Source organism: Balaenoptera musculus, chromosome 9 (genome assembly GCF_009873245.2).
Source record: "Balaenoptera musculus isolate JJ_BM4_2016_0621 chromosome 9, mBalMus1.pri.v3, whole genome shotgun sequence".
Taxonomy (NCBI): Eukaryota; Metazoa; Chordata; class Mammalia; order Artiodactyla; family Balaenopteridae; genus Balaenoptera; species Balaenoptera musculus.
Genome location: NC_045793.1, coordinates 13,926,178 through 14,502,893, shown reverse-complemented (window position 1 = coordinate 14,502,893; position 576,716 = coordinate 13,926,178). Strand labels below are relative to the sequence as shown.

General features: G+C 42.5%; 7 protein-coding genes, 1 non-coding gene and 1 pseudogene across 27 annotated transcripts; 4 read left to right on the top strand and 5 right to left on the bottom strand.

The window, feature by feature from the left end:
- The first annotated feature begins 51,614 nt into the window (after window positions 1-51,614).
- Window positions 51,615-56,901, top strand: LOC118901208 (annotated as a pseudogene).
- A 41,677-nt stretch (window positions 56,902-98,578) lies between these two features.
- SLC37A3 (solute carrier family 37 member 3) lies at window positions 98,579-143,917 on the bottom strand. 6 transcript variants are annotated; one of them, XM_036863695.1, is made up of 15 exons: window positions 143,809-143,917; window positions 133,624-133,784; window positions 132,252-132,360; window positions 125,557-125,649; window positions 122,000-122,083; window positions 119,689-119,834; window positions 114,750-114,846; window positions 112,481-112,565; window positions 111,567-111,745; window positions 109,194-109,335; window positions 107,760-107,861; window positions 107,102-107,149; window positions 105,988-106,139; window positions 101,588-101,653; window positions 98,579-99,947 (listed from the first exon to the last, which is right to left on the bottom strand). In XM_036863695.1, the coding sequence occupies exons 2-15, from the start codon at window positions 133,710-133,712 to the stop codon at window positions 99,855-99,857; spliced, it is 1,485 nt and encodes a 494-aa protein (XP_036719590.1). In that variant the 5' UTR covers window positions 133,713-133,784; window positions 143,809-143,917; the 3' UTR covers window positions 98,579-99,854. The 6 variants fall into 6 exon arrangements, with proteins under 6 accessions (XP_036719590.1, XP_036719591.1, XP_036719595.1 ...); XM_036863696.1 differs by lacking the exon at window positions 143,809-143,917 and adding an exon at window positions 136,858-136,876; XM_036863697.1 differs by lacking the exon at window positions 98,579-99,947 and adding an exon at window positions 99,967-100,947 and having other exon boundaries at window positions 143,809-143,909.
- A 2,482-nt stretch (window positions 143,918-146,399) lies between these two features.
- On the top strand, window positions 146,400-162,547 carry RAB19 (RAB19, member RAS oncogene family). The gene is made up of 4 exons (XM_036864004.1): window positions 146,400-146,468; window positions 148,599-148,811; window positions 150,488-150,671; window positions 162,279-162,547. The coding sequence occupies exons 2-4, from the start codon at window positions 148,611-148,613 to the stop codon at window positions 162,545-162,547; spliced, it is 654 nt and encodes a 217-aa protein (XP_036719899.1). The 5' UTR covers window positions 146,400-146,468; window positions 148,599-148,610.
- A 15,206-nt stretch (window positions 162,548-177,753) lies between these two features.
- On the bottom strand, window positions 177,754-207,715 carry MKRN1 (makorin ring finger protein 1). 2 transcript variants are annotated; one of them, XM_036863512.1, is made up of 8 exons: window positions 207,331-207,714; window positions 199,857-199,985; window positions 185,366-185,595; window positions 184,347-184,573; window positions 181,380-181,594; window positions 180,512-180,622; window positions 179,818-179,956; window positions 177,754-179,461 (listed from the first exon to the last, which is right to left on the bottom strand). In XM_036863512.1, exons 1-8 carry the CDS (start codon window positions 207,513-207,515, stop codon window positions 179,249-179,251), a joined length of 1,449 nt encoding a protein of 482 aa, XP_036719407.1. In that variant the 5' UTR covers window positions 207,516-207,714; the 3' UTR covers window positions 177,754-179,248. The 2 variants fall into 2 exon arrangements, with proteins under 2 accessions (XP_036719407.1, XP_036719408.1); XM_036863513.1 differs by lacking the exon at window positions 199,857-199,985 and having other exon boundaries at window positions 207,331-207,715.
- A 30,158-nt stretch (window positions 207,716-237,873) lies between these two features.
- On the bottom strand, window positions 237,874-338,700 carry DENND2A (DENN domain containing 2A). 6 transcript variants are annotated; one of them, XM_036863728.1, is made up of 21 exons: window positions 338,448-338,700; window positions 312,254-312,355; window positions 308,102-309,262; window positions 292,125-292,252; window positions 290,374-290,495; window positions 282,388-282,588; window positions 276,509-276,602; window positions 275,992-276,042; window positions 274,661-274,848; window positions 270,061-270,170; window positions 269,062-269,131; window positions 267,582-267,659; window positions 263,798-263,938; window positions 262,271-262,419; window positions 257,514-257,597; window positions 247,687-247,864; window positions 246,020-246,061; window positions 242,627-242,744; window positions 241,969-242,214; window positions 240,251-240,337; window positions 237,874-239,334 (listed from the first exon to the last, which is right to left on the bottom strand). In XM_036863728.1, exons 2-21 carry the CDS (start codon window positions 312,325-312,327, stop codon window positions 239,303-239,305), a joined length of 3,354 nt encoding a protein of 1,117 aa, XP_036719623.1. In that variant the 5' UTR covers window positions 312,328-312,355; window positions 338,448-338,700; the 3' UTR covers window positions 237,874-239,302. The 6 variants fall into 6 exon arrangements, with proteins under 6 accessions (XP_036719623.1, XP_036719625.1, XP_036719624.1 ...); XM_036863730.1 differs by lacking the exon at window positions 257,514-257,597 and adding an exon at window positions 321,674-321,809 and having other exon boundaries at window positions 338,448-338,489; XM_036863729.1 differs by lacking the exon at window positions 338,448-338,700 and adding an exon at window positions 312,638-312,688.
- Window positions 286,022-286,094, bottom strand: TRNAR-CCG. Its single transcript has one exon. It is a non-coding gene; the product is annotated as a tRNA-Arg (tRNA).
- A 16,810-nt stretch (window positions 338,701-355,510) lies between the features above and the next one.
- On the top strand, window positions 355,511-371,431 carry ADCK2 (aarF domain containing kinase 2). 2 transcript variants are annotated; one of them, XM_036863240.1, is made up of 8 exons: window positions 355,513-357,425; window positions 359,179-359,325; window positions 361,468-361,596; window positions 362,594-362,689; window positions 365,358-365,609; window positions 366,979-367,107; window positions 367,951-368,004; window positions 371,008-371,431. In XM_036863240.1, exons 1-8 carry the CDS (start codon window positions 356,493-356,495, stop codon window positions 371,146-371,148), a joined length of 1,881 nt encoding a protein of 626 aa, XP_036719135.1. In that variant the 5' UTR covers window positions 355,513-356,492; the 3' UTR covers window positions 371,149-371,431. The 2 variants fall into 2 exon arrangements, with proteins under 2 accessions (XP_036719136.1, XP_036719135.1); XM_036863241.1 differs by lacking the exon at window positions 367,951-368,004 and having other exon boundaries at window positions 355,511-357,425.
- A 5,062-nt stretch (window positions 371,432-376,493) lies between these two features.
- Window positions 376,494-385,626, top strand: NDUFB2 (NADH:ubiquinone oxidoreductase subunit B2). The gene is made up of 4 exons (XM_036863243.1): window positions 376,494-376,655; window positions 381,823-381,967; window positions 383,222-383,320; window positions 385,545-385,626. Exons 1-3 carry the CDS (start codon window positions 376,558-376,560, stop codon window positions 383,294-383,296), a joined length of 318 nt encoding a protein of 105 aa, XP_036719138.1. The 5' UTR covers window positions 376,494-376,557; the 3' UTR covers window positions 383,297-383,320; window positions 385,545-385,626.
- Window positions 385,627-390,074: 4,448 nt separating this feature from the next.
- BRAF (B-Raf proto-oncogene, serine/threonine kinase) lies at window positions 390,075-552,213 on the bottom strand. Of its 8 annotated transcripts, XM_036863233.1 has the most exons (21): window positions 551,935-552,213; window positions 482,888-482,989; window positions 471,171-471,434; window positions 462,939-463,042; window positions 461,991-462,093; window positions 452,027-452,175; window positions 450,977-451,096; window positions 448,317-448,473; window positions 441,558-441,594; window positions 439,979-440,098; window positions 437,598-437,734; window positions 436,499-436,616; window positions 434,280-434,364; window positions 433,078-433,254; window positions 417,768-417,814; window positions 416,844-416,962; window positions 412,955-413,086; window positions 406,783-406,917; window positions 404,261-404,311; window positions 403,147-403,300; window positions 390,075-397,290 (listed from the first exon to the last, which is right to left on the bottom strand). In XM_036863233.1, the coding sequence occupies exons 1-21, from the start codon at window positions 552,052-552,054 to the stop codon at window positions 397,268-397,270; spliced, it is 2,454 nt and encodes an 817-aa protein (XP_036719128.1). In that variant the 5' UTR covers window positions 552,055-552,213; the 3' UTR covers window positions 390,075-397,267. The 8 variants fall into 8 exon arrangements, with proteins under 8 accessions (XP_036719128.1, XP_036719130.1, XP_036719133.1 ...); XM_036863235.1 differs by lacking the exon at window positions 404,261-404,311 and having other exon boundaries at window positions 551,935-552,210; XM_036863232.1 differs by lacking the exon at window positions 390,075-397,290 and having other exon boundaries at window positions 401,175-403,300.
- Between the last annotated feature and the right edge of the window lie 24,503 nt (window positions 552,214-576,716).

The window sequence follows — 576,716 nt, the reverse complement described above, 5'->3', positions numbered from 1 at the left end:
CTGGGATACCCGAGGGCCAGAAATCGCCCTCTGCCATGAGAACAACACAGAGCACTTGTTGAACAGGCAGAGCACGGCCAGGAGTCCAGTGAGCAGTGATTAAGACTCGATAAACCGTCCCCAGGGAGAAGGTTAAACATCCTGGATGAAGGGTGCAAAAGTCTTGCTAGAGACCCTCACGACCCACAGGGCAGATGGAGGCCACACCTCGTCCACCCTCTGAACTCCCTTCCTCTCCCAGACTTCCTCTGTCTTCTTCTGGACTCAGAAGCCGCAGCCTAGCCCTCCACCCATGACTGTGTAACCCCTGCCCTCCCTCTTGCCAAGCCTGTTCGGTGCCTTATCCCCCTTCCTTGCTTGTACCTCCTTCCTCTCCTGCTCCCCGCTAACCCTCTTCTCTCCCTTCCTGCAAGCCCAGGTTTCCTTGCGCACTGCCTAGCAGAGGGTCTGATGGCAGTAACTGCCCAAGAAGTGTCTGACCCGGAGAAAATGACAGCAAAGCCAGAGGAATTCTAAACAAGCTACCACTCCTCTAGGAACTGATCTAGCCATCCCCTTCTTCCATGAGAACTTGGGTGCCTCTCTTTCCTCATTATCCATCATTATCCAATCCCTGGTATTCTGTTTGCATCATGAGGACTTCACTGAAATGCCTCCCTCACCCCCAGTCAAATGAATAAAAAAGAGTCTTTACCAGGCCCTATGAATTCTTTCTTTAAAAATGTTTCTCTCACTGATCCTCTCTCTCCCATCCCCTCCTTCCTTCCTACCACACACCTGGATTCTGGCAGTCCCCAGCCCCAGAATTTCTCCAAAGCTTTAGCCTCTCACTCCTCCAGTTCAGCTTGAGGCATCTTCCTAAAGTACCTCACTGATCCACACTGGCCTGCTCATGAAACTTCAGTGGCTCCCCATCATCCCCTAAATGAATGAATGAATGAATATATATATGTCATATATATTCATATATGTATAAGTAAATGAATATATATATATGTCGATATATATATATCTTGACAAAGCCAAAAATCTGTAAGGTTCACTGGCAGGCTGGAGACCCAGGAAAGAGTTGATGTTGCAGCTCAAGCCTGAGGGCAGTCTGCTGGCAGAATTCCCTCTTCCTTGGGAGAGACTGGTCTTTTTCTTAAGGCCGTCAACTGATTGTGTCAGGCCCACCACCCACATTATGGAGAGCAATCTGCTTTCTCAAAGCCTACCCATTTAAACATTAATCCCATCCAGAAAATACTGCCTTAATACTGTCAGCTTGTGCTGCTATTTCAAATATCATAGACTGGGTAGCTTAAACAACAGACATTTACATCTCACAGTTCTGGAAGCTGGGAAGTCCAAGATCCAGGTTCTCGCCAATTCAGTTTCTGGTGAAAGCCTACTTTCTGGTTTGCAGACGGATGTCTTATTGCTGTAGCCTCATATGGCAGAGAGAGAGAAATCACCTCTCTCACATCTCTTCTTATAAGGGCACTAATCCCATCAGGAGGGCTCCACCTTCATGATGTAATCACCTCCCAAAGGCCCCACCTCCATATACCATCACATTGGGGATTAGGGCTTCAACACATGAATATGGAGGGACACAAATATTCAGCCCATTGCAAATGCCTTCATAGAAACATCTAGAAATATCTGGGTGTTGTGGCCTAGCCACGTTGACACATGAAATTAACCATCTCCAAACTCTGAGGTTGGTTTCCTCAACTCAAGACACCATTGAGCTCCATTTGGGTCCTCCTCCCTTTACTGCAAATGGAAACTCTCCAGGTAGTGATCTGGGGGAATTTCATGGTGCTCCTCATTTGTTTCTATTCTTTCAGGTATTATTGTCTTGCACTGCCTGTTGTACCATGGCTGAAAAATATTGCTTCATATATTTTGCCTGGTTTTTAAATTGTTTTAGGTGAGAAGGTAAATCTGATCTATGTTGCTCCATTATGGCTAGAAGCAGAAGTCTGTCTCTGCATCATGCTATGAAGAGGGCTTTGTTCATCTACGTGATCAATAATAGTGTAAAATGCATTTTTGTTTTCTGATTTTAAAATGAGTCTGTTTATCACAGAAAACTTTGTCACTACAGAAAAATACAAAGAAAAAAACCAGTTCACACATAATCTCCTACATTTTGCTGTATAATCCTCCTCTCTTTATGAATACGTTTATGAATATTACTATTATCATTAGCTCGGTAAACACTTTTCTTAAAAATTAAATTTATTTATTTTTGGCTGCGTTGGGTCTTCGTTGCTGTGCACGGGCTTTCTCTAGTTGTGGCGAGCAGGGGCTACCCTTCCTTGCGGTGCGCGGGCTTCTCGTTGCGGTGGCTTCTCTTGTTGCAGAGCATGGGCTCTAGGCACGCGGGCTTCAGTAGTTGTGGTGCGTGGGCTCAGTAGTTGTGGCTTGCAGGCTCAGGAATTGTGGTGCACAGGCTTAGTTGCTCCAAGGCACGTGGGATCTTCCTGGACCAGGGATCGAACCCGTGTCCCCTGCATTGGCAGGCGGATTCTTAATCACTGCGCCACCCTCGGTAAACACTTTTGAATGAAACCAGTGAACCATGCACAAATTCTCAGAGAATCCCCTTTACTCCTCGCGGGGGAAGCAAATCGCTGCAAGCAGGTAGATAGAGCTGCTGAACGAGGAGGTCCCTTCTTGGGGAGATTAAAGAGCTTGGACGAAAGGAATTTGAATATAGAGCCCAAACCTGATCAGCTTTTGAGGTGTGAATTGCCCTAAGTTGGCAGGCCCCAAAGCCTCTCTTTCCAGAACAAAAATACTTTCCCTCCAGGAGAGGAAAGTAGAGAGGGTGTCTTGTGGCGTGCCAGGGAGTCTAGTCTGAAACGTTGGATGCCGGATAAAAGGAGGGCAGAATAGATCTGAGAGGGCACAGGTGCTCAGCCCTGCTGAGGCGACGCCCTCTACACCCCGCTGGAGAAAGGGTCACCCCGAGTTTCCTGACTCCACAGATAAAATGCCCTCATCCCCTCCTCCTCCTGCCCTGCTCACACCAGGTGGACCACGAATATTGGTTGGAATCATGAAAGAAAGATACGATTAAGATAACAGAACGTCTCTGAGAAGCCAAGTCTTTTTCTGGAAAGCTCTGTCTCTCCGTGATGGCTTCACCTTAGCGTTTCGTTAGTGCTGCCCACACTGGATCTGAGGTGTCCTGCACTCACTCCACAGGGACAGGGGGTCTAATTAATTGGTTCACAGACGCCAAAGTTTTTATCACCCTTCGCTTTTCAATTGTCTGACCCTCAACCATTGTTTAGGGGACCAGGCCGGCGACCTTTGACTCCTGCCATTGACCTCTGACCTCTCAATTGCTTTTGGTGGCTCTCTGTCTGGGAGCAATGGGGGAGGCTGGGGAGGGGGGAGGGAAGTTCAAGTGTCTACCAAGCATAAGTAGAAGAAACTCTGGATGAGAATCCAACAGAAAGCACTGAAATAAGATAGCAACAGAGTACCGGGAGAGCGTCAGAAAACCAGATCCTTTTCTGTGCATTAAACACCGGTGACCCTGAGGCTGGAGACAGCCTAGCAGCCTCAGCTCAGATAAGCTCATCGCACCCAGAAAGCCATCTTCCGTGGTAACCATGTTTCAGTTCTCACTGACAGGGCTTAAGCAAGAGCCCCCATTTCCCCTCTTTCTCATCTCGGTCCCGGAAGGCAGGCAGGACGTTATGGGAGCTGAGAGCACAGGCTCAGAGCATTACACACCAGAGTCTGCCCCTCAACCAACACCAGTGTGACCTTGGGCGAGACTCCCACGTGCATGGTGGGGCTGAGTTTAAGAGCACCTGCCTCACGAGGCTGTTGTGAAGAGTCAATGAGGTAGTAGTATAAAGTGTTTAGAATGTCCCTGGGACACAGCAAATACCAGGAAATCTGAACTGCTATGCTTTTATTTTCCAGAATTTCTCTTTGCATGTTCCTTTAATTATTTGGTTTTCTTTAAAGAAATTATGAGGGTAGAGTTGTAGATTGTTACAAAAAGTTGAAGACATGATGAAACAACCGTTTCTGGTAAAAAAAAAAAAAAAGGGAACAGGGACACTTGGGGAAAGAGAAATATATTTAATGGGAAAGACACACAAATGCCCTCTTAAAGACTGAAAAAACGTTGATATTTGGGAACATTAAAATGTACTATGTACAACTTGTTTATAGAATGCTTTATATAATAACTATAAGAGCATGGCTTACCTAAGCATGAACTGTAAACTTATCAGTTGACTTTATTGTTATATGTTTTGAATTCTTTTTGTGAATGAAACTCCAAAACGTGGAAGGGAACTGACTTGTCAGTTTTTGCCTATTGATGAGAATCAGACAAAATCTAAGAACTGGGGGTTGGGGTAGGGGTCATCCTCACAGTAAAACAAAGAAAGTCATTATGTTCTCTGCACACCGTGTCCTCTACTGTGTCAAAAAAGATACAGAAAGCCCTGGTTTCCAGAAAAGGAGCTGAGAATAAAACGAACCCAGATTCACAGAGAACATCTTTTTTTCCTCCCCAGTGCTCGCATCAGTCTTGTTTTGTGTGCTGCCACTAACGTCAATTTCTGCTTTTTCTTTGTTTCCTTTTTATCACCTTCAAGGACTTTGGAAGAATATCGTTTCATCTAAACTAAAATGAATTGCCTTATCTTTCCCATGCTAGATTATTTCTGGAACAAATATATGTAATTTGTTTGTTCACTCAATAAATATTAAGGCCCCCCCCCGCCCCAGCGTGCCAGGTACTGTGGTCATGGGTGTAAATACAGACATGGCCCCTGCCCCTGAGGAGCTCACAGGCTGGGGAGGAGAGAGACTTGTCCAGAAGTAAGTGCAGTGCAGGGTTACAGGAGCAGTGTCAGGTCCTCGGAGGGGGCCCTGGGGGACAGTGCCCGTCCAAAGGGAGAGGAGGCTAAGCCTGCCCATGGGCGGGAGGGTTAGGAAAGCTTTGGGGGGGATGTATTTGAGGACTCCTTTTCAGGTACACTTTCCAAATGGACTTCCTCTTTCATATTCTGCAGGACTCGGGGGGGGGGCGTCTCTGGAGGCATTGGGGGCCACTGCTTGCAAAGGCCTCATGGAAGCACGGTGGGAATATTTTTAGTCTCAAAATAAGCTGACATCATCAGTGTTACTCGGGAAGAGATGACTGACAGAGAGCTCAGCCTAGCCTATGTTTCCTCACTCAGTCAGTGTCTGTTCAAAGCCTACTGTGTGCCCGGAGGTTAGTTTTCCTGATGGCCTTCACGGAGCTCCCCCAGTTCAACCCAGAGGTCATTCTTATCAAGGACAATGATCCTTATATCTAGAAGTCCTTTGGGCACCTCACATTTAACTTTAAAGAGCTTCTTTGCTTTTTATAAATGCTCATAGCACCTTATCAGGGGACCCCTTCCAAGATTCACTGCAGAGTGTCAGTGTTGTTTTTCGTCCAGACGTTCTTTTCTTTTTATCTTTTCTTGGAGATGGTATCTACCCGAGTGGCTTTTATGGGGATAACGAAAGGTCACGGCTGAGAGATGAGTATCTTCTCAGCAGTAATATCTTAAGTCTTAGTATAAGGAAGGGTGTGAAAGGAACAGGAGTCTGGGTGGAAGCGGCGTGAGCAGATGCACTGCGGTGAAGTCTTGCGGGGGAGCAAGCTACAAACCTTGGGCTCCCCGGGTCTCAGGAGCAAGGGGCCAGCGCAGAGAGGGCGCGGAAAGGCTGCCAGACCCTGTCACTGCCCCGTCTGCTTCCCCCTCTGTGCGAACACCAGGTCCTAAAGATAGAGCCCTCCTCTAACTTCTAGAAGCATTTATCCTCTGCACTACCTTCCCCAGATTTAGGGATAAATAGATGTAGGTGACCTTGAACAAGGAGGGCGATCCCTGGAAAGGGACTCGACTCAAGAGCCAGCAGCCACCTGCTCCCAGCAGCACCCGCAGAACCCGCTACTGAGGGGTGTGATCACATCATAGGTGACTAATCGTCACCCCTACTTCTCACTTTGTGTCTACGCTGGATGATACACATGTTGCAGGAAAGACTTGCCCTTCCAACTTTAAGTGTCCCTTAACCACCACGCCATGCCTCTTGAAGGCCTCCCCAGACAGGATTACCAAATGGGCCTGCAATGACCATACTCAATCCTTCATGCTACAGGGATGCCAGCCACGATAAACGGGCATGCAGAGGACTGCATCCTGGTTTGGGATTCCTCGTCTTCCGATCAGGAAGCTGAGGGTCAAGAGTGCCTCTCAGAAACTCAACCTCCTGTTGACTCAGAGTGCGACACTGGGCTCCAGCCTCAGCATCACCTGGGAACTCGATAGAAAAGCAAATTCTCAGCACAGCCCAGACTTATGCATCCGAAACTCCAGGGACGGGGCTGGTGACGAGGGTCCTAACAAGCCCCATTGTGACTCAGGTCCACTCTTCGGGAACATGGCTTTAGTTATGCAGCCTACAAGGGCCCACACCTGGCTGGGGAAGACAAGGACAAGCACAGGAAGGGCAGAGTATCGAGGGCAGGGTGTCCATCCAAGGACTCACCCTGGCCCAGGAAACAGGGGGAGGAGTCAGGCGGGCCTGATGCCACCTGAGATGAGGTGTGACAAAGGGGGACGGGCACCTCTGTGGGCGCCCCGCCTCCTGCTGTGTTCTAAAGGTCTCCAGGCTGGGCTGTCGTTTCCTTATTGCAGTTGAAGGGAGGTGCCCTGGGTGCTACTTCCTTGGCTGAGAAAAAACAAACTTCTGCCCAAGCCACTCCCCTCTGTGGGAAGCAGAAGTGACACAGAGCCGTAGGCCGGAGGAAGGGGGCTGACTGGGGTCCTCCGGAGACACCAAGACTTTCTGGTTTACTTTGATAGCATAACCCCCGCCATCCTAGGAAAACAGAAGTGGCTCCCTCAGGAAGCTGGTTCCATTTCTGAAACTGCTCACGAAGCAAGAATTTCCTGAAACCTGTACGTGTTCCGGACTCGGAAGACAGAGCTCTGTCTGATAGGTTCGTGGAGCCCAGTTAAGAGAGAGTGGAGTCACTCACCTGAATGAGCAGCGGACGGACCGGCCTGTATCAGGGGGAGGAAGACACAGGAAGACCGAGGAAGGCGCCGAGACTGGAAGGAAGGAAAGGCCCTGAGGCCAGGAGGGAAGGAAAGGAGAGGAGAGAGTTGGGGGCATGAAAGTGCAGGACCAGAAGCCAGGAGGCTGGGAGGCCAGGGAGGAAACAAGCCCCACTAGAGCAGAGAATCCTGCAAGACGAGCTGGGCAAGGGGTCAAGCCCGCCTGGGAGCCCCCTCCATAGGGCTGCCAGATAAAATACAGGATGTTCGGTTCCATTAGAATTTCAGATAAACAAAGAATAATTTTTAGTATAAGTATGTCCCAAATATTGCAAGACTTTTTGTTCTAAAATATTATCTGTCGTTTATATATTTTATAGTTCCTCATTTGCTCCTCAGTAGTATCTTATGAGTTAGTTCTCGTATCACCATCATTCCCATTTTACAGACGAGAAAACTGAGTCACGGAGTTGCCCTCAGCCACACAACTAGCGAGTCTGTTTCCACAGTGTGTGCTCCTAACTTCTAGGCTACCTTGCAGAGTCTGGAGTCCCTCTGACCTTGATTCAAAGTCTGGCTCTGCCACCTACTAGGTGATGATCTAGTAACAGTGACCTCTGGCAAGTCACTGAACCTTGCTGAGCCTCAGTTTCCTCAAATAGTTCCTGCCTCACAGCATTTTGTGCGAATTAAGTGAGGTAATTGAACGAAAGGGAAGTGCTCAATAAATGGTATTTTGATGAGGAGGAGGAGGAGGAGGAGGAAGAGGAGGATGGTGTTGATGCTGAGCCTTGAAACCCAGGAAGAGGAGCCACTTAGGACGCTACAGAAAATGAGGAGCCACGGGCAGGCTCTGGGGTGGTAGCAGAACCTGCCATTTCTTCCGCCGTCTCATGCCGCCTCTTCCCTAGTACCTGGTCTGCTCAGTTCCCTGACTTGTCTCCCTGTCCCAACCTATAGGCACTGAGCTGCCCCATCCCCCGTGTGTCAGAGGCTTCCTGTCCGGAGCTCCCAGGAGCCTCGAAGTCCAGAGTCCCTCGTTGCTGGTGGCAGGGCTTTGCTGCCTGCACTTCTAGCTCACATTCCTGACTGGAAGCAGTGCAGGCTTTTCCCCTTATCTGTCAGCCCCTCATTTCTCTGTCCAGATGTTCCTACGTCCCAGTTCTTGCTGCCATCAGGGGAAAAAATCCAACAGATGGAGCATTTTGCGCCCATCACCAACCACATATGACAAACGGTTTCCCATCTCTGTTATGGAACTCAGCCTAATTCAGACTGCCAGTGCGCATGCTCTGAACTCCTTTAATCTACATATCTTCTGAGTAAGATCCAGAGAGAAAATATCTGGTGATTGGGTTCAGTTTTAATCATTTCCTGCCTTCTCAAGACAAGTCAGGTCTCGAGTTTCACTCTGGGCCCCTCAGCTTCCCACCAAAGCAGCCCCCCTCCGCCAGGTCTCCTTAGCAACGGGGCATCCCTGACCGACCAACCTCACATTCTCACACCTGGGCTGGGCGTCTGAGGTGCTGGGGACCCAGCCCTCAGCAAAGAGTGCCTTCTGCTAGGGCTGTGACTGTTTACATGTTTATGCCTTATGATTTTTTTTTTTTTACCATCAGTGCTTCATGTAGGTATTAATCCTAGTAAATAAACTTTAAAAATGTCAGTTCTGTCATTGGAACGCTCTGCCTCCCAGGACTGAAAGAGCCACCATCAGCCCTGCCCTTCAACAGCCCTGACTGGCTCTCATTCTGATCTGTGTGACTCTTTTGTTCCAGGTTGTGTTTTAAGCAGTGTGGATTACAGCAGAGAAAAAGAGAGAAAAGATTCCTTCCTTCATGGGGCAAAGCATATTTTGGACCCAGATTCCAACCATGTGGTCACTCCCAGTCTCTAACTCACTTTCTTGTCCTGACTTTCAGGACCAGTGGCCCCTGTCTCCAGACTGCCCACCAGGCTCTGGTTCTGCACGCTCCTACCTGCCAACTGTGACGGGCATCTCCAGATCTCGCCAGTTCCCGTGCCCCTCACCCATGTAGCCCTTGTAAGTCTCTAGCTTTTCTCAGACCCTCCCAGCCCTAGTGCTGAGTCCTACCCTGAAGACCCCCAGCCGCCCACCCTGCAACACTGACAGCACCGGAATCTGGCCATCTGGCCCTCAGAAACCTTCCCCGGCTCCACGCCAAGCTGCACTATAGACTGGCCCTCGGTTCCCTAGGAAACCACAGGCTGAACTGGCTGCTAAGTCAATGGAGGGTTTTGACCGTGTGGTTGGCCACCTGGGCAGAAGCCTTGCTGACTGCTTTCTTACCTGGCACTTGCCCTTCCTAAACTCTGGAGCCCAACCCTATCTGAGTCACCTGGGCCTTGGAAACCTGTTCCTCTGGAGTCATCTACAACTTGGAAACCCAGTCCTGCTGGATCACAGGCACCTTGGATATCTGATGAGTGCCCTGCCTTAATTAAATCTTGTGGCTTCTGAAATTTCTTGTCTTGTTCCCCGTGTTCCTCCTGGATGTCCTAGGCCCGTGAGAGCTGGACTCCAAGAACTGGCCACGCTGTCCCTAGAAACCAAGTCTCTGAGTCGGCAGAGTCTTGGTTACTTTCCTAGATCAGCAAAACCCCGCAGCCGAGTCCTGCCTTCACTCGCCCCTCCACTCACTCATCCACTTATCCAGGCAACAAATGTTTACAGAGCATGTGCTTTGGAGCCACATAATGTGCTAGTTGCCCAACAAGGAATGGCAAGACATGCTTCCTGGAGTAGAGGCGCTCACAGCCCAGTGGAAGGTGTCAAAGTAGATCTAATCCATTTCAGCGATGTGATGGGTGTCACCGCGGATGGAGCAAGTTCCAGGTACCAGGGGAGCACCTGGGAAGGGCATCTAACTCACGCCCACGGGGGCAGGGACTGTCTTCCTCAGCAAGTGGCACAGAGTCTAAGCTGAAGCCTGAATGGCGGCAAGAGCTGGTGAACAGGTTCAAGTGGGGATGGCAGATCTCACGTGTGAAAACCCACAGGGAGAGCAACTCAAAATGGGAAATTGAAAACATCAACATGACTGGGGCAGCTGGAGAGGGAGGCAGGACCTGCCCATAAAGGAATTGGTTGGTACTGTGAAGGTGATGGGGAGCCACTGAGGAAGTCTAAGTAGTACCCACCCCACCTGCTCTACCCTTGAGGACCAACAGTTACACTCTGGGAAGCTCGCTCTGCCATCCGATGGAGAATGAGTGAGAGCGAAGGAAAGGTTGTGGGCAGGAAGAGGTGACTGTGGAAGGATTCCAAGCATGTGATGATAACAGCCTGCACCAAGGGAGCAGTAAAAAGTACTGGGGATGTAAGAGCAATGGGACTTAGTGGTTTTGACTGGACGTAAAGTGTGAGGGGAAGGGAGGGGTCTGGAATGATGCCCAGGAGGTCAGGATGATGGACGATGGGAGCGTGGTGGTGCCATAAACCGTCATCAAGGGATAGAGGAGGAATGAGAGACAAGGTCCTGAATAGGAAAAGTAGTGCTGACTTAAGATGGCCATGGGACATCGTGTGAGGGAGCTGTGTCTCCAGGAGCCATCTTGGCCAAAGACAGAGGTCTGAGAGGCGGCGTGCCAAGTAACTGAAGCCACGAGCACTGCTGAGTGAGAAGAGCCGAAGGCTGACGAGGGAGCATGAGGACGTAGGAATTTACGTAGTCTTGGAACTTCCCTGGCGGTCCAGTGGTTAAGACTCCGCACTTCCACTGCAGGAGGTGCGGGTTCAATCCCTGGTCGGGGAACTAAGATCTCACATGCCGCCTAGCCAAAAATAAATTTTAAAAATAAATAAAATGATGAAGAAAGAAAAAAATTATTTAAAAAAGAAATTAGTCTCAAAGTGTCTTCCATACATGACACTTTTATTAACTATGACAAAAAAGTAACTTTACAATGGAGAAACCTGCCAGCCACCACCTTCACCCAATGATCAAAACAAACATCGCCACTAACGTGGCAAATAGACATCATGGGCCTCCCAACATGATGCACTGAGAAGGAAACAACATCACTTCTGTTACATTCCAGCCCAAAATGCATAATCTGAGTCTAATCATGAGGGATCAACAGACAAATCCTTATCGCAGGACATTCTACAAAATAACTGGCCTGTGCGCTTCAAAAATGTCAAGGTTATGAAAGACAAAGAGAGGCTAAGGAACTGTTCTGGATTAAAGGAGAGTAAGTAACAAACACAATAACTAAAGAATTCAGTGTGGGCTTCCCTGGTGGCGCAGTGGTTGAGAATCTGCCTGCTAATGCAGGGGACACAGGTTCGTGCTCTGGTCTGGGAGGATCCCACATGCCGCGGAGCAACTAGGCCCGTGAGCCACAACTACTGAGCCTGCGCGTCTGGAGCCTGTGCTCCACAACAAGAGAGGCCGCGATAGTGAGAGGCCCACGCACCGCGATGAAGAGTGGCCCCCGCTTGCTGCAACTGGAGAAAGCCCTCGCACAGAAACGAAGACCCAACACAGCCAAAAATAAATAAATAAATAAAATTTATAAAAAAAAAAGAAAAGAATTCAGTGTACAATCCTAGATTAGATCCTGTGGCAGGAAATATAAAGGTTTTTTTTTTCTTTTGCTACACTTGCTTTGTGATAATTAGCAAAATTTAAAATAAAGTTTATAGTCAATCTAGACATTAGTACTATATCAGTGTTTTTGTAACTTTGATCTGACTCATATCACTGTACTGTGTAAGAGAAAGCCCTTTTAAGGAAATATCAATAGATGTATTTAGAGCTAAAGGAGAATTATGTCTACAGCTTACTCTCTATGGTTCAGGAAAAAGGTAATATAGAAAGATTAATAGATAGATAAATACAGAGAGACAGAGAGAGACAGAGAGAAAGAAAGATAATAGATGGTAAGCAGATAGATAATGACAAAGCAAACGTGATAAAATGTTAACTGTTAACATTTGGGGAATCTGGGTACAGGTACACTGGAATTCTTTGTGGCATTGTCTTCAACTTTTCTGTAAGTCTGAAATTATTTTGAGGTGTGTATTAAATGCTAGACATTTATTAAGTAGAGTTGAAACTGACTTGTGAGTTGTTCCTCCAAAACTTTCAACTCCTATCTCTACCCCTTCCCTTCCTTTGCAATGTAACTAAGCCTTCAAATAGCATTTTTTTAAATTGTGGTAAAAAAATGTATAACATTAAACTTACCATCTTAACCATTTTTAAAGTGCACAGTTCAGCAGTGTTAAGTATTTTTACATTGTTATGCAACAGCTTTCTGTAAGTCTGAAAGTATTTTTAAATAAAAGTTAAAAAAAAAAAAAAAAAGAAAAAGGCAGAAGAAGAGGATCCCTGGGAGGAGACAGGAAGAACAGGCACAGAGGAAAGAAGAAAATAGGAGACAGTGATGTGATGACAGCCCGGGGAGGAGAGTGTCAGGTTGTTGAGCAGGAGTTTGTGGGGAGACAAACAAGACAAACAAACCACAACCCCGTGAGTTTGCTCTGGAAAAGATCTCCACTCTCCTTCCACAGGCGCTAACGGTGGGGAGGGAAGCCTAGAATATTCTTTGAAACCATTGACCCCATGAAAGAAAAGTTGGCTTCAGAATGTCTGCCAGTGTTTCATGTGGCTGAAGCTGGAGACCCTGGGGTACAAGGGTGTCTTGAGGGTAAGTATAGGGGGGCTCACCCCCCAGGCACCCACCCTCACTCTCGCCGGAAAGGAAACACTGAGTCAAAAGGGAACTGAAATTGCCCAGCATAGAGTTATTTTCATGGGCCTCTGGTGACCTCAGAGACAGAACTCTGGGATGGGCCTTGCGACTAAAAGAAGCTAACATACAGGAGGAGATTCTGGGCAGGGAGCAAGGAGGCTCCAGCAACAAAGCAGGAGAGAGCGGCCAGGAAGAGAGGGTGCTGGGAAGAGATTCCACAGTGCCAGTGGCCGGTGGGTCCCAGGTACGTGAGGCGGATGCCCCGTGTTCCCTGCTTTCTCTTCTACGCTGTAATTCCCCGGAAGCATCTGTAGACTTGAATTAATGTCTCTTTCACCCAGTGGAACTGAGTGAGTGATGTCCTTGGATGTGAAGACAACGGGTGTGTTCATATCTAGGGATAATGCAAGTCAGAGAGAGCTTGGGCAGCCCGTAGGAGCAGAAGCAGGGCTGAGATAGCCACAGGAAGGGGGACGGGAACAGTTAGAGAGAAAATTGCAAGAGTTTAAAAACATATAGGTACCATATCCCCCCTGAGGTGGGGCGATCCTCAGAAACACTAGGGGTCACACTTATATGTGTTACTTATACCTACATGCTGAACTTTCTTTGTTAAAGTAAAGAGTGACCGGGACTTCCCTGGCGGTCCAGTGGTTAGGACTCTGTGCTCTCACTGCTGTGGCCCCGGGTTCCATCCCTGGTTAGGGGACTAAGATCCCACAAGCTGCATGGCGTGGCAAAAAAAAAAAAAAAAAAAAAGTAAAGGGTGACCTCAGGGAGCCAAAAGAATTAGCGATACTCAGGCCACAGAAGAATTGAAACTTGTTATTGGGGCTGTCCATGACCTTGGCAGGAACAGATTCCATGGAGAGATGTGGCACAAACCCGCTCACAGGGAACCAGGAGAGCGTAGGTGGGGAGAAAGGAGAGGCCGCCGGTGTAGACAGCTTGTTCAAGGTTCTTGGCTATGAAAGGAGGAAAGACATGGGTAGTGGGAGTCGTCTGCCCAGAGGTGGAAAGGCTTTTGGTTTGTTTTAAGATGGGAACAACTTCAGAATATTTAATTGATGGTGAGGGGGAAAAACCAGTAAAGAGAAAGAGATGGAAGATTTAGGGGAGAAAGCAAACAATAGCAGTGAGATTTGGTTGGATCTAGGGCGCTGCATGTTGGTAAAAACCCCAAACCCTATGAGATAGGGGCTTGGCCCAGACACTGCTCAGGGTGATGTTCCAAAGTCCCAATGTCATCATTTTTACTTTGAGCCTTGGGAACTGATTGGCAGAATCATTAAGACCAGGCCTTTCTACTCTACCATAACCCCCTAAGTGGTGGGGACCCTGTGATGAATGGGTGACATTGAAGTAGACTAACATTTCCTCACAGCCTGCTAAGCATTACATACTTGAATACATTTAATTCTCCCAGCAGCCCTAAGAGGAGGCATGATTATCCCCATTTCATAGATGAGGAGATAGAGGCTCGGAGAGATTGAGAACAAGCAGCAAATGGCAGAGGAGGGAAACAAGCCTGGATCTTATTCTGAAGTCCATTTTCTCTTCACTCTAGCCCTTAGGAAATATACTCTAAGCCCATGAGTCAAGAAAATTATGTCTGATTACCTACAGAATCAGAAAAGTATGACCAACCTTTTTTCCTGAGGCCTCCCTGAATTTTCAGAATTGTGGAAATGCATCCCTCTATCTCACAAACCAAGGAAACCTGAGCCTACATTATCTGTCCAGTTTGCTCCTCTTGAAACCCAGAAACTTTGCACCATTGCTCCTAAGTTTCTCCCTGGGCCATGGAGCATTAGAACTGCTGAGATCCATGGTAACATAACAAAGCAGATAAGAGAGGAGTTCATCTGGCTTGGGCTCCTCTCCTGCCTCAGCTCTGGTTGCTCCCGTTCACCTCTGAGGCACCTCCAAGAAACCCCAGGACTTCATGGAACAGTTTAACAACCACAGCTACTGGTCATAAGGTCTAACTTTTTTTTTTTTTATGAAGATACTGAAGCTCAAAGAAGTAAAGTGATACGCCTAGGGTCACACAAAGAGTTAAGTGAATTATAAATCCCAATAAGCTGTTTATATCACAGCTTCTATATCCAGCTTTCTCTGATTGAGACTTCTAGCTGCCTACCCAATCCAACAGCAATGTTCCTTCTCCCCATTGGGATAACAGAACCCCAACTATTCTGAGTAGCACTATACCCTGCTTAAAGAACTAATTTTCCCAATCTTCCTCCAACTTGGTTTGGCCATTAAGTTCTAGCCAATGAGTTGTAAGCAAAAGTATAGTATGGTTCTTCCAGGAAGTCTCTTTGTCCTGCTGCCTGGAAGTCAGATGTGATGGCTGGAGCTCCAGCAGTCAATTTGGACCATGAGGATGAGGCACACTGTCTAGGGAGGGCAGACAGTGCTGGAAAGAGCCTGGGTCCCTGAAGACGGTGAAGCTGACATAATGCAACTAGACTATGTATATGAGAAGCCATTTAATATATTTTGATTAAGTCACTGCTGTTGTGCTGAATCTAAACTAATTGATACAAATCAGGAAGAGTTTCAACAGTTTTCCCTATTCCCAACTGTATGGCCCAGATGCATATCTGGGGCCTGAGAAGGTATAACCAGCAGCCTTCTACTCACTCTCAAAGCCTCTGTGTGCTCTGTTTCCTGATGCAGGAGGCCAACCTAGCTGCATTACTAGTCCTTGGAAGACCAGGTCCTCTGAGCCACCAATACAGGCTCATCAAGAATTTGTAAGTCTATGTCTGGGCTCTATTTCCAGAACTCCCAAAGCCCAACCACTTCCTGAGCCTTCAAGCTGCTGTTTTCCCTTAACCTCAGAAAACCCCTGAGGTTGTGTGATTATGAAACCCAAACAGGGGTCAACGAAAATCACAAGAAGTCAGGAAAAGAGACTAATTAACCTTGTCCATAGAAACTCAGTAAAAGTACACTTAGTAGCCGTGAGTGAGGCAAAATAAATCTGTAAATATAAAGAGGTTAGAGTCCAACAGTGATAGAAATAGCTAGAATGGGATTCTCAAGACTTCAGTAAAGTTTTCCATTAAAGCAACAAATTCAACCTTGTTAGAAGAGAACAGAATGTAGGAAATTTCCACCTACTTCCCACTGACGAGAAGCATCTTAAGAAATGCAGCCCTGTCTGAGCTTAGCAGGTCCCTCAGTTGCGCAAGCACTACACCATCACTGGAGTTCTGGCCCCAGTGCTGGAAGTGAAGTGGGGAGTTTTTACCTGTTAGGGAACTTGATCTCTGGGACAGTGTGGTTCTCGTGCATGTTCTTTGGGCTTCATCCTCTTTCTTCAACTCTTCCCCTCGGAGTAATTCTGTCCACAAGACCTCACCTTCCCAATTTCTACTGGGGAGTTCCTGATACTGCATCAGTTCACAGCTCCAGCCTCTCACCCAGGCTCTGGGCTCATTTCAAGGCACCCTCACCCTCAGTATCTCACTGACAACCTGCCTGGATCAGAAATGGCTCTCCTTCCCAATTTCTTCTCTGAATGTACAACCACCAGGCTTGATTTCACATTCAGAATTATTTTCAGCCTCCTGTCCTTTTCCCCCCAACATTCAGTCAGGCAGCAAGTCCTGTGGTTCCTCTGGAGACGTCCTAAATGTCTTCACTCCTCCTCCCACTCCCCGGCCCCGGGCTGGGGCGCCTTCCCCCGCACTGCCCCACACGGCACGTCTGCCATTCCGCCCCTTCAGCACCTTCCTTCCTCTAATCTGCCCCGCACGCGGTGCTGGGGCATCACCGCCACTGCTGATGTTTCATCCCTTGCGCCTCTGCACTAAGACAGGCTCACGGGGGTCAAAGGTTCTCCTCTCCTCCTGGGGGCAGACAGAAGGGCCCACGAAGGCCACAGCAGCCTGGTGTCCCGGGAGCGAGTGGGGAGACAGGCTTGGGTTCTCCGACACCGAACGGCTGCGCTGCTTTCTCCATAGACTTGGCCTAAGTGCCATGGCTCAACCTCCTTCCCACAGCAGAGCCTTTGCTTTTACAAAATGCCAGGGCCAATGGTCATTCCAAAGCATTCCATTTTCGTTTTTGACAGTTTTCATTGTTGCAAAGTTTTTTGTTATTTTGACCCAAAATTGCTCTTACTCTAATTTTGCCTGCTGGCTCTTGTCCTGCCCCTGGGCTGTCTCTGCTTTGCTCTGGAGTTACACAAATCAACCTGATCCCTCTTTCACACTGGGGCTTTTCATACTTGAAGACATTTCTCCTGTGCTTTTCTCCTGCCTAAATGCTTTCAGCTCCTCCAGCTACTTCCTAAATGACTTGGTTTCCAGGTCTTTCATCATCTCCCAAATTCATTCATTTATCCAATAAATAATTATCGTGCACCTACTTTGTGCCAGATCTTGTTGGGTGATGGGATATAACGTTGAAAAGGACAGACCTGATCTATTTTCATGAAGCTTATTTCAATCTAGGGAATGCTTGAGTTTATTCTTGTTCCTCTTAAAATGTGATACCTGTACTGAAGGTAATAAATACTTTGTCCCTAGGACCAGTAACATGTACAATGGGGCTGCTATGTCCCCTGTTACCTTCCTGCAACTTGAATTTCATAGTCAATGGAAGTAGACAAGCACTGGACCTGGGGTCCAATTCCCTCTCTGTCACTTAAGGATATAAGCCTCTTTGATTTTCTATCCATAAAATAGGGGTAAAAAATACCTTGGCTATCTCCCTACATCATTCTGAGGAAAACATGCACATACACCCAGTTTTCAGCAGACTGGGGTAGAGATTAGATTGCTTTTAGATCACGACTCCAAATGACAATAATTCTGAGGCTCCAGGTGAATGCAGGCCCTCAGCCCCACCCCTGCAGAGTCTCCCCTGGGTCTTTCAGGGAGTCCTCAAAAGGGTCCCCCAATTAGTCCCTGTCATTAGCATGTCTTTCTTCTGCCCTGGCTTCTCTGGTTGAGGTCCATGACACCAAAACCACCAGTAGAGCCTTGGGGCCACCAAAGGATGAGAGTGACGGCTATTTTTCATCACAATTTTATTCCATTTAATATATTTATTCCACCAGTGCAATGGCACAGTGCCCATGGGGAGCCTACCAGGCTCCAGGCCAGGATGGAAGGGTGCTGCTCACACCCTGATGACCCAGCCGTGCTGATTCTATTCATAGGTGGAGAAAATGCACCTTCCACTCGTCCACTCCGCATCTCCTGCAAGCACCTTTCAGCAAACACCCCCTCCCCCTCAAAAGGCCCAATTAATGAAAACACCAATTTCCACAGGAGTGAGTTTAGGAATCTCCAGTCGTTTGCACCCCCTGGATTCAGAGCTGGCTCAGCTTGATGAATGATTAACAGGCTGAAAGCGGAACTGTGAACCTCTGCACTCAGATGACATGAATGGTGGCTTGCCAGCTTCCCTTAGGACAATGAGGCGCACCTGCCCATCTGGGTGGCCTTCATGAAGCAGAAAGAGCCTCTGCCCCAAAGCTGAATTGAAACATCCACCTCAGAAAACAGGAAAACTGCTAACCTCCTCCCTCCCAGCACCTGGGCTGTCCTGTGGCCAAAGCCACCTGGCCACACCGGAGCAGGAGGCCAGAGGGCAGCACCTGGGAAAAAATCGAAGGGCAGGGAGCCTGGAAAGTAATGCTGACAGCGATGTGGCAGAGATAGTACAGCATGTGGGGAACACAGAGGTTCAGAGAAAATCAGGCAAATGAAAAAACAAAGCCGTTATCAACTCCGGAGGAAGACACGGGTTGCAGGAGAAGGGGGCGCGGTCCTGCAGCATTGGCTGGCTCAGCCGCTAACAGCATGTGTCTGGTCCTAATAATGTGAACACTAATCATCTCATCAGTGTTGTGACAGAGGGACACGGTGGGGGCACGTGACTCCTCAGCTACCACGGTTAGGAGCCAACAGGTCGGGGGCTTCCCTGGTGGTGCAGTGGTTCAGAATCCGCCTGCCAGTGCAGGTGACACGGGTTCGAGCCCTGGCCCGGGAAGATCCCACATGCCACAGAGCAACTAAGCCCGTGCACCACAACTACTGAACCTGTGCTCTAGAGCCCTCGAGCCACAACTACCGAGCCCTGGTGCCACAACTACTGAAGCTTGCATGCCTAGAGCCCGTGCTCCGCAACAAGAGAAGCCACTGCAATGAGAAGCCCGCGCACCACAACGAAGAGTAGCCCCCACTCGCTGCAACTAGAGAAAGCCCTCGCGCAGCAATGAAGACCCAACGCAGCCAAAAGTAAAAACAAACAAATTAATTAGAAAAAAAAAAGACGTCAACAGGTCATGTCCAAAACTGAAAAATCAAGGAATAGTAATAGAAGCATATTATTTAGAACAACAGAGGTAAACACCAGGATAAAGGCTATAGAGAGTGGCTGCCTCTGGAGAGAGCCGGGGGCAAAGGATGAGAGCGACGGCTATTTTCCATCGTAATTTTAATATATCTATTCCATTTCACTTTTTAAACTATGTCCATGCGTCATTCTGTTAGAGAAAGAGAGAGAGGAGACCATTTTATATAAAACAGATCCTCTTAGCTTCTACAAAGCAAGGTTTCAAAAATCTCAGAGCTCTGTTGCAGCCGAGCGGCCATCGGATATGCGGCCGCGTGTATTACTTACCAGGCCTTGCAACAAAGTACTACAAACTGAGCAGCTTAACCAACAGACATTTATTGTCTCATGGCTCTGGAGGCCAGAAGGCTGAGGTCAAGGTGTTGGCAGGGTTAGTTCCTTCTGAGGCTGTGAGGGAGAATCTGTGCCAGGCTTCCCTCCTAGCTCTGATGATTTGCTGGCAATCTTCGGCCTTCCTTGGCTTGGAGACACATCACCCATCTCTGCCTTCACATTCACAAGGCATGTGTTCACATGTTCACTCCCTCTGTGTGTATCTGTGTCCAAATCTCCCCTTTTCATAAGGTTTGGTTTTTGTTTTTTTGGTTTTTTTTTTGTGGCCACGCCACGTGCTTTGTGGGATCTTAGTTCTCCGACCAGGGGTTGAACCTGGGCCCTCGGCAGTGAGAGTGTGGAGTCCTAACCACTGAACTGCCAGAGAATTCCCACCTGATTCTTTTTTTTTTTAATTTTTAACATCTTTATTGGAGTATAATTGCTTTACAATGGTGTGTTAGTTTCTGCTGTATAACAAAGTGAATCAGCTATACATATACATACATCCCCATATGTCCTCCCTCTTGCGTCTCCCTCCCACCCTCCCTATCCCACCCCTCTAGGTCCCACCTCGTTCTAATTTAGCAAATTACACCTGCTATGAACCTATTTCCAAATAAGGTCATGTTCTGGGGTAGTGGAGGCTAGGACCTCAACATATACGGGTGGGGGGCACAATTCAACCCGTGACACTGTGTTAAAACTGGGAGGTGTCACTGCTATACTTTGACACAAATTGGCCACTGTCAACGGACATCTTAGTGTGGAAGCTTCCTGTGACGCCTCCGTACTTGCCGCCTGCTACTCCCAGTTCAACTCAGCAAAGGCTCATCCCTCTTCATTGCTCCCTGAACACACACCTCGAAAAGGCACTCTTGGGACTTCCCTGGTGGTCCAGTGGGTAAGACTGTGTACTCCTAATGCAGGGGGCCTGGGTTCAATCCCTGCTCAGGGAATTAGATCCCACATGCCACAACTAAAAGACCCTGTGTGCTGCAACTAAGACCCGGCGCAGCCAAAATTAAATAGATATTTTTAAAAAATAAAATAAAAGGCACTCTTGCTTCCTGCCAACACAACACCAGCCACTGTGCTGTCCCACTGTGTCATTTGTCCCAGTTTCCCTCACCCATCCCTGCTCAGCCACCAGATCCTTACCTGTTCTCCCCTTCCCTCTGATTTGCCAGCTCCTTTTCCCCTCACCTGGACTCAGACCAGGATGTCCCTGATTCCCCACAACAAGAACGTGTAAACTGAATCCTCAGCACAAAAGAACAAAACACTTCCATCCCCACGTGTCTGAGTTACACAGCCATGAGCAGGAGTCCTTACCGGCCACTTACTAGTTGAGTGACCACTTACTAGTTGGGTAACACTGGGCGACTTAAGCTCCCTGCAGCTGCATCCCTACCGGTAAAGTGGGAACATTAATAGCAACCTACTTCCTAGGGTAGATGATATAAAGCATGCAAAGCCCATCTGTTATTATTTTTACAATTACCACGTGTTACTCCTTTATACCTTCTTCCATCCTATCGTGTTAAGAGCAAAGCCTGGCTGTGCTCGACCTCCCACCAGCCTTTGATTAAAGAGAGGCCCTCGTTGAGGCCCTGCTGTGCGCCTCAGTTAGCAGTGCTTCTGCAGCTCCTGCCACCTCCCCATCCTGTCCTGCTAACACCCCAGGGACAGCTCAGCCCAACTGCTGTCCTCCTGGGTCGCCCAGGGCACACTTGTCTGTAGGACAGCCCTCAACACACTCGCCTCGAGTAACTGAGGGGCCTTCAGGACACTCCCCAGCCCAAAAGCAGCACTTCTAAAACACTTCTTAAAAAGTAAATGATTCAGGGCTTCCCTGGTGGTGCAGTGGTTAAGAATCCGCCTGCCAATGCAGGGGACACAGGTTCAAGCCCTGGTCCAGGAAGATCCCACATGCTGCGGAGCAACTAAGCCTGTGCGCCACAACTACTGAGCCTGCGCTCTAGAGCCCATGTGCCACAACTACTGAAGCCCGCACGCCTAGAGCCCGTGCTCCGCAACAAGAGAAGCCACTACAATGAGAAGCCCACGCACAGCAACAAAGACCCAACGCAGCCATAAATAAATAAATAAATAAAATTTTAAAAAGTAAATGATTCAGTAAATAATGTTGACTCACTCTGTGAAATTTTAAGACAAAGTCAAGTTACATTATCCATGTCATTTGACTCCCTCAGGCCTCAAAACACCCAGCTGAGTGCTGGACAGCGTGTTTGTGAGAAACTTCTCCAGTTGGGAAGGAAGGACAGATCAAGTCTGGGAGCAAATCTCTGTGGGAAGACATGCTGTGGTTTGTCTTGGAGCATCCTGGTCAGGAATTCCACTCCCAGTACCATTTGGAGATGGCTCTCACTAGAAAACAGCAAAACCCTAAACATTCCTAAAAGAATTCATCAAGGTCTGCTGCCTGTGATTCCTGTAGAACTTGTCCCTGCAATAGAACTTTTAAGCTTCTTATTTGTAATAACAACACTGATGAGAAGAATAGCTCACCTTTCATACTAGGCTGACTGTGGTCCAGCCACTGTTGTGTTTGGCGTAGTTGGATTCATTTGATTCGTCCAATTAACTTTTAATGAGAAGGTCCTCAGGAAGAGGGCTCCGTCCCATAGCTGCCTGACCCTAAGCCTTCAAGTTCTCTCTATAAAGTGAGGATAATACCCATCTAATAGCGTTGTGAGGATTAAATGAAGCCATGTAGGTAGAGAGCACTTTAGCCCAAGATTTTCCATTGCAATTTGATAGATACAGAGAACTGAATGATACATTTGAAAAATATGTACTGTGTTAATTTTAAAGCAACAGGAAACGGAAAATCTTGAGATCCATTCTCGAGTATTTCAACGGGCCCTTCAATACGTCTGTCCTGGTGGAGGTGAACCTGGAGTGCTGTTTGATCTCTGGATCCCAGTAGCCAGTCTCTGCTAAGCCTGGCGTCACCCCACATCAAAGGAGACAATGCGAAGTCAGAGGAGCTGAAACGCGGCCCACACTTCAAAGGGAGTTCTTCTTCCGGAAGTTGTTAGAGCCTTTCAAGGAGGGTAAACAGCAATACACCTCAGGGGACTCACATCCAACCGGCTTCCTCGCTGGGATGCGGCCCTCTCCGGGGCCCAACCGGTACACCGGAGAATGAAGACGCCGCGCTCGGTGTAGAAGATGTTGGTTCCGTGCCTTCCTAACTTCCCTACACATTAACGAGCAGCCAGGAAGCCCCACCACAGGGCGGGCCATGACGGCGATGCCCCATCTTCCTTCCTGCCCGCTGTCAAGTCCACACCGACAGCTCTGATTCCTGGGCTTCCGTCCTTTGGCTTACATATTGGAGGGCTCTGTGTTTAGAAACCACAGACAGAAGTAAAAGACTCCTCTTTGGGCCGGGGGTGGGTGGGAGGGTGGGGCTGAGGCATGGGGATGCTGGTGAAGGAGGAGCCTAAAACGATCTGCCTTCTCCTGAACAGGTGCCCTGGGTCCAGCATGTGAAGCCCCCCTCCCGGCCCCCCTGCCGCGGGCCCTTGGCTAAGCCGGCGGTAGATGCGCGCGGGTCATCACACCCATCCCCACCTGTCTGTGGCCCCGTTTTTAGCGAGAGGCAGGCTGAAGGCTACTGGGGAGCTTCCCGGCGCTCCCTTTTACAGCTAGGGGGGGCGGCCGAGTGGCGCTGGACCCCCCTGTGAGCCCCGAGGTACCCGGGTAGACTCGCTCGGCGCGAGTACTCCCCCGGCCCTCCGCAAGACCCCGAAGCATCCCCCTTAACCCCCGGGCGCGTTCACATACTCTTCACACCCTGTTCACTCCCCCGCCTGCTGGCACCTTCCAGACGCCTGAGAAACCTTCCGTCCCGCACGCTCGCATCCCCCAGGCCCCCCCGCACAGCCCCTCAACCCCAGCGCGCTCACACCCTTCTCGCCGCCTGCGCACAGCCCCGACCTCCGCGCGCTCGCGTCCCCGGACCCCCGCACGGTCACACCTCCTACCCAGGCGCGCCTCCCGAGGGCGCACCCCCTGCCCCCTCGGACCCCCAGCCGAGCCGGCGCCGGGCGGGGGCCGGATGCGCAGACGTGCCGCACGTGCGCCGCGCCGTGATTGGCAGCGCCGGCCCTGCCCGCGCCCCCCCCCCCCACCGAGCTCTCCGCCCGGCTTGAGGAGGGGAGTCCCGAGCCCGGGGCCCGCCGGGGCGGGCAGAGCGGGCTGCGGGGTTCGCCGCCCGCCCGGGGAGGCCGAGGAACAATGTGGCCTGATGGGAAGTGTGTGTGGCGCGGATGGGGGAGCCGCTAGAAAGCGCCCCTAACGGCACCCGTGTTCTCTAGCTTGGTGGTGTTGGACTAGGCTGGCTCTGCGGAGCTGTAGATGCTGTTCCTGCCGAGTGAAAACACTTTCTGTAAGAGATGAAAGAAACGTCCCCCTTCATTCGGTTATTGACCGGGGCCCAGTGCATTTAAACCCCGGAGATCTTCAGTCCACTGAGGAGGGGAAGAGTTAGGAAGGTGCCTGAGCATTTTGATGCAGCTGGTGCTGGCCTGAGAAAGTGACGGAGGCACGGCTCGCATGGCCCTGAAGGGGATGCTCCGCCTCTGGGTGGAGGACCAGAAAGATGTCCTTTAAGGGACCGGTGGTGGCTGGGTTTAGCTGAGGAACGTTTCCCAAAGGAGGCGACTTGAGCAGAGGCTGTAGATTCCGGGCCTGAGACTAGAACTGCGGCCCGGGACAGACTGAGCGCGCGGAGGAGGAGGGCGCTCCCAGGGACTGATGGGGACACGGACAGGCGAAGGCGCAAGCAGCCCTGAGTGGTTCTTGGTGGTGAACCGCAGAGGAACTGTCTCTCCTCATCCCCGCAGCAGTCAGCCAATGAAAGACAGGCGCAGGGGGTCCCCAACCAATGGAAACCTGCCGCCTGCGGAGGAATTGCCAGTGGAAACATTGATGGAGACCTGGCCCAGCGCTTTCTCTTGGGGGCTGCTTTCCCAGAAGCCCAGGACAGGTGTGTATCAAGGACCAAAATACCAGGAGCGAGTTCATTTATTCAGCCATTCGGATTAGAGCGCCTGCTGTTTGTAAGGCACACGCCGTGGCCGGTGGAGGGGGCAAAGGAAGAAAGGGCGGAGGGCAGAGGGGCGGAAACACGCTTCCAGTCCTGAGCGTCTCGGAAGCTGGTGAAGGGTTTCTCCCGCTTCTCTATGTCCCGCGTTATTTTCCCTACTATAAACGTTAGCATCTTGTGATTGTGTAGTGCTTTAGTTTCCAAATTGCTTTCACAGGCGTGATCTTACTTGGTAATCCCTATAACCTAAAAGACAGGTATTATTACTCATATTTTACTAGCGAGAGAAGTGGGGCTCAGATAAATTCAAGCATATACCCAAAGTGTCACAGCTGTTAGTGATAGCGTTAGGACTAGAACTCAGGTGTCCTGACTGCAAATCCAGGGCTCTTTAAATTTATCAAAGGAAAGAAACCAGGCCTGCTTTATGATCCTGGTGCCCAGGGCACACTCAGCAATTAAAATGAAATCCAGAAGGACTGGGTTAATTTTTTTTTCTTTTACCTTAGTCATTGCTCTTTTTTAAAAATAAATTTATTTATTTTTGGCGGCTTGGGTCTTCATTGCTGCACGCGGGCTTTCTCTAGTTGCGGTGAGCAGGGGCTACTCTTCATTGCGGTGTGCAGGCTTCTCCTTGCAGTGGCTTCTCTTGTTGCGGAGCATGGGCTCTAAGTGCGCGGGCTTCAGTAGTTGTGGCGCATGGGCTCAGTAGTTGTGGCGCATGGGCTTAGTTGCTCCACGGCATGTGGGATCTTCCCCGACCAGGGCTCGACCCTGTGTCCCCTGCATTGGCAGGCGGATTCTTAACCACTGTGCCACCAGGGAAGTCCCCATTGTTCTTTCAAATTGCCCCTTGAAACACAGGTTAGCTCTGCTGTTATACACCTATGTGTGTAGAAGAGATTCCAGTGACTGACTGCCAGGAAAGCCAGTACCATAGGTAAAAGCAAAATGAAGAGAATAAGGATAGGTTACCAGCTGTGGACTTCCTCCTCACCCACAGCCCTCAGGCCAACGGGAGACCTGAGGCCCACTCTGTCTTCTCTCATATTGGTTCTCCATCCGGAGATACTGCTTCCTGTCCCATGCGCTAGGCTTTGCCTGCCTAAAATAGGCTACACTCAAAGGGACCTCTGAGGCCTCCACCTCAGCCACCACCATCACCCCACCCCTCCCCTGGCCACAATGACATTGGGGTTTTTTGGGGGTTTTTTTGCGCTTTTTTGGCTGTGAAGCATGTGGGATCTTAGTTCCCCAACCAGGGATCAAACCCAAGCCCCTTGCATTGGGAGTGCAGAGTCCTAACCACTGGACCGCCAGGGAAGTCCCACAATGACATTGTTAAAAGGAATTTTGCTCCCAGAGGATCTGTCACTCTGGGACTTGCTGTGTCTCTGCCACAGATGAAGTCTCTGGACTGTTCAGCAAAGTCGATGGTGCCCAAGGCTGAAAGCCCATCACAGTCATCTGCTGAGATTTTTTTTTCAAGCGTATATTATTGTTCAAAGACTCGAGGGGGATCTTAGTTGCCCCAGCAGGGATCGAACCCGTGCCCCCTGCAGTGAAAGTGTGGAGTCTTAACCGCTGGACCACCAGGGAAGCCCCTGCTGAGATTTTTTTAAATGCACATCACTGAGCACATCTCTGGATTGTGATTCAAGAGGTCCTGGATGTGTGTTATTTGTTTTGTTTTCTTTTAAGTACTCTGAAGTGATTCAGATGACCAGCTAGATTGGGAACGCACAGATATAGAGAGACTTCCATCAGAAAATTTGAGATAACCCAAGTGTGAAATTGGCAGGTTACTGGTTAGATGAGGAACCTGTCATTCAGATGTTCATACTGCCTAAGCATGTGCAGAATGACAACTCCATTCATGAGAGAACCCAAAGGGGAACTAAAACCCCTCAAAGAAGGAAAATTCTGTGTTGAGTAATCTAAGACCTTACAGGGATATAAGGCTAGGGAACTGAGAATGGGTGGTACCTTACTTTGACTAAAATAAAATTTTAAAGTCAGTACTCTAAATAGAGGTAAGGTCAGTGACTCACATCTTACGTAACTTCCATTCTGATCAACGCGCACTGTTTATTTCCATTTATCATGCCTTACCCTCTAGACCAGCACTGTTCAGTACAGTAGCCACCAGTCACATATGGCTATTGAGCACCTGAAATGTGGCTAGTCCAAACTGAGATGTGCTCTCAGTGTAAAATCAACACTGGATTTCAAAGACGTAGGAGAAAATGTAAGAGCTCAGTAACACCTTTAACACTGATTACATATTAAAACAGTATTTTGGATCTGTTGGGTTAAATCAAATACGTTATTAAAATCAATTTCACCTGGGTTTCTCTTTTTACTTGTTTTCATGTAGCTGCTAGAAAATTTTAAATTACATATACGGCTTGTGGGGGCCAAAAACATTCTTGATCTAGGTGATGGAGATACATGTGTATGTGCGTGAGTGCTGAAATTCATCAAGCTCTGCCCTAAGCTTCGTGCACTGTACTGCTGTATATAAATAAAAATCAATTTAAAAAGTTAAAAAAACAAACAAGGGGCTTCCCTGGTGGCGCAGTGGTTAAGAATCCACCTGCCAATGCAGGGGAGATGGGTTCGAGCCCTGGTCCGGGAAGATCCCACATGCTGCGGAGCAACTAAGCCCGTGCGCCACAACTACTGAGCCTGCGAGCCACAACTACTGAGCCCATGTGCCACAACTACTGAAGCCCACGCGCCTAGAGCCCGTGCTCTGCAACAAGAGAAGCCACCGCAATGAGGAGCCCACGCACTGCAACGAAGAGTAGCCCGTGCTCGCCACAACTAGAGAAAGCCCGCGCGCAGCAACAAAGACTCAACGTAACCAAAAATAAATAAATTAAAACAAAAAACAAAACAAACAAAAAAACAAACTAACAATGGCTTCCTGTTGCATTTAGAGCAATATCTAAGCTCCTCTCCTTGGTCATTGAGACCCAGCCTACTTCTTTACCTCACTGGATTCATTCTCCCCAGGGCTCACTGACTGTCCTGCTTTTCACATGTGCCTGGCTCGTGCCCACTTCTAGGCATTGGCATTTGCCTTTTCCTCTGTTTGGAAGGTTTTCCCTCCAGATCTTTACAGTCATTCGTGTCTCAGCTCAAACATCACCTTTTTTCCTTGAGTATCAGTTAGAATGTTGTTGGTCAAAAGAAACAAGAAACCCTAATTGGCTTAAACATCGAAGGGGATGTAGTGGCTTGTGGAACTAAAAAGTCAGGGCCCTGGATCTGTGTCTCTGTGATTCTCTGATGTTCCCCTCTTCAGTGGGTCAGCTCTGTCCTCATGATAACCTCCTGTACGTTAGCAAAATGGATACAGCAAGCCCTGGCCTCACATCCATATCCCACCTCATCCAGAAAGAGAGTTTCTTGTTCTCCAACACTCAAAGGAAAGTACTGGACTTCACCTAACCCATCACTTAACCCAGGAGACTCGCACATGCTGATTCGCATATCCCTGAACCAGTCGCTGCTGAAAGGACCCAGATTAGACTTAGGCAGCTAAGGCCCCATCCCACCCAAATCTCTAGGCTGCCATGCATTTGGGAGTTGCTGATGGGTGCTGGGGAGGCCACCAGCAGTGTCCTCCAGACCACTTTACCACCTCAGGGCTGGGCAAACTTTGTCTGTAAAGGGCCAAAGAGTAGGTAATTAGACTTTGTGTATCTCCTAAGGGTTTGTTTTGTTTTATAATCCTTTAAAAATATAAAAATCATTCTTAGCTCATGGGCCTTACACAAGTAGGCCAAGGGGTGGATTTGCCCAAGGGGTGGATTTTGCCCAAGGGTCGTAGCTTGCCAACCCCTGAACCAGCCCATTATGATGCTTGTGGTGTCTAAATTTACTTTGTTAATTTGTTTCCCCTGACTACAACATAAGCTCTGTGAGAACAGGAACTGTATCTGCCTTCTCAGCACCTAAAATAGTGATGGGCACATAGCAGATGCTCAGTAAGTGCTCACTGGATGGATGCCGAAGAAAAGTTCATGGCAGAGCACGTCAGGACCCAGTGCCTAGCTCTGACCTGGGTTTTTCTGCCCTCCCTGTCTAGGGGACACAGCTGCCCCCATACTGACCAATGGAGGAATGGGCAGGGCTGCCACTGGCTCACAAGGTGTCTTTACACAAATCAGGAAAAGGTAACGCTTTCTGGCTGGTGCAGCCCAGCACCCAGGACCATGGTGAGTGGGTGACAACTGGACTCCAGCCCCCACTTGCCCCCTTGGAGGGTGCCCTTGGGTAAGATGCATCTTGCACGGTTGTGTAAAGCAGCTCTGGGGCAGAGTTCTAAGATCTCACCTTTTATTGTTCCCACCCTCGATGGCAAAATTCTCTGCTGGTGCTCTGCCTATTTTTACTCTCTTTTCTTTCACCAACTCCCAATCCCCTCTTTTTCCAGTTTTCTTCAATAAAATGACTACAATTTGCATGTATTGAACTGAAATTCTCATTTGGTACTTGGAAGTGTATCCAAGTGTATAGAATGTGGCATACGGGGAATTATGGCTGAGGAGGGATTTCTGTCCTGTGGATTTTCTACACCTCATGAAAGACAGTGGGAAACGAGAAAAAGGACCAACCAAAGTTGCCAAGGAAATAGGGAAGCTGCCATAAAAATACAGAGTAATACATTGAGGGTTCTTCTCTCTGGAAAGACAAAGGCTAAGAAGGAATAATATCTGTTTGATCATGGATGTTATGGTTAGTGGTCATGAACTCAGTCACCCAATCCTGAACAACCAGGGGGCTCTGCTTAAAGCTTGAGAGAATGATGTTTAGGAATAATAGAAGAAAATCGGACTTCACTCGGTGGGTGGTAAGCTCATGGAACTTATTACCCCAAGCAGGAGTCAGACTGGAAATTAAAATGCCCAGTACGCTGTGGAACACTTTGCTGTTGACAGACCATAATGACTTAGGAAGGGGACTGAGGATGCCTTGGGATATTGGGATGTGCTCTTGGAGGTTGCAGACAGGGAGTACAACTGGCTGTTCACAGCCCTTCCCATCATGCCCTTGGCAGGGACAGAGCTCTGAGCGAGGCAAGACCCAGAGCTGAGACTGCCCCTGCACGCCCTGGGCAGTCTGGAAGATTGCCTTGCTGAGGGGAGGGGATCTCATAGATGAATTTCCCCGCTTGGGTTTCCTTAGGCCAGCTACAATCTTTTGCTGAGAATCCAGGGGTCACTGAGACAATAAAATGATGTTTGTGGAAACTTTACATTAATGTCTATTCTGCCCAATGGGAACTCACCTGCTGTCATTACAATAGCTAACAAATATTATGCACTATGTGCTATTATAAGCACATAATCACTTAATCCTTCTAACAACCCTGTAGGATGGGTTGCATTATGTCATCATCCTATTTGACAGATGGAAAAACTAAGGCAGAGGGAAATAACTTTTCCAAGGTCTCATAGCTAATAAGTGATCCAGGATTGAAACTCAGGCTGGCTGACTCTGGAGTACACACATAACACTTCCTCACTAAACTGGAGTTCAGGCCACTCCTGCACTTCTGCTGGGGAGACACCTCTCAGCTCCAGTCAGGTGCCGCCAGGAAGGAATGCAGACCCATTTTATCCATTTATTCAAGAAAAGTCATAAGAGTCAACACTGGGGTCCAGATCAAACAAATCCAGCTAAATCCCCCTGAACTCACCCGGCTCCTGACTTCTGCTCCATCCACACCACCTCTCCAGCAATATGCCTTATGGACAGGTTGCTGTGATCCATGTCCACGGACACAAGTCACTAGGCGTGGGCTCTGAGCAGAGCAGGGGAGACTGGCAGGACATGCGTACAGAAGAACCTCAGGGGGGCAAAGGCTGCCGGGCTGGGGTGCTTCTGGGGTCTGTCCCCAAAGGAACAGGCTTGCTGGCCCTGTCACTCAGCAGTGATTAGTAATCTCTCGGGTCCCTTGCAGTTCCAGGACTCAACGAATCTATGAATGTCATCACAGAAAGGAACATGTAAGGCTCTAAGGCAGAGAGTTGTTTGATGTGTGGGAAGATAGGCTCTGTGGAGTATATATAACCTGATCGTCCATCCTAAGCCCATAAACCACACAGAATGTGCAGAACCCAAGGCTACGTGGTGTGGTGTGGGCTGAGAAAACTGGCAGGACAGAAGGCAGGGCAAGGAGCCTGTGGCATCAAGTGGAGCCTTCCTACAGGGTCACCCCGTAAGGTTGGGCAGGTCGTGCACTGCACCTCGAGTGCACAGGGAAGATCGGGGGCCTTTTTTCTAGTTTGCACAAAGGCACTGTTCACTAAGCTGAGCACTCATGGGGCTGTGTCTCCCCAGAGGGGGGACCTTTTCTAATTCACATCGAGTTCCCATATATAGCAGGGGACCCTGAAGAAGTTTGGGGTGCTGCTGTACTCTTCCACACACCCCCACTATATTCTATTTCTTTCTTTCCATCTTTTCTACTATTGAGAGTGCAGGTAGAATTTGGGGGTCCAGGAATTCTACCCTGGTTCGCCCACCCCTCCCTTCCTGCGGGGCTCCTGGGGACTGGGGCACACACATGGGATAAAGGCAAATAGCACAGAGCCTGACACACCATCCCGGGGCAGGGACACCGGGATCCAAAGCTCTGACGCCCCTGCCCCCGACACAAGCCCTGGGAGGAAGACGAGGGAGGGCCAGGAGGCCAGGCTGCCAGAGGACCTTGGTTGTTTCCTCATCCCATCCCGAGCTGGAAAAGCCAGTGAGGAGGGCAAGGTCACCCAGCCCCTGGGAGCAGGGAGTGGGAGAAACGCGGCACATGACCCTTTATGGCACAGGAGCCCCACCCCCTCATGAGTCTGGCTGAGCCAGTGCCCTGGATCCTGACCAAACAGATTATGGCTTCCCCGGAGGGAGGCCAGCAGGGGCGGAGGCTCTCCCTGTGCAGGAACAAAGTCTCACGGAGTCCTCACAGTTTCCCTTTTCACAGATGAGGAAACTGAAACGCTGCCTAAATAAGGATAAGGAATTTGGTCAAGGGCACGTAACTAGGAAGGTGCAGAGCTGGGCTTTGAACCTGAGCTGTTCGCTGTGGCGTTTGCCCAGGTGCCCCTTCGGGACGGAGGACAGCTCCCAGCCAGTCCCTCCCCAGGAATGGCCCTGCCTCAACGGAGCTGCCTCATCCAATGTCCAACAGGGGCCCCTTCCTGGGGGCAGCCCAAGGCCAACTCCCCTGTGCGGGGCTGGAGGTGGGGTACCCTATCCCAGCCCGGCCCCAGTTTGGGATGACTCTGGGGCAGAGCATGGGGCTTTGGTTGCAGCTGTGCTGCATTCTGACATCTTCTGCCCTCGCTTGCTCACAGCCGCTGCTGCTGGGAGCACTCGCCAGGAAACACCCTGCACGCAAGTCTCCCTCTCAGAGGTGGCTTTGGGGGCATCCCACCTAAGACACCTGCACGCCCACATCGATGAAATGCTGCCTCCCCACCTCAAGCTTGCCAGGATGAAAGAACCAGGAGTCCAAACAGGGGAGGCTGAGGCAACCCAGAGATGAACAACAGCAGGAGGCCACCCCCCCCCGAGGCTGGAGGGACAGGAGGAAGGGGCAGTGATACCTGAGCCCAGGGATCACCCAGCGGAAGCTCTAAACACAGCTGGTCACACTGGGTCTGTCTGGGAGAAACAGAAGCTGCTACAGGAGACACCCCTGAAGGTGGGAGTGTGTGGGTAAGACCCTGGCTTCTCCCTTCGTTCCAGCTTGAATTTTATGATTATGGACTACTTACACACACAGGGAGTTTAAACCTAGGTTGAAATTTGCACATATTTGGGTAATATTAAACATTTAACATTTTAAGTCTGTTCTGGATCGATGATAATTTTTTCTTTTCAAAGGGAAACATTGCTGCAGAACGATATGCCAGGGGTAGGACCCCAGACCATTGCCAGCCCCAGCCCCAGTGCCAGCCAAGCCCTTCACACCCTTAAAGGTCCAGAGTTTCTATTGCTTTTATCCTTTCTGGGTTGGGGGTGGGTAGCCTTAAACAGCCCTGAGAGCCGGAGTGTTTTAGGGCCAGAAGGGTTCCTAGAGGTTTCCTTGTTCACTCATTCTACCCCAAGCCCAGAGCTCTTTAGCAAAGCTTGGACAACCCATCCCATGGAGGGGGCCCCACGGCTTTGGGGGACTATCAGTCCTGGGGATTGGAGACACCTTGGGGCTTTTTAATCTAAGCCTAGATGGGTGCTTCTGTGTGTGTGTGTGTGCGCACGCGCGTGTGTGTGTGTGTGTGCACGTGTGTGTGTGTGTAGTCTCCACCTTTGTAGTTCACAGGAAAATGGTTGTCTGGGCACATCTTTTCAATCTAGAGGAATCATTGGCATCGGTAATAGATTGTGAATACATTTGATTTGTACTCCAGTGGAGGGGAAAGCTCCAGGAAGGGAAACAAGACCCAGTGGAGAGATGAGGATGGGGGAGCCTGGCCCAGCCCTGGAGACTAGCTCTTATCAGCCGGCTGGGGACCTGGGCAGAAGGCACATCTGCTTCTGTTTATTCTTCCTCTTTATCTTAATGGGTCCCCCCACCTATCGCTCCCTGGAATATCCCTCACCACCACTTGGATACTCAGGTACCTCTCCCTGCCCTGGGCAAAGACCCAGGGAGGGAGGGGATGGGGGAGGACAGGCCGGACATCTGGTGTCCGGGTTAAGGCTCCTCACTAAACACCACGCCAGGCTTAACTGGACGCTAAGGTGAAGGTGGAAAAGAAGGAAAAGAGTAAAAGGCCAAAGACCTTCCTCCTGGAAAGGAAACTGGCAGGTTTCTAGGAGCAACCTTAGCTCTAAGAGAAATGTAATTACATTTAAATTTCGGGTTACACCTAAGCTAATAACTATAACTAGAAATTCCTGTGGGAGCAGGAAGTTTTCTCTCATTAAGAGATAATAGAGAGTCACTCGCCCTTGAACCCAGAACAGTCAGTTTCAAGCCAGGAGGACTTTACTTAGGTACGGCCTCTACCAGCCCACAGGGCACCTTTGTGCAAATTAGAAGAAGGGGCCCCTTCTTTCAGGTGTCACAGCCCTCGACTGGGCGAGTCACCTCCCCCAGCTTCCCCAGCACCCTGGGCCAATAAGAACCAGGACACAGCTACATAATCACAGCAGCTCTCCCTCCTGCCCCTATCTATCCCTTCCATTAACCTGTACAGCTTAAGTGCTGAACAGACCACCCCAGAAACAGAGAAATATTCTGCAGCTATGAGAAGCTTGGAAGGCTTTAACACTAACTTGGTCCAAAGTCCCTGCTCCAGTTCATTCCATGATAAGGCTTCTGGTTGAGTTGCTAATCACATTCCAGGCCTGACCCAGGTTATCCTAAACTGTGATTACTGGCAATTTAGAATTAATGAGAAAGTTACCAAATTTCTCAAGGATTTCTTTCTTTAAATTTTACGTAATGCCTATCATCTTAAAGCATGGGGTTTTTGTTGTTTTGTTTAGTTATAGATATAATGAAGTTCAGTTCTTTTAAAGCAGTTTCTCTTTTTGTAGCAAAATTGGCAATATGGCATGGTGGTTCCAAGCTTGATTTTGGAGTCAGAATGATCTGAGTTCTGATTTTAAGTCCTCCGCTTGCTAGCTGAATGGTCCTGTGCGATTTACTTAACTTCTCCACACCCTGGTTTCCTCATCTGTAGAAGGGGGATACATAAGTGTATTGACCACAAAGAATTAGTATGTGAATTAAATGAGGTGATGCATGGAAAACACTTGCAGGGTGCCTGCACACAGTACCTAATAAACATTAGCTATTATTAAGCTTATTTTAAATGGTAAGGAAAGTGACACCTTACTTATGGGTAATTGAGAAGGATGGGCTTCTTTTCTGTCCCTTGAACAAATGGCCAATCCCAAGTCTCAGGCAGGAAAAGTGAGCCTAGGGCATCAAATCGTGCCAGAAGACAAGGAAGTATTCAAAGACATAGGAGCTAGCTGGAAAGGATTCATACTGGCCAAATTTGAAACAATTTGAGCATCAAAATAAATAATGACTACAGGGGCTTCCCTGGTGGCGCAGTGGTTGAGGATCTGCCTGCCAATGCAGGGGACACGGGTTCGAGCCCTGGTCTGGGAAGATCCCACATGCCGCGGAGCAACTAGACCCGTGAGCCACAATTACTGAGCCTGCGCGTCTGGAGCCTGTGCTCCGCAACAGGAGAGGCCACGATAGTGAGAGGCCCGCACACCGTGATGAAGAGTGGCCCCCACTTGCCGCAACTAGAGAAAGCCCTCGCACAGGAACGAAGACCCAACACAGCCAAAAATAAATAAATAAATAAATAAAATTTAAAAAAATAATAATAATGACTACAGTTGGTAACACAATGAATACAACAAAATCCACACGTTCACAGTGATATTCAAAACAAAAGAGAGAGGAAGGGAAATACCAGCCAATAAAAATGGAAGGAATGATAGAATTGGAAATCACTATTTTGCAGTCCCCAGTAAAATAAGTGACTTAGGCAAAGATTAACAATGGAACCATTGGATGAAAGGTTATAGGAGAGTAAGATAGTCGCATTGGGTTAAAATAACACCCACAGATGACTTACAAATTACCAAGTGGAAGATTTCTCTTTACAATGGAGAGATCTGGTAGTCACCATCTTAACCAAGCAATCAAACTGAGCATCACTAATAGCGCAACAATTATGCACCTTCTGATGTGATATAATCCAAAATACACAAAACCACCTATGAATTACTTCTGCCAAAGTGATTAACATACTTCTAACCAAGCCTCATGACCTACATTCCAGTTTACAGAAAATACAGGGATAGAGGAACAGTTAAATTATACCAAGAGAAATCAAAAAGACAAATTCACAGTGTGGAACATACTCTAAGACAATTGACCTGTGACAAAGGCTCTCTCCTTGACTTTAGTCAGGTTCCTTTGAACCCTCTTTCCACTAGGCCTCGACCTTGGTCCCCACCCTGTCTTGGACCTACCCAACCCAATCTTAGCAGAGTGCTGCTAAATCATCCCTCCACCCTCACTATCTGATCACCCTTAATATCTGATCCAGTTCATCCTCTTCTACCCACAACAATGTCTAAGGACTTGACCTATCTTTAGCAAGACTCCCCCTGCCCTGCTCCACCACATCTCCTATTAGTACATCTCCATCCACTGACTCCCTCACCTGCTCTTTGGCTGTAAATCCCCACCTGTCCTTGTTGAATTTGGAGTCGAGCTCCCTCTCTCTCCCCTGTTGCAATAATCTGGAATAAAGTCTTCTTTATAGTTTGAGAATTCTTTTTTCTTTAACACCTGGATACTTCAAAAAATTAATGTCATTTTTTAAAAGGGTGGATTACTACAGAATAAAAGAAATTAGAGAAATTAAAAGAATTTAATTACATTCTTTTAATTAAATAGAATTTAATTAAATAGAATTAAAAGAAATTAGATAACAATCAAATGAATATCAGATACCTTGGTTGGATCTTGACCAAAAAAGAAAAAAAAAATCTGCAAAAAGTTATTTTGAGGACAATTGGATCCTTTTGATTATGGATTGGAAATTATAGAATTATTCTTAATTTTCTTAGGTGTGGTAATGGTATTGATTATGAGGAGAATGTCCTTACTCCTTTGAAATACCTGCATTTTGGTAACTCCTGTACTTAGAAGTTGTATTAGTTTTCCAGAACTGCTATAACAAATTACCACAAACTGGGTGGTTTACAACAACAGAAATGTATCCTCTCTCGGTTCTGGAGGCTAGAAGACTCAAATCACGGTATCAGCTGGACCATGCTCTGTCTGAAGGCCCTAGGGGAAGATCCGTCCTTGCTTCTTACTACCTTCTGGTAGTTGCTGGCAATCCTTGGTGTTCCTTGGCTTATGACAGCATTAACTGCATCTCTGCCTTCATGGTCACTTGTCCTTCCCTGTGTGTCTCTCTGTGACTTCAATCTCTCTCTCCCCTTATAAGGACATCAGTTATTGCATTTAGGGCCCACCCTAACCCAATATTCTCTCATCTTAACTTGATTACATCTGCAAAGACCCTATTTATAATAAGGTCACATTCACTGGTACCAAGCTGTTAGGACTTCAACCTCTCTTTGGGGGGAATATAATTCAACCCACAACAAGGATAAAATGTCAGGATGTCTGAAATTTACTTTCAGATGTCTCAGCAAAAAATTTTATAGCCAGAGAAAGAGAGAAAGGGAAAAAAAACCCAAATGTCATGAAATGTTAATAATTGTAGAATGTAGGTGGAAGGTATAGGGTGAGCATTACAGTCTTTCAACTTTTCTGTAAGTTTGAAATTTTCAAAATAAAAAGTTGAAGGAAAAACAGATTCCTAGCAATTCCCCCATCCCACAATCCTGTTCTGTTTCATATATCTGAGGCAGGCCCAGGAATATGTACTTTTAATAAAGGTTCCCTTTTTTTTGGTGGGGCAGGGCACACCACCTGGCATGTGAGATCTTAGTTCCCCAACCAGGAATTGAACCTGTGCCCCCTGCATTGGAAGCATGGAGTCTTAACCACTGGACTGCCAGGGAAGTCCCAGGGTTCCCATTTTTAATAAGCACTTGAAGGTGATTCTAATGCACTGCTAGGGTTGAAATGTACTAGTTGATGTCATAAACTCACATGGATATTATTTAAATCCCCTGCCACCTTTTACTCTAAGATGTATCCTTTTGAGAACATAAATTTATGTAAAATTAAATCAACCAACACAGCATGCACATACATTCACACAAAGATGGTGAATATTTTAGTGAACACTGATCAATGTTAACAATGTCTAACAATTTATTATTAGATATATATTTCACAATAGGGAAATATATCCAAAGTAAATTTATTTCCCTTGAACATCAATAGGCTTCAGCTAGGATTTTTTTGATCCCTCTCTCTGCTCTTATCTCTCTTCTGGATATATGCCTTTTTAAAAAAAATGTGTCTTTACTCATATTTTACTGGGGTTTTGGGAGGAGGCTGAAGCTTATACACATGTTCAATCTGCTATGTTTAATGGGGAGTCCTCAGAACCCACAGTCTTCAACCCCAGTTTTATTGAAGTCAGCTTCCTCATGTAAACTAGCCCCAATTTCAAAATGGAAGTCAAGGAGAAATGTGACTCAGTTCACACAGTTTGAAGACCACTTTCCAAAAATGCTTTTGGCCTGTGTGGTTCAGTCTGAAGGATCAGTCTGAGTATAATTGTCTGACCATCATGTGTGGACTGTGTATACGCAGCCCAAACCCATAGCCCCAGCCTTGTCCTTTCTGATGAAACACCAGTGCCCACAAACAGAAGGTTCCTCTTCTCTCACCATGGAATAAACAGGAAGGTCTCTTGGGACTGTGGTCTTAGGACTATAGCTCTGCCCCTAATTTCTGCAGACCCTTTACCAAGAACTGAGTCATTGCAACACCACGCTCAGCCAGCTGTCTCAGCACAAGAAAAGCTTTGCTGTGGTATGAGGTTTTGTGGGCTTCAAACTACATCTAGGTCAGCAAATTAAACTCCACAGTGTGGTTACCAAGTCCAGCTTCATCTAGCTAAAGGGCTGTCTGATTTCACCCTTTGGGCATTGGCCTTAGATACAAGGCCCCTCTGCGTGTGTTTAAGGTACAACACTTCAGGCCTAAACCCCTCGATGACACATGCTTAACAGAATCTTATTTACTCCACCAGGGCTCCGGGGTATGTGAGAGTAACAATACTCCATCCCAGCAGATATATTGAGATTTGTGTGTGTGTGTTGGAACAAAGTGGGGAAGTGGCGCTGTATTTCTCTGTTCCTCAGTTTCACCCACTGTTTCTTTCCTGACACTTGTGTTTCTTTCCTGCCATGTTGACCCAAACATGAGCCTTTTTACTCAGTTCCCTTTCATGGAAGTTTTTCAGAATGATTTCACAACAGGTGGCCAACTGGTCTACCTAGATAGAGCTTTACAAAGAGCAGTAACTCGATGGGGTAGGGTGTGTCGCCTTGGTTCAGGAACTGGGCTGCAGATTTATAGTGGATAAAGTCTGCAGAGATTAAATCTTGTTAAAAATTCAAAACAAGTCAGCAAATACTTATGTGAAGGCCTGATGCTATCTGGGGCTCTGGAATACAGAAAAGAAAACCAGAGTTGCTGTCTTCCAGGAGCTCTGTAACTATGAAGGTAGGATTAACATTCTAGTGGATAGCTACATTTTTCACTACCTAGCACCCATGCATGCTTTTCCTGGTAATAATACCCCAAGTTCACTCTGGGAAGAACCCCTCCTCCATCCTTAGTCTGTGTGCTTTCAATGCCTGGTTCCAGAGCTGAGGTATAGACTTAAGGCCAGGCCACAGTGACTGGTTTAGAGATGGGCATGAAACCTAATAAAAGCCAATGATATACATGAGATGTTTGCTGATACTGTTTGGGGAAAGGTATGAGATACTTTTTGCTAGGATTACCACCAATAAGGATGATGTGAACCTGGAGCTGCCAAAAGCCACACGATGGAGCCTAAGAATGAGGTCAACACAGCAAAAGACAGATCAGAATGAAACAGAGAAACTGACTTCCTTGGTCAAGCCATTCTTGATGTTCCATATATTCCTAGACTTTTCTGCTAATTGTCCCAGTAGTTATTTTTATTTGTTTAAGCTAGTTAGATGGGGGTTTTCTTTAAGATGCAACTAAAAAAGCTCCGTGTTGCAACTAAAAGGTTGAACAGTGTCCCCCCAAAATTCACATCCACCCAGAATTTCAGAATGTGACCTTATTTGAAAATATGGTCTTTGAAGATGTAATTAGCTAAGGATGTTAAGTTGAAATCATCTTGGATATAGGGTATGCCCCAAACCTAATGACTGGTATCCTTATAAGATGAGGCGAAGACTAAGAAAGACACAGAGACACAGAGAAGAAAGCCATGTGAGAGAGACAGGGGTTGGAGTCATGCTACTAAAGGCTTAGGAATGCCTGGTGCCACCAGAAGCTAGGAAGAGGCAGGGGAGCATTCTCTGACAGAGCATTCAGAGGGAGCATGGTCATTCTGACAGCTTAATTTTGAACTTCTAGCCTCTAACTGTAAAACTTCCATTGTTTTAAGCGAGTTTGTGTCCTTTGTTACAGCAGCCCTAGGAAACGAAAACACTGTAATATGTGAAATAATTCAATAAATATTTATTGGCACCTAATATGTGTCCAAAGAGGTTTTAGCATAAAATTCAGAGAAAAGGGATATGGAGAATGTAGAGGGATATTTGAGCTGGGACATCACGAAGCCTGAAGAACTGTCTGCCCCAACTACCTGTCCCACCATGGGTGCCTCTGGAAGGTCCTAGAGAAACTAGAATTTATGTTCTCTGAACTCCTCTTTCTGGCCTTCCGGTAGGCCATTCTCCTAACATATGGACTTCTTCAGTAAGAAAATGAGCTCTGTTGGATAGAATTGAAAATATTTCTCCTAGCTTGTTCTTTGTCTTTTGACTTTGTTTAGAGTGATTTTTGCCTGGTAGAATTTTTGTTTATTAGTCAAATTTTTAAATTTCTTTATGGCTAATTTCCCCCCAACCCACCAATTCCCCTGTGTTTTCGTCAAGTGTGCTGTACTGTGGAGTAAGTTATTTCTTTTCCAATTTTTTTCTTCTTGTGGTAAAATACACGTAACATACAATTTACTATCTTAATCTTTTTTTTTTTTTTTTGGCTGCATCGTGCGGCTTGTGTGATCTTAGTTCCCCAACCAGGGATCGAACCCAGGCCCCCAGCAGTGGAAGCGTGGAGCCCTAACCACTGGACCACCAGGGAATTCCCTTAATCATTTTAAAATATATAGTTCATGGTATTAAGTACATTCATATTTTTATGTAACCATCAACACCATCCATCGCCAGAACTCTTTTCATCTTACAAAACTTTATACCCATTGAACAATAACTCCCCATTTCACCCTTCTCCCAGCCCCTGGCAACCACCATTCTACTTTTTGTCTCTATGATTTTGACTAAGTAAAAGGTAGCTTTCTTTTATCTTTACTGTGTTTCCCTTCACTGCACTTCCATCACCTTTATTGAGCGTTCCCAAAAAATAGCAACAGTAATAATAGTACCATTTGTTGTGCCCAGGCATTGTACCCAGGGCTTAAGTACAACGGCTCTAATCTTTCCAGTATCTCTACAAGGCAGGTAGTATTCTGCCCATTTTACAGATGAGGAAAGTGTGGTCCAAAGAAGTTACACAAATTGCCCCAGTTAAGGGTCTCACAGCTCTTAATTGGAAAAGGGAAAAGTTGTGCTCACATTTGTCCAAGCCAAAGCCAAGGCTCTTCTCACAATACCATTCAGAAGCCTTGTGTCTATGCCCTCAGCCTACAGACTGCTGATCTTGTCTCTCAAATGTTGATTATTCCTAGCTTGACCCTCATAGGAAAAACTTATTTTCAATTACCGCATATAACTTTTTCACCTTGTGTCCTAGTTACAAAACATAGCTCTATTAATATCACAGGAGAACAAAAGGAAATAGTTATTAAAAAGCAAATTCTATTCCCCTTGGTCAAGATTCCAAAGTATAAGACAAGTGTAGCCCTCAGTGGCTCCCATGGTCTGGTCCCCCCTCCACTTTCTGCTCTCTCTCAGGTGGGTAACCTCCAGCTGCCATCTGGTTTTGTCCTAACCACAGGAAAGCACAGGAGAGTTTGAACTTTGCCCCATTTGAACTCTTTTTCCTGTGTGAGAGCTCTGCTTCATTTAAGGAAGTGCAAACAATGGTGAATGATACTTGTATGTTTGCTAGGGCTGCCCTAATGATGTGGCTTACATGACAGAAATGTTTCATACTTCTGGTGACTAGACATTTGAGGTGAAGGTGTGAGCAGGGTTAGTGTCTTTTGAGGCCTCCTCCCTTGGATTGTAGATAGCTGTCTTCTCCTTGTGTCTTCATATCGTGTAAGAGTCTGCTTGGGCTGCCATAACAAAATACGATAGACTGTGTGGCTTAAACGACAGATATTTGTTTTCTCACAGCTCTGGAGGCCAGAGTCCAAGATGAAGGTGCTGGCCTGGTCGGGTTCTGGTAAGAGCTCCCTTCTTGGCTCAGAGGCAGTCACCTTCTCACTGTCTCCTCACATGGTGGAGAGAGGTCTAGGGGTCTCTTTCTCTTCTTACAAAAGGGTATTAATCCTGTCGAGAGGGCCTGTCTTAGCTCAGGCTACTATAACAGAATACCATAAACTGGGTGGCTTATAAACAACAGAAGTTTATTTCTCATAGTTCTAGAGGCTGGAAGTCTAAGCTCAGAGTGCCAGCATTGGTGATGTTCTGCTGAGGGCCTTCTTCCAGGTTGCAGATTACTGACTTCTTGCACCATCATGTGGCAGCGAGCAGAGCACAGGAAGCAAGCTCTCTTGTGACTCTTGGAAGGGCACTAATCCCATTCATGAGAGCTCCACCCTTATGACCTCATCTTATGCTTATTAGCACAGAAGCCCCACCTCCTAATACTGCCACACTGAGGGGTATATAGTTTCAACATATGCATTTTGGAGGACACAAACGTTCGGTCCCTAACAGGGCTCCACCCTCATAACCTCATCTAAACCTAACTATCTCCCAAAGTTTCCATCTGCAAATACCATCACCTTGGAGGGTTAAAGCTTCAACATGCAAATCTGGGGGTTTTTAGTCCATAGCACAATGTCTTTTCTACCAGTCTGTGTCCAAATTTCTCTTCTTATTAGGACACTACTCCAATGACCTCATTTAACCTTAATTACCTCTGTAAAGGCCCTATCTCTAAAGACAGTCACAGTCTGAGGTCCTGGGAGTTAGGATTTCAACATATGAATTTTGAGGGGACAAAATTCAGCCCAAGACACTACTCTTTGAGCCTCCCAGAATGAAAAGATTTTTCCAAGTCTGGCATTACTAAGCCCTTTCATGCCTGTGATATATTCAAGGACTCTCAGATTCACCAGCTGTCCACTACCCATACCCTTACTCCCAGCAACTTACTATTACACAAGTGCTCAAATATACAGAAAGGTTGAAAGAATAGCACAATAATTACCCATATACCCACGACCTAAATTTAAAAATTGTTGACATTTTGCTATTTTTGCTTTATCTCTATATGTGTGTTTTTTGTTTGTGTTTTTTTTTTGCCAAAATGCTTGAACTTAAGTTTTGGAAATCATATTTCACTCCTAAATACTTCAGTATGTGCCTCCTAAAAATCAACATAGTTGATGATCCTTGCCTGAATCAGTTATTTCGGTTGCCCTCCTACCAGTTTAAACTTGAGTTTATGCCTCAAAAGGCCGCGGCCTGGAATCTAGTAATTAACGTAAGTAGGAAGATGAGGCTCAATCTCTTACCACTAGAAGCCTTTCTCTTTCCTGTCACTCCTCTCACTTAACTCCCCAGCCTGTGGAGATCAGACCTGCTGGCTGGTTCCCTGGTGCCTGGAAATTCAACACTAGGAGAACAAGAATCCGAACCATTTGTGCGGCTGAGTGGAAGGCAAGGGAAGTGCCAAGGTGAAATAAGACAAACCAAATAAGTATATCTGAAATTACAAGCAGGATAAGCTGAAGAAAGTACCTGATGCTGAGGTGAAGACCCCAGCAGACAGGAGGAGTTCCGTGACTCAGAGTGTCTCGAAGAGCACAGCTTGTGTGTGCAGGCCAGGGAGGATTGGGCCATCCCAGGGGCTCCCAGGTGGCTTCTGTCCCACCACCCACTCCACCCACACCAACACTGGGAGCTGCAGGAGCCCCAGGAAGTGTGTTTGTGGAGCTTGTGAGAACCCAGGGCAGCAGGGCCTGGCTCTGCTGCCCCCAAATTCCACTTTCCTCCTGCCCCTTGTCGGGCCATCTTCCTGCCCCCTCCCACTAAGTGCTGTAGGAGCTTCCTGCTGCGTTTCCCGTTACCTTAGCACTGCAGCACCTGGGAGAGATTTAGCGTCGCTGGCAAACCTGGAGAGCTCATTGTGTACTTCCTTTTCAACATGATTTGTAAAATAAAATATTGAATGAGATCAGTTCCAGCACTTTCCCTTGAGATCCATGTAAAATCTACAGAGAAGTGCCCTGGGGCTTCTTGTTTTGAACCTGACCTGTTCCTGGCAGACCTTCTGCCCTGGTCTCATCACACTGAAAAATGTGGGCAGACTTAACCCCCTCTTTCTCCTCCTTCTCTCCATCCCCTGCCCTACTCCTTCTGATTCAGGCAAAAGGGCAGGACTCAGGCATCAGGGGACCCACAAGGCAGGAGAGGTGGCTAAGTCACTTTTTAGTCATATCCCTTTTGGTCTCTGCATTACGCTCGCCCCTTTCTTTCCTAGATAACATTTCATGAAAGTTGGGAAACCACCCCCTTCATTTTCGGGGGGGGCAGAGGAAATGCAGACCCACCTGGACAAAACTTCCCCTGATGTTCTCAGAGACAGCAATCCTCAGAGTGGGGTGTGGCTTACAAAGAGCGAACAGGTCAAGTTCCAAAGCAAATACCTGGCTTGGCCTGACAGTTGGGGAAAACAATCGGGGAATGGTCACGAAATGGGGAAGGTGAACCATAGAGCTCTTCCTACCTACTTTAAGGTAGTTAAATCCTAATGACAAATGGCAGGACGATTGTTGTGTGTCTACCCAGCACCCCTCCCTAGCTTCTCCTATACACAGACCCCAGCCCCCAACTACAGGGTTTGCCTGTGACCCAGGCTGTCCAATCACGGTACACTGTTCCCCTGCCCCTGCTGCCACGCAGCCCAGAGAAACCTACTGTAATTGATTGCAATTTAAAAGCAGGTACGATAAAGCTGCTGGGTGCCTGCCCCAATATTCATTTTCATCTTATTCCTCAGTAAAAGAAGTCCAATTTTTAAAAATTGTGGTAAAACTCATGTAACAGCATTCATACTTTTAAGGTGTACAATTCAGTATTTACTACAATCACAAGGTTGTGCAACCATCACCACTGTCTAGTTCCAGAACATTTTCATCACCCATAGAATTTATCCTCTTCAGGTGTCAGTGCTGCCAGCTCAAAGACTTCATTTCTCAACTTCCCTTTCAGTGAGATGAGGCTTTCTGACTAGGTTTTAGCCAATGAATGTGAGCAGAAGTGTGAGGGACTCCCAGAAAAGCTCCTTAAAAGGATGTGGCACCCTTCTGTCCTATCCTGTTTCTTCCCTCTGCTGATCTTAAACATCAGCTGTTCATCTGTGGGTTTGGTGGAGGAGCTGGGCTAGTTGGGGTGTTCACCCTTGCCGTGGTCAGTATAGGTCTTAAGAAGGAGTTGCCTTCTTAGTTGGGATTAACAGATACACACTACTATATGTAAAATAGATAAACAGGGGAATTCCTTGGCGGTCCGGTGGTTAGGACTCCACACTTCCACTTCAGGGGCACGAGTTTGATCCCTGGTCGGGGAATTAAGATCCTGCATGGCGTGCAACGCATGGCTCCCCCCCCCAAAAAAAACAAAAACAAAAAAAAAGATAAACAACAAGGACCTACTGGACAGCACAGGGAACTATTCTCAATATCTTGTAATAACCTATGATGGAAAATAATCTGAAAAAGAATATATAGAGAGAATATATAACTGAATCACTTTGCTTTTCACCTGAATCATTGTTAATCAACTATACTTCAATTTAAAAAAAACAAAAGAGTTCCTGCTTCTACAAACTACCATTGAAAGCAGCCTAGCCCCAGATCCACACAAGGGTGTGAAGACCACCACGTATGGTTCCTTGGAGAGCCACAAATGGAACTAGCTGCCAGCCCTGCCCATGGTACTGTGTTGTCTCAGCTGGAGATCCATCTCTGAAGTACCCCCATTTGATTTGACTTTTCTGACATAACCTAATGTCTGTCTCCGAGCAGCTTAAACTTTGTCCGCTAGAGCCCCCTCCCATGACTGATGAGCCCTGCTCTGTTACACGTGGCGCCCTGGACAAGCTTATACAGCCCGCGCTCTGCACCAGGCTCTGATCTAAGCACCTCACGTGGATCGGCTCACCATCCTCACAGTAACCCTAGGAGGTCAGAATCACCATCTCTTTTTTAGAGATGAGGAAACTGAGGCACAGAGCACATTTATTTCACTGTGGGGCATTTTGTCCTAGAAGAGAACATAGGAAGAAATGCCATATGGTGAAATAAAGGCAAATTCTCCTTCCATTCCTGTCCTTCCCCGACCTCCACCGCATCTTAGCTCCGCAGCACAGACGTCTGCGTTAAATAAGAAGAAATTTATTTAACCAGTCCCCCCTATTGGTTGTTTCCAAACTTTTGCTACCGTCAACAACACTGCAACAAATATCTTTGTGTATATATATAAAATTTAGTCCATGCACTTATCTATTAGATGAATTACTAGAAGTGAGATTTCTCAGTCAAAAAGCCTGTGCATTTGTAATTTTGATGGATATTGCTCTCTGTAGAGATTGAACCAATTTGTCCTCCCGTGAACAATGTTTGAGACCACCTTTTTTTCTTTTAATTTTTATTGGAGTATAGTTGATTTTCAATGTTGTGTTAGTTTCAGGTACACAGCAAAGTGAATCAGTTATACATATATCCACTCTTTTTTTTTTTAGATTCTTTTCCCATGTATGAGACCACCTGCTTTGCCATAGCTTTACCAACACACCAATAAAATACTACCAGACTTTGCCAAACTGATAGGCAAAAAATATATACAGAACTTCATCATACTTTAAATTGTTATTTTGTATCATGAGTTAGACTGAGCATCTTTTTACATGTTCAAGGGTCATGACTTTTGGTTTTTGTTGTTGTTGTACTGCCATCCCCCTTTTATTGGACAATTATAGCATTGTTGGTTTTTTTTACCTTATAAACAATGCTCCAGGAATGTCCCTGGGCATGCTGCCCTGAGCACACGTGCAAGTGTTTCTCTGAGGATAAAGGCGAAGAAGTATGACTGCTAGATTGAACGGTATGTACACGTAAAATTTCATCGGACTCTGCCAAGTGGCTTTTCCATAAAGTCTGTGCCAAATTATACTTCACTAGTAGTGTTTGAGATTACCCACACCTCACCAGCACTTAATAATACATGCCTTTTTCTTTAAGTGTAATCATTTTTTTCAATTCATTTTTGATAAATATATGCATAGATATATATGTGTATGTATGTATTATGTGTATATGTATGTACATAAGTTTTTTTTTAATTTATTTAATTTATTTACTTATTTTTGGCTGCACTGGGTCTTCGTTGCTGTGTACAGGCTTTCTCTAGTTGTGGCGAGCAGGGGCTACTCTTCGTTGCAGTTCGCGGCTTCTCACTGCAGTGGCTTCTCTTGCTGCAGAGCACGGGCTCTAGGCGCACAGGCTTCAGTAGTTGTGGCTCACAGGCTCTAGAGCGCAGGCTCAGTAGTTGTGGCACGCGGGCTTAGTTGCTCGGAGGCATGGGGCATCTTCCCAGACCAGGGCTCGAACCCGTGTCCCCTGCATTGGCAGGCGGATTCTTAACTACTGTGCCACCAGGGAAGCCCCCTGCATGTACATAAGTTTTTAATGAAAACCAGCAGTCCCCTGCCCTCAGCTTTCTCACCACCAGGATCTGCTTGTGGTAGCTATTTTCTCTGATACTTATCTCCATATTTAAGAATACTGTGCTTCTACTGCTATTTCTTTTGTTTTGTTTTGTTTTCCTTTTTGGCTGTGCCACATGGCTTGCAGGATCTTAGTTCCCCGACCAGGGACTGAACCCCGGGCCAAGGCAGTGAATGCACCGAGTCCTAACCACTGGACTGCCAGGGAATTCTCTACTGCTATTTCTTAATTTATCACGTTTAGACATTCTCCACCGACTCTGGTAGGTGAGTACCTAACTCTCCCACACGTGCAGCCATCACTGCCCCTCCCCCATCATCCCAACATAGCACACCTTTGGGAGAAGAAATAGTTGGTATTTACATTATAATGACTATGCAAGTATCATTCACTCTGAGCCAAGTGAACATTACTTATCTCTGTTCTCGGGCAGCTTTCAGTATTCCTAAAGTTAATGACGGCCTCGTTTTTTTATTCATTTTATGTTCTATGACTCATCATTAGTGTTCTCTAAAAGCTTTAACATCTCTGCCAAAGGCCTTCCCATGATATTTTCCATATGCTCAAGCACATCAGTTCCATTTCTTCTTCCCCAGAGCCTCTCAGGAGGCCTCCTTCCTCCTGCACCCAAGCTGACTGGGCTCTGGCTTAATGCTCTGCTCTTAGTCCTAGGACTTTGCTCACACCTCCAGTGATGGATACCCTAGTCCCTATGCTGAGGATCCCACCTCTCTCTCTCTCCCTCTCCCTCCTCCCCCACTTTAAAAAAAATTTTATTTCCTCCTTTTAATGAAGGCGGAAGTGTCTACTAGTGTCCTAATAAAATTCCCTTGAGAGTGTACTCAGATAATTTTGTGATTGGGTGAAAAACTATGCATTGCTTAGAGCACATCCTTTCTGAGCTTTCTGATTTTGATTCTATGGGGGCTCCGTGCCTTTCATTGCCTTTGAGCTATTTTACAACTCTGTGAATTGTAGGTAATTGATAGCAATGCAAAATAATTCTTATCTAGAGATATGCAAATAAATAACCCACAGTCCCTCTCCCCACCCCACGAAAGGCTCCCTACAAAAGGCAGTTTCATATCCGTTTATAAATTCATTTCAAAATTCCTTTTTTCCATATAAATTTGTGCTTCTTTGACTTCTTTAAACTGGTTGTAACATCTTACTGGTTCCCTCATTAATAATGAGGTAAGGTATTTAACACACGTTCATTTTATATTTGTGAGAGTCATGATTTTACCTTTTAAAAAAAAATATTCCTTTAATAGAAGTGTATTTTTCAAGTCACTGAAGTCTGAAAATATCTTTGTTCTTCTTTCACACTTGAGTGATAGATTGGTTGGGTATAAAATTATAGGTAAAAAATCCAATGCCACAACTGTATCCCAATTAAAAAAAAAAAATCCAATGCCACTTTGACTCCTGTTTCTTTGCATATAACTAGTTTCCAACACTCCCCCTCCATCCTATTTGTTTGTTTGTTTGCTTGCTTCTTTATCCATGGGATTCAGAAATGTCATAATAATATGCCCTGGCGAGGGTCTTTTTCACTCATTCTGCCATGCACTTCAGTGGATCTTTACATCTAGAGACACTTGCCCTTCAGGTCTAGAAATAAATTTATATATGATTTTCTCTTCCTGGAACTCCTTATATTTGGATGTTGAATGCCTAAATAGATCTTCTAGCTCTCTCATCTTCCTCACCATTCTCAGTAGTGTATTAATTTGTTTCCCTACCTATTAATGAGGTTGAGTAGCTTCCACATTTAATTGTCCACTTAGCTTCTCAATTATTCTTTTTCTATTAAATAGGATTTTGATGTAAAACAACTGAATATAAACCGATACCTTGTCAGTATATCACTACATTTCAAAGGATGACAGTTTTGAGGAAGATTGATTTGTATCACCTAGGTAAAATTGGTGCCTTGTCTTTTTTTTTTTTTTTTGGCTGCGTTGGGTCTTCGTTGCTGCACGCGGGCTTTCTCTGGTTGTGGCGAGCGGGGGCTACTCTTTGTTGCGGTGCGCGGGCTTCTCACTGCGGTGGCTTCTCTTGTTGTGGAGCACAGGCTTTAGGCTCGTGGGCTTCAGTAGTTGCAGCACACAGGCTCAGTAATTGTGGTTCGTGGGCTCTAGAGCACAGGCTCAGTAGTTGTGGCACATGGGCTTAGTTGCTCTGCGGCACGTGGGATCTTCCCGGACCAGGGCTCAAATCTGTGCCCCCTGCATTGGCAGGCGGATTCTTAACCACTGTGCTAACAGGGAAGTCCCGCCTTACTTGTCTTGCTAGCCACAGAATTTCCAACATTTTATACACAGTCTGGCATATAATAATATATCTTTGTTGAATAAACCCTCAACTTATAGATTCCTACTAAGTCTTAATCTAGTTCTTCCTCCACGGTTAAATAGTAAACAATCTTTTTTAACTTTTTATTCTGGAAAAATAAAAATAATATTTTTCAAGTATTTGCTATTTGTCCTGTTCTAAGCTCTTTAGGTGTGGTGATTAATTTAATCCTTACAACAATCCAATGAGATAGGTATTATTAATATCTGCATTTTGAAGGTAAAGAAATTTATATGAAAGCTTCATTAGCTGAGCTGATATTTGGCTCCAAAGATTATACTTTTAACCATCATATTAGATGCCTCTTTGGTTGGCTCAGCTCACAAGCCAATTCTGATCTATTTATAGTAGCTGTCAGGCACACATTGTTGAGAAGAATTCTGGGGCAGCATTTAGGTTCCATGGAAAAAATAATCTGACTTGATTGATTAATGATGTCTGCCACAGGCCCAGGAATGGCGAGTCAGAGTTATTTTTTTTTTTTTTTTTAAACACTGCTTACTCATTCCTTGGAGAAAGAGATTATCTTTGGGGTTATACATAGCTCTAGTGCTTTTGAAATTAGGGCATGTTGACATCCAAAGTGTTTAAAGGCTGCTTTGTTTCTTTGCTGTAGCAGGAGAATATTTTAACTGCCTGTTTATAATTTATCTGAGAGAAGCACTGGTAATTAGGCATCTGATCACTCCTCTGATTCCCTTGCTTCTTCCTTTTCCTGTGACAAAAACAGAAAGTCAGGAAAATAATCACATTGCCTCACGATACCAGTGGGCCATATAAAAAGCCCCGTGATGTTGTTTTTCCAATCACTGGTTTTCTTGACAGCCAGCATTTAAACCATTCCAAATTCCCCTCCCGTCAATCGTTAGAAATGACCGTAGGATTGGTCTCTTTACTAACCTTCTTACTACGTCCCAAACAGTTTTACAACTTGGCTTCAGCTGCAGGGCAGTCCAGCTTTTGAAGGAATTATATCCCTTTCCCAGAATAGACATTAAACAGAACTTAACACAGTTTTAAGGGAGGTATAAAGTGACTTCTTCCCGTCTCTCCCTGCTTTTCAGAGTGCACTTTTACACTCAGAACCAGCATCTATTTGTTTAGGACAGTGTATAAGGTGTTCACTATTCGCTTTCTCGTCCTTTAACAATTTTTTTTTCAGCTAAATAATATACATTTATTGAGAATTCCTAGGATGGCTGTTATTTCCTCTTAACTACAAGGCAGGGAACCAAGCAGAGAAAAAAAAATCACCAAGAAAGCCCACGGCCCTGATTCCTCTGGCTGAGCAAAGGGAAGAGGAAAGTTGCTCCGAGGGGCAGTGCTCACGAAGGCAACAGCGTTTTGCAGGAGGCCTGCGGAGGAAGTCCCATGACACTGGGGGTGGGTGGATGCTGCTTCTCCCCCAGTGGCTCCTCTATTTCAGTTTCTTGAAAGGGCTCCTCTGGCCCTTGATGACGCCTTTCTCCTGGAAGTTCCACGGGGCCATCAACAGAAAGCCAAGTGTGGCCCCGGATTGTGACAAGCATCTCGGAGATGGTGGGGCTGCTCAGACCTTGCCCACTTTGCGGCGGACAGGGCTCCCACTGAGGGGGATGCTATGCCCCAAGCGTCCCCCATCAGGGCGAAGAAGGAAGACCTCGGGCTGCCTCCCAGACAGATGCTGCAGGTCAGCAGACCCCCACAGAGCCTCCGGAGGGACCCTTCCCACTTCAGCTATCCAGTCCGCGACTCTCCCGTGAGGCGGACAGCCTGCTGCACCCAGGAAGGAGGGGCATCTCATCTTCCTGTTGACATGGCACCTCCTGGGACGGTAATCACATGAGATGTTCACATGTAGGACAAGAAGCTTCCACCACCCCTCTGCCATCTGCTGTATCCCATGACCTATGATGTTCAAGCTCAGCCCCAGAGAGCCCCCTCCAGGACGCATCCCACAGACGTGCCACGATCTTGGCATGCACAGCAAACCCATAGCCAAATATGCCCGATCTGAACCCATCTTCAAGGCCCAGACCCTCGCTGGATGTTCCTTTTCTGCTGTTATTTATTTTTAATTTTGTTAATGTGAAATCACATATGTATAGTTTAAAAACAATACTAAAGCCAATCCCCTAGTACTCATAACCCAGGTTAAGAAATATAACATTAGTAAAGCTTTGGGACTTGTGTTAGTTTCCCATGGCTGCTATAACAAATGATCACAAACTGAGTGGCTTAAAACAAGGGAAATTTATTCTCTCACAGCTCTGGGGGCTAGAAGTCTGCAATCGAGGTGTCTGAAGGCTCCTGAGGAAAGTGTTTGCCTTTTCCTAGCTTCTGGTGGCTCCCAGCAATCCTTGGCGTTCCTTGGCTTGTAGCTGCATCACTCCAATCTCTGCTTCCATTGTCACCAGCCTTCTTCCCTCTCCTTTCTCTTATAAAGACACCCGTCATTGGATTAGGACCCACTCTAATCCAGTCAGTATGACCCATCTTAACTTGATTAAGTCTGCAAAGATGCTCTTTCCAAATAAAGTCACATTCACAGGCACTGGGGGTGAGGACTTGAACATATTTTGGGGGGACACAATTCAATGTCCTACAGAGCCCTTGCTGTGTTCCTCCTCCATCATTTTCCTTCCCCAAAGAGGTAACCACTTGGCTGATTTTTGCATTAATCTTTTTTTTTTTTTAACCTTTAAAATAGTTCACCACCTAAATCTGTATACCTAACACAAAAATTGTTGAGTTTTGAAACGCTGGGTTTTAAGCACAAGTCTAGCTGAATAAGGTAAGGGCAGTACTGCCATTTCTGGATGAAGGTTCCCACGATGAGATGCTCCAAAAAGGGTCTTCAGCTCAGAAAGTGCTCAGAGCCCTGCTGGGGGACAGTGGGTACAGTTTGGAAAACTCAGCATTCACCAGAATTAGGGCACTTGTGTGGACAAGAGACTGGGCCCCTGGCAGGAAGATGGTTGGGTAAGTGGGCTGCATCCTGAGTGCTTGTAAGCTCACACAGGATGGTGGGGAGCCCCTAGGATGGCTCCCATGATCCCTCCCTCACCTTCACTCCCACTTCCAGAGGCACTGGGGCTGCCTGCTCCTGTACGCTCTAGGGATTCCATGGCTTCTCGCTTTCCCACCAGCCCCCTGTGACTCCGCCTTTCAGCTCTGCCACTTCACTCTCCTCCTGGGTTTGTGTATTGTCGCTTAAATCCCTCTGCTGTAGTTTGAGTGGAGTTTCATTAGGGAAAAGATGCATGTGTTCAGTGTACCGTCTCCACCTTGAGAGCTTTCTCTTGGTCTCACTTTTCTACTGAGCTGTGTTTTAGGATTTCTTCCTTCATTCACTCACTCTGATGTCTGCAAGGCTGGGCTGTCAGGAGGGACCAGCCTCAGCCTTCACAGAGCTGACACTAGTTGGGGAGACAGACAAGGAAATCGGTCGTTATGACGCAGCAGTAGTGCTTAAAATATGGTTCCTGGACCACCTATGCAAGCATCTCCCTGACGTTTGGTCAAAATGCTGAGCCCTGAAGGTCGGGCAGAGGCCCAGGGAGGATAAGACTCCAGACGGAGGAGCAGCCGTCAGCTGTCTGAGGCTGGGTGGAGCCAAGGCTGGGGGAGCCCACCCAGAAAAAGTGTGAGGGGCCACGCACTGGCCAAGGACTGAGTGGGGAGGACGGCAGTACCTGTGGGCTGAGCACAGGGGGAGACCTTAAGGGGGAGACTGAGAAGAAGAGGTGGGAGGACGGCGTGTGTGTTGACGGCTGTCACAAAGGTTTCCAAAAGTCCGTTTTCAAAAGTAGCACAGAAACCAGTCCTGTGTGATCCCCTTATATGAGGTACCTAGGGTCGTCAAATTCAGAGAAAGAGAAGGCAGAATGGTGCTTACCAGGGGCGGAGGGAGGCGGGGCGGCGGGAAGCAGAGTTTAACAAGTATAGACTTAGTTTTGCAAAAAGTTCTGAAGACTGGCTGCACAACAATGTGCATATATTCAACACTGCTGGACTGCATACTTAAAAATGGTTAAGATGATAAATTTTATGTTATGTGTTTGTTTTTGTTTTTGTTTTTTACTACAACAAAAAATAATTTAAAAAGGAAAAAAAAAAGTAACACAGAAACCAGGGCCTGTTTCTAACCTTCAAAAGTTCCTTGATTGGGCTTCCCTGGTGGCGCAGTGGATAAGAATATGCCTACCAATGCAGGGGACACGGGTTCAATCCCTGGTCCGGGAAGATCCCACATGGCGCAGAGCAATTAAGCCCGTGTGCCACAACTACTGAGCCTGCACTCTAGAGCCCACGAGCCACAACTACTGAAGCCCGCACGCCACAACTACTAAAGCCTGTGTGCCTAGAGCCCATGCTCTGCAACAAGAGAAGCCAGAGAAGCCCGCGCACCGCAACGAAGAGTAGCCCCCGCTCGATGCAACAAGAGAAAGCCCGCGCGCAGCAACGAAGACCCAACACAGCCAAAAAAAAAAAAGAAAAGAAAAAAGTTCCTTGATTCTTTACCCTTTTGTGATCAGGCTGACTCAGCGGACCAGCGTTCCCCAAATGGGGACAAAGCTCCGGCGTCTGCTCATCGCCACTGGGGCGTGAGGGACTTTGTCTCCGCCACTTATCCAAGAGCACTCTCGGACACCGCATGCTGGGAGACGCAATCTAAGTAAAAGCTTAAGCCGGAAGCCAGGTCTCAGCATCTCCTCCAACCGTGTTGCCCCCTTCCCGTCCAGCACCCCCAGCTAATCAACCAAAGCTCCGTCTTGTGTGGCGGTTCCTGAAGTTTGCCAGTCAGCAAGAGCTTCTGCTTTGTCTCCAAGGGCTCCAGTGTCCACTTTGGGTCCCGTGGTTTAGCCTCTGGAAATTCAAATGGATTCTGGCTGAATTTTATCACAAGATGGACTCTACACCCTGCCTCCTTGGTGCTCTGAGTAGGCCAGGTCGGGGGCATGATGGGTTATCAGGCTAGTGGGAGGGGAACGTAACTTGAGAAGCCCAGTGGATGTGGGGCCTCGAGATGGGGTCCGGCTACAGGGCCTGGCTCTGGGGAGCAGCACGGAAAGGTCTAGAGCTTCATCCAAGAAGTCACAGACTCTAATATAGTAAAATAATTAGAGCCAACACTTAGCACCAACAATGTGCCGGGCATCCTTCCAAGCCCTTAATATTGATGTGTGTGCATGAACTCAATGAATTCTCCCAGTGAACTTATGAGGTCAGTACTACAGCCGACTTTACTGATGCAGAAACAAGATCACAGGGACGGGGTCTCTCTTTGCTGCATCTGCTGTGAGAATAAAAGCAATCAGGCAGTCGACGGTCCAGAAAATGTAGACATCACTCAGAAGGGATGCACAGGTGTCACGAACGGCCCCACAGGAGGCTGCAGAGGGATTTGAATCACATCAGGGTCAAACTCAGTCTCCTTGGAAGGAAGAAGAAGAGGCTCTGGGTGGACAAATGGTGGGGAAATAGGAAGGAACTGGCTGTGGTTTGCACTGTCGGTTGCCACGTACAGAACGTAATGGAGGGTGTTACCCTGGCTTCCGTTCCAAGATGAGATCTGTGTGCTTCCCCGTCACCGCTGTCATTCAAGAGGACAGGTCTCTGGTTGAAATCTGGAATTTCTTGCATGAGAAATAGATCAGCAGCGTTTGAAAGTATTTGAACCAGGCGTTGCTTGTTCAGGGTCTCAAGCCCAGAAAGAGGAGTTAATTCTTAAAGGAAAAGACGTTGAACTTGTATCAAATTCAGGTTGTTACTTTGATCCTGCAAGCCACAACAGTTAGAAGGATATCCGGACGCTTCTGGATGGTATATGAAAAAGTCTCTGAAGAAGGAACAGTTCAGCAGGCTGATGGAGGTCTAAGAGTTGTCTGGCTATGGAAAACAACTAGATGGCGGATCATTCTTAAGACCTATTTCTAATATTTTAAAGATGTAGTAAAGGCCCTCTACTGAAGGATCAAAAGGACGGGGAGGTTAAACTACTTGCCCAAGGTAACCCTGTCAATGCGAGGCAGAGCCAGATCTAAACCCAATCAGGCAGACTCCCGAACTGGCACCCTTATCCACCCTGCAACCTCTCCCCCAGCTGCTGGTCTTCAGGTGGCAGATCAGACAGACAGCCCCTCAGTGGGGAAGCCAGAAGAGTCCAGAGCCCGGCTGGGGTCAGTCATGGTTCCAGATAATCCGATGGCGTAGACAAGGGTTCAGCCAGCCAATGGGTTGGCTTGTGGGCGGAGAGTTCCAACCCCAGAAGGGGCCGGGCTAGAGCCAGGTGGGGAACAGGGCAGGTTGCAGTCCCAGCAAAGGGCACCTGGGCCCCTTTGGCTCTGAGCCATTTCCCTGTTTCTGGGCTGGGGCCCCAATGGGCCGACCTGAGAAGTATACATACTGTGACAGCAGGGCTATGACACAGACATGTAGAATTTGCTCTGCGGCCCCGAACCTGTCTCATAGCAGCAAACATAGCAACACAGGCAACCTGGTTGGCACCTGGCTTCTGGGCCGAAGAGGGTGACTTAATGACAAGGCCTCATGGGTTGATGGAGATCAAGGAGAAAAGGGAAAACCTGCTGGCGAGAGCACCAGTGGGTTCAGGATGGGGAAGGCAAGCAACACAGGGCAGGCGTGGGTGGAGTCATCAGCAAGGGCTGCAGCAAAGGCCCCAAAGCTTTGAAAGCCTTCAGGTTTCTGTGAACTATTGGGGCCTACAGATAAGACATTGCTTGAGTCTTGTAAGTGCTGGTCTCACAGCTCCTTTCCCACCGCACCTCAGCTGTTCCTCACCATGCCAAGCACCATGCCTAAGGCCTGGCCTCAGGGTCTTTGTACTCGCCATCCTCAGCCTATAACACTCTTCCCCAGATATCCTCACTCCCCGCAGGCCTGTGCTCCAAGGAGGCTGATCAGGGAGGCCGTCCCTACAAAGAGCACCTCCCTTCCCTGCTCGCCCATCCTTTACCATCCTCTTGCCATGCGGACTGTGTTTTCCAAAGGTGCTGCAGCAATCTCTCCTACGCCACGTGTTCTTTCTCTGGCCCCTTGAATCTGGGGTCCCTGTCACTGCTCTAACCAACAGAATACGGCAAAAGTGACGCTGACCCAGTCCCAGGCACTTCACTGCTCCGGCAGCCTCTGCTTCCTGCTTCGTGGAACACTTACTCTTGGAGTGCTCCTTCCAGAGCCAAGCTGCCAGGCTGAGAAGCTTGTGGGGAGGCCACAAGCAGATGTGCCGGTCCGCAGCCTGCTGAGCTCCCAGCCAGAGGTCAACATCCATGGCAGCCAAACGAGTGAGGCACCTCGATGTCCGACCCAGCCGGTCCTTCGGGTGACTCGAGGCCCGGCCGGCATCTGGCTGCACCACTTGTGAGACCCCCAGCAAGACCCACCCTGATGGGCCCGGTCCACCAGAGAACCATGAGAGAGAATACAAAATTGTTGTTTTAGGCCACGGAGTTTCAGGGCTGTTTTTTCCACAGCAGTAGTCATCTGGAGGATTTACCCTGCTTAACTAGTTTTCACAGCACCTATCACTGCCTGATAGTATATAAGCTATTTGTTTATTGTCTTTTTCTCCCTCTTGTTTTTGTTTACTACTGTACTCTTAACACTTGAGAGCAGTGCCTGGCATGTAGTAGGAGCTCAATAAATATTCTCTAAGTAGATGAATGAATCCAAAGACATTCTCCCCCAAATCACAAAGCAATAATCAATGTGATTCTATCAGTTCTCATCCTGAGCATAGGTTAGGGCATCAGATGTGGTTGTATTTATTCACTCAACAGCCATTTATTGAGCTTCTATTATGTGCTAGGCCCTAGAAATAAATCAGCGAACTAAAGCAAAAATTCCTGCCCTCATTCTAGTGGGGGAGCAGGCAATAATATAAATAAGGAAATTACACCATATATTAGAAGGGGATAAGTTGCAAGGAAGAAAAATAAAGCAGAGAAGAGGGAGAGAGAGTCCTGGGGTCTGGCCGGAATGTTAAGTAAGGTGGCCCGGTGTATTGGTTTGCTAGGGCTGCCACAGCAAAGCACCACAAACCGGGAGGCTTAGACAACAGAAATGTATTGTCTCACAGTCCTGGAGGCTAGAACCCAAATAAGAGAGACAGATTCTCTGCAAGCATTTTGCAGTTTAGAATAATGTAATATGGTTTTAAGTTAATAAAACAAAAACTGAAAAATGAGACAGTACAGTAACAGAATGAGATGAAAAGGGAGGTTGCAGAGCTAAGGAAATAAATTGAAAACCAAAATACTATGATTGTAGATATAATAAATAAATTAGAAAAGAAAAAAATAATCACGGCTGAAAATCAAATTAACAGCATGGAGGAGAGACTTAAGATAAAAGAAGTCGAGGGAAAAGACACAGAGATTGAAGCAATTAGAAAGAATGTGATAGATATAGAAGTCAAAGATGTTCTAACTTAAGGACAATTGATGTCCCTTGTGTACAGATCTCAACAAAAGGAACTTAAAATTATTCAGAGATATAATATAGATTTCTTATAAATTTATAAATATACATTTCTCTGACTTGAATGAAAACTTAAATATGAATATTGAAAAGATCATGTCAGGAAATTTTGTTTTAGTATAACCAACATTGACATACCTGTTTAAGATTCTGAGTGTCAAGATTTAAAGGAAAAAAATTGTTCAGGGAATTCCCTGGTGGTCCAGTGGTTAGGACTCCACGCTCTCAATGCCCAGGGCCAGAGTTCGATCCCTGGTTGGAAAACTAAGACCCCACAAGCCAAGTGGCGCAGCCAAAAAAAAAAATTGTTCAAACGTTCTGGTAGAACAGAAAAATAAAAACAGATCACTTTTAAAGGAGGGAAAAAATCAAGCTGGTCTCAGACTCCCCTTACAGCAACATTCAATGCCAAAGGACACAGAGTTGATCTAAAAAGATCTGAGAGGAAAAAGTGTGACCTAAGAATGTCACATTCAATCAAACTGACATACAAGCAACAGGCAGACACTCTCAAACATGAAATAATTCAGAAACTATAGTCACTTCTTAAAAAAAAAAAGTATTGATGATAAAATCTAGCCAAGAGATGAGTCAAAATAAAGAATTCTAGAATAGGGACATCACATAGTGGAATAGATGGTAGGCACTGAATCCACTTAAAGAGAGAAACAGGACTAAAGGAAAAACAGTATAAGCAAAAACTGGGAGTGAGGAGAGGGGAAAAGGAAGGCAACGAAACAGTATTAATCACTTGATGTCTTATTGTTTGGAGTAAATCAATTCTATTTAAAACTGAAATGTGATTTCAAAAACTAGTGAATTCTGGGCTTCCCTGGTGGCGCAGTGGTTAAGAATCTGCCTGCCAATGCAGGGGACACGGGTTTAAGCCCCGGTCCAGGAAGATCCCACATGCCGCGGAGCAACTAAGCCCGTGGGCCACAACTGCTGAGCCTGCGCTCTAGAGTCAGTGAGCCACAACTACTGAGCCCAGGTGCCACAGCTACTGAAGCCCACACACCTAGAGCCCGTGCTCCACAACAAGAGAAGCCACCGCAATGAGAAGCCCACGAGCCGCAACAAAGAGTAGCCCCCGCTCACAACTAGAGAAAGCCCGTGTGCAGCAATGAAGACCCAATGCAGCCAAAAATAAATAAATAAAATAAATAAATTTTTTTTAAAAAACCAAAAAACTAGTGAATTCAACCTCTAATGGTTATCATAATTCATAATTTTTTTTAGGCTTAGAAGATTATTTTAGGAATTAACATCTCTTGCGGTGAAGAAACATTTATCTTAAGTTGAGCAATTTCTTCTGTTTTACTTTCTTCTTTAAATTCAAAAAAAATTAAATAGACTTCCGATTTAAACCAGTATATATGGTAGAGTGCACTAGCTTCCTAATTCTTCAGCTCTCCCTGCATCCATGCCCTTTCCCTGTAACTTTAGAGTTCTTCTCAGTAGAGGCTGATATTTTTACCTGCCCTAGTGATGTCTGGGTTGGCCATGTGTACCAGTCAGGTTCCAATCAGAGAAGCACACCTGGCATGAGTGGAGGAGGGGCGCGAATGTTTTCCTGTGCCAGATAATAAATATTCTAGGCTTCAGGAGGCACGTAGCTTCTGTCACACCTACGCAACCTGGTCATTAAGCAGCCATAGATAATATGCAAATGAACAGGGGCTTCCCTGGTGGCGCAGTGGTTTAGAATCTGCCTGCTAATGCAGGGGACACGGGTTCGAGCCCTGGTCTGGGAAGATCCCACATGCCGCGGAGCAACTAGGCCCGTGAGCCACAACTACTGAGCCTGCGCGTCTGGAGCCTGTGCTCTGCAACAAGAGAGGCCGCGATAGTGAGAGGCCCGCGCACCGCGATGAAGAGTGGCCCCCGCTTGCCGCAACTAGAGAAAGCCCTAACACAGAAACGAAGACCCAACACAGCCAAAAATAAAAATAAAAAAAAAAAAAAAAAAAAAATATGCAAATGAACAGGTGTGTCTGTGTTCCAATTAAACTTTATTTACAAAAACAGGTGGCAGGCTGGATTTGACCCATGAGCCGTATGTAGTTTGCCAACTGCTGGGTTAATATGTAAGGAATTTACGGTGGAATGAGACCTTACATTTGGGGAAGTGAAGGTCCAGGAGGGAAGCTGGAAGATCATAGGTACGTCACCTATCAGTCAATCTGAAACCCAAGCACATCCAACCACCAAAAGGGAAGTGCAAAGGGAAAGTTCATGGGGACATCAATGGGGCAAGCCATGGCTCTGAGTGGCTGCTGCTTCTCTGAGTCTGCTGCCCAGTGACTAGTGGTGGACCTGAGGCCACTACTGGTCAACGGGATCAGCAGTTGGGAAGAAGAGCTGAAAGAGGGGTGGAAGAGTCGAGGACAGACAGAACCGACCAGCACTTCTCTGTGTCTGTCATTGCATCTATCTGACCACGGTGACCTTCAGAGAGTAATGTCTGGTGCTTCATTCCTGCCTTTCAAACCTCATGTAAATTCCTCTTTGGGCCAGCTCTACAGGTACAGGGATTCTGGGAAATGTAGTTCCAATTGAGCCTATTTGACACAATACAAACCACCACAGTCCACCCCTTGTCAACTCCACATCCATACATACTTCTTGGAATCACATTTAACCTCCAAATAAACACAATAGCAAAATCATGCATTCACCTAACGTGATACAATGATCTTTTATACAACCAAAACACATTAGCCCTCTTTCCAAAAGAGAGTACAAAGCACCTAGTCTCTTTACCCATCTTTGGGTGATGTTCATTCCTCTTCTAGCTCATTCCCTCTTTGAGATCCTGTAACTTGAATACTTAAATATAAAGTTGCCTTATTAGCACATTTCACTTAGATGGTAAGGGAATAAGACAGAGGGAAAAAAGGAAATTAAAAAATTAGATATTCAAATACATTCACATTAAAGTAAGAAGAAATACTTATAACTACTACAGTCCTCATTTGTGTAACTTGTCACACGATGTAGCTGGTATTTGAAACTTCCTTCTCCTCTACCAATTCCACATCCCCTTTGTCTTCAGCAAGACTCTCAGCTGGTTCTTGCCTGACAAGGTGACCCAAACCTTCATTACTGAAGGTACTGTGACATCAATAATCCTACCTGAATTGCACTGTAATTTTCCATGAACTTTAATCACTGGACATAGTAGTTCTAAGAGGCGCCCCTGGGATCTTCTGCTTCCCAGACCTCCTCCTCCTTACCCACGTTGTGAAGTGGCCATTCCACAATTCTATCAAGCCAGCTCCGTCCAGATAATGGGGAATATGCTAAGAACAATGAATTCCATGAGTAGGAGCCAATTGTCTCACTTCATTTGCAGTGAAATGAATTTCTGGTCAGAGTTATTGCTGTGTGGAATACCTTAATGGTGGATAAGGCCCTCTGTAAATCCACAGATGGTAGTTTTGGCAGAAGCACTGTGGGCAGGAAAGGCATATCTATAACCAGAGTAAGCGTTCTAATAAGAACAAAACTCTGCCCCTTCCTTGGTGGAAGTGGCCCAATGTAACCAATCTGTCACCAGGTAACTATCTGATCACCCTGGAGAATAGTGCCATATCAGGGCCTCTGTGTTGGTCTCTGGTGCTGGCAGACTGGGCACTTGGCTGTGGCTACAGCCAGATCAGCCTTGGTGAGTGGAAGTCCATGCATAAACTTTATCCCTGACATTGGGCAGTGGCTGGAGTGGCTGGGGAAGGAGGCTGACTGACATCCACAGAATGACATTCTGTCCACCTGATTATTAAAATCCTCCTCTGCTGAGACCGCCCTTTCATTTCCATTCAGAGAAATCTATTTGCCTACCTGTTCTCCAGACCTCCTTGTCATCAATTTTCCAATCATGGTTCTTCCAAGTCCCTGACCATCCAGCCAAACCAGTAGCCACAGCCCATGAATCGATGTAAACCCATACCTCTAGCCATGGCTCCTTCCAGGCAAAACAAACAACCAGATGAACTGCTCGAGTTCTGCCCACTGGGAAGATTTCCCTCCATCACTGTCCTCCAGATCTCTCCACAGTGGGATTGTAGCGCTGCATCTGTCTACTACGCATGGCAAGGTTATCAGTGAGGGTGTTTTCGCCTGCAAGGAACACAATACCCAACTAAAAGTGGCTTATACGATAAGGGACACATTCCAAGAACAACAACATCCAGGGGCAGAAAATGCAATGTGGTAAAACTCTTTTTAAGAGTAAGTAAAACTGTCTCCAAAGCAGGGCCTCTTCCCTGAGCATATACCACTTGGAGAGCAAATTCAAAAACAAAACTGGGTCTCGGCAAGAAAGAAGGTAGGAGGACTGTGAATGGATATGAACCGTGAACAGGGTCTGCTCCAGAAAGGTTAGCTCCTGTTCTATCTGGCTGGTTTGCTGTTTTTTCCTTTGTACTTGTCTATAAGGCTTGAAGTTCTTGTTTTATTATGGTAAAAACACATGACATAAAATTTATCACTTTAACAACTTTTAAGTGTACGGTTCAGTAGTATTTATGCACATTGTTGTACAGTAAATCTCTAGAACATTTTCATCTCTCAAAAATGAAATTCTATACCCATTGAACAACTCCCTTTTCTCTCCTCCCCCGGAAACCACCCTTCTACTTTCTAAGAGTTGGACTACTTTGGATACCTCATATAAGTGGAATCATACGGTATTTGTCCTTTTGTGTCTGGCTTATTTCACTTAGCATAATGTCCTTAAGGTTCGTCCACCTTGGAGTATATGGCAGGATTTCCTTCTTTTTTAAGGCTGAATAATATTCCATTGTGTGTGTGTGTGTGTGTGTGTGTGTGTGCGCGCGCACACACGTGTGTGTATCGATCACATTTTCTTTACCCATTCATGCATCAATGGACATTTAGGTTGCTTCCACCTCTTGGCTATGGTGAAAAACACTTGGGTATACAAATATCCCTTTGAAATCATGTTTTCAATTATTCTGGATATATGCCTGAAAGTGGTATTTCTGGATCATATGCTAATTCTATTTTCAATTTTTTGAGGCAACTCTATACTGTTTTCCATGGTGGCTACACCATTTTACATTCCTACTAACAGTGCACCAGGTTTCCAATTTCTCCATATCCTCACCAAGACTTGGGGGGTTTTTTGGTTTGTTTGTTTTGATTGTGGCCGTCCTAATGGTCATGAGGTGATACCCATTGTGGTTTGATTCGCATTCCCCTGATGATTAATGATGTTAAACATCTTTTCATGTGCTTGTTGGCTATTTTCATGTCTTCTTTGGAGAAATGTCTATTCAAGTCCTTTGCCCATTTGTTAATCAGGTTTTTTGGTGGGAGTTGTAGGAGTTCTTTATGTATTCTGGATATTAATCCCTTATCAGATATATAGTTTGCAAATATTCTCTCCCCTTCTGTATGTTTCCTTTTCACCCTGTTGATTATTTCCTTTGGACTTGAAGTTTTTATAATTGAATATATCATCTTAAGGGAAGACTAAGAAGCTGTCACAGATCAAAGGGGACTACAGAGACAGGACAACGAAATATTATGCTCTGTCTTGATTGGGTTCTAGAACAGGAAAAAGACATTAGTGGAAAAACTGGTGAAATCCTAATAAAATCTATATTTGAGTTAATAGTAGTATATCAATGTTAACCTCTTAGTTTTGACAAATCCACCATGGTTATATAAGACATTAACATTAGGGGAAGCTGGATGAAGAGTATATGAGAACTCTCTGTACTATCTTTGCAAATTTTCTGTAAATCTAAAACTACCCCCCCAAATATGTATATATTTATATAAAATTATAAGTCATTATCTAAAATAAAATAAGATGGGATAAGCACTTACCCTTAAGGTTGATAAGAAGATTAAATGAGCTGGTGTCAGTAAAGCGTTCACACAGGGCACATAGCTAAAAGGTCAATAAATGCAGGTTATTATAATAGTTGTTACATTACCTCTAAATTCTGTTCTACCTCTTGGATTCTGTGAACACTGCTACTTGGTGGCAGTGTACATACACACAACTTCAGTTTGGGGAAAATAAAGTTGCAACACAGCTCCACTTGCTGGTTTCCTACTAAATATAACATATAGCAGTTCTGTTTCACCCACTCCATTTTCTTCTTTTAGGCCATGAGAAAAAAAAAAAAAAAAAAAGACCACGAGAAAGATTGCCAGACTAACACACAAGTTATGAGAATGTGAAAAGCTCTTTGAAAAAAACTTTACAAGATTCTACCCATCCTTTTCATCTTCTGCAGGCATTATCCCTCTACCCCAGCCCCCTTTTCTTTTTCTTCCTTTCTTCCTTTCTTTCTTCCTTTCTCCCCTCCGTCCATCCATCCCTCCCTCCCTCCCTTTCTTTCTTTCTGTCTTTTATTTTCAAACTCCTTAGAGCTGGAGGGCAATGTCTTCCTTTCCCAAAGAAAAGCTCTCTAAACCTGCAGTTCCCAGTCTTTTTAATGTCACAGATCAAGTTAACTTTTTAAAAAAGGGAAAGGGATGCGGGTAATTTACAGTTTTCAATTTGTTATTTAACTTATAAGGGAGTTTTTCTTTTCAAATCACTGTTACTATCACCAACATTTCATTAAAATGCCAGCAAAGGAAAGGGCAGTTTAACATCCAAAATGTAAGAGTGGCAGAATCTCAAAATAAAGCGTCCTTCCAAAAAATTATAGTTGCCAGCTTACTCTGTTATGTCAAAAATTTTAAAATAACAGAATATCCTAAAAAGAGTCAAACACAAAGAAACACCAACACAAAATGTTATCTTAAGATACTACACTGCATTTTCATTTTTAGATTGTGAACACTGCATACAAGTAAAAGAGGATATATAATGTGTATATACTATACAGTTTAAAGAGTAATAATAAAATACACAGCCATGAACCCACCACTAGTAGAAAATACAGAATATTCCTAACACTTTGGAAGGCCCTGGGTGGCCCCCCATTCCTCTCCTGTTTCCAGAGACTACCACCTCCTTAGTACTTAGCAATCGTTTCTTATCTTTTCTTTATATTTTACTACCTACATCTCTATCCCTGAACAAGGCATTGATTAGTTTTACCTGGCTTTACTGCTTCTATGAAAGGAAGCATATTGTGTGTGACTTGCTTTTTTTCCACTCAAAATCATGGTTTTTCTTGATATAAGTTTGACGTTTGGGCATCTATATCCCGCAGCGTTTTACAGAGGAGCTGGGAAGTCCAATTCACTTCCACGGCGGTCACGGCTGACAATCCAGTTTCGCCCGTGCACGTGGACAGAGACGGAGCCAGGCTCCCAACACCCTCAGCGTGCTCTTTGGGGTAAGCCGGGGTCTTCTATGGGCCAGACAGGCCAGGGTCCCTAATGTGGGCTTCAGGGGCTGGACATCGGCTGGTCACTTTACTCGAGTGGCACAACTCTAGGCTCTGATCACCACCCAGCACTCAGAAAATCCTCCGCAAAGGTGCTGAGAGCAGGCAAATTTCACAGCCCACCCAAGTATGGGCTGATCTTGGAAACCACGCTCTGTCTGTTAATAACCTACTAGGTTAACATCCCTGTACCCCATCTCCTTCACCGCAGGTAAGGAGAGGCCCAGGAAACTTTCCTCAGCCCTCTGGATCTCTCTAAGAAAAGATCCTGAAGATACCAGCCCCTAGTAATGCAAACTCTCATGCCCTACACAAGACCAAAAGAGTCAAAATTTTGCATCTTAATAAAATATCCAGGTGACTTGTATGCACATTCAAGTTTGAGAAGCACTGGCCTAGATCCTTCATTGTGTGTGTGTGTTTTTAACTGAACATTTTTATTGAAGTACAACACATATAAAAGAGTGCTAAGTCTGGGAAAAGAATCTGAAAAAGAATAGATATATGTACATGTATAACTGAATCACTTTGCTGTATACCTGAAACAAACACAACATTGTAAATCAACTATACTCCAATATGAAATAAAAATTTTAAAAAAAATAGGTGAGGGAGATTAAGAGGTACAAACTTCCAGGTGCAAAATAAATGAGTCGTGGGTATGAAATGTACAGGGTGGGGAATACAGTCCATAACTTTGTAATATATTTGTATGGTGACTGATAGTAACTAGACTTATCATGGTGATCATTTTGAAACGTATAGAAATATTGAATCACTATGTTGTGTAACAGGAACTAACATAGTGTTGTAGGTCAACTGTACTTCAAAAACAAACAAACAGGGCTTCCCTGGTGGCGCAGTGGTTGAGAATCTGCCTGCCAATGCAGGGGACACGGGTTCGAGCCCTGGTCTGGGAAGATCCCACATGCCGCTGAGCAACAAGGCCCGTGAGCCACAATTACTGAGCCTGCACGTCTGGAGCCTGTGCTCCGCAACAAGAGAGGCCGCGATAATGAGAGGCCAGCACACCGCAATGAAGAGTGGCTCCCACTTGCCGCAACCAGAGAAAGCCCTCGCACAGAAACAAAGACCCAACACAGCCATAAATAAATAAATAAATAAATAAAATAAACCCAAAGTTTAAAAAAAAAAAAAAAAAGTAAGCTGAAATATTGAAAACAAACAAACAAACAAACAAACTCATAGAAAAAGAGATCAGATTTGTGGTTACCAGTGGCAGGGGATGGGGGGAGGGGGGATTGGATAAAGGCAGTCAAAAGGTACAAAATTTCAGTTATGAGATAAATAAAAATTAGGGATGAAATGTACAACATGATAAATATAATTAACACTGCTGTATGTTATATTTGAAAGTTGTTAAGAGTGTAAATCCTAAGAGTTCTCATCACATGGAAAAATTTTTTTTCTATTTCTTTAATTTTGTATCCATATGAGATGACGGATGGTCACTAAACTTACTGTGAAATCATTTCATGATGTGTGTCAGTCAAATCACTATGCTGTACACAAACTTCTACTTGTTGTATGTCAATTATATCTCAACAAAACTGGAGGAAAAAAAATGCTAAGTCATAGGAGTATCATTTGATGAACTATCTATCACAAAGTGAATCCACTGGCGTACCCAGCACCCAGGTCAAGAAACAACATTGCCAGCACCCTAGAAGCCCTCTTTCCCACATACCCTCCATAACCAAACCCCCGCTCACCAAAGGTAACCAGAACTCCAGTTACTAATAGCATAGGTTAGTATGGTCCATATTTGTTCTCCATATAAGTGGAATCATCTTGTATGTATTCTATTGTGTCTGGCTTCTTTTGTTCAACATTATGTTTGCGAGATTCTAAATCCTTCACTAGGAACCCCAGCTTTCCACTGTGTACTTACACATTGTATACTGGTGGCTCTCCAGGTTCCTGCATCTCTCATCTCCAGAAAACTGTCATAATGTGAAATAAAACCCCTTTATTCAAACAAATATTTATTGAGCATCCAGACTATGCCAGGGATTGTGTTAGGGGCTGAACCCCAAAGTGTGTTGCCAAACTGACACTTCTGTTTCAATGAGGCATCTTGCCTGAGTAGTTTGGGGGGATGTGGAAGATTCACACTGGTATGTGACTTCAAACTTTGAAAGAAATTTATTACCTACCCTAAAAAACACCCCAAACTACAGCTTAGCACACAGTTACCAAGTAGCAGTGGGGCTTCTCACTTAGGTCTTTTGAACGCATCATAAAATCTAGGTCCCATACGTTTCTGGCCCAGTTATTTCTATTTTTCTTCAAATGTGATTTGGCTAATATTGGAATTCTCCCAGCTAAAAGTTCTAACTCTTTCAAAAAACTTTTGGCATTCGTGCTTCGGGGCCTTCAGAAATAAATTATGCGCAGATACTCACCCCTGGTTTCCCTGGGGACATTTGTGGTTCTTAAATCCTCTTTTCTATTTAGTTCACCCCAAGCATTGCTATAAGACCAACAGTCAGTCACCTTCTGTCTGGGCATCAGTTTTCTCATCTGCAAAAAGAAGGAAGTGTACTACATCAGAGGTGTTTAATCGAAATCCGTGGATTTGCTAGGGAATCCACTAATCCCTGGAAATGACATGGAAGACTGTGAATGGTTGTGTTTTTGGTGGAAGAGAGTCCGGAATACAACAACTGCCCCCGCACCAAATTAAACACCATCACGTGGTCCCCAAGAACCACTTTGGCACTTAATATTCTGCAGTCATGTGGCTCCTTGTGTCAATAGAAGGGCTTGATTTTTGCTTAGTGTCTGGCTCCAGCTGAATCTTAAAAAGAAAAGATGGCCTTGCTTTTTAGCTTCTGTAGATTTTTCTGCCTTAACAGAAAGGATACTGTAAAATTGCAGGGCCACGCAATAGCATCTCTCTCTGATCTCTACAGGTGAGATAACATCAAGGGTCCGTTCCTTTAAAATAGCCTGGGCCCGAATTGAGTCCCTTTTTTAATATGACCTCAGTCTGGGTCCTATTGTATGTAGCTGGCTTGTTTCCTAAACACTGTTATCTACTGTAACCCTGGGAACCCACTGGTGGGTCTGGCTCTCATAACCAAATAGATGTGAACGTACCAAGATACTCTGATCAGTTCAACAACCCCATTTTCTGTACCCAGAGAAAGGGCTCTGCAGCAGCCCAGCATGGAGAAGGGCACCTCGGTTTGCCTGCCCAGGCCGGGGCTGGCCTGTCACCTGAGCAAGGGGGTGCAACAGAACACTTCCTATCTCTCCAAGGCCAGAGCTCATTATTTCACACGTAATAAGATTAGGTTACACGTTCCCTCTGTGTGGCTGGTTCCCCTGGCAGTGCCCTAGCAACAATTTAAGCCCAAAGTTTTCATTACAAACTGCCTCGGTCAGTATAAGGAACAGTCCTGTATTCCTTAGGTGAAGCAAGACACGCGGACTTGTAAACAGTGTTCTCAATCGTTATATTGCTTTCACTGCAGACAAAAGAGGTGATTTCAGAGCTCATCCTCTTCCTACAAATATCCTCTGCTGCTCACAGTTATGTAAAGAAGTAGAGCCACATTTTCAATCCCTGCTGCTGCAAGTGTGGGCCCTGCACCAGAAGCATCAGGCTCACATGGGGGCTCGTTAGAAATGCGGAATTCTTGGCCCTACCCCAGACCTACTGGACCAGAATCGGCATTTTAACCAGCTCTCCAGATGATTCATAATCGTGGGCATTTTAAAACTTGAGAAGCACTCCCGAGGAATCACCCAACACTTCACTAATATTATGTCTGTGACCTTCCAGCAAATGATGAATGATCAATAAATGTGAGCTTCCTTCCTTCTCCCTCTTAAAACCCAGAGGACCACCTGGGGTGCTCTGAGGAAGAAGGGGGAGTAAGAAAAAGCCCAGAAGAGGAGAAACTTGAAGAGAGAATGAAAAAGAGGAAAAGCAGGGCTTCCCTGGTGGCGCAGTGGTTGAGGATCTGCCTGCCAATGCAGGGGACACGGGTTCGAGCCCTGGTCTGGGAGGATCCCACATGCCGCGGAGCAACTGGGCCCGTGAGCCACAACTGCTGAGCCTGCGCGTCTGGAGCCTGTGCTCCGCAACAAGAGAGGCCGCGATAGTGAGAGGCCCGCGCGCCGCGATGAAGAGTGGCCCCCACTCGCCGCAACTGGAGAAAGCCCTCACACAGACAGAAAGACCCAACACAGCCAAAAAATAAATAAATACATAAAAATTAAAAAAAAAAAATTAATCAGCAAGACTTTAAAAAAAAAAAAAGAGGAAAAGCAAAGAGAGAAGGGGAGATGTGTGGTGTGGCGGGCAGAGCGAGGGCCCAGGGTCTTTGCATCCCCTCCACGGGGCTCCGTACCCGAAGTTGGCTGATCCCACCTTCATAGCCCTCTCCAGTCACATGCTGCCTCCTGTGTTCACCTGTTTAATGGTTTTAAAAATTGGCTCACTTTTCAACTCTGATTACTTTTGAGAAGAAAGTTCATGTCTTGGGGTTTGGTATGTGCTTGTCATGTTTTTTTCTAATACACATTAAAATAGATTCATGGCTATTAACATTCTGTTAAATGTTGTTTGTAAGCCCTCCAGATGATCCCTAGTGATGTGGGCCACACCTGGGACACCTGCCCCAGGGGAATGATCGTCCCAGTGGTACAGGAGGTCCCTTAGAGCTGGCACAAAGTGTATGAGGTTGGTCCTACCTTCTCATGCTTTGAAACTGCACTGCGGGACATGAGGTGTTATTCGGGCTAAAGCAGCAGATCATACTCTTCCAGGGCCACTCATCTAGAACCTGCTAAATTCTTAAGGGTATGGGCAAGAACTTGGGATAAAGCCCACAGAGTAACAAGCAAATGTTCACTCAGTACTCCAGGTAACTCAAGGTAGCCTAGGTTTACTAAACCCTGTCAACTGGGCTCAGAGTATGGATCTGAAATAAGTAAGAAGCCCTCACTGGGTTGTTGCTTGGCCTGAAGGAGGCTGGGAATTTCTGTCTCCTGTAAGATATCACCACCCCTTTCCTTCACTCTGTCTGCACAGAGTTCTCAGCAATTCATAGAACATGCCCTTCCCTGCGTCCTTTTTTTTTTTTTTTTTAATAGCTTGGCAATTTCTTTAAATTTATTTATTTATTTTTATATTTTATTTTTGGCTGTGTTGGGTCTTCGTTTCTGTGCGAGGGCTTTCTCTAGTTGCGGCAAGCGGGGGCCACTCTTCATTGCGGTGCACGGGCCTCTCACTATCGCGGCCTCTCTTGTTGCAGAGCACAGGCTCCAGACGCGCAGGCTCAGTAGTTGTGGCGCACGGGCCCAGCTGCTCCGCGGCATGTGGGATCTTCCCAGACCAGGGCTCGAACCCGTGTCCCCTGCATTGGCAGGCAGATTCTCAACCACTGCGCCACCAGGGAAGCCCCTTCCCTGCCTCTTTTGATAAGAGGGAGATGCAAAACAAGCCAAAGAAATGACAATGTGAACACACTGAGGTGCTTCTTGTTAAAAGAAATATAGAGAAACCAAAAATACCAATAGAAAACAATAAATAACCAAGAGGTCAGAAACACACACTAGAAAAGAAGGTAGCAATCATTTTAATGTGAGAGTTAACGGCGGTTTTCAGGAATTTAGCAGGTATACATACGTCGAGGTGACAGTATCTTTTCCACCTCCACTGAGAACATGACATAAAAGGAATAGACTCAAATCATAGCAAGAGTGCAAAGCAACTTTGACTTGTTGGGGCTATTAGACTCTGATCCAAACTAACAAAGGAAATAATGGGCTCGCCTTGGAAGATCTTTTTTAAAGGACAGTTAAAAAAATATTCCCCTGGTTCTATTGTGGGTTAGGCGAGCTTCTGACTGGACGTCAGGGGTGAGTCTATGGCTCCTTTCAATCCAGTTATAAAAAGCTCCTAGGACCTCAGTCCCAGGCCCTTCTAGTGGTACAATTAATTCTATCGCATTAAATATTGCTTGTGATAAGTGAACCATCAATGGACTCGAAGCCTTTCTGTTATTCATGTTTCTGTGCTTTCAAGAAAAGGGATCTTCTTACAGAGCCTTCTGTAAACAGACTTTCTACAAATTGTATACAGTATATTAATTGCACCATCGGAGAAGGGAGAAACGAGCTTTACTGTAAAACTGGGAACCTTTTGTAAATCAGATTTTAAAAAGCCAGGTGGAAGAGCCCACCCAAGGTAAAAGAATGAATTAGTCTCATACACAGTGTAGAAAGTCAGTGTGGCTGGCAGGTACACAGTGCAGTAAAGCTGTGAGCACAGTGCCTCGCCCTGAGGATGCAGGCAATACGTGGATGCTCTTAAAATACCACTATCGGCCTTGTATGGATACTGCTGTCAACCTCTGCTTGTACACAGGGGCCGGGGCACCAAGGATCAATGTTTCATCTCGTGCTCACCAGTCTCTTCATCTCTGCCCAGGAGCCCACAGTGGTTCGCATCTAAGCTCCAGACCAGCGGCCAAGTTCGCCCTGGCTGTCGTCTCCCTGCACCTGGGTCAGGCCAGCCTCCTCCCTCCCTCTCCTCCAAAGAGCATCAGCTCCTTCTTGCTTAGGCCTTTCCCACTCCCCCAAGAGCAATGAGACAAAAACAAATGGGTTGAAAATCATTCGTATCAATTGCATCCGAAATCCAGGTTAAAGATGGCTATGGAGGACGTGAAGGAGCCCAAAGCCCAGCCCCTTCTCCTCTTACCTCTATTCCCTCCAACGTCCTCTGCAAAGTCACCAACAGTCCATGGCCCACACAGTTCATGAGCACGGAGGAGCTTGCCCTGCCTCCACAAAACTCTTCAAGCGAGCGAGTATCTGGAACTTCACGGCAATTATCAGATATCTGAGTTACTAGAATATAATTATATATGTTTTAAGAACCATTTAAGATGGAGGTCTGATTTTATTGCTTTTGGTCAAAGGCCAGAGTAAGGTTACAGAGCAAGGAACAGCACAATGCAGTCCTCAGTTAGAGTCGGAGTGAATAACATTTCAGAGGAAATTTCAAAGGAGGAATGATTTCTGGGTCAATTTAACTGTAGGGTCTAAAATAACTTCAGCAGCCGACTCAAAAGATAAACTCTAAAAGTGCTGTGTGTGTCTGTGTCAGAGAGGAGGAAACGGACCTTTGCTGAGCCATATCTCAAGTGCATACTGGTTGGAATTGTCCCCAAGAACATTCTGGTGAAAGGATGGACTGGAAGAGTCTCGATGTGTCCCTCATCAGTCAAGGCTGCCGAGCGGGAAATGGGTCCCGGAAAAGGCTCGTCTCGGCTTGGGAAAGACAAAGCTGGCCGGGGAGGGATGCATTTTGCTCAAGCCTAGTCATTGCCAGCACCGTGTCCGCTGTGGCCTGCCTGCGGGGCAGCTGACGCCGCAGCTGCAGAGACATGCACTGATGAGAACCTGTCATCTTCCTTCTGCTTATTCTGCCTTGTGCCCTTGCATGGGTTGAACTGTGTCCCTCTGACCCCCCAAAGGACATGTTGGGTTCCTAACCCCTGCTCCCTGTGAACATGGCCTTATTTGGAAATAGGGTCTTTGCAGAGGCCAAGTTAAAATGCGGTCACATTCAGTTAGGGGGCTGTCCTTGGGAATAGGGAAAACAGACACACAGAGGGAAGATCACGTGACGAGAGGCGGGGAAAAGGCCACGTGACAGCAGAGGCAGAGATTGGAGGGGTGCGTCTGTAAGCCAGGAACCCCAAGGATTGCCAGCTAGAGAAGGCAAGGAAGGATCCTCCCCTAGAGCCTCAGAGAGAGCCTGGCTCCACTGACACCTTGGTTTGAAACTTCTAAGCCTTCAGAATTACGAGGGAATAAATTTCTGTGGTTTTAAGCCCGCCGGTTTGTGGAACTTTGTACAGCAGCCCTAGGAAACTAATACATCCCCAAAGTGCTCTGGCCTCTCCTCCAGGTAAAACCCTCATCCCTCCTCATCCACATGGGTACACATGCCTGGGACCCCATGGAGTCCACAGTCACAGCTCTCCACATGGAGCTCCCCAAACAAACACAGACATATTTTACATGTAACTACGGAATTGCAGATGTCTTAGACTTTATTTTTTTAACTTTTATTATGGGAAAACTTTTTTTCACATTCACAAAAATAGAGCAGTGTAATAAATTTCACGTGCCCATCCTACAGCCTCAACAATTGTCCACATTTTGTCCATTTTATTTCATCCAACTCCCAGCCAAGTTTATTTTGCACGGAAGGATGCCTGGAGCATATTAAAGCAAACTCAACGCATCATTCCAGGTCATGTGTAAATGCTTTAGTCTAAACTACTTTAGACACATTTTTTTTTTTTTTTTGGTCATCTTTGAGTACTGTGTACTTTATTAGCTATGTAAAAGGAATGAATAGCATTTTATGTCTGGGTCCTCTGTTTCTTTTCTATTTTTTTGCAGTTCAGTGATTTCTAATATATTCACAGAGTTGTACAACCATCACTACGATCCAGTTTTAGAACATTTTCATCACCCCAAAAAAGAAACCCTGTACCAGTGAGCAGTCACTCCTTACTCCCCTACCCCCCAGCCCCAGACAACTACTAAGCTACTTTCTATCTCTATAGATTGGCCTATTGTGAACATTTCATATAAATGGAATCATCACACACATAGTCTCTTGTGTCTGACTTATTTCACTTGGCATAATGTTTACAAAATGCATCTATGTTATAGCATGTACCAATACTTCATTCCTTTTTCTGGTTGAGTAATATTCCATTGCATGGATATACTGTATTTTGTTTATCCATTCACTAGTTGATGGAAATTTGGGTTGCTTCCAATTTTGCGCTATTATGAATAATGGTGCAATGAACACTTGTGTACAAGTTTTTATGTGGACAAATGTTTGTATTTCTCTTGCTAATTTACCTAAGAGTAGAATTGCTGGATCACATGATAACTCTATTTTAACATTTTAAGGAACCACCTGTTTTCCAAACTGGCTACACCATTTACAAACCTACCAGCAATGGATGAGGGTTCCAGTTTCTCCATAAATTCTCCAACATTTGTTATTGTCATTTAAAAAAAATTATTATAGCCATCCTAGTGAGTATGAAGTGGTAGGTATCTCATTGTGGTTTTGATTTGCATTTCTCCAATAACTAGTGATGTTAAACTTTTTCAGGTGCTTGGTATAACTTCTTTGGAGAAATATCTCTTCAGATTCTTCGCCTATTTTTTTTTAATTTATTTATTTATTTTTGGCTGTGTTGGGTCTTCGTTGCTGTGCGCGGGCTTTCTCTAGTTGCGGCGAGCGGGGGCTACTCTTCGCTGCAGTGCACGGGCTTCTCATTGTGGTGGCTTGTCTTGTTACGGAGCCCGGGCTCTAGGCGCGCGGGCTTCAGTAGTTGTGCCAGGTGGGCTCAGTAGTTGTGGCTCACGGGCTCTAGAGCGCAGGCTCAGTAGTTGTGGCACACGGGCTTAGTTGCTCCGCGGCATGTGGGATCTCCCCAGACCAGGGCTTGAACCCATGTCCCCTGCATTGGCAGGCAGACCCCTAACCACTGCGCCACCAGGGAAGCCCTCTTTGCCTATTTTTTAATTGGGTTATTTGTCCTTTTACTGTTGAGTTGTCAGAGCTCTTTATATATTCTGGATGTAATTTCCTTATTAGATTTATGATTTGCAAATATGGTCTCCCATTCTGTGAGCTTTTTCATTTTCTCAGTGGTGTCCTTTGAAACACAAAAGTTTTCAATTTGATGAAGTCCAATTTATTTATTTTTTCTTTTGTTGCTTCTCCTTTATCTAAGAAACCACTGCCTGACTCAAAGATTTACTCCTACGTTTTCTTCTAAGGGTTTTATGGTTTTTGCTCTTACATTTAGGTGACGATCTCTTTCTTAATTGAAATATAGTTGATTTACAATACTGTATTAGTTTCAGATGTACAGCAAAGTGATTCAGTTATATATATTTTTTCAGATTATTTTCCATTATAGGTTATTATAAGATATTGAATATAGTTCCCTGTGCTATACAGTAAATCCTCATTGCTTATCTGTTTTACATATAATAGTTCATCTCTGTTAATCCCATGTTCCTAATTTATCCCTCCCCCCTCCCTTTCCCCTTTGGTAAACATAAATTTGTTTTCTGTGTCTGTGAGTCTATTTCTGTTTTGTAAATAAGTTCATTTGCACCATTTTTTAATATTCCACATATAAGTGATATCATAGGATGTTTGTCTTTCTCTGCCTGACTTACTTCACTTAGTAAGGTATTCTCTAGGTCTATCCATGTTGCTGCAAATGGCATTATTTCATTCTTTTTTATGGCTGAGTAATACTCCATTGTTTATACATACCACATCTTCTTAAACCAATTGTTCATGGACACTTAGGTTGTTTCCATGTCTTGGCTACTGTAAATAGTGCTCCTATGAACACTGGGGTACTTGTATCTTTTCAAATTAGAGTTTTCATCTTTTCCAGATATATGCCCAGGAATGGGATTGCTGGATCATATGGTAGCTCTATTTTTGTTTTTTTTAAGCAAACTCCATCCTCTTTTCCATAGTGGCTGCACTACTTTACAGTGATCTATTTTGAGTTATTTTTTGTATATGATGTGAGGTAGGGGTCCAAATTTATTCTCTTGCATATGGGTACAGACATTACACTTTAATTCTATTTCTTATTAACTTGTTCTATGATACTGTACCTCAGTTTTCCACAAAACATCTTTTAGATGATTTTCTTCAGACTACAGCCTAGAGTGATAGAAAAGAAAACCCTCATGAAGAAATATTTTAAATGAGGAAGTGGTTAGCCCTTCCTGCATTGCCTGTAATCTATAATTCATTTCCCCAATTTTAGACTTTTTCCCTTTTCTTATAACATGCCATAATGCAGTCTAGCACTTGCTTGACTCAGTCATAACTGTACAAATTAGCTCTGCCCTAAACCTCAGCTGTTCAATTTAAAAAATTCAATATATGTATATGTATAACTGATTCACTTTGCTGTACAGCAGAAACTAATACAACATTGTCAGCTATACACCAATAAAAATTAATTAAAAATATTTTAAAACAAAAATTCAATATAATTAAGACTTTGGGTATAAACAATGTGCCAGTCAGTTCTGGTAAATCAGAGATAAAAAAACAGGTACTCTGCCCTCAGATAATTACAGCGTAGATGGGGAGAGGAACAGCATGTACACAAATAATAACATGGAGTGAGTACGAACACAGGAGGGAAACAGTGTCTGTATGGGCGGGTTGGGAAGACATAGTGAAGGGAGGGAACTAGAGCAAAGTCTTAGAACTAGGCCCAGACAGGGGGTGCCAACATCTGATACCAGCTGGGTAAGGACCTTGTTGAGCCAAGACCAGACACCTCATCTATAGTGACTGCTCCCCACTCATCCCCAGCAGATCACATTGCTACAGAGACATGGACCCAGGAGAGGCAGACTTTCTCATTTTTTTCAAGAGAAATTAGAAAAAAATCTGATTTCATGTGTAGTCCCTCACTTTTTAAAGTCATTAAGTAATTTGAATTTTAAAAACTCTACACTGGGTTCCTCAAAAAGCTAAACATAGAATTACCATATGACTTAGCTATTCTATCCCTAGGTATATACCCAGAAAAACTGAAAACAGGGACTCAGATATTTTTATGCCAGTGTTCACTGCAGCATTATTCACAATAGCTAAAAGGTGGAAACAACCCAAGTGTCCATCAACAGACAAACAGATAAATAAAATGTGGTACAGCCACACCGTGGGATGTTAATCAGCTATAAAAAGGAGTGAAGTATTGGTACTTAATATAACACGGATGAACCTTAAAAATGTTACACTAAGTGAAATAAACCAGACACAAAAGCACAAATATTATATGATTCCACTTATATGAAATATCTAGAAAAGGCAAATTCATAGACAGAAAGTAGATAAGAGGTTACCAGGGGCTGGGGAGTTATTGCTTAATGGTTATAGAGTTTCTGTTTGGGGTGATGAAAACATTTTAGAAAAAGACAGTGGTGATGGTTGCACAATATTGTGAATGTAATTTATGCCACTGAATTGTACACTTAAAAATGGTTAAGATGGGGACTTCCCTGGTGGCGCAGTGGTTAAGAATCTGCCTGCCAATGCAGGGAACATGGGTTCGAGACCTGGTCCGGGAAGATCCCACATGCCCCGGAGCAACTAAGCCCGTGCGCCACAACTACTGAGCCTGCGCTCTAGAGCACGTGAGCCACAACTACTGAAGCCCATGCGCCTACAGCCCATGCTCCACAACAAGAGAAGCCACCGCAATGAGAAGCCTGCGCGCCGCAACAAAGAGTAGCCCCCACTCGCCACAACTAGAGAAAGCCCACATGCAGCAACAAAAACCCAACACAGCCAAATAAATAAATAAATAAATTTATTTAAAAAAAAATAAAATGAGCTTGGTAGATTTAAAAAAAAAAAAAGAAAGAAATTCAGAGGGGAGATAACACCTGGTCATGGGAATCTCTAAAGGATTCATGAAGGTAATGGAACTTGAGCTGAGCTTTGAAAGACAGGTAAGAAGGCGAGGCTGCTCCAGAAGAAGTAGCTTGAGTCAAGGTTTAGAGGAAGAACAACAGAGGGTGTATTTTAGTACGGAGTCCAGTCCAAGTAGAGAGGTAGCTGGAAAGGTAGGAGGGGACCGGGAACAGGATGCTCTGATTGCTAAACCAAGAATTTTCCATTTAATTTTGAGCAGAAGAATGAAGTTCTCAAGGTTGTCCCTGAGATTGATTAGCTAGGCATTGGTGTACAAAATATACTGAAAAGAGGAGACAGAGGCCCCTATACAGCCAGGTGAGAGATAAGGAAGGTCTGGACCTGACTAGTGGCCATAGGATGGGAATGAAGGAGCGAGGGGGGACGGGAAGGGGGCTCCTTGGAGGGTAATGCATAGAAGCCAATGGCTGCAAGTGGAGAGGGAGGGTCAGAATGGGGCAGAAGGTGGTGGCGCATTATTTAGGGTATAGATGATTTTCAATTCATTTAACAATGAAGATGAGGAGAGAGGGTTGTATGTTGAGGGGAAAGATTTTGCAGCATCATTTTGATTCGTGGTTTTTGTCTGTGTTTTTAGGTTAGGAGAGACTGAAGGAATAGAAAGAATTGGTGGCCTGTGGGAGACTGGAGATCAGAGAAAGAAAGAAGAGTGAAGTGATGGGGCAGAAGAAGATAAGAGGGAGCAGGGTGGAGAGACCTGGCACAGGGTCAGGATGATGTAGACAGAAGTGAAGGGGGAAAGGGTGGGAGAAAGTAAAGAGACAATTTTTTTTTACATATATACATTTAACTTTTTGCATTTTGGATGAATAAACGTATTTTTTTTGAATTTCATTTCATTTATTTTTTATACAGCAGGTTATTAGTTATCTATTTTATACATATTAGTGTATATATGTCCATCCCAATCTCCCAATTCATCCCATCACCACTACCACCACCCCCGCCTTCCCCCCTTGGTGTCCATACATTTGTTCTGTACATCTGTGTCTCTATTTCTGCCCTGCAAACTGGTTCATCTGTACCATTTTTCTAGGTTCCACATATATGCGTTAATATACGATATTTGTTTTTCTCTTTCTGACTTACTTCACTCTGTATGATGGTCTCTAGATCCATCCACGTCTCTGCAAATGACCCAATTTTGTTCCTTTTTATGGCTGAGTAATATTCCATTGTATATATGTACCACATCTTCTTTATCCATTCGAAGAGACAATTTTTTAGTGGAGAAGAAGGAAGATGGCTCCACACTTATCAATAAGATAAGAAATGAAGTCATCTGCTTCAGGAGACGGGCCAGGAGTGACTCTGATGGTTCAACAAGGGCACATCTACTGCAGAAGGTGACACAGGGAGCCACGAGAGGAGGAATTAAATGACTGCCGAGTGTCACCGGGGCCCAGATGAGGCTGGAGAGCACACACATGCAGCAAACTCACCTGGTGGCCCGGCCATCAATGCCTGGCACTCTAAGGGGGAGAGAGGGAAAAGCTATGGCATTGAGAGGGTGGTTCTAAGTATGCTTAAGATTCGTGTAATAAAAATCCAAGGAGTGAGGCATTCTTGGATCATAGAAAGCACATTTTTGAAATGGTCAACTATGGAGTTTTCTGAGCTTTGCAACGAAACAAGACAAGGCAGCCTAGACTGGGAGAATGAGAGATCCAGGGCCTGAAGGTCATGGTGAGTGGAGGTGGGAAAGACAGAAAGAGGTTGTGGTCCTAAAATGTTTTGAAAATTGTTGTAACCTCTTAGACCAAATATGTTAATATGTAGTGACATTAGTGGTTCATGTTGAGGAAGACTTTCAAGGCTGTGTCCAGGCTCAGTTGGACTCAGTGCCTTGGCCATAAATTAGTGATGTCTATCAAAGGCAAGGGAAAGGAGAGGAGAGCCAGGATCATAGTCTATCAATCCTGTGAAATGTGGTCAGAGAGATTTTTGAGCTGAAAAGGTTGGAGGAGGAACAGTCCCACATGATTACGAAGTGCAATAAGCCTAATGTCCTCATGGGTGACTGCAGCGTCCTGAAAAAGGAGGCACTATAGTTAGGAAGTCTAGAAAACGAGAAGGGTGGGATGTTTGGGTGGTCAGTAACATGGATATTCAATTCCTTGGCAGTGATGGCAGTAAAGAGGGTGGGACACTATCAGTCCAGCACCGAACTCATTAGGGAAGAGGGAGAACTTCTTGAAGTTGGTAGATGGACATGGTGACAACAGGTGGTATAATCAGGGAATCCAGCACATAGCAGGTGCTCACTAATTACGTGTGGAATGAAGGGAAGCATCTCTAGGGAGCAAGGAGTATACCATTCCCTTCTCCTGCCCTACAAGCCAAGGAGCTGACAAGAAAAGGAGCCACTTGTTGGGAAATGGCACAATCAGGAAAAAGGCAGATGGGCGCCAGCAGGAATGGGTCTGGGAAGATGGGGACAGAGCCGGAGGAGCTGAGCCCTGAGGGACTGCAGAGGGCAGGCTGCTTCCAGGACTTAGAATAAATTCCAGATGATACAGGCACCGCTCTAGGGAAGAGCATGTGGATAATTCAAGGAAACCCATCCCCGCTTTAATAAAACAACTCAGAGCACAGGTCTTCCTGGGGGTGGCTTCATCTCATCTCTTACGTGAAAGAAGCTTCCTGAAAAGAGAGCAGTGTGATAGAAACCAAACATAGGACTTCCCTGGTGGCGCAGTGGTTAAGAATCCGCCTGCCAATGCAGGGGACATGGGTTCGAGCCCTGGTCCGGGACGATCCCACATGCCGCGGAACAACTAAGCTGGTGTGTCACAACTACTGAGCCTGCGCTCTAGAGCCTGCGTGCCACAACTACTGAAGCCCGCACACCCAGAACCCGTGCTCCGCAACAAGAGAAGCCACCGCAATGAGAAGCCCTCGCACCACAACAAAGAGTAGCCCCCGCTCGCCGCAACCAGAGAAGGCCCGTGCGCAGCAACGAAGACCCAATGCAGCCAGAAACAATAAATAAATAAAATAAAATAATAAAATAAATAAATTTATTAAAAAAAAAAAACCTCTAAAAGAGTAACTTATCTTTCTCGCCCAGACAATGCTATGTCATTCTAGACAAGCCACCGAAACTAGCTGTGTCTGGATTGCTATAAGGTGTCGTGGAACGAGCCTGGTGATAGACACACGCAGAGCTGGAAGCGAGGAGCTCCCGCTGTGAAGAAGGAACAGGGACGCTTCAGTTTTAAATTGAGTGGATCCAAGAAAATCAGTGCTGGGAAAGTGGCAAAGAGGAAAGTGACTTGCTACAAAAGTGAAGTGGGACACACAGCAAGAGCCTTGTATTGAGGTGAGAATGACAGCTCGGCTGAAGGAGATCCTGAGACCCGGGGCCTGTCTCGGGTCGCCCAGATGAAGAAGGATGCGTTTCTAAGCATTACATGGCATTGGGATGATTTTTCAACTAGTGATTCTGCTGCGGGTCAAAGGGGAACGAAGGTGGTGAACTCCGGGCCTGGGTCCACGCTGGGGGATTGGTGTTGAGAACGCTGGGCTATTCTCTCCATTAGGACTGGGATACGGGAGGACCAGCCAAGAGGTGTGGATGCACCTGGTTGAAAAACTATCCTGAGAAGGAAAAATCCAACAGCTGTGATTTCATAAATACATACAATTCTTACTGAGCAAGGGGACAGAGAAAAGAATGAAGAGAAGAGAGTGGGACAAAGCAAGAGGACAGAACGCCCATCCAATTGGAGAGGGGCAGGACATCACCATGAGGACTGTTGTAGGGTCAACGCAGGCGCACTGCTCAGCTCAGTGGGGCAGAGAGGCCCCGATTTTAGATAGGTCCCTAAACTACCCTCTCTTCCAAATATCAGGATTCCTCTTCTCCCAATTTCCCTAGGGCTTAGTGCAGACAGGAGCGGGAAACCCTTCAGGAAGGAACAGTCCAGAACAGGCATCTTCTCCTCACTGGCACGGCCTCCTGCATCACGGGCCTCCCCTCCGCTCCCAGCTCAGCGAGACTGGGGAGGACACGGAACTGCAGTCGGGGAGGAAGCCGCGGGAGGCCTGACTCACCCTGCGCTCAGCCGCGTGGCCCACGAGTGGGCAGGCCTGCGTGTGATGAATCACTGAGAGCCTGACTGCTATTCTGAGCGCCGCCAAGGACACGGATGCTCTTGTTGGCACCCTGGCACCCTTCACAGTTTCTCTCCTTCCCTGTCTGGCTGCCAGGAGACGAGTGCTGTAGGAACTGAGTATTTTCTTTTTTTTAAAGCCCAAGACAGAAGCTATTTAATGCTTTCTATTCTTCCTGCATCCCTTCTCAGTTCCTGGAAATCACCGGTAGGAGACTAGGACAGAGAGCCACCTCCGTCCAAACCCAGCTGAGGCGGCCTTGCTGAGAAGCCATTCCAGGGAGGAGGAGGGGAGGGCAGGGCGTACCTTGTAGAATTTCCCAAATGAATCACGTGGCTATTTATTTTGACTGAAAGTGCCCAAGAAGTATGTAAATTTAAGTTCTAAATTCTACAAGGAAAAATCAGACTGGTACCTACAGCTCTATGTAACTGCACAGCACTTGGATTAATTTCTGCATCTTTCTAGCTCCCATGCAGCCCATGATGACTTACACCCATGCAAGCCATATAAAGAGTTAAGTGCTGTATAGACTATACCGAACTCACCAAATGCTATGGGACTCAGTTACCAGGAATTTAAATAAGAAAGAGTCTTTGTAATATCCTCATACTACCCTGTATTAAATTATAAGATCCACAGGGGAAAGTCACTTGTCCTTCATCCTCTCACCACTGCCTGTGTCACAGACCTTTGGGGATGGGCATTTGGAAAAGCAAAGCTCATGCTTCAGGAAGATGAGAAATGTAGGATATTCCCCAACAAATATTTATTGGATATGAGGGAGGGCATCGTGGGTGTTACAGAGATGAAGGAGGCACCCTCAAGGAGAGTAAATCTCGTAGGAGAGATAAGACATGTACACAAATCATTTTACACAAGCACAAAGTAACTAAACATAGAGTTACCATATGATCTAGCAATCCTACTCCTGGGCATATATCTGGAAAAAATGAAAACTCTAATTCGAAAAGATACATGCAGCACCCCAATGTTCACAGCAGCACTATTTACAATAGCCAAGACATGGAAGCAACCTGAATGTCCATGGACAGATGAATGGATAAAGAAGATATGGTATATTGGGAATTCCCTGGTGGTCCAGTGTTTAGGACTCTGCGCTTCCATTTCAGGGGGCATGGGTTCAATCCCTAGTCAGGGAACTAAGATCCCACAAGCCATGCAGTGTGGCCAAAAAAAAAAGATATGGTGTATATATATACAATGGAATATGACTCAGCCATAACAAAGAATGAAATAATGCCATCTGCAGGAACACGGGTGGACCTAGAGAGTATCTTACTGAGTGAAGTCAGACAGAGAAAGACAAACATCATATGATATCACTTATATGTGTAATCTTAAAAAATGATACAAATGAACTGATTTACAAAACAGAAACAGACTCACAGACTTAGAGAAGGAACTTATGATTACCAAGGGGGAAGGGTGGGGGGAAGGGATAGTTCAGGAGTTTGGGATTGACATGCATGCACTGCTATATTTAAAATGGATAACCAACAAGGACCTACTGTATAACACAGAGAACTCTGCTCAATATTACGTAACAACCTAAATGGGAAAAGAATTTGAAAAAGATTAGATACATGTATATGTGTAACTGAATCACTTTGCTGTACACCTGAAACTATCACAACATTGTTAATCAACTATACTCCAATATAAAATAAAAAGTTAAAAACAAAACAAAACAGAAATAGACTCAGACATAGAAAACAAACTTATGCTTACCAAAGGGGATAGTGATTGGTGGAGGGAGGGGAGAGATAAATTAGGAGTATGGGATTAACATATACACACTACTATATATAAACTAGATAAACAAGGACCTACTGTATAGCACAGGGAACTATATTCAATACCTTATAATAACCTATAATGGAAAAGAACCTGAAAAAGTGTATGTGTGTGTGTGTACATATATATATAACAGAATCACATTTCTGTACACATGAAACATTGCAAATCACCTATACTTCAATAAAATAAATAAATTAGTAAAAAGTAAGCACAAAGTCCTACAGGATATGAGGAAGGAGAATTATCTGGTTTGATGAAAGTCAGGCAAGATTCATGAACTGTGCCTTGGAGAACAATACAGTTCCTGAAAGGGAAGACACAGGGGTAATGCCAAAGGTGCAGAAAACTGTCTCAGTTTTCGACAAGGATGTAGGGAGACAGAGCTGGAGAGGCACACTCGGCTTGGACGTGCAGAGCCTTAACGACAAGCTTGCAAGCTCAGCTTGATCCAGTGGGTGTGCAGATCTCACTGAAGATCCTCAACAGCGTGAGAGTCAGGATCGAATCAGAGTCTCCAGAAGCTCAGTCTGGAAGTTGCTGGCAGCATGGATCAAAAGGGAGAGAAATCAGAGAACTACTGTTCCAGTTCAGGTGGGAGTAATGAAGACCTGAAGGATGGCGGTAACAATGGGGGTGGGAAAGGAAACGTGTACAACGTTACGGAGGTGAGTAAACAGAGCCTGAATTTTCACTGGATGTGAGGAAATGAGAGAGAGAGAGAGAGAAAGAGAGAGAGGTAGAGAGAGAGACGTCAAAATGACTCTGGAAGTGCTTCCCCCATGGCACAGTCGTTAAGAATCCACCTGCCAATGTAGGGGACATGGGTTCAAGCCCTGGTCCAGGAAGATCCCACATGCCACGGAGCAACTAAGCCCATGCGCCACAACTACTGAGCCTGTGTGCTGCAACTACTGAAGCCCACGTGCCTAGAGCCCATTCCGCAACAAGAGAAGCCACTGCAATGAGAAGCCTGCACACCGCAACGAAGAGTAGCCCCCGTTCACCGCAACTAGAGAAAGCCCGCGCGCAGCAACAAAGACCCAATGCAGCCCACAAAAAAAAAGACTCCGGGAAACTAGGAACCACCAGAGATAGATGTGCTTTTTCCACTAGAGAAGATGAATTTATAAGCCACAGTGGTTGAGGAAGTGACAGTGCCATTAAAAGGCCTATGGATATGAGGAGGAGGAAGATTTGGGGGATGGTTCGCCCTTGCGAGGGCTAAGAGGCCATGTAGATGCCAAGAACACAGTCAAAAATACTTACAAGAAAGATCAGGGTGAAGAGAGAGATCTGGGGGTCATCTGCATGGGGGTGACAGCGGGAACTGTGGGACACAGCAAAGAAAAGCATTCTGAAGGTAGAACCAAAGGAAGACCTACATTTAGAGAATGGAAAAAACAGAAACGAAATGGGGCAAAGCAAAAAGGATAAGTATTTACTGAGTCCCAACCACATGCCTGTGCTCAGAGATTTGCATATACTGTTATCTGTGAAGTATTTTTCCCATTTTACAGATGAGGAAACAATCTCAGGTAATCCACCAATCAACCCAGATGCCACATCAGAAACCCAAGAATCATTCTCTCCAAATCCACCTCCACGTCTCACAGTCAATTGCAACATGCCTTCTTTTTAAAAAATAAATTTATTTAATTTATTTATTTATTTTTGGCTATGTTGGGTCTTCATTGCTGCACGCGGGTTTTCTCTAGTTGCGGCACGCAGGGGCTACTCTTCATTGCGGTCACAGGCTTATCATTGCCGTGGCTTCTCTTGCTGTGGAGCACGGGCTCTAGGCGCACAGGCTTCAGCAGTCATGGCTCGCGGGCTCTAGAGCACAGGCTCAGTAGTTGTGGCGCACAGGCTTAGTTGCTCCGGCATCTTTTAGGCAAGGAAATTAGGCAAGAAAAAGAAATAAAAGATCCTGGCATGAGGGATCTTCCCGGACCAGGGCTCAAACCCGTGTCCCCTGCATTGGCAGGTGGACTCAACCACTGTGCCACCAGGGAAGCCCACAACATGCCTTATTAAGTTTACCTTTGAATCTTCCTTGATTCTACTCTTTTCCTCCATCCTTACTCTAGGCCCTCAATTCTCCCCTGCTTACGCAATAACCTCCTGTCTCCAGGTCTCCCTGTTCATGGTCTCACCTATCACTAGTCCATCTCTTTCCCTACTGCCCAGGTGGTCTAACACACAAATCCAGTCCTCACAAAGCCTTCAGAAGCTTGCAAGGCCCTTGATGAGACGGCTCTGCTAACTCCAGGATCACCTCTGGCCCTTCACTTGCAAGCACTCCATCCCCAGCCTTGCAGACCTACCTGTGGTTCACAGAATCCAGCCACCTTCCCATCTCTGCACATGTTCCCTCTCTTCCAAGACCATCTCCTACAGTTCAAGAGCAATTCAGGCATCATATCCTCAGGTTGTACTAATCTTCCCAAGGACCCATCTTCTGTACTCCTCACTGCCCTGAGCATACCCACATCACAGCACTTAATCACACTGTGAGATTTAACCCATACGACAGTCTCTCTCACTGTATTAGCAGTAGTTTGGGGGCAGGGATTTGCTTTTATTCACTGGTCTCTAACACTCAACATTTCCTGGTAGAATTAATAAAACAGTCAATTCAAACCCGAAGTCTGATTCTAAGGTTCACATTCCTTCCACTATGCTGTAAAGTCAGAGAGTAGAAAGAGAAACTGGATAGTGTAGGATGACAAAAAGGCAAGAGGCTCTTTGTTAACCCACGGCTAACATCATACTTACTGGTGAAAGACTGGATGTTTTCCTCCTAAGATTAGAAGCAAGACAAGGATGGCTACTCTCACCACTTCTATTCAACATTGTACTGGATGTTCTAACCAGGGAAATTAGGCAAGAAAAAGAAATAAAAGGCATCCAGATTGGAAAGGAAAAATTAAAACTACCTCTATTCCCAGATGATGTGATCTTGTATATGAAAAATCCTAAGCAATTCACAAAGTAATTATTGGAACAGAAAAAAGAAGTTCAGCTAGGTTGTAGGATATAAGGTCAGTATACAAAAATCAATCGTATCTCTATATACTAGCAATGAACAACATGAAATGAAATTAAGCAAACAATTCCATTTACAATAGCAACAACAACAACAACAAAACAACCCTTAAGAATAACTGTAACAGAAGAAGTACAATATTTGTACAGTGAAAACTATGAAACATCACTGAAAGAAATTAAGGAAGACCAGGACTTCCCTGGTGGTGCAGTGGTTAAGAATCTGCCTGCCAATGCAGGGGACATGGGTTCGAGCCCTGGTCCGGGAAGATCCCACATGCCATGGAGCAACTAAGCCCATGCACCACAACTACTGAGCCTGCGCTCTAGAGCCCGCAAGCCACAACTACTGAGCCCACGTGCCACAACTACTGAAGCCTGCGTGCCTAGAGCCCATGCTCCACAATAAGAGAAGCCACCGCAATGAGAAGCCTGCACACCGCAATGAAGAGTAGCCCCCGCTCGCCACAACTAGAGAAAGCCCGCGCAGCAACAAAGACCCAACATAGCCAAAAATAAATAAATTTATTTTGAAAAAAAGAAATTAAGGAAGACCTAAATAAATGGAAAGACATTCCATATTCATGGACTGGAAGATTTAATATTATTAGATGGCAATACTCTCCATCTAACTGATCTACCGCAACGAAGAGCAGCCCCCGCTCGCCACAACTAGAGAGAGCCCATGAGCAACAATGAAGACTCAACGCAGCCAAAATAAATAAAATCAATAAATAATTTTTAAAAAAAGACAATTCAATGGGGAAAGAATAGTCTTGCCAACAAATGATGCAGCGGGATAATGATAGCCACATGCAAAAGAATAAAACTTGGACTCTATCTAATACCACATACAAAAATTAACTCAAAATGGATCATATGCCTAAATGTAAGAGCTAAAATAATAAAAGTCTTAGAAGAAAACTTAGGAGTAAATCTTCATGACCTTGGACTAGACAAAGATAGCTTATGTATGACACCAAAATCAGAAGTGACAAAAGAAAAAACAGGTAAATTAGACCTCATCAAAATTTTTTAAATTTGTGTTTCTCAGGATACCAGCAAGAAAGTGAAGACAATCCACAGAATAGGAAAAATATATTAAATCATATATCTGATAAGGGCTTGTATCTAGAATATGTAAAGAACTCTCACAACACAACAATAAAATGACAAAGAACCCAATTTTTAATGGGCAAAGGAGACATCTCCAGGAACACAAACAAATGGCCAATAAGCACATGAAAAGATGCCCAACATGATCAGTCATTAGAGAGAACCGCAAAGCAAACCACAGTAAGACACCACTTCAGATCTATTAGGATGACTGAAATTTTAAAAAGACAGACAATAACAAGTGCCGGTGAGGACGTGGAGAAATTGGAACTTTTGCAGATTGCTGGTGGGATTGTGAAATTGTGCAGCCACTTCAGAAAGTAGTTCGGTAAAATAGATAGCTGGTGGGAAGCAGTCGCATAGCACAGGGAGATCAGCTCGGTGCTTTGTGACCAGCTAGAAGGGTGGGATAGGGAGGGTGGGAGGGAGGGAGACGCAAGAGGGAAGAGATATGGGGATATATGTATATGTATAACTGATTCACTTTGTTATAAAGCAGAAACTAACACACCATTGTAAAGCAATTATACTCCAATAAAAACGTTAAAAAAAAAAAAAGTTGTTTGGCAGTTCCATATGTTAATTATAGTTACCATATGACCCAGCAATTCCACACCCAGGAGACCTGAAAACATACATCCACATAAAAACTTATATACAAATGCTCCTAGCAGCATTATTCATAATAGCCAAAAAGTGGGAATAACCCAAATGTCCATCAACTGATGAGTAAATAAACAAAATGTGGTGTATGCATACAATTCAGTCATAAAAAGGAATGAAGTACTGATACATGCGACAACAGAAATGAGCCTTTGTCTCAATTGTACCTGTGAGATTTTAACTTATGGAAGTGACTGAGTGACTACAAGGAGAGGTCAGTGCCATTGAAAGATTTTTATTACTCACGGTGCCTGAAAGGCGAGCACACCACACCCACAGGGCCCTGTAGGGAAGCTTCAGTTTGGGTCAGGAGGAGGAAGGAGCCAGGGAAAGCCTGAGCCAGAGCCTTTATTGTGTTTTCTGCAGGAAAGGCAAGGCAGGGCAGGGTAAAGAGTTTAGGACTGACTAGTCTGAATAATGCTGGCAGGCTTTGGGAAGGGCTGTCTCTTAGTTGTTTGGCACCTGGCCCTCGTTTGACTTAGGGCAGGGGAGAGATTAGCTTGGTGTGTGAGAGTTTGATAAAGGATGTGGTTGGTTCCTGGTTGGTTCGGGGTGTGGGCTCTGGACTGGATCGTTTGCATATGAAAAGTGTGCTGCAGGGTGAACCCTTTCCTATCTCTCAGAGCTAGTCCTGGGAGGGGCAGCGAGCCCACAAATGCCAGAGCATCAAGAATACAGAAAATAGGGCTTCCCTGGTGGCGCAGTGGTTGAGAATCTGCCTGCCAATGCAGGAGACACGGGTTCGCGCCCTGGTCTGGGAAGATCCCACATGCCGCGGAGCAATTGAGCCCGTGAGCCACAACTACTGAGCCTGCGCGTCTGGAGCCTGTGCTGAGCAACAGGAGAGGCCGCGACAGTGAGAGGCCCGTGCACCGTGATGAAGAGTGGCCCCCGCTCGCCGCAACTAGAGAAAGCCCTTGCACAGAAACGAAGACCCAACACAGCCAAAAATAAAAATATAAATAAATAAATAAATTTATAAAAAAAAAAAAAAAAAATACAGAAAATAAGATGATACAATTAAGACAGCTGGCCTTCTGATGAATGGACGCTAAATAGACAAATACAGGATCTAAGAAAACCCAGTTAGAACAGCCTAGAAAACATTATGCTAAGGGAAAGAAGCTAATCACAAAAGACCATGTATTCCATTTATACAAAAAGTCCAGAATAGGTAAATCCATAGATGCAGAATGTAACTAGTTGCCAGAAGCTGGGGAAAGAGGAGAATGCAGAGTGACTGCTAAGAGGCACGGGGTTTCTTTTGGGGGTGATGAAAATGTTCTAAAATTAGATAGACCTGTGACTATCCCTAAAACCACTGTACACTTTAAATGAGTGACTTATATATGTGTAAATTATATTTCAATAAAGTTGTTATTTAAAAACAAAATACAAAGAAAGAGCGGTGTTCAATACTTTCACAAACAAGACATCAGAGGGGAATTCCCTGGTGGTCCAGTGGTTAGGACTCCGCACTTTCACTGCAGGGGGCCCGGCTTCGATCCCCGGTCCGGGAACTAAGATCTCACAAGCCACACAGCATGGCAAAAAAAAAGACATCAGTGGAAGAGAGGTGTCACTACTACTTACCCTCAGATCTCTGGTCTCCCAGATTTTCTAGCTAGAGATGAGGCTTCATGCAAGATCGCAACATTAATCCAGGAAACAGGAAAGTCCTTTTTGATGTCTGAGCAGGAAAATAACACCACAAAAATACTGTTTAACAGGATGATTCTGAGAGTTGAGCAGGGCACAGACTGCAGCAGGGAAGACTAGAAGAGGGACACCAAAAATAAGGCCATTGAGAATAATTCAGGCAGAGGAAAACGGCTTAGAAATCAACAAGAAAGATGAGTTAGAAAAGCAAGTGAGAAAGAATCAGCAACGCGTGCAGGCTGAGGACAAGAAGAGAGGAAAAGATGTATCCAAAAGTATCCTTAAGGCTGTGGGCCTGGGGAAGATGGCGTTGCCACTGACAGTTAAAGACAACCCAGAAAATGTGAGAATTATGGCACAGTGGAGACTCCGGGTCCAGTAATGCGAGAGAGCTACTTAATGAATAAGGATCAAAATGTGCCTTGATGCCTAAGGTTACTCAAGAATGCTTCAAGCAGCTTATTAAACAAAGACCACTAGGAAAGTTATGTGGGAAGTGGGTTTGCAGGGACTGGGGTGAGAAAATGAACTCTATCACATTGGGCTGCCAGCAGGACATCCTGGTGATTGCCAGGCAATTTAAGATTGGAAAATGAGTAACAAATTGGGGCTAGGGAGAAAAATTTGGTAGTCATTGGGAGGTTTTAGAAAAATATGAAACAGTGAACTGTGTAAAAGAAGTACTGGAACTGGAAAAGAGAAAAATTAAACATTAACTAAGTTCTACCTCCTACTTGCCAGGCACTGTATGAGAGGATTTTTCAAAATGATTAGAAGGTAGTCCTGACTTTCTAGAGTTTTGTGGACGAGTGATGACAAAGCTAAAAATAGAGTATGAACGAGAGTGTCTGGGACACAGAAGATGAAACAATTTTGCCTAGAGAGTTTTCTTACGATTGAGGATTAGGAGGAAAAGGGGATATCAAAATGGAGACAAAAGTAGAATTCAAAGAATAAGAAGGTAGTTAACGACATCAAAAGTAAAAAACAGAGACGGCCAGCTTTGATCAGAAAGCAATGCTTGGCGGAACAGCTTCAATAAAAACTTAAGATTAGAAGCATAAAAAGCTGAAAGGGAAAGATGGAAGTTGTCTTCAAATATATCAAGAGAAAATATATATCTGTGTTGCTTTGGAAGAATTAGGACCAATGGAAGACACTGTAAGATTTTCACTCAGGGGGCTTCCCTGGTGGCACAGTGGTTAAGAATCCATCTGCCAATGCAGGGGACACGGGTTCGAGCCCTGGTCCGGGAAGATCCCACATGCCACGGAGCAACTAAGCCCGTGCACCACAACTACTGAGCCTGTGCTCTAGAGCCCGCAAGCCACAACTACTGAACCTGTGTGCCACAACTACTGAGCCCGGGCGCCTAGAACCTGTGCTCCACAACAAAAGAAGCCACCGCAATGAGAAGCCCGCTCACCGCAACGAACAGTAGCCCCTGCTCACCGCAACTAGAGAAAGCCCGCAGGCAGCAACGAAAACACAACACAGCCAAAAATAAAAACAAATAAAATAAATGAATTTTAAAAAAAAAGATTTTCACTCAGTAGAACACATCTTCTAACAACGAGAGCCTCACAGGGAGAGTATGGTTGAGGTGCGCATCGGAAGACCATCCGTTTGGAGAACAGGTTACTGTTCATAGTAGGGGGATGGTAGAAGCAAGGTGTGGAAGGGAAGGTTAAAGGTCTCAGCTGAGAGGCCTGGAGGATTGAAAGACTAGAAAAAAAAAGATGGAGAGAAGCTAATCAAAAGGAATGGAATTTAGAGTGAAGTTAAGGCATCAATTCCTGTGCAAAACAGAGAAATGCCCAAGTGGAGAAACTCCAGATAATCCTGATCGTTCAGTAAAACAGGTGGGGCATCACCAGTGGTAACAGAAGGCTGCCAGGTGGGGGGACCAAGAACTTCTGAGAGAATAACTAGCCAGGAGGGTTTCAAAACCAACGGATGTAAAGTCATGATGAAATGAAGCACACGTGGCTTTCTGGTGCTGACAGGTGCAGCGGGCAGGGTCTCTGGAACTTTGTCTCCCCCTGCTGAGTCAAGAGGCATGAGCGGCTGAGACGAGGAAAGGAGCCCAATAGGAAAGAACTGTTTCTTTTGGCGGCGGGGGGGTTAGAGAGAGGAAAACATAAACATTGATTTTTAAAAACCACCTTATAAGTTAGATCCTGCAGCATTAAATGAGCTGCTGTGCAAAAACCAAACAGCAGACAGATGTGGGAAGAGGGCCAGCACTGGGTCATCCCTGTGGGCCACTCTTGCTTGTCTTTTTGGGACTTCCCTGGCGGTCCAGTGGTTAAGACTCCATATTTCCATTGCAGGGGGCATGGGTTCAATCCCTGGTCGGGGAACTAAGATCCACACTTTGGGGGGTGAAAAAAAAATCTTTGCTAGTCTTTTCTCTAAAAGGTTCTTCTCTTAATTAACCCATCCCTTTATCCACACGCTGTTCAACAGCCTCAAAGTGATTGCAGAGATAGGAACCTTTCCCTCAGCCAGGACACAGGCTTGTTTTGAATTTCAAAAGTTCTGTTAAATTATCTTCTCTCCAAGACCTTGTTCACAGAATCATCTTTACGTGAACCCACCTAGTAGAGCAAACAAGGATGAAACCTATCTCACGACTGGGGGCATTTGGGGAAGGGCATCTCTTCAGCCTCTATTTTAGTCACTGCTCCTTCATCCCCCAGCCCCACCCTCCTGGCTCCAGAGGAAGTCCAGGATAAGATTAAAGTCAAATGAGAAGAGGCCGAGTGGGATCACGGAAAAAAACAGTTAAGTCAGAAGACCTGGGTTTTGATTCAGTCCTGCTGTCATGTACTAGATGTGTGACCCTGGGCAAACCCATGAGCTTCTCAGAGCCTCAGTTCTCAAATCGAAGGACCACAACCACGGGTCCTCCTACCTTACAAATGCGGTGGGGATAAAAGAGACGAGTGGATGGGAGGGCACTTTTAAAAGTCGTGTACCAGGAATTCCCTGGTGGTCCAGTGGTTAGGACTCTGGGCTTCCACTGCAGGGGGCCCAGGTTTGATCCCTGATCAGGGAACTAAGATCCCACAAGCCATGCCGCACAACCAAAAAAATTAAAAATAAAATAAAATAAAGAAAATGAGGCCAGGGGACTTCCCTGGCAATCCAGCGGTTAAGACACCATGCTTCCATTGCAGGGGGCACGGGTTTGATCCCTGGTCGGGGAACTAAGACCCCGCATGCCACGCGGTGCAGCCAAATAAATAAATAATAAAATAAACTTGTTTAAAAAAAGAAAAGAAAATGAGGCCAGGAAGATGAGAAGCTTAAAAAAAATAAAAAGAAATTTGTGTACACACATGAGGCATTGGGGGCTCAGGCACAGAACTCCCTTTCAAATATTAGTCTTGATGTACATGTACATATATATATATCTGTGTGTATAGTTAAATGTAACACATAATTACATATATATATATATATAGTCACCTAGAATTCCCTTTCAAATATTAGTCTTGATGTACATGTACATATGTATATATTTATATGTGTGTGTATAGTTAAATGTAACACATAATTACATATATATATAGTCACCTAGAATTACCTATAACACATCTATAACCATTTAAGTGATTTGTATTATCTGTGTTCACATATATAAATTTCATACTGAATCTGATTTATTCCGGATATATGCTGGAACAAACTTGGTCACCAGAGGGACTTTCCTGGTAGCACAGTGGTTAAGAATCCGCCTACCAATGCAGGGGACACAGGTTCAAGCCCTGGTCCAGGAAGATCCCACATGCCGTGGAGCAACTACGCCCGTGTGCCACAACTACTGAGCCTGCGCTCTGGAGCCCGCGAGCCACAACTACTGAAGCCCGCGTGCCTGGAGCCCGTGCTCCGCAACAAGAGAAGCCACCACAGTGAGAAGCCCATGCATCACAACGAAGAGTAGCCCCCGCTCGCCGCAACTAGTGAAAGGCCGCACGCAGCAACGAATACCCAATGCAGCCAAAAATAAATAAATAAGTAAATAAATAAAAATTTGGTCACCAGAAATGATCAGGGCATTTAAGGAAAAGCAAAAGGAAGATGTGCCTGAATCCGAAAGTACAGAGGTCACAAGGGAAGGTAAACCAGCTGTCTTGACTGATGGTCGCTGTGACCTTGGACATGGAGTTGACTCTTTCACGCTCACAATTTAATTGAGGAAACAACAACTTAACCAGAAACAACCAGAGAACAAAATAAGGCAGTAAAATCACTCGGCCTGGGCAGACTGCATGGTCTATGTAACAACTCTAGAATTTTAAGGAAAGAGCATTAGAAGTGGGGTAATCAGGAAAAGCTCCACGGAGATGAACATATACACACTACTATATATAAAACAGATAACCAACAAGGACCTACTGTATAGCACAGGGAACTCTACTCAATATTTTGTAATTATCTATAAGGGAAAAGAATCTGAAGATAAATATATACATACGTATGTGTAACTGAATCACTTTGCTGTACATCTGAAACTAACACAACATTGTAAATCAACTAAACTTCAATTTAAAAAAAAAAGGAAAGTCCCATGGAGGTAGGACATCAGGAGCTGAGAGGGACAGACAGAATTGGAAGGAAGAGGACGGTCCAGGTGAAAACACGCAGCAGGAATAAAGACAGCAACTTGAACAACATGGGGTTTCTTCTGTAGCAGCAAGTTCGCTCTTCACTGTGGCTTAGCTCTCTGGGAGAGCTGATATGGCTACTGAAGAGCCTGAGGAGAGGACAATGCATTCTCTGCCCCACGGCCTGGCCTGATAACCTGGCCATTTACTGTGGGAGGCAGTGTCATGTTGTAAAGCAAGGGGAAGAGCCACATGCAGGGTCAGGGAGCCACAGTCCACTCGGCCCCCCGCCACTTCTCTTCCTTCCACCTTTTCCAACACGATCAACATTTATTCAGCACCAACCATGCAAGGAACTAGGCATTGGAGAAAAAGACCAATAATCAGGGCTTCCCTGGTGGCGCAGTGGTTAAGAATCCGCCTGCCAATGCAGGGGACACGGGTTCGAGCCCTGGTCCGGGAAGATCCCACATGCCGCGGAGCAACTAAGCCCGTGCGCCACAACTACTGAGCCTGCGCCCTAGAGCCTGCAAGCCACAACTACTAAGCCCATGTGCCACGATTACCGAAGCCCACGCGCCTAGAGCCCACGCACTGCAACGAAGAGCAGCCCCCGCTCGCCGCAACTAGAGAATGCCCGTGCACAGCAACGAAGACCCAATGCAGCCAAAAAAAAAAAAAAGAAGACCAATAATCACCTTGGGGAGTTAGATATAAAAAAAAAACAGGTTAGACCAAAGCAGTTAAGGACCAAATAAGTAATACTGCTATTGCTACCAAAAAAAGGCGAGACGGTGGGGGGCGAGTAAGGCTGGCTGGAAAATGGTTTCTTGGACTAGACGGTGCTTGTCCAAGTCTTGAGGAAAAATTAAGATTCAGAAAGCAGAGAGTTAAGAAGGGGTATTACAGACCAGAAGTGTGAATCAACACTAGAAGGTAAGCACTACGATGTGAATATATTAATACTTAACACTACTGAACTGTATACTTAAAATGGTTAAGATGGTACATTTTATGTTACATGTATTTTATCACAATTCAACATTTTTTTCATTTAAGAAACAAACCAAAAAAAAAAAAAACAAACCAAAACACAGGTGCTTCCAAAAAAAAAGATAAACTGATATGAATACACACTGCCATTTGTAGCCAAGTAATAAGCTAACCAGTCTGATTTTGTAGAAGGTTCGTGTAGAGAGACATCAGGAGATTCAGTAAAGAAACAAACTGAGGGACTTCCCTGTTGGTCCAGTCGGTGAGACTCCGTGCTCACAATGCAGGGGGCCTGGGTTTGATCCCTGGTTGGGGAACTAGATCTCACATGCTGCAACTAAGAGTCCGCATGCCGCAACTAAGACCTGGTGACGCCTAAATAAATAAATAAATATTTTTTTTTAAAAAAGAAAGAAACAGACTGAAGGTGGATTGTGGGAAACCTCAGGCTAACATGTGGCACTTGATTCTCTCAACCAAGGTTTCTAACTTTGTGGTCTAAAGGCGGGCTTCAAGTTTTGGCCTGTGAACAACACCCTGTAATAAATCTTGAAAGTTTGTTCACAGGTGCATTCTGATCTGGGGAGAGGGCAAATGGCTGGCAGATTCTCAAAAGGGTTTATGACTTAGAAAATCTGAAAACCATTCATAAAGCCAGTTGCCAGTGTGGTCTGGGTGGGGATGGGACACGGGTTGAGGTTACATAAGTTGAGCTCACTTCCCTTGGGACGTGCAGTTAACTCAACAGCAGACAGTGTTATATAACTGGATGCCCCGTCTCTCTTTAGTGCGTAACAGAGTGATTGTTAGGTATTTACAACAGCTCATCTGGGAAAGTTGGTGACCCCTACTAAAAACTAGCAGAGGGGGAGCAGAGAAGAGAACCCAGTAAAAGACAGGAAGTAAGAAGATTCAATACATTAAAATGCCACAGGGCTTCCCTGGTGGCGCAGTGGTTGAGAGTCTGCCTGCCAATGCAGGGGACACGGGTTCGAACCCTGGTCTGGGAGGATCCCACATGCCGCGGAGCAACTGGGCCCGTGAGCCACAACTACTGAGCCTGCGCATCTGAAGCCTGTGCTCCGCAACAAGAGAGGCCGCAATAGTGAGAGGCCCGCGCACCGCGATGAAGAGGGGCCCCCACTTGCCGCAACTAGAGAAAGCCCTCGCACGAAACGAAGACCCAACACAGCCAAAAATAAATAAGTAAATAATTTTTTTAAAAAAAACATGCCATAGAAGCCAAAGGAAAAAAGTCCTGGAGACGATGAAGTGGTTACCGGAGTCAAGTATAAGAGGAGGATTAAGAAAGATAAGGAATGAGAAAAAAAAGATATCTAAGTTCTATGACCTTCAGTTGCACGGTTTCTGTAGAGCGATGCAAAAAAGGGCAGAGGTTAAGGGTAACATATCCAAACTAGGAGACCTGGAGAGCAAAGGAAAGTGCTATAATTATGATGTGATAATTATGTCAGGACATCAGGCATAAACCAGGAGTGTCCTGGACGAATAGACACAGTTAGTTACCTAGTTGTGGAGGAAGTTAGTAGCACAGCCAGGAAGGCAGCAGATACCATCTGTTAACTCAAAGGATTTGGTTGTGAAAAGGAAAATAGGACGTAAGTCAGAAGAAGTAGCAGGGATAAGAAAAGGCTTTATCAGTTACCTGTGTGGGAGGAGGGAGGACTTCTGATGTTGTAAAGGAAAGGGAAGGAGTGGACAAGAGCATCCTGTACCCTCCGTCTCGCTGAACTTCACGACGCACACAGGGGGCCCTCAGACATTTCCTGTGTGAATGTTGACTGGGACACCAGCCCTCCAGGAAGCAGCAAAGACTAGAATAAGCAGGAGTGGAGAGGGGGCTTTCTCTCTTTGAAACTATATGGAAGGAGAAAAGAAAACACCATATGACAAGAAAAGGCAGGCCAGAGTGCTGTATTTCAACCCAGTGAGTATCGGAGGACTGAGGTGTCAGAGAAGAATGCTTTTCCAAACTGGCCTTCACTATGGCCTTTTCTTCAAGGGAAAAAAAATAAGAAAGTTAACTCTTAGGAGTTCTTTAAAGCTAACTTGTATGTAGATTGCCAGAAAGAGAACAATAGGAAATATACCCATAGTGCAAGATATAATTTCATTCAGTGCCGAGCAGTTGTTTTATTTATAATTTCATTTCAGGTACAAATTGGGGGCTCCAGAGAGGTCAGAGGAACGCTTGTCCTAAGTTTAAACTTGAGAAAGAAAACAATGGTTGGTGTCAGGATATGAAGATGTGACCATACTGATTACGTGGGGGGAGAGGAAGCTCTCAGCCGAATGTCAGACAGAGGCTAAACAATCAAAATGGGGTTCATCTACAGATGATTCTTAAATTACAACTAGGCAACTCATCCAAACTTAGCACAATCTTACACAAAGGGGAAGGGAAGGCTTTCACAGAATGTAGTAGAAATAGACCTGTACAATCTGACAACACCATAGGATCAGTGAATGGTCACCAGGGAACACTCAGTAGCAGGAAATTGCAAGTCATGAGTCACATTCTACAGCGCGGAGCTCACAGTATAAATAAAATAACCAGGTGGACAGATATTTATTATAAAAGTCAGTTTATTTTCCCTTTCTGTGTTTCATATTTTCCCTTTTTGTCAGTAATGAGCAATTAACTGATTGGAAATCTGCTTGATTAAATAACATTAACAAGTTCATAAATGCACCACATTTTAGAGTATAAAGCAAGAGGTTGAAAAATATTCCCTAACCCAATGCAAATTAGGCAGCCCTCAAAATTGCACATTTTTCACCTGTTAACTTCCATAATTTAAAATATATATACAGTATGACCTTAAAATATTGATAATTAGTATAGAATTCCCAGCCTTGAAGACGTATATTCTACAAACTTCTAAAGAATAGATACCTAGATACGCCTCAGGCCCTAGCAATCCATTAATGTGATTCAAGGTCACATACTTAACACTTACAGGGCCAAAAGGTCTTTCTTTTTCTCTAATTCTAGTCTTCTGCTGAGGTAACGCAAGGAACCCAGTTGCAACAGAGATCAATCCTCTGAAAATAGGGCTAAGCAGATTAGCTTCCTAGTGGATCCTAAAGTTCCCAGAGAACAAATCTGGGGTTGAGTACTTCAGTTGTAAATTACACACTGGCATGTTCACAACTGAGGTACCTTATGGTCCTTGAAAGGAAGACTAAAGACTTCCAGGAGTCAAAGGGAATTCTGAATGAAGACGGAGGAGAACAAGTTGACAATCACTTGAAGATATTTCTGCTTCTGGAGCTGAACGACTTTAGAGCAGATACAGAGTGACTGAGCCAATCAGCATGTAGTGTGATTTTTCCCACCGTGGTTAACAAAGGGATTCTCTGTCCAAGGCAGGCTTACGCTGGACCCAGCTAGAGTGCTTTATCCGGATTTGATGCTTCAGAGACGAGGCACGCTCTGCAAACTCATGACCAAAGCAAAATGCAACGATCCTTTCTATTCGTGGAGCACGTCACTGATACAAACCATGCCTGACTGCCTTGTGGGCACTCGGCTTTCCAGGCTGGAGAACTTGGGTCCAAGTCCAATATAGCATTTACGGCCAACAAAGACGCTGGCAGATTCATAGGCCATTCAGTACATTCATGAAACAACAGCGATAAAAATCATTAACAGTAATTCCTGTCGTGTAGAAAAACAGCCCAGCCTTCACTCTGGTCAGCGTCTCCGGTGGCTGACACTGTTGAAAGAGGCTTGACAATCTGAGGTTATGCTAGAGCTCTTAAGACAACCCCAAAAGAAGGTGAATGAAAAGAAATAGTCCTGATGTGTCTCCTATTATTCTTGTTCTTTTGTGGGCACCGGTCACCCACTCAATATGCGAGTTTGTCGTCTTTGCATAAGATAGCACATTTCCCTCACTATTAATGGTGAAATAAATAGAATTGTGCAACTTGTCTGTGAAGAGAAAAAAGCATTAAACATGCAGTGACAAGTTAATTAATTCTGTTAGAGCATCATGTTTTGAACATAATAATGAATTTGGACAACTACATTCTTTTTGACTTTGTACAAGGACAACTCAATCTTTAATGAATTAGAAAATGATTTTGAAAATTACAGTTAATATTACAAAATACTTAAATGTTACATTACAGTCTCCAAAAAAAGAACTAAGGTACACAGATTAAATAACTCATAGGTAGGGCAGAAAATTGATGCTGGAGCTCAGATTTAAACAGTGTTTCTTCTAACAGATTCGGTTTTCTTCCTATTACATTTCTAGTATGATCATACCAACAGGTTCATCAGGAGATACTTCCCTCTACTCAGAAGTAGATGACAGAGCTATACAGCCCAGTCTGTAGAAGCTGGAGGGCACTCAGGCAGAAGAAAGCATCCTTTGTGATAGCAGAGTACATAAGCCTTAAGGCAGCTCCAGGGGATTCCAGGTGCTGAGCTATCCCAAAGGCTCCTTGGATAGGCTGGAGGACAGCATCTAGACTTGGGCAATGGAGGCTGCCTCCAATTAGGATGCCCTAGATTTAGGGACAGGATACTGAATGCATCCCCTGGTGGACGAAGCCGTCACCAGACTCTCAAGTAGACCTGTCTTGAGCACCGTCTCAGTATGTGATAAGAGTATGTCACATGCCTATTCAACAGAGAGCAGTGTTTTAAAAGCACAAGGCCTTATTCTGTATTGGCTGTTTCCCAGAAAGTACAGAGTTCCAGCCAAGAATGTCGAAGGCACAACAGATATTTTCTCAAGAGACTCGAGGTTCACTTTAGAACTTGCACACCACAGTGTTAATTACAGCAATGCTTCTTTTTTAACCCTATGTGGCTTGGCGTACACATTTCCTTAAGAATTTCCAAATTATATTTAGCAGACAGAGAGTACTCTGGAAGAGTACCCTGATTAATGGTTGGGGATATAAGCCTCTCTTCATTTTTTCTGGAATTACAAATGACAATACTCATAAGACTCAGGTCAAGGGCAAACTAACAGCCGTTTCCTTCCTTGAAAAATGAATGTGTCTTTCAGAATAATAAAATGTTACTTTTCACAAAAGAATCTTTAAAAGCGGTCAGCAATTTTGTTGGTTTAAGAAGTGATTTAACCATAAAAAGAAATGAACTATTGATACATGCAACAACATGGATGAATCTCAAAATAATTATGCTGACTGAAAGAAGCAGACAAAAATACAGAGTGTATGATTCCATGTATACAAAACTCAAGAAAACGCAGGCTAATCTATAGCAACAGAAAGTGCGTCAGTAGTTACCTGGAGAGAGGTGGGATGGTGGAGAGGCAAGAGACAGGGATTATATAGGGGCCATGAAGAAACTTTTGGGAGTGATGGATACATTTACTGTCCTGATGGGGATGATGGGTTCACAGACATGCGTGCACATATGTTAAACTGTACCAAATTTTACTTGTTAAATATATGCAATTTCTTTTAAGTCAATTATTCCTCAACAAAAAAAAACTACTTTGCATGTAAAAAAAAGTGATTTAAGTAAATGCTTTGAACTAATTTAATTTAAAAACTACTAGTTTTAAAAAAACAAAAAGGGCACACACTTACCATAAGAATGAAAAAGTAGAAAACCCACATCCATCCTAGGCTGTCCTGGATCAAAGACACTAAATACTAAAAGGGAGAAAAAGAAATCACAATATAATCCTTTATATATTAATAAACTGAAGTAGCTAAAAAGTAGATTAGGACTTCCCTGGTGGCGCAGTGGTTAAGAATCCGCCTGCCAATGCAGGGGATGCGGGTTCAAGCCCTGGTCTGGGAAGATCCCACATGCCGCAGAACAACTAGGCCTGTGCGCCACAACTACTGAGCCTGTGCTCTGGAGCCCACGAGCCACAACTACTGAAGCCCGCACACCTGGAGCCCATGCTCCACAAAAGGAGAAGCCACTGAGATGAGAAGCCCGTGCACTGCAACAAAGAGTAGCCCCCACTCACTGCAACTAGAGAAAGCCCACGCGCAGCAACGAAGACCCAATGCAGCCAAAAATAATAAATAATAAAATAAATAAATTTTTTTTAAAAAAGGAGATTAAACATATCTCTTCTAGAAAATAAAAGGGAGTTAGGATTTGTATAATGTTTTGCAGTTTGCAGAGCTCTTGCACATACATGCTCCTATTTAAGCTTTATTGACAGCCTTCATTTGGTAAGCTGGCAGAGTCCACATACAAAAACTGTGTAACAGAAGGCACAAGTCCAGGAGGTATATTTTTTTTCACTTTGGTATTAAGAGAGGCTGATGGGGACTTCCCTGGTGGCGCAGTGGTTAAGAATCCACCTGCCAATGCAAGGGACAAGGGTTTGAGCCCTGGTCCGGGAAGATCCCACAAGCCATGAAGCAACTAAGCCCATGTGCCACAACTACTGAGCCTGCGCTCTAGAGCCCACGAGCCACAACTGTTGAGCTCGTGTGCCACAACTACTGAGCCTGTGCTCTAGAGCCTGTGCTCTGCAACAAGAGAAGCCACCTCAGTGAGAAGCCCATGCACTGCAACGAAGAGTAGCCCCGGCTCGCCACAACTAGAGGAAGCCCGTGTGCAGCAACGAAGACCCAACGCAGCCAAAAATAAATAAAATAAAATAAATAAATTTATTAAAAAAAAAATTAAGAGAGGATGATGAACAGCCTCAAGTCACTTCCATTTAATCATTCCTTCTTCCAGTGAACGGTACTATAATTGATGCTTTTAAAAATAGTTCGTCTTCGCGACTTCCCTGGTGGTCCAGTGGCTAAGACTCCACGCACCCAATGTAGGGGGCCTGGGTTCGATCCTTGGTCAGGGAACTAGATCCCACATGCCACAACTAAGAGTTCGCATGCCGCAACTAAGACCCGACGCAGCCAAATAAATAAATAAATATATATATATATATATTTTTTAAAAGTTCGTCTTTTAAGTATACCACTCATTTTTCAATTATACTATTTGCTCATAGGATTACTGTATGACTTTGACACTCTATAGCATATTCTTTTATTTTCAATTAATAAAAGGTATACAGTAGTTTTTAACCCATGTTATTTTTTTAAAAAAAATACATGTAACATAAAACTTGCCATTTTAACCATCTTTCAGTGTCCAACTCAGCAGCATCAAACACATTCATGATGTTGCACAACCATCACCACTACCTATTTTCAAAATTTTTCATCACCCCTAACGGAAACTCTGCACCCGTTAACTCTCTACAAGAACTCTCCATGGCCCCTCTCCTCAGCCCCTGATAAACTCTAATCTGCTTTCTGTCTCTATGAATTTGCCATTCAAAATATTTCATGTTAAGTAGAATCACACAATATTTTTGTGTCTGGCTTATTTCACTTAGCATAATGTTGTTAAGGTTCATTCATGTTGTAGCATGTATCAGAACTCCATTCCTTTTTATGGCTAAATAATATTCCATTGCATGGATATACCACATTTTGTTTATCCATTCGTCTATCAATGGACACTTGAGTTGTTCCCACCTTTTGGCTACTACGAATAATGCTGCAGTGAACATTGGCAAGCAAATATCTGAATCCGTTTTCAATTCTTTGGGGTACAACATACCTAGGAGTGGAATTGCTGGGTCATATGGTAATTCTATGTTTAACTTCTTGAGGAACCACTATAGTGTTTTCTACAGTAGCTGCACGATTTTACATTCCCACCAGCACTGTATGTGAATTTCTCCACATCCTCACCAACACCTGTTACTCTGTTTTGTTTTGTTTTAATTATAGCCATCCTAATTAGGTGTCAAGTGGTAGCTCATGTTTTTGCTTTGCATCTCCCTAAGGATGCTGAGAATCTTTTCAGGTGCTTACTGACCATTGGTATATATCTATCATGAGGAGTCGTCCCTATGTTTCCTTCTAAGGGCTTTATTAAGTCCATATTAAGCCATGGAGTTTGGGATTTCATACCCCAAGCAATAGGAAATCATTCAAAAATCAACATGGCAGGGGAATGAGTAAAGCTAGCTATGCTGCTTCCCAAGCCATGAAAGTCAATCTAATGCTGACCCATGTTCACAGATAGGGATCTTAACACTGGCAGGCATTCTAAATGAAAAGAAACTCCTTGAAATGCTAACTACAATCTACCTATTTGATTAATGAAGAAAACATTAGTTGGGAAGGAAAACTTAAAATACAGTAATTTCAGAAAAGGATGCCCATACCCCTTATAGGAAGACATCGGAACAGGTGGCCAATAGCATTTTTTAGTTCCTACTCCAGAACAAATTTCTCCTACCTTTGCTAAGTTTGTTTTTCCTTTAGTCTCAGAATCAAATATGCTAACACACTGACACTATAAATCATTCATTCTACAATCATTCCACAAATATCTGAATGTCTACTGTGTGCCAGGCACCGTTCCTGGTACCAGGGCTACAGTAGAACACAAAACAAATAAAATGCTGCCCTCGTGAAGCCCACCTTACCGTGGGAGACACAGACACTAACAAATAAATGTGTAATATATGGCTGGGTGGAGACCAGCATTAAGATGGTGTATCTCCCTCAGTATTTGCTCTTGCATTAACCACTAGCAATCGGATACCACTGATCCACCCCCATTAAGCAGCAATCTTCAAGGCCATTTAATGACCTCAATGTCAAAACTACAAGCCTTTTTCCTTCCACTCTCTTTCTCTTGACCTCTCTACCTCTATGATCTGAGTAACACACCTCCTCAAATTCTGGCTTCCTGTTTCTGTGACCATTGGGCATCCTCTGAGGTTTTACCTGTATTTTCTTTCCCCATTAAACATCACATCACTTCCACGGTTTCAACCATTTTATCCATGCAGTTGATTCTCAAATCCACATTTTGCAAAATTAGCACTCAATGACCTAGAGGAGTATACCCTAGGAGAGGCATGGCTCATGACTGTCCCAGAGAAGGGATGCCTTTCTGAGGCTGAATGTAAGCAAAAAAGATCGATTTGAGGGGCTTCCCTGGTGGCGCAGTGGTTGAGAATCTGCCTGCCAATGCAGGGAACACGGGTTCGAGCCCTGGTCTGGGAAGATCCCACATACCGCGGAGCAACTGGGCCTGTGAGCCACAACTACTGAGCCTGCACGTCTGGAGCCTGTGCTCCGCAACAAGAGAGGCCGCGACAGTGAGAGGCCCACGCACTGCGATGAAGAGTGGCCCCCACTCACCGTAACAAGAGAAAGCCCTCGCACAGAAACGAAGACCCTACACAGCCAAAAATTAATTAATTAATTAATTAATTAATTTTAAAAAAAAAGATCGATTTGAATAGTTCTGATTACCTAGAGTAGGCCAATCTTAGCCTAGAAGATCTCACACTTCAGAGTGCATAAGAATCGCCAGGAAGGCTTGTTGAAATACAGATCCCCAGGCTCTCACTCAGCAAGTCTATAGTAAGCTTAGTGTTCGGTACTTTAATGAACTCCCAGATGATTCTGGCATGAGACATTTATGAACCGCCTTTTGAGACACAGTTGTAGGAAGCAGAGAAAGCGACTCAGGGCAGCTGCAGAGTTCATGGCAATTTCTGGCAGGGATCCATGGGAAGGATGTGTGTACGTGTGTGTGTTTGGTAGGGGGAGAGAGGTAGGGCCTGCATGTCAGGTGGGGGTAATGAGAAGCATGTGTCTCATGGCCTCCTTGGAGTGCCAAGTTCAGGCTGGAAGAAGGGGGTGGCGGGCTGGGACTGGAGGATCTGTCTTATGAGGTGTTAGCTTCTTTCCAGACAGGAAGAATCTGGAGGTAAAAGTGGAAAGAAGGAACTGATAAATGTAGAGTGACCTTCCACATTAGGTCACATCAGCTGGACCTCAGAGACTAAAAACCCAAGGCTTTCAGTACAGTGCACTACAGCACAAGAGTGCCACCCTACTGTGGCCCAGAGGGCGGGGGTAAACTCTTCCACCGCTGAAGGACTGTTGAACACTCCATGTCAAGCCCTCCCCTGCTCTCTCACCTGGCCCACCGCAGCTCCAATGCTCCCGGTTCCATCAACTATTCCTGTGACGGTTGCCAAAGCCTCACTGCTCCCTTGGATCAGCTCCTGACGACCCAGGTCCGCAGAAATAGCAGAGCTAATCATATTAGAAGGTCCACCAATAAAAAATCCTAAAGTCATAAACAGAACAGGTTCTTATTAACATACTATTTGTAACAATGCTAGGAATCTACTGAATAAAGCAAACTCTTAATCCCAATACTCCAATCAGTATGTTGGAGAGAAATGAAAAGAGGGGAAAAAAAATAACCAATAAAAACGGAAACTCCCCCAGATAGTAACGTCTTCGAACTAGTTAGCATCTATTTTTCTCTAGAAAATGGAGCGAACACACAGCTTTCTAATCCTGTGAAGTGTGCATTCATTGACAACTAACTGCACTGGCTTGTCAAATTCTCTTACGGTAGAGGTGCATCGCAGAGCATCTGACTGCCCAAATTCAACCAAACATCTTGAAAAAAAAGAGAGACAGGAGAAAAAGCGATTTCAGTGGTGTAGGGGGTTCTATCTGCCACTGCTCTCGGCGAGGCTGTCCAAGGACAGAGCAGGAGCTGGCCCGTGTGAATGTGTTCGTGAGGCTGGATCAGCCCCATGTGCCCCACAGGGCAGGAGCAGCTCCCACTATCCTATGATCTCAAGTTTACAAATAAGACTTCTTCTATAACACGGTCCCTAATTGCACTCAGTTGTTTCATCTGGGGATCAAGGGAAGAAATTCTGACCAATTCCAACACAGGAGGAAAAACTAGCTATACTGGACCTTCTGAAAGCCTGTGAATTGGTTTCCAATGTGGCATCTTCCTAAGCCACTTCCGCAAGTAACATGAGCAGGTGGGGCAGCAATCAAAAATCTTAGAAAATCTCTGTCAAAAGGGACTGCCTCTGTCACGACAGGACTGAGAAGGTCACACGAGAGCAGAGAAGTAGGATCCGGAGGAAGCATCTTTCCTTTTACCTTTTGAGTTCTCTATAATTATGGTTTTAGCATTACTCAGATTGAAGGAGAAATCAGTTTCCTTTTTTCCTTTTTCCTTATAGAGGAACATACAGTGAAATGGAGCCTATGCCATACCTGTGACAGCCATCAGAAGTGCATTGATGGACTTATCATTTGGAGAACCTGTGAGGAAAGACACAGACACAGAACAACCATGTGAGGAGCGCAGTACGTGTGCCCCCACCCAACAGTACACACAGACCCGGGCCTGGATCTCCGTGACCTCACAGATCACTCCCAGGGACAACAGGCGCATACAGCTCCATCACCACCTCCCCCAACTTTTATTTGTAATGTCTGCTTCTTGCTGGTGCTCAAGCTAATGTGACTTCTAAAAGCTACAGGAAAACTCTACTTCTATCTCAGCAGCATCTTAAGGGACATATACCAAACCTAGTAATTACCATCATTCCTCTTTTGAAATCTTGTCCCTTTTATTGTTTTATTGGCTCTAATGCTGCCACTCTGGAGCCTACCCTTGAACAAAGCATATACACTCCCAAGCAAGCTTTTAAACAAACCAACAAAGCAGAAGAGATGCCAGTTTCCTCCCCAACACAAATAAAACTATGTGATACTTTTAGCGGCATTTACAGGACAATACAAAGGTCCCATATTATGCCTTTGTGGCTGGTCTCAACTATCCCCCCAGGGCTGATCACTGACTCAAGGCAAATAAATGCCTTAGTCCTAAGAGATGAGGAAAACAGTTTAATTGCAAGGGAATACTCACGACTATATCCAACGAGGGACCCGATGGCCAGAAGCAGACTGAGAGCTAACACCGGGGCTCTCTTCTGTAGCACATCAGAGATGAAGCCTTGCAGAGTTCCACCTTCAAGCACAAAGAGTGCAACCCAATCAATATTTCTAATTTAGCTCAGTTACCTGACTCCTGCTTACCACATAACCCTCCACCTGCGATCAGGATCCTAACACTGGTCTATCCAAAACGACAGCTGACTCTCCTGAAAAATTTCCTCCGTAATTTCCTGTTAGAAAGGTTACCTATTAACTGCCATGATGGCTGATGGGGACGGGACACCACAAATAAGGGAAAATCATCAAAACTACCCCACTGTTCCTTGCTGTTTTTCCTTCTCCAACCAGCTGTGAAGGCTTTTGCTGCTTTTTATTTGAAAAGATAATTAATTAAGAACTGTGCTTCATCGGCTATTAGTAGTAGTGAACATAAATATTCACTAAACTTAAATGCAGCAATCATGGTTTGGTAATAACTAATAGGTCAATACGTTTAAAAGAAGTGATGTGGATCCTTGAAGCAACGCAGTCACGTTTAGATGCAGTCCTGCTTGGAGTCTAGGGGCAATGGGACACCTGGTACACCCTCATCAGAAGTACGTGCAGGTCTAAAGGCAGCAACCTCACCTTTGGCTCTGGATCTAAGAATAAGGGCACACAAGTTCAAATACAGCAACAGTATATCACCTAAGGATACACTGTGCTTTCACGTGCTCAGGGCAGTTTAGTCTTTCCACACTTCTACATGTAAACATTACAAAAAGGATACTAAGGTTCTGCCATAGCCATATAAGCAGTACCCGCTAACATGCAATCTGTACGTCTGTCTGATTTTAAAGTTTCCTACTTCCTTGTTTACACTTCCAGCTAGAGCAAAAAGTCACTGTTAAAATCTGCTGTGTACAATGAAGCAACTGCAAAACAAAAAAATTAATCCCTGCTATTATTCCTACCTTTATGATCTGACAATCAATACACTAAGCTAGTACGTTTCCCTTCTTTGGCTGCGGTGTGGTATATAAAATGAACACATTCACATCCTAACTTGAATCTCTGACATACAATTTGCTTTACAGCTAAGCTATCGCTGAAAGTGTACAAAAGGGTTACACTTAAAGAGATCAGAGAGAGACGTCCCTGCACTTCCCAAGACAAAAGAACTGATCCATCAACAAAGGACTGAGAAAAAAGAGCCCTATAAATCACAGGGCTGCCATAGGCTAGGTCTTCTTTTCTAAGGACTTTTTTTTTTTTTAAGAGTTTGGCTATTTACTGGTAGGACAGTTTAGGAAAAATAGCTGTGGAATAAGTAATAAAACTTTAAATGATGCCAGATTTCATAACCCAGTAAAATATGACTAGTGACTAATTCTTATTACAGGAAAAGATGTATCACTGGCCTTACCTATAATTCCTCCAACATCGTACCAAATGGACAGCCTGTCGGCTTCAGCCTCCTTCCATCCGAAGTTATTACTCAGATAAAAGGGCAACCAGAAGAAGAAGGAGTAATTCACTAACTTCAAGCAGGCATAGGCCAGTGAATACTGTAAGAAAAACATCCAACTACCAGTAAGGAACAAACAGCACAACATACCTACCATTTTCATGTAATTAAACAACAAAACAAAACAGAGGCGTTTGGGGCGAATAGTACCTGATTTTCAAATTAAATGTTTCTACAAATTCCTATTTGCCTGACTTTACCTAGTCTCCCTCTTCTCTTCATCCCCGCTTAGCGTCTAGAAAGGCAGTACAGTAGGCCTCGGGATAAAAAACACATAGGACTACTCCTTAATTGTCCCCCCACTTTCTTCTTTCAGTTCTCTGGTAGAAGCAAACCAGTGTTTTGAACCTGCAAGGCAGGGCACATACTCATATTTCTTTATTTAGATAAAGATAAAAGGTATTCATGCCACTGACTAGCACTAACCATAAGCAAACGAATCCAATAACATCACAGCCTTTATTGCAAGCAGCCAGACTTTTTTGGTGCTTCTGCTTCCTGTGAAGTTAACATTACGGACAATGCGAAGCAATGGGACTGGACGACAGTTCCGAGGTCTAAGAAAAGCATCAACGTGAAAACTACTTTCACGCTGCAGTTTCCACAAGCTTTGAGTCAAAAATGAAAGAATAGGATCGTCATGGGTCTTGTGGCTCTAGGTTGAGGAATGAAAGCTACAGCTGCCTTAAGATGGCAGCGGGGCTGAGAATCCTATATTCAACACATTATTACCAGGAAATCCTGACATTTAGCATCAAAGGAAAAAGGGGGAGGAACAGAGAGACTGACTTCAAAGGGTGTCTGGCTAGTATATCCTTCTCCCCGGAGCTGCCAGTTAGTCCCTGGGTATCACTTGTTTTAAAGCAGCTTCCCAGGCAGGGCAGCAGAGCAGCCACCACCACCCCCACCCCCCCCAGAGCCAAATCCCAATCACGAGTGCATTTTGTCCAGACAGCCTGCCACAAAGACAAAGGAATTAAGTTAACTGGATTTCCTTTACACCCTGCCCATGGCAGGGAACAATAGCTTGTGAAACACAAAGGAATAGCAAAAGAGGGCCACGTTTAGTCACAACAAATCTAAGTTCTGTCTCAGAAATTAACCTATTACCAGCAGAACATTTTAATAACCACTTTAAAAAATACTGATCATTAGCATAAGAACAGGCCCAAAGGAACTTGCATTTCCCTTGTATTACGCATCATCTTTTGGTTGAAGACTTGTGGGAACATACACTTAAATTTTAACTCACACTTTAAACTATCTTGTTTGTAAATGTCAGTTCTCTTAGCTTGGGGGCAGGTAGAAGGGAACTGTAAAGTATGAAATAGGACAACCTGCAGACTCTGAATTTAACTGAGGGGTTACGTTCATAGAGCACCATTAAACAATAAAATAAAAAAGGTGCTTATTCACAATATAATAACCTAGCGTTACAGACCCCAGGGAGGACTGGTAGACCTTCTGTCCATAGGAAGGGGAACTGAGACACGAGGACGGGCTGAGTGACTTACCCCAGGCCGAGTTAATGGGTAAGCTGGCAACATAACCTAGGCCTCTTAACTTCCACTCCCACGCTAGAGCGCCCGAAACACCAAGACAGAAAAACTGCAGCAGAAGGGATTCAGTTTAGACATCAGGAAAAAACCTAACTGTAAAGGTTGCGGAAACACTGGAATGCATTACCAGGAAATACTGTGGAGTATTCTGCTCTGGACCTTTTAACAGAAGGGCAAACTTTTTTTCCCCTAGAATAGTAAGAATATAGGCAAATCAAACAGACCTAACGAACCACTCAAACCTCTCTTGGGCTATTTATAATTCTATAAGACTTCAACAGGCCAAAAGGTATATATTTAAAAATATCAATTTTGCCTTCTTACTCGAAGGCTAGACCACGATCAGCAAATTCCAGCTCACGGGCCAAATACGGCCAGGCCCATCTGTTCCGTATCGTCCATAGACTCCTTTCCTCTACTGAGTTGAGTGGCAGAGACTGTATGGTGCCCCCAAAAGCTGAAAACATTTACTAACTGGCTCTGCACAGAAAAGGTTTTGCCAACCCCTGCATTAGATTTCAGATAAAACTTCAAGTGGTGCCAATACAGAAACAAGCTGAGGGCCAATATTCGCTACTCCTCTGAACATATATTCCTAAGATAAAGTCTGAGAGAGAAGCGAAATACTTCAAGATGCTTTATCCCAGGCAGAGTTACTATCCAGGCTATAACATCTCACTGGCTATGGTGAGGAGATTTGAACAGGCTTTACCGCTATAACTCCGGGAAGGCAACAAGCCTGGTAAAAGCTTATCGCCTTGACTTGGGTAATAGTCTTGTCTTCCTGGATTGAATAATTAGGCTCAGCTTCATCTTCATTTTCAGCACCACTAATTAATGGCCTGTGCGAGTCTTCTTCAAAATTTTCTTCGGCCTCAATACCTGGGAGACCTACAACAAGAGTGACAGCCATGTTTACAGAGGGCCCTCCAGGTGCCCAGCACTGGGCTAAGTGCTTTGCATGCATCATTACTTACGGGGTCCATGTTATTTTTATTTCCATTTTACAGAAGAAGCTACTAAGGTTCAGAGTCCAAGGTCAATTAAGGTCACACAGCTAATGAGCCACAAACCCAGGCCTCTAATTCTCCTTGACCTGGCTTCAAAGCAAAGCTTTTTCAACTACATCACACTATCTCTCTTACATAATACCAAAAAAACCATTAATTACGTGCTCTTAAACTGACATGTCTCTTTAGTATACTCAAAAGAGAGAAGAATCATACATCTATCTGCTTCTGTGGTTTCACTTGTACACGTTCTGTATTTAACCACAGATAAGTATCACACTAAATTATTTTTATGAAGGAAAATAAATCTGTCTCAAGAAGTGAAATTCGAAATACATCCATGCTAATTTCTAGCCAGCATCTCCATTATGAAACCCATTTGCAAATGATGAGTTTTCCCTGAATCTATAAAAAGGTGAGCCTCACTCCCTCAAACATTTGCAGCTGTGCCAGGCGAGGCCGCAGCGTGGACAGGATACAAACAGCGATACTGCTCCTTGAATTCACTGAAAGGAGCTCACAGTTCTCCTAGGAAGAAAGAGACGGGCTGTTCTGGCCACAGGTTTCTCTTTGCCTGTAACAGTAAGACGTTCTGAGTAGAAGAGCAGCTTCTCACCAATTTCTTCGGGTGATACCAAGAGTCCAAAGAAGATGATGATCCCACCAGCAAACTGCACAGCCGCCGTCACCAGAAAGGCATACTGGAGGGGGAAGGGAAAGGTGCTCCTGACGCATCTGAGATGCTCATTAAAGGCACATTCATTAGAGGCACATGGTGGGGAGGACGGGGCGACTGGGAAGGAAATGAGCGCTGAGCGCCTAGCCTGTGCCAGGCACTGAGCTAAGTGTTTTACTTGTGTTTTCTCACAAGTTTTTCCCAGTGACTCCATGGGGCTCAGAGAGGATAATCAAGGTCCGCTGGACACTGAGTGGTACTATTACGATCGTGAAATCAGAACTAGCTCCAAAAATACTCCTCCTTACACTACTCAGCCTCCTACAAAAGACAGTATCTGCCCTCAAAGACATTTTCCAGTTGAGGGGATTAAACAGTACACAAAATAATAGTATAAGGCAGCATGTAGCTGAATAAATGAGAAGTCCCAGTCCTAATAGGAAACAAACAGGAACTGAATTCAGAAGAAGGAAACAGCTAAAGAGGTTGAAGGAGGGAGACAATGCTTTAGGGAGCAGCTGAAAATCACAGCAATTGACCACCTTTCCTGGCACGGCTGAGGCAAAGGCACCGGCACCGGGTGGGAGGGAGATGGAAAGCCTTCTGCATGGTGGGAGCTGAGAGCTTCTGCTGGGGGTAACAGGGAAGAACACTGACTTGGAAAGGTGCTATCCAGATGAAAGACTCAGGAGCCAGGCTGCATCGCTGAATTTTATTTTATTTAAGAGTGGAGCCTGATGCGGATAGACAGGTGACAAAATTAGTTTTTCCAGAAGTCAAATCTGGGAGCAGCACGTAGGGTGAACTGAAATCCCCATCTGAGCCAAGTAGTAAGTACAATCCAGGTGTGAAGCTAAGAAACCCGGGAAAAGGTGGATGTGAACACAGGAAGGACGTCCCACTGGCCCTAACTAGACCAGAATTCTTCAGGGACCAAACACTTGGTGAGCAGCTTAAAAATGTATCTGCTTTTCAAAACAGCAATTTACTTTTAATTATTAGGGTTCTGAACAGGCAATAGGTTGACATGATTCAAGCAACAAAAAGTAGAAGATGTATAGTTAAACCCTCCCTCCCATCCCTTCTCCCAGCCATTCAATTCTCATTTTTCCAACATATAAGCACTGTTATTTCATTTTTACTTTCCAGAGATTGTTTTGGAAACATACAAGCCAATACAACAGATACTCTTTAATTCTTCCTCCATGTCACACAAATGGCAGCATTCAACACACACGGTTATGCACCCTTGCTTTCTTCACTTAACACACCATTGAGCTGTTTCCCTGTCAGGACATTAAGGGCTGCATAATTCTATTTCACAGCTGCACAGCATTCCACTGAATAGGAGTTCCTTGGTATAACTATTTCCCTTTTGGTTGACATCTGTTACCAATCTTTTGCTATTACAAATAATGCTGAAGTAAATAACCTTGTAGATGTATCTCTTTGTACATGTTGAAGTATATTCACCAATGGGATTAATTCACAGATGTGGAACTGCTTGGTGAGAGCCATTATAATTTTGGTAGACCATACTGACCCCAAGAGGGGTTATTTACTCTCCCATCTGCAATGCCTGTTTTGTCACATCCTCATAAACGCGTTATCAAACTTTTGGGTTTTTACCAATCTAATAAGTATACGGTGTCGTTTCTTTTCTTTTTTTTTTACAGTGTAGTTTTAATTTGCATTTCTCTGCCGACTAACACCTAAACTCCATAAGGGTAGAGATTTTTGTCTCTTGGTCAGGGCTCTATTCTTTACTGCCTTGGGGCACTTAGAGGAGCTTAAAAATATTTACTGAATGAATGAATAAATTCTGAGTGAAGTGGAATACCCTGTCGTATGTTTACAAGCCATTTCTATTTCCTTTTCATGAACTACACATTCAAATCCTTTACCTTTCTGCGTGTTGGTCTTTTTCTTATCAATTTGTGGGCATTCTTTATATATTAAGGAAATTAGCTCTTTATCTGTAATATGAGTTGCAAATACTTTTCCCCAACTGATATGTCTTTAGATTTGGTTGTTTTTCCATGATTAATTTTTCTAACATGTTTGAACTTACCAAAAGTTTGTCCACTCTTAATACAAACCTTGCCCCACCCAGACATAGCTCTAGGTCATTTTAAGTGGTCACAGGATTATTTCCTAAAATAGAAAATATATTTATATACTCACAAAAAAGCTAGAAAGAAACACCTACCTCATAACCATACTGCAGAACAGAAGAAGCTAGACATGCTCCCAAAATATTGCCCACTGAGGCACAGGCACTCCAGAGACCAAAAACAACTCCTCGTCTATGATGGGAACAGTGCAAAACAGAAGACAATAGAATCAGAAGGGATTTTGTGTGCAGTTCAAATACAAAATGGCCAAAATAGTGCAGGTTCGCATTACAAAGAATCAATATTCTATATTAACGTTATTTTAAAGTACACCCAAATGGCAAAACATCAGGTAGGTCTCTTCTAACTCTAAGATTCTATTATAAGTTCAATTTGGGCCTCACTGAAAAACACCATTAAGAGAATTTAAAAAGACAAGCCACAGACTGGGAGAAACTATTTGGATATCACTTGTCTGACAGAAGACTTGTCACTGGAATATAAAGAACTCTCAAAACTCAATAATGTAAAAAACAGACAACACAATAAAATGTTAAAGAGTATAAATCTACAATAATCTCAAATACAAAGTTTCTGAAAAGGGGGCAAAAGATTTTAATAAACACTTCACACACACAAAAAATAAGATGTGGAAATCCCTGGTGGTGCAGTGGTTAAGAATCCACCTGCCAGTGAAGGGGATACGGGTTCGATCTCTGGTCCAGGAAGATCCCACATGCCATGGAGCAACTAAGCCCGTGTGCCACAACTGCCTGTGCCCTAGAGCCCGCAAGCCACAACTACTGAGCCCATGTGCCACAACTACTGAGCCCGTGCGCCCTAGCACCCGTGTGCCACAACTACTGAGCCTGCGTGCTGCAACAAGTGATGCCCGTGCGTGTAGAGCCCACGCTCCGCAACGAGAAGCCACCGCAATGAGAAGTCCACGAACTGCAACCAAGAGTAGCCCCCGCTCGCCGCAACTAGAGAAAGCCCGTGCGCAGCAACGAAGATCCAACACAGCCAAAAAATTTAAAAAATAAAAAATAAGTTAAGATGCAAATAAACACATGAAAAGATGCTCAACATCATCAGACATTAGGGAAATGCAAATTAAAACCACAAGGAGGTATCACTACACACCTCCTAGAATAGCTAAAATCAAAACACACTGAGCATACCAAGTGTTGGCAAGGATGTATAGCACCTAGAATCCTTATACTCTGCTGGTGGGAATGTAAAATGGTTCAACCACTTTAGAAGAAATTGCCAGTTTCTTAAAAAGATAAACACACACCTATCATATGATCCAGCCATCCTACTCCAAGGTATGTATCCAAGGGAAATGAAAGCATATGTCCATACAAGGATTCATGAACAAATATTCACAGTAGCTTTACTAGTAAAAACCGAAAACTAAAAGCCTGAATGTTCACCAATAGGTGAACAGATAAATTGTGATATAATGGATGACTCCTCAGCTATAAAAAGGAATGAACTATCAATGCAGACATGAATTAATCTCAGCATTACTGTGCCGAGTGAAAGAACACAGACAAGAAGACATACTGCATGATTCCATTTATATAAAATTTTAGAAAATTCAGATTAAAGTGACAGAAAGCAAATCAGTGGTTGACTGGAGATGGCAGTGGGAGGGAGGAATTACCAAGGGGCACGAGGAAACTTTGGGGGTGATGGATATGTCATTATCTTAATTGTGATGATACTTTTACGGGTGCATGCATGCCAAAACTCACCCAACTGTACCCTTTGAACGTGTGCAGCATATTGTATACCTCAATAAGGCCATCAAAAAAAAATGGATATGTGGATGAAGAATCTGTGGAAGGGAAACTAGCTATTACAATAGTCCTGGAGAAAAACAACTAGCTCTGGACTTAGGCAATGGCAGTAGGGCTGGTGAAGAAAGAAAAAGACAAAAAAAAAAAAGCAGTTAAGAAAAATTAATTTTTTTAACGTATAAATTTGTGTATTAGGACTTCCCTGGTAGCGCAGTGGTTAAGAACCCGCCTGCCAATGCAGGGGACACGGGTTCGAGCCCTGGTCCGGGAAGATCCCACATCCCACAGAGCAACTAAGCCCGTGCACCACAACTACTGAGCCTGCGCTCTAGAGCTCGCGAGCCACAACTGTTGAGCCCATGTGCCACAACTACTGAAGCCCGCACACCTAGAGCCCGTGCTCCGCAACAAGAGAAGCCACCGCAATGAGAAGCCCACGCACCACAACGAAGAGTAGCCCCCGCTCGCCGCAACTAGAGAAAGCCCGCGCGCAGCAACAAAGACCCAACACAGCCAAAAAATAAATCAATAAATAAATTTATTTTTTTAAAAAAAGTATGTTACATTTTAAAAAATAAAATAAAAAAATAAATTTGTATTTTATTCTACTTTATATTAATAACACACAGTGTTAGGTCTAGGTTCTTCAGCTCTTTCAACATTTTTATAACCTCACTGAGACAGAAGGAATCTTAGAAATGAACAGGTAGACAACATTTAACAGTGAAAACTAAAGTCTTTTCAGAAGTCCCAGCTCTGCCACTTCCAGCTGGGTGATCTCCAGCAAGTCCCAGCCCAGGCTCAGGGCTCTCATCTGGAAAGCGCTGTGCTCCTCAAAGGACTGAGTGCAGTGACAGAGTTGACAGTTTGGGCCTGCAAGGATGTACCTACTAGTACTACCTGCCTCAATGTGTTTTAAAAAACTATGACCCCGACAACGGGAGGAGGGACATGACTCAGCCAAGGTAATAGCTTTCCAAGGCAACGTCCTCAGTGGATCACTTAATTCCCCAACTTTTTTCACTTGGAAATCAAATGATTTGAACTAGATAATCTCTATGTTCTCCCCAGTGTGAAAATGCCCCAAGCCTCTAAAACCTGAAACCTACCAAGAGCGTCCTAGAGGGCCTGAATAACACTGGCTGACCAAAGGCATGATTTCAGAAGAAACTGGTTGAAAACGACTGTGACTTTAAGTTATCATAGTTTTATTAGTACTTTGTGGTTTATTGTTACATTTCACAGGAAGAGTCACTGTGTGTCAGGCAATGCATCATTGATTTCACTCACTAGTGTTATTTGCTTAAAAACAAACTGTCTTACTTTCAAAAGTAAACTGTAATGGCTTTCTTGAATTTGTTGTCTTTGTGACTGAGCCAGAGAAATAATCAAGAGGTCAGCCTACCCAGTCACTGCCACCTACCACCAAATGTCACCCAATTTATAAAAGTTCAGATAAGGATTATCTCAAAATGATACATGTCAAAGTGATTATCTTTGAAGTGACAGGATTTCAGGTGGTTTTGCCTTTATTTCTCTGTGTTCATTTACAGTATCTGGTTTGGCTACAATAATCAAGTAACCGCTGTATAAATTTCAAAAATCATGATTGGAAAGAAGTTATGTTAAAAATCTTAATAAAAATAAACAACACGCAAGCGGACAGCATCTCCTACTCCAAAAGAAAACTAAAGTATCCCGGGGGAATGAGCACCTCCGAAAATCCATTCTGTTAAACCAGTGACACTAGAGTGGGAAAGAACTGGAAATCACTAGCACACTGAACATAATCAGAGCATTCTCGGTAAGCGGTGCTGATTCTAACCGCACGGCACTTTACAGGTGAACTTTCACAACAACACAGAGATCATTAGCCAGCAAGCACCTCTACTCCGACTATGAAACGGGGGAAGCTGGAAAACCGAGAGGAGTTGGTCAAAGCATGCACTGATCACCGCGGCGGGTGGATAATGCCTGCTGTGTACACTGGTCCCTACGTACAAGAGTAAACAAACAAAAAGCATACAGCCATCGATGAAATAAATGTGCACCTCACAACACATAAATATTTATCCAGGACAAATGATAGAAATCCAAATTAACAGTATTCCCAAAGGCAGAGTGTCATAAACAATGATAAACAACAAAGGCAGAGTGCCACAAACAACAATAAACAACAAAGCCAAGTCTTTGGGTAGCTCAACTTATTTTCCATCCTGTAAATTACATATGGGTCTTCTTGAGTGGCAGTAGGTGCCCATCCTCAAGCCATGGCCCCCGCCACACACACACACAAACTCACATACAACTGATAAGTACTTAAAGGTTTATGGGAAAAATGGCCAACTTAACTAAGCCCCAAAGTTTGGCATTCTTCATCTGCATCTTCCTTTTTTTTTTTTTTAAAGGGAACTTTGGGTTTTTTAATTTATTTATTTACTTTTGGCTGCGTTGGGTCTTCATTGCTGCGCACAGGCTTTCTTTTGTTGTGGCGAGCGGGGACTACTCTTTGATGCAGTGCGCAGGCTTCTCATTGCAGTGGCTTCTCTTGTGGAGCATAGGCTCTAGAGTGCACGTGCTTCAGTAGTTGTGACTCGCAGGCTCAGTAGTTGTGGCGCACGGGCTTAGTTGCTCCGTGGCATGTGGGATCTTCCCGGACCAGGGCTCGAACCCGTGTCCCCTGCACTGGCAGGCAGATTCTTAACCACTGCGCCACCAGGGAAGCCCCATCTGCATCTTCTTGAAGCCTTTGCTCTGTGACCTTAGGGCAAGCCCCATGGATAACTTCTGGCCTCCGTTTTCTTATCTTTAAGAAGGTTAAACTAGATCACTGAGTCTCAGAAAAAGGGAAAGCAAAACCCACAGGAAGATACATGATGAGACGGCACGTGAGATTTCTGTTATTATGGTGTGTTATTTATGTTCTCTAAAGGGAAGATTTAAAAAAAAAAAAAAATTTGAGACGTACGGCTTTAGCCACACTCAAAATCTGACCATGGACAGGAGACTGCTGTGAATGAGTCCCACAGGCTAGACCATCTCCAGGGTCCACATTATTTCCAATGTACTTTGACATGAAACCTCCTCTCCCAGCTGCTCTAAACTTTCTAAAATAGAGGGAAGACGTGGGTGGTGTCGAAGGGATCAGGTGCATTGACTGACAAGTCTTGAACAATCCCATATTAAAACTACTTAAATAGAGAAATGAAAGGAGGAGGAAGTGGCATACCCAGCTTTCCCAAACCAGCTGCCCATAACAGCAACGACGCAGGGCCAACCAGTGGACTGCAGCAGGCCGTTCACGATCCACAGGCTGCAGTACAGCCCCTTGTTGTAGAAATGCAGCCATTCTGTGAGGGTGCCAAAGACAAACACCTTAGAGAAGAAGAAAGAAAAAGACACGTGTAACACCTGCGTGGACACCCCAACTAAAGACCCTATGTGAAAGATACAGTCGATGTCTGGGGCCTGAGAGACGTGTGGCCGACTCTTCAGATGCTCCTGCCCAGAGCAGCGCTGAGTGAGACCACCACCAAACCACCCCCACCAGACAGGCAGAGATGGCAGAGCGTAAAACGCAACGAGGACCATCCTTCCAACTTGCATCTTCAACTCTAAAAGGTTAAGTCCCCATTGTTGGACCTCTTTTTACATCTATTTCCCTTTCCTCTTGTTTATGGAAGACAGCTCTGGGGACTACCTGACTTCACACGTTTAAATATCGTTAGAACAGCCCAGGCACATCATGGGGACCAGAAAGCGCCAGCTATTATTAACGCCGTGCCTAATAAGTGCAGCAGCGTAACTTGTGATTGGCTCAATCATTTGGTGGCATTGATCAAAGGACTGCTTTTTTCCAGGCATTCTGCTCGGGGTGGGCATTTTATTTGTAGTCAGTCTCCTTCGGGAATATTTGGCATGGGTTTCAAAATGGTATGTCTAATACTGTATGATTCCAGTTATATGACATTCTGGAATGAGCAAAACTATAACGACAGAAAATCAGTCGGTGCCTGCCAGAGGGTGGGGGCAGGAGGAAGGGTGGCAGTTACACAACTACACTCATTTGTCAGAATTCAGGAGTATATGCTAAAAAGGGTGAGTTTATTGAGTTTATGTACATACTTCAATTTTTCAAAAAATGTAAAAAAGAAAAAACAAACAAGAATGTATACAGGTTTAAAAATAGTATGTATATATGTGTGGGTGAGCAGCTTGTGAATAAATAAAGTGCTTCAATCTCTGAAATAGAAAAAGAAGTTTTTCCCCATACACAAATGGCAGACATTGAAAAACAGTAATAGAGTCTAACTAAACTCCACGCTTTCATTCAATCAACAAAAATTTATCACCAGATGCTTGTAAGCAAATAAAGATGAATCAAATATGGATCTTGCCCTCTATAGCACTTAATACACCAGGCACTGTTCCAAATGCCCCACACATAGTAACACACACAACCCTCACTGCAACCCCAGGTGGAGATATTCAGAAGGGAAGGCTGAAGCACACAGAAACCGTAGCTGGAAACTCCCGGGGAAGGACTGAAACCCAGGCGGGGCAGGTCTGGGCAAGTCTGTGGTCTTAATCACCCTGCTGCAGACTCCTAGGGAAAGCAAGACTGACACAGAAATAAGCAGGCTGAGCAGCAGACAAGACAAGTGCCTTCAAAGAAATCCAGGCACGGGAGCTCAGGACAGGGAAGGATGACTTCTGGGAGTGGGGCTGGTAAAGTAAGGCATAATGAAACAAGAGTCATTTGGCCAATGACTTGAAGGAGACGCTGAGTTATACTATCAAGAGTTGAAGAGAGGGGTTTCCCTGGTGGCGCAGCGGTTGAGAATCTGCCTGCCAATGCAGGGGACACGGGTTCGAGCCCTGGCCTGGGAAGATCCCACATGCCGCGGAGCAACTGTGCCCGTGAGCCACAATTACTGAGCCTGCGTGTCTGGAGCCTGTGCTCCGCAACAAGAGAGGCCGCGACAGTGAGAGGCCCGCGCACCGCGATGAAGAGTGGCCCCCGCTTGCCGCAACTAGAGAAAGCCCTCGCACAGAAACGAAGACCCAACACAGCCAAATATAAATATAAATAAATAAAAATTTAAAAAAAAAAAAAAAAAAAAAAGAGTTGAAGAGAGAGCATTCAAGGCAGGAAGAACAGCAGGAACAACAGCCGTGAGGTAGAAGGGAGCAGGATATGTTAGGGCCACAAAAGGTATTGATAGTTTGATCTGGGAGAGCAGAGAGGTGAAGCACAGGACAGACATGACTGTGGAGGCGGGCTGGGACCAGGTTCTCAGGAGCACTGGATGCCAGGCGAGTTATGCTTTGATTTTGCTCGTGACTGAGAATCAAGCAAGGGGCATGACTGAAGTCATACTTTAAGGACATACCTAAGCGAAAAGGCACAGAAGGGATTAGAACACTGAAGATTAATTTTTCTATTCTATTCTATATACAGAAGTGGGGGATTGCTTGGATTGTAAAATACCTGGCTGAGATAACAGTAATAGTAATAAGAATAACACCTTTCAACTTACCACTAATGCAGAGGAGCACATGCCAAAAGACAGAACCCATCGCAAATTAAGCCGATCCCCAATGATACCACTGATGAAAAGGCCCTAAAAATAAAGCATTTTATTTTATAGCTCTGGATAACAACACAGCCCGGAAAAAGTAAAACGCATTCCAAAGCAAACGAAGCAAACAAAACACAAAAATTAAATCTCATTCTCATGCCTAGCCTAGCTATCTAAATCAGTTTCACTAACATTTCAAGAAATGACAATTGTTTCTGCACACTATACTGTAAACACTTCATGCACCAAGACAGTACAATTCAGTGCAAATTTCCATTCTATTTGATCCCCTAACTGCCTAAGAGACTGAAAAGAAAAGAAAAGAAAAAAAAAAAAAAAAAAAACAACCAAAGAATAATTCTAATAAAACAAGCACACAAATATGTTTCCTCTTCTAGAACAGATGAACTCCTAAACATCAGTTACCTGCTTTCCCAAAGGGATTCCTCTTAGCCATTTGCGTTCTGAATTAAGATGTTACGTGTCCTGCAGAACAGAAGCTTCGGGGGCACATGCACTGCCTGTTTAATCTGACCCTTGGGTTTCATGACATCACGAGGCAAGGAGAGCACGGAGGCAGAGACGATAATTAGTTGAAGAGAGGCGCAGATGCTCCGCCTTCTGCTGTCCTCCCACTGAGTGGCAGGAATTAAAATGCCGAGATCATGGCAGTAAGGCAGACCAAAGAGCTAAGGGCAACGCACTTTAGGTTTCTTCCACAAATATGTAAAATGAATAAATGTCTTGACTAAATACCTAAATTCAGATACAAGTGTTTCTAGTAAATTGACTATATTATAAATATAATATAGCTGTATAAATATATCTATATTAGAGAAAATTTAGATGATAAACGGCATAATAAATGTTTCTCCCTCATTATTGTCCAGTTTTCACTACCTCAGAAGAGGCACCCGCAAACATTAGAGAAGAGTCTATGTTCTATAGCTCCAATTCACATGGTCTTATACTATATATAGCGGGGGGTGGGGGTGGTGCGGGACAGTGGTGAAGAAAATCTCTCAATTATGTTTCAGATTAGGCAACCAATTTATTCTGTATTGCTCCAAAGGTCCACACAATACCTGGCAGTTACAGAAGGAAATGCAGCTCAATATAAAGAGCTATGATCACTGGTTTTTCATGGCATTTATCTTTTATCTCCTAAACCTATTTAATCCTATAGACAAGTATTATCATCATAACTCTATATCTTCATAACTCTGTAGGTAAGGAAACTAAATATCAAAAAAAAGTTAAATTCCATTTTGATACGAAGCTTATCATAGCTAGTTGGTGGTGGTGAGCTAGTGGTTCCGTGAGACGACACAGCCTCTTCTAAGGCTGAAGGAGAAGCATCACTGGGAGTGCTCCTGCCAAAGCCAAGCGATCCTATATTGGGATTTTGTACAGAAAAGGCTGGCCTGATCATCAGAAAATCTACAAGCAATAAATGCTGGGGAGGGTGTGGAGAAAAGGGAACACTCTTGCACTGTTGGTGGGAATGCAAATTCCCACAGCCACTATGGAGAACAGTATGGAGGTTCCTTAAGAAACTAAAAATAGAACTACCATACGACCCAGCAATCCCACTACTGGGCATATACCCTGAGAAAACCATAATTCAAAAAGACACATGCACTCCAATGTTCGTTACAGCTCTATTTACAATAGCCAGGTCATGGAAGCAACCTAAATGTCCACTGACAGACAAATGGATAAAGAAGATGTGGTACATATATACAATGGAATATTACTCAGCTGTAAAAAGGAACGAAATTGGGTTGTTTGTAGAGACATGGATGGACCTAGAGACTGTCATACAGAGTGAAGTAAGTCAGAAAGAGAAAAATAAACATTGTATATTAATGCATATATGTGGAATCTAGAAAAATGGTATGGATGAGCTGGTCTGCAAGGCAGAAACAGAGACACAGGTGTAGAGAACAAATGTATGGACACCAAGGGGGGAAAGCGGGGGGAGCGGGGTGGGATGAACTGGGAGATTGGGATTGACATGTATACACTAATACGTATAAAATAGATAACTAATAAGAACCTGCTGTATAGCACAGGGAACTCCACTTCACTGTACAGTAGAAACTAACACAACATTGTAAAACAACTGTACCCCAATTAAAAAAAAAAAAAAAGGCTGGGCTGAGAAGCTAGGCTAAATGATCCAAGATCTGCTCCAACTGTGTCTGTAAGTTTCCTCTTCAAAGAAAAGATATTCTAGGAACCGCCCAAATAAACATTTGGAGATTACTTTGGGACTTTCACCCAGTATTTCACATCACCTGCACATTTATACCTAAAAGGCTTTTTTATAACTGGACACATTTTAAAGATAAACAGTAAGACGCTGGGGAGAAAAGGTCAGACTGCTCCCCCGGGGGCACAGCTCCAGCTATCGCCACCACTGCTCTAATTCGGCAGCCACCACAGACATTCCCTAAGGCCAGACAGAGACTCTGGCTGCCCGATCCCAGGACGCTTCCTCAGCCAGAGCTGGCCCCGGCCATCCCGGTTCCGCTCCCAGGACAATGCCACCCTCTCGTGGTTCTCCTGCTCCCTCTCAGCCTCCCGGGCCCATCCCTCATCTTCCCCACCTCGAAATACTGGAAGCCCCCCCCAGCCCCGGCTCAGTCTTCCTACCTCCTCCCCGTCCTTATCAACTCTCCTGACGATTTTCATCCAGTCTCATAATTTAAAAAATCATCTACGGGACTTCCCTGGTGGTCCAGTGGTTAAGACTCCACACTCCCAATGCAGGGGGCCCGGGTTCAATCCCTGGTCAGGGAACTAGATCCCACATGCCTGCTGCAACTAAGAGTTTGCATGCCACAGCTAAGGAGCCCACGAGCCGCAACTTAGGAGCTCTCCTGCCACAATTAAGAAGCCCACGTGCTGCAAATAAGGAGCCAGCAAGCCACAACTAAGACCCAGCACAACCAAATAAATAAATAAATAAATAATTTTAAAAAAAATAAAAATAAAAATAAAAAATCATCTATATGTGAAGGGCTCTGAAATCTCCACCTACACTCAGGCCTCTGCTCTTCACGAGGTCCTCCCCGGCCGTCCTACATACACGACAAACCCCCACCCCACCCCCCCACCCCCGCCCCGGCCTGGCTCTTTGCCACAGCACTTACCACCTTCGAATACACTCAGTCGTTTACTTATTTATAGCATTTTGTTACCGTTTGTCTCCCTTAGCTCCCACTCAAGAAGAGAAGCTTAAAAAAGAATAATAAGCTTTATGAAGGAAGGGATTTCTCCTGTGATGCTCACTGATGAATTCCCCATCGACTAGAAAAGTACCTGGCACGTGCTCAGCACATGCTAGGTGCTCAAAAAATATGTGTCGAATGGAGGAATAGAGGGATGGGAAGGACACAAAACATAAACTCTCCTCAGTCAGCAAATTCAAAATCCCTTGCCAACTTCATAAGGTTTGGAGTAATTTTACATTTTTCCTCAACGTAAAAGCCTAGAGTTCTGAAACTTACCACAGCATAGGAGAAGAGGAAGATGGTGTCAAGTGTTCCGAGGAAAAGAGTGGCTTCCTCTGCATTGGGAAACAGATGGTTGCTGCTCCAGATCTGCAGTCACACAAGAACCAGTCAGTCCCGCTGGTCCAAAGCACCTTCACACACAACTACCACCCGCCCCCGCATCACCGGGTGGTGATGCTGAAAAGAGCACATCAGCCCTCTGTACATAAGGGAAACGCATATGCAAAAAAGGTCCACAAGGCCAAGGTCATTTGCATAACACTAAAATGTTATTTGCTTTTTCCCTTTGACTTTTCCATTGATGGTGCAAAAGCAGTGGTGGGTAAAACTCCTGTGCCTTAGCACAGATCAAGGCGGTTACACAACTGTACTATTAATCACTGTATTCTTTAATGCCACGCAGTTTAAAAAAAAACAAAGGCAATTTCACTTAAGAATGTCCTTGGCACATGCTAGACGGTCAACAAATATTTGTCAAGCAGTAAAAATTATTGATTTTATTAAATCTGGCCCGAGTACATTTTTTTTAATATTTCGTGTGATGAAGCAGAAAATATGCATACAGCACTTATGCACACCAAAGTATGATGGCTATCTTGAGAAAACTGTCTGAGCTGCAAGCTGGAATGTCATTTTTACTTGAAAGAGTGACTGACAAACAAACCCTAGTTATTCAGATTTGGGTATTTGGCAGATATTTCCTCAGAGAAGAATGAAATGAGCCTGTCACTTCAAGATCCATTCAAAGTACAAGACAGACAAATGGATCTTAATGCAAGTGTATAAAAAAGTTAATGAATACAGTTTCAGATTCCACATTGTAACTAACCTTTAAGAAATTGCCTCTTGTCAAATTCTCATGTAGTATCAAAGAAAATATCCACAATTAACAAAAAAGGCTATTAAAATACTTCTCCCCTTCCTACTATGTATCTGTGAAAGCCAAATTCTCTTCATATACTTTAAAGGATCAAGCTGCAAGAGACTGAATTCAGAAGCAGACATGAAAACCCACTGTCTTCTATTGAGCCAGACATGAAGAGATTTGCAAAAATGTAAATCAATGCCACTCTCCTTATTAAGTGATTTTTTTCCATTTTGAAAGTCATTTTTCACTAAATGTTATTTATGTTAACGTGTTATGGGTTATTTAGTTCATTTAAAAATAATTTAAAACCAATGTATTTTTCTTCAATGTCTTGGTTTCAATTTCTAAAACAGTAAGTCTCTATAAATACAAACCCATAGCTCTTTGGGGTCTCCAGACCAAAAAGTTGTTATACTAAATGATTTCTGAGATGGGTTATTATAGAAAATTTGACTTTGGAATATTAAAGAGAAAAATCACAATCGGCAACTTAAAACACACTCTACCTTTTAACAGAAAGTAAAATCCCCAAATTGTAAGAGAATATATAAAGTGTGATCCTAAAGCATTGTGACTCACTTCCATGAGGCTTAACGCCAACAGTCTTGTTACTTTCCCTCACACACTGCTTTCATGAGCGATAAGAAAGCAGCTCACACGGCTGAGACCCATCAGTATTTCAGTGTGCCAACTTGGGGCCCGAAATATCTCCAATTAGAGTTATTTTGCCACCTTCCTCTCTAACCACAATCTTTGATCCCTGATGCCATCCAGGCTCAACAGGACCCAGAATTAAGCCCTGTGGGGCACACACCAGCGTGAGGACCTCATATTCAAGCAGTTGCTCCGAGTTTCAGGGTTTTTTTCTTTACTCTTACAAGAAGCCACCAAAATCTCCCTGCAGGTGTGGCTGCCACAAAAACTGACAGGTTTCAAACAGCTTTTTTCTGTTTAAAATTCAGCTGAAATACACTTCTGACTGCCTACTTAACAAGTGTAAACAAACCCCAAAACTAAAAAAAAAAAAACAAAAAAAGCAGGACTAACAAAAAGATTCAGAAAATAGGATAAAAGACAAAAGGCTAGTGAAGAAAGTTAACATCGATAATACAGCTATACGAACAGGAGAGGAGATGACCGTCTTGAGGAAAACTATGTGAGTCGCAAGCTGAAATGTCATCTTTACTTGTAAGAGTGACTGAGAGACAAACGCTAGTTATTCAGATTTGGGTATGTGGCAGATATTTCCTCAAAAGAGAATGAAATGAACCTGAAGGTCATCAACAAAGTGACTTTAAGGTGCTCAAATCTCACCCGCTGGCCTGCACATATGCACAACTGCCATGTGAAAGGACCGGCCTTTAAGTGTGGAGGCCTTTCTTGTGTTGTCAGGGGAGGGCCTGCATTAATGACCGCTACACGTTGGGGCACTTCCTGGAAACACAAAAGGTCGCAGTGTGGGTTTCCTAAGTGAGAATATTTATCACAGAACTACAGCTATGCGCGGGGGTGGGGAAACTGACACGAAAGCACTTCCTGAAGCCTCGCTCGGAGGATAAGCCGAAGCTGACTTGTGTTCAGGGGTCAGGTATCGGTTGCTGTGAGAATCTGAGTCAGAGCAGCTGTGGCCGAGGTTGAGCTGGAATGTTGAGGGCACCTTGAATCCTGCTTTCCTCTCCTGGAGAGAAGTTTAGACTCTCTTACACTATTCCCTACACCCTGGAAGGACTGTGCTGTCTGGAGAGTTATGACTTTTTAACTTAATGGAACAAATTTTTGTTCACAATTTTCAATCAAGTTGTCCTCAAATCTTAGATTCAACCATTTCCTCTTCATTATCTATAAACAGAGATTCAATATCATGATCTCTTACTATGTCCAATGTTTGCCCATGTCAGTGGGATCCATTATAAAATCTCAAGGTATACAGACTGTGTCTGCTTAATTTTTTTGTAAAGCACCTAAGATAGCTATGCATAAACATAAAAGCTATAATAAGCACTTTTTGAGGATGCTGTTTGGGGCACTTAAGAAATGTTTAAAAACATATATAAACAAAATGTTTTTTAGAGTTGACTCATTTTACGTACACTTCTGGGTCTAAGAACCTTTCCACTTTGGACAAGAAAGTAAGTCTCCAAAGAAAGCTAGAGTTAAGACAGTTACAGACCCAGAAGCACAGGAGTGAAAGGTACATACTGCCCTAGCCACTCTGCTCCCAGCAGCAGGCTTCAGGAAAGAAAAAACCTGGATTTTAAAGTCTACAGAAGGGAGTGGAAGGTTGGCACTGCTCTCTGTGAGGGCAGGTATGGAAATACAAAGACCTCCAAGATAAGTCAGAACCCGACTTCTACATAACCAATCCATCCAAGCTACTGAATACATAGTTCTGAAAACTCAGAATGGTGAAAGCTACTTTAATAAGCATCAATTAGGGGCTTCCCTGGTGGCGCAGTGGTTGAGAATCTGCCGGCCAATGCAGGGGACACGGGTTCGAGCCCTGGTCTGGGAAGATCCCACATACCGCGGAGCAACTAGGCCCGTGAGCCACAATTACTGAGCCTGCGCGTCTGGAGCCTGTGCTCCACAACAACAAGAGAGGCCGCGATAGTGAGAGGCCCGCGCACCGCGATGAAGAGTGGCCCCCGCTTGCCACAACTAGAGGAAGCCCTCGCACAGAAACGAAGATCCAACACAGCCATAACTAACTAACTAAATAAATAAATAAATAAAATTAAATTAAAAAAGCAATGTTTAAAAAAAAAAAAAATAAGCATCAATTAGAATAAGTAAGTAAGTAAATATCTTAGCAGGAAAGTTAATGCAAGTTCAACACAAGCTAATAATGAGACACGGTCACTGGCAGGAAAGAGTTACCATAGCAGACCTGATACGTGTCCTTAAAAAGGCCTACTTGCAAAAAAAAAAAAAGGCCTACTTGCAAGGCTGGCCCCTGGAAACTTGGGTCTTGGGAGGGTTCCCATCAGTCCCTGCTAAGAGTGGCTCCCTGTACCTAAACTGTCTGTCCAAACAATATGGTTTGTGCTGAACACCTGCTTTCCTTATGGGAATGTGGAATTTTCGTACGTGCCAGGCAGAGGGTGCCTACATGACCAGCCCCAGTAAAAACCCTGCCACCAAGTCTCTAATGGGCTTCCCTAGTAGACAACATCTCACCAGAGTTGTCATGACTTGCTGCTGGAAAAATTAAGCACATCCATATTATTGCACTGGAAAGGGACTCTTGGAAGGTTTTGCCTGCTTTCCTCTAGACCTTACCCTATGTGCTTTTCCCTTTGCTGACTTTGCTCGGTGTGCTTCACTGTAATAAACCATAGTTTTGAGTCATATGCTGAGTCCTATGAGTCTCCCTAGTGAATCATCAAACCTGGGGGTGGCGCTGGGGATCTCCAACCCAGTCACCTGAAAAACAAAGGCTGTATAACCAGAAATTTAGTGCCTAAATCAAATCCTATTATTCTATATATCGGTCAGCCTGTACCTGAAAGAGCATATTTAGTGCTCTGTGTCACTAAACTACAGCCGAAGGAGCAGGGATGTTTTGCCTCAACATGAGAAATTTAGGGAGATGGATTTTCCTCAAATATTTAACAGGCTGTCCTGCAGCACGAATCAACTTAGTATGCACGGCTCAGGATAAAACCTAAGATCAAAATTAAACAGCAGAACACTCTTACCTCAGTATAAGAAAGAACTTCCTAATAATCAAAGTTAAATAAAAATGTAATCGTCCACCTAGAAAACAGGGAGTTTCTTCTCCCTGAAGTATTAAAGCAGAAGCTAGGTGGTCATCTGTCAATAATGACAAAGAAAGATTCTATACCGTCTGAGAGGTTAGGGCATATGACCTCTCTAAGGCCACTTCACCTTGAGGGTTTGTGACAAGTCAGTTAATGATCATTCAGACGTACTTACCGTGCACATAACACTGGTCAAGGTTCCGTCGAGAAATGTAGCTGTCTAGTCTTAATAGCCTGCCTTTTAAAAATCCCTGATAACTTCAATTCCAGAAAAATTGTTCAAGAGCATTTCCACTACAATGTCAGCTCCATGAGGACAGGCTCTTTTCCTTTTTTAATCCTCTAGGCTTTTATTGATTGACTGATTGATTGATTGTACCCTCAGTGCAAGACAGACTGAATAAGCAATTGACTGAATAACTTATTTACACTTCAGGGTATATTCATATAACCTTCGAATCTCTGTCAATTTTGAATTGGTCCAAATAGGGGAAATAATTTTTAATGAATAAAAATGCGGGGCTTCACTGGTGGTGCAGTAGTTAAGAATCCCCCTACCAATGCAGGGGACACGAGTTTGAGCCCTGGTCCGGGAAGATCCCACATGCCGCGGAGCAACTAAGCCCCTGCGCCACAACTACTGAGACTGCGCTCTAGAGCCCGTGAGCCACAACTACTGAGCCCACGGGCCACAACTACTGAAGCCCATGCGCCTAGAGCCCGTGCTCCACAACAAGAGAAGCCACTGCAATGAGAAGCCTGCACACCACAACGAAGAGTAGCCCCCGCTCACTGCACCTAGAGAAAGCCCGCGCACAGCAACAAAGACCCAACGCAGCCAAAAATAAATAAATAAAATTTTTTAAAAGTGCGAAGCATATTAATATATACCTATAACTCCACATAAGTTGAACTCAAACAACATAGTAAAGATTGACAGGTATGGATTTTTGTATTGAGATACGGCATCATAAAGAATAGCATCTCCAGGACTTCCCTAATGGCGCAGTGCTTAAGAATCCGCCTGCCAATGCAGGGAACACACATTCGAGTCCTGGTCCAGGAAGATCCCACATGCTGCGGAGCAACTAAGCCCGTGCACCACAACTACTGAGCCTGCACTCTAGAGCCCATGAGCCACAACTACTGAAGCCGCCGAGCCTAGAGCCCGTGCTCCGCAACAAGAGAAGCCACTGCAATGAGAAGCCCGTGCACCGCAACGAAGAGTAGCCCCCGCTTCCCGCAACTAGAGAAAGCCTGCACGCAGCAACGAAGACCCAACACAGCCAAAAATAAATAAATTTATTGAAAAAAATAGAATAGCATCTCCATTCCAAATAGCCATCAAAGAATTTACTTGGTCCAAAATGAATATAAGAGGGAATTCCCTGGAAGTCCAGTGGTTAGGACTCAGCACTTTCACTGCCGGGGCCTGGGTTCGATCCCTGGTCAGGGAACTAAGATCCCGCAAGCCACACGGCACAGCCAAAAAACAAAAACAAAACAAACAAACAAAAATGAATATAAGAACTGGATACAGACTCCCTGACTTCAAGTCACTTAAGATAAAAACAAGTGAAATGATTATAAAGTACATAAGTACCTCGACATTAAACTATGTAATATGCAGTGCACACAGTTCAGGAGGGGAAAAAAATCAGCAGAAGCTGGGAAAAAAACTTGATAGAAAAAGTGGCATTTTATCTTGACACAAAGGAAAAAGCAAAATTTAGATGGGTGTAAGGAAGGTGAAAGATCTTACAAAAGAATACAGGCAAAATCTCAAAGGCAGAAATAAGCATGGTACTTGTGAAACTCAATGAAAAAAACAGCCTAGCCAGAATTGTGTGATTTCAAAACAGTGAGAAATAGGTTGGTTGAAATGGTAAAACAGACCTGAATCAGGGCAAGCTAAGAAATCAGGCAGAATAGGTTGGATTTTATGCCATAGGGAAGAGTAAGTCATCCTAAGGATGAATGAAACAAAACAGAACTTAGAAGAATTCATGGGTGAGTGTGGTTCCCTTCTTAAATCCACCCCAGCACTTCGTTCTGCTTACCTCTACAGGCAGTTCAATTGACGTGTTAAAAGCACTTGGGGTCCACTGCTTAGAGATACTGACTTTGACATTGCTAAATGTTTTTCTTGACGCGTGGAGCAACGAGTAACTACAAAAGAGAGAAGAAAGACAGCTGAATGAAAGAAAAACGGATTCAATAAAATCACAGATATATTCCCATTTGTTTTATACAATTTGGAATTCTTCTCTTTTAAAAAAGAGAAATTCAGAAAGAAAGAAAGAGAGAGAGAGGGAAGGAGGGAGGGAAGGAACTGCTTTATAAGAACTATCCACTGAAACAGTCTCTGCTAAGCAAAGAAACAATTAACTTGTCTTCTTCAGTATGAGCCCCCATGTTCATTCATAACATGTCCCTGGACCTAGAAGATGGAGATGTGATGGATTGCAACCCCTTTAAATCACGGTTGCAGTCTGTAAAGGATTTTAAGTCTTTACCAACCACTGGCCACTCACTGCACTAGCCGTTCAGTGGCTTTTTCCTCGGGGCCTGTCTTTCCCTCATACTGATGCCTCCCTCAACCCCTCACAAATGGATTTCCCCTAAAGCAAGCATCCAAAAGTACCTATCAACTCTTACATAATTAGAAAACCATTTTCCTAGTTTCTGCCTTAAAAAAAAAACCACAACCATCATCATCATTTGCAGTGCCTTCAATAAAGATTAATAATAAATAAAATCTATTCAGAAGAAATAATCGAAATAGTTGAGTCACAGGGTTATGAAAAACGTGCCCTTAACACCAAAAAGCCTGGCTGAAGTCATCTACAGACCACTAAGGAGAGCCACTGAGGGCCACTGAGCCAGACATGGACGATTCTTCAGTCACACTGACTGGTCAGGCTCTCACACGAGTGACCGAAGTTCCTCGAAGAGGTCTCCTACCATCTTTACTGCTCAAGGAGGCACAGAGCATTCCCTGAATACGCACATCCTCTGTTCGCAAGCTCCTGGTTTTAACAATTAAAGGACTTTATGTTAGAGCAAGGTTTTTCCATCACAGCAGTACTGACATTTTGGGCCCCCCAGATTCTCTATTGTAGGGGGCTGTCCCGTGCACTGCAGGATGTTTAGCAGCATCCCTGGTCTCAACCCACTAGATCCAAGTAGCACCCCTTCCCCCAGCATGACAACTAAAAATGTCTCCAGACATCGCCAAATATGGGCAAGATAGCCCTCGAGAAGCACTGTATTACAGCCACATCATAAAGTGCCACAGAAGGACCAGCTGGTCTAGCTCATGACTCGCCCAGGCCAATCACTGCATTAAGCACTGGCCATGCAATAAACAGCTCCTTCAAAAGGAAAACAAGGACAAGAACAACAAGGGAAGAGTTTCAGTGGTCCACTTACCTGAAGAAGGTGAGCAGGAATACTACCACATGATGATGGCTGAACTGGGAGAGCAAAGTTCCTCTTTGAAAAATACTTGGCCAGGCCATGTTCCTCCTGACCTTCCTTCTCACCTTGACCTTAAAGTCTGGATAGTGAATGGTTTACATCATTTCTTCTTTCTGGAAAAACAAAACACATTATTAACATGACTCATAATAGGCCTATTATCCAAAAACAGAATTATTTAGACTTACAACCAGTCACTGTATAATAAGGCCTAGAAAAAAAAAAATTACATGGATTAGTTGACACCAGAAAACTAGGTTGATAATTATGTTTTATAGCTATTAACTAGTCCTTTAAAAAGAAATCCTTGGGGCTTCCCTGGTGGCGCAGTGGTTAAGAATCCGCCTGCCTATGCAGGGGATACGGGTTCGAGCCCTGGTCCAGGAAGATCTCACATGCTGCAGAGCAACTAAGCCCGTGCGCCACAACTACTGAGCCAGCGCTCCAGAGCCTGCGAGCCCCAACTACTGAGCCTGCGAGCCACAACTACTGAGCCCGTGTGCCGCAACTACTGAAGCCCGCGCACCTAGAGCCGGTGCTCCGCAACAAGAGAAGCCACCGCAATGAGAAGCCCGTGCACCACAAGAAAAAGTAGCCCCCACTCGAAGAGTAGCCCCTGCTCGCCACAACTAGAGAAAGTCTGCGCGCAGCATCAAAGACCCAACACAGCCAATAAATAAATAAATAAATTTATTTATTTATTAGAAAAAAAAAAAGAAATCCTTGATTACCTCCTAACAGAATAAACTCTCATACAAACTGATAAGAAAATCACTAATTCTGACTGGAAAATGAGCAACGGAAATGAACAGACAACTCAGAAGAAATGAAATGAAATGGCTATTAAACTTATCAAATAAGAGTTCCAATCTCATTAGAACATAAGAAATGCTAATTATGGTAACAAAAAATGTTTGCATAGTTAAAAAAGACTGTGCTCAATGCAGCTCAAGGTCTAATGATCCTGAACTCTCATACACTGCTGATGGAAGCGAAAATTAACACAATTTTATAGGAAGACGATCTGGCCATGTTCATTGAGAGCCTCTGACACAAAAATTCAATTTCCAGGGATTTATTCCTAAAGAAATACAAGATGCATTCAGCTCTATACACAAAGGTAGTTTTCACAAAAAGTCGGAAGAGCTCTCTTATATGAAGAAATGAACTTTGTGCCAGTCATAAAGGAACAGGGGAAAGAGACAGGGCCACACCTCTGCCATCTCTTTCCACTACTTCCTCTCACCTCTCCTCTGTCCTCTCGGAAAGCCACATCCATGCTCTGACACCAAGACTAATTAAGCATAAAGTAGGCATCTACACTTAACGTCTCCAGCTATGAGTCTGCAGAAACAACCTAAACATGCAATAAGAAGGGAATAATTAAACAAATTATGGTATATCCAAATGGCTGAATATTTTATCATTTGACATGATTAAGACTTTATAATAACATGAGAAAACAGCAAGTGAAATGTGTAGGATATGACTTACAATCAACTGAACTCTAGATTTACATAATATTTACAAGTAAACAGGGAATATAAAGTTCTCTCTGGGCAGTGGAATTATGGGTAATTTTAGTTTTCTATATATTTTCCTAAAAATTCTACAATAAACATGTATATTACTTTTATAATCAGGAGGGAAAACATCCACAGCATTGTAAAAGTCCTATAGTTTACCTGTATATTAGGAAAAAATTAAATTAAATTAAATTAACAGGGGCTTCGCTGGTGGCGCAGTGGTTAAGAATCCGCCTGCTAATGCAAGGGACACGGGTTCGAGCCCTGGTCCGGGAAGATCCCACATGCTGCGGAGCAACTAAGCCCGTGCGCCACAACTACTGAGCCCGTGCTCTAGAGCCCGCGTGCCACAACTACTGAGCCCATGTGCCACCACTACTGAAGCCTGGACACCTAGAGCCCGTGCTCTGCAACAAGAGAAGCCACCGCAATGAGAAGCCCACGCACCACAATGAAGAGTAGCTCCCGCTCACCGCTACTAGAGAAAGCCTGCGTGCAGCAACGAAGACCCGACGCAGCCAAAAATAAATTAAAAACAAAAACAAAAACAAAAAAGCTTTAAAAAAAATTAAATTAACAAAATACCTTGTATGATAAACATACTACAATAATAGTCAAGGTAGGAGACAAACTCAAAAGCTTCCAGCACTAAAATTAGTGAATCACAGGACTTTGCCCAAGGTTGTGTTCCCTGTAACTGCTATTTATACTCCCGTTCTCTATTACAATTTATACTACTGCTTGGTAGATGAACCCAAAACCTTAAATGCTGAGAGACCCAGCTGAAAGGCCATTCTTGAAACTTTTGGATAAAAGATACAAAGTTGAGATGGTTAAAGTTATATAAACATTATAGCTGATTCACTTACTGGCTGTGAGCCCTTGGACACATCAACCTCTCTGAAGCACAGAGTGTCATGTGTAAAATGGCCTATCTCTTCTGAGACCAAAATAAACAATGCATGTAAGGTATTAAGATAATTATTTTAGCCACTGATCTGCCCAGGGTTAATCCCACATCAGGAGAATACAGTTAATTTCATATACTCATTCTCCTTGAAAAATGTTAAAACAAAATTATGAGCCAAGTAAGACAACAAATTTCCACTCACAAAATGTAAATAAACTTTGTCTGTAATTCCAGGAGGTTACAAACCTGAGAGCTACTAGTGTTACTGCTAAATTTACCTCTACCCCCAAATTAAACATGACACCCAAGTGAAACAACTCAAAGTTTTAACCATTCTTTATATATCATAGCTCTTTGACCTGAACACACTCACAACTCAAAACACTGTACTGAATACTTCAGAAAAGGTTGTGGGTTATGAAATTCTATAATTAATTAGGTAAGAGATTAATCCCAAAAATGTATGCTCCAACAGATTGGAATTACTTGCTTCGGCAATAATGGTTGTGGATTTCAGGCCTGTACAGTTACATTAATGCTGTTAAATGACTACCAAGCCGTTTGAGACCATCTGGATTTAGTTTCTAAATAAACCACCTTTTCCTTAGCTACAGTGACAGGGAAGAAAATGCTTAATAAGTTCAATGGGAAAAGAGTTTAAACATTCATCTGATGTTGGCAGAATGCCATTTAAAATGAATACTGTTATAACATCTGGTCTTATATAATCATAATCATTAATAACAATACCTTGCGTTTATATGTCCTACATCACAGAAGTGATTTCTGATCATCTGTGAGCTCTGGAGCCCTGCAGAAGCACGGAGTTTTTGCCAAGTCCGACTCTATTAAGCACCTCCTACTTTTAGACCATTTTCTTTCCAGCTCTGAATATAGACTGAACAAATGTCTAACATTTTTCAAGCATATGTAAATGCTGTTATAATTAATAAAGCCAAAATTCATTTTAAGTGTTTCTGAATAGAAGCTTGTCATTTAGTATTTTCTTAGTCCATGGATACTAAATATACAACTGTTATGTGAGAACAAGAATGACCTTTAAAAAAAAAAAACATAAAAAGTAAGATCCCTGCCATCAAAAAGGATGCAGAACCATTGAGCCCTATTCTACTTTTCAAGGCTAGTTCATGATCATTAACTCATCTGATTTGTAAGAAGCTTTCTGAGATCCTATAGGATCACCCACACAACATACTTTCCAGGATGGAACGCTCCATATTGTGTGATCAAGGCTGAATAAAAAGATGGCTTCACATGTGACACGTCCAGGCAGAGGGCAATCTCCCCCTTATAAACACTGCCTTGGAATATAAAACATTCCCCAAATTTCACTTTCCATACATATTTAGAGTCCATTCCAACTCAAACATAGTAAGATTTAAAGTTGTCTTGTAGGGACTTCCCTGGTGGCGCAGTGGTTAAGAATCCGCCTGACAATGCAGGGGACGTGGGTTCAGTCCCTGGTCCAGGAAGATCCCACATGCTGTGAAGCAACTAAGCCCGTGTGCCACAACTACTGAGCCCATGTGCCACAACTACAGAGCCTGCACTCTGGAGCCCGCAAGCCACAACTACTGAGCCCACGTGCCACAACTACTGAAGCCCGGGCACCTAGAGCCCGTGCTCCGCAACAAGAGAAGCCACCGCAATGAGAAGCCCACGCACCGCAACGAAGAGTAGCTCCCGCTCGCCGCAACTAGAGAAAGCCCATGCACAGCAACGAAGACCCAACGCAGCCCAAAATAAATAAAATAATTAATTAATTAATTTTTAAAAAATAAATAAATAAAGTTGTCTCGTATTAGGAACACTTCGGGGGAAACAGACTGCAGAGTGGAAAGGGGAGAGACTGGCAGAAAAGGAGATCACCGGCCACTTCCACCTCATCGGACCCACCCCCACCCCACCCCCACGGGAAGGAAAGGCTCTCTGGACATGGAGAGAAGCAGTTAATCTACTTCTCCATACCATGACCCTGTTCTGTGAGTTCTCACCTTTCCTACCCTGGCGGGCTCCTGCCTGCCCCCAGATAACACTGCTTCCTCTGGGGTCTCTCAGGGAGAAGCCATCCTCCTTCTCACAACCACTCCTCCTCCTTCCGAGACCCCAGCTTCTCCGAAGCTCCTGGGCCTCACTGCCCCCTGCCCCTCACAGCCGTCGTCTCCTGGTCACCTGCTGTCCCCCCTCTGCTCTGTCTCATGTCAACACCCAGATGGGTAACCTAGCAGACCCTTGTCCTCTTCCCACCAATCTTTTCCTCTATCCCACGAGAAAAACCCACTGCGTGGTCAAAACCCGGCCCGTGTCATCTACTAAGCAGTAAGTGCATCACCTCCCAAACTGCATTTCAAACATCTTGCTTTGTTTCCTTCCAGAAAACTGCTTACTTCATACTCCCCACTGCAAAGTCATTTTACCTCAGCAAGCTCCCAATTACGTCACCTCCCCATTTTTTCCCTTCAGCCATGACCCTCCTCCTGTCCTCATTCCCTTCTTTCCCAACTTAGAATCTGGACTATCTCCCTTACGGGCCTTTTTTCCTTGCTTGCCTCTGGCCTCCTCCCCTGGGCCCAAGTGGTTGAGTTTTGCCACAGAAAAATCAAAGGAGCAGGCTGGTTTCACTTTTCAGATTCAAAACCACAAACCTCAAAGGGCATGCAGCTCTGCCCAGCAAGTCCACACTTCCCTAATGACCTGCTTTCTCAACATCTAAGATAACCACTTACACTTCTCTCTCTCAACTTCCAAGCTCTCTGTCCCCTTCATCTGGTACCACGGCTTTCTGCCAATGATTCCTAGAGCGCCAGCTCTAACTTGGACCCTCCAGGGCTCCCAGCGGCACAGCCAACCAACCACTTGAGGGCCCTCCTTGGAGCTGAAACACAATTTCACAATTCTTCACTTCCTCCCTCCACACCCATCCGTCCCCAGCACTGCCCTCAGAAAATGGTACCACCAAGGCAACTAACACTTAGCCCTCATTTCTCCTTTCCTCTCAGCTTCCGCATCCAACCCACTACTAAATCCAGTCCTCTTCACCCCAAAATTCAGCCCAAATCCATCCTCTTCTCTCCATCCCCACAGCCACTACCAAGGTCAACCACGCACGTCTTCTACCAAGCCTAGTGCAACAGCCTCCTGCAGGGTTTCACTATTGTACATCTAGCACACACACCAGCCCCCTGCCACCCATCACTCTTCACACATCAGCCAGAAACATATCTTAAAACATACATCAGCTGTCATTCTTCTGCTTAAAATGCCTTCTTCACGGTTTCCCAAGACTCATATAAAACCACAAAACAAGAGTTTTGCCACGGCCTCCAAAACCTGTATGCGGTAGATGCTATACACATACGGTAGAAAGTTCAAAGGGTATGTACACGGTGACACCTCCCTCCCTGTTCTCACGTCACCCGGGGCTCCTACCATTGCTTCTTCACTCTTGCAGAATCTGCACCTGTGCGTGCATTCCAGGCGCAGCCCCACACTCACACATACACAAATGGGAGCATACAACACACACTATCCTGCACCAGTTTTTTCCTTCACTTATCAGAGGTTGGAGGTCCACCCCATCTGCACCTGCAGAGCTGCCGCAGTCCAGTCTCCTGCGGGACATCTGGGTGGTTCCCAATCCTTTGCCGGTGTACACAGGGTGGAGCTAGCCGTTTCCTTCTCCCCTGTGCCCGCCTAGCTCCGCCCCCCACCAGCATCACTCCTGCACACGGCTACCGTCTCCCTAGCACCCAATCCCTTTCTTGCCCCTGAACACACCAAGCCCTTCCTTGCTTTGGGACTTCGCGTTTGCTGTTCTGTTGTCTGACATGCTTTTCTGTTGCTGTTTGCTGTTCTGTTGTCTGACATGCTTTTCTGTTGCTGTTTGCTGTTCTGTTGTCTGACATGTGCTGTTCTGTTGTCTGACATGTGCTGTTCTGTTGTCTGACATGTGCTGTTCTGTTGTCTGACATGTTCTGTTCTGTTGTCTGACATGTGCTGTTCTGTTGTCTGACATGTGCTGTTCTGTTGTCTGACATGCTTTTCTGTTGCTGTTTGCTGTTCTGTTGTCTGACATGTTCTGTTCTGTTGTCTGACATGTTCTGTTCTGTTGTCCGACATGTTCTGTTCTGTTGTCTGACATGTTCTGTTGTCTGACATGTGCTGTTCTGTTGTCTGACGTGTTCTGTTCTGTTGTCTGACATGTGCTGTTCTGTTGTCTGACATGCTTTTCTGTTGCTGTTTGCTGTTCTGTTGTCTGACATGTTCTGTTCTGTTGTCCGACATGTTCTGTTCTGTTGTCCGACATGTTCTGTTCTGTTGTCTGACATGTGCTGTTCTGTTGTCTGACATGTGCTGTTCTGTTGTCTGACATGTGCTGTTCTGTTGTCTGACATGTTCTGTTCTGTTGTCTGACATGCGCTGTTCTGTTGTCTGACATGCGCTGTTCTGTTGTCTGACATGTTCCGTTCTGTTGTCTGACATGCTCCGTTCTGTTGTCTGACATGTTCCGTTCTGTTGTCTGACATGCGCTGTTCTGTTGTCTGACATGTTCTGTTCTGTTGTCTGACATGTTCTGTTCTGTTGTCTGACATGTGCTGTTCTGTTGTCTGACATGCTCCGTTCTGTTGTCTGACATGTTCCGTTCTGTTGTCTGACATGCTCCGTTCTGTTGTCTGACATGCTCCGTTCTGTTGTCTGACATGTTCCGTTCTGTTGTCTGACATGTTCTGTTCTGTTGTCTGACATGCTCTGTTCTGTTGTCTGACATGTTCTGTTCTGTTGTCTGACATGCGCTGTTCTGTTGTCTGACATGCGCTGTTCTGTTGTCTGACATGCGCTGTTCTGTTGTCTGACATGTTCTGTTCTGTTGTCTGACATGCTCTGTTCTGTTGTCTGACATGTTCTGTTCTGTTGTCTGACATGTGCTGTTCTGTTGTCTGACATGTTCTGTTCTGTTGTCTGACATGCTCTGTTCTGTTGTCTGACACGTGCTGTTCTGTTGTCTGACATGTTCTGTTCTGTTGTCTGACATGTGCTGTTCTGTTGTCTGACATGTGCTGTTCTGTTGTCTTACATGCTCTGTTCTGTTGTCTGACATGCTCTGTTCTGTTGTCTGACATGCGCTGTTCTGTTGTCTGACATGCGCTGTTCTGTTGTCTGACATGTGCTGTTCTGTTGTCTGACATGTGCTGTTCTGTTGTCTGACACGCTTTTCTCCTGGTTCTTTGCAAATGGCTTGCTCTTACCTTCCCTTGGCTCAGCCTCAAGTGTCATCCCCGAGAGTGGCTGCCTGGATCGTCCTATCTAAAATGGTCTCCCTCTGTTACTACCTCTCCCATCTCCATCTGTTTCTTCCCTTCACAGCATTTCTCCCAATCTAATTATCTGCTTTAATTGTTCACATGTTTATTGTTCACCTGTAAGTTCCACATCTGTCTTAACACCACAGCTATAACCCCAGGGCCTAGCAGAGCATTTAGAATGATCAGTAAAGATTTTCTGAATGAATGAATGCTTTGACTGACGGCCAACACTGACTGCTTTCAAAGTGCCAGGCCCTGTGCTAGGCACTCACCATGTGCCATTGCATTTAGTTCTCACCACGTCTTACAGATAAAAAAATGGATTTTAGAAAGTAATATCTCTTAGGAGGTGAAAGGAGCATTCAAACCCAGACCTGACCCTAGACCCTACATTATACTGTGTAAGAGGGAAGGTTAAAAGGTTAAAATATCCCAAGTTGGGTAAAACACAGTAATTAAAAATATCACACATTAAACACAGAAGTATAGATCCAGGATGGAAAAAAAGCACCTTATTAGTAACAGTGGTTCTCGCACACGCTTAAATAAAAAGGGCAATCACTTCACTCCCTAGACTTCAGTTTTTATGTTTGCAAAGTAAAATGATTATGTATACTCAGTATAAAGAGGTAGGGGGAAAAGTATTAAATGGATAGTTGAGCTCGCCTATTGTGACAGTTGTGCATGCTGTAATTTACACAAGTATCTTTTTTATCCCACATGACCTCATTTGAAGTCGTTTCCCTGTATCATGTAAATCCTTTTATTCAAAACTCAAGTCTTCCTGTAATTTGTCTCTCTTCTTAAATTGTTCCTTACCACAGATGTAAAATACCTAGCACTTTTCTGTAAAATTCTCTCGGGGTTCCCTGAACCACGTTCTTCCTACCTATTTTGAACATATTCCAAAGACAACAGTTTTCAAGATAAAAATCTTTCCCTCTCCTAGACAAAGGACTTATACTCAAGTTAATGGTCATTGCCGTGACATTTCCTTATCACTGGTGAACAAGACAAATCAGAACCTGACACAATGACTAATACACTGGATCCTGACAGTTAGTGAGCAACAAGACAGTGCACCGACTTTGAGCTTATGAAAGTATCGTTTCAGGGTTATTTTCTGATGCAGAGACCGGATATCAAAGATTAATAAAAGATTGTCATCTGAAGCCACACCGCGGCCCACACAAAGGCATAAAAGTTCCAGCTGGAATTCTAGACCCTGCACTTAACTTCTCTGAGTCTCAATTTCCTCACTGAAAGATTAAATGAGACAATTTATAGAGAGTTCTAAATACAGCACCTGGGGCTTCCCTCGTGACGCAGTGGTTAAGAATCCGCCTGCCAATGCAGGGGACACGGGTTCGAGCCCTAATCCGGGAAGATCCCACATGCCGCGGAGCAACTAAGCCCGTGCGCCACAACTACGGAGCCTGTGCTCTAGGCCCGTGCTCTGCAACAAGAGAAGCCACCGCAATGAAGCCGGTGCACTGCAACGAAGAGTAGCTCCCGCTCGCCGCAACTAGAGAAAAGCCCGCACGCAGCAATGAATACCCAACGCAGCCAAAAATAAATTAAGTAAGTACAGTGCCTGGCATACAGCAAACATTCAACAAATGGGAAAAAAAGAATTCAAGCATCAAAACGCTGAAGAAAGAAGGTGGCCATTAAGAATATTTTGCTCACCCCAGGAAATCCCTACAATCCTTTCAGTAAGTTATCAGGGGATCGCCTAGTTTCTGGAAACACCAAAAGCCCTGTGGACACGTTCCCATAATCCCGTGAGAAGTGAGAACAAACAGACCACATTCTGCAAACAAGAATACTGAGTTAATGACGAAAAGCGATCAGATAAATTCCTGACCGAGACCGTGGTAGTTACCAAAAAGCAAAGCCCAGTTATTCCACTAAGACCCTCCTCCCTCTGTGGCCTCACTACATCCTCTCCAAAAGCCTGCCCGCCCTACCTGTGAGGCACCTTTCACCTGGTCTAGACGACAAACCCCTTTCTTGCACAGGCGCCCCCGCCGCCGCGCTGGCGTGGGGCCCGGCCGCCGGCTCTCCCCGGAGGCCCTCCCGATCCTCCCGCTCCCCTCCGCTGCGGTACTCGCCGGCCCCGCCAGGTCCCGGAGCACCTGGGCGCCGAGGAGCCAGGCCCAGAGTGGAGGGAACGAGGGGTGGCCGGCCTTGCCCGCGGCGCCACACCCACCGGCCGCCACCTTCTGCCTCTCCGCCCCGTCCCCTCGTCGCCTGGAAGCTCCTCGGACCTGCCCTCGACTGCGGCGCCCCCCACCCCCGCCCCCGCCCCCGCCCCCGCCCCAAGCCGGGTTCCGGCCCTTCTCGGCTCGGGCCCGGCGCGCCGCCGCTCGCGCACCCGAGTGCCGCAGTAGTCGTTGCGCTCCGGCCGGCCGGCAGCTCCTCTCGCTACGCAGCGCCCGCAAGCTTGCCACTCCCGCCGCCACCTCACCGGCGCCGCCGCGGCCAGGGTTTCCGGGCACTCACGTGACCCGTCGGTACCCGCGGCATGCTGGGAGTTGTAGTCCGACCGCGCGGCTTTACCTGAGGGTTGCTGGGCAGGGAGTGGAGGGGGGGAGGGGAGGGGGAGGGGGAGGAGAGGGGAGGGGAGGGGGGGGGGAGGGGGGGGGGAGGGGGGGGGAGGGGAGGGGGGAGTGTAGGCTTCCAGACGCCGCTGGAGGCCTGGGTGGACCCGGCAGCTTCGAGGGGGAAGTGGGGGTCCGGGGGACGGACAACGGCCAGGACTGTTAGGAAAGAAGCAGTGCGGGAGAGAGAGGATATAATCTGGGAAGATATGATGTATATATAAATCATCTTTTTTTCAAAAAACCTTTATTCTGCATTTTGTTTTGAGAGAAAGAAACGCGCTGCTAGGTGTGCTACTGACCTGCCATGAGGGCATAAGCTTTAAATTTTTGTTGAATTAAATACAGTTGCCCATAAGGACAGGATTATTAGTCTGTCAGTATAATTCACTGTTGTACATCCCACCCCCATCACCCAAATAAATGAGTGTTAAGATCCTGGCAGCCTCAAGCAAAAACTGAAGGCCTTACAACACACGACTCTGAACAAGGGTCTTTTGCCCTCCTGGGCTCTCTTTCAAATGCTAGGGAAAAAAAAAAAAAAAAAAAATTTAAGTCTTTCAGCCCAGAAAACCTGTCCACAAAGATAGCAGATTAGAAAACAGTTTTATTATTGAATACGCTTTGAACCAGACTGTGACGCACATCACAGGCAACACGCTAAGAGGTAGCAAAGGAAGAAAGGAATCTCCCCCTTACATTGCCAGGCAGACACTACCCACTTCAGGCAAGTTCTCAGGTAATCCAAGTGTGAAGTCTGAGTCAGCTGGGGTTTTTTGGTTTCGGGGTTTTTTTTTCTTTTTTTCTTTACCAGTAATCATTACCAGAAGAAGAAAACATTTTGACACCTAACCTCACTGACACATCTCACGGGTTTTATTTCCTGCCCCTGCCCATACATTTGTCGTGGCTCTTGACCTACATTTCATTTTCAAGCCGCATACGCATGACTGTGGCTTTCAGAGCACAGTCTACAGGGCCTTCCCTGGTAGTCCAGCGGTTAGGACTCTGCCCTTCCATTGCTGGGGGACACGGGTTCAATCCCTCATCAGGGAACTAAGATCCCTCATGCTGAATGCGAACTAGGATTCTTTAAATAAAATAAAGATTTAAAAAAAAAACAACAACAAAGCACAGTATGCAGCAGCAGTATTTGGCAGTGTCTTTTGTTTTCTTGCTCTACCTGCCAACATTGGGTTTATCCTCTCCAAAAGAGAGGTTCCTGAAAGTGATGTGTAAATGGAATTTGGGGTAAGATAAATCATCATTTACAGGTTTTCTGGAGAAATGTTCTTGAGTAGTGAGTAAATTGTCCTCTGTTTCAGCGCTAGGCCTCAACCCACAGTAAGAAATACATCTTACATCACCCCCAGCACACACGTGCCTGCTCACAACTGATGCAAACAGCTCACGCAACAATACTCTTACTCCATGGAATGCATTCTGAATTGTTTTCCTAATCTTTTCTGTAAAAACGCTGGTTACAACCCACTAAATTTGACTTCATGACTCATTAATGGGTCTCAGCCCACAGTCTGAAACCACTACACCAGTTTAATATTTTATCAGTCGGGATGTTTCTGTTTTGCATGTTGTGCCTATAGCTTAACTGCCTGCTCAGCACGTTCCACAGAGTGGAGCTGATCTGGTCCCCATGCTAGAAGCAGTGACTCTTCCAGACTGTGGGGAAAAAACAAAAAGGAAACTTCACCTCAGCTCCACGCTTCTCCTGCCAGCATGAGGGACTGACGAACTCCAGGTCTTCCTAGAAATTAACCTTGGTTCTGGGGTACATTTTGTGGGGGGAAGGAAACATTTTTTTTTCAGCTCTTTCTTCCCCTGCAAATTCAAAGTTGTTTTAGTTTTTTAATCTTCTCTTTGGATCACCTCCTTTCTCTCAGTGGCTCCTCAGGAAAGGTTATTCAAGTCCACAAAACAGTTAATTGACTCAAAACCCAGATCTGTCTCCTCCTTTAAGTTGCTGTCCTTCAACTAGCCACCCCCACCCCAGCCAAACAGGGGACACCAGGAAAAATTGGGGGTAAGGGCCACCTAAGAGAATGTGAGCTGAAAGAAAGAGCAGGGCGGCTCAATAGGTGTTGGCTGAGGTAGCTAGATGGTCCTTTTCATTTTGGGTTTGCTGGATAACATGTGAGGCTAAGAAGCCGAGGAAAGGTGACCTAGTGTGGCCTCACCCCGTGCTTTGTACCCAATGGCAGCTCCTCCGGATGGGGAGGGAGGGGGAGGCGGAGGGAGGGAGGGTTGACACTTTCCTTTCACTTTCTCAGGCCACCAAACCTGACACCTGGGGACAGAACTACAGTTCCCACCACGCCTCGAGACAGGAGGAAGAAGGGGCACGGAGGACCAAAAGGAAAACCAGGAGAAAGAGCAAACAATACCTACCCCCGGCAGAGGTGAGAGAGCCAGACAGGTAAGCAACAGGTGCAGGTTACAGGATGCAGGATGGAGGGTGTTGGAGGGTGGGCATCGCTTGTTTCTCCTTGCAGGGCGTGTAGGCTGAGGTGAAGGGGGCTTTTGTGGAAACCCTGAGGACTTACTTGGTTGGGGGGGGGGTCATGGAAGTAAGATTTCAGCTCAAATTACAGGGATAAGACACCGGAAGTGGAATGGCTTTCTTTACTTGAAAAGCCCGGGGAAGAGTTGTTTGATTATGTCTCGTGTCTGCTGGATCATTTAGCCACAGTGATTTCAGAGGAGTCCAAGAGAAGTGAGGATCCTCCACCTGTTTAAAGCTCGCGGTTTTTACGTACAGATTTTAATTTGTGTGATGATACAGACTTGTCCTTTTCTATGACTTCTGAGAAAACCAAAAACTGAAACTGGGGGAAATCAAGAGGGGTGTCATAGGCAGGAACAATTTGCAGCACATCAAGTTTCATCATCAAATGAAATAAGGTTTCCTGTATTTTTAAGAGACATCTGACGAGGAGACCCAACACAACCGAAGAACAGTTGAAGGGCCCGGGTATACCTGCCATGAGGGGACATGGGTGCTGCTCCAAATATCTGCTGGGCTGTGAAGTAGGAATGTGCTGTCATGTGGAATAGGAGTCCTGATGTAGCATGAGGGTCCACAGATGGAAACCTCAGGGAGATAGATTTCAACCCCATGTAAGTTAGAGCTGTGCACACAACATAGATTTTTTCAGGAGGTAGTGAGCTCCTTGTGATCTGAGATGCTGTGGATATTTAAGCAGAGACGCTGAAGGTGGGAATAAAGTTTCAGGTGGGTGATTGTGTCGGTCAACACTTTCCAAGGCTAGCTAGTCATCAAAATCACCTGGGAGTGTGTGCATGTTTTTAAATCTATTTAGCAGACCTAAGATGGGCTCCAGGAATATATATATATTTAATTATCTTCCCAGGTAATTCTGATAATCAGTTAGTTTGGGAGACACTGTCATGAGAAACTTTCTTTTCCAGCCTATGGTAGAGTATGGCACAAACATTCGAACCACAGGGTTTTTTTGTTTGTTTCGTTTTGTTTTGTTGCACCTCGAGGCTTGTGGGATCCTAGTTCTCCAACCAGGGATTGAAACCGGGCCCTTGACAGTGAAAGCGCAGAGTCTCAACCAGTGGACCGCCAGGGAATTCCCCACAGCTTTCATTTTGAATATTCTCAGCATCATAATTTCCAGGACAAGAAAAAGCAGGTGCCAACCAGAAGAAAAGGGCTATGTGACTCTTCCCGAAACTGACTTGTCTGTCAGGTCTCGTTGATGCTTGCTGCTGGTTGCCTGGCCATTCAGTCTTCCAGTAATTTGTCTTCCTCCTGTGTGACATGGAGATAGGCTGACAGCTAGGCATGTCTCCCACCTGATGACTGGCAGGTAAAACACTCCTGCTGGGCCCCGAGGCATGTGGGATCTCAGTTCCCGGGACCAGGGATCAAACCCACCACCCCCTGCGGTGGAGGCACTGGAAGCGTGGAGTCCTAACCCCTGGACCGCCAGGGAAGTCTCAGTCAATGCTGTCATCTGAGAGTGTTGACTGTGTCCTGGGCCCAGCAGAGAACAGCAGTAGAACCTCTTCATTCCAAGGTCACCCCTAAAGTAATGTTAACTCCCCTAGGACAGGTGGGGTTTGTGCGGGCAGCTCCCTCTTACCTGACCAGTAATTAACGTCCTTGTCCCACGAGGATGGCAGTGCTAGGAAAACAGTGACCTCCCTCTGTCTTGTCCTGTGCTGAATCCCGAGTGCCAAGAATAGTTCCCGGCCCCTGGTAGCTGTTCACTAACACAGGGGTCCCCAACCCCCCGGGCCGTGGACCAGTACCAGTCCTGTTAGGAACCCGGCCACAGAGCAGGAGGTGAGCGGCGGGCGAGCGAACGAAGCTTCACCCTGCTCCCCATCGCTCCCCATCGCTCCCCATCACTCCCCGTCGCTCGTCGCTCGCGTTGCCTCCTGAACCAGCCTGGCCCCCCACCCCGTCCGAGGAAAACTTGTCTTCCGCGAAACCAGTCCCTGGTGCCAAAAAGGTTGGGGACGGCTGCACTAAAGAGAGACTGAATTCCTTCTTTTCTTCCTTGATCTGTTCTAGGCGGCAAGAGCAATGCAATTCTCCAGCTCAGCCAGGGCAGCAGATGAGAACTTTGACTATTTGTTCAAGATCATCCTCATCGGGGATTCCAATGTAGGGAAGACGTGTGTGGTGCAGCATTTCACGTCCGGGGTCTACACAGAGGCGCAGCAGAACACCATTGGGGTGGACTTCACTGTGCGTGCCCTGGAGATCAACGGCAAGAAAGTGAAGGTCAGAGGGGGACAGGGGCGGGTCTGCCTCTTTTAGCCATGGTTCCTAACCCCGAAACACATGCCTGAGGCGTGAAAGATTTAAATATAAAATATGAAATCATTAAAATACCAGGAAAAAAAAACAGCATGGGAGTATTTATTTTTATCCTTGAGGAATAGAGAAATCAGGCTTTAAAGTAAGACAAGAACCCAGAAGCCATAAGGGAAAATATTGCTCCATCTAACTATTTAAAGGTCAAATTAATACTCTTCTATATGATCATATAGAGGTCAAATTTCTACATACTCAAAAATACCATAAACAAAGTCAAAGATGAGTGACAAACTGGAAAGAAACATTTGCAAATATGGAACTGACAGAGAGCTAATTTCTTTGACGTGAAAAGAGCTCTGATAAATATCAAAGAAAAGACCAACAACCAAATACAAAAAGTAGGCACTCCACAGATTAGACAAAACAGCTACTTCACAAATTTTATATGAACTGGCTCATACATTTATGTGAAAAAGTAAAGGTGCCCACTGTCACTCATAATTAAAGAGATGAAATTAAAATAAGTGAGATAATATCATTTACCCATTTGATCAAAAGAGATCAAAAGGTGTTGGTGAAAATGTAATAAATGGATTTTGCATGGGATCCTTATTAAACAAACACAATAGTAAAAAGACATTTTCGAGGGACCCCCCTGGCAAGCCAGTGGTTAAGACTCCACGCTGCCAATGCAGGGGCGCAGGTTTGATCCCCGGTCCAGGAACTAAGATCCCACGTGCCGCACTGTGCAGCTAAAAAATTTTTTTTAATTAAATCAAACAAAAGTGCAATTTCTAAAAAAAAAGACATTTGGAGCCAATCAGGAAATTTTAATATGATCTGAGTATTAGATGATACTAAGGAGTTATTGAAAAGTTTATTAGCAGTGATAATGGTGTTACGCTTATATAAGAAAATGTCCATTTTTATTAGGAATGTATATTGATGGGAGTAGGCATGAAACGACATGAAGTCTGGGATTCTCTTTAAAATAATACATCAAAGAAATCAACAGAAATGGCTCCATGAAGCAAGAGTGGCAAAATCTTGATAATTATATGGATATATGAGGGTTCACTGTTTTATTCTCTCTAGTTTTGTGTATGTTTGCAAACTTTCTTTAAAAAATAAATTTTATAAATAATGTGAGTATGAAGAAACAGGTACCCTCAGACATTGTTGGAGGGGGTATAAATTGATGCCACTGCCTGGGACGGTAATTGGAAGGTAGTATTATGATAACATTTCTAAACATGAACAGCCGAATGGTCCTTTAAAATCCAAACAGTTCAGCCAATGCTATCACCTTTTCCAGCATTAACATCAATGGACAGACTCAAAAGATAAAGCCCAACATCTGGACGAAGGGATGAGTGTGGTAGGAAGGCAAAAGAACACCAGACCTTAGGACATTGGATCCGCCTCTCCCACTGAAGGGCACCTTAGGTGACGGCCCCCAACCTGAAAGCACATCCAGATTACCCTGGGGAGCAACTGAAAAAAGACAGCTCCCTGGGCCCTACCCCAGGCCTCCTGAATTTGGATCTCTAGAAGTGAGACCCAGGGAACGACTTAGGCGAGCAAGTTCCCATCAGGGGTGGGAACTCCTGATGCGGACCCCCTTTCCTGCCCTTCTCCAGATGCAGGTGTGGGACACTGCAGGCCAGGAGCGCTTCCGGACCATCACCCAAAGCTACTACCGCAGTGCCCACGCGGCCATCATTGCCTACGACCTCACCCGGCGGTCCACGTTCGAGTCTGTTCCTCACTGGATTCACGAGATAGAGAAATACGGGGCGGCAAACTTGGTCATCATGCTGATTGGTAGGTTGATTTCAAAGTGTTTCGCTTTCCTTGACTGCCCCCCACCCCGCATGCTCAGTTTTTTCTGTGTTTCCAATGGCAGTGGGACAGGAAGCCATAAAAGTGCATGTGGCGGATGGGACCTCAGAAAACATCTGGGCCAGAAATTCCCATCAGGTTCACTTGAGCGTGAGAGTGGGGTGGTTTGAACTTGTTAATAATACAGATTCCAGGGCCCCACCCTAGAGTTTCTCATTGCAAAAACCTGAGATGGGGCCAGACATCTAGATGAAGGTACACCCTGGCTGATTCGACACACGTCTGTACAGACTACACAAGAAGTATTCTGTAGTCTGAGCTTCACAGTGTCAGATGGCTCTTAATCCCCGGAGGAGCCACTCAGATGACTATGACTGACAACACTCTTGAGTGACTTGTCACACCTGCTAAGATGCTAAGCAAATCTTAACAGCAAGCCAACATCAAAATTAACCGCAACTTCAACTATACAAAGTGAACTCACAGGTTGAAATACGTGCCGTCCCATTGTGCATTCAGAAACTAACGTGCTGTCACTTCCCTATAGTATTAGCTTTGCAAGCAGTGCCCCTCCTAAGGACGCTAATGTTTACCAGGTGGCTGCTTAATTTTGGCAAGTTGGTTTAGGTTCTTGCTACTCAAAGTGTGGTCCACGGACCAGCAGCATCAGCACCACTGGGGTTTTTTGGTTTTAGGTTTCCTTTTCTTTTTTTTTTGTATTAAGACTTATTTTTTCAGAGCAGTTTTTAAGGTTTTCAGCAAAATTGGGAAGGTACGGAGATTTCCCATATGCCCCCTGTACTCACACACGCATAGCCTCTCCCATATCAACATCTCCTACCAATGTGGTACATTTGTTACAAAGGATGAACCTACATTGACACATCCTAGTCATCTGAACTTCATAGTTTACATTATGGCTCATTCTTGGTGTTGTACTTTCTGTGGGTCTGGACAAATGTCTAAGGACAAGTATCCACCATGATGACATCATAGAGAGTATTTTCACTGCCCTAAAGATCCACGACATCAGCATCACTTTGGGGTTTGTTAAAAGTGCCCCATCTCAGGCCCCATTCCAGACCTACTGAATCTGAATCTTCGTTTTAACAGGATCCTAGAGAGATTCATATGCAAATTAAAGTTTGCAGAGCACAGGTCTAGACAGCTGCTGTGGGACTGAGAGCTAAACATACCATGTTTAATGGATTATTTATCCATTGACAGGCATATCCTAGCTGCATATCAGAAGGTAAGTTACCTTCTGAGCCTTAGTTTCCTCATCTATAATATGCAATCAGTATTCACTAGGGTTGTTGTAAAGATGTGATGAGATAATGTGTATACATCACTTGACAGTGCCTGGCACATAGTAGGTGCTTCATAACAGGTGTGGGATTTGTTTCTAGAAGGTTCATTTGTTTGAGGGAACTAACTCATCTGTGTTCCTTAAACAATGGGGTGGGGTGCTTATGGTGAGGGTACAAGTCCCTGGGACCTAGGAAAAACCAGCAGTCAAGCCCAGCCAGAGTGGGAGACACAGTGGAACCAGACCACCCATCACAAGCAGGAAGTCGGGGACCCTCCTCTCAGGGCTGGGCTCTGTGTACCAGCCCTGTGTACCAGCCTCCTCCACCATTGTGTATCTATGTCTTTTCTCAGAGCTGCTTCTTACATTCAGGATACTGTGGGCCTGCAGCGCTCTCTCCCACTGAACCCTCCCTCCTGGGTTCCTCAAAGTATCATCCCCAGCCTGCTCCTGCCACAAAATCCCTCATTCTCTCATACCCTCTAGCTCACATTCCTCAGAAAGGAAATCCCATTGTCCCATTCCTTTTGTTTAATACTTAATTTTAAAAAAAAGATTTATTTATTTGTGTATTTGGCTGCGCTGGGTCTTAGTTGCAGCACACAGGGTCTTTTAGTTGAAGTACGCACGTGGGATCTAGTCCCCTGACCAGGTATCCAACCCAGGCCCCCTGCATTGGGAGCGTGGAGTCTTAACCACTGGACCATCAGAGAAGTCCCGCCCCATTCCTCTTTCTCATGGCAAAGCCTGGCCCAGGCTGCTGGCCAACCTCACGACGGGCAGGCCTGGGGTAAGGTGCCTGCCCTGGACCAAGCAGCTGGGCCCCGAGGCGGGAGGCAGTGACAGGAAGCATAGCCGGGCTGCAGACGGTCCACAGAACAGGTCACTGGCACACATCGTTGGCACATCTAGCCCATTTATTATTACCATTGCGATTCCAAAAAAGGACTTGTTATTCTAGAACCATGTTTTCCCTGTCTTTGCTGTTTTAAGTCACAGTCTAGCCCCTATCATATGCATGGCCTTGAAGAGAATTCTGCTTTGTAACTCATTCTGCTTCTTGTAACTTAAGAATCAAAGTCATTCCAAGAGCCTAGACGGGGCTCGTTCCTTCCTGCTGCATCAGATCAAAAGCTCCCTATCCACAGCCAGCTGCCAAAGAAAATGCGCCTCAAACTTAGCCCCTTTTTTCAGAGGGGCTGTGTCTTTTCCCTCATGGCAGAAACCAGGAGAGATTAGTGAGACTGGGAAACGGCTTCCACATGGAGGGCGACTTGTCTTTTTGGAGAAGAGTGAGCTGCCTCCTCTCTCTTGTTACTTCTCAGCCAAAGGTCCCCTCTGGGACCAGAAACTTTATTGATCTCACTTCAGATATAAAGAACACTTCTTCAAAAGGCAGAGTTCAGGGCTTCCCTGGTGGTGCAGTGGTTAAGAATCCGCCTGCCAATGCAGGGAACACGGGTTCGAGCCCTGGTCTGGGAAGATCCCACATGCCGCGGAGCAACTAAGCCCGTGAGCCACAACTACTGAGCCTGCGCTCTAGAGCCCATGAGCCACAACTACTGAGCCCGCGTGCCACAACTACTGAAGCCCACGCGCCTAGAGCCCGTGCTCCGCAACGAAGAGTAGCCCCCACTCACTGCAACTAGAGAAAGCCCGCATGCAGCAACGAAGACCCAACGCAGCCACAAATAAATAAATAAATTTATTTTTAAAAAAAGAAAAAGGCAGAGTTCAGAGTTATAAAAATAAACACTGACCCCCAACAGAGCCGTATTTCTTCCTCAATAACCACTTCTTCGAAGCACCGAGGAGAACACTGGCCAAGGTTCCTGACACCCTTCACAACAGCTGCTCCTGAAGTGTGAGGACCAGGAGGGGTGACAAGAAGATGTGACGACAGGTGACATTTACTAAACTCCACTCTGAGTCCGCCCCTGGGTCCCTTCATTTAATCCTCACAACCATCCTGAGAAGCAGAGACGACCATCCTCGTCTCCCAGCTGAGGAAACCGAGGCCTCTGGAGGTTAAGTATCCTGCCGAGGAGCTCAGCCGAGTTACCTACTGACAGGTGAGGCAGGATTTGAATCAGAGCCCCGGGTGGTTCAATTCCTGTCCAACGACTTTCCAGTAGCTGGTCAGGCCGACAGTCGCCCCAGAGGCCCCCTCAAGCTCTGGTTGAGGCAATGTCTCGTCCACTCCAGTGCCTGGACTTTGCAGTCAGACAGATTTGGGTTCAAATCTCCCTCACTGTCCTTCCTGTCTGAACTTGGTCTCATCCCTCTCTCTAAATTTCTACTTACTCATCTATAAAACTGGTACCTGCTTCAAAGGTATTGTTGAATTGAAAGGATCAAACAAGGTAACATATAAAGCACTTAGCACAGTGCTGAGACCTCAATCCAGGGGAGCTGTCCTGCCCTGCTGAACGAGGGGCTCAGAGGGCCTCCCCAGGAGAGGGGGGACATAGCTGAGCCGGCAGGGAAGGTGGGAACCCCACCAATAGTAGCTCCCAGGGCAAGGAAGCTTGGGTGTGAATCCCTTGCATCCCACTGAGGGGAACTACGCAGTCCTAATCTCACTGGCGGTTACCCAGGAAGGTGGGTTGGATCCCTCTTCCATTAAATTCACAGGCTTCCCAGGAAACGTTGAAGCGGAAGAACCTTGAAAGCTGCCATGCAAAGCCACCCTGCCCAGCCATCCCCTCTGGGCTGTCTTTGGAAGGGCTCGCCCCTTCTCCACCGCCGCCTTCTCCTCCCTTGCTGGCCCCGCCCCTTGCTGGCCCCGCCCCCCACCAGCACTGTCCTTCGCTCCTCCTCCCCCTACTGCAGAAACAGGTGGGGCAGAGTAGGGGAACAAATGCCAAGATGTGGTGGGATTTCCATGAATCTCACAACTTTTGCTTGATATTTACTCCCTCGTCTGTCTGTTGTAACAAACGTCTCTGCCCCACTTCTTAACTGGTTCTAGAAACGCCCCCAGAGATGATCAGGACGTGTCCCCAGTGTTCCCGCTTATGACGCATCCAATCCCAGGGGCTGACACCACGGGTCTTCCTGTTTACTGTCAGTGGCCTCCTCGCCCTAATCTGGGATCGCTACCTGTGCTGTTCCCTCACAGAAGTGTCCCTGCCCCTTTCCCCATATTTTCCATTCTGTCTCCATGGTTCTTCACACAAATGGCTCTTCCTCAAAAGTTTACCCCAGCCCCTAGACGCCATGTCACCACCGTACAAAATCAAAGAGACGATTGTGCGTTGATTTGTCCTGTTCCTTCCCCTCCAGCCATTCACAGGGAACCCAGCTCCTCAGTAATGTCCCTCTGTTTACTTATTTAAAAAAAATTTTTTTTAATTTTGTTTTATTTATTTATTTTTGGCTGCATTGGGTCTTCGTTGCTGCACGCGGACTTTCTCTAGTTGCGGCGAGCGGGGGCTACTCTTCGTTGCGGTGCGCGGGCTTCTCATTGCAGTGGCTTCTCTTGTTGCAGAGCATGGGGTCTAGGTGCGTGAGCTTCAGTAGTTGTGGCACACGGGCTCAGTAGTTGCAGCTCACGGGGTCTTGAGCGCAGGCTCAGTAGTTGTGGTGCACGGGCTTAGTTGCTCCACAGCATGTGGGATCTTCCCGGCCCAGGGCTCGAATCCGTGTCCCCTGCATTGGCAGGCGGATTCTTAACCACTGCGCCACCAGGGAAGCCCCTGTCCCTCTGTTTAAAACCTTCGGTGTCTCCATCACCCCTAAGATAATGCACAAATTCCTGAACATCATTCACAAGGTGCCCTGCTTTCCCCTGGAGATGGCTGCTTCTTATCTTTTTCTCATCCCCCTCTGCTCTGTTTCTAACTTCTTAACTCTTCTTACTCCCTCAGAGTAAGGGTTTGGGAGCCAATTTCCTTTTGTAGGTTATGTGGCTGTTCTGTCTCTTAACATTCTTTGGCATCTGCTATTTGTCCCCTTAGGATCTCGGGCAAACTTTCCACTTAAACCCCTGTTATATTTAAAGGTCCACAATCTCTCAGCAAAAGCTCTTAGAACCCAAGATTTCACAGTTCAGAATTTGGCAGATCTTAGAAGGGTGCATTCTATGTTACGTAATACCCTAAGGGTCTGGGCCAATGCCCTGTGGTCAAATGCATTAATATTTATGCAGTGAAATGAATGAACAGTCGTACAAAGCAGGTTGAATAAAAACTTCAAATGGCCAATTGAGGGCAAATTTTACTGTCAGATGAATTACCAAAAAACTTAGGAGTTTTGGAGTGCTTCGGATTTGGGAAAGGCAGATAAGGGATTGTGCATCTGTACTACTAACAACTCGTACCACTCACCTGGTCCTTAGTATATAGTACTTCCTGACCCGTCTCTGCCTGGTAAATGCTTGTATAGCTATTTAATTGTCTGTGTGTCTCTCATGCCTCCCTGACAAGATGAAGACCCCTTCCCATATCTCTCTGGGTGCCCAACACGGAGCACTTAGCAAGCAAGGACTTGGATTCCGTGTAGCAAGCACACGGTTTCTTTCCCTTCCACCAGGTGTCCGGGTCCATCCTGAGGTGCGCAGCTACCAGCTTTGGGGAGGCTGCACAGCGCAGAGTCAGGGCTATTAATCTGCCGTGGTGATGGGGCAGCTGGGAGGAGCAGATTATAAATGCAACCCGGCCCAGAACCCCATAGACCAAAGTGAGGAATGCAGAGCGGGAGACCAGACTCCGGGCTCAGGGATTCCTACTTCCACAGCATCCCTTCCCCCACCAACCAAGAAGCAGGGCTTTGTCCCCAGCTTAAACCTCACTAGCTATACAAATGCGTGTAGTTCTCTTGAAGGTACTACCTGAATGTTTCCTGTGGCTGCCCGTAACTAATTACCATAAACAGAGCGGCTTAAAACAACAGAAATTTGACCTCTCTCAGTTGCGGATGCCAGAAATCTGAACTCAGTATCACTGGGCCGAAGTCAAGGTGTCAGCAGGGCCACGCTCCCTCTGGAGGCTCTTGGGAAGACACTGTTCCTTGCCTCGCTAGCTTCTGATGGCTGCCATCATTCTTTGGCTTGTGGCCACACCACTCCAGTGTCTGCCATCTTCACATCCTCAATGTTTGTACTCAAGTCTCCCTCAGCCCGGCTCTTATAAGGATACTGTACATGATTATGTTTAGGGCCCACCTAGCTAATCCAAGATATCTTCCTCTCCCCATGCCCCACTCCCATCTCAAGGTCCTTAACTTAATCACATCTGCAAATACCATTTTTCCAAATAAGGTAATGGTTACAGTTTCCAAGGATTAGAACCTGGTATCTTTGGGACCATTTTTCAGCCTACCACAGTACCAGAAGGGGTAATGTCCACTGAAAAAATTCTTGGATTTAACCTTAGTTGGGGATAATTATGATCTAAGTCTAGCTTTGTCACTGAGCAGGTTAGTGACTGTCACTATGAGAAAGTATTTTTTTCCCCAATCCTTTTTATTGGGACATGTTTAAAGAGAAGTACATCAACACGGATTTATCACAAAGAGAACACCTGTGTAAACACCCTTCTCCTCGGGTCAAAAAAGAGAATATGGTCAGCACCCTCCCTTCAGTCTCCCCTTCATGCCCCTCCCAATTACTCCCTCTCCTCCCCCCAAGGTAAACACAACATGCTTTTCATAGTGATCACTCCCTTCCTTCTCAATATCATCTTACCCCCTAAGCCCACATCACTAAATGCTGCAGTTTTGTTTTGCTATTGTTTTTGAACTCTACAGAAGTGGAGTCATACAAATATCTTTTTTAAAAATATTTATTTATTTATTTATTTGGTTGCACCGGCTCCTTAGTTGCGGCATGCAAACTCTTAGTTGCGGCATGCATGTGGGATCTAGTTCCCAGACCAGAGATCGAACCCGGGCCCCTGCATTGGGAGCACGGAGTCTTAACCACTGCACCACCAGGGAAGTCCCGACACAAATATCTTTTATGTCTAAGCTTCTATGGCTCAACGTGGAGTTTATGAGTTTCATCCACATTGTTGCATGTAACTGTAACCTGTTCTTTTGCATAATTTGTATAATCTTCCTTTGCAAAGTCTCTCTTCTTTCTATTGGTGATAGACATTTGAGTTTTTTCAGTTTGGGACGATTAGGAAAATTGCTGTTCTGAACATCCTTGTATATGTTTATTGATGCACATGGGCACACGTTTCTGTTGCGTACACACCTGAGAGCAGAACTGCATATTCCTGCAATTCCAGTAAGATCATCTCAGATTCCATATTCCCGCCGGCAGGGTCTGCAAGTTCCGGTTGTTCTACATCCTCACCAGCACTTGCTATTATCAGATCTTTTCATTTCTTCCATCCTGATAAGTGTGTCATGATATCACTCGCGTTTTTTATTTGCAGGTCCCTGTTCATTGTTGAGGTCAAGCACCTTTTCATACACTTGTTAGCTATTTGGATATTCTCTTTTCAATTCTCATGCCCATTTGTCTTTTTCTTATTGATCCCTACAAGTACCTTATGTTTTCTGGAAATAATCTATGTTGGTCCGGGTCTTCCAGGAAGATGTCAGGACAGGATCCGATAGACATGCAAGAGATTTATTGGGAGAAATGGCCGTGAGGGGTAAAGAGGAAGGAACAGAAGGAAGCAGGGAGAGTCTTCTACGTGATGCAGACCTGCCCCTGGGAAGGAGAGAAGGGAGGGAGGAGGATGGTGTCTAAGAAAGGTTCGTTCAGCCCCGAACCAAAGCTGCCTGATAGAGGAATGGAACCCTGGTCTCTGCAGCAGGGGCCTGCGTTAGTGCCTCCCTGTGCTGGGGCCTCTGCACCAGCTGGCGGAGGACAGTGGGGTAGCAGCTGGGCTGGGGTCACCTATGCTCCCTGAAGTCAGTTCTCTTGAAGGAGCTCTGAGCCCTTTGTCAATTGCATGTGTTGCAAATACATCTTTCACTTTTATTTATTTATTTATTTTTTTAATGTTTTGGCCGCGCCGTGCGGCATGTGGGATCTTAGTTCCCCGACCAGGAATCGAACCCATGCCCCCTGCATTGGAAGCTCGGAGTCTTAACCACTGGACCACCAGGGAAGTCCCTCATCTTTCACTTTTTTACTCTCAGAGTTCCTCTTCACTCTCCTGATGGTGTATTTTGATGAATAGACATTTTTAATTTTAATATATTTCAATCCATCAAACTTTTCCTTAATGATTATTGCTTCCTGTATCCTATGTAGGAAATTTTACCCTAATTGAAATCATTATTAACATAGCCTTACATTATCTTTTGAAGCTTGCTTGCTGTATTTGTTTTTTGTTTTTTTAACATCTTTATTGGAGTATAATTGCTTTACAATGGTGTGTTAGTTTCTGCTGTATAACAAAGTGAATCAGCTATACGTATACATATATCCCCATATCTCCTCCCTCTTGCGTCTCCCTCCCACCCTCCCTTTCTTGCTGTATTTGTTTGTTTGTTTATAATTTATTATGACTTTTACATTTAGATCTGCAGTCTACCCAGTATTGATTCTGGTGTACAGTGAGAGGTCTGGGCCAAAAACTTGTAACTATTCATGTAAAGATCCAATTGCCTCAGTACTATTGACTAAAAAGGCAATCTTGTCCACTGCTCTGTGGCACCATCTTTCTGTGAAGGGTACATATATTCATGAGTTTGTTTCTGAGCTTTTTATTCTACTCTACTGTCCTATTTCATGCATTCTCTTGGAGGGCAAAACTATTTTAGATATTACAGTGGTTTGTGGCCTCCAAAGGACCAGATATACAGTGTATCTGTAGGGCCTGTACACAAATTTTGTAGGGTCTGTACACAAAGGTTCACTGAAGCACTATTCATAATAATAAAAAACTAGAATCAACTCAGTTTCCTTCATATGGGTGGATAGTTAAACAAACTGTGGTATATCCATACCATGGAACATGACTCAGAAATAAAAAAGAAGAAACTACGGATACATACATCACTCTGATGGCTCTCAAGAGCTGAGAAAAGCCAATCTCCAAAGGCTACCTACTGTATGATTCTCTTTTTTTTAAATAAATTTATTTATTTTTGCTGCATTGGGTCTTCGTTGCTGCAGGTGGGCTTTCTCTAGTTGCAGGGAGCTAGGGCTACTCTTCATTGTGGTGCGTGGGCCTCTCATTGCGGTGGCTTCTCTTGTTGTGGAGCACGGGCTCTAGAGCGCAGGCTCAGTAGTTGTGGCGCACGGGCTTAGTTGTTCCATGGCATGTGGGATCTTCCCGGACCAGGGCTTGAACCTGTGTCCCCTGCATTGGCAGGTGGATTCTTAACCACTGCGCTACCAGGGAAGCCCCTACATAACTTTCTTGAAATGACAAAATTATACAGATGGAGAACAGATTAGTGGTTACCAGGGGTCAGGGATTAGAGCTGGTGGGAGGTCGTAAAGGGTAGCACAGGGAGCACTTCGTGGTGATGGAACTGTCCTGTATCTTGACTGCACTGGTAGGTGTAGGAATCTACACATGTGATCAAATTGCACACATACGCACACACACGCACACACAGGCATACACACAAAGGAATGTGTGTATAATTTGTGAAATCTGAATAAGCTCTGTGGGTTGTATTAGTGTCAATTTCCTGGTTTTGATATTGTACTGTAGTTGTGCAAGAGGTTACCATTGGGGGAAACTGGGTGAAGAGTACACTGGACCTCCCTGAATATATATATATAGTGTGTGTGTGTGTGTGTGTGTGTGTGTGTGTGTGCAATTTCCTGTGAATCTAGATTTTTTTTTCCAAATAGGAAGTTTTACTGTTTTTCAGAGGCGAAGGTGTAATTAGGGGGAAAAAAGATCTAAAAAGACCCTCTGTGAGGACCATAAAGGAACACTGGTCTAGCCCATCTTAATTACTGTAGCTTTGTAATAAATCTTGATGTCTAGTGAAACAAACCTGGTGAGAAAGTAATTTCGCCTTTAGATTCCTGCCTCCGAGAGATCAAAGTCCAGTGATTAGATGAATGTAGGATTGAGGAGGAGGAGGAAAAGAAATGGGGTAATTCTCCTCTTACAGTAAATCCTGGGCTGTGCTGGCAAAACCCCTCATCGAGCTCTCTGGGGGAATTGCAAATGTTCTGTGTCTTGAGGGGGATGGCGGTTATAGGACATAGACATTTGTCAAAACTCATTGACCTGTCTGCTTCAAGTCTGTGCATTTTATTGCATGTAAATTATAGCTCTGTCCTTCACTATTCACGCCACGCCTTCAATCCAACAAATCTCATCACAGTCTCCTCAGTGAGACCAGGCCCCATCTCTACAGTCACTTGGGAAAAAAAAGAGTGAAAAGAGGAAAAAGATGTGACGCAAGTAGAGAGAAGACAGAGAGGGTCACCAGCCCAGCCTTCACCTTGTCACACTTGGCAGGAATGATGGTCCCCAAATACAGGGGCTCCACCTGTCCTGGGCAATAAAACACACACCTCCAGCCCATTCCTAGCAGCTCTTAATGCTCTTACAGGACAGGGAATTAAGACAGCAGCTCCGTGAATGCTCTGAGTCGAAAAGACACATGCACCCCAGTGTTCATAGCAGCACTATTTACAATAGCCAAAACATGGAAGCAGCCTAAATGCCCATCAACAGATGAATGCATAAAGAAGATGTGGCACATATATACGATGGAATTTTACTCAGCCATAAAAAGGAATGAAATAATGCCATTTGCAGCAACATGGACGGACCTAGAGATTGTACTGAATGAAGTAAGTCAGACAGAGAAAGACAAATATCATATATCACTTATACGTGGAATCTAAAAAAATGATACAAATGAACTTATTTACAAAACAGAGCCAGACTCACAGACATAGAAAACAAACTTATGTTTACCAAAGGAGAAAGGTGGGGGAGGGATAAATTAAGAGTTTAGGATTAACAGATACACACTACTAAATATAAAACAGATAACCAACAAGGACCTACTGTACAGCACAGGGAACTATATTCAATATCTTGTAATAAACTATAATGGAAAAAATCTGAAATTTTATATATATATACGAATCACTTAGCTGTACACCAGAAACTAACACAACATTGTAAATCAACTGTACTTCAATTAAAAAAAAAAAAGATAGTGGCTCTGTTTCCATTCATCGCTGGGTTCATTTTCAGTAAATCTGCCATCAGTAACTATTTGTGAACAAATGCATGTGCGCATATTGCTAAACTAAAATGTTCTTTTTGAAGTTCACCTTTTAAAAAACCAGATTAAGTTACTCATCGGAATATTTGCTTCTCTCTCACTCCCAGGGAACAAATGTGACATGTGGGAAAAACGGCACGTTCTGTTTGAGGATGCCTGCACCCTGGCTGAGAAATACGGCCTCCTGGCTGTCTTGGAGACATCTGCCAAGGAGTCCAAGAACATCGACGAGGTCTTCGTGCTGATGGCCAGGGAGTTGATGGCCCGCCACAGCCTGCCCTTGTATGGGGAGGGCACCCTGGGCAGCCTCCCCCTGGAGTCCAGTCCTGTCCTCACGGCCCCGGGGCCGAGGGAGAAGAGCCAGTGCACTTGTTGAGTACGTTCCCCAGGCTGGTGGCACCCAGCAGAGGCCACCTCCGAAACCAGGGGCAGCGGACGGCCTTGTGTCTGCTGAGTAGACCTCGGACCCCAGTGCGGACTTGCTGCTGGTCCTACTCCTTCCTGCCTGGGGGGAGGGGGGGCACCCTTTTGCCTCAGTTCACACCAGAGGGGGAAACCCTGACTCTGAGGACAGAGGACACCACTGTTTTTCTTGACTTTTCCTAGGACTCAAGGCCCAGCAGTAGGAGGACAAGATTTGTTCCTTTTCATCTTCCCCTTTTCTGTTTCCCCAACCCTTCAGCTGTTTTCTACTGAACTCTGCTTCTCACTTGAAGGAGAGGGTAGTGAAGGAAAGAAGAAAAGAGAAATAGAAAAAGGAAAGACGAGAGGGGAGAAGATGTTTGGAACATTGCAGAGTGGTTGAAAACAGTGTGGGCGTGGGAAGATGGGGAAGAAGCCTGCAATGACGAGCCAGATGCTGTTAACTTTTGCTTCCTGACATTCACACCTCGGGTCTTCGTTTGGGGAGCAAAGCTTTTTGACCTAAAGACCATAAATACGGTCTTGCCAAATGGTCAGGAGCCATGTGATGGAGAGAGAATTAGATTTCACTTTATCCGAGTTGGGCTGATTGGACCACCCTCCTAGGATGAGTGAGATGCCTACAATTTCTTTCTAAAACACCCAATTATCTGCTGGATCAAAAGCCATTTCTGAATTGAAATTAAATTGGCTCACAGACAAATACTGACCTCGCTGTATGGCCGGGGCGTGCTGTGTACCCTCTGGAAGCTGTGAGTCATAACCCTTGTGCCTGCAAAGCTCCCTGATGGTTGCTGCTGAGGGTGTCTTACAATCCTAATAAGAACTGCAAGTGCTGGTCCAGCCACAACATCAGCCCTGAAAGAGGAAATGTCTGTCTGGGGCGCACCCAGGGTGCAGGTGAGCCCCCCCCCAGGCATTTCTAGCTGTAGCACCGTATCTGTAGGCTGAGACCAACACAAAACAAATAGCCACTAGCCACATGTGACTGAGTACTTGAAACTGGCTAATTTGAATTTGATGAGCTCTGAATGTAAACTACATACCAGAATTTGAAGACTTATTATGAAAAATAAAAATGTAAAGTATCTTCCTAATAATTTTTATGTTGATTATCTGTTAAAATGATATTTTAGATTAATATCATTCTAGGTTAATAAAATATATATTAACATTTCAGCTGTTTCTTTTTACTTTTTTTAATGTGGCAACTAGAAAATCTTAAATTATGTGTGTGGCTCACACCATATGCCCATTGGACAGTACAAGAGAGCAATGCTTCTTTCTGTAGTGGAATTCCCCAACCACACCTATGACAGGGGCCAGGGGATGCTTGTCTAGGATTCCTGACACCCATGGCTTACTGACTGAATCTTTCCAGAAACCCACACTTCACCAAGCTTGCCAGGTGGTTCTCCCCACACTAAACCTTGAGAACTACTACCATACAGAGGTTAGGTGAGGATGGGAGTGTAAACACAGAGAATAAATTACATTTTAATTCACAGCAATATATATTTATTTTTGAAGCGAACAACTTACCTTTTGGAAACATGAGGGAAATCTATTACAAGCCAGAAATAATAAATGCATCAAAGCAGATTAACCTTTTTTCACATACACATTCTTGTTCTAAAGAAAGGGTTATGTGAAGCAGGAGTTCACAAGGCAGGTCAGGAGTACACCTGTACCGAGTCACTGGGCAATTTTCAGAGGAGGCAGTGAGCAGACACTCATTAAGAAGGGGAAGGAAGGGACTTCCCTGGTGGCACAGTGGATAAGACTCCACACTCCCAATGCAGGGGGCCTTGGTTCGATCCCTGGTCAGGGAACTAGATCCCACATGCATGCTGCCAACTAAGAGTTCACATGCCACAACTAAGGAGCCTGGGAGCCATAACTAAGGAGCCCGCCTGCAGCAACTAAGACCTGGTGCAAGCAAATAAATAAATAAATATTTTTAAAAAAAAGAAGAAGAAGAAGAAGGGGAAAGAAAACTGAGTGGATCAGGGAAAAAGTGTGCAGACAAGAGGCTGAGCAGGAGATGAGATTAATGGTTCACACCAATGCTCCTTCATTTACCTGCACATCAGTCTCAACCAATACTCGAAAACCTCATCAGCTTCTAGGATGATGCACTCTGCGGGTTATCTGGAATTAAAATATTCCTACCAACAGGGTACACACGTGAGAACAAGGTCACCTGAACACCAGCAACCTGTAATTAACCAGCGTGGGCTCCTGTTGAAATGACGGTGCTGGGACAGAAGCACTGGAAAGGGCAAGCGGAGTGGAGCAGCTTCCCTGGGTGAGGGCGCACAGACGCCCGCTCTGAAAAGAGGCGCAGGCTTTCCTGAAGCTCAGAGCAGGCTTGTACCACACCGTGAAGCTCACTCAGGCAGGCGCTGCTTTACAGCCATGGCCCAGGAAGGCTCTGTGTTAACTGAATGCTGGCACTTTTCTCACATCCTCAAAATTGTAGAGTTGTTAACAAGGGAATTATATGAAGTTAAGTTCCAAAAGGGACATTTTTGGAAGAAAAAAAGATTACAGATGTATAAAATAGATAACTAATGAGAACCTACTGTATAGCACAGGGAACTCTACTCAGTGCTCTGTGGTGACCTGAATGGGAAGGAAATCCAAAAAAGAGGGGATATATGTATACGTATAGCTGATTCACTTTGCTATACAGCAGAAACTAACACAACATTGTAAAGCAACTATACTCCAATAAAAATTAATAAAAAAAGATTATGAATGTCTCTATTTCATCTGCCAGTGTCAAGTACATCTCCATGTATGAGAAAATCTTTCAGTTAATATTTCATTGTTCATAGATTATTCCTGAATCTCTTCCCCACTCTATTACTGAAAAGGTCTGTTAGTAGTAACAGTAATAGTACTACTACGGTAATAATAATGGCAAACACATATGGCAATTACTATGTGCCTGGCACTGTATCAGGCTTTGTTTTTTTTTTTTTTTGGCCACGTGGTTTGAGGGATCTTAGTTCCCTGACCAGGGAAGGAACCCGGGCCCCCTGCAGTGGAAGTGCAGAGTCCTAACCACTGGACCACCAGGGAATTCCCTAAGCATTTTATTTACACTAACTCAGTGCATCCTGTCAACTATTTTTGAAGTAGGTACTATATGTAATTCCTATTTTAAGAATGAGGCTATGAGACACGGAGAGATTAAGGTCACACAGCTAGTAAGTGGCAGAGCCAGGATGCAAACCCAAATCACCCGGCCCCAGAGCCCACTCTTAACAATTATGCTACACTCTCTCTCAGATAATGACCAGTATTGGATTTGGGCTCCATCATGTTAACTCCTCACCAACCTCTACACACACAAAAATACACTCACCGCAAGATAAACTCACACACATACATTTCAATATCCTTCAAAGTAAAGTTGTGCAGCTCTCTCTATAAAAGAAGCTGAAGGGGGACTTCCCTGATGGCGCAATGGTTAAGAATCCGCCTGCCAATGCAGGGGACACAGGTTCATGCCCTGGTCTGGGAAAATCCCACATGCTGCGGAGCAACTAAGCCCGTGCACCACAACTACTGAGCCCGCGTGCCACAACTACTGAAGCCCGCGTGCCTAGAGCATGTGCTCCGCAACAAGAAAAGTCACCGCAATGAGAAGCCCGTGCACCGCAACAGAGTAGATCCTGCTTGCCGCAGCTACAGAAAGCCTGCACACAGCAGGGAAGACCCAACGCAGCCAAAATAAACAAATAAATAAATTTTTATATATATAAAAAAAAGCTGAAGGGGCGAGAAGGCAGTGGGGAAGGGGCACGGTGGAGAAAGGGTAGCAGGTTGGGTGGATTGAGTGAGTCCTATTTAACTGCGCGGGAATTACGGAGGAGCTGTGCCTGAAGTACACCCGGCTCAGGCTGAATGCTCTGCCTTTTGAACAGGGATGATGTAGAAACTCCAGTTCCATCATATGTAAGGTGACGTGGCTGATCCAGGGCAAACCAGGCGGGCTTCCACCAGCCATTATGACCCAAGGCTTAGACTGAAAGGATGAGGAAGAACTCGGCCAGCAGTACACATTGCAGCTCCCCGCAGGTAGCTTGTAAACCTCCAGATGATTGAGAAGAGGTTCTGGGGATTCATATCACCAAAGGCAATAACAGTGCCTGCTTAATTTTTTTTTATTTTCAACAATATCAGTATAATCTGTTCAAGAGCCTATGATCAATTATTGAATGAACATGTGTAGATTTTACAATTCACAAACGATTCACTAGTTGGTTTACCACCAGAAGAAGGAGAGCTGCTGAAGTGTTTTTGACATCCTACAGCTTCTTTTGTGTTTATTCTTAACCATATATTGTTTAATTTATACCTCAAAATAATTGCCAAAGACTGGAAGTACCAGGAATGCCGAAATTAAAGTACAAGTTAATAAATAGTACAGAATAGGGCTTCCCTGGTAGCGCAGTGGTTAAGAATCCGCCTGCCAATGCAGCGGACACGGCTTCAAGCCCTGATCTGGGAAGATCCCACATGCCGCGAAGCAACTAAGCCCATGCGCCACAACTACTGAGCCTGCGCTCTAGAGCCCGCGAGCCCCAACTACTGAAGCCCGTGTGCCACAACTACTGAAGCCCGTGGGCCTAGAGCCTGTGCTCTGCAACAAGAGAACCCACCGCAATGAGAAGCCCGCACACCACAACAGAGTAGCCCCCACTCTCAGCAACTAGAGAAAACCCACGTGCAAGCAAAGACACAATGCAGCCAAAAAAAAAAAATTAAAATGAATAAATAAATAAATTTATTTTTAAAAATAACCATTCTTTATAAATAAATAAATAAATAAATAAATAAATAAATAGCTAGCTAGCTAGCTAGCTAGCTAGCTAGATAGATAGTACAGAATAGGTGGTAATTCTGCAAAATCAAAGTTTGCTCTTCACCTGAATAGAAGTTTCCTTTACCTATCATTTAGACTTGCATTTACTTATTCTTACATAGTGTATCAAGATGTCTCTAGAACTTGAAAAACAACATTTAAAAGAGATCGTAGGGACTTCCCTGGTGGCGCAGTGGTTAAGAATCCACCTGCCAATGCAGGGGACATGGGTTCGAGCCCTGGTCCAGGAAGATCCCACATGCCCTGGAGCAGCTAAGCCCGTGAGCCACAACTACTGAGCCCACGAGCCACAACTACGGCGCCCACGTGACACAACTACTGAAGCCCGCGTGCCTAGAGCCCGTGCTCCGCAACAAGACAAGCCACCGCAATGAGAAGCCTGTGCACCACAATCAAGAGTAGCCCCCACTCACCGCAACTAGAGAAAGCCCGTGCGCAGCCACGAAGACCTAATGCAGCCAAAAATAAATAAATAAATTTATTTAAAAAATAAAAGAGTTCATAGAGTGATAATTATATTCAAACAGTTTTTCATTTTGGGGCAATAAAAATTATCCACACATGATGTGTTAATTTTTATAAAGTCACTTACAAATAGCAGCCTGAAACCTCATCTAATTTAGAAATGAAATTTCAATTACAAAAATAAAATTTATGACATTTGTAGAAATACCAAACCAGTTATTTTTTCAAAATTACAGTATATAGGCATTCCCCATATAAGAGCTTGTGTGTGTAGCAGTTGCCTGTCAGCATTTCATTGTCTATATACTTCCAAATCAAACCATGGGTTATTTTAAAATTCAGCAATATTTTAACATAAATAAAAATAACTTAGTGAACATCATTTTAGTGGGAAAAAATCAGTATATCCGAACATAAATAAAGAATTTCACTCTTGGTGATAGGTGCACAGTATTATGAATGTAATTAATGCCATTGAACTGTACACTTAAAAATGGTTGAGATGGCAAATTTTACGTTATATATATTTTACCACAATTTAAAAAAAATTAATAATGTATTATAGCAAAACCCATTGAACTGTGTGTACTTAAATGTGTGAATTGTACGGTATGTGAATTATATCTCACTAAAGCTGTTAGAAAGTGTTTTAAAAAGAGCTCAAAGGGCCTAAGGAGAAAATAATAGCATTTTAAATAAATTTTATAATACAATCTTTAATAACTTATCAGCCATAAGCATTGCTTTTTAACTTTAGCCATTGCATATCATACAAAAACACTGAAACACTTTTTTTTAAATCCCTAAGGGAATTACTAAGATTATATATTACTCAGAAACAACTGAGAAAGGGATTTGTCACTTGGAAAAAAAAAGGTGAGGAACACTGGCTTTAGAAAAGCTGATTTTTTTTCCAATGTAGCTTTTTTAAAAAATATTTATTTATGTATGTATGTATTTATTTATTTGGTTGTGCCGGGTCTTAGTTGCGGCAGGTGGGCTCCTTAGTTGTGGCATGCGAACTCTTAGTTGCGGCATGCATGTGGGATCTAGTTCCCTGACCAGGGATCGAACCCAGGCCCCCTGCATTGGGAGTGCAGAGTCTTCACCACTGTGCCACCAGGGAAGTCCCGCAGTGGAGCATTTTTAATAATTTTTTCTTCTGCTGCACACTGAAGAAAAAATTAAATTACAGAAAAGCTTAAGACTACTAAAATCAACTGGGATCCCATGCAGAGTGACTCTCTCAACATGATCTTGTACATGTTCTGTCTTTTCTCTATACATTGACTTTCCATAACATTTCAACACGTGCAGGGATGTAGCTATTACTTAGGTAGCCCCTTGAGGGGTTTAAGTCCTGCCCTGGCCATTTACAATATGAACCTGTCTAGTCACTTCCACTTTGTGGGGGGGCTTTAGTATTCTTAACTGGAAAAAGAGAAGCCTGGACTAGAGAATGCGTCCTGCATCCTGGCTGTGCATGGGGCGGGCCACAGCACCTGCTAAACATAGCAGTTCCCAGGTCCCAGCCCTGGAGCTCTGCTTCAGTAGGTCTGTCTGGACGAGGATCCATAATCTGCACTTGTTAGAAGTCTCTTCAAAGCATAAGGAGATTCTCACACACCAATCTACAGACTGACACTTGGGCATCATAGACCAGAACTGATCTGTTGTTTTACCAGCTCTCCAAGATTCAGCACCCAAAGCCTTAGTGGCCGTTGACCACAGAGATCTGAAGCAGAAGTGGAAATGTCAAAGGATTTCCTAAATGCCTTAAGGAATGCCCATAATTAGGGGGAGAAGGGAGGAGCCACTAGGTCAGAAGAAATCAGAACTAAGATGGTGTCAACCGATGCCACTAAGGAGGGGTCTGCACACCATCCCTGGTCCCAGGCCAAGGAAGTACAGACACCAGAGCATCTAGAAATGCTTGTATCAATTTGGCATCGCCACAACATCCAATCCTATCTCTGTTGAAACCAATAATAACAACTTTGGGATTGTACTTTGAAGAATGTTTTCCATGCCCTTTTTCTTTTCTTTTTTTTAATATTTATTATTATTATTATTTTTTAATTTTGACCGCGCTGGGTCTTAGTTGCGGCATGCGGGATCTTCGTTGAGGCATGCGGGATTTTTTTTTTTTTTTAGTTGCAGCATGTAGGCTTCTTCTTTGCGGCATGCAGACTCTTAGTTGCAGCATGCATGTGGGATCTAGTTCCCTGACCAGGGATCGAACCCAGGCCCCCTGCATTGGGAGTGCGGAGTCTTACCCACTGGACCACTAGGGAAGTCCCTTCCATCCCATTTTTCTAACAACTTATTTTTATTGCCTTTCACAGAAGGCCCATGATGAACTGGAATTTTTTTTTTTTTTTCTAAGACAACTAGTCTTTTTACCATGAATGGTTTGAGAAACACTGGTGTAAAATAACATGAAAGATTGGGGGGAATAGTGATCAATTCCACCTATTGCTGGGAAAAGCCAAGGACGTGGAGTAAAGGTCCCTGCAGTTCCTGAATCTGGCAGGACCGTCACCGGTTGCCCTTGGCAATGCACTTTTGGTAGGATGATGAGGCGAGTCCACTGCAGGCGGCACAGTCTACTTGAGTCTAGCCTCTAGTCAGAAGGTGCTCAGTTTGAAGGCTGCTCCACAGCTTATCAACTGCGAAGCCACAGGCAAATGATTTAACGTAAGTTTCAGTTTCCACCATTGTAAAACAGACGCCATTCACCTCAGATTGCTGTTAAGGAGTAAATGTGAAATGAATGAAGTGCTAAGCACAGGGTCTGGCACACTACGCATTCAATAAAGGGTAGTTACCTTAAAGTCATTAGTAGAGATCCCTTGTTCAAGAGCTCTCACAATGAGGGACTTCCCTGGCAGTCCAGTGGTTAGGACTCCGGGCTCTCACTGCCGAGGGCCTGGGTTCAATCCCTGGTCAGGGAAGGTCAGGGAACTGCTGCATGGAGAGGCCAAAAAAAAAAACGAAAAGAAAAAAAAAAAAGAGCTCTCACAATGAGAAAGTAGGAGAGAATTAGTTGATGGCTGGAAACGAGCAAAGGTTTTTTAAATATTGGGAAGACTATTTCTAGGTATTTAGATTCAGGAATTCTTCATGGATTGTGTGAGACAGTACTGCTAATAATAATGAAAACCTGAAAATAATCTTCAACAACAGGGGATTATTACATAAATTCTACACAACTTTTAAAGGTGTGGTAATTACTATATATAAAATAGATAACTAATAAGGACCTACTGTGTATAGCACAGGGAACTCTACTCAGTACTCTGTAATGGCCTACATGGGAAAAGAATCTAAAAAAGAGTGTATATATGTGTACGTATAACTAATTCACTTTGCTCTACACCTGAAACTAACACAACATTGTAAATCAACTATACTCCAAAAACAAAAAAAAAAAGTGTGGTATCATTGTTTAATGGGGTGAAAAATGCTCAACAATAGGGTAAATAAAAGATTAAAGAGGGACTTCCCTTGTGGCCCAGTGCATAAGAATCTGCCTGCCAATGCACGGGACACAGGTTCGATCCCTGGTCTGGGAAGATCCCACATGCCACAGAGCAACTAAGCCTGTGCACCACAACTACTGAGCCTGTGCCTTAGAGCTCGCGAGCCGCAGCTACCGAGGCCCATGTGCCTAGAGCCCATGCTCTGTAACAAGAGAAGCCACCGCATTGAGAAGCCCGCGCACCGCAACGAAGAGTAGCCCCCGCCCGCCGCAACTAGAGAAAGCATGCGCGCAGCAATGAAGACCCAACGCAGCCAAAAATAAATAAAATTAAATCTTAAAAAAAGATTAAAGAAAAAGTATGATTCCATTACAAGCAAAAAAGTATAGATGTACACAGAAAGAAAACTACAAATGATATAACTAGAAAGATATAAACCAAAGTGTTATTCCTGGGTATATTAGTTTTCTATTACTGCATAACAAATTGCTACAAACTTAGTGGTTTAAAACAACACGTTTATTATCTCAGAGTTTCTGTAGGTTTCTGTAGATGTGCAGGCACAGCTTAGGTGGATTCTCTGCTCAGAGTCTCACCAGGCTGAAAGCAAGGTGTCAGGCAGGGCTGTGGTTTTCATCTGGGTCTCAGGTTCTTCTTCCAAACTCACTGGTTATTGGCAGAATTCATTTTCCGTGGTTGTAGGACCGAGGTCCTTGTTTTCCTGTCAGTTCTTTTGTTTGTTTCGGCTGCGCTGGGTCTTCGTTGCTGCGCATGGGCTTTCTCTAGTTGCGGCGAGCGGGGGCTACACTTTGTTCCAGTGCGTGGGCTTCGCATTGCGGTGGCTTCTCTTGTTGCGGAGCACGGGCTCTAGAGCACAGGCTCAGTAGTTGTGGTGCACAGGCTTAGTTGCTCCGCGGCATGTGGGATCTTCCTGGACCAGGGCTCGAGCCCGTGTCCCCTGCGTTGGCAGGCAGTTCCTTAACCACTGCGCCACCAGGGAAGCCCCTTCCTGCCAGCTCTTAAAGGCTGCCTGCAGTTCCTTGCCACACGGTCCCCATAGGCAATCACGACATGGGTGTTTGCTTTCAGCCAGGCCAGCTGGAGCATCTCTCTCCACTTTCTCTTTGGCAACCAGCCAGTGAAAACTTTACTTTGAAAGGATTCACCTTATTAGGTCAGACCTACCCAGGATAAGGTCTCTTTTGCATTATGACACATAATCACAGGAGTGATATCTCCCATCATATTCACAAGTTCCATCCACTCAAAGGGGATGGTATGATATCTGAGCAAGGGTCATTCTAGAGTTTTACCTATCACATTGGATTCTTTGGGTTTAAAACTTTACTCTTTATGATTTTGTTACATTTGTATAATAAAAAATGTTATTAATAGAAACCTGTGAATAGTTACCATGTAAATGAGCACTGTCCCTTAATTTCAGTGCTCAAGTTTGCCTTTCCTTTTATAATTGTGTTGGTACCAAAACTTGTAATGCACCTGTGTCCCAAGCGGCAGTCCACAGACTACTATGTCTCTGGAAATGACCTTTAGAGTCCCTAAGACTGTAGGTTACGACAGCAGTGTTTTCGGAACTTTGACTATAATCCATATTAAGAAACACAATTTACATTTCTACCCGGTAAAACGTGTCCTTATCACATGAGATGCACTCTGACATAAATATACCATTCATTTGCTTAAAATGTTGCTTGTGGCCAATAAATTGTTCTCCCCATCCATGAATGGGTCACAACCTGCAGTGAATAACACTGCTCTGGAGCAGAGGTTCCATGTCTCTGCTACTCCTTTATACCAGCAGTATGATTAGCAAGCAAGCCACTTAAATGCACTGATCATCTCAGACACTTAAGACTAGATTATAAGCTAGAGGGTAAGAGTTGTGTTTTGCCTGTCTTTGAAGTCTGCAGGATTTAAACAAAGCATATCCTCTGTAAGAAACTAAATTTCTTACATTTGAATCTCCTGATGCAAGTAAACAGAACTAGAATAACGACAAAAAAAATCATTCCCCCCAAACCTTGAGGCTTAGGACTCCACAGTGTCAAGAGAGAACAGATGTTCAAGTCACAAAGGCCAACTGAGGGGATGGTGGTGAGGAAGAGTGTAAATCTGTTACTCAAGTCACCCAGAAAAGTGAGCTATATCCAGAAAGGAAGCAAATGGCAGCAGGTCTGTGTAGAGACCCAGACGTGGAGTCCAAAGCTATAAGGCTTCCACGGACACACTGCCTGTTTGACACTGGGCTAGTTAACTCCTGCACCTTGGTGTTCTCATTTGCAAAATGAGACAAAAACTGGCCTTAACTACTTTACAGGCTTGTGAGGATCAGTTAAGAAAGCTCAGGAAGTGCTTTATAAAGCATCGTGCAAGTTCTCCTATGATGACAGTGTTATGGCTAGGTGGCAAAGACTTCAAATTATGGCACAGGTGGCCCAATAACGTGCAAGTGGCTTTAGAAGAGTGACAGCTGAGGTCCCTGTGGGACAGGATTCTGGGGGTGCAGTGACTTCGGGAGGGGCTAAGTTCTGGTTAGGCTAAGAAGAGGACCAGTTGGGTGTGTCACATTTTACTAAAGTACTAAAACTTAGGAAGATCATCTTGATATATTAGGGCAACCCAATATTATCCCTATAAATGTTACAGACACACTTGCATTGATATTCTTTTCGAAAAGGAAAGGAAGTGTTATAGCTAAGATAGTAAACTGGGCATATCCTGCAGGGTATCGAACGCCACTGATGGTAGGGTTCAGTACAAGGTGTCATATGTTCTGCCTTTGCCAGCTTCACGGCTTCAGCACACGTCTTTGGTCTGAGGGGTGGTGCCCTTTTCCCCCCTTTCAGATCTCAGCTCAGATGAGCTTTCCCTGGCCAGAGACGAGCCAGGCCTCCCATTGAAAGTTCTCATTTTACACCTTTATAGTAGTTATCATAATTTATAATTATCAAAAATAATCACACAATGGGACTTCCCTGGCAGTCCAGTGGTTAAGACTCCACACTTCCACTGCAGGGGGCACAGGTTCCATCCCTGGTTGGGGAACTAAGATGCTGCATGCCGCGTGTCGTGGCAAACAAACAAATAAATAACACAAATATCTCTAACTCCATTAAGAAAAGGACTACAGCTATCGTTATTAGGATATTTCATGCTAGGCTACATCGGCAAAAAAAAAAAACAAAATAGACTCGCAAATCTCAGTGAATCTCTTGTTCATGCAAAATCTGATTTGGGGTGGAGGGGTTCTCTTCTCCAGTGACCTGGGGACTCGGGATCCCTCCACCTTGTAACTGCCGATTCAGCGGGGGGCTCCCAACATCTCCTTGGCAGGAGGAGGGATGGAGGAGGCATGCAGCACATGGTCCAAGTCAGTCACATGGCACCAATTTAACGGCAAAGAAGTTTGGAAATGGAAGGGATCACGTGGACTATTTTGATGAGCACTGTTTCGGCCACATCTGTGCTCACAGCACCTCAGTGCTAGCACAGTGCTGGCTCTGTAACAAATGGTTACCTTCATCTTATTAAAAACGTTATCCGTTAACAATTTTAACGAAGAAGGCAAGGGCAGGGGAAGAAAGTGAGTTCGTGCACCTGCATCTATATAAGTAAAAACGAAGTAAGCCCTTTACAAGAGGGCAAATATATCATCAGTCTTCCTTTAAACAAATCTTTTTTTCTTAGAAATTCATAATTTTGCATTTTAGATTATGATCACTGTTGGCAAAGACAGAGGAGGTACAAACTTTCTGGAAGTCAATTTCTAAGTATTTGTTGAGGGGAACAAGTTTTTAATTAAAAGGGAAGTAAAGCACATCACTTGAACCTAAAAACACATATTTGTTTAGGTACTACAAGGCGTATTTCTTCTATGTACTGATAAGGGAGCTGCACTAAGACCTGGTTAGTTCTGGTGAAAGTAAGATCTTAGGTATTTTCTATTACCAGCAATGGATCTCTTCCTGTCATTCAATACAAAATAAGCACTGGCTGCTTAAAATTTTAAAGATTCTTTTCCCACTTCGAGGGAAATCCCTTTCCTGCACAAGCCTATGCTACCCTCAGAAATGTCTTCTAGTGTCTGAGGGCTACTTAAAAACTTATCATCTAGCTAACCAACTTACAGCAATTCAACTAAAGTCCTTCCGACATATTTAAAAACTGTAGTACAAAACCTCATTCTTCTAAAAAAAATTACATATTTTCATTAGTAGTATTTATCATCAAAGATTAGGCAAAAAAGCAAGTAAAGTTTGTAATAATGCTTTTCCTACTAATCATTGTCTGTATACGATGTATCAATTTTAAAAGATAAAGTTTATTTATGTTTGTTCATCGGTACAATTTACTTGATCACCTTACAATTTATTTTCTACTGGATTATCTTGAATAGAGGTGCCTAAAAAGTATTGTAAACATAAATGAATATTTTAAATACTGAAAGTCTTTTACTTAGATTTCTGTAAAAAATGACAGCTCATTTCTTTAAACAGATGATTTCAACATAGGACTTGGCTGTTATGCTGTGACAACATGAAGACCCAAAATTTCAGAGGCCTTTCGCCCCCCAGCTGGCGTCCCATGCCCCTCAGAGGTCAGCTGAGTGTCCGCCCCACCTCTCCCTGCAGTGTGACCCAGGCCGGTGGAAACTCCACCTCCTCAGAAATTACGCATGGCCATAGGAAAGTGGAGAATGAGGAAAACCATGGGCTGACTGGCTCTTAACTTTCATCTGGAAATGATATTTGTCACTTCCGCTCACATTTCATCAGCTCACGAAAGTTAGATGGGCTTTGCCACTGTACCGCGCACCCAGAAAGCCGACTTGGACATTTGAAAAGCGTGAATAACGACGACTACAGATACTTTTATCAACAGCATACCTCCTCCCTCCCCCAAATCTTTGGCAGTATTTGCTTCACTTTTCCTCCAACCTTTAAAAAAAACAATCTGTGAATGTCCACAGGAGTTATAGTCACAGATGTAAACATCACTTATTGTGTGTGGTGGCAGGAAAGACGTTGAGATGGTAGTTTTGTGCAAATGGGAAAGAAGTTTCACTCATCACCGGTGGTCCCCCAACTGTCTGCAATCGGCAAGCACACAGAAAGAGGTCACTTTCAATGCAGGCAGTGACCAGGCAGCAACACGCAGTAAGGACAGGCTTATACGTAAGCTTCCACTGCCTTTTCTGAGACACAAAGAGAGCTGCTCCAAACACCAACCCACCGAAACTCCAGCAGTAAGCTATTATCACCACCTGGGTCATGCCTAGACCATTCTCCCCACCACAGACTCAGACACGCTGCCAACGGGGCAGCTACTGATGAGCCTCTTCCTACTTTCTGGACACCAAAAAAACAGAGGCTTAAGTCTCTCCCCCGGCTCAGATCCCCAGCACTTCCGCCTCGCCTTAGGCATCCCTGGCATCCCTCTGGGAGTACATGTGGTCCCCAGCAAGGCCTCAGCAGCAGCAGCTGCAGGTGAACTTTGGGCACTTCCGGAAGGGAGCAGCTTCAGCTAAAGATCCACCAGAAGGGAGCTTGCAGAAACACACACCTCAGTGGACCTTCAGCTATGACCATGACTACAATAAGTTGCAATACACACAGTCCTAGATGTGGAGACATTTTCAATAGCATTAATTCTTAATACAGATATTACAACTATTAATTCTTAATTATAGATACTAAATTATTTTACAAATAGGCACTGTAAAAAGGTTACCTAAGGTCTTCCATTGGAGTGGTGGAAGGGTTTTTACTTTAATAATAAAAAATTTATATAGGGAATTCCCTGGTGGTCCAGTGGTTAGGACTCCACACTTTCACTGCTGAGGGCCCGGGTTGGATCCCCTGGTGAGGGAACTAAGATCCCACAAGCGACGCAGCACGGCCAAAAACAAAACCAAAAAAAAACCATGTAGTAGAATTAGGAACAAAAACACCGTTATTTGCGGGTCTGAAGCAGGTTCAACCAGCACATGGCAACAGAAACTGTCAGTGCCACTGGCCAATAAAGAAGGCCTAAGGGTTAGTCTTAAAAATCCTAAAAAGAAATATATAATTTGATGATCCCAGCTGGTAAGGTTTTCCTCTATCTCTTTCTCTCTCAAACATTTCTCAGCAGGCTAGATGTTTTAGGAAAGGTGTCAACTTTTCTCAATGAACCTATATCCACAGAAATTTGACTAACTGATGAACTGATCCAAGAGGCGATGAAAGAAACAAATATGCTTTGACATCTGCACATTTCAAAATGGCTCATTACACAAAACAGAAAGCCAAGTTATGGGTTTTTAAAATTGTTTTATTTGGGAAAAGTGCGTCTTACAAAAGGGCAGCTGCAAAATACAGAGACCTCTGCAACAATTACTTGTTTTTGCTTAACGTGAAAGAATGAGTGGTATCCAAGGAATCAAAGCAGTAGATGGACAAATCAGGGGCATCTCCAAGTTATTTTCAGGAAATAGAGCAACAAAACGCAAATTTATAATTTCTGATCAAGGAATTCTTCTAACAATTTAACTTTAGCTTATCTTGTGGATTACCACCCCTCCGTCCCCTTTTAGTGGAAAAGCATGACTTACTACTGCAAACCAATTACTCCACTACAGGAAACACCTTAGAACATAGTTTTGAATCACACCTGTCTAGCTGCAAAGCTCAGGGATGGAATGAGGCAAATACCCACAAAAACGAACACAAAAACCCGACAACAAAACCCCTCAAATGAGGACAAAGGTTTGTCAAAAAGTGCCTGGACTAGAAAGTCTAGGAGATCATAAAACATTAAATACAACCGTGTAACTGAGACTCAGTTTGTGTTAATACATGAGATAACCAGATAGTTTGAACTTCTATGGCTAAGCCCATTTCCCTATTTATACAGACAGAGCTAGCCCTGCTCTATTAACAGCTACCAATATACTGCTTTGTCCTTTTTTAAGATCTATTTGCCACACGAGGCTGAAACCACTAAACTTGAGTTTTTCCACTAAGGCTACACACTGCATCTCTGCAGGGATGAGAAGCTTGTTACACACTCACACGTACCAAGTCTATCAGCCCTTGGGAGTCAACTTCCAACTCTGCATTTATTTTATCCCACTATATCTTTATATGTGTTCTTTCACAATTTTCCTATCAGGCTAAACACAGTAAAAATCTCAACACAGTCACACCTGGTTCTGGTTACCCAGCAGTAGTACTTGTGTGCAATTAAACAAGAGACCAAAACCACAGAACAAGTGCACAGGGTGGGGATTACAGGGCAGGGAACAGATATAAAAACACAGATGTGCAGAATTCACCAGAAACCTCAAGCATCCGCCTACGTCTATAGCAGAAGGCTACATGCCACAGTTCAGATCCTTCACTTATCACCCCAATTCTTGGACCCCAAAGCAGGGCCAAAGCTGTTAGTTTTGAACCTGGGGTCCTCAAAAATGAGTACTGGAAATCCAGAAACGCTACCCTTGAACTGTGTGAATCTGGCTGAAAACAGATGACGCAACAAACCTACACTCTAACTGTCTGACAGTTAAATTCATGTTACAAAAAAACTAACTTTAAGATTTATTTTTGTAACTTTTTTAAACAGAGAGAACAACATATTCCTTGGGGAAAGGTGAGGGATTGAGAAGACAGGCCCTGGGTAAAAATTATTACGACAGCACCTGGAGTTGAGAGGCCTGCCTAGAAGAGGACCACGGGCGCTGCCGCCACCAGCGGGGACGGCTGCCGTCTGAGGCTCAGCAGACCAGTTCACACGCCCCGCAAAGCTGCTATAGATCCAAGTCATAAAAATCTTCCAGCTCATCGTGAAACAAGTCCCACTCGTCTTCAGAGTCTGTCAGGTCGTCGTCCCCACCTGCAGCCAAAAGCATAAGCAACATCTCGCCCAGCTCAAAGGTGACAACCTCTTCTTCGTCGTTGTCAAAGGGGTTGCCGTTCTCTCTTTCCTCAATGAGCTCCCAGAAGTGGTTCCTTCGTTGGGCCTGTAAAAAACAGGGCCGTGATAGGGATGGCACTGCCGAGTAGCATCTTCTATTCTGTTGTTTCTAAGGCAAAACGTCCAGCACACCAGAGGGCATGACGAACCAGACTTCTCATTTAGGGTTTCGACTTTACCAACTCCTCCCCTCTGGTTACTTGAGGCCAACAGTTTAGTCTAGAGCGTTAAGCATTCTAGTTTCTCCTCTCATAGCCCTCCCAGTTTGCTGAAGTTGGTTTCCTCCTGTAACGCTCTAGTCTCGCTCCCACTGTTAATCTTCTCCTTCCCCTACCCCAATCTGTGTGGGACTCAACTGAGAGTGTGGTATTTCCCCTCCTTTAAAAAAACAGTGAGAGTTACCCGGTATCTGCTTGATGTTCCCACTTTCTGTCTCTGTGGCTCCTCTCTACGGCCATCAGGGTACGCATGCTTGTAAAAACAGTTCCCTCCAAATGGGCAGCTCCCACGTCCTTCATCAAAATACCTGCACGCCTTGTTGCTGGAAAGGAAAATATCGCAACCCTTATTCACAGTGGATTTCAGGTCTGTATTTGACTATCATCCAGGGTTTCTTTAAACAGGGAAGGATAGAACTGGTACGTCTGTTTACAGCCCTCCCCAAGGTGTGTTCTTAAACACGTGTGTGCTATTGCATGAAACACTGACTAGAAACAGAAACTGGTCAAGTCTAGCTGTTTAACAGCCCTACTACCGCAGATCCAGCAGAGAGAAAACCTTTGAGAAAGCCCACACACAAGAACATAGGACAACTGTAACATGGAATCAGGACAAGGCAGACCCCATTCCTGGGGCTTTAGCTCTATCAGCAGTGCAGACTCCATCGTAACGCAGCCCTTGGCGTGCACCCCAAGAACTGTGTTATAGCAAGATACAGAACAGGTAAGTGTTATCAGCGGTGACAATATAAACTGTACTGGGAAGTAAAAGAAAGGGTAGGAAGGAGGTAGGAGTATATAATGCAGCACTGTTCTTTTCAAAGTGAACCCAAGCGACGTTGGGATCTTAGGTTGAGAAAAGGCTGCAGTGCTCATACCTCATTGCCTCCTTGTATTTCTGAATGAGTTTCTGCTTCTCTTCTTTCTCCTCCACCCAGTACTCACTTGGAATGACAAAGTTAGATGTGATCCGGCATTCTGGGCAGGACCTGGGAAACAATGAACAGGCTGCAATGCAAATTCCCCTTTATAGGCCCACTCTCCTTCAAGGACACACCCTGGTGTGTCACCTCCAGATTTAAAGACTTAACTGAAAGGCAAATGGGCTTTGCCTGAAAGGGTTCCACACACTGGTCACACAACTGACCATTTCTTTTGAGGAAAGACAAACCCCTTTATAAATTCAACTCAATGGCTAGCCAGTGCATTAAAAAAAAAATAACTTAGGTTAAAAAAAAAAAAAAAACAACAAAAGAAGACATTTCACACAGACTCCTTTTTCTTTCGTTTAAATAAATTTATTTCTTGTAACTTTGCTCTGTTTAGATTATGTAGTTTTTGTTCAGTTATGAGAACAATCTTTAAAGGATGGTGGATTATTGGCTAGCTTAATGGATGGAATAGGAAAGTGGAAAATGTAAAATGTCAGGAAACATACATTCAGAGCTAGATAAGTTTGTTCTCTGAACCTAAACTGGCTAATCCATTAAACACAATCTCCTCAGAAAAAAGCACGAAGATTCTACTAACTGATACATACGGTTTCCTCATTCAAATAAAAGTAGATATACCAACTAATCTAGAAGCTAGCTGAAATACAAAGAAGAAATCCCAATTAGAAGAACCCCCAGTTTCAAGATAAAATGCATGCATTTAAATGCGGTCCATCTGGTTGAAAGTTGGCACAAGATACTAAATTCTTCCCCAAAATAGAAAGCACAAACGGAGATCGGGGAGGAGTCTCACTTTATGATCTTGCTCTCAAATTGCTTAGCACTCCTCCACTTGCGAATACACTTGAGACAGTAGGTGTGGCTGCAGTTGGAGAGGATCCCGAAGCGGCGCTCGCTAGGGTTGGCTTTCTCATAGACCACCTCCATGCAGATCCCACACACCATGTCCTTGCTGCGCTGCACAGCAAACGAGAGCTCCATGTCCTTCTCATGCGCCTCGATGCAAGACTAGAAAAAGTGGAGAGAGGTGCAATCAAGTCACGGAATCATGACCAGACTTCAACCCGACAGCTAAAGACTTCCTGTGCAGAGAATCAAACAGTCAGTTGAAAAGATAATGTTCCCAATACGACACTGAAAACAGCTTTGTTCACCAGTGAGTATAGGTGAACTGACATCTGGGGACTTCACGATACTATAAAGTCAAACTCTGAGGACTCAACTTCAGGAACTAAAAAATTACCTAATTTTCTCTATCCTGCAACTCAACCCCTGCTGCTATTCACACTACAGACAGTTTTTCACACTACGTTTGTTGATTTTACTGGTTTCTAGATGGAAAACATAATTAGGATTAAGGCTCTAATTTACAACCTGTCAGAAAATAAGGGTGAAGGAAACTAACATTTATTAGGTGACAATTACGTGCCAGGCATATAATTCACATTCAAAATAAAACAGCTTTATTGAGATATAATTTACATCCCATATAATGCATTCATTCAAAGTGTACAATGAGATGGTTTTCGGTATGCATAGAGCTATACAACCATCACCACAATCAATACTAGGACATTTTCATTACCCCAAAGGGAAACCCCAAACCCACAGCGGTCACTTACTTCCCCCCCGCTCAACACCCGCAGCCCTAGGCAACGATGAATCTGTGGACATGCTTATTCAGGACATTTCGTATAAATATGTGGCCCTCTGTGACTGCCTGTGTTCACTTCGCACATTTTCAAGGTATCTACTATGGTGGTACGATATATGATTATTTCATTTTCTTTTTATTGCTGAGTAATATTCCATCGTATGGAGAGACCACAGTTTGTTTTTCCATTTTCAGGTGATGGACATTTTGGTTGTTTCTGCTTTGGGGCTATTATGAATAATGCTATGAACACTCATGTACAAGTTTTTGTGTGGACATCACATACTTTTTATTTTAAACGAGGTATAATTTACATAACATTATATTACACATATTTTAATCTCTAAGAAACATGCTAATTATAGGAAATACAAAAAAGCAATAGAAAAGTCACCCATAGTCCCATATAACCAGTTATTTTAGTATATATTTTTATCTTTTTCCTAAACCTTTTTTTAACATCTTTATTGGAGTATAATTGCTTTACAATGGTATGTTAGTTTCTGCTGTATAACAAAGTGAATCAGCTATACATATACATATATCTCCATATCTCCCCCCTCTTGCATCTCCCTGCCACCCTCCCTATCCCACCCCTCTAGGTGGTCACAAAGCACCGAGCTGATCTCCCTGTGCTATGTGGCTGCTTCCCACTAGCTATCTATTTTATATTTGGTAGCGTATATATGTCCATGCCACTCTCTCACTTCATCCCAGCTTCCCCTTCCCCCTCCCCGTGTCCTCGATTCTCTAGTAGGTCTGCGTCTTTATTCCTGTCCTGCCCCTAGGTTCTTCATGACTTTTTTTTTTTACATTCCATATACATGTGTTCACATACGGTATTCGTTTTTCTCTTTCTGACTTACTTCACTCTGTATGACAGACTCTAGGTCCATCCACCTCACTACAGATAACTCAATTTCGTTTCTTTTTACAGCTGAGTAATATTCCATTGTATATATGTGCCACATCTTCTTTATCCATTCATCTGTCGATGGACACTTAGGCTAAACTTTTTAAAAAAAAAACAATCCCCTTAAGTAGGCACTGCTCTCCCGAATATATGCAGGGGTTCAACCTGCTACATCACACAGCCAATATGCTGAGGAGGCAGAGGTCAAACCACACTCCACTGCTTCACCACCACCCACAGCCAAAGTAAGTTTATTAAAAGAGATGATTATGATTAGAAGCAAAATCTGCTCCAATAAATATAAGGTTTGTAATACAGGGTCTTCCCAACAAAAAAAAATTCATGCAGCAAATGGGCTTAGGAAACCATAGTTTGAAACCTTCATCCATCGCTGATGAGAATGTAAAACAGTGCAGTCACTGTGGAGAAAGTTTGGCAGTTGCTCAAAATATGAAGCACAGAGTTACCATGTGACCCAGCAACTCTATTCCAAGGTGATCAAGACATATGTCCACAAAAATTTACACACGAATGTTCATGGCATTATTCATGATAGCCGAAAGGTGAAACAACCCAAATGGAAAAACAAAATGTTGTACAGCCATACAGAGGATTATTACTCAGCCATGAAAAGGAATGAAGTACTGATACACACTATAACACAAACGAATCCTAAGAACATCATGCTAATCTTTTAGCCAGTCACAAAAGGCCATATATACGAAATGTCCAGAACGGGGAAATCCATAGAGACAGAAAGTAAATCAGTTGTTGCCAGGAGCTGGAGGAAGGGAAGAATGGAGAGCAGTGGAGCTAATGAGCCAGAGGTTTCTTTTCTGGGATAATGAAAATGTCCTAAAATTAGAGAGAACAGTGGTTGCACAACTCTGCGAATATATTAAAAACCAATGAAATGTGCATTTTAGAAGACTAAATTGTATAGAATGTGAATCTCAGAGAAGTTGTTATTTTAAAAAAGAAGAAAGAAAAAGGAAAAAAAGCCCAAAGTCTGAGGTTCTAAAGCACAGTTTTCTTGATAAAGCAGTCAAGAAGCCTAGGAAGGAAAACATCCCTAACTTAATGATAATCACCATTCAATTCACCAAACGTTTCTCTGAAATGAACTGACAATGTTGTGAAAGGGAAAATATAGTTCTCACACCTATTAACAGAATATCTTCCTTAAGACTTACTTTTATATGTTGTGATCTTTGGGCAGCATCCATTGGATGGAGGACCTGCAGCCCACACATATCACACGTGTCTCCGTGGAGATACACACAGTTCTCCCCATATCGGCACTCTCCCACTGCAGCATAGGGGCAGAGCTGCTTCTTTGTTTCCACTGCAGTTTGCTCCTTCTCTGATTCTTCCTTGGTCACTGAGCCCTGCAGGGGTGCTTCAGTGGAGGAAGGGGCAGCTGAAAACGTTTAAGAGTGTGGTAAAGGTCCAAAACGGATAAGGCAGATACATGAACTATAAATAAGGTAACTGAGAAACTAACTGAAAAGAAAAAAATGAAAAGAACTTCAATTAAACTCCAAAGCAGTCTATTGAACTAATTCCCTTACTCTTGAAAGAAATGAATTTCTTCTGATACTGACATTTCCAAGATTAGCCTTGTTTTAAAAATTTGTTTTAAAAACCTTTTTACGTATTTCTTGTGCAACTGTACTTATTAAAGGAGAGAGGCTTGGGACTTCCCCAGTGGCACTGTGGTTAAGAATCTGCCTGCCAATGCAGGGGACACAGGTTCGAGCCCTGGTCCGGGAAGATCCCACATATCGTGGAGCAACTAAGCGTGTGTGCCACAACTACTGAGCCTGTGCTCTAGAGCCCGTGCTCCGCAACAAGACAAGCCACGGCAATGAGAGGCCCGCACACCACAATGAAGATTAGCCCCCGCTCGCCGCAAATAGAGAAAGTCCGTGCGCAGCAACGAAGACCCAATGCAGCCAAAAATGAAAAATTTAAAAAAAGAAAAAAAAAGAGAGAGAGAGGTGCTTCAGTTTTTCAAAACATTCTAAATTCATTACTATTGGGATTCAAAAAGTTTGTTTGACTCCATCTGTTAAGTCTTAGGTAACCTAATTTAAGAGTGTTAAGATTAGACTAAATATGAAGATTGGAAGCAGGAAGCTTGTGAAAACTCAGCTAATTGATGAACTACTCTCTATCCCTCTAACTTGTTTTTATTCTTCAAAATACTCACTACGGCCACAGTAGGGCTGCCCAGGAACAAACTCAATGGCGTTCACCCAGTCTTCTGAACCCGCTCCTACAGTTGAAAAGTTTGAATTTCTTGACTCAGCTTCGCCCATATTCATTTCAACAATCGGTCCAACTACTGATGAGAGACTTGAGGAAGCAGCAAGGGGTGACTTTGCAGTTAGATCTGTAGCAGTTGCTTCTTCCTGTTTCAATGGCTTGCTGTGTTCATATCTTAAAAATAAAATAAAATAAAATTTAAAAAGTCGGCAGTCACTGTCTAACCAGGAGCCTCTAGATGGAATATATTCCCCATCCTGTCCTTGGGTTCTTTTCAAACTACTGTGCCTATGAATCACGTGGAAAACTGTTAAAAGGCAGATACCTAATTTCTAAGTCTGGGTGCAGCCCAGAGTTTTGCGAGTCTAACCAGCCCTCACACATGCCAGTGTGCTGCTCCAGGGACCAGTGTGAGCAGCAAGGCCACAAACCAGGGGTCAGCAAACTTAAAGAGTCAAATACACACAGATTCGGGGCTCTGCAGGTCATACCGCCCATGTTACAACTATTCAACTCTGCAGCTGTGGTTCAAAAGCAGCCATAGGGGGCTTCCCTGGTGGCGCAGCGGTTAAGAATCCACCTGCCAATGCAGGGGACATGGGTTCAAGCCCTGGTCCGGGAAGATCCCACATGCCGTGGAGCAACTAAGCCCGTGCGCCACAACTACCGAGCCTGCGCTCTAGAGCCCATGAGTCACAACTACTGAGCCTGCGTGCCACAACTACTGAAGCCCACGCGCCTAGAGCCCGTGCTCTGCAACAAGAGAAGCCACCGCAGTGAGAAGCTTGTGCACCGCAACAAAGAGTAGCCCCCGCTCGCCGCAACTAGAGAAAGCCCGCGCGCAGCAACGAAGACCCAACGCAGCCACAAATAAATAAATAAAATAAATAAATTTAAAAAAAAAGCAGCCATAGGCATTATCTAAATGATGATGCGTGCTGTGTTCCAGTAAAACTTTACAAAAACAGCCTTTGGTCAGGTTTGCCCTACAGGCCATATAGTTCACCCACCCATGCTGTAAGAACATCTATTACCCTTCAAATTCCACTCTAATTAGGAGTTTCAGACAGTTGACTACCGTTCCCATGGCAAGTCTGCTAAAGAGATTGTGCAGTCAAAATTAACACTGATTAAGAAAGCAAGGCTGACACTCAAATTCAACAAGTAAATATGTGAAACATTTTACCAACACATAAAAGTCTCCCAATATGAAAATGCAGAGATAGTATTTACAAAATATGCAGCATGTATTTTCTTTTCCCACATCCATCCATTCACCTAATTTTCTTTTCTAAATTCTTACCCTACACATCTCCTGATTGCTTTTCATCTGTAAAATTATCATTGAACCTTATCCCCAAATACAGAAAAAAACTGTTTATTTCCTTTAAGAAGCACCTTGCTGCCTGAGAAAATCCTCACAATTCTTTGAGTATTTTATGCTGAGAGATTCACCCAGACACAATAAATTACGAATGCAGTACATAAACTGTGTTATAACATATAGTATGTATCTAGCAGTTGTTGTCATTAATTAGTTAACCGGGCAGTACTGACCATGGGTCATCTGCCTTATAAGTGTCTGTGTTTACATCTAAAGAAGAGGTAAAACTTTAACTAAAGACTGTCCTTTAGCTTATGGCAAACATTTGCTGAGCTGGTCTTTATCCTTATATTATCTCAAATCTTCCTATTCCTACTCCTAAGCAGTAGGTAACCTACTCTGCTTTGCAGTACAAGTAATTTGAGTATCCTGATATCAGCTACAAAACCCAGTGCATTTATCCCACAGACTGGAATTATGCCAGCCGAAGATCAGAAATATGCTCTTTCACTTGTACCACCTCACTTCATCATCAAAAAACTATGAGAAGGTATTATTTCATTTTACAGATGACGTGTAAGTAGTGCTCTAGGTCTAATGTGACTCCAAAGCCACCCTGTACAAGAGAGCAGCCATTAGCCATATCTAGCTATTTATACTTAAATAACATTTAAAACTCAGTTCCTTGGTCCTGGCACTAGCTACGTTTTCAAGTGTTCCATAAGTAGTCACACGTAGCTAGGGGTCACCTTTTTGGGCATTCACACTATCGCACAAAGTTCTATTAAACAGCACTGCTCTGAAGTTTGTTTCAGAGCCTTAAGGAACCTTAGAAATCTATCCCCAGATCCTCACATTTTAACTGCTTTCACAGCCTTTAAGTTAGAAAAGAACCCGGGTTTCAGAATTAAGACAGGCTTGAATTTAAAATGCCAGCTTCACCAATAGAGAAAGCCTTCAGGGCTTTGGGAAAGTATTAAAGGATTAAATAAAACTAAATGTCAAGATACATAAAGGGTCTAAGAAATAGATATGACACCCATATTTTAGTTCTCTTTCTTTCTCCTTTGCCATATTGATCTCAAGAATTTCAGGGTAGGGGCTTCCCTGGTGGCGCAGTGGTTAGGAATCTGCCTGCCAATGCAGGGGACACAGGTTCGAGCCCTGGTCTGGGAAGATCCCACATGCCGCGGAGCAACTAGGCCCGTGAGCCACAATTACTGAGCCTGCGTGTCTGGAGCCTGTGCTCCGCAAGAGAGGCCACAATAGTGAGAGGCCCGCGCACCGCGATGAAGAGTGGCCCCCCCTTGCCACAACTAGAGAAAGCCCTCGCACAGAAACGAAGACACAACACAGCCATAAATAAAATAATTAATTAATTTAAAAAAAAAAGCTAAGAGCCATCTTTTTTTTTTTTTTAAAAAAAAGGGGCTTCCCTGGTGGTGCAGTGGTTGGGAGTCTGCCTGCCAGTGCAGGGGACACGGGTTCGAGCCCTGGTCTGGGAAGATCCCACATGCCACGGAGCAACTAGGCCCATGAGCCACAATTACTGAGCCTGCGCGTCTGGAGCCTGTGCTCCACAACAACAAGAGAGGCCGCGATAGTGAGAGGCCCGTGCACCGTGATGAAGAGTGGCCCCCGCTTGCCGCAACTAGAGGAAGCCCTCGCATAGAAAACGAAGACCCAACACAGCCATAAATAAATAAATAAATAATTAAATAATTAAAAAAAAAAGAATTTCAGGGTAAATGACTCAAAAAACTACTTAAAAGATAGGACTCAAATGCTTATCACCATCTATCAAATTACAAATACTACAAAGTTTTTGAAAGGAGTGCATTTTGGTTTTAAGGAAAATTTATCAAGGAATCAATAAGGTATAAATAAAATTTTTGAAAGCACAGAATATTAGCAAGAAAGTTCACATCTGTAAATAGTGCAGAATATATCTATATAAAATACGCTTCTAAAGTAAAAATTTGTGAGTAAGCACTAGGAAAGGTAGAGTACAAATAAGAAAGAATAAAGCAAGAAAGAAAAAGACAAAGGCAAAAGCAACACTCCCACTTTGAAAGGAGTTTACTAAAAACTAATGGTTCAGTGAAGCATGGAGCTCTTCATAGAACAGGGACCGGCCACCTATGGCCCTCAAGCCAAACCCAACGGGAGCTAGGAATGGTTTTGGCATTTTTAAATAGTTGGAAAAAAGATCATTTTATGACACGAAAAGTAACTGAAATTAAAATTTCAAGGACTTCCCTGGGGGGTCCAGTGGTTAAGACTCTGCACTCCCAATGCAGGGGGCATGGGTTTGATCCCTGGTCGGGGAACTAAGATCCCGCATGCCACACAGCACGGCCAAAAATAAAATTTTAAAAAATAAATAAAATAAACTCTCTCTCAGAAATGTTTAAATTAATTAACTAATTAATTAAATAAAATTTCAGTGTCCCAAAATGAAGTTTCATTGGAACACAGCCACATCTATTAGCTTATGTATTTATCTAGGGCTGTTTTTGTGCTACAAGAAACCGTATGGCCTGCCCAGCCACAAATATTAATTCTCTGGCCCCATACTGAAAGTCTGCCAGGCCGCATTAAAGAGAATTCTCACATCTACTGGATTCACAGTCCATGACAGTGGCTTTGTAAAGTTATTAATTCTTTAAGAAATTAACACAGAATTGCTGATCCTTTAAGCCACAGTGTTAAGAGGTAAGTTAATACTGAGGCAACACTGAAACTAATATTGAGTTTTTCTTTCACATCTTGCAAAAAATACTTTCACACAGTATCAATTTCTAAGGAAGTTTAATCCATTTTTCTTCTACCTCTACACAAAAGACAGACATTGCTCCCTGTGGTTGGCTTGCAACTCCCCACCCCCAATCATTCTGAGCTTTGATATCTGCCTTTAAAGATTTTAACTTATGGGATTTGGTAGGTCTATAGGGCAAAAAAATCCCTCCAAAGGGGAATCCCCTGGTAGTCCAGTGGTCAGGACTCCGAGCTTCCACTGCAGGGAGCATGGGTTCAATCCCTGGTCAGGAAACTAAGATCCCGCACGCCTCACGGTCACTCCAAAGGAAACAAGATCTACCATAACAATGGTTGTCAACCAAGGCAGTCCTGTCCCTTTCCCAAGTGGCTGTTCAGAAACAATGACTAGGAGTTCTAATGGCACTTATGCAGTGGGGGCAAAGGATGCTAGATCTCCTGCAACAGTCCTGAGCAACAAAGAACTGGCATCACTAAATAACAGCACCCCCGTTATGCAACACGGATGCAGCAATACTTCTGCAACACAGATACAGCAACACTTCTGCAACACAGATGCAGCAACACTTCTGACCTGTTGGAACTAGGATATCATCTTTCATTATAAACTATTCCCTTCATGAGGAGTTAAATTACTCAAAATCCCTGGGCATTGGCCAAGTTGTATAAAAAGATCTCTACATAGTAAGAGTGACAAGTAGGCTTAAGCCCCCAAGTACAATTTTAATGAGGAGACAAACAATCTTGGAACAAGCCACTCCATGAGATTCCTTCCTTAGCTAGTCTATAATCAAGCTCTTAATAATCACCTATATCAGCCTGTCCCAAACAATTATCATCAAACTTTCCTTTCAGGTAGACTATTGGGATGTAGGTTTCCCTAACTCCTTTCACTTTACCCTAAGAGCACTAAACTCAGCTCAAATCAGGATCATTCCCCAAAAAGGGAGCTGTGTACCCTTACTAAAGAGAAAACTAAAAAGAAAAAAGCAGTTTGTTAGGTGACTTGCATCCACCTAAGTATCAGAGCCTCACTGAAACAGGGCACCTACCTTACTCCCTAGCCTTCAACCTTGGTCTCCCACAAGGAAACCCACTCTGAATACAGGGTAATGCGGAAGATGGGCTCTATACTTACTCTCAAGGAGAACATGGAATGCCATTTGGGGCTGGCAAAGCTACCTGAAAACTAAGCTGATTAACACATGGAGCCTAGGCCTTGGCTCGGATTTCTTCAATTTACCCCCTTACTTCCCAGTCATTTCACCTCTATGGTCCAATCATATGAGACTCTCTTCTGAAATAAGAGGCTCATCTGTTAACAACCATACTTTTCCACAATCTATCACACAGTATATTATTCTCCACATCTCTCTGCTGCGCACCTTACAGCCCTGTGTGTCCACTCTCGCCTACATTCAATTCCTCTCTCCCTACAGTTTACAAGGATTTTCAACTGACTGCCTAGTCAAGGAATTAAGTTGGTTTAAAAACCCTGCAGAGGAGGTGGAGTCAAGATGGCGGTGCGGGAAGATGCAGAGTTAGCGTCTCCCCACAGCTAGGGCACCTGCTGGCCGCTGGTGGTGGACTCTGACACCCAAGGAGACAGGAGGAACCCTAAGGTGAACCGGTAGGACGTAGGGAGACTGACAGTGGGAGATGTGGAGGCCAGACAGGATCGGTGCCCCTGAGGGCGGGGAGGTCAGGAGAGGCAGGCGGAAGGAGCCCACCAGGAGGAGTGGGAGAGGAGTGGAGGGCGACTGCCCCACCCACTTGGGCACGGGGAGCCTGCTGAGCTCCCAGGTGAGGCCCCCCTGTCCTCCAAACCCCCCTCCAGGCCGCGTGGGTCCTTGGGGGCACAGGAGGGAGGCCGGGGAGATCACGAGAGGCAGATGGGAGGAGCCCTCCAGGAGGACCTGGAGAGGAGAGGAGGGCGTTTGCCCCGCCCACTCGAGCCCAGGAAGCCTGCTGGGCTCCCAGGTGAGGTCCCCCACCCTCTGAGACCAACCTCTGCTCCTTGAGCCTAAGCCCCACCCCCCACAGTCCCCAAGGCCTTTTCCAGCCCTGTGGGTCCTGAGCACTGGCCCTGCCCACTGCCCAAACCTTGCCCTTGCTTAGGCCCCACTCTCCACAGCCAAGGCCTTTCTCCCCGCCTCCGTCCTTTTTCATTTTCCTCCTCCTCTTTTTTTTTCTACTATTGTGGTACTGATGCACATTCTGGTTGTTGACTCATCTATATTTTTATTTTTATATTCTTCCTAAAATATCTGTTAGTTTCCTAAGCTAATTTTATTTTTTACTATATTATTGGTTATTTTTCTTTTTTTTGTCACCCCAGGCGGCTTGCGGCATCTTGGTTCACAAGCCCGGAGTTGGGCCAGAGCTCCGCTGGTGGGAGTTCTGAGTCTGAACCACTGTACTAACAGAGAACCTTAAACTCCAGGGAATATTCATCAGAGTGAGGCCTCACGGAATCTCTCATCTCAGCAACAAAACCCAGCTCTACTCAATAGCCTACAAACCCCAGTGTTGGAAGCCTCAGGCCAAACAACCAGTAAGACAGGAACATAATCCCACTCAAAAAAAAAAAAGGGAGAGAGAGAGAGAGAGAGACGGCAAAAAAAATATATCACAGATGAAGGAGCAAGGTAAAAACCTACAAGACCAAATAAATGAAGAGGAAATAGGCAATCTACCTGAAAAAGAATTCACAGTAATGACAGTAAAGATGATCCAGAATCTTGGAAGTAGAATGGAGGCATGGACTGAGAAAATACAAGAAATGTTTAACAAAGATCTAGAAGAACTAAAGAACAAACAGAGATGAACAACACAATAACTGAAATGAAAAATACACTAGAAGGAATCAATAACAGATAACTGAGGCAGAAAAACGAATAAGTGAGCTGGAAGACAAAATGGTGGAAATAACTTCCGAGGAGCAGAATAAAGAAAAAAGAATGAAAAGAATTGAAGACAATTTCAGAGACCTCTGGGACAACACTAAAAGCACCAACATTCGAATTATAGGGGTCCCAAAAGAAGAAGAGAAAGAGAAAGGATCTGAGAAAATATTTGAAGAGATTATAGTTGAAAACTTCCCTAGCATGGGAAAGGAAATATCACCCAAGTCCAGGAAGCACAGAGAGTCCCATACAGGATAAATCCTAGGAAGAACACACCAAGACACATATTAATCAAACTAACAAAAATTAAATTCAAAGAAAAATATTAAAAGCAGCAAGGGAAAACAAAAAATAACATACAAAGGAATCCCCATACGGTTATCAGCTGATTTTTCAGCGGAAACTCTTCAGGCCAAAAGGGAGTGGCAGGATATACTTAAAGTGATGAAAGAGAAAAACCTACAACCAAGATAACTCTAACCAGCAAGGATCTCATTCAGATTTGATGGAGAAGTCAAAAGCTGTTCAGACAAGCAAAAGCTAAAAGAATTCAGCACCACCTAACCAGCTTTACAACAAATGCTAAAGAAACTTCTCTAAGCAGGAAACACAAGAGAAGAAAAAGACCCACAAAAACAAACCCAAAATGATTAAGAAAATGGTAATAGGAACATACATATTGATAATAACCTTGAATGTGAATGGATCAAATGCCCCAACCAAAAAACACAGACTGGCTGAATGGATACAAAAACAAGACCCATATATATGCTGTCTACAAGAGACCCACTTCAGACCTAGGGACACATACAGACTGAAAGTGAAGGGATGGAAAAAGATATTCCATGCAAATGCAAATCAAAAGAAAGCTGGAGTAGCAATACTTGTATCAGATAAAATAGACTTTAAAATAAAGACTGTTACAAGACATAAGGAGGGACACCACATAATGATCAAGGGATCAATCCAAGAAGATGTAACAGTGATAAATGTTTATGCACCCAACATAGGAGCACCTCAATACGTAAGGCAGCTGCGAACAACGATGAAAGAAGAAATCGACAGTAACACAATAATAGTAGGGGACTTTAGCACCCCGCTTACACCAATGGACAGATTATCCAAACAGAAAATAAATAAGGAAACACAAGCTTTAAATGACACAACAGACCAGGCAGATCTAATTGATATTTATCCACCCAAAAGTGGCAGAATATACTTTCTTCTCAAGTGCACATGGAACATTCTCCAGGATAGATCACATCTTGGGTCACAAATCAAGCCTCGGAAAATTTAAGAAAACTGAAATCATATCAAGCATCTTTTCTGACCACAACGCTATGAGATTGGAAGTAAATTACGGGAAAAAAACTGTAAAAAACAAAAATACATGGAGGCTAAAGAGATCACTGAAGAAATCAAAGAAGAAATAAAAAAATACATAGGAACAAATGACAACAAAAACACCACGACCCAAAACCTATGGGACGCAGCAGAAGCAGTTCTAAGAGGGAAATTTATAGCAATTCAATCTCACCTCAAAAAACAAGAAAAATCTCAAATACACAATCTAACCCTACACTTAAAACAACTAGAGACAGAAGAACAAAGAAAACCCAAAGTCAGTAAAAGGAAAGAAATCATAAAGATCAGAGCAGAAATAAATGAAACAAATGAAGACAACAATGGCAAAGATCAATGAAACTAAAAGCTGGTTCTTTGAGAGGATAAACAAAATTGATAAACCCTTAGCCAGACTCATCAAGAAAAAAAAGGGAGAGGACACAAATCAATAAAATTAGAAATGAAAAAGGAGAAATCACAACTGACACTGCAGAAATATAAAGGATTATAAGAGACTACTACAAACAACTATATGCCAATAAAATGGACAACCACAAAGAAATGGACAAATTCTTGGAAAAACAATTTTCCAAGACTGAACCAGGAAGAATCAGAAAATATAAACAGATCTATCACACGTAATGAAATTGAAACCATAATTTAAAATCTTCTAACAAACAAAAGTCCAGGACCAGATGGCTTCACAGGCGAATTCTATCAAACTTGTAGAAGAGCTAACACCGATCCTTCTCAAACTCTTCCAAAAAGCTGCAGAGGGAGAAACACTCCCAAATTTCTTCTACGAAGCCACCATTACCCTGATACCAAAACCAGAAAAAAGATATCACAAAAAAAGAAAATTATAGACCAATATCACTGATGAACATAGATGCAAAAATCCTGAAGAAAATACTAGAAAACTGACTCCAACAACACATTAAAAGGATCATACACCATGATCAAGTGGGATTTATCCCAGGGATGCAAGGATTCTTCAATATATGCAAATCAATGTGATACACCATATTAACAAATTGAAGAAGAAAAACCATATGATCATCTCAATAGATGCAGAAAAAGCTTTTGACAAAATTCAACACCCATTTATGATAAAAACTCTCCAAAAAATGGGCAAAGAGGGAACCTACCTCAACATAATAAAAGACACATATGACAAACCCACAGCAAGCATCATACTCAATGGTGAAAAACTGAAAGCATTTCCTCTAAGATCAGGAACAAAACAAGGATGTCCACTCTCGCCATTCTTATTCAACATAGTTTTGGAAGTCCTAGCCATGGCAATCAGAGAAGAAAAAGAAATAAAAGGAATACAAATTGGAAAAGAAGAAATAAAACTGTCACTGTTTGCTGATGACATGATACTATACATAGAGAATCCTAAAGATGCCACCAGAAAACTACTAGAGCTAATCAATGAATTTGGTAAGGTTGCAGGATACAAAATTAATGCACAGAAATCTCTGGCATTCCTATACACCAACAACGAAAAATCAGAAAGAGAAATTAATGAAACACTCCCATTTACCACTGCAACGAAAAGAATAAAATACCTAGGAATAAACCTGCCTAAGGAGGCGAAAGACCTGTACTCAGAAAACTATAAAATACTGATGAAAGAAATCAAAGATGACATAAAGAGATGGAGAAATATACCATGTTCTTGGATTGGAAAAATCAATATTGTGAAAATGACTATACTAGCCAAAGCAATCTACAGATTCAATGCAATCCCTATCAAACTACCAATGGCATTCTTCACAGAATTAGAACAAAATATTTTACAATTCATATGGAAACACAAAGGACCCCAAATAGCCAAAGCAGTCTTGAGAAAGAAAAATGGAGCTGGAGGAATAAGGCTCCCCAACTTCAAACTATACCACAAAGCTACAGTAATCAAGACAGTATGGTACTGGCACACAAAGAGAAATATAGATCAATGGTACAAGATAGAATGCCCAGAGATAAACCCACGCACACATGGACACCTAATTTACAACAAAGGAGGCAAGAACATACAATGGAGAAAAGACGGCCTCTTAAATAAGTGGTGCTGGGAAAAGTGGACAGCTACATGTGAAAGAATGAAATTAGAACACTACCTAACACCATACACAAAAATAAACTCCAAATGGATTAAAGACTTAAATGTAAGACCAGACACTATAAAACTCTTAGAGGAAAACATAGGAAAAACACTCTTTGACATAAACCACAGCAAGATCTTTTTTGACCCACCTCCTAGAGTACCGGAAATAAAACCAAAAATAAACAAATGGGACTTAATTAAACTTAAAAACTTTGCACAGCAAAGTAAACCATAAACAAGACAAAAAGACAACCCTCAGATTGGGAGAAAATACTTGCAAATGAAACAACAGACAAAGGATGAATCTCCAAAATATACAAACAGCTCAATATCAAAAAAAAAAATCCAGTTAAAAAATGGGTGGAAGACCTAAATAGACATTTCACCAAGGAAGACATACAGATGGCCAAGAGGCACATGAAAAGATGCTCAACGTCACTAATTATTAGAGAAATGCAAATCAAAACTACAATGAGGTATCACCTCACAACAGTCAGAATGGCCATTATCAAAAAATTTAGAAACAATAAATGCTGGAAAGGGTGTGGTGAAAAGGGAACCCTCCTGCACTACTGGTGGGAATGTAAATTGATACAACCACTAAGGAGAACAGTATGGAGGTTCCTTTAAAAACTAAAACTGGAACTACCATATGACCCAGCAAGCCCACTACTGGGCTTATACCCTGAGAAAACCATAACTCAAAAAGAGACATGTACCACAGTGTTCATTGCAGCACTATTTACAATAGCCAGGACATGGAACCAACCTAACTGTTCACCTACAGAAAATGGATAAAGAAGATGTGGCACATATATACAATGGAATATTACTCAGCCATAAAAAGAAACAAAATTGAGTTATTTGTAGTGAGGTGGATCGACCTAGAGTGTGTCATACAGAGTGAAGTAAGTCAGAAAGAGAAACACAAATACCGTATGCTAACGCATATATATGGAATCTAAAAAAAAAAAAAAAAAAGGTACTGATGAACCTAGTTGCAGGGCAGAAATAAAGAGGTAGACATAGAAAATGGACTTGAGGACATGGATGGCGTGGGAGGGCAAAGTTGCGGCGAAGTGAGAGTAGCATGAACATATACACACTACCAAATGTAAAACAGTTGGCTGGTGGGAAGCAGCAGCATAGCACAGGGAGATCTGCTTGGTGCTTTGTGATGACCTAGAGGGGTGGGATAGGGAGGGTGGGAGGGAGGCTCAAGAGGGAGGGGATATGGGGACATGTGTATACATATGGCTGATTCACTTTGTTGTGCAACAGAAACTAACACAGTATTGTGAAGCAATTATACTCCAATAAAGATTTTTTTTTTAAAAATCTTGCAGAGACCATCCTACTACAAAGAATCGCTCATTCACAGTAGGATGGATTTCTAACACCTATTGCCCTTTTTAATATTGTGACTGACTACAAAAGACATATCTGGGTTTTTTAGTTTTTGGCTTTTTTTTTGAGTGTCATTGTATCAGTTTTTTCCTTCTAGCAATATTGCAATGAAAATAATCAGCAGAGGGCAAAATGACCACTAAACTCAGATACCAGGGGTTCCATTTCTGGGATCCTTCCTACAGTTACATGGAAAGAATCTTCCTTCTTCTCTACCCTTACTAGATTTCCTAAGTAAAACAGATGTGAGATAACCTAACATCAATATTCCACCCGTCAATAATTTCTTAGTCTTTTCAACTCTAAGCTTTTGAACCCAATAGTTGACACAATTCTTTTCTGATAATAGGATGCTAAAATTGGCTATGACACTGTCAAAATATCTTACCTAGTGTGATCATTTAAAATATGCCTGGGACTTCCCTGGTGGCGCAGTGGTTAAGAATACGCCTGCCAATGCAGGGGACACAGGTTAGAGCCCTGGTCCGGGAAGATCCCACATGCCGCGGAGCAACTAAGCCCGTGTGCCACAACTACTGAGCCTTCATGCCACAACTACTTAAGCCCACGTGCCTAGAGCCCGTGCTCCACAACAAGAGAAGCCACCGCAATGAGAAGCCCGCGCACCGCAACAAAGAGTAGTCCCCGCTCACTGCAACTAGAGAAAGCCCACACAGCAACAAAGACCCAACACAGTCAAAAAAAAAAAATTTTAAATAAATTTTTTTAAAAAACCTTAAAAAATATAAAATAAAATATGCCCGAAATTCTTTGACAGTCCCCCCGCCCCTCAACAGGTGGAGGCCAATTTCTTTCCCCTTGAAAGTGGGCTGGACTTAGTGACTCGCTTGTCATAAACAGAATATAGTGGAAGTGACAGTGTGTGACTTCTGAGACTAGGTCATAAAAAGGTATTGTGGTTTCGTCCTTGCTGTCTCTCTTGAATCACTTACTCTGGGGACAAGTTAGTGTGAGGACACTAAAGCAGCCCTAGGGAAATGTCCACAAGGCGAGGAACTAAGGCCTCCCACCAACAGATGTGTGAGTGAGCCACCTTCAAAGTGGTCCTCAGGCCCCCACTGAGACTTCAGATGATGGCAGACCTGGCTGAAATCTTGGCCGCAATCTCTTGGGAGTCTCTAAGCTAGAACCACCCACCCAGCTAAGCCACTCCAAGATTCCAGACTCCAGAATATGAGATAATAAATGTTCGCTGTTTTCAAACTGCTGATTTTCAGGGTAACTTGTTTAACATCAATAGATAATACACTTAGATATTTTCTAAACTGAGAAGATAAAGAAAAGCTCTAACTGGGACTTCCCTGGTGGTCCAGTGGTTAGGACTTGGCGCTTCCACTGCAGGGGGTGCGGGTTTGGTTCCCTGGTCAGGGAACTAAGATCCCATGTGCTGCGCAGTACGGCCAAAAAGAAAAAGAGAAGAAAAGCTCTACCCAATTGCTAGCAGAACCCACAGAACCCACTACTGCTGAATTGCAATTTAACAGGATTATGGTACCAATTCAATGAATAATGATAGAGGTTACTTAATAACTAATCCCTCTTGGTTTTCCACAGTTCTGAGATAGATACTAGAGACTGTTCTGAAGCATTTTCTGTAAATCTTGGCTTAAAATTTAGTCTTGCGAGCTCAAGTGGTTTATGAAAGTTTAGTTGGAATGACAAGCCCTCTTAACTAGTAACCTAATACACTGTTCCAAATGCCTATGATCCCATTTTCTCCCCATAATTCATACTAATAGAGAACAACTGAAACTAGTCCCAACTGGTCAAATATTAACCTTATTCTTGGTCTTTAAGAGGAAATGCCATTGGGCTTCCCTGGTGGCACAGTGGTTGAGAATCTGCCTGCCAATGCAGGGGACACAGGTTTGAGCCCTGGTCTGGGAGGATCCCACGTGCCACGGAGCAACTAGGCCCGTGAGCCACAGCTACCGAGCCTGCGCATCTGGAGCCTGTGCTCCGCAACAAGAGAGCCCGCCACAGTGAGAGGCCCGCGCACCGCGATGAAGAGTGGTCCCCGCTCGCCGCAACTAGAGAAAGCCCTCGCACAGCAACGAAGACCCAACACAGCCAAAAATAAATAAATAAATAATTTTTTAAAAAAAGGAGGAAATGCCATTAACAAACACGCCTTCACCATACCCTATCCATAGGTTTGCTGGAAGTTGCTCCTCAGGCACTATTTAAACTTAGGACTGTATTATAAACTCATTTTTTAAATGTAATACATTCCGTCCAAGAGAAAGACCTGTCAGTGTGCTAACATTTCTAATGAGCACTTTTTAAAGTACTACTTTAGGGAATTCCCTGGCGATCCAGTGGTTAGGACTCGGTGCTTTCACTGCCATGGCCCGGGGTTCAATCCCTGGTCGGGGAACTAAGATCCTGCAAGCTTCGAGGCGTGGCAAAAAAAAAAAAAAAAAAGGACTATTTTAAATCTATTATTTACAAAGTTGTTGGAATTACGTATTTTACTCTCATTTTTTTCTGCCAACCTCTCCATCCACCCCTGAACAAAACTGAATTGGAAACAAATTCTTACCTGCAGCGGTCTCCGTAAATACAGTACCCTCGCTGAAAATACTTGCACACTACACCATATGGACTGTCAGAGAGGTCATGTGAGTATCGACAGTTATCTCCTTCCTTACAAACCCCATGCATGAAATACCTGTGAGACAAAGAACCACAAGTTGGTTTACAAGTCAGTACTCAAAGAATTCATGACCAATATATTCTAATAACACAGGAGCACTATATACTAATACTATATTCTACTGTTATAGTCTATTTACACAAATACGAGTCATGAACACAAAGAAAGTAGAACTAGACCATATGACCATAAAATTATCCATGATGGTACCACAGGAAGGTTGCCTATAGATACAGACACCAATTTAAACTTTGAGGTCATCATTAATCTAGTCTCTGCGGGTTAAGTCTGACTACTGCTCTCATTTTACAGTCTTACAGAGGTAGCTTCTTGTTTTCCACTAACATCAGCCATAACGGCAGCTCTATCTGAAAAAAAATCAAAGATAAGCAAGAAACAACGTAAACCTGAACGGGTCAGACTACTGTATATGTTTCAATTCTTGGAGAAACCATTTTAATTCTTTAAAAGCCACATGTGAAAATACAAGTAAAAGTTGTTGCAAAGGTAGAGGCAAAGTGAAATCACTTTCTGTCCTTCATTTAGCAGACTCTTGTTCTGAAGAACATGTGTACCTAACTAGCAGTTTCCAAAAACCAAGTATCAGAGAATGACTCAGTTTCTAAGAGGACCTGGGAATTTGCTACAAGTGCAACTTTTGAGACCTCACCTCAGACCAACTAAACTGGAAATAGGGCGGGGGGCCAAGCAGCAATCTGTAAGTAACTAGGTGGATCAGGGAAGTAATAAAGGTCTGTAGATAATCTTGATCTTGTAAAGTGGGTAGAACCACCACCACCCCTTGCATCCTCCCTCCCATCACTGACTTTGGTCTCTTTCTCTTGAGCAGAGTTATGAAGATTTCATGTTGGCAGACCGTAACTGCCCCAAATATGCATCTATGTACAGCTGATCCAGAGTAAGGAAAAAGTGCCTATCTCCTGGGTGTGTCAATTATCTAGAGGTGAAAGGTAGAATAGCAGTAAGTGCACTCCACTTGTCCACTGGATTGAAGGATATATAGAAAAGAGACTCATATTTACCTAAAGGAGCCTTGAAGGCGGCTGCCCCAAATTGAAATGTGAAAGGTTCTATTCAAATTACTGGCACAGGGCTTCCCTGGTGGCACAGTGGTTGGGAATCCGCCTGCCAATGCGGGGGACACGGGTTCGAGCCCTGGTCCCGGAGGATCCCACATGCCACGAAGCAACTAGGCCCGTGCGCCACAACTGCTGAGCCTGCGCTCTGGAGCCCTGCGAGCCACAGCTGCTGAGCCTGCGTGCCACAACTACTGAAGCCCATGCTCCTGAAGCCCGTGCTCCGCAACAAGAGAAGCCACCACAATGAGAGGACGGCGCACTGCAACGGGGAGTGGCCCGAGAGCCCTCGAACAGCAAGGAGGACCCAACGCAGCCAAAAATTAATTAATTTTTAAAAAATTACTGGCATTTATACCTTCTATGTGACATAGAAAGAAAAAATGTAACATCTTGGTGGAACAGCTATAATCATCAAGAAGATCCTAAACTGCCCTAGGGTTTCAGTCCCGTAACAAAACATAAGAATATAGTAGTAGGAAGTCAAATTCTAACTATAATTAACCTAACTTCAACTGTTATCAGGTTTAACTTAATCTAACTAGGTCTGAACTTTTGCTCAACTACAGGGCAACTTTCTGCAAGCTTTGAAGCTGTCTGAGCACCACATAAGACAAATTTGAGTTAAACCACTTGTGCCAATAGGTACTTTTTGACTGCATAAATGAAGAGATTAACACTTAAAAAAAGCCAACAACCCAACAAATCAATAATTTCATTGTAATCACCACTAGTATAATCATGCTTCAAAGTATCTATAAAAGTATCCACAGTTGGTAATTGGTTATTCATTTGAAACAGTCTCACTGTTCGAATACAGTTGCTTACTGTCCCATCCCCAGTGGGAACTTTCACAATTCTCAACACAAGACAAAGCTGTCTATACCTTCCAATATTCTTTGGGGTCAGCTTGAAGTCAGAGATGCACATACTGATACAGTTTTAAGGCTTGATAAAACACCTACCCCTAGAGATCTCAAACCAGTTGCTCCAAGGAGTTCAGCTCCCTAACACCTGCATTTAAATGTTCAGCAGGATGCTCTTCCTTAACACTTTTGCAACACCTCACACCACTATTACTTTTTGACATCCACGATAGTAAAAACTGTTCCTGAGAATCCAAAATGAAAGAGTAAAACTCAGAGTCACTGGCCTAAGACAGTGTAGCATGGCCTGTTAGCACCTTTTGACCAAGAGCATAATACAGCAGTGACCAAGAATGGAGAGAACAGAGGGGAGGACAGGCTGGAGAGCTAGGGAACAGATTCTGCAGGGCCTTTTAAGTCAAGTTATCTTAAAGCAGTAAGAAGCCACTGAAAGATTTTAAACAAGGACATGTCAGAATTAAATTTAAATTTTAAAGCACTACATTAAACTGCCTTCTTCCAGGTGATGTGTCTGGGCCAGCTAATTACATTTATGTCTAGGGACTTCAGTTGAGTCCAAGTTTCAAGAGCCAGCAGTGGATGCAGCTACCAGAACAGTTAATACAATCAGGCTGCATCAGTAGTCAACTGTTTGGATCCAAGTAGTAATAAAAAGCACACAGTTTGGGACTTCCCTGGTGGCACAGTGGTTAAGACTCCATGCTCCCAATGCAGGGGGCCTGGGTTCGATCCCTGGCCGGGGAACTAGATTCCACATGCGTGCCGCAACTAAGACCCGGTGCAACCGAATAAATAAATAAATAAATAAATAAATAAATAAATAAATAAATAAAAAAGCACACAGTTTCAGGATTAGGAAGACTGTTTAAATTCCAGCTTTGTGACCCTCAGTAAAGCTATTGTCTTAGTTTCACCACTCTTTCAGATTTAAGAACTTAAAAACAAACAAACAAACAAACCACGCATGCAGTAGCAGCTGCTGCGTAGTGTCTTTGCTGGCACTCGAGTTCATTTCCTCATCTCCCCTTCCACATCTCTTCTCTGCCTTGACTACATTTGTTTCCGACCACACACTGTAAGAGGTACACACTAACAAATCGGGTAAGAAAAGCAAGAGACCTAGATGTCATGCCATAAGAAGATTTTAAGTAACTGGAGTAGTTTGGCCAGAAGATAAAGGAATAGCCTTTTCCAGCACTATTCCTGGCAAAGTCAATACATGTGGGAAGCTACATCATAAACCTGGCTCAGCGTAAGGACTGAGAACTAGAACTATCCAGCAATGAAATAAGTTCCTGAGGTCCAGAACTAGCATCACCAAAGGAATTCAAGCAGACACAAAATCACCTGATACTGCAGAATCAACAGAAACACTAGAATACAAGCCCTAATTAGTTACTGCCAAATACTAAGCATTATTTTACATGGTTGTTTGGTACATATGGTCTGGGTTACATATGGTCTGGGCTTCTGGTTTGTTTTACTTGCCTTTTGTCTCTCAGTGATATTAACACTGTTGGTATAATTATAAACAGTCCTCAGAGTGAAATCCCTTCTTGCCAACCCATGTCTAAGTCTAAGAGATTACGACATGATAGTGTAAGTTATAACCTAAAGAGGAAAAAAGGCACCTCTCCCAAGAATTTCTCCCCATTTTTTTTTCTTTTTTAAATGCCACCACCAAAAAGCCATCATCCAAATTCACCTCAATGCCAGTGTCCAGGCTGAGCTTGCCTTCAGTTAAAGGCTGGGCCATATGATTTCTATGGTTCCTTCCACCTTGAAGATTCTATGACTCCAATCAGATATTGTCTAGTAATAAAGACAAATACAATTGACTAGAATCCCCGACTGTTGTACCTCTTGGAAACGTTAAGCATGGTTACCAAGATACATATAAGAAACCCCAACAGTAGCTTGTGAGGGTGTAAGAGAGCTACAGAATACCCTTAAAGTACTTCTAGGCATCATAACAACCTGTCTGGGGATTTACAGAAATTACAGAATATTAATTAATTTGGCACTTAATCACTTAATCTGCTGTGACACTGCTTACTCTGTTACTTAATTCTTGGTAAGTACATGTACCCTATTTCTCAAACTAGATTGTAAATTCCTGGTGTTTAAGAACCACAGTTTATTCTGCTTTTTATCTTCTATAGTACCTGTACACATAATACTTAGATATTTGTTCAGTAAAAACTGTAGAAGACAGCTAGGTGTCATGGGGAATCATAGTGCCAGTAGCAAATTAATTTCTCTTTTCCCTGGGCTGAATAACTTTTTCAATGCCATCCCTTCAAAAAACACTGAAGTCTGCAAGCAATAAATCTTACTATGGATATCATAGCACTTGGATAAAGACTTTCTGGAAAAATTCCCTTCATTTTTAAGCTACACTTAAAGTTTTTGAAAAATCAAAATGAAAAAACACTTGGTTTTTGTGTATTATTTCAATACACTCGTCTACCATTGCAGAAGCACTCTGATAAAACAGTGTCTAAATTCAAAATTACAACTTGCAAGTTACAACTTTGTTGTTTTAACCCCCAACACTCAAGAAAACTAGAAAAAGCAACAGCATTTCTAGTTCACAGCACTAAATTCGAATAAAAGATATCAAAATGGCCTGGTGGGGGCAGCGTAACACAGTTCCTGGGGAAAAGTACACCCAGGTTTTTCTTAAAAGCCGCGAAGATAAACACAATGACACAGAATTTCAAGAGAAATATTTAGACAATACTAACCAACAAGAAAATACAGATGATTCTGAGCAACCAGAAACAAATTTCCAACATCCAAACAGCTAAGAGGATTATACCCTTGGTGAAGAAAACAGCCTTAGTCAAATTCCTAGATACAAAGGGGGGAAGAGGCACAAACTAGAACACTATCTTGAATTCTCTTCAAAGGAGATTTTGCTATCAAACACAATGAAAATATTTATAATACAGTGCATTTCTGCATCTCCTTCAACTTCTAGCTCTACATCTCTCGTTGTAAGCACTGATGTTTATTTACTGAATAACTGAATGAGATAGTCCCAGAAAGATATACACATGTTCTATTAAGTCCTTTGTCTTTGCTGATTTACAAGGGTCATCTTCTTCTTAACGAAAGCAGAGGAATCTTACAAGCACATATCAAGGTGGGTAATTTTAGGTGTGGATTTATCAAGATCAATTTAAGCATTTACTGAGTATACCAGGCACTGAGTAAAGCCCTACAGATACAATGATAAAACAGGGCCCCTGCTCTCAGAAAGCTCAAAGCTTACAATAAATAAATGAAGATATCGTATTTGGTATTCCCCTATTCAAGGAAGAAAGATTTTTTTTTTTAACAGGCGATCATGTTAGTACTTAGAACAACTGAAAACAATATCAAATATTAAAACCCAAGACTTATCAACTAGCCTGTGCTTTTTTGGATAACTGTCTCAAGCAAAAGCTACAGACAGCTTTATATGAAAAACAAAAACAATAGCACATCTAAGCCTGTATCTGATACATAATGCTTCTTAGAAATATTACTCAGCTATGTAAATTTCTTAAATATATAAATCTATTTGTTCATGGGCAAGGAACTCCCACTGGTCCAGAATCGATCTGGGATATTTCAGAAACTCAAAGAGCCTAAAGGTAGGCAAAAAGGAATGATTAATCTGGCGAGCTGTTCTGAATTCTGAGGACACTGGTGAGGAAATAGAAAAGGGGAAGCAGATCAGGGAAAAGTGCCTAACAGAGGAGAAAGTAAAGTGTAGATGTGACCACGCATTCTGGACAGAAATGAGTTGAGCTCAGATACAGACACAACAGGAAAATAATGAGACAAGTAATATATAGTAATGTCAAGTTAGTGATGGGTATTCAAGGCTAAAGTATATTGAGATCAGAGTCAGTGTGTGAAATCAAGGCACTGAATAGAGTTCTTAAAGAACCCACATATTAAAGGAAGATTAGTCTCAGTGTATAGATAGATTGGAACTGCAAGATGAATGGCTAGAAAATTCAGGAATGTAAAGGTTACACTAGTCCCTTTATTTTTAAGAGTCAACTAGCACATATAAATCAACTGTAACATTGTAGAGAAAAGAGAAGTAACAGGCTCAAATAATTGGTTCCATGAATAGGAATTTTAAAATTCTCATTCTTCGGGATACTGCACAAGTATTCTAAGGCTCTACAGATGACTGATAGAAGAAGCCACCTAAAACGGCTTTTATGCTTTCTACATCCCGTTATTGAAAATAAACTTAATTAAACTTATCATTCATGCCTTAAATGTATCATGTTAAGCACTGAGAACGCTTCACTCTCGCTGTTAATACCAAGGCAGTGAGTTCTGTACATTAAGATTTTCAAGCATTTACATATAAATTACCCCACCTAAGTGAAAACCGGCGTTTCAACTGATTTTTTCAACCGATTGAAAAACAAAAGCTTCTAGGCGCTAACTGATCACTTTTTAAAAATCCAAGTAGAACATCCAATTAAATGCCCTAATCTTAAACGTGCAGCTCGATAATTTTTTACAGGCGTGCACACGTCAGTATAACCGTCCTCCACTAATCACTTATTTTTTTTCCAAATATTTTCATCCGACATCCCAAACCAAAACAAAATCTCTCTCCTTTGGGAGCGACGAGCTCCTCGACTCCCTTAAGATGCGTGGATTTCAAAAGAGAAACCTTTTGCCGGGAAACGGGAACGGCAGCTCGTCAAATTTAGGGCGGAGGAGACGACCCCGGTCCGGCACTCGGTTCTAAGACAAAGCTCAGAACCGCCAACCTCGATAAACATACAAAGAAGAAATAACCAAAGCTCCTGCTCCGGGTGGGGCAGGGCGGGGGCCGAGAGACACGAGAAGACTTTACAAACGGATGACACGGCGGCGGGGCCCGGCAGCCAAGCCCCCTCGCCGGGGCCCGCGGCGGCGCTCCCCGGCCAGGCAGGGTCGCGTGGAGGCGGCGGGCTCCAGGCGACACCGCCAACCGCCTTCTCGAACCGGCGAGCTGGAGGCAGGGGCTGGTGGATCCGGCGACAATAAAAAGGAGGGAGGAGTCATCCTACCTCTCCCCGTGCGCGCTGCGCCGCTCCGCCGGGTGCGGGGAGACGGCGGGCGGTGCGGCGGCTCCGCAACGAGGCCGCGCGCGCCCGAGCCTCAGCGGCCGGCGGGGGTTGACGCAGCGCGGGCGGGGAGGCCGCGGCCGCCGCGGGGACAGCAACGCCGGCGGCGGCGGCGGCAGCAGCAGCAGCACCGTCGGCGGCGGCTGCGAAGCGCCGGCTCCCCTCCCACCTCCGGCCGGTCGCCCGCCCCTTCCTCCGGGGTCTCGGTCCCCTCCCCGCGCCCGGCGCCGGCCGCGCTGCGTCTCACCTGCAGGTGACCTGTTTAGTCCAGCCGCCGCCGCTGCCGTCGCTGCCGCCTCCCCCGCCCCCCGCCCCCAGGGACGGGGAGGTGACTGTGGGGGTAGGGGTGGGGGAGGCCGCTGCCACCGCCGCCGCTGCCGCTCCTGCTCCTGATGTTGTGGCTGTTGTTCCGGGAGCTGCAGCCTCCGCCATTACTGTTTATCCCACACAGCAATGGCGCCGGAACTTCCGGGATCACATAATTCCGGTCCGGCTGCCGGGAGGAGAAGGCGGCGAGGCGAGGGGTGGGGTGCGTAAGGACACTAAGGCGCCCGCTCGCTCCCCTCTGCCCCGCGTCGCGTCTCTGAGCGCTCTCGCCGCTCGAACTGCGGGCCGGAGCCCGAGCGCCCCCAGCCCGCCCCCAGCGCCCTCTGATTGGTGGGCGAGGCAGCTCCGCCTGGGAGGGGCGGGGCGAGGGCGGGCTACCCCAGGTGAGGCCCACCCCCCCCACCTACTGCCCCCAGGCTCCACATCCTGGGAACCAAAGTCCTCATTTCAAGGGCACTGACTTAGAGGAATGCGTCCCAGCATAGGCTGATGCAGTGGAGAGGCGGAGTGCGATTGGGGTCCTGGGTTTGAATCCAGACTTTCCTGGCTCTACCAATTACTAGCTGTACGAACTTGAGCTGGTTACCCATTCTATTTAGCCTCAGTCTCCTGATCTCTCAAATGGGGGTGAGAGTAGGCCCTACCACATAGGGTTGTGGTGAGGATTATATATGTGTGGCAATCACTGAGCTTAGTGCCTGGCCAGACGAAACACTTAATAAATGTTCTCTTATTCTTCCCATCAGAGGTGGGATCTCTCAACCCAAGAGAACAGCATTGTGGCTAAGCAAATGCTCTGCAGTCAGCTTGTCTCTGTTACCTCCAGGCCTCTCCCATTCCTAGCAATGTGTTTTTGAGTAAGTTAACTTACCTCTTAGTGCTCCTGCTTTCCATCTGTAAAATAATAAATAATAATAATTTAAAAATAATAATTGTCCCTACCCCAGAGACGATTATGAAAATTAAATGAGAGTCCACTGTGATTCACACTACAGTTTTAACTTAATAGATATTGAATAACAAAAGCTGTCTGAAATATCCCAGTTTCTAAGAGTTATTTCTAAAACTAGGAACATTAAAAAGTATTTAATCCTACTTTCTGATTAAAGCCCATAGTCCACACAGATGCTGCATATTAAATCCTGAGCAGTTTTTCATGAGCCCTTAAATTTGCTTTTCTATAGTCTCTCTACCTTGAGAAAGTGAAAATCCACCCCACTGATAATCAGACCACAATGTACCCAACAGACACAAACAAGGACAGTGGCAAAGCCAACAGAAAACAATGTTTCACCCAAGGCCACACCATGGCTGCGAAATGACTAACAATCCCCTTTTGAGTAATTACAGCTTTTTGCTATGACTTCCCCAGCCCCACTTCATTTCTCCCTCTGACCTCCCAAAGAAGATTTATGAGACACCCAGTTTCTAAACTGCCCCACCTCACGACAGCACCCCAAACCAGAGCTGGTCTTCTGCTGTGTTGTTACCCAAAAAGAGCTTCAACCCTGTGAGAAGCCCCTCCCTATTCCCCTTTCCAAGATGCCCACATTCCACTCCTGGGTGGCCTCCCCTGCTGCGGCAAGTTAATAAATCTTTGTTGGACCACAGGTGTGTTCCTGGTAGTCTTTTTCTGTTAGGGTTTATCTGTTGTTGTTAAATAACAAAATTTCAACCAAGTCAATTTTATGATCTGATTGGCTTTATTGAACAATTCATGAATTGGGCATCTAGAAAGGAGTTGCACTGAGCTGTAGAAAAGGAAAGTTTTTTAAAGGCTGAAAGGGGGCAGAAAAAGGAACTTATTAGCAAAGAAAGCATTGTTCTCCCAAAAGGAACAGAAGGGGCCTACTGGTCAGATCACCTCACCCAGTGCTGACCGGGTAATTCTAGGTTGACTGGTTAAAGGTTACATTCCTGGGGGGTTGAGACAACAATTAGGTTAGGTATTAAGTCTTGGTTTGGTGATGTGAGTTTAGCACAAGTGACTCCATTTGGGGCCTTCTGTCTCCTTTTTAACACAGTCAAGTGATAAATTGTGTTTTTAAAACGTGGGAGTAGGGAAGGAAGTACTGAAACTTTTTTATGTTAAGAAAAAGGGTCATTTAAAACAATTCTTCTATTTTAGAAAAATCCTCTTGTAAAGTATGGATTCTTTTTGTCTCCTCACTGCTGCCCTCACCTGGAAGCAGTGATGCTCGGCTCAGGGCCCTCAGTGCAGTCATATGAGATGGTAGAAGATCTGAGTCTCAGAGATACACCTGGAAAGGCCCTGGGCCTCAACTTTAAGATGGATTGAGGATGGGACCCAGAGCTGTCCCCGAGACCCCCTGTGCCCAGCCAAGCTGAGCTCTGAATTTTAGATCTTCCTGTTCAACCCTGCAGCCAAAGTGACTTTCTCTGCTCCAAGTCCTCCAAGGAGGGTTTCAATCAGGGTAAGGCTTTACTAGGCCCCATCTACAGACCTCATCTCTCTTCTGCCCCTTTTTCCCTTCTCCAGGAACTCTGACCTCAAGCTTGTTACCAAATGCAAGTTTGTGTGCCCCAGGCACAGTGAGGCCAAACAGACCTGAACATCAGAGTTTGGTGCAGAGAAAGGTTTATTGCAGGGCCAAGCAAGGGGAACGGGTGGCTCATGCTAAAAAAAACACCAACTCCTCGATGGTTTTCAAGGAGAAGTTTTTATAGGCAAAATTTGGGGTGAGGGCTGCAAGGTGTGTGACTTTCCTCTGACCGGTTGGTGGTGAGGTAACTGGACGGTGCTCCAGGAATCTGGTGTTCAGCCCGAAGTTACCATCCTCCACCTGGGTGGGGACCTTAGTTCCTGCAGAAGAACTCAAAGATATTGTTATGTACATTCCTTCAGGAAGAACCAGGACCCTGCCCCGAGGCTTCACTATTGTTTCTTGACTGCTCCTTCTTTGTTTCTGTATTCCCTCCCTTCCCTGATTAGCAACTGTTTGAATCCACCCTTTGGAATATCAAGGAGGCTGAATGAAGCTTATAAACAAGAAACTAGGGGCCGGGAAAGGATTTGTACTTGGTTTCATGCTGACCCAAACACGCAAGTCACACTCTCACAACCTCATCATCTAGGCATTTCCTTGGCTACCTCCTCCAAGCCTTTGCCAAAACTCAACCAGAAATTCTCAAATTCTCGGGGCTGGGGGTGATAAATTGGGAGATTGGGATTGAACATATACACACTACTATATATAAAATAGGTAACTAATAAGGACCTACTGTACAGCACAGGGAACTCTACTCAATACTCTGTAATGACCTATATGAGAAAAGACTCCTAAAAGAGTAGATATATGTGTCGACTAAAAAACTATTCACAACCTAAAAGTTGAGAGTTATGTTTTATTCAGCTGGAGTTTTTTAGGACTTCAAGCCCGGGAGTCAGCGTCTCAAGTAACCCTGAGAAAATTGCTCCGAGGAGAGGAGAGGGGAACTAGGACATATAGGAGTTTGTAACAAAGGCAGGTAGTAGGAACAAAAGATTAATGTTAATAAAAGAAAACCAGATAGCTCTAGTTAAGGAATTTAACATTTTTCTCTGTACGGGAAGATGCAAGAGTTGGGCTCACTGAAATCATTCCTTTGATATGCACCTCAGCTGTCTGGGGCCAGTATCCTGTGTTTTCCACGTCCTGAGTTCCTCAGGGCTCACCACAGGGAGTGGCTGCAGTCTGATGGCTGCTAGAAGGCAGGTAATGCTTTTCCTTCCTGAGTCCCCTCAGGGCTTACCAGCGCAGCCTAGGTGCAGCTGCAATTGCTGATGACTGTGACATCCTTTGTTTACTGATAATGGCAGGCAATATTCCATTTATCATATGCATGTGTATAACTGATTCACTTTGCTGTACAGCAGAAACTAGCACAACATTGCAAATCAACTATACTCCAATACAAATTAATTAAGGGCTTCCCTGGTGGCGCAGCGGTTAAGAATCTGCCTGCCAATGCAGGGGACACGGGTTCGAGCCCTGGTCCGGGAAGATTCCCACATGCTGCGGAGCAACTAAGCCTGTGCACCACAACTACTGAGCCTGCAAGTCACAACTACTGAGAGCCCGCGTTGCCTAGAGCCCATGCTCCACAACAAAGAGAAGCCACCGCAATGAGAAGCCCATGCACCACAACGAAGAGTAGCCCCAGCTCACCGCAACTAGAGAAAGCCCACGCGCAGCAAGGAAGACTCAACACAGCCAAAAATAAATAAATTAAATAAATAAAGTTTTAAAAAATTAAAACAATTTAAAGAAAGGAAATTCTCAAATCTCAATTTCTCCTCTGACTGCCTTTTAAAATATTGCAACATGTTTCCTCACCACCTCACCCCACCCTCCTACACTCCTAATCCCCTTACTTTGCTCCATTTTTCTTTTTCTTTCTTTCTTTCTTTTTTTTTTGGCATGCAGGATCTTAGTTCCCCGACCAGGGATCGAACCCATGTCCCTGCAGTGGAAGCTGGAGTCTTAACCACTGGATCACCAGGGAAGTCCCTGCTCTATTTTTCTTTATTGCATAGTATTTACCTTCTAATTTACTATAGAATTTCTTGTTATTTATTTTTTAATTGTCTGTCTCTCCTAGCTAGAATATAAGTTCTCTGAGGGCATGGATCTTTACCTATTTTGTTCAGATGTATCCCAAGTCCCTAGTACAGTGTCTGGCATATAGTAGGTGCTCAATAATATTTGGGCAATGGATGAAAGAATTCTCTGTTGTTAGAAAAATTACTATGCCTTGTCTCACCATCCATACCAATAGGAATAATTATGTTTTGTATTATAGGGAAACAAAATAAACAAAGAGTCATCTCTTTCTCTGGGAGAAAAGTTCAGCACAGGGCAATCCATTTATCTCTTCCCTCACAAAATATTTATTAGTGATTTTGATTTTGCTGGACCCGTGCTACCCAAACAGCCAGGTTACATAGGAATCATGAGCAGACTTTAGTGCCTGAACGTAGTAGCCAGGTGACATTGGGCAAGTTCCTGCCTAAGTCTCCTCACTGGTGAAATAAGACCAGTGGTACACCTTCCTTATAAGTATTAAATGAGTTAATATATATAAGGCTCAAGGAACAGTCCCTAGGTGTAGTAACTGCTAGGTAAGTATTTATTATTGTTTCCATTGATGTTGTTATATGATATTAAAACAGGGTTGCCAGATTTAGCATATGAAAATACAGCATGCCCAGTTAAATTTGAACTTCAGATAAATAACAAATCGAGTTTTAGTGTAAGTATATCCCAAATATTGCATGGGATACACTTATACTTAAAACATTCGTTTTCTGTCTGAACTTCAAATATAACTAGGCATCCTATATTTTATCTGGCAACCCTACATCAGAACCATACTTGATGCTTTTCAAAGGCCTGTCACTCCTTGTCTAGTTCTAGTCTCACAACGGGCTTTTGAAGTTGAGCAAGCACAGATTATTTTGCCCCTATAAATCTGAGCAGATGAAGTTGAAGAGACAGGCAGAGATGCTGTGCAGGTTCACACAGCCCATGAGTGACAGAGCAGAGCTTGAAGCTTGAGGAATTGTAGCTGTGGGGCTAATGTTCTTCCCCAGCCGGTACTGGAAGTCAGGCTCTCCCCTAGGGGAAGCTTTTGATGTAAAAGGGAAGACTACAGACAAGACGCAATCCCACTTGTTGGTCTGTGCTGAGTGCTACAAAATTAAAGAAAGAAAGTATAGAGATAAGGCTAGCATCGTGCCAAGCCGCTGCGGATTATATTGCTGTGAGCAGATCTACTTTGCAATCTGTGGAACAACCTTGAAAACCTTAGTGTGTGAATTCTAGTCCACACAATAAGCACCAATATTAATCTTCCTGTTATTTTCTTTCCAAAGGGGCTTCAAATAATGATTTGGTCTCTGTAAAAACACTTTGTATTTTCACATAGGTCAGTGGTTCCCTGCCTTCTTCGGGCTAAGTATCCTCTCCGACAATTTATGAATTATTTTGTATTAGACGCTGTGTTAATTTTTGCTTTGTATAAATTTTTTTTAATAATAATACAGTCATGTGACTAAACATTTTTAAAAGTAGAAAAGGGCCTGACAGGGACTTCCCTGGTGTTCCAGGGGTTAGGACTCCACCCTCTCACTGCCCAGGGCCGGGGTTCGATCCCTGATCAGGGAACTAAGATCCCACAAGCCGCGCAGTGCAGCCAAAAAAAAAGGTGGTGGTGGGGAGGGGCATGACAAAGATTCTTTGACTAAACTCTACTCAGGCTCCCCTGAACTTTACAATGAGGCCTCAATTTTTGGACTTCCGTGTTCATCTCTGCATCATCCAGTTTTAGCAAGAATCCTGTTAAATTGCTTTAGCCAGAATCCTCCATCGCACCGGTGCCGGGTCGAATCTGGGAGACGGAGTTTTAGGTGAAGTAGAAAAAGGACAGTATTGCTTTGCCAGGCAAATGGGAACACACAAGGCTCCCGCCTCAAAAAAATGTGTGTCCCAACCCAAGAGGATTTGAGGAGGAGTTTTCTAACAATACTTCAACGGTGGGGTGGCTGACAAGATTAGGGTGTGGGCAGGGTCTCAGGTGGTCGGGTCTCCTAATCTTGATGAGCTTCTCTGGTCCCTTTAATCTTGCCTCAGGTGGTTTCTCGGCAGCTCCTCCCTTGATTAGCAACTGTTCGAATCTGCCCTCTGGAACTCAGGAAAGGTCACGGAGGCTGGAGTCTTGCCTACAAGAAACGGGGGACAAAAAAGGCTTCCGTGCCCAGGATCCCATAACCCCACCCCCGTTTCACTAAGCACTGGACCACCAGGGAATTCCTCTCTCTCTCTCTTTTTAAATGGAAGTAGAGTTGATTTACAATTATTTGCCATTCCTCTTAATCCTCATAAGTTTAAGAGATACTTTATTTCCTTTCCTGTCTATTCATAACCTTTGCCCATTTTTCTCCTAGATCATTTGTAAATGGAATTAGGGAAATTAGCATTTTGTCTCTCATGGACTGCAAATATGTTTCTCAGTTTGTTGTTGGTGTTCTGATTTTCCTTGTGATTTTTGCCATGTGGATTTTTTAAAAAATGTTTTCTGGTTTTTGTATCATAGTTATAAAAGCCTTCCCAACCCCAAGGTTATTCAAGTATTCACCCGTGTGTTTTTTTTCCTAGTAATTTTATGGTTTGATTTACTACATTTAAATTTATGATCCTTTTGTAATTTGTCCGGGCACAAGGTGTTAGGTGTGACAGCTTTGATTTTTCCCAGATAGTTACCCAGTTGTCTCAACACCATTTATTGAATAGTTCACCTTTTCTCCACTGACTTGAGATGCCATCTTTATGGCATATTAAATTCTTTTTTAAAAAATTTTAATAGTGTTCACTTCTTTTTATTTTTCTTAAGAAATTTATCTATTTTTGGTTGCATTGGGTCTTCATTGCTGCGCACGGGCTTTCTTCAGTTACAGAGAGCGGTGCGCGGGCTTCTCATTGCGCTGGTTTCTCTTGTTGTGAGCACTGGCTCTGGGCGCGCGGGCGTTCAGTAGTTGTGGCTCACGGGCTTAGTTGCTCCGCAGCATGTGGGATCTTCCCGGATCAGGGATCGAACCCATGTCCCCTGCATTGGCAGGAGGATTTTTAACCACTGGCGCCACCAGGGAAGCCCGTTCTTTCTATTCTCTTGACAGTATCTTTTGAAAAGCGTAAGTTTTTAACTTTGATGGAGTCCAATTTGTAATTTTTTTTGGCTTATGCACCAGGGAAGTTCCATATTAAATTCTTATACTCAAGTCTGTTTGTGAACTTTCTGTTCTCTTTATTTAAATCCCAGTGCTGTATATTATTGAAGGTATATAATATCTGCTAGAGCCATCTTACTTTTTGTTTCCAGAAAAGTTCTCACTTTATCTTTTACATATGAAATTTAGAATCTGATTGTCTAATTTTTAAAATCCTGTTATTTTTATTTTTAACATTAAACATTTTGCCCTACCCCTCCCACAATCTGCACAGAATGCTTGGAGCCCTTTGTTCTCAGCTTTAGCTCAGTGCCTGGCCCAAAATCTTTGTTGAGTAAACAAATGAATAGATAAACCAATGTACAGATGTAGGAATGAATGCAAATTTAGGTTTGTGCTGGCTTACCCCAGCGAGAAGCTCCCCTCCCCCACTCTAAACGACAGGAGCTAAGGTCTTAGGAAAAAAATTAGGAAAACTTGTAGCAAACTCAGTGCCTCCTCTTTAAATGGCCTGGTGTCTCAGCCCTTCACGGACTCCCACACCCCCAAGCCTTTGTGCAGGCCAGATAGCTTTTGCATGAGGGCTTTCTTTTAAGCAGGGAGCAAAAAATGCTAATAATGTTTCCAGTTTCCATTCTTGCCCTTGCTAGGAGTGTGAGCTGTAATCTCCAAAAGTACAAAAAGGCCTGGGGACAGCCCTAGGGGTGGGTGGGAAAAAGATCAACTAGATTTGAGAAAAGTAAGCATTTAAAGTACCAAGAAGTTAGAAAAATCTTATCTGCTTTAACCTTTACTTTCTAGGGTGTGTGTGTGTGTGTATGTGTTTTAGCCATTAGAGTAAATGCTACTCCCTCTTCTGCCCTAGTGAAACCAAGCTTTCTAGGAAAGAGAGGCTGGAGAGGGCAGCCTAATCTCCATAGGAATTATCTATTTCAAAAGACTTCTTGAGTCCAGACTAAGAAATGGGTGCTGAGAATGAATTTAAGAATTCCCTAGGCTGGGATTAACAGATACACACTACTATGTATAAAATAGATAACCAACAAGGGCCTACTGTATAGCACAGGGAACTATACTCAATATTACATAATAATCTATAAAGGAAAAGAATCTAAAAGAGAATATATATATGTGTGTGTATATATATATGTAAATAGCTGTGCTGTACACCTGAAACTCACACGATATTGTAAATCAATTAAAAAAAAAAGAATTCCTTAGCCTTATTTGGTTAAAAAACAGAATTTTTTTTGTCTGTTTGTCTTTTTAAGAAAAAGCCTCTTCCGGGTACAGTCTAAATGAGCCACAGTCTTAGGATGATGGCATCAGTGAATGTATTCACTTATTCATTCATTTAGATAGGGTCATCAGGGAAGGCTTTTCTTTTCTTTCTTTTTTTTTTTTTTTTAATAAATTTATTTATTTATTTTTGGCTGCGTTGGGCCTTCGCTGCTGCGCGGGCTTTCTCTAGTTGCGGCGAGCGGGGGGCTACACTTCGTTGCATTATGCGGGCTTCTCATTGCGGTGGTTTCTCTTGTTGCAGAGCATGGGCTCTAGGGGCGCAGGCTCAGTAGTTGTGGCCCACGGGCTTAGTTGCTCCGCGGCGTGTGGGATCTTCCCCGACCAGGGCTCGAACCCATGTCTCCTCCATTGGCAGGCGGATTCTTAACCACTGCGCCACCAGCGAAGTCCAGGAAAGGCTTTTCTAAGATGATATTTGAACAGACACCTAAAGGATTGGCAAGAATAAGCCAGTTGAAAATCTAAGGGAATAGTGTGCAGGACAGAAGGAACAGCGAGTACAGAAGCGCTGAGACAGGGTCATGCTTGGTATAATCCAAGAACTGCCAATGCCAGTGTGGCTGGAGCCCATTGAGCCAGGCGGAGTGTGGCCAGAGATGGGGCAGGCTGGCTGGGGAGAAATGGGAAGAGAGAGTGAGAGACAGGGTCCCAAGGAGCACATTCCTCCTAACGCCAGTTCACAGCATGCTTTGGGTGTGAGTCTACCAGCCAAGCAGAAGTTATCAAACCTAGTGAAACTGCAATGAAGCAGCGCACATCCAGGTGTGGCTACCTGAAGGGAGGAGACAAAGGGATGTTGTGAGTGGAGGGTAGGGACAACACAGACCCCTTTTTCATTCTCAAATAATCACAGGTACAGAGTGTCTTCTAGCTTTCTGTCTGTTTATCCTTCTGGCTTCACACTTAGCAGGGAGCTTTGATCTGAAGGATTACAGCAATGCATTCTGGATTTGGTTAATTACATGCGGGGAAAAAAAAACATTCTCTACGCTCTTAGGTTCATTATCTAGGACATGCAAATTAAACTGATAAAGACAGATTAACAGGAGAAAAGAGTTTGTTTCATATGCATAAGAATAGCCAGTGAAAGAAGTAGCTGGCTTCTTAAATGGTTAAAATTAAAGGCTTATACACCTAACTTAGTAGGGAAAAGGGAGGGAGAGAGAAGGCTTCTATGGGAAAAACCCAATAGGTTTCTGTAGGGAAGCCCAGTGGGTTTTTAGAACAGGTGAGAGATAAGAAGGTTTGTGATAATGATTGTCTACACAGGTATGCATGGTATTTCCGCCTTCTTGAGGGCCAGTCAGGGGATTTATGGTATCCTCATTTCCTAGCAGTTGCTGATTTTAGTTAGGTAAAGAAAACTCAGAAAAGCTTTTTTTCTGCATCTGTTGAATCTTAAATGTCTTCAGCTTAAAATCATCTTGATATCAACTCTGGGGTCCTGAGTGGGTCCCCACATTATCAAATATATATCTCATAGCATCTTGTGCCTATCTTCCAAAATATAAAAATGCACATGTAATTGACAGATGAAACTAATGCCCTTTGATCAGAGAGCTGCGCAGAGAATACTCGCTTTGTATGTCCTCATAGGACGGGGATCTGAGCTCCTAGGACTCACCCTTGAAGAGCAGTACAAGACCACCAGCCCCCCAACCCGCAGGGGAGTCTTCACCTCGCTGACCCCACCTCAGCTCAGTGCCTGCAGCTCCTTGTTGCCTCTCACAGCAGCGGCCCAGCTTCTTGAGCACTGATTCCCATGCAGGACCACCAGCCAGGCCCAGAGGCTACAGATGCCTTCCTCTCCCTCTTCCCAAAGCCCCCCTGTGCCCAAGTCCTGGCCTTTTCACTTCTGAAATCTACCTCAAATTTGCCCTCTTGCATCTCCACTGCCACTACTCTAAGCTAAGATATCATCATTTCTTGCTGGGCTATTTCAGTGGCCTGGTAATTGGTCTGTGGGCATCTACTCTGGCTCTTCCCATTCCATCCTCTGCATTGTAGCCAGTGATCTAAATCTGAAGATGCTGTATCATTCTCTTGCTTAAAACTTTTTCATAGTTTCTGGTTACTTTTATTATTTTTTTATTTATTTTTTAAACATCATTTATATATATATATTTAGTTACTTATCTGGTTGCACTAGGCCTTAGCTGCGGCAGGCGGGCTCCTTAGTCGCGGCATGTGGGCTCCCCAGTGTGGCATGTGAACTCTTAGTTGCGGCATTCATGTGGGATCGAACCGGGGGCCCCTGCATTGGAAGCACGGAGTCCTATCCACTGCACCACCAGGGAAGTCCCTCTGGTTACTTTTAGAATGAGAATTAAATCCTTGGTATGATCTACAGAGCCTTACAAATTTTGGCCCTGTTATGGACTGAACTGTGGCCCCCTCTCCCCCAAATTCCTGTGTTGAAGCCCCAATTCCCAGCACCTCAGAATGTGACTGTATTTGGAGACAGAGCCTTTAAAGAGGTAACTGAGGTTATATAAGGTCATTGGGGTTGCCCCTAATCTAATGTGACTGGTGTCCTTATAAGAAGAGGCACTTAGGACACAGATAAGCAAAGAGGAAAGACGATGTGAAGATACAGTTCATCTGCAAGTCAAGGAGAGAGGCCTCAGAAGAAAGCAACCCTGGGACTTCCAGCCTCCCCAGCTGTCACACAATACATTTCCATTGCTTAAGCTGCCTAGTCTGTGGTACTCTGTTATGGCAGCCCTAGCAAACGAATGCCCCTACGTACCCATCCAGCTTTAATGTCTCTACAAAGCTCCCTTTACTAAGTTTCTAGAACTTGCCTTGCTCCCTCCCACTATGTATCGGTACCAAGCTATTCCCAACCTTCTTTCCCTTGCCCGTTCCCACCACAGAAGTGAAATACTAGCTTTCCCAGCATCCCTTGCACCAAGGGATGGTCATATGATCATAGACCAAGGAGCTATGAGGGGAAGGTGGCAGGGAGGCCTCTGGGAAAGATGTCCTGGGTTTTCTGGATAAGTCAGGCTTCTGCTTGGTCCTCCCTACCTCCTGCCTTTGAAAAGCATCCTGACGTCTGGAGCTGGGCTGATAAGAGGACAAGCCTGAGCACAAGAAGTAAAGTACAGAAGATGTAGAGCAGGAGAACAGAAGGAGCCTCAAAGACAGAGTGCAAGAACTGGCCCAGTGCCAGCAGCCCCACCTCCATATTTTTTGTCGTATGAGAAAAACAAAAACAAACACCCAATTGTTTTAGCCACTGGCAGTCAGATTTTGTTTCTTGAAGCCAAAAGCATTTCTAACCAATGTAAGGCTTTGCACATGCTGTTCCCTTCTCTGGAATGCTGTTCCCTCCTCTCTGGAATGCTGTTCCCTCCTCTCTGGAATGCTGTTCCCTCCTCTCCCCAACCTTCAGACCTCAGCTCAAGTATCACTTTCTTGGGGAAGTGTTCTCTAGGCTCCTGACCAAGTCCAACCCCTCTGATCCACTCTCACACTCCAATTCCCCATCCTTCATAACACCTGTCATGATGGAAACATTACGTTTGTTTGTGTACGATTATTTGAATGTCGGTCTTCCCCCCAAAATCTCTTGAGAGCGGGGACTGTATTTATATTTGTTCACTGTTGTACCTCCAGTATCTATCACACTCAGTATGTGTAGAATGAATGAATGAATGAATGTCAAAAAGGCCCAATCCCAGGACATGCATTCATTCAAACTAGAGCAGTGTCTGGTGCATCATTACAGTTCAATAAATATATGTCTAATGAGTGAATGAATGGGGGAAACAAAGGTGAAAAGTAGCAGCACCTGTCCTCAAGGAATTTAGAAGCTAAGAGGGGAAGCAGACCCCAAAGCAGAACATTTTACTGGGAATGTGCAGTGGTAGAGGCATCTGCAAGGTGCTGTCAGAGGTCAGAGAAGCAGCCATTATGCCAGACTGATTGAGGCTGAGGGTAGCAGGGAAGGTGCCACATGAGCTGAGCCAGCCGTGTGCCCTTGCTGCAGACTGCAGACGCACAGGCGTGGAGCTCAGGGACCGGATGGTGGAGGAGGGAAGCTGGAAGCAGTTCTACACTCACTGTTGAAGCATAAAATCCTCGGCAGGAAAGGGCAGGCTGCAGCCAGCTCTGGGGGAGGTGGGGAGGACTGGGAGGGGTTGGACTTGGCCTGCAGGCAGTGGGGAGCCCTGGGAAGGTCTTGGGCAGAAGCCTGGCGCCAGTGCAGGTGGTCAGATCACAATCTAGCAGCAGAAGAAAGGTAGCTCTGAGTCCTGAGCTGCCAGCTTCACCGTGGTTACCTACCCTTCTAACTGGGATGATTCCGAGTCCCAGGCAAGGTTTCTCCACACAAGCTGTTCCGAAAAACAAATTAACCCTGTTAACTGAGTCAAGGAAATAGGTCCTGACCATTCATCAAGGACTCTGGCACCTGCCCTGCAGTCTCTCCACCCCAGGTCAGACCAGGAGGCCGGGTGTCTTTAAAATCCACGGGGAGACTTCCCTGGTGGTCCAGTGGTTAAGACTCCGAGCGTGGGTTCGATCCCTGGTCGGGGAACTAAGATCCCACATGCCACGCATCATGGCCAAATAAATAAATAAACAAAGCAAATCAAATCAAATCCACGGGGACCACCCTGACTCCAGTTTTCCATGCACTCACCCTCAGGGGCCATTTCTTACCTTAAAAAAAAAATCCCTACTATATATAAAATAGATAACCAACAAGGACCTACTATATAGCACAGGGAACTGTATTCATTATTTTGTAATAACCTATAAGGGAAAAGAATCTGAAGAAAAACTAGATATACATGTATGTATAACTGAATCACTTTGCTGTACACCTGAAACTAACACAACATTGTAAATCAACTAGACTTCAATAAATAAATATATATGTGTGTGTGTATATATATATATATATATATATATATATATCTCCAACTTAAAAAAAAAATCCCAGATACCTTCTCTACTGTTTATACCCAGGCCTTTTCAGCCCCCCTAACTGCTCTACCTCCAGCCACTGCTCTTATAGCCCATTCTCTGACCACAGCCTATATCTCCTCTTTGGAATTCTCAGTCCAGTAGGGGTTTCAGGGACAATCATCCTGTGAGCCCAGGACCCCCCAAGAAAATGCCATTTGTCATAAAATCTTTCTTGGTCATCAGATCCTGCCCTAAATCAATGAAAGGCTTCAGGCTTTAAATAGACAGCTGAGACTTCCCTGTTGGTGCAGTGGTTAAGAATCCACCTGCCAATGCAGGGGACATGGGTTTGAGCCCTGGTCCGGGAAGATCCCACAACTAAGGATCAACTAAGCCTGTGCGCCACAACTACTGAGCCTGCGCTCTAGAGCCCCCGAGCCGTGAGTCCTGAGCCTGCATGCCAGAACTACTGAAGCCCGCGCACCTAGAGCCCTTGCTCCACAGCAAGAGAAGCCACTGCAGTGAGAAGCCTGAACACCGCAATGAAGAGCAGCCCCTGCTTGCTGCTGCTAGAGAGAGCCCGCGAGCAGCAATGAAGACCCAATGCATCCAAAAATAAATAAATAAATAAAATTTAAAAATAAAAAATAAATAGAAAGCTGGCCAATTCCATTTGATTATACTCTGGCAATGGGGATTCTGGTTCCAACACTGCATTTGAAACGTAAAAAATGTGTGGTGTGATCCAAGTGTCCATCGACAGATGAATGGATAAAACAAAACGTGTTTTACATTCCCTGGTGGTCCAGTGGTTAGGGCTCCGCATGTCCACTGCAGGGGGCATGGGTTCGATCCCTGGTCTGGGAACTAATACGATGGAATGAATATGATTCAGCCTTAAAACAGAATGAAATTCTGACACATCTCCAACATGGATGAACCTTGAGGACATTATGCTAAGTGAAATGAGCCAGTCACAAAAGGACAAATACTGCATGATTCTGCTTATATGAGGTACCTAAACTAGTCAAATTCATAGAGACAGAAAGTAGAAGAGAGGTTGTCGGGGCCAGGGGAGGGGAAAAGCGGGGAACTGCGAGAATGGGTACCAATTTTCAGTTGGGGATGGTGAAAAGTTTGTGGAGATGAAGGATGTCATTCTGGCCGCACAACAATATGAACGTGCTCACCACTGCGAACTCTACACTCAGGAATGCTTAAGGTGGCGGATTTTATATTATGTGTAATTTAACACAGTTAGAAGTTTCAAAAATATGAATGGGTTTAGGAGTATTTGGAACAGACAACACACACACAGTCGAGTGCCTGTTCTGTGTGAAGCCCTGCGTGAGTCAGAGCTGCACCAGGAGCCCGGTGTGCTCATCAGGAAGGCAGACATCACTGGAAAGGGGATCCAGCACCGGGCACTGCGGGCAGCTACCAAATAAGGAGGTGTATGAGCTATAAATAGCTGCTAAGACTGGCTGAGGCATGCCCTGACTTTAAGATCAGCTCAGCTGTTAGCTGCGTGGGATACACTGGGCTCTAGCTCAGTGTGTTTCCTCCCCTCCTCACACCCCACCTGTCCTGCCAAGGCCTCCAGCTCCTCCCTCCCTCTTGCATCTGCCCAGTGGCCCCATCAGCTGAAGGCCCTGGGATCCCGCCCTGACCGGGCTTATAGACCACACTTCCTGGTTGTGGCCACAGGTGCTCCAGCAGATAGTCAAGTCTGGGGTCAGAAGGGACCTCTTCAGGGACCTCCCTGGTGGTCCAGTGGTTAAGACTCTGCGCTTCCAATGCAGGGGGCCCAGGTTCGATCTCTGGTTGGGGAACTAAGATCATCCCACATGCCACATGGCGCGCCCAAAAAATAAAAAATAATTAAGAAGGGACCTCTTCACCTACTTTACAGATGGGGAAATGGAAGGGCTGGAGGCGAGGAGATGTGCCCCGAGTTCCACAGTCAGCCGGAGGCAGAGCTGGGTGAGGATGCCCCATGCCTCCCTCTCTCCCAAACCTCACTGTCCTTTTGGTGCCAGGGCCTTCCCAGGGGACAGGTAAGAATCTGGAGCGGTGGCTGAAATTTATCTCTTCCTCTCCCCCAGGTGAAGCTAGGACATTATCAGTTTGCCAGTGAGATGTCCATCTGCTGGGCCTACACAAAACACTCAGGGAGTGGGACTTCCCTGGTGGCGCAGTGGTTAAGGCTCCGCCCTCCCGATGCAGGGGGCCCAGGTTCAATCCCTGGCCAGGGAACTAGATCCCACACGCATGCCGCAACTAAGGAGACTGCCAGTCGCAACTAAGACTTGGTGCAACCAAATAAATAAAAAAAACAAAAAAAACCCCAACCCTCAGGGGGCGATGGCTTTTCTTTTCTGGTGTGTGTGTGTGTGTGCACGCATGCACGCACATGCATGCAAACAGAAGAGTGTGTAAAAACAACGTGCATAGTTCGAACTGAAGAAGAACAGTCTATGCTGCCCCAAAATGTGCCATTCTGGAATAAAGATTATTTTGAGCTGAAGGCAATTGAGAATCAACAGATGCAGGAAGGGTTCTCTGTCCTTCTGCCCCTTTTCCTCCTAAAAGCAGGACATATATTTCCCTTGTGAAGGTACCAGAAAGAGGAATGCAACTCTTATTACAGAGATGGAAGCGTCAGCATTGGGATGAGGCTGCACGACCAACTCTTACTAACATAAAACCCTTATCTGTCACTAGTTTCCCCCATATATTTCCTAGTCCCTTCTCCACAGTTTATCGTCCCTTGAAACCCAAACCACGTTTCCTTTGCTAAAATGGTATATGAGCCCCTGAGTCCGACCATTTCTTTGATTTTCACTTATTTTTTGTGAACTCCCATGCACATAAATATTGATAAAAATTGTGTACATTTTATCCTGACAATCTGTCTTTTGTTAGTCTAATTCACAGACCCTAAGAGCTTAGAGGAAGTTTTCCTCCGACAAAACACACCCAGGCACCTATCCCCCATATCAGGAAGTAGAATATTATCATATCCTAGAAGTCCTGCCCTGTGTGCCTCTTCCTTTTTTTTTTTTTTTTTTTATTAATTTTTATTGGAGTATAGTTTACGCTGTTGTGTTAGTTTCTGCTGTACAGCAAAGTGAATCAGTTATACATATACATATACATATACCCACTCTTGTTTAGATTCTTTTCCCATATAGGTCATTACAGAGTATTGAGTAGAGTTCCCTGTGCTATACAGTAGGTTCTTATTAGCTATCTATTTTATATATAGTAGTGTGTATATGTCAATCCCAATCTCCCAATTTATCCCTCCCCCCTTCCCCGCCTGTGCCTCTTCGATAACACATCCTGATCCTGAGTAAACCATTGTCCTAAATTCTGTTTTAATCTTTCCTTTGGTTTTCTTTACATTTGTTTTTAGCTGCACACAGATTCCTAAACAGTACATTATAAGGTTTGCCTGTTCTAAAATTCTATTTAAGTGGAATCTTACTCATATCCTCTGTTCTTGCTGCTTTAGCTTATGTTTGTGAGATTAACCTATATTGGTGCATATGATGTAGTTTATAGATTTTTCACTGTTGCATAGTGTTCCATTGTATGGTTATCCCACACCTGATTTACACATTTTACTGTTGATGAATATTTAATTACCTCCAGTTTTTGGCTATTACAAATGATGCTGCTCTGAATATTCCTGTACATGTCTTTTGATACACATAGGCAAGCATTTTGTTGGGTGTATGCTTAGGAGTGGAATTACTGGGTCATTGGTAATCAATTGCTTTACTTGGTAATGTCAGTTTTCCAGTGGCTATACTATTTACTTCTGTCATATCCTGTCGCTCCAGATTTCTACATTTTAAACTGTATACCCAGCAGGAACCGAATGCTCCCAAGCCCCTGCTCTTCCTACTCCAGGCCGAGGCCAAAGCCCCTGCCCACAGCAGTTTTAAAAAGATGTAATCGGGGGCTTCCCTGGTGGCGCAGTGGTTGAGAGTCCGCGTGCCAATGCGGGGGACGCCGGTTCGAGCCCTGGTCTGGGAGGATCCCACATGCTGCAGAGCAACTGGGCCCGTGAGCCACAATTACTGAGCCTGCGCGTCTGGAGCCTGTGCTCTGCAACGGGAGAGGCCGCAATAGTGAGAGGCCCGCGCACCGCGATGAAGAGTGGCCCCCGCTTGCCGCAACTGGAGAAAGCCCTTGCACAGAAATGAAGACCCAACACAGCCAAAAATAAATAAATAAAACATAGCCGATGTTTTAAAAAAAAAAAAAAAAGATGTAATCTTTCTCAAGTGATGAAAGTGTTCTGGAGTTAAACAGTGGTTATAGTTGCACAACTTTGTGACTGTGCTAAAAACCACCAAACTCTGCACTTGGAAAGGGTAAATGTTATGATATGTGAAGTGAGTTATATTTCAATTTAAAAAATTGTCTGACTTTAATTTTTGATCATGTGGGAGGTTTGAAATGGTAACACATAGTGGTTTCAATGTGCATTTTTCTGATCAATATTGTATTTGAAAATACTTTCGTCTGTTTATAGATCATTTGTACTTCCTCTTCTATGAAATTACTATACATTTCTTTTTTTTTTTAAGTATAATTGATCTTTTCTTTTTGTTTATTTGGTTGCGTTGGGTCTTCGTTGCTGTGCTCGGGCTTTCTCTAGTTGTGGCGAGCGGGGGCTACTCTTTGTTGCGGTGCGCGGGCTTCTCACCGCGGTGGCTTCTCTTGTTGTGGAGCACGGGTTCTAGGTGCACGAGCTTCAGTAGTTGCAGCATGCAGGTCCTAGAGTGCCCAGGCTTCAGTAATCGCAGCCCGTGGGCTCAGTAGTTGTGGCTCACGGACTCTAGAGCGCAGGTTCTGTAGTTGTGGCGCACGGGCTTAGTTGCTCCACGGCATGTGGGATCTTCCCGTACCAGGTATCGAACCCTTGTCCCCTGCATTGGCAGGCGGATTCTTAACCACTGTGCCACCAGGAAAGTCCCACTATACATTTCTTTTGCCTATTTATCTTTTGGATTGTTTGTCTTTTCTTATTGTCTTTTCTTATTGCTATAAGGCCCCTTATAGCCTAGGGGCTATTTACATATATTTAGGTCCTAATCCTTTGTTGGTTCTGTATGTTACAAATATCTTCCCCCAGGTGTGGCTTATCTTTTTACTCTACAAAATGGTATCCCTTGATGGAGTAAAGATTTTTCCACCGTGTTTCTTTTTTTAAATTACATTTAAAAAACTGAAATAAATTTACCGACAATAACATGCACAGGGACTTCCCTGGTGGCACAGTGGTTAAGAATCTGCCTGCCAATGCAGGGGACACAGGTTCAAGCCCTGGTCTGGGAAGATCCCACATACTGTGGAGCAACTAAGCCCGTGTGCCACGACTACTGAGCCTGTGCTTTAGAGCCCGTGAGCCACAACTACTGAGCCCGTGTGCCACAACTACTGAAGCCCATGCACCTAGAGCCCGTGCTCCCCAACAAGAGAAGCCACCACAATGAGAAGCACGCACACTGCAAAGAAGAGTAGCCCCCACTCTCCGCAACTAGAGAAAGCCCGCGCGCAGTAATGAAGACCCAACACAGCCAAAAATAAATAAATTTATATTAAAAAAAAATACACAGAATAAATTAAAATAAATTTATAAAAAAAATAACATGCACAGAACTTAATTGTTGTTCAGTGAATTTTGACAATTGTGTACACCCATGTGATCACCACCCAAATCAAGATATAGAAGATTCCCACCACTCCGGATTGTCCGTTCTTTCTCCCTTTTAGTCAATTCTCTCATCCCAGCACCACAATCACTTTCTGAATTTTATTATCACAGATGAGTTTTGCCTTTCTTCGGATTTTCATATGAAGAGAATGATGCCGTGTGTATTATTCTCTTTCTGGCTTCTTTTACTCCACACACTGTGAGGTTCATTCAAGTCATTGTCTGGGTCAACAGTCCATGCCTCCTCCTTGGTAAGTAGTGTTCCATTGTATGAATACACCATGATTTATCCATCCTTCTCCCACTATGATGTTCTTATTTTTACTATATTACAGTCTTTTGCTTTATAATTTGCACTTTTTGTCTTGTCAAAAAACTTCTTCCTCACCTTGAGGTCAGATAGGCATTTTCCCATATTGTCTTTTTTTTTTTTGGCTGCACCGTGCAGCACGTGGGATCTTAGTTCCCTGACCAGGGATAGAACCTGCTCCCCCTGCATTGGAAGGCGGAGTCTTCACCACTGGACCGCAGGGGAAGTCCCCCATATTGTCTTCTAAAAGTGTTGGATTTATGGGAATTCCCTGGCGGTTCAGTGCTTGGGACTCCACGCTCTCATTGCTGAGGGCCCAGGTTCGAGCCCTAGTCTGGGAACTAAGATCCCACAAGCTGCACGGTGCGACCAAAACTTTAAAAAAATAAAAAATAAATAAGAAATAAAAGTGTTGGATTTAGCTTTTTACACATTGATTTGTTTTACCAGCAGTTAGTTAGTTACCAAGTTCACAACATATTAACTAATTTAAACCTCATAGGTACTTCCCTGGCGGTCCAGTGGTTGACTCTGTGCTTCCAATGCAGGGGGTATGGGTTTGATCCCTGGTCAGGGAACTAAGATCCCACATGCTGCGTGGCCAAAAAAAAAAAAAAAAAAGTAAGCCTCATAAAATATTCTTTCCACTTTACAGATGAGGAAACTGAGACAGAGACATTAAATAACTTGCTCCAAGCCCCTCAGTTGGTGAGAGGGGAGCCAGGATTTGAACCCACACCATGCCCAGAATCCACACTTTTGACAGCTGACATACTTTGCTGGATATCTGGAATTAATTTGTATGCATGGCCTGAGGTGGGGGCCCAATTTTCTTCTTTTTCTCTCTCTTTTTTTTTTTTGGCTGCATCAGGTCTTATTTGCGGCGTGCGGGCTTTTCTCTAGTTGTGGCGTGCGAGCTCCAGAACACGTGGGCTCTGTAGTTTGTGGCACGAGGGCTCTCTAGCTGAGGTGCACGGGCTCAGGAGTTGTGGCGCGCGGGCTTAGTTGTCCCGTGGCATGTGGGAGCTTAGTTCCCCGACCAGGGATTGAACCTGAGTCCCCTACATTGGAAGGCAGATTCTTTACCACTGGACCACCAGGGAAGTCCCTCTTCTTTCTTTCATATGGAAAACCACTTTTTCCAGTACCAGAGGACAGTGTAATTCAGGGATACTTTGAAGCTGCTTCAGAACAAATCACTGCTCTTTCAGCACTAAAAAAAAAGGGAAAGAAAAGAAAAAGAAAGAAAGAAAGAAAGAAAAAAAGAAAGAAAGAAGGAAAGAAAGAAAGAAAGAAAGAAAGAAAGAAAGAAAGAAAGAAAGAAAGAAAGAAAGAAAAAGACCAAGTACATGCCCCCTCCTCAAGCACGCTGTCCTACCTACCCCTGGCCCTGCAGATCTTCAAGGGCAGTAGGAGCCTCTCTCTCCTGTCTTGGGCCCTGATCTTCCTTTTCCAATACAATGCAAAAGCACCCAACATGTCCTTTCCCATGTAAATTGGTGCAGCCACTATGGAAAACAGTATGGAGGTTCTTCAAAAAACTAAAAATAGAGTTGCCATATGATCCTGCAATCCCACTCCTGGGGCATATATCCAGACAAAACTACAATTCAAAAAGATACATGCACCCCAGTGTTCACAGCAGCACTATTTACAATAGCCAAGACATGTGGCACGTGGGCTCAGCCACAACTACTACATGTCCATTGACAGATGAATGGATAAAGAAGATGTGGTATATATATAATGGACTATTACTCAGCCATAAAAAAGAATGAAATAATGCCATTTGCAGCAACATGGATGAATTTAGAGATTATCATACTAAGTAAGTGAAGTAAGTCAGAAAAAGAAAGACAAATACCATACAATATCACTTACATGTGGAATCTAAAATATGACACAAATGAACCTATCTAAAAAAACAGAAACAGACTCATAGACATAGAGAACAGACTTGTGGTTGCCAAGGGGGAGGGTGGGAGGGGAGGAATGGATTGGGAGTTTGAGATTAGCAGGTGCAAACTATTATATATAGAAAGGATAAACACAAGTTCCTACTGTATAGCACAGGGAACTGTATTCAATATCCTGTGATAAATCATAATGGAAAAGAATATGAAAAACAATGTATATATATGTATAACTGAATCACTTTGCTGTACAGTAGAAATTAACACAACACTGTAAATCAACTATATTTCAATAAAATAAATTTTTTTTAAAATGCCCTTCCTCAGCCACAGATGGGTTAGCATGTGTTTGAACTGGGAAAAACTGCCAAAAACACTACAGCTTTCTCATTCTTCTTTCAGAAGAATCCCTGGTCTCCTTTGTAGAGGGCACTGTCCACTGTCCACTGCTGTGAGACTGGCAATAAAATCCTTGTGTTGGGGGACTTCCCTCGTGGTCCAGTGGTTAAGAATCCGCCTGCCAATGCAGGGGACATGGGTTCGAGCCCTGGTCCGGGAAGATCCCACATGCCGCGGAGCAACTAAGCCCGTGTGCCACAGCTACTGAGCCTGCGCTCCAGAGCCCACGAGCCACAACTACTGAGCCTGCGAGCCACAACTACTGAGCCCGTATGCCACAACTACTGAAGCCCGTGCACCTAGAGCCTGTGCTCCACAACAAGAGAAGCCACCACAGGCACAGTGGTTAAGAATCCGCCTGCCAATGCAGGGGACACGGGTTTGAGCCCTAGTCCAGGAAGATCCCACATGCTGTGGAGCAAATAAGCCTATGAGCCACACCTACTGAGCCTGTGCTCTAGAGCCTGCAAGCCACAACTACTGAAGCCCGCGCACCTAGAGCCCGTGCTCCCCAACAAGAGAAGCCACTGCAATGAGAATCCCGCGCACCGCAACAAAGAGTAGCTCCCGCTCGCCGCAACTAGAGGAAGCTCGTGCGCAGCAACGAAGACCCAACACAGCCAAAAAAATAAGAATAAAAAAAAAAAAAAAAAGAGAAGCCACCACAATGAGAAGCCCACGCACCGCAACGAAGAGTAGCCCCCACTTGCCGCAACTAGAGAAAGCCCGTGCGCAGCAATGAAGACCCAACGCAGCCAAAAATAAATAAATAAATAATAAAAATAAATTAATTATTAAAAAAAAAAATCCCTGTGTGGGGATGGCAAGGGGCCTGTGGAAGTGGCGGGTGTGGGCCGGGACAGAATGTTCGAGCTGTTTCACGTTTTATTTCAGGGCTGGACACAAGGCCAAGATCAGTGAAATATTTGAAGTCTGCCTATAGCCAGTTGATGAGTCTCTGGGAGGAGGAACAGCCAGGGAGATACTGCTGGGAGTTGTGTGTACAGAACACGCAGTAAAGCACGGAGTGAAGGGTCAGTTGAGATGATGATATCAGCTGTTGCGGTGAAACTACGCTTCTTTTTTTTTTTTTTGGCCGCGTAGCCCAGATTGGCAGTTTGGCAGCTTGCGGGATCTTAGTTCCCTGACGAGGGGATTGAACCGGGTCACCCCCACTGGACCGCTAGGGAATCCCCAAAATACACTTCTTTAATGAGCAGAGTCTTTAACAATTATGAGGAAACTGTAAGCGCACCTCTGTGGTAGTTAGATTATTGGTTACAGGGGTTGCTGTGACAGTGGCCCCCGCACGCCCAGAGCCATAAACAAAGACGGGGGTTTTCTCTCTCCTGATGCTGGGGTGTGGGTGCTGCTTCTACTCTCTGCAGCCTGTTGGGTCCCATGACCTGGGGCAGCTACAGGCTCAGCTTGTCCCATACACCAAGCTTGCTCCCCTTGTCCCCCAATGGCTGGTCTTGTCTTTTATTTTTATTTTTGGCCATGCGGCATGTGGGATGTTAGTTCCCCGACCAGGGATCAAACCCACAGCCCCTGCATTGGAAATATGGAGTCCTAACCACTGGATGGTCAGGGAAGTCCCCCTTGTCTTTTTTTTTTTTTTTAAAGGAACATTTATTTATTTATTTATTTTTGGCTGCATTGGGTCTTCGTTGCAGTGCGTGGGCTTCTCACTGAGGTGGCTTCTCTTGTTGAGGAGCACGGGCTCTAGGCTTGCGGGCTCTAGAGTGCAGGCTCAGTAGTTGTGGTGCACGGGCTTAGTTGCTCCGTGGCATGTGGGATCTTCCTGGACCAGGGCTCGAACCCGTGTCCCCTGCACTGGCAGGCGGATTCTTAACCACTGCGCCACCAGGGAAGTCCCCTCCCCCTTCGTCTTTTATTTTATTTTTAAAAAATATTTATTTATTTATTTGGCTGTGCCAGGTCTTAGTTGCGGCATGCGGGATCCTTAGTTGTGGCATGTGAACTCTTAGTGGAGGCATGTGGGATCTAGTCCCCTGACCAGGGATTGAACCTGGGCCCCCTGCATTGGGAGCACGGAGTCTTAGCCACTGGACCACCAGGGAAGTCTCTTGTCTTTTATTTTAATTGAAATATAATTCACATACTACAGAAGTTCACCCTTTTAAAGTGTGCAATCCGGTGGTTTTTAGTATAGTCAGAAAGTTGTCGTGTAACCATCACCACTAATTCCAGAATGTTCTAATCACTTCAGAAAGATCTCACCTCTTCTCAGCTGCTGTGGGCAGCAGCTTGGGCGGTGTCGCAGTGGAGGAGCAGGGTTTCAGGAGGGCTCAGATCCTTTCCCACACCTGGCTGAAAGTGAGAAGGTTTCAGTGCTCCCCTGAAGGTCATCAGTGTCTGTAGGGGGCGCCCAGGCAAGTTGTGTTGCCTCAGACGTGGGCGGGCTTGGGTGCTAGGGAAGCTGCTTGGCTGGGCAGGCACAGTGGAGACAGGGGTGGGAGACAGGGCAAGTCCAGGGGTAACATTCAGGACAGGCCCCACCCAAATGATACCTCCCCTAAGCTCCGGTTTTAGCGCTGCAATCCACACTTTTGGGGCTACAGCTCAAGAGTCAGCAGTTGAACCGGAAATGCCTTGCAGGGGTGACTCCCTAAACGGTTATCACCACAGCCTTTCTCTGCGGGAGCTTATCTCAGGGGCCGGAGGGAAGATTGAGCTCTGGGGCTGAGAAAGGAAGGAGGAGGGGCTGACTTAGAGAAAGGAGAGGAGAGAGGGAAGACCAAGTTTTAGCAAAATTCTGTCAGGCCAACCACAACGCACACTGCTTTGTCCTAAGGCTCCATTTGTCATCCCCAAACCTCTGAGGAAGGCATTAAAGAGCTCCTTCACAGTTTCCTGGACCAGTCCTGCAACAGTAAGAGCCCAAAGTATTAAGAGGAATATATATAACTTTACCAAGTAGACTTAGTAGGAAGTGCTCTTAGGATAAATACCTGTGGAATGGAAGAAAACAATGGCATAGAGCAAGAAGTTGGCATTTATCCTGTAGAAATACATGTTTGAATGATATATGCCCAAGGTTGATATAATTGCACAGAATATAAATGCATTGCAACATTACTCCTATGGTTTTTTGTTTGTTTGTTTTTTGTGGCATTAGGCACATGACAAAAAATTTGCCAATTTAACCATTTTTAAGTTTACAGTTCAGTGGCTCTAAGTACATTCATATTGTTGTGCACCCATCACCTGTTTTTTGTTTTTAAAAGAGCAATATTTTGACGTGGCTGGAAAGTGCAGGACAGTGTGACTGTCCCGCTGGTGTAGCAGGGCCCTGGCCCTACATGTCCCCTAGAGGGCAAGTGCCCCCATCTCGAGATAGGGGGCAGCTTTCAGCATCTCTCTGCTTCCACAGCCCCATCTCCGCACAGAGCAGGGCTTGACTAGCCTCGAGGGGTCGTCTGGCTGGTGGGAACCAAGGACGTGGAGCCAGTGGACCCCATGCCGCTGGGAAGGCACTGACCCCCTCACCCTGTGAATCACCCTAGCACGGCTGACCCTGGCTTGGCCTTGGCAGGGCTGCTGTGCCACCTCAGTTTCTGCCCAGAGCTTCCCAGATCAACCAGGCCAGGGATAAACCAGGGCGGGGAAGGGAGAAAAGCGGCCTCGGCCCCGGGACCCGAGCGGAAGGCAGCGCGGCTCCGGTCTGCTAGGCTAGTTGCCCGCCAGCCAGGCCCTGCCGCCTCCCAGCTTGTCAGGTCCGGCTGCCACCCACAGTGCCGTTGGATAAGCCCTTTCACACCTGTCCAGGGGCCTGGCGAGAGTTAAGGGTGGGTCCACATGAATCTGCCAGAAAAACAACTCAGCCCGCATTCTGCCTGGGGGGATAAGGGATGAGCTCTGTGTAAGGAGGACAGCCTGTGGTGAGGTTCAGTCGCAGGACTTCACCGTGGGCTCTTAGGATTAGGGTTGGGATGGGGAGGGGTGACGGTTGTAGGCAGAGGAGAGTAAGAGGGGCAGGTAGGGAGCCCAGCGCTGATCAAAGGTGAGACGGCTCCTTGGCCCATTGTCAGGGAAACTGGCTCCAGGCCTCTGTTTATTGTAGCCCGAAGGCAGTTGCAGGCTGGCAGCTGAACCCCATGCAGGAGCTGGGTAGGGGCGAGGTGTGGTCACTGGACAAGCCAGGGAGTGAAGTTAATTGGCCTTCACAGGTGCCAGCAGTTAAGTGGCCCCTCTCACCTGCCTTCTGCTTTTCCTACTAACCTTTGCTCAGCCAGGAATCTCCTCTTCCTCCTCTACCTGTTTCAGCCCCTCCCAAACACCCAAGTCAGGCTCTGAACTCAGCTCACACCAAGCCCCCCTGAAGTCTGAGCCGAGCCTCTAGCTCCGGCCCACCTTGCCCTCCTCTGAGTTCACTCCCACAGCGATCTCTCCACAGGATTTTTGGGAGCCTAATCTGTACTGCCTTGGGTTGGCTTTTAAGCCTAGGCAACATAACTAGAGTAATGGGACCTTTTTTTAAAAAACAAACAAACCTGAATTCACCAAGTCTGTGGGCTCTTGCAAGCTTTCATCAATGTTTTTATTCTCTAAAGCACTTTAGAAGCTCTTATGTAATGCTGAATTCAGGCCATGCGTGCAAAAGTCTTACTTCCAAAACTTGGCGCTAAGATTACTCTCTGTCAGTGAAACTCAAGGGAGAATTTGCATAAAAGGGAGGAGATGGGTCACCTGAAGAAGTGAATCACCTAAGACAGAGACCTGTACATATTTGCAGATATCTGGGGAACTCCCAACCAATCAAGGCTTCTAGGGCTTTAGCCCCAGATAAGTCAAGGTGGATCCCAGGCATCTTATTTTAAACTAGTATCCCAGGCAGATTTGGTGCAGGTGATGCCAATCACCCCTGAGAAACATGGGGCTTCTTTGAGAGGTACGGCTGGAAGGTGATGGATATACCTAAGAAAGCTGGAATCTCTCTGAAGAAAGGAAGGGAGCATAGGAAAGGGGGCACCCCTCATACATTGTGGGCAGGAGTATAAAATGGTGCAGCCTCTGTGGAAAACAGTTTGATGGCTCCTCAAAAATGTAAATGTAGTAATCACCATATGACTCAGCCATCCACTCCTAGGTATATACCCAAAGGAATTGAAAACAGGTACGTAAATACATGCATACACATATTTGTTGCAGCACTATTCACAATAGCCAAAAGGTGGAAACAACCCCAGTGTCCATCGATGGATGAATGGACTTTTATGTTCTGTGAATTTCCCCCCAATAAAATAAAGAGGAAAAAAAAAAAAAAAAAGAAATGGAGGGCAGGGGGCGGGGGCAGGGGAAGTGCCAAGGATCAAGGAGTCAGCAGGGCAGGGCAGATGGAGCACTGCCCAGGGAAACAGACCCTCTGTGAGATGGGAAAGTCTGTTGGGCTCCCCTCCCCTCCTGGGGAGACGTCCCTCCAGACTCTCCAACACCCTTTGCTCTGACTTCCTACTCACCAAGCAACCTTCTGATTATTAATGTGGTCTCCTAGGAGCTTGGTGCTTGTGCTGAAAACAAGCTATCTGAGATGCCAGGAATGGCTGTTACGGTCAGTAGCAGGTTGCCTCCCCTTGATGAAGTACTCCTTTGGCTTTGTGGGGTATGCATCCATCTCTACTGAGCTTGCTGCCTGCGATAGAGACAGTATAGTACCAGTTTTATTTTTTATATTTTTAAATTTTTTATCCATATATTTTATTTTTATTTATTTTTTATCTTTATTGGAGTATAATTGCTTTACAATGTGTTAGTTTCTGCTGTACAACAAAGTGAGTCAGCTATACATATACATATATCCCCATATCCCCTCCCTCTTGCATCTCCCTCCCACGCTCCCTATCCCACCCCTCTAGGTGGTCACAAAGCACCGAGCTGATCTCCCTGTGCTATGCGGCTGCTTCCCACTATCTATTTTACATCTGGTAGCGTATATATGTCCATGCCACTCTCTCACTTCGTCCCAGCTTACCCTTCCCCTCCCCGTGTCCTCAAGTCCATTCTCTACGTCTGCGTCTTTATTCCTGCCCTGCCACTAGGTTCATCAGTACCGTTTTTTTAGATTCCATATGTGTGCGTTAGCATCCGAGTACCGCTTTTAGTACTGTTGTGGGAATTGTTTCTTTGGTCAGCAAACATTTACTGAGAGACAACTCTGTGCCAGGCGCTGGTTTTAGGCTCTGGGAATTCAGCAGTGAACGTGATGGACATAGTCCCTGCCCTCATGGGGCTTACATTCTAGTGATCAAATAACACATGTGATGAACTCAGCATAGTAATGGGCAAAAAGAAGTGCTCAATAAATGGCAGATCTTATTGTTATTCTTGGTCTGAGTGAGAAGAGGTTTGTGTGATAATTTCTAAGAATTCATTCTCCCTCGTCTCAGCAGTGGTGACAGCTGCCTTCTCGCTCAGATTTGCTAGCTCCGGCCTCTTCCCAAGACATGCCAGCTGCACCTGCTCCCACTCAGCCCTTCCCTTGCCCACCAGTGTCTCCGATATTCCATAGCAATAAAATCCACCCAACAAGCCTGCTCCAACTGCTTTTCATGGCCAGGTAATTGACCATGAATTGAAACACAGTAATGGAATGCTTCTAAACACATACTCTTTATGGAAAATGTATGAGTTTTACTGCAATTAGAGGACTTGGTTCTTGGACAGATGGTTGGTGTGAGGCAAGACACAAAGGTTGAGTGGTCGTGATCTGGTCTAACACACCCATGCTTTATGGCCATGCTCTGTTTCTGAACCCAAATAGCGTTATCCATCCAGATCTACCCTAGACTGTGAGCAGGGATCACAAACCTACTTTTTTCTTTTGTCTCTGATCCTCCCCAGCCCAATTTACCACTTTGCAAAATGTAGACAATTTGTTAGTTGATTTAGTTTCAGCTTAGAGTAGGATGGGAGGGATGTTGGGAAGTTGAACCGTGTCCGATGATGTTCTGCTTCTTAATACGGGTGCTGGTTACACAGATGTGATCATTTGTGAAAGTCTGTCAGGCTGTGTATATTTCATAATCTGTGCACTTTTCTGTATGTATATTTTACTTCAAGCAAAAATGAAAATGAAAATAGGGCAAATGGACTAAGATACTTTTTTTTTTGGCTACGCTGCGTGGCTTGTAGGATCTTAGTTCCACGACCAGGGATTGAACCCATGCCCCCTGCGGTGGAAGCACAGAGTCCTAACCATTGGACTGCCAGGGAAGTCCCTGTACTAAGATACTTTTACAAAGATGCTTTTCTCAGTGCTCCTTATGATATTAAAAATTGGAAATACATTGCATGCATGAGAGGATTGGTAAAATAACTTTTAGTATATCTATAAAATAGAATATTATGTGACCATTAGAGGTGTTGAAAAGATGTATATTTATTCACTTGGAGGTGTAAACAATATAATATGAAATAAGTTAGAAAAGAAGGTAGATTATAAAATATTAAAAGTGATCATCTCTGGGCAGAATATTGGTATTAATAGAGTTAACTAATCTGAGGAGCTTGTTAGTTACAAATTCCTGAGTCCAAACACTCAGAGATTCTCTTTCAGTCTTCCCCCAACCCCCAACCACACATATCTACCCAGGTTAATTGTTATGCATAGTCTCATTCTTACCCTTTTGGGGGGCCTTGAACCCCTCTGAGAATCTGATGTAAACTATGGATCCTTTCTCCCCAAAAACGAATGGACACACCAAATCTCGGATACAATTTGGGGGGTCCATGACTTTAGTTAAGAACCCCTAATGTAGAATGAGAGGCCAACCTCTCCTTATTTTCCTCTTGTTCTTATTTTTCCTCAGAAGACCCCCTTGCTCCCAACTCCCTAAAGGTCAAGAACCTCTGCCAGGGGACTTCCCTGGTGGTGCAGTGGTTAAGAAACCGCCTGCCAATGCAGGGGACACGGGTTCGATTCCTGGTCTGGGAAGATCACACATGCCATGGAGCAACTAAGCCCGTGCACCATAGCTACTGAGCCTGCACTCTAGAGCCCGTGAGCCACAACTACTGAGCCTGTGCACCACAACTACTGAAGCCCGCGAGCCTAGAGCCCGTGCTCCGCAACAAGAGAAGCCACCGCAATGAGAAGTCTGCGCACCGCAACGAAGAGTAGCCCCCGCTCACCGCAGCTAGAGAAAGCCCATGCGCAGCAACGAAGACCCAACGCAGCCAAAAAATTAAAAACAAACAAACAAACAAAACCTCTGCCAGGCAGCACAGGCCCCTGGGCCATTGCCAAGGTCAGAGCACATCCCTTTCGTGTGTTTTTGCAGGGTTCCTGGTGCCCCCCAGAGGGAATCCACCAGTGGGATGTGCAGGCAGTGGGTTGGCCGCGGGGTGGCCCGGAGGCCTGCTTTGAGAACGTGCCTGTGCTGCCGACTGTTCCCTTCCTGCCGCCCCACCGCAGGCCTTGCAGGACAGCGCCCCCTGGAATGCAGCCTTCTCCTGCACCCCCTGCTTCTTCCCCTCTGGCCACACAAGTCTGAGGAGGCTGTCCCCAAAGTTTTGATGCTCCTTGATAACATCAACAACAAAAGTCCCTGCATTCATCCTGCACATGCACTAGTTCACGTACGCTGCTCTGGGTCCCTACACTGAGATGGGAAAATTTCATACAGTATAAATAGGAAAGGGCTCAAAGCAGTGGCTCACATGTTTTAAGATGGGCTCTAGGCAGCACCATAAACTTTAGGACCCTAACAATATTTTATTAACAGATCTTACGAGGAGATTTCCTCTTTTTGTGTGTACCTCTAAAAGTCATGGGCTGCTCGGGCAGGGGACGGCTCTATGGCTTCTAAGAGGAAAGAGGCCGTCCAGAAAAGTCAGGTCCATTTGGGACCAGAGGAGTCAGTGGCATGACAGCAAGTGGCCTCGGCCGCCAGGTGGCATCACCAGCCAGCCTGAAAGCACGGCTCATCCCAGGAAACCAAACCCTTTTACTGTTCGCTTCCTTCCTTTTCAGCACAGATTTGACTCCACTCCATTACCTGCCAGCCCTTTCCCCAAGAGGACTCCCGTCCCGACGCCTGTGGTGTGGTGTCTGTAGTGTCTGTAGGCGTCGCCACAGTGCGCCCCCCTTCACCCCCGCACCGGTCCCCGGTTCTGCCCAGAGGAGCACCTGGGGGCCGCTCCTTCCCATCGCCTCCTCTTGGCTCCAGAGCACAAGTGCCAGGCAGGATGAACCAGGGAGAGATGACACAGGGCAGGACAGCTGTCTTAGCCTTGGCATAACAAAAGGAAAACCCAAACACTTTTCTTTTTTTTTTTTAATATCTAAGATAAAAAAAATTTTAAAAACCCAAAACCAACAACCAAAACAATCCGTTTGAATGTGCCTGGTCTCAGGTCCCATTTCCAGTGCTGTTCTAAAGAAGCGGCACCTTCCGGTGGCTCGGGGGTCCCAGGTCCTGGGGAGAGCCCAGGGGTGGCCGGAAACCACGCCGGCCTTTATCCCAGCCCCTGGGACAACCAAGGACCCAACGTTTCAGAAAGACCACCAGGACTGTTTTTAAAACATGTGGTTGCCCTAGGAAAAGTTCTCCCTGGAGGCTGGATTGAGGGCTATTTCTTGTGGAGAAACTTCATTTTATTGCCTAAAAAAAGAAAGCGAGAACATTTCACCAGGCAGACAAAGGGGCTGAGTTAAATCCTGCCCTTTTCACCCCAGAGGCAGTGCGGACAGCTGTGGCCTCCCACCCCCCACCCCCCCCCCCAGAGCTTCACCCAGAGCTCAGGAGAAGCTGGGGAGTTCGCCCTGCCTGTTTGCCCCCTTGCACTCCTCGTGCACCGCCCCGTGAAAAGGGATCTTCCTCAGACTTGGGGCAGTTTTGAAAGGAAGAATGTCAGAGCTGTAGATGTTGCTTCTGAAATGGTGATACAGGAAGCACTGACTGTAACACACCCCTGAGAGCCAAGTGAGGAGAAAACTCCCAGCAGTGCGGGAGGTAGGTCGTCCCTTCCCAGGCAGCTGGCCATCCTGGCTGAGGCACCAGCACGCCCCCTGCAAGTCCTCCGTGGGGTCCTCCTCACGGCAGTTCTTCCTTACTGGGGCCTGCTTCCTCCTTCATCTTTTTCGCTTTCTTCTCCTCCTCCCTTTCCTAGTAAGGGCCTTTTTCCTGATTAAACTGCAGTCCTTATTAAAATTCTTACATGTCCACTTTTTAGGGGCATCATTTGGAGGCTGGTCCAGGTCTTTACTGCCAGACACCTTTCTCTGCTTCCATTCATCATGCTTCTAAGCCCAATACCCCAGAAGATTTAAGAGTGTGGGAGATAATAGTGAAAGAACAGCAAGACAGCCAGGGGCCCAGGAAAGCAGGGAGGGGGCCATTTGTGTCCTTTGCTTACGATCTGGGGACAGATTAGAGCAGGTGGGTAAAATGCTGACTTGGCCCACTCGGTGCAGGCCTCAGAGCTCTGCATTAATAGGCCCCGGCTCTAGGGGAGGGAACTGGCCAAGACCCCATGGCCCGGAGGCTGCTGATGGGAACCGAGACCCCTAGGCCTCACCTAGTCCCTTCAGGAACTTGTTGACACCACTGTGTTCTCCACTGGGCAGTGTTTCCAGGTACTCTTGGGCTCGGACCTCAAAAAGACCTGTTGACAAGAGAAATCCCAGCCGTTTTAGTTCCTTCTCTTCGTGCTTCTAAACATATCCATTTCCTTACTGCCATAGAAAAGAGAAACCTTGCTTCTGAGATGAAGTTGCTCCCATAAACATGCTCTGAATCATGAGATTTATAAGGGCTTTTACTGCCCTTATAATTGTCCAAGCTGTGCAATAACTGTCTTTGGAAAGCTGTAAAGCTAGCTCGTATGTGAAACCCTATTTTTACTGGACAAACGCCTTCCAAGCATCTACACTGTGCCAGGCCCGCGGTTTCAAAGATGAACCAGACAGCCCTGGCTCTCAGGAGCTCCTGAGATCTCCCTTTTCCTCGCATTCTCCCACAAGAGGGCCCCTGGCCAAGCGGTTTGGCCTCCTGGGAACCCGGCTGCCATCTGCAGACTCAGGAGGGTGGGCAGGTCACCTCTGAGGGTCCTTCAGTTCTTACCCGGGACTGGAGCCTCAGGCACCCTGTCTTCATCTCCTAGTGATCTTCCACAGACAGGGGCCTCCTTCTGTGCTACTTTTAAGCCATATGTCTCGCTCTCTCTATCGAATAGTGATCTGTGTACCCAGCAGGTCTTCTATTAAAAGGAATCCTTTCATCAGGAGTTGTGGGACTCATACTCGCTAATCCATTTTCTTTTGTCTCTTCAGATAGCACTCATCAGAACACCTGAAGTGTGGCAGACTCCCTTTCTGCCTTGCAAAGAGCTCTGGGAATGTAGAGCTTTGGTTCCTCAGATCAGTCTCTGCAATCGCAGCCCCAGAGGACACCGAGGCCTGGGCCAGCTGCTTCCCTGGCCCCCACCCCTGGTCACTGTGAGGCATCTCCTCAGTGTTGAGCATCTTTCCCCTTCTCGGGTCCAGCTCCCATCTGGGATAGCCTTTGCTGACATTTCTAGTTTTTAGATTCCCAAAAGGACTTAAAACGATGTGAGAAGGAGATGGGAATGGTTTCATTCTCCTGGTGCACACTCCCTGCTCCTCCATCACTACAAGCATGACGGAATCCAGCAACAGGGACAGGGAGACTAGGAGAGACAGGGGAACCTCAAGGAGTGAGGGGTGGGGCGGGGGTGGGTGGTCTCGTGGAGTGATGACCCACAAACTCCGCAGGTTGTGGGAGTCTCTGCCGTCCTGCCTCCCCCATGGCCAGCCCGCTGGGCTCAGTGGCACCACGTACAGCCGAGGGCGTGGGGCCATCCTCTCCTCCTCTATCCCATCCCCAGGTACCGGAGGAGAGGGGGAGGAAGAAGGGCAGAGGGAACCAGAGGAGGTCTGAGGAAAAGGAGAAGAGGCGCCGCAGAGAGGGGAAGGGAAGGGTGTCCTTGAGAGTTTTGTTCAGCTGGGGAGAATAGAACAGGAGGGAACTTGCTGCCAGAACCTGCAGTGTGGTTCTGGGAATGGGCAGCAGAGGGGAAGTGACGTCTGAGGAGACGGCAGGACGCAGGGGCAGTTTCCCCAGCTCAGAGGTGGCGAGAATGAACGTCCTCCAGAGGAGGCCGCACGCTGTTCCCATCTGTGCCCTGGCCCCTGACCTTCCTCCCTGCTCAACATCCACCCGGGGTCTGGGCATCTCCGGCTGCCTCAGCCCCCAACAGGGAACATGCCTCCTGACCTTTGGCATCCTGCCGGCGCAGCTCCCGCTCCTGGATGAAGCCCCGAAACGTCTGGGTCTCCATGAAGACCTCCAGGAACCGGCGGAGGCTCTTGGAGGAGACGGCCTTGCGGAAGGCCTCTCGCTGCAGGGTCCTCTCCTCTCGCTCGCCCGCCGTCAGGAACAACGAGTAGTGGCCCACGATCTCCACGAAGAAGCGGACAAAGGCTTCGGACACCACCTCGTTCAAGGGGCTGGACTCAGGGCCTGAGCAAAAGGGGGAAGGACCAGGACCGGTGAGGGTGGAGGGCTGAGGCAGAGCTTTTGGGGCAAGCCAGTCACTAAGACAAGGATGCTAGCTCCCTGGATGGCAAACCGCAATGATCCACGAAGCAGATTACCCACAGTGAGCACGTCACTTCTTCCCCACCTTTAAACAGATATTTTAGGGCCAAAATGGGGTGGGAAAAGTCTTCCCCACAACTCATTGTTAGAATGAGGTCCTGATAAGAATGAGGTCCTGATAAAGGGGATGAGCACCCAGCCTCTCTCCTTGTATACCTCTTGCCTATTTTCCTGCTTAACCCAGTGCCAAGTGGGACAGATGCTCAGAGTCCATTTGCTCCCTGACTCCATGATGGAAGAGGGGGTGCGGTCTGGGAGGTGCATGAGCATTTACCACGCTTGCAGTCTGGGGACCTGTCATCCTGGTCACTAGCAAGGTCATTCCTCTGTTCCAGAATGCGTTCCAGGGCTACCTGAAGCTTCCGGGGCAGAATGGAATCCTCGTCATCCATCTGTAAAGCAGAAAAAACGGGTGGGCCACCGCCCCAGTGCTTCTGGGGATGGTGGCTGCATCCTGGCCAGCAGGACACATTGGACACTGCGGGGCAGGCCTGGCACAGTTCCTGCTTTAGTGGAAAGAACACAACTTAGAACTAGAGGTCTGAGGTTTGAATCTTGATTCCACTTTTTACAAGCTATGTGAGCCTCAGTTTTCCCATCTGTAAAATGGGCTACCAATCAGTATCTACCTCACCGTGAAGATTAAATGCACCATATAAGACGGTGATGAAAGAAACTGAAGAAGATATAAATTAATGGAAAGATATTCTGTGCTCATGGATTGAACGAATAAACATTGTTAAAATGTCCATACTACTCAAAGCCATCTATAGATTCAATGCAATCCTTATGAAAATTCCAATGACATTTTTCACAGAAATAGAAAAAACAATCGTAAAATTTGTATGGAACCACAAAAGACCTTGAATAGCCAAAACAATCTTGGGAAAGAAGAACAAAGCTGGAGGCATCATAATTCCGGATTTCAAACTTTATCACGAAGCTACCGTAAACAAGATAGTATGGTACTGGCAAAAAAACAGACATATAGACAAACAGAACAAAATTGAGAGCCCAGAAATAAACCTGTACATATATGGTCAGCTAATATTTGACAAGGGAGCTGAATATTTAATGGGGAAAGGATGGTTTCTTTTTTCTTTTTTTTTTAATAAATTTATTTATTTATTTTTCTTTGGCTGCACTGGGTCTTCATTGCTGTGTGCGGGCTTTCTCTAGCTGCGGCGAGCGGGGGCTACTCTTCCCTGCGGTGTGTGGGCTTCTCATTGCGGTGGCTTCTCTTGTTGCGGAGCATGGACTCTAGGTGCATGGGCTTCAGTAATTGTGACATGCCAGACTCAGTAGTTGTGGCTTGTGGGCTCTAGAGCACAGGCTCAGTAGTTGTGGTACATGGGCTTAGTTGCTCCGCGGCATGTGGGATCTTCCCGGACCAGGGATCGAACCCGTGTACCCTGCACTGGCAGGCAGATTCTTAACCACTGTGCCACCAGGGAAGTCTGAAAGGATGGTTTCTTAAATAAATGGTGTTGGGAAAACTGGACATCCACATACGAAGGAATGAAATTGGACCCCTATCTTATACGAATGAAATTGGACCCCTATCTTATATGACTCACAAAAATTATGTGGATTAAAAAAAATTGGATTGAAGAGTTAAATGTAAGAACAGAAACTGTAAAACTACTAGAAGAAAATATAGGTGAAAAGCTCCTTGATATTGATCTTAGCAACAATTTTTGGGGATCTGATACCAAAAGCACTAGTAACAAAAGCAAAAGTAAACAAGTGAGAGTACATCACACTAAAAAGCTTCTGCACAATAAAACAAACAATCAGCAAAATGAAAAGGCAACTTACAGAATGGGAGAATATATTTGTAAAGCATATATCTGATAAGGGGTTACTATCCAAAATATATAAGGCACTCATACAACTCAATAGAAAAAAAGATGGGCAAAGGGCATGAATAGACGTTTTTATAGATGTGTATGTACGTGTGTATACATGTGTATGTGTATATATACACATACATACACATACACACAGTGGAATATTATTCAGCCATAAAAAAGAAAGAAATACTGACTTTTGTGATAACACGGATAGACTAATGCTAAGTGAAGTAGATAAGACAGCAAAAGGTAAATACTGTATGTTCTCACTTATATGTGGAATCTAAAAAAACTGAACTCAGGGAATTCACTGGTGGTCCAGTGGTTAGGACTCAGTGCTCTCACTGCTAGGGCCCTGGGTTCAATCCCTGGTCAGGGAACTAAGATCCTGCAAGCCCCGTGGCGCAGCCAAAAACATAAAAAGTTATATATATATATAAACTGAACTCATAAAAATAGAGAGTAGAATGGTGGTTACCAGGGGCTGAGGGGTGAGGGGAATGGGGAAATGTTGGTCAAAGGGTACAAACTTCCAGTTATAAAATGAATAAATTCTAGGGAATCTAATGTACAGTTTGGTGACCATAGTTAACATACACTTGAAAGTTGTTAAGAGAGTAGATCTTAAATGTTATCACCACACAAAGAAGGTAATTATGTGAGGCAATGGGGGGTTAACTAACAGTACTGTGGTTATAATTTCTCAGCGTGTATGTACATCAAATCATCATGTTGTACATTTTAAACTTACATATGATATGTGTCAATAATATCTCAATAAAGCTGGGGGGGGAGATTAAATGCAACACAATTAATTTGTGAAAGTGCTTGGCACCTAGTGGTTCCTCAATCAATGTTTCCCACTGTCCCCTACCCCCCGACCCCATGGGATGGCTAGTTCTAACCCGGGGACTCGGGTCAGGGCAGATGACCAGTATTATTCAAAGCTCGCTTTATGATCTGGGTCTCAAAGCAGGAAGGCCTTGGGGATGGGCCTACCCAGAGGGCCTGTGGGAAGTGAAAGTAGATGGAACTAATGATAAAAAAAAAAGGCATTAACATGTATAACTTTTCAGTGGCCTTTCCAAGTGTAAAAGCAGTCCTTCAGGATGCCCAGAAAGCCTTTATGTAATGATTCTTTGCAAGATCTGATAGGAGTCAGGCCTTTCTGGCAAGTGCTAACAAGAAACTAACTGTGTATTACTTTCTCTGATAATGAAAGTAGTTTATAATCATTATAGAAAATATATGAAAGTATCAAAACAATTAAAAATCACTTATAATCTGTCTCCTTTTCAGTCTCCCACCCCAAGACAACCAGAATTAATGTTTTGGTGAGTTTTCCTTTCAATCTTTTTTTAGAGTTTATATATATATATATATATATTTTTTTTCTCTTTCTTGTTTCTATTCTTTTTTAAAAAAACAAGGTCAGCAAAATAATGTATACAATTTGCATCCTGATTTTTTCCACTTCATGTTATATCATGAAATTTGTTATCAAATGTCACTGAAAAGCATGTTGAAGAAAGACAAGTTCTATAGTTATAACCTATACAAAGATTCTAATTGTCAGTAAACCGTTTTGTGACAGAAGACGTGGGAATCACTCCTTTGTCCAGAGCCCTCCTCTTTGGCCCCGTCTTCTGTCCTATCCTCAGTCGAGCCCTGGCCAGGGGACTGCCCAAGCCCCCTGACCTGTTGTGCAACTTCAGGCACACAAGGGAGCCTTTCCGTAGCTGGAAAGCTGAGCTCCGAACAACAAGGAGGTGAAAACAGAGCAAGCAGTGAGTGAAGCTGCACTTCTTACTCACCTGTCTGAGGAACCGATTGTTGACAAGGTCGACCACAAGGACCTATGAGATAAGGAAAAGGGACTATTATTGTTACCAGGGCTTCCGGGATACAGAGATGGACTCTTAGCTTCCTCCTTCTTGGCACCCAGAGTGGCAGCAGGGCTGGGGGTGGAGGGGGCCATTTGTGGTTTCCTGACATTGCCACCGTAGCCACAGATGATGAAGGGGGGAGGTGCGGGGAAAGCGCTTTCCAGAAACGCACACTTTCAACACTGTAACTGCAGGCTTGGGACATGTGTGGGCCACAGGCTGGACTCCCTGCCCTGTTCCCGGACTGGCTAAGGCAAAGCCGCTCAGACCAGTTTTTTAGTGTGTGGGTCCTGAGGAGGCGCCGAGGCTAGAGCCCCCCATCGTTCCATTCCACTTGGTTCTGCCACTCACCCACCCCCCCAAGCCTCCCTCCTCCTACCTCCCAGTGACACACTTAGCCCTGTCATTTGTTTTAATGGGGTAGGAGGGGAGAGACCCAGAGGACTGGACCCAACGGGAGAGTAAGTCAAGCTACAGGTGCTGGGCTTCCATGAGTCAAGGCTTTCAGGCTAAAGCACCTCCCTCCTCCCTCCTGAGAGTGAGGCTGAGACCCAGAGCCACAACTAGGGTGAAGCACGTGAAGGGCCTAGGGCGCGAAACTTAAGGAGGCGCTCACTCATAGGATCATGCGAGTGGCCGAGCCCCAGGCCTCAGCGTGGGCCACTGGCTATGATGGAGGATGAGCAGGGGCCTGGATGGCCACCATGATTCCACCAGCAGCGGGAATCATGGGCTCTGACACCTGGCCCAGGAGTTAAGGGAGCACTCTCCTTCCTTCTCACACCTTCTCCTGGGGTGGAACTGAGTCATGTGCGGGATTGAGGGCACCCAGGCAAACTCTTTGCAGTTCACAAACCCACACTCGAAGACCTGAGTCTGATGGTTGATATTTAACGGGACTTTAGGACTATCTGGGCAATTAGAGGAGCTGCATCTGGGGACACGGGGAGGATTTCAGGGCCAGGGGTTCCCTGGGGGTTCAGGACGGCGCAGCGTCATTCAGCCCCCACGGTTCTGCTCTGACTGCTGGAAGTTCGCAGTACACGGGGACAGAGACTGTTTAGAGGAAGGGGCTGTGACTAAATAACCACAGAAACGCCAAGGGCTTTCCTCACTTGGATGCTAACTTGAAAATCCAGAACTCCAACATTAAAAACATTTTGGTTGCTGTCTTTTTAACTGATATGAAAAAGGACCTCCTTGTAGGAGCACAGTCTTTGTCAAGACTTCATTATTAGCCCAAAGATAATTTCCAGTTATTGTTAGCTCTTTGTGTGCTTTCTTCCCTCAGTGTTGCGGGATGGAGAAGGGAAGGATAGGGTGGATGGCTCTTTATGGATTAGGTGTATTAAAATCTGGGTAAATTGTTGATTGCTGCCCTTCTCAATGCGTATACATGGCAGTAGGTTCATTTAGAGGGGAAACCGAGTCTGCAGTCACTGGGGGTCTACTGAAGCCGGCTTGGGGCGGCGAACTCCCAGACAAAGCTGTGGGGTCCCCCTGCTCCCCGACCCTGCCTGTTGGCAGAGCCACAGCCAGCACCTGCCCTCTGCCCCGGCCCACAGGCAGGGCACAGGGGACCTCCCCGAGCTCACCTCTTCCAGCGGCAGCTCCCTGAGCAGCGGCAGCGAGCTGGTGAGCAGCCCAATGAGGAAGGGGGTTGGCGAGCACACTATGTCGATCATGGCAGGAGGCAGCACGGGGATGTAGGTGTGCTGCCAGGTGAAGGGGTAGATGACCGCCACCATCGCGTGGCAGCACTTGGACAGGGTGCTGCAGCGGGGAGAGAGGGGAGAAAGGGCCGATTTAGGGGAGGTGGGCAGCCTCCACGGGGGCCAGAGAGAGCTGTTCACACTCCAGCTCCCACTCCCCCTCCCTCCCCAAACACCCCCAAACAACAAAAGCCTCTCTTCTCATGGGTACTCCTTCTCTTATTGAAGATGCTTTGTATTCAAATACACAGTCTCTCCGCCAAGCATGAAAACCTAGGTGTGATCAAGGGAAAACAGGGTAAGTCCTTCAGTATTCATGTGCAGCCGTCCGCTCCAAACGGCTCGGTTCGTGTAAAAGCGAAACTCACATACAGTTGCTTCTTGCCCAGAACCCAAAACATAGAAAAATAACACCATTCAGAGAAATAGTCTCTCTTAAAGCAGAATGATCATAATGTAGCCTTTTTTAAAAAATATATATATTTATTTATTTAGGCTGTGCTGGGTCTTAGTTGTGGCACCTGGGATCTTTAGTTGCAGCATGCATGTGGGATCTAGTTCCCTGACCAGGGATCGATCCCAGGCCCCCTGCATTGCGAGCGTGGAGTCTTACCCACTGGACCACCAGGGAAGTCCCATAATGTAGCCTTTTATTGGCAAACGCGGGGCCTTATTAATCGTGCGTGATCCACAGCGCTTTGCTCAGTGCCTGGATTCAGACTCAGTTTGTTGAATGAAGGGTGGATTACTTGGGATTATCACTTTGATATCAGTCCTACTGAGCCGCAGCACAGTGATGACTGGCGGCCTTCTGAGATGAGTGAGAGCAGACTTTCTCTTCTCCCTTGCAATCGTTTCTTATCGCTACTGAGCCTGCTCACAGCTGCTTCCCTCTCCTCTCATTCTAATATGCTGTTTCTAAAATGCTATGGGATTGGAAACTTTAGAAGCTTGTTAGAAATGTCTAAGGTAAGAATAAAACAAAAGTGAGGGCCCAGTGGATTCGTCTGTGAGTATACCAAGTCATCTTCAGGGCCCTGTAACCAGCATTTCATTTGTTAGGACATCTTTTGAACATTTGCCCTAGTTCTCAGCTGTGCTCTGTTTACGCAAAGTTGCAGGGAAGCTGAGTTCTGGATAGATGAATGCTCCTTTACTAGGTTCCCATGATGTCAGGCACCTATAATCTCATTGTCATAAAACTTTCCTGAGGCCATTTAAAAAAATCACTTAGCTCTGGTTTACTTAAGGAGAAAAGAGGTGGATTAAAAGATATTGGCTAGGGACTTCCCTGGTGGTCCAGTGGTAAAGAATCTGCCTTACAATGCAGGGGATGTGGGTTTGGACCCTGGTCGGGGAACTAACATCCACATGCCGCGGGGCAACTAAGACCACACGCCACAACTACTGAGGTCCCACGCCTCAACTAGAGAGCCCGTGTGCCACAAACTAGAGAGCCCAAGCGCCACAACTAGAGCGAAGCCCACGCCCCCCAACTAAGAGCCTGCATGCCTCAAAGAAGATCCTGCGTGCCGCAGCTAAGACCAACACAGCCTAAAAAATAAATAAATAAAATAAATATTTTAAAAAAATGAATTAAGCCAGGCAGAAAGAGACAAATATTGTATGATTCCACTTATATGAGGGACTTAGGATAGGCAAATCCATAGAGACAGAGTAGAATAGAGGTTAGCAGGGGCTGGGGGAAGGGAGAGTGTTGCACTGTTGCTTAAAGGGTACAGAGTCACAGCTGAGATGATGAAAAAGCTCTGGAAAGGGATAGTAGTGATGGTTGCAAACACTGTGAATGTACTTAATGCCACTGAATCATACACTTAAAAATGATTTAAATGGTAAATTTTATGGTTATGTATATTTTACTGCAATAAAAAAAGCAGGGCTTCCCTGGTGGTACATTGGTTAAGAATCTGCTGCTACTGCAGTGGACATAGGTTCGAGCCCTGGTCTGGGAAGATCCCACATGCTGCGGAGCAACTAAGCCCGTGTGCCACAATTACTGAGCCTGTGCTCTAGAGCCCGTGAGCCACAACTACTGAGCCCGCGTGCCGCAACTACTGAAGCCCTCGCACCTAGAGCCTGTGTTCCGCAACAAGAGAAGCCACCGCAATGAGAAGTCCGCGCACCGCAATGAAGAGTAGCCCCCGCTCTCCACAACTAGAGAAAGCCCGCGCACAGCAACAAAGACCCAACGCAGCCAAAAATAAATAGATAAACTTATATATATATAAAAGAAAGCAATCCCCCCCCAATCATTTAAATTCCTCTGAATCTAGTGAGTTCCTCTAAATCTAGTACCCCCTGAGAAATCCTTAAAATATACACTAGCCCTCTTTTCTATCCTGCTCCCACTTTGGGGCCCCTAACCTAATAAGGGTAATGTTGAATCTCGTCCATTTATCAGCATGTCTCCTAACCTTCCTGTTCTCTATCTTAGCAAATAATCAATCTCCTAATACTCACTGGAGTCATGAAATGCCTCTTAGTAGCGTAGCATCCACATATTTCACTGACATTTGGTCTTGTGTTTCCTTTCAAATGATCACCCTCAAAATGAGAAAGATGCTACCCCAACGTTTTGTTTTTATCACTACAATACCTTCTTTATTAGCTGAGTAAGGGTGAGAGAGACTAAAGTTCAGACTTATACCAAGAAGAGCAACATCAAAAATTCAGCCCGCAGCTTGGGGTGAAGTGACTTCTGCCTTTCAAAGGATCTTCTTGAAAAGCACAGAAGCTTTTTTTCTTAAGGCATCACTTTCTCCTAGATATCAAGAACGCTGATACTTTTAGTGAATTGCTTACCATTTATGTCTAATTTCCTTGATCTATAGATCACTGAATGTGCTGAAATCACTTTATTCTAAAACTTTTTGATTTTTAGGACTAATCTGTATTTGCATGTGGCCAGTCTACAAAGTTGATCTGCTCAAGTACTATGGGTGTGAGGTCATGACTTAGAAAACTAGAAGGACATTAAAATATAAACAAGGATAGTTGTGTCTAGAACAGGTTTTTGCAGACTATATTTACAGCCCATTGTGGGGTCTTGAAATAATTTCAGTGGGTTGTTATTAGCATTAAAAACAACTACCAGGGTTTCCCTGGTGGCGCAGTGGTTGAGGATCTGCCTGCCAATGCAGGGGACACGGGTTCGAGCCCTGGTCTGGGAAGATCCCACATGCCGCGGAGCAACTAGGCCCGTGAGCCACAATTACTGAGCCTGCGCGTCTGGAACCTGTGCTCCGCAACAAGAGAGGCCGGGATAATGAGAGGCCTGCGCACCACGATGAAGAGTGGTCCCCACTTGCCACAACTAGAGAAAGCCCTCGCACAGAAATGAAGATCCAACACAGCCATAAATAAATAAATAAATAAATAATTAAAAAAAAAAAACCAACAACTACCACAAGAAGAATAGAATAGAAAATAAGAGAACATGCTGCATTTTTTTCCAGTTGTAAATAACTATCTGTGTGTATTATGTGGGTAGTATATTGGGTCAGAATGTAAAATGTATTTCTTTTAAAAAAATTATTTATTTATTTTTTGGGCTGCGTTGGGTCTTAGTTGTGGCACGCGGGATCTTTGTTGCGGCATGCGGGATCTTTCATTGCGGTGCGTGGGTTTCTCTCTAGTTGTGGCGTGTGAGCTCCAGAGTGCATGGGCTCTGTAGTTTGCGGCACATGGGCTCTCTAGCTGAGGTGCGCAGGCTTAGTAGTTGTGGCGCACGGGCTTAGTTGCCCCGCGGCATGTGGGATCCTAGTTCTCCGCCCAGGGATCGAACCCGCGTCCCCTGCATTGGAAGGCAGATTGTTTACCAATGGACCACCAGGGAAGTCCCTAAAATGTATTTCTTATTGGGGACTGCAGTAAAAAGGCTTGGAAGCCGATGATTTGGACGAGAGAACTGGTGGGGGCGGGGGGTGGAGACAGGTAGACAGTGATGGTTGAGTTGGAATTTTGACATTTACATGTTTTACTGGGATGTTGGTTTTCATTTCCAAGTGACTAGAGGGAGTCCCTTAAAAGAGACCCTAAGAAGGAATTCCCTGAAGGAAGCCTTGTGTATGAAATCCACCTCTTTTTATAGCACATTTGTTGTAAGTTCCTAAATATTACTTGGAAAAGAGTGGATCATGCGATGGTCCAGGCCACAGACGCTGTCATCCATGGTCTCTTCAGCAAGTCTTTGAAACTCTCACTTTAGTCAAGTCACTAAAGGAGAATAAAAATGCAGCACTCATGTTTAACAGTCCGTTGACAGGGGACTTCCCTGGTGGTCCAGTGGTTGAGAATCTGCCTTCCAATGCAGGGGACGTGGGTTTGATCCCTGTCGGGGAACTAAGATCCCACATGCTGTGGGGCAACTAAGCCCATGTGCCGCAACTACGGAGCCCACACCACAGCTAGAGAGCCTGCACCTAACTAGAGAGAAGCCCGTGGGCTGCAACGAAAGATCTTGCATGCCGCAACTAAGACTCGACGCAGCCAAGAATAAATAAATACATAAATACATAAAATAAATATTAAAAAAAAAAAAGAGTCCGTTTACATTTCCGAGGTGTGATTTGAGCATTTCTGACTTCAGGGAAGTTATAGAATCACAGAATTTTAGACCTGGAAATGATTTTAGAGATGGAGTGCATCGTCTTTTGAATTTTATAGCTAACAAGCCCGAGGCTAAAAGAGGTTAAAGTAGGGACTTCCCTGGCGGCCCAGTGGTTAAGAATCTGCCTGCCAATGCAGGGGACACGAGTTCCAGCCCTGGTCCGGGAAGATCCCACATGCCACGGAGCAACTAAGCCCGTGTGCCACAACTACTGAGCCTGCGCTCTAGAGCCCGCGAGCCCCAACTACTGGAGCCTGTGCACCTAGAGCCCATGCTCCACAATAGGAGAAGCCACGGCAATGAGAAGCCCGTGCATCACAACGAAGAGTGGCCCCCGCTCGCCACAACTAGAGAAAGCCCGTGCACAGCAACGAAGACCCAATGCAGCCAATAAACAAACAAATAAATAAATAACATTAAAATAATAATAATAATAAAATAAATAAATAAAATAAAAGAGGTTAAAGTAACCTCTGCATTCAGGATGGGGGCAGGGTGGGGACAGAGGAGTCCTGCAGACTGGGGGCGGTAAAGAGATACAGACTGAGGAATGGAGGTACGAAGAGGCACGGCCAGAAGCCTTTGGGTTTTTCTCAGTCGCTGCAATAGAAAAATACAACTGTTCAACTGTTTTTTACCCCAAATCAAAGAAAAGGCCTCCCGCCCTTCTGCTTTCTTTTGGCCTCATCCTAGAAGGAGAAAGTCTAATGGGTTCTCCCTTCTCTGTGATGCTGCAGCGCTTTGTGTCTCCTGGCGGAAGCCCTGCAGGGCTGGGGTGGGGGGACAGGGTGTGCCGGCTTAGGTGCAGTGAGTGTGAACCAACTGGACCGGGAAGGCGTTGGAACAAGTTGAGAAGACAATGATGAGCAACGCCAGCGCTGGATACATCGGGCCGGTGAATAAACGTCACGGAAAGAAAGCAGAAATTCATTCATTTAACTGGAACGCAGGGAGCTAAAGGACAACTGTACTCAGTTTGATGACAACTCAGCTGCGTCACCTGTTGGCCATGTAGGTAGGTGCTGCCACTGTTTGTGATTTCTCCTAACAAGTGGTTTTTGTTTGTTTGTTTGTTTTTTGAATAGTCTGATTCGCTGTTGCAGCTGGGTCCCAATGTTCCACACCTGGTTCCCACTGCCACCTCGTTAGCTGGCACCTGTGGAGCCCAGAGTGTCAGGAGCCACATGGCAGGTGGGCAGTGCTGGCAGCGTCACATCCCTCTTGCTCTCCAGCCCCACCAATATTCTAAAAAAAAGTACTGCCTCTTGAAACACTAGAAGGAAAGGTCAGATTCTGTAAATAATACAGCTAGTGGCAGCTCTTCCCCCAAAATAAATGGTGGAAGAGAAAAGAAGGGGTTATTCTGAGTGTAGCCTGTCGAAATTTTATTCCCCGACTCGTGAAGGCTAGAGGAGCCTTCCACGGGGATGGGCCCTGCTGGGATTGGTGGTTTCTTAGGAATATGCAAAGAACAGTCTGTGGTTCTGGGGACGCTAAGGATGACTCTTCAAGTTCACTTGCCCCTTAATGTGTAGCCTTACTGAGCATCTGCTGGTTGGAGGACAGGCAGTGTTTCTGAAGGAAGTCCTAGGAAGAGAGCCCTGGAAGCTGGCTCGCATTACAGTGGGGGTGATGGATGGACAGGAACACCAGGGCCCGCAGCTGTGATCAATCTGTACAAAAGCGGGGGGTGGGGAGTGGGGGGGATTGGGGGGGAGGAGATGCCCCAGTGGGAGGTTGGCTGGGACACAAGGTTAAAAGATGGGCACAGGGGAGAAGGGTCGGGTCTCAGAATGCTTTGCAGTTCTGTGGTGGTTCCTGAGGGTCGAAGCATCAGTCCAGAGACATCCGGATACACTTGTGACTGCTTAAGTTCTCCTGGAGAAGACACTATGGTTCTGGTTGCTACAAAGCCCTTGTGCCCTACTTGGGGTTACTGTGCTGGGCAGCCTCCCAACTCACCTAGCAACCAGTAAGAATCAAGCACAGAGCTTTCTCTAAGATGCTACCAGAAATGTAAATGATGAGTTTCCAGAGTTGGATAGACCCCAGGAATTTGAAGGATGAGCCCATCAGCATCCTTTAGCATTCCAAGCAAAGTGTTTCCCCTACTGTGCATCAATCCCAGGAACGTGAGTGAAAGGTAACTCGGATCTAGTCTGGGGCCTGGTGAGACTTAGTAGGAGGTGGCTGCCGTATTTCCATTACTATACTATCAAACCCTGGAGTAATGTGTCACCGAGTTAAAAAGAACACAGGCTGGGCCTCAAGAAAACTGGGTCTGCTTCTCTCTGTGTGATCTCAGGTAAAGCCCTTCTCCAGGCTTTAGCTTCCTCATCTTTAACATGAGGAAAGTGGACGTTCCAGCTTTAACATCTACAAACTATGAACTATAAGAGAGAGAGAGGGCTTCCCTGGTGGCGCAGTGGTTAGGAATCCACCTGCCAATGCAGGGGACACAGGTTCGAGCCCTGGTCGGGGAGGATCCCACATGCTGCAGAGCAACTAAGCCCATGCACCACAACTACTGAGCCTTTGCTCTAGACCCCGCGAGCCACAACTACTGAGCCCATGTACCACCACTTCTGAAGCCCGCACGCCTAGAGCCCTTGCTCCACAGCAAGAGAAGCCACCTCAATGAGAAGCTCGTGCACCGCAGTGAAGAGTAGCCCCTGCTCGCTGCAACTAGAGAAAGCCCGTGTGCAGCAATGAAGACCCAACCCAGCCAAAAAATGAAAGAAAGAAAGAAATGAAGAAAGGAAGGAAAGAAAGAAAGAAAGAGAAAGGAAAGAAAGGAAGGAAGGAAAGAAGGAAGAAAGAAGGAAAGAAAGAAAGAGAGAGAGAGAAAGCCAGGAAGTGGAAATAGGAGCCAGGAGCTGGAAATAGCAACATTGAAAAGAACCGAGGCCTGTCGTCAGAGGGTAATTCTATAGCTCATTAGCACAGACAGGACAGAAGAGCAATGGCGACACCTCACTCTAGCAACTAATGGATACAAGTGTTGGAGAGTTGTTAAACTGCTGCAGTAAGGGCCCAAAAGACTACACACAAAGCCAGCACAGCCTGGGAGGGATCTGAATCTGAGGGAAGAACTGGAGTACGCTTCCAGCCCAAGATTCTGCCAGTGATGGGTTTGGAGTAGAAGACAATTTGTGGCTATGCTACTGTCTAAATGTTGCTTCAAATGCTATCTTCTTTATAGGCAAAAATAGGTAGTTAATATGTAATCAGTCTGATGGCATTGTGCTATTAAAATTGCATCTTTCATAGCACTCTGCTGAATTAAATGTAGGTATGTCCCTGTCAGCCACTCTGAGGACCTCTGAAGTAGTATTCTGGGTGCCGGACCACCAAGATGGCAGCTACTCACACTTTTGGGTAGGCCTTGGCAAGCTCACCTGCCTGGAGAGGGAATGCCACAAACCCAACCTTTTTCTGAGATGGCAAACATTGCTGGTGCAACTGATTCCAGACAAGATAGGGGACCCTATTTAAGCTTACAGAAACTGATTAAAAATGAACCCAAAGGAACACACAACAAGATGACGGCACACAGCTACACATGGACTTATTTGTTTAGTTATCCCATGTCAAGGCCAAGGTTCAAACTCTAAATTTGTCAAGATTTGACCACCTAATCCTACTTATCATTAGCTAGAAGTCTGTCATTTGGCTTCTGGTCTTAATGCACTACAAAAAGATAAGAAGTAAATTTCTTGACTATTAAAAACTTCATCCTGGGACTTCTCTGGTGGTGCACTGGTTAAGAATCCGCCTGCCAATGCAGGGGACACGGGTTCGAGCCCTGGTCCGGGAAGATCCCACATGCTGCGGAGCAACTAAGCCCGTGCGCCACAACTACTGAGTCTGCGCTCTAGAGCCCATGAACCACAACTACTGAGCCTGTGTGCTGCAACTACTGAAGCCCGCATGCCTAGCGCCTGTGCTCCGCAACAAAGAGAAGCCACCGCAATGAGAAGCCTGCGCACCGCAACGAAGACCCAATGCAGCCAGAAAATAAATAAATAAATAAATAAATAAATTAAAAACAAACAAACAAACTTCAACCTGTCTACAACTTCTGTACAAATTGTTTATGTGCAGCTCTGACTTCATTATTCAGCCTAGTCTGTAGATTTGGCCAAAACTTTGGGAACTGAAATTAATAAACTAAAAAACAAAATGTTTATCATCAGGGAAATGAAGAAAGGGGTATAGGGAAATATTTATTGGGGTTGTTATGACAACACAACAAGCCATCACAACAACATTCTTTCTTTTTCATCTGCTAAACTTCGGCTTGACAGAGCCTTAAGAAACACTCAGTGTCCACCCTAGAGATGAAACGGAGCAGAAATGTTATTCTAAATTTGATAGATTTTTGGCTCAACTTAAAAACCCTTCTGTAACTCACACGGTGTTTGCCACGGCTCCCAGCTCTCCCCTCTTGCAGCGGGCAGACGCACCCGCGGCGCTGAGCAGATGAGTCGTGCGACGTGGAGGGTGCTGGTGGCGGTGACTACAGGCCGGAAGCAGGCTAACGTCCGCCCCGCGATATCACGGGGCCACGCCCCGCGATATCACGGGGCCACGCCCCGCGATATCACGGGGCCACGCCCCGCGATATCACGGGGCCACGCCCCGCGATATCACGGGGCCACGCCCCGCGATATCACGGGGCCACGCCCCGAGTTCGCGGCGTGCCCTGTTCTCGTGCCCTGCTCTGTGGTCTTAAGAGGACTGGGGCTACGGATGGCAATCGGGAGAGGCCTGCTTCTCACTAAGCAGGGCTGGAACTCAGTGCATGTGCAGCCTGTAGAGCGCAGCGTCAGCTGATGAGGGTGAAAGTACCGGCTGAACTTAGGCTGAAGGCTTTCTTGATAGACTCTGCCAGGTCAGACGGCTTGCGGCCAGCTACTTGTTTGTCATGGCCTGGCTGACAAACACTTCAATCCCCTCTAGCTATTTTCCCGTAAATCAGCACTAGACGGAGGCCGACGCCTCCCAGAGGGGTACCCTTAGGCGGAGCGCAGGAGAGAAGGAGGGTTCTGGCTTTCTCCCTCAGCGACGTCACACCCACCATGCTTTTTGGCGGCGCTTCTGTGCTTCGATCGTTGGCGAGGTCCCTGCCTCCCAGGTGAGCCAGACTTCCTGTGCGCGCTCCCTGTTAGGGGAGGGGGCGCATCTGAGGGTCAGAGAGGCCCCCTCAGAAGAAGGCAGTTACAGCTGCGAGAGGAGGTGCAGAGGGTGCGCCCAGCTGCTGAGCACAGGCTAGAGCAGAGGCCTGGGAATCCCGTGAGAGCGGATCCACAGCACGGTGTGTATTCATCTCTAACCCACACAAGGTGAAGAGGGCCATAGCGGAGCACTCACAGTGAGCTACCTCAGCATCTCACCGCCCTGAAGCGCCCACGAGTAGAATCCCTCTAAGGGAAACGCTATCTAGATGGTTTCTACTGAACCAGATCCCCCGGGAGAGGAGTGGGCCTCCGTGAGGGTGGGGAGGGGCAGATGTCTGGTTACAGGGCTGACTTTCCCTCAGTAGCGCCTTCATAGAATCCCAGAGCATTTGAGCTAGAGGGGTCCCGCAGGAATTACACAGTCTACTCCCCCACTTCACAGCTGGGTAGATGACGTGGTTGTCCCCTGGGGCACTTTTTAAAAATTTATTTATTTATTTTTGGCTGCGTTGGGTCTTCACTGCTGCAAGCGGGCTTTCTCTAGCTGTGGAGAGCGGGGGCTACTCTTCATTGCGGTGCGTGGGCTTCTCATTGCGGTGGCTTCTCTTGCTGTGGAGCACGGGCTCTAGAGTGCAGGCTCAGTAATTGTGGCACGTGGGCTCAGTAGTTGTGGCTCGCGGGCTCTAGAGCGCAGGCTCAGTAGTTGTGGCGCACGGGCTTAGTTGCTCCGCGGCATGTGGGATCTTCCCGAATCAGGGCTCGAACCCCTGTCCCCTGCATTGGCAGGTGGATTCTTAACCACTGCGCCACCAGGGAAGCCCCTTGTTTTTTGGTTTTTAAAATTATTTATTTATTTATTTGGCTGCGCAGGGTCTTAGTTGCGGCATGTCGGATCTTTAGTTGCGGCATGTGGGCTCTTAGTTGCGGCACGTGGGATCTAGTGCCCTGACCAGGGATTGAACCCGGGCCCCCTGCCTTGGGAATGCGGAATCTTAACCACTGGACCACCAGGGAAGTCCCCCCTGGGGCACTTTGGAAATCACAGGATGCCTGAGGGGGATGAGTCCTGGGTCAGGAATTGGGGTGGGGGGACCTTAGTAAGTCCTGGAGTAAGATCGCTGGGAGGGCAGGCACCAAGGAGCGCAGTGCCAGGAGGCCTGGGGCACCCTGGCCGCAGAGTCAGAGCATGTCCTAGCTGGGAGAGACTCCGGAGGTCACCCAGTCCACATGCCTCACTGGGGTCCCGGCTGGAAGGCTGAAGGCGGTAAGGGCGGGTGGGCCCTGAGGAGAAAAGCACAGGTGTCTAAGCGTCTTCAGGAGACAATTCTGGCCTGATTGCCAAGCACCAAGGGGGTCCTAATGGCATGTTTTTAAAAAGACTGTAGACGGACAGCCTCACAGACACTACCTCCCCCAACCCCCAGACCATGGCAGCCTGCTCCGCCTCCTCCCTTTCCCTGGAGCCAGCTGACCTTGCCTGAAGGCCGGCTCTCCCACTGACCCCTCCCTTGAGCAAAGCGACTTAACCTCCGTGTGCTTTTTCGCTTCCTACTCATAGAACCCAACTGACTGAGTTGTCAAGAGCCTGAGAGAATACAGGCCAAACCCTTAGAGGAGCCTGGCCCAGGGCAGCTTCCGGCGTTCCCTGCTCTCACGGTTGCACTGTTGTTATTCTCATCAGGTTCGCTCATGCTGTGTTTCCTTCTCTTCCTGCCTCAGAGCTCTCAGGGCCTTCCTTTCTTTATTTTCCCACCTCTTCAGGTCCACATGGAACTAGTGTTGGGTGGAAAGATAATTTATTGGGCAAGAGAGAGAACACTCTGAGCCATTTGTAACAGGACAATCGTGGGCTGCTTCTGGGGACCACGAGACACAGGAGCCCACGAGACACTGAAGCCCTAGCAAGTCAGAGCTCCGAGGGGCCGGTCACAGACAAGCCCTTGTTTCCTAAATGAGGAGACCCGGGGCCAACAGCTGAGGGTGTTCAGGCCTCCTCCCTATCCGGGAAGACCCCTCTTGTGTGATGAGAGATGGACGTGCACGTCTGAATGTTGTAAAGGGTCTAAAGATGTAATCCAGGTATTTTATACGCACATGCATGCACAGGCACACACTAATTAGTGCACCATGGCCTGGCTCCGGACCCAAAGAAGGAGCCAAAGTTACCCATGTCCCTGCCCCCGCCTCCTCCCCTACAAAAACCCCGTCTCCTCAGTGCCCCACGTCTGGCAGCTGCTGCAAAAAACAGCCAGTGGGCAGTAAGGACCCTATGGCGAGAACGGCGTGCAGCAGCTACAGCTGGCACTTTACGCTCTCGTGGGTGTTTGCTGCTTGAAGAGACTAAATCTCTCAGGGCAGAGTGCCAGGCACCATGGCAGGTGGGGTGACGAGAGAAACTCCCAAGTCCCTCTAATCAGAACACCGCAGTGACTTGTCTCCTGCCAGAGCAGGAGGGGAGGGGGCTGGGATGACCGACCAAGACCCAGGGCAGGGCAGGCTCCATTCTCAGGGATGGGGTCCCTTCACCGTCCATTGTCTCTCATTACAGCAGCTCCATGTGAGGGGATGCCCAGAGTTCAACCTGTCAACCCAGAAATCTGTCCAGGGACAAGGTAGAGGTGGCCAAGTCCCTTCCCAGACATCTGTGTCCTAAGTACTTCCCGGTGTCCTGGTGCCCTGAGCCTCTGACACATGCCCTCTGCTGCCCTGCGGGGATGCACTGGTCTTTGATGAGGCTCCCCTCCCTTTCTGTTCCCAGCTTCTCTTTCATTGTACCTTCATGAGAAAGACAGATGATACTTTCTATTCTCCTTCCCCCTGAGGAAAGCCTGGGTTAGGGCGGGGGGCCACAGGCCCTGGTGGCCGCTCCTCTCGAGCCACGCCCACCTTCTCAGACATTTTCTCAGGCTGGACCCTTCCCGAGCCTAACATCTTTAAACCAGAAGCAAGCGTCTCAAGGGGCTGTTTGCCCCATCTCCACTCCTGGTGGGCCTTCTACTCCTTGCCTAGGTCTTTCTGAGATCCATCATTTTCCCCTCCCCCAAAGGAAAGCCTGAGAATTCTACAACTAAAGACGGTGGGGGGAGTCGGGGATGGTAGGGCTTCCAGAGAATACAGACAGTTACTCGAGTGAGTGCCGGTGAAATCCCATCCTGGTCACGGAAGGGTTATTTCTCATCCTTAGCTTCCAGGGCCCTAACCCGGAGAACTCTCTGGTCCAAATTCCCCAGTGCCCAGGGAGCTTGGCGAGCTGCCTGGCGCTCAGCACCAGCTGCAGGCTATAGGCAGGGCCTGCTTCCTGAGCTGACAAAAGTACACAGGGAGTACAATAGCTATGACATTAAAAGTGAATAGCTGGCTCAAAGGCAGGGTGGGAGCAGCCTGGGGGTAGCCAAGTGGCTGCCGTCCAAGGAGTAGCATCATCAAGGTGACCAGATGGGCTGCGGCGGAGAGAGGGCTGGACTCCATTTCCCACCACGCCTCCTGATGGACCCCACATTCATACACTTTGTCCTTTCCGTCCTTCTTTCCCTTTTCTTCTTCCTCCCTTTTGTTTTCTAGAGTTGAGAGTCGTATTTCCTCTCCAAACCACAGTTCTCCAATTTTCGTGTTTTGGCATTTCTTCCTTCCAGATGGACTCTCAGCTGGCCTCCCTGCCTCTCCTGGTCGGTTGGCCCATCTCTAGCTGGGCCCCATATCTCAGCCCTTCCTGGAATTGCAGCCACCACTTGTGCAACTATGTCCTCAGCTCCAAAGCGAGGAAGGCTCTGCTTCGGTATTTTGAAATGATGAAAATGCCAGGAATTTTTTTTTTTTTCTTTTTCAGAGTTCAGAATTAACCCAAATCCCTACCTGCATCTCCTTCAGGATCTTCTTTGATTTGTGGCCTGGGCTTTGCAAATCACTGAATGTGACCACGAGGATGTGGGTGCATCCTACTGGGCAGTGAGTCTGTGTGTGTGATTTACATTAGTACTGAGAGGAAGGGATGCCTTAGGCTCTGTCTCTGCTTTCCACCATATGGCCCTGCAGCCCTCCATGAAACGGGCCTTGCCCATCTCTGCCGGTTCCTGGCTTTCCTCTGGGCTTTCCTCTCTGCGCAGCTACACTGAGCTGCTTTGCAAGTTCCTGAAGGCGATGCTCTTGGCCTCCCGTCTCCCTGCCTTTGTACAGACAGCTCCTTTTGCCCGGAATGTGCTTTCTACTTGCTCTTCACCTTAAGACACAGGGAACTCGCCTCCTCTGGGAATGCGCACCCTGCTCGCTCTCCAGATGCTCTGCCTCTAGTCAGCCTTTACGACATGCTGCTGGGTGGTCTGTTTACTTCTCCATTCCCCCCCTGGACTGAGGCCTCTTTGAGGACAGCTCTGTGTCTCTTACACCTCTTTCCTTAGCACATGGAAGGGTGCCCAGCACAAAGCAGAATGAGTGAAGAGTAGACCAAGTACCAGAAAAGTAGTGCACAGAAGTGCGGGCTCACCTCACTTTACACAACTGGTGTGCCTCACAAACCTCCAGCCTTAGTTGCCCACTGACTCACACCCCTTCTTCAGAGGATCTGCCTCTGCAGTCCCAGGCAGTCCCCACCCTACAGATTCCAGACAGTGTGAGACGCCTGCCGCTCAAACACCTTAGCGGGAGTAGCCACGGGTGGTACCTGAGTTTGTCTGCGATGAAGATGACCCTCCTTTCCAGAAGCAGGGAGGCAAAAACACAGAGCAGGTGTCGGACGCTGAGACAGGAAAAGAGAGACTCAAAGTCCACGTGTTCGAGCCGGGAGTCCAGAGGGCGGCACAGTTCAATCACCTGCCGGGGAACAGGAGCAGCATGAGGGGGGCCAGGCCTCTCACACGCAGTGCAGACCTGGGGCTCTGTGATCTGCAGCAGGGGTGGCCCACTGCCAGTGGAAAAGGGAAAGAGAAAAAAGGAAGAAAACAAAAGGGACTGGGAAAAGAGAGATCGCAGGAGATTGGGGAAGGAGGTGTGTTTGGTAGGGACTCAGTCTCACAGCTGCGTGTGAGGACAGTTTGAATGGAGGCGGGGAGAGAGGACTGCAGAACAAGAGGCCCTCGGCCCAGGATGGTTGCAGACCCTCCTTGTCGATAACATATCTGGAGCCCACACAGGGAGTTCTATGACTGTTGAGGTCCTGTCCCTCGCAGTCCCACAGCAAAGCGTCTCCGTCTCACATGGGAATCACAGGCTCACGCAGAAGGACCAGCAGATCCAAGCACCTCTTTCAAGACTCACGTCCTCTAGAAGGCGATTCGTAATGAACTCAACCCCATTCCAGCCCCTTCCCAATGATGGCTCTTTGGGCTTGTATGCTTAGTGTGCGTATCTTCTCACTCCGTACTTGTTGAAATGTTCCTGAGTTCAAGTCATTACTCGTGTGCAGGTTTTTCTTTTTAAATAGCTGACTCCTTCTTGGTGAGCAGAGACTGGCTTCTACTCTCAGCACGGCACCTGCCCGGTGCTGCCCAGACAGTGGGGCTCACTAAGGTAGACACCCCCATGGCCAAGCCACCTGCGTCTGTAGGGGTGGTTTAGGATTCTCCAGCAACAGGGAGACTGCTCCTCTCTGTGCTGGGAAGTTGGGTTGTTCCAGAATATCCCAGACACATCCTCATCCTTCCCTGGTCCCCAGAGGGGACCTGCTCTTCCGAGGGCCTTTAGAACTGGAGACTCAAGGCTGAATGGGATCTGCCCTCTGATATCCACAGAGTCACACACAGGGAATGGGAAGGATGAAAACAAGCTCTGGCATCAAATCCCAGCCCAGCCAAGGAAAGGGACATGCTTCAAAGTCTAGGATGAATAAAAGGTAGTACCTGAGCTTATCTTCCCTGAAAAGAATCTGCTTTACACTATCAAGTGGTAGAGGTGATGCAGACCAAAAACCTAAATAGGTTCAAATACGATTTATGAAGGTAGTAGGCTAATAAGAGAAGCTAAAGATGTTCACTGCCCTGGCATAGTTCTGAGCCAGAATCCTGGGCTGGACGGACTGGACTTAGGGTGGAATTTATGATACTCTTAGAGGTGGGTGATCTGGGCCAGGCTGAGGAGCAAGGGGACATCACTGAATGTGACAGCCCACTGAAAGCCAGCCCCTGGGACCACTAGGACTTGGCCACTGTCTGGGCTACTTCCCCCAGGACAGGAAAGGACTCTGATGGCTTACCTCAGTTCCTGATCCTGGCAAGAAGTTCTTGACAACAATGGTTTTGCCCAGGGCTGGGAAAGGGGCTTCCATGACGCTCCTCATGAGAGGCTGGACCAGGGCGGGAGAGATGCCTCGTCGTTTTTCCACCTCATCCAAGATCTGCAAGGGGCAGAAAAGCAGCTCAGCTATCCTGAAGTCAGGTCACCAAGGTGTAGCTCTGTTCCAGATGAAGTGGGCCTGCCACAGAGGCTGAGGAATTGTGGGGAAGCCCGTTGTCCTCATCAGGCCAAATAAAGTCTCTTTCACCTTGTGTGTTAGGGCCCCAATTCTCTCCTCTATGCAGCCACTCTTTTTCCACGTGACTCTGTAATTTCTCCCACTAAAGGGGTGAAGTATAGTTTCTTGCCCCCTTGACTTTGAGAACTGTCCTATTTGTCACACGGGTATGGCCATGTGACTTACTGGATTGATATATGCATTCTCAATGGGAAGAATAGCACCCCCAAAGAGGTAAAAATTGGTTTGGGGGTTGGTGGTGAAAACCTTAGATATTGTGAGGGTTTATAGCCTTCTAAGGTGCCATAGTACATAAACAGATATGCGATATATTTATGGAATTAAAATTTCTCGGGGCGGGGGGACTTCCCTGGTGGCACAGTGGTTAAGAATCTGCCTGCCAATGCAGGGGACACGGGTTTGAGCCCTGGTCTGGGAAGATCCCACATGTCGCGGAGCAACTAAGCCTGTGCGCCACAACTACTGAGCCTGCGCTCTGGAGCCCACGAGCCACAACTACTGAGCCCACGTGCCACAACTACTGAAGCCTGTGCGCCTAGAGCCCGTGCTCCGTAACAAGAGAAGCCACCGCAATAAGAAGCCCGCGCACTGCAACGAAGAGTAGCCCCCATTCGCCGCAACTAGAGAAAGCCCATGCACAGCAATGAAGACCCAATGCAGCCAGATAAATAAATCAATCAATCAATTAAATTAAATAAATTAAAAAAAATTTCTCTGGGGGGTAGCCATTAGGGCAACACAAACCAAAACCAATGAGATACCACTTCATACCCATTAAGATGGCTGAAATAAAACACAGGTAACAGGTATTGGTGAGGAAGTGGAGAAATTGGGACCCTCATACACTGCTGGTGGGAATGTAAACTAGTGAAGTTTTTCTTTTGGAAACAGTCTGGCAGCTCCTCAAAAAGTTAAACATAGAGTTACTATATGACCCAGCAATTCCACTCCTAGGTATTTAACAAAGAGAAATGAGAACATGTTCACATGAAAACTTGTACATGAATGTTCACAGAGCATTATTCATAGTAGCCAAAAAATGGAAATAACCTAAATGTCCATCAACTGATGAATGATAAACAAAATGTGATATTCATATAGTGGAATATTATTATTCAGCCATAAGAAGGAATAAAATACTGATACGTGCTACAACATGGATGAACCTTGAAAACACTGTGCTAAGTGAAATAAGCCAGACACAAAGGGACAAATAATGTATAATTCCACTTACATGAGATCCTAGAGTCGAATTCATAAAAGAGACAGAAAGTAGAGTAGAGTGGTGGTTGCCAGGGGCTGGGGGAGGAGGGAACAGAGAGTCAGTGTTTAATGGGTACTGAGTTTTAGTTTGAGGAGATGAAAAAGTTCTGGAGATGGACGGTGGTGACGGCTGCACAGCAATGTGACTAAACATAATGCCAATCAATTGTGCACTTAACAATGGCTAAAATGGTAAATTTTATGTTATGTATATTTTAGCACAATAAAAAGACAAAAAATTAAAAAATAATTTCATGGGGAGGGGAGGCAATTGAGAAAAAATATCTAAAAAGGCTGCTTAGGGGATCAATAATGAAAAAAAGGTTGAGGACCACTGCGCCAGCAGAATGAGGCAGAAGTGACAGTGTGCCGGTTCTAAGCCCAGGCCTTAGGAGGCCTGCCTTATGTGTTTCTGCTCGCCCTCTCGTGCCCCTGCCACAGCTGCGAGAAGAGCACGCATGGGACAGCTTACTGTGTAAGGGAGGTGACAGATGTGTGAGCCAGACCCGCACCCAGACTTGCAGCCTTAAGCACAGCCCAGCCAGCCTAGATCAGCCAACCCCCAGCCTACTAGCAGCACATGAGTGAGCCCAAGGAGACCGGCGGAGCCGAACCCCAGCGGCCTGCCCCTCTGTGAGAGTAAACAATGGCTGCTTTACGCCGCGGTGGTTTGTTACATAGCATTATTGTAGCAACACTTCTGCCTTTCTTCAGAGATTCTGAGAGCTGTTCTTATCCATGATTCCTCTTCCTGTACAAGGACAGTTTGCCATTTTACTTATCCTTGTCCCTCACCTAGAAATAGCTTGAGATCTTGGAATCATTTAGCCAAAGCTCTGTCTATGGTTCTATGCTGAATATCTGCTGTGTGATCTTTGGCAAGTCTTCATACTACAGTCTTAAAGAATATGCTGTCACAAAACTGACATGAAAATGCAGGACTGTGCATCACACGAGTATGTGAGGATGTTTACTGGCTCTGCACCCCCTGCCCATGACATAGCAATGCAGCTTATGTGAACTCCAAAGCTGCCACTGGGTGCTGGGCTACCTCACATCAGCTGTTTACTCCTAGATTCATAAGCATTCTTACAACAACAAGGGCTACGACCTACAGCCTTATTTCCATGGTTAAACAAACCCATGTTGAAGACTGGCATCAGCAGCAGTGCGTATCTGTGCTACAGCTTGTAAATGACTGACTTTAATGTACAATGACTACCACTTCACGTGGAGTGGAGGTAAGACCATGACTCAGATTACACTGATAACATTAATTACCTCAGACTTGCATACAAGTTCTACTGTGGCAAGAGGTCACACTACATCAGTATAATTCAGGCTTCCTCTGAGTTCAGGAGGAGGGTGGGCAGGAGGGAGACTTTTGTTTCGGAATGCTTTTAGGGAGTGCTGCTTACATCCGTGGACAGCAGATGTAGGACTTCAATTCTCTAAAAGAAAGCTCAGACTGAAATACGTGCTCAAGAAGGATTTAAAAGAAATTTATGGAGGGACTTCCCTAGCGGTCCAGTGGTTAAGACTCCAGGCTTCCACTGCAGGGGGCATGGGTTCGATCCCTGGTTGGGGAACTAAGATCTGCATGCTCTGTGGTGTGGCCAAAAAAAAAAATTTATGGATTATATATTCACATCTGGTTAACACAGGAAAAAAACGTTGAATTATACCTAACTTTTGAGATTGGCATCATATAGCATAGTAATTATCTCCTACACGCCATTCTGGAATACTGGGGTGGGTGAGCCAATTCACCACGGCAATTCCTACGTCTTGATATATTGGCTCATTTTCCAAAATGAAGGACCAAATTATACTAAGATTTTGATAGAGCAGTCTTGCAATAACAAATCTTGCACACACACAACAGATATACACACACGACACATATATACAACACGTAATGTGACAAAAGATAATGCTTAAGAGAAGGAAAGTAAAACGTATGGAACATTCTGGGGAGATCCTCTGTCCCTCCCATCCTCAACTGCAATGACTTTGACCTTCTCCCCTCCCCCACTTTCTGGGCCACAACCTTCATTAACTCATTTCCTGTCCCAAAGATTAGAGAATAGATGAGGCTCAAGGAAGGGAGGAGGAAGAAGTGGGAAGGAAAACGGGTGGGGGAATAAGAGGATAAAAGTCACGGGAGTTAGGGTGTCTCCTGTGTCCTCCTGGGCCCTGCCCTGCATTCCCTCCCTCCCTTTTCTGAGGCCCAAGTCCTCACCTTCGAAAAGAGGCTGAAGCATCCCAGGCGGCTCACGATGCAATAAACTTCAGGGAGACGCCTTCCTTTGCCACCAGGCTTTTTGGAGTGAAACACAAGGAAATCATGAGTGTTACCAATCTCAGGGGAGGAAAGACCCCAAATGTTTTTAACATGGTGCCTATTGTTTCCATACACCATAGCTTTTGAAAATCAGTGAGGTAAGCAGTTACCAATACCCCGTCTTATAGGTGAAAGCACTTCTGGTTACGTAGACATATTTTTTAATTCTCCCAAAGGGACCAAATCAAGAGTGCTGTGCACATAGCAGGTGCTCAATATGGCCTATAGAACCATAAAATAAGGAATCTTAACTTGTTTACCCATATCACTGTAATTCCTCTCAAGGAAATTATTTATTCTTTATCATTATTATAATAATTCCAAATGAGAAATCATTTCTGAAAATCCTTTTTGGAAACTGACTTTTAATTTTCAAAACAAAAAAGGAAAACAATCTCAACACTTAAACTCTAAAGTAATTATATCAACAAAATTTATTATCCCACTTAACTTTTTCAACTATTATCCATACTTTTTTTTTTAAATTTATTTATTTATTTTTGGCTGTGTTGGGTTTTCGTTTCTGTGAGGGCTTTCTCTAGTTGTGGCAAGTGGGGGCCACTCTTCATCGCGGTGCGCGGGCCTCTCACTTTCGTGGCCTCTCTTGTTGCGGAGCACAGGCTCCAGACGCGCAGGCTCAGTAGTTGTGGCTCACGGGCTTAGTTGCTCCGCGGCATGTGGGATCTTCCCAGACCAGGGCTCGAACCCGTGTCCCCTGCATTGGCAGGCAGATTCTCAACCACTGCGCCACCAGGGAAGCCCCTTATCCATACTTTTTATTCACTAATTACTAAACAGCCACTATGTGCCATGCATTATTCTTGACTATATTAGCCTATTTATAAAAAGACTAAAATATACTCTCGGTGGAAAATGATTTGCCACTACAGAAGACTGTCCCCAAAATCGGCCTCAAAAAGACCCGTTCTTAAACGTTTTGGCATAATCATTTCATTGAAATAAGTTTCTGACTTTTAAAGGTTAATGTTCTGAAGGAGACACTTAAATTATTTGCGTCATAAACAATAAAGCCATCCTTCTTCTGCCCTAACAACTATTATGAATGTTCTCTGTAAGCTCTCAAAGTCTGTTTAGCACACTTTATTAGAAAGGACATTTGGCGTGAGGAGAGAAAGGTCATTTATTTGGCAGGGAAAACAATGGAGAAAGTATTTTCTTTCCAAAGGAGACAGACAGTGTTCCCATCTACCAGTAAGACTCACGTGGACCCCCAAATATTCCTCCCTGTTTTTAACTGCCCCGGTGAACTTGCTACACCTCCTGCCCCTTCTCGTGTGGCACGTGGTGAATGAGACCTCAGGAAGCCAGTGCCGGCTCCGCACAGAGCTCTTGCTGCCTGAGAGCAGGACGTACTGACCAGCAGTCTTCGGCAGTAACCGAACCTCCTGCTCCCATCTTCTCCAGTTAAGACAAACGAGAATGTTTCACTGTGGTTGGGAAAACGAAAGTGCGTTACAAAGCAAAACCAAACCAAAGTCACGTCGCGTTGAGCAACCAGGGGACATTCTGGAGGAGGCTGTCTGGCTTGTCCATCTCTGGGCTGGGGCTCTGGTCACCTACAGCTTTGGAGTCTGTGTCAGGGACAGGGAGATCTAAAGTGTCGCTGCGTCCTGAGAGGAAGCGAGGAATTTTCTTTTCACCCTGAGCCCTCATATAATCCTATCACCTGGGCCATCCCATTGCATGCACACAGCAGTCATTATCTGAGCCCGGGAGTGAGGTGGCATCTGCTGATCTAGGGATGTGCCTCAGCGAGGGGGCAGTGGAAGAGTAGGACACTTCTGTGCCCCGCTCGGAACTGCCCCTTGCACGGCTCTCCTAGGCACCGTCTGTGCAGGCCAGCCCGAGGCCTGGACCATCCCCAAAGATTGCTGGGCCAACTTCAAGGAACTTAGTACCCCTCAAACACTTAGGATTTGGAGCCTCCTGAGTTTGGTCAGCTACTGAAACATCTGATAAAAAAATATTGGTCTCCAACAACATGGGTTAAAGCAGAAATGTAAACTTATCACAATCCGAGTAACAGCTGGATGGGCTACTGAAGAAATGTTTCCAGAGCACTGGACAAGTATTAGTGACGGGCAATGTTTTCCTAGGCTATGAATTACCTTATTGCCCATCACGTCAGCTTGTGAAACACATTCCCAGGTGGAGCGGGAGGTCTGGGAATCTGCATACTTAGCAAGGTGATTCTTGCCTTCAGGCAAGTTTTAAAAACACCTGTGGAGGAAATTGCTACACTCGGGCCCACCAGGATCACTTAACAGTAGGACCGACTTATGGGGTCTACCATCTATGACCCCCTCTAGTTCTTGCTTTAGTCTCTGCAGGAGGGGAATGGGATGCCAGCTCATACCTGGTAAACTGCTGGACAGGAGTCCAGTCCTTGGCGTCAGGGAAACAGAATTGGGGGATAGCCTTCAGCTGGTCCTCAGCTTCTCTCATGAACTTGAAAGACCTTTCCAACTGCAGGGAGAAGGGCGAGAGAAGATGGGAGAATAAACCGCAGCACTGGAGAGTGAGGCAGATGCTTGGCAAGAGCACATCTCCCACCTTCCTGAAGTCATGACTGCCACCTTAATCTCCACCTTGAGGAGGGTTTGCAGCTCAGTCTGCTTGGGGCTTTTTGTCCCCAGGGCAGTTCCAACTATAATCTTATGGGGGAAGTGAGGAGAAAAAAAAGTGTGCTTTAGAGAAATGTTCTCTATGCAGAACATTCTGGAATGTAAGTATTTTAATCAATAAGGAAATGCTGTCATAGCAATCCCTTCCAAATCGGAGACTCATGAATCTGCAAGGCAGAGCCTCAAATCCAGTCTTCTGACCTCTGGGCCCAGGCAAATGCGCCCCTCCTTGATCTAGGCAAAGATGTTTTACAACACTTTTTAGTGACTACGTCCAGCTAAATTATATTATATGGTGAAATTTAACTCATTTCAGGAAGTCTTTGAATGTCAGAACTAAAGGAAAACTAGACATCATCCGGCCTGATCTTCTTATTTTAGAGATAAGAAAATAAGTCCCGGGAAGTTAAGTGATTTGTCCATGATCACACAGCTAGTATGGAATCTAGTAAAGAATCAAAATGATCTTAATCTCTAGTCTGTCTGTCTTTCTTTCTCTCTCTGATTTATCTGACATATCACAGACTGGATGAATATCATCTCATTTCAAAACGGAATGAATCAATAAAGTCTGATTTAGAGATGATATTTAAAGCCATGAGTCTGCTTGTTCTGTGTCTGAACAGGTAATCTGTGCTAAAAAAAAGCACCCCATTCTCGGGAATCTGTTGGACAGCAATGCACATGTAATTAACCATACTGTACTGCACACCTGGAGATGTTGGGACGGTGAATTTTATGTTATGTGTGTTTTTTTGTCTCAGTTGAAAAACAAAGGCACTCTAGGTATAAGTTTGGGATACAAAAAGGAATAGTTTATAATTAGCACAGTTAGCTTATAAATTGGTACTTCTAACGTGTTGGGAAGAATTGTTGGCTTTTGTTGTGTTGTTGATGATAGGTTTACACTTGTTAAATTTCCTTTATAAACAGTTAAAGAAAAATAAATTATGCTAAAATTATCTTCAGTCATTTGAAATATCAGATATTTGAAGTGAGTGGAGTATGAATTTCTAAAGTTATGAAATTGTAATGTCTAACCTAAATTCTTACTATAATATTTTCCATAATTTCTTATTTTGTTTCTCATAGTTTGCCATCGGCCTCCACCTTAAACCAGGCTGGCAGAGAGTTTCTGACATCTGCAGGCCAACAGAACCTTTGACTCCTTCACAGAGGATCTACAAGCCTTCCCAAGGCCATGAAACGTCAGAGAAAAGAGGTCTCTGAAGGGAGCATCCAAAGGAATAGAGCACCGGGCTGATGGCTTTCAATTTGAAAACTCACTTCTAGTATGATTCCCCTTAGGCTAGATCAAATTTAACTAAAGCTGCTACCACTATTAATGGTTGAGACAACTATCAATGAGTGAAACACAGTCACCATATGTAGACTGAAAGCCAGTCATTAATTGTCCTTTAGTTTTTCTTCTTCAGAATAAATAGTCACTCTTTCTTTTCTGTATAATTGTTCTCTCTTCCATCCATGACTCATAGGATTCCAAATGGTCCTGGAACAGTCTTTGAGTTGATAATTCACTAGCTCAGACTGTTGCCAAAGCAATAATTTTTGATTACCCTTGGACAGTCTTGCAGAGAAGCAAATACCAGCTGGGTGTAGTTGTTGGAAGGGGTCATTAATCATCACAGAGTGAAGGACCCCAAACTATAAATAATACAAAAGGAAGGAACAATGACATTTCTCCACAGTGGAAACAGCATTAGAGAACTGAAGCGTAGGCCTTGTAGGGAAATGAGTTCTAGAGCTTTTCAATGTGGCCCAGTCACCATTTGGATGCACCCACCCTCAGACCACATGCACGATACCCATAAATACGTGTATATACACATGTGCTTACACACACTGTCATCAATGTATGAGTTATCAACCCGTATGTGCACATACACGCTCTTACATGCACAGGAGCACATTTATAGGAAGTGGCACATAGAGATCTCTCTTACAAATACAACCAGTCACAGATGGCTGGAAAACAGCCTGACCTCCATGAGTTGTCATAAAGATAACTGCAAGATATCAAGCATTTTAATGGAATACGGCAGGCATGATCTCTAGTGTGCAAATGTGGAGAGTGTAAACCTTGATTAAAGTGGCTATAGGGGTGGAGGATAAAACTCATGAAAAAGTGTTAAAAATGAGGAGGCAGAAGGAGAAAAGGGGCCTTCTGACAGAGGGAGCAAGTGAAGAAAAGGAGATATAAAGTAGCCTGGTATGCAAAAATACATATAAAGAATGATCAGCGTAACATTAAAAATATATATCTAAAGAAATACTGGCAGCAAGATACATTTCCAACAGAAAGAGAGTGGTTAAATAGATTAGGGTAGGGGCTTCCCTGGTGGCACAGTGGTTAAGAATCCGCCTGCCAATGCAGGGAACACGGGTTCGAGCCCTGGTCTGGGAAGATCCCACATGCCGCGGAGCAACTAAGCCCGTGCGCCACAACTACTGAGACTGAGCTCTAGAGCCCGTGAGCCACAACTACTGAGCCCGCGCGCCTAGAGCCCGTGCTCCGCAACAAGAGAAGCCACTGCAATGAGAAGCCCGCGCACCGCAACAAAGAGTAGCCCCCGCTCGCCGCAACTAGAGAAAGCCCGCACGCAGCAACGAAGACCCAATGCAACCAAAAATAAATAAATAAATAAATTTATTAAAAAAAAAATAGATTAGGGTATACCCACATAATGCAGCATTATGTAATTTCAAAAATGATGTTTTAGAATTTGTATTAAATATGTTTATAAACAATGACAGGTTTATAAAACATGGAACGGAAATTACACAATGTGTGATCTCAGTTTTGTAAGAAAATTATACTATGAGAAAAGACTGAAAGAAAACACAATAAAATGCTAACAGTGATGATCTCTGTGGGATTAGAGATGACTTTTTTCTTTATACATTTCTGGATTAGTCCCCCTTTCAACAGTGACTATGCAACTTTCCACTCAAAAAAAGTTTTAATGTGATGTCTAGGAGTCTGGAGATTCCATGTTGGAAACTCAAGCATTCAATAGTTAGGTTGATTCATTAATTCATTCACAAATTAACGCTTTTATTCCTGGAACACTGGTTAAGTATTGCTATATGTATAACATTGTGCTGCGCCCCAAAGGAAGTAAATAAAGTAATAGGACAGTCCTTCATGCGTTGGTGCAAGTGTGGTTCTCAACTAAATATGGGCACACCCATAGCACTGGGGTTTTCAGAGGATCATCCTTGGAGCTCAGATAGAGGAAGTGGAATAAGTTCCGGTGTGGAGGGCTGGTGCCTGTGGTTTATTTCAGTTATACACATTTCCATCCTAAACTCCAAGCAGAGCACTTGACTGCTGTGCTGGAACCCAGTGTGCAGGACAGAAGGAAGGCTGGCCCGAGAAAGGAGGAGAGGGACGGCTGGAACCTAGGTCTTGGTAGATGCTGGGATTATGCTTGGGTGGTGGCAGCAAAGGGAGGCCCTGATGGGACTAGGACATGAGCGCCCTCCCCTGGTCCTGTCTCTGAGCACCTGCACTGTATGAATTGTACAGAGACTGTCACATTGTACCTCGTGAGTCCTCGTGGGCTTATCTCATGCCCTCCTATCAGAGTGTAAGCTCCCTGAGGACAGGAAACGCATTTTGCTCATCTTTGTAATGCCCTGGGGCCAAGCAGAAAACAGCTGGAATGTAAAAGGGTCTCAGTATATTCTGGCTGAACTGAATTAGAATGTGGTGGAAGCTCTTTATTACTGATGTCAAAGGCTAAGAATAATTTATATATTCTAGGCCATGTCATTTTCGGCTTTATTGAGCGCTGTTTCATTTTAGGAGCCATAATTTAATATATGGTAAAGCCACATCCACATAGCCATGACCCATGTGAGAACAGAACAGGATTCTCGTGCATACGCACATACGGAGGCACACAGGGCACGTAGGGGTGTGTAGCATGGACACAAACATGACACTCCTTAGGGAGAGTTGTGCGGTTGATGGAAAGAAGCTTCTAGGACAGGTTGGGAAGAGACGTGGCTGGATAAGGAGACGGGGAGGATGAAGAGGATAGTACCGTCAGCACAGTGACCACAGGAAGGGGGTAAGCATTTCTGTCCCTGCTTTGAGTCTTGACTCTCACACCTCCTCGGACCTCCCAAATTCTCCAGCAGCAGTTTTTTTCATTTGATATACCTTAATTAGGACCCATTTTTGAAATTCTAGACACTGAATGTTCCTTGGGCTCCTGTACCTCCCTGAAACCGTGAGTCCCAGTAAGATTTTGTCAAGAATGCTGCAGTCCCTGGCAGGCCACAGAGGCCTGGCCCACCCTGTACCTTCAGAGGGAACTGCTGGGTGAGTTCGGGCACATAGGCAGCCCCGGCCTGCTTCTTGTGCAAAGACACGACCACAAAGTACTCGAAGAGCTGCCTCTCCTGGTACTCGATGAGCTCCCGATCCAGTGATGGGTATCTTGGAGCCTGCTTCAGGCGTGACTTCACATTGACCAGGCGCTGGCTGTGGGCTGGAGACGGAGGAGACAGAGAGAGAGAGAGAGAGAGGGAGAGAGAGGGAGGGAGGGAGGGAGGGAGAGAACGCCTGAAAATGACTCACTCCCAATATGGAATTGCAAAGAGCTGCAACACGTTGTGTAATTCCTAGCTCAAAGAACTTTTTCTAATCCTAAAAGAGTGTGCCTGCATTTAACAAATTAGTACAAAGCTCTTTATTTGGGATTCTTGCCAGAGTTCTAGTTGGAGCAGCACCCGCCGGGCCACCAGGCTAATCGGGGTGCAGGAACCTGGAATGTGGGATCTGCTGTCTGGACTTGGGGCAGCGGCTTGAGTGACCCTTGGGTTCCTCTGTCAGATGGGGTGGGGACTCCTCCCTTCACTCACTTCCTTCATCTTTCAGTTTCGGGGGATGTGACAAAATCCAGACCCTAGAGCTTTTGGAGCTGGGAGCTTTGAAAACATTCCGTGTGGCTCAACTGGCAGCGACCTGACTAACTCAGGAACCCCATCTGCCTTCTCTCCTGCCACCATTCTGTGCAATGGAAGTGACTGGCTTCACTCCAGAGGTGGGAGCAGGCGGGCGCCGGAGGCACATGAGGCAGGGCCACTGAGAAGACGGGTCCCCATCACCTCACTGAGCAGCGCTGGACTATGGCTTTCTGTGGCTTCCCCCTAGGGTCTGAAAAGTTGTGGAAAACTCACTAAAGCCTAGACCGAGATCACCAAATTTAGAACCACAGGGACCAATAATTTCAGCGACTTCATTTGACAGATGAGGAACTAGAGGCCCTGGATCTCAAGTGATTTCCTCCAGATCACAGAGCCATTTTAACACGAGTAGGGCAAGAGCCCCAGGTCTCTGGAGTCCCAGGCCAGCACACTGTACCTTACACAGGTGTGAAAAACACCTATGACATAACGGAAAGGCGCAGGAACGGGGTGTCACTGCAGTGGTAGCCTCCCTGGATCTCTAGAACGGAGCTGTAGGCTCAGGGACCGAACAGGCCCACTCTGGCCAGGCTCAGCCTTTCATGCCTTGCCCAACAAGCTCGTGCAAGGCCACTGTGTCCCGTCGCTCACGCTGAACAGGAAGGGCCACCTTCGCAGCTTCCCAGCCACCTGCACGCGCCCTGCACGGCAACTGCTCTTCTCACCTTTCAGCTTCTCCTCGGTGTCACTGTCAGACTCACTGTTCTCATCTGTCACTAGACAAGAAAACACAACAACAAAAGGAAGAAAGTTGCAAGTGTGGGTTTTTCCAATGCAGGAAACTTATTATATGTGGTAGCACAAATCCAAGACTTCTAGTTCAGAGGGGCTGTTTTCTTTTCGTCTATTTAAATGTAATGAACAAACTATGTCTTTGTCCAACTATATGTGTTTCCAAATTAATTTGGCTTTAGTTCAGATGGTACCTATATAAGTACAGCAAAAGATACTGGCCCCTTTAATGTATATGAAGCAAAGAAGGCTGCTCCCATGGCGAGGTCAGAGCATGCAGCCCTAGGCTGACCCGGTGGATACACAGGGAGACAGGATGGTGGGGGACATCTCCAAAGCCCCCAGCTTGTTCTCCTCCTTGCTGAGTCAACCCCAAACAACAGGAAGCCACTTCTAGGAAGATTCTGTTTTCAGATTCTTGGGGGAGAAGGGATGGTGGCGGGGCCCTACCTTTTCCTGAGTTGCTCTCCGTGGACTGGGACAGCCTCTTCACCCGTTTCTTTCCTCTCCGGGCCTCATAAATGGCATTGATTCGCAACACCAGCTGCCAGACACGGGGAGACGAAGAGCTGGTGTGAGCACCCTCTTCCCCGTGGCAGCTGGGATTCCTTCGCTGCCCATATTCTCTTTCAGGAGGGCGGCGGGCCAGGGAAAGGGGGTGGGGGAAGACACTTCCCACTGGCCCGCCGGCGTCTTTCAATCATTCCTCTGGGCCAGATAGAAGCATGACTGTCAAGAACACTAAAGGACGCTGCCAGCCTCACTGATGTATGGGCGGGTGTCGTCTGAGTATGCTAACGCAGCCAGCTGAGACAGAGGGAGACGATTTCACTGGCTAAATGGTGTGATGGATGTTTCCCCTCCGATAGTGCAATGTCACTGTGGTTCGGGAAGGAGCTTTTGCCCCCAGAGCAAAACAAGGAAAGAAAGAGACAGAAAAAAAAAAATGTTCCCAGGCAGGGCCCCTTTCATGGGAACCATGCCAAAGAGTGTCTGAGCAGCAGGAAGGGAGCAGGGATTGCGGTGGCTCTTGAGTCCGAGCTCAGGACGGCGCGGAGGAGTGCTGTGCACCGGGCACACTGTCCTTCCTGCAGAGGACACACTGGCCGCAGACTTGCTGAGGCCTTTCATGACCTCTCTGGCGCTCAGAAGCCGAGCTGCTCAGCAGACACCTTAGTAAGCAGCACATCCTCCAGACTGACTATAGCAGAACCATCTGGTGATTGAGGCCCTGGGTCACTTCCCCTCAGGCTTTACGGCACCACCTGCAACTTTCAAGGGAAGAAGCTTCCTGGACTTCCCTGGTGGCACATTGGTTAAGAATCCGCCTGCCAACACAGGGGACACGGGTTCGATCCCTGGTCCGGGAAGATCCCACATGCCGTGGAGCAACTAAGCCCGTGCGCCACAACTACTGAGCCTGTGCTCTACAGCCCACGAGCCACAACTACTGAAGCCCATGCACCTAGAGCCCGTGCTCCGCAACAAGAGAAGCCACCGCAATGAGAAACCCGCGCACCGCAACCAAGAGTAGCCCCTGCTCAACGCAACTAGAGAAAGCCCGCGCACAGCAACGAAGACCCAACGCAGCCAAAAATAAATTAAAAAAAAAAAAGAGTAGAAGCTTCCTGGGTTCCACCTGGTTGGGAGAAAGGGAAGTCTACCCATGCATAATCGACACAAACCAACTAGTGACTTTAAAGGGGAGCTGTCTGTAAGTTGCTGCCTTGAAAAGTTTAAAATTCTTTCATACATTGGGAAGAAAAGGAGGAGATGTGCTATGGTAAACTGGGTGATGGGTACCCGTCAGGGACAGTTGCCAATACCCACCTCTGCCCTCTACTCCTAGGACCCCCTCCTTAAAGTAGTTCACCAGCTCCTCTCTACAAGCACTGGCCCACTAGAGAGGAGGGGGCTTATTCTCAAGGTCTCCTTGTGGCCGGCCTGGGTTCTGTCCCCCCAGCTCTGCAGACTCTTACTGACACTGCCCTGCCGTAGCCTCGGACATCTGCGCCCTCTGGCTCCTGACGGGCAGCCCAGCCCTGGCCTTGCCAGCTCTCTGTGTGAACTCCTCTTCTCTAACCATGAACCTGACCCGAATGAGGCCTCTGCCTTCACCCCCAAATCCCTGCCATGTGGCAGCTCTTTATATTTGCTCTCACGAACCAGCCGTCTCCTTGAGAGCTCACACCCCTGAATTGGCCTTCTTTTCTTTTCCCGCATGTTCTAACTAGTGGGATGTAACACTAACCCCATTTCCCATGGAAGAAGACACCGTATCAACAGTATTATTCACGACGACCAAGAAGTGAAAACAACCCAAATGTCAACTGATGGATGAATGGATAAACACAATATAGTATGTACATACGATGGAATATTATTCAGCCTTAAAAAGGAAGGAGATTCTGACACATGCTCCAACGTGAATGAACCTTGAGGATTTCATGCTAAGTGAAATAAGTCACAAAAGGACAAATATTGTATGACACCACTTATACAAGGTACCTAGAGTAGTCGAATTCGTAGAGACAGAAAGTAGCATGGTGGTTGCCAGGGGCTGGGGGGAGGGGGGAATGGGGAGGAGGTGTTTAATAGGTGCAGCGTTTCAGTTTGGGGAGATGAAAAAGTTCTGGAGATGGATGATGGTGACGGTTGCAGAGCAATGTGAATGTGAATGCTGCTGAACTATACATTTAAAAATGGTCAAAATGGTAAGTTTTATGTATAAAACTTTATGTATAAAGTATATATACTTTATGTATATTTTATCACGATTTTAAAAATACAGGTAAATAAACAAATGAGTTGCCAGGTCAAATTGTTTTTGGAGAGAAGGAAATTTTTAAACCTATTCAAAATCTCCCCCCAAAATATCCAAAAATTAACTAGAAAGAAGACATTTACAATATAGTTAACATCCTTCCATGTGTTTAAATAAAATGAACACTAGACTGTAAGCTCCATGCAGGCAGGAATTTTTGTCACTTTTGTTTACTGCTGTCACAGTACCTGTATGGGATGGAGCAGGGCCTGGCACACAGTAGGTACTCAATAAATATTTGTTGATTATTAATTTGTTGAATGAATACTGAGCATCTCCTATGTGCAAGGGATTTTGCTAGGAGCTGTGAGGGATAAAAGGATATATGGGACATGGCACACATTCTCAGGGAGTTTACAAGCTAATAGGAAGGACGAAGGTGCATTCATAACTATAAGACAATTCATGAGTGCTATGTAAGTAGTATAAATAATATGACAGAGAAGGTTTTTCTCATTTTAAATCAGGTCATGGAGTAAGTGGAAGCCATATATATACTTCAGTTAATAAATCTTTGTTCCTTTTTATTAAAAAAAAATTTCCCCAGGGAGAAAAACTTAAACAGGCTTTCACACATAATTGAACTTTAACAGGAGATAAGTTTTGTTGTTTTAAAAGTGTTCTGAAAAAAAACCAAAAACAAATAAATGTGTTCTGTACTGGAAGTATTGGCCTTTTTAGAAACTTTTTAAAAGTTGAAAACAAACATTTTAAACTATAAGCTCATTTGGAAGACAGTCTGTTTCAGACAGAGAGTCATCTGGGACCTAATTCTGCCTATGATGGTTGCCTAAGAAACAAAGGATTCCACATAAATCTGCTACAGTGCTAAGGGCGAGCTCACTTCTCATTATAAAGGACAGCACAATGTTTCATGAATCCTGGGGACATCACACCACTGTGTAATTAACTGCTCCGTTTCAGCTGCCACGTCAATGAAGGTACAGGGTTGCTAGGAGAATACAGGGAAGGACTGTCTCTTTCTCTCTCCCCTCCTTCACTGGGACCTCCATTCCTCTTAGGGCTGAGGCGGGAGAAATCAAGGGAAGCATGCATACTTCCAGAAGGGACTCATGTTACACGTCACAGCAGAGGCAGCCGAAGGAACACCAACCAACCCATTAACTGATGAGTTGTGAGTAGACCCTTAAGTCCTTCTTGCTAGATAAAAACACAAAAGCAAGGGTTTTGGATAGCAAATGCTTTAAGGTTCCAAAACCTGGAAGTCATGAACGTGCCTGAAAAAGAACCTTTGACTTCAAGTAAAGGATTCAAAGCATTTGGAAAGGACAAGCTTAGGTTAAGATTAAGTAGCAAGTGATAGAACTGAGGATTCATGAGACTTCTAATAAACTGTAATGAGCCACTTTTAAAGAAATATTTATTGATTTATTTGGTTGCGCCGGGTCTTAGTTGCGGCAGGCGGGCTCCTTAGTTGTGTCATGCAAACTCTTAGTTGTGGCATGCATGTGTGATCTAGTTCCCTGACCAGGGACCCAACCCCGGGCCCCCTGCCTTGGGAGCACGGAGTCTCATCCACTGCGCCACCAGTGAAGTCCCTGTAATTAGTCATTTGTTTTCTTTTTAAACATTCCTTTGAAGAATTGTGTACTTCACCTTTATGACTAAAATTTTAATAAGATTTTGTTGTTGTTGTTGTGAAAGTGACAGGTAAAACATGCTGATTTTTCTCCAGATTTGATCACACCTGCCAAACCCTACTTGAGTAAATGCCTGGGCACTATGTAAGTGGGGCAACTCACCTCAATTTCAGGCAATAAACTAAGAGGGAACAAACTGCTGCTTGCAAGTTAAACTCATATGAAGTGGCAGAAATGTTCTACCTTTCTCTCCACCTCTCTATTTTTATATAAAATATGCACACATATTCTCTTCCCCTCAATCTCAAAAAATCTTTTTTAAATATTAAAATAGTATAAAGGGGGAAGTGATGGGTAAAAGCGCAGGGGTAGAAGATAGAGGTTAAATGCTTATTAAGAGATACATAGTCAAACTTAGAGTTGTATCAAAGCTCTTTTAACCTCAGCTGATTCATTTGACTGTTCCTGTTCAATTTGCTAAAATAACGGTGAGGCTGTATAGATGTTAATAGCCACTTGTAATTATTCCACTATTGCAGGTTTTTGACATTACAGATATGTGTGAGTCATGCCAGAACAAGAAGAGGCGAGTTAAGACAGTGACTGAAAGACAGCCAAAGGGAGACAGAAAGCAATTCCACCAGGGGCGAAGGAGACTGGGATCCATGTACCAGTGGGAGCTCATTCAGCCAGCATCCAACGATCAATATGCAACCTGCACTGCGCCCTGGGTGGCTCGAGGCAGAACCAGGAGAGCAGGAAGGGGAACGAGGCCTGACTCCTGCCCTCCATCAACAACACAAAGCAAGACATCTTCTCCCCTGTTCCACCTGCAACCCCGCTGCTGGGCTGCAGATGATAGGTCTTCTCTTGCCCACCTGAGCCTAACTGCCCTTACCCTTCAGAATGCACTTTTTTTTTTGGGCTGCGCCGTGCAGCTTGGGGAATCTTAGTTCCCCGAGCAGGGATCGAACCCCTGCAGTGGAAGCGCGGAGTTTTAGCTACTGGACCGCCAGGGAAGCCCCCAGAATGCCCTCTTGATTGTCCAGGTGATTTAATTTCACTTGAATAAGAATGTGGGGGGCAGGGGTGATATTATGGCTCAAAACACTGATTAACCAAACTGGGTCAGGAGGGACTGGCTTGTGAAAATGTCCCTGGACTTCCAGGTCAACGGGTCACTTTGAGATATCTGATGAAACCTACAGACAACCCACCCCCTCTTCCTTTTATCCCCCCGAACTCATCCATACAGTTTTACATGATTCTGTGGGTTTCATGATCCCCTAAAGTCCATCCATGGACTCTGAAATGAAGAATTCCTGCTCTAAAAGTTCCTGCGGGAAGTTGGTACCAAAGTGGCCAATGAAGAATGACAGGCACTGCAGGGGTTGGACTGAGCAAAGGAAATGTAACAGCAACAGCGGCCACATTACATGCACATCCAAGCCCTTGGGCACGTTTTGCCTTTGGGGCTGAAGAGAGCCAGAAAAGATGTATTTTTGACAAGTGTTCCCTTGGAGCACAGGCTCCATGTGGTGCCACCTCTGCAGTGGGAGGTGACGGAGTCTGAGTCAGAGCACGAGGGATGGAGCTCTGCTTTCTGAGGCCATGAAGGAGGGAGATGTAGCCTTTTGAGGCTGGGTATTGGAAACACAGTTTGGGATCCTAAGAGTCATCAAGGCAGGGAGAGGCATGGCTAAGAGGAAGACTACAGGACCACCACAATTATTCTGACAAAGGGCCAGATATCTCAGCCTGCTGGCTTCACCGTGTCTACCCGGCCTGTGGTGAAGCAGGTAGAAGGGCCCAGTGATTTGATCTCTGCCCAGACTCCTCTGCAGCCTTCCTTTGCAGGGAAGGGGGAGTGCACATCTGAACACGAAGCTTGTTGCAAGCCTTACCTTGGGTATCTTTCTCTTCTTCCTGCCGTTCTGTGGGTCTCCGAGGTTAAAGAAAGTGTCATCAGGGCTGCTGGGGGTAGAGGGAGGGCTGATTTTAGAAGGGGACCCAGTGCCATCCCGACTCAGCTTCCTAGTGTCCAGCAGTTTGAAGTTCCTCCTCTCTGAATTTTGCCGGAAAAAAGCAGGTTTGGACAAGGACTGCTGTGAGGGGAGAGGAAAAAAGAAGAGTAAATAAATACAAAGGGACTAAATGAGCGGTAACTGGTGGTGGCAGTGATGGAGACCAAGAAGATCAAGAAGGGAAGCTGGTCTACATTCCCAAGGGTATGTTGAGTTTGCCTACGCTATTATTAAGTGCTCAATAAACACATCATTCAATTATGGAAAATGAGCATGATAAAGGATGCAAGTCTAATCCAGTCTCTCTTTTTAGACAAGTGGGAACTCACCTGGCTCAATCCCTTTACAAATGAGGCTTTCTGATACAATGCACTGGGAGTTACAAGACCTAAGCATAGCTTTGTCCCTGCCACTGGCAAGCTGAGTGCCTTCTATACAAGGAATTTCACTTCTCTGGGCCTCAGTGTCTTATTTCTAAAAATGAGCTGCTTTAAGGTCAAAAGGCAAACAAAAAACCAATTTAAAAAATTTGCGACTTATAGAACTCATATTTTTAATACATGCTACATATTAATGAGAAGAAGACTAACAACTCAGAAGAAAAACAGGCAAAAGATGAGAATCAAAAGTTTACAGGAAAGGAAATATAATAACTTTTATATATATAAAAGATTCTTAGCTTCACTCAATCAGAAAAAAAACCATTAAAACTCCACTGAAGAAACATTTAAAAAAAAATTTTTATTGGAGTATAGTTGATTTACACTGTTGTGTTAGCTTCTGCTGTACAGCAAAGTGAATCAGTTATACATATACATATATCCATTCTTTTTTAGATTATTTTCCCATATAGGTCTCATTATACAGTATTGAGTAGAGTTCCCTGTGCTATACAGTAGGTCCTTATTAGTTATCTATTTTATATATACTAGTGTGTATACGTTAATCCCAATCTCCCAATTTATCCCTACCCCCCAACCCCCCTGGTAACCATAAGATTGTTTTCTACATCTGTGACTCTATTTCTGTTTTGTAAATAAGTTCATTTGTACCTTTTTTTTTAGATTCCACATATAAGCAATATTATATGATATCTGTCTTTCTCTGACTTACTTCACTCAGTATGACAATCTCTAGGTCTATCCATGTTGCTGCAAATGGCATTATTTCCTTCTTCTTTATGGCTAAGTAAAACTCCACTGTATATATGTACCACATCTTCTTTTAATTAATTAATTAATTATTTATTTATTTTTGGCTGCGTTGGGTCTTCATTGCAGTGCGCGGTCTTCTCATTGTGGTGGCTTCTCTTGTTGTGGAGCATGGGCTCTAGGCACGCAGGCTTTAGTAGTTGCGGCACGCAGGCTCAGTAGTTGTGGCGCACGGGCTTAGTTGCTCTGCGGCATGTGGGATATTCCCGGACCAGGGCTCAAACCCGTGTCCCCTGCACTGGCAGGCGGATTCTCGACCACTGCACCACCAGGGAAGCCCTCATTAGCTTCTTAACTGATAAAAACACTTAGTGGGCTGTCGAGGAGAGCATTATCATGTATAACAAGCACAATCTGAGAACAGGAATAGAGGCGAGGAAGAGCAAATAAAACCAAGAGAATCTTCAGGGTTTACAGCCAGTGCAGTGAAACAGATGGAAAGATGGTCAACAATGAAGACAGAATTGTCTGTAGAAGGCCTTTGAAAGTGAGGATATGACGCCAGCAGGGATCAGCAAGGTTTTTCTAAAAGGCCAGACAGTAAATATTTTAGGCTTTGTGGCCTATACTGTCTCTGTCACAACTACTCAATGCTGCCACTGTAGTGCAAAAACAGCCATAGACAATATGTAAACAAATGAGCTTGGCTGTGTTCCAATAAAACTTTATTTACAAAATCAGGCAACCATCAGCAATTTGCCAAACTTGAACTATAGTATAAAAGGAAAGTCACTACAGGACCGTAGGAATGACTGTGTCAGACTATGGTCCAGAGAAGATCCCAGCTTTTGATCAGAGCACCTCAGACCAACAAGCCCTGATGATAACACACCCACCCTATGGTGTCTCTATGGAGTAATCTCTATGGAGCGGCCTAGCTGCAGAGGCCCCCAGAGGCTCCCTAACCTTAGAAATATTCGATTCACAATGGACTCAACCAAAGATCTGTAGTGTCCAAAAGGGAAAGGCAGACAAGAACCCTCTGTTGAAACCTCTTATTTCAGGAGACAGTACGATGGGCCCTGGCCAGGGAGCAACCACTGGGAGGAGGGGGCGACAAGGAGGCTACGTGCCTTGTGCCTCGAAGAGGGAGCTGACCTGGACTCAGCCAGAGTTCATTCACCCTTCTTGTCTGTGAATGGTGGCTGATGGCTTCACTCCTTCCAGTCCTCGAGTGTCCCTGTCTTACTGCCTCAGGAGACTGACAGCAGGAGACTGAAAGGGTCCTTGATATAAAATATCCCATCTCCTCTTTCACCTTTCTCACCCTGACTCCTACTCTCTTCTACAGAGGCCTCCCCCAGGAAGTACTCAGATGCCATTCGCACACACATACACATATGCCCACAGGTACACATATTCACATGAATACATAGAAGCTCCCTTAACTATACATACATAGAAATACACAGGGAACCATACACACACGTTCCAACAATTGGGACATTACACTAATGTAAAGTAATGGCATTACATTAAATGATGGCATACCATGCAGGCAATACAAATTGTTTTTAAAAAGAAAGTAATGACATGGGGAAACACTCATAATAAATGTAAAAGAGCAGCAAAAATTTATATACAATATCATCCCAAATCTTTTTTTATGTACACACACACACACACACACACACACACACACACACACACACATACATGCACAGTGTGACATGGTCTGGATGGAAGTAAACCAAAGTGTTAACAGTGGTTTTCTCTGGGTGTTGGGATTACATGCAATTTATAAAAATACTTTAAAAACACACACACATACACACATAATAACAATCTATTATAGAAAAAAATATAGGTGAGTACAAAGAAAAAATAAAAATTCCCAATTACAGATGAGTTTTTTTAAAATTACACTTCTTGGTATTTAAAAAGAATTTTATAATGAGAATGTTCTGTTTTTAGAAAATGAGGTTATTTTATAAAGAGCACATATTGAGGGACTTCCCTGGTGGTGCAGTGGATAAGAGTCCACACTCCCAATGCAGGGGACCTGGGTTTGATCCCTGGTCAGGGAACTAGATCCCACATACATGCTGCACCTGAGTTCACATGCAGCAACTAAAGAGCTGGAGAGCTGCAACTAAGGAGCCTGGGAGCCACAACTAAGGAGCCCACGTGTTGCAACTAAGACCTGGTGCCACCAAATTTAATTAAAAAACACACATATTGAAAAGCATAATTCTTTTTTTTTAAATTAAAAAACATTTTTTTAATGTATTTACTTATTTATTTGGCCGCTCCGGGTCTCAGTTGTAGTATATGGGCTCTTAGTTGCAGTATGTGGGATCTAGTTTCCTGACCAGGGATCGAACCCAGACCCCCTGCATTCGGAGTGCAGAGTCTTAGCCACTGGACCACCAGGGAAGTCCCTGAAAAGCATAATTCTATCTATTTAGCAAACACACATAAATAGTAGTTATGTTGCAGGCACTAATCTAAGTGGTTTACAAGAATTAATTTGACTAATCTTCGTAAGACCCCCTAAGAGGAGTGTACAATTATCATTCCATATTTTTACCAATGACATACAGATGTATAGAGATAAGATTATTTGTCCAAAGCCACAGAACTAGCAAGTGGTCTAGGTAAGTTTTGAATGGAGGCAGTCAGGCTTCAGGTAACCTGCACACCTGACCAGATACGGTCTCTACGTAGCCGCAGCTAAGTAACAGATGATTTGTTGGTGGCAGATGGTGTGGGTGAGCTACCCAGGCAACCAGAGAATGCCAGTTAGTGACTTTTCCCACTTAGGTGTCAATATATAAGAAAGAGTATCTCATATTAGCCTAGATTTCCTTTATTACAAAAAATAGTTCCTACCATATTCACTGTGCTATTCTACGTGTGGGAATGGTGGGTGACACACAGCAAGAAAAGAAAACGGCCCCTTCTCAGGAGCTTGCATTGTGTGTTTGTAAGTGTCAGCATCTGCCCCCAGCTGCACGTCTCTCCTTGCTGAGGAAAATCTGTCCAGTTGACCCTTACTTCTCTACTGGGACTAGGCACAATCTAATTAAATAAAAATCCTCAAAGATGTCTTAGGACTTTTCTGTGGCTGGTAGAGGAGGTTGTCACGGAAAGACGGCTTCAGTAAGTTCTCAGTCCCAGATGCAGCCCAGATGTGGCAGATGCTCCATGAATATTGATGAGCTAAATGGAGGAGGTGGAGAAGTCTGCAGCTGTCCCCCAGAACGGGGACACAAACCAGACACCCAGATGTAGGAAGGCAGAGAACTGAGCATGACACAGAGTCTTGCTAATGACTTGCAAAGGCCCAAAATGCTTGCAAGTATCTGTGGCAATCGGACATGTGCATTGGGCAACTGGATTCTCTTTCTGCAGGATAGCTGCCTCTGGATTTCAAGTTCTCATTGACATGATTACCTACTGTGTTTTACTGTTTTGGGGACAGGGGGCCTAGGTTTTCTCTAGCCTGGCAGGAAGGGGAAGAAAAGGGTTGCTAAGCCTTTTTTTCTGGTACGAGGGAGGAGTACCCAGTTCTGCAGGCAGAGCTGCTTTGGGCAGATGTTTTCCATTGTTCCTAAGACGCCATGCAGTTCACTCCCTGCATGAAGTGGGGTAGAACTGAGTAAGACACGAAGGGGGCAGGCTGGGTATGACAGGCTTCTTCTTCTTCTTGTTTTAAATTTTTATTGGAGTATAGTTGATTTACACTTGTGTTAAGTTTCTGCTGTAGAGCAAAGTGATTCAGTTATACATATACACGTATCCACTCTTTATTAGATTCTTTTCCCATATAGGTCATTACAGAGTACTGAGTAGAATTCCCTGCGCTATATACAGTAGGTCCTTATTAGTTATGTATTTTATATATAGTAGTGTGCATATGTCAATCCTAACCTCCCAATTTATCCCTACCCCCCACCTTTCCCCCGGTAACCATAAAATTATTTTCTACATCTGTGACCCTATTTTTGTAAATAAGTTCATTTGTTCCATTTTTTTTAGATTCCACATAAAAGTGATATCATATGATATTTATCTTTCTCTGTCTGACTTATTTCCCTCAGTATGACAATCTCTAGGTGCATCCATATCGCTGCAAATGGCATTATTTTGTTCTTTTTTATGGCTGAGTAATATTCCATTGTATATATGTACCATATCTTCCTTATCCATTCCTCTGTTGATGGACATTTAGGTTGCTCCCATGTCCTGGCTATTGTAAATAGTGCTGCCATGCATAGTGGGGTGCATGCATCTTTTCAAATTATGGTTTTCTCCAGGTATATTCCCAGGAGTGGGGTTGCTGGATCATATGATAGCTCTATTTTTAGTTTTTTAAGGAACCACTGTACTGTTTTCCACAATGGTTGTAACAATTTACATTCCCACCAACAGAGTATAGGAGGGTTCCCTTTTCTCCATACCCTCTCCAGCATTTATTGTTTGTAGACATTTCTCCAAAGAAGATCTACAGATGGCCAAGCGGCACATGAAAAGATGCTCAACATCACTAATCATTAGAGAAATGAAAATCAAAACTACAATGAGGTATCACCTCACACTGGTCAGAATGGACATCATCGAAAAGTCTACAGACAGCCTTCTTCTTCTAAGCCAGACTTATCCACTGTGGGAAATGAAGGATTCCCTAAATGTTGAAGACATCCACATTCCAATGAAAATACAAACAACACATTTCAAAGGCAAGTAGAAACTATTTGCTAATTATTGGTTGTCATGGATTATTCATGATGACACTCTTTTCCATAGGAGGAGAAAGCAGCAGTTAATTGGTTTTGGCAAGTATTGCAGCAATCGACTTGGGTGGGTAAGATCCACCCTTCATGAAAGGTTCTACCTTCCACCCTCTTGAAGAAGATTCCCTTTGTGACTATCATGTCTCATGTGTATACCCCCGCCCGCCAGCAAATCCTGACCTCGAGTGGAGCCCAGAGAGGAAGATGGCTTCTTTTCTTAGGCTGGAAACATATCCTTTCAATGGGATTTAAACGGACACTTGCAGCCTGGATTTGGTCTTCCTTTATTTCGTTTCTTCAACAACTAAACCATTGTATAACAACTACTTATGGGAGACACAAAGAAACCAAATATATACTTTCTGACCTTGAAGAATTTACAATCTAGTTGGGGAGATGTTTTTAAGATATTTTACATGACCTAAATCAGAATTCAAATCATCAAAGTAAGAGATATCATAAGACAGTATATACAGTATGGTGTGAAATGAATGCTTAGCCCACTGAGTGTTACAGGCAAGCAGAGGGGGAACAAGTCCCAGGGACTGGGATGCCCTGGAACCTTCCTGAAGGAGGCATGATTGAACTGGGCCTTAAAGGATGGGAAGGGAGAGGTCCAGGCAAGAGCCAAGGGCAGAGGTGGAAATGACCTAGCACAGGGGTGGGCAAAGTACGGCCTATGGGCCACATCTGGCCCGCCACCTGTTTTTGTATAGGCCATGAACCAAGAATATTTTCACTTTTAAATGGCGAAAAAAAAAAAAAAAATTTCATGACACATGAAAATTATATAAAATCCAATTTCAGTGTCCATAAATAAAGTTTTACTGAAACACAGCTTCACTTACTGGTTTGTATATAGTCTGTGGCTTCTCTGCACCACAACGGCAGCGCTGAGTAGTTACAACAGAGATCATATATCATCATATATAACCAGATCTCTGGTTCTTTAGAGAAAAAGTTTGCTGATCCTGGGGCTACAGTATCAGAGGGGCAGTTAGTAGGCTTTGGCTGGAGAGAAGATTTTGCACGTAGAAACTGCGGGAAATGGTAACCAGGGATCAATTATGAAGGAAGTTTAATGCTATGCTAAAGAATATGAATTCATACTAATCTGTTCTCTGTTCCTACAATTTTGTCCTTTCAAAAATATTATATAAACGGAATCATGTAGCATGTAACCCTATAGGAGTGGCTTTTTTCACTTGCCATCATTCTCTGGAGATTTATCCAGGTTGTTGTATACATCAATAGCTTATTCCTTTTTATTGATGAATAGTATTCTACCATATGAATGTACTATACTATATGTAACCGTTCACCTACTGAAGGATACTGGGGCTGTTTCCAGTTGGGACCATTATAAATAAAACTACATGTGCCAAAAAAAAAAAAAGAATATGAACTCAGTTCTGTAGGCAATGTGTTGAAGTTATCATGTATGTGAATATAGTAATATTATCTGTATGCACATAGTACAAAACTGCAAAAGGTTCAAAAAGATATTCTGTGAAAATGTCAGTCTTCTTTCCTGACCTCCAGATACTCAGACACTCAGACAGCTCCACAGAGGTACCCACTTACTCATTCTTAGGGACCCTTACAGAGATATTCTTGTACATTCACAAACATATATGAGTTTGTTTTATGTCAGGACATTCTTCTTGATAGCTGTATAACATGGATGTACTATCTTATTTACTCAGCTGGGGAGAACTCTGACCTAGAAGCTACAATGACACTTTAGAAAGCCTTGTTGGGCAGAGGGCTTCCAAGAGAACTAGAGGCAGGCTGCCGGTAAATCCGGGAGCCTGGCAGTGAGGGTGGCCTGGCACTCCAGTGTAACCCAGAACTCCAGCCTGCTCAAGGCCATGGTGCTGGGGACCCCTCTCCCCCACTGCTCCTCTGGGGGCTCATACCTTGGTGGGTGTGTCAGGGATGGAAGAGGTGGGAGAACCCGGAAAGTTCAAGACACACTTCTTCCCGAGGCATCGACCATGTAACTCAACGTCCTCATAAGGGTTTTCCTTCATTGGTGGATCTGCAGTCAAAGGCAACGGATTAGAAACTGGGAACACTAAGGAAGTTCTCTTATCAGATCTCGACCCAACACCTTATCAGGTCTCTCCTTGTGGGGATGTCTGTTGTCTTGCTATCCATTTAGCCTTCCTCTTGGTAACAGACCTTGGTTTTCACCGGGGTAACTCCCTGACTCCCCATTGTTAGAAATGTGAGATTAACTCCGCTCCCAGTTTCAGGGTTTAAGCCAATCTGAGTATCCTGAATCCCCGCCTCAGTGACCAGCTCTGGGAAGGGCTCATGTTCCAAGCCTAAGCCAATTGCTGCATGGCATTCCTGGGCTCTGAAGGTGAACAAGGGACCTAAATCAGTCTAATCAGAGTGAACCTCAGGATGTTTGCTGGGACTTGCAGGACACAGGCTTTCCTTTCTCGCTGCAAGGCACAGATTCTGGGGAGCTAATGGCAGCCATCAGGGGGATCGTGGGAAACCTGCTGAGAATGGAGCTAACATGAGAGATAAGAAATGAGGAAGAAAAAGCCAGTTCTGGTCACATGAACCAACAAACTCCCTTTGTTGTTTCAGCTGGGTTTTCTGTTCCTTGTAACTGAAAGCTTCTCTGTCAGGTACACACTGCGAAGAGAAGTCTAAATCTCATACCCACTTTGGATTTGGGAAGCCTACTGCTTTGGCAGGAACCCTTCTCTGGCAGCTTGGACATAGCAATTCAAATAGCTCGGCTTAGTATACGCCCTTCCTTAAGTCTCATGTTTCCTCCTACCATGGAGTTTCTTCTAGTGTTGATGACTGCATGCATGTAAGTACATGTATATCTGCCTGCTCTGCCCCTTGCATAGGGACACAGAAGGGTTTCTTCCTCGCTCATTTCCTCCCCCACTGCCACCCTCAACATATGCAGACATGGTCTGAGTTTACACCTTACTGAAACTGTGATCCTCCGTGGAGATTATTTAACTCACCAAATCTAAATGCACAAAAGCTCTGTGAATCTGAGTCCCATTTTGGAATCAGAGAATTCTTTAGAGCGAGGCCAAAGTTACTTTTTAAATAGAAGACATTCATTTCAGTCTGAATTGTGATGCCGTTACCGCCACATTCCTACAGTTTTGGAAAGAGTACGGTGGTCTTTGGTTTTCTTTCATTCAGTAATCCCTACAATTCACTGAGAGTCTGTTATAAACCAGGTGTTTTACATACCATTTTCTTCAGCCCTCAAACAACCCTGTAAGGTAGCTGTCATCCTCCTTAGTACAGAGGTGAGAGAATTGAAGTTCAGAGAGGTTAAGTCACCAGCTCAATGTCACACAGCTAACAAGTAGCAGAGCCAAGACTCAGTCATGGATATTGAGGCTCCAGGTCTCGTGTGTTCCCCGCTGCATCACGCTGCCTCCTTGGCCGTTCATCGCCAGCCCTTCCTCCCCACTCCAGCCCACTTTTCTCTCACGTATTTCACCATGGGTCACTCTTCCACCCACCTACCCGATCTCTCATTCATTTGAGTACATGTTTGTCTTTGAGTGTGACTCTGTGTGTGTGTGTGTGTGTGTGTGTGTGTATTTCAAGCAGCCAGCCCCATTTCCTCCCTCTTCCTTCTCATAGACAGACTCACTCAAACATTTGGGCCTCTTACCTAGAATGTCCTCATAGACGTTCTCCTCCGATAAAGTGCGTGTGAGCCCCAGCTTCGTCTGTGCGCACCAGTCAACCCTGCTGTTCTCAGAGGAAGACTGCAGTAAGTCTTCAAACTCATAGGACTTTCTGGGTTGTACAAGGTGGGAGGAAAAGAAACCGAGAACTCAAATCAAATGAGGCTGGTTCAGAGAATACACGCCAAAATGTTTTTTTTTTTCTTGCAAAGATTTCCAATACTTAAATCAACTCTGTTTTTTATAAGAAAGTGTGAAAATCCTCAAATATGAGATGTGGTTTTTACTTGTGAGAATGTTTATGCTATTATGCCAGCTAAAGATAGTGAAGTATACATATAAAATACAATCCCAACTTTGTAAGCAAACATATACATAGAAGATAAAAAGAAGAGAAGTGAAACATACAGCTGCTATATCAGGGCCGAGGGATGACTGGTGTCTTCTCTTCACTCGTACTTTTCTGGATTTTTCAAATGTTCTACAGTGTTTACAGAGCACACATTAATAAACACAAAGGAGTAGTAATGGCCAGTTCAGAGCAGACAAGAAGCCTGAGCACCTCCCCCTTCTCTCACCCAAGTGGTTATTATCAGAAACCCAAGGGCCAGTTGAGGCACCCCACCCCACCCTGAGATCTGTGCAAATGTGCCTGGGGCTCTGTCTGGGGCCTGGCTCACCACCACCCTCGCCCCATCTTACATCCACACAGGCTGTCCCTGTTCTGCTGGTATTGACTCTACTGTGAAACCTAGCCCCTTCTCCAACTCACACACACACACACACACACACACACACACACACACACACAGCCACTCACCTTGAGTTTCTATGATCTTTTGTAACTCTATGGAACATTTGGGAGATCATGAGGTGGGTCATATTATGAAACATACAAAACATCACCCATCTCACAGGTTCACTCCACCTCCCCCCTATTTCTTCTCTCTCTCCCTATCCTTCTCCAAAGTAACCCACAACTTCTCCCTGTTGGAGCAGAACAGTCCTGCCCACTCAGGCTCCAGAAGCTCACCTTCTCCTACCCCCAAGCAGATTTATCAGGAATTTCTGCTGAACACACCTGGGCCTTCTGTGAATGGAATTGAGGTGAACATGCAGTCCACCCACGTTAAACAGGGCACATCCCTGAGCTGACTTGGTGCTGGCCCCTCACTCCTTCTGGTACAGGGTCCAGACGCTCACAACCCTCCTCTGGCTCAGGAATCGCCGCTCTTCTCTCTCACTGTGTTCACGTGTGTCTAGCACAGTGTTCTGCGCATGCCAGATGGCACGTTGCAGCTAACCGCTGCGAAATGCAGAGCGCCCTTGTTTCCTCGTCCACGCTTCCAGCCCCGGGAGAAAGTGCCCCTCTGGTGGCTCTAGGATTAAACAAATCTGGACACAGATCCCGAATCCTTCATTCACAAGTCCTTTCAACTTGGATAAACTACCTGAGCTCAAACTCAGTGTCCTGATTTGTAAAATAGTAATTATCTCATAGGACTGTCCATAGAACAGAGGATGTTTGTAAAGTTCTTGGCACCTAATAAGCCCTCAACAAATGTTAGCTATTATTATCTGTCATGGTGCTCTTAGTTATTTGTGTAGCCAGTGCTTTATATGAACATTTACTGTGTGGGAGGCACTGTGCTCAGGGTTTGAAAAATAAGGACTAAAACAGCCAGAGTCCCTGCCTCAAAGAGCTTACATTCTAGGGAGGAAGACAGATGTTCAACCAGCTCACACACAAATAAACAGAATTATAAACTGGGTTAAGTTCAGTGATGGAAAAGCACAGGTTGCGAGGATATCGAGGAAGGCTCAATGTAGGTTGCGGGATACATCAAGGGAGGCCTCTATGAGAAAGTCACTCACTGAAGCTGAGCCTTGAAGGATAAAAAGAACTTAGTCGGGGGAAGAGCATTCCAAAAAGAGGGAAAAGCATGTGGGAAAGTCCTGAGTCTACAGAGAGAGCTCGATGCATTTCAGGAAACAGCAGACAGACAGACAGACAGCATGGCTGGGCTGCAGGGAACAGGGTGGAGAGTGCCAGGCAATGAGACAGCAGAACCAAGCAGAGGCCATTTGCCTGCTTTCCAAGCTTTGGGGATTTCTTGCATTTTAAATCTTTCCCTCTCCACTAGCTTCTTTCTCTCCTTCTTTAAACATGCACAGGTTTCCTCTATCTTAAAAAGCTTTCATTTGGAGCAATGACCTTTGTGGTTCTATTTCTCACCTTCCTTGCCAACACTTTTAACGAGGGGGAGGGGAGGAGGAGGAGCAGAGATTATTCTCTTAGTTTACCATAGTTCACTCGTTTTTCTTTCCCTCACCCTCTCAACCCGTCCGTGTGCATCCCTTTCCTGAAATTCCTCCTGAAGGTCACTAGCGAGTTTCTGGTAGAACCTAACAACTTTCTGGGTCCTTTCATTACAGGACACCACTTGGCTTCTACAGCATAAGGTAGCAGTGCTCAAAGTGCAATCTGTGGGCCAGAGCTGGGGTGCCAACTGTTTCCGGTCCTTGACAAGATAAGTACAGAAATTGAGAGAAAGCGTTTAGAAACTTTTCAAGCAATTTGACAGAATGAACTTAAAAAAGAAAACAAAAACACTGAGGTTTGTATACTGACGTCTTTTTTCATTACATTCCTCTGGTAATTCTTTTTTTTATTATATTTTACAAAAGTATTGTTTGGCAAAGGATTGGAAACACCTGCAAACAGGCCCTCCTGACGGTTTGAGGAGGCGGGTGCAGGGCTGCCCTAACTCTACTTGCCCTGTCAGACCACCCCTCCTGGGCTTGCGCTGGCAGCTCTCTACCGCTTCCTCTTTCTGGGCTATAGTGTTTCCCAAGGCTTCTCCTCTTTAGGCTCTATACTTTTTTCCTTTTTTTTTTTTTGGCTGCACTGCACGGCTTGCGGGATCTTAGTTCCCCGACCCGGGATTGAACCTGGGCCCACAGCAGTGAAAGTGCCGAGTCCTAACCACTGGACAACCGGGGAATTCATTAGGTTCTATACTTTAATATCTACACAACTGAATTCATCACCCCTTATCTCCACCCCACCCTCATTCCTTTATGAACTTGAACCCCTCATTCCTTTATGAACTTGAATGCGGCACTTAGGACAGGAGCACAAAGATGGGCTTCTAGGCTGGAGCTCTATGGCCTTAAGTCAGGTCACAAGGCTGAAACCGTCACCAGTGCCCCAGGGTTCTGACTTATGAAAAGAAGTTTGTGCCCAAAAAAAGGGATACTAATCCATGAGCCCCTTCTTTCTCCCCTTGAGGTGTCCAGCGGGGAGAGGAAGGACTGAGCTTCAGAGCTCTAGCAGATGGGACCTGGGGGAAAGCAGGTCTGAGCCGTTTTCTCTAAGATGGGAATGGGTTGTGCTGTGACCCCACTCTGAACATTTCCTAGTCCAGTTTCCATTAGCCCAGGCTGGCATCAGCCAGGCAGCTGATTGGGGCTGGAGGTGTGGCCCAGAGCAGAGTGAGGTAACTGGCCTGGAGTGGGCCAGAACTCCTGGGTTTCCCCTGCTGAGCAAACCAAGTTACGTTAGCTAGTCCTTAGCATGTACGCTACATGGTAGGGAAAATACAAACTGTTCAGATACCACAGAATCATTCATTCAGTACTTACTGTGTACTGACCAAGTGCTTGTCTTGGATCAGCACATTCAAACTTTACAACAACCTTGTGAAAGACTGCTATTATTATACACATGTTATGCATGAGAAAACAGGTATAGAGACATAAGGTAAATTGCTCAAAGTCACTTTGGGAGAACCCAGGAAATCTGATTGGAGATTGGTGCTCTTAAAAAGACAGGCACTGGACTTCCCTGGTGGCGCAGTGGTTAAGAATCCGCCTGCCAATGCAGGGGACACAGGTTCAAGCCTTGGGCGGGGAAGATCCCACATGCCGTGGAGCAACAAAGCCCGTGCGCCACAACTACTGAGCCTGCGCTCTAGAGCTCACGAGCCACAACTACTGAGCCTGCGTGCCACAACTACTGAAGCCCATGTGCCTACAGCCCGTGCTCCGCAACAAGAGAAGCCACCGCAATGAGAAGCCTGTGCGCTGCAACTAGAGAAAGCCTGTGCTCAGCAAGGAAGACCCAACGCAGCCAAAGATACATAGATCAAAAAAAAAAAAAAAAAAGACAGGCATGCTGCAGAGCACGCAAGTAAGGCAAGGCAGGAGGAAAGCTGCAGGCCCAGTCCCCAGACTAAAACGGGTCGGGTGTCCAAAGGTTATTGTTAGGAACTTGAACTATGTTTTTGGTTTTTTTTTTCCGGCTGCGCAGCTTGTGGGATCTTAGTTCCCCAATCAGGGACTGAACCAGGGGCCCTTGGTAGTGAGAGCACGGAGTCCTAACCACTGGACCGCCAGGGAAGTCCCAAACTAATTTTCTCTATAAAACCATATTACACATTACTGAGCATTGCCCAGGCAAGCCCTCTATTTCCCATCATGTAACTGAACTATACGATGAAGAGATGCTATGAACCCCCACAGGGAAAAGAGCGGACAGGTGGGGAGTCACTTCACTGGGAGCTGAGCAGTTTCTGCCACAATAGCAGGAAGCTCCACTCCCAGCAGCAGAGGGAGAGGGTGGTGGCCACTGCCTATAGCTAAAGCCTTGACTGCCTGGGATTCCAGCATGACCTTGGCTAAGCTGGGCCTTTTCTTTGATTGCAGAAAGGGGCTGCAGCTGTGCCTTGCTTTGCCATGGAGAGAGCTCTATCATTATTTATTTATTTATTTATTTATTATAAATTTATTTATTTTTGGCTGCATTGGGCCTTCATTGCTGCGCGCGGGCTTTCTCTAGTTGCGTCGAGCGGAGGCTACTCTTCGCTGCGGTGCACAGGTTTCTCATTGCGGTGGTTTCTCTTGTTGCGGAGCACGGGCTCTAGGCGCGCAGGCTTCAGTAGTTGTGGCGTGTGGGTTCTAGAGCACAGGCGCAGTAGTTGTGGTGCACGGGCTCAGTTGCTCCGCGGCACGTGGGATCTTCCCGGACCAGGGATCAAAACCGCGTCCCCTGCATTGGCAGCCGGGTTCTTAACCACTGCGCCAAGAGGGAAGCCCTATCGTTATGTATTTTTTAAATTTTATTTATTTATTTATGGCTGCGTTGGGACTTCGTTGCTGCGTGCGGGCTTTCTCTAGTTGGGGCGAGTGGGGCTACTCTTCATTGCAGTGCGCAGGCTTCTCATTGTGGTGGCTTCTCTTGTTGTGCAGCACGGGCTCTAGGCGTGTGGGCTTTAGTAGTTGTGGCTCGCAGGCTCAGTAGTTGTGGCTCGCGGGCTCTAGAGCGCAGGCTCAGTAGTTGTGGCTCACGGGCTTAGTTGCTCCGTGGCATGTGGGATCTTCCCGGACCAGGGCTCGAACCCGTGTCCCCTGCACTGGAAGGCAGATTCTTAACCACTGCGCCACCAGGGAAGCCCTATCATTATTTATTTTTAAAAATCTCATTTGAGGTACCAGTGAAGCAATATTTGTATAGGTCAAATTTTAAAATAATAAAATTATTATAAAATATTTATGATATAATATCTGAATAGTTCAAATGTTTTAATAATAAATGCCCTAACAATAAAGATGCTTGTATGCTAAAGGCTCTCCAAGTCCCAGCGGATGGCTCACTTATTTAGAGCATATGTGGCACAATCAAGAATCTGGATGGGCTTCCCTGGTGGTGCAGTGGTTGAGAATCTGCCTGCCAATGCAGGGGACACGGGTTCGAGCCCTGGTCTGGGAAGATCCCACATGCCGCGGAGCAACTGGGCCCGTGAGCCACAATTGCTGAGCCTGCGCGTCTGGAGCCTGTGCTCCGCAACAAGAGAGGCCACGATAGTGAGAGGCCAGCGCACCGCGATGAAGAGTGGCCCCCGCTTGCCACAACTAGAGAAAGCCCTCGCACAGAAACGAAGACCCAACACAGCCATAAATAAATAAATAAATAAATAAATAAAATTAAAAAAAAAAAAAAAAAAAGAATCTGGATCATCTGTTGGGGTTTGTTAGGATGGGATTAGCCTGCAATCCAAATGGCTGCTGTCAGATACCCTGGGATTTCAAGCTATAGTTTGAATGTTTTTTTATGATCCTTCCATATTTCTAAGAACAAGATGCTAAAACAAGATATCAGCTATATTTTGCATATGATTCCCAACACATAAAAGGTACCACCAGTCTAAACAGTATTAGAAAAGCCCACATTTAAAATGTTACAAACTTCCATTAAAAAAAAAAAAGGTGATTAGAGGATGGTTATTCACAGTGCAAAACTCTTATTTAATTTGCAAAAGAATTCATCACAGGATTTCTTAAATAGTAGTTCCATTTCTGTATTAAAATGTTGGGTTTTAGCTGGCTAATTCTTATACAGGAAGCCTGAAAGACCAACTTTAAATCAACATGAAGCTACTGTCCATCCAAGATCAAGAAGAAACCAGAAATCCTTACATGCCCAGCTTCTAGAGGCAGTGGGAAAACAAAATTCCAATCACAAAGTTCGATTTCTCATTGTCCTGTGTTGGTGACATGTTCGCAAGCATTAGCTTTATTAGGTGGTTGGTTCCTCCTCAGCACTATTTCTATAATCTGCATAAATGCCTCCAAGGACTGTAGTCCTTTGGTTCTGAGGCTCAAGTAGGTGATTAGGGTCCCAAAGAGGAGAAATATGATTAAACTAATCATCCAATCATTTAGCTAAGTCTTTTCTATGAAAATATTTTTTAATTGAAAAAAAGGTTTTAATACCGTTATTTACATATTAACTTTGAATGGAAATTTTGAAATGGTTATTTACATATTAACTTTGAAAGGAAAATTTGAAAGGTTAATGATAACCACATCCAAATTGGCTTCTCTCTCGTTTAAACACTTCCACGTTTGTTCCACATCCAGCTGCATGTTTAATAAGCACCTTCTTAAAGGGTGGAATTGAGCTCACAGCTGGTGATGCACGGGTAAGAAGTCCCTGGGAATGTATTTCCTCGAGGTCCAGTGACTGGGACTCAGCGCTTCCACTGTAGGGGGCACAGGCTGGATCCCTGGCTGGGGAACTAAGACCTGGCAAGCTGTGTGGTGTCCCCCGGTAAAATAGCGTAATTTCAAGTAGCATTTTGAATGTTATTTGTGACTTTTCCATATTTCTGTAAACGAAGTACTAACGTAAGAGCTCATCCCACATCTCCGTTTAGATGACGCACGGGAAGCTCAAAATGAACAGATCCGAAGTTGAACTCATACCACCATTCCCCACTCCCTGACTAGGACCAGCTCCCTCTCCAACGCTGCCATCTCGGCAAAGGCCATCACCATCCGTCCAAGTGTTTACGCCTTAACCCTGGAAGTCCTGTGCAGCCTTCCCTCTCCATCACTGCCCACATCGAACCAGTTAACGAGTTCTACCTGCAAAGTATCCCTGGGACCCACCCACTTCTCTCAATCCCCACTGCAGTTATACCACACAGTAACCCCCAAACCTCCTTGGTCTCCCTCCCACCCGCCCCGACTACCCACGCAGTCCACTGGTGCCCCTTCCACTCTCCCCGCTGCTGCGGGGTGGGGCAACCTCTTAGAAACGCAAATCGGATTGTGTCTCTCCCCTTCTTAGAAACTTCCAGATGCTTCCCATTCCCCTTCGGTAACAGGCCAAAACCCTCGCCTGGGCTCCAAGGCTCTTGACTCCAGAGGGCTTCTGGGCCCCAGCTCACACTCTTCCTACCCCTCTGGCCCACCCCCTGCCTTTCAGTCCTCCAGCGTGCTAAATTCTTTCTTGCCCCAGGGCCTCTGCTTGTTTGTCCACTCAAACTGGACACCTCCCCATTTCCCAGCCCACCCCCTTGCCTGGGAACCTCAGGCCTTGCATGAGTGTCACTTCCTCTCTGAGCTGGCCCGGTTTCCATGACAGGCTAGCTACCCCTGCTGAACATTCCCACAGCACCACGGGCTTCCTCACGGCCCCGAGAGTGCTTAGTTACATAACCAGTTGTATAGTTCTGACTATTACTAGTACGTAAGTTTCATGAGGGCAGGGTCTGAGTCTGTCTTATTCATTGCTATAGCATAATACTACATAGGTATAGTAAATATTTGTTGGTTGAGTAAGTGAGTGAATATTTTAAAAGCTGGTTTTAATGGCCACCTTTACTGCTTATAATTTATCCCCATTTTGGGGTAAAGAAATATTTTATCTGTATTCTGAGAGCTAATTTTGAGTCGATTGTTTGAACACATTTCCCCCAGAATTATTTTCAGCTGTATTTAAATTTGCTTGGACAGCCTGAGACCCAGCACCCACCTAAAACACCATTCAGATGAGCTAGAAACCAGGGATGCCTTGCTCTGATTCCCTCATCCCCCTCCAGCTGCCACAGACTCTCTTCTTTCCTCCATCCCCGGTGATCAGGGGCAGCTCTTCTCCTTGGGAAGGGCATTCATACCACTGTTACTGACCAGGGTTCTTGGCCTCCTTAATCAATAGAAATTGATCAGAGGCCAGACAAGAAATTCAGGCAAGACTTTATTGGGGCCCCTGCTGCAGCTGGGGGGAGCGAGAACAAACAACAGGTTCCCTTGCTTGCTCATTCGCTCAAGGGGCTGCGAGCTGGTTCCTTATATGGGGTGATGGTAGGGGTGTGTCCAGGGGTCAGGCTAGAGGGACGGCTTAGGTGGGTTTCCCACCCCTTAGGTGGTGTTGTATTCAGGGGACATGCGCAGTACCTTACTTTTTCTCCCGACCACTTGTTTTGCGCCCGGCTCTTCAAAAGTGGCTGTTGGGTTTTTTGGTCTCTTTGTATCTTTTGTCCAGAATTTGCCCCAACTGCACATGCACGCAGTTATTTTTAGTCCCTTATAGTTTCTTTGTATTTTGCTGCTCAAGGAGATGTTTGTCCGGGTGCAAGCATTGCAGCACTGCAGCAAAGAGTCCCAGGTCCCAGCCTGTCTCACCACCAGGTGATCAGAGTAGGGGGCTAAATGAGAGAATGTTTATGTCAGCTCTCAGCTCTCACTCTGCTACCGGGTATCTCCTCTGTCGAGAGCTATGACTACGCATGTTGGGTTTCCACTTACCTCTATCCTGGATGCAAAAATAGAAATGTCAGAAGAAAAACTATCCTTAGCCACCATTGTACCTAAAATCCAACCATTTCCACCTTCTCATGAGAAATAAGACATGACAATCACTATTCTAATGTAGAATGACAACCACCCTCTCTACTCTCATCTCTTTGTCTTCCAATGCAACTACTATCGAAATAAATGAATTTACAGAGTCAAGCTTCTCAGCCGCTTTCAAAGTTACTTTTGCTCTAAATCTCAAATTAATCAAACAATTTGCCCCTTTGAAGATGTTAAACATTCAGTTTTTAGACATGGTAGTTAGAGTTGCCTCATGGATGACATGGTGACTGAGACAGACTCATAGTGACGGAGACAGACCACAGCGTGGCTGGTACACTAACTTTAACGACTAAACCCATGATAGCTGAGGGCTGCTACCCAGTCAGACTTCTGTGGGGATCCCTATCAGTCCTAGAGTAGATGGAAATTATGGAATCGATAACAGTGCCGTATGATTTGGCAGCCATATAATGACTGAGGTTTCATGTTCTCAGAAAGTTCTGAAAGTCTTACACTAAAGCCCCAAGGAAAGGCTGAATCTATGTGATGCCAAAATCATCAGTTGAAAAGTTGAAGTTTTGGTCAACATAGTTATTTGGTTTCATAAAGATCTAAAAGCTCTGTCATGTGATCTAATTAAACTAAAACAAAAAATCTGAATTCGAATGAAAACATTTTGGATATACAGACCCATGTGAATTCAGGATGCTGCTTACACTTAAAAAATAATAACTTTTCTTGTTAAATGTCAGCCTGAAGGCATTCCTGCCAAAGTTGTTAAACGTATGCCATAAAATATACATAACCAAGTTAATGCTGCTGTAGGAACCTTATCTGTGGAATTTCCTGACATTTGAGGGTTTCTCATTTTCCATTTTAGGATTGAAGGCATAAGTCCTTGCAGTTAATTTCCTGGGGCTTTAAAGAAATGAAGAAAGAAGAGAGAAGAGACAGAAGGAAGAAGGAAGAGAAGAGAAAAGAGGAAAAAAGAAAAAAGAGCAGGGAAAAATAGAAAGAGAGAAAGAGAAGAAAAAGAAAAAGACATTTTCTCAAACTGAGACTCTGAATCCATTGGTTTGGCTCTTGCTGAGGTGGACTAATCAGCCTATGAAAATAAGCTGAATACGTTCTCGGGAGCGCGCAGCCTGGCCGTGTAATTCTAAACCCTCATAACCTCAAAATCCTTAATCATTTCTTTCTTCAACCTTGGCTGGGCTTTCCTGCCTCAGAGAGGACAGGAAGCCTGCCAAATTCAGAGTTGGGTCTTTTCTTTTTTTTTTTTTCTTAAGCGATAGGACCACAATAAAGGGCATACTTTGTTTTTTAAGAGTAGAAAGTGAACATCTTGCCCTAATCACCTCCGTTGTACAATTTTAAACAAAACGAAAAATCCAAAGCCAAAATTCTTAAAACACAGTTGATGCAACCATGTTCAAACTGGCCAAGAAAAATTACATCTTTGGACTGAAACTAAGTAACTTTAGCTGGTTTTAAAGAAAATGCTGGAAGACTGAAAAAAGCAGATGGTAGCTAAGAGAGAAAAGATAATGGGAATAACTGTTCACCAGGTTGATCTGTCTGCCCAGTGATGACACAGCTGAAAGATTCCAATTTCCCAGAACGAAGCTGCCCCTGGGAGAGTGGGCCTCTTTGGAGGAATAGCCCAGAAAGGGCATGGAAGGGCTACTCTGGGTAAGCACTGGGGACAGGAGCAGAAAAGTCACGAGAGCACTTAGGGCCCTGAGGTTGGCACTGGTTTGGGAAAGAATTTAGAATTGGAGGTGGATTCAAACCTTCTCAGCGCATAAAAGAAGGAAGCCTGTAAATTCTTCTATAGATATCACATAACGCGATGATACCAAAGCCTGGTAAAGTTAGTATAATAAAATCCAAGTATAGATCAGACCCATTTATAGAATATTGGTACAAAAATCTTAAATAGGGGGCTTCCCTGGTGGTCCAGTGGTAAAGAATCACCTTCCAATGCAGGGGATGCAGGTTTGATCCCTGGTGAGGGAACTGGGATCCCACGTGCTGCAGGGCAACCAGGCCTGCACGCCACAACTACTGAGCTCGTGCACCTCAACTACAGCCCACATGCCGCAAACTAGAGCCCACGCACCCTGGAGCCCGCATGCCACAACTAGAGAGAGAAAACCTGCACGCCACAACTAGAAAGAAGCCTGCACGCCGCAACAAAAGATCCCATGCGCTGCAACTAAGACCCGATACAGCCAAAAATAAATTAAATAAATAAAGAAAATACAATAAATCTCAAAAAAAATCTTAAATAGAATATTAGCAAATAGAATTCAGTTGTGCATTAAAAGAATAATGAACCAGAACAAAGCGGGAGTTCATCCCCCAAATAGTAGGATATAAATTCACTATTAATAGGTCAAAGGAGAAGAACCACACAATCATATAAAGTTTCTGAAAAGTAATTTGACAAAACCCAATCCTAATTTTTTAAACTCTTAGTAAAAAAAGGATTACCAATGAACACTACCTAGATAGCATGAAAACATAACTCCAACAAGAGTGCTTGAGAGTAACACCAGAAGCATTACCACTAAAGTTAGGGGTGAGATAAAGCTGCCCAGTGCTATCAGCACTATTATTTCACACAGTTATGAAAATATTAGTCAGTGCACTTTAGTAAGAGAAAGAATTTGGAGATGTAAATCAAAATGAAAAACATAAAATGATAATTCTTTGTAGACAATATGATTATATATGCAGAAAGTCCAAGAGAAACATTGACAATTAGAAACAATAAGAAGGTTTCTTTAAGGAGTCTTTTAAATGAATAATATACAAAAATAAATAGTTTTCTTAAATACAAAGACCATATAATGAGAAAAAAGATTACATTAACAATGGCAACAAAAGAATAAAATACTTAGGAATAAACTTAGCAAATGTATAGAATCCCAATTAAAAGCTGACATATTTCGTGTGTGTGTGAAATTTGATAGTGATAATACAGACCATTTAGGAAAAGACATCAGAATATTCAAGACATTTTTTGAATAAGGAGAATAATAGGAAATAAATAAGAGGTTTATAATTATTAAAAAGGAGACCAAATGATCATTTGTGTGTGTATTACATGATAGTATATGTAGCATGTCCAAAAGAATCCACTAATTATTAGCAACAATAACAAATTTCTGTAAGCTCTACTACATATTAAAACAGATTATGAGGGGACTTCCCTGGTGGCACAGTGGTTAAGAATCTGCCTGCCAATGCAGGGACACGGGTTCGAGCCCTGGTCTGGGAAGACCCCACATGCCGCGGAGCAACTAAGCCCGTGCGCCACAACTACTGAGCCTGTGCTCTAGAGCCCACAAGCCACAACTACTGAGTCCACGTGCCACAACTACTGCAGGCCCTAACTCCTCACATACAAGGGATCTTCAATAAGATTATTTGATTTATAATAGAAACTATGGAGGCCAGAAGGTATTGGGATCACATATTCAAAAGGCTGAAAGAAAAATATTGTTAATTAAGAATTCTATACCCAAACAGGGGATTCCCTGGTGGCGCAGTGGTTAAGAAGCCACCTGCCAATGCAGGGCACACGGGTTCAATCCCTGGTCCGGGAAGATCTCCCATGGCGCAGAGCAACTAAGCCTGTGTGCCACAACTACTGAACCTGCGCTCTAGAGCCCACGCACCACAGCTACTGAAGCCCGTGCGCCTAGAGCCCGTGCTCTGCAATGAGAAGCCACTGCAATGAGAAGCACGTGCACTGCAACGAAGAGTAGCCCCTGCTCGCTGCAACTAGAGAAAGCCTGCGTGCAGCAATGAAGACCCAATGCAGCCAAAAATTAATTAATTAATTAATTAAAATAAATAAATAAAACAGATTATGAGGTTAAAATAACTAAAACAGTTTGGTCCTAGAAAAGAAATAGGTACCCTGATTAACTAAACAGAATAGAGCGAGAAAAAAATAACAGCTAACATTTATTGATCATTTACTATATGCCAGGCTCTGTTTTAACTTATGTTTACAAATATTTACTCATCCAATCTTCACAACAAAGCTATGAAGTGGTCACATGGAGATAATTATACATCTCCATTTTACAAATCAGTACAATGAGGCTCAGACAAATTTAGGAGCTTGTCCGATGTCACACAGCTAGTAAGGTGCAGAGCTAGTAAGTTCTCTGGCTCTAGAGTCTTCTCTGATGCCACACTGTGTTCGTCACAGTGTTATTTGTAAACTGGAAACAACCTAGGTGTAAATCACTAGGGGAATGGCTAAATAAAATATGGTTTAGCCACGTGCTGTAAAGATGGCAGTTAAAAAAGGAAGGTGAAAAAAAGAAAGGAAAGTGGAATCACTGAAATATCTCAATGAGATCCTAAGTAAAAAACAGTCGAGGGCTTCCCTGGTGGCACAGTGGTTGAGAATCTGCCTGCTAATGCAATGCAGGGGACACGGGTTCGAGCCCTGGTCTGGGAAGATCCCACATGCCGCGGAGCAACTGGGCCCGTGAGCCACAACTACTGAGCCTGCGCGTCTGGAGCCTGTGCTCCGCAACAAGAGAGGCCGCGATAGGGAGAGGCCCTCGCACCGCGATGAAGAGTGGCCCCCGCTTGCCACAACTAGAGAAAGCCCTCGCACAGAAACGAAGACCCAACACAGCCAAAAATAAATAAATAAATTTAAAAAAAAAAGAAAAAATATCCTGAGGAGGAAAAATCTAGGTGCCTATATCAAGTGTTTGTTTAAAAAAAAAACAAAAACAGTCGATATAGAGCATGATTTCACTTTTTAAAGGATATAATATATATGTGTGTGTGTTTCCAGAAATTCTAGAATACCCAAACTTTTTTTTCCCCTGTAAGAGAACATAAGACATTACGTTTCTGGCACCCAAAGAATCCTACCTGACAGACCGTGTTGAGTAGCGGACTGACATGATCAAATCTATATTTCTAGAAGACTCCTCTGGCTGCTGAGGAGAAGAACACTGGGAGTGGATACAAAATGACTAAGGTGGTGGCAGTGGAGGAGATGTGGTCAGCTTTAAGAAAATGTTTAAAACTAGAACCGAAGGACTTGCTGATGAATTAGATTGGGGATATGTGAAAAAGAGAGAAATCACAAATGACTCCTAGGTTTTTGGCGTAAGCAAAACAAAGGGTGATACCATTTAATAAGATAGCATCTATTTTGGGAGGAGACCGTTAGTAGTGGCCTGGATTGAGAATTTAGGTTTAGACATGTTAAGTCCAAGCTATTAGATAACCAAATGGAGACCCAAGCATGACAGGACTATACAAACCTGAGGCTGGGGAGAGTCAGGGCTGGAGATATACATCTGGGAATCATAAGCATGTAACTGACACTTAAAACCATGGGACTGGGTGAGATCCTTTAAGGGCGTGAGCGTAAATGGAGGAAAGGTGACGTAATCCCGGGATGGCGTGTAGATGGGTTGGGGGGCTGTTATTCGACATGTAGAGGGAAAGGAAAATGGAGCTGAGAAGGAGCAGCCAGTGAAGTAGGACTATCAGGAAAGCTGGTGGCGTAGAAGCCTAGTGAACATAGTATTTCAAGGTGGTGTGAGTCAAGTTGGTTCTCAAATGCTAAGAGAGGTCAATCAAGAAAAGAACAGAGGGCTTCCCTGATGGCGCAGTGGTTGAGAATCTGCCTGCCAATGCAGGGGACACGGGTTCGAGCCCTGGTCTGGGAAGATCCCACATGCCGCGGAGCAACTGGGCCCGTGAGCCACAACTACTGAGCCTGCGTGTCTGGAGCCTGTGCTCCGCAACAAGAGAGGCCACGACAGTGAGAGGCCTGCGTACCGCGATGAAGAGTGGCCCCCGCTCGCCGCAACTAGAGAAAGCCCTCGCACAGAAACGAAGACCCAACACAGCCAAAAATAAATAAATAAATAAATAAATTTATTTTAAAAAAAGAAAAGAACAGAGAACTGGCAACTGGATTTAGCAAGATGGAGGTCGTAGGTGACTCGGCCTAGAACAGTTCCAGGATAAGTGGCAAAAGCCCAACTGCAGCGAGTCAAGATAAACACAGGAGGGGAAGAAGTGGTGACAGTAGGTACAGACAACTGTTCTGAGGAGTTTTTCTCAGTAGCTGGTTTCCAGATTAGCAGGTATCAAACCAATTAGCACATTACAGAAATAGACAAGAAATTAGGTTTCAAAACAGAAAAGAAATTGTTTCCAAAGCACAGATTTTACCTTCAAGCATTCACATGTTTTATTATCTAAGGTATTATTTTAATATTATAAAATATTTACCGTGTGTGCATCTGTACGCATAAATGAGAAAACTGAGGCCTCGAGAGGTTAAGTAACTTGTTCAAAGCCACTTAGATAGACCATGATAGGGCCAGGGTAGGCCAGGCAGTGTGTTTCTAGAGCCCAAACCAAGAAAAAACATGAAAGGAAGAGCCGGGAAGCACTCCGCGCACCACGCACCAGGTGGGGATGGTAGTAGCAGAATGAGCGTCAATTAGCACCAATTAGTAGATGGCCAGTGTCCACACAAGTGTTCACTTAACTCTTGGTTACTGTCTGAATTACAAGCACTCATCACATCCAAAGGGTGATTTTTCAAGGCCAATACTCTTTTTGGAAGACAAGGAACTAACACAAAACACCTGTATCCGTTACCACGTTTTCAGGTTTAATCAGTGAACCATCTTAAGCTATGAACAGTCTCAACTACAAGATCCAACGGTTTAATAAAGTAAATAATCAGGCTGAGAACAGACAGTTGCAGTGTGGCCTAAAGGGCTCCAGCCGACAGCCACCAGTCACCTACCTGTGGTCAGCACTGGCTTTCGGTCTCCCGCTCCACAGTCTCCTGTTCACAGAGGAAGGCGGGGGAGAGGAGGGCAGGGGCGGGGGAGGTAGAGAGGGCAGAGGAGGCAGGTTCCTTTTATCTTTCCGGAAGCTCATGCCTGGGTTCCCATCCCTGTCCCCTTCGCCATCATGTTTGAAAGTTCTCCGGGGTTTGGGCGGGGGGCTGATGAAGGGTCTTGCAGGGGAGTCCTCCAAGCCCCTGTACACACTCTCCAGCCTCTGGTCGCAGGGCCTCCCGCCCAAGCCCTTCCTTTCCTCTGCGGCCTCCGGGGCGGGCTCCCTGCCTTCCAGGTCCAAGTGGTGGGCCCTGAATTCTGAGCTACTCCCGCCCCCACGGTTCTCAGGAAGGGTGGGCCCCTCCTCGGCCTTGTCCGGCAGGCAGTGTGGGGAATAACAGGTGCCAGGTAACTGGGGATCCAACCCTGCAGACCCATCCTTCAGAGCCTGCTCAAGTTTCTCCACCTGCTTCAGCACAGAGAGGCTATCATTCTGAAAGCGCTGTTTGCCAAGCCTGGGCTCCCGGCCTCTTCCCAAGCTAGGAGCCAGCTCCCGGGCTGGCTGGCTCAGGTCTTGCCTCTGCTCTGCATCCTGTGCCCCGACTTTCACTACCCCTTTATTTCTCATCTCTCTACTCTCTGCGTCCAGCCTTGTTCCGTCCTGAGCCTCTGCGACCCGAGTCCTCGAACCATCGTGGCTTCTCCTCTCCGTCACACACGACGTCAGGTAATCCTCTTGCCCATCTGCTTTCCTGCCAGGGGCAGGAGTGGTCAACTCCTTTTTCCCTTCCCATTCTGATATCTTGTCCTTTATGCTGAGGGACTTGTGCCAGGCCCCGCCTCGGGCGGGAGGGCAGGGGTTCTGAACACTGCTTAGCTGCCTCTTGCCGGCCCTGCTGGCTCCTTTAGTGCCGAGATCTGAAGCTGGGTCGCTGATGATCATATTTGAGCTGAACATGTTCTGCTGGAAACAGTCCACTCTTGGCTCTAGCATCAGGTTATAGAGGCTCTCCAGTGGGCTTCTTCGTAAGGGTGAATCCTGATCAGTCTCTAGGAAAGGAATGGAGGACCTAAACGGCTGCCTTTGAGGGTCTTCCCCAGCCTTTGGACCTTCCACCTTGACCCTGAACAAGAAAGACAAACACTGAGTGCAGGAATTCTTGGTTATTGTTCTTAACTAGTCATTCAGATTTGCTAGAACTTAGATATAAATGTTACATACTAGTTGCAAGCCACACACATTGAAACCACCATTAAAAAAATCACTTTATGTTTTTCTTGGGGAGACAGCACGGTGAAATGAAAGGAGCTATTGGATTGTGGAGTCCAATAGACTTGGGTTTAAATCCTAATTCAACCACTGACCAGCTGTCTGACCTTGGGTAAGTTGCTTAACTTCTCTAAACCTCAGTTTCCTCATCTGTGAAATGGGAATAATAAACATATCTAACAGGGTGGCTATAAACATTTAATAAGCTAGCTCATATAAAGCATCTAGTATGGTGTGAGTCTACAATAAATGGTAGTTGTCATTATTATTAGCTTTTTTTTAGTATTTTATTTATTTACTTATGTATTTATTTATTTATTTGGCTGCACCGGGTCTTAGTTGCCACGTGCGGGATCTTCATTGCAGCATGTGGGCTCTTAGTTGCGGCATGAGGGATCTAGTTCCTGGACCAGGGATGGAACCTGGGCCCCCTGCATTGGAAGTGCGGAGCCTTAACCACTGGACCACTAGGGAAGTCCCATATTTGCTTTTTCCCCTGATGAAAATAGGAGAAGTTTCATGAGATAGAAGATTATACCAACAGATGATCCTTTGGAATGACTACTTAAAACAATGCCACAAGTCATGAGGTTTTTCCTAATACTGGGCTTGATAAATTGTCCTGATCTGAGTGGGTAAAGCCACAATGATTGGCTGCATTTGAATGGAACCTCCTCTAGAATGTGAGCCCTACTAGACTGGTCTCTCCGTGAGGACAGGGATTGTTTTGTTTTGTTTTGAATGGTGGCCTGTTTTGGCTACTGCTACATCCCTAGCACCCAGAACAACATCTGGCAGAGAAGGTGGTCAATAAATATTTGTTGCGTGAATAAGTGAGTAAACAAGCAGATTCAGATTTCTCGCATGGCCTGGAACTGCACTGTCCGATATAGTAGCCACTAGCCACATGTGGCTATTTGAACTAAAATCAAATTAAATTCAAGCTTCACTTCCTCAGTTGCAGCAGCCATATGTCAAGTACTCAGTAGCCATGTGTGGCTAACGGTCACTGTACTGGATGCAGAAGAACATTTCCATCATTGCAGAAAGTTCTGGCCTAGCACGTATGTGTGGGGATATAGGCCTCCATACGTGACTTTAGGAGATGAGTTAGTGCCACGAAGATGTTAAAAATTATTTTGAAAGAAAAACAGAACATTTTAAGCTATTCTAATGAGAATGGGAGTATCTGTGTTTTGAAATGCAAAGCATTCTTCCACCAGCAAAGGTCATGAAGGAGCACAGGGACCTTAAATGTGCCAAGATTAGCAAACATGCATGGACCGACTTCATGGTGCATGTTTTCTGAATATATAGATCTGACTATATGGAAACTCCAGTTAAGGTTCACATGAGGGATGAATAATTAGCAATTTCATGCATACTGTTACTAGCTAGCTTTCTATTCCAGAGACTAACAGTTGTTTATGTAAAGACTTCTCCCTGGATTGGGACATTAACACGTAAATTATGTTGTTGTTCTTGGTTGCTCAGCATAAACCAGAAACTTGTGAAATTGCAGACAAATTTTCATATGTTAAATATGGCTATCAAAGCAGAATTCCTTATTTAAATAATCAATTAGCAATCATAACAGAGCACTTACAAAAAAGAAAGCCTTTTTTAATGGTCCTGTCACCACTGAGGACATTAGCATGAATTCAAATTTTAGTCAGAATCAGTTTGTTATTTTACTGAGAGTTCAAAAGACAGAAATTTAAGTCCTTGCTCTCATTGTGCTAGAGGCAAGATGACGAGACAGGACACATAAAAACACAATTCAGATTAGTTCACATTTAGTGAGAATTGATGATATATAATCATAAATATCCTATGTACTGTTAAAAAATATTGGCAGTAGATAACTATATGGCTTTAGAGTTAGAGGGACCTGGGTGTGGACCCTGGCTTCAATTTTTTTCACTTTAAAATGAGAACACTGGATTTTATTGGTGCAGAGGCCAAATTTATCTTGTTTGCTGTGCCCAGTACATAGTAGGTAGTCAATAAATACAATGAATGAATGGTTGTGTTAATATATGTAATGTGCCCAGAGCACAGCACACATTATAAGTCTTGATGGCAATAAACAGTAACTAGCGTTATTATAATGATTGTAGTTATTGTCTAAGATCCCAGACATCTGGAGCGGCTTCACAATCACTGAGGCCCCATCTAAAAGCTGAAGAGGAAAAAGGCTAGCTTGCTAGAAAACCACGCTGGAATTACAAAGCTCAAGCAAGAGCGGCAAGGATGATGAAACCAGGGGCAGAGTGCCTTCTCCACATGGTTGCTGCACCCCAGAATTTCTCGAGTTCCTGTTTCCAGGATTCTGTGGCCCCAGAAGGGGCTCTGGACTGGTATGCACAGTCGTGAACAGCTCAGTGATCTGCGAACAGCCCAGCAATTGCTCATTCCATTGCAGAATGTGAGAGAGGGTATCAGAGGAGAGGGCTCCACCTGGGGAGAAAACAGCCCTGCTAATATAAAGCAGGCTGTGTGGACAGATGCAGCTGCAAAGCTTTAGGGCTCAATGATAATTAGAATACCCGCACATCCTAGTAGTTAGAAAAATAAGCCCTGGACTGGAAGGCATACATGGGCATAGGGCCTGAAGCGGACACTGGGCACCGGGAAGACCTTCCCTTGACCACGCTGGTCTTGGGCTGCTGACTGAACGCAGTGCATGGAGATGATTTACAGGAGGCTCACCGCTAAGACCTGGAAAAGCATGCCCCCTTAGTTCAGGGAGGCAGGGTTAGTGAGGAGGGAAAGGCAGTAGAAAAAGGAAGGAGACTGAGAATCCGGGCCAACTTCTGCATTCCTCGGGGAGAAAAGTTCTTACTTGTCAGCCAATTTGTGGCCCAGGTTTTCAGTCTGGCTGTGGCTGCCCTTGGCTGGCCTGCACACTGTCATCATGTCAGCACCAAGAGGAGCTCCAAGTCGCCTGGGGGAACAGGGATGCACGCTCAGTGAGCCACGGCAGTGAATCTAGGGCCCACACCCCAAACTATCTGTCTCTGGTGGATTCCACCCAGGAGTAGGGGGTGACAGAGGTGCACCATACAGAATCCCTGACCCAGGAAGGGGTTGGGTCAAAGGCACAGAATCCTGAGGTCCACCCAGATTCAGACCCCATGCCAGCACTTCTCGTGTGTGTGTGTCTTTTAGATAATGTAACCACAATTTTTAAGAAAACGTATAACCTTAGAAAGTAAAACATAAATACCAGCACAACTTGACACTTTTTCAAGGCTCTGTAAGAACCTGTGATGAGCTAACAGCCCCTAAAGAAGAGAAGAGCTATTACTTTATTTGAAACAAGAAATAAACCACCTGCTAAAGTGGAAATACCTACCCAGAGCTACTCTACTCTTCTGCTGCCCCCATGTTGGGTGTAAACCCACACTGTCTTTGGAGCCCTGTACAGAGATTCACGTCTTTTCCACCGAACCTCCCAGGAATCCCTCTCCCACCTCCTTCTCAAGTTTCCAAGATTCCTATCCCCTCTCTCAGGAAGGTTTACCTGCCTAGTAGTTTTCTAACTACTAGGATGTGCAGGTATTTTAATTATTGTTTCTTGGCCTAGGCATCCCCTCCCGCCAAGAAATCAAAGGGCTAGGCTTTAAGACATGCATATAACTCTTGGGAGGAAAGGGAGGCTAGAGGGAGAAAGAAAAAGAGAAGAGTGAACACGGGCAACAAATTAAAGAAGAGGGAGGTTAGGAAACGGTGAGCTGAAAAAAACCTCTAGAGAAACTGTGGGAGGAGGACGGAGCTTGGGCCTGCCCACGGAACCCAGCTGTCCCCCTTTCCAGTGAGCGGCACCCTGCATTTGGGGGTATGTCAGTGTTGAAAGCAAGCCCAGTTCTTTAAAGAAGCCAGGCCCCAGGTCTCTCCCCTCCGTTAGGGAAAAGAGCCCTGAAAGGCCTTTCAGGGACAGGAAGGAACTCATTGCCCCTCTCATAATGCTCAGCAAAGCTTCTGGAGCCTCTCTGTGCGGCTGGGCTGACAGACACTGCTCTTCTGTCCTGCATCTGGCAGAGGCCCCAGGGGACTCAAGGGTAATAGCCACGCCCCGCTGCCCTCCACCCGTCCGCACTCCGCCTCCACACAGACCAAGCCCACAGCGATGCAGCCTCGCTCCACGTGAGCAGCAACTCTCCCCACTCACCCTCTTCCTTCGAGCTGGCATCCTCTTTCACTGGCTCTGTGAATAGCTGCCAGGCCCTGTGCAGGATGCTCTGGGCACTCAAGGATGAGGAAGACGTGGTGTGTGCCGCCGGGGAGAGCACCGGGACTGTGCTGGGGTCACGACCAGCCCCATAACCCCCTCTCTCCTCAAGGGAACGGTTTCCTTATACTCCCTAGGAAGCCGTAGCTTTTTCAAAAAGCACAAAGCCCACTGTGTCTAATGCACAGAGAACCATGTATGAACTTTGAGGTTAAAGATCCCGAGAAGCACTTAAACAACACGGTACTTAAGTGAACTTGATTCCCATCAAGCAGTAATAACTTCCAGTCCGAAAACCACAGTCTCTAGAGAAACAGCTGATACCACAGTCTGAAAAGCAAGTTCAAGTGGGCTTAAGGGGCTGGAACTGAGGGGGCACAGAACCCCAGGCACACTCAGCAATCAGCTCATCAACATTTCTAAATTCACAGAAGAGTGGAAAATGCTGCTCCCACAAAACTTGGACACTTCCCTTTTGTCTCTGATGTTTAAAGGTCATTAATTAGGTGACAAGCCTAGCCTAATTTGCTAGGTGGGAGAACTCTGTGACTTAAATTACCAAGATAAACTTCTCTATCATTTTATAGGTCTGGGAATACAAGATGGAGCTGTTTCCCAAAGTGTGGTCCATGAAAGTTCATATGTTTTTTGCATATTCGAACATTCCCGTAAGTTTTTTAAGCTGTCTTACAAATTGAAGAAGATATTTTTTAAATGCCGGTATCTACAGCCGATTATGTTTATCAGTCTAGTCCATAATCAAGTTTTGTTTTTCTTCCTGCTAAAGTGAATACTGTAAAATCTGTTCTTGACTCAAAGGTTCTCTTTGGGCATCAATGTCAAGTTGATTGGAAGGATCAGGTGAAGTTAAGAAGTGGTGGGAGAGTCTTTTCAGCTTTTAATGTTAGGAACTCCCTTCTAACATCTCAACATGTTACTCCTAATTACTTCTCTGAATTACCTTTACTTTTTCAAGAGAGAGAAAGAGAGAGATTATAGTGAGATGCTTCTGGTCAGTCTCAAAAGCCCACAGAAAATTTAATTGCTCCAGACTGACACTACTAGATCAAAATGCTATATTATTTTGTGACTCCTTCAAGTTTACCCACTAAGGCTTGAAATTCCAGCCTGATTTCTGAAAACACTATTTTTTTAAAGGGGCTTGGGGTACTAAATGTGAAATCATTAATTTAAAAACAAGTATTTCCCCCCAAAAGGGTCAAGATTTTAAAACAGATATAAAGTGTTTTTCCACAAGTAGGAAGGAGGCAGTTGACATATCAGATCTTTTCCCGAGAGCAGTTCTTACAGGAGAGCCTGAGGGTGCCTGAAGGAGGGAGGGGGGCAGCCCTGTGTGGAGAGAAGCGACGAGTCCCAGCGGGGAGATGGTAACTCCTTTAGAATCTGGCCCACGCCTGCCTGCTCTCCTCCCTCCACTGCCATTTGAGGAACCAGCAAAGGCAGGCAGGAAACACCACCTGGTGGAGCCAGCATAGTCTTAAATACCAGGGGCCCAGTAAGACAGCTACTCATGGTCTGAGGCTCGGCCTCTTAGAGTGCTTCTACTTACAATAAAGCATTGTTCATATTTTGTTCTGGGCATTAATTATCCATTTATGATATTTCAAAATTATATAGGATGCCATTGATTGTTGATATAACCAACAGTAATAACCTTCTTCCTATTAGCTCTGGTGGGGTTTTTATGTTGGGAACATGGAGGTGATACATGGTCTACAGAAATTTTGTGATCAAGGTCACTTACAGGAAGAAGTTTGGATAGTACTGGTTTAGGGACTGCTATAAAAAAAACCCTGGACATGATTAGGCCACAGGACGTGGTGGGGGTGGGAGGAGGAAGAACTGATTTTCCCCAAATCTTAAAACAAAGACAGTGATTTAAATAAAAAATGAAATCTGGAAATGTCGATCAACGGATAAATGGATAAACAAACAAAATGTGGTCTAGCCATACAGTATAATGTTATTCAACTCAATCTTAAAAAGGAATAAAGGACCATTACATGCTACAGCATGGCTGAACCTTGAAAACACACTATGTGAAAAAAGCCAGATACAAAAGGAGTATTGTATGATTGTATTTATATGAAATGTCCGGAATAGGTAAATCCATAGAGCAAAGGGGAATTGGGAAGATTACTAACAGGTAAAGGTTTCTTTGGGGAATGACAGAAATGTTCTGGAATTAGATAGTGATGATAGCTACACAACACAGTGAACACATTACAAGTGATAGTGATGATAGCTACACAACACAGTGAACACATTACAAGTCCCTAAATCGTGCACTTTTTTTGGGAGGGGGGGCTGTGTTGGGTCTTATTGCGGTGCGGGCTTTTCTCTGTGCGTTTGGGGCTCGTGCGGTGCGCGGGGCTTCTCATTGCGGTGGCTTCTCTTGTTCTGGAGCACCGGCTCTAGGTGCTCAGGCTTCAGTAGTTGGGGCGCACGGGCTTAGTTGCTCTGCGGCATGTGGGATCTTCCTGGACCAGGGCTTGAACCCGTGTCCCCTGCATTGGCAGGTGGATTCTTAACCACTGTGCAACCTGGGAAGCCCAATTGTGTACTTTTAAATGGTGAATTTTATGTGAATTATATCTCAACTGAAAATACAGTGTAAGTATAGTCAATGAAATTTGGGTAGGGGAGGAGGTGGAGTGAGGAATACATAACTATAATTTTCCAGTGCCCTTCAGTGTTCTAAGGCTAGTATGTTAGTTCTGAAATGCAGGTAAATGTATATGATACATAACTTGATTCATAAAATGGTCAGACTTGAAATACTGAATGAGAAATACAGTTTAGATCATAAATGATTACATACTAATAAAATTAAACTTTGAGTGGTTTTTATTTGTGTTGCAAATAAAACTACAAGGGCTTCCCTGGTGGCGCAGTGGTTAAGAATCCACCTGCCAATGCAGGGGACATGGGTTTGAGCCCTGGTCAGGGAAGATCCCACGTGCTACAGAGCAACTAAGCCCATGCGCCACAACTACTGAGCCTGCACTCTAGAGCCCGCAAGCCACAACTACTGAGCCCATGTGCCACAACTACTGAAGCCCGCGCACCTAGAGCCCGTGCTCCACAACGAGAAGCCACTGCAATAAGAAGCCCGTGCACTGCAACGAAGAGTAGCCCCTGCTCACCGCAACTAGAGAAAGCCTGCGTGCAGCAACGAAGACCCAACGCAGTCAAAATAATAAATAAATAAAATAAATTTTTATCTATTTTTAAAAGTAAATAAATAAATTTTTAAAAAAACAAAAAAAGGACAAGCTTTTCAGCTTTAATGATTCTAATAACTTAGTTTTATCAGTTTGTAAACAGCAGGCAACAAAACTGAGAAGAAACTATTAACAATTACGGTACAACAAAAATAGTTATTTTCTCAACTGAGCTTTTTTTTGGCTGCACAGCTTGCAGGATCTCAGTTTCCTGACCAGGGATTGAACCTGGGCCACAGCAGTGAAAGCCCAGAATCCTAACCACTAGGCCACCAGGGAATTCCCTGAGCATTCTTCTTATTAGCAAGCATACCCAGAAGGTGTTTGTTTTCAGAAAATATGTTGAGAAGGAAAAAAAAAAAAACAGTGCACAGTCACATAACACAACTCTTGCTGCATCTAACTGCTTAGTGAAGCTCTTTCCTGGAGCTCTGGATGCTTCATTTTCATTATCTCAAACAAAACAAAAATAATTTTAAATTAAACAGACCACTCTAGTTATTTACATAACAGCTTTTTGGGGGGTACTATTTTCACAAAAAAAGCAATATTTTCACATTTGGAAGAAGATGGGGGATCCTGAAGCAGGTGAGTAACAACGGAAGCCAAAGGCTACGTGATGCCTCAGAACCACACCCGGGGGCCATATTTGGCAAAATCACAGCCTGCACTCTTGGACCAAATGCTTAAACAGTGCCTGCACACCACGACCAGACCCCAGGTCCTCAGTGCACACGCCAGGTAAAGCCTGTGGCAGAGCCAAGGTAATGGCTTTTCTGGTAACAACCAAAGTCTTCCTGTTTCTAGGAGTTCTGCTTTGAGCCCAGAAGATTCCCCCTTTAAATAAGCATGTTCAAGAAATGTTTGTTGGGGGCTTCCCTGGTGGCGCAGTGGTTGAGAATCTGCCTGCCAATGCAGGGGACACGGGTTCGAGCCCTGGTCTGGGAAGATCCCACATGCCGCGGAGCAACTGGGCCCGTGAGCCACAATTACTGAGCCTGCGCGTCCGGAGCCTGTGCGCCGCAACAAGAGAGGCCACGATAGTGAGAGGCCCGCGCACCGCGATGAAGAGTGGCCCCCACTTGCCGCAATTAGAGAAAGCCCTCGCACAGAAACGAAGACCCAACACAGCCATAAATAAAATAAATAAATAAAATTAAAAAAAAAAAAAAAAAAAAAAAGAAATGTTTGTTGGGGCTTCCCTGGTGGCGCAGTGGTTAAGAATCCGCCTGCCAATGCAGGGGACACGGGTTCAAGCCCTCGTCCGGGAAGATCCCACATGCCACAGAGCAACTAAGCCCATGCGCCACGACTACTGAGTCTGTGCTCTAGATCCCGCGAGCCACAACTACTGAGCCCGCATGCCACAACTACTGAAGCCCGCACACCTAGAGCCCGTGCTCCACAACAAGAGAAGCCACTGCAGTGAAAAGCCCACACACTGCAACGAAGAGTAGCCCCCGCTTGCCGCAACTAGAGAAAGCCTGCGCACAGCAACGAAGACCCAACGCAGCCAAAAATAAATAAATATTTTAAAAAAAGAAAAGAAATATTTGTTGAATGAGCGAACACATATACCATTTTCTTATACTTAACAGATGACTGGATAAACAAAATGTGGTCTAGCCATACAAATGGAATATTATTCAGCCATTTAAAAAAATGAAGGACTATTACATGCTACAACGTGATGAAGCGTAAAAAAATACTAAGTGGATAAAAGCCCAGACACAAAAGAAATATAGTATGATTCAATCTACATGAAATGTGCAGAATAGATAAATCCATAGAGATGGAAGTATTGATAGTGTTGCCAGGGGCTATGTAACGGGGCGTGGGGAGTGACTGCTAATAGGTACGGATTTTCCAGGGGAGGAGAGTGATGAAAATGTTCTAAAATTAATGGTGATAGTTGCACAAAATAGTTAATATGCTAAAAATACTTATAGTTAATATGCTAAAAACCCTAAAAACTGTATATTTTAAAGGGGTGAATTTTATGGTATGTGAATTATATCTCAATAATGCTGTTTTTTTAAAATATTTACTTATTTATTTAGCTGGTTGCGCCGGGTCTTAGTTGCGCAGGCGGGCTCTTTAGTTGCGACATGCGAACTCTTAGTTGCGGCATGCATGTGGGGTCTAGTTCCCTGACCAGGGATCGAACCCAGGCCCCCTGCCTTGGGAGCACGGAGTCTTAACCACTTTGCCACCAGGGAAGTCCCCTGTATTTTTTTTTTTAATCAGCAGGGACAGCTGCTAAAAGTGAGGAGTGCTGGCCCCACCCCAGACTGAGTGAATCAGACTGCTAGAAGAGGACCTAGGAATCTGCATTTATAACTTCCCAGGGAATTCATAGGCTTAGAGTCGACCCTAGAGTTTATTTTCCTGTCACTGGTATTGCCAGTCAGCAACACATCTACTCTCCTTTGCCCTCTTCCTTTGTAAGGCAGTCTTTACTCCAGTGTGTCTCTTTGCTCCTATTTTCAGAGCATGTCTGAAAATCCGATGAGGTGTTATCAGCACACAGTGAGTTGCTCCTGTCCCTCAAGCCCAGGTGTAAATGCTCCAAGATGCTGTTTTCATAGATCGTCCCTACACAGGCAGGCTTCAACAGCAAGGCTCCTTTTCACTCTAAGAAGTGGCCTCAAGACCGAGAGCATAATCTGAGTCATTTTAAGACCTTTCTGTGAGTATGAATACCCAGTTACTGACAATAACAGTTTCTTTGAACAACTTGATCAGTATTTTCTTGACCTACACCTGTCAGTTGTCTGACAAATGAAGCCACTGGGAATCTGTGGCTTGAGCAGCCTGAGGCTGTAGACTGGACCACACTTTTGATGCTCCTGAGGCCAGAGATAGAGAAGATTTTATTATTCTCACTTTCGTAAACCCAGGAAGGATTTTTTTCACACCTGCAGAACAATCCTACATAGGGAGATGTATTTAGCCACCTTAGTAGGATGGGAAACAAATTTTCACTTGACAATATTTGCAAATCATGTGTTTCCCTTCACTCACTTGCAGTGTGGAAATACTTCCGGTATGTTGCCTTTTGGTTCACCATTTCGTGGAGGATAAAAAGCAAGAAAGTACAATTAGGTGGCCATCTTGCATATGAACACTAAACTACTGTGTGTATAAGGTTTTAGTGGTGTCAGCCCTCCCAGGTTATGCTTGATAACTACTAGAGTCACCTCTCTGGAAAAAGTTACTATGAGTTTGCCATAAATCATAAAAGTAGGAGTTATGGGAGTTTATGAAATATGGTAATACTGCTAAAATATGGTTTAAAAAATCTGAATTCAGGTAAATATTTCTTTAAGTAAAAAAGGGACACTTCCTTTGTTCTTTAGGTATTACAGGTCACCAAACCTTGGAGGAGTCAGGTTCTAACTTCTTTCAACTCTCAAACATTTAAACTTGCTCTTGCTTCTCTCTGTTCTTGGCTAGGTCAGAAGCCACTTCTTATTTCTAACCTCTGCAGAAGTCAATGTCAATGCTCCTACCATTCTTCTGATGAGGAAATCAAACCAAGGGAACTTAAGTCACTTGTCTAAGTACATATAACAACTCTTAAGTGGTAGAGCCAGGAATGAGTCTATGTTTTGAGCCCAAGCCTGGTACTCCTTATACAGTATCACTGTGGCTTCATATTACATTTTCTAATCTAGATGAGAACTAGACTCTAGCTGATTATTTTTAGTGTTGTTCAGCTCTTCAAGATCAGCAATTGCTTTATCCTTTTACACCATGCTGAATTTCATAAACACTTGCTAACTGAGTGAGCTGGGAAGGATACTGAAGGTTTTTTTGTGGGTCTCTCTTTTTATGGTTCTGTGATTAAACATTTCTCTACTTTGGGAGTCTATCCTAAAGAATAATCCTAAATATGGAAAAATGTATGCATAAATGTTCATAGCTATATTATTTATAATACTGAAAATTACAAATAACTCAAATGTCAAGCAATATAATGGTAATATAAACTGTAATACAGCTTTCAGTGAAATATTATATAGCAAATTAAATTATGTTTAAGACTACTACAATTCTATTGAGATAGAAAGTAGATTAGTGGTTGCCTAGGTTGGAAGTGGGTAGGTGGGGAAAATGGGGAGTGACTGCTAATGAGTATGCGGTTTCTTTCTGGAGTGATGAAAATTTCTAAAATTGATTGTGGTGATGGTTGCACAACTCTGTGAATACACTAAAAACATTAAACTGTACACTTTAAATGGGTGAATGTACTGTATGTGAATTATATCTCAATAAAGCTGTTATTTTTAAAAAAGTAAATTAAAAAGTCAAGCTAAAAAAAAGAGACTATTGGGACTTCCCTGGCGGTCCAGGGGTTAAGACTGAGCTTCCACTGCAGGGGGCACGGGTTCGATCCCTGGTTTGCATGCATGCGGCACAGCAAAAAAAAAAAAAAAAAAAAGACTATTACTAAATGGAAAAAATGCTCATGTTGTAATGTTAGCCAAAAGGAACAGGATCCAAAAGCTTGCATACTATATGAGTAAAACATGGTTTTAAAGGGGGCAGGGGGAAGGAATTTATTCCTACTCAAAATCTCACACATAAGAAAATGACTGGAAGGAAATGTAACAAAGGATTAACAGTAGCTGTCATCGGGTAAGAATCTTGGAATGATTTTTTTCTGTTCTACTTATCTATATTTTCAACAACAACAAAAAATAGATTTCCAAATTTTTTGTCATAAGCATGCATTATTATTACTATCACAAATAACAGGGGAAAATGTAAACTCAGCTGTTACCTGTGGGAGTCAGGGTCTGCCCTGTGGCGCCCCCAACAGGCCACATGGTCGCTCTGTAGCTACAACGACAGCTGCAGGGTACCGGGTCGGCTGAGCCCGTCACTCCACTACTTGTTGCGCTTTGCCACAGTATCTCCTGAACGAAAGGGTAAGTGATACTTTATTCTCATTTCCTCCTTTCCCTTAGTGACCACCAAGGCTTGGACCCTGGTCTCCAGTAACCACTTCCCAGTACAGATGTTCCCATGGTTCAAAGAGAGATTATATGGGGACCTATGGCTAACGGGGAAATAGTCATGTAATTCATTCTTCCAACTAATAATTGTGTCTACTTCACACAGGGAACTGAGTGAAGCTGGGAGAAATGTAAACGAAATCATTTACTTGCCCTCTGAGAGTTTTCATTCTCATACAGAAAATAAGATGCGCACGACAGTACCGTATTATATACTTGGAAGTTGCTAAGAGAGTAGATCTTAAATGTTTTCACCACACAAACAAAAAAAAGTTAACTGTGTGAGGTGATGGATGTGTTCACTAACGGTATATGGTAATCATGTCACAATACAAATGTATATCAAATCATCACGTGTATACCTTAAACTCACACAATGTTATATGTCAATTATATCTCAATAAAGCTGAGGGAAAAAAGATGCAAACAAATGTCTTTAATACAGAACACAATATGATAAGCAAAACAGGTGACAGCAGATTCCTTTGCGGATCTGGGCTCAAAGGGTGGGCTGAATTTCCTTTGGGGTGTATGGGTGAAAGGCATAGATGTTTGCATAGTCTCAAAGGTGGCTAAATGCTTAAGGAAGGACAAACCACTGAACGAAAGCAGCACTGATTCGTAAGGAATTACACCAACTGATTTGCTGGATTTCCTTGCAGGAGTCAGTCAGATGTGAACTAAGACAGAATCTGAACACAACTTGTGTAGACTGCTGAAAGCTTTTACCAAGATGTTACCAGAAGCATGGCAACCTTAATTTTTTTTATTTCAAAATAATTTCAAGTTTACAGAACAGTTGCAAGAACAGTACAGAGAACTCATATACTCTTTAACGACATTCACCACGTTTTAATATTCTCTCTCAATTAAAGAGTATTCTAAAATGCTCTTTTGGAGCTTCAGGGAAAATGAGTGTTATCCAGCCACTAGAAGCCTTCAGTGCTCATGAATCTAAAAGAAAACAGAATCTTACAAAACCAGTTTAGTGAAGTAAGCACACCCAGGTCCAAAGGACAACTCAACCCCAATCCACTCCTGACCCTCCACCAGGGCCTCCCAGGAGGACACAGAACACTTTAAAACCAGATTACCAAACGTGTAAGAAGAGCTAGGAAAACACAGAAAAATAAAAAAAGCTGGGGGCCAGAGGTGACTGCCCCTACCAGATATTCAAACATACTATAAAGCCTCTGTAATTAAAACAGTGTGGTACTGACACAATAGATAAATAGACTGATAGAATAGAAAGTCTAGACATAGGCCTAAGTACTCATAGAACTTTATATATGATCAAGGTGGCGTCTTAAATCACTAGGACAAAGATGGACTTTTTAATAAATGGTGCTGGAATAACTGAATAGCCCCAAGATGTTCAAGTAAGATCACACTGTGAATCTGATGTGCCTGCAGCCCTGGTGAACTGAGAATTACTTGGGTCTTTCTCAGAGCCAGAAAACCAGCTGCAGGCAAGAACTAGCTCCACAGAGGGGCTGCAGCCCTGAGGGGTTGACAGTAGCCCCTGAAGGATCTGACCAGTATCTGCCATATCCCCTAAAGAGCTCCAAATGCCCTCTGAACCTGCTGTGATTTGAATGTAATTTCAAAATTCTGATTTTCCCCCCTATGGCAGCCCTAGAGCTTATCACACATTTGTACAGCACCTGATTTCCGCATCATACACACATTATAACGTACGTAAGCCCCCTGCCTCCTGCCAGTTTCCAGATGTAATTCTTGTTATGCTTATTTTTGAAGAGAAGATTAAGTTTCAGAGGCTTGCCCAGGATCACAGTGTTTAAGTAGCAGAATAGAGAATCTTATGATTTGTATCTTTCTACTCCGAATTCTGTATTTTGCCCCCAAACCTTGTTATCTGTTCTCTTAGTACCTTCAACCAGAACCACCCAATCGACACCTCTCACAAGCCTGATGCAAGAATCTGCTACTCAGTGATGCCAGTACCCCTGGGGACAGTAACCTGAAGGCCTGACCCCCTTTCTTCCAAGGGCAGCAAGCAGGAAATAGCTTTCATTCATAACCTTTGGAAAGGCCAGGGTAAGGAAATGAACACTGTTACATCCTATGACCTGTTAGGCACTGTATTAAGCACTTTACCAACATAATCTTAGAAATAACGCATCTCCCAAGAGAAATGAAGACATATATCCACATACGTTCTTGTACACTAACATTCAGAGCACATTATTCTTGATGGTCATAAAGTGGAAACAGTCCAAATGCCATCGACTGATGAATAAACAAAATGTGGTATACCCATACAATGAAATAATATTCAGCCATCAAAGGAATGATGACACATGCTACAACATGGCTGAGCCTTGAAGACATAATGCTAAATGAACAGAAGCCAGTCACAAAAGGCCACATATTGTATAAGTCCATTTACACGAAATGTCTGGAACAGGGATATCTACAGAGACAGAAAGTAGACTGATGATTGCTTAGTGCTGGAGGAGATGGAGTGGGCATTGGGGGTGATGGCTAAGGGGTGTGGGTTTCTTTTGCCGTGTGATGAAAATGTTCTAAAATTGGTGACGGTTGCATGCTCTGTGAATATACTAAAAACCATTAAACTGTACACTTTAAATGGATGAATTTTTTTGGTATGTGAATTATACCTCAATAAAACTGTTACAAAAAAAGGAAGGGAGGGAGGGAGGAAGGAAGGGAGGGAGGAGGGAAGGAAGGAAGGAAGGAAGGAAGGGAGGGAGGGAGGAAGGGAGGGAAGGAGGGAGGAAGGAAGGAAGAAGGAAAAGAAGGAAGGGAGGGAGGGAGGAGGGAAGGAAGGAAGGGAGGGAGAGATGAAGGAAGGAAGGGAGGGAGGAAGGAAGGGAGGAGGGAAGGAAGGAAGGGAGGCAGGAAGGAAGGAAAGGAAGGAAGGAAGGAAAAGGGAGGGAGGGAGGGAGGAGGACGGAAGAGAGAGGGAGGGACGGAGGGAAGGAAGGAAGGAAGGAAGGAAGGAAAGGAAAGAAGGGAGGGAGGGAGGGAGGGAGAAGAGGAGGGGACGGAAGGAAGGAGAGGGGTAGAAGAGACATAGAGAGGTGAGGGGAGAGAGACGACTAAGCATCTGGCAGGCATGTACCAGGTAACAATATTTGTAAGTTATATAGTATCCATGGGAGTTTAAGAGATGTGTGTAGCCCCAAAGCCCTCGCTCTAGTACCGCATTACCTCCTTCACAAGCACTATCGTTAGCAGAGTAGCGAGTGTGAATCTGAGGAACCAGGATTCTTATGAATACAGTGGTTAGACAAATGAACACAATACGGTTACAGAAACCATAACAGGTAGTAGAAGCCCTTCCCCCTGACAGGGCACTATCCAGGGCTTGCCCTACCTCACAAAAGGCTCCCTTTCCTGAAAACTGCCCTTCCCTCCTCCACGGAGGCCACTGAGACCCGGGCAGCCATGTTCGAATGATGATCCCACCCCCAGCCAGAGCTGATTGGCTCTAGAGGAGGCCTAACTCAAGTCGGGCCAATCAGGTTCTGCTTCCAGGTAGTGTGGCTGGAACACGGAAACATGGCGCTGTGAGGCTGCCACTTTCCACCCTGTGGACGAAGAAGCAGAGGGAGCTGGGCCGTGGGGGAGAAGAATGATGCCGGCGGAAAGAGGGCTCTGCACTCCCTCAATCCAAGGCACTCTTAAGGCCAGGCTGCATTCCTGCCCACGGGTTCCACGAGGTATCTTTATACCCTTGTTTGCTTAAGCAACCAAAAGAATCCCCACTAACACAGTGTCATGTTCAATCTATGTTCAACTACTTTCCCAAAACGAAAAAAGAAAGCTAGCGTGTGTGTGTGTGTGTGTGTGAGTTTTAAACATGAATCTGCACCCATATGGCTGAAGCTGAGCCAACTGCAGCTACTAAGGAAACCAAACCCCCATTAGGTTTGCCTCCAGCGTGGCACAGAAGGTTGCCTGTGATCTAATCATTCCTATTACCCTATTGAGAAGTCCCTTTCCCTTTCTGGGGAGATTCATCATGACACTGGAGGTGCTGGGAACATCTGAAGTCTTAGTAAAGCCATGTCATGAGACCTAATCTTTCCAAGGACCTGAACAGCATATTATAAGCATTAGTACAGGAAGATCTGCTGAACTCTTGGATGAAGTTAAATAGGACATGGTATCAGAAGGTGTACAGTTTCTTTCCTTCCTTCCGAATAAAACCTCACTGAAAAAACTCTGGCCTTACATTGGGCCTCTTACAATGAGAGGTTACTGTGGGTAAGTGAACAAATAAAGGAATGTAAGCCTTCTTCAGCTCTTCTTTGGATCTACAATATACAAGAAAGCAGATCTCACATCTCTCCCACATACACTAGCAGGGACACATATGAATAAAAAAACATTTACAAGAGGTTGCATTGTCTGAACACCAGAAGAAGAGCTGAGTTGACAGTAGGAAAGGGATGGACGAATCCTTTTCCCATCCCTCTGTCTATTTATGGGAGTCATTTCCCTTCAGGAAATGCTGAGCCCCTTCTCCCAGGACCCTGTTGGGAATGACGCCTGCGCTGGCTGACCCAGCCTTCCACATCCTCCTCCTGGCCTCGGCAGCTCTCCCCTTGTGACCCCGTCAGTCACTGGGAACCCAGCCTGTAAACGACAGTTCTTCTTAGAGTCCCCAGTCTATTGCGGAAATTCAAAGAGGAAAGGGGGGAAAAAAGGTACATAATGAAGCTAGAAAAGCCCCTGGCATGGAGAAGCTCCCAAATATGAAACAGACAAAGGTAGCAGGAGGAAGTCAGGGCTAGAAATGACCACACTCACACTGTGGCCCAGGATTTTTGTGGCTCACCTAGCTTCGGTCACCTGTCTAGGGGGGTGGCAGAGGCAGGAGCAGGACCCAAGGTTCCTGTCACCCCATCTGTCGACCTAAGGCTCATTCACCTCCTCTACACTCATTTCCCCTCCCCAGAAATGTATAGACTGACGTATCTATAGAGAAGTTATCCCAGGAGAACCTGGGTCCACTAATTACATATTCTTCTTTTCTTCCTTTTTCTTCTTTTTTGTCAGCTAGGAGCCCACCTTTTCAGAAACCCGGAGAGAATTCTGGGGTTAGCCCTGGCCACCCCAAACTGAAGTTCTTCCTCTCTCCTCTGAATTTCTCTGGATATTTTTAACTTATCTACATTTGGTAGTCCTACTAAATGTGCATAACCATGTGGTATCTCTTTCATGGTTGGCTTTGATTGTTATTTATATGTTATTTATTTAAGATTTCACATAGTTATTTTTTAAATTTTTAAAATTTATTATTTTTGGCTGTGGTTGGGTCTTCATTGCTGCACGCAGGCTGTTCTCTAGTTGTGGCGAGCAGGGGCTACTCTTCGTTGCGGCACATGGGCTTCTCATTGTGGTGGTTTCTCTTGTTGTGAAGCACGGGCTCTAGGTGCGTGGGCTTCAGTAGTTGTGGCACATGGGCTCAGTAGTTGTGGCGCACAGGCTTAGTTGCTCCGCGGCATGTGGGATCTTCCCAGACCAGGGATTGAACCCATGTCCCCATCATTGGCAGGTGGATTCTTAACCACTGCGCCACCAGGGAAGTCCCAAGATTTCACATAGTTATGTTTGACACCTCAAATTAAACTGCAACAATGAATGAATGATTAACATTTATCAAACACAATATTTTCTAGGCCAGATTCTACACAGATTGTTTCACTGACTCCTCACACCAACCCTACAATTGCCTCCCCTTTACAGATGTGGAAAGCAAGGCCTGGAGAGATGAACTTGTCCCAAGGCCACATGGATGCTGAATGAATCCAGGTGGTCAGATTCAAGTCCAGGTGCCTAATGCCAAGTTGAGTGCCTTGGGGGCAAGGCAAGGGGTCTTCCCCTCCCGGATACAGAATAGCTACTCAGGGAATTGTTACAATTGGGTTTTATTCACCCCCTCCCTCCTCTCCAGGCACACCGTGGCACCAGGGCACAACCTGGCCAGCCCTCCACTTCCAGAGGCAGCCCTTGGGCTGCCATTTTGGGGTTTGTTTTTCCCTCTGAAGGGTTTCCTCATGTTCTTTTAACCTGGCCACACTGACAGGTAGTACTGAGGAGGGGAAGAAGGGTTCCCCTGTGGCATCTGTCCTGTGTCCTGGCCTCTGGACACCTGGAAGCTCACACCACACCAGAAGTAGCCACTTGCAGGGGATGCACCTGAGGCCAGGCTTTATTTGCTTCCCGGCAGCCCTCCCTGGCTCCAGCTGTGCCGCCCCAAACTCTTCACTCTCCACCTCCTCTCCCTCTCGCCTTCCTGCCCTCCTCTTCCCTTCCTCCCCCTCAGACCCCTTCCTCCCCCTCAGACCCTTTCCCACCCTCTTTTGCTGGCTTCTGTTCTCTTTCTTTCCATGAGCAGAGAGTTTCCAGCCTGGCTCCCGGCCAGCACATTTGGACAAAAGGCAGCAATCTTGGAGGGAGACGTCATCTCCCATCCCCTTTTCCGGGGCCAGCACCGTGGCTCCCCGAGCCCCGAGAGGGAGCAGGGGGCTGCGGCCGTTCCCGCCCCGCTCCCAGTTCTGGGAACGAGCTTGAGCGATGGCACATCGTGGGCGTTGAAAGCAAAGGGTTTGGAAGCAGACAGACCCAGATTCAAATTCCAGCTCTGAAGCCTGAGAGCTGTGGGACCTTGGGCAAGTTACTTTGCTAAGCCTTTAGTTCTCGCCTCTGTAAAATGGTGACAGAAGCGAGAAAGGCTCGCTTTGAAAGGCTTATAGGAGATCGCAGCTGTAAAACTTCCGGCACAGTGCGTCGTTGTCCTGTAAGAAGCGCTCAACACGGCTTCTGTTATTATGAACCGAACTTAACTCTGCCAAATAATCCAAGTAAAAATACAGGACTTTGTTACAATCATCATCATCGTCCACCTTCTCAACTCATCCGCAGGGCTGCTTACCCAGCTTCAATTGTTTGCAAGTGCGGTACAGTCGTAAGACCTCTCAAACATATCATTACTGTTACAATGTAATCTGTAAAAGTTGGTTTTGAAATCGGATAAGGAGCTGACCCTCTTCCCTTTTCAGTAGAGTCAGTGCTCAGCCTTGATGCCAGACATGAAAGGAAGGAGGGGCCCACACCAATCAGCAGGGCCTGCTCGCCCTGACTCCCCTTCCCTCCCACCCTGTTTTTTGGCTTCTTATAAGCTGAGGCCCTGTTTCTGTTTGTTTACTATCTGTGCTTGGTGTTTTATACTTAGAAGTTGCACAATGCCTGGGAACGTGCTCAGTTTTATTTAGCTAAGCTTTGAGATATGGGCAATGGTCTTTCCCCTATGATTTTATTTAGCTAATCTGAGCCAGCATGGATGGATTTGAAATTAATTAGTAAGATTAATCAAGGAGCTGAGCACGGTACTCCGTGTGAGGTGCTGCTGGGAAATTCACCAATACATGCAATGGTCCCTGCCCTAGAGCTAGGGATAAAAGATGCAAACCCGATCAACCACCAGCGAGAAAAGATTACAACTGTTCAAGACAAAAAGACAAGAGCAGTCCAGGGAATGCCTGACAACACGTTTAACAAAAACCACAATGTGAGAGTGGCTTAGGGACTAAATTCAAACTACAGTGGTAAATGTTATGAAGTAAATATAACTGGAGGAATTTAGAGGCAGGCAATGAAAGTCAGGAGTCATGGACTGCTTCAGAGAAGAGGCAGAATCTGGTGGCCCTTTGATAGATTGGGTTCCGACAGCTAGGAGAGTGTTTAGGCGAGGCAAGGGCATGAGGAAAAGGGACGGTGCACCCTGCCCCGGACAAGACTGATGGTGGGACAGCTACTCTGGGACATGTGATGGGGAAACACAGAGAGGAGGATGGAAGGGGCTGGCGGATGAGACTTGGAGACGTTCTGGAATCAGAAAGAGGAGGTAAGGTTTGCTCTCCGTGGAACATAAAGAGGAGACGTGATAAACATACGTGTTCTTTTTGTACATTCAAGAGGAAACGTGTAGGGACTTCCCTGGTGGTCCAGTGGGTAAGCCTCCATGCTCCTAATGCAGCGGGCCCGGGTTCGATCCCTGGTCAGGGAACTAGATCCTGCATACATGCCACAACTAGGATCCTGCATGCTGCAACTAAGGAGCCCTCGAGCTGCAACTAAGACCCAGCGCAACCTAAATAAACAAATAAATAAATATGTTTTTAAAACTAATAAATAAAAATAATCTTTAAAATAGACCTTTAAAAAAAAACAGGAAATGTGTAAAGCAGGCAGCCAGAGGTAGAGTCTAAGAGTCTGGCGAAAGCACAACCCTGGAGGTGGTAAAACTGGGGACGCAGCTGACGAACCAGTGAGCATGAACAAGCTCTCTGAGGGAGAAAGTGAAGCCAAAGAAGACAGTGAAGAATTGAGTGTGAGGGGGACTCTCACTTTGCCCCTGTTACCCAGCTCTTGATCAGTTCTTTTTAATGTTTCTTCATCTGGGCCTTCCACCGGACAGGGAGGTCTGATGACAGAACACCTGCATTGGGCTTCTTTTTATTCCTCTGCAATGTCTAGATCAGATCTTGGTCTATCGTGGGTGTGGTACGAATGCTTGTTGAATTCGAAGAAGAAAAGGAATCAGTGAAGATCTCCTTTTCCAAAGACAATTAGGACAACCCAGATGGTTGTGGTGTCTCAGGGGAGGAGCGATTCTTCAAAACACTTCACAAAGGTGGGGCTCGGACACCAGCCAATTGCAGTGGCCTTACTGTTGACCCTTTAAATGGCTGGATCTGGTCTAGGGGCTCCCAGGATTGTGGGACACCGGGAGTGACTATTAACCAACCAGTAGAGAAGCATTTCAGCGTTTTGACAAGTGGCATAGATGTGTCACCATACCAGTTTTATATCGACTGTGACCCGGGTCAGGAGAGTTGCATACATTAGGAAGCTCAAAAACAATGAGAACTGGGACTTCCCTGGTGGCGCAGTGGTTGAGAATCTGCCTGCCAATGCAGGGGACACGGGTTCGAGCCCTGGTCTGGGAAGATCCCACATGCCGCGGAGCAACTAGGCCCGGGAGCCACAACTACTGAGCCTGCGCGTCTGGAGGCTGTGCTCCGCAACGAGAGAGGCCGCGATAGTGAGTGGCCCCCGCTTGCCGCAACTGGAGAAAGCCCTCGCACAGAAACAAAGACCCAACACAGCCAAAAATAAATAAATTAAAACAAACAAACAAACAAACCCAATGAGAACAGCAAACTAGCTATTCAATGACTGCATCATGAGTAACGGAATAAAGTCTCCACAGATGGTTAGGGATGGAGGCCAGACCTCAGGGATGTGAGGAGGAGCTTGTGGACCCGCCCCAGGAGCTCTTGCAGGTGCTCTGTCTCCCCGTCCTGAAAGCAGCATTCTCCTTCTCTTGCCCTCCAGTCAACAGGCAGCCTGAACTTGGGCTGTGTGTGTGCCTAGAAGCAGCCTCTGACTCTTTTCCCTGTCGCTCTTCCCTCTGTCCTAGGCCAGGGATCTTGACTGACCTGCCTTCAGGTGAAAGGAGAGCCTGGAACAGGAGCCTCTCTTGACTCTGCGGTGCCGGAATCTCCACGTCTCATTGTTTTGGGAGGCATCAAGGAGCCTCTCCTCTCTGATGTTTTTCTATCCCATTAGATGCATCAGTTTGGCTGGCGGGTAAACAGAACACTGGTCCCTTTTTTTTTTTTTACTGGTCCCTTTTTGATGTCCTGGGAGCTTGCGTATGTTTGTTGATTGTCACAAACACAGATAATGAAATGGACCAGATGTAAAGGATGTCAGGCTGCCAGGGAGTTATACTTGGGGTTGGATGACCACACACTTCATTTCACATCTGAACAACTCTCACCTCCAGCTCAGAGTATCAAATGGAGAAATCCCTCTGAGCCCCCAGTGAGCTAGAGACGTTGCCCTGGCAGAAGCCCAGTGCCCCGGCAAGCTGCTTTGGTGGGAAGCTCCACCGTGTCTTCCCAGCCACCCCTCTGACCAAGTCTGTGGCTGAGAAACTGGTCCCACTCCAGCTGTAGGGGATGCAAGTTCTGTGTCTCATGCTGTCCCATTGCTCCTGCCCAGTGACCAAATTGGTGCTCTATGGCTTCTCCCCCAGCTAACTTCTCTCCTGACCATGCAAGGTCAGTTTTAATCCTGATTTGCGGTGTGGTTCCATACAAATACCTCTGCTCGGTCATCCGGGGCGGTTGAGCCTGTATTTCCCAGGGACGTGAGAAGCACAAATAAAATTATAGAAATGTCTTGCTTTAATGGTTCCAGTTTGCTGGGGAAAGGCAGCTGTTACTTTTTCCATGGAGAGCTGCGGGGAGCAGGGAAGTGGTACCTGTCTCCTCTGACTCGTTTAGTGGGAATGAGTTGACACACAGCACTGCATTAGCCACCTGCCCCCCTCCTCCTTCCCTGCACTCAGACCTCTACTCTAGGGGGGCTGAGAAAGGCTGGGGTCAGAGGGATGGCACAGAACCATGTCCCTAGGTCAATGCACCTGGACCAGCAGGGAGAATGGATGGGCATGTCCAATCCTTCACCAGGTGGCAGTTTGCAGGAACAGTCCCAGGAGAGGCCTGCTGTATATCAATTATCTTTAGTGCTCCCTTTTTACTTTACAAGTGTCGCACTTTGTATATATGGTTACCCTATCCATTATCCACAGTGGATTTGCAGAGAACTTAGGGTTAAATCAAATTCAACCCTATGACATCTTCCCTTCTGAAAAGTGAGGAAGAAAGAGGGAGAAAGAGGGAGACACCTTGGATTATTTCCCTGGGTTGGCTCTTGTGTATAACCCAGCCCACCCATCCCAGGTTTCAGCCTGCACAATTATGTGAAATCGTGGTTATATGGGATCAAGATTTTGGGTACACGAAACCAACAGCAAGAGACAATATTGGGACAGTTTGTTGGATGACAATCTATAAACCATAAAAAATTTCTTAGAAACTCTAGTTTTAATATGTTGCCTTTTTAAATTTAACAAAACTCAAAATAATAGATTGTCTCTATGAATTACCACACTATGAATTTTAATTTTCGTATTATCTTAAATAGACATTCATAGTAAATTCAGTGGGGAACTAGGGTGGGGACACTTGGGTTAGGGGAGAGAGAAGTAATAATATTTTACAATATTTTAAGACGGAGTATCAGAATCTCATTTTTAAAACATCCATCACTGGGCACAGATATATTCAATATGCATTTGGCTTTGAAATCTTTTAACCTAGCAATTTCACTTCTGGGAATTCATCTTATAGAAATGTTGGAATGAGTGCTGGGGAGTCTTAGCAGTGGCTAAAATCAGAAACAACTAATTGCTCATCAATAAATAATGTGTTAAACAAATGAAATCGATCCATACAAAGGAAGACTAGGCAGCTGTTAGAAAGGAGAGGACTGTGTATGTCCCACATGGAATTATTCTCACAAAATACTGTTATGATAGCATGCTTCCATTTTTGTAACAAACAAACAAACAAACAAACATAATATATTACGTGTAAAGAAAAGAAGTCTGGGGGATTTGGTACATACACTGAACAGTGATGGCCTCTGAGGAGGGAGTCAGTATGGGGAAAACTTTCATTTTTCATTGTGTTCTTTTTATGTATTGCTCAAATGTTTTATAATAAGGATAACTTTCATATTTACATAAAATATATATGTGTATATAAAAGTATGTATATAAAAGTAATCCTAAAATTTTAAAGCACACTTTTAAAGAAAACAAAACAAAAGGAAATGCGTTTGATACTCTGCTTGAACTGGTCTGACAGCCCTCCTGATAAGACATGCAGCCCTTGGAAGGCCTGGGTACCATGGAAGAACAGTCACGGTCATGGTCACGGTCACAGCTTCCTGTCCTGTCCCCATTCTCCAGCTCAATCCTGCTCTCATTTCCTTCTGAAGGGAAGCATGGAACCTCCTGGTTCCCCAATACAGAGGGAAGCTAACCTCTTCCCTAAGCTTGCTGCGAGGGTGACTCACCCCTCTTTCCCTAAGGCTGGGGGCGGGGGAAACCATAACTTGGTTTTTAGTAGTTTAGCCAGTTGGAAAAGGGGGTCTCGGGCTCATCCCTCTTTCAGCCCACCACAGGCCAAGGATGAACGTGTTAAAGAGAAGCCAAAGAGAAAGCAATTCTGGGCTCCAGCTGGCAGGGGCTTAACTTCTAGGCAAACTGAGTTTGGATAAATTTTGCCCAAATCAGACAATGATTTTACCACGAGGGGAAAAGATGGTCTGACGCTGGCTTCCCGACATATTGCTGTCTTTTGGATGTCAAATGTAGAGAATCACTCACCTCAGTTCCCGCCACTGACTTGCCTCCCATCATTAAAGGGGCACTGGTGCCTGTGAGTCCCTCTGTTGGGTGGCCAGTGCAGGGGTTTCAAAGAGAGCCCAGGGTACCTGTGGCAGCTGTCTGGTTCTGCTGAAGGAAGAAGGGACCATGCCTGGACACAGGAGACTGGGAGTGACACGAGGCACAAGCAGGGGTCTTTGTCACTCATGAGTAACTGTCAGACATCCACAGACCCTCAGGAAGCAAAATAAGGGGGCTGGATTCCAGAGATAGTGGGGGAGGATGAGTCAGCTTTGCCCACAGCCAAAGAAGTAACTGCCTGCGAGGTATATTTGAGGGTTGTTGGGAAAGCCATGGAGCCTCAAAATATTTCCCCTGTTATCCTGTCAGAGTTACTGAAATTCAACTCTTAGAGATTCACTCCTTTTGATTGAGACTTTAGGCAAGTTAAATTGCAAATGAATTCTCCCAGCTTCTTTCCAATCTGGAAGACAGAGGTCAGAGAACACATACACTTGAGTATCAGGAGGGAAGTAGAAAGAAAACTCAGAGGCTCAGCACTCAAAAAAGATAGACCTATGTGGGTCCTAGGCAAAAAGAGAAAGGTTCTGAGGCTTTTCAGTTTTGGCTATGGTGCAGCACTGCATATGATAGTATTAGACCAGACAGATCTAACTGTAGAAGGCTTGTAATTATGCTTTTAGAATTTCTGTTCAAAAAAAGTGCTTCACACACATACACACAAAACTTCACATAAATGTGTTTGTTACTAGCCTCCTTATCTGTATCTGCTCAAGATGGGCTTAGCTCTTGATGTTGAAGGCTTACTAGCCAGTTTGATTTCATTGTAACAGGCTTCCAAATTTTAAATTCTATGGGGTCCTTTGCTTTGCAATCCGAGGTTTCTGTCCCCCTGCTGTAATGAAGCCCTCTAGGTGATTGTTAAAGCAGCTGCTCTCAATCTTGGCTGTACCTTAAAATCACCTGGCACCTTATTAAAAATACTGACGCCCGGGCCCATTCTCAGAGATTTTGATTTACTTGGTCTGGGGCCAGAGCCCAGGCATCACTTGTTTAAAAATGCCCCCCTGACCCCAGCATTTAAATGTGTAATGTTTTCCCTGGGTTAAAATGCTAAGAACTGTGATGTGGAGGCATGATGGAGTAGATTATCACACCCTACTCAGTGTTAAGACTTCTACAGCTGGCAAGAAGTGGTTTAAACTTCGGAGGGCACATCAGAAATGCACTGATATAGGGCTTCCCTGGTGGCGCAGTGATTAGGAACCCGCCCTGCCAATGCAGGGGACACGGGTTTGAGCCTGGTCCGGGAAGATCCCACATGCCGCGGAGCAACCAAGCCCGCGAGCCACAACTGCTGAGGCCCGCGCGCCGGGAGCCCGTGCTCCACAACGGGAGAGGCCGCCGCAGTGAGAATCCTGCACAGCGCGGCGAGGAGCGGCCCCGCTCGACGCAACTAGAGAAAGCCCCGCATGCTGCAAACGAAAGACCCAATGCAGCCAAAAATAAATAAATACATAAATAAATAAACAAATTTATTTTAAAACCCCCTTTTTAATAATAAAAAATAAAAAGAAATGCATTGACATAGATTCTGCAGATTCACCCTTCTGCAGAAACCAACGGGAAGGGCCTGGTCAGGAGATGTGCGACTGAGTGTAGAGCCTTACCTCCCAGCCCTCACTCCCGGTTCTTCTGCAACATTCCTTATGTTGCAGCGAAGAAGTTTCCCACCCTCCCTGACCTCAGTAGAATGGATCTCTGGTGTCTTGAGTCCCACCCTTTCCCCACCCCTAGAAGCAGCCTTAACATCAGGTCTGAGGGCAGAAAGACCTGGACCACTAGGGGAAGTGGACCCACCCAGCTGAATGGAATCCTGAAATGCTCTTCCCATTCTCTGTTCCTCTTTGGTCAAGATTTCCGAAGGCAACCCTCCCAATACTCTGCCCTACCAGACCCCTTCTCCAGACCAGTCTCAGCCCACCTGTCTGTGGGCTATACTAGGATGTGCCTGCTTCCCCCTTCATGGTGGGGGTGGGGTGCTTGCTTGTTCTCTACATTCATCAAAGTAGTAGGTATCACCTCTTCCTACACTTGAGAGCCCATGGGCTCCTCCATATAGGATTCCCCAGGCCCTCACTGCCCTGCATCATGACTGCCCACAGGCCTGAGCTGGCACTCAGCCCCCCACAGAAATGCAGTATGTCCCCAAGTCATAACAGGAAGATGATATAGGAAGACAGTCATGTGGAATTTTATCTTCCCATCTTTTGTAACACTGACAATGAAATTCCTTTTTCTATGTCACTCTAGTCTTTACACAAACTTCCACATGACAAATTCCCAGTGGAGTTCAATTCCAGGAAAAAATTTGTGCTGAATTTGTGTGCTTTCTCTTGTCCAAAATCCAAAACTGTGCAATCTAGTGTATTTTTGTTTGTCTCTAAGCTGCCAGAAAACTTATAGCCAAATTCATGGTCCAAGTGTTATAATCTGCTAAATTCAGGCCATTCAAAATATTCATTCCTTTTGCTTTGCTTTGTTTTCTCCTGAGCTTTTCTGCATTTAGTTCTAAGTTATCTGACCCTGTGCCCAAGTCTGTCACTAGGTCCCACCTCTCTATCTCTTGGCTCTTTCTATCCCACGTCACCACTGCGGTCATCCTGCGCATCAGTAACTATAGCCTGGGTGCTGCAAGGCCTTGGTCTCATCCTCCTCTGAGCCTCCACCCAGCAAGCAGAGTGAGCTTTCTAAGATACAGACCAATCCCATGGTCCCTGCTTCAGCGAGATCCTTCTTCCCTCTGGGAACTGCAACCATGAATTCTCCCCACACTTGCCTGTCCTCCCTCCCGCTTGGTGATTTTGCACACGCTGTTCCCTCAGCCTGAAACAAACTTCTCTGCTTTGCTTTCTTGGTGAAAAGGTTTTCAGGGCTCAGCCTGACCTTACCTATTCTGTGGGTTTCCCCTGAGCTGGGCAGCCCTGCTCTGGTTTCCCCTAGCACACAGCACGCATGGATGGCCAGGCCAGATGCAGACTGTATTTAATTTTTTGTTTGACTACCCAGCTAGGATGGTGAGTGCCTGGAGGGAAGGGAGATATCTTATTCATCACTCTGTCCCTAACGCCTAGCATGTCGAGCTGTAGAACTGTTAAGTGAATGAATGCACGACACAGGCAGGGTTCACCTCTTCCGGAATAGTAGGACTGAAGGCCAGCCTTTTCACTGCCCTTCCTAAAAACAGTTACTGTTTGCCCTTGACTTCTTGTAGAATTCTGCTCATCCTAGGTGGTCCACCCCAAAGAGGGTCTACTCCACTCCTTTGGTGTGTTTGATACTTGATGGTGCAAGCAGAAAGGATTTTGTTCTTTTCTTTTATGTAGTAACCACTGCAGGTGTAAGAGTTTAATAGCAAAATTACTGTAGAGTGCCTATTATAACCCTGGGGCTGTTATTACTCTGTGTCATTCAGAACACTAGAGAAGTTGCATCCCTGAAGCACATCTAAACACCAGCTATAAGTTCGTCTGCTCCTTCCCCAGCACCAGCTGGCTAAAAACAAAGTCAGTGCACTTCCCGTTTCCCAATCTCTGCCCCTAGAGGCAATGTCCGGCTTTCCCACCCGATACCCTTAAGGACAGGATTCCTCCGCGGAGGTCCAGCTCTTCTCAGTGGTTTGAAGCCAGTTCCCTGTGACCCTCCTAAATATCATTATATCCTGTGTTAAGAGATTACCCCTGGGCTCCATCTGGGCCCAACTCCATCCTGAGGGGAAAAGTGGGAGAAATAAGATCATGCAGTCATCTTTACCTCCCTGCTTTCTTAACACTGCAAATTTCTTTCTGTAAACACACACACACACACACTCTTTCTCTCTCTGTCTCTGTCTCTCTCTCTCCCGCGCCCCTGGGACGAGCACGGCGCAGGGCGGGGGCTCTGCCCGGTTTCTGCAGGTTTCCCAGGCGCGGGACCACGGCCTCCCGAGTTCCCGGAAGGACGTCCGGACAGCACTTTGCTCCAGTCCCACAGGTCGGGCTCAAGCGCCTCGGTCCCCACGTCCGCACACGGGAAACCCAGTCTTTGGTCTGCAAAGAGCCACTTCCCAGCTCCGGGCTGGGGCAGCTCCGGCCGGCTCCTCTCTTACCCACACCCCCGCGCGTCCCCTCCTCGGTCCCCCCGCGCGTCCCCTCCTCGGTCCCGCGGCACGGCCCTACCTCCTGGCGGGCCGAGGCTCCGTGGGCTCCGAGGCGCAGCTCGGGGGCGCCCGGCGGGCGGGGGCGGCGGGCGGCGAGGGCCCGGGGCGCCATGGCCCGCAGCCCCCCGCGCTCGTGTCGGCCGGGCCTCTCCCGGCGCCCTCCGCTCGCGTCCCCGCCGCCCGGCCGCCGCTGTGGGCGAGTAGAGGGCGGGGCTCGGCCGGCGGCCCCTTCCTCTCCCGGTGGCGCGGCGGCTCTGAGCCGGGCCGCTCGCCCCGCCGGCCCCGCCCGCCGCCGCTCAGTGAAGCTATCCGCAGCTGGCGGGCGCGCCGGCCCCGTTGCCACGACAACAGCCTCTCCCAGGGCCGCGCGGACTCGAGCGGCTCCAGTAACAGGACCGTTCTGCACGGGACTCGTCCCTTCGCCCTTTTTGGGGGGTGGGGAGATGGCGGTCTATTAACCCTTTTTTTGCTGGAGACCACCGAGTGGCAGGCTCCGTCTCCACCGGGCCCGGGGTTATCCGCGCGACGCCGCTCAGCCGGGGACTGAGACCGTGAGATAGATGCACCGGAGTGGCGGCGACACTCCCTACCCTCAATTCACTCCAGTCTTTTTAACGCGTTTATGGGGCACCTACTAGGGCTCAGGCGCAGGGCTGGGGGCTGGGACGCCCTAGGCAACGAGTCAGCCGCCACCCTTGCCCCTTGCAGCTCCAAGTCTGGCCGGGGCGCCGACACCCTGGCAGTATCAGTGAAAGCCCAGCGGCCCTGAGCGCGGGGCACAAGACTCCCAACCGGGCGGGGGTCAGGAAACCTTCCCAGAGGAGAAGTGACTTTACGGTGCCTGCTGCCCCCACTTGCGTAGGACAAAGGATCGAGGAACACAGATCGGCACGATTTAGGACTGCCAAGTACACGTGAAAATGCTGTGGGCAGTTGATGCTGAGGGCAGCTGGGGACCCATGGCAAGTTTTTGAGCAGAGGAGTGCCCTGCTGAAAGGGAGATGGAGCTGGCAGTGGTGATTGATGAGTGTTGGGGGAAGGCTCCAGGCCCGTGTCTACTCCCCCCACCCCCGGGAAAAGTCATTCTTGTCTTTCGCCCACGAGGCTCCTAGAAGGAGGGACCTACAGCCTAGGCAAGGGGTGAAAAGGGGAGAGAGAGGCTTAGCCTACTAATTCAGAAAAGGGGTGTACAGGAGAGAGGGGAAAGAGAAAATAAAGGATTGCAGAACATGGGGAACATTAGATACTGCCTAGGCAGTTCCTGCAGACTGGGGGCCTGAGCTCTGAGGGGCTTTTTCAGATATAAAAGTCACAAAGACAGAAAAGCTCCATCTTCTTTGTTGAGGGGTTTGCTCATGCTACAAGATCTTCAAAGCTTTTGTAGACCTCCTTAAACCTCCCTCAACTCCTTCACACCATACCCATTTCAACTAACACGTAAAATTTTAGAATACAAATTTGCAAGGTGTAAGCAGGTTTATTTGTTTTTGTTTTTTTAACTATAATCATTTAAATGATTGATTCTTGATCTTGAATGCTGCTGTTTCCACCTAGAGCGACCACGAGGCACTGCAGACCATCTCTCATCCCCACCCTCCTCTTCCTTCAGCATCCTGTAGAGGAGCACAGGCTCTGGGACAAACGGCCAAATCTGGCTCTGGAGCAGGTTGCCTGGCCTCTAACTCTCAGTGTCTTCATCCGTATGGTGGAAAAAGCGGTTATAACCGACCTCATGGTGTGGGGATTAAAGCAGATCTTCAAGTAAAGTGTGTAGTACCTGGACTGGCCTATGGCGGGCGCGCTCCCTCAGCTCCTGTTTGTTATTCTTTTCCTAATCTCTTTTCTTTGCAGGAGCAAAGGTTCAAGGAGGGAGGAGGGCAGCAGGCAGTGTTTCTTCTCCCTTCTGCGTTGAGCTTCCCCCTCCCCCCAACCTTTTAGGTCCGGGGCCTTCTGCAGAGCGTGGCTAGCAGCACAGAGCCCGCACCATAAGCCAAATGAAGGAGAACTGCGGGACCAGGGAAAGGAGGCTAGTCTGAATAAGAGGAGGAGAGAGCCTGAGAAGGAGCCTTTGAACGTCTACTCTCCCCCAAATTGTTTAACGTCCGCTTAAATTCCTTTGGGATGCTACACACATCCTGAGTGTCTTTTCAGTTCCAGGTACTTCACCTCTGTCATGGCCCCTGATCCACTCCACACTCCCGGGCAATTACCTATCACCCCCTACCATTTTATGGGCGGGAAAGCCAAGTTTTAAGAGGTTATGTGACTTATTGAGGTCACACGGGCCCAGGCCTTTTGGTCACACCAAGTTGCCTGAGAGCAAGGGCTCTGCCCAGCGCCAGTCACTCTGGAGGGGCGTTTCTGGATGAGCATTCAACCCTCGTCCTGGTTATGCTCCCTGCTCGGAAGCACGGGCATCTCTGACACCGCCCCCCAGAGACTGGGTACCCCTTGCTTGGTCACTGTGACCATTCCTTTTCGACTCCTTGCCCGGCAGGAACGTCTATCTCAAGGCCATTGGCCTGCCAGCGCGTAGTTGAAAGTTATACACACAGTAGATGATAGATGAGAAGTTTGGTTATTTTTAAAAATTATTATTATTTTATCTAGAAGCCTGGATGGGGAGAGGAATCATTTATGTTTGGGGCCGTGACATTTGGATAAGGTAGAGCAAGGAGGGAGCCTATTTTAGGGGCAGGGAAAGTCCACAGCCTCACCTTGACATGCCTTTGGTGAAGATTCTCCTCATCCCTTGAGAGTGGGCCTGAGCCCACGGAGCCATCTGGGCTGGCGGCAGGGCTGCCTCAGTCTTTCGCAGGCATCCTACTCCTTTCCTCCCCAGGAAGCCATCTCCCTCCTGCCGTTCTCATTCCATGCTACTCACGTTGCATCCGTGGCTCATTCTCCCCAGCCTAGAGGCAGCTGGATGCGACCTCCCGCCAGTCCCACCACAACCCCCAGCTGCCTCCCTCTGAGGAATAAAACCAAGCCAAGCATCCCACCCAAACCTCAAACCCAGGCTGGGTTTGTTCTCGGTCCCAATCAGATGTCATCCAGGAGGTGTGGGATGGGAGGGGAAGTATGGGGCGGGGGAAGTGGAGGCCACCCAGGGGAAGGGGTGAGCAGAGCCCAGACTGAGGGCCCTGGTGCTCTGACATCCTCCCCTAGCTTCGAAGGGCCTGTCTTTGCTGCCCTCCACCCTGCCCCAATTGATGCTCTCCTGCCTTCTACCTCCTGTGCTGGGGCTGGGAGATTGGAAGCTGTGGGGGCCCTTTAGGGGGTGCTGTGGAGAAGGTGGCGTTTGTTGATCACCACTGACATTTGTCAGGGTACCACTGGAAATCTCAAAGAATCACCGAATTGAGATTAACCAAGATGGCGGAGTAGAAGGACGTGCTCTCACTCCCTCTTGCGAGAGCACCAGAATCACCACTGGCTGCTGGACAATCATTGACAGGAAGACCCTGGACTTCACCAAGGAGGATACCCCACGTCCAAGGACAGAGGAGAAGCCACAGTGAGACGGTAGGAGGGGCGCAATCAGAGTAAAATCAAATCCCATAACTACTGGGTGGGTGACTCACAGACTGGCGAACACTTATACCACAGAATTCCACCCACTGGAGTGAAGGTTCTGAGCCCCACGTCAGGCTTCCCAACCTGGGGGTCCAGCAACGGGAGGAGGAATTCCTAGAGAATCAGACTTTGAAGCCTAGTGGGAATTGAGTGCAGGGAACTTTGACAGGACTGGGGGAAACAGAGACCCCACTCTTGGAGGGCCCACACAAAGTAATGTGTGCATCGGGGACCAGGGGAAGGAAGCGTGACCCTGGGGGAGACTGAACCAGACCTGCCTGCTGGGTTGGGGGGTCTCCTGCGGAGGCGAGTAGTGGCTCTGTTTCACCGTGGGGATAGGGACGCTGGCGCGGAGGTTTCTGGGGGGTTCTCCTTGGCGTGGGCCCTCCCGGAGTCTGCCATTGACCCCACTGGGGAGCACCGGTGGGCTCCAGTGTTGGGTTGCCTCAGGCAAAACAACCAACAGGGAGGGAACCCAGCCCCACCCATCAACAGTCAAGTGGATTAAGGTTTCTACTGAGCTCTGACCGCCACAGCACAGGGAGGAACCAAGCCCCACCCATCAAACAGTCAAGTGGATTAAGGTTTTACTGAGCTCTGACCGCCACAGCAACAGTCAGCTCTACCCACCACCAGAGCCTCCCATCAAGCCTCTTAGATAGCCTCAACCCCCAGAGGGCAGACAACAGAAGCAAGAAAAACTACGATCCTGCAGCCTGTGGACCAAAAACCACAGTTACAGAAAGATAGAGAAGATGAAAAGGCAGAGGGCTATGTACCAGATGAAGGAACAAGAAAAAACCCCAGAAAAACAACTAAATGAAGGTGGACGATAGGCAACCTTCCAGAAAAAGAATTCAGAATAATGATAGTGAAGATGATCCAGGACCTCGGAATAAGAATGGAGGCAAAGATTGAGAGATGCAAGAAATGATTAACAAAGACCTAGAAGAATTAAAGAACAAACAAACAGAGATCACCAATACAATAACTGAAATGAAAACTACACTAGAAGGAATCAATAGCAGAATAACTGAGGCAGAAGAACGGATAAGTGACCTGGAAGACAGAATGGTGGAATGCACTGCTGCAGAACAGACTAAAGAAAAAAGAATGAAAAGAAATGAAGACAGCCTAAGAGACCTCTGGGACAACATTAAACGCAACAAACATTCGCATTATAGGGGTCCCAGAAGGAGAAGAGAGAGAGAAAGGACCAGAGAAAATATTTGAAGAGATTACAGTCGAAAAACTTCCCTAACATGGGAAAGGAAATAGCCACCAAGTCCAGGAAGCGCAGAGAGTCCCATACAGAATAAACCCAAGGAGAACACGCCGAGACACATAGTATCAAAGTGGCAAAAATTAAAGGACAAAGAAAAATTATTGAAGCAGCAAGGGAAAAACGAACAAATACATACAAGGGAACTCCCATAAGGTTAACAGCTGATTTCTCAGCAGAAACTCTGCAAGCCAGAAGGGAGTGGCATGATATACTTAAAGTGATGAAAGGGAAGAACCTACAACCAAGATTACTCTACCCGGCAAGGATCTCATTTAGATTTGATGGAGAAATCAAAAGCTTTGCAGACAAGCAAAAGCTAAGAGAATTCAGCACCACCAAACCAGCTCTACAACAAATGCTAAAGGAACTTCTCTAAGTGGGAAACACAAGAGAAGAAAAGGACCTACAAAAACAAACCCAAAACAATTAAGAAAATGGTCATAGGAACATACATATCGATAATTACCTTAAACGTGAATGGATTAAATGCCCCAACCAAAAGACATAGACTGGCTGAATGGATACAAAAACAAGACCCATATATATGCTGTCTACAAGAGACCCACTTTAGACCTAGGGACACATAACAGACTGAAAGTTGAGGGGATGGAAAAAGATATTCCATGCAAATGGAAATCAAAAGAAAGCTGGAGTAGGCTATACTCATATCAGATAAATAGACTTAAAAAAAAAAGAATGTTACAAGAGACAAGGAAGGACACTACATAATGATCCAGGGATCAATCCAAGAAGAAGATATAACAATTATAAATATATATGCACCCAACATAGGAGCACCTCAATACATAAGGCAACTGCTAACAGCTATAAAAGAGGAAATCGACAGTAACACAATAATAGTGGGGGACTTTAACACCTCACTTACACCAATGGACAGATCATCCAAATGAAAATAAATAAGGAAACAGAAGCTTTAAATGACACAATAGACCAGATAGATTTAATTGATATATATAGGACATTCCATCCAAAAACAGCAGATTACACGTTCTTCTCAAGTGCGCACGGAACATTCTCCAGGATAGATCACATCTTGGGTCACAAATCAAGCCTCAGTAAATTTAAGAAAATTGAAATCATATCAAGCATCTTTTCTGACCACAACGCTATGAGATTAGAAATGAATTACAGGGAAAAAAACGTAAAAAGGACAAACACATGGAGGCTAAACAATACGTTACTAAATAACCAAGAGATCACTGAAGAAATCAAAGAGGAAATCAAAAAATACCTAGAGACAAATGACAATGAAAACACGACGACCCAAAACCTATGGGATGCAGCAAAAGCGGTTCTAAGAGGGAAGTTTATAGCTATACAAGCCTACCTAAAGAAACAAGAAAAATCTCAAGTAAACAATCTAACCTTACACCTAAAGAAACTAGAGAAAGAAGAACAAACAAAACCCAAAGTTAGCAGAAGGAAAGAAATCATAAAGATCAGAGCAGAAATAAATGAAATAGAAACAAAGAAAACAATAGCAAAGATCAATAAACTAAAAGTTGGTTCTTTGAGAAGATAAACAAAATTGATAAGCCATTAGCCAGACTCATCAAGAAAAAGAGGGAGAGGACTCAAATCAATAAAATCAGAAATGAAAAAGGAGAAGTTACAACAGACACCGCAGAAATACAAAGCATCCTAAGAGACTACTACAAGCAACTTTATGCCAATAAAATGGACAACCTGGAAGAAATGGACAAATTCTTAGAAAGGTATAACCTTCCCAGACTGAATCAGGAAGAAACAGAAAATATGAACAGACCAATCACAAGTAATGAAATTGAAACTGTGATTAAAAATCTTCCAACAAACAAAAGTCCAGGACCAGATGGCTTCAAAGGTGAATTCTATCAAACATTTAGAGAAGAGCTAACACCCATCCTTCTCAAACTCTTCCAAAAAATTGCAGAGGAAGGAACACTCCCAAACTCATTCTATGAGGCCACCATCACCCTGATACCAAAACCAGACAAAGACACTACAAAAAAAGAAAATTACAGACCAATATCACTGATGAATATAGATGCAAAAATCCTCAACAAAATACTAGCAAACAGAATCCAGCAACACATTAAAAGGATCATACACCACGATCAAGTGGGATTTATCCCAGGGATGCAAGGATTCTTCAATATACGCAAATCAATCAATGTGATACACCATATTAACAAATTGAAGAATAAAAACCATATGATCATCTCAATAGATGCAGAAAAAGCTTTTGACAAAATTCAACACCCATTTCTGATAAAAACTCTCCAGAAAGTGGGCATAGAGGGCACCTACCTCAACATAATAAAGGCCATATATGACAAACCCACAGCAAACATCATTCTCAATGGTGAAAAACTGAAAGCATTTCCTCTAAGATCAGGAACGAGACAAGGATGTCCACTCTCACCACTATTATTCAACATAGTTCTGGAAGTCCTAGCCACGGCAATCAGAGAAGAAAAAGAAATAAAAGGAATACAAATTGGAAAAGAAGAAGTAAAACTGTCACTGTTTGCGGATGACATGATACTATACATAGAGAATCCTAAAACTGCCACCAGAAAACTGCTAGAGCTAATTAATGAATATGGTAAAGTTGCAGGATACAAAATTAATGGACAGAAATCTCTTGCATTCCTATACACTAATGATGAAAATCTGAAGAGAAATTATGGAAACACTCCCATTTACCATTGCAACAAAAAGAATAAAATACCTAGGAATAAACCTACCTAGGGAGACGAAAGACCTGTATGCAGAAAACTATAAGACACTGATGAAAGAAATTAAAGATGATACCAACAGATGGAGAGATATACCATGTTCTTGGATTGGAAGAATCAACATTGTGAAAATGAGTATACTACCCAAAGCAATCTACAGATTCAATGCAATCCCTATCAAATTACCAATGGCATTTTTTACGGAGCTAGAACAAATCATCTTAAAATTGTATGGAGACACAAAAGACCCCGAATAGCCAAGCAGTCTTGAGGGAAAAAAATGAGCTGAGGAATCAGACTCCCTGACTTTAGACTATACTACAAAGCTACAGTAATCAAGACAGTATGGTACTGGCACAAAAACAGAAACATAGATCAATGGAACAAGATAGAAAGCCCAGAGATTAACCCACGCACCTATGGTCAACTAATCTATGACAAAGGAGGCAAAGATATACAATGGAGAAAAGACAGTCTCTTCAATAAGTGGTGCTGGGAAAACTGGACAGCTACATGTAAAAGAATGAAATTAGAATACTCCCTAACACCATACACAAAAATAAACTCAAAATGGATTAGAGACCTAAATATAAGACTGGACACTATAAACTCTTAGAGGAAAACATAGGAAGAACACTCTTTGACATAAATCACAGCAAGATCTTTTTTTGATCCACCTCCTAGAGTAATGGAAATAAAAACAAAAATAAACAAATGGGACCTAATGAAACTTCAAAGCTTTTGCACAGCAAAGGAAACCATAAACAAGACGAAAAGACAACCCTCAGAATGGGAGAAAATATTTGCAAATGAATCAACGGACAAAGGATTAATCTCCAAAATATATAAACAGCTCATTCAGCTCAATATCAAAGAAACAAACACCCCAATCCAAAAATGGGCAGAAGACCTAAATAGACATTTCTCCAAAGAAGACATACAGATGGCCATGAAGCACATGAAAAGATGCTCAACATCACTAATTATTAGAGAAATGCAAATCAAAACTACAATGAGGTATCACCTCACTCCTGTTAGAATGGGCATCATCAGAAAATCTACAAACAACAAATGCTGGAGAGGGTGTGGAGAAAAGGGAACCCTCTTGCACTGTTGGTGGGAATGTAAATTGATACAGCCACTATGGAGAACAATATGGAGGTTCCTTAAAAAACTAAAAATAGAATTACCATATGACCCAGCAATCCCACTACTGGGCATATACCCAGAGAAAACCGTAATTCAAAAAGACACATGCACCCGAATGTTCATTGCAGCACTATTTACAATAGCCAGGTCATGGAAGCAACCTAAATGCCCATCAACAGACGAATGGATAAAGAAGATGTGGTACATATATACAATGGAATATTACTCAGCCATAAAAAGGAACGAAATTGAGTCATTTGTTGAGACATGGATGGATCTAGAGACTGTCATACAGAGTGAAGTAAGTCAGAAAGAGAAAAACAAATATCGTATATTAATGCATGTATGCGGAACCTAGAAAAATGGTACAGATGAGCCAGTTTGCAGGGCAGAAGTTGAGACACAAATGTAGAGAATGGTCATATGGACACCAAGGGGGGAAAACTGCGGTGAGGTTGGGATGGTGGTGTGCTGAATTGGGCAATTGGGATTGACATGTATACACTGATGTGTATAAAACTGATGCCTAATAAGAACCTGCAGTATAAAAAAACAAACAAAACAACTAATACTAAACTTTCATTGGGTTATTTGTATGGAAATATGTTAATATAAATGTTTCAGACATTACATGAAATTTCTAAAAATCTTATATTTGTATTTGTATGGAAATATGTATGGAAATATGTTAATATAAATGTTTCAGACATTACATGAAATTTCTAAAAATCTTATATTTGTATTTGTATGGAAATATGTATGGAAATATGTTAATATAAATGTTTCAGACATTACATGAAATTTCTAAAAATCTTATATGTTCTGGTATAATGTTATAAGTAATAATCCTAGTTATTACTTTAAAATGTATATCTCAGAAATAACTAATTTTCTTGTCAACTGCATTATTATGAACTTTCATCAAATCTTTAACCGTGGTCATTTTTAAGTCTTTTGTCATTTACAGACAGTTCTGGGTGTACTCTGATGATTTTGCAAATATGTTCCTATAAAAGGGTTTCATCTTCAAGAAATTCATGGAAAAGACTCTGACAAGTACAGGTTTCTGGTAACTGACTGTACTGCTGAACTGAATGAATAAGCATTTTCAGAACTCTAATGAAAAACTGATGAACTCATAAAAGTGCTAACAAAAGATCAAGATGAAAAAAAAAATTAATTACATGGGACTGAGTGAACTGATGAGGATGAGTATAATTTTTGTGACTTTCTGTCTGAATTTAAAAAAAAAAAAAATCCCACAAGGACTCAGAGGCAAAGAATATACAAATCAATTTTCACTGCAAAGTAAAGGAGCTGTTACAGTGGAGGATTACTGGACTGAATGTCAATATTATGACATAGTATGAGTGTGTTTCATGTTTGGTAATTGCAATCATTGTTGCTTTTGTTGTGGTCATCCATGTACAATGCTTGGTGTCAGTCTATTTATGTCTTGTAAAAATAAAATACAGTGTGTGTGTGTGTGAATAAAAAAAAAAAAAAAAAAAAGAATCACCGAATTGGCAAATATCACAATAATCTGTAATTTTTGCATAAGCACCACCTGTTTCACTCCTATGCCCCTACCTTACTTTGAAGGGTCATGTTTTCTTTTTTTTCCACACAGTTAAAGCATTCATAACTTTACAAGGATTAGTGTGTCTATGACAAAAAGAGAGAACCAAGTCATGGAAGGCCTGCATCTTTCACCATTAGGCAAAGTCTCAACTATCATACCTGCAATGCCCAGTACCCTCTACGCTTATATTCTTCTCTGTTCCTTCTGGAAGATCCAGTTAAACTTCAGGGGAAGGAACTGGAGGATGGTGACTGAGATACTCTTTTAGAGGCATGAATTTCTGTGTTTAAGCAGGTCTCGCTCTTCCTGTGCACTGTGATTTCGGAACACAGGAGGGCAGTCGGACCGGCTCTGGACCCTGCTGAGGACACAAGGCTTCCACCTCTTGCTTCTCAGAGCCTTCCCCTCTACTTCCCGACCAGCTAGGCAATCTCCTCAGCCATAAGGGGGCGGCAAGAATCCCCTTCAAACATTTTCATCACACGTTAGGATCTGGGCACCACACCTCTGGGCTTAGAGCCTGCCAGCTCGTCCCCTCTGCTAACACCCACCCAGACCCTGATCTCAGCCTTCAGACCCCCAAATGGCTGTAAGTCATTGTGCTGCCTCTCAGAGGGCACACCTTGCCGGGGGGGGAGCATATTTCTGTAAGGCCCTAATATCTGATCCACTTCGTATATCTCTCAGATCAAATCAAATCAAAATCGAAATATTGGCCAAAGATGCAATACTGTGAATCAACTATATATCACCTTAAGAATATATATATATATTGGCCAACGGCAAGCCAGGTGGCTTCTGACTGCCCCAGATGGCAGCACCACCTTGGGCAAGACAACTCCTGTTTGTGGGTCTCGGGCTCCTGGAGAGATGGGGCACAATGGCCCTCAGGTCCCTCCCAGTCCCCACCCTCTCAGGTAGGCGGAGAAAGCACAAAGCAGCTGCCTGTGCACATTCTCATTCTGCTCTTTCCTGTGTGCCTGAGCGGGTGCCAGGGAGTGTCAAGGCTTCCCAGAGATCACCCAGGAGGTAGGTTCTAATAGCAGCCTCTTTACCAATGAAGCAACTGCCAAGAAGAGCTAGGTGCCTTGCCCAAGGCCACCACGAATGAGTGCCAGAGCTGGGATGACCCCAGACGACCCCTTCCCACCTTTGCTGTCGGGACCACTGGTCAGGAGCTACCGTCCTCATCTGCCCCGCTTGCAAACGGAGGGAGGACCTGGTTACAGGACCGGCAGCAGCAGGCTGTACGCAGCGTGGTGGGCATTGCAGGGGCACAGCTGGAAGGGGCCTCACAGACGGGCACCGGGGACCTGCCCAGGCCACGCGGCGTCAGCACAGGGGCAGCACCTGCACCAGGGTAGAGCTGCGGCAACCATCCAGGAAACCAGAAGGTGGGAACCAGAGGAGGAGAAATCTCAAGAGAAGAGGTAATGGAGACAATACAGCTAAAGCAAAGAAAAGAGAAAGGGAGGGGCTGGGGAGGGCCCGACGTGAGGGAGGAAGCGATGGAAAATCACTGCAGCAGGCCGGGCAGGGGCTGGGGCCTTCTCCCTTAGTCTTCTTTTCCAGTATGATTTCTGATATTTCTACTCTACCGGCTTAGGGAGTAGATGTATGTGGGTGGCCCAGAGCCAGCATTTTCATGCCAGGGTCCAACTCCCTGAGGAGCTAATTGCAGGCTAGGTGTACCAAGCAGGACCTAGGGGTAGGGTGGAGTCGGTGCTTCTCAAACTTTTTCCTTCCCTGATAATTCCCTTGGGCTTGTGGGGGGAAAAGCAGATTCTACTCTTCCCCAAAGGGATCCTAATGCAGGGAGACTGGGATGGGGCCCGGGAATCTGCAGTTTTACAGCTACCCCAGGTGTTTTTGGTGGAGGTGGCTCAAGTCCCCACTGGAGACACACTGGTGTAGAGCCTGCCCAAGGTGGGGATGAAGTGGAGGCTGTGGAAGGGGTATGCAGGGGTGTCCCTTCCCGGTATCTATCCTGAAGAAAGTGAGCATGTGTGATGGGGGAGGGGAGCAGGATGCTGAAAGGGTCTCAGCAGAGAACTGTCCTCCACAAGAAGTGGTCCTCACCTAGGGACAACTTTGTTCGCCCAGGGGACATCTGGCAATGTTTGAAGACATATTATTTATTTATTTGGTTGTACCGGGTCTTAGTTTCGGCTCGCAGGCTCCTTAGTTGCAGCACGTGGGCTCCTTAGTTGCGGCATGCGAACTCTTAGTTGCAGCATGCATGTGGGATCTAGTTCCCTGACCAGGGATCGAACCCAGGCCCCCTGCGTTGGGGACGTGGTGTCTTATCCACTGCACCACAAGGGAAGTCCCTGAAGACATGTTTTGTCACAGTTGGGAAAGGGGGGTGCTTCCGGCACTGAGCGGGTAGAGGCCAGAGATACTGCTAAACATCCTGGGACAGCTTCTGCTCCCCCCACCCCAACACACAACAAAGAACTATCCTGCCCCAGAGGTCAAAAGTGCAGAGGTTGAAAACCCCAGAACCAGCCAAGTCCCCATCCCCAACCCCTTCTCCAGGATCTTGAATAAATACTTGCTCTGCATCACATCTGTTATGTAACAATGTAACGTGGGAGATGCTAAAATCACAGTCATTTGGCTCAAGCGAAAAAATCAGCACAGCCAGGTGGGTCTTGGCCTCTCTTTCCCCCTCCCATTCTGCAGAAGATTTGGATGCACTTCACAAGCGATTGGTGCCACCTAGTGGTACTAGAGTTAATACCAGCAGGAACATTTCCAAGAACTGGAAACTGTTGATTATTAACGGGCTTACCACTGTGAAGATTCTGTGGAAATAAACGAAGACCACCCAAATGAGAACAAATAGAGGCTATTTATTCAGAGCTTTCTATAGCAAGGGAGTCAGTTACAATCAGTTGCATTTGGCAGAGACTCAAGTACAAGTGGAGAATCAAATGCTAGCGGAAAAGGTTTACAGAGAAAAAAGAAAAGGCTTCAGGTGCCCTGAATTGGAGGTTGTTGGCACGGGGAGGCTGGAGCCCAGGGCATCGCGTGTGATTGGTTTGGAGAGGCTATTTGGCTTTCTCTGATTGGTCCTGAGTTGATAGTGGGGGGCGAAAATTAGAGAAGCTGCAGTCAGGGACCAAGTCCTGACTATTCGGGGCCCATTGCTGCCGAGGCTACGGGTCAGAGTTCTGTCGTCATGTATGGTCTGGCCAGTGTCTGTTTGTATATTCAGTCTCTTAATTCATTAATCATTCTAAATACATCCCTGCTGTTACTAATCACGAAACATTACATAGAGTTACCCGTGTGAGAAGCAGCTTGCCTACAAATCAACAACTCTAATTTTTAAAGGCTGCCCTTACAATTTTTGATTTAGGGTCCATATTTGATATCACTGTTTGATTTTGCTGTCCATGGTGTCTTCATATGTATAAGTTTGTTCTCCTAATTGATATCCACATGGGCCCTGGGAATCCCTCAGCTTCACCTGTTTGGGTGACTTGTTAACTCCTTGAGATGGTGCACCTTTATCACCATCAGCACCACCAGCATCGCCACCACCACAAGGTCAGTGGTTCTCAAACTGTGTTCCCAGGACCAGCAGCAGCATATGGGAACCTGTTAGAATTGTCAGTTCTCAGGCTCCACTCCAGACCTACAGAATCAGACACTGGAGATGGGCCCAGCCTTCAGGTGATTCTGATGGCCACTAAAGTTTGAGAGCCACCACTTTAGGTGAATTTCTAGCATGCCACAAAGGGCTGAAGTCAGACCTTCCACGATGTTTCCTCCAAATTTGTGAAACAGAACTTTTATTTATCTAGATAATATAAATGACAATATTTGCTAACATTTAGTGACACCTGGTGTTACGCACGTCATGTACAGTTTTTTTTTTTTTTCATGTACAGTTTTGACTCACTGCTTTCAACAGCCTGAGAGGCAGGTTCTGTTCTTACCTCCATCTGACAAGTGAGGAATAGAGGCTCCAAAAGGCGAGGTAACGTGCCCCTAAGGTTATACAGGTTACAAAGAACCAAGAACTGAAGCCAGGCTTACTTAGCTCCAGAATTTTGTTCTTAACTACTGTTTTCTTTTCCCCAAGATTATTTATTTATTTAATTTATTTTTGGCTGCGTTGGGTCTTAGTTGCGGCACGCGGGATCTTCGTTGCGGCGCGCGGGCTTCTCTCTAGTTGTGGCGTGCAGGCTCCAGGGCATGTGGGCTCTGTAGTTTGCGGCACGCAGGCTCTGTCGTTGAGGCATGCAAGCTCAGTAGTTGTGGTCCGCAGGCTTAGTTGCCCTGCGGCATGTGGGATCTTAGTTCCCTGACCAGGGATCGAACCCGTGTCCCCTGCATTATAAAGCAGATTCTTTACCACTGGACCACCAGGGAAGTCCCTTAACTACTGTTAAAGATACTAATTGCCAGAATCATAGATGTAAGTCTAGAGAATTTGCATAGCTTTGGTCAGACTCCCCTCCCCGATTCGCTTAAGGAGAAACAGAGGCCCAGAGAGACTGCCTGAGGTCATGTGGTTACCTCTTTTTTTTTTGTTTGTTTGAATCAAAAATTTTTATTTAGTCTTCGGCCAAACACAACTGATTTCCATCCACAATTATTTTTTAAGGTAAGAAACAGTGAGTCGGGGCTTTCCCTGGTGGCACAGTGGTTAGGAATCTGCCTACCAATGCAGGGGACACGGGTTCGATCCCTGGTCCGGGAAGATCCCACATGCCGTGGAGCAACTAAGCCCGTGTGCCACAACTACTGAGCCTGCGCTGTAGAGCCCGCGAGCCACAACTACTGAGCCCGCGTGCCACAACTACTGAAGCCCACGCACCTGAGCCCGTGCTCCGCAAAAAGAGAAGCCACTGCAATGAGAAGCCTGTGCACCACGACGAAGAATAGCCCCCGCTCGCCACAACTAGAGAAAGCCCGCGTGCAGCAACAAAGACCCAACGCAGCCAAAAAGAAAAAAAAAAAGAAACAGTGAGTCAACTGAAGAAGGGGCCGTGGCCTTGGCTAGGGAATGGTGACACTGTGACACTCAACGGAGAACGTGGGCCTGTGGGGATGAGCCTGGGCCGTGAAAGGACTGGACCCGGGTCAGCGACCCTTCTCCAGGAAGGCTCTGCAGAACCACACACACTGCTGGTAGATGGTCTCAAAGTCAGCGTCGTTGCCATAATAGGGATATTCAATAATGAGTTGCTTTTGTGGATCATAGCTCCCAAGTAGTTCAATTTTCGCTCTGCAGTTTTTAACTTGATTACTTTTTCTATTCAAATCTCTCAGGTTGCTGTCATCCATACATAGCATATCATCAAATGTGGCAAAGTCTTCTTTGGTAACCCAGACACACGAACAGCACCGACTTGGTCACCTGTTCGGCCATCTTCCCGCAGCACATAGAGGTGTCCACTCATGTGGTTACCTCTTAATTAGGGGGCTAGAACCCAGAGACTCTGGTTTCAGATTAAGTCCTCAATAAGCCCTTTGGTGAATCAGAGTCATACAAGAATATTTTACAACTTTGGGACAGAGTGGATAAATAAATCAGAGGAAGCTGGGAGGGCATAATTAATAGCTGGCCATATTTGAAACCAGTGGTGGTAGGTATGACTTCTGTCTAGGGAACTTTAAAAGGGTCTGCCGCATCTTGCGGAAATGGGATATGGATTATTAGTTAGCAGTGCAGGAGTTCCTACATTTCCAGCACTTCTTAGGCTGTGAGTGGCAGTCACACTTCCAGGAGCAGGCATGGGCCACAACCTTGTTTCCCTCCCCAGGGCCCTTCCACTAGTGAGGCCCTGGCAGACTTCTGTGGAAGCCTGTCACCCTCGTGGAGATAAAGGGTCATGTATGTAGAGGTGACTGTGGTACCCCAGCACAGGGCAGCCTCCTAAGCCCCAAAGAGCAGAGCATAAGACCACTGGGCCCTCCCTGGCTGTGTTGGCTGATTTCCAAGCTCTGTTCTGCTCTTCTTTGCTCTCTAGAGGTAGCTGACCTTCCTTTGGTTCTTCAAGGTTAAAAAAACAAATTCCCCCAAAACCTCACACCAAATACCTTCCATCTGGGGGCTTTATTCTTTCTGAGACCGAACACCCTCCCACCACCAAGCCTCTCCTTTCCTCTTCCAAGTAGCTGCCATCTTATGTCTCCCCCTTCTTCATTTCCTTCACCGTGGGGTCTTCCTCATAAGTGATGAGTCTGTAAGGTCAGTATGTGTCTCCTTGTCCCCAGGACCTAGCACGGTAGATATTATTGAGCCTCGATAAATACTGGACTGAGTTTAAGAAATACTGGGGCTTAATAAGTATTGGTTGAATGAATGAATGTTCTTTCCGGAGCCACTCCCCAAGGTCCAAACACGTTCCCCAAATCGGGGCAGCCAGGGACTCCAGCCGTCCAAGGACAACACTCCCAACCTCCGCCCTCACCCCCCACCCCCGCCCTCACCCCCCACCCCCTCCCTTCCCGCTCAGTTGAAAACCAGACCCGTGTTCCGGAACCGGCTTTCAGTTCACCCAGCGTTTCCGCGCTCTTTGTAAGGAAAGCTAAGGATGTCAGTGGAGAGACAGACGCGCAGCGGGGAGAGGGGGCGTGGAGGGCGCGTTGGCGTTTTGGGTTAATTCTATTTCTGGGACTCCAAGACGCGAGGGCCGGGTGAGCCTGGGCCGCAGTCCGGCTCGCGTCGTCTTTAAGGGGCGGTCCCCGAGCCTGCGGGCGGGCGGTCCCGGAAGACGCAGATCGCGCGGCCTCCGCGTCCGGATTCCCGGCCCTCTGCGCCCGGATCCCGGGTCCTCCGCGCCCGGACTCCCGGTCCTCCGCGGCCCGATCCCCGGCCCTCGGCACCCCGATCCCCGGCCCTCGGCGCCCCGGTCCCCGGCCCTCGGCGCCCCGATCCTCGGCCCTCGGCGCCCCGAATTCCGACCCTCTGATCCCCGGCCCTCGGCGCCCCGATCCCCGGCCCTCGGCGCCCCGATCCCCGACCCTCTGATACCCGGCCCTCCGCGCCCCGATCCCCGACCCTCTGATCCCCGGCCCTCCGCGCCTCTTCCACGCCCTTGGCGCCCGGACCCCCACCGCGCGCGGGGTCTCGGCTCTCTACAACCCCGCCCGACTCCTCCCCACCCCATACTCAGTGCCCGGGTCCTCGGCCGTCCGCACTGCCCCCGACCCCCGCCCCAGCTCTCCACGCCTCGCCCCGCCTGGCCCTTCCTCACCCCCACCCGGGCTCTCGGCGCCGCGGCCCTCCGCACGGTCGCCCCAGCCCCACCCCGCGCAGCCCCTCTGCGCGCCGGCCGGCGTGCGCGGTGACCCTGCGGCCGCCCGGCTCTGTCTCCACCCGCGCGGCCACCTCGCGCGGGTCACCTCCCCGACCTGGGCCTGGCTTGGCCCTTCCGGCGCTCAGTCCTGAAAGCCCTCGGGCCTCAGGCCCCGGCGAGGTACCCGGGAGGGAGCTGGGACAGATGGGCCAGCCCTCCTGCGGCGGAGGCGGGGCAGGGTTGCGGGCCCGCGGGGCTGGGCGGCCCTGCGGAGGCGGGACTCGCAGCAGGACCCAGCAGAGGCTGCACATGCGAGGCGAGGTCTGAGCGCCCCGCGTCTCACAGCTGCCTCGCTTTCAAGTGGAATACTCAGCTGGGGCCCCGACTCAGGCCAGCCTTGCGGAAAGAAGGAACGAAAATGGGTGCTCCTTAAGTGGAGGCAGGCAGCCTGGACCGCGACCTCTGGGAGAGCATGGTGACCCCCTGGCGCTTCTCTGTCAGGGTCTGCTTGTCGCACCTGAGGGGCTTGGAGCGCAGAAAGGACCTCGGCCTTCTGAGACCCTCTGGGTGCTGTCGCAAGGCTAGACTTTGTTGGCTTCTGCTTGGCACTTTGCCCAAACTCATCTCAGCCTCTGAGGACATTGGCAAGGGGGCCCCGGAGAGCTTGTGTCGGCAAAGGACCAGTTGGAGTGACCTGGCTGAAAACGGGCCACTGGAGAGAGTCCCCCCGGAGCGGCGGCTAGGCTGCCTCCTTCTGCACTTGCGGATCTGGCTCCGGGCGGGGGCGCTCTTGGTGAAATTCTTCCCCCTCCTTCTACTCTACCCCCTCACCTACCTGGCTCCCAGTGTCTCCAGGCTCTGGCTCCACCTGCTTCTGAAAGCCACCGAGACCTCCGGTCCAACGTACATCAAACTCGGCCAGTGGGCCAGCACCCGGCGTGATCTCTTCTCAGAGGCTTTCTGTGCGCAGTTCTCCAAGCTGCACGTCCAGGTAACGCCCCATCCTTGGACCCACACTGAACACTTCCTACGGCAGGCCTTCGGAGAGGACTGGGGGAGGGTCCTTTGCTTTGAGAAGCAGGAGCCTGTGGGTTCCGGCTGCGTGGCCCAAGTATACAAAGCACGTGCCAATCCTGCCTTCCTGGAGAATGACAGCATCCGGAAACTGGCCACGGCCTCCAGACTGCAGCTTTCTTCGGAAGCTGGGAAAGTCCGGGGGCTGGGAGAGCTCCCAGGACACTTGGGGAAGGCATGGAGGCCTCACGGAAGTCTTGCCGACCAGTCATTTCTAGAAAGGCTGCTCTTCCCTAAAGCTGACCTGGGTGGATCAAATGAAGTCTTGTCTCAGGCTTCGGGACTCGCCCATGGACCACAGCCAGATCACCTCATCCCCGTGGCCGTGAAAGTAAGTGTTCCGATGTTTGCAGCCAGGCCCTTCCCACCTCTAAAATCTCACCGACTCCACGGAGCTGCCCAGATCAGGAAGTCCCCCTTTGCAAGTCACCCCACATTGCCTTCCATTGATTTCTTTTAGCTTGACCATTCTCTGAGTGCCTATGATGCGCAAGCTGTTTGATTTCTTGGCTTGAAGGAGTGGTGATGCGAATGGTCTGAAAGAGGAAAATGAAGAGGGTTTGGAGTTGGCTGCCGCTGTGGGTGGAGGACCCACCATTCAGCTGACCTCCTGCTCTGGGGTCAGGACAGGTCGGAGACAGACTGTGTTAGGTGTGCTGTGGTGAGCCCAAGAGGGTGGTGTTCATTTTACAGAAGTGGCTTCCTTCTCTCTTTATTTCCAATCACCCCTTCCTGGGCTCCATCAACTCTTCTCTCCACACCTTTCCACCCCTGTTCAGCACGTCCCCAGGAGAACTGGCAGATGCTAGTAACAAATACCCCGGTGCTCTCTTTTACCCCCTCAGATAAAACCCTCCCAAGGGTGCCTCACTCAGACCTACTGAGTCATACTTTCCAAGGGAAGAGCCTGGGCCTGGCTTTTTATAAATGCTGCAAATGATTCTCATCATTAGGCACGTTTAGGAAACACTGGTCCAAAATATCTCGAAGGTTCCCTCTGCTCTGTGGGATACAAAAGGAGTGGATGCCTGCTGTATACCAGGAAACATGCCCGTCACGTCAGATGCATTGTTTAATCTTTATTAGATGCCCGAGATAGGCATTTGTTTTTCTTATACCTTTATTTATACTCCACTTTATTCCTAAAACGATTTGAGGTGGAGGTAGGGGCTATCGTCTGCATGAGTTTTTTTTGTTTGTTGTTTTGGCCATTCCATGCAGCGTGTGGGATCTTGGTTCCCTAACCAGGGATTGAACCGGCGCCCCCCTGCATTGGAAGCATAGAGTCTTAACCACTGGACCACCAGGGAAGTCCCCTATCTGCATGTTTTAAACGATAGAACAGGAGGCTGAGAGAAGTTGCGCAGCTTGTCCAGTTTCATACAGGAAATGGGTTGCAGAACTGGAGTTTGAACTCTTTCCATCCCACCTCTGGAGTTCTGTGACTCTACAGCAGTATTTTGCAGGCTTTGGACCACCTGACTCAGCTACCTGTACACTCAGTAAAATGCAGATTCCCAGCTCCCCTTCCAGCCAGTCTGATTCAGTACGTCTTTTTCTTTTTTAAAATATTTATTTATTTATTTGGCTGCGCTGGGTCTTAGTTGCAGCATGTAGGCTCTTAGTTGCAGCATGTGGGATCTAGTTCCCTGATCAGGGATCAATCCCGGGCCCCCTGCCTTGGGAGTGTGGAGTCTTAACCGCTAGACCACCAGGGAAGTCCCTGATTCAGTAGGTCTTGGAGGAGATCTGGGAGTCCACATTTTCACCAAGCAACCCACGGTGACTTTTATGCTCGCTGATGTTTAGGAGTCACTGATCTAAACTTAATGTATTTGGAAGGGGAAGCCCACCTATTCTTCCCAGCAAAGCTGAGTGCCATGCAGGGGAGCTGCCCTCTGAGTCTCCTCAGGAAGAGGGACTTCCTTCCCAGGATGCAGGAGCATCCTGGGCGTTGGGACTGCTTCCCCTTTGCTCTGATGAGAAGCCTGCTGACTCTCCTTTGACGGTGGGACCCAGCCCTGGCTGGGTGGACGTGCCCTCCTGATTGATCCCTCCTGTCTCACTGTGCCTCTTTTTGGCAGGTGTTGCACCCTGGCCTGCTTGCTCAGGTGCAGATGGACCTGCTGCTGATGAAGATGGGCAGCCGAGTCCTTGCACTTTTGCCAGGAATCAAGTGGCTCAGCTTGCCTGAGATTGTGGAGGAATTTGAGAAGCTCATGGTGCAACAGGTGAATTCTCTTTCCCTCAGTTGTAAATAGCACACAACAGTTTTTGCCATTAGCAGCTGCTTAGTAAATGCTGAATGGATGAGTATTTTCCCAGTGTGTTGTGGCTAACGTAGTATATTAGTCAGGATCGGTGATGCTAGCTGATATAACAAAGAATATCCAAATCTCAGTGACTTAATGCAACAATGTTATTTTTTGCTTATATGAAAGCTCCATGCAGGTGAACTGAGGGAGTGAGTGGGAGCTCTACTCCATAGTTATTCAGGGACCCAGTTTCCTCCCAAATTTGTCATCTGGGGTCAGTGTGGAATGGGGAGAGAGACCATGGAGGGTCATGTAAAGGATTCTGCGGCCAGGTCTGGAAGTGATATATATCACTTCTTCCCAGTCTACAGGTCAGAGCTTTAATCACACGGGCCCAGTGTAACTACAAAGGAGCTTGGGGACGGCGGTCTTCCTTAGTGACTGGGATGAAAATGAAATGAGTCTGGTGGAACATATAGCATTATCTGTGCCACAATCAATGGCCGAACTCCAGAAGGAGAAGAAGAATTTGCTAAGTCACACACTGTGCCTTTGTTTTGCTTTGTTTCCGGGGCTTAATGAGTAGACAAGGACCTCCTCCTTGTCCAGGGCCCTTGGGACACCCGTTTAAGTAGCCAGACTTGGTAACCATGCTGGAGGCTCTCAGGGCTCCAAGGAGGCATCTGTGCTGGCTTCCCGGCGGTTGGCACAGAAATTGGCAGGCTTTTAGAAGCAGTGTGCCAAGTCTTCATTTATGTCCTCTGATTTAGGGTTTTAAGCCCCAGGAATGCGTTTTAACATTTAAAAAGCTTTGCTTTATGCTATGGAGTTGTGTAGTTTCGATAATAAAAGAAAATTGAAACAGAGAAAAATAACTTCTTTTCTGACACCCGTCTTGGCATTAATCACTCTCAGTTCTACCACCCACCTGAGCTTCAATTCCCCTTTGAGAAGTCTGATAGGCATCATGGGATCCCATCACTTGAAGCTCAGACCTCTATAGCGCACCCCATTTGTCTCAAAAATCAACTCTTCCTACCAGCTGTAGCTCTCAATGGTCCGATCACGTTCCCAGCCTTGAAATCTTAAGAGTCTGGGTGTATGTAGGGGGTGTATGTTCATTTATAAATTCATGTAACGTGTATTAAGAACTGTGTTAGAAGCTGGTGAACTAAGAAGACAAGTGAGGTTTTCCTGTCCTCAAGGAATATATAGTAGGAGGAGGAGGGCTGATGTGAAATATTTGGAGAAAAAGCACGAGTTACAATAGGAGTCTCTACAGGTTCAGTTGGGTTCAGCTGAGGCTCAAGAGGGGAAGTGGTCATTCCACCCTGAGGGTCCAGGCTCCCTAGGCTTGCGCTGATTCTCCAAAGGGGAGTGTTTGCAGTTGGCCCAAATGAGGGAAGAACATTCCAGTCAGGGGGAGTAAACAAGGCACTGAGAGGGGAGGCGTCTGGCAGGCTGAGATGTTCAGCACTCTGCAGATTGGGTGCAGCTGGAGTTTTGGGCAGTAGAGGAAGGAGGAGGCGCCCCAAGAGATGGACCTGGAGAGAGAAGCAGGGGCCAAACCATGGCCCACCTTGGACGTCATCCTAATGAATGCAGACTCCATCCTGCAGGTGGGGTGGGGGGACACCAGCACACGGACTGGAGAGAGGGAAGATGGGGGACAGGGGGCCCAACTAGGACACCTCTGTTAGGGTTCAGGTGACTGGTTTTGAGTCACCGTGGGAGGAATGGTGGCATGGAAAAGGGGAACAGATCTGAGAGTGGTGAGGGCTGCAGAGTTGATGGCACTGAGTCTCCCATGGGTGTGGAGGGTAAGAGAGAAGGTGTAATCTGCAGTGACTCGCAGGTGACTGGGGGCAGGGTGAACGTAAATTCAGTTTAGACAAGTCCTCCAGCGTGTCTGCTGTCTGCAGCTTGGAGTTCACGTCGTGGGGTAGGGATGGGGCTCGAGACTTCTGGGGCAGCCTGAGTTTCTTGGGAGTTCTGCAGGAGAGTAGGTGGGGAAGGCAGGTGAATCGCGGGACTTGCTAGCTCTTGGGGGGTTCAGATTTTGCTGTCCCTGGGCCCAGACTACCCCTTCCCTCACCTCTTCTCTCCATTTCCCTGTAGATCGACCTGCGTTATGAAGCTCGGAATCTAGAACACTTCCAATGCAACTTCCTGAATGTGAACTCTGTCAAATTCCCCACCCCTCTGCGTCCCTTTGTCACCAGGGATGTCTTGGTGGAAACGTATGAAGTAAGACTGAGAGCTTCCCCTGGCCGAGCCTTTTGCTCATAGTCAGGTCGTCTCCCCTTCACAGGAAGGCCTGAGTTGGAAAAGACAAAGGCCAAGAGAGCATGTGATTACTGCCTGTAAAACTGAGAGGGGTCTGGATACGCCTGAGGGTGGAAGGCAGTGTAGCAAGGTGGCTGAGAGCCTGGCCCTGGCCTCAGACTTTCTGGATTTGGAGGTCTGCTCTGCCGCTGTATTTGCTGGCTGGCTTCAGTTCCCTCCTGTACAACAGCAGGCAACCCTTCCTGCCTCGTAGGGTTGTCCCAGAAGTCAATGACACATTGAATGCAAAATGCCCTCTGCACAGAGACTGCACAGCGAAAGTGCTCAACACAGAGAAAGTGCTCAACAAGTATTCCTGTCATGGCCTTAGCTGTCTCCTGGTTCAGTCTCCTTTGTAAAGATGGTAATGAGATCCAGAGGAGTGACCTGAATGACCCACTGTTACTAGTTGTGTGACTTTGAGCAAGTTACTTAAACTCTCTGGGCTTTAGTTCTTTTATTTGTTAATTAGGGATAACAAGATCTATCTCAATAGGCTGCTTTGACAATTAAATAACCTATACGCGAAATGCGTACTGACTGGCTCCCCTTTCTTCTCTCTTCCTTTTCTTTTCCCTCCAGTGAGGTCACAGAGCTCATTCATGTCCCTATTGGCTGATTCTTGCCCAGAAACAAGCTCACCCTGACAGCAAAGCCTCTTACCTGTGGGTGGCAGTCAATGGATTTCCTCCCTAGTAAACCTATGGGACTTGTTGATACGTATTGTAGAAGGGAAGTGTAAATAGGTTAAAATTATCTTGTGGGTGACAGATTCATAGGGGCTCTAAGAAAGGAAAACCTCTCCAGGTCACTTCCCAATCAGTGGGAAGGCTGTGCGGGTGTGTCCCCGTGGAGATGAGGAGCGGGGCAGTCGCGGGCTGTGCAGGCTAAAGCTGTTCTATCCCCGATCTTCCCCCAGGAGAGTGTGCCTGTGTCTAGCTACCAGCAAGCAGGGATTCCCGTGGACGTGAAGAGGAAGATTGCGCGGCTGGGGATCAACATGCTCCTGAAGATGGTGAGTTCACGGCAGGGCGGGCACTTAGCTGGCACACGGTGGAATTGTGCGTGGGAGGTGGGGGACCCTGCTCGGCCAAGCAACCGGCCACTGGCTGGAGAGGGTCAGCTCTAGAGATAGCCGAGCTGACCCAAACGCGCCTTCTTCTACAGCTTTCTGTTGAGCACTTTCTCCGTGTCATGCGCTGTGTCTCTGTGCAAGAGTGGGTAGGGAGACCCAGGCCCCGTCCAACTTGCCTACAGTTTAGACAAACAGCCAAAGACAACCTCGGGTGTTACATGCTATTTCATTCATTCATTCAGCAAGTATTTGTTGAGCACCTGCTATGTGCCAGGCACTGAATTAAGTGCTGGATTTACAGTTGTGAGCAAAAGAGACATGACAACAATGTTCAGGGAACATTCCTGTTCAGTGGGAAGACAGGCGATGCTAAATAAGTGGGTTAAGTACGGGTACCCGAGGGTCATTTAGGATGGGCCGTCCCAGCCCCAGAATTTGTTCAGGAAGTGGCGCCATCTCCTCCGGGATGTGAAGGAAGTCTAGCTGTCTCCTTGGAGAGGATGGCCTGACAATAATTATTAATGAGTTGACACTCCAAAAAGGCTACAGTGAGCCCAAAGCAATATCAGTTATTTCATCACTAGTAGTAACAGCAGGAACCCAGCATCGTTAGCAGCTCACGTGTAGGAGCAAAGAAAGAAGATACGCGGGCTTCCCTGGTGGTGCAGTGGTTAAGAATCTGCCTGCCAATGCAGGGGACATGGGTTCAAGCCCTGGTCTGGGAAGATCCCACATGCCGCGGAGCAACTAAGCCCGTGAGCCACAACTACTGAGCCTGCGCTCTAGAGCCCACGAGCCACAACTACTGAGCCCACACGCCGCATCTACTGAAGCCCGCGCACTCTAGAGCCTGTGCTCTGCAACAAGAGAAGCCACCGCAATGAGCAGCCCGCGCACCACAACGAAGAGTAGCCCCCGGTCGCTGCAACTAGAGAAAGCCTGCGCACGGCAACAAAGACCGAACACCAAAAATAATAAGTAAAAATAAATAAATTAAAAAAAAAAAAAAAGAAGATACTGAGAGTGTCGAGGGTCTGAGGTCTTCCTGGTGGTTGGCACAGAAGAGAGTGGTCGAGGCAGAGACGGCTGGTCTAGGATGCATAGTGAGGACGAGTGCCCAGGTCTGGGGGTGCAGAATCGGGGTAGGAAGGAACCAGGCATGTGGTCAGAGAGTAGGAGGAAAGAAACCAGGTAACCAAGGTGGAGCCGTGAGGGCCAGGCAGGGGGCAGAAGTGGGGCGGAGGTGAGAATGGGCGTCCTGAGCCGGACGGTGGTGTGGTGCAGGTGGACAGCACAGGAGGCTGTAAGCCAGACACTCCTGGAGAGGGCTCAGGGTGAGAGGGGGTGGTGGTTGAGTGGCTCTGACCTCACCTCCAGCCCTGGGGTGCGTGGGTATCGAGAACAGGTAGCCCTCACCCAAGGGGCTCCTGGAGAAGTGGGGTTGTTGCTGGAGAGCTCGGTTTCCACTGTCAGCGCAGTGGAAGCTCAGTGGGGAGAGGACTTTGTCCCTGGTAACAGGGCTCCGAGGCGCACCGTGGGCCAGAGGGGAGGGTGCAGGGGGGAGTAGCTAGGGGAGAAGCAGTGCTGAGCAGCGCTCAGGAGTCGGGAGATCACGGGGGGCTTCCAGCTTGTGGGATCAAGGACCCTGGGGGCTCAGCTAACAGCAAGGTGCCAGGAGGTTCTGTCCCAGGGTCGGGGGTCAGCTAGCCTTTGGCGACCGTATCCTACAGGTGTGCAGGCCCCGGCTTCCTCAGTTCCCGGGATGTTCACCAGGATAGCAGCCTCCCTTACCTCCAGCAGAGCCAGGATCTGGACTAGAAGGGTCGCTCTGTGACCTGCTGCCGTGACCACCACGAGGGATGGGGTCTTCGGCCTGTGTCCAGTAGGAGGAAGGAGTCCCCCGGGAGCCCCTCCAGCAGCAGCTGTTCTGTACCTCTGCCCCGGGTCTCTCCTTCCCCTCACAGAAGGATTGCTGGTGGTTTCTCTGATCTTTCACAGCAGGCAGATTCCTGTTCCACAAAGTCACGCCTGACTTTCCCTCCATCACAGTCCCTGGGGCTTTCTTTCCTGCTTAGCAGGTTCAAAGCCATTCCTCCCAGCCTCCCCGATTCCATGTGCCAGTACGGTTGTCAGGATCACTGTTTAGACTTCATTATGTGGACGGATGGAGGTAATGGAGGTGAAGTCTGATTTATGAAATATTTTTAAAGAAAGGAAGTTACATGAATTTTAAGAACTGAGAGGTTTGGGGAAAATCTGTCCACAATGACTAGTTAATTTTTAATTTGATTATTAATTGCTCAACTCATAGAGTAAAAATAAGTCTCTTGAAATGCGGTTTGGTCTTTGATCATGTTCCCCTATGGTCATTTTTAATGCTCTTTACTTTGAAAATAAACTTTCTCTTGAAAACATCAACCTGGCTTGTCCATGTACAAATTATGAATCGATGATATCAAGCCCTGAGGCTTTATAAAACGCACACCTCTCTGCCTTGTAATTCATCATCGGGAACTCGCCGTCACCCTGGAAGCTTTTCCACGTGTGGCCTCGTGGTGATGGGATGGTGAGGCTGACTTAGCCTAGAGTAGCTCTGATCTCTTCCCAGATATTTGTGGACAACTTTGTCCATGCGGACCTTCACCCTGGGAACATCCTGGTCCAGGGCGCCGACGGTCTTCCCAAGAGCCAAGAGGTGCAGCCTCAGCAGGTAGATGTCTGTGACGCACTGGCGGTGGCTGTGACGCCTGCCCGGTGCCCGCTGTGCCTGGTGCTTCTGGACGCCGGCATTGTGGCCGAGCTGCAGGCTGCCGACCTGAGGAACTTCCGGGAAGTCTTCATGGCCGTGGTGATGGGGCAGGTGAGACCCGCCGGGCCCTCGGGAGTTGGGGCTGAATTTTTTAGGCCCTTGGGAACCTTGGGGCTCCTCAGCGTTTGTCATTCTTGTAAATGCCGGTGTTTGCCAAGGGTGCTCCTGATGGAAATGGGTGGAGCAGAGAGAGGAAGGAGGGAGAAGGAAGAGGAGCAGGGAAATGAAGCTGCCTAAGGCTCTGTAGTCACAACGGGCCTGTTCGAGCAGCTCATGGTTTGGAATGATGGGAAGGCACGCCTCCTTCCCAAATGCTGTTGTTCTGGTGGCCTCTCTTCCTTCACAGTAAGTGTACAGTTGGGCCCTGGGAACGCTAGCTTCTTGACTGAATAACAGCCGCCCTGGTCTGTGCCATTTGCTGCGAGAAGGTGGGGCTGGTGAGAAGCAGCAGCTCAGGGAACTTATTCTCCAGGTGTGGGAAGACACCTGATTGGCGCGGGGGTACGGGACATAAGTGGTTTTAACCCCTCACCCCGTGCCTCTGAGGGGCTCCAGTGGTTGAGAATTATTATTTAGCAAAAGGGACTCAGCAAAGCCTCTACTGAGTCAACGTAAAGTGCCACATCAAGGGTGACCGTGAATTCTCCAGCAAGAAAGACCCTGGGAAAGAGAAAGCTGGAGGAAAAGGCAAAATTCAGAGGAACCCCTGCTTAGGAGGCTTCTGAGGGGGCAGACCAGAGGCTTGAGCCTGAGCCAGTTGGAAAGCATCTCCCGGGCCGAGGTTCAACACTGAGGTGCAGTGGCGGGTGAGGGGGCGGGAGGTGCTCCTCTGCACAGGTTTGGGCAGAAGAAGAAGGTCACGGCCGAGGAGGAGGAGCTTGGCTCCTGGGCTGTGACCGCCGGGGCTGCATGGGTGCTGGGGAGACCATGGAGGCTTTGATCAGGGGCTTCCTGGGTGGAGGAGGAGCGAGACGGCTGGAGCACAGAGGCCGGGTCAGCCGTGAGCAGGGAATTCTGTTCGGGCGGGAAGACCGCCCTCGAGGATGGTGTGGCTGGTCCAGCCTGGCGGCCGGTCCTGGTGGCTCTGGGGCAGGCGCGTTGGTCGGTAGTGCCGCGTAGCAGGCACTGGCTTTGCTGCTGGGCCTGGGTGGCCTTGGAGGCAAAGGAGACAGTGCAGCTGCTTTCCTTGACTGCGCTGAGTATAGGTGGGGCCCCCCTGCCCAAGACAAGCTGCAAAAGACCTTGACTGTTTACCAGGTATGGCGGGGCGGGGAGGTAAAGCTAAAAAAGGATGGGTGGCCAAAAGCAGGGTGGTAGAAAATTTGGGGTGGAAACAACTAGGATATGAAGAAGTTTGGGCAGAGCATCTAGTTTTGTGCCCTCTTGACTCTACCAAGTTTTCTTCTTTTGCGTCTTCCAGGGCCAAAGAGTGGCTGAGCTCATCCTGCATCATGCCCGGGCCAGTGAGTGCAAGGATGTGGAGGGATTTAAGGCTGAGATGGCCAGGCTGGTGACCCAGGCCAGGAAGAACACCATCACCCTGGAAAAGGTAAGCAGGCCACTCCAGGGGCAGGGGCCTTGGGGTGTTTACTGACCTTGCCCTTGGACACAGCAAACCACAGGTCTAAGGGAGACCTCTTCAAGGGGGGAGGTCTTGAGGGGCTTGGGTTTTAAGGCAGATAAAGAACAAACCTTTTCCTCTGCCCACATCTTTGAGGTGTGAGGCGGCCCTCTGGAATCCCGGCTTTCAAGAGTGGCTCCTTGACCAGGCTCTCCTGGGTGGCTGCTGGGACGGTGACATATGTAGTGCTGCGTACCTGCCCTGCCCAGACTGGGGGTCAGCTGTTCTGCTGCTTTATCTCCGTGGAGCTCAGTGGAGCATGGGGGTGGGGCGAGGGAGGACTGAGGCCCCTGAGCAGACAGAGGACATACCGAATGTTCACGTCCTCTATTTAGACCTGCAGCAGAGCCCACTTGGTATGCTGCACACAGTTCTGACAAACCTGAGTTTTCTTCCCAAGTTCACTCCCAAGCCCACACTAGCTGGAGCGAGTCGGAACAAGAGGCGGCCCACTGGCAGTGAGGAGCGGCCTCTGGCCCCCGGCGCTGCCTGTCTTATTTATCCCCACGTGAGGTCTGCGTGTGCCGGGAGTGCGGGTAGAGGCCTCCAGGCTGGTCCTTCCGAGGGGTCTGTGAACTCAGCTGTGAGGCGGAAGTTGGGCTTGCGTGCGTGCAGTCCTTTCTGGGATTTGTCAGGCAGTCTACTTCTGCTCACTGGTGTGTGTGTGTGCGTGCGTGCGTGCGTGTGGACGGACGTGGGATGGGGCCGGCAAGGGAGAAGGGGTTCCCGGGGGCTCTGCAGCCTCTGCAGACTCTTTATTCTGTTTTCCAGCTTCAAGTTTCCATCCTTCTCTCGAATGTCTTTAAGTTGCTGATGACTCACAAGGTGAGGCCTGGGTGGAGAGCTCGCCCTCTGGTCAGGCAGGAGGGGAGGGCTCTGGGGAAGGCGGGTGGCCTCAGGGTGGTGACAGGTACTTTTCTTATGTGAGATCTCGTTTTTGAAAACGTTGCATGCACCGATCCCTGTGGTGAAGAGTGCTGTTTCTGTTTCTTGATGTCCGGCAAGATCTTTCCTTGGTCATGTTGTGATCCCACATTGGTGGGGTTTTTGGTGAAAAACTTTATGCTTTCCAAAACTTTTGACAGGTTCCATTTTAAAAATGACTTAAATATCACCTTAGGATTGGGGAAAGCTTTAATCATTGCTAGGGGGCTGGCTTGGAGAGAACTGGGAATGAACACACACTCCCGGGAGTTCAGTTGCACGGGACGGGGAGCCGGAGGGTGAGGCTCACAGCCAGCTCTGCACCCACCAGCTCTGACCTGCTCAAGCCTCTCCAAGTCTCCCCGGGGCCGCTGGGAGGGCCGGATGAGGCCGTGACAACGGTAGCGGTGTGCCGTGACTCCCCTCTACGCACCTAATTTAGCTGTGTAACATTTATTAGTATCTGATTTAATCCCCGCAACATTCCTCGAGGCCGGCACCGAGCAACTCACCCCTGGCCAGGTGGCCCCCATGGTAGTGCCCGAACCCGTGCCCGCAGCCCGACCGCGGGGCCCCACTCCCAGCTGCTTTGTTCTCCGGCCTCCGGTGCTCCCATTGGCACACAGCCTTCCTCACACACTGCGTGGGACACAACGGTTACCAGCGCTTTAGATGTTTGCTGTTGTCATTGTGATTCTCAGGACAGGACAGCAGAGAGAGGGCCAATCGAGTACAGCCACTCTATTCAAGTGCTTCACCAGGCACTTAATTTAAAACAATTCAAAACATTTTAAATTGTGGTTAAAAAAATAATATAAAATTTACCCCTACCCATCTCCAAGTGCACAGCTCAGCAGTGTCAACCACATTCACATAGTTGTGTAACAGATCGCTAGAGCTCTAGAATTTTCTCATCTTGCAAAACTAAAACTCTGTATCTACTGAACAAAAACTCCCCATGTCTCTCTCCCCCCCAGCCCCTGGCAACCACTGTTCCACTTTCTGTGTCCATGATTTTGATGACTCTAGATTTCTCATATAAGTAGAATCATATGGTATTTGTCCTTTTGTGACCAGCTTATTTCACTTGATGTAATGTTCTTGAGGTTCATGCACTTTGTAGCAGGTGATAGGATTGCCTTTTTTTTAAAGACTCAATAATATTCCATTGTATGTATATACCATATTTTCTTTATTCGTTCATCCTTTGATGGACATCTGGGCCACTTCTACCTCTTGGCTACTAAGGACAATGCTGCAGTGAACACAGGTGTGCGAATATCTCTTTGAGATCCTGCTTTCAATTCTTTTTGGATATTTACACAGAAGTGTGATTGCTAGATCACATAGTTTCTTTTAAATTGAAGTACAGTTGATTTACAGATGGTATTTTTTTTAGTTTTTGGGGAAGCTCCATACTGTCTTCCATAGCCTGCACAATTTTACATTCCCATGATGAGTGTGCATTTATAACATGCCTCTTTCTCCTGATCAGCCATCTGACTCCCCAAAGAAGTTTTTGGGCCTTAACTGAGACAAATAACCCTTATTTATTTATTTATTTAAAAATATTTAAATATTTATTTATGGCTGCATTGGGTCTTTGTTGCTGGCGTGGGCTTTCTCTACCTGCGGCGAGGGAGCTACTCTTCATTGCGGCGCGCGGGCTTCTCTTGTTGCGGAGCACGGGCTCTAAGCGCTTGGGCTTCAGTAGTTGTGTCACGTGGGCTCAGCGGTTGTGGCTCACAGGCTTTAGAGTGCAGGCTCAGTAGTTGTGGCGCACAGATTTAGTTGCTCCATGGCATGTGGGGTCTTCCCAGACCAGGGCTTGAACCCGTGTCCCCTGCATTGGCAGGCAGATTCTTATAGCTACTTTTTTTATTTTTATTTATTTTTATTATTTTTATTATTTTATTTTTTGGCTGTGCTGGGTCTTCAGTTCGTGCGAGGGCTTTCTCTAGTTGCGGCAAGTGGGGGCCACTCTTCATCGCGGTGCGGGGACCGCTCTTCATCGCGGTGCGTGGGCCTTTCACCATCGCGGCCCCTCCCGCTGCGGGGCACAGGCTCCAGACGCGCAGGCTCAGTAGTTGTGGCTCACGGGCCCAGCTGCTCCGCGGCACGTGGGATCCTCCCAGACCAGGGCCCGAACCCGTGTCCCCTGCATTAGCAGGCAGATTCTCAACCACTGCGCCACCAGGGAAGCCCCGGCAGGCAGATTCTTAACCACTGCGCCACCAGGGAAGTCCCCTTTACTTTTAACAAAGATTATTTCCCCAAGAGTCAGCCTTCCATTGCCTGACCTTCCGTCCACCTGAAAAGAGATTCTTGTTCTAGGTTTAAATCCTGGCTCTACTCTTCCTCACCCAGAGGCCTTGAGCAAGTCACCACCTGAGCCACCCTGAGCCTTAGATTCCTTATCTACTGAATGGAGATAATGAGAGTACTTTTGAGAATTAATTGGGTAATCCACGTAATTTGTTATTACTATTAACCTGGCTCCAAAGGGGAAGAAACTCTGCTGTATTTGAGCAAAGCCGGTTGTGCTTGGTCTCAAAAAGACTACTGTGGATTTTGAAGAATGACCCTTATTTAGATTTCTGGTTCCCGGTGTAGCTGTAAACTATTCACTTTAGTATTTTTAAGTCATTCACACACTTACACACTTCCCCTAGAGAAGAGCTGTACACACTGCATCCCCTATATTTTCCTTAATATTTCTAGTAGGTGGGGGGTTGGGTGAGTAGATGAGATGGTGGGACAAATGACTGGGTAGGGAAAAGAACGTTAGGTAGATGATAAAAATCACATGGGCAGGTAGACGAGGCTGGGAGTGGACGGTGACATGTTACCCAGGACACTCTCTGTATATGGGCTTCGGAAAGAACCACTGTTTTTCTGTTTCAGGTAAAGCTTGAGAGCAACTTTGCCTCAATTGTGTTTGCCATCATGGTGTTGGAGGGGCTTGGCCGCTCACTGGACCCTAAACTGGACATCCTGGAGGCAGCAAAGCCCTTCCTTCTGCAAGGACTAGCGACCTCCCACTGACTGCAGCAGTGGGTGCTTCATCTCAACTGGAGGCCACTCCCCACAGCCTCTCCTGTGGCAGCTTGAATATTCTAAAATTGGGATTGTGGAAGACCTGCCACTGCTTTTCACTCCGATTTGGTTTCAGGCATCTGTTTTAAAAGGTTTGGGTTAGTTGGGGAAGTAAAGGGAAAGAAGGTCCTCTCAGTTCAGTCGTGGAAGCTGGGCCTGGTGTCAGGGAGACTCTATTTCAGGGAAAATGTTCTCTGAAGGAGGACGAATAAACTTACTTTGTTTTCTGGTTTTTCTCTCTTCTCATCTTAACCCTCTATACTCCCGGATCAGGTGGGTCTTGCTGGTTATTTCCAGACTCTGATATCTAGGTTAGAAAATGTCATAGACTCCTGTAGACCCATGGCTTCCAAATGTTTTTTGTATTTTGTTTTTTTTGGTGCACTGCTTGCGGGATCTTAGTTCCCTGACCGGGGACTGAACCCGGGCCCTCGGCAGTGAAAGCACAGAGTCCTAACCACTGGACCACCAGGGAATTCCCCACAGTATTTTGTGTTTTTTGTTTGTTTTGTTTCAAATGTTTTGATTATGTGCCCTATTGGTAAAAAGTTGCATATATTTATATATACGTGCACATATATAATTTATAAGTTTTATACAGGTGCTACCATCACTAGCCAATCTCTGGAGGCACAGCCTTCACTTAGGGCAAGTTTCAGTGTATCTCAAATTATCCTCTCGACAATTTAAAATATTTTTTGCCAACCTCTTGCTAAGTTGTATTATAAGGTAAAAGGAAAAAAACCACAATGATTAATGGTTAATGTGACATACTAGAGATAGGAACAGAATCAGCTCTGCTGTTCTTCTTAAAGATCCCCTGCACTCACATATTAGCATTTAGATTCTGGTTTTTCTGAGCAATGTTCAGGCCCTTGTGCATTTGCCCAGGGTTAATTTCGGTTAATATTAATATATAGATAATATAATAAGTACATCCTGTTAACCGGGACTGGAAATCCACGGTAGCACCCAGTGACACTTCAGCAGCGAAGGAAGGGGTGGCGGCCACTGCCGCCCTCTGCACTGGGCTCATCTACGGACTATTCTCTCAAAGCTGGTCTGACGTGTGTCTGGCCCACATGGACGTAGAGGGTCGCAGGGTCAGCTTGTAGAGTGGATATCGGTAAAGCTTAATTTCTTGTTTTTGATAAAAATAATATTTTCCCCACATTCCAGTGGATTCTCCTGCTTGTTTTGGAGACCACGGCTCTGGACAGTGAGTGAAAGCTCAAGCCTCCCTGCTCTCTAAAAGTCCTGCTCTGACCACAGGACTAGATCCTTTCATTCTTTCCTTCTTAAGGATAAAGGTTCTGTCTTTTAGGGAACAGCTAAGGTTTAGTTGGACAGAGATTCCTTTGGCGCAGTTTTTTTTTTCAGAGGGGTGGAGATGTTGTTTGTACCTTCCAAGTCTTGAGGGGAGGGCATTCGAATCAGGCAGTGAGGTGCTGGGGGTCTCCAGGTAGCCCTGTTCAGCTCCCTCCTCATGGGCTAGCCAGCCAGACATTCGGCCCTTGTGCCAAAGGCACATACACTTACCCTGTGGGGCGAGAGAAGGGGGCACTGACACAGAGCAGGTGTCTCCCTGAGCGAACACCAGCACCACTGAGCCTTCCTTTAAAGCCAATGGATTCCATCAACCCACTGTGACATGTATTAGTTATCTATCACTGCATACAAACTACCCCCAAATGTAGCAGTTTAATACGACTATACTTGTTACCTCATAGTCTCTGCAGGTCAGAAATGTGGGTGCAGCTCAGCCGGTCCTCTTCTTAGTCTTGCACGCCTGCAGGCATCTTGGGGCTCCACTGGGGTGGGTTTGATGCTCACTCATGTAGTTTCTTGTGGGCTGTTTGACCAAGGGCCTCAGTTCCTCAGGATCCATTACAGCAGCAACAGAAAACGAACACAGGCTGGATTGAAGAGGAGAAAAATGGTTAATGGTTGTGCTTTTTTTTTTTTTTTAATTTATTTATTTATGGCTGTGTTGGGTCTCCGTTTCTGTGCGAGGGCTTTCTCTAGTTGTGGCAAGCGGGGGCCACTCTTCATCGCGATGCGCGGGCCTCTCACTATCGCGGCCTCTCTTGTCGTGGAGCACAGGCTCCAGACGCGCAGGCTCAGTAATTGTGGCTCATGGGCCCAGCTGCTCCGCGGCATGTGGAATCTTCCCAGACCAGGGCTCGAACCCGTGTCCCCTGCATTGGCAGGCAGATTCTCAACCACTGCGCCACCAGGGAAGCCCCTGGTTGTGCTTTAATACAGATAATTTGCTGATTTTTTTAAATAAGTATCTTAAAAATGCTGAACTTGATTTATACGTTCATCTTCATAAGGAGAAAAGGCTACTTCTTGGGTATAAGTAGATAAAGTTGCCAGAAGGGCATCTCCCCGAAGGAAGATCACAGCTCAATCCCACTAAAGTAGAAAGAACAAGGTTCATTTCTGTGTTACTAAAACCACTGGAAAGATAAGTTCCTTTCTTCTTTACAAGGCTTATAGGGAAAGGGAGATCAAGCAAGCCTTTAAAAGTAGAAAATTAGGGAATTCCCTGGCGGTCAGTGGTTAGGACTCAGCGCTTTCATTGCTGTGGCCCGGGTTCAATCCCTGGTAAGGGAACTGAGATCCCACAAGCCTTGCAGCGAGGCCAAAAGAGCCCCCCAAAAACCAAAAACCAAAAAAAAAAAAAGTAGAAAATTAAATAAACATGAAGTTGTGTAAACAAGTTTTTGTTTTTTTCCTTCCTCATCCCCCTGTTGTGTTCTCTATTTCTAGCTATGGGATAGATTTTTGATTTGGGGTTAGATGCTATAATGTTAGGCCATTTAGAGTCTGTCCTCACAGTTTGTTAAAATTTGACTGGGAGTCTGATTTGCATGTCAAAGCTGAGAGCTCAGTGTCTGGGCTTGGCAGCCTTTCCCTCACCTTCTAAAATGCATCCATTCAGATAGTGTGCTTATCTGAGAACCAAAAAGAGGGTCGTCATGCAACCTGCAAAAGGCAGTCAGGGATATTTGCCCTTGGAGTTTTTAGAGCATGTCTGCAAAACAAATATGCGTCGCTGTTACATAGTCAAAATAGTTTACTGATTGGGACCCTAAACTTTTTATAGCAAAAAATCAGAATTTGTGATGCAAAACATTAGAGCTAAGGACCCCACAAATGGTCTATAGAACAATATTGCTTTAAATACAAGCCAGCATTAAAGTTAAAACTTTTTATTTTGTAATTCAGCAAGAAGGGGAGGGTAAATGAATTTTAGTTTACCTGAAATGCTTTCGCTACCAGGAAAGGAAAGTATTAACAAAGTAATAAAAAATTGCTGAGCACACGCTGTGGGCCAGGTACTCTGTTAAATGGCTGATGAAGGGCACTGAGGCTTGGAGAAGTGACTTGTCCAAATTCATAGAGCTAATCGTTGGCAGAGCTGAGGTTTGAACTCCAGATCTTCAGACTCAAGTTCTATGCTTTTTTGTGTGTTTACGCTGTGCTTTTTTTTTTTTTTTTTGGTGGCCTAGGAATCGCAGCATTGTTCTTTCCTGGGAGCAAGGCAGGCAGCTGTATAATATGGGCAGAGAGCTCCCTCAGGAAGGATGGAAAGCCCTGTCCTCCCAATTCGTGAACTTCCTATCTTAGTGATTTGTATATGTCACTAGGAAGGGTAAGCGGTGAATGGCAGCCCAGAGAAAGCCACACTATTGCATGTCAGCTGGGAAGTCAACTTGCACCCAGAAAATAGTAAATTCTTTCCTATAATTTATATACTTAGAAGTTAGGAGGGCAGGAAAAGGCAAGGGTGGGGGAAGCACGAGTCCTACAGGGCCAGAGGTCAATCAATAAGTTCTTCAGAAGGGCATCATAGTAATCATAGCTTTATGTAAGCCTCTCTCCAGGGAGAGAGGTTTCCAGTTACAGTGCACATGGAGGCCCATATCTTGCCACAGAAGCAGTGTCAGTTATATTCAATGCACTCAAATCCCTAAATTCAGGTCTACATTTCTCTCCATAAGTTTCCTATTTTTCATGCTTATGACTCAGTGTGAAGTCTTCAGTGCTTGGCAGGTGATCCATTTCAAATCGAAATCTCCAAGGTGTGAGGCTGGCAGGTTAAGTTTATAATTTAATCAAATCTGGAAGTTCTTAGGAAAACTAGAACCCATAAGTGGGGACCTTAAGAATGTGTGGGGACTTCCCTGGTGGCGCAGTGGCTGGGAGTCCGCCTGCCAATGCAGGGGACACGGGTTCGAGCCCTGGTCCGGGAAGATCGCACATGCCGCGGAGCAACTAAGCCCGCGCACCACAACTACTGAGCCCGCGCGCCTAGAGCCCGTGCTCCACAACAAGAGAAGCCCGTGCACCGCAACAAAGAGCAGCCCCTGCTCGCTGCAACTAGAGAAAGCCCGCGCGCAGCAATGAAGATCCAACGCAGCCAAAAATAAATAAATAAAATAAATAAATTTAAAAAAAAGAAAAATTTGGGGACTGGGGGGGGGATGTCTAGAGAAGTTTGGAGTTCGTCCAGGACTTAATAGAAGGCAATATTAAGAGACAAAAGCCAAGAATCCAGGGCTGGCTCAGGATCAAGGAGGCATAAATTGGAGGCCTGCTAAAACGCAGATTCCTTGGCCCTACTCCAGACGTAGTATCTGGGGTCGGGCTCCTCAGGGGATTCTGATACCACCAGCCCAGGTGCTGACATTTGGGAACCACTGGCTGCGGGTTGGTAATCAAGTTCAAGTTTGCAGAACAATACAACCATGAAGACTTTAAAGAAACCGTTGAGCCTTTGCAGGAAAGAAGGGTACAGTGGACCAGCTTTGGGAAGGACATACTGTTTCAGAAAGGATGTGGCCGCCTAACAGAGTCTGGAAGGGTAGTTAATTCAAGAGAGCAGGCAGGGAGGCGGGTCCAGGTCGGGAACAGCATCTAGATAAGCAACGGTAAGGAGGAGCGAGCTCAGTTTCAGGGTTAAGTTTCTTACGCCCGCGAAACGAAGAGGGGCTCCTGAAGCGGAGCGCCGAGGCGCGGCACGCCCATCCGGGGGCTCCACCTAGCCGAGCTCTCCAGGGCCGTCTACACCATTCGCCTCTCAGAGGCGTCTACTGACCATCAAAGCCACGGCGAGCCGGGTCCCTCCGTGCGGAGGGCGAGCTCAGCTAGCGGCCCCATGGTCCTCACAGCTGGGAAGGGCCTCCGACGCTAATTTGAGGCGGGAACTCCTGCTTCCCCGCCCGCCTCCGTACTTCCCCCTCCGGGAGATGGGCGGGGCGACGCCATGACGTCACTGGGCGGGGATCCAAGGGAAGTGACGTGAAGCGGCGGAGCGGCCTGCGGATTGCTGTCCGAACGCGGGCTGGCATGTCGGCTTTGACGCGTCTAGCGCCTTTAGCGCGCGTTGGAGGCCACTTCTTCAGGGGCCGCCGCGCGCAGGCGGCTGGAGGCGCTGCAGTCCGTCAGTGAGTATTGCCTGCGGTGGGGGCTTCGCCTGCATCTAACGAAAAGTGCCAGTCTTCCGGACGCCCTCACCTTGACGCCGAGCACCACGGGCAGATCCGGGTCTGCAGCGACCTCCACCCCGAGGCATGCTGGGACTCGTAGTCTGACGGCGTGACCCAGGGGCCCGGGAGAGGGGGGACGTGGGGCGGGGAGCTCTGCTCGCCCGGCAGGTTGAAGTGTGTTTCGGGCGGGCCTTGCCCCAGCGGGAGCCTGCCCTCGGGAAGTTGACAGTTGAACGTGGAGACGGCTGGAGCTAATCTGGAAGCGAGAGCAGGAGTTGGGGAGGCGAGGGCGTTCCGGGCAGAGGAAATCACCTGTACGGTGTAGTTTGAAGCGTCAAGTTCGAGGCAAGGTGAGACAGGAGACCTTGGGACGTAGGGAAGGAATGGTAGAGAGTCCTCATTCCTGGCTCAGGGGTTTCGAACACAGGCGATAACTGGTCGTTGAGAGGTTTTAATCAGACGTCATGCGGCCAGATTTTAATTCTGAAAAATTATTGTGGTTGCAGACTAGAGAATTAGTTCTTCAAGGCACGGGCGTGGAGGCAGTCACCCATAGAGAGTGCCGAAGGGTGGGAAGAGAAGAGAGCCAAAAGTGGATGCTTGGGCAATATCGGAACTTTTCTTTTTTAAAGTATTTTTTAGAGCAGTTTTAAGTTCACATAAAAATTGAGTGTAAGGTACCGAGATTTCCCATAAATCCCCTGACCCACACGTGCATAGCTTTCTCCATAATCAACATTCCCAACCTGAGCGGTACATTTGTTACAGTTGATGAGCCTACACTGACATATTATTATCACCCAAAGCCCCATACTATAGAGTTCACCTTTGCAACACCAGAATTTAGAGTGAGCAAAAGCAGAGTCACCCATGATGTAGCCCAAGAAACCGACTGGAGAGCATAGTGCTGGGATGCCAAGGGAGGGCACGTCTACCAAGAAGGAGTTGGTAGTGCAGAGAGGTTCAGTAAGAGCAGGACTGAAGATAGTACATTGGATTTCTCTAAGTAATGGGCCAGGCCCCTTAGACCGTGATCTACACTTTAGCAAGAGGCAGTGCAGAATAGTGGTTAAAAGCAGGATTCAGCCCCCAGAGTGCCTCTGTTCAAATCTCATCTCTGCCACACTCTTGCTGTATGAGCTTGGAGAAGTTTCGTGATCTCTTAATAACTCAGTTTTCTCACCCATATAATGGGGATAATAACGTTGACTTCCAGGTAAATAAATGAATAACAAATCTCTAAAATGTTTTAAGAGAGCTGCTGGTGCCTACTAAGGATCATACAAGTATTGTTTAACTGTTATTATTAGGGAACTGAGACCAGGAAAATTAAAGGAGCGACCTGCCTAAAGCCATGTGTCTATTAAGGATACGGAGCTGGGACAGGTGTGGGGTGGTGAGAAGGAAAAGGCATGTATGACCTGAGCAAGGACAGAGATGGAGAGCCACCAACAATAGCCCTTGACCTGCATGGGAAGACTAGGGGGTGTTCCTCTTCACCGAGGTCTTGGTACTTCCGTAACACACCGTATTTCACAGTATGTGAATACTTAAGTCAGTAGGTTTTCTGGAGAGTCTTTCTAGGTGCTGGGGATAGAGCAGAATACAAGAAAGATAATGGAGCTTACATCCTGGAGAGAGGACACAACAAGTAGAAAAGAACATGTTTAGGTACTATGAAGTGGCATGAAGGAAATAAAACGGGATTAATCTAGAGAGTGTCTGGGGGTGGTGGGTGGGTTATCATACCTAGGATGATGTGGGAATGCAGGCCTGAGAGTTTGATTTGAACTAAGACCTAAGTGATGAATAGTCACCCATGCAAAAATGCCAGGAAGAGCTTCTCAGACGAAGGAGACAGCAAGTGGAAAGGTTCTGAGTGCTGATAATGGGCGAGCAAGCTGGTGAGGGGACAGTGGTAGAGAGACAAGCAGGGCCCAGATTAGGGTGGGCCTTGTAGGACGAGGCCTTACTCTAAGAATGATGGCAGGCTGTTGGAGGCTTTAAGCAGGAAAGTAATATGATCTGGTTTATGTTTTATTTTTTTACACTTTTTTTATTGCATTTCCTTTTTTTTTTGAATTTATTTTTTATACAGCAGGTTCTTACTAGTTATCTATTTTATACATATTAGTGTATATATGTCAATCCCAATCTCCCAATTCATCCTTGGTTTATGTTTTAAAAAGGTTACTTTCACGGAGAGTTATGGTGCTTTCTTTTTTCTTTCTTTTTTTTTTTTAAACTTGACACTTAAAAATCCTGGGTTGGAACAGCCATTATTTCTTTGGATATTGTTTCTTCCCCATTGTTTTCTTCTTATAGGACACGAATTAGGCATATGTTGGGTTTTCTCATCCTTCTAACCTCTTTTCATATTTTTTACCTGTGTCTAATCCTGGCTTTAATCCTTTTTATTTCAAACGATTACATTTTATTTCTAGAAATTCTGTTGTTTCAAACTTGATCTTTATAGTTTCTTGTTCCTTGCTCTTAATTTCAAACTTTTATTTAAAAATAACTTGTTTTCTCTATTATAAATTGTAATTATCCATTTTTCAAGTCTTGTATATTTGATACTGCTGTCTGTTGTTTTGCTGATTCTCACTCATAGTGTCTTATTTCCTTGTAATTTTTGACTGTGAACTTTTCCTGGAACTTTTTTTTTTTTTTTTTTTTTTTAACTTATTTATTTATTTATGACTGTGTTGGGTCCTCGTTTCTGTGCGAGGGCTTTCTCTAGTTGTGGCGAGCGGGGGCCACTCTTCATCGCAGTGCGCGGGCCTCTCACCGTCGCGGCCTCTCTTGTTGCGGAGCACAGGCTCCAGACGCGCAGGCTCAGCAATTGTGGCTCACGGGCCCAGTCGCTCCGCGGCACGTGGGATCTTCCCAGACCAGGGCCCGAACCCGCGTCCCCTGCACTGGCAGGCAGACTCCCAACCACTGCGCCACCAGGGAAGCCCCCTGGAACTTTTATCTGTCAGAATTCTTTGAGGTCTTGCTTCTCAAGGGTTCAACGAATCCAAGACCACTTTAAATTCTTGGGTTGAGGTTCTCTTGGACCATAAGGTCCAAAACCCAGGTAGTGTGAATTTGGGTGCAAACCCACCTGAGGACTGGCTACTGGTAACAAATTCCTGTTCCCTTCTTCATGGCAGGTTTATGTCCCATTCACTCTTATATCATGGGGCTGCAGTTTTCTTCAGGGGTCTAGTAATTAGACTCCTCATCTTGGGTGGGCCCCAGGCTTCTCCTGTCTCCCACAGCTGTCCAGGTAGAGGGTCACAGAGTCTGGGGAACAGCAGAAACCCTCAGGGCGAAGGCCAGCTTCAGCGCTCATGTAGTTTCCAGGTCTTGTTTTAACTTGGGTTTTGCCCTTGGTAGATTCCTTTCTTTTGTGTCTGGTCAATGATTTATTAAAAATTAAAAAAAAAAATCTCAACTAGTATTGTAGTTGTTTCAATTTGGAGGGTTGTTCAGCTTGTCTAGTTTGCCATAGTGCAGTTAACAACCTGTCTTGGAACATAACATTAGGTATCTGTGGAATCTTTATATTCCTTAATCATGGCAATTGTTATGCCATCCATTCCTTTTCTCTAACTGCAGTGTTTCAAATCTTTGTTCAAAAAGATTTCCACCTTGCAGTCAGTGACCCACTTATTTCAAGTCATAGTTAAAACTTGTCACTCCAGCAGTAATTAAATGTGGAGAGTTTCTGGGAATGGGTTTAAACTATAATTCTCAAATCTTATTTTAAATGAGTTTAACTGATGGGTACTTATTACTAGACTGTATCCAAAACCTATCAAAGAGGAAGCCTGTTGTTACAATACATTGAATTCCCACCCCCATGGTTTATTTATATAATGTATCTATATGCAGATAGATCCTGAATAGATACTGTTAAATATAATTGGCATACAGAAGCAGTATGGTGTAAAGCAGTGATGCTTGACGGAAGCTTTTTTTTTACTTATTTATTTTTATTTTTGGCTGTGTTGGGTCTTCGTTGCTGTGCGCGGGCTTCCTCTAGTTGTGGCGAGCGGGGGCTACTCTTCATTATGGTGTGCAGGCTTCTCATTGCAGTGGCTTCTCTTGTTGCGGAGCACGGGCTCTAGGCGCATGGGCTTCAGTAGTTGTGGCACGTGGGCTCAGTAGTTGTGGCACGTGGGCTCAGTAGTTGTGGCACGTGGGCTCAGTAGTTGTGGCACGTGGGCTCAGTAGTTGTGGCACATGGCCTCTAGAGCACAGGCTCAGTAGTTGTGGCGCATGGGCTTAGTTGCTCCGCGGCGTGTGGGATCTTCCCAGACCAGGGTTTGAACCTGTGTCCCCTGCATTGGCAGGCGGATTCTTAACCACTGCACCACCAGGGAAGTCCCTCTCTAAATTTTCTATATCCATTTGTATGTAATAGCATACCTATAGCTGCTGAATAGGACTTGAAAGTAGCCCCATTAAGTACAAATTCTATTATTTGAATTAGATTCAACCTGGAATAATTACAGTCCAACTGAATAAAATGAGTATAGCTCGTATGGATTATATTCCACACCTTGTCAACAGTATCTAAATGAAAACACAAAAACCAGAAAAACTTGTTCAAACTTACTGTTTAAGACTCTTTGCTTTGTTCAGTGCTTTTGGCTTATTAAAAAGGATCTGCTGAGTCCTCTTTTCCATAAAGTGGTCTTTTAATAAAGACTGTAATAGAGCAGAGGACATAATTTGCCTTTGAAGTAGATGGCTAACCAGACAAAATAAATTTGATTTGTTTTCCTGGATAAGCTAGTGACTTACTACGACAGGTTTATGATTCCTTAATCAAAACCCTTGGGGCCCGTACCCCATAATCAGCACATTCATATTTCTGGTGTAAAATACATGAATATTCACTAAATGAAAATCATAATTAGCCTCTTGTCAATTCAGGCCAGTTTTTGCTGCCGCACAAGTTTAAAGCAAGCTTGTGAGAAAGGAGTATTTCGAGGGGTTGTGGAGCATTGCCGTTCTGTATTTCGTGGAGGAGATGAGAAAGGTTTAGTTTCTGGATGTAACTCAAAGTTTTGGATGAGTTCATACTTTGAAGATACAGCAAGCTGCTTAACATTTTCGTTTTGTCATGTAGTGCTGGTGGAGGTGTGCATATCGAGCCCCAGTACAGACAGTTTCCCCAGCTGACCAGATCCCAGGTGATCAAGGCAGAGTTCTTCAGTGCAACCATGTGGTTCTGGATTCTCTGGCGCTTTTGGCATGACTCAGATGCCGTGCTGGTAAGTGCAGGAAAATAATTCTTGTCCTTCTTTGGGTGTGGGTAGGGAAGATCTCTTAATAGCTTAGCTTGTTTCTTTTTTCTGTTTGTAGACTGTTTTTCAACCTGGATGTATCTCTTCACCACATTGTCCTTATGTATATGCAGGAATCCTTTTATTTTATGAAACATATTGTCTCTGACCTTTTCCACTCAGGGATGTATTGATACATGTAGGTGGCCCATGTCTTACTGTTTCTGTTTGGTGGCCATATTTGGAAGGGAGACTATAGAAGCTAATTCTCTTACTTTCCAAGCTAGGGTAGGGGTTCATCAGCAGGTTAAGTTTCACAGTTAAATGCCTTTAAATGGTAAATGTTATTTAGTCTGTCCAGAGGCCCAAGGCAGCCAGGTTGAGGTGGGATGGATGTGGGCTAATTTCCCTCAGGAGGGAAATTAGTTACTGGTGACTTTCTAACATGTCATTGGCCTCAAAAGGAGCTTTTAATGACATTTGCACAGATGCTATTCTCTAGGAAATTACACCTTTAAGCCATTGAAATCCATGCTTATTGATCCGGAATACTTTGAATTTTAGTAAATTTGTTTTTTTTTTTTTAGGATAGGGAAAAATCTTAAATTTATACAGTGAGTTCTAGAAGCATCAGGTTGATTAACATCCCACTTCTCTTACGATTTCTCTGTGCCCTTGTCACCCAGTAAGGAGCTGCATGGTGTCTGTGGCAGCACACAGACACCTTTATCTCACTGTAGGTCAGCTGTCAGGATTATTGTGTCACTGTCTGGCATGAGATAGTGATGCAGCCGGATATGCCCTAGATCAGGATCGAAAAGAAATGAGTCCACCTGGGGCTTCCAAATCTCCCAGCAGGAATGACAGGACAGTTTGAGACCTTATGTTTTGTCAGGGATTCAAGAGATTGTTGTGACACAGGGTATCTTTGAAATCTGTTGTCTCCGTACCGCCCATGCTCCGTCACAAACACGTACTCAAATGCTGGCTCAGGCCAGTAGCTACAAAGTGGCCAGGCTTTTAAAATTCAGGCCACAGCCTATTTTGAGCAGATTGAAGAATAGCTGGACCATCAGATAGTTGAAGTAGAATTTGTTCCTGTGGTATGTCAAGGATTTTTTTTTTTAATCACATTTTTTTTCAAGATTTCTTTTAAAATGTAACCAGTTGTATGGAGTGTAGATTCTTTTAGTTGCGTGAAGTATAGATTCTTGAACTTTTTTTTTAATTGGTTGTCATTAGGGTCACTTTCCATATCCAGATCCTTCCCAATGGACGGATGAAGAATTAGGTATCCTTCCTGATGATGAAGACTGAAAATGTAGACTCAACTCTTTCCAAGTGGGTATACCCCAAGTTTCTTTTTAAAGTTATATTTAACTTTTGTCAGTAAACATGTTTTGACTTTGCACCTATGATGGTCTCGAAGAAACAGTGCATTTTATAACAGCATGAAGAACAATTAACACATCATGTCTAATTTCTGCCTTTGGTATTTTCACATTTGCTGTCATTCTGCCCACTTTTCCCCATACACACTTTTAGTCTCATCTTCCTTTTCATGTTTTAAAAAATTATTTTTTCCTAAGCTATGTTACAGTTTAGGGTCCCATTTATCTATCTATTGATCAAAGACTTTTTAAGCACCAACAATGCACAGGGCTTAAAGTGATGGACAAGATAGATACGGAGCTTGTTTGTAGTTGCAAAAATACAGTGCTCTACGCTCAGTGTTTTAATGGAAAATTCGAGCATATGGGAATGTTACAATATGGAATTGCATGGAATTAACTCTTTAAACAGTAAAAGGTTGTGGCCCTTTCATTTTCCAAATCAGGAAGTCAGAGAGAGTTTTTCTTTCAAAAGGAAGATACTAGGAGGAGTTCCTTTCCTCACAAATCCCTCAGGGATTAAGACATTCTCATTTAACATGATTTTAAATTAATCACTGCATGGATAATAGACCTAAAAATAAAACCCAAACTCTTAAAGCTTCTAAAAGAAAGCACAAGAGAGTATCTTCATAATCTTAAGGCACACAAAAAACTTTTGGAGAAAACACAAAAGCACTGATATAAAAAAAAAAAACTTGATAAATTTGATTTAGCCTAATCAAAAATTTCTGCTATCAAAAGACACCCTTATGGAAATAAATATACAAGCCACTAATTGGGAAAAGATACAGCATATATATCCAACAAAGGGCTTGTATCTAGTATATGTAAAGAACCTCTATAATCAACAAAAATTAGATGAACAACCCAATTGAAAAACGGGCAAAAGCCTTGAGCAGATACTTCACAAAAGAAGATATATGAATGGCCAATAATCACATGAAAAAAGCCCCTTAATATCATTAATCACCAGGGAAATGCAAATTAAAACTACAGTAAGATATCACTTGTACCCACTAGAAAGACTGACAACTTTAAATGTTGATGACAATATGGAACAGCTGGAATATTGGCCAGTAAGAATGTAAAAAGGTACAGCAATTTTGTAGAATTATTTGGCAGTTTCTAATGAAGTTAAACACGTATATCCTAGGATTCAACGACTTTATTCCTAGGCATTTAGTCAAGAGAAATGAAAATATATGGCCATCCGTACAAAATTTTTCATAGCGATTTTTTTCTTAGTATCTCCAAACTAGACCTAATTGTACATCAGTGAGAGAATGGATAAACATATTACAGTATATTCATTCAGTTGAGTAATAATTCAGCAATTAAAAATAACAAGTTACAAGACACAGTCATTTAGGTAAATCTCAAAATCATCATATTACGCAAAAAGAGTGAGTCACTTAAAAGCACTAATAATGAATGATTCCATTTATATGAAGTCTGCGAACTGGTGATACTCATCTATAGAGGTAGGGTGAGGGGTTGGGGTTATGTCGGTACATACAGTTGTCAGAATTCGTTGAACTAGACCTTTAATATCTGCGCATTTCAATTTTAATTACACCTCAATAAAAATGTAAAACAAAAAATTTAACCATTGCACATTAATAATTGCCGTCATTCAAAATACCTTGGAAATTGTTTTAAAGGATAGGAAGCATTAAGAGACGGTTAAGTGTTCCCATTAAATCATACTACTAGTATTGCTGTTATTTTAATTCGAAGTAGCTTATTGACACGAAAGTTACAGCAGTTTTGTGTATATGGGGGCGGGTGGTGGTGGGGCAAACAGTGAAGCTGTTTTATAGCTCGTTTCCTGTCGCTGGCTTTCCTATGGACAAGAGTCCTTACCAGGCCTTACAAGGTCCTTACCAGGTCCTTACCAGGCCTCTTGTTTCCCCAGTGTTAACGGGTCTGCCAGCACTAGCCTCTTCCTATCTTCTTACATATTTTCCAGTATTCCGGTACACAGTCATTAACATTTTAATGGCTAGACTGTAAACCCTTTGAGAAATCTGCAAGGTGATTTGACTCTTCTGCAAGGCTACTCACATGACTAATGCTCAATGAATGCTTGAATAATTGAATGAACAAGAATGATGGATTTGAATTATTGAAAATAAAAGTTCTTAAAGCTTTTCACTTTTGTTTCCTTGCAGGAGCCAGGTGAGAATTTCAAGAAGTTACAGACATCATATTATATATTAAGTTGTAAATTAAAGTGTTTTGGTCAAGAATGAGGAACTGAGTTATGGATATTTCTGATAATGACAACCACCCTTTATGGATTATTTCCTGTGCTCCCAACTGCTGTGCTAACTGGTTATAGCCCTTTTGGTGGGTCTTCTTGGGTACCCTGTGGTGTCGATAGATAAGCCCTAGTACCATTTATCAGTGAGGACATCGAGGTTCAAGGAAATGAAGTAACTTGCTTAGGGTCACACGCTGATGAGTGATGACATTAGGTCTGACCCCGTGCTTAACCATACTGCCCACCTCCTTGGCCGACGTCTTAGTCGTATGTACATTGACAGTTTATGTGAAACTCTTGCCATTTCTCTACTGCTAGTGTATTCTTGCCCAAGTATACAGAGGTTAGAAGTCGGTGTGGTCCCTCTGTTGTGTTTATGTATCTCTTGTGGGCTGGGCATTGTGTTGAGTCACCATTTGTGGAACTCTTCTGTTGTGTTTATGTATCTCTTGTGGACTGGGCATTGTGTTGAGTCACCATTTGTGGAACTCTTGAGACACACGTCTAACTAGGAATTCTTAGGGGCCAGAGGAATGCGAGATAAGGGTGAAATAGGATGATGCAGTTTTTCAAAAATTTGTTTCAAAGTACTTTTCAACCTTCTGTAGCATCACAATTCTGAGAGGAGGTAGGACAGAATTTTATTCTATCATCTACAGATAAAAATATGCAGTAGAGTGGCTTAATGACTTGCCCAGAAGCATAACTATTCATATTTTTAATTTAGGTTTTTGACTACCTACGTGTTGGGAGTACCATGCTAAACAAGACAGATGAGAACGTAGATTTTAGGAAGGGAAGACGGACAAGTAGATAAGTGAGATTTACTAATTGCTGTGATGGAAATAACACTGGGTGCTAGAGATGGTTGATGCTGATCTTTTCGGTGGGCGGGGAAGACATTTGAGCTGAAACCTGAACAAGTAGCAGGAACCAGCTGTGCGGGGTCTGAAGGAAAAGTGCCCCAGGGACAAGGAATAGCAAGAACCAAGGTCACCATGTTTAAGGGACAGAAAGTCCAGTGGGGTTCCAGCAGGGGAGGAGAGGGTGGGACTACATGAGATTAATAGGTCATGGTTGCAGGTTTAGATTTTATGTTAAATGCAGTGAGAAAGCTTCTGACAGGCTCTAGGCAGGGGGTGGTCCAATTCGAGTTCCTAGTTCTTAGGTTTTTCACCCCCCCCTTTGGTTCTCCCTGGGTGTCAGAGTGGGCATAATGGCAGCAAAAGCTAAGTGGAACAGTTTCACCCTCCCCACTGCCAGCTCCAGCAGTCCTGAGCCTGTTGCGCAGGGTGTCTGAGGCTCTCCTTGGTTTTGTGTTTACTCACCTGTGTAAGAGTGTGCCGTCTCACCTGATAAATACTTATGGTCTTTAAAAGACCATTAGATCTCTGTGTACTTTTTAGGTTTCATTTTTCTGTTGTTCTCCACTGCCGCCAAGCCCTGCCCCTGCCCCGGCCCCCACCCCCATCGATGAAAGTTGTTTTGGGAAGGAATACAATCTGTAACAGTGAACTCAAGCAGGATAAGCCCATTAGCTTTTTCCTTAGAAATCAATCAGAGTTGCTTGACTTGAATTAAAAGGTAACTTTAAAACTAGCAGTCTTCTAAAACTGGCCAGTGTGGGGTGGCCTCCACATGCTGGATCCTCTTTTCCATACCTGGGCTGTGAAATCAGTTTGCGCTGATGCAGAAATTGTCCCGGCCCAAGGAATAGGCCTCCACCCTCCTCACATTCTTTCCATTTTATAGATGAGTAAGTTGAGCTGTAGATAGGTAACTTGCCCAAGCTACAAGTTAAGAGAACTGAGGTTCAAATCCTGGTTGTCTGGCTGTAGGTCTGAGTGAGGTAGATGGTGTAAAGCTTTTTGATCATGACCTACCTACTCTAAGAAATAATTTTACATTGTGACCTAGTGTGTGTGTGTATGTATATGTACGTACATAAATAATACAAAAGTTTTATGGAGACTTACCTGTTACATTTTCTTTTATATTCTATTCGACATTTAAAAAAATGGTTGAGGCTGATTTAACTACCCACTAATGGGTTTCAACCTGCAGTTTGAAAAACTGGCACAGTGCTTGAAGAACTCAGGCTCTGGAGCCAAACTTGCTTGGTCTGACTCATAGCTCTACCATTTATTTACTTGCTGTGAGTTCGGGCAGACTACTTACTTGAACTGTGCCTCAATATCCTCATTTGTAAAATGGATTAAATAGATTAAATGAGTTAGCACATAAAGCCCTCAGAACTACATCTGGCATGAAGGAATGGAAGCAACTATTATTTCTAGACCATTGGGTCTAAGCTAAGTTTATAGTGACCCTTGAATCCTGGGTTGATTTTTATAGAAAAGCCTCCATATGGAGATAAACTGTAAACAGATTATTTCAGCAGATGCAGTACCACCCCTCTCCTCTGCCTAAAACAAGACATTTAGGATGACCTTTTCTTCCTTCCTATTGAGTAGCTAAAAGTACATTCTAAGTCAGTTTTAGTGTGTAGCCTGGTAGATGGACAGATGTACCTTCATAAATGGAAAGGTAGGCAGTGAAAGAATTATTGATGGCAACAGAGAATATCAAGTGTCAAATTTTAACACACAAATTTGTAAGTTTACTAAGTTTCCTATGGAAACTTGAGTGTAAACAACACAATTCATTACCTAATAAAGTTACGAGACCAGGGAGGTACTGTGTAAGGAACACCTGTTGTGCATGTTCTGGGAAGGTACAGAAGTCATCTTGGTTCCACTTGCCTCTAGAACTATTCGGTAGAAGAGGTTGACCCGGGTACCTTTTGCCACCAATCTCATCAGGAGCTTCAGCAGGACATCAGTGTGCAGTGGAGGAAATGGGAGCTGCCTGAGCTGGTATTGACCTGCCTCAGCAACTGGGCCTTTACCTTTTATCACCTACATGAGCAGTGGGCTTGCTTGACTGGAGAAGACGGAAGGAGCAAGTGGAATACACCTGGCACAATATCCATTTCTAACTACAAACTCAATGTCATGGAGTCAACACCTATTTCTGTCCAAATTTCACTATAGCCATCATCACAACCACAACAAAATTTTATACATACAGTATATATAAAATGCATAGTAGTGATCTTGGAAACAAAAGTCCTGACTGAGTCCTGGCTACGTGAGCCTAGGGAAGTCATCCTTGGGGGTTCATATTCAGTAGCTGATGAGGGGACCAGGAAATCTTTCAGGCTGAACCATATATAAACTTTTTTTTGGCCGTGCCTCGCAGCTTGCGGGATCTTAGTTCCCCAACCAGGGATGGAACCTGGGCCCCCTGCAGTGGAAGTGCAGAGTCCTAACCACTGGACTGCCAGGGAAGTCCCTAAACCGTGTAATCTTTAAGAACTCTTTTGGCTCTAACATTTTACGAGCCTAGGAGAACTACAGAGCCCAGACAGTAGGCCCAATTACCACAGCCCCTGATAAAATTTCAGAAGAGCTAGTATGGTAGGGTTCTTTATAATAGAATTTTATCACAATAATTAAAGGATTCATAATTCTGGACTAAATTTTAAGGAAAACTTATAGAATGCATTAAGAAGTGAATCCACAATTACCCTACTGTAATCATGTATGAAGTTTATTTAAAAATGAGTTTCTGTAATTCTTACAGAATTACATTTTTCAGATGAGAAAACTGCAGTTCAGAGAAAATACTTGTCTCAACAGCATTTTATGATTCGCTGGAGAGGCATGAAGACCAAAAACCAGATTCCTCAAATATGTACCATCTGGAAGACTTTTCTGTTTATATTTTTCTCAGACATAGGGTTTCCAGGTGAAGTCTTAAAATTGTTTACCTCTCTTCTGGAAACTGCCTGGTAATATGACATAGCCTTGATGATATTCTAGGTGTCTTTCAAGCTTTATGAAATCAAGTGCATAGAATCAACTCATTGGGGAAGGTAGCCAGCATTTAAAAAAAAAAAAAAAAAAGGAAGTGTAAAACAGGAGTGCATAGTTTCAAATACATGTATTGTGTGTACTGTCTGTGTTCCTATAGAAAATGTATTACTGGAAGTTGTGTCAAAAAAGTTTGGAACATACCAAAGTTCAGAAGAGGGAGCTTCTACAGACTACTACTTAAACGACTCTATTACAGCACACACTTCATTTGAGCCACTGGACGGGAACAGTCAGATCACAGCATCATAAAATGCTTGAGGATCACCACCACCACCACACAAAAAACTCTCTACTACAAGAGTGTAGCCCGTGCAATGTACTAGGTATTCATCTTGACAAGTTACTTTTAAAATATTTCTCATGTAAGTACCTCTGCCCACCAAGCAGTAACTGGAAACAATGTACACTTCTTAGTCCCTCCACTGCCTGATAGAACTGACTGTCAAAAGCCCTACTTCCATTATTGAATGTGACAGTGCTAGAAAAATGATAAAGACTTCTCCATGCAGTCAATCTTTATTATAGCAGTATTCGCATATTCACATCAAGTACATAGAACTTTTTTGCCTTTTATATAGTACAGAGTTTTTAAATAACTTTACACAGAAATAAATTTCTTCAATCTGAATTTCAGCTATCTTTTTTTTTTAATTCTCCATGCTTTCTATCCAAACTGAACAATATTTTCCATTGTACAAATTTACATGAGAAAAACTCCGAAGTACAAATGAAAGGACCTGAGCAGGAAAGAGAACCCAAAGTATCAAGAAGCGGGGATGGGGAAGAATTGAAAAAAAAAAATTCAAGCAAACACTGAGGATTAAGGGACAAGAGGGAAACATCATCCGTTTGACTGAAAATAAATGTCTTTTTTTATGAATTGAAAAATAAGCTTTAAAAATAGTTACTCCTTTGTAATTTTCGCAAAGCAGGTATAGAGAGGTCTGTGGACAAGTAAAAAGTCCCCATCTTTTCACTGGGCACACCCCAGACTCCATGAGAACCTTTTCAATGCTTGAGCGGAACTGAAGTGAACTAAACCCAAACCTCTGGCAGCAAGAGAGGAGAGGAATGTGAATGTGAATCGCCATAAGGTTTGGAGTAAACCAGGGGCCATTAACTCACTGCAGTTAAAACATGAAGGATTTCCCTTTCCTCTCTCTTATAGAAGAATTGTCCTCAAACCGAGAAATAAGTGAAAGGGAGGGGGGGCGGATTTCCTTTTTCTTGGTCCAAACCAAAGAGCAATCATAACTACTAAATAGAATTCAAAGGGACATATGTTAAACAGTTAATTTCAATCTCCTCATAGTTGTACACTCCTATTTTAGAAGAAACAGCAATTGCTGAGTGAGGAAAGGGTCAGAGTGTACAACAAATGAATGAGCTATGTCACTGTGATAGAGTCCTTCAAATCAGGCGATATGAAGGCCAAGCTGAGACTATAACCTGTGGCATGGCCAAAGGAAACACAGAGGACCCAACAAAGGCATTTTCAAATGAAGGAGGGAAAATTTACAGCATACACACACATACACACCCCTGTATGTAAACTAACATAACATGAAGATAAATAAGACATAAAGGTTAGCCATTTATGTTGGTAATTAACATGAATAAAAAGGCATTATATGTTTACATAGCTGGTTTTAATCAGCTACAGAACACAGGCAAATGTATTAGGAAGGAATGATTTTTTAAAAAACCCGTTCACAGCTTAGAATAAAAAGCACACTTATTGCACTCTTACATTTTATTTCAGGTAATTATAGTTTATTTCCCACCCTCACATCAATTCTTCCCTACCCCTAGACTTACTCCCATACCCTCCCCCCTCCCATTTTGGTCCATTTTGTCTACACCTGTGCCTAGACTGTGAGCTTTGTTGCTTATGCTAGTCTGACCTTTCCTCTTATGTAACACATACTCCACCAAAACACAAGTGGGTTAAAAAAAGCTTAACACACAAATGTAACACAATAATTCTCAAAACAAACCCAACTTACTAAGCAACTTACTCATAAGCCCTATCTCCACTCCTGTAAACAGAACACTTCCTCTGCTCTATCTCTTCAGTGAATTTCATGCCCGATTCCCTACATAGATTCTGTGATGAGAACCAGCCACTCGTGGGTGCTGGACAATGTGCTCAGCCTGCCAGGAGAAGCCGATGGTTTGCACAAATCATCTTTTATGCTAACATGAATAAACGTATTTTAGTTCTTTGTTTTCAAAGAGTACTTCAATCTACAGAATTCTTAAGAAAAAAAAGCATCACAAAATAACCCAGATACACTCACTGGCTGTGTCCTCATGCACAACTGGTTATATCATTGTAATTAGTCAAAACTGCTAAATAAAATTAAACATTTTAATGAAACTGATTTAGTAATTAATAAGACTAAGTTAACAGTTGGGTAAAGGGGGTCAAAAGGTTAAAAAAAAGTATTACAAGAACAACAGTTGAAATTGTGGATACTGAAATAAAAGATACACTCAATTTTTTGAGGTAGAGACTAACCACCCCTAAGCGTTCTAAAATAAACCACTGTTACTTTAATTTAAGATTTTAGGACTTATGTTTCTGTCCTCTTCTACCTTAAAAACACCTGACAGAAACTGTTAATTACCACAACTGGCAAAATTTAGGACTGAAATTCAATTTAAATGTTTTCCCAAACAGAAGTGAAAATTGATTATCTTCAAACAACAAAACAAAGCTTACTCTCTAGAGTACTAATAAAACAAAAATCTTACCAGTATTTTCAATTTACCAGAGCTAGCAACATGGAATACGAGTACACTGGCCACTTCATTCTCCTCTGGGGGCCACTATACAATCAGGCAGTGATGCTCCTGCACCCCTCGGGTGCTCAACAACCTACGGGCATTAGTAATACTCCTTAGTGAAACGTCTAGAGAACTTGCTGAAGCCTTTCTTGGGGGTGGCGAGGAATCGAGATACTAGAAGCACACCATGGAGTGTGTCCAGTTCACACCCGCCAGCCATATGTCCCCTCACAGAGGAGCCCCTGGAGATTCCACCTGGCCCCCAGAGCACCTTGAACAGCATTAGCAAGACAGTCCCACTTATTTCCAAACAAATCCTGAGAGGCAAGTTTATATTTCAAACTCTGGAAAATCAGTGTGTAGGTTGGCAGCAGTACTCTGGGAACTGAGAAAATCAAATTCTGTCCTATATGTTAATTTCACCTTTTTCACTAGTTAATACATATGACTGCTGCCCAGCATATAGTACTTCAACCCTAAACTATAGCAATTTCTTAAAATGTCTGTCAAACATTCCTGTTATATAAAAGTTCCATGCTTTGAAGAACATATGGGAGTAGAAAAAGTTTCTCTAGAAATGTCACTGAATTATGATTTCAACCTATTTGCTCTATGTGATAAATATATCTGACTATACTAGGGATTATGTGCTTTAAAAAAATAATTTTGTTCACTGAAAATTTACCTGTGTGTTTTCTCATTTTTTTAAACATGATTTTGGCTATAAACTCTTTAGTGCATTTATCTTTGCAGTCTAAATTGCACGCTAAAAAATAGTAACACAGCTGAGTTAGACCAGGGTGGCTGCTCTCTTCACAAATCACTGATTTCTGCTAAAATTTTAGCTTTTTTTATTGCATCATGAAGGCACAGTAAGATCATTTGGCAAATTGTCAAGGTATTTTTCTAGAGCCTTACCTACACCATTTCAATGTATGACCTGTAAGCTATTTGCTGTTTATACTCACAGTAAACTTTCCATGTCTGGCTATGGTTTTTTTGTTTGTTTTGCTTTTCAATAGTCTAACGGTTGAAACTGCTAGTCTCAAAGTGCTGATATTCTAGCACAAAGAATGCCAATTTGGACAAAGAAGAGAATCTTGCAAAATGGGTCATCATTCTACCCTCTTAACTGGGCAGTCTCTCTACAGGAGCATCTGTGCACGTGACGAAGCTGCGGCTAACTCATTATGAAGATGTACTGTCTTGCTAAGCCTACCAAAAATTAAAATTATATCACCGTTAGTGAAGTGTTACCATTAACTATTTAATTTCATGCAACCGATATAAGGTTAAAAATTCTGAAACGTACCCCTAAACAGATTCTGGCACCACTTTCAACAACATTCAGATACTCTGAGCTACATTTTTCAGTATTACTGCTTAAATGTATAATGCCCTTTAGGACAAAATGAGAATGCTCAAATACAAGTACACATAAAAGTTAAAATCTTAAATCATCTTCATGTTCTAGAGCTCCTGACTTTTCATATTTTAAAATAAATTACTATTCATTACCTCATTCTGAGGAGGTAGTTTTTGAAGAGGTCACCTGAACCCTGCAATGTGTTTCAAAGTAAAGCTAAATGAGGTGTGCACAAGGCTGGAGAGGTGAATGTACGGGAGGGGCAGGTGAGATCTGAGGAGGGGCGTGCAGCAGTTCCAAAATTGCCTGATGAGTAAAAGATAACATTGTGTGATAAAGAGCTGTGACCGCACCAAACAAGAATTTAGGAAATATTTACAAAGTTTCAGGTTGACAGTGTTGAAGTCTCGATCTTTATTACTAAGTAACTGCTCTTCCTTCTCCAACACTGACATAAATATAACACGTATACTAAAGTATATGGGATTTTATCTTCTAGCTTGCCTCAGCATGTCCTACCAGATCGCAAACACAACCAGGGATTGGATGTCAAGGAACCAGAATTTGACAGCGAGACAGAATCTTCTTTTAAGAGTGCACTTAAGTACAAATGATTACAGTGGATTTTCTATTCACAAATCCCTTTTATAAATTACTTTTTAGTCAATATTATTTCAGTGGTAAAAGTTTAGACCCTAGACTAGTTTAATGATGAAAAAGTCCATCAGGAATACTACATACTTTAAAACAATCTTTTATGGTTGCTCTGAAATTTTTCAGGTGTCACCTCTCCTTATCCAAAATAAAATACACTACAGAAGGCACTGCAGCCGCCTTACAGGAAAGACAGATAAGTACAGCCTTACAAGCTCGTCAGTAAAGCAGCCACATAATATCAATACAAACTACTCATAAAGTGCACTGCACAACAAACAAGGAGTTCTTTCCTTGTATTCTCTTAGGAGCTCAAGTCTATCTGTAGTCTAAGCATCAAAAAAAGCATGTAAAACTCAGGGGAAATTCCTTTTCCATGCCATTTGTAAACTAGAGAAAAAGTATTTAATGGAGAAAAGGAAGAAAAGGGAAATGCTAAAATTTTTATTTTTTAAGGGCTCTATACAAATCTCTCAAGAATACCCTGAGCCTGGCTTCTGGGCACAGCTTCATTTAAGAAATGAGATTTTTCAAATGAGATAGCAAGCTATTCTAAAAAGAAAGGGAAGAAAACAGTGTATCACCTTGAATTTTGTTTTGAAAACGCGAATGCTAAGCTCCCTCCATAACTAGCTCCTGCTGTGCTCAGGGAGGGAGTCCTGCACTAGACGCTCCGGCAGGACACGCCTACTGTTCAAGCCCAGGTCTCTCCAATCTTGGAAAAGGTAACACAAGCATGTTCAAAAGCATCTATGGGGACATATTTAAAAAGAAAAATAAACAATGCTTTTAAAAGAGAGGCAGCATTATGCACACAAGATGCTCTTCAAATCAGCACAAATCATTTTCATTTTTGCAATTTCTCAATTTTGTAAGATACTGCTCTGCTCATGAAAGACTTAAGAACACACTGCTTTTCAAACTCGTTAATAACGTGAGGATTATTTCCCATTTTACTGGGACAATCTTTTACAAGTCCATGGAATTTTCAACAGGCCTTCCTCTGAATATAGGTAACGTAGCAAGAAATCATCTAATGACAGTAAGCTTTAGTAGGCTGAAAAATAGCGGGGCAATTTACAATTTGAAAACTTTAAGTAATTTCTAATTCCCTGATTTATTTTATAGGTCCTGTCTAATTTCTTTCAGGTCCTTCACTATATAGCTTGGTTGGGCTAGGTACATTTGATTTACATTCCTAAATCTTGATAACAGAGTCCAGATTCATGATAAGGGGGGTATTTGCCATTAATACATTCAGAGTCACTTTCTTTGCTACTACTGTGATTTATACCACACTTTAGTAAAGGTCAAGGGAAGTTACGACTAGGTTATATTCCCCATTTATAAAGATAAGGAACAAGGTTCTTAACACCACAGCAGTTCTTTCTATAAAAACAACTGATGTTAGGCTTTTCACATCCTCCCTCAGTCCCAATACACCTAAAATTGCTCTATTCTCTGCCAGGGGGACTCGGCTGCCAAAGTTAACCAACCTTTTGAAGACCAGGCTTGGGAAAAAAGGAAGGAGGAGAATGAATGGAGACACCACCATTTTTATTTGAGGTTGCATATGCTAGATCAAAGACTAGAAAGAAAATGTAGGATGTAGTGCAGGAGTTAGTTGGAAGAAACAATGAGATATTAGTAAAGATGTTAGTGTGGATCCAGCAAGTACCATTAATTTAAAAATTATAAATATTTGTCATTATGCTAAGACTCCCCATATATTTAGGTAGAGAAAAGGATAATGATCTTTCTTTAAAAGTTGTTTATATAACAAAAATACAATTTTCCAGGATATATAATTCTAGTGGGAAGTATTATTTTATTCCAATTCAATTAAATCTGAAAATTATTTTCTTTTTAATAAAAATATAATAGAAGAAATTCAGAAATTAAAACTTGTACCTTACATTTAAATTACATAAATGTCTCACATTCAAAACTGTTATCAAGCAGTTTTGTAGGCTTTTAATTAGATACAGGCATTTTGTGCCCTGGACAAAGTAGCCACATAAGTACTTGGTGACTGGAAGAGCTTAGGAGGAAGATATCAATTGTATTTTCCTGAGAACTTGCTACATAGTGGAGAAAAAAAATCCCCAAACACTCGTCTTCATTGCTGGACCCAATGGGAAAAGAAGGCAATGTGCGCCAGAGCTTCCAGTCTGCCCGCCAGGCAGAGCCTGCGTGAGCGAGGAAACAAAGGCCAGAGACCCAGCAGGTCAGGAAAAAGATGCAGCATTCCCTTTTCCTCTACACCAAAACCTACCTCCTCATCTCTCACCCTCCATTTAAATAAAATAGCTTCATTTTGGTGAAAATTTATCAAGGACTGAACATGCACCATACAGGAAGGGCATGCTGCATTTTTGTTCCATCCCTCAGAAATTAACCAGTGGTGGCTAGGGGAAAGAGCTCCACAACAAAATCCCAGAACAGGAAAGAGAACGAGGCTTGGTGATTGCAACTGCCCCATCAGATGATCAGCCACATATCGATCGGGTGGTTAGAAGGGCAAAGTTGACTGGCAGACTTTCCAGAGCAAATCTCCCAAGCTGTAGCAGCAGTTTCTTTCCATCATGCCTGACCATCAAAAGGTCAGAACTCAGGGTCTCTCCTCTTTCTTCCTGGGAGTGGGCAGACTTGTATGCACGTGGTATTTGTGTTGAAGAAGAAACACTGGCAGCAGAGAATTCTAGTTCCTAAAACATTCTTCCCTCTTTTGTTGGATGGGAAATTCCATTCTGTTCCACACCAGCTTATGCATTGAAAATTTTTATCTTTAAAAAGAGTTAAGGAACAGAACTGTGTTTTGATGTTAACAAATTGTACGAACACAAGACTTAAATAAGAGTAGATGCTGTCATGATGGTGTGGCTACTTGAAGGCTGCAAATTCTCCTGTAGAGGGAGGACAAGAGCTAATTTTAAAAAAGTTATCTCAAATAACCTGGAGACACAGAAAAGCCTCATGGAAACCTCACTGAAAGGTGACTAGCTATATGTTACAAATCTAGCAACGACATCACTAATTTAAAAGCAAAAACGGCTGAAACCATGAAAGAAGACAACTTACATAGGATATTAAGTCTGTAGATAATTTCCCACTTGGGTTTTACATGCTATGATTCTAATCAAGCTGAAACAGTTCCAATGAACAAAATTTCTCAGTAACAGATGGTAAAATAGTAAGGCTGATTTGTAGAACACTTTCCCCCTAAATTATCAACTCATTTTCATTATTATAATGCCACTATTAGGAAGGAAGAAGCAGGAATTATTCTCATTTTGTAAAAGATAAAATTCACAGGTCAAATGATCTGTCCACATCACACATTTGAATGAAGGAAAGAAAGTTCAGACCTCTCCCATTTGTAGTTCATTTCACCTTTTAAACTACCAAAAAATTACTTATAGGCACATGTCAATGAACATTATTCTCAGCATAAAATTTTTTTTAACCACAAAGACCCTTTGAGGTACTACACTCTTTTAGCTTACTGAATTTGGGGGCTTCATGCCATTATTTTTCACCTACTATTTTGTCCACAGCTTCTACTTCAAACTAGGGTTCCTCTTATTAAATACACCACAGTTAATTTCTGGGGGTTGGTTGATAACTGACAGCTATCAGAATTTAGTGAGCCTTAACGTCATTTTTCCATAATAGAGCTTCTGATGAGGATCCAAGCAATCACTTATATGAATACACTGTTTAACCGAGGAATAATCTATCTGTTTTCTGATTGCTATTTGATTTCAACTGGTGTATTAGAGAAAACTGGCATGTTTCAACAAACAACGGATTGCTAATGACTGGCTGACTGAACCCTCAGATTGTATGCTGATAATATTAGCAACTACTCGAGTGTCTATTATAGTATACCAGATGCCTCACTCAACACTATACACATTTGCATCTGATCCTCATAATAACTCTATGAAGCAGGTACTATTACTTCTCTTTAATTTATAGAGGAGCAAGCTGGGATTTTAAGTAACTCGCCAGAAATCTCACAGCCAGAAAATGGCAGAGTTGGAATGTAAAGCCGGGTGCTGACTCCAAAGTCCAAGGTCTTAACAATTAGCAGACCCCCTAAATGATTTTCAATAATTAATAATTTGCTTTCCTGCTCTGAATACAACTACTAATTGGACTGCAGATAGTGAAACTATCTCTTTCCATCTAAGGATTCCTTTTAACAAACAATTAACCAAGGTATTTTGAGTCAAAAGATCAAGGAAGGGTAAAAGATTTATTACCCTTCATATTTAAAGTTAAAAGAACTGGGGAAATTGGCACTGATTGGAAGAAAAAAAAAAAAGTAAAATTACTAAGACCTTGGAGAGTAAAACATTTAGAGCATAATCATAGGAGGCTATTATGTTAACAGAGACTCTAGAAATACATAAACATCCTTACTACCTTTGCTTATGGTTTTATGGTTGCTATTTTTTTCAGAAGTATTTTAATACATTTTTTAAAAGCAATTTTCAACAGTCTTTATGAGTAGTCACTGTATCTAACAGAACCTAAAACCCCTTAAAGGAAGCCAATGTGAAAACAGGATTTGCTTAACAGAAATCTTTATAAAAAATGGCTAGAATTCATCTATTAAGTGAGAAAATATCAGAAAATGATAAACTCTAAGCCCAAATCTTATATACCATGTTAAAAATAACTTAAAAAAATCTTCAGATGTTTCCTACTCATTATTACAATTAGACACTCCATTTCATTGCAGTGTTCTCTACAAACTTAAATATTAGCCTTAAAAATACAAACACACAAAACAACCCCCCAAAGCACAAAATCTTGCCAACAAACTCCAAATCAAATACCAATAAAGCAAACACTAAGGATCATGCTACCAGAGTCTACTGCTTCTAATGGAATGTGGTTCTTTTCATAATCAGACTTCGGGTCCGGGGTGGGGGTGGGGGGTTAAAAAAAAGACAAAAAGGACTCACAGTTTAGAGATCAATAAAATAAAACTCCTTCTACATACGTCCCTGAAATCACAGAAAATTTAAGGAAAAGACAGGGGTAACAGGAGATGGATCTGCTATTGGAAAAAAAAATTTTTTTTTTCTTGCTTATTCCTTCTTGCATATCAGGAAATCTCTACTATCCCAACTCCTACCCTATTTTATTTGAGGTAAGAGCCAACTCTGCTTGTGTGAAGTTATTTGAAGTGAAACATCTAGATATTCTGACTTTAAAATAATTTAATTATTAACCAAAAAATCAATCAGAGGCCAAAATGAAACTTTTTAAATAACCTCCTTTTTGGCTAAGGATAACCTAAGCTCTATTTTCCATTTGACTTTATTTAGGAACGGGGAAGAGAACACTTGGGAAGATCCCAAGATTTCAGACACCTCAAATATCATGCTTTGTTTATTTGAAAGCTAAGGACTTGATTAACTAGTTTTAAGATATTACTAAGTAATCACTTTTAATTCTAGAATTAAATGTATTTCAGTGGCTGTTACACATATAATTTGATAAAAAATTCCTTAAAGATTAAATATGCTGTGAAAAATCTAACACGTTATTTTGTACATAAATAAATCCCTGTCTTCGATGTAGGGGGGCAGTCATTTGAAACTAGAGTAAGTCCCATTCTTTCTTTGTGGTGACCTTTCAGGCAGTTTCTAAAGGATGAGAAACATTCTGGCAGAGACACACTGGACTTCTTAAAATTCTTAGAGAAATGATCACAGGAGAGATGAAATATTTAGTAAAAGAAAAAGTACCATAGAAATGTTCAGTAATTCTCAAATAAGACTATAACTGACAAAATGTTTTAGTCATGAAATACTCTTCATAACACTTAAAAAAAAAAAAAGGGCAGATCATGTCCTTAAATTGCGAGTGATCCACTTGAGAGAAAGGCCATTTAATAAGCAAGTGTGTTAAATAGTCACTATTTTAGAGAGAATGACTTTAACTGCTGGTTTATAATTTAAATGGTTGGTACAATCCTGTAATATCTGAAAACAAACAAACCTGAAGTATTTGAGTTAAATGCTGTGATCCCTAAACTACTTAAAACCAAGAAGACAAACCTCATTCCTCATCACTGACTAGTAAAACTTTTAAAATGTAAAACAAATTTTATAAAAAGGCTGCCTTCTGAAGAAGGATATCAACTTTAATGAAAATATCTGAGGCTTCAGGTTTCAGGAAAGAAGCCGTCAGTTGCAAGAGAATGAATGTCTTTCTGTTTCAATTCCTTAGTCAAAAAGATTAACTCTACATATGGTTAGGAAAATAATGTTTTTCTTATTTGGAGAATACATCTAAAACTCAGTATCAAACAGACAAACAGCAACAACAGAAAGGGAAACTACCATGTATCATTCTAATGCTCTCTACTTCTCCAGATCCATGTTATTTATATATTTCACCTGCTCTATTTTTAATGTTCTCCCAATAACATTTCCAGTGGGCCCAATTTGGAAAGAAGAGAATTACTATGCAGTCCTTTGAAGGCATGCTCAAATGTCAATGGGATGGTATAATGCAGTGGTCCCCAACCTTTTTGGCACCAGGGACCGGTTTCGTGGAAGACAATTTTTCCACGGACGGGGTCGGGGGAATGGTTTCAGGATGATTCAAGCGCATTTACATTTATTGTGCACTTTTATTTCTATTATTATTACATTGTAATATATAATGAAATAATTATACAATTCACCATAATGCCGACAGGAGGTGGAGCTCAGGCGGTAATGTGAGCGATGGGAAGCAGCTGTTAATACAGATGAAGCTTCGCTCGCTTGCCTGCCACTCACCTCCTGCTGTGTGGCCCAGGGGCTGGGGAACCCTGGTATAATGAGTTTTCTGAGCAGTTCTAAGAGTTTAGCAAATGCCCTCTGGCAAAGGAGACTGGTAAAGAAAGGAAGGAAAAGTGTCAAATGCAGATGTGGGGAGCTGGGTAGTATTTAGTGTGGGTAGTGTTGGGGGGAAAAAAAGAGAGTGAACAAAGAAAGGAAGATAAAAGTGAAGAAAGTATGCTGAGGAATTATGAAAGAGCTCTTCAATAAAAAGATCCTTTGACTCTTGTGCCTCAAAATGCCCAAACCTTTGAGCATTCCACAGACCAAGTCAATCTGTAAAAACTTTGTTAGCTACATGCTTGTTATTCAATTTGTGAACAAATAAAACCCAATCTAATAGTTACTAATAATCACATCTTTAGCGTCACTGGAAGATTTAGAAATCACACACTTTGATGTTTCTGAATAAGTCACATTCTTTTATGACTTTCTTATTCTCATTTTTTAAAATACAATAAACATTCTTTTTCACTACTCTTCCTACATTCAAAGTCATGAATTGATTTCTAAAAACATGAATGGCATTATTTATCTTAAGATACCCAAATGAGGGGCACAAGGTATGCCAAACTTATCACTGAATAACCTTGGAACTGTCAGTTATATTTAATATCATCACAGTTCCAAACTGAGTAAATGAAGATGTATTTAAGAGGCTGGCTTTGGTCCCTAGGCTGACTCTGAAGTAGAGACGGTGATTTCTTTGATGACAGCAATGCTGCTTCTTTCACTTTTGATTCCCGGTAAGATTCTGGTTCACAGTAAGAATATACTGACTGCCACATTACAGTTATTTTCTACATAAGAAAGTGTAAGCATTAGAAAGTGCTAAACGTGTGTGTGTATATATATATATATATATATATATATATATATATATATACACACACACATACACATATATACACACACACATACATACACACACACACACCGTGGAATAAAAAAAAACAATTCATACATTCACAATAAGGAGGACAGATATTTTATGAGACACATGGATAAGTTATTGCTAATATGCATCATGAGAGGTGAGTATAACCTAAAATAATAATAATTTTTAAAAAATCCATTACCTGGTTGTTTAGCAACCACAGTTATCTAAAAGAAGAACAAAACAAACCTACAGAATTCCACAGAATTCTGTGGAACTTTTTGGAAGGAAGAGGAGACAATGCATTTGTAAGGAAATTCGACTTCTGCACTGTGTAAGACATCCTTAATATATAAAGAAATATTAACTAAAAATCCAAAGTTAAACCATGTTACTCATGTCAAACATGCCACTCAGCAATATCTCTGGTTACCTGCACCCATAATTTATACTGCTCTAGGGGAATAAAGGACAACTATATTTTCCAAACTGTATTAACAAAAAGAAATAGTTATAAGAAAAAATATTAAGAATAAAAATAAGCTTATTCAATTTTAGTGACTCCTAATTAGACCTGTTCAGTTTACCCTCACTAACACAGCCTAACCTACTGTCAGCTTCCCACCTGCCATCACACACACAGGTGCAGCGTTGTTCTTGGAGCCCCTAATGGACGCGGGACAGCTAACAGCAAAAGGTGAGTGAGGAAAGTTTAATAATTAGAATAACCAAGTAAACAAAAGAAACTTGGAACGGGAAGTAAAACCTCTGGAAAAGGTACTGTGAATTTTCATCAATGTCTGAGAACTTCAAAAACCCTTCGATGTTGAAAATCTAATGCTAAGTATGAATTTTAGATTGGCAAAACAATTATATCCAGTCTTTAAAAAATATATGTTCTTTTGTTCACCTTAAAAAAAAAAGAATATCCTATTCAATTTAACAAATATATAAGCAAACATATGTTCACTTTCCTTTGTCCCTACCGTCCTACACTCTGTCACTCATTTAGTTTGTTAAGTGGACAGGAAACGCACCATATCCCCCTGCCTGGATGGGTGTTTTTGGAGAAGCACAAGCATACAGACTAAAATCCTCTGTTTGGAAGCCAGCCCGATTCAAAGAGGGTTCGGATGCACTGCGGTGAATTTTTGGCAATGAGCGGGCCAGCAGCTCAATAGAGGCGAGAATCTAAAAAAAGAAAAAAAGGAAAAAAAGAAAGTATGATGAAAATCTAGGTGGTGTTAATCTTTAAGAGTCCCATTATACTCTACAAGAAAGCATATGAAATCTTATAATACATTGTTTTCACTATTATCCCAAATGCCTGGAAAATACTAAAGAAACTGATACTTTTCCTTAAAAAGAAGAGAAAATTACCAAACTATTACAGCTTTACTCTCTATAAACTGAATGGGAAAAGTAACCCATAGTTAGCTTTTCTTTACATTTTATAATTTTAGATCATTTGCCAGCCTTGAAACAGTAAATAATAAAAAATTTTAAAACCAATTATATACCTATTTCTCACAGACCACAAGTCCCTTTTGGGAAGAAGATGGAGCATAAATAACTAAAGCACTATATACCTTCATAAACAGAACCATTAGAGCAACTTATTCTTTAAAGAAATTTAGTAATGGGAAATGTCTTACACACACATAATTAAAAACAGGGCCCCAATGACCCAGAAAGCCAGCGCCACAGGAGTGAGAAGTGACAGATGAATACCCATAAGTGAAAGAAAAGACAGGAAAACTCTACAAGTAGACACCAATGCACAAAATGTAGAAATACAGCACATTTTTAAGGTACAAAGAAACAGGTTATGACTCTTGAAGGCATACAGTATGATAATGCATGAAACATACATATAAAGGGCTTGGCACAATGCCTGGTATATAGTAAGTACTCAATAAAACTTTAGCAGCCATTATTACTACTACTATGATTATATACTATATAGTAGTAGTATACACATTATATACTACTATTGTTATTTTTCTCAGCTACCAAAAATTTTTTTAAAGTTAAACTGTAATCTGTATAATGATTAGTATAAGAAGGCAAAGAAGCAATGTTACAAAATTTTTAAAATTATAAGCATAACACACAAATAAAAATTCAAATACAGAAAAGTATGAATCCTACCTTCCAGGGGTAACCACTGTTAAAGAGTCTATACTTTCTTCTGGACCTTTCCTATGCATAAACATGCACATATGAAAACAGAGCCCATCCCCTCCCTCACCACCATTTAAAGTGGTATCACAGTACACATTTTTCTGCATTGCTTTCTTTTTCCCTCACTGACATCCAAGCCATCTACAGAGAGATACCTTGATCTTTATGTCTTTAATTTTTCCAATTACAGTTAACAGTCTTTATCTGGATACCTGTGGGGGCAGATTCTGTAGCATATAGCATAGATTTTCAGGAGTGGAATTACCAGAGCAAAAGGTATATATATTTTAAGTTTATGGCGTCTACCAAGTCCTTTCAAAAAAGGTCAAACCAATTTACATTCTTACCAACATTCCTTCCTTACTTCCCAACATTGTTCCCAATGCTGGATATTGTCAATCTCAGAGACAAAATCAAAATGTATTTCACAGTTGTGACTTTGCATTTTACTGATTATCACTGATGTTATTTTTCCTAACATCCTGTGCTTAAGTTCATTCAGCATTTGTACTTCTTTTGTGAATCACCAGTGCATATTCTTTGTTGATTTTCTTTTGATTACCTTTTACTTATGGATTTGTAGGAGTCCTCTGTATAACATAAACACTCTTTATTATACATGCTACAATTATTTTTCTCAGTGTTTTTCTTTCAATATTATTTTTACTATATAGAAATTTAAAAATGTTTCATGTAGTCATACCTGCTAACCTTTTCCTTTATAACTTCTGGATTCTGCCTCTTGCTTAGGAGAGCCTTTCCTACCTTAAGGTTATAAAAATGATTTGTTATTTTATAGTTTTGTTTTTTACATATAAACCTTTAGCCATCTGAAATTTATGTTTGTGTATGGAGTGAAGAGACATCCTGTAATGAAAATTTAAAAATAAAAGGGGCAGCCTTTAATAATCTGGAATACTCATATATGAATTTCATTTTCTGATACCATGAAAAGAATAAAATATTACTTATATTAAGAAATATGACCATTTTGTCCCTTTTAATACCATTTGAAAAGTGAGCCTAAGGATATAATCTGCATTATTAACGTACATCAACCACGTTAAATAGGAAACCCTAGCACCTGGGATGTGAAAAGAGAACATGGTGCAGAGTCCTGCTCACAATGGCCAACAATACCGGTCGTTTACTTTGATGGTCTTAAACCAGTGGTTTTCTGGGTTAAAAAAAAAACCCAACTCTTCCTCAAAGGAATAGTAACGTAGAATTCCAATATGTAAAACATATAACTACCCATGCAGCCATTCAGCCTCCCCTCCCTGCTCTGGAACAAGCCCCTGAGAGACTTGTTAAAAGCACAGATTCTATCTTTAATTCTTTAGATAGGGATAAAAGAGTCACACGTTCCCGTAACACTGACTTCTAAGAAACTGAGCTAGGACTGATAACGTTCACAAAGGACCACTTCAGTAAATTATGGTAGCTGAGTTATGGGAGTCAGCACTTCCCACCTGAAAACTGTACTGACTCATCAGGACAGATTTATACAGCGCTATCATGATTTTCTAGGCATTATAAAACACCGAATTTATATTACAATACCTACTACAGCTAAACTTTCTAAGACTGTTCAGGTACTTAGTTCCAGTTCATGAGGCTTATGAAAGATTATTAAATTGAGGGCTTTAGCCTTCCAACTTGAAAAGATAAAAAACAATGGAAAGTTTCCAAGAATCAGAGAACGGCAGACAGTACCAACAGTTGCCTTTTCTTTTTGCCCAGGTAAAAATGCCCCTCAGAAAAACCTAACATTAAAGGGATGCTTGCAACCTGTTTATTTTACCTTCAAGAAGAGTAAAGGTAGCAGTGCACAAAGTGTAGTCTGTAGAAAAACTATTTTTATACTAGCACTAAGATATTATTTCCCTTTTTTACTGTCATTATTTTACAAGTGTAAGTGGAGTTTTCAGAGGCTATATAATGTAAGATATTGCAACATAATGAATGCAAAGCAGAGAATCCAGCTATCTTCTCTTTGCAGAGATTTGCGAAAAGTCTAAAACAATGCCACTTTTCTCTAAATATTTTTTGTTTGGGAAAATATAACTATTTTTCATAAAAACATTATTTAACATGTAATGGTTTTATTATGTTTAAATAAATTTATAAATAAATATTAAAAAACGTATTTTTAATTTCTAAAATGGGAATTACTACTTACATAAACAGAAGGTCTTTGGGGTTCTTCAACAATTTTTAAGTGTAGAAAACAGTTCTGAGACCAAAAAGTTTGAGAACTGCTAGACAAAAGCAAAATCTTTCTGAATATTTTGTATTGGGATCCTAAGTTTTTAGGTGTACCACTGTTCAACCTTTATAAAATCACCTTTATGTGTTTACTTATCTGGAGTCTGCACATAATCACATGGAATCCAAATCCGTAAAATACAAACTGCTCTAAAAAGTGCTTAAAAATCTGCATCAGAATATTAGTCTGTCCTTCTAGGTAACACAAAGCTTTTTCTTACTTGGGGAAAGAGTGGTCTCTCATCTCTTTTCTTTTTTAGGCACTCTGCCATTAATCTCTTCATGGCTTTTGGACAGTTACTCCGTACCTTACTGAGATCTGGAGATAGATATCCTCGTCCCACCATAAAAATTATCTGGGGAGGAAAAAAAAGGCAAATCATATAACCTTGTAGATAAGTTGAAAAATATATAAACATTGAAAATTCAACAAGCTGTGCACTTATGACATGTACTTTCCTGTATGTACGTTACACTTCAATAGAAAGTTAAAAAACACAATGCTACTAGTATCCTGATTCCTATATACCATAGACTGTGGGGAATCAATACTTAATGTGCTGCAAGGTGAAATCTTCGTGGCGCCTGGACTGCTGCAAAGGTCTCCTAACTACTTCGCATGCTTCCAGTCTCCCCTTATCCAATCCATTTTCCCACTGATAGTAATCATTCCGAAACACAGATCGGGGTCGTGCCTCTTCTACTGAACCAAAATAGTTAACCTTTTTAACAGTTGTTTTGGCATCTGAATCTTAAATTCTTTTGTTGAGGAAACTCTAATGGGGCATTTAGTTATGTAAGTCTGAGAATCAGAGCCTCCTCCCGAGGGAAGGTAAAGCTACTGGGAACTAAAATCTTATGTTTAATAAAGTAAAAAGCCTGTCTTCCCTGGGTACAGAGATTTATAATTTTTCTGATTTCTTACATTTCTAATTTTCTGACTTGTGGTTCTTTTGAAGTGGGCAGAGACAGATGTTAGCAGTCTTAGGTGTCACAGAAGAGAGAGGCGTTTTGATCTTAGAGGGAATAGGTTCAATAGGGACAGACTAGAGGCTAAGGTGGAGAGAGCCAGTCAGAGATCCCCGGTTACAGGGTAGAACTGATAAATTTTAAGAACAGTCAAGTTTGATATTCTATTTTATGTTATTTCTTGTTTGGTGCTGTAATAACCCTTATTTAACTATAAGCTGATTTGCCCAAGCACCACTAAAGTGAAGGTGTAAAGTTTAACCTCCTTTCCATCTCCTCTGTCACAACTGCCCTTCTCCCACTTTACAAAAGGCACACCTTTTACCTATATGGAATTTAACTACCGTGCACACTGCGTCAGGGTGTTAACACTGCTGAGGGTACCAAAGGGACGCTTCCAAATATTGGTCTAACTGGACTCTAATGAATGGGTAGCAAATCCCTTTTCAAGACAGTTGGTTTCCAATTCTTTGCTTTCAGCAAAATTAACTGAATTGTCAGCTGATTGTTAAAATAATTTTAAATGACAAGTTATTATATAATTTTTGGTATGCTATAGAAATGAGTTCAAATAAGCAGTGATATGGTTACGGTAAAGAATTAATCTTGCCCAAAGAGAGGGCTGGCCTTTGCCTTTGGCTCCTGGGAGGTAATCCCTAAACCCTTGGAATGTCCTGCCTGGTAAGAGTGCCTTTGTTTATCTGGGAGTCTAAGGTCATGTCAGATAGTCTATGCTATCAATGTGATTCTACAGAGGGGGCTTTAAGTTATATGGTATCAGCTTGACCACTGTAGGGGCTAAAAACTAAGGTCAACAACAGAGGTGGTCAATTGTTATCTATGTGACTGGCCCAACAATAACTCAAGGCTCCAGTGAATTTCCCTGGTCGGCAATACTTCCTGCACGTTGTCACGCATGACTGCCAGGAGAATTTAGTGCTGGCCACAACTCCACTGGAAGTTCCATACGTGAAACTCTCCTGGATTCTGCCCTATGTGCCTCTTCCCATGGTTGATTTTAATCTGTATCCTTTTGCTTTAATAAACCATAACGTGAGTATTAACAACTTTCAGTGAGTTCTATAAGACTTCATGAATTACTGAACCTGAAGGTGGTCTGCTGAACTCTGCATGTGGTTATAACAAAACTCCTGACTTTCCCATATTCTTATTTATTTGAACAATATTCCTCAGCACTTACTTCTTTAAAAATAAAACTAGGAGAAGGACTGATAATAAGTTCCAGCTTATTCTAGCAAAAGTCATATTTTTCACAAATAAATGAACTGAAGAGAAAACAAAAGCCCCATGTTGCTCATTAAGAAACACATTTCCAATAAAATTTTACCTGTTTCTTTATATCAAAACTCATGTTATTCTCATCAGTTATATATTCAGTAATTATTAATAGCATAATTTGGAATTAAAAAAGTTAACAGAGCCTAAAGTCACTGGGAAAAAATTTTTTAATTCTAAATTTAAGCACATTTTTTTGTTGCAGAGATATAATCTGAATGATCAATAAAAGGGTTTAGAGCATAAAAATGTTACATTAGGGAAAAAATTCTATGGAGGAAGTAGGATACAAATAATTTAGAGACAAAAAAAGAGCCATGTAAAATTCCAAAAATTAATGAAGAGGTTTTTTATTTTTTAAACAAGTGATGGTAAGAATCAAATCAGTATGACATTTAGATTTTATTTGGTACATTTAAAAGAATGATATAGTGCTTTTCTTTTTTTTTTTTTGAAATGTCAATATAATACACTGGAAATTACATTCTTTGCAACTATTTAAGCTTAAAGGAAAGGTCTTTCCTGGATGTAATTCATGGATAGAAAATTCAAGTGGCACTTATACTACAAAATCAATAGCTCAGTTTGAAATTCTGGGACTGGTTATTTTCATTCTCAATCTACAGCCGCACTGCTGGTATCCCTACCCCTTCATTCACTCCTCTGTGTTACTGGAGCACAGGTCTGCTCGTCCTCAACATCACCCCCTGCACCGCCTGCACTGCCTCAACAGAACTGAGAGCACAGCCTGTGTTTTATTCACCTTTGCATCCTTCTATATCTCACAGCGTTTGCAGACAGTGGATATCAAAATTTTTTTATTAAAATAAAATAATTTGCATGTTGATAAGACACTGGTACTTATTATCATTTTCTGTCTCCTTGAGATCTTGTGCTTAGAACCCAGCCACCATACTGTGAGAAAGTCCAAGGTTCCTGTGAAAAAGTCGTCACAGAAAGACCCACGTTGAGAAGAATTGAGGCCCCTGGCCCTTGGCCAAGATTAAGCTTCCAGCTGACGGCTAACTGGTCACATACCTTCTCAGGTATGTGATCGAGCCATTTTTGGAAGTAGATCCTTTAACACCCAGTGAATCTACCACAGCCAATAATACCATGTGAAATAGAGAAAAACCTTCCACGCTGAGAGAAGCCCAAATTGCAGATTTATAATTTGTCTAAGCCACTATGTTTTAGGTGGTTTGTTATAGCAATGATAACTGGAATTCACGTGAAATAATAAATGTTATCTGTTATTTTCTTCTAAGATGACACAGCACGTCTGCTCCCATTAAAAAAAAGCCAATATACCTAGCTTAATTGAGCACATTATTAATCCCAATTTAGTAAAGAAGCTGCACTGAAAGAGAGCAAACAGAATGATAAAGAGGGGGAAAAATGACAAAGCAATTTCTCAGACTTTTGGCACTAGGGTAAGTGAAGTAAAAAGTCATGCTACTCTGCAAAGTAACATAGGGATGGTCATCCCTCAAGGAGCTAAGAAACCTGTTTTAGGAAAGAACTCAATCTTTGTAACTGTAAGGAATTCTTTAGTTCATTCTCTTATTTTTAATAATTGAAAAAAAAAGATACCTAGAGAGGTACAGTGGCCAGGTCATGCAGGTCATGAGTCCAAGGTCTGCCATTACATCACACTGCTTTACCAGAGTCCTGCCTTGAATTTACAGGCAAAACCTGCCACCTCAGACTATGGGGGGGTGAGAGTGTAGGGGCATGGGTCATTACCATATTATATGGTAATGAAGCAGCTGTCCCATCTCCCACGGAAAAAAAAGAATATTCCTAGATTTTCAAACAGAAGTCCAATCTGAGAGCCATGGAGATCAAAGTATGAGAGAAAGAAAAATCAAATCAAGGAGATGGATGGAACAGTACCTGGGGGTTACTTCACTGAGGATGACTAGAGTTACTGATTCAAAAGAGGGAGTTCCATGGAAAGCGCCACTTGAAGAAAGCAGACTAGAAGGTAATGAAGTAGAATGGGGATGATGGGAAGAGTATATAATTCTTTCATATCCTTTTTCTTCATCAAATACTTGGTTTCAGACTGGCATATTCCAGAAGGCTCTAACTATACTACCAGAAAGAATTAACTAGTAAAGGCCTTACCCTTCTGTTGGTCACTCACTTACTTCTCTCATGGAGAGTAAGCCCTTGCCACATCATTTATTATACTCCCATGGAGGACAAAGCACCTAAAATGCCAAGAAGTGGATGAGTGCAGAACTCTGGGAGGCTTTTTCCATATTTTGGAGACACTACTACTTATTTCCATAATATAGCTTTATTATTTTATTAAAATAAACTTATTTACTGACAAATGGATTTCATCCAGATCTTAGGTTCATAAATTTTTATTATTTGTAGTCTCTATGATAAATCAACTAAAACTGAACTAAAATTCCCTCGTAATTCCTCTAGAAGAACAGAATGCATAGGAAAATTAAACACGGCATGGGGTATTGTGCTGTATGGCTGAGTTAATAAGACTGTAAAAGGCAGAGCACATGAAGCTGCTAAATTAGAGACAATCTTGTTCTTCAGACTGCCATCATCAAGTCAATCATCTCAGTGATCTAGGATCTGTCACAAGTACACTAAGTGCAATGTTTCCATTATGTTCTTTAGCTGCTATCTTGGTCCATCCTGAATCGAAGTTTCACGGAGGCTTAAAAGATCAGATCATCAGAAGCCAGGTCATAGATTTCTTTTTAACACTTAAAGCTATAATCCAACATTCTTAAGCTATGAAAGTAGTTAGAAAGACCAAACAGCAATTTAAAAAATTAGTTTTATGCTGACTTATGTAGAAAGGCAGTCATTTTTAAAATTCTCAAAATAGAGAATCAAGACCACTGTTGGGTAAGGGTCATATGGTGATTCAATAAGCATATGCAAAGTATATGACAACTTAGATTACTTCTCTGATATCACATGATAGTTATAAGTTCTTAGTGAGAAAGCTACTCAGTATCTTCAGAAAGCTTTAGGATCACCAAAAAGACCGAGAGTTGAACTGTTGACCAAAACACTACTAAATGAAGTAATATATTTATACATTAAAAACTATCATTTCATTAGGTTGGGAGGTTATGATCAAACACATAAAACATTCATGCTTTTGAAGATTCTTTACACTGGTGATTCTCAACTTTGGTATGTATCAGAAACAACTGGCAAACTTATTAAAAATGCAGATGCTTGGACCCACCCCACTGAATCAGAATCTACTTCAGCATCTCCATTTTTTAAACAAATTATCCAGGTGATTCACATGTGCATCACAGTATAATGTATAAATATTATTTAATCACAGTTTATATGGTCAACTACTGTTTTCTAATATATTAACAGTGTAATTGCTGCAACTCTCTCTCTACACATACACACACACACACACACGCACTTTTAAAATGTTGAGGTATATGAGGTAATTTCAGTAACGACAATTCATTTTTCTTGGCCAGTATTAAAAGACTAGGTGAATTTAATATGGCTGGGATCGAAAAGGCAAAGAGCTGCACGAGGCTATGTTGATACTTTGGAAGGTAAGGAACAGAGAACAGGAACTTTTAGGAAGAGAGAAGTAAAAAAAATTCCCTCCTACTTGAATTCTCACCACAGAAAAATGAAAGCATGATGTAACAGTCCTTTCATTTACCTAGTTTTAAAAATTTAAGAAGTATGGAGAAATCTTAATAATTTCAAAAGGATCTGATGTAAAGAAGTTCAGAGCTGAGTACCTGGCTCAGATAGCACATCTGTGATAGAGCAAAAGGGATAAGCCCAGATGCTGTAGCAGCAGAGCTCATTCTTCTAACTGTGCCATGGTCAAGAGGCATGAGGTATAATCATTATTGCATCTCTAGTTTCTAGACAGAAGATGAGGAGTTTCACTCCACTACAAGACTTAAGCATGGTATTTCCAGGAAAGGCCTTACATGCTGCTATTACTGCCAAAAGTATACAAAAGGTTCTAAAACTGGTGACAAAGATCAAGAGATCTATCCTTCATGCTTACCCAGGATCCAATACCTCTTTTCTACAATGAACTGGAGCCTTTCTACAAACAGTAAAAATGAACCTCAAGAGATGGTAAATATTTACCTGGTCCCTGTTGTTGATGTTTGAATAAGGTAACTGTCCGGTCATCAATTCATACAGAACAATCCCAAATGCATATACATCTGACTGAAAGCTATATGGGTTTTTATCTTGCATTCTGATTACTTCTGGTGCCTGGTAGAATATAAAAAGAAGAATATTCTTGTTTATTCTTCACATCAACTGAATAAAGACTGAAAACCAAACTATTATAATTCCCAGAACAATGCTTTTATCATTAAATAACCCATGTAATATGTAATTAATTCTCTTATTTATGGCCAAAGAAATAAAACTGATTATGAAAGATAAATTTAAAAAAATGCTCTGTAAACTCTGAGAGAGGCAGTACTAGCTGAGATTCCATATACATTATTAAGATTTTATAATTTTATCAGCTGTCCTCTTTCTGCACAAAATACCATCACTGCCATTTGAATTTTTCCCATGACTTACCCTATCAAGAGTGAGTTCCTACCTTCCATTCCTGATTCAGGAAAGAAATACTAGACCTGTTGTTATGAGATGTTTGGAAGTAGCACAACCACTATGGTAATCACCTTAGAATTTAAGTTTTCCCATTGGTACAAATGATTCTCCTTATCTCAGGGCACCTTAGACAATAATGGTAAAATTTCAACACTGATAAACTCAAACTCCTTTCTTGCCTCCAAAAGCGGTATAAATATGCTATGGATGCTTTATTAACAAAAGCAACAGACAATAGGTAGATTTAGTAGAAGATGGCATAAAGAATCTTTTGGCTGCTGCTTCTTGGGCAAAGATACAGACCTAATCATATTTGTTACATTTTCACACATTTCAGTCACTATATTCTATAGCTAGATTTCTTATTAGCTGTTTACATGAAATACAATAAACGGTTGGTTAAATATTAGCTTAAAGGAGTTCTTTCACCTTGCATCTTCTGTATTGTTTCATTTGGAAGAAATTAGAGAAACTGCAGAGTATTAATAAAACTTTGTGAAAACATTAATTTGATACCAAAACCAGGACTAACCACAAAAATGAAAGACCTGGGACAAGATTCTTGGTTATTGGTCAGGGTAAGGCAGGTCAGGCTATCTCACAAGGCAGGCAGTAACAGCATCCAGCCTCACCTGCAAAACAGACTCACCTGTGCAGCCTTTAACCTCTCAACATCCAGACTACATTCTAGCCCAATAATATACCATCAGAGTCTGGGGATGGGAACAGCTTCAACTTTGAGTTTTTATGGTTCCCCAGATGACTTTAATGTCCAACCAAGGTTGAGAACCACTGATGAAAGATGTGTGGGAGATCCAGATGAGAGTAAAGGATTGGGGGAGCGTGCAGTGAAGAAGGTTGTATCTATTTGCTTTTGTCATATTTTTTGTTGATAACTGCTCTTGGTAGTACAGCACAAAATAGACCACATACAACTGTGATGTAATGAACAAGCCAGGATATAAGAGGCTGGTTATGATACAGACATAATTTTCAAAGCCAGAACACAATTTCTGTGAGGGACAGTGTAAGAGCTACCCTTTTAAAATTTAGTTTTACCTCACTGTTGTTGGTAGGTGGTTTGATGAAAGGTCGTATGGGATCTATTTATAAGAAACGCATGATTTATCTTCAATTTAGTAATTTGTAAAAATTTTCACAGAAGTTTTTCTTCTTTAAGATATAAATAAAGCAAGGTTGAGAATACTATTGTAAACAATTCAGAGAATTACATAACCTTTGGCTCTGAACAAACTCTTCTCTCCTAGTCTATGGATATACCACATTTGTTTCTGAAGGCAATATCAACCCAAATGGATTTTACTCAACAATTAAGTGTACTACTGACTAATCTCTTGTCTTAAAACGCAGCTTGATGGAATAAAGGATGAACCCATCTACCCAGGTATCAACAAAAAAGAAATTAAAAGAAAATATAAACCTTCATGTATAATAGTCTATAAACTGTATAAGCCAAGGTTTTTGGAAAAGGACAAATCTGGAGACTTGACTGAGCCTAACTTTCCCGGCACTAGTTAAAATAAACACACCTTTAAAACATGTAACAATTGTTTCTTTATAATTGTAGGTTTTGCAATTTCTCTCCCCCTTAGGATACATTGTTATCTTTGTTACAAGGTATATGCCTTAAAGGTATCTGAGATTCAGATTACAATTATTAATTAGCTTCTTGTTTATAATTATTTATTAAAACAAACATATATTGAAGAAAAAAATATAGCTAACTCTAATTACTAAACCTGAGAAAATGCATTCAAAATCCACTAGTTCAACCCAATGTTAAAGATGGAGAGACTTGGAGGAGGTCAAGAAACGTGCAAGAGTCAAACAGAGCACGAGAGTACAGACCTTCTGACTCCAAGTCCAGTGCCGCCCCTTCCCACCTTGCCACTCTAATGCCAGTTATTATTAAAAGAAATCATGGCCAAATTTAACCCTAGGCGTATCTTGACTAATTCAGAATCCTACCTTGGAATTCTCTCTATGGAACTGCTACGGATAAGTTCAGGGAATTTAGGCAAATGTGGCTTTGAAAGCCCTTGCAGCTTTTCTATTTCCAGCAGGGTGTCCCAAAGTCTTACTGCAGATTCAGTTATTTAAAGCTTAAAGCTGCACTAAGAGTTTTGGGACACCCTGTATTCAGCTTGGAGCAGACGTTCTCAAACTTTTTGGTCTCAGGACTCTTTTTCAGTCTTAAAAATTATGGACAACCCCAAGAAGCTTCTGTTTATGTGGATTATACCTGTGGCTATTCATCATATTAAAACTTAACTGAGAAACTGTTAAAATATTTGTTAATTTAAATAACAAAACAGTCATTAGATGTTACCATAGATCACCCATTTTTTAATGAAAAGTAACTGTATTTTCAAAAACAAAGTTTAGTGAGAAGAATAGTACTGCAATTCTTTTTTTTTTTTGCCACGCTGCGCGGCATGTGGGATCTTAGTTCCCCGACCAGGGATTGATCCCATATCCCCTGCAGTGGAAGCGTGGAGTCTTAACCACTGGACCACCAGGGAAGTCCCTGCAATTCTTTTTGACTGGTTTAACAGCAGCCAGCTAGAGTCACATATTTGCTTATGCATTCAATCTGCTCTGATGTGTTGAAGAATATGAAGAAAAATCTAGTTTCACACAGGACGACCTTGGGGACCTCTGAAAGGGTCTTAAGGACCCTCCAGAGAATGGCTGGCTTAAGAAAATGATCCTATGCTGCCCTTTTCACAGCCTGCTGAAAGTAACTGCACAGAAGTTTTGGTTCCCTTCTCTTATAACTTCTCTTTCTTATTTTCCGCAAAGCAGAAATAGGAATGAAGAAAGAGAAAGAAAGAGCTATGCAGGGCACACAAAACTGACAGTGTTAAAAATCTACCTTTCATTTTTCTTTTTGTCTTTCCTTTCCCAGCCGCCCATAATTATATGGTTCTTTCTAGTCTAAAGACAGTAACTTTCCAATTTAGGCTTAAATAAGATTGTGAAACAGCCTCTCTCTTAAAGGGAGTAATTCTTTTATTGAAACCTTAATAATGGCTGCAGATCACACCTGCTTAAATTGCATACTTTTTTTTTTTGAAACAGGATACACAGAACATTCTGAACACAAAATATTTTAAAGAGACAATCTGAATAAAATTTAAACAGTGTTTATAAAATACACTTTTTGTTTGAAATATACTGAAACTGGTTTCATAATATTCTTTTTAAAGATAAAGAAAAAAGTTAAAATCTATTTATATATAAAATAAGATCAACATTGATTTTTGTGAATACTGAGAACTATGAAAATACTACAGTTGAAATCTTCAGTGACTTTCTAATAACTCAACAGCATCTCAGGGTCCAAAAATTTAATTAATGGAGAAATAGCCTCAATTCTTACCATCCACAAAATGGATCCAGACAACTGTTCAAATTGATGGGACCCACTCCATCGAGATTTCACTGTGGCTAGACCAAAATCACCTATTTTTACTGTGAGGTCTTCATGAAGAAAAATATCTGAGGTGTAGTAAGTAAAGGAAAACAACAGATCTCATTTTCCTATCAAAGCAACCATTATGAAAAATTTAGGTAAGAGATCTAATTTCTATAATTCTATATATTATGATATTCTTTAAAGAAGTATAGTACTTCATATTTCCTTTTAAAGTTAATAAATATGTTTTAAAAATAATTAGTGTTATTTGGACTCTGTGACCTGCTTTTAAGATATTTGGTGCTTGAAATGTGGTAGGATGAGGTGAGATGTTTTCCTAAGTTTATGGGAGACACTGAAACTTTCCCATTAGATTTTAGTAATGTAGGCCCAAATATCTTTCTGGCACTGCTGGGAAAGCTGTAAAGGCTCTTCACTGGAATGAAGGAAGGCAACTGGCAGACAGGATCTTAATCTGGGCTTATGGAAGAAGAAACGTTACGTTTTTCTCACCTCATTGGTATATAATGTAGAGCCTTCAGTTACATCTCAACTACCACTGAGCAAGGTCAGAGCACTGAAAGAAACTAGTAGATAGCTACAAAACTATGCATTTTATGGTGCTTATAGAACATAAACAAGCAATCAAAGAGTCCTACTATCATAATGACTTGATAGGTTTTTTTGTAATGGTCAATTGTTCAAAAACCAAAAGCAGGTTGTAGTACCTTGTACTACTATACTCTTGTGTAAACCCATTTATTAATTCCCTTTACAGTGTATTATTGAACTTAAGCATGAAAACTGTTTTTACATAATGTGAAGATAAAATGCAGGAGAAAAGGTCAGGATGTTTTCAAACTTCGCAGACAAATTCAGGAAGGATACTATTACTCTTGAGGTCTCTGTGGATGATTGACTTGGCGTGTAAGTAACTGAAAAACAAAACATCATTTTAACCTGAGTAGAGCTAAAGACTCTGGCCTCAGTATCTATAGAACACATTTAGGGGTGTAAATAAAGATTTATTTAGAATCATGATACAACTGCAAACTGTACATAACCCCTTTAAATAAGAAATAGTAAAATAGACTACAAGTGAACTAAGGATTTTAGGACCATATTACTATTATGGTACAACCAAAATCTTTTCTATTGAAAGACTTTGCTTTATCTTTTACAATTTACCAATACAAACCTTCCACTCCAGTCAAGCCTATTTATCCAGGTCCTTTAAGTATACCTTGGTATTTAATCCCACCCCTGTGACCAGTGCTCCCCTCTCACACCAAATTAGCTTTCATTCTATTCTCTACTGAATCATATTTATTCTTTAAGATTCAATATACATTATGACTCCTAAGTGAAGCTTTCCCAAGACTCAACCACAAGTGATCTTTCTTTCCCCTGTTCAGTTATGTAGTAATTATTTTAACAGTTTGATTCATGTATTTTTTTCACCTGCCTATGTTCACTTTCTATTTGGAATATAAACTCCATTTGATAAAATAAAACCATTTTTAAAAGTAGAATTATATATTCTTAAAATACCTTCTTAAAACTAGCAAGGAGCTAACTTTCTAAGATGTAATGGACACAGTGAATCTATTTCAAAGTCAATGATAAGTTTAAATCATCTGTTACCCCCAAAAACTGTCTCAGTTGAGTTTATTGAGGGAAAGAGCTGTGTCTAGTTTACTTCTGTTTATCCCCAGTGCCTAGTACAGTGCCTGGCATGTGGCAGGTATTCAATACATATCTGTTGAATCAACTACAATGAGATGCATATAATGTCCTAGTCAAGGTTATTTTTCTTCATTTAATACTGGAAAGAACAGACATATGAGACTTCTGAAATCTAACAATGACTGTTAGGAAATAAATTTTGCCTTAAAGTAAAACTTTATAATTCAAATGATATAATCAAAATTATGTAATGAACACTGTTAAAAATGGAAAATTTGCAAATAATTACGTTTATTATTTATGCTTTCTCATCTTCAATTAAATTTTCTCATCCAGAGATCAAGATCTCAAAATTTTTCTCAGACCAAATTTTCATTTAAAATTACTTGTTTATACACGTAACTCCTTCTCCTCCAATTACTCTCACATGATACTGTTTACTTCCTTCACAGCATTTATCACAATCTGAACTTATCTTGTTGTTATGATTTTTTAGGCCTAGCATTTGATATACTACATCACACTGTCACTCTTCCATTGAAAAAAAACATGATGTCATAGGTCTCATTTGCTTAAAAAGTTCTGCAGTGACAAACAAAGGTAAAAAACAGATGGAGAAAAATGAGTCTCAATCAAAAGCTGTTCCAAGATGGGGAAACCTTATCCTCATTAGAAAGAAAAGGGGACAGGTGATGGTGCTGGCGGTGGAGCTCAGTGCTTCAGTCTGGTATTTAGTGCACAGGTAACGTGTTGGTCTTTGAAAAGACATTCTGTCTCCTTTGAAATTAAAAACAACAATAACAACAACAAATGGATGGTATACATGAAAATATGGAGGCATGATGAAGTTATAAGATGGGAAGATAAAGGCATTTCTTGATGGATAGTGTCAATCCTTTCAACAAATCTGATGCAGAGAAATACAGCAAGAATAAGGTAGACAGAAATGTAACTAGAGGGTTGAAGAGAGAAAATTTCTGACCAGGAAAGTACTAGATAATTAACAAGATATAAATATGATGGCTGAGCTAGTGATATAACCATAAACAGCATAAATCTATTATAGGCCAAAGTTGCATATAGCTGCAACTTGAAATAACACTACTTTATTCTTGTGTAATCCTCTATTGTTTAGAAATTGCTTTACTAACTTATATCTCATTTAATAAACTCTTTCTGTAACACGTCTATAACAAAAGCAGCAAAAAAACAGAAATCCAGGTCTATATAATGGAAGGTTGGAAAGAAAAGAGACCTAAAGTCCCCAGCTGGAAAAATGGGATAGGTATCATACCTCAATCCCTACATAATGTTCCAGAGTAATTACTACCCTAAATAATTCTATATAGGCTGACACTAAACCATAATTTCCTAAGCACCAACCAGTTACAATGGAAGACACCAAAAACCACATAACTGGTTGAGGGTAAGGACAGGAACAAGAATAAACTGATTTTGCTACAGATGATGCAAAAGTCTATCCACTACATAGGACAATTAAATTGGACCTCCTTCTTACCTTTCGAAGATGTTAAGGAGAACCTTATAAGTTTATAAAAGTAGCAGGAAAGAAAAAACATGCTATAAACTAAGTATCATTCTCTTGATAGGTTTCCGTTAGGAGTCTCCTTCCTTGTAAAAGAAAAAGTGTCCATCTACAGACTCAATTTAATCCTAAAGCTGGCAAATCATCCAGTAAAATCTGTTCTCTACGCTACTTCTTCCAAGGTCTTATCCAAGATTCAGCTTTTCAACATTCTTTTCAGACCATAATATGATGCCCCGAAAGGAAATACAATGCTCTAGATTTGATCTGATCGACACAAACTAGAGTGAGATTCTCATCTTCATCCTCCCCTTAAATGTAAGACCTGAAACCATAAAACTCCTAGAAGAAAACATAGGCAGTAAGCTCCTTGACATTGGACTTGATGACAAGTTGTTTGGGTCTGACACCAAAAGTAAAGGCAACAAAAGCAAAAACAAACAAGTGGGACTACATCAAACTAAAAAGCTTCTGCACAGCACAGGAAACCACCAACAAGATGAAAAGGCAACCTACCAAATGGGAGAAAATATTTGCAGATCATATATCTGATAAGGGGATACCCCAAAAATATAAAGAACTCATACAACTCAGTAGCAAAAAACCCAATCTAGTTTTAAAAATAGACATTTTCCCAAAGAAGACACACAAATGGCCAACAGGTACATACATGAAAAGGTGTCCAACATCACTAATCACCAGGGAAATGCAAATCAAAACCACAATGAGATATCACCTCATATCTGTTAGAATGGCTATTATCAAAAAGACAAGAAATACCAAGTGTTGGCGAGGAGTAAAGGGAATACTTATGCACTGTTGGTGGGAATATAAATTGGTGCAGCTGCTATGGAAAACAGACTGCAGGTTCCTCAAAAAATTAGAAACAGAATTACCATATGATGTAGCAATCCCACTTTTGGGTATATATATATCCAAAAAAATTTAAATCAGGATCTCAAAGAGTTATCTGCACTCTCATGTTCACTGCGGCATTATTCACAACAACCAAGACATGGAAACAACCTAAGCGTCCATGAATGGATAAAGAAAAGGTAATACACACATACATACATACACACAGGAATAAGCCATCAAAAAAAGAAGGAAATCCTGTCATTTATGACAACATGGATGGATCTCGAGGGCATTATGCTAAGTGAAATAAGTCAGAGAAAGACAAATACTGTATATGATCTCACTTACATTTGGAATCTCAAAAAACAGAAAAAACAAAAACAAAACCCAAATTCATCTTCATCTTCCTTACAGCGGGAAAAAATGTTTATTGCGTCAGCCATTATTATTACGGCAGCCACAGTCACTCTACTGACTCCTATTAAAATTTTATTCAGTTACAACCCTAGAGAGTTGTTGTTCTTGCATTGCTCCTACAAAACCATTTCCCCCATCCTACATTTGTATACTTCTCTTTTTTGGACTTGGATAAGATTTCATATTTTGTAGACATGACCTATAATTTCAGCTTATTAAAATTTTAGTTTTCACTAAAAAATAAGTTGTAAAAGATCAGCATGCTAATGATGCCCTCATCTAAGTTATCTGTAAATACGCAGTCATATTCAAGAGGAGGACAAACATCTCCTAGCTTAAGAGCTTCAGGTATGACAATAATACAGTTATGAACCTAGTTAAATTCTTCATGTTTGTTACATATCTCCATCTTATCCTCAAGAATATCATGAGAGATATTATTCAAATACCTTGCTGAAATTCAAATACTACGCCTACACCATCTGTAGGTGCAGGCATTTACCAGTCTAGTCTATTTATAAAAGCCTCAAGTATCTCTCACTCAAGTTTGCTGCTATTTTCTTGTATTTTCAACTATTTCTAAAACCAAACGACTGGCCTACACAGACATTAGCACTTCAGTCCTCTTTCATCTAATGCTACACAATTTCAAAAAAGTTCATCAGTCTTCACACAGCAAGCTAAATCTCTCCTCTGACACCAACAGAGAATTTAGCGGTTGACTGGACTGGTATGCGTGACGGTGGTGAGAAGGTGTTATTTTATCCAAATACAGTTCCAAATTCTGGTCTCCCTTCTACTTTGTTGCCCTCCAAGCCCTCATAATCACAATGTGGAAAGTGAGCAAGACTGAAGGGAATGCCATTCTGCTACTCCTGCATAGTCAGTAATCATTTACCACTTTAAAATAATTAAAATCCTTAATACATGGAGTTCACACATTTTTCAGTTGTGCTCTATAGTGGCCTAAATTCTATTTTTACTTAGATTTTTCAGTTTCTCTCGCGTTAAAAAAATCAAATTTATTGAGAGGTATAACTAGTATACAACACAAAATGCACCCAATTTTTATGCACAGTTTAAAGAGTTTTTCACAAACACATATATATATACACTTGTCTAAAGACCAACCACAATCAAGATGGATATCCATCACCCCTAGAAGTTTCTTCACACGTTTCTGCAATTAATAACACCCACCCTAGGCTCAGGCAACCACTGATAATGATTTTTGTCACTAGCGATTAGTTTTGCCTTTTCTAGAATTTCACATAAACAAAAACATATGGATTCTTTTGCTCAGCATGACCCTGAGATTCACACACTGGCTGCATGCAGTATTAAAAGTGTACAGATATAGCACAACGTACCCAGTTACCTGTCAGACATTTGGGTTGTTGTGTTTTTTGGCAATTATGAATAACATACTATAAACATTCATGTACAAATCTTTGTTGTTGACTTGTTTTCATTTCTTTTGGGGAAATCAGTAGGATTAGAATTGCTCATATGGTAATTTTAATTTTAAAAGAAACTGCCGAAGTGGTTGTACCATTTAAGATCCTCATCAGCAATGTATAAGAATTCTGGTTACTCTGCATCTTTGCTAATAAACCTGGTATTGTTGGCTTTGATTATACGCATTCTAGCGGGTGTGCAGTGGAACCTTGTCTATTTTAATGCCTAACATATTGAACATCTTTGCATTGCTTATCTGCCATTCTTTTATATTATTTAATAAATTACTCCAATCTTTTGCCCATTTTTTCATTGGGTAGTTTGTCTTATTACTTACTGAATTGTAAGAGTTCCATATATGCTTTGGATACAATTCTTTCACCAGATAATGTATCTTGCAAACATTTTCTTCAAGACTGTGGCTTGTCTTTTCATTTTCTTAACAATGTCTTTCGAAAAGCAAAAGTTTTGAATTTTGATGAAGTCTAATTTACGAATTTTTTCTTCTACGGTTCTTAATTTTTGTGTCCTAAGAAATCTTTGCCTATCTTTGGGCTACAGTGATTTTCTCCTATACTTCTTCTAGAAGTTTTAGATGTTCAGCTTTTAGTCTTAGGTCTGTGATCCATTTTGAATGAATATTCATGCCTTGTATCAGGAAAGGGCTATTTATTTATCCTATATGGATATACAGTTGTCCCAGCAACATTTGTTGAAAGGACTATCCTTTCTCCATGAATTGCCCTAGCATCTTGGTTAAAAAAAAAAAAAAGACAACTGACCACAGACATAATAGATATATTTGTAGGCTTTCTTTCCTGTTTTGTTGACTCACACGTCTATCCTTATGCCAGTATCACAGTGTCTTGATTACTGTGGCTTTATAGCAAGTTTTGAAATCTCACACTAAATGTCCTTCAACTTTGTTCTTTTTCAAAACTGTCTTGACTATTCTAGCCACTGCATTTGCATTTACATTTTAGGATCAACTTGTGAATTTCTACAAAAAATCCTGCTGAGACTCTGACTGGGACTGCACTGAACCTATAGATTCTATAGATCAATTTGGAAAGAACAGACATCTTAACAATATTGAGTTTTCTAGTCCATGAATATGATATTCGTATGTCTTTTTTGTTTCCTAGCTGGGACCTGCATTAGAGAGGGTATAATCCCTCTTTGGAAAATATTCTCATCATAGTTTCTTAAGTACAACACTGGCCTGAAGAGAATAAATGAGGATGTATTGTAAACATGGAATATCATGATATTGATGGAATAGCAAAAACTATGCTATTCTCTCTTTTTAAGTTCACTTCAAGCATTCATAAGCCCAAATACATAAGATCAGAAGCATGATATTTGTTTATTTATAAGAGCAAGACAGCTCAATGTGGGAAAGGATAGATATTTGAACAAATGTTGCTGGGACAATTGGATACCTGTATGAGGAAAAAAAAACTTCAACCCTTACCTCATACCAATTTGAAGTGGGTTGAAGAACTAAAACTAAAAGCAAAAACTGTATAACTTCTATAAGAAAACAAAGAATTACTATCACCCTCTTGTACATGTAAAGCATTTTCAAGTTCTCAGGATATTTTTACATCACTTGGTTTTATAACCTTTGTGTTTTTTTGTGAAGCAAGCAAAAAGGCAATAATTCCACTTATGCTGATGGGAAAACCAGAGCCCAGAGGACCTGAGTGACATGACCAGAGAGGCATAGTGGGAAGGGCATGGGTTTTGAGTGTACAGATTTCACTTTGAATTCCAACTGTATCACTTACTAGCCATACGACCTTGGGTACATGACATAATTTCTCTAAGCTTTGGATTCCTAACCTGTAAAATGGAGATAATAATTATGTTCACCTTCATAGGTTCTTTCTTTCATTTATTTAACACATATTTACTGAAAGCCCACCATGTGCTAAGCAACAACTGTTCTAAGTCTTGGAGATAAGGCAGAAAATCCCTACCCTCAAGGGGCTTGCATTTTAGTATAGAAGATAGAAAATAAAAAAGATGCATGAGTAGAATATACTGTGTTCTATAGGTGGGAGACAGAAAATGCTAAGTTGTAGGGGCTGTAATTTTAGGCCAGGGAGGGCCTCTTTTCAAAGGACATTTTGGGTAAAGATCCAAAGGAGGGGAGGGAGTCATGCAGATATGGGGTAAGAACACGGCAGGCAGAGGGACCAGCAAGGGCAAAGTCCTACAGCAGGTGTGTACTTCCCATGTTCTAAGAATGGCAAAGAAGGCAAACTGGCTTGGAACAGAAAGAGCAAGAGGGAGAAGAGTAGTGAATGAGCTGAGAGAGGTAGTAAAATCGGCAGTGGGGGAGGGAGGGTTGTGGTGGTGGTCGCATTACAAGGACTATTATAAAGGACTTTGGCTTCCTTTCTGCATGAAATGTGAAGACACTGGAGGAGCAGAGGAGCAACATAATCTGACCAAAGTCTTCAAAGGACCCCTCTGGCTGCTGTGCTGAGAGCAAACCGAAGGTGGGTAAGGGTGGAAGCAAGGCACTCATGCAGCCAAGAGATAACTGTGGCTTGAATCAGGGTGATAGCAGAATAGGTGATGAGAAGCTGTTAAGAGTCTAGATATACTTTAAAGATAGAGCTAACAGGAGTTGATTAATAGATTGGTTGTATGGTATGAGAAAAAGAAAGGAGTCAAAAATTAAGTACAAAATGTCAGGCATAAGCAGCCTCAGAATAGAGTTGCCAGTTACTGAGATGAAAAGACTGTCGGAAGGGCAGGCTTGAGGAAAAAGATCAGGGCCTCAGAATCAGACGTGTTAAATTTGAGATGTCCATTAGACAATCAAGCGATGTTGAGCACACAGTTAGATATGACAGTCTGGAGTTCAGAGGAAATGAACTGGCTGGAGACTGGAATAGAAAAGGTAATTAAATGGTATTTTAACTCATGAAACTGGATGAGATTACCAAAGGAACGTAATCCCTGGACTATTCCAATATTTAGAGAGGTTAGGAGTTGAAAAAGAACTAGCTGAGAAGGAACAGACAGTAAGGAGAAGGAAGATCAGGAGAATATGATTTAAAGTAGTGCTTCTCAAACTTTAGTATGCATACAAATCACTTAGGGATCTTGTTAAAATGTAGTCTTCAATTCAGGAGATCTGGGGTGGTGCCTAAAATGTGTCATTTGAAAAGGCTCCCAGGTGGTAGAGTTTAAAGGATTAAGAAGAGGTTTCATGAAAAAGAGTGTGATCAAATGCATTATATATTTCTGATGGGTCAAAAAGATTGAGGACTGAGTATTTAACCCTTGGATCTAGCAACATGGTAATTATCTTATTCAGAGATATTTCAGTGAAGTGTCAGGGGCAAAAAAGCCTGATTGGAGTGGAGTCCAAGACAAAAGGCGAGGGAAGAAAATTAGAGAGTGCATATCAACAACTCTGTTGAGAAGTTTTACTATAAAAGAAACAAGAGGAATGAGGTGATAGCTTCAGAGGGAAGTGGGATCAAGGAAGGGACCTCCACAACTTTTTTATTATGAAAATTTTTAATCATAGAGAAAAATTAAAAGAAGAGTACAATAAATACCCTGGTGCCCTCCACCTAGGTTCAACAATTGTCAACATTCTTCCAAATGTGCATGATAAGAAAGATGTTTTAAAATGGGAGAAAATCCAGTAGAAAAGGAAAATCTGATAATGTACAGGAGAGAGCCACTCAAAAGATGTCAGTGAGTAGGAGAAAGGGGATGGAATCTAGTGCACAAAACTGAAGGACTGGCTTTTACTCTTAGTGATGAAACAGAAAAACTGAACATGAATGTAGGTAGGTAGGTAGATATTGTGGTGGGTGCTTCTAATTTTCTTAATGAAATGGCAAGCAAGGTTACCAGCTGACAGTTCTTGGAGAAGAGGCGTTGGAGAACTGAGGATAAAGGAAGTATGACAGTGTCTACGAGAGAGGAAGAGCAAAAAACCAGGGAAGGGAAAGTATGATTGCTGCATGGCATTAAGGGCCCACTTGAGGTGTTGAAAGGATTGACTAAACTGAAGAAGCAGAACAGTGTAGAGTTTAAGGAAATACACTCTGAAGCCAAAAGGCTTGCGGCAAGTCACTTGGCCTTTTAAACTGTAGTTTCTCCATCAGTAAGTAGTGGATAATAATAGGATCTACCTCACAGGGTTGTTGATGATTAATTGAGATAGTATATATAAAGTACACAGAACAGTGTCTGGCACAAAGTATTATGTAATTGCTAAATATATCACTGTATATAAAAAACCACAAAACATAGTTGGTATAAAAAAAAGAGTTACTAGTAGTATCAGAGCTGGAGTCAGAACATAATATTTATTGATCAGTAAAGATGTCTAAAATAAGAGCAAGTAAAAAAAAAAGGTAAAACCAGTGTGATTCCATATTTAAAACGACAACAACAAACCACTGTATACAGTATTAAAATACAGAATTCTGAAAAGATACACAATACTACACATCAAAACACTAATGGTACTTCTCTCTCAGTGGAGTATTGGTGCTTATTTATGTTTACATTTTCTAAATTTTCTATAATGATTATGTATTTCCTTATAATACCTTATATTTTGAAATTAAGAAAAACTGCAACGAAGGCTAATGTAGAAATCACTTATTCTCACCATACTTAACCCTGTTAAATTTTTACACATTTGCCTCCTGTCTTTTTAAAAAATTTATACCTGTAAAAAGGTTGTGAAAGTAAAACACAACTGTAGAATCTTTTTAATTAAAAGCCAGAAACCACGAGAACTTTATATAGGTAAAGCTAAAGCCCCTCTCTCCTTGATAGCTATCCCCATCTTGACCCCTTTTTGCCATTCCTGGAGACAACAACTACTGAGCTTGGCATATACCTTCTAATCTTTGCTTTAATACTTCTACATACATATACGTAAGACTTAAAAAATACATATGTAGTGTTTTGTTTTTGAAATTTTAAATGGCCTCCTGCTACAGCTTGCTTTTCTCATTGGACACGCTGTGAAGCTGACGTAGATGCACATACTATTCATTTCTGCTATGCATTCTCTCCCTGCACTTATGTGCCCTCTACTAATGGACATTTATGTTTCCAATTTTCCACTATTGTATATTTTCCTGTAATACATCTCTTCCTATACACATCTCTTGGAACAAAAGCTGGTGTTTCTTGGGAGTAGACCAGACACTTTACATTTTAATAGATACTTCCAAAATGTCCCCAGGGTGGTTGGTTGCATCAGGAGTGTCCCAGTAAGCAATTCCCCTAACCTTTATCAACACTTAACCTTGCCAGAATTGAGGAATTTTGCCAATTCCAGTGGGTAGAACATAGTGTACTTCTTTTAATTTGCATTGTTTGTGATTATCAGCATCCTCCTCTCAATTACTGTTTTTGTCTACCAGAAAATGACGTTTGCTATAATAATTCTTCGATTAATCAGAATTATTTTCAATCATTAATACATGTTCACCATCTTCTCAGCTTCAATTCATCCTACTATCTTTCCTGTAACTAGGTTTACTTATGAGTAAAAGGAGGCATACGCTTCATTATTTTAAAAAGTAAATTGTGAGGATTTATCCCCAAATTATTTTTAATCACCTTATATACAGAATATAACACTCCTGTGAGTAAACAACAGACCAGAACCTTTTCTTTGTGCCTCCTTGATTTAACATTTAGTCAATTTTCTAATAAAGCTAAATTTAAAATTATAAACAAATATTAGACTGAAACGAAAAGTCCTGCAAAGAAACAGCACGATAGACTGACGAGCCCTGAAATTTCTTTAGTTAACATTATTCTTTAAAATACCCTGGCCCTTAGGCTGAATCAATGACTATCAGGTGAGAAGATGATAAACATACTACATGAATCCTGATTCCTAAGAGTGAGTCTTTAATTATCTACCACTAGAATAGCTCTGCTCTCTTAAAGTTAACCTAGGAATCAGAAATGATCTTTTACTGAAGAGAGAGAACAGAACCACACAGGAGAAATGTCACTCATTCACCATGTGCTTATATTCTATAATCCAATAAAGGTGACATATTTGAAAGTCCCAATGATTCAACCTTCCTAATTACTAAAGTTTTTATCTTATGAATGACTGTGACCTTAGTACTTTATACAATGAGATAGGATGCTCTTATTCTGCTTATACCCTGTGACTTTAGAGTCAATTTTGCAAAGTAGAAAAGATCACTTTCAACAGCATCTGGAAATCGTGCAGGGGGCAGACTATTTTGAAATGAGGGCTGTGCAGAAGTACATTATTAAGCAGCTATTTAAATAGTCTATGGAGTTACTGGTCAGCTACATCTAGCCTATTCTGTTCTTTGTGAAATGATGGTGGAAGACAAGGGAAGAGGAATCCGACATTTAAAAGTTTAATAATTGCAAGGAAAGTAATTTCCAGTGTACTGTAAATATCAGCACTTTTAACATTTTAAATTGTTATCTGAATGTTCCTTATAAAGCATCTGTTCTTGTTTCATAGATAGAAAATCTTCTTTTATCTCTGAGAAAACTGATAGGGTTTTTTTGGGGGGGTGGGTATCTCTTCTCCTTGCATTGTGTTTGTTATTCCTAGTTGCCTTTTCCCCCGTTTGTTCTCTCTCACTGGCATCAGAGGCTTTCCCTCTGATGTCTGGTAATTGAGAGATAATTTGTCTTTACTCAGATTGAGACTAAAAGGCTACGGAAAGCTTTGAGCATACAGATGGGCTTCTTGTTTTTGAACTCCCATGTACTCCCATCTAGGTGGAATCCCTGATATCACTACCTTTGGGTCTTTACTCTTGGCTGATAAGATTCCTCAGACAAAACTCTTCCAACGTCCTGCCTGAAGGGGAAGGTTTGGCTGCCAGCAGTCCGGGAAGCAAATGAAAAGAGAGTACTGGGGAACTCTCTGTTCATCACTCAGTAAGCAGTCACTCACCACCGCCCCCCCCCCCCAATTTCCCCCTATGTCCTGGGTCCAGAGAGTTTCTCCCCTCTCCAGAGGATACATTTCCAGTGTACTGCCAGGGTAGGGATGGGGTATCTACCCAGTGGCACAGAGCAGGAGAAGGGATTTAGAGAAACATTTCAGACAGGCCTTTTCATTTATGTACTCTTCCTCCTCCAGAGATAACCTCACAGTGCCAATTCTTGAGACTTGAGAATTCTGTGGTACAAATCAGGTTGGTTTCCATTTTTCCACAGTCAGTTAATAATTTAGTTTTTTTGGGTGTACTATGTCCATTATCACTTCTCCATCTGCTTTCTAGCTTCTAAAATGTTACTGCTATTCTTTTCTTCCTCTCTGTTTTCTCCATCTTTATATGTTCATGCTTCAAAACAATTTTCATTATTATAGTTTTGGTGGCGTTTCAAGAGAGCAAAAACCTGTCACCTTAACCTGAAAATCACATAGCCACTTTAATAAGAGGATTTGCAATCTGCCAAAGCCTTCAGAAACTAAAGATGTGTTGGTACATTTAACCCCAGTTGTATATATTGTCTTATAAAGAACCAAAGGGAATTGTATCTTCTTTGGTTAAATTTAAGCTGGTAATAAAAAATATAATCTGTTAGAAGGCTTACATTTTATAATTAATACTTTTTCAGCTATTCAAATATAGGATAAACTGACGGGATGATCTACATTTATAGCCAGACATACACATCATATAGTAAGTGTTACTTAAAAATGTAAGCGAAGTATTTTAGAGAAATTAATTGACTGTAAAACTTTATACTTATCGATCCCAAACTGTAAAGTAAGGGGAAAATATTGCCTCTTAACTAACTATTCCCCAGACCACAGAACGATTCCAAGTTGATAGTGTTCTTCTCTCCTGTCACTTCTTACCTTAATCGACACTGGCACTTCACTGCCTCATTACTGTTTCTAAAACAATTTTTAATACTATTCTCTGTTGCCTCTGTATATAGCAAAAGCATTTTCCCCTCTGTTATTCTTTTATTACTTCTTTGACTATTTTTCCTTTTCTTGACATTTCTCAGTTTTGGTATGACAAGGATGTGACTGCTTTCTCTTCTGGAAGGTAAACCTATCAATAATATGCAGTTGTGTGTAATCATGGTTTCATTTTTAAATTTTTGTAATATGTATCTATCATAGGCCAGGCCTTGTTCTAGGCATTAGAGATAAAACAATGAACAAAACAAGACCCCTGCTCTTGTACAGCTTGTATTCTAGTGGGGATGACAGACAATAAACAAATATGTTATATGGAATTGGGTGTTAAAAACAAGAATGGGGTATAGAGTGACAGAGTGGGGCAGGAAAATGTTATATAAGGTGATCAGAGAAGGTTTCCTTTAAAAGGCAACATTTGAACAGAGACATAAGAGAGAAGCTCTATGAATATTTGTGGCATGAGTACTTATCCCCAAAAGAAAATAACAAGTACAAAGGCCCTGAGGAAAGAGCATGCTTGGCCTGCTGAAGAAACAGCAAAGAGACTGGTGGGGTGGGAGCAGAACAAGCTTTGTTTCTCTCTCAATGTTTACCATTCTGGCCAAGGTTTACTCTTTGCAAGATTTTTTTTTAAAATTAATTAATTAATTGGCTGCGTTGGGTCTTCATTGCCGTGCGTGCGGGCTTTCTCTAGTTGCCACGAGCAGGGGCTACTCTTCGTTGCGGTGCACGGGCTTCTCATTGTGGTGGCTTGTCTTGTTGCGGCGTGCAGGCTCTAGGTGCGCGGCCTTCAGTAGTTGCGGCACGTGGGCTCAGTAGTTGTGGCTCGCGGGCTCTAGAGCGCAGGCTCAGTAGCTGTGGCCCATAGGCTTAGTTGCTCCGCGGCATGTGGGATCCTCCCAGAACAGGGCTCAAACCCGTGTCTCCTGCATTGGCAGGCGGATTCTTAACCACTGTGCCACCAGGGAAGTCCCTCTTTGCAAGATTTTAATATAATCTTTCAGATTTGAACAGATTCAGATTCAGATTCAGAGGTGGGATTGTTTTTAAGTCTACTGGATAAGTGGTAATGTTATCGAATAAGGTAATAATTTGCTGCAATAAGGATTTTGGCTGAATACAGGTTTATAAACAATCTAAATTACAGATATATTGTCTAGTTTTGAGACAGAGAGGGTAGGACAGTGGGAAGATTTAACAGCTAGATCTGGTTTTGAGTCTTGGTTCTATGCTTATTTGCCATAAATGATCCTGAGTCAGAGTTTTTGGCATTAGTACACGTATACTCTTTTACCTTTTTTATTCTAATTTTATAATGTAAAAGCAGTATAGTGGTTATAGTGGTTACGGGGAAAGAATAATGGTTTGGGAGTCAAAAATTCTGAGTTAAACACCTTTGCTGCTGCTTATTAAATGTGGAGTCTAGACAAGTCATTTAGAAGCCTCAGTTTCCTTATCTGTAAACATAAAATAAAAATATCTACTTCATAACATTATAAAGATTAAATGACATAATTGCCTATGCATGTGAAAGCCATTTGTATACTATAAAATGTTAAATTAACTTAAGACACATGCATATTTTTAAACTACCTATGGAACTTTCAAACATATTTTACTCACTTAAATTTTTTCATCTAAGTGCTTTCAAAATTTATTTAATTTTACCTTTTGATTTACCTGTTTATTTGTACTTGCATGCAAAATTTATCCTTCATAGTCAGTTTCCTATTTTGGCTCATGATAAATTTTATAGAGTAACTTTTTATCTTTTAAATTACACAGCAAAATTCAATGGATATGAACAAGTGAACGTGAAATCCTCAAAAAGGATCAAAATGTAGACTTTCATTTTACTTTACTTTTACTTTATTTCACGCAGATGATCATTTTGCAATAGAAAATATGGGTACATGGAAAAAATAATTTGAAAGGATAACTAACAATCATTTTATATACTTCAATAACTGTTAATGACTTTTTAGTAGGGTTTTTTTTTGGTCTATTTTTGTCTTTTGAGCCCTTATTGCTTAGCTAAATTACAGCATGCTAAACATAAATTTGTAGTCACATATTTATTATCAAATATTTGATACATGTTTTGAAGACTATACCAGCGAGAGACTATTTTGTTTCTTAATATCATATTGCTAGCCATTAGTTAGAAGTGTCTACATGCTGCTGGACAGTAACTGAAGATGTAAGTCAAAAGAATAATAGCTAAAACCTTTAAACTGTCCTCAATGGTCTTCAAAAGTAACTTACAAGAGATTTAACAGAATGGAACTTACTCCATGCCCTGTGCAGTCTGCCGTGCAATATCTATAAGTTTGATCATCTCGAATTTGGTCTCAATGATGTGGAGATGATGATATAAGCTGGAGCCCTCACACCACTGGGTAACAATAGCCAGTTGTGGCTTTGTTGAATAACCCATGAAGAGTAGGATATTCACATGTCGAGTTTTCCTGTAAAAAGAAATGTGACAGTAAATAGTAAATGTTGATAAACTTTAGCAAATGTTAAAAAAGAGGGCCAAAGCAGTCTACTTATTAATAAGATGTTGTCAGAAAAAGGTATTTTTAAAAAAGCCAACAGAAGGATAAATTTAGATGAGACTTTAGGAATTGTCTAGTCTAACATCCTACCCTTTTCATAAACATCTTTTTTAGTATACCTCATAGACAGGCAACTAGAGATTCCTTAAATACCTTCAATTATGGGAAGTTTATCACTGAGACTGTAGCCTGTTCCCGCTACTCTTTTTCTTTCTTTCTTTTTAAAATTTTTTTGGTTGTACTGCGCAGCATGTGGGATCTTAGTTCCTCAACCGGGGATCGAACCTGTGCCCCCTGCAGTGGAAGTTCGCAGTCCTAACCACTGGACCACCAGGAAAGTCCCCTCTTTTTTTTCTTTTAAAGTGGTTCTAGTATTAGTAGAAGTTTAGGTTGAGAAAAAAATCATTTTCCTACAACTTCCTTCACTGGATTCCCTGTTCTGCTCTCTGCAATGAAACAGAGTAAGTTTATACCCTCTTGAACGTTAACAGCCTTCTATGGACCCAAATATTCTCAGTTCTGTTGACCATTTTCCCCCCGAAGTTATAGTTCCAGAATCCTCCCCATCTAAGTTGTCCTTGCCTGGACACATTCTAGTTTGTTAATTTTCCTTAAGTTCCAGGGCTTGATACAATCTCTAAATGTGTTCTGATAAGCTCAGAATTTTGCGAGCATTGTCTCCATAAGTGGAAGTATTACTTCTCGTGATCAGAACACTATATTTCCATTAATTCACTCTAGGATTAATATTTCTATCAGCTGTACCATATAATATTGCATACCACTTACAAGAATACAGTTAAAGACAAAATATACTCAGACAAACTTTGTTTTATTCATTTTAAGTAAATCTGTAAAGCTAACAGTGGCTACCACTGGAAAACACAAGTTGATCAAGATAACTTCTCTGGAAAACGTGATTCACACAAGCTCACCTGAGTACTCCTACTTCATTTTTGAAGGCCTGTAACTGCTGAGGTGTGGGTGCTGTCACATTCAACATTTTCACTGCCACATCACCTAAAAGGTAATTGCCATTCCAAATGTCATTCCAATTTTTAAAATTTAAAAATATAAAAAAATCTAGGGTATTTTCACTAATTACCACGGCCTTAAAAATATACCATTATAAAACTGCAAATAAATTATACCTTAACTTCTTAAACTGCATTAATTGTCTAAGGATAAAAACTAAACTAACAATAATATTCCTATACTAGTATTTCAAAATACCAATCCAAAAAAACAGCCAATCTCATTTTTCCCCTGGAAATTTAGTTTAACCAATTAAACACCCATGATATTTTCCTAGTTATTTAACAAAACTAAATTAGACACATTCACTAACTGAATGTTAAAACTGCAGTTGACAGGCCCAATGGAACTTGGCTGAAATAGAAAACTGCAGACTTCTTTATCAGAGTATTTAACACCTTTTCGAATCCATGGATCACTTGTTGCTTTTTACTTAGGAAAATTATTTAAAAAACACAAAACTGTATGTGAAACAGGTACAAGTCTTACGTTGCCAAAGGGTGTATAAATTGGTACAACCACTTGAAACACTGTTGGCAGTACCTACTACGGGCCCCACAATTCTTTCCTAGGTATATACCAACCAACTTGGACACATGTGTTCACCAAACGACAGGTACTAAGAATACTCATAGAAGCAGCATCCATAATCGCCCCAAACTGGAAACTATTCAAATGCTCATCACACAGTAGATAGTCATGCTACAGTCACACAATGAACACTATATAGAGAATGAATAACCTACAACTACATACAATAATATAGATGAATCTTATAAACAATATTGAGTAAAAAGGACCAGATACAAAGGAGTACATCCTGTATTATTTCTGTTTAGGTCAGGACAGTGGTTACCCTTGGGGGCAGAGGGCATAAGGAGGACTTCTAGAGTGCTGGTAATCTCCTGTTTATTGAACAGTGTGTTGACTTTGTGAAATTTTAGCTACTTGTACACTTATGTGTACTTTTTTGCATGTATATTTCAATATAATTAAACTAACTTACTGATTTTTCCTGATTATCAAATAAAGTGCTTATAGTAAAAAAAAATCAAACTTAAAATTAAAAAATTAAACATTTTGAAAGCAAAAGGAATAAAATTAAAATCTCCCATAATCACGTCACTCTGAAATGACCATTGTTATTAACCTATTGATGTATACCCTACTAGGCTTTTATATGTATGCAGTATAAATATTTATAAATACATATGAAAAAGGCAACCTAAAAAGATATATACTAAAATACTGATGGTCATTTAAAAAATTATGTTATATATATTTATATGTAGCATCATAATATGGGATATTATACATGCTGCTTTTAAAATATACCACATACACCTTTCCATAAAATAGACATCTACCATACCATTTTAATTTCTATATAATCATATATGGAGGTTATCAATTTATTTATTCCTTCCTCTATTAATGAGCACTTAAGTTATTTCCATTTTTCATTAATATCAAATCTCTAATGAATATACTTGCACACACGTTTGTTCCTGTTCTACAAATGGAATTGTTGGCTCTATATATATATTGCCAAACTGCCCCCCAGAAAATTCATAGCAATTTATGTTTCCACCAGCAGCATTACAATCACAACTCTAAATATAATCAATTAAAAAAAAAACTTGGTCCATTTGATTATCTTTTCAAAGAAAGATAAGTCATTTGAGAGGCAATAATGATTTCTATTTTTTGAATTTGTAATTCTTTCACAACTAGTGAGACTGAACATTTTTTATATGTTTACTGCCCAGTCTTTCCTTTGGTAAGTACTCTTTTTGTATGTTTACTTGTGGTTTATAATACAAATAAAATTACCAGCAGAAAGACTTATAAAAATAAAAACAAATCTTGGGGACTAGCTCATCTGGAGGATTATCATCTTTAAAAATTATTACTGTAGTATAATGATTAAACTTCTGGCTGCTGTGAATCCAGTTTTTATTTCCCATAATTTCTGTTATAAACCTTTGGAGGACTCTTGCATCTGATCAAAATTACCTTAATGATGCAAACAGTGAATACTCCCTTTGATATTTTTTTATAAAAGTTATTATATTCTATTATTATAATTTGTGACAAGGTCACTGTATTACATACATACCATGCCACTTTCCCTTGTAGACTGTCCCAAATGACCCGGATCCAATTCTTTGTCCCACCGTGATCTGCCCATCAGGAATCTCCCAATCGTCACTTGAATCCCGTCTACCAAGTGTTTTCTTGATAAAAATAGTGCAAAAGTCAAGCCAAGGCAAACAAAAAAGGAAAATCTTATGCTTCACACTAAGTACATTTCCCTATTCCTGAAAGGGACGTAAGTTAGGAAGAGAGCAAGAACTTTGGAAAAAACAACCAAAAAAACCCATACTCTAGAGGAATAATAGAAGGATGATTCTTACAATATAGAACTTAAGTTTAAGACCTAAGTCAGTATTAGGGTGGAAATAGTTTATTAAAAAATAAAAATTATTTATTGGGTATGAGCAGAAATGTTACTATTATTAAATTTTATTATTAAAATCAATAAAATAAAGCGGCTTTTTTATCATTTGGAAGACTACTAGGAGCAAGATAAGTGCTATACGTTTGTGACTAGTTTTGGCTCCAAAGGCCAAAAAGTTAAGGTACTATGGCTGTTGATAATCTAATTACTTTCTCCCAGTCAGTGCTAAATTTCCTCATATATCTTATCTGACCCAATCTCTCTCAAAAAAAATTATCAACATATACAATCACTTTGGGATGATAAAGGACCCACATATCCAACATATACTATTGCTAAAATGATTAGTTTTTAATATAGATTTAATTTACAGCAGACAGTCAATTTTTCATTAGGGAAGAATGTCCTTTGGTAGATATTTGTATTTCAGACCAACTCTTTAGAACATACATGCCTAATCATGCCTCCTAAAATAGTAGCTTACTCTCTTTCCATAGTTTAGAAACAGAACACTATTCCTGCTCTTCCAAAACTGCCTTTTACTCAATGATATTAGAGTTGAGAGCAAAAATGAGTGTTGTGTTTTGTTTTTAAGCGAAAAACTATCAGCTCTTAAATTTATTTGATTATGGGAATTCTGTGTCAAATATGGACATATATGCCACTATATATCATATATCTAAAAGGTGACAATACATTTGCCTATGACTTCTAAGAAGACAGAACTTAGAGGAAAAAAGATATCATGTACTCTCACCATTCGATTCCTGTCTTCTGAAGATGAAGATGACTTCCTTTCTCGCTGAGGTCCTGGAGATTTCTGTAATGCTTTCACGTTAGTGAGTGAGCCAGGTAATGAGGCAGGGGGCGTGGCAGATAAACCTGTGGTTGATCCTAAGTTAGTGAAAGGGAAATGTATCTATTAAAGGAGGATCAAGTACATTAGCTTATTGGGGACAGAGGGTAGAGGGAGATTTAGACTTATTTTAAAAATGCAGTATATGTTCTAATACAGACCATTTGGAAAGGACAGGCAAAAAAGGAGCCTCATTTGGTGACTAGCTTTAAATTAAAAAACTATAATTTCTTTCAGTTTTATACTTTTAGCTTTCTGGTCAATTTCATGACCTTTAAAACGTCTGATTACAGATATATACTTTGTTTATTGGTGCAGAGTCTAGGAGAAAAATAATCTTTTTAAAATAAGAGATAAACACTAAAAAATACTCCCAAGTTTTTTCTTTGATCAAAAAACAAGAAGCAAACTCAACTTAAAAGGGAATATAAAAAATAAACTTTAAATTATGTTACCTTAACAGCTTATCAATTAAAAAAAAAGATAGAAATTCCCCAAATGGAAACATATTCTAATAACGGCCATAATGTTGACATTACCTGGCTCTTTCATATTAGCCACTAAAATTTTTAAAAATCCTATACTACATACTATACTATTTAAGAGTGAGAGATACTGGTCACTTTCATTGTTTCCTGGAGGCTTATTTTGCTAAACAAAGATGAATTTTACCTGCATAACAAAGTTAATGCAAACAAAGCCAAGCAGGTTTCTAAAGACTTTCTGAAAAATCTCTGCCTATAAAATGAGGGCAAGGTAAGTGCTATGGCTTCTCAGCCAAGTTACTACAAATGGAAAAATTCTATCAGCCAAATGAGTCCAAGGGGTACACTCTTTGAAAATGGACTCAGTTGGCAGGGTTGCATACCTTTCTGATGGATATTTTTCCAAATGCTGATTGAGCAAAAATCCCAATTCATGTACAGAAAGCACCTGGTTCAGAGGGGTTCAGGGCAATGACTCCTAGTGGGGCCTGAGTATAGCTAAGTAGGACTGAGATGTCAGGTAATGTTTGCACATACAGAACAAAAAGACTTCAATTTTTTTAAAAAGTAGATAACTATTCTCTAGTTAAAAAGTCACTATCTTTCAAAGAACAAGGATCAGAATACTAATGGCAACATTTAAATGTTAAAACTGTGTAGAACTTTTCTCATTACTACACCACATATGTCATCATGTGGAATTTCCATGACCTCACATGCAATTTTCTAAAAGAAAATGGTAACTGGAATGTCTATTAATTAGAGCACAATCCATATTCTGCCTTCCACTGATAATTTTCAACATCATAAAGCCTTAACTGAATACCCAGGCTTCACAATTCTGATCTACTCAGTGCTATATTGTATCACTTTAATTACACTACTCAGTACTCTATAACTTCCAGTCCATTCCATGGATTTTCTGAGAAAGTTGGGCTGAGAGCAAAAATCTGAAATGCCACCATTACATTCAGAATAAGTTAAAAGACACTGACTAGCAAAAGCCAGTAAATATAATTCATTAAAAATATTTACAGCAAGACACCCATCTAAATTTTGACTTAAATTTTTAAAAATCAGTTTAAAGGATGGATAATTTAAGGATGGAAAGATAAAATGTGAGTAATTAAAGGATGGAAAGATAAAATGTGAGTGAAATTATACTGCTAACTTTTTCCTCACATGAGGGCATAACTGAAAGTATAAATCCTAATTTTCTGAAGTGTGCTAAAATACCCCAAATATATTACAAATCTTCTTTAAGTTCCCTACCTTTGATATAAAATATACATGTCCTACGTTTTAAAAAAAAGGACACATATTACAGAAAAATAAAGCGAAAAGTCTAGTAAGAACTCATAATAGGGATTTCCACTTTTTGTAAAAACCAAAAAATTTGATAACCATTATTAGCAGCCATCAAGGCTATCACCTAAATGGATTAAAGTAAAATAAATTCAGCTTGAAGAAGCCCCTCCCCACATTATTTACTGTCACCCACTGAGTTTAAGAAATTATCAAGACCAAAAAGTAAGTAATATAACAAAAAACAAGATGGAAATCTCAGCTCAGAATTTTCTTGCTTTTAAAAATTTATGACAGACAGCATACAGGAAGCTTGTGGTGGTGAGTATGTGTGAGAAGCACATTCAGAGCATTCCAGCCAAGCCAAGCAGAAATTTAGTACTGAAAACTCTCACACTTACAAACACACACTGTGAGGGTGAGGCACAAACAGTATCTGTTGTTTATATTTAGTTTGCTTTGGGTGAAAACAAGAAAGAAGAGCCCAACTACCTCTGAACACTGGGCCAGGCTCAAAATCAAACACTATTTCACTGGGGACAGAATGTAGGAGGGGACTGGGAGTCCGGGATTGGTATTTCCGAAGACAGCGCATCAGCTGGTTCAAAGGGGCTGTTAGAAGAAAAAGAGAGGGGCAGGCAAACACAGGAAGACAGACACACAGAAGAAATGAAAGAAGTCACGGGGAATAAATGAGTTGAAGCCTGCTTCACAAAATAATTCTGGATGTCTAAAAAATCTGCTTGTTTTCATAAAATTCCAATGATTCTTTATAAAGTGATTCACAAAAAGGATAAGAAATGGCATTTGATTTTTGGTACTAAGCAGGCAATTTTTCGGACTAAGTTAACTCTGTGATGCTAACAGGATGGCAACATTTAAATGCTGGATGTATTGGGCAAAATTATCAAAAGCCACAGCTATTAAGACATATGAAAGTCAAACTGGCAGCAACATTAATTGGTGGGTTCATGGAATAACAAACAGGAAAAAAAAAAAACTTTTATAACTATGTGCTATAGTAAATACTAAGTCCAGAGTACATAACGCAGGCTTATTATTTTGGTAGGTCCACAGGTATGTATAAATATTACAACAAAAGATGGTTTACTCAATGTTTATTCAACATAAAGTATCTTTGAGCCTGGGCTTAGATATTTTGAATATAAAGTAGGTCACAGTGAAGAGACCAACTCTAAACAAGATATGCAGGTATTGTAGGGCTTCCTTATTAAATAGAAGACAGCTGAAGAGGTAAGCATAAAGGACCACCTGGAATAAAGCAGAAGCTAACACACTATTGTAAGGCAATTATACTTCAATAAAGATGTTAAAAAAAAAAAAAAAAAAAAAAAAGGACCACCTGGAAGAAAACGTCAAGATAGTTTCAAACACCATCTCTTAGAAAAATCTTATGGGGGTAAGATCTTATTTAAAAAGTATTTTCTAAAGTAATGTTTTGCTATGCTCCCAATTTTCACTGTGTGCTAGAGTGAATATCTGATGAAAATTCTGTAAGAAATCTCAATTCAGTTTCTCATTTGCTTATTTTATTTACTGGACTAGTAAAAGGGGAACTAGGCTTTTCTATTAGGGGTCCATGCTATAAAGTATATATTCCAAAGCCTTCTAGAAAGCTGAAGGGAAGTGGCTGACAATGTCTAACAAACTGACAAGTTGTAGCAGGCAACCCCAGGGATTCTCCCCAAGAATGATGTAGGAGTCAAGTTTTAACTGGTTGTAAGCTCAATCTTTAAGTATTAGTGGAGGTGGTTAGGAATAAAGTGGGTAAAATAATTAAGGATCTCTCCTCGACAACAACATCTAAAAACTGTAGATAGTACATTTAAGACTCCCTTTTATGTCCTCTCTTTTTCTCCAGCTATGAATTAGTTAAAATTTTATTAGAGATAAATGATAAATACTAAAGAAAAGCAAACAATTTTTGGTTTTTCTCTGCACATTTTTCTCTGTGTCTGTGTTTCATGAAAGAAGCAAATATAAAGGAGACAAGCAGCAAAGCAATTGCATTTTTCCCTGATTTTTTTTTTAAATTGAAATCACTACTTACCTCCATCACTACGAAACCCTTGGTCTCTAATCAAGTCCTACAAATAAATAGTAATGTATATTTAATCAAAGCATATGTTAAGAAAGTAATAACATTTTATTTTCCACTAAGCATTCACAGAAAGGTTAATTCAAAATAATACCTGCCTTATAAATTACTTCACGAAACAGAAAGAATATGGAATTAGCTAGTGAACATGATAAAATAAAAAATTTGAAGCACTCGTCAACCTAACCCTAGACTGAAGGGATTATTAGTCCTGACGAAATGTTGAAATCCATTTCAGGCCATTCAAAACCAATGGCTGCATTAATTCTTAAAAAAAATTCTACTGGCACATATTAAGAGCCATAAAATGTTCATACCCTTTGATCCTGTAATTCCACTTCTGGGAATTTTTCCTAAGGAAATAATTCAGAAGAAAAAATGATATGCACAAAGATGTTTAGTGCAACATTATCCATTATACTAAAAAACCAGAAATTATTTCCCTATTTTAGGCATACTGACATATTGGTTAACTAAATTATAGTGTATCAATTTAGTAAGTATGATGTAGCTACTAAAACAATTATGAAGCTTGACTCATGAAACATGTTTACAATAAAAAAGAATACAAAATTAAATGTACACTGACACAATTATAAAAATATAAATGTGTAAGGACACACTAGAAGGGGGAAAAAAATGTCTTTATTATTAAAATACAGCTTTTTACAACAGACAACGTGGTGGGGCAGGGCAGTGGGGGAAGAGCCTACTGGCAATGCAATGCAATTTGGACCCTGACAGACAGAACTTAATCTACCCAGTATAACTTAAATATGAGGTCTCTAAATAAGCTCAAAGTCTCTTTGCAAATAGGCAGCTTTTCATTTATAGGCTAAAACAAAGAGCACATTCTTTACAGATGTATTTCTGTCATATTCAATGTATTATATAAAGCCTTTAACATTTTCTACAGAATAATCAACAAATACTCATATCTCCAAATAAGATGCTAAATGTTAGGGGTTGTGTGACTATCAATAAATATAAAAAATCATGGTGGTCTCACTAACTTTGTGTTCTTGAGAGCTTATAATCTAAGTGTAAGAAAGATATACACACACAGAAATTATGTGATATAAGAATAAAAGCTTAAGAAAACAATAAAAAAGGTGCCAAAGTTGCTTAGTTAATTGCCAAATAAATAGTATGGGTGAAAAGATTCTTCATGCTACGTTAAGTTCACAGGATAAATAAATAACTATAGAACTTGGCCATTGGTGAAGCATTTGAAGAAGATGATCTAAGTGTTGGGGTTTGAGGGGTAGACAGGAATGCAGAAAAGAAAAGCAGAGGGGGACTTCCCTGGTGGTCCAGTGGTTAGGACTCCGCACTTCCACTGCCGTGGCCCGGGTTCAATCCCTGGTCGGGCAACTAAGATCCTGCAAGCTGAGAGGCGCGGCAAAAAAAAAAAAAAAAAAGTCTTCTAGACAACCTACTGCTAATAACCACCATAAACTTATATTTTCCAATCTCAAATATGTTCTTAAAGCTCCCTGACAATCTTTATCTATGTGACCTAGGTTAAATAGGATCTTCTAGTATTCCAATACTGGCTATTTCAAACTTTTTGCCAATCTCCTATGGGGTTCCTTTGTTACTTATATCTCTTCCCTTTTTTAGCATGACAGAGAAATCAGAAACTATCAAAGAACATTCTGTTCTGCCTCTATATCTACAAACATTTGTATAATAATATTAGCTATAATTTTTGAATTCTTATTTTGTGCCAAGAACAATAAGCATTTTCAAATCACTACAAGGGGTAGACACTATACGCCTCAAGGTTAAGTCATCTGCCCATGGTCATACTGCCTGTAAAGAGCTACGGAGCTAGCTATGTTCATCTTTAATTCCTCATAGCCTCTGAGGAACATCACTTCCAAGTTCAAGGAATTTTACTACCTCAGTTATTCTTTGTTATTTTTTAACCTCTCTCTTCACTTGCTTCTTCCCCTGAAGTTACAAATATGCTCAAGTCTCTGCTTCAATCTATGGCCCTTTCATCATTCCTTTATAGCCAAGCTTCTCAAAATTGGCACTTAATCCCACATCTTTAACTGGTTTTGCTATCCTCCAACAGTCCTCTAAAACAGCTCTCAATGAAGTAAAAATGACATTGTAATTGCCCAATAGTCATTTCCAGTCCTTATCTCATTTGAGTCTCAATGGCAACTGCCATCAACTACTTAGGCATTCTTGAAGTCCCCTTTTCTCCCTTTGGCTTCTGCAACACTACTTTCTCTTACTTATTTGAAGCTAAAGTTAGGAAGAGAAGCCTAAAATGGAGACAGAGAATGACAGTCTCTGCCTGTATCTCAAATGTTAATGTTTACTGGGGTTGCATGTCTACCCTCTTTTCAGTTTACATATAGTATTTGAGTAATATCACTTACATCCATGACTTTAACTGACAAAAATAGTCTATTTCTAAATGGGTATCTCTACTCAAGGTCCTCATTTCAACTGCTACTGGACTTCTAAACAAGGAAAGTTCCACAGACACCTTAAAGTCAAGGTGTCCAAAATAAAAGTTAACATTTTCATTTCTACAAACCCTGTTCTTCTTCCTTTGGCATTTCCTATCTTAATGGATAGAATAAATACTATCTATTCACCTAAGCCAGACAACTCTAGGCATTATCTTTTTTTTTTTTTTTAATCACCATTTCTTATTTATTTATTTTTGGCTGCGTTGGGTCTTCTTTGCTGTGTGCAGGCTTTCTCTAGTTGCGGTGAGAGGGGGCTACTCTTTGTTGCAGTGCACGGGCTTCTCACTGCGGTGGCTTCTCTTGTTGCAGAGCATGGGCTCTAGGCACGTGGGCTTCAGTAGTTGTGGCACGCGGGCTCAGTAGTTGTGGCTCGTGGGCTCTAGAGCACAGGCTCAGCAGTTGTGGCGCACAGGCTTAGCTGCTCCGCGGCATGAGGGATCTTCTCAGACCAGGGATCAAACCCGTGTCCCCTGCATTGGCAGGCGGATTCTTAACCACTGCGCCACCAGGGAAGTCCCTAGGCATTATCTTTTGTTACCTCTCATCTCTTTCACTTCTCTCCTCTACTACTATATAGAACAGTGATTGAGATAAGAAAGAAAGACCAGGTTTTACCCCATTTCAATCATTTATCACCTGTGTGATCTGGGGTAAGTTTCCTGATATCTCTAAATCTAATTTTCTTAACAGTAAAATAAGGATAATACTACTACTTAACTCACAAGTGTTTGTGAGGACAGAATAAGAAAATGTATGTAAAGTACTTAGTAAAGTACCTAGCACATAGTAAGCATTAACAGTAGCCATTTACAGTATCCATCCTAACAATCGTGCCTATCAAATCTCTCACTAATTCAAAAGAACTTTCTAAAGTAAAGAGCTGATCACTTTCTTTCCCACTCAGTTTATCGGACCCCCTATTACCAACTACTATAGTGACCTCAGAGTAATAACATAATGTCTCTCAGTGTGGACTCTACCTACTTAGTTTCATCCTCTACCATTCCCCACCCTTCTCCTGAACCCTAAACTCCTACAATACCAACTATTCATTACAACCCACATAAAGGTACTTCTATATTTCTGCACATACCATTTCCGTAACAAATGCCCTTCCTTCTTAAAACCCCCACCTAGTGCACTGAATAAACTCCGACTCCTTCCTACTCATCTTCTACAGTCTGGCTTAAATGTTGTCCCTTCTCTGCTAAAGATGACTACATTTAACCAGGTAGGGTTTATCATCCCCTTCTATAAACTATCACTGTATACTTTGTGTTTATTTATTTATATGGCTGATTCATCCATTTCCATTAGACTGTGACCTCCTTGAGGGCAAAGACTGTGCTAATTCATCTTAATTCCCTATTCTGACACAGTGCCTATCCCAGAGGAAATATTAAATCTGGTTTACTGGAATAATAAATGACAAATAATGACTGAAATTGAATGAAATGACTGAAACTGAATGAAATGCTAAAAGGTTTATATTTTTCAATGGGAAGTAAATGAAAGTTTTGGAACAAAGGAACAGATGATGATAGAGGTTTTATAAAAATTATTCTGATAATAGCAATAAAAAATGGAAATGGGCAGAGAGAAATCAATGGCAGGAAATCTATTTAGGAGATTAATGTAATAAGTAGTTCAAGTGAAGAAATATGGGCCCAAATGGTGGTAGTAATAACAAATTTGAGACGTATATCAAAAGGAAAGGTGATACCTTATGACTATTTGCTTATAGGGGAAGATGAAAAAGCAAGATATAAAGATGACACTCCTAATGTTCAAGCCTAAGAGAATAGGAGAAACTTAATAACACTAAGACATAAAGAGAAATAGTCTAAAAGAACATCAGTTTTGAAAGTAACTACAAAGGTAACAACTTTGAACATACTGACAATAGATCTAACTGACAATAGATCTGACAATAAATACAAAGGTAACAACTTTGAACATACTGACAGTTAGATCTAATAGATCTAACTGACAATAGATCTAGAAATAAGATGTGATTTCTTATTTCACACAATCTCCTTATTTCCATATTTCCCTCTCTATTTTTTTTTTCCTTTGTATTCAGGTCTAGCCAGACAGAAGAAGACCTTATTAGTTGAGAAAAATTGATATTAAGAAAAGGCTACTTTAAATGAATCCAATAAAAATAGAGAAAAAATTTCATAGTAAAAAATAGGAAGAAAGTCTGACTTGGGAATGTATCTTGAAAAATGAAATTAAGATTTATAAGAAGTTTATTTTCTTTTACATTCAACAAAACTTTAAGTTATAATTTCAACAGTATGCTAATCCTTAGAATTAATACAGAAAAAATCAAGTTTTCATTGGTAATAATATCAAACTTATGACAGCACAAATTGAAATTCTTAATTTCATATTCATCTTTTACATCACAATCATCATCATTTTTATAAAAATTTTAAAGGACTTCATCAATCCCTCAAAGGCCTCCATCAATCCTATGATATTTAAATCATTTTCACTTGAAAAGCCTATTCTCTTGTCATCCTTATAGACTTTCTCTCTTTTACTGTTAACTGGACTAATTTAATTCTGCTGTACCCTTATTTCTCAATGACTTTATAAGATTTGAGTAGTTCTACCAAGTGACTTTTTCACTGTCTTCATAAAATCCTTAAAATCTTATTTTTGTTGTCAGATTCACAATCAATCTGCTTTATGTTTTCACTGAAATGTTGGATAGTGATGGAAAAGGGCTGGAATGCAAGCTGGTATTAAATGGGGAGGGATATGTGAGTGGAGACTAATATTAAGGGAGTCTGTTAATTAGTGATTATTTTCCTGTTAGGATAATTTTTGCTTCTTCACTCAACCTTATGAGGACTCACATAAGGAATGCCGGTATAATGAGAACAACCCTTGTCCTCTAACATACACATGACCCCTCAGTAACTTCACTATCCTGCTTACATGGGGAAACAGTTTCAAATTCCTTTATAAATATAATTACTTTCCAAGGCAAACAAATTTGGTGGCTTTTTTGTTTTGTTGCTTATTACAGACAGAGACTGAGGATAACCCACATTTTTTATTCTAAAGTACAAATTCTGGGAGAAGTGATCCCAACCCCACCACAGCTCAGATAGCAAGGGCTCTTTATTCTCTTCAGTTACTGAGATGATGTATTGATAGTCGAATGAACCAGTCCTTTTGGATTGATCCTGCGTATCTCATCTTTTTTCTCATCTCTTCCTTCTCTTTTGTCTATATCAGGGACTGGCAAAATACAATGGGCTGGCCACCTGCTTTACTAAAGATTTACTGGAATAAAGCCTCACCTATTTGTTTAAAATGTATTACCTATGGCTGTTTTCACACTACACTGGCAGAGTTCAACAGTTGTCATTAGAGATCATATGACGCACAAGCCTAAAATATTTACTATGTGGCCCTTTTAGAGTTTGTTGATCCCTGGTCTGTATTATGGGAAACAGACCTCTGCTTTGTCTTCTAACCCTTTTACTAATACAAATACTTTTTGATGACTTCTTATGTTAGGTGCCAACTAACACCTAATAGTTCCTATGTTAGGGAACTATATTAGGAATGGTTTCTGCTGTCCAGGAGTTAAGGTCAAATCGAAGAAGTGACACTAATGTACATAATTAACTTAGAGTGTATAAGATAAACCAGGAAAGTAAAAAAATTCAAGAGTGACCAGCCCCAGAAGGAGACTAAAATAATTGACTTGTGTAGAGATGGAATCCAATGGTATACTCAAGAAAGTAAAGAAGGTAAAAGGTAGCTTTGCATGAGAAGTACATAAAGTAATGATTAGTCCTTAAGGGTTATTTAACTCAAAGTTAAACTTTTCAAAATTTAGGTAAAGATTTCAAATTGATCTAAATAGGAAATATGCAAGTGTATTCTTATTTTTTCTTTACCCCAAAATGGTCAAGTGGATTATCTGTTAAATAAATGAAGATAAGACTTTTACAGAGATGGTGTCATAAGGAAAAAAAATGAGAATAACTCTATAATTTGGTGCCAGTTAAATATTTTATGCCATCAGAGAAGATGAAAAGGCTTTTCTGATTTGTAATTCATGAAAAGTCTATCACTTATAATAAATGCGATAAATGAAAGATGGCACTTATTTCTGATCTATATTATAAATGTAGCAGAAAAAATAAAGAAACACATTTGAATTTTCTAAGTTCGAGCACTGCTGGATACTTACATCAATATTGACAGGTTCTATGGTGTTTATATGCACATTTGGAGCTGATGAGGACCGGTCTCGTTGTCCAAACTGATTTCGATGATCTTCATCTGGTCGGAAAGGCTGTGGAATTGGAATGGATTTTGAAGGAGACGGACTGGTGAGAATTGGGGGCCTGGAAAAATCAAGTGATTGGAAGATAAGATTCAGATCAACTTTATAGAGATAATAACATAGAAAAATGGATGATATAAAGATTTTCTTGTTTTCATATTCTCAAATAAAATCTTTAAAATAAAGCATTAAAAATTTCAGCAGTAATGGCTTTTAAAAGTGTTAGTTTAAAAAACTAATATGTGCTTGCAACTAACACTGACAAAGCTGCTTTGCTCAAGCAGACGCTCCAGGGAGTATCAATGATAAGAACACTGATTCTTATCCAGAAAACTCCAGAGAAATCTACAAATGGCTAAAAATTACCTGTTATTAATCAGCTGAAGAAACTCTTGTCCTTTAAAGTTATACAAAAATGCTCTAGGTAGGCACTGACTGAATAATGTCTGCCAATTTTTCTACCTTTGCCATTTCTTGATAGTTGAAGTTACTAAAATGAAATTTTTATGGGAAGTATCAATATTAGGAAATTATAAATCTTTTAAAAACATACATGTGTTTTTCAGGACCTAAAAGATATACCTATTGCTTTATACAAGAGTTGAATTAAAATCCTGAACAATAATAGCAAAAGATCATTTCCAAATTCAAAAGATGATTCTCAGAGTGTCAATCTCTCATATTTTGAAATGTTTACCATGCCCAATAATTGATACAAGACACATAGGAAAATAATATATTAAGCATTAAAGTAAATATTTGTAAAAACTGCTTTTTGATGAAACCATCAAAATAGGTGACAGAGTGACCTATTTTGGTACTGTGGATAAATAACAAAGTCTATGATCTCTCACTGCTCCCAAAATGAACCTGGCACTCACAGAGCACATTAAAGTTTTGAGAATAGATTGTAAACACCTGTGAGAAGTCTGTGCCCCTCAGAAGGAATATCCTAGGGAGCTAAGAAATGAGTGTCACTTGATTGACGAGGTGTGACTGTCTTAGTGAGCTCCATCAGGACCAATGAATGACGCAGTGCTAACAGCCTCTCTTCAGAGACTGGTTATCGTTGCACCCCATCTTATGCGAACTCTGTAACTAACCAGCATTATCTAGTGGTTAATAAGACAGCCAAAAAGACAATGTTGAGGGAATAAAAAGACATTTTTAAGACGGGAGAGGGTTTAGAGAGGAATGAGAAGAAAATACAGTAGAAAAGGACTAGATAAAGGTTGAAAGAGCCAAAGAAGCCAAATAGTGACAAAAAGCTTCTAAATAAAATGTTAATAGAATCTGAACCAAGAATCTGTGCTTCTTTGAAGCACACTTTCAAGGGTAGGGAAAGAAATTTTGACTTTATCTAAATGAATCCACTTAGAAGGGAAATAAAAATAATAAAATATTATGTACTTTAAAAAACTGCTATAAGCCCAATGAGAATTATAGGTAAGGCTGATGGAACTAGCCTTTAAGAAAATTAGCATGTTCTACTGGTCCTTTTTATTCTGATAATTGAGAAATTTTTAGTTTGTGACAAAGCTGTCTTTATTTCTGCTTTAGACAGCCAATAATAGCCGTTGGCAAGGGATTTTGGGAGCAGGTAAAAAGAACGTAAAAGTGACAATATTAGCTTTTAAAAAGTTTTGGAAAGTACACTGACTTTTTAAACACTACTTAGAGGTGATTTAAAGTCTCAAAGCAGTAACATACTTTAAGTTAGAACTTAAAAGTGGAAAAAGCCTGAATTTACTACAACTGAATAGGGTAGTCTAATTAACACAACTGATCTGGTGTAGTGACAGCAAGTCATTCTTGAAACTTACTGAATTAAAACTATGACAGCAACATGTAGTACACAATAAGTCAGAAATATGTACGCAAAGGACATTGGTCTTTAAGTAAGAAAAACAAAAACCTGGATTAAATCTAATAAATTTTATTAGCAAATCTAAAGAAAATGGGTATACTAGAAGATGAAGATATGCTGCTTGTACCTCCCTTCTCCCCTTGCCCCCGTGCCCCCACCATCACCATGCTTTTATTTCCTATGCTCATTCAGATTCTAGAATTCTTTACGGTCCAGTTCAAATCCCACTTTCTTGATTAAATGTTGACTACCCTCTCTCACTATTCTCTCTTCTCCTGTAAACATGATAATATTTATCACACAGTTTAAAATAATATATCATAAATTGTAGATTATAATTATATACTATTTTTAAATCATCGGCCATTATCTCATATGTTAATGTTACTTTTCTAAATGGAAATCATATACTTCTATATCTGATATTAAAAACAAAGCAATGATCACAAGGCAGGGACTCTAAATTATCTGTTGCTTGATTTTTTTCAAGAATGGTCCTAAAACAGTCTATGTCAGCTTTAACCCTGTGTATCTGTACCAAATGTACGTAAATTAGCTGACTGGTGTGATAAGCTACCTGAAAAAAAAAAATCCTTAATTTAACAATCCAAATGTTGGAAAGGTTTATAATTAACCAAAAGTTCCAAAGAAATCAGCTCAAATAGCATGTCACTGAACAGCAGGAATCAAATCATACCCAATAGAATCGGAGGGGGGTGCAGAAGGGGATGATCCAGACGTAAGGGTAGTCTCTGCTAAGGAGGCCTCCTCCTGTGGTATTGGGTGGTGTTCAAAGAACTTGGAGACAAACAGCAAACTGTGAGGCAAAAACAAAAACAAAACAAAAACAAACCTAACTTGTGCAAAACCCAGAAGCTTCATATACCAGAATACCTTAAAGAATTAACAAAAATGTCTGAGATCAAATTCCATTTTCAGGAAGGATTGTTAAATTCAATTACTTGTATTTTTGTCTAAAGGCTTATTGTAAAAAATTATATTGTACTTTCAAAGGCAAGCTCAGAATCTAAAACTAATTGCTCTATACAGCAAATTTCTACATAGTAGAGGGGAAAAATCATGCTTTATGGTTAAGGAATTAGAAGAAAATGTATCTACTGCTAAAAATTAGGTTATATCATTATGATATACTTTAAAGTACAGAGTTGAATTCCCTCTACTCAAGTAATCAAAAAAAGTAATAAGACTTTACTAGCAGCAGTAACAACACAAAAAAAGATTAAAATAGACTCAATCTATTGAGAAAGGAAGTAGGGGGAAGAGAGGGACTAGGGGGAAGAGAGGGAGGAAGAGAAGGGGCGGGGAGGGAGGGAGAGAGAGAGAGACAGACAGACAGACAGGCACACTAACTTTGAGAGAGAGAGAGCACTTAATTTACAAAATAGCTGACAGAACCAGATTCCCCAATCTGCGGTCCAAAAATATAATGGTTAATTTAATTGAAACACCCAAAAACCATCTAAAAGTGATTTCTATGGGCAAGGGATCTTTATTAATTAAAAGAGAATATAAAACATAAATGAAATGTACAGCAAACCAGAATTATAATTTGAGAGAGAAGTACTGGCTATACTACATATTACTCTCTAGCCACACTTCAAAAAGTTCCCTGTAACAACTCTTCTGTACAGAAAACTTCCACAGACTCCAAGACATACTAGTTTCACATTAAGAAAAGTTAAATGTAAAGTGGAAGACAGAAAAGAAAAATTTTTTGATTACTTACTCAAGTTGGTCATAATTAACACACATCAGTGGAACCTCTGTACTACAACGCTGGTGAAATTTATAACCACATGTTTGACAGCGGAACCCCTGGAAAAGCAGCTTTCGACAGAAGTCACAAAATGCTAAGGTGAAAAAAGTTTTCCGTACCTGCAAAGTAAAACATCGTAGAGGATTTCAAAAACTAGTAAGAATCTTTTTAGAAATCAACTTATTTACTCTTGATTAATATGCTTACATCATGAGAACTGACTTAAACACTAAGATACTAAAATGAAAACCAGTGGATTCAAGATAACAGATGGACTACATGTATTTATCTCCCACCCACTAACCAATTAAACTCAGAAGTCAAGAAGATGGGAAATAAATAAAAGACTAACTAATATCAAGCTTTACTACATAAAAGTAAAAGCAGAGATGACAGGAGAAGGAAGAAACAGAGGTGAAAGACAGAATAAGGGTACACTTCAATAACTCTACAAAGAAAGGAGTTAACAGATGCTTATTGGTGTTGACAGAACAAGAAACAATGGCATACTTAAAGTTACAAAGGTATGCAATGGAGGAACCAAAAAACCCGCAAAAAACAAAAATGCTTCAGAGGAAGAGAGAAAAGAGGAGGAAGGTTGTAATGTTACAAATGATCTAATTCCCTATGGAACTGGTCATAAGTAAATGTCTAAAACTGATAAAGAAAGAAACTGTGGCTTAAAGTTATTATTTAGTAATATGAAAATAATCACGAGGTTGAAACAGAAACCATTGAAAGTTAAGAATGATTTCCTCTCAGATAGCCTCATCCACCAGAGGGAAGACAGCAGAAGCAAGAAGAACTACAATCCTGCAGCCTGTGGAACAAAAACCGTATTCACAGAAAGACAGACAAGATGAAAAGGCAGAGGGCTATGCACCAGATGAAGGAACAAGACAAAACCCCAGAAAAACAACTAAATGAAGTGGAGATAGGCAACCTTCCAGAAAAAGAATTCAGAATAATGATAGTGAAGATGATCCAGGACCTCAGAAATAATGATAGTGAAGATGATCTAGGACCTCAGAAAAAGATGATCCAGGACCTCAGAAATGATAGTGAAGATGATCCAGGACCTCAGACCAGGATCAAAAAGATGATCCAGGACCTCAACCTTCCAGAAAAAGAATTCAGAATACTGAGAGTGAAGATGATCCAGGACCTCAGAAAAAGAATGGAGGCAAAGACTGAGAAGATGTAAGAAATGTTTAACAAAGACCTAGAAGAATTAAAGAACAAACAAACAGAGATGAACAATACAATAACTGAAATGAAAACTACACTAGAAGGAATCAATAGCAGAATAACTGAGGCAGAAGAACAGATAAGTGACCTGGAAGACAGAATGCTGGAATTCACTGCTGCAGAACAGAATAAAGAAAAAAGCATGAAAAGAAATGAAGACAGCCTAAGAGACCTCTGGGACAACATTAAATGCAACAACATTCGCATCATAGGGGTCCCAGAAGGAGAAGAGAGAGAGAAAGGACCCGAGAAAATATCTGAAGAGATTACAGCTGAAAACTTCCCTACCATGGGAAAGGAAATAGCCACCCAAGTCCAGGAAGCTCAGAGAGTCCCATACAGGATAAACCCAAGGAGAAACACACCAAGACACATAGTAATCAAATTGGCAAAAATTAAAGACAAAAAAAATTTATTAAAAGCAGCAAGGGAAAAACGACAAATAACATACAAGGGAACTCCCACAAGGTTAACAGCTGATTTCTCAGCAGAAACTCTACAAGTCAGAAGGGAGTGGCATGATATACTTAAAATGATGAAAGGGAAGAACCTACAACCAAGATTACTGTACCTGGCAAGGATCTCATTCAGATTCGATGGAGAAATCAAAAGCTTTACAGACAAGCGAAAGCTAAGAGAATTCAGCACCACCAAACCAGCTCTACGACAAATGCTAAAGGAACTTCCCTAAGTGGGAAACACAAGAGAAGAAAAGGACCTACAAAAACAAACCCAAAGCAATTAAGAAAATGGTAATAGGAACATACATATCGATAATCACCTGAAACGTGAATGGATTAAATGCTCCAACCAAAAGACACAGGCTCGCTGAATGGATACAAAAACAAGACCCATATATATGCTGTCTACAAGAGACCCACTTCAGAACTAGGAACACATTCAGACTCAAAGTGAGGGGATGGAAAAATATATTCCATGCAAATGGAAATCAAAAGAAAGCTGGAGTAGCAATACTCATATCAGATAAAATAGACTTTAAAATAAAGAATGTTACAATAGACAAGGAAGGACACTACGTAATGATCAAGGGATCAATCCAAGAAGAAGATATAACAATTATAAATATATATGCACCCAACATAGGAGCACCTCAATACACAAGGCAACTGCTAACAGCTATAAAAGAGGAAATTGACAGTAACACAATAATAGTGGGGGACTTTAACACCTCACTTACACCAATGGACAGATCATCCAAAATGAAAATAAATAAGGAAACAGAAGCTTTAAATGACACAATAGACCAGATAGATTTAATTGATATTTATAGGACATTCCATCCAAAAACAGCAGATTACACGTTCTTCTCAAGTGTGCACAGAACATTCTCCAGGAAAGATCACATCCTGGGTCACAAATCAAGCCTCAGTAAATTTAAGAAAATTGAAATCATATCAAGCATCTTTTCTGACCATAATGCTATGAGATTAGAAATCAATTACAGGGAAAAAAACATAAAAAACACAAACACATGGAGGCTAAACAATACGTTACTAAATAACCAAGAGATCACTGAAGAAATCACAGAGGAAATCAAAAAATACCTAGAGACAAATGACAATGAAAACACGACGATCCAAAACCTATGGGATGCAGCAAAAGCAGTTCTAAGAGGGAAGTTTATAGCTATACAAGTCTACCTCAAGAAACAAGAAAAGGGCTTCCCTGGTGGCGCAGTGGTTGAGAGTCTGCCTGCCAATGCAGGGGACACGGGTTCGAGCCCTGGTCTGGGAGGATCCCACATGCCGCGGAGCAACTAGGCCCGTGAGCCACAATTACTGAGCCTGCGCGTCTGGAGCCTATGCTCTGCAACAAGAGAGGCCGCGATAATGAGGCCCGCGCTTGCCGCAACTAGAGAAAGCCCTCGCACAGAAACAAAGACCCAACACAGCCACAAATAAATATATTAAAAAAAAAAAAAAAAAGAAACAAGAAAAATCTCAAATAAACAATCTAACCTTACACCTGAAGGAACTAGAGAAAGAAGAACAAACAAAACCCAAAGTTAGCAGAAGGAAAGAAATCATAAAGATCAGAGCAGAAATAAATGAAATAGAAACAAAGAAAACAATAGCAAAGATCAATAAAACTAAAAGCTGGTTCTTTGAGAAGATAAACAAAAGTGATAAACCATTAGCCAGACTCATCAAGAAAAAGAGGGAGAGGACTCAAATCAATAATATTAGAAATGAAAAAGAAGTTACAACAGACACCACAGAAATACCAAGCATCCTAAGAGACTACTACAAGCAACTCTATGCCAATAAAATGGACAACCTGGAAGAAATGGACAAATTCTTAGAAAGGTATAACCTTCCAAGACTGAAGCAGGAAGAAACACAAAATATGAACAGACCAATCACAAGCACTGAAATTGAAACTGTGATTAAAAATCTTCCAACAAACAGAAGCCCAGGACCAGATGGCTTCAAAGGTGAATTCTATCAAACATTTAGAGAAGAGCTAACACCCATCCTTCTCAAACTCTTCCAAAAAATAGCAGAGGAAGGAACACTCCCAAACTCATTCTATTAGGCCACCATCACCCTGATACCAAAACCAGACAAAGATACTCCAAAAAAAGAAAATTACAGACCAATATCACTGATGAATATAGATGCAAAATTCCTCAACAAAATACTAGCAAACAGAACCCAACAACACATTAAAAGGATCATACACCACGATCAAGTGGGATTTATCCCAGGGATGCAAGGATTCTTCAATATACACAAATCAATAAATGTGATACACCATATTAACAAATTGAAGAATAAAAACCATATGATCATCTCAATAGATGCAGAAAAAGCTTCTGACAAAATTCAACACCCATTTATGATAAAAACTCTCCAGAAAGTGGGCATAGAGGGAACCTACCTCAACATAATAAAGGCCATATACAACAAACCCACAGCAAACATCATTCTCAACGGTGAAAAACTGAAAGCATTTCCTCTAAGATCAGGCACAAGACAAGGATGTCCACTCTCACCACTATTATTCAACATAGTTTTGGAAGTCCTAGCCACGGCCATCAGAGAAGAAAAAGAAATAAAAGGAATACAAATTGGAAAAGAAGAAGTAAAACTGTCACTGTTTGCAGATGACATGATACTATACATAGAGAAGCCTAAAACTGCCACCAGAAAACTACTAGAGCTAATTAATGAATTTGGTAAAGTTGCAGGATACAAAATTAATGCACAGAAATCTCTTGCATTCCTATACACTAATGATAACAAATATGAAAGAGAAATTAAGGAAACTCTCCCATTTACCACTGCAACAAAAAGAATAAAATACCTAGGAATAAACCTACCTAGGGAGACAAAAGACCTGTATGCAGAAAACTATAAGATACTGATGAAAGAAATTAAAGATGATACCAACAGATGGAGAGATATACCATGTTCTTGGACTGGAAGAATCAATATTGTGAAAATGACTATACTACCCTAAGCAATCTACAGATTCAATGCAATCCCTATCAAATTACCAATGGCATTTTTTACAGAACTAGAACAAAAAATCTTAAAATTTGTATGGAGACACAAAAGACCCTGAATAGCCAAAGCAGTTTTGAGGGAAAAAAACGGAGCTGGAGGAATCAGACTCCCTGACTTCAGACTATACTACAAAGCTACAGTAATCAAGACAACATGGTACTGGCACAAAAACAGAAATATAGATCAGTGGAACAGGATAGAAAGCCCAGAGATAAATCCACACACCTATGGTCAACTAATCTATGACAAAGGAGGCAAGGATATACAATGGAGAAAAGACAGTCTCTTCAGTAAGTGGTGCTGGGAAAACTGGACGGCTACATGTAAAAGAATGAAATCAGAACACTCCCTAACACCATACACAAAAATAAACTCAAAATGGATTAGAGACCTAAATGTAAGAACGGACACTATAAAACTCTTAGAGGAAAACATAGGAAGAACACCCTTTGACATAAATCACAGCAAGGTCTTTTTTGATCCACCTCCTAGAGTAATGGAAATAAAAACAAAAATAAACAAATGGGACCTAATAAACAAAAAAAAAAAAAAAAAGAAAAAAAACAAGAATGATTTCCTCTGGAGAGTGGCATTAGAGGCTAACAAGGGATAGGGCAACAGATGATTTTTTTTTTGTAAACCCCTCTGCACTATCTTAAAAACTATGTACATTTGATTAAAATGTAATATACTTTGATTAAAATGTAAAAAGGAATTTATAATAGAAAAAAACTAGTTTATAATTATATGAAAATCAGATCAACCCTACCTAAACTTGCTAACTTAGGACAAGGGACAGGAAAATCACCTAAAAGAAGGTAAGAACTACTTTTAACAAATTATCAGTTTGTTAGAGGATTAGAACACCTAAATGTATCTGTGAACATTCCTCTATGTGAAACTTAAAAGGCAACATGTAAGAACTCCATGTCAGAAGCCAAACATGGGTCACATAAACAGAACTGTGCCAGGGAAGCTCTATCTTGATAACGAACAAAACCAGAAATTGTTTTAAACTGTTTGGTTTGTATATATAAGAAGCAGAAAACACAAAAAGGATAAACAAATAACAAAATGTTAACAATGGCTATTTGAGAGTGATGAGAACATGGGTGACTCTATTTTGTCCTTTGTTCTTTGCTGTATATTCTCAATTCATCTCAGTTTTTCAGACAGCGTGACTCACACACAATAGTAAGAAAAATACATCATGATCCAGGACACACCTGTATTCATATAATAATATTACCCTACCTATACATAATGCATATCAGAATTTTCTAATCCATTCTACTGCATGTAAATGCTTTTCACGATCCACTAAATTGATTTCAACACCCACTTTATCAAACTCTTTTCAATAAACACATATTTAACAGGATAAAATGTTATTAAAAATAATGCTTCATCAAGAAAATGATATCTTGGCACATCATCCATTCTGGCTTTTTGAGAACATTTAGATAGTTTTAAGAGTAGCTCTTGTTTTCTTCACCTTTTTGTCTATGTATCACTTTCTAGGGGATATAAGAAAACAACTGACTGTTTTTAGCTTTGTTCCTTTTCCATTTGTCTCTGGATTTAAAAGCAATTAGAAAATCTTCTTTAATATTTATGTGGCTACTATTTACTAAAGCAAGCATCTTTTTATATTGCTAGCATAATCTCTGGAAATTATAGAGCACAGAAAAATACAAAACGTATTCACAGGAATCAGCATTTTATAGTCACTTTATCCTTTTTGCTAACTGCTCATACTCTCAATCGCCTAATAACCTGCGGACTTTCATGAAGCCCTAATTTCTCTTGCTTCTTTACTCTACTCAGTTGCAGTCTTTCTTCCTGTCACTGACTTATATGTGAAAACTATGTGTAACTGGTTGTTTCTGTATGTAAAGGAAGGGGGAAAAAAAGAGAGAGAAGGAAGGAGGGCAGGAGGGAGGAAAGCAGAAAGGAGAGAAAAACACCTGAGCAGGAGAAAATGTGGGTATGCATTTGAGCATAAATTGAGTAAGTGACATATACCTCTATCTGTGAATATACCTTTGTCAATAAAGGTGGGCACAGGAAGGTATATCTTTTCTTTTGGGCCACAACTTATGCTTATTTTGGAATTCAAGACATGGATGGTAAACTCGTGGGGGCCATAGAACAGGCAATTTGCATTCATTAATTTGTAAGGTGTGGGGCTGTCTGAGGGAAGACATTAACTTTAGTGCCTATAGAAAATGGGAAGGTCTGGACACATGGCATCAGTTTTTAATCTTGGTTCTCTACCTTCCCTGCCCCCTGCCAGTTCCCAAGGATTCCTGGGATGCAGGCATATACTGAAGGAATCGCTTTTATAACAGACTATGAAACCAGGAGGCATAAGCAGCCTTCCTGCAGTAGTCAACAAAAGCCAGCCCAGAGAAGCAGGGAGAGGATTTCTTTCCCTTTCTAAGCAGAACACAGGCTTACTCTTGCCTATGACACTAAGAGCAATCACTCCAAAACACAAATCTAATCACACTGCTCCCCTGCCTATTATAATCATTAAATTTCCAATGATTTTAGGGAAAAGTCTTAAATCTTTAACATAGCTTACAAGGACTCTCACGAACTTACTCCACCCATATACACGCTACACTCTAATAGCCGCCTCTCCAACTTTGTATCATCCATTCTGAACTTCTTTCAAAACTGAAAAGGTAACATGCTTTCTTGCTGTTCCCTCTGTCTAGAGTACTCTTTTTTTAAAATATTTATTTATTTATTTATGGCTGTTTTGGGTCTTTGTTGCTGCACGTGGGCTTTCTCTAGTGGTGGCAAGCGGGGGCTACTCTTCGTTGCAGTGCGTGGGCTTCTCTTGCTGCAGAGCACGGGCTCAAGAGCGCAAGCTCAGTAGTTGCGGTGCACGGGCTTAGCTGCTCCGCAGCATGCGGGATCTTCCTGGACCAGGGCTCAAACCCGTGTCCCCTGTATTGGCAGGCGGATTCTTAACCACTGCGCCACCAGGGAAGTCCCTGTCTACAGTACTCTTCCCTTCACCCTTCATCTGCTCTTCCCTCATCCATCAGGCCTTAGCTTTCATATTTCTTCCTTTGGGAAAACTTCCTGACTCCTCAAAGGCCAGGTTAGGAATCTACTCTGTGTATCTATAGCACTTTAAACATACACGGTAATTAAGAGTGCTTATGAAAACTTTTAATTAAATCATCTGTCTCTCTACTCTAAGGCAGGGATACTGTTTTCTTATTAATTGTTATATCCCCAGATGAGACAAAATATTGGCAAATGAAAAGATCTCAACAAATATTAACTGGCAGCTCTCCAATTATGTTGTGAAGATTTCCATACTCTGCAACTAACATGCAGTTTGCTTTCATTACCCTCTTGTGGCAAGGACCTTCCTGAGGCACTGCTTAAGGTTAGTAACTTAGATCTTCTTTTACCTCCTCATATCCAATTTCTAATTAAGAAGAATAAGAAAAAGAGTACTTTTTTTTTAATTCCTAAAAACTTAAATAAAAAATCTTAAGATTTATCCTCTCAAAATTCTACAGGTTTTTTTTTTCACACACACACACACACACACACACACACACACACTGTATTTTATTTTTACAAGAGATAAATAGACTGACACCAAGCATTGTACATGGATGACCACAACAAAAGCAACAATGATTGCAATTACCAAACATGAAACACACTCATACTATGTCATAATATTGACATTCAGTCCAGTAATCCTCTACTGTAACAGCTCCTTTAATTCTACAGGTTTAAAAAAAAAGTCGATAGTACTGAACTTCTTATATCATCATTACAAAACTATCTGCTACACAGTAAATCTGATTGGCATCAGGTGTATCTTACACTCGTCCAAAAGATACCTTATCTATTGAAGCACAAACCTGATCTCATTATTCACCTCTAATGGAGCCTCCAAAACACTAACACCCCCCAGGAAATCAAAAGAGCCCAGCTGTACTAATCAACAAGGCACAAGGGAAAACACTTGATGCCAAAAGGGTAGCAAAAACTATCCATCTAGAAAAGTAAACTGTGGTCCAAATTCCATATATAGAAAAGTAAGAAGTGCATTCCTGCCTTACAGATCACCCTAATCTTGGCTCCTGCCTACTCTTTTAGAGGACAGGTTCTCAAGCTCTGGAACTGTACCCTCTACCTTATCTCTGAGGTAGAGAGGTTCCACTGTTCCAGGCCTCATGCTGGTGACACTTAGCTTAGGCTAGGTTCTGGCAAATGCAAAAACCAGATAAAGGGAGAAGTACTGAAGGAGAGCTTTAACATCTATCTTTCTTCAGTCCTCAAGGAGAGCTATTCCACTTCCATTAGTCTATCTTTCAGAAACATTTACACAAGTGTGTCAAGATGTATGCAGGAAGAGTCTATTTACCATGTATATAACAGATTTCTTAAAAACTTATATGTCTATTAAGAGAGATGGTTAAATATACCGAATTTATATTCTTATGGACTATTATGCAATCATTATAAAGCTAGGTGTACTGACATGGAAGGATGCCCATGATGCTTTGTTTAACTTAAAAAAAAAAAAAATGAAGACTATCATACAAAACATGATTCCATTTTTTAGTTTTAAAAAAAGGAAAAAATGGAAAATAATGAAGGAAAGGGAAGGGAGAAAAAAAAGAAAGGAGAAAACTTTGGGTTCACAGACACATGTTTTATATACAGAAAGACTTTGGAAGACTACACAATAATCAATTAACAACTGTTTACCTCTGATAGGGTACTTTCACGTTTTTACTTGATATACTTTTGTACCACTCAAATTTTGAAGAATTTTCTTTCAATAATGAGTATCTATTACTTTTTTTTTTTTAATTTTTTTTTAATTGAAATATAGTTGATTTACAATGTTGTGTTAGTTTCAGGTGTACAACAAAGTGAGTCAATTATATACATACATACATGTTATTACTTTTTTAAATTAAAAATAAAGTGTAATGATTAAAACAAAACTCTTTAAATATGTGTTGTTTTTTTTAAATAACAGAACTGATTTTCAACTTAGGTAAAATATCAATGCCAAAATTATTCATCCATACTTCATATTCTCTATAAAAATTCATTCACAAGAACTTGAAGATTTCTGACATTAAAAAAAATATAAAGGTACATACAAAGTTGTGTGTTGTAAGTGGAACATTCTCCAACACTTCTACATGCAATTCCTCTCCAGTAAGCCAGGAAATATCAGTGTCCCAGCCAATTGGTTTCTTCTCTCTGAAAAGTGTAGACACAGCCTTTCTTGGTTATCATACCTAAAGATCTTCATAAACCTCATGCTGAAGATATGAAAATTGGTTATTGAGGGGCTAGTAATGGTGAGGGAGTTTTGGCTCCCTGGTCTTCCATCGTTAGAAATTTAAATGGCAATAAATTAATTTTTAAGTTTACCCCAAATAAATGTATCACTCTTGGACAAACAGCAGGGTAAAGAGATGTACTCTTTTCTTCAAGTCAGCTCCAGAAAAGACCTACAACAGCAGAAAATGGATTGTTCCTGGGGTCCAAAAAAAAAAAAAAAAAAAACACAGGTACGGATTTACCTATCCATTCAAAGAAAAAGAGTACTCAAGGGACAATATGCCCCAAAAAGGAGACTTTTTTTTTGTTTTAAAAAAACGGGACTCAAAATTGGGGTTGGGAGATTCATGGCACAATTTTAGATGCTTTCTGAAAAATAGTTCAATATAAAATGTTAATTTTGGTAAGTCTTTTGTGAAACTATGAGTTTATATTAAAAATAAAGGAGTGGAAAAGAGTCCATTATTCAAATAAGACACATAAAAAATAGTTCAAAAATTTTAAGAATCTCAAACCCTAAACAAAGTCATTTGATCAGAGTAACAAACACTATCGTCACAAGAAATTATCTAATGTTAACTCCTCAAAGGGCCTACAAGATTTCTTTAGGCTAATTAACTTAGTATTAATATTTTTTTCCTGAAGTTGATTTTCAATACCCTAGGTTTGGGTAAAGATCTTACAGAAAACTCCAAAATTTCATGTCTGAGGTTTTTTTCTTCCTTTTTTAAACAAAGTTTCACATCACATACAAACCATACCCATCCTGAATTCTGTAAACAGCACAGCACTCTGGGATTAGACCTCTCATCATCAGTGCTTTCTTCAGGCTGTCCCGGACTGTAACTCCACACCTTGCAGGTACCTATGGTATCATAAACATATGCTATGAGGTAAAGGAAATAAATTATATATTTTTTACATCATTGAAAAAAACCAATAATTTACCTTTATAATACCTTTAAAATGTCATATGGATTACTCTGTCAGAAAATCATTTCACTAACTTAATATTAATGGGAAATTATGACTCAAGTATCTATTATTACCAACTTAAATCAAAGCAAAATTTATTTTTCGTTTTTTATTAAAATTACAAAATATCTTAAACATATAAAAGAACAGAAAATACTACAGATCCCTACGTGCTCACCGCTGAGAAATAATAGATGTCAACATTTAAAGCAAAATCAATTTTGATCCAACATTGTTCAAAGCTGAAAACTCTAATCCTTCAATCATAATGATGTTCCCTAAGAGATGTCTTACTGATCCTAAACATAGCAGAAGAAAATACTTGTCTTAATGTGTATAGCTGATATTTGCTGTTTAGTTGTTTAGCACTTTTATTTCCTCTGGCAACCCACCCTTCCCTAAAAACCACATGGTTCTGGAGAGGCCATCAATCACAAGGGTCACTACTTTTCTGGCTACACATGATATAGGCTGGCTAATCAGTTTCCCATATTCCTAATCCAGGGCTAGATATATGACCCAAACAGTACCAGAGTTCTTTCCTTAACTGATAGATGGACACTGGGTGAGAGAAGTTTCTGTTTCTACTGTAGTTAAAGTGTTCCAAGAGGATAGAAATCTGGAGTCCCTAATGGCCATCTTCCCTAGTACACTGAGAAAACCTGGCTACAGAATGAAGCTAACCTAAGGAGAAGTAGAGATGACATTAGGAGCAGGGAGAAAAGAGGCACTGAAAATAGAGATAAGAATCTTTCTGTATATTTGAAGTTATCTCTATCCTGGCTTTTTCTGCCAGTGACCCATCTCCCCAGATATTAATCCAAATAATTTAAAACTGAAAAAGGACTGACAAACACAGTGTAGACTAAAGTGAAGCAACGGGAGTTCAGGTTGGTCAGTCTTTATGGGGGGAGGGGAGTGCAGACAGAGCAAATGTTAGTTAATAACAAAATTAAAGGTTTCATTCTTTTAAATCACTAAAGTACTTAGCAAACCAAAAGTTTCCAAAGAAATTGGGAAACTTATGCTAGAAGGGGGGAAAATGGAGTGAAAATGAATATAAGACAGCTGAATCTAAACAGTATATTGAAGGGGAACAATCCAGAAAGCCAAATTAGGACCTAAGATTAGAAAACACAGGAGGCAGATTTTAGCTCAATATAACCGTTAAAACTATCCAGCAAGGGAAAAGTTTACCATGAGGGAGTAGGTTCATCATTGGAAATATTCAAGAGACTGGATTGGTACAGTTGATCCTCTTTATTCATAGACTCTGCATTTGCAAATTTGTCTGTTTGCTAAAATTTATTTGTAACCCCAAAATCAATACTTGCAGTGCTTTTGCAGACATGCGCAGAGGACTGAAAAATTTGAGTTGCTCAAGGCATACTTTCCCAGCTGAGGTTAATCAAGGTGACACTGCCTTCTTCTTCTAGCTCTCATACTGTAGACAAGTGCCAGGTGACTTTTAAGCTAATGGACCCCAGTCGGCTGTGAAGAAATAAACAATCTAGGGGCCAATATAAAGAAGCCATCTTTGGCTCATTTATAACAGTAATCCTGCATTTCTCCTAGGAGCAATGGTTCAGTATTCACTAATTCAGTGTTTGCAGGGAATGTATAGAACATAACTACTGCAAATCGTGAGAACTGGCCATACCTTCCAGAAATAATGAACAGAAGGGAAAGCTTACTTTTTCCCTCTGCAACTCATATTCTGCCTACCCTAAAGCAAAAACATCTTGATTGGCAACCCTATCTTTAGTTTTAAACCCCATCCAATCTATCCTGTCCCCATGTTATCAGTGAAATCTTTCTAAAGAAGGTATTCTTAACATGTGTGTGTGTCAAATACTTCTGAGAACCTGATGAAAGCCTTAGATACTCTCTCTGGAACATAAAATTTCAAGCCTATATATGGACTGCTGAGGAGTCCACTGAACTCAGATTTAGAATCCCATTCTAAGATATAACCTTACATTTCATTAGTCTTCTCAAAATTTTCCAGTTATTTATAGGACAAAAGTCAAATTCCTTAATATGGCATACGAGGTCATCAATGGGCTGGGGCTATCAACCTTTCAGTTCCTTTGGTAATTCCCCTCATGCACTCCTGTAATGCCATCTTCTAATATAGCTATGCTCCCTTATGCTTCTCTGAACAGGTTGATTCCAAGGTGTATATATGTTTCATCAGTAGGCAAAAATTTGGTTTTCCACTCTTATCACCAAGGGGAAGTCACCTATCAGTCCTCATTCACTTCTGTAGGCTGATTTTTGTTCCCTCATGATACCTGTTCAACAGACTGACAGACCAACAGAATAAAACAGAAAGACCAAAGCAGACTCCGACACATAAAGAAAATCAAAATAAAATAAAGGCAGCATCTGAAATAGGATAAAGATGAACTTTTAAATAACTGATGTTGGAACTACTGGAACCAATCTAGGAAAAAAAGGTTCACCCATACTACATACTGTATACTAGGGTAAATTCCAAATGGATCAAATATTTAAATGTTGAAGGAAGGAGGGGACAAACCATAAAAGAACTGGAAGAAACACATGGCAAGCTCCTTTATAACCTCAAGTGAAGAAGGTCTATAAATCTATGATGCAAAGTCTGGAAGCCATAAAAGAAAAATGTTAAATTCACCTACACATAACTAAGAACTTTTTAGATGGCAAAACACACACAACATACTACAGTCAGCCCTCCATATTGTGGGTGCCACATCCGTGGATTCAACCGAGGATCAAAAATATTCAGAAAAAAATTCCAGAAAGTTCCAAAAAAGCAAAACTTAAATTTGCCTACTATAAGTAATCTAGAGATGGTTTAAAGTATACAGGAGGATGTGCATAGGTTATATGCAAATACTATGCCATTTTATATAAGGGACTTGAGCATCCAAGGATTTTGGTATCTTCAGGGGGTCCTGGAACCAATCCCCTGCAGATACTGAGGAACGACTATATAAGCAAAGTCAAAAGACAAATGCAAACTGGGAAAAAAATATTTGCAACTTATATAAGAGGCATATAATCTTCATGATATATAAAGAGCTCCTGAAAAATTGAGATCAGGATCAACGGGCAAAGGACATGAAAGACAGTTCAGGAAAACAGAAATATAAACGGCCTTCAAACTTATGAAAAGGTGTTCAACCTCAGAGAAAAGCAAACTCAAACTTGCCAAAATATCTTTCATTTATCACATTGGCAAAAATACAAAAGTTTGACGACATACTCTGTTGATGAGGCTATGGTAAACAGGCATCTCATACACTGCTGATAGCAGTGCAAGACTAAGCAAAACCTGTGAAGCAAAATTCGAAAGTTTCTTATCAAAATTACAAATGTAAATTTCTCTTTGATCAAGGAAGCCTACTTTTGGTATACCATAATATATAACTGGTAAACTATAGTACGTCTATACAATGGAATCTATAGCTATAAAAAAGAATATTTAAGCATGCTATATGTGGAAATGGAAAATTTCCAGGATGGCCTACATAAACATTAAAAGCAAAATACAGAAAGATATATACAGTATGATGCCTTGTGTGTACGAAGAGGAGTGGAGAAATAAGAATATATCTTTTTATTTTCTTCTTGCTACATAAAGAAACCCAGAAAACACACACACCCACACACCCACCCAAATAAAAATAGTTACCTAAAAGGTACAGGGGAAACTGGATGTATAGAGGTAGAGGTGGAAACAAGATTTCCTGATGTAAATACCATATGAAAGAATTACCTATTCAAAAAGGAAAAGGGGAAGGGGAGCACTGCCTCAAATTTTAAGGCTGAAAAGACTAAAAAGATATTTTCAAAAGAACCAGGTTAATGCCTCTTCTCCAAATTACAAAATTAAATGTCCCTGATTAGGCTGTCAAAGCAGCAATAACTTTTCTCTAAAATAATTTTAAAACAAGCATCCTACCTTAACAAACAAAGTTCTATAGTCAATGTAATCATCTGAGTATTTGCCAAAGGAAAATTTAGACCAAAACAAAATGTATCAGTCTAAACTTTAACATACCAGTTTTTAAAGTGAATATAAATCATCTTTTATCAATGGATTCATGATGGTCCACCACACTACCCTACTTTTGCGTATGTTTAAAATTTTCCATATAAAATGTTCTCTTAAAACCTTAAGAACTCCTTCTTAAAGGAGTGGCCATCAAAATTCAGGCGGCCGTCACAATTACCACACGTTTAATTATCTGAGCTAGTAGATTAATTTGGTAGTTTAAATTCTTTACAATGCAGACTTTATTACACGCTTTAAGTGAACTTCATGATACACTGAGATCTCCTTGTATAAACTGGCACAGATTATACATGCTGATATATGGGTTTTTAAAATAAACCTAAATTTATAGCTTCCTGATTTTATCATAATTTATCTTGATGTCAAGTCCTTTTTTAGGACTGTTAAACCAGTCATAATATAGTTTATTATTATAGACTGTTAAACCAATTCACAATATAATAAAAGGAAAAATTTAATATGATCTGCTTATAACATGGTCTTTTTAAAGTAAAAAGAGGCTGACTATATATACTACCAAAACTTCCTAAGGTGAAAGCCATTTTAGAATTAAGTAGGCATCCTGGTCAAGTTGTATTTAACTGACAAAGAACAAGTGATCACAAGATTTTATAAAGGTGGTAGGTCTTTTACTCCTAAATTGCTGGTCCCAATTAAATTGAAACCCAAAACTAAATTTAATCAATTACCTCATTAGACCTCCAAGGGGGAAAACTTATCTAGCAACAGATTAAGTCCTTTCACTGTGGCAAAAGTTAATAGAATTTATGAGGAGTCAAGAATGTCCCAGACTTCACAGCTATTTTATTAAAATTAAACACAGTATTTTAAATATCAACATGAGTTAATACTGCTCCATATAGTACTCTGCCTCACAAAGTTACTATGAGGATCAAATGAGAGTATGGGGCAACATTTTTACAAACTGTAAACCACTATGCAACAGGTATTCTTCTTGCCTACAAAAGGATGGAATCTGTAACTCTCTTTCATCACTTGCAGATCTTAGCGATTTCTGCTTTGCTTTTGCTAAAAATAAAGGGAGAGGGAGGGTATTCCCTGGGGTTCTAGCATTTACTCTAATGATGTCCCTTTACTCAATCTATACCATTAAAACTACTTACTTGTGCTAGTAAGAGAGAGTTTCCTACACGTTTTTGTGCTCTTTACATGTTTTTCCTCAAACTGGCTAAAACAAGGACAGCTTGTTTAGCTTCTCCTTATCTCTTCCATTCCATAAACATTTCTTGCTTTAATTATCGTACAACCAAGGCATGATTTTGAAGGATCCAACATTGCCCTATCTGTTCCCACTGTCCTTCCTTTCATTATGTTAGATACAATCAGGGTTAATACCAATCAGCAGATATTTATTTACAAATCTCAGGCTACGGTAAACCCAAAGCCTCATTCTTTCAAAAATACTTATAGAACACCTACTAATTGTTAGACACTGAGGAAACCAAAAAAGATAAGCTGCTTTGAGAGCTTCCTCCCCACAGATGTTAAAATTAATTTAGTAGTTTTAGATATTTTTTTCAGACACCTGGTATTTACAGCCTTTGAACCAAATCTGCATTTCCCATTGAGAGATCCACTTACAGGTCTGCAACTTGGAAATACCCCATTACTTGTAGACAAAGAGTCCTGTATAAAGATGTTCATATTTTAGCACTGTTAGTAATAACACAAAAACTGAACATAACCTAGATGTCTGTCAGGATAAACTGTGTGAAATTGAAAAGAATCAGACCTATATGTATCAACACATACATATGTATACCTTGAAATTATAATTTTGAATAAAAAGGACAAGATGTTAAACATTACATACAGTATCATACTATTTTATAAATTAAAAAAAAATGCTTATAGGTACATATCCATGTAGTAAAATATAAAAATATCGATTGAATGTACCCCACATTTATCATAGTGGCTACTTCTTGGGGGACAAGGTGGGATGAAGGATGTTTGGGAAGGGAATGGGACAGGTAAGAGGGACCTAAATATATATATGTATGTACGTATGTATGGATATATGTTATATATGTGTGTGTACGTGTAATATGAAGCAAATATAACAAACATTAATACTTGTTCATTGTAGGTGACTAAACACAGGTGTTTAATATATTGTCCTTTATACTTTTCCATATAAATAAGTTTCCTAAATAAAAAAGTTAAAAACCTTATGAATGTTCTTTTCTAAAACTTTGCTACGTCCTCAAATCAGCATGAATATGTTCATTAGTTTTTTTTCCTAGTGGCAACTGTTTCTTTTTAACTTTCTATTTTTCTTTTGTCCTATGTTCTTTGAATTTTTCCAACTCTACTATGAAAAATTTCAAACACAGAAAATTAGAAGGAGTGGTACAATTAACATCCAAGTTCTCTCAGATCCTAAAATTATTATTATTATTTTTTTATAATTTTTATTTATTTATTTATTTATTTATGGCTGTGTTGGGTTTTCGTTTCTGTGCGAGGGCTCCGTGGCATGTGGGATCTTCCCAGACCAGGGCTCGAACCCGCGTCCCCTGCACCGGCAGGCGGACTCTCAACCACTGCGCCACCAGGGAAGCCCTAAAATTATTTTTTCATATTTGTTTTCTCTCTTTAACATTTTGTTTCCATCATACCATTTGAAAGTTCTAAATTGACTGATTGAGATAGAATTCAGAATAGTGGTTACTCTTGAAGGTGGTCACTGAATTGAGGGAGCACAAGAGAACACTCACATTAGAAATGTTCTACATCTTGGTCTGCATGGCACTTACACATGTAGAAAGTCACTGAGCTGTACACTTGAGGTTTGTACACTTTATTATATGTAAGTTTTATTTCAAAAAAGGGGCGGGAGGGGGGTTGCAGGCATCATGACAATTTACCCCTAAATATTTAAGCATGTATTTCCTAAGAATAAAGACATTCTCCTACATAAAAATATCTCTATTGTCACACTTAAGAAAACTAATAATTCCATAAGAACATATTATATTCAATCAACACTCAACATTTCCTATCTCAAGAAGGACTTCTACAGCTCTTCCCCACCCTGGTCCCAAACCAGGATCACACAATGCATTTGTTTGTTTTGTCTCTTCAGTCTTATTCAGTGTAGAATAACCCCCAACCTTTTATCCTCCATGACATTGAGTCCAGGCTGTTTGTCTTATAGAATGTCCACCTTCTGGATTTGTCTACTTGCTTCCTCATGGTGCTTAACTTTTCCCTTTATCCCGTGTTTCTTATAAAATGGAAAGTCCAGAAGCTTAACATTCAACACAATCATTTTTAGCAATAATACTTCAGAGATGATGACTCATCCACTGAGTTTTACATTTTAAGGCCACCTAGAAATTCTATTTGGTTCCTTCTTAGGAATCTAATCTTGCTATTTTTAAGTCTTCTAATGCACTGATGGTAGACTGTCTCCTTGCATATTATAACTTGTGATTTTGACCTTGTCATTGAGGCATTTTGAATTCCATGAGACCTATATGGGCTATGGGAGGCTTTGCATTTGTTTCTGCCCAGTGCCTGAATGCTTTGCCACTTCAGCACCAGTTGTTAATTTCTTGGGTTAAGAATTCCTGAATAATGCAGGTAATATAATTATGAACCCCACACGCTATGATAAGAACAGGTCTATAGTTAAGAATTCACAAGGGAAACTTGAACCTTTATTTGGAGCCCTGGCACTAGTACTCAGACTTGAGTGTGGTTCAAGTTTGACAGACAGGTATAAATGTCAAATCCGACACTAAAAACAATGCAATTTGTTCCAGTTAAGGAACACAGACTTAGGCACCAAATAATTATGTCTTTTCCATTCTTGTTTGAAATGGATGCTTACATTTGCGTGACCACTGGGTATCACATTTCATTTTCAACAACTAGTCTTTCTGAAAAATACAAAGAAAAAGCAATGATGATATTAAAGTTGACTCACCACTGTCCTCTGTTTATTGGGCAGGAAGACTCTAACGATAGGTTTTTGTGGTGACTTGGGGTTGCTCCGTGACACATCTGTGGGATTTTGAAAAACTGAAAGAGATGAAGGCAGCACTGAAAGGCTAGAAGAGGAAGAAGATGTAACGGTGTCTGTTGATGCAGAGCTAGAAACAGAAAAATCAGTTCCATTCCCCAGGGATTCCAATAACTGTTGTTCTCTTTGTTGGAGGGCATCTAGCTTGCTGGTGTATTCTTCATAGGCCTATAAAATAAAGTAGACTTACATTGAATCTGGACTTTTTCCTGACAGTAACAAAAGGAAATGTGAAATTTAAGTCTTTGATTATAATCTCTTTATAATCTAGCTAACACGATTCTGTATTACAAATTACAAAATAAGTGCTGGAAGTATTGTAAATTAGTACTTTTACCTTTAAATTGATAAATATTTTGTTATAAGACACTACATCTAGAAAGTAACACACACACACATATATATATGTCTATAATAGCCATGAATATTAATTTTAAAAAACCAGTATTTGCAATTTTCTGGCCAAATCACAATTTATCTTCCAAACTACATATCTAACATAAGATAAAATACTAATACATCACAGATAAATACCCTCTCTATTAATTTTTTTTCCAGAAAAGTTGTAGGCATATAAGGTTTCATACTTCTCTCTGCCTCTCTCTCTCTAAAGAACTGAGAGAGAGGCTGCAAAGGATATGAGGTGTTAGAGAGATCTGTCAAAACACAAGACTAAGGTACACAGTGTCAGATCTCACCATTACCACCAAAATCTCCTCAACAGGGATCAGAGGATGTATAACTGCCACTTTTTTTTTCTGAAACAGCTATTAGTTAAAATACCTTCTTTTACTCACTATGGATATCTTATGACCTCCCTTTTCCCATCAAATACTGCTTAGAGAATAGAATTTTGTTTGAAAAGGTAGTTTACACCCTGCAGTCAAGAAATTTTAAGGCCATTATCCATCAGGGTATCTTCCTAGAAGTTTCATTTTACTAAAGCTACAAGGTCAAATGATCACATAAGATAGCATATTCTAAAAGTAGGAAGAATCTTGGAAACAGAATGATACTGAAGATAAAGAGATGGAATGAACTGGAATGTATGTGTCCATGGTTCTTTGAGGCAGTAGTAATCACCTTCTCCCACACTATAATCCACCATGTCTCCTTACCACCCCAAATAGATGCAACACTATAATTTATGAAAGGCTACAAAGATTTAAAAAGATTTAAAAGAATCAAAGATTTTTAAAAATGGCATTTCCCATCACTTATTGGGCTACAAAGAAGCAGGTGGATGCATTTTTTTTAATTTAATTATTTATTTATTTATGGCTGTGTTGGGTCTTCGTTTCTGCGCGAGGGCTTTCTCTAGTTGTGGCAAGCGGGGGCCACTCTTCATCGCGGTGCGCGGGCCTCTCACTGTCGCGGCCCCTCCCATTGCGGAGCACAGGCTCCAGACGCGCAGGCTCAGTAGTCGTGGCTCACGGGCCCAGCCGCTCAGCGGCATGTGGGATCCTCCCAGACCAGGGCTCGAACCCGTGTCCCCTGCATTGGCAGGCAGATTCTCAACCACTGCGCCACCAGGGAAGCCCGATGCATTTTTATTTGTGCAAGTATTGTACATGAGAAATAAACAAAGAACGTTCTTGATACAAGATAAGAGTAAGGAAAGAGGGGGGGTCTTAAAAGGTTAGCATTTAGATAGATGGAGTTAAGTGGGGAGAAGAGAGTACTGTGTAGCACAGGAGAAATTTTGTAACAGAGTAAGGAGGTAAGAAATTTTAAGACATAGAGGAAAACTATGGACTAGCATAGCTGAACATCATACAATACCTGGGACATTATCAAGGGATCAATAGATGTTTGTGAAATTTAAGTGAAGAACAGGAACACAAATAATAAGACTGGAAAAGTGGGTAAGGGACCAGCTTGTAGAGAATGTATATATTATGTTATGAAGCCTGAACTTCATTCTATAAGCAAGGGAGAATTATCTAAGGTAGAGGAGAATAAAGGAGAAATTTCATTTCAATATAGGCCACCACACCTGATATGCTTGATCCTACCATATAATTTTTGGGGGGTTGGGGAGGGAAAATACTAAAATGAGCTAGTGAAGTAAACTACACCAAAATGCCCTCTCCTTTACAATCTAATAGTTGTCCAACGCTGACCGTGAAATGTTTCACAGCATCTCAGGCACTATAACCAAATCAGTCCAAAATTTTCTGAGCTGTATTTCTATTTAGCTTTCAGTTCGATGGGCTAATTACTTAAGGGAATCTTTTTCAGTATGATCTACTTATTGAGATTTTGATCATTCGATAAATACATATTGAGCACACACGTACCTAGTAGAGTTTGGGACTCAAACCACAAAAATGAAGACTAACACAATTCTTACACTTTGAAGATTATGTACATGCAGCCTGGGAGACAAAAATTCCTCCTTGCGTAGATCAAATATTCTTATTTACTGTCACCTGGGCAAGTACATTTACTACACAAAGTTAGGCTTAGGAAAAGTAATAAATGTAAACAAATTTTCTGAATGTTATTTCTTTATTAAAATACTAGCCTTAATTTTTGAAAATATATTGTTCCCTCCACTGTGGATTACAATCTATTATTTCACTGCATTTATCAATAACTCTTCCTTAGTACAAAACATTTACTTATTCTACCTCTCTCCATCCTCATAGCTGCAATCTACCAAGGTACTTGCCTACCTTGTTCTGTACCTGGCTTGACTCATTTCACCCCATTATCCTTGCTGCATTCTGTGTGGATGCTGATTACTCTTACAACACTCCTGCCTTGAAGTTCTCTAAACCTCGTATCTATAAAGGCATTTGTTTCTACTCTACCTTCAAGATCCAGGATACAAACAGTTCTTTACCAAAGAGTTCCAAATGATGACAAGATCTCAACTGGGAACCTCCCATACCCCGATGCACACACACTTATCCCACTGTCTTAAATTTCATCCTCACTACCACACTAATCTGTTCATTGTCAACATTAATCCCTTAATGTTTTTCAGATTTCTTTGCTGTTTTACTTCCCATACTTCGTGGCTCACCATTTCAACAATGCCAATGGTAACATCTTAGATTGTCTGGTTAATTCTTATTCTTTTACCAACTTGCTTGTCAAATACCAACTTTGGGTAAATTCTATCATTCAATTACTCCATTCTTTCTCTCAGGTTACCACACATTACTGAAGAAAATAATAAAACAAGGCCAACTGGTTCCATTATCAATTCATGGAAATTAGTCTTTCACACTACTATATGAAAATTTGTATTTATTTATTTAATTTTTTAAAAATTAATTAATTTATTTTTGGCTGCGTTGGGTCTTCGTTGCTATGTGCGGGCTTTCTCTAGTTGCAGTGAGCGGGGGCTACTCTTCATCGCAGCACGCGGGCTTCTCATTGTGGTGGCTTCTCTTGCTGCGGAGCACAGGCTCTAGGCGCGTGGGCTTCAGTAGTTGTAGCACACAGGCTCAGTAGTTGTGGCTCCTGGGCTTTAGAGCGCAGGCTCAGTAGTTGCGGCGCACGGGCTTAGTTGCTCCACGGCATGTGGGATCTTTCCAGACCAGGGCTCGAACCCGTGTCCACTGCATTGGCAGGCGGATTCTTAACCACTGTGCCACCAGGGAAGCCCCTGTACTTATTTTTAATTCATATTACATTTCTCACAATACTTACTCCCACCCTTCTTATGCTTCTCTGGATCCTAACTTCATCCCCCAACCTTTAATTCACTCAAGAAAATAGCATTACCTTCAAATTTACTCTGAAGATCAAAGCCATCAAATAAAAGCTTCCTCTTCTTTCTTTGTCCAATCAATTCTCCCCATCTTTCCCCATCCTTCTTTTCCTCTCAATTTAGTGTTAACACTGGGTGTTTAGAGCCTCTTCTGTAGAGGCCTTGGTTCATCATTATCTCCATTTTCTCATATCTTCCAACTTTCCCTTTTTCTCTGTTTTCTTACCCTGCAAACTTGAGCAAGTCCTCCCACATAAACATACACCTCAAGCACCATTACCACCATCAACAAAATTCCTTTGGTGCTTCAAGAAGCTGCAGAAACCAGATATTTCTTCAGGAGGCAGCGTTTCCAAAACCCCATTCCTTCCCATCAAAATCCTACTTATTTTTCAAAGTTTAATTCAAAGGTCTGCTTGATAAGAATCCAAAAGCGGTATTTTCTTTTCACCTCCTTTGGAGTATTACCACACTCTTCTTTATATGGCTTTTTAAAAAATCATTTGTGAAAAAACTTTGTGAGCATTAAGTGAAATAATACTAGCAAAGGAAGCTATTACAGCAAAAACCCAATAAATACTTTTATTAGTAGTAATAACTGGTACTAGTTCTTATCGTTATTACTGTATTACTTCGCTGAGTTCTCAACATGACTCTACTAAACTATAAGGTAGTTGAGGGCACAGCTCACGTTATTTATTTATTTATTTATTCATTCATTCATTTAATGGATTCTTTTTTCAAACTTAAGTATAGTTCATTTATTTTTGAACTTAAAAAAGAATGTAAGAACACAATATTATTAAGATGAAAATACTCCTCAAATTGATCTACAGATTCAATGCAATCCTTATCAAAATCCCAGCTGGCTTTTCTTTTGCAGAAATGGACAAGCTGATCTTAAAATTCACACAGAAGTATAAAGTACTTGGAATAACCAAAACAATCTTGAAAAAGAACAGAGTTTGGAGATTTACATTTCCTGATTTCAAAAGTTACTATAAAGCTACAGTAATCAAAACATATGATACTGATACACATATAAAAAAACACAATAGATTGAGAGTCCAGAAAAAAAGGCTTACATTTATGGTTAACTGGTTTTTGACAATGTTACTGGTACAACTGAATATCTGCATGCAGAAGAATGAAGTTGGACTACTACCTAACATCATATTACAAAATTAACTCAAAGTGTATCATACACTTAAAAGTAAGAGCTAAAACTAAAAAACTCTTAGAAGAAAACATAGAAGTAAATCATCATGACCCTGGATTAGGCAATGGTTTCTTAGATGACACACCAAAACACAGCAACCAAAGAAAAAGTAGATAAACTCGACTTCATCAAAATTAAAGCTTTTGTGCTTCAAAAGACACTATCAAGAGAGTCAAAAAAAGACATCCCACAGAATGGGAGAAAATATTTGCAAATCATATCTGATAAGGATTTCCTACCAAGAATATATAAAGAACTCTTACAACTCAGTCATAAAAAGACAACCCAGTTTTTTAAATGGGCAAAGGATGTGAATAGACATTTTTCCCAAGAAGATATACAAATGGCTAATAAGCACATGAAAAAGATGCTTAATATCATTAGTCACCAAAGAATTACAAATCAAAATACCACAATGAGATGCCAATTCACACCTGCTAGGATGGCAATAATAATAACAAAATGGAAAATAACAAGTGTTGGTGATGAGGTATAGGAACTGGAACCCTCACACATTGCTTGTGGGAATGTAAAATGGTGCAGCCACTTCGGAAAACAGTCTGGTAGTTCCTCAAAAAGTTAAAACACAGAGTTACCAAAGGACACAGCAATTCCATCCCTAGGTACATAACTAAAAGAACTGAAAACATATGCCTACCACAAAAACCTGTACATGAATGTTCATAGCAGCTTTATTCATGATAGCCCAAAAGTGGAAACAACCTAAATGTCCATCAGTTGATTAATGGATAAACAAAATGTGACATATCCACATGATAGAATATTAGCCATAAAAAGGAATAAATGCTACAATGAATGCTACATGCTACAACATGGTTGAATTTTGAAAACATTCTGCTAAGGTGAAAGCAGCCTGTCACAAAAGGCCACATTGTGTATGATTCCATTTACACGAAATGTCCAAATAGGCAAATCCATAGATTTAGAAAGTAGATCAGTGGTTGCCAGGGGCTGGAGAGAACGACTGCCAATGGGTAAAGGGTTTCTTTTTGAGGTGATGAAAATGTTTTGGAATTAGATGGTGGTGATGACTGTCCAATTCTGTGCATATGCTATATACTACGCAATTGTACACTTTAAAAAAGTGAATCTTATGGTATATGAATGATTTCCCAATTAAAAATGGGAAGATGGGGACTTCCCTGGCAGTCCAGTGATTAAGACTTCACCTCCCAATGCAGGGGGTTTGGGTTCAATCCCTGGTGGGGGAGCTAAGATCCCACATGCCTCATGGCCAAAAAACCAGAACATAAACAACAGAAGCAATATTGTAACAAATTCAATAAAGACTTTAAAAAAATAATAAATAAAAAAATAAAAATGGGAAGAAAATTAAGGACGTACTTAATTAAAACATAATGGGAAAAGGCAGTGGAAGAAAAAATTTTTATCATTAGAGTTCATTATATTTATTCTTTTGAACTTAATCTTACAAGATACAATGAAATCTTTCAAACTACCCATGAGTAATAATTAATGAACTGTTCTGCATTCCAAAGGAAGCACCTAGCTTCCTGTATTATTTTCTTTGCAGATTTTTTTTGGGGGGGGCCACACTGAGTGGTATGCAGAACTTCCCTGACCAGGGATTGAACCTGTGCCCCTTGTACTAGACGCACAGAATCGTAACCACTGGACCACCATGGGAGTCCCAGTATTATTTTCATTGCAGTATTTGTTTTGATAAATGTCTCTGTATTATCCTGGGTTCTACACAGACTACAGATCAGAAAGGCTGTCAGCATCATAATAATGATATAGCAATTAAGAGCACAGGCTCTGATAAAAAAGAAAAAAAAAAAAGAAGACATACACGTGGGGAAAATGTAAGCAGTTATAGAAGACTCACAAAAAAAAGAAAAAGAACACAGGTTCTGAATTCAGTATGTCTGGCTTCAAACTTTGGCTACCCCATTACTAGTTGTGTAACCCTCGTCATGTTATTATTAAAACCCTCTGTGCCTGAGCTTCTTCATCTATAAAATGGAAATGAGAATATTAAATGTAACTCACAGGGCAGGTTGAGGATTAAATGACCTACTGTATGCTTAGAACAGTTCCTGGCAGAGCAAGCACTCAACAGATGTTAGGAGCTTTATTGTCATCATCTGTCTGCCTGCAGGGGACTCCAGCACACATATAAATTCGGTGGTAGTTTAGAGTCAGTGTGTTAACGCCAGATACGTAGGGTTATTCCAGAAACTTTATCTCTTCATCTCTGGAATCCAATATATCAGGTCTAGAAAGAAGAATCTACTACCGGAAAAGCATCTAGCATTATATCTTACACATAGAAGGCATTCAAATAATTTGTTAGATGAGTAAATACAGAAGAATTGGGAGAAAAATAAGAAATTCTGGGAAATGACTTTTAGGGGAAACTCATCTTCTCTTCCTCTGTATGATGATAAAAAGAAAAGACTGGAACCAAAGATTGAAAAGACAAACCTGAAATTCTTTAGAGTACAATAGTTCATTTCACTGCAGTTACCATCAAGGGAATCAACAGAATGTTAATTATTATTCTTATGCCAGTTGGAGAAAATCCAGAACTTAAAAGCTCGTTTTTAAATAAATTAGTACATAGAAAAAAGAAAGTCACGAGGATTTCTGATGGTGATATAAGTGATTTCATTCTGTTCTGCTAAAAGGAAGAAATGGAGAGATAGGTAAAGATTTATCTTTCTATGAAAACACCAAAGGGGTTTCTTTCGAAATGCTACAGCACAACTTCTACCTGCCAGTGCACAAACTAATCGGAAGCCAAATTGTGAACACTGGGAAAATTTTACTTTTTAGCCTCTTATTTCAGGAAATGTAAGCACAGTCACTAGTCTAGGGGTGTATGTAACCCCATTCTGGTTGGTGAAATGTAAAGACTTGTAAGGAATTTGGGGGGGATGGTTTTCCTCCTTGAAAGGGCTCAGTACACCAGAGAACATCTGTGATCTCTTCTTCCCGATTTGACGTGTTGTGTTAGAGTACAATTCTCAGATGTGCTGCAGTTATGACAGAAAAACCAAAAGGACTACAGCAATCTACCCCAGTGTCTGACAACCTTGAGCTGTAGAACAATCTTTGAATAATTTACCTCCATGTTTCTTGTTATGGGAGCGGAAATTAAAACCCCTACGTGTTTGGACAAATTGGTATTTGTTATTTGCAGATTAAAAACATTTGTAATTTTTATAGATCTCCTAGACTTATTCTCTAATTTTTCCAATCTTTCCTTTAATATTTTCCATCTTTGTTTTTTTCTACTTTCTGGAAGATGTCCTTAACTTTATAGCATTTGTTTGTTTGTCTGTTTATATGCACATGCAGATACACACACATTATGTATTTAAATTTTCCGTTATGCCATTTTAATTTACTATTTTAGTTTCCAAGAGCTCTTTCTTATTCTCTATTACTTTTGCTTCTTTAGTACAACCACGAAATAAGAACAGATTACTATATTTTCTCTTATCTTTGATGTTAACTATAGTTATTTTCAAATTTTCTTCTGTTTTCTGCACTGTTTCTGAGTTCCTTTTGACCATTTCTGCCATTATCTTTCCTGTTAACAGCTTTCTTTAAATATCTGGTTATTCATTTATCATTTTTTAAAAATTTTTATTTATTTATTTATTTGATTTTTGGCTGTGTTGGGTCTTCTTGCTGCGCGCGGGCTTTCTCTAGTTGCGGCGAGTGGGGGCTACTCTTGGTTGCGGTGCGCAGGCTTCTCACTGAGGTGGCTTGTCTTATTGCAGAGCACGGGCTCTAGGCATGCAGGCTCAGTAGTTGTGGCTCACAGGCTCTAGAGCGCAGGCTCAGTTGTTGTGGCACACAGGCTTAGTTGCTCCATGGCATGTGGGATCTTCCTGGACCAGGGCTCGAACCTATGTGCCCTGCATTGGCAGGTGGATTCTTAACCACTGTGCCACCAGGGAAGTCCCTATCTGGTTATTCTTAACTGTCCATTCATATTTAAGAGTTAAGGACTCTTAAGATGTCAATACTACCCAAAGCAGTCTACAGATTCAATGTAATCCCTACCAAAATGGCAATGTGTTTGGAGAAATAGAAAAATCCATCCTGAAATTCATGAGGAAATTCAAGGGATCCCAAATAGCCAAAACAATTTTGAAAAAGAAGAACAAAGCTGGAGATTTGCATTTCCACAATGAGATACCACTTCACACTCATTAGGATGCCTATTATTAAACACACACACACACACACACACACACACACACACAGAAAATAAGTCTTGGCAAGGATATAAAGGATTGTTAGTGGGAATGCAAAATGTAGTTGCTTATGGAAAAGAGAATGGCAATTCCTTCAAAAATTAAATACAGAACTGTCTTATGATTCAGTAATTCCACTTCTGGGTATACACCCCCAAAAGAAGTAAAATCAGCATTATTCACAGTAACCAAAAGGTGGAAACAACCAACCAGTGAGGGTAGCCATCGACAGATAAATGGATAAATAAAATGTGATATATACATACAATGGAATAGTATTCCGCCTTAAATTGGAAGAAAATTCTGACACATGCTTCAACATGGATGAAGCTTGAAGACATTATGCTAAATGAAATCAGCCAGTTACAGGAAATATGTTAGAATTCCACTTACGTGACGTTCTAGAGTAGTAAAATTCATAGAGACAGAAAGGAGAGTGGTGGGTCTCAGCGGGTAATCAGTAGATTACCCACTTAAGGGCCTTCAAATAGCAATACCCACAAGTCTTCTCCCTGGGCCTGGTCAACTTTCCTCAGGGAAGAATACTGTCATCTGCAGCCAGGCTCCTCTTCACAGTATATCAAACGGTGGTAAGTTCAATGTTTTATTATTTCTATGTTTATTTTCTGTGACCCACTCCCCTGATTAAAATACAAGCTATCTGAAGGCAGAGATTTGGCTGGGGGGTGGGGTGGGTGGGGTGGTTGTTTTTTGTTATATCCCCTGAGCTTAGACAAGTACAAATATTAGCAGGCACTCAAAAATTATCTGTTGAACAAATGAATCAAAGATTTACGGAGCACTTAATATGTGTCAGGAACTATGCTATCTCATAATTATAAACTCAATTTAATCTTTAAATTACCATATGTGTGATATAGTCCCATTTTACCAATGAGGTGAGGTATAAGGAGGTTAGGTAACCTGTCTGCATAAATTAAGGCAGAGCCAGAATTTAAACACAGGGTCTGTGTGACTCCATGGTTCATCTTAACCACTATATTATACTGCCTTCTACAGAGAAATTGTGTAATGTTAGTCCCTGAGAGTAAGAATCTACATGCTAATGATATAACCTACGAGGTATAGTCTGCTGTATACCGTCCTCGTTAGATGTAATTCAAATAGTAAAAAGCCTGAAGCGTATGTGTGTGGAGGGGTAGTAAATCCCTGCAACAGTGAGACATGGTGATCGATGCAAATGTATTACATCTGAGGATGAGGAAAGTTTCCTGACACAAAATGGTTGGCAGAAAAACTGCTGGTTAAGTTGTCTAATTCTGATTAACAAAGAATTACTATTTCACCAGGACTTTGCCTCCTTATGACTCCTTTGCTTGCTCTCCTCACACATACAAGTAAAACAGACAGCATGGGATATTAGAAAGTACACTAACTATATTCAGAGGTATGAATTCTAGTCCTAGCACCGATACTAACTGGCAGTGTGCTCTGTGATAAGCCATATGAAGAAGAGAACAGTTTATTAGCAGTTACTTCCAAACTTCCAAGTTTATTTTAGAAATGCAAGCTTACTTTCTCTTGAAATACTGAAGATTTAACTTACCCTTTAAAAGTAATTAGATTACTAAATTAGAATTTTCGTTTAGGAGTCTGTCAATCCATGCCTAAAAATCTCTGACATTTGAAGGCAAATGGTAACCTGATCATTTGTAATTTAGCGTTCTCTCCCAGTATGACTAGTGATTACAGTTGGAGCCAGCTTTTATAGAGACAGCCAGGATAGTGTAGTGGTAAGCAGTGTGGGCCGTGGAGCCTGACTGCCTAGATGCCATAACAGCTTCCTAGCTGCGGAACCTGAGTGACGTACATAGGAAACTAATGCCAAGAAAGCCTATCTGTGATTGTAACAGTAACTACTACCTCATAGGATTAAGAACAATGAGTAATCAGTAAATTTACAATGACCTTAAAGGCTTGATACAAAAGCCTGAAGGCACTATCAGACAGTAAGGCTAAGCAATTTTGAGCTATTTAAATACTGTAGACTTTACCCATAAGGAAGCAAAAACCTATTTTGTGGGGATTTGTTCTGGGAAAAAGATATTTCACAAAATTCTCCCCATTTTCTAATATGGTAACTAGTTTGCTGACCTCCAGAAAAGACTGTTTTCTCTCTTTTTTCACTAAGTTTTTGTTTTTTTAAAACCAGGGTGATATTTTGAAGCTTATATACACCTTCTCCTTTAGTTTTGATATTTTCCAAATTAGAAAATACTACATATTTATTGTAACAAGTGAAACAAGATTAAAAAGTACAATAAAGACAAAGCTAATTCTCTCTTCCCATATCTACTTCTAATCCCACTCCCTAAAATAACCAATATTACCAGTACAAATGCTTTTTTATAAGTTCATTTTCTTCTTTTCAAAATTACTACATACATGATACTCAAAAGCTTACCTCCAGATATATTGATGGTGGATTATGCTCCCCACCAAATTTGTCCAGTAGGGCCTCTATATGCTCCTGTGTCAACTTAATCATTTGTTTGATATTCCACACCTAAAAAATATTTTGAAAGAATTTGAATACAAATCATTTAGAATATGAATTAGAAATATTTTAACATTTCTATTAAAATATTGCAGTAACTGCCAGTGTTCCCTGAAATTTAAACCTTAGAGACCTTAGAGATCATTTAGTATAGTGGGTTTTCCCTTTTATTATTAAACTTCTTTAAATTTTTTCCTACACTAGTAACACAATATATTCTCAACTATAAAAGATTTAAGTAATACATGAGTATTCAGGAACACGCAATGAAAATTTCTTTTCACTTTCCCCACATTGCTGGGCCCCCTGCCTAAAAGGTAAGTGCTGTTTACAGTTTGATATACATTCTTCCTTGTCTCCTTTTCACTCAAGTAAAAAACATAAATATATACATACATAAAATATACAACTATATATAATATAAATATTACATATTAAAATATTTTTAACACTTGCTTTTTTCACCAAACAACATGCCTCAGAATTCTTTCCATGTTAATACACATGTATTTTACTCCGTTTAAAGGGTTGTATAAGCATCCTTTTAAATGGCTGAAGTAAGTATAGATAGATAACATTCATTTCAAAATATTGTTATGACACTGCTTATTTCAACGGTCTTCAAACTTCAACGGTAACCTAAGGTTAGGTCGACATGGATGATTTTAGGAGAATCAATTTCCAGATCCTCAATGTCTATCTGTACTCTTCTTAATTGATCTGCTTTAGAACTAGTTCTCCTTTCTTCCTCTCCTTTTAAAATTACCACTTTGTAATTCTCCACTTTGTAAGAGAAAGGCAAAGTTCTTATCCATCTCAAATCCTACTAAGGTGCACTGTTCTGAGCTGTATAAACTTCAAAGCACCTAACAAACAAAAGAAGAAGGAAAATCCCTTGGAAAAAAGGGGGAAAATTAAGAGCAAGACCTTATTTTATTAATGAAACACATTCTTGGGAAGGCTCCAAGCCTCATCCATTTATCCAGCCAGCCAGCTGAGAATTCAGAAGTCTCAGCCAGCTGAGAATTCAGAAGTCTAGAATTCAGAAGTCATAATACAGGCACATATTACATGTTTATTTTAAGATAAATAAGAAGTCAGATTTTTTTTCCTTAATGATAAATGAGTTCAATTTATCTGAGTGGTGTGAGAATCTGCTTTGCAAATTACCATACGGTATATGATAGATACTCTCTATAAACTGAATGATTTGAATCTGCAATTTTAAGGTGTAACCAAAATGTATTTAACATATACTAGAAATCATGGCCTTCTAAACTATTAAAGTTATAATGAAAAAACGTGAGACAATTTTCTAAAAAATTTTTATTCATTTATTTATTTATTTTTTGGCTGCACTGGGTATTCGTTGCTGCACGCGGGCTTTCTCTAGTTGTGGTGAGCGGGGGCTACTCTTCATTGCAGTGCATGGACTTCTCATTGCGGTGGCTTCTCTTGTCACGGAGCACGGGCACGTGGACTCAGTAGTTGTGGCTCGTGGGCTCTAGAGCACAGGCTCAGTAGTTGTGGTGCACGGGCTTAGTTGCTCCACGGTATGTGGGATCTTCCCGGACCAGGGCTCGAACCCGTGTCCCCTGCATTGGCAGGCAGATTCTTAACCACTGAGCCAACAGGGAAGTCCCAAAAATGTGAGACAATTTTAAAATGTACAAGGGAGAATAAGTGAGCAAAGGGTTTCAGGACCCTTGGTTTATTTAATAATTCCTTACTAGAGGACATTTAGATTATTTCATTTTTCTCAACTTCAAACAATTCAGTGAATAGCTCTGAAATGCCTTTCTGGGCAAAGGTACAAGTTTTCCTTTTAGATACTAAGGCAAAGGATTCCTGGATTGAAGGATATGCACATTTAAAAAGTTAATATGCCAAATGATCTTCCAAAAGGAAAAAGGTACCAAGATACCCTCCTACTAGGGTATCAGTCCACCCTTTTCCCCACAATCCCACCAACACTGGATATTTTCAAACTTTTAAACTTTTCCTGATCTTAAGGGGAAAGATGATCTTGTTGTTCCAATTTGTATTTCCCAGAAAGTTGAGCATTTTTCATGTTTATTGACCATTTTAATTTCTTTATGGAAAATTCCCTATCTGTATTCTTTCTCCCCATCTATTTTTTTCTTGTTCATTTATAGATACTCTTTATTCTGGATATTCTGGGTATTAATCCTTATTCTCCTACAAACGTTTCAGTCTTTCCTTTTTACTTTATGTCTCTGTAGTCATAGAAAGTCTTGCTACTCAAAGCATGGTTCATAGACTACCAGCAGCATAATCTTCTGGAAGTTTGTTAGAGTAGCAGAATGTCAGGCCCCATTTCAGACCCACCGAACTTTAACAAAGTGATCCTTATTAAAGTTTGAGAAGAAATGACAGAAGTTTCTAATTTTTTCTATAGTCAGATATTACAATATTTTCCTTTATGACTCCTTCGCTAATTTCTCATATCCCCAACAAGTATTAGATATCTTCTTTTCTCTAGCTACACTTACTCCCCAAGTGATCTTAATCTTGTGGCTTTATATGCCAAATATGAATTGATGAAACCCAAATTTTTAAACCCAGCTCTATCCTCTCAACTCCAGACTCTTTTTGTCCAACTGCTTACTGAATATCTCTACTAAGATAACTAAGAAGCATCTCAAACTTAACATGTTCAAAAGTTAACTTTTGATCTGTCCCCCAGAGCCCCGTCAAAACTTGTTTTTCTTAGTCTCTTCATCTCAGAAAATGACAAACTCCCTCTATGATGAGTTCATTGACCACCCAGGCAGAACTGCTTTATAGTCAAAAGTTGATATCCTAAAACTGCTTATGTTTTTCATATCTATTAGCTACTTTGAGATCAGAAACATGTTTTATTCATCTTTTATTCCCCCATCACTTATCTTGGTGTGTATTTGTCATAACACGTATTCAATTAGTGCTGAAGGTAAGAGTTAAGCTGTCTTCAGAATAGGATAAGAGAGAAAAATTAATCCTAGTTCAGCGATTCTTTCCAGTCCAGGAAATTAAGTACAGTCCTCTTTTTTTTTTTTTAAAGCTCCACAGATAAAACTCATGTGCAGTTAGGGTAAAGAACCATTCCCCCAAAGAATGGGAGAAAGGGAAAAGAAAAAAAATTAGAGAGGGCAAAGAGCATGGGGGAAATGAGGAGATTGAGCTGATTAGAACTGATTAGAATTAAATTTTCTTGCTGGAGGTAGAAAATGCAGGGCCTGACCACAAATGCCTGAAAGGCAGGTTTCTTAACTTCCAAACAAAAGCAACTTTATATCCAAAGAATGAAGAAAAATCACAAAGAACCCTAGTTGTAATTAGAAAAGATGAGTCTGGGAGAGGAAATTCTTTCAGATTTTCCCCAAAGAGTAAGAAAAAAACTTTGATGATATTTATACTTTGACGATATATTAAAAAGTAGAATAAGATACTGTAAATTTAACAGTAGACACAGAGCTTTGGCCTTAAAATGTCTTCTTGGAAAAACAAGAAAAACTGTTACAACAACCTAAAATGGAAATGAAAGAATTAAAAACAAAAAACTTCAAGAAAGGTACTAGAAGATTTCCTATCCTTTTTTGATCTCTTCAGTAGAACACAGCAATTAAAACCAGGCAATACTAGTAAACAGCTTATCATTTCTAGCAACTTCAAAAATGGCAAAATTCACTCTCCAAAAAAGGACTGAATTTTTTTTTAAAAGCCAAGTTAAAATATAATGCAGACAAACTGCTATGGGAGGAACTGAAGGGTAGCAAAGGCAGAAAAAACTACAGCCACTGAATCCCCTCCTCCCAATAAGAAGGTATCAGATCCAAATTATTGGTTTCTATCAAACCTTTAAGGAAATACACTATCAATTATTAACAGGTGATAGTATATGTAAAAAAGAAAATCTTCCAAATTCAGTTTATGAAGCTAGCAAAATCTAGATGTCAAACCTTGACAAAGATAAGACAAAAAAATAAAGCCACAAAATAATCCAACCTGTGAGGAAAGACAAACTCTTAAACATAATTCAGTACTATATATGTATTTTTTAATGTGGGGATAGTCATTCATTAGGAATCCAGTAACATAATACTTTAGGTCAAAGGAGAAAATTACAGGACTAGTCTAATAGATGCCAAAAAACAAATGATTATTACCAAAGATAATAAATAATAAATAATAACAAAGAAGAGACTTTGCCCTAAAATTCCAAGAAAATTGTTAAAAGAATCATGGTACTGAAAGCAAGAAAACTAGCACACCTGTCATTCACCGGAAAAAATTCTGAGTAATTCCTCTAAAATAATACAGATATAATCAAGCTTGACCAAAAAAATCAAAGCTAATAAACTGTGGACCAAAATATAAGAGCAAGTTCCTACTGAAATAACTCTGGAAGATCTCAAAGCTTAAAGACAACACATACATATAAAAAGGAAGCATGAAGAAACTACAAAGACTGAATTTTGAATCATACAGTCATTAAAAAAAATCTCAGTATAAGTAAATAGATTAGAGTTGAAAAGAGAATTAAAGAACTAGAAGATGATTCAGAGAAAATTAGCCAAAAGGCAGAGAAAAATGAAAGGAAAACATGAAAGACATAAAGAACAGAATTAGTAAATGCAGAGGTAAACAGAAAATGGGAGAGATATTTGAAATGAAGATGGCTGTAATTTTCCAAAACAGTTGGAAATCAAAAATACTCAAGAGTAGCAAAATGAGTCCTGGCCATGACAGATAAAACTAAATCCACAACCATCCAGGTTGAAGTGAAAATGCATAAAAGTTCTTAAAGTCAACCAGAAAGAAAAGAAAGATAAATTAGACTGATGTCATACTCCTAAGAACAGTAAAAGAAGCCAGAGGATAATGAATTGACTTCAAGGTGCTAAAAGAAAACAGCTAACAACCTAGAAGAAGGAAACTGAACCCAGAATAATATAAAAGAACAGTATGGCAGGCTAATTAACATCCCCCAAGATGTATACATCCTGAAACCCAGAACCTATAAATGGTACCTTATATGACAAAAAGAACTGTGCAGATGTAATTAAGTATCTTGAGTTAGGGAGATTATCCTGGATTATCTGGGTGGGCCCTAAGTGTAATCACATCCTTATAAAATGGAACTGGAGGGAGATTTTACTACAGAGCATTAGGCAATAGGAGACCTACCAGAGAGATCTGAAGATGCTACACTGCTGGCCTTGAAGTTGGAAGAAGGGGCCATGAGTCAAGGAATGCAAAGCTAGAAGCTGGAAAAGGCAAGGAAATTGCTCTAGAGAGAGCACAGCCTTTCTGACACCTTAGTTTTGGCCTAGTGAAACCTATTTCAGACTTGCTAAGAGGATAAATTTGTACTGTTGTAACCCAAGTTTGAGGCAATTTGCTATTGCAGCCATAGGAAACTAATACAAATGGGGAATCTAGAAACTATAAACATAACAGTATATATAAATAAGCATAGACTATATAAAATAATAACTAAAACAATGACTACAACTACTGGGAGAAATGACCAGCACTAAAGCATTTTAAGGTCCATCTATTATTCAAGAAGAGGAGTTCTGGAACATCTTGTTGTGTTGGACAGATGTGAAAACAACACAGGAGCTAGCCTGAAGGGACTCCTACTGGTCGGGAGGTTTTCAGCAAAAAGAGTAAAGACTACAATTAACTATAATAGACTGCATACATTTTAAAAATAAAAATTCACTAGCCCATAAAAATAGTGTTTGATGGGAGACTCTAGGTAACTGTGACATCTTTAGAAAATTAAATATTAATGGAAAAGAATTATGCATTTATCCTGCCTTTTGGGGAAAAATCATAGTTATTCTCATTTGATATAAGAGGCTCTTCTTTTTTTTTAATAAGTAAATAGCACGTATGTGTGGGTTTTTAAAATTAATTAATTAACTGACTGATTTTTGGCTGTGTTGGGTCTTCGTTGCTGTGAGCGGGCTTTTCTCTAGTTGCAGCAAGTGCGGGCTATTCTTTGTTGTGGTGCACGGGCTTCTCATTGCAGTGGCTTCTCTTGTTGCGGAGCATGGGCTCTAGACATGCGGGCTTCAGTGGTTGTGGCATGAGGGCTCAGTAGTTGTGGCTCGCGGGCTCTAGGGCGCAGCCTCAGTAGTTGTGGTGCATGGGCTTAGCTGCTCCGCGGCATGTAGGATCTTCCCGGACCAGGGCTCGAACTTGTGTCCCCTGCATTGGCAGGCGGATTCTTAACCACTGCGCCACCAGGGAAGTCCCAAGAAGCTCCTCTTTACAAAAGAATGCCAGCTAATATAAAATAATTGATTCAGGAAAGGACAGGATGCTAAAACCATTAGGTGAAAAGTTGATGAACAGGATACTAGCATAGTGCCAAAGTATTTTCCCCCAGATTAAAGACAAAGGGAAACATACACCTTTACAAGGAGAGATGTGGCTTAGAATCATTAACAGTGTGACAACCTGACAAGTGCCTCTTGATGTGATGCAACATAAACAACACATTATTTATCACCCACGAAGTATACGTGCAAAACATTTAAATAGAATCTAAACCTTTATACTTAGCTTCTAGTTTAGAAGAAATATAAGGAATAAAGAAAAATATGCTAAAAGAACCACAATGAAATAATCAAATATGGAATATGTGACATTCTATAAGATATTTACCTTTCTTTGAAAATCAAAGCTATGAAATCAGACAAACCCAAACATGTCATTCCATGACAACTGTCCTGGTTTCTTTAATAAATTATGTCATGGGAAACAAAATGGTGGGTGGTCACTTCAGACTAAAAGACAACTACTACTAAAAGACAGCAACTGATTTAATGCATGCACAAAGAGAAGATCTTAGTTCAGGGATGGAGAACAGCTATAAACGATATTCTTGGGGTAACTGTGCAAATTTGAACATGTACTAGATATAAGATTATGAAACTGTCAATCTTCTTAGACATAATGATATTGTGACCAGGTAAAATAATTTCTTTTTTTTCCTTAGGAGCTATAAATTGAGCAAAATGTTAACATACTGTTGAATCTAGGTAGTGTAAATAGTATTTATATAAGTGTTCATGGTACTATTATTTCAACTTTTCTGTAGGTTTGAGTTCTTAACCAAACTTTTAATTTCTTTTACCTTTAATGTTAAGTAATGGTCCTCTTTCTCCCCAACAATGCTTTTTATCTTAAAGTCTGATATTAACCTACCTACACCAGCATTTTACCACTAGTTGTCTGGTACTGTCTTTTCTCACCCTTTGACTTTCAACCATTGTGTGTCTCCTATAAATGAATTATAGATAGATTTTCTTTTTGTTAGCTCATTTTGTTTTAAACACATCTGTGTTTTAACCAGAGAATTTAGTTCATTTATATTTTTGTAGCTGATTTATTTCTATCATCTTATTATGTGCTTTCTGCTTATGCCACTTTTTCTTGCTTTTCTGACTTCTATGAAATTGATCAAGTTTTGTTACTCTTCCTTTTACTTCTATATATCAGCCACAAAGCAAGTTTCATAAATATAAAAATTGCTATCACACAAACCATGTTCATTTACCATGATGCAACTAAATTAGAAATGAGTAACAAAATGTGAATATATTTTTGAAAAAGTCAACATTTATTTTAAAAATCTTAGAATGTTAGAAATAGGGATCTTTTAATAAAGTATATGAAACCTGCAGCAAAATACCACAGTGAAAGGTGAGGAATAAGATAAGGGTGCCTGTTATCACTGCTGTGATATACAAGACGTTACAGTTAATGGCATGGAGATAAGATACAAAAAGAGACTTCAGAATTGGACTGGTAGAGATAAAAATTTATTTGTAGAAAACACGCTATCTATAGAAAAACCCAAGAGACTCTATAAACCGTTAGGGCTCGTAACTATTAACTATAAAGACTAATGTAAGAGTTCAGCAAGACTGGGACTGGCGGATGTAAGATCAAGGATACAAATATTACATAGTGTTTCAATGCATCAGCCAGAGCCAATTAAAAAAAGATGCCGTTCACAACAGCAACAAAAACTGTAAAGAATTCAGGAATAAATCTAACAAAAGACTGCAAGATCTTTGTGGTGTAAACAACAAAATAATATACAAGTGCATAAAAGAATATTGATAAGAGACAAACTCAGATGACTCTGGAGGCTAATTGCCTCCCCTCTTATTATAGCACATCAAGAAGCTGACTCAAAAGCCTGAGTTTACTCAATGCAAGAAGAGGCTGAGGACAGCTACAGAGCTCAGGATCCTTTCCCTTTCTAATAAGGCCATTTCATCCACATCAAAGCTCCAATTATTACCTAGGAGCTCTTTCCATGGTAAATTAATTCTAGTTATGTCTACCCTAAGAACACAAATATGTGGAAATAAAAGAGCTCAGGGGATTGTGTGTATTCTGGTACTTACTTTTCTCCACTAAACTTTATTTCACATTTACACTATATGATATGTGTGTGTGTGTGCCCCCTCTTCATTTGACAAATACGTAAATTGTGTGTGTGTGTGTGTGTGTGTGTGTGAGGACTCAATGCCATAACAATCTCAATTTTCCCCAAATTCATTCAGTGCAGTACAATAAAGAAATTCCCAAGAGAGATTTTTTTCCCATGGAATTTGACAAACTCTAAAATTCTTATGGAAGCACTGTAAAATGATAGTCTTTTAATAATAAGGAAAGTAAGAAAGGTGTTACCAGACAGCAAGATTTATAAAGCAATAGTATGGTAGGAATAGAAAAACAGAGTAAATGGACTGAATAAAGGACTCAGAAGCACAGGGATTTTTTTTTAACATGGATTTTTTTTTAAATTGAAGTATCGTTGATTTACACTGTTTCAGGTATATAGCAAAGTGATTCAGTTTTATACACACACACACACATTCTTTTTCAGATTCTTTTCCATTATAGGTGATTACAAGATACTGAATATAGTTCCCTGTGCTATACATTAAGTCCTTGTTGTTTATTTATTTTATATATAGCAGTGTTTATCTGTTAATCTCAAATTCCTAATTTATCCCTCCCCTCTGGTAACTCTAAGTTTGTTTTCTATGTCTGTGAGTCTATTTCTGTTTTGTAAATAAGTTCATTTGTATCATTTTTTTTTTAGATTCCACATATAAGTGATATCATACGATATTTGTCTTTGTCTGACTTACTTCACTTAGTATGATAATCTCTAGGTCCATCCATGTTGATGCAAATGGCATTATTTCATTCTTTTTTATGGCTGAGTAGGCACAGGTATTTATATACATGGCATATGGTTTGTGCTGGCATTATAATTTAGTGGGGAACAAAATTGAGTGTATAATAAATAATGCTGGGGTAACTGGTTATCTCTTTAGAAAAGGTCAAATAATCCAAAAGAAAACAGAGCAAAGGGTTTATGAGTAAGAGTTCACTGAAGAGAATTCAGAATATCCAATAAATACACGATAAAATAAACAACCTCATTAGTAATCAAAGAAATGAAAATTAAAATGAGAAACCATTTCACACCCATGGGACTGGCAAAAAATTCAGCACCAACCATGTACAGCAATAGATGCTCTTCTATTCTACAGGCAGGTATAATGTAAATGTCTGAGAATAAACTGGCAATATCTAGTAAAGTTGAAGATGGGCATTAAGCTATCATCTAGCTATTACATATTAACATAGGCACGAGACATATTCATTGCAATAATGTTTATAATAGCAAAATATTGGAACCAAGTCAAATATTCCCTAAGAGAAAAAAGGGCAAACTCCAATATATTTGTGAAATGGAATACTAGATAGAAGTCAAAATGAAGAACTAAAGCTAAATATATCAACATGAACACATCTCAAAAACACAATACTGAGTGAAAAAAGCAAATTCCAGGGTATGTACAGCTTTAAACATGGAACTGACATTGTTTATGGATATATACCCACAGCAAAAATATAGAAACATGCATGGGTATGATAAACACTAAATTCAGGATAATGGTTACCTCTGAAAAGAGAGAGGGCAGGGAATAGATTCAAAGGTAATCTTTGATTATCTATATGATCTCTTTGATTATTGTTTCTATAATTTTCTTATATATTTAAAAAATCTGAAGGAAATATGAAAAAAGACATGATTCAACACAGTTGGGTAATGGATACATGGATGGTCATATTATTCTCTACAATTTTCTATATGCTTGAAAAGGGAAGGAAGGAAGGAAAGAAGGAAGGAAATAAATAAATTGACCTGGTGAGTTGGTTAGCTCCTTCCACACTAAACTTGTCCTTACTTTTGTAACTGGGGCAGCCCTAAACCTGCCTACTCCAATCCCTGTGCCCTAAAACAAACCAACCAATGAACACAAAACACTTATGGAAAACCCACAATCAGACTTCCCATTTAGAAAAGAAGTCTAGATCTGTATAACTACAAAGTTCTCTACTGTAATTAACTCAGTCTTTTATTCATAAGTATGAATAGACAGTCAAGATTCACAAGAGGGCTTCCCTGGTGGCACAGTGGTTGAGAATCTGTCTGCTAATGCAGGGGACACGGGTTCGAGCCCTGGTCTGGGAAGATCCCACATGCCGCGGAGCAGCTGGGCCCGTGAGCCACAATTACTGAGCCTGCGCGTCTGGAGCCTGTGCTCCACAAGAGAGGCCGCGATAGTGAGAGGCTCGCGCACCGCGATGAAGAGTGGTCCCCGCTTGCCACAACTAGAGAAAGCCCTCGCACAGAAACGAAGACCCAACACAGCCATAAATAAATAATTAAAAAAAAAAAAAGATTCACAAGACATGTACAGCATGGTGACTATAGTTAATAATACTGTACTGTATATTTGAAAGTTGCTAAGAGAGTAGATCTTAAAAGTTCTCATCCTAAGGGGTAAAAAAAAATTCTTTGTGTGGCAATGGATGTTAACTAACTTATTGTGGTGATCATTTCTCAATATACACAAATATCAAATCATTATGTTGTATACCTGAAACTAATATAATGTTATATGTCAATTATATCTCAATTAAAAAAAAAAGAAGACACTGAAAATCCAACAGGAAGAAAGAGAACGATCATGATGAACAAACAGAATGACTGGGTAAGGAGAAAATGGAAATATTATTATTGGGAAAAAAATTTAGAAGGGGTAAATAACAGAATGAGCATTGGTAAAGACCATGGCAGTGATTTGCAATATAAAGTTAAAGAAACTTCCCAGAAAGTAAAGCAAAGCAAAACAAAGGAAAAAACAGAGGTGCATAGCACAAGTAAATAGTTGGGATATTAAGAACATATCTGGGAAGTTCAAAATTCATTTAATAAAAACTCTAAATGATGAAAATAGAAGAAATAACAATTTTAAAATATTTTGACCTAAGGAAAAACATCAGTATTCTGACTGAAAATGCTCAGTGAGGGCTAAGATAAATGAGTAAAAAAAACATGTCTGAATAAATCCTAGTTTCCATGAATAAACTTCAGAAACTCAAAGCTGAGAAGAAAACCCTAAATGTTTCCTACTGAATAACTAGAATTGATATCAGACTTTTCATCAGCAACATGAAAAGATAATGGAAACAGAAAATGGATTAACTTATTGCCTAAGGCTGGGGGGTTAGTGGGAATGGGGAATGAATGCTATCTGGGGGATTCTCTTTGAGGTGATAAAAATGTTCTACAATGGATTGTGATAACGATTGCACAACTCTGGGAATATATTAAAAACTACTGAAGTGTACTCTTTAAATGGGTGCATTCTATGATATGTGAATTATATCTCAATAAAGCTTTGAACAGAAAAGACAATGGAGTAATGTTTTCATTGCCCTGAATAAAAACGATTTGAACCTAGAATTTTACCCTCCAGGAAACTACCAATCAAGCATGAGGGTAAATGAAACTTTTTGGTCACATAAGGTCTCAAAAATTTACCTCAACAGGACTTATAGTTCTGAAAACACTCCTACCTTTTGACTTAGCAGGTCCACTTCTAGGAATTTTACCAGTCTCCCACAAAACAAGAAAACATAGTAGGTCTATTTATAAAGATAAATGATTCACCAGGTGAAAAAACATCAACTGATTTTTAAAAATTTGGCACTATCTTTACATACAACAAAACAAACACAAAACAAAAACCTAAGTTGCTCCCCCACCAAAAAAAAAGATATTCCATAAAAAGTCATGTTTCAAAGTAGAGAGTTAAAGATAGCAAGAATGATAACAAAAAGCGGTCAGAACAATTAGGCAAAGGGCCAGGTTATGAAGCATCCTGAAAGCCATGGTGAGTAGCTTTGATTTTATTCTAAGATATGAGAATTCAAAGTTTCAAAAGTGGAGGGGTGTGTGTGTGTGTGTGTGTGTGTGTGTGTGTGTGTGTGTGACACAACCTGATTGATATTTTATTATTATTGACAATTATTATCACATTTTATAGATGAGAATATTGTGGCACAGAGGTGTTAAGTATTTTGCTCAAAGCCACAAAGCTGGTAAACAATGAAGTCAGAATTTAATTCTAGACAATGTAAATCCAAAGCAGTATATATTATAGTGCCTCAAATATCACTTTAGTGGAGAAGAGATTATAGGAAGGGCAAGAATGGATGCAGAGGAGACCAGTGAGACTACGGTTGTAGGCTAAGCAAGAGACGATTGCTTGGACTAAAGTGGAAGCAGTGGAGATGGAGAAAAACTGGTGAATCTGGTATGTATTTTAGAGGTAGGAAAATGAAACTCACTAATAAATTAGACATGGGAGAAGGGTGAGAGAGAGAAATAAGAATCAAGGCTCACCCCAAGATTTTGACTAAGTAACAGGGTGGACGGTGATGCCATTTACTGAAGTGGGGAATCTCGAGGAGAAGAAATCGAGTATTATATCACCCACAAGAGAGGTTAATTAAATGATCAAGGAGGCAGCTAGCTATGCATTTTAGCACTCAGGAAGAGATATGAGGCAGGAGATACATTTGGGTGTCACAGTACTTTAATAAGCAAATTTCCAAGGGAGTGTAGGCAAAGAAGACTCAACCTTAGAGCCCACCAATATTTAGAGGATTGGTAAAGAATAGAGTCCACAAAAATGGTTGAGAAGAAGCAGACACTGAGGTAGGAGAAAAACTATTCAATGAAGATAATTTATTGGATAAGAATAGGAACAAGAAATAGTGGATAGAAGACACTAGGAAGGATGAAATCTATATAACTGTACATCTTTGATCATCATATTTACATATATTTGCATATGTATCAGGGCTGGCAGATAACAGAGTATGTTTGTAGGCTGAAGGGAAAATCCAATAGAGAGAAATTCATGATGTGGAAAAGAGAAGCTAACTGCAGGAAGGAAGCCCTAGAGACAGTAAGAAGAGATGGAACCCGAGTCACAAGAAGAGGAATTAGACTAGACTGTCATGGAAGGTCTCTGATAACAAGAGAGAGGAAGACTGAGAACATGGAAGACCAATGCAGATAGGTCTGCAGATATGGTGGTGCGAAGATGATGACAGCTGCATCCAATTTCTCAATAAAGTTTGAGGTGAAGTCCACAGATGAGAATGGGGGCTGTGAGAGGTTTGCCATGAGTGAAAATGCAGCCTTAATAGGGAAAGTGAAGACACTGCTGAAGCCCTGCTGAGGTTCATGGCATAAACTTAGAGCAGGACATTCAACGGCCTGAGTGCAGGCAGAGAGACGCTGGGCAGCTGGTATCAATATTTATTCTGCCCATAAAAGGGGAGGCGGACTAGAGAGTCAAGGATATTATTCTTTTTTTAAATTAATTTTTATTGGGCTATAGTTGCTTTACATTGTTGTGTTAGTTTCTACTGTACAGCAAAATGAATCAGCTATACATATACATACATCCCCTTTTTTGGATTTCCTTCCCATTTAGGTCACCACAGTGCATTATGCAGAGTTCCCTGTGCTATACAGTAAGTTCTCATTACTTATCTATTTTATACATAGTATCAATAGTGTGTATGTGTCAATCCCAATCTCCCAATTCCTCCCACCCCCTCCCCAAGGATATTATTAATTGTTATAGTCATTCCTTACTAATATCTTAGTCCTGAAGTCTGTGAGTTGTGAAGAAACAGTTTTACTTGAGAAGGCTGAAGAACGGCTATAATCAAGGGCCAGACAGGTGTCTGGAACCTTTCAGGTTAAGAAAGAGGCTGAGGATTTAAGAGTTTGTTGATCGTAGTTCCACAATTACTTTGGCCAGTAGACAGTAATAAATAAAAATAGGAAAGTGGTATTCAAGAAATCAATAACAGAATATATCCTGACTTTGAGTTAAACTTGGAAATTAATCTAAAATTATCTGAAATGGAATAAGAGGATCAAAATATTTCTTTTGGTTGATTAAGAGCAAGTAAATCCTAACGTTTCAAGGATCCCAACAAAACACAAAAGAAAACAGCACCATAAATGAACCATTTTAAACTGTCCATAAAATTGTCCACTAAATTTACATAACTTTAAAAAATTCAACAGCTACTCACCACTACTATTCAAAAGGGTCTTCAGTAAACAGGTCAAATTTTTGCCACATACATATAACTGAATTAAACAGAACTGTATTTGGAGTAGGAATAAAATTGGATGAAAATGCAGATTTATATCATGTGAAACAGATGCAGTACAGATTCAGGACTTTCAGGTGCAAATATTTTTACACATCTTAACAACATTATCATGTTTCCTGCTATTAATTTTGGTATAACCCCCAGGTCATAATTTTCTTCCATTGTAACCTCCTATCCCAAGTCACTCTCTGTTTTCCAAAACCATGGGAAACACTTCTGAGCACCACATCCTACAATTCTAAAATCACTGTCACAAAGATTTGTGGAAAAGCACTGTCACAAGTAAATAACTGGGGCCATAATGGCCTATTAGGGCTGTAAGTTCAGTAAAGTTGAGATCTGTAACACATCGATCACTGTTTTATTCCTAGCGCTTAAGTATACTGGTAAGAAGCAGGTATTTTATAGGTGCTGGCTGCACGAAAATATAAAAACTCTATACTCTGGGTAAGCTCAGAGCAGACTTATTAAATCATATTCAAGAGGGTTCAACTGAGGTCACAGAAGTAGGAGCCACCTTAGTCAAGATATTTTCTTTCTTTTTCAGCTGGGGTTCCATGAGAGAATTAAGTTCTCATGCCCCAAGGCATCCAGTGTAAGTAATGAACTACCCTGTCTCCGATATATCTAGAATAGTACTTAGAAGATGCCCAAGTGAGACAAGAGTTAAAACGAATGCTCACTAGTTTTAGGCATTTTTTTTGTAAACCCTGGAACAACACATAATATTTTGTGAAGAGCACTTCGTGGTATGTGAATGTTTTAAGAATACAATGTAACCATACACACACTGGAAAAATATCACCTGGCTATTATTTCTGCTGTGCTTTCCACTTCCAAAAAAATATACTGCCAGTTTTCAAAGACCTCACAAATTCTCCATCAATGTAAGATCTCTCCAGCTTCCAGTTCCATTTTCCCTGTGCCATGTACATAACAAGTGGGTGACAGGAATATTATGCAGTAATTGTTGAACAAGGCACTGTTTACACACTTTATATTAAATTGTTCAACTCCTCCCAACGCCTCAGTGAGATTGAAACTATTGTTATCCTTAATTTACAGATGAGAAAATAGAGATGGAAAAAAAAAAAACTGGCCCAGGACAGACAGCTAACAAGTGGCAAAACTACTCGTATACTACACAGTCTATGTGTTTATAAGAAGCAGAAGAGGGCTTCCCTGGTGGCGCAGTGGTTAAGAATCCGCCTGCCAATGCAGGAGACACGGGTTCGAGCCCTGGTCTGGGAAGATTCCACATGCCGCGGAGCAACTAGGCCCGTGAGCCACAATTACTGAGCCTGCGCATCTGGAGCCTGTGCTCCGCAACAAGGGAGCCCGCGATAGTGAGAGGCCCACGCACCGCGATGAAGAGTGGCCCCCACTTGCCGCAACTAGAGAAAGCCCTCGCACAGAAACGAAGACCCAACACAGCCATAAATAAATAAATAAATTAAAAAAAAAAAAAAAAAAAGAAGCAGAAGAAATATTCCATCATTAGATATTCTAACCAAGAACAGCTAACTGTTTACACAGTCTCCAACATAAGGCAGGTGAGAACTTTTGAGAAAATTAGAATTTAAGTAAAAGTGGTTCAATGTAGATTCATTTCTTCATTCAACAAATATTTAATAATTGCCTACTATATGGCAGGGTTCTAGGCAATGAATACAGTGCAATTAAACCAAGTCCCTGACCTCACAGAGCATACATTCTAGTTGAGGGAAGACAAACACTAAACAAAGAGAATACATAATATGTCAGATGGTGATAAAAAGTTACAAAGAAAAATAGAGCCAGGAAACAGGAGAGAGGTAGGTGGCTATTAATTTTGGAGAGTGCTCAGACTTGAAGGTCTCAATGATAAGATGATATATGAACAGAGACCTGAGAAAGTGAGGGAGCAAGCTCACCATGCAGCTATATAAAAAGGAAACCAGAGGGGAAACAAAGGCAATGGTATTAAGGTAGGAGCAAAACTGGTGTGTGTGATAGACAGGCTGACTGCATTCAAGACCCCAATTAATGGTTTCCCTGTAGACATACCTTCTGAGTCATAACTTTGTAGTCCCCTTTCCACTCTGACCCTTGGCTTCTCCAAGTGACTCACTTAGGGCAACAGGTTATTAGCAAACATGATCCAAGCAGAGGCTTAAAATGCAAATATACACTTCTTCTTGCCCTCCTGCACAACTGAACTTGTTTGCTCTTACACTCCTGCCTTGCTATGAGAACATGCGTGGGCTAGCCTGACAGAACCAAGTGCCATTCAAGGCCATCCTAGACCAGCCAGCCTACCTAGAACCACCAGCTGGTCATAAAAACATAGTCTAGCCAAAGTAAGACTGCTCATAGACTCATAGTGATTGTTTTAAGTACTAAGCTTTGGAGTGGCTTGAGACACAATAGATAATACATTGTGTTAGAGGAACAGTGACATACAACAAAACATACAAAAAATTGTACATGAATGTTCATAGCAGCGTTATGCATAATAACCAAAAAGGGGAAATAACCCAAACATTCATCAACTGATAATAAATAAAATGTGGTGTATATCCATTCAATGTATATATTTGGCAATAAAAATATACGCTACAACATGAACAAAACTTAAATACTAAATGAAAGAAGCCAGTTACAAAGGACCACAAATTGTGTATTTCCATTTACATAAAATGTCCAGAATAGGGAAATCCACAGAGGCAGAAACTAGACTACTGGTTGCCTAAGACTGGGGAGAATAAAGGGATTGAGGGATGAGAGCTAAGAGTGTGGGTTTCTTCTTTGGAGTGATGAAAATATCCTAAAGTTGATTTTGGTGAGGGTTTTTGCACAAGTCTGTAAACATGTGAAAAGCCATTGAATTACACATTAAATGGGTGATTAATATAGTATGTAAACTATATATCTATAGAGATTAGTTTTTTAAAAAGAAAGTAACATGACCACTTAAATTTTTTAAATGGTTGCTACATTGAAAAAGGACCATAGTGGGAGCAAGAGTCGATGCCAAGAAACCAGATGGGAGATGACTGCCAAAGGAAAGATGATGGTGCTTTTTACCAAATTTATACTGGCAGAGGTGGTAAAATGCGTCAGGTTCTGGATATAGTATAAAGGTGGAGTCAACAGGATTTGCTGATGAATTGAATGTGGGGTATGATGGAAAGCAATCATCTTTGACTCTGCAGTTTTTAACCTAAGTCAAAGAATATAAGAGCCCCAAATCAAAAAGACTGCAGAAGGAACACTGGGGATAGGAGAAAAAGGCACAACATGTGGAATTAGAAATTTTATTTTAAATATCCTGACATGCCTATTAAACAACCAGAGTAAAGACATTAAATAGAAGCTGGGTATTCACATCTAGAATTAAATAAGATGTCTGGGCTGGAGATATAAATTTGGAAGTTGAGAAATAACATGTTTTTCACTCATTCTAAGAGACTATCCCCCACCACACACACATGCACATTATAACAACAGAATGCAATCTTACAATTGATGACATCTTAAAATTGCTGTTGCCCACGTGGTGGGCATGACATAGTTACCATTGCCTGAGGATGTACAATTTGGTCAAGGCTATTCACACTGTTGTCAGTCAAGTAAGTTATGTGCATTGTTGGTATTGCATATGTTGAGATTAACTGCCACTAAGATTATAACATGACTCCATACTGAAACAAAAGTTATTATAGATGCAGAAAGACATATAGAGATGCCAAGCATAAATTTGATATTGATAAAGCAAATAAGCCTAAAAAGGCTATGTCTGGGATAAAGTATCTGCAAATGGTGTGACTGACAAGGGCTTAATTTCCAAAATATAAAAACAGTTCATACAGCTCAATATTAAAAAAAAAACAAAAAACAACCCAACCAAAAAATGGACAGAAGACCTAAACAGACATTTCTCCAAAGAAGACATACAGATGGCCAACAGGCACATGAAAAGATGCTCAACATTGCTAGTTAGTAGAGAAATGCAAATCAAAACTACAGTGAGGTATCACCTCACACCAGTTAGAATGGCCACCATCAAAAAGTCTACAAGGAACTTCCCTGGTGGTCCAGTGGTTAAGAATCTGCCTTCCAATGCAGGGGATGCGGGTTCGATCCCCAGTTGGGGAACTAAGATCTCACATGCCACGGGGCAACTAAGCCCATGTGCTCTAGAGCCCGTGCACTGTAACTAGAGAGCCCGCAAGCCGCAACTACTGAGCCCATGCGCCACAACTAGAGAGAAGCCCGCCCGCTGTAACGAAGAGCCCATGCACCACAATGAAAGATCCCGCATGCCACAACAAAGATCCCACGTGTCATAACTAAGACCCAATGCAGCCAAATAAATAAATCAATAAATATTAAAAAAAAAAGTCTACAAATACTAAATGTTGGAGAGGGTTTGGAGAAAAGGGAACCCTCCTATACTGTTGGTGGGAGTGTAAATGGGTGCAGTCACTATGGAGAACAGTATGGAGCTTTCTTAAAAAAACTAAAAATAGAGTTACCATATGATCCAGCAATCCCACTACTGGGTATATATCCAGAAAAGATGAAAATTCTAATTCAAAAAGATAAATGCACCCCAATGTTCATCGCAGCACTGTTTACAATAGCCAAAACATGGAAGCAACCTAAGTGTCCATCGACGGATGAATGGATAAAGAAGATGTGGTATATATGTGTGCGTGTGTGTGTCTGTGTACATATATATACATACACATACACAGACACACAATGGAATATTACTCAGCCATAAAAAAGAATGAAATAATGCCATGTGCAGCAATACAGATGGCCCTAGAGATTATCATACTAAATGAAGTCAGACAGAGAAAGACAAATACCATATGATATCACTTATATGTGGAATCTTAAAAAATGATACAAATGAACTTATTCACAAAACAGAAACAGACTCACAGACATAGAAAACAAATTTAGAGTTACTGGAGGGGAGGGATAAATTAGGAATTTGGGATTAACAGATACACACTACTATATATAAAACAGATAAACAACAAGGACCTATTGTATAGCACTGGGAACTATATTCAGTATCTTGTAATAACCTGTAACGGAAAAGAATCTGGAAAGGAATACCACTTTGCTGTACACCTGAAACTAACACAAAATTGTAAATCAACTATACTTCAATCAATCAGTCAACAGGCTACAACAGTAAGTATGAAATAAAAATGTTAAGTGAAAATAAGCACTAAAATAGACTATTTTTTTTAGTGGTACATAAAGCAACAATGCATCTTACAATCAACAGTATCTTAAATTCAGTGAAAAATGACAGATGATATTTAAAATCACGAAAATGAATTAGATTACCAGGGAAGTGACAGTAGATAGAGAAAAGAAGAGATAGGGCAAGTTCCTACCTAATCATAGTTCTATCCTCACAGGAAAATTGCTAAAATTTAGTGAGATATTTTATAAAGCACTGAGCAGACTGCTTAAGACGTAATTGAAAATACAATTATTAGTTACCAATGTTATCATCAAATGTTTAAAGGCTTATGACAGAAGTTCCATCAATGGGCCATTTTCCAGGGAAGGTGTGCCAGCCAGGAAGGCTACATTACACTCCGCAGTCTCTTTGCCTTAAAACAAAAAAGGTTTAGTTTTCATTCATGCTATATGTCCATTTCAGGCAGGCAGGGAAGCCCTGTTTATTGCAGTCACACAGGATGCAGGTTGATAGAGCAGCAGTCACTATTTTTAAAAATGCCAATCATCAGGCTGGATAGAAAAAAAAACTCTGGAGGGCCTGACACTGGCAATTAGACATAGGACATGAGGTGACACAGGTCATATCTGTTCATAGCACAATGAATAGAACTAGTCACGTGGCCTTCTGTGTGATCGGAATAGGAAAGCTGGATGTGGGTAAGGCGCACAAATGACTACCAGGGAAGGCTAATTTATCTAGAAATCCATAGATACAAGAAAACTGTAGAAAAACAGTCTGAGACTTTGGCTTAGAAAGAATGATTACTAGATGCCATGGAAGAAATGAAGAAACACATTACATCTATCAAACACTATCCACATTTTAATGGTCTTTGAATACGCTGACCCTTCTGCTAGAACATTCTTTTCTTCCATTACCCACACCATTCCACAATACAGTCAAATAGGGAACTAGGTTTTTTTCCCCTAAAGTCTTTAATGTGAACAAAAACTGTAAGCCCCAAACACACTGATTAGCACATACTTAAGCTGATTCATAGAGAAACAAACAATACAATCATAAGAAATCTGGGATATAATTTTAAATTACAATATTTGGCCAGGAAACTGAAGGATTTGAAATTTAATGTTGTTTTCTTCTCTTCTCCCAATGATAAAAGAGGAAAAATTAGGAAGTAAAATGGCTATCTATAAAGAAGAAATTATAAATATAAATTAGGGTGTTCCTTGAGATCCATAATAATTCTGTAACACCTTACTTCTGATAATAGACACTGCCACCTGGCCACAGGAAGGACATGTTATACAAGATGGACCAATCGCGTACTTCAACCCACCAGACTGGGCAATTGGGTATTATGGGCAAATGATTCCAGTCATAAACAATTAAATATTTTCCCAGGAATTTTCCTGAAATTTAGCTTTCCTGACTATATATGTGTGACTATACGTTCTTAGCTATATACATTTGACTACAGTCACGTAAGTGGAAGCAAATGAATCTAGGGCTACTTACAGCCATGCTCCCCACCATGGGGGGAAACCTATCTCCAAAGAAAAAAAGGAGAGTCAGCTCTACCCACCACCAGAGCCTCCCATCAAGCCTCTTAGATAGCCTCAACCACCAGAGGACAGACAGCAGAAGCAAGAAAAACTACAATCCTGCAGCCTGTGGACCAAAAACCACAGTTACAGAAAGATAGACAAGATGAAAAGGCAGAGAGCTATATACCAGATGAAGGAACAAGAAAAAACCCCAGAAAAACAACTAAATGAAGTGGAGATAGGTAACCTTTCAGAAAAAGAATTCAGAATAATGATAGTGAAGATGATCCAGGACCTCGGAATAAGAATGGAGGCAAAGATTGAGAAGATGCAACAAATGATTAACAAAGACCTAGAAGAATTAAAGAACAAACAAACAGAGATGAACAATACAATAACTGAAATGAAAACTACACTAGAAGGAATCAACAGCAGAAAAACTGAGGCAGAAGAACGGATAAGTGACCTGGAAGACAGACTGGTGGAATTCACTGCTGTGGAACAGACTAAAGAAAAAAGAATGAAAAGAAATGAAGACAGCCTAAGAGACCTCTGGGACAACATTAAATGCAACAACATTCGCATTATAGGGGTCCCAGAAGGAGAAAAGAGAGAGAAAGGACCAGAGAAAATATTTGAAGAGATTATAGTCGAAAACTTCCCTAACATGGGAAAGGAAATAGCCACCCACATCCAGGAAGCGCAGAGAGTCCCATACAGGATAAACCCAAGGAGAAACACGCCGAGACACATAGTAATCAAAGTGGCAAAAATTAAAGACAAAGAAAAATTATTGAAAGCAGCAAGGGAAAAATGACAAATAACATACAAGGGAACTCCCATAAGGTTAACAGCTGATTTCTCAGCAGAAACTCTACAAGCCAGAAGGCAGTGGCATGATATACTTAAAGTGATGAAAGGGAAGAACCTACAACCAAGATTACTCTACCCAGCAAGGATCTCATTTAGATTTGATGGAGAAATCAAAAGCTTTACAGACAAGCAAAAGCTAAGAGAATTCAGCACCACCAAACCAGCTCTACAACAAATGCTAAAGGAACTTCTCTAAGTGGGAAACACAAGAGAAGAAAAGGACCTACAAAAACAAACCCAAAACAATTAAGAAAATGGTCATAGGAACATACATATCGATAATTACCTTAAACGTGAATGGATTAAATGCTCCAACCAAAAGACACAGGCCTGCTGAATGGATACAAAAACAAGACCCGTATATATATGCTGTCTACAAGAGACCCACTTTAGACCTAGGGACACATACAGACTGAAAGTGAGGGGATGGAAAAAGATATTCCATGCAAATGGAAATCAAAAGAAAGCTGAAGTAGCTATAACTCATATCAGATAAAATAGACTTTAAAATAAAGAATGTTACAAGAGACAAAGAAGGACACTACATAATGATCAAGGGATCAATCCAAGAAGAAGATATAACAATTATAAATATATATGCACCCAACATAGGAGCACCTCAATACATAAGGCAACTGCTAACAGCCATAAAAGAGGAAATTGACAGTAACACAATAATAGTGGGGGACTTTAACACCTCACTTACACCAATGGACAGATCATCCAAAATGAAAATAAATAAGGAAACAGAAGCTTTAAATGACACAATAGACCAGATAGATTTAATTGATATTTATAGGACATTCCATCCAAAAACAGCAGATTACACGTTCGTCTCAAGTGCGCACAGAACATTCTCCAGGATAGATCACATGTTGGGTCACAAATCAAGCCTCAGTAAATTTAAGAAAATTGAAATCATGTCAAGCATCTTTTCTGACCACAATGCTATGAGATTAGAAATGAATTACAGGGAAAAAAACGTAAAAAAGACAAACACATGGAGGCTAAACAATACGTTACTAAATAACCAAGAGATCATTGAAGAAATCAAAGAGGAAATCAAAAAATACCTAGAGACAAATGACAATGAAAACACGACGACCCAAAACCTATGGGATGCAGCAAAAGCAGTTCTTAGAGGGAAGTTTATAGCTATACAGGCCTACCTAAAGAAATAAGAAAAATCTCAAGTAAACAATCTAACCTTACACCTAAAGAAACTACAGAAAGAAAAACAAACAAAACCCAAAGTTAGCAGAAGGAAAGAAATCATAAAGATCAGAGCAGAAATAAATGAAATAGAAACAAAGAAAACAATAGCAAAGATCAATAAAACTAAAAGCTGGTTCTTTGAGAAGATAAACAAAATTGATAAGCCATTAGCCAGACTCATCAAGAAAAAGAGGGAGAGGACTCAAATCAATAAAATCAGAAATGAAAAAGGAGAAGTTACAACAGACACTGCAGAAATACAAAGTATCCTAAGAGACTACTACAAGCAACTTTATGCCAATAAAATGGACAACCTGGAAGAAATGGACAAATTCTTAGAAAGGTATAACCTTCCAAGACTGAACCAGGAAGAAACAGAAAATATGAACAGACCAATCACAAGTAATGAAATTGAAACTGTGATTAAAAATCTTCCAACAAACAAAAGTCCAGGACCAGATGGCTTCACAGGTGAATTCTATCAAACATTTAGAGAAGAGCTAACACCTATCCTTCACAAACTCTTCCAAAAAATTGCAGAGGAAGGAACACTCCCAAACTCATTCTATGAGGCCACCATCACCCTGATACCAAAACCAGACAAAGACACTATCACTGATGAATATAGATGCAAAAATCCTCAACAAAATACTAGCAAACAGAATCCAACAACACATTAAAAGGATCATACACCACGATCAAGTGGGATTTATCCCAGGGATGCAAGGATTCTTCAATATACGCAAATCAATCAATGTGATACACCATATTAACAAACTGAAGAATAAAAACCATATGATCATCTCAATAGATGCAGAAAAAGCTTTTGACAAAATTCAACACCCATTTATGATAAAAACTCTCCAGAAAGTGGGCATAGAGGGAACCTACCTCAACATAATAAAGGCCATATATGACAAACCCACAGCAAACATCATTCTCAATGGTGAAAAACTGAAAGCATTTCCTCTAAGATCAGGAACGAGACAAGGATGTCCACTCTCACAAAATAAAAATAAAAAAGAAAAAAAAAAAGAAAAAAGGAGCAAATATTTAGAAACAAGCAAAGAAAGGTGGAAAATAGAATACCACTGGTGTTTGACAACCTAAGGCCCTGCCTTGACTGATTCCTGCAGCTCAACTAGTTAGTATACTTCCCATAAATTTCTCTTTTTTTGATTAAGCTGGATTGAGTTAAGTTTCTGTTCTGACCAACACTGTTTGTGCCAAATAATATATTTAAAAGAAGAATTTGGTTTCAGCGTCCATTGGCTGAAGAACACCAGAAGAACAGGTTCCCTGTAGATGGCATGAAAACTAGGAAAAAATGTATCTGGCTACAAACATGCCCATCTAATCCAAGCTGCATAATGAATTCTGAGATTGGCTGGAAAGCCCAGATAAAAGACTCAAATTGAGTAACACTGAAAAATAAACACATGAAAGAAATATCCATATGCTAGAGGTAGCCCATTTTCCTTTCTGATCATGCAAAAGGTTATATAACTAGTTCTATTCAACATGTTATGAACAGAAATTACCTGTGTTAATGATTTTTAAAAATCTGATCAGCAATAAGCCTTATAAATTCAAGTAGCCATAATCAAGTTACCAAGTATACGTTAAAAAAGACAAAACTTTCAACACAAGAAGGTAACTTCTTGTGAAACTTGATATATTCAATAGATCTCATTTACATAGATTCAACCAAAAAAGAAGAAAAAGAGAGAGGAAGACAGAGGTGAAGGGTAAAGGGAAGGGAAGAGTAATCATCACTGTATGTGAATCTTCACATCTGAGCATGGAAAGGCAGTGATGAATATCTCAGTAGCATTTCTAAGCTTCACTGTGAACTTATATGACTATCATTCCCTAGTCAGATTAATTCTCTTAACATAATATTCAAAATGTCCAGCAAACAATTCAAAATTACTCAGAATACAAAGAACCAGGAAAACCTCCAACTCACATGGAAAAGACAAGCAAAAGTTACAAACCCCAACATGACCCAGATGTTGGAGTTATCTGACAAAAACTTTAAGCAGCTTTAATAAAAATGCTTCAACAAGCAATCAAAAATAATCTTGAAGCAAATGGAAAACTAGAGAGTCCCAGCAAAGCAAGAGAAGACAATACAGAAAATTACAGTAACAGAAATTTAAGAACTCAATGGATGGGCTCAACAGCAGAATGAAGATAGAGGAGTCAGTGAACATGAAGGCAGATCAATAGAAATTATCCACTCTTAACAGCAGAAAGAAAAAGGATTGAAATTTTTTTTAAAAAATTGGGGTTCTATGGGACAACAACAGTAAGTCTAACATTTGTGTCACTGAACTTCCAAAAGGAGAGGAGAGTGAAGCAATAAAAATTATATGAAATCTCCTCAAATTTGACAAAAACGCATAAAACTACAGATTCAGAAAGGTCAGTGAATCCCCAAACGGATAAATATATAGAAATACACACCCACACACATCATTAAGTGTTGAAAACTAAAAACAAAGCCATTATCTTGAAAGCAGAGAAAAATGACCCATGAACTATAAGGGAACAACATTTCAGATGACTACAGATTTCTCAAAAGAAACCATGAAGGCAGGGCTTCCCTGGTGGTGTAGTGGTTAAGAATCCGCCTGCCAATGCAGGGGACATGGGTTCGAGCCCTGGTCTGGGAAGATCCCACATGCTGCGGAGCAACTAAGCCCGTGCGCCACAACTACTGAGCCCGCGTGCTATAACTACTGAAGCCCACATGCCTAGAGCCTGTGCTCCACAACAAGAGAAGCCACGGCAATGAGAAGCCCACGTACCACAACGAAGAGTAGACCCCGCTTGCCGCAACTAGAGAAAGCCCACACATGGCAACAAAGACCCAACTCAGCAAAAAATAAATAAATAAAACAAATAAATTTTAAAATAAAAAAAAACCATGAAGGCAGAAAGAAGTAGCACAACATTTTAAAGTGTTGAAAGAGCTGTCAACCTAGTATTTTATCTAGTGAAATATCTCTCAGCAATGAAGTAAAATAAAGATATCTTCAGATAAATAAAAACTAAGAAAATTTGCTGCCAACAGACCTGCTCTAAAAGAATTACTGAAAGAAATTCTTCACACAGAAGAGAAATGATATCAGAAGGAAACTTGAAAGAGCAGGAATGAAGAGCAACAGAAATGGTAAATATCTGGGTAAATATAATACACTAATCCTCTCTTCTTACATTCTTTATGTTTAATAGTTGAAAGGAAAATTTATAACATTTCCTAATGAGGCTTTCCATAAAGGAAAATGTAATATGCAAGACAAGAATAACAGAAAGGGGTGGGGTGGAGGAGATAAAGACACCTATATAGTGGTAACTATATTTCTATAATCCACTTAAGGGAGTAGAGAATTTATTCTAAGCAGAGAGTGAAAACTTTAGTATGTCTATTGTAATCTCCAGAGCAATCACTAAAGAAACTACAGAGAGACATAATTAAAGAAAATAACCACACTAGGCAAATTTAAAATGGAATACTAAAAAAATGCTTAAATAACCTAAGAGAAGGCAGGAAAGGAGAAACAGAGTAATGAAAAACAGAGGAAACTAATAGAAAACAAATTACTAAACTGGTCAACCTAAATCCAAACTTATCAATAACTATATTAAATGTAAATGGTCTACAGATACAAATTAAAAGACAAAGATCATCAGAAGGGATGAAAAAATACCTAAATACACAGTGTCTACAAGTAACTCACTTTAAATATGCATCAGAATCACACAGAGGGCTTGTTAAAATACAGACTGCAGAGCCTCATGCTCGGAGTTTCTGATTCAGTAGGTCTAAGGTAGAGTCTGCATTTTTAAACAGAATTCCAGGTAATGCTGCCACTGCTGGTATGGGTACCACACTTTGAGAACAATTTATTTAAAAGAATGTTTCTTAATTTCTAAAAAGCTACGTTAAAGGATATGGGATCAGTTTTCAATAGATATTGTTGATTTCCAGTTTTATTAACCATATCTCTTGAATGTACAAATAGTGTATAGGGGTGATATGTATACTTTGGTTCCTTTAGTGTCTGAAAATACCTTGGCCAGGTATGGGATTCGTAATCACAGCTTTATTTTTCTCTCAGTGTTGCCATTGTTCACCTGATTATCTTTCCTTTCTGTTCTATATAGAAGCTTATGATCATCTTTATCCCTAATACTCAGTAATTTCACCAGGAAATGTAACTTTTGCTTGTTATTCTGCCTTTCAATATACAGATTCAAGTCTTTCTTCAGCTCAGAATATAGTTTTCTATTATTTAATTAATTATTACTTCTCTGCTTCTTTTTTCCTTCTAGAAACCTGTTAATTCGTGTTAGAGTTCCTGAGTCTATCTTCTAAGTCACTTACATTTTTACTAATGAATTCCATTTCTGTGTGTTTCTCTTTTTTTACTGATTAACGGGTTATGTACCAAACACACTATTTTAGGCTTTAGGCATGTAACAAATAAAGTCCCTGCCCTCATAGAGTACACATTCTATTAGGGGAACAAACAAACAAGAAAACAAATGTATAATTTCCAGCAGTGATCAATGCTTTGTAGAAAATTCAATCAAGGTAAGAGACAGAGAGTAGGAAGAAGGCTTTTATTTTATTTATTTTTAAAATTTATTTATTTATTTGTTTGTTTATTTATTTTTGGCCACACCGCACCTCCTGGCGTGTGGGATCTTAGTTCCCTGACCAGGGATTGAAGACATGCCCCCTGCAGTGGAAGTGCAGAGTCTTAACTACTGGACCGCCAGGGAAGTCCCGAGAAGGTTCTTTTAGAAAGAGTAGTTTGTGGTTAGGAAAGGTCTTGTCAAAGAGGTGGTAACATCTGAACAGATATGAGAATGAAGTGAGAAAGCTGGGGAAAATATTCTCCAGGCAGAGAAAAAATAGCAGCTAATGAAAAAAGCCCTACATTACAAGTATGCTTGGAGTACTCTGAGAACAAGAAAGCCAGTGTAGCTGATGTGAAGAAAATGCAGATAGTGCAAAACAACAGCTCTCAAACTTTTTGCTCTCAGGATCCCTCTACACTCTTAAAAATTACTGAGGATCCCAAAATCTGTTTTTTACGTGGGCTGTATCTAATGATATTTGCCATATTAAGAAATAAGACTGAGAAATTGTTAAAGTATTAATTTAATAATAAATCCAGTATGTTTAACACAGATAACTTTTTTAAATAAAAAAATAAGTCCACTGTCCAAAACAAACAAAAAAAGAATTTAGTGAGAAGAATGGCACTGTTTTACATTTTTGCAATTCTCTTCAATGACTAGTTTAACAGAGGGTAGCTGGATTCTCATATCTGTTTCTACATTAACCTGTAGCAAAAATACATATAATGCAGCATCACTCGGGAGAATGAGAGCTGAAAAGGTAAATATCATCCCACTATTATTATAAACATAGTTTTGGCCTTATGGCTCTTCTGAACAGCTGTCCCTGGACCACATTTTGAGAATCACTGGTGTAGAAGATGAAGTTACAGAGGGTGGCGGGGGCCAGATTACATAAAACTTGAAACCATAGTTTAAAGTTTGGCTTTTGTTTTAAGTGTAGTTTTCTAAGCAAAGGAATAACATAATATAAATTATATTTTAAATAATCACTCCCACTGCTATGTAGAGAACAAAATATAAGGGGGCAAGACCAGCTGGAAGGTTACTGCAATAACTGGGGAGATGATAGTAGCTAGGACTAAGATGGTGGCAAAGAAAATAGTGAGAACTTATCTGGTTCAAGAGGTATTTCAAAGGTAGAGCCAATGGCACTCACTGGAAGAGTGGATTTTGGATGTGAAGAAAAAAAGATTTTACTTGGTCTTCCAGAACACAAATTCGGTTCTGAGCAGTGGTTTCTCTTTTTCAGTTTGTCTTCGGAAGTTATACATTTGGAAATTAGTCCAAGAGAAAATTATCTTGGCTCCATGTTTGAAATATATCCTGTGTCAGATGACTTCTTACCACTTCCCCTTCTATCACTCCAGTCCAAACTACCATCAACTCTCCCCGAGAATCTCCACCGATTTATTCACTGAACTCACAGATGATTAAAATAAAAAGAGGACTTCCCTGGTGGTGTAGTAGTTAAGAATCCGCCTGCCAATGCAGGGGACAAGGGTTCGAGCCCTGGTCCGGGAAGATCCCACATGCCGTGGAGTAACTAAGCCCATGTGCCACAGCTACTGAGCCTGCGTTCTAGAGCCCACATGCCACAACTACTGAGCCCACATGCCACAACTACTGAAGCCCGCACACCTAGAGTCCGTGCTCCGCAACAAGAGAAGCCACCACAATGAGAAGCCCGCGCACCTCAACAAAGAGTAGCCCCCGCTTGCCACAACTAGAGAAAGCCTGCGTGCAGCAACAAAGACCCAACGCAGCCAAAAACAATTAATTAATTAATTAATTAAATTTATTATGAAAAATAAATGAAAGAAAAGAAAAGAAAAAGAAAACAGGAAATTGTGGATAATGCATTATGGGTATGGTTGTGGCATTAAAAACAACATGTAACTCCACTCAGAGTACCATTAATCAAACAAAATACTTAAGCCCTATACCAAAATATAGTCATATGAGAATATATTTATATGCTTTCAATTAAAATGAAATATGTATCTCCTTCTTTCCTTAAATAATTTTCCATTTTAACCATTTTCAATTAACTGGCACTGACTGCATGATATAAGCATCAACTTAAATGGCAAACGTAAATAGCAAGATAGCTTTTAATACAAATGACATCACAACCTAATGGACTATAAGTTCAAAGATCACAGCTATGGAGATAATACACAGCAATAATCAATGAAAAATCAAATAAACCTTAAATTGATAAAATCTTCAAACAAGAAAGAAATACTATGAATACATTTGTGTGTGTGTGTATATCTAGGATACACACACACACTCACACACACACACACGTATCCTAGAAAGCATCACAGTTGTACAAAGAACAGAATGTCTACAACCCTTTCTACTTAAAATGTAAGCAAGTTCTAGGTCCAAACCTAGAACTTAAACCAACTTTAATTTTTATCTCATATAAGAAAAAACAGTATTACTTCTTTTTCTTTTTTATTTTTAAGCACAACTGAACTATCTGCTTCAAAAGATACTACAAAGGATAATTTTCCTATAGTTTTCTGCTATGAAAAAAGCAAAGCAAAGCAGTCACTTGATCTTCCTAACTATTTCCTGGTCATCCTTTGGCAAACATTCTGCACTGTTATCTTAAAAAGTCTACCTTTAATATAGTTAGGATTTTAACCACCGAATTTGGAATCCACCACAGGCAGGATGTCCTATGTTCTCTTATCTTACTAGATCATATTTAGTTACATCTTGCAAATCATATTATTCCCACAGGGCCATTCTGTTTTTCTTCCATGGTACCTTTATTTACTTTTCCAGTTAGCCATCTGAGATATTTTAGGGCTTAACCTTTAATCTATAGTACATATTTTTCAAGGCTTCTAAAATGTGTTCTTAAGTATCTGTAGCTATTTAATACTGTTCAAATATTCCGTAAATGTGAGGCACTGTCCCTATCCTTATAGTGTAAGGGAGTTACTTAAACTATTCCAAGCCCACATTTTGTTTCAGTTCCCTTTTCTAAAGATGAATAACCGGGACTTCCCTGGTAGCGCAGTGATTAATAATCTGCCTGCCAATGCAGGGGACACGGGTTCAAGCCCTGGTCCTGGAAGATCCCACATGCCGTGGAGCAACTAAGCCCGTGCATCACAACTACTGAGCCCATGTGCCACAACTACTGAGCCTGCACTCTAGAGCCCGTGAGCCACAACTACTGAAGCCCGTGTGCCACAACTACTGAAGCCCGCGAGCCTAGAGCCTGTGCTCCACAACAAGAGAAGCCACTGCAATGAGAAGATCGCGCACCGCAATGAAGTGTAGCCCCTGCTCGCCGCAGCTAGAAAAAGCCCGCACGCATCAATGAAGACCCAACGAAGCCCAAAATAAATAAATTTTTTTTTTTAAATGAATAACCACAATGGATTATTTTGGCTTTCTCCCCTCCTGATAAACTGTTATATGTACTCAAATGGTGATTTTTTAATTTATATACTGATTTATTCACAGACCTCCCTACTAACTAAGCTAAGCCCAGTATGTATGTGCTATGTAAAATAAATATAGGCACAGAGGCACGCAATAAAATGGTAACTATCACTTACTAATCAGGTTACATACATTAACTCGTTAAACTGTTACAACAGAGTAAGATAATATGTACTCCACTTTACAGATGAGTGGTAAGGTTCAGCAAGGTTAAGTAACTTGCCCATATTCATAACAAGAAGGATCTGAACCCAGATCCATCTCCTTTAGTAATGAGAAATGACAGTATTTCAACAAAGGCTTCAAACAAATCACAAATCCAATAAAGAATGACCATCTACAGGAGACCTTGACAATGAAATTTAACCAACATACCCATTATATGCAAATAATTATAGGCTTAGAGATATGGAGATAACCAGACTCTACTTTTTAGAAAAACATGAGAATTTAAAGGGAGACATAAGATATCTTTTACTTCTCCAGAAGCTGCCAATTTAAGTCAGGTCCCCAATACAGAGATTCTTAAACTTCCCAGTTTCAAGATCCCTTTATAGTCTTAAAATTTCCTGAGGACGCCACACAGCCTTTATTCATGCAGGTTATAGCTATCAATATTCATATTAAAAATTATATCCAAGAAATTTTTATACCTAATTCATTTAAAAATTACAACAAACTCATTAACACAAATCATCTATTTTTTATGAAAAAATAACTACATTTTCCAAAACAATAAAAAACAGTGAAAATGAAAAGTGGCATTTTTTACAATACTAATTAATAGCTACCTTAACAAAAGACATCTGAATTCTCATATCATCTTCTGCATTCAATCTGCTGCACTATCACACATCACATCACCATGTACTCACAAGAGAAGGAGAGTCAAAAGGCAGATAATGTCTTAGTATTATGAAAATAGTTTTGACCTCAAGGACCCTCTAAGGGTCTCAATAACCCACAGGCACTCTTTACTATTCCTTCATATCACCATTCAAAATTTATAATTACATATATGTGTGCACAGATTTTGTTCAACGTCCACAATGTATACACATAGCGCCCAGCACACAGTCATCACATAAATCTGCTGAATTAACATACTACAATACAAAGAAACTACTCTGGTTAAAAGAAGGTAAAAGGACAACATGTGTCAGGAGGCACACTTGGAAGCCTTCATATTTGACCTGGATCCTAAAGGATAGTTAGAATTTTATTAAGTATATGGGGTAAGAGTATTCCAGTCATAGTAAACAATCAGTGGCATCAAGGTACAAGGTATGTTAATGATAACTATTGCAATAGTTTGGTTTGGCTACAGCATAAGTGAATAAGTGTTTAGGAGGAGATAAAGGTATAAAGGTAGGCTGAAAAATCTACAATGGAGTTTGGCTTTTATTTTAAAGACACGGCCAAATGGTCAACACCCTTGGTTTCAATTCTATACCACCATTTACTAGATGGGCTTGGATCAATTTATTCCAAATCTTATTCTGCTCTTACTTCATAGGTTATTTTAATGGTTTTATGAGACAATCATTTCATGTGTTACCTTGTTTACTATCATTACTCTAAACTATTATCCTTTCTCCCTGAACTACTACTTACAAAGGCATCCTAACTGGTTCCCCCACTTCTTTTGTCCTACTTCCATTCCTCTCACATCCATTCTCCACAGTCTGAGTGAAATCCCTAAAACACAAATCTGATCACATCATTCTCCTTGCTTAAACCTTTAATGGCTCCCCAATGACTCAGAATAAAACCTAAAGTTCTTAGCAAAGAATATAAGATCCTAAATGATTTTGTTCCTGCCTACCTACTGCCTCATCAGGCACTATTCTCTCCATCCCTTATTCAATAAACTCAACCACAATGGAGTTCCAGCAGCAAACCTTTTCACATGCTATTCCTTCTTCCTGGAAAACTCTTTGCTCAGCATTTTTCCAAACTAGCACAGCTTATTCAGATAGAAGAGATCTTTAGATTTCACTTCCTCCCAGCGGCCTTTCCTCATTACCCTCCTCCCAATCTATAGTGGATACTCAAACTCTCACAGCAGATAATCACAATTCAGAATTTATGTGTATATATGTATTTTTAAAATAATTTTGTAAAGGACAGCTGATGGCAGAGACTACATCTAAGCCAGCACATAGCATAATTTTTTAAATGCAGTTTTTGTTGTTATAAATGGCTTTTGATCTGATTAGACATATATTTTAGGATGTTTACTCTGGCAACAATGTTTAGGTTAACTAACAAGTCAGAGAGGTACTAGAGGCAGAGAGTCCCATTAAAAGCATGCTATAATGATCAGCAAGAAGTAATGAGAGTCTGAACTATTGTTGATCAATTTAATATCCTACCACAACCCTGCAGGGTAGCAAGAAAGAAGTTAAGGTTCTGAGAGAGTAAATGGCCATTCCAAAAGAGGAAGTTTGAAAACTTTTTGTCTAATAATTCAGCTATGAGTTTAGATGACCAGAAAAGTAAGGTGCTGAGAGAAACTGTAATCCCAACTCTACAAAGTAAATCATCACAATTGTAATACTGAAGTGGGTGCAAGAGAAGCCCCTTTATTCAATGTAATAAAGTCAAATGGTTGGTTAATTGAGAAGGTTAGTTAAATCAGGGAATCATAAGCAATGATAAAACCTTAACCATTTTATTTTAAGTTATTTCAAGAAACATTTTCTCTGGTTTGGTATAAAAACTGTTCAAGACCATGAAAAATCCGAGAAAACTAATCAGCTCTTTCTAACAACACAAATAATCCTGATACCAAAACTGGGTAGAACAGCACAAGAGAGCTACAGACTAATCTTATTTATAAACACAGATGGAAAAGCCCTAAATAAAAACCTGTATTAGCAAATGGAATTCAACAACAAATTAAAAGAACACACACTGTGATAAAATGTATTCCGTAAGTAATAATGAGTTTCTCAAAACTAGGATGTCTGCATATAGAATTACTTACATTAGTAGAAGAAAGAAAAAAAACCATACAATCACCTCAACAGATGTAGGAAAAAATATCTGACAAAATTCAATACCCATTTATGGTAATAAAAAAAACAAAAACACAAACCTCTCAAACTAGAAATTCAATCACCAAGCATATAGAAGCATTCCCATTAAAGACAGGAGAAATAAAGATATAGTGACACAGATCACTACAACTATCAAATATTGTATGGAACACCCTAGGCAGTGTGTTAGAACAAGAAAAAGAAAAAAAAAAGACATAAGCATGGGAAAGGAAAAAAATAAAATAATCATTACTCGTACATATGATTGTTACTTAAAAATCCAGGACAATCCACTGATGAACTTGAGAAGTAACAAGAGTTCTATAAGAACCAGATACAAAAATCAACGTACAAAAGAAACAATAGGTTCCTTACATACCAAACAATAAGTTTTTTTTTTTATCCCATTTGCAAAAGCACAAAAGATTCTCAGGAATAAAACTAACCCCCCATTCCCCAAAGTATGAGAACATTATGTAGAAAACTATAAACATTTATTTAAGGAAATAATGGACCTAAATATATGAAGATAAAGACCATGTTCATGAACTGGAAAACTCAATTTGTAAATATCTAATATATATGTCCCTATATTAATATATAAATTTGATACAATCACTATCAAAATCCCAGTAGGACTTTTTATAGAACTTGACAACCTGATTCTAATAGTCACATGGAAGAGTAAATGAGCATGTTTGTACAAAATGAACAAAGAGAAGAGACTGGCATTATCAAAATGCAAGATACAGTATAAAGTAGCAGTGCAGACCTAGTGCTATTACAGACAAACAAACCAAGAGATAGCCCAGAAACAGACCCATGGAAAGCTGGTATATATTAGAGATGGCGTCACAAGACAGAAAGAGGAAAAAAGACCACGCACATGTATGCAAATGGTGTTTGGATAATTATATCCCCCCAAATACCTTCATATCTTCACATAATAAATACCAGACCACTTAAATACCTACAAAAATTTTAAAAACTTTAAATTTATCAGAAGACAAAATAAGGTAATATCTTTTTAAATCCTGGGTACAGAAAGATTTCTAGACAAGAAAGCAAAAAAAAAAAACAACAAAAAAGGAAAAGATGGATAAGTTTGACCACATAAACAATAACAACAAACTTCTTCATAACAAAAGCCTGGAAGAAAATATTTTTGACACATAATAGATTAAAAATAATATCCATAATATAAAATAGAACACTTAAAAATAAATTTTAAAAACAAAACACTTAAAAATAAATTTTAAAAACAAAATAAGCACAATACATAAATGAGCAGAAGATGTCCACAAATAATTCAAAAAGAAAAAATCCAAAGGCAAATAAACATATAAAAACATACTCAACACCAGTAATAATCAGGGATAGAAATTAAAGTTAAATTTTTTCTTTTATTATAAAATTATGTAGAGAAGAGTTTACAAAACATATCTATAGTTTAAAGAATAACTGTAAATTAAAGCAAACCTTACATAATCACAACCCAAAAAACAGAGCACCGCTAGTATCTTAAAAGCCTCCATGCGTCCTCCTCAATCACATCCACTTTGTCATCCCTAAAATTATCACTATCACTTTATTTTTGTGATTATTCCCTTGATTTTCCTTATACTTCTAGTATCTATAATTTGCATTCCTGAACAATATAGTTAATTCCATTTGTTTTCAAACTGTTTATGAATAGAATCATGTTGCATGTAGCCTTTTGTGATTTTCTAATGTTTGACTAAATTATGTTTGGGAGATTCATACCGATTGATGCAGGAGCTGTCTGTGGTTTTTTCTAATCTATCTGAACAATATTTTTATTCCATAAGTGAATATATCATGATTTATCTATCCAATCCACTACTAATGGACATCTGAATTTTGTGTCTGTGTATTTTGGGGTTAACAGGAGTAATGCTGCTATGAACATTCTTCTATACATAAGCTTCCTAGTCCACATATTGACACATTTCTCTAGGACAATGGTTGGTTCTCAAAGTATGATTCCTGAGCCAGCAACACCAGCATCACCTGGGAACTTGATAGTAATACAAATTACCAGGCTCCACCCCATTCTTACTGAATCAGAAGCTCTGGGGGTGGGCCCAGCCATCTGTCTTCAGAAGCCTTCCAGGTGATTCTGACTCAAGTCTCACAACCACTGGTCTAGGTGAACTGCCTAGGAGTAGTATTGCAGGTTGTAGAAAACTATTAATTTCCAAAGTGGTTCTTCCAATTCACACTCCTACCAGCAGTGGAAGAACTCCCACTGCTCCATATCCTTACCAATGCTTGATGCTGTCACATATTTATTTCTGTCAATTTAGTCTGTATAAAATGGTCTCTTGTGGTTTTAATTTCTATTCTCCTAACTGTTAATGAGGATAACGATCTTTTCATATGTTAACCAGTCATTTGAATTTCTTTTATCATCAAATGCCTTCTCAGACTTTTTTGCCCTTTTTCTACTTGGTGTTCTTTATCTTAGTGATTCATAACAGTTGTCCATTCATTATATGTTGTGGTATATAACTTCTAAAATGGCCCCAATGATTCTCACCTCTTGGTATTCATGCCCTTGTACAACCTCCCCTCCTTGAGTGTGGGCTGGGCTTACTGAGTTGCTACTGAATAGAATATGGCAGAAGTGATGGGATGTGACTTTTAAGATTAAGTTTTAAGAAGACTGTCAACCTAAGTGTCCATCAACAGACGAATGGTAAAGAAGATGTGGTATACCTATATCTATAGATATAGATATCTACAGATATCTATAGATAGATATACAATGGAATACTACTCAGCCATAAAAAAGAATGAAATTTTGCCATCTGCAACAATACAGATGTACTTGGAGGGTATCATGCTTAGTGAAAAAAGTTAGACAGAGAAAGACAAATACTCTGTGTTACCACATATGTGGGATCTAAGAAATAAAACAAGTGAATAAATATAACAAAACAGAAACAGAGTCACAGAAATTAGAGAACAGACTCATGGTTACCAGTGGGGAGAGCGAAGGGGGGGGGTGTCAAAATAGACGTAGGGGATTAAGAGGTACAAACTACTATGTATAAAACAAATAAGCTACAAGAATATATTGATCAGCACAGGGAATACAGATTTAAAAAAAAAAAAAAAGACTGTGGCTTCCACCTTAGAAAGTCTCACTCTCTTCTGGATCCTTCATTCTGGGAAAAGCCAGCTGCCATGTTGTGAGGTGGTCCTATAAAGAGGTCCATGTGAGTGAATTTGGAAGTGGATCTTCTGAGGCTTGCAACATGCACATGAGGGATCACAGAATTAGGTACTCCCTCAGTCCAGCCTTGAGATAACTGCAGGCCCAGCTGACACCTTCACTGCAGCCTCATGAGAGATCCTGAGCAAGAACCACCAAGCTAGGTTGCTCTCAGATTCCTGACCCACAGAAACAGAGAGATAAATGTTTGTTTTCAGCTGCTAACTTTAGGGATAGTTTATTACACAGCAGCAGGTAGCTATTGCTTGTCTTGCAGATATCTTCCATCTGTGCCTTGCCTTTTAGCCTCTTAACGGGGATCTCAATAGAGTTTCTATTTTTAATATAGTCAAAACTTCATCAATTTTTATGGTGTTTTTCAGTCTTAAGAAATCCTTCCCTGCCTTGAGCTCATAAAAGTATGCCCCCTCTTGTAAAAAGCTTTCTGAGTTTGTCTTTTTGTATTTAACCTTCAATCCACTAGTAATTAATTTTTATGCATATTAAGAGATGTGGGTACAGCTTCATTTATTTAATACAATAAGCAACTAATTTACCATTAAGCATGCATCCAGCCACCTACCCCCATAAAAGCATATAAAATTCATTAGCAACCTCTACTTATATAGTATCACCTGTCATTTTGTTATTCATCTTCCCTTTTCTTCTTATAGGCTCCTAAGACACCCCGCTGGCTAGGTCTCAAAACCCATGCCTGTGGAACCCTCAAAGTCACTCTCCCTTGCTCCCCAAGGTCAGGTAACTGCTCTGGACATCACTCAGCAGCAGATCCCCATCCTCTCCTGCCTGTAACAAGACTGTAATCCAACTGACATTCTTAAAGATCTATTTTTAAAAAACCTGTCTACTTCTAGGCTTCCTACCATTAAAAGAAATTAATAAAAGGAAATATAAACAAAAAACATATACAACAAGGAAAATTTTTAAATATAAAACTCAAATACTAAAATTAGAGTGATAAGTTTGTTGGTAGTCCTGGCACTCATCTAATATTTTAGGAAGTGGTCTGTTAAAACCCCCAGATATCTCTAGAAGTGAATTTGAATGTGACCTTTGGTGGGAGCCACATGTCATATTCACCAAGGTAATAACCAGGGCCCAGCAGTGCCTCACGTATAGGAAGCATTCAAATTTGTTGACTGAAAAAATGGATTAAAGAAGTTGTCTCATCTTACTGTTCTTTAAGGATATCATGGCAATTCTTGCCTCTTTTTACTTCAATAGAAACTGTTAATCAAGTTGTCAAGTTCCACAGAAAAACCTACAGAGGTGTGGATTTCAATAAAGTTACTGATCAATCTGAGAAAAACTGACAGTTTTACCGTTCAGTCTTCCAATCCATCCTCAGTATATGGTATGTAACTCCATTAATTTAGGTCTTCCTTTATGTCTCTAAATAAAGTTTAATTACTTGTCTTTATAAAGGTCTTATACATCTTACATATTTAGAATTCAGTTTAAGTATCTCCTTTTCTAGAAAATCTTTCTGTCCTCTATCCCCCGCAACCATTTTGGATTATATGCTCCTCTTCTGTGATTCCTCTGCACCTGGGGCACACTTTAAACATAGTATACTGTCTTTAATTCTTGATTTATTTGTCTGCTTCTACCACTAGACTATAAGCCTCTAAAGGACAGGGACTATCATTCATTTCTATATCACAGCACCTAGCAACCAGCACAAGGCAGCTCAATATTTTTAAACTTTAAACAAAAGAATGAATAAATATAATCAATTAATATAAAGTATAAACTGTCACAAGGAAAAGAACTACCATTTATTGAGTACCTTCTATGTGCTGGGCACAATAATATGCTTAGTCCTTAGATGCATTATCATCTAATTCTAACAGTAAATAATCCTTTGGATACAGTGGTTAAGAATCCACACTTCCACTGCAGGGGGCATGGGTTTGATCCCTAGTCAGGGAACTAAGATCCCACATGCCACGATTAAAAAAAAGAAAAATAGCAAATGTTGGTAAGGATGTGGAAAAACTGGCAGGCAAGAATTCTACCACTGAACCACCAATGCTTACAGGATGTGGAGAAATTGGAATCCTCGTTGTTGGTGAGAATGTAAATGGAATGCTGGTAGGAAAACAATTTGGCGGTTTTTTAAATATATGTCACCACAAGGATGGACCTTGAAAACATTAAGCTTAGTGAAATAAGACAGGCACAGAATGACAAATAACATACGATTTCACTTATATGACGTACCTAGAATAGGCAAATCCATAAAGACATAAAGTAGAATGGAGGTTACCAGGGGTTGGGAAAGGGAGAATGAAGGAATTATTTTTTAATGGGTAGTTTTTGTTGGGGATGCTGAAAAATTGGGGGTATAGATAATGATGATGGTGATACAGTATTTTGAATGCCACTGAATTATATACTTATGAGGGGTTATAATCACAAATACTATGTTATGTATATGCTAACACAAATTTTTAAAACATTAAACATTAAATGATTCCTTGAGCCAATAAAATTCATTAATCAGGACCCAATGAAGAAAAGAAAAAAATATATATCATTTAGATATTGCAACCAGTAAAGCATTAAATACAAGGACTAAGATGCCTATCATTCAACATATGGAAGGACTGGGAATAAGGAGCAGCCACTGGACTAAGGAGTTAAAGGATACACTGCAAGTCAAAGGTCCAAAAACTGTTTGCTACTACTGCCTCTACATATCCATGAAGCTTGTAAACACAGGAATGCTCAGTCCAGACACCTCAACTGCTTCTATTTACTCAGATTTCACAACTCTGCTAACCAGCCAGAACAGCAGCAAAAAGAAAGCTTTCCTGTCCAATCTGGCTTCCAAATTGTGGGAATTCATCTAACTGAAAGAACCTAAACTGCATCCACATTTGATGGGAGGGAGTTCAGGAAATGCACTGAACTTCATCATTTGTAAGATGTTAAAGCATTTTGAAAAAGTGAAAATTGGGATGCATTTTACAATCAATAGCATATCATGGTTAACTAGCAATATTTTATTTCAGAAATGCAAAAATAATGGTGAATCTAAGAATCAATTACATCTTAAGTTTAATGAAAAATGTAACTTTAGCTCCCAAATTTAAAAAAAAAGCTCTAAAACCTTCCAAATAAAAACATGTTCTCATATTATCTTCTAAAATCTTTATATTTTTGCATTTCACATCCACGCATTTAATCTACCCAGAATTTGTGAATACTGTGAGGTAAAAATCCAAATTTATTTTTCCAGCACCATTTATTGAAAAGGGCATTCTTTTCTAATTTCCAACATCTATCTGTCATATATCAAGTAACCTATAAGTATAGGTTTTATTCTGTTTTGTTCCACTGGTCCTCCATCTATCACTAGACTACTGATGACAATGTCTTAATTACTATACTTTGTAATGTCTGAAAAACTGGAAAAGTTAGTCCTCCCATATTGCCTTCTTTGAGAGTGTCTTGGCTACTTTGGCCCTTTTTGGGTTTTCCATATAATTTTAGAACCAGTTTTTTAAGTTCCACCGAAACAAACAAAAACCCTACTAATGTTTTGATTGGAACTGTATTAAATATATAAATCTATTTGGGGAGAATAATATCTATGCAATATCAAGTCTAGCAATCCATGTAAATACATGGTATTTTGCTCCAAACAGTAGGTCTTCTATAATTTATTTCAACAAGGCTCCTATAAGTCTTAGACTGTTTTTTAGACTTATTTCTGAGTACATATTTTCTATTCTATTGTGAAATTATACTGTTTTAGATTTTCCTTTCCTATTTGCTAGAATATAGTAATAAAAATGATCTTTCATTTTCCTAATCAGCAATCTTGTTAAACTCTTCAATTTGCAGATATTTTTAGATTTTCTAAATACATACTCATGTTAAGTCTGTGAATAGTGATAGTTTTATTTCTTCCTTTCCAATTCTCAGGTTTTTAAAATTTCTTTTTCTTGTTTTAGTGAAGGTCATGACTTTTAGTATAACTTTGACTAGAAGTAGTTATAATGGACAATCTTGTCTCTCTCCCAATCTCAGAGAGAAAGCTTTCAATATTTCAACATTAATTATGAAACTTGATTTTTTTAAAGTAGATACCTTTTATCACATTAGATTTTTTTTTAACATCTTTAATGGAGTATAATTGCTTTACAATGGTGTGTTAGTTTCTGCTTTATAACAAAGTGAATCAGTTATACATATACATATGTTCCCATATCTCTTCCCTCTAGCATCTCCCTCCCTCCCACTCTCCCTATCCCACACCTCTAGGTGGTCAAAAAGCAGAGCTGATCTCCCCGTGCTATGCGGTTGCTTCCCACTAGCTATCTATTTTACGTTTGGTAGTGTATATATGTCCATGCCACTCTCTTTGTCACATCTTACCCTTTCCCCTCCCCATATCCTCAAGTCCATTCTCTAGTAGGTCTGTGTCTTTATTCCTGTCTTGCCACTAGGTTCTTCATGACCTTTTTTTTTTTCCCCTTAGATTCCATATATATGTGTTAGCATACTGTATTTGTTTTTCTCTTTCTGACTTACTTCACTCTGTATGACAGACTCTAACTCCATCCACCTCACTACAAATAACTCCATTTCGTTTCTTTTTATGGCTGAGTAATAGTCCATTGTATATATGTGCCACATCTTCTTTATCCATTCATCTGTTGATGGACATTTAGGTTGCTTCCATGTCCTGGCTATTGTAAATAGAGCTGCAATGAACATTTTGGTACATGACTCTTTTTGAATTCTGGTTTTCTCGGGGTATATGCCCAGTAGTGGGATTGCTGGGTCGTATGGTAGTTCTATTTTTAGTTTTTTAAGGAACCTCCATACTGTTCTCCATAGTGGCTGTATCAATTTACATTCCCACCAACAGTGCAAGAGTGTTCCCTTTTCTCCACACCCTCTCCAGCATTTATTGTTTCTAGATTTTTTGATGGCCATTCTGACCGGTGTGAGATGATATCTCATTGTAGTTTTGATTTGCATTTCTCTACTGATTAATGATGTTAAGCATTCTTTCATGTGTTTGTTGGCAATCTGTATATCTTCTTTGGAGAAATGTCTATTTAGGTCTTCTGCCCATTTTTGCATTGGGTTGTTTACTTTTTTGTTATTGACCTGCATGAGCTGCTTGTAAATCTTGGAGATTAATCCTTTGTCAGCTGCTTCATTTGCAAATATTTTCTCCCATTCTGAGGGTTGTCTTTTCGTCTTGTTTATGGTTTCCTTTGCTGTGCAAAAGACTTTTAAGTTTCATTAGGTCCCATTTGTTTATTTTTGTTTTTATTTCCATTTCTCTAGGAGCTGGGTCAAAAAGGATCTTGCTGTGATTTATGTCATAGAGTGTTCTGCCTATGTTTTCCTCTAAGAGTTTGATAGTGTCTGGCCTTACATTTAGGTCTTTAATCCATTTTGAGTTTATTTTTGTGTATGGTGTTAAGGAGTGTTCTGATTTCATAGTTCTACACGTAGCCGTCCAGTTTTCCCAGCACCACTTACTGAAGAAGCTGTCTTTTCTCCACTGTATATGCTTGCGTCCTTTATCAAAGGTGACCATATGTGCGTGGGTTTATCTCTGGGCTTTCTATCCTATTCCATTGATCTATGTTTCTGTTTTTGTGCCAGTACCAAACTGTCTTGATTACTGTAGCTTTGTAATATAGTCTGAAGTCAGGGAGCCTGATCCCTCCAGCTCCATTTTTCGTTCTCAAGATTGCTTTGGCTATTCGGGGTCTTTTGCATTTCCATACAAATTGTGAAATTTTTTGTTCTAGTTCTGTGAAAAATGCCAGTGGTAGTTTGATAGGGATTGCATTGAATCTGTAGATTGCTTTGGGTAGTAGAGTCATTTTCACAATGTTGATTCTTCCAATCCAAGAACATGGTATATCTCTCCATCTATTTGTATCATCTTTAATTTCTTTCATCAGTGTCTTATAATTTTCTGCATACAGGTCTTTTGTCTCCTTAGGTAGGTTTATTCCTAGATATTTTATTCTTTTTGTTGCAATGGTAAACAGGAGTGTTTTCTTAATTTCACTTTCAGATTTTTCATCATTAGTGTATAGGAATGCAAGAGATTTCTGTGCATTAATTTTGTATCCTGCCACTTTACCAAATTCATTGATTAGCTCTAGTAGTTTTCTGGTAGCATCTTTAGGATTCTCTATGTATAGTATCATGTCACCTGCAAACAGTGACAGCTTTACTTATTTTCTGATTTGGATTCCTTTTATTTCTTTTTCTTCTCTGATTGCTGTGGCTAACACTTCCAAAACTATGTTGAATAATAGTGGTGAGAGTGGGCAACCTTGTCTTGTTCCTGATCTTAGTGGAAATGGTTTCAGTTTTTCACCATTGAGGACAATGTTGGCTGTGGGTTTGTCATATATGGCCTTTATTATGTTGAGGAAAGTTCCCTCTATGCCTACTTTCTGCAGGGCTTTTATCATAAATGGGTGTTGAATTTTCTCGAAAGCTTTCTCTGCATCTATTGAGATGATCATATGGTTTTTCTCCTTCAATTTGTTAATATGGTGTATCACGTTGACTGATTTGCGTATATTGAAGAATCCTTGCATTCCTGGAATAAACCCCACTTGATCATGGTGTATGACCCTTTTAATGTGCTGTTGGGTTCTGTGTGCTAGTATTTTGTTGAGGATTTTTGCATCTATGTTCATCAGTGATATTGGCCTGTAGTTTTCTTTCTTTGTGACATCTTTGTCTGGTTTTGGTAGCAGGGTGATGGTGGCCTCGTAGAATGAGTTAGGGAGTGTTCCTCCCTCTGCAATATTTTGGAAGAGTTTGAGAAGGACAGGTGTTAGCTCTTCTCTAAATGTTTGATAGAATTCGCCTGTGAAGCCATCTGGTCCTGGGCTTTTGTTTGTTGGAAGATTTTTAATCACAGTTTCAATTTCAGTGCTTGTGATTGGTCTGTTCATATTTTCTATTTCTTCCTGGTTCAGTCTTGGCAGGTTGTGCATTTCTAAGAATCTGTCCATTTCTTCCAGGTTGTCCGTTTTATTGGCATAGAGTTGCTTGTAGTAATGTCTCATGATCGTTTGTATTTCTGCAGTGTCTGTGGTTACTTCTCCTTTTTCATTTCTAATTCTATTGATTTGAGTCTTCTCCCTTTTTCTCTTGATGAGTCTGGCTAATGATTTATCAATTTTGTTTATCTTCTCAAAGAACCAGTTTTTAGTTTTATTGATCTTTGCTATTGTCTCCTTCATTTCTTTTTCATTTATTTCTGATCTGATCTTTATGATTTCTTTCCTTCTACTAGTTTTGGGGTTTTTTTGTTCTTCTTTCTCTAATTGCTTTAGGTGCAAGGTTAGGTTGTTTATTTGAGATGTTTCCTGTTTCTTGATGTAGGCTTGTACTGCTATAAACTTCCCTCTTAGAACTGCTTTTACTGCATCCCATAGGTTTCGGGTCGTCGTGTCTCCATTGTCATTTGTTTCTAGGTATTTTTTGATTTCCCCTTTGATTTCTTCAGTGATCACTTCGTTATTAAGTAGTGTATTGTGTAGCCTCCATGTGTTTGTATTTTTTACAGATCTTTTCCTGTAATTGATATCTAGTCTCATAGCGTTGTGGTCAGAAAAGATACTTGATACGATTTCAATTTTCTTAAATTTACCAAGGCTTGATTTGCGACCCAAGATATGATCTATCCTGGAGAATGTTCCATAAGCACTTGAGAAAAATGTGTATTCTGTTGTTTTTGGGTGGAATGTCCTATAAATATTAAGTCCATCTTGTTTAATGTATCACTTAAAGCTTGTGTTTCCTTATTTATTTACATTTTGGATGATCTGTCCATTGGTGAAAGTGGGGTGTTAAAGTCCCCTACTATGATTGTGTTACTGTCGATTTCCCCTTTTATGGCAGTTAGTATTTGCCTTATGTATTGAGGTGCTCCTATGTTGGGTGCATAAATATTTACAATTGTTACACCTTCTTCTTGGATTGATCCCTTGATCATTATATAGTGTCCTTCTTTGTCTCTTGTAATAGTCTTTATTTTAAAGTCTATTTTGTCTGATATGAGAATTGCTACTCCAGCTTTCTTTTGATTTCCATTTGCATGGAATATCTTTTTCCATCCCCTCACTTTCAGTCTGTATGTGTCCCTAGGTCTGAAGTGGGTCTCTTGTAGACAGCATATATATGGGTCTTGTTTTTGTATCCATTCAGCCAGTCTGTATCTTTTGATGGGAGCATTTAATCCATTTACATTTAAAGTAATTATCAATATGTATGTTCCTATGACCATTTTCTTAATTGTTTTGGGTTTGTTTTTGTAGGTCCTTTTCTTCTCTTGTGTTTCCCACTTAGAGAAGTTCCTTTAGCATTTGTTGTAGTGCTGGTTTGGTGGTGCTGAACTCTCTCAGCTTTTCCTTGTCTGTAAAGGTTTTAATTTCTCCATCAAATCTGAATGAGATCCTTGCTGGGTAGAGTAATCTTGGTTGTAGGTTTTTCTCCTTCATCACTTTAAGTATATCCTGCCACTCCCTTCTGGCTTGCAGAGTTTCTGCTGAAAGATCAGCTGTTAACCTTATGGGGATTCCCTTGTGTGTTATTTGTTGTTTTTCTCTTGCTGCTTTTAATATGTTTTCTTTATATTTAATTTTTGATAGTTTGATTAATATGTGTCTTGGCATGTTTCTCCTTGGATTTATCCTGTATGGGACTCTCTGTGCTTCCAGGACTTGATTAACTATTTCCTTTCCCATATTAGGGAAGTTTTCAACTATAATCTCTTCAAATATTTTCTCAGTCCCTTTCTTTTTCTCTTCTTCTTCTGGGACCCCTATAATTCGAATGTTGGTGCGTTTAATGTTGTCCCAGAGGTCTCTGAGACTGTCCTCAGTTCTTTTCATTCTTTTTTCTTTATTCTGCTCTGCAGTAGTTATTTCCACTATTTTATCTTCCAGGTCACTTACCCGTTCTTCTGCCTCAGTTATTCTGCTATTGATCCCTTCTAGAGTATTTTTAATTTCATTTATTGTGTTTTTCATCGTTACTTGGTTCCTCTTTAGTTCTTCTATGTCCTTGTTAAATGTTTCTTGCATTTTGTCTATTCTATTTCCAAGATTTTGGATCATCTTTACTATCATTATTCTGAATTCTTTTTCAGGTAGACTGCCTATTTCCTCTTCATTTGTTAGGTCTGGTGGGTTTTTACCTTGCTCCTTCATCTGCTGTGTGTTTTTCTGTCGTCTCATTTTGCTTATCTTACTGGGTTTGGGGTCTCCTTTTCACAGGCTGCAGGTTCGTAGTTCCTGTTGTTTTTGGTATCTGTCCCCAGTGGCTAAGGTTGGTTCAGTGGGTTGTGTAGCCTTCCTGGTGGAGGGGACTAGTGCCTGTATTCTAGTGGATAAGGCTGGATCTTGTCTTTCTGGTGGGCACGTCCACGTCTGGTGGTGTGTTTTGGGGTGTCTGTGGCCTTATTATGTTTTTAGGCAGCCTCTCTGCTAATGGATGGGGCTGTGTTCCTGTCTTGCTAGTTGTTTGGCATAGGGTGTCCAGCACTGTAGCTTGCTGGTCGTTGAGTGAAGCTGGGTCTTGGTGTTGAGATGGAGATCTCTGAGAGATTTTTGCCATTTGGTATTACGTGGCGCTGGGAGGTCTCTTGTGGAGCAGTGTCCTGAAGTTGGCTCTCCCACCTCAGAGGCACAGCCCTGATGCCTGGCTGGAGCACCAAGAGCCTTTCATCCACACGGCTCAGAATAAAAGGGAGAAAAAATAGAAAGAAAGAAAGAGAATAAAATAAAATAAAGTAAGATAAAATAAAATAAAAAAATTATTAAGAAAAAATTTATTAAGAAAAAAATTTTAATTTTTAAAAATAAATTTAAAAATTTTTTTAAAATAAAAAATAAGAAAAAATTATTTTTATAAATTTTTTTTCAATTTTTTAAAAATAAAAAATAAAAAAATTAAGAAAAAATTTATTAAGAAAATTTTTTTAACTTTTTAAAATAAAAAATAAGAAAAAAATTATTAAGAAAAAATTTATTAAGAAAAAAGAAATTTTTTAAGTTAAAAAAAAAAAAAAAACGGACGGACAGAACCCTAGGACAAATGGTGAAAGCAAAGCTATACAGACAAAATCTCAGACAGAAGCATACACATCACATACACACTCACAAAAAGAGGAAAAGGGGAAAAAATAATATATCCTGCTCCCAAAGTCCACCTCCTCAATTTGGGATGATTCGTTGTCTATTCAGGTATTCAACAGATGCAGGTACATCAAGTTGTTTGTGGAGCTTTAATCCGCTGCTTCTGAGGCTGCTGGGAGAAATTTCCCTTTCTCTTCTTTGTTCGTACAGCTCCCGGGGTTCAGCTTTGGATTTGGACCCGCCTCCTCTGTGTGTAGGTCGCCTGAGGGCGTCTGTTCTTCACTCACACAGGACGGGGTTAAAGGAGCAGCTGCCTGGGGGGCTCTGGCTCACTCAGGCCGGGGGCAGGGAGGGGTACAAATGCGGCACGAGCCTGCGGCGGCAGAGGCCGGCATGACGTTGCAGCAGCCTGAGGCGCGCCGTGCGTTCTCCCGGGGAAGTTGTCCCTGGATCACGGGACGCTGGCAGTGGCGGGCTGCACAGGCTCCCGGGAGGCGCAGTGTGGATAGTGACCTGTACTCGCACACAGGCTTCTTGGTGGTGGCAGCAGCAGCCTTAGCGTCTCATGCCCGTCTCTGGGGTCCTCACTGATTGCCGCGGCTCACGCCCGTCTCTGGAGCTCATTTAAGTGGCGCTCTGAATCCCCTCTCCTCGCGCACCAGGAAACAAAGAGGCAAGAAAAAGTCTCTTGCCTGTTCAGCAGCTCCAGACCTTTTCCCGGACTCCCTCCCAGCTAGCTGTGGTGCGCTAACCCTTTCAGGCTGTGTTCACGCCGCCAATCCCAGTCCCCTCCTTGCGATCCGACCAAAGCCCGAGCCTCAGCTCCCAGCCCCCGCCTGCCTCAGCGAGTGAGCAGACAAGCCTCTCAGGCTGGTGAGTGCTGCTCGGCACCGATCCTCTGTGAGGGAATCTCTCCGTTTTGCCCTCCGCACCCCTGTGGCTGCACTCTCCTCCGCGGCTCCAAAGCTTCCCCTCTCCGCCACCTGCAGTCTCCGCCTGCGAAGGGGCTTCCTAGCGTGTGGAAACCTTTCCTCCTTCACAGCTCCCTCCCACTGGTGCAGGTGCCGTCCCTATTCTTTTGTCTCTGTTATTTCTTTTTTCTTTTGCCCTACCCAGGTATGTGGGGAGTTTCTTGCCTTTTGGGAGGTCTGACATCTTCTGCCAGCGTTCAGTGGGTGTTCTATAGGAGCAGTTCCACATGTAGATGCATTTCTGATGTACCTGTGGGGAGGAAGGTGATCTCCGCGTCTTACTCTTCCGCCATCTTGCCCAGACCCCCATCACATTAGATTTGTCTCAGGTTTTATGACTAATGAATGCTCAATTTTATCAAGCACTGTTTGCAACTACTCAGCAGATCATATGTTTCTTCTCTTCTAACCTGTTAAAATGGCAACACAAACATAAATTTATTTTTCTGGTATTAAATCTTACATTCCTAGGATAAATCCAACTTGGTCATAATGCACTCTTGTTTTATTTAGATAGACAGATATCCTAATATCTTGTTTAGAAATTTTACATCCGTGTTCATGAATGGAAGTAACCTGGTAATTTTCTTTTATCATTTCTTCTTGTCTTGCTTTGGAATCAAAGTTGTGCTAACTTTGAAGAAGTTGAGAACATTTTCTCTCTCGCTGGTCTCTGGAAGAACATATGCAAGACAGAAATTTTCTTCCTTGAATGAATGGCAGAATTACTAGTTTTCTTTGGGGGAAAGCTTTGACTACTGTTTTTTTTTTTTTTTTTAAGATTTTTCTTTTTTTGATGTGAACCATTTTTAAAGTCTTTATTGAATTTGTTACAATATAGCTTCTGTTTTATGTTTTTTGGTTTTTTTGGCCGCGAGGTATGTGGGATCTTAGCTCCCCGACCACGGACTGAACCTGCACCCCCTGCACTGGAAGACGAAGTCCCAACCACTGGACTCCCTTGACTACTGGTTTTAAGCTGTGATACTACTTTTGAGTTTTCTGAATATTCTAAGAGTCAGCTTTGGTGTTATTTTTCCAAGAATTTGTCCATTTCTGTTAAGTTTTCTAATTAGTTGGCTTAAAGCCGTTCATTATTCTGTCTTATGATCTTTTAAAATGTCTTTAGGGTATGTAATGATGTTCCCCCTGAGCCCCCTTCTTTTTTGCTCCTTGCTCTTGGTTATTCTATGACTTTTTTTCTTGATCACTATTCATTCGAGATTTATCCATTCCTCTTTTTAAAAAATCAATTCTGGCTTTGATAATGTTCTCTACTGTATGACTCTCCTCTGCATTATTTGTTTCCTCCTTTATTTTCCAGGTGTTTGTCAAAATTAAATTCCTGTGATAAATGGATATTGAAGTTGACAATTAATGAGATTTCTTATTTCGTAGTTGTACACATTTAAGACTCTGAATTTCTCTCCATGCACTATTTAGCTGCATTCTATAACTTTTTAATTTTGTTTCCACTGGGGGGAGTGACTGTTATAGTTATCAAAACTTTTATTCTAATAGTACACCTATCTAGCCTTTCCTTTTCCTTTTCCCTGTCCTTCTTTCCTTTACTATGACATTGATTTGTTAGGAAAAAACGTCATGTATACTGTAGAAAGTCCCACTTTCTGGATTTGGTTGATTGCTTTCTCATGGGTCACTTACCTTGTTCCTGTATTTCCCATAAGCCAGTTAGATCTAGAGGTTTGATCTAAAGATTTTATGAGACGCAATCTTTTTTTTTCCAATCAAGAATCTTTCATAGCCTGGTGCTGGGTATTTCCTACTTTTTTTTTGGTCAAGATCCTTTACATGTGAGGGACATAACGTCTGATTATCCCGTTTTAAATGATCTGAGATTGATCAAATTCCACAACTTGACATCAAAATTTTGTATTCATCCAGTTCAAGGTACTTCCTAATTTCCATTGTGATTTCTTCCTTGATGCATGGATTAATTCAAAGTAGTTACATAACTTATAAACACATGATGCTTTTAAAATTACCCTACTGACAATTTTTAATAAAAATGTATTATGGAAAGAAAAGATGCTCTTTTATTTCTATCTTTTGAAATTTGTTGGAAGTTGTTTTAGACCTAGTATACAATTTTCCCCCCAAATATCCATATGTGCCTGAAAATGATGTGTAGTCTTCTACCACTGGGTGCAACAGGTTCCATACATCAGCTGGGTTAAGTTCATTCATTGCGTTGTTCAAATATTTTAAATCCTACCCAACCTGTCTGCTTCTTATATCAAGTAATGAGAGAAATGTTTAAAAACATCCCATCAAGACTACAAATCTGTCTACTTCTTGTAGTTTTGTTAATTTTTGCTATATGTATTCTGAAGCTATATTTCTGGCTATCCTATATTAAGATTATTAAATCTTCCCAGTGAATCGCTCACTTTACATTTTGAAGGGACTCTCCTGATTGCCAATAATGCTTTCTGCCTTAATGTCTACTTTGTCTGATATTAATATAACCGTACCATATTCACTTTGTTAAAATATGCATGATTTATCTTACTACAACTTTTACTTAGGTCCCAGATAAAACCCACATAACTAATTTTTTTTTAATTTGGTCTAAAAATCTTCGGCTTTTAAGTGAAGCATTTAATTCATTTAGTACTTAATGTAATTGGTGCTATGTTCAGATTTAAATCTACCCATCTTACTTTGTGCTACTTGTCCTACCTGCTTTTTGTTACCTTTCTTGCTTTCTTTGGGATAACTTTTTTTTTATTCCATGTTTCTCCTCTCCTAAGAGTTATTAGTTTTTAGCCTAGAAATTAAAACATGCAATTATCAGTCAAGTCAATTAATACACTGTCTTTCTCCCAGAAAACAGAAGATCTCAGAACACAGCCTTCTTTCGTCATATATTTTAATTAAGGCCTTACTAATATTTTATACAATGTTTAATTCAACACATCCACATATTTGTCCCTCTCTTTACTCTTCATTCCATCTTATACCTCAGACCTTTATTTGGAATCTTTCTGCCTAAAGTAGAAAACTAAATTGTCTTCAATTTTCTTTACAAAGGGCTGATGGATTTTGTTCAACTAGATGTTTATTTTACCCTCATCCTTGAGTATTTTTTTTAAGTATAGAATTTATAAGTATAAACTGGCAGTTATTTTGAGAATATATATGATTTTCTGTTGAGAAAGTCAGCTGTCAGTCCACGGCTGCTCCTTTGAAAGAAATTCTTCCTCTGGCTGCTTCTAAGGTTTTTCTCTTCGTATTTGGGTTTATGCCGTTTCACTATGTGATCTGTCTGGGTGCAGACTGCTTTTTATTTATACTGTTAGAAATTCACTGAGCTTCTTAAATCTATCAACTGGTTTCTCATCAAAACTAGAAATTTTTCAGCCAGAAATTCCTTTACAAATATTACCTCAGTATCAATCTCTTTCTTCACTTTCTGGAGCTCTGATTTAATTATGTTAGATCTCACTCTGTCTTGCACGCCACTTAACCTCTCCAATATTTTCCATATCTTTGACTCTCAGTGGTGCATTCTGGAAAGTTTCTTCTGCCTTACCTTCCAGGTAACTAATTCTTTCTTCAGCTAAGCATAATTTGTTAAATTTTCCCCTTAGGTCTATTTGGCATAGTTTCGTTTCTGAAATTTCTATTTGGTTTTTATCTCTCGTTCCCTGCTTGTCTTCAAATATGTCTTTAATTCTTTAAACGTAACAAAAAGCAACTGTTTTAACTCCGAAATTTGCGATATCTGAGAATTTTGTGGATCCATTTATGCTCTGTAGTTCTTATTCACAGTGCCATTTCCATGCATGTTACTATATTTTTCTTTTTAAAAAACTTACCTCGAGGGACTTCCCTGGTGGCTCAGTGGTTAAGAATCCGTCTGCCAATGCAGGGGACACGGGTTCGATCCCTGGTCCAGGAAGATCCCACATGCCACAGAGCAAGTAAGCCCGTGCGCCACAACTACTGAGCCTCCGCTCTGGAGCCTGCGAGCCACAACTACTGAGCCCATGTGCCACAACTACTGAAGCCCGGGTGCCTAGAGCCCATGCTCCGCAACAAGAGAAGCCACTGCAATGAGAAGCCCGTGCACCGCAACGAAGAGTAGCCCCCACTCACCGCAACTAGAGAAAGCCCGTGCGCAGCAACGAAGACCCAATGCAGCCATAAATAAATAAATAAATAAATAAATTTATGAAAAATTTAAAAAATAAAAAACTTACCTCGAGGTATATGTACATAAAGAAAAAACCACAGTTATATATCAATTATATTTCAATTTTAAAACTACACAAATCTTAACTATATTACTTGAATTCTACATCATATTTCATATAATTTTGGTTTTTTTTTTTTTTTTAAACTATGCTTGGTTACTTGTGACAATGTACTGTTCTTTGTCCCTGAAAAATTACTGGTGGCAATTCCCTCAGAATGAAGGGGGACTTTCTCTACAGATGATTTGCCTTTCCTTCTGCCAGACCTTGGGAGTACTACCAGTCGGAAACAGGAACCATAATAAAAGGGTCCCTGGATCACCCAGGCAGGACAAATCTAACTGCCAATCAGTGTGAGGACTAAAACTATGGTCACAACTTGAAGAGTTTATTTTAATTAATTTCCCTTTTCTTGCCCTGCTCCAATCAACCCTACAAATCCCCTAGATATTGGAATTGGTAGACAGTTCTCTTTCACCCTTAACCTAATGATGAAGTTCTTGGGTACCATCTTCAAATGGAGTTGTTCTCTTTTTGACTCTCATTCTGGATGAACTCTAGGCCTTGAATTCTGTCCTCTTCACTCCCACGAAGTCCACCAAAACTAAAGCCCAAATTCAAACAGACTGGCAACTGCCCCTAGGGCAAAAGCTACTTCATCATCTACTTATTTCTTCGGGTTTCTGCTTTTTTTCTATAATTTGGCCTGGCAACTCTCCACTATCTTTTCAGCTCTTCATTCTTTAAGATTTTTAAAAATAATGTTTCCAAGATTTTTAGTTGTTTTTATCAAAAGAGTTTGTCCAAATAACCCAATCCACCATTACTGAAAACAAGTCAATTTCCCCCTTTTATGACAACCATTTTGTAATACTTCTTGAAATTCAGTGATAATGTACATAAGTACAACTTTAAAAATAAATATAATTCCCTAATTGTACTTTCAATCCTATGAAAGAAATTAATTTATAATAAATAATATTTACTTCAAAATGTGAAGGCAATTACTATAATAAACAACATAATGAGGGCATCAGGTGCTTGCATCTATACACAGAATCACTGTGACTGTGGTGGTTACAACTGTAGACTGAGGGGAAGAGTGTTTAAGTCATCAATTACTGTACGAGTGGCACTGCCATCAATTATGTGATTTTCTGAAGTGGTAAAGAACTCTTGATAAAGTTCTGATTGAAAACTTTAATATTCCTCCAATTTACGTGACAACTGAATTCCTGAAGCTTCTGGTGTACTCTATGAAAATAATGCCTCATACATAAAACAAAGTTAGTTTCTAAGCTCAGATCATTACGATCACTTTTTTCCCCTACATGAAAGTCCAGCAACTCATTCTAAGTCATGTGCTTATCTGAACGATTTTTAAATGTGCAGACTGTCTGGAATACTGTGGGATGGCTGACTTCCCTGGTCTTTGCTCATCAAATGCTAGTAAGTACCCTTTTCCCCCATCTTCGTAAAAACCAAAACACCTCCAAGTATTTAAAAGCTTTCCTCTGGGGAAGAACTGCCCACATGCAAACCCTCTGGCTATAGAAAACACAGAGATGCACCACCAAGCTCTCCCTTCATGGAAGGAATTGCTGCCCAGCTGTGAGTACAGTCAGCAGACAGCCTCCAAATGTCACCTCCTTCAAGGTCTACCTCAACTGCAGCCCACATCTAGTGACCAAACAAGGAGAGGTATAAAGGCCCAGCCGTTCTGGCTCAATGTGGGACTCTGATAGGCAATCTCTCACTCCAGAGCTCCACGCTGATAGGCAAAGGTTTTGTGAAGCCTGCATCACAATACAACTTTGTTGTCTGCTCAGTCCTGCACCATGCCTCTTCCTCTCGCAGGTATTGATTCCTAATAAACATCTTGCACTGCAAAAAATGTCTCAGTATCTGCTTTCAAAGAACCCAACCCCCAACAGCGGCCTAGTATAACATCTGACTACCAAGTCTTTCTCTAAACATTTTTTGTTTGACCTCTTCCCATCTTGAATCTACCCTACAAACACTTACCAACTCAATCATCCTCAAACACTGCTTTTATCATTTTTTATTTTAAATCTCCACTTTCATCCCACGGCATACAATATAAAGTTAAAATTTTTTTCAGTCTATCACTGTTTTCCACAATCCAGTGCCATCAAATTTAGCCAAATTTTATTTTATACAATTCACCCAACTATACTCAGATTGTTGTGTTCCTTCAACAAAACTACCTCATGTATTTCCATCTCTAATTTTTTTCAAATTCTATTCCCACTGCCTATTAACATCCGTTTTCCTTCCTTCTACCTGCCTAGGTTAAACACTAACTTCCATCAAGACCTTATTAGCCTATAATAACCTTCCATGTCTGAACTCCTCCTGCATTTATTCTTCTCCATCACCAGCTCTGACACTTAATTACATAATGCCACGTGCATGTCCTCATACTCAGTTAAGAGTGTTCTTACCTTTTAGAAGTCTTTTTTTCCCTCCAAAAGAAATCTTAAGCACAATTCCAATACATTAACTTACGAAGTGTAACTACTTTGGCTGCAGCAGAAACTGCCTCCTTAACCCCCCAAACCTTTCACTGAGCTCTTCCTTGCCACACTCCCCACCCCTGAGAAAGTCTCCGAGGTAACCTTACAGCACCCAGGTGTTCATTTCTAAAGAGGAAAACAAAACCAAAAAAACCCTAGTTTTACAGGACTGAAGAACTCAGGGCTTCAAAATAATCCTGAAAACAAACTGGAAAGCTGTGGTTAAAAACAAAAGTCTAGAGAAGAAAACTGCCACATTTCAGGTGAGTGAGAACTATCTGGACTAAGAGCACTGAAAAAGAATGCAATCATTTAAGTAGGATTAAGTACTCTTGGTAAGCAATGAGAAAATAAACATGAATCCCACAGGAGCCTTGACTACTTATCTATTTTACTGAAATACAGCTGATTTACAATGTATTAGTTTCGAGTATACAGCAAAGTGATTCAGTTATGTGTGTATGTGTATACATATACATAATATATATATTATTTTCCAGATTCTTTTCCATTATAGGTTATTACAAGATATTGAATATAGTTCCCTGTGCTATACAGTAGGTTCTTGTTGTTTACCTATTTTATATACAGTAGTGTGTATCTGTTAATCCCAAACTCCTAATTTCTCCCTCCCTCCCCCTCTCTTTTCCCCTTTGGTGACTACAAGTTTGTTTTCTATGTCTGTGACTCTATTTCTGTTTTGTAAATAAGTAAGCCTTGACTTTTAAAAGGTCTAGAACTGTACTGATCAAGGTAGCCACTAGCTAAGTGTGACTAAATTTAAATTAATTTAAATCAAGTAAAATTTAAAAGCCAGTTCCTCAGTCCTACTATACACATTTTGAGTACACATAGCCACATGTGGACATACTGGACAGCAGGGAACATTTCCATCATGACAGATATTTTGACTGAACAGTGCTGGTCTAGAGGGAGTAGACAGATACCAACAAAAAACCTATAACACAATGTAGAAAGTAAAATGATATAGGTATACCTCAGGATGCTATAAAAGCACAAAGTAGAAGCACCTAACTAGGCCTTGGAAAGAGGTTAAGGAAGGCTTCCTACAATAAGTGAACTAAGTCTGAAAGGTTTGGGGGATGGGTACGGGGAAGGAATCTATATTTCAGGCAGCAGGAAAAGCATGAGCAAAGACAGGTCAAATTTGGAGAGTTTTTAAACGAAAATAACAGGATAGCAATTGCTTCACTACACAGTATAAAAATTAGACTACAAAGGTGGGGATGCTATTCTGCATAGACAAAACAATAAATATTCAAAAAAATTTCAATAAAGAAAGAATTATTTTTAAAAAGAAAATTAGCAACCAGACCTCTCCAAATTTAGCTTACATTCATAGCAGGATAATGGCAGATACTTCATGAACAAGTAATAATTCATGTTCTATTTCCCAATGCTTCTATGTTTGTGAGTCAAAATGAGAATGACTCGTATCAATTATTAAATTGCTTTGGAAAGTTACAATGAACTTTGACCTGAGGACAAGTTAGGAGGCCCACAATGCTGTCTGCACATCAGCAAGTAAAATATTAAGTAACATAACCTAATATTGCCTGTCAGTTTCACTATTTGTTCCTAGTCCATTCGCTCTCACATGCTCCCTAACAACTTTTAACACCTTCATCTTTCTCCTTACAACACCATATCCCCAAGACTTACTCTTCACTGATAACCTTGAGTCTTACTTCACCGAAAAAAAAAATGAAGCGACTGGAAGAGAACATGTACAGGTCCCCAGCATCACATCTATCTACCTATCAGCATCACTATTCCACATATTCTCCCTTACCACTTATTATCAAAGATAAAGTGTCTATGCTCCTACTGAGAGCCAACCCTTCCACTTGTACACCATATCCCTCTCCCTTTTGCCTCTTCAGACATTGCTCCAGCAATTCTTCTCTCTCTCTCCTGAAATCACATTTTTACTCCGTAATGGTTCATTCTTACAATACATGCCCTTATTTTTTTCATCAAAAAAAAATTCCTTGACCCCATCTCCTTCACTACCTATGGCCCCATTTCTCTTTTCCCTTTATAGGAAAAGTATTCACTATCTTCACTTCCCCTCCTCTTCTCTCTTAGTATCACTCAATCAGAATATCTCTCTCAGCATCTTCTTGTGTAAATCATCAATACCACCAATACCTTAACTAGAGTATTAAATTCTTAGTCTTTATCTTACTTAACCTAGCAGCAGGAGGAGAAGGATCAAGAGTTACCAGTGAAAAGCAAGCAGCATATGAATGGCTATGACATAGAATAGTTATGACTTTATGACTAAACTTTTCTCTCAAATAGCCATCCATGATAACCAATAACCAAAAGTTTGATTCATAAATTCATATAGAAACTTAAATTAAGTGCCAAACTCAGTAGTAGAAAAATCATCTGCAATAAAGAGTTACCAGAAGTTACACTGAACTAAATTCTTATGTATAATGAGACTTAAGATTGTGTAATTTATTGTTAACATGAGAAGACATGTGCAGGAAAAACATATGGGTAGAATATTTCAAATCTTAGAAGAAAGCATGTAAAAACTCAGATGAAATGAACACTTTCAGTGGTTGTAAAACAGGAATGTAAGGACTATACTGAATCATAATGTCTTTCCTATCTGAAGTTCTCTGACACCATTCCCATGGAAGTATAGTAATATAATGTGTAAGAAATGAATTCTGAGTTATTTAGGAATAATTCACAATAGTTCTTTAACTTTTTATAGTAAAAAAAAAGCTACAAAGGCAATAATTGTTTGGGATTCATAGAAAAGATAGGATTTTTAAAAAATAATAAATGGGAATTAAATTACCTTCATACAACATTACCAGAAATTATGCTAATAAGAACACTTTAAAAATAAAACTCTTAAATTAGTAACTGTTGGGGTTTTTTCCCTCCATGCTACAGACAGATTTCTAAGTAGAGAGTATAAACTTTAAAACAGATGAAATGGGATTAGATCCAAGGTGACAAAACAAAACAAACAAACAAAAAACAGAGGTTCTAATAACTATTTACAATGTTACTGCTGGACCTAGTAATCCCCTTTAATAGAGCACATCCATAAACTCAAACAGAAATTTACTTTGCGGGCTTCCCTGGTGGCACAGTGGTTAAGAATCTGCCTGCCAATGCAGGGGACACAGGTTCGAGTCCTGGTCTGGGAAGATCCTACATTCCGCGGAGCAACTAAGCCCGTGAGCCACAACTACGAGCCTGCGCTCTAAAGCCCGCGTGCCTAGAGCCCGTGCTCCGCAATAAGAAGCCACCGCAATGAGAAGCCCGCGCACCGCAACAAAGACCCGATGCTGCCAAAAATAAATTAATTAAAAAAAAAAAAGAAATTTACTTTGCAAAATAAGTTCTGTAATGTAGCAAATACAGTTTAAAAATCCTAGGTCAATGGAGGAACAACCCCAAGCAGTATTTTAAACTGTTTCAAAATACTTACCTGTTTAAAGGTAAGTGACTAATTCAAAGCATCCTAAAATTTTATTTAATTTAAGCTGTTCTGGAAATAAAAAGTCAAATTTTTCTGGTGTTATTAACTTAAAGGTTATATATTTAGTGATAGAAAAAACGTAAAACAAGAGTAGAGTATTTCTTAATTTAAACACAAGGCATCTTTTACAATAAGGAGATGCATACTTTTTTTTAAACACACTAATTTTGGAACAACAGTTGAAAATAGTCTCCAAAATGTTATGGTTCTCTCTCCCTGTAAGTGCCATTTCCAAATTTGCAAGGTAGCCAGATACAATTAGAATACTACTACTTACAACATGAATGAAAGCCTGAACAGTATATACCTTCCCAATTGTCACATGACTCTGTACTTGTCAGATATTCAAGACTTACGCTCATTTTTTTTTTTTTTAAGATTTATTGATTGATTGATTGATTGTTATGTTGGGTCTTCACTTCTGTGCTAGGGCTTTCTCTAGTTGTGGCAAGCAGGGGCCACTCTTCATCACGGTGCGCAGGCCTCTCACTATCATGGCCTCTCTTGTTGCAGAGCACAGGCTCCAGATGCGCAGGCTCAGTAGTTGTGGCTCACGGGCCTAGTTGCTCCGTGGCATGTGGGATCTTCCCAGACCAGGGCTCGAACCCGTGTCCCCTGCATTAGCAGGCAGATTTGCAACCGCTGCGCCACCAGGGAAGCCCTTACGCTCATTTTTAAGACTTAAGTCTTCCTTCCTTCATAACGAAACTTAAAAAACAAAAAAAAATCAGGAAACATGTTCATAATTCTTAAGCAAAAATCATAAGTAGAAATATCATTTTATATTGTAGGGAAGCCCTCCAGGCTAAGCAGTGAAAAGCTACTACCATTGTAATTTAAAACAAGGTAAAGGGTCCTATGGGTCCAAATGAAAAAGGCAGAAATATGACCAACAACCATCATATGCTTATCCTTAGTAACAACAATTTAATGATGTCTCTAAGCGTAATAAAGGTGCTAATTCTGGAACATCACAGAACCTGACATAGGTTTCAAATGGAAAAACTCATGCTGAAGATGGAAAATGACACAGCTAGTATTATAAACTAGTATCCCCCACCACCTGATTGACATTTTCCATGACTTTTTTGGTGAATAAATATCTTAGCATATTCACTTTCACCTAAACGTATCTTGATTACAGTTAACATTTTTGAAATATGATGAAAAAAAAAGACATTATTGACTTTTTGGTGCCACCTATTAGGATATCACCTTCATTTCTTATAAAAAAGTTAATTGTGGATGAAACATGTTTCTTTACCTGCCACTTTTCATAACCTCTCCACCAAATGATTCAAGATAGGGGTGTGTTAACTATATACCACAGTGAGTCTTAAGCTTTTTTTGAGTAGAAGACACCTTTAAGAACTGGAAGCAAATTATGAACCCTGTCCTTTCAAAAGACAATAGCACAAAAAATTTTAAAAATCAAATTTTAAAGTTCTAAAAATCCTATGAACTGGATCTACCTAATTTTAAGACTGAACTATAGGGACTTCCCTGGTGGCGCAGTGGATAAGACTCCAAGCTCCCAATGCAGGGGTCCCGGGTTCGATCCCTGGTCAGGGAACTAAATCCCACATGCATGCTGCAACTAAGAGTTCACATGCCAAAACTAAGGACCCCACATGTCGCAACTAAGGAGCCAGTGAGCTGCAACTAAGGAGCCCGCCTGGTGCAACTAAGACGCAGCACAACCAAAGAAATAAATAAACAAATATTAAAAAAAAAAAAAAAGACTGAACTATAAAGCAATCAAGACAGTGTGGTACCAGCCAAAGAAGAGGCATATACGTCAATAAAACAGAGTATAAAACTCACAAACATAATCAACTGATTTCAATAAAAGTGCCAAGGTAATTCAACAGAAAAAGGTTAGTCTCTTCAAAAAAGGTGAAACAACTGGACATCCATACGAAAAAGAATGAACAAACCTTAACCCTTACCTCACAATACATATAAAAAATAACTCCAAATGGATGACAGACCTAAATGTAAAAGCTAAAACTGTAAAACTTCTAGAAGAAAACATGGGAGAAAATTTTATGACCTTAAGTTAGGCAAAGATATACTGGGTAGGACAAAAAAAGCATGAAACCTAAAAGAAAAAATTGATAAGTTGGATTTCATCAAAAATAAAACTTCTACTCTTCAAAGGGCACTTAGGAAAATGAAAAGACAAGCCATAGACTGGGAGGCATGTGCAAAACACATATCTGATACAAAGAACTTGTATCTAGAATATATATATAGTACTCTTACAACTCCATAATAAGAAGGTAAATATAGAATAAAAAGATGTGAATAGATACTGCACCAAAGAAAATATATGGGTAGTAAATAAGCATATATACAGATGTCCAACATCATTAGTCATTAGGAAAATGCAAATTAAAACCACAATACTGCATACATACTAGAATGGTTAAAACTAACAAGACTGACATGACAAGGATAGAGTTTGGAACTCTCATTCATTGTGGGTGGCAATGCAAAATGGTTTCTATTGCTTTAGAAAAGTTTGGCACTTTCTTATAAAGTTAAATATCAATATATACTCACCATACGACCCATGAGTCCAAACTCTAGGTCCTTACTCAAGAGAAATAAAAACGAGTGTCCACACAAAACCCGAACCCAAACATGTATAGCAACCTTAATAACTGCTGAAAACTAGAAAGAACCCTACTACTCATCAACTGGTAAATGTAGAAATAAGTCATGCTACATCCACACGATACTACTAAGCAATAAACAGAAACTAATTACTGATACATGCAACAACATGGGTGAATCTCAAAAATATCAAACTAAATGAAAGAAGCCAAATACATAAGACCACATACTGTATGATTTCATGTATATGACTTTCTGGAAAAGGCAAAGCTAGAGATCAGACCAGTGTTTGCCAGGGGCTGGAGGTGGGGTGGGGAGGAAAATGAATGCAAAGAGGAACTGGGGAACTTTTCCATCAAAAGTTCTATCTCTTGATTGTGGCAGTAGTTACATGACTATATACATTTGTCAAAACTCATCAAACTGTGTGTTTAAAATGGTACATTATAGTATGTGTAAATTATATCCCAATAAACCCGATTTTTAAAAAGCAGCTATGAACTTTCTATAGAACTCTAACCCACACCTTAATTTCAGAACCTCAAATATGATATACTTAGTCTCCCCTAGACCAGGAGTCTGAAAACTTTGGCCCATGAACTAAATATGGCCCACCACCTGTTTTTTGTACAGCTCACAAACTAAGAATGGTTTTTACATCTTTAAATGAAAAAAAAAGGAATATTTCATGACACATTCAAATTTCAGTGTCCATAAATAAGTTTTATTGGAACACAGTCACACTCATTCATTTACATATTGTCTATTAGCTGCTTTTACGCTGCAATACCATTTTTGAGTCTGTTCAGTCCTTGTGACAGAGACAGAGCAGTTAGACCCACAATAACTAAAATATTTACCACTTGACCCTTTACACAAGTCTGCTGACAACTGCCTTAAACACAAGTTGTTGAAATTTTCTACACAGATTATTACACTTAGGAAGATTCATGTCAGCACAAATCTCCCTTCCATACACAGTAGCTCTAAAATTTTTACAGCCATTAAGCCTTTTTTTTTTTTTTTTTAAGGAAACCAACATGTAATGCAGATAAATGAAGAACTTCAATAATTAAGGTGTAGTGGGACTAAATAGAGACTTCAGGTAACCTCTGAAGAAAGTCCTTGATAGCCTCAAAACTGTTTTTCCAACTGTCTGTTGCAACTAGGTGGTTGTCAATTTAATAAATTGATTTTACGAGTAGCTTTAAAAAAAAGAGAACTGAATGGTATAGAAAAATCAGAGTGCACCGTATCTAATAGGGTTTCATTCACTAATTACTAAAAAAATTTTTTTTTAACTAAGGTATAGTTGATTTACAATATTATATTAGTTTCAGGTGTACAACATAGTGATGTAAAAATTTTACAGATTATACTCCATTTAAAGTTACTAGAGGGCTTCCCTGGTGGCGCAGTGGTTAAGAATCCGCCTGCCTATGCAGGGCACACGGGTTCGAGCCCTGGTCCGGGAAGATCCCACATGCCGCGGAGCAACTAAGCCTGTGCGCCACAACTACTGAGCCTGTGCTCTAGAGCCCACGAGCCACAACTACTGAAGCCCGTGCGCCTAGAGCCCGTGCTCCGCAACAAGAGAAGCCACTGCAATGAGAAGCCCGCGCGCAACGAAGAGTAACCCCTGCTCGCCGCACCTAGAGAAAGCCCGCACGCAGCAATGAAGACCCAACACAGCCAAAAATAAAAAAATTAAAATAAATAAATAAAGTTACTATAAAATATTGGCTATATTCTCTATGTTGTACACATTAACTCTTTCACTGAGTATGTATGTGCCAGATGAGGATTTAAAAAATGTACAAAACAGACAAAAACTGCTTCATGTATATAGGTATTAGAGCAACTCAAAATCTGTGTTTCTTACAGTGCTAATGTGTTTTTTAAAAACGGTGCTAGAGCTCTATAGTAATTGGAAAACCACCGCCCTACGGTACATTTGTTCCCAAAGTGCTGTCAATAACTGCAGCTACATTACAAGAATGAAAATGATGTTTCATTTGATGTTACAGAGCTTCCAGAAGATATAAAGTTAATTGAGTTCAGAGCAATTTTTATATTCTTTATCAAGGGCATTCCCAGGACCCAGAAAGAAATGTAATGTTATTGAGCGTCACTTTCCCTCTATAAGCATAGTCCTGATATGGGAAGGAACAAGAATAATAGTTTTTTAAGACCAAGAGAAAACATGGAAACCAAAATAATCTCAGAGGGTAGAGGGGAAAAAAAAAAAACTGCTTACTGTTAGGGTGGAGGCTGTATTAAAGAGCTTCTTCTGACTACCCTGCTAATTATGCATAACAGCAAATTGGGTTGGTAGACAAAAGAAAGCTGAAAAATAAAAACTACCTCCCAGAACATGTCAATGTCTCTCCACCAAATATTTAAGGAAGGAATGGAAGAAATGAGGCTAGATTTTGGTTCTTATATTAAGTATCTACAACATTATGGCTACAAAAGTGCTGCTTACGAAACAGAAAAGCTCCTCAACAGGCTCATCCATTTTGAATTCAGAAGTTGTATAACTATTGCTGATCCTGACTTTACAGAATAACCAATGTAGATGAACTGGACAAAGAGAATGAGTAAAGGACTTAAAACAATTCAACTTTTGAGGAAGACAAAATCCAGTAAGAGCCACTGACCATAAAGGCTTATTTCAAAGATAATTTGAGGCAGAAATATAGGAAGCATAGGAACATACTGAATTTCATAAAAGAGGATTATGACACAAAATGTTCACTAAGTACTCAGCTAAATTAATATCAAGATGTCAAATTAAAAAAATGCACTTTTGCATTTCTCAAGGAGAAAAACAGCTTTATGGTTGGAGAAACACGAAGAACACTTAAGAGCTGTCTCATTCTTTAACAAGGTAAGCGCCACGTCTTAGAAAATGCTAACAGAGCAATGTAGCCTGCTCCCTCCCTTTCTTCCCTACCATTCATAGAACATAGGTTTCCAGTTGTTAAGACCCGATCAGCTTCCTAAACAGGAAAGCCAGAGACAGAGAATCAAGATAAATCAGACTTCTCTAGCCTGTTATCTTAATATAATTTTTCTGGCCTATTATCTAAATACAATTAAATCAAGTTTGCTTTCAGGTTCTACTACATTCAAGGATTCAAGTACTCAGTTCCAACGTTCCTTTCTTAATCCGTTTACTGACAATCAATTCCTTTAATAGTCAGCATATATAAGTGACTGATATCAGAAAAATTTCTAAATAAAGGAAGAGGTGAGCAGATGCCTAAAAGAGGGAGTTTATTAAATGATAAGAGAGAAAGACTACAGAAAGGGAACGCTAGAAACACCAAAGACAGTTATTTTATGGTTTTACCTAACAGGCATGTTTTGTCCACCTTCGAATGTATCTTAACAAGTATTAACAGCAATAGCCAGAACTGCAGAAACACAAAGTTTAGTGGGCCTACCACTTTTTAAAAGCATGATGTAATCCAACCTGGTTTGGCATGATTCATAAAGATGTGTTTTAATACAGTGGACCTCATTATAAAGGATATTCCATCCCAGAATACTACTTAGTCGATGCATTATTATAATTATACAGCTTAACTAAGATTGGTGATAAGAGATCTTGAAAACAATACACTTTTAATTGTAATTCAATCGTAAGAGGCACCCTTCTACAAAAATACAAGAAGAACAGTTAATAAACATCACACCCTGGCATAACACATTTTTTTAAATAAATGTATTTTTATACCATATGGTCACATTGTCCCTTATTATACCATATTGTCACAGAAAGAAAGTAACATCAGGGAAATATAAATGGTCAGAAGTAAACGTTTAATGCCAAAAGTATAAGCACATTTATTTGATAAATATTTAATAAGCTCCTGTCATTTACCAGAATATTCTATTTTGAGCATCTACAAAGTAATACTTACAAATACAGGACTTGAAATTTGTTCACTTCCCAACGTAATTTTAAAAACTAAATCTACATTCTGTGTTCAAGATGTTTGATAACAAGAATAAAAAAATTAGAAACAACCTAATATAAAAAAATTGTTAAAATCACAGTGTATCTGATAAGTAAAATGTTCTACTACCTCGCTAAGTTTAAAAATATTACAAAACCACATACATTACACAAGCATAAAAAAGGAGTATATGGATATAAACTAAAATGTTTATAGTAATTATATCTTAGTGGCAAGATTACAGATAATTTTCTAAAACTTTTTGTACTTACATTTTTCTAATTTTTCAATAATAAATGTGCTTTTACTCTGAGAAACTTTTTAAAACCTGTATTTTCAAGTAAGGTAATTCTTTAGACACATTTTTTTCATTTCTTTCCATACACTTGACAATTATATCTCTTTAAGTGCATAGAAGACAGTTCAATTAAAAGACCACAGTGCATTTCAGTTTCCAGTGGGTAAACAGATACCAACTTCAAACTTAAAATTATTTCTTGGAGTAACTTATTCTACCATCCATAACACTGATATCTATATTAGAAAGAGATTCATTTTTAACCCTTTACTCCCCCCTCCCCCAGTCAAATACATTTATTATAAGTTCCTGTAAGAAAATATGGAGGAAAAACTACTATTCATCATTAACCATTAAAACCTGGGTGGAGGAGGCAGTGGGAAACACTTCTAAGTAATTAAAATTAGTTGAGTATCCTGGTTTCAAGAGATACTAATAAGCTTTCCAGTTATTGCCAATTTAAACTTGAGGTTTAAATTCATCTAGCCTAGAGGTTCTCAAGTATTGATACATGATAACTGCCCAGGAAGTGTGCCAAATACAGAAACTCATGGCCCTAGCTCTCACGTACTGAATCAGAATCTTCAGAGAGTAGAGCTCAAATAATCTGGCCCTTTCAAATAAGGTAGCAGACATTGTACTTAACAAAAGGCTTCTCTATATCATTACAAACTGTTCTAATAACTCTGAAACAAAGTTCTCAACGAAAACAATTATAATCAGAGAATTACGATTTCATAACCCATGCCCATTAATTTACCCATTCTTCTAGATACAATTCAATAAAACCACACATGCACTACAGAGTAAAGCAAGCCTAGAGGCACCTGTGCAGAGTAAGACAAAGGCATATCCGATTCATGGAAAAAAATAGACAGCAGATGTGACCCCTAGTATTTATCCATTAAAAACAATGTATCCTAAAAATAAATTTCCATGTCAACGGAACAAAGCTGTTTATAAATAAGAAGGCATGTGGAGGTGTGGGGAAGACAAGAGGAAGCTTCAGCAAGTAAGTACCAAAAGCCAGGAAACAAGGCAGAATGAATGGCAAATGGGGACAAGGAAAACAGAATAAACTAGGAAATGGAAGAAGGAAAGAGTGCTATCCTTAAAATCCAAGAAGTTGGGGGAAATGAACAGATATTAGAGGAAACTGATCTGAGCAGAAATGCAAACAGAAAAGTAAGCGGAAAGTGGTGTAAAAGATATATATATTCATAAAAGATATATATATGTATGTATACATGAGAAATTTAGATGAGATCAAATGATGGTACAGAACACATCTTGGGCATAGATGGAAGTGGTATAAGAGAATGAAAAACAAATATTATTGTGAACAAACTGATACTGAAGAGAGCAACCATATCTAATGAATTTCCAAAGTAAAGATGATGAAGCAGGAAAAAGAATTGCATTGACAGAAGAACGAGACGTTATGAGAATTGGGAAACAAAATGTAAGTACTGTAGTAGGAAGGAAAGAACTTTGAGCAAAGGCAACGGAGCAAGTCACATTATCTAATCAATAATTGTAAAGCACAGTTATTATACCATATATTATCTCATTATTTGTAAAGTACAATAAAGTGTATTACTTTATGTAATACAATACCAAACACTAAATGTAATAAATTTTACGTAACAAAAACCAAAATGTAAATAAAGTCATTTGACAAGGTGATAAGAGGCTAAATAATGTATGAGAGAAGCAAGGACTAAAGACGAAAAAGTAAAAGAAAAAAATTGGGACAAAAAGGAAGACAACGGAAAGAAATCAATCACACCTATTAAGAAAAAAAAAAAGGGTAGGAATAAACAAAGAGGTGTGGATGCACAATGGAAGTGCAAGTGAAACCTGACGGAATCTTGACAGCTTCACGATTCAGAAAGTAAGTAGCTCCAAAGCGTTCAGAAGGATTTGTGACGATAACAACGTTAGCGAGCGGTGAAATGAACTAGAAGGCCTCAACAGGACTAAGATAAGAGAGGTGCAAAAATGGTCTTAAGTAGAAGCTGAGGTTAGAAGGCAGGCAGGTCCGACCACTGGCAAAGGAGCGGGGCGGCAGATGGAACTGGGATGGGGGTTACTGGTCGGCGACAGAATACTGACAAACATTAGGAATCGGGGGCCTGAGACCGGGATGGGAGAAAGAACGGAAACAGTGGCATTTAGGGTTGAAAAAGTAAAGACCATCCGCTGGTTAAAACAGGTGAAGAGCAATCTCCCCTAACAAGTAGAGAAGTGTAAGGGAGGGCAGCGGCCTGAAAAGAGGCAGAGTCAGGGAGAGTAGAGAGGGAATGATCGCCCCATCATCACCGTGACCGTGTGATAATTACATACAACGCTAACTCGGGCTGGGGTCCCGGCCCCGGCTACTGACCGACATCTTCCACCCAGATGCCGCCGCCAGCCTCCCCCGCCCCCCACCCAAAATAAAGAAAACATCCAGCAGACGCGAGGCTGGCTACCTTCAGCCAGCCGTGACCTTCTCGGACCAACCCTGAGTCTCGCCCCCTATTGATAGCCTCCTGCTCCACCACCGCTGCCCGAATCCCTCAAGCCCCAAGTGCGGGCCAGGGAAACCCCCCTGGGCCATTGTGTGTGTTTACGTAGCGAGGAGCTGCATGACGGAGAGGCACAGGAGGGGAATGCCCGTCTCCCAGCCCGCAGCGCCCAGAAGGGAAGGTGGCTGAGGGCACCAGAGCCCCCACCGCCACCTCTCTCCCCAAAATAAACACCAGCCAGCCGAGCCCCGAGACGGGAGGGGTGCAGGGCGCGCCGGCACTCACCTCCTCGGGAATGGCCGGGTCCGCAGCCGAAGAGGCCGCGGCGCCGGCCTGGGGCTCCATGTCCCCGTTGAACAGAGCCTGGCCCTGCTCCGCGCCGCCGCCGCCGCTCAGCGCCGCCATCTTATAACCGAGAGCCTGGCCCCAGCGACCGCTGCTGGGCGGGGAGGGGGAAGGGAGGCGGAGGGCGGGGGGAGGCGGAGGCGGAGGGCGGGGGGCGGCGGGGAGGGACGGCCCGGGCGGCGCCGGCGGCGGGAGGGCGCCTGGGCCACCTCGGGAACCGGCCTGCCGACCCCGGCACGGCTGAGCCTGAGGGGATTGGGGGAAGGACGCTAGGCGGGGGGCGGGGGCAGGGGGCGGAGACGACTGGAAGTCGCCGCGGCAACGGCGTCACCCGCGTGTCACGGTCGTGACGTCACCTGAGGTGCGTGACGTGATCCTCGGAGCGCCCTGGCGCCGTCGTCAGGGGAGGGTACCTTCTCCGGCTGCCCACCCCGCAGCTCACACGTTTCCTCCGCTCGGCCGTTTCCATGGCTCCGATTAATTCTCTTCTCCTCCGTCCTAAGCCTGTTCTGTAATGTAGGATTTACTAGAAGAGGAGGATGGTGTTCGAGAAGAAGTTGAAATCCTAGAGGGAGAAAGACGGGAAGCCCATACTACTTGTGTTATTTCCATTATAACGAACGTCTCCGTGTCATAAAAATAAGACTTGAAACCCCGAGGTTGCAACAGTCAAGCAGAATTTAATAGAAATATATTTAGGGGGCTTCCCTGGTGGCACAGTGGTTGAGAATCTGCCTGCCAATGCAGGGGACACGGGTTCGAGCCCTGGTCTGGGAAGCTCCCACATGCCGCGGAGCAGCTGGGCCCGTGAGCCACAACTACTGAGCCTGCGCGTCTGAAGCCTGTGCTCCGCAACGAGAGGCTGCAATAGTGAGAGGCCCGCGCACCGCGATGAAGAGTGGCCCCCGCTCGCCGCAACTAGAGAAAGCCCTCGCACAATAACGAAGACCCAACACAGCCAAAAATAAATAAATAAATTTATTAAAAAAAAAAAAAAAAAGAAATATATTTAGGAAAAGCCAAGTTATGAGAATGATGCTTGGATCCTTTTCATTAAAAGATTTGGCCTGTTAAAGAGGGTCTAAATGGAAGTCTAAAAGCTTTTTTTTTTTTTTTGCTTCATCGTTCAGGAATAAAATGTTTAGTCTATTTTTCGTTTTCCAGATTCATTCAACAAATGTCAAATGTCGCTTTCTATGTGCTAGGGCCTGCACAAGGCACGGAGCATTCTAGACATTTGAAGCATCCAAACTTGAATGATTTTTATTTTTAAGAAAATCATTCAAAATATTTTAAATACTTTTGTCCTGCTCATAAACAATATTCCAAGGAATTCTTTATGCCAAATATGCATGAAGACAAGAGAAGAGAGGTAAATTACCTTTGAGAGGCCCAATTACAGAATGGAATTAAAGAAACCCAATTTATTATTAAAAACACATGTATGTGAAAGGAAAGGGGAATATGAAAGGGAAAAAATTTAAGGAAGGGAGAAATAGGAGTGAGAAACAGTGGAAGTTACTGTGAGCTCCAGATGGTGTGCAGTTAATCACAAAGTAACATAAACATCAAGTCATGAGAAGCTTTAAGTGTACTACCCATAGGGGGAAAGTCACCAGTGACCTTCTTGTATTCACCATGATTCAAGAGATAGAAAGCCGTCCTACTGACTTCTGAAGCAGAATGTCTGTGTATGGATAGAGTTACCATGACCCCAAGAGGAGATCCTTACTCCCAAGGTAAGGAGTTGTGTATGAGACTGCTTGTTTAATCAGAATATTAATATTACCCTACATTGAAAAATACAAAATACCACCTATAGAATGAGCATGGTATGCTTTGTTAGCTTCTTTGTACTTTCCCTTCCAAGTAGAGAAGTCTCCTTGAGACACTAAATTTAAATCAAAAGGTGGCTTGACAAAAGTAGTGTAAATGAAGATTATCCTAAGGGATAATGTCATCAAGCTATACTATTCTGAAGCACCCTTCTTTACTATAAGGAAATCTAAGCAGACAAACATAGAACCAGCAGCCAGTCATTCCCCTTGATACCATCAGAAATACAATTAGCAGAGTTTTTTTTATTCTCTAACAGTCCTATTTCATTTTCTAAAAATCAGCCCCTAGAAATATTATATCATTATAACACTTCTTCATAACATTTAAAACTCCTAAGATTTTTATTCCATTGGTTTCATTTTAAAGTATAGCCTTCTTTTTTTTTTAAATTTTTATTGGAGTATAGTCGATTCACAATGTTGTGTTACCCTCAGGTATACAGCAAAGTGAATCAGTTATACGTATACATATATCCACTCTTTTTTTTTTTTTTTAGATTCTTTTCCCATATAGGCCATTACAGAGTATTGAGTAGAGTTCCCTGTGCTATACACAGTTCCCTGTGTTCTTATTAGTTATCTATTTTATAGGGATTTATCCCAAGGATGCAAGGATTCTTCAATATCCACAAGTATAGTTTTCTTTATCAGCCACAATATTTTACGTGATATTTTTTCTCCACAGGATGGCTGATCTCATCAATTTAATATTGATTCTTGTTAGCTTTCATTTATTCAGCATTTTCTGGGGACTTCCCTGGTGGTCCAGTGATTAAGACTCTGCACTCCCATGGCAGGGAGCCCGGGTTCCATCCCTGGTCAGGGAACTAGATCCCACATGCCGCAACTAAGAGCCCACATGCTCCAACGAAGATCCTGCATGCCTCAACTAAGACCTGGCGCAGCCAAATAAATAAAACATTTTCTGACTTCGTCTTCAAGATATATCTTACTGATTTCCTTAGGCCATTCTAAAGACCCACAGGATCCACATGGGAAAATACAGAGAAAGCATAAACTTTGGACTCCAAAGATCAGGATTTTAGTGTCACCACACCACATCTTGGCTATGTAATCTCAAGGCTGGTAAGCACAAATACCTGTTTGTTGTTGTTTCAATCTGTAAAACGAGGGGAGTGATAATGCCAGTCCTATCTATCTGTGTCACTGTGAGGATCAAACATTATAGGTTTGCCCTTTGTGAAACATAAAGTTACCCTCTTGGTTAGAATTCAGACAAAGCACAGCAGACATGGCTTATTTCTGCTCCATGATGCCTGTGACCTCAGCTGAGAAGACTGAATGCCTGGAGGTGTCTCAGTCATGGGGGTCTGGAATCACCTGGAGGCTGATTTCCTCATATGTCGGGTGGTTGAAGCTGGGACCTCAGGTAAGGCAGTCAGCCAGGATGCCTAAATACTCTCTTCACGTGGCCTGAGCTTCCTCCTAGCATGGCTGCCTCAGGGTGGTCAGACTTGTAACAAGGCGGCCGAGGGCTCCATATACTAGGGTTCCTGTAAGCAGGGTGGAAGCTGTATTGCATTTTATGACCTAGCTTCCTAAGTCACACAGCATCACTTCTGCTGCATTTTGTTGGATACAGGTAAGTCACAAAGTCCAGCCCAAATTCATGGAGAGAGAGACTATAGAACCCACCTCTCAATGAAAGACGTGTCAAAGAATTTACAGACATATTTAATGTACAGACAGATTGCGTTTAGAATAATGAACTAGCTACTCTGTAGAAATGGCTGCTTATCCTCACCTTCTCCCAAGGGGATTCTACACTTGAACTCTCCCCCTTTTATTACTGAGAATCACCAAGACATATCTCAGTATGGTACTGAAGAAGGCCTTACCTTCTTTCTTTAGCTTCTGAGGCCCCCACTGCCTGCAAAACTAAATGCAGGTCCTTGGCTATTGGACACATCCTAACTCTCTCCTCTTGGGCATTTCCCCCCAAATCCCAGCGCTGATGGGATTTGGTAGTGTTGATGTGCTGAAACCCTGTACACAAAACAGTGGCACTGTGTTCTTGGAGCCTCTAATGAGCCAAGCCAGTTTGTGTTGAGCAGAAACAGAAATAACACCTCCCTTTTGTGTTATAGCATGCCATATGGGCATCAAAGCAGTCTTATCTTGCATTTTAAAGTCTTACAGACATTTTATCAACACAGTTCTTTTAGCTTTTTCTCACCATCCCCTTTTCCCCTAGGGCATTCACGTATTCACAGGAAGCTGGAAAACAAATCTAGGTGAGAAGCGCTACTCCGAACAATGCTCCAGATGATGGCTGAGACACTGTTACGAAGCCTTGCTGATAGGCCTGACCCTCTCTTCCCTGGAGATAAGTTTATTTCCGACTGGTGTTTCTAACCTGAATCCTGCATTCTATAGACACTGGATAGTCCCACCCATCAGCCAGACTTGCCCAGCCAGGTCTGATCCCACATGAATTGGTCAACTGCTCGAAAACAGGTAAGCAGCCTCTAGGAAGCTTCTATAGCTCCAACCGTGTTCAATGCTGTAGAGCTAATCACAGTTTAATATTTTCTTTATGAATCAAGGTCATCATTACGAATAACACATCCTATATTGTTTAATAGTGGGCTACTCTCGGAAGCTATTTAAGTGTGAATAGAAAACAGAATCATAGAGTTGATTCCCCACAATCTTCCCACTAGGAGATATACTTGGAATCTCCTCTGTGGAATTTTGAACTCTACCAAATACTTTAGTGGTAGGGACCTCACTAATACAGTACATTCAACTGTAACTTATTTTTTCTGAAGTTAACTTGAAATCCTCCTCTTTATAACATCTATATTCTGATCTGAGTTTTGCCTTATAGAGGAACACAAGATGAGTTTGTTTCTTATTCTGTGGAACTGCTTTCAAATATTTGAAGGGAGTTCTGTCTAAGCATTTTCTCATCTTTCTGCATACTCTTTTCAATGTTCCTGTTAAAACGTGGTCCCATGAATTAAACACTGTTCCAGATTTGATCCAACCAACAAAGAATAGAATCTCTCATTGCAATAACCTAGGAACCATGCTTCTGTTAATATAATCAAAAATCGTATAAGCACCCATTATTGATACATATGAAGGTTACAGTCAACAAAAAAACTTTGTTGTTTTTTAAATAAAATGCTATTGTATCAAGTCTAGATTTTCAGTCTTTTTAGCATTGGACATCTCTTCCCCTGAACTCACATTTCTCAGACTTTAATTCTTGAAGGAAGCCCTTGCTTTTTAATTCACAAAATTTGTTAGATATTATATTTCTAACATTTACCAAAGGATGTTTATGTCAATATTATTTCGTCTTATAACATCTTGCTTATACTATCCTTGGGTGTGTTAATAAGATACAGAGTTCTTTGAAATATTTTTTGTGAATTTGGTAATTTGGGGTATTAAATTTTTAAAGTGTGCTTTTATTGCAAGGTATAGTTTTCCATATATATATATGGAAAACTATATCTATATAGTGAAAATAGTACCTGATAAGGGATGGGTCAGAGCAGGGTGGAGGAGATAGTGTGGGACTGAGACTTCTCTGAGTATACCTTCTAATATAGTTTTACTTTATGAGACATGTAAATAAATGAAAAAGTAAAATCTAACCAATTGAACCTAATTGTACATCAAATTGATAACATAACTACACAGAGAAAATGGTTAATTCAACTAGCTTCTGAGTATAGTTTTCTGACTGTAGACTATGGTGGATTTACACTGTGTTATATTAGCTAAACTGGACTTGTTTCCCAGAATCCTCTTCCATCCTGTAAGACCTGCTCACCATCTCCTTAAATATATCCCATGAAAGGGTCCAAAACACACTCCCTTCACCAAAGATGTAAGAAACGGATTTGTGAGGGTAACTCTTTGAGCTCTGTGGTGACTCCCTTCCGTAAGACAGAACTGACAATAAGCAATACCGTTTTGGTGGAGTGGGCTTTTAACTGGTGGCGAGCACTGGCTTCTCCTGCAGGACCCCCATCACTGGAGTTGCCATGAGAACCTCAGGTAGTGAGCGTCTGACTTATACTGCAGTCCCTCCTCACAGGTTCCAGCAGCAGACCCAGAAACACCGGCTTCACAGAGACTCCTTAAACACCTCCACAACTGCATAAGATCAAATCCCTATAGTAAATTCCCTGTTATTTACATTTCCTAGGGCTTCTGCTTCTGATTACGTACTGACTGGAATAGATTCTAAAAGCAAAATTAACTACAAATAAATCTTCAACTTTATTTAGATTTATTATCGGTAGTCATCTTGGTTTTGTAATTCTGCAACAATTTGTCATTATTGTGGCATAGAGCAAATGAGTACATATGTTGATATTGGGAATCGGGGTTCTTTCTGTGGAAAAAGTAGAAATACATATGGAACAGGGGAAGTTGAAGAAGAACCCTGTGGTGTTGGATTTGAATTGGAAGTAGCAGTATTAACATAAGATTTAGGGGGAAAAATATATGTATATATACACATACTATAAATATACACACACACACAAACACACACACAGACATACTGTATAATTTTTAAAAGAATATATGCTAGTTAATATACAGAGAAGGAATGATACAATTAGGAAAATACATACTAGTAAGTATATATATTGCGTTAAGAAGATGCATGTATTATATAAGTACATATGCTATAAAAGTGTATACAGTTGTCCCTTGAATAACACAGGTTGGAGCTGCATGGGTCTGCTTATACATAGGTCTTTTTCAATAGTAAATACTACAGTGCTACATGATCCGAGGTTGGTTGAATCCACAGATGCAGAACTGCGGATACGGAGGAACTGTGTATACAGCGGACTAACTGTAAGTTATACATGGATTTTCAACTGCGAGGTGGGTCAGTGCCCCTAACCCCTGCATTGTTCAAGAGTCAACTGTAGGGACTTCCCTGGTGGTCCAGTGGTTAAGATTCTGCACTTTTCCTGCAGGGGGCACGGGTTTGATCCCTGGTCTGGGAAGTTCTGCATGCCATGCCATACGGCCAAAAAGAAAACAAAAGAAGTCAACAGTATATACTTATAAATATATAATCTATATATTTGTATCTATGGCTATACCTATGTAGAATATATGTGTATACTACATAACTACTTATGTGTGTGTGTGTGTATATATATATAAGTACTTAAGAATTATGTATGTACTTATGTAGATATATAATATATTTTTTTAACAGAAAAAGCCAAACAAACTTTTTGGCCAACCCAATAGCAGTATTATAAATAATATTATAAATAATAAATAATATTATATATAATAATGTATTATTATATTATATATAATATTATATATTTTAATATATTAAAATAATATGAATAATATATTCATATTATTTTAATATATTATTTTAATGTATTAAAAATATATACTATATAATAATTATAATTATTGTAATATATACACTATATAAATATATAATTATATATTTTAGTATATTAAAAATAATATAAATAATAAATAGTACAATATATAAATACTTATGTTTATATGTAGTCTATATAAATATAGACATAGATATAGATTCATAGGTTCTTAGCTCTGCCCGCTGAAAGAAGTGCCTAGGAGTAGTAGTAAGTATATCTGGTTCCTGGATCTTGGTTTTGAAAGGGCATTCTCCACGAAAAGTAACACGGGCTTTAAGAAATGGTTGATCCAGATCTAGGGAAGTAAATGTATAAATTGAGCTTGCACAGGACGTGCCTTGGTATATGCAAGAGCAAGGATATGATAGAATTAGAAAAATTACCATTTTGCAACCACCAGTGTAATCATTACTCCAAGTCAGGACCATGAATAATTGCTAAAACTATTATTGGGTAAAAGACTGTTGGGGAACAGGACCGTCTCATGGTTTCATAACACCACCGCACAGACCTCTTACTAATTATAAAGGGGAAGTGTATATTTACAGTGGAGAGATCTGGCAGCCACTGTATTAACCAAGTAATAAAATTTAGCACCACCAATAGGGGAACACTTCAGCACTATGTAAGTCCTGATGCAGTACATAGTCTATGTAGTATTTGGGCCCAAATATGTTTAACCTGAATGTAATCATGAGGAGACAATCAAATCCAGAACGTGGGACGTTATATAAGACAACTGACTCTAACTCTTTAAGAATTCAATATTGTGAAAAACAAAAAAAAAGTCAAGGGCAGAGGACTATTCTAGTTTAAAACAGAGTAAAGAGATACAACAACCAAATGCAATACATGAAACTTAACTGAATCCCGGATAAGAAAATAAACTATAAGAGATATTTTGGGGACAGTTGGGAAAATTTAAATATGGGCTGTATATTAAATAGTAATTGTGAACTAAGTTAATTAATTTAATTAATGTTAATATTCTTATTCCTATGAGATGAGTGGTGAAGTGTTTAGGGCTGAAATGTCATTATATCTGCAACTTATTTTAAAATGGCTCAGAAAAAAATGGAGATAGAGATAAAGAAAAGGGGGAACCTAGATGGATATAGTAATGTGTTTGTAATACTGTTCTTTTAACTTTTCTGTACATTTGAAATTTTTCCAAAGATGTTGGAAGAAACATTTTCTATATAAAAGTAATACGTACCTATGGTATAATAAAACATTGTGTTAAGTTTCCAAAGGAATTTTTTTTCAGGCAATTAAAAACTTGTAAGGCATCTATTAATATTACATTAAGTTTTACCTTCTTACATTACCTGCCTAAGATTATTCCTGATAAATCTAGTTTGATAATACTTTTTATTTTCTGATACACTGGAATTAAACCATTTTGTATCATAATTTATAGACAATAAGCGTCATGAAACAAAGTTCTGCTGTATCTTGCTCAGGTTTTAATAAGACCCTATAATGTATCTCTACCTATCAAGTGAGATTTTTCTCACATCTTAAATGTTGTTATGTTAATCTAAGTGTGTGTTTGGAGTACATATATATATTTTTTAATTTATTTATTTATTAATTTATTTTATTTTTGGCTGCATTGGGTCTTCGCTGCTGCACGCGGGCTTTCTCTAGTTGCAGTGAGCGGGGGCTACTCTTTGTTGCGGGGCGCAGGCTTCTCATTGTGGTGGCTTCTCTTGTTGCAGAGCACAGGCTCTAGGCGCGCGGGCTTCAGTAGTTGTGGCACACGGGCTTCAGTAGTTGTGGCTTGTGGGCTCTAGAGCGCAGGCTCAGTAGTTGTGGCACACGGGCTTAGTTGCTCCGCGGCATGTGGGATCTTCCCGGACCAGGGCTTGAACCCGTGTCCCCTGCACTGGCAGGCGGATTCTTAACTACTGCGCCACCAGGGAAGCCCGTACATATTTTTTATTTTAAATATTTGCAGCAAAACCTGTCCTAGTATCTTCCTGTTCTTAAGATATTTTTATGATGTCTCATAGTTCATATCTTCATTTATTCATTCACTCCACAAATACTTACTGCATACCTACTTGGTGCCAAACACTGCACTAGGCTTTTATGTAATCTGAACAATAATGAGAGTCTTAGATTTTGGTTTGTTTGTTTTAACACTTACCATTGCTCTGGAAGAGCCTCGTATACAGTAGATTGTTAAAAAGCAAATCTCTAGTAATACCCAACGTTAGAGACATCAGAATTCCTATTACTGTTTTTTGGTATTTAATGTCTCTAATGCTGATTTTCAAATCTGTGTTTTGCTTTTGTCTTTGATTCTTGAGTATAGAAACCTTTCTACGGGATCTTGCTTCCTACTTCACAGAGAAAATAGAGGCTTTAAGGCATGAACTCTTTAGTTTCCCCCAAGTGGGAACTTCTATGCATTTTTATTCATTCTCATCACCTTCCCTACCTCACAGTATGAAGTGCCGCTCCTCATTTACACATTGATACTGTTGGCTGTCTCCTTTTTCTCAAAAATCTCTATTGCAGGCTTCCCTGGTGGCACAGTGGTTAAGAATCCACCTGCCAATGCAGGGGACACGGGTTTGAGCCCTGGTCTGGGAAGATCCCACATGCCGCAGAGCAACTAAGCCCATGTGCCACAACTACTGAGCCTGCCTCTGCAACTACTGAAGCCCGCGAGCCTAGAACCCGTGCTCCACAACAAGAGAAGCCACTGCAGTGGGAAGCCCGCGCATCGCAACAGAGAGTAGCCCCCGCTCGCCGCAACCAGAGCAGCAACGAAGGCTCAACGCAGCCAAAAATAAAATAAATAAATATACAAATAAATAAATAAATAAATTTATAAATAAATAAAAGAAAAGCCTTTGGCTAAAAGAATTGACACGGGTAAGTACTGAAGTATCCAAAGTGAGGATCATCCATCTTCTTAACTAGCTTATTTTTACTAAGTCTGAATGTATCTATTTATTCCCTTTGTTGAATTGACCTGCCAGTTCCGAGGTGTTTGTGAGCTATAAACAATATTACAATTTTCTTGATTATGTGGAACAGGAACAATTTCTTCAAGGCCATTATAGTTTTCCTCAAGACACTTGTCCTTGTAATTTGGCCTTGCTGGATGTTGGAAACTTGAAGTTATGGAAGGTGTAAAACCAGTTTTCCTTTCTCTGTCCCCGAAGACTTATTTCATTGTCAAGTTTTCAGCGTAGAGTTAATTGCATATCTTTGGATGTGGTTTATTTAATTATTCTCTGTGGGAAAATAGATCATAGGAAAATAGTTTGGAAATGTTAAATATACTCAGTAAATTAAAGATTTTTAAAATTTAAAAGTTACAAAGTTTTATTTCTAGAATGGGTCTAGATATAAAGCAAGTACCCAGTCCCTTTTTCCTCTAAATGCATACATGCATACATACATACACACATACAATCACCATTAAATAACCACAGATATTAGGTGTTCTGATTTAGATACATGCTTCTTTGTCCTTTTGGATGGAGGTTGGAGAAGGCATATGGAGATGTTGATGTATTATGCATTGAGGCAGATTACCCAAAACTAGTTGCTTATTCCACGGCTAAGGCAAACTTTTGGTAGGGGATAATGTTGAGAGTTGCTTGCAGGAGATGAAGAATGAATGGAGAGGGGAAGCTGATGGCACACTTTGGTGAGAAACTTCGTAAGGTTTGGGCTTGAGCACCTGAGAAGCAAAGTACCATGGATGTAGGGAGCAGGCCTTTCTCCTCATATCTGCACAGAACCCAGGCCTGATCTGGAAATGTGCAAACAACTGGGCTGGGATTATTAAGGGGCTGCATCCTTGGCATGAGTAGTGGGGAGCCTGAGAAGGGTGTCCTCAACATTAGTATCAGTGGTTCTCCTTCAGGCAATGTCAAGGACAGTCAACAGTGGCCAGGGGCACCTGAAGCAGAAGAGGAAGAACATAGTAGGTCCTGAGTGGGAGTTGGTTTGTGAACACCTGAAAGGCACAGGGTCAATGCTACACCATTCTAGGGACACTGTTCACATTTTACTTACTGTGAATCTCAGTTGTGCTCCAGGGAGTGACGTTCACCCAGGATACAATGTCAATTGTACCCCCTGGAACTGGGCAAGGTGGCCGTCTGATCCTGGGAAGCATCCCTTTTGCAGGTTCCCAGAAATAATTACAGGCTGCCTTAAATGGGCTGCTGAGGTTTCAAACTATCAAACTGATAGGGACCCAAACCATTGTGATTTTGAGTTTTGAGTTAATATATCCTCATTTTATTCATTTGGTCTGATAATATCTGGGAATTTGGATTGCTTAGTTTATACACTCTTGCCAGATATTGTTATGTTCTTTTACAGCAGGGACCCAGCTGGAGTCTCAGCAGTGTTCCAGATCCAAGTGTATTTGGAGGACTGGTGGGACATGCCTGCCAGCAGCCCATTTACATGAGGGATTGGGGTGTCTTGTAGATGGATCAAGGAACATGAACCAGTGTTGAATAGAGCGATTGTCATAATAGTATATTATCTATTATTTAAATTGTTCTCCATTCCCACAGCTCTCACTCATACCTGAGGTTTTTTTTAGTTTCTTGTTTTTTTAATTAATTATTTTATTTTTGGCTGCGTTGGGTATTCGTTGCTGTGCACGGGCTTTCTCTAGTTGCAGCAAGCAGGGGGTGCTCTTCGTTGCGGTGCACGGGCTTCTCATTGCGGTGACTTGTCTTGTTGCAGAGCATGGCCTCTAGGTGTGCGGGCTTCAGTAGTTGTGGCTCACGGGCTCTAGAGCGCAGGCTCAGTAGTTGTGGCACACGGGCTTAGTTGCTCTGCGGCATGTGGGATCTTCCCAGACCAGGGCTCGAGCCCGTGTCCCCTGCATTGGCAGGTGGATTCTTAACCACTGTGCCACCAGGGAAGTCCCCATACCTGAGTTTTGAGGTAAATCTGTAAAAAGTTAAATCTGTTCAGTACGGAGCAAGCTCCAGTGGGAGAATCACAGTGCTGACCATTCTGGAGTGAGGCCATGCCATCTGAAGAAGAGAATTACACACCTTTGAGAAACATTTGCTGGCATGTCACTGGGCCCTGATAGAGACAGGATATTAGACTATGGGAAGTTAAGGGGCCATGGGTCCAGAAATGCTCATTAGGGGTTTTGTCAGACCTGCCAAGTTATAAGGTCAGATGGGCCCAGCAGCAATCCATCAAAAGAGTGAAATCAAGTAGGACCAGAGGGCAGAACAGGGAACCTAGACCTCCTTGTCACCCACCACAGATGCACAGGTACCTCTTTCCTCAGTCGTACTTATGACTGCCTTGTCATGGGAGGTCCTCTAAAACCAGCTAAAGGATGAGGGAAAAGGCCAAACGTGGGTCACAGATGTGTTAACTAGGTACGTGGGTGAAAAGTGAATATGATTATGGCTGCATTATGTCCACTTTTAGGGATGGCCTTGAACAATAGTAGGTAGGGAAAATCTTCCCTATGAGTTGAACTTCCCTATGAGTTGGACTATGAGTTGAACAACTGGTCACGCACTTTACGGAAGGAGAAGTGGGCCAAGAGAAGAATATATGCAGATTCTTGGGCCGTGGTCAATGATCAGGGGCCTAGAAGGAAGAGACTGACAGTTCGGTACAAGGAAATCTAGGGAAAAGCCTTGTGAGTAGACTATGAGAGTTGGCACCAGTGAGCAAATCTTTATATCAAATGTTAACGTCCACCAGAGAGCATCCACCGTGGATAAGGCATTAAACAACCAAAGAGACAAAACGGTTAGGCCAGTTGATGTCAGCCAGCCCATGTCATAAGACATCCCAGTGCTGGCACAATGGGCACAAGAGCAAATTGGCTGTGGGAGCAGACACTGAGGTTACTCACGGCCTCCCAGCCTGGCCTCCCACTTGCCAAGGTGGCTCTAGCTACTGCTGCCATCCTGCCAGCCACAGAGACCAAGGCTGAGCCCTTGATACTGCACCGTTTATTGAGGAGACCAATTGGTCACTTGGTGACAAATTGACCACACTAGACATCTTACTTTTCTTACTCAATAATACTAAAAATACCTGGTAATCCCTCAAAGTCAACTGCCATGGCATGGGTTAGATCCCTGGTCGGGGAACTGAGATCCCCACAAGCTGTGTGACGCAGCAAAAAAAAAAAAAAAGCAGGTGTGGCTTGAAAAATGTACAAATAAATGTAATTTGAATAGATATTGCCAACTGTTTTACAAAAAGGCTCTAATACTTCCTATTTCCACTAACAATATATGAGAATCTCCTCCCCACATTCTTGCCAATACTAGACATTATCACTTCAAAAATTTTTTGAAAAATAGATTTAAAGTGATATCTCATAGTTACTTTAATTTATATTTCCCTGATATAGTATTTTTATGTGTCTATTGGTTATTACATTTTTTTTTCTTTTATGAATTATCTGTTCATATCTTTTGCCTAATTTTCTACTAGTTTCTTACTCTCTCCTGCCTTAGTTTGTAAGAGCTCATTATTATCATTATTGAATATTTATCCTCTTCTGTATTATAAATATTTTCTCTGAATCTGTTGTCTATTAGTTTAAATTATGATATCTCTTCCGTATTTATTCATACAAAAGTTTAAAATTTTTTAGAGTCATATTTGTCTTTTTTTTTTTTTTTCTTTTATACCTTCTGGCTTTCCAGTGCCTTCTACCTGTTGATTAAATATATATTTTTCCTAGATTTTTTCCCTCAAGGATTTTGTTTGTTTGATTGATTTTTAAGTATTTCATCCATCCATTTTATCCATCTGTATTTTTTTATATCTATCACAATAGCTAGTTGTGCTAGCACCATTTATTATATAATTCATCTTTCCTACAGTGATTCCACCCACCTTTATCACATATTACTTTTCACATATATGCTGAAATCTCTTTCTGGATTCTTATTCCGTTCCATTGATATGTTTGTCTAATTTAGAGTTCTGTAATGATTTGATAACAGTGACTTTTCAGTGTGTTCTAATATCTGCTAAGTCTTCCTTCACTGTTTATTTTGCTATACTCAGTCATTTATTTTTCTATATAACCTTTACAGGTATTTTATCTAATTCCAACCTACATTCATACCCTATTAGAGTAGTAATTGAAATTTTATTAAATTTATACATTGTTTTGAGAAAATTGACTTTTTTAATACTAATGTCCTCATCCAAGAACATGAATGCTTTTCCTTTTGTTCAGCACGTGCTTTATGTTCTGAAATAAGATGTTATTATTTTCTTCATTTAAGTGCTGTGCTTTTCTTGTCAAATTTATCTCTAAGTAATTTATATGTTTTTCTCCTGTTGTGAGTAGCATTTTTTTTATACATGTAAGAGATTTAATTCAAACAACAGGTGTTTTTTTTAAAAATTAATTTATTTATTTTGGCTGCATTGGGTCTTCGTTGCTGCGCATGGGCTCCCTCCGGTTGCGGCGAGTGGGGGCCACTCCTCGCTGCGGTGCGCGGGCCCCTCGTCACAGTGGCCTCTCTTGTTGCAGAGCATGGGCTCCAGGCGCACGGGCCCCAGCAGCTGCAGCACGCGGGCCCAGTAGTCGTGGCCCGCGGGCTCCAGAGCGCAGGCTCAGTAGCCGTGGCACACAGGCCCAGTTGCTCCGCGGCACGTGGGATCCTCCCGGACCAGGGCTCGAACCCGTGTACCCTGCGTTGGCAGGCGGACTCTCAACCACTGCGCCACCAGGGAAGCCCGAGTAGCATTTTTAACCTCATTTCCTTTTCTAAATGCTTATTAAAAGAGGAAAGCCAGGGCTTCCCTGATGGCACAGTGGTTAAGAATCTGCCTGCCAATGCAGGGGACACAGGTTCGAGCCCTGGTCCAGAATGATCCCACATGCTGTGGAGCAACAAAGCCAGTGCGCCACAATTACTGAGCCTGTGTTCTAGAGCCCGCGAGCCACAACTACTGAGCCCACGCACCACAACTACTGAAGCCCGCGTGCCTAGAGCCTGTGCTCCACAACAAGAGAAGCCACCACAATGAGAAGCCCGCGTACCGCAACTAAGAGTAGCCCCTGCTCGCCGCAACTAGAGAAAGCCCACACGCAGCAACGAAGACCCAACGCAACCAAAAATAAATAAATAAAATAAATAAATTTATTTAAAAAAAAAAAGAGGAAAGCCATTAACTCCTATATATTGATCTTGTCTTCAGGCATCTTAGTTTTCTTTTCTTTTACCTGTATCTCTTGAGTTTTATCTCCTTTTCTCCTAATATTTATACCATTTTTCCTGTCTCACTGAATGTACTAGACTGTCCAAGACAATGTTTAATAATACTGACATAGCATCCGTGAGTACTTATTGATTTTAATGAAATGGTTTTGGTATTTTGCTATTTAGGATACTTTCTATTGGGCTTTAGTAAATAGTCTATTGTATGAAGGGTTTCCTTCTATTTTATGTAGAATTTTTATTAGGAATAGCTACTGGATTTTATCAAAAATCTTTTCAGCACCTATTGACATGATTATATAGTTTTTCTCCTTAAATTTGTTGATAAAATGGATTATACAGAAAAAATTCTTATTATTGAACCACCTCAAAAATACTTGATTACATTACTGGATTAAATGTAATTGTTTGGAACCATGCAACTATATTTATAAACTTGGAAATGTATGTCTATACTCATGAATGAGACTGTTCTACAGTTTCCTGTTTTTTGTATTGTCTTTATCCAGTTTAGATTTAAAGTTCGCTGACTTTGTAAAATGAACTACTGGGGTTCCTATCTTTTCATTAATAGCCTAGAATAGTTTAAATCACATTGAAATTTTATGCTCTTTAAAGAATAGATAAAAATCAGCTAGGAACCCATCAAGTTCTGGTACAATTTACAATGTTAGAGTTCAACACTTTTCAAATTCCATTTACAGTTATTCTGTTCATGTTTACCATCTTTCTTGGGTAGGTTTTGTTTATATAGGAAATCATCTATTTATCCCCAATTTTCAAACATATTGACGTAAAGCTGTATATGGTATTCTCTTAGAATTCTTTTAATCACTCTATCTCTGGTATGTCTTCTATCTCATTCCTAATCTTGTATATTTTTATTGCCTTTATTTGTCCTAATTAGACTCATAAAAGTTTATTAATATTTTTATTTATTAGAAATGTGTTTGATGTTATTAAAAGAGAGTACTTGAAGTTATAAAGCATCATGCAGGGACTTCCCTGGTGGCTAAGACTCCTCGCTCCCAATGCAGGGGGCCTGGGTCCGATCCCTGGTCAGGGAACTATATCCCACATGCGTGCCGCAACTAAGAGTTCTCATGCCACAACTAAGGAGCCCACCTGCTGCAACTATGACCAGGTGCAACCAAATAAATTAATTAAGTTTTTAAAAAAAGCATCATACATCTCCCAATTGTCTTTGATGATGAAGAGGGACAGTATTTTTCCCCAGAAGAAATCTCAAAGAAACTTAAAAAAAAAGCCACAAAGGGAATTCCCTGGGAGTCCAGTGGTTAGGGCTCCACACTTCCACTGCAGGGGGCACGGGTTTGATCCCTGGTCGGGGAATTAAGGTCCCTCATGCCAGGTGGCGTGGCCAAAAATAAATAAACAAAATTTAAAAAATTTTTTAAAGCCATGGGACTTCCTTAGTGGTCCAACGGGTAAGACTCCGTGCTCCCAGTGCAGGGGGCCCAGGTTCAATCCCTGGTCGGGGAACTAGATCCTGTCCGCGTGCCACAACTAAGAGTCCACATGCCATGTTTAAAGATCACGCATGGTGCAGCAAGGATCCCGCGTGCTGCATCTAAGACCAGGCACAGCCTAAATAAATAAATATTTAAATAATAATAATAAAAATGAAATTTAAAAAGCCACAAAATAGGCAAAGTAGGCAATTATACAGCAGACAGAAAATAATGGAGAGAAACATGAGAAATACATATGAGTTAAGTATAATTATCTTCGTTGTCATTTGTGAACTCAGAGTAAAACTTTTAAAATAAATGCTCATACCTTTAACAAGTAGATGTGTTCACTTAAGCATATGCACCTTGCTAAGAGTACTCTTTACCTTGGGGGGAAAGTGCAGTCAAACTTATACTGAGAAAGAAAATGTTTCCACAGTTACCAAGGTGTCTTGTCTCAGAGTACTGTGGGGAATAGTGTTTGGTTCTTCTTATTTTGTTGTCAAAGAGTTTAATTTTTAAATTAAAATCCTTATCAGTAGATAAGTAGGTTGAATTTGGTAATGACTTTGTTCTAAACCAAATAACAAATCTATAAACTTTCTAATAAGTTTACCATATGACCCAGCAATTCTACTTCTAGGTTTATACCCAAGATAATTGAAAATATATGTTGGGACTTCCCTGGTGGTCCAGTGGTCAAGACTCCACGCTTCCACTGCAGGGGGCCCAGGTTTGATGCCTGGTGGGGGAACTAAGATCCCACATGCAGCACGGTGTGGCCAAAAAAAAAAAAAAAATCAAAAACATATGTTCATGTGAAAACTTGTGCATGGATGTCCATAGCAGTATTATTTTTATAATAGCCAAAAAACAATCCAGATATTCATCAACTGATGAATGGATAAACAAAATGTTATATACTCTTACAATGGAATATTATTCAGCCATTTAAAGGAATGTAGTACTGATCCATGTTTCAACATGGATGAACCAAGAAAGCATTATGCTAAGTGAGAGAAGGCAGTCTTAAAAGGCTGCATATTGTATGATTCCATTTATATAACATGTCCAGAATAGGTAAATATGTAGAGACAGAAGGATTAGTGGTTGCCAGTAGTTGAGGGGAAGAAGAATGGGGAATGTCTACTAATGGGTAGACAAGGTATCTTTTTGGAGTGAAAAAAATGTTCTGGAGATAGATAATGGTGATGATTGCATAACCTTGTGAATATGCTGAAAACCACTGAACTGCACACTTTAAAATGGTAAATGTTATATTATAAAATTTTACCTAAAAACATTGCAAAATAAAAAATGAGTAGGGAAAATGTTAAGAATTGGTATATATGCAAGTCTGGAGCCCAGGGAAGAGGTCATACTAGAGATATAAATTTAGAAGTGATTGCTATATTGATGGGATATAAAGTGTCAAGTCAGTGTCTCTATTTGCAGATAATATGACTGAATGTGAGGAAAATCATATAGATTCCACAAAGCAACCACCACAACTATTAAGTGAATTTAGCAAGGTCCCAGGATATAAGGTTATACATAAAAATCAGTTGTATATTTATATACCATAGCAAAAAGTTGGAAAATGAAAAAACACTCCATTTATAATAATTCTAGAAAACATAAATACTTAGAAATAAATTTAACAAAAGACATGTAACTACACTAAAAATTATTAAACATTGCCGAGAGATATTAAGTAAAATCTAAATAAATGATGAAATATACCTTCTTCATGGTATAAAATAATAAGGAATATATATATTGGTCTCTATCCCTGGTCCCTGACACAGGCTTCCTGCAACCCTTGTTGATAGGGATGCTAGGAGAATCTTTTGTTCTTACATTTAATCTTGGACCCCAGTTCCTGGCACGGAGATTCCAAAACTCTTGTAATTTCCAAGTGATAAGAGCACTGGGAGCATCTTTTGTTCTAATACTTGGTCTCTGACCCCAGTTCCTGACACAGGGCTTCTGAATCCGTTGGAATTTCCTGGGTGATAGGAGTGTCTTTTGTTCTAATGAGGTGACTCTGGATGGGCTCCTGGATGATTCCTGGATCAGGGCTGGTCACCAGAAAGACCAAGCCATGATTAGAAGCTTAGAATTTTCAGCCCCACTCCCTCATTCTCTAAGAGAGGGGAGCGGGGCTGAAAATGGAGTTAATAATTGACCATGCCTACGTGATGAAGCCTCCATTAAAATCCCAACAGTACGGGGGCTGGTAAAGCTTCTACATTGGTGAACACATCCACGTACTGGGAAGGTGACAGATCCCAATGCCACAGGGACAGAAGCTCCTGTGTTTGGGACCCTCCCAAACCTTGCCCTGTGCATCTCTTCATCTGGATGTTCATCTGTATCCTTTACATTATCCCTTTTTATACAATAAACAGGTAAATGTAAGCAAGTATTTACCTGAATTCTGGGAGCTGTTCTAGCAAATAATCGAATCCAAGGGGGAGGAGATCATGGGAACCTCTGAACTGTAGCCAAGTTAGCCGGAAGTTGTTGGTAACCTGGGGACCTACTACCAGTTGGCAGCTGAGTGGGGGCAGTCTCATGATAATGAGCCCTTAACTTGTGGGAATCTGTTGCTAACTCCAGGTGAATAGTATAAGAATTGAGTTAAATTGTAGGACGCCCAACTGGTGTCACAGAAAATTGCTTGATGTGAGAAAAAACCCCATGCATCTGGTGTCAGAAGTGTTGTGAGCATGGTAGTAGTGTGAATGTAAAGGAGGGACACACCTGAGGAGGATTGGGCTTTTCCTAATCACATGGATTGGCTGATTCAATATTGTTAATACATCTATAGATTCAATGCAGTCTCAATCATAAGTCCACTAGACTTTTTTTTTTTAACTGAAAGGCTCATTCTAAAATTTGTATGGGGACTTCCTTGGCAGTCCAGTGGTTAAGACTCCACGCTACCAATGCAGGAGGCACGGGTTCGATCCCTGGTCAGGGAACTAAGATCTCACATGCCTCATGGTGCCGTCAAAACAAACAAACAAACAAACAAAAAAAGTAGTAAAATTTGTATGGAAGCAGAAATGGCCTAGAATATCTAAAGCAATCTTGCAAAATAAGAACAAAGTTGGATGACTAACATTACTTGAATTCAGTATTTACAATAAACGTAAAATAATCAAGGCAGCATAGTACTGTTATAGGGATCAACTAATAGATGAATAGAACTGAAGAAAAATCCCAGAAACAGACACACATATAATCATTTGATTTTCAACAAAGATGTCAAAGCAATCCAATGAGGAAAGGAAAATCTTTTCAACAAATTATGCTAGAACAACTGGATATCAATATAGAAAATCCTTAACAACTATCTCACATCATATATAAAAACTAATGCTGAATTAGTCATAAACCTAAACATAAAAGCTAAAACTATAAAGCATCTAAAAGATAGGAGAATATCTTTGTGACTTGTGGTTAAACAAAGTTTTTAGAACACAGACTTCTAGCCATAAAAGAATAGATTGGAAAAGGGCAGATATTAATCAAAAAGTACAAAATTTTAGTTATAAGATGAATAAGTTCTGGATACCTAATGTAAACTATAGTTAACAGTAATGTACAAGTAGCAATCCTGGAGATAAAAGTACACTAACTGAAATGAAAATTTAACTTGAAGAGCTCAAAAGTAGATTTGAACATGCAGAAAAAAGAATCAGTGAACTTTAAAGTTAGAGAGATTATCCAGTGTGAGGAACAGAAAGGGAAAAAAAAAAAAAAGAATGAAGAAAAATGAAGACAGCACTAGAGACTGTAGGACATCATTAAGTGTACCAACATATGCCTAATGGGACTCTCAGACAAAGAGTCAGAGAAAGGGCAGAAAGAGGATTTGAAAATAACATAATAGTCCTGAACTTCCCAAATTTGATGTCAGACATTATTATACACATCCAGGAAGTTCAACAAACTCCAAGTAGGATAAACAAGAAGAGAGTCAGACCTCGACACATCATAATCAAACTATCAAAAGTTAGACAAAGAGAATCTTTATTTATTTATTTATTGCTGCATTAGATCTTTGTTGCTGTGCGCGGGCTTTTGCTAGTTGTGGTGAGTGGAGGCTACTCTTTGTTGTGGTGCGTGGGCTTCTCATCGCAGTGGCTTCTCTTGTTGCAGAGCACAGACTGTAGGCGCGTGGGCTTCAGTAGTTATGGCACACGAGCTTAGTTGCTCTGTGGCATGTGAGATCTTCTTGGACCAGGGCTCAAACCTGTGTCTCCTGCATTGGCAGGAGGATTCTTAACCACTGTGTCACCAGGGAAGTCCCCAGAGAATCTTGAAAGCAACAAGAGCAAAGTGACTCATCACATACAAGGGGTCTTCAATAAGATTATTTGATTTCTCATAGAAACTATGGAAGCCAGAAGGCATTGGGATCACATATTCAAAAGGCTGAAAAAAAAATACTGTCAATTAAGAACTCTATACCCAAACAGGGACTTCCCTGGTGGCGCAGTGGTTAAGAATCTGCCTGCCAGTGCAGGGGACACGGGTTTGATCCCTGATCTGGGAAGATCTCCCATGCTGTGGAGCAACTAAGCCCATGTACCACAACTACTGAGCCACAACTACTGAGCCTGTGCTCTAGAGCCCGTGCACCACAACTACTGAAGCCCGTGCACCTAGAGCCCATGCTCCGCAACAAGAGAAGCCACCACAATGAGAAGCCCACGTACCGCAACTAAGAGTAGTCCCCGTTCGTCGCAACTAGAGAAAGCCTGCACGCAGCAACGAAGACCCAACGCAGCCAAAAATAAATAAATAAATAAATTTATTTTTAAAAAAAGAATTCTATACCCAAACAAACAACAACAACCAAAAAACCTCTTTCAAAGATAAAGGAGAAATAAGACATTCCTAGGTAAGCAAAAATGGAGAGAATTTATTGCTAGCAGACCTGCCCTTATAAGAAACACTAAAGAGAGTCCTTCAAGCTGAAATAAAAAGATACTAGAGAGTAACTTGAATTCATGTGAAGAAGTAAAGTGCAGTGGTAAAAGTAACTGCATAGGTAAATATTAAAAGCAACATGAATGTATTTTTTGCTTGTAATTCTTTATTTCCCCTGATTTAAAAACAGATACATAAAGCAACAATTATAAATCTGTGTTGATGCACATACAATGTATATTGTATGACAGTAATAGCACAAAGGAGCAGGAAGGGAATGGAGCTTATAGGAGCAAAGTTTTTCATATACAATTGAAATTAAGTTGGTACTAATGTGAGCTAGATTGTTATACATTAAGATGTTAGTTACAGTACTATGTAAGATCTCTCTTGTCTTTTACCACTTTTCCCTTCCTCCTTCTTACCCCAACCTTGGAGGGGCCACAAACCACATCTAATTGAGTAGGGAGCAAAATAGGACAAAGTGGAAAAACAGGAGTCACCCAGGGTCACCTTTTTCCACAGCAACCTTCCACCTGTGGGAGAAGAGAAACTTTAACTTAAATGAAGTTCATTTCATTGCACTTCTTTGTTCTATCACTACATGTGCATTGTTAAATATTATGGCATTTCTTTGCACATTTTAAAACTTTATGTACGGGAATTCCCTGGCGGTCCAGTGGTTAGGACTCCACACTTTCGCTGCCAAGGGCGCGGGTTCAGTCCCTGGTCAGGGAACTAAGATCCTGCAAGCTGTGCGTCATGGCCCCCCAAAAAAACTTTATGTAACTACTGCATTGAACAAGCAGGAATGCATGGAATAGAACTGGATGTCAATAAAGTTGTCTATTGCTTGCAAGTCTATGGAGTCCTGTACCCTCAGCATCTAACAGCGCCTGGCATGTTGCAAGGTGGATAAGAATGAGGCCTCTGGCGGCAAAACTGCTCAGGTATAAATCACAGCTCTATCACATACCTGTGACTAGCTTGGTTTCCTCATTTGTAATATAAGGAGTAATTATACTATCTATCACATAAGGGTGTTGCGAAGGTGGAATGAGATAATCCATACGAAGTTCTTAGCATGGTGCCTGGAACATCATGGGCATGAAATAAATGTTAGTTATCAAGTTTGTTAAGTAAAGAATTGAATCTATAACCACCCCCCCACCCCAGGCATGTTCATGCCTCAAGTATTTTGGGGCTTAAATAAGTTTAGCATCAAAAGGCCTTTCTTCATCTCTCTGACCTAGCAAATCACAGAAAGAGACTGGGTTAATTAACTGGAAGGCAGACAGTGATTTGCAGTACTTCGGCAGCGTTTAAAGCAGCAGCATTTGAAGCCTATGATTGTCCTTCTCCCAATCAGTATGTTCCTTTCCATTTGAAAACCTGTGTCTAGTTTTCTTTTTGACGGTATCTTGCTCTTGTTCTAGTACTTGCTTTGAATCTCTTTTCCTTTCTTTCTTTTCTTTGAAAATCGTGAAATACTACCAACACAGAGAAAAATAGAATAATAAAATCACAAGGGCACCCATAACCAAGCTTTATCAAGTATTACCATTTTACTTTTTGCTTCAAATTTACATTAAAAAATAAATAAAAACATAGTTGAACCCCCTAGGCTGTTACTTTCCTCCCTTCTCCAGAGGTAACCACTACCCTGAATTCATGTTTATTACAATCATGCATTTTTGTACTTGTATTTCATATATACAACTATTCATAAACAAAATAATCATTTTACAGTTTAAAAAAATTTATATAAATGATGATATACTATATTTATTACCTTGTAACTTGCTTTTTTTAGGTCAACAGTATCTTTTTGAGATTTATACATGTTGATTTATGAAGCTCTAGTACATGCATTTTAATTGTCATATGAGTATAACAACATTTATCTGTTTATCCTTTTGTTGATAGACATCTCCCCTCTCCCTTTTTTTCTTCTGTTACAAACAACACTGCAAGGAATGTGCTTTTCTATGTCTCCTGTGCACAAGTGCAAGGGATTCTTGTACTCCACAGACCATACACTAAATATCAAGGGTCTAGGGTTTATATCTAGAATTGGAATTGTTATGCCCATCTTCAACTGTACTGGCTTCTTCCAAGTTGCTCTCCAAAGTGATTGCACCAATGTACCCTTTACCAGCAATGTATGAATGTCCGCGTTTCTCCATTTCCTTGCCAACACTTCATATCAGATGTTACACGTTCTGCCTATCTGATGAACATAAAAGGGTATCTCACCATTTTCATTTACATTTCCCTGATTATTAGTGTTAAACATACAGATTTACTAGGTTTAAACATGTATATTTATCGTTGTTGTTGTGTTTTTCATAAAACAAGTTCACGGGTAAGGTATCCTGGGCTGGTACATCTGTTTAATAGCCATTTAGGACTCAGGCTTAGCTTGCCCTTTCTTTCTTTTCTTCCTTGTGTTTTCTTCTATCCCTTTCTTCCCCAGCATTGCTAGCATGTTGGCTTTTGTCCTGATCTTGTTGCACGTGGTTGGGAGCTAGATGGCTGTTCCACCTCCAGCTTTAAGTCTGGACTCTAGAGTGGAAGAAAGAGGAGCAGGAAGCATGTATCAAGAAAGCAAAAACCTTTCTAAAGTCCCCAGTGGATTTCTACTTATATTTCAGTCAAATCTTAGTTACATGGTGTAGGGGTTCAGAGTATGTCACCCCAAATTAGGCGCTGTGGCATATTATTTTGAATTAAAGGTACTTGAGAAACAGCCAGTGCAAAAAGGTCACTCTGACCCTCCTTTGACCCCCTGAAAGCAGGAGAAAAATCTCCCATGTGAAAAACTACACTCCTTGTAGCAGGAGGGTA

Bases quoted from the DNA above. Each gene is read 5' to 3' on its own strand.
- RAB19 (XM_036864004.1), top strand. From the start codon at position 148,611: ATGCAATTCTCCAGCTCAGCCAGGGCAGCAGATGAGAACTTTGACTAT. The intron at 148,812-150,487 runs GTCAGAGGGGGA...GCCCTTCTCCAG, and splicing joins TCAACGGCAAGAAAGTGAAG to ATGCAGGTGTGGGACACTGC. The intron at 150,672-162,278 runs GTAGGTTGATTT...TCTCACTCCCAG, and splicing joins CTTGGTCATCATGCTGATTG to GGAACAAATGTGACATGTGG.
- SLC37A3 (XM_036863695.1), bottom strand. From the start codon at position 133,712: ATGGCCTGGCCAAGTATTTTTCAAAGAGGAACTTTGCTCTCCCAGTTC. The intron at 112,566-114,749 runs GTAGGTGTTTCT...TTCCCCCTCCAG, and splicing joins TTCTGCAGTATGGTTATGAG to TATGCCTTTCTGGTGACGGC. The intron at 109,336-111,566 runs GTAAAGCCTGTT...TTTTTCTTACAG, and splicing joins GCCTTCCCGGAGTTATAGCG to TATTCACTGGCCTATGCCTG.
- BRAF (XM_036863232.1), bottom strand. From the start codon at position 552,054: ATGGCGGCGCTGAGCGGCGGCGGCGGCGCGGAGCAGGGCCAGGCTCTG. The intron at 462,094-462,938 runs GTATGGTTTGTA...TACACTTTTCAG, and splicing joins GTTTACAGAATTCAGGATGG to AGAGAAGAAACCAATTGGCT. The intron at 403,301-404,260 runs GTAGGATTCATA...TTCTTTTTTTAG, and splicing joins ACAGTGGTTACCCCTGGAAG to ATTCTCGCCTCTATTGAGCT.
- MKRN1 (XM_036863512.1), bottom strand. From the start codon at position 207,515: ATGGCGGAGGCTGCAGCTCCCGGAACAACAGCCACAACATCAGGAGCA. The intron at 184,574-185,365 runs GTGAGTATTTTG...AAACGTTTTCAG, and splicing joins GCAGCCCTACTGTGGCCGTA to CTGCCCCTTCCTCCACTGAA. The intron at 180,623-181,379 runs GTGAGACTCCTC...ATTGTTTCCCAG, and splicing joins TTTGAGAGCAAGATCATAAA to GTCCTGCCCAGAATGCCGGA.
- ADCK2 (XM_036863240.1), top strand. From the start codon at position 356,493: ATGGTGACCCCCTGGCGCTTCTCTGTCAGGGTCTGCTTGTCGCACCTG. The intron at 357,426-359,178 runs GTAAGTGTTCCG...TCTTTTTGGCAG, and splicing joins TCATCCCCGTGGCCGTGAAA to GTGTTGCACCCTGGCCTGCT. The intron at 362,690-365,357 runs GTGAGTTCACGG...ATCTCTTCCCAG, and splicing joins TCAACATGCTCCTGAAGATG to ATATTTGTGGACAACTTTGT.
- NDUFB2 (XM_036863243.1), top strand. From the start codon at position 376,558: ATGTCGGCTTTGACGCGTCTAGCGCCTTTAGCGCGCGTTGGAGGCCAC. The intron at 376,656-381,822 runs GTGAGTATTGCC...TTTGTCATGTAG, and splicing joins GGAGGCGCTGCAGTCCGTCA to TGCTGGTGGAGGTGTGCATA. The intron at 381,968-383,221 runs GTAAGTGCAGGA...GGTTGTCATTAG, and splicing joins ATGACTCAGATGCCGTGCTG to GGTCACTTTCCATATCCAGA.
- DENND2A (XM_036863728.1), bottom strand. From the start codon at position 312,327: ATGATGACAGTGTGCAGGCCAGCCAAGGGCAGCCACAGCCAGACTGAA. The intron at 292,253-308,101 runs GTAGGTGACTGG...TGTACAACCCAG, and splicing joins AAAGCCAGTGCTGACCACAG to AAAGTCCTATGAGTTTGAAG. The intron at 263,939-267,581 runs GTGAGGACTTGG...TGCCCCTTGCAG, and splicing joins GCTTCAGCCTCTTTTCGAAG to ATCTTGGATGAGGTGGAAAA.